General features: G+C 35.3%; 7 protein-coding genes and 2 long non-coding RNA genes across 14 annotated transcripts; 5 read left to right on the top strand and 4 right to left on the bottom strand.

The window, feature by feature from the left end:
• Positions 1–36708: 36708 nt before the first annotated feature.
• On the bottom strand, positions 36709–42004 carry LOC145966404 (uncharacterized). Of its 2 annotated transcripts, XM_083090457.1 has the most exons (9): positions 41728–42004; positions 39134–39379; positions 38600–39038; positions 38345–38478; positions 38119–38257; positions 37750–37929; positions 37439–37550; positions 37214–37357; positions 36709–37100 (listed from the first exon to the last, which is right to left on the bottom strand). In XM_083090457.1, exons 1-9 carry the CDS (start codon positions 41883–41885, stop codon positions 36943–36945), a joined length of 1710 nt encoding a protein of 569 aa, XP_082946583.1. In that variant the 5' UTR covers positions 41886–42004; the 3' UTR covers positions 36709–36942. The 2 variants fall into 2 exon arrangements, with proteins under 2 accessions (XP_082946583.1, XP_082946582.1); XM_083090456.1 differs by having other exon boundaries at positions 37214–37550.
• A 12996-nt stretch (positions 42005–55000) lies between these two features.
• Positions 55001–58260, top strand: LOC145966417 (uncharacterized). The gene is made up of 4 exons (XM_083090464.1): positions 55001–55322; positions 57686–57931; positions 58027–58215; positions 58257–58260. The coding sequence occupies exons 1-4, from the start codon at positions 55165–55167 to the stop codon at positions 58258–58260; spliced, it is 597 nt and encodes a 198-aa protein (XP_082946590.1). The 5' UTR covers positions 55001–55164.
• On the top strand, positions 58180–60110 carry LOC145966673 (uncharacterized). The gene is made up of 6 exons (XM_083090953.1): positions 58180–58465; positions 58587–58720; positions 58808–58934; positions 59124–59303; positions 59503–59839; positions 59953–60110. Exons 1-6 carry the CDS (start codon positions 58367–58369, stop codon positions 60108–60110), a joined length of 1035 nt encoding a protein of 344 aa, XP_082947079.1. The 5' UTR covers positions 58180–58366.
• A 22476-nt stretch (positions 60111–82586) lies between these two features.
• Atg16 (Autophagy-related 16) lies at positions 82587–484680 on the top strand. 3 transcript variants are annotated; one of them, XM_083092613.1, is made up of 14 exons: positions 82587–82698; positions 82768–83101; positions 83399–83657; positions 83724–83886; positions 84051–84139; positions 85382–85429; positions 86390–86525; positions 89048–89153; positions 91369–91511; positions 454648–454768; positions 463484–463663; positions 465292–465376; positions 465462–465608; positions 482498–484680. In XM_083092613.1, exons 2-14 carry the CDS (start codon positions 82972–82974, stop codon positions 482592–482594), a joined length of 1704 nt encoding a protein of 567 aa, XP_082948739.1. In that variant the 5' UTR covers positions 82587–82698; positions 82768–82971; the 3' UTR covers positions 482595–484680. The 3 variants fall into 3 exon arrangements, with proteins under 3 accessions (XP_082948739.1, XP_082948740.1, XP_082948741.1); XM_083092614.1 differs by having other exon boundaries at positions 82659–82698; positions 82818–83101; XM_083092615.1 differs by lacking the exon at positions 85382–85429 and having other exon boundaries at positions 82665–83101.
• On the bottom strand, positions 246674–377604 carry Neo (ZP and PAN domain-containing protein neyo). 2 transcript variants are annotated; one of them, XM_083092611.1, is made up of 6 exons: positions 377558–377604; positions 318112–318550; positions 300216–300417; positions 261055–261391; positions 258700–259365; positions 246674–252637 (listed from the first exon to the last, which is right to left on the bottom strand). In XM_083092611.1, the coding sequence occupies exons 2-6, from the start codon at positions 318494–318496 to the stop codon at positions 252077–252079; spliced, it is 2151 nt and encodes a 716-aa protein (XP_082948737.1). In that variant the 5' UTR covers positions 318497–318550; positions 377558–377604; the 3' UTR covers positions 246674–252076. The 2 variants fall into 2 exon arrangements, with proteins under 2 accessions (XP_082948737.1, XP_082948738.1); XM_083092612.1 differs by lacking the exon at positions 377558–377604 and adding an exon at positions 320118–320651.
• Positions 369542–370067, top strand: LOC145967449 (uncharacterized). Its single transcript, XR_014437427.1, has 3 exons — positions 369542–369677; positions 369757–369807; positions 369921–370067. It is a non-coding gene; the product is annotated as an uncharacterized LOC145967449 (long non-coding RNA).
• Positions 484681–490663: 5983 nt separating the features above from the next.
• On the top strand, positions 490664–549327 carry LOC145966532 (uncharacterized). Of its 2 annotated transcripts, none has more exons than XM_083090647.1 (6): positions 490664–491137; positions 532808–533010; positions 541860–541995; positions 545254–545387; positions 548279–548513; positions 548767–549327. In XM_083090647.1, exons 1-6 carry the CDS (start codon positions 491056–491058, stop codon positions 548841–548843), a joined length of 867 nt encoding a protein of 288 aa, XP_082946773.1. In that variant the 5' UTR covers positions 490664–491055; the 3' UTR covers positions 548844–549327. The 2 variants fall into 2 exon arrangements, with proteins under 2 accessions (XP_082946773.1, XP_082946774.1); XM_083090648.1 differs by lacking the exon at positions 490664–491137 and adding an exon at positions 495927–495946.
• Positions 549328–549690: 363 nt separating this feature from the next.
• Pfdn5 (prefoldin 5) lies at positions 549691–550881 on the bottom strand. The gene is made up of 2 exons (XM_083090649.1): positions 550542–550881; positions 549691–550155 (listed from the first exon to the last, which is right to left on the bottom strand). The coding sequence occupies exons 1-2, from the start codon at positions 550750–550752 to the stop codon at positions 549869–549871; spliced, it is 498 nt and encodes a 165-aa protein (XP_082946775.1). The 5' UTR covers positions 550753–550881; the 3' UTR covers positions 549691–549868.
• Positions 550882–559330: 8449 nt separating this feature from the next.
• Positions 559331–561391, bottom strand: LOC145966626 (uncharacterized). Its single transcript, XR_014437090.1, has 4 exons — positions 561201–561391; positions 560798–560867; positions 560463–560520; positions 559331–559443 (listed from the first exon to the last, which is right to left on the bottom strand). It is a non-coding gene; the product is annotated as an uncharacterized LOC145966626 (long non-coding RNA).
• Between the last annotated feature and the right edge of the window lie 8124 nt (positions 561392–569515).

Genomic DNA, 569515 nt, shown 5'->3' with positions numbered 1-569515 from the left:
ACTTATTGTTATATAAGTAAAAGAATGTTTCTAATTGAAAATTATTTGAATAAAATGTTGGGTTTAATGTGATTTTACAATTAGTCGTAAAAATCATATTAATTCTAAAATTATGTTCAGTAAGATAAATTAAGTAATATAAAAATTTTAGTTTCTAATACATTTTCAATGTTATCAATTGTGGTGTTCACATGACGTCTCCTGGTCTAAATATGTTCAATATAATTAATATTAAATGGTCTATATATTGTGCAGTGAAACAATTTATTTTAATTTATTATATATATATATGTATATACAGGGTGTCGCAGATCACCCGTTTCAGCCGAATATCTCAAAAACTGAGCGCGGCAGACAAAAATATTTCAAACAAAAGTTGTAAGGTTTCAAGTAACGCATTACATGGTGATATCAGTATGACCTTGAAGAGTGTTGTCAAGATCAGGGCAAAATCACTTTGGATTTTTTAAATGGAACTCGCTATTTTTATTACATATTCTTGTAGCTCATCTCAAGAGCTTTCCAAAATACTATAATTAAGTTAGTTTTAATTAAGTACTTTCCGAGTTATGAGGCTTGAAATCATTTCTTAATTTTACATAAACCGTAAAATATCTTGTAAAATATTCATTTTTCGATTATCTTACCTTAATACTTTTATGTACAAAATAATGAGAGGAATCAATTGGTGTAAAGAAAACATAGTTGTTTCGAAGAAAAAATATGTAATTGTTAATTGCAAATTAAAAGAACAGTTAGAAGGAGACAAAGAGTGAGTTAAGCTAAGATTAAAGTTAAACGACGTTGGTAGAAACAGGCATAAGTCAACGATTAAATTATAAGATAAATCGCGATTTAAAATTCCCGAGAAAATGCGACGAATAAATAAATCGATAATATTCGGAATATCCGATTGTGATATGTACCTTTTATAATATAATAATCGAAGCGTCTCAATAGACATTATAATCGCGCGCGATATAATTATCACATAAATGCGAAGATATTTGGACAGACAATTTGATGTCTGTAATATTTACGAATACAGTACTCATTGTCTGAGTCAATTGCGAATCTTTATAAGATAAATCGCGACTCGAATTCACGGGAAAACGCGACGAATAAATAAGTCCATAATATGCGGAATATTTGATCGCGATACGTAATTTTTATAATATAATAATCGAAGCTCTCAATAGACACGAGCGCGATATAATTGCTATCACGTAAGTATAGAAAATCAAAAATATTTCGACAATCATTTGAGGTCTGTAATGTTTGCGAATATACAATTCACCGACCGATTTACTTGCGAATTTTTATAAGATAAATCGCGATTTAAAATTCGCGATAAAACGCGACGAATAAATAAATCGATAATATTCAAAATATTCAATTGCAGATACGCGAATGATATATCAGTAATATCCGATAAAAAGAGGAGCGATCTTAAAAATGGAGAACGATTAACATCTTGTGTCTACATTAGATTTCGCAACATCAATCTGCGAAGAAAAGTTAAGTAATCCATTGAATGTCGGGAACTTCACTGTAGGAGGGAACGAATCCTGGATCTTCCGGACTATTCCCGATAGCAATGTGATTTCAGTAATAAATCAACCACAATTATCCCTCGTCATTATCTCCAATTCACGAAATTGATATGCACATTAGAAAACATGTTCTTCCATTATTAAGAAATATATTTCTTTATTGAAAATTAAATGGATATAACGACCTTTTTTATTGAAATGTGATTACGAACGATTATATTTATAAATAATAAAATACATGCATTATTGGAGTTTGTGTTAAATGTGCGAACACATAATTTGGGGTACGGTTCGCGCGCGCGAGACGAATCGAACCCGATATCAGCAAGATTTAAAAAATTTCAATTCGAACAGTGTGCAAAATAAAATAAATCAAATAATTTTAAACAATTAATTCTAGATTAATTCTCTAGATTCTTATTCTTATAACGTTTAAATTAATAATTTCTTTTCTTTTAATCAATATCTTACTGATATAGGTACCCATTCGATTTGTCTCGAAATTTTTAAGTATTCGCACATTTTATATAATATACATGTATAATTTCGCGTATATATAATATATAACATTATTAAAAATTATAAAAATATTTTGGATACGTAAATTTGTGCATATATTTTATTATACATATATATAAAATGGTATATATCTAAAAACTAATATTTCAAAATGCCGATGGATGTCCAATACCTGCAAATAGTTTCTTAAAAGAAACTAAAAATTAATGTTAATATCCCCAGCACCTAAAAATAATTTTTCAAAAGAGACAAATTATATTAATTAAAAATATATTCGTTCGTAATTATTTTTATCAAAAAATTTATACAAATTAATTACAATATGAAATTACTTGAAAACCTAAAATTTATACACAACGCTATATCCATATTTAATCTACTATTAAATCTTTCTAGCATTATATATATAGACAATAATAATACCAATCCTAATAATGATAGAACATTTTTAACGAAGAAAAGAAAAGATACATTTCTCTCATCTAAATATATATTATTTAAATTAATTCGACGTTAAAGAAGCGTATCATCGTTGAATTACTACCGAAATCATTGCTTTCGGAAATTGCCAGGAAAACCTGAGATTAGTTCCTTCAATCTTACAATAAAAATTCCCAATTTTTAACAGGGCACCGAACTAGACGTCGCGAATGGATCTCACAAGAACCGATGAAAAATAATTCTCCATGATGAAAATCGTTTTGACTCCTTGGCGGTACGAGCCACGCAACTTTCATTAAAGTTTATTTAACGGAAGGAACAATGGTAACTCTTTTATTAAAACGACAATCTCGTCTAAGAACGCGAAAAAGAATGCGAAAAAGGACGCGAAAAGAACACGGTGTTTTCGCAACGGTAATTTATTAATTTATTTATGAATATTTTCCGATATGAAAAAAAAAATTCGTAAATACAAATATAACCAAAAAAAATAAATTATTAAATTCATAATAATTAACTCGCGATTCTATAATATCGAAGGTGATCGTTAAATTTTGTGAAGTTAATATTTAATCGTTGACTTATCACAAATCTTATCGAATCTTCACTCTCTTATTCGACATTTCTTTATATTTAATTAGCAATATTTAGGAATATTATCTGACGAGAGGGACAGCGATAAAATTCTTCTGTTAAAATGATAATCTTGTATAAGAACGCGAAGAGAACGCGGAAAGAACACGGTATTTTCGCAATCATAATTTAATAATTTATTTTAAGAATATTCAGTTCCTCTTTGACATGAAAATACAAACAGTTACTCTTTTATGAATATTCCAAAAATATATACTACAGAAACAAATACTTTAATTTAATGAATTACTATTATGTTAATTACTATTATGTAATCATTATACGTATACTTTCGATAATTTTTCGTGTAATTTACATAAGAATTTACAATCATAAATACAATTTCATATAATATAATTATAGTCATAATTGTATTGTATTTTACAATTAAAATATCAATGTTAGATATTATAATTAAAATACAATTATAACTATTTATAATTTACAATTTACAATTTACAAATTTATGATGCTATCAATATCAAATAATAATTCCATTTATTCAAATATTTAATAACATTGATATAATAATTTGATATTGATAGCATTAACATTTGGATTTAATATTATATTCGATTTAATACACATACATTTTTAAGTTTTAAAATAAAATATAACATGTTAAGATTTCTTAAACGTTAATAATTATGCAATTTCTTTAATATTTCTGAAGATAATTTTGATAATTTAAATTTCCCTTTTAAAACATTTTTATTTTTAAAACATGTTATATTCATTTTTACGTTTTTAAAAATAAATTCAACTTAATTAAAATAATTTTAATTTACCCCTAGGATTATTGGAATATTAAAAGAAAGAATGAATCTTACTTAATAGCCCTAACAACCCTACTATTAAAGGATTCTAATAATTTTAATAGCTCCAACAATCCTACTATAACAGAATTCTAATGATCTTAAGAGCCCTAACAACCCTAATATTAATAGAAGAATTCTAATGATTTTACTTAATAGCCTTAACAACCCTACTTCCTGATTAACTAAAATTATTCGAGATTTGAGGAACCTATCTCTAATCATCACCTCACCTAATCATGTATATATTTTAGTCACGTGCCCTAACCGCGTACCCTAACCGTACTCTTCAGGCCAGTTGAACCTACCTTTCGTTGATCCTGGCCACTTTCTTTCTCGATCTCTAATCAGAGATCGAAGAAGGAGATAATTACTCCTTCTTTTGCCGGATAATTACCGGCAAAAGAGCGTGAAATATTTACGCTCATTTAGTAACGATCGTTCGATTTCACGATCGTTCGTTAAATATTGAATATAACTTTATTTTAACTGAAATAAAGCCAAATTACTACAAATTTCTATAAATTATATTTTATAGTAAAATATAAAATTAATATGTGTATTTATCATATTACAAATTATTTAATTAATTAATCATTTGGCTTTATATTAAGTTCAAGTAAAGTTTAAAAACAATATCTACAAACAAATTCTACGATGGATGAGCTATGAGCAATTAGAAGATAAGTGCGTATTATAAGAATAAATTAGCATCAAAAATTGATAAAATTGGTAATTGTTAATGCGTGTCCTTTATTTAATAAATTAGACAAAATCTTTACAAAAAAATCTTTTCTTAATCTCTTCTTTTTTTAATTAATATTTCAATATATTTTCGCAATAGATGCAAAGCATAAGTTCGAAAGAACTTATTAAAATTATTTAATTTAATTGAATTAATTTAATTTAATTATTTAATTTAATTTATTTAATTTAATCCATCCTAGCTCATCCATTTTAAGGCAACGGATTTATCTACAATCTACAATCTACATCTACATCTACATCTACATCTACATCTGCAATCTCTACGAATCTGTTACCTTAAAGTTAAATAAAAGTTTTTTTCACTCACCGGCACTGATGCGCAACAGCGGAGTTGTTGTTATCGAAGCTAGTTGTCTGTAACATACAAATATAAAATTCATTTATAATAATGCTCACAAAATGCAATTAATATTTAAAAAAATTTTTATCGCGCGGAATTTTATATCCCATGTGTAAAATAATAAGCAGATAAACACGTATGGAAAAATTTTATAAATTTTTGAAACCGTTTTTTAAATAGAAAATTTTATATGACTTTTATAAAAATCTTTCTCTTTAATTCATTTAAATAATAAGATCGAATTATTGTTCGTTTATAACAAGTTAACGATTTATAACAATTAACATATAAATAATAGATATTCACCATCAGGTTGCTCCGCCGATGTAAGATGCCTCTCCCAGGCCTCCTCCTCCTCTCATGTTGTTGGCGCGCGATAACGACACTCCCGCACTCGCGAGCGATATTTTTATATCGCTATTTCCGCTATTTTACGCGCGATACTTAACGGTGTCCGCACTATTTCGGTACAATAAAAAATTTTCTATTTGATCGCGCGATGTATATACTTAATATGTATATACTTTGAACGGCACTCCCGGTTTCGGTACGAGCGAAAATCCCATTTCACTTACGAGAATCAGCTTCGAGTCAACAGGTCGGGAATGCAACGATACAACGAGCAAGGACTAAGCCCAAACCGGAAAAAAGACGAAGCGATTAACGGAAATAGAGGAAAATGAAGTTCACCAACTCTTTTTCGCGCATAATTATCCTATCTCGTATCGAACCTGGACCCGCTAAGCACGATTTCAGGTGCTCCGCCCGGACATATTATGCCTCCCGCGGTTGCTATATGCTACACCAGGCTAGTAGACGGCAAAAGAAGAGGATACCCACATTTTTTAAATGCTAACATTCAGCAATTTAGAAAATGGGGAGGCAACCCCTTTTACCGAGCGAAAATCGTGCCTAGGGGAATCCACTCGACTCCTCGACAGGGTTAACACACGCAGTGCGTATGGCTGTAGACGAGCAAAGAGAAGGGACCCATTGACGACCATTCCGAGCAATCGATCAAGTTCTAACTAATTCGGGCCGAATCACTTGACGAAGCACGAAGCACGAAGCGCGAGTGTACGTTGTATAGTAACGTGTGCAAACTCGAAACATCCCAGTTAGTTGGCATCGGAAGTAGAGACTCGTGACAATAAATGAAATTGGGATTTTATATGAAAAAGTCCAAAAGTTCCGCGAAAACGCGACAACGCGAGAATACTGCAACGCGAAAACGCGGTAACGAAGCGCTTGCCGTCCGCGGCACGTTGACGGCACCGACGACGCGAAAGGGTACTTAGCTTCCCATTCAGGCACCTTAAAATTTATCATAAATAGAAAAATTTAAGATAAACCTCAAGGCACCATCCAAGTACTAAGCCCTCCCACCGCGACAAGGTGTACCCCATGGGAGGGTTATATTATATATAATTTTATATATAATATAATACATAATTTGAAATTTATTTTGTAATATAGTACATAAATTTAAATTCGCAAATATAAATAATAAATAAAAATATAAAAGATAAAAGAAAATCTATTATATAAAGCAATGTTCAAAATAATTGATTTTAAAACTAATTATTTTTAAAACTAATTATTATATTTTAATATTATAAATTTCGTAATTACAAAATAATTTATATTTCTTAGATATAAACTTTTAGAAATATGATAAATAAAAAAATTTCTATTTTTTTATACATGAAATATTTAAATAAATATATTAATATGAAATGTTTTATAAAATATAAGAAGTAACTGAAAATATTAATTAATAAAAAATTTTATAAATGTTTTATAAATATTTTAAAATAAAATGGAATATTTTTTTCGGCATACGCTGACGTTCGTGCACTCGTAAATAATAACGCGATTTAAGGTGCACAAGAATTTTAATAAACCGCGAGTAACATACAAGAATTCAGAATAATCGTAAAATGGATCACAAATAGACGCGCGTCCGCACAGCTTGACAGCTGGGCTCAGATTCTTTGACAGTCGTTGTTTATAACAATATCTTGACATCGCGCGCGGAAACGACCTTCTTCGAAAGAATTCAACGGGTGACGAATACAGCGGGACGGGACGCGGGGACGCAACAATATAACAAATAATGAATGTGATAAATAATTTATTTTTAATGACTTACATCATATTTCATTGGTCCATCCATTTCCAAAATCTCCTTTTTTTTTGCTTTCTTCGCTTTTTCCTCGTGGCACTTCAATCCTCGTTGCACTCATTTGAATTCCTCGTTGCACTTACATTCATTCACGAAAAGTTCCTCGTTGCACTTGCAATTGTGTTCAGAGAAAGAATTTGATAATATATGATACGTCTCACATCACTACTCAAGATATTCACTGCTCAAGAGCCACTGAGCGAATGATCGTAAGTCAGAAACATTACCGCGGTACTGTTTATATCGCCAAGGTTGACTATGTAAAGAAAGAATTTGATAATATGTGAAACGTCTCTCACGTCACTACTCAAGATCACTGTGCGAATGATAATAAAGCCGTGTAACATATTAACAATAGCGCGATACTGTTTATCAAGGTCGAACACGGTGTTATTGATAATTCTCTCGTTGCCGAAATATTTTCTGTAATATAAAATATTCGTGCGCGGAATATTAAATTATAGAAGCATTTTAATTTATTGATTAAGATTAATTGATTATTTATTAAACTATTCATCATGAAGTCTTTCGTTATACTAATTATTTGCATCTATAATTCGATTGTTTTACTTCGTGTTCTTTCACAATCCCCCCCCAAATTATATTTAGATTGTCAAGTAAAATGATAAAGTAACACGGATGGAATATATTTGTGACTCTAAGTATTAAAATAATAATTATTGTCCGTAAAGATTGCAAACATCGATGTGATTATTTAATATGTTGGATTCCTATCACATTAAATCGATTCTCGATTAAATTGTATATTAATATACAATTTAATCGAGAATCGATAAAATGATAGGAATACAAAATATTAAATAATCACTTCGATCATTGTGATCTTTACGGACAATAATTATTATTTTAATACTTAGAGTCACAAATATATTCCATCCGTGTTACTTTATCACTCTACTTGACAATCTAAATATAATTTGGGGGGGGAGGGATTCTGAGAAAACACGAAGTAAAACAATCGAATTACAGATGCAAATAATTAACGTAATGAAATGCTCCGTGATAAATTGTTTAATTAATAATCAATAAATTAAAGTATTTCTGTTATTTAATATATTTCGCGTTAGTGTATATTTTATAATATATAAAATATTTCAACGAATTGTCGATAACACGGTGTTCGACTTTGGCAATATAAAATATAAACAGTAGCACACTATACGTTACGGCTTTGTCATCATTCGCGCGGTGACTCTCGAGTAGTAAGGTAGTGGTGAGAAACGCTTCGTATATTGTAATTTTTCTACTAAATACGATTACGATTAGTATCGAAACATAATTTGCTATAAATATTAATAATTAAAAATTAATTAACTTTTGATAAACGACATGAAACTGTATCGCAACGATAAATATTTATCGAATCGTAATCAATCATTACTGCGAATAAAAATTGAAATAGGGGATACATGAAAGATGACAAGAGAATTAAATATATTATGATCTTTTGATCATCGATGCTTATTATAATATTTCTTTAACAATATTAGAATTAAATATATTTCTTGTAATTAACCAGGATTGAGAAAATTTAAAGCATTGGTCGAAATATATTTAATTCTAATATTGTTAAAGAAATATTATAATAAGCATTGATGATCAAAAGATCATAATATATTTAATTCTCTTGTCCCCTTTCATGTATTCCCTGTTTCAATTTTTATTCGCAGTAATGAATGATTACGATTCGATAAATATTTATCGTTGCGATACAGTTTCATGTTTATCAAAAGTTAATTAATTTTTAATTATTAATATTTATAGCAAATTATGTTTCGATACTAATCATAATCGTGTTTAGTACAAAAATTACAATATACGAAGCGTTTCTCATCACTACTTTATTACTCGAGAGTCACCGTGCGAATGATGACAAAGCCGTGATATGTATAGCGCGCTTGCTATACGTCGCCAAGGCCAAACATGATATTATTGATAATTCTCTGCCGAAATATTTTACGTACTACATAAACACGCGGAATTTTAAATTATAGAGGTATTTTATTTTAAATTAATTATTAAACGATTGATATATCACGGAACCTTTTGTTATGCTAATGATTTGAATTTATTCGATTGTTTTACCGCGTTTTTCCGAAGTCAAATTTTATAATATTTAGTTTTGCATTTTAAAAGACTGACTTAGAGCGAACTAAATAAATAAATAAATGATGTTGAGAAAAAGAAAAAGAAGACACATAAATAAATAAATAAATAATAGCGTGAAAAGAGAGAACATACTAATATTGTTATATAATAAATTATTATTAATTAAATTATTTATATTTTTATTTATATTATTTATATTATCAGAGGGACATATGTGTTACCCTCTGAGAACATTCGTGGACATTGGTTTTGTAGTTCATGTCCACGTTTTTAGTGTCCACAGAGGGAGTATCGCTTCCAGGGATCATCTAAAAACGGGTCATGACATCTCTCAGTCTTCTCTCTGGCAGAAAATCTATAGCTTACGTTACGTACATTCAGAGAGAAGACTGAGAGATGTCATGACCCGTTTTTAGATGATCCCTGGAAGCGATACTCCCTCTGTGGACACTAAAAACGTGGACATGAACTACAAAACCAATGTCCACGAATGTTCTCAGAGGGTAACACATATGTCCCTCTGATAATATAAATAATATAAATAAAAATATAAATAATTTAATTAATAATAATTTATTATATAACAATATTAGTATGTTCTCTCTTTTCACGCTATTATTTATTTATTTATTTATGTGTCTTCTTTTTCTTTTTCTCAACATCATTTATTTATTTATTTAGTTCGCTCTAAGTCAGTCTTTTAAAATGCAAAACTAAATATTATAAAATTTGACTTCGGAAAAACGCGGTAAAACAATCGAATAAATTCAAATCATTAGCATAACAAAAGGTTCCGTGATATATCAATCGTTTAATAATTAATTTAAAATAAAATACCTCTATAATTTAAAATTCCGCGTGTTTATGTAGTACGTAAAATATTTCGGCAGAGAATTATCAATAATATCATGTTTGGCCTTGGCGACGTATAGCAAGCGCGCTATACATATCACGGCTTTGTCATCATTCGCACGGTGACTCTCGAGTAATAAAGTAGTGATGAGAAACGCTTCGTATATTGTAATTTTTGTACTAAACACGATTATGATTAGTATCGAAACATAATTTGCTATAAATATTAATAATTAAAAATTAATTAACTTTTGATAAACATGAAACTGTATCGCAACGATAAATATTTATCGAATCGTAATCATTCATTACTGCGAATAAAAATTGAAACAGGGAATACATGAAAGGGGACAAGAGAATTAAATATATTATGATCTTTTGATCATCAATGCTTATTATAATATTTCTTTAACAATATTAGAATTAAATATATTTCGACCAATGCTTTAAATTTTCTCAATCCTGGTTAATTACAAGAAATATATTTAATTCTAATATTGTTAAAGAAATATTATAATAAGCATCGATGATCAAAAGATCATAATATATTTAATTCTCTTGTCATCTTTCATGTATCCCCTATTTCAATTTTTATTCGCAGTAATGATTGATTACGATTCGATAAATATTTATCGTTGCGATACAGTTTCATGTCGTTTATCAAAAGTTAATTAATTTTTAATTATTAATATTTATAGCAAATTATGTTTCGATACTAATCGTAATCGTATTTAGTAGAAAAATTACAATATACGAAGCGTTTCTCACCACTACCTTACTACTCGAGAGTCACCGCGCGAATGATGACAAAGCCGTAACGTATAGTGTGCTACTGTTTATATTTTATATTGCCAAAGTCGAACACCGTGTTATCGACAATTCGTTGAAATATTTTATATATTATAAAATATACACTAACGCGAAATATATTAAATAACAGAAATACTTTAATTTATTGATTATTAATTAAACAATTTATCACGGAGCATTTCATTACGTTAATTATTTGCATCTGTAATTCGATTGTTTTACTTCGTGTTTTCTCAGAATCCCTCCCCCCCCAAATTATATTTAGATTGTCAAGTAGAGTGATAAAGTAACACGGATGGAATATATTTGTGACTCTAAGTATTAAAATAATAATTATTGTCCGTAAAGATCACAATGATCGAAGTGATTATTTAATATTTTGTATTCCTATCATTTTATCGATTCTCGATTAAATTGTATATTAATATACAATTTAATCGAGAATCGATTTAATGTGATAGGAATCCAACATATTAAATAATCACATCGATGTTTGCAATCTTTACGGACAATAATTATTATTTTAATACTTAGAGTCACAAATATATTCCATCCGTGTTACTTTATCATTTTACTTGACAATCTAAATATAATTTGGGGGGGGATTGTGAAAGAACACGAAGTAAAACAATCGAATTATAGATGCAAATAATTAGTATAACGAAAGACTTCATGATGAATAGTTTAATAAATAATCAATTAATCTTAATCAATAAATTAAAATGCTTCTATAATTTAATATTCCGCGCACGAATATTTTATATTACAGAAAATATTTCGGCAACGAGAGAATTATCAATAACACCGTGTTCGACCTTGATAAACAGTATCGCGCTATTGTTAATATGTTACACGGCTTTATTATCATTCGCACAGTGATCTTGAGTAGTGACGTGAGAGACGTTTCACATATTATCAAATTCTTTCTTTACATAGTCAACCTTGGCGATATAAACAGTACCGCGGTAATGTTTCTGACTTACGATCATTCGCTCAGTGGCTCTTGAGCAGTGAATATCTTGAGTAGTGATGTGAGACGTATCATATATTATCAAATTCTTTCTCTGAACACAATTGCAAGTGCAACGAGGAACTTTTCGTGAATGAATGTAAGTGCAACGAGGAATTCAAATGAGTGCAACGAGGATTGAAGTGCCACGAGGAAAAAGCGAAGAAAGCAAAAAAAAAGGAGATTTTGGAAATGGATGGACCAATGAAATATGATGTAAGTCATTAAAAATAAATTATTTATCACATTCATTATTTGTTATATTGTTGCGTCCCCGCGTCCCGTCCCGCTGTATTCGTCACCCGTTGAATTCTTTCGAAGAAGGTCGTTTCCGCGCGCGATGTCAAGATATTGTTATAAACAACGACTGTCAAAGAATCTGAGCCCAGCTGTCAAGCTGTGCGGACGCGCGTCTATTTGTGATCCATTTTACGATTATTCTGAATTCTTGTATGTTACTCGCGGTTTATTAAAATTCTTGTGCACCTTAAATCGCGTTATTATTTACGAGTGCACGAACGTCAGCGTATGCCGAAAAAAATATTCCATTTTATTTTAAAATATTTATAAAACATTTATAAAATTTTTTATTAATTAATATTTTCAGTTACTTCTTATATTTTATAAAACATTTCATATTAATATATTTATTTAAATATTTCATGTATAAAAAAATAGAAATTTTTTTATTTATCATATTTCTAAAAGTTTATATCTAAGAAATATAAATTATTTTGTAATTACGAAATTTATAATATTAAAATATAATAATTAGTTTTAAAAATAATTAGTTTTAAAATCAATTATTTTGAACATTGCTTTATATAATAGATTTTCTTTTATCTTTTATATTTTTATTTATTATTTATATTTGCGAATTTAAATTTATGTACTATATTACAAAATAAATTTCAAATTATGTATTATATTATATATAAAATTATATATAATATAACCCTCCCATGGGGTACACCTTGTCGCGGTGGGAGGGCTTAGTACTTGGATGGTGCCTTGAGGTTTATCTTAAATTTTTCTATTTATGATAAATTTTAAGGTGCCTGAATGGGAAGCTAAGTACCCTTTCGCGTCGTCGGTGCCGTCAACGTGCCGCGGACGGCAAGCGCTTCGTTACCGCGTTTTCGCGTTGCAGTATTCTCGCGTTGTCGCGTTTTCGCGGAACTTTTGGACTTTTTCATATAAAATCCCAATTTCATTTATTGTCACGAGTCTCTACTTCCGATGCCAACTAACTGGGATGTTTCGAGTTTGCACACGTTACTATACAACGTACACTCGCGCTTCGTGCTTCGTGCTTCGTCAAGTGATTCGGCCCGAATTAGTTAGAACTTGATCGATTGCTCGGAATGGTCGTCAATGGGTCCCTTCTCTTTGCTCGTCTACAGCCATACGCACTGCGTGTGTTAACCCTGTCGAGGAGTCGAGTGGATTCCCCTAGGCACGATTTTCGCTCGGTAAAAGGGGTTGCCTCCCCATTTTCTAAATTGCTGAATGTTAGCATTTAAAAAATGTGGGTATCCTCTTCTTTTGCCGTCTACTAGCCTGGTGTAGCATATAGCAACCGCGGGAGGCATAATATGTCCGGGCGGAGCACCTGAAATCGTGCTTAGCGGGTCCAGGTTCGATACGAGATAGGATAATTATGCGCGAAAAAGAGTTGGTGAACTTCATTTTCCTCTATTTCCGTTAATCGCTTCGTCTTTTTTCCGGTTTGGGCTTAGTCCTTGCTCGTTGTATCGTTGCATTCCCGACCTGTTGACTCGAAGCTGATTCTCGTAAGTGAAATGGGATTTTCGCTCGTACCGAAACCGGGAGTGCCGTTCAAAGTATATACATATTAAGTATATACATCGCGCGATCAAATAGAAAATTTTTTATTGTACCGAAATAGTGCGGACACCGTTAAGTATCGCGCGTAAAATAGCGGAAATAGCGATATAAAAATATCGCTCGCGAGTGCGGGAGTGTCGTTATCGCGCGCCAACAACATGAGAGGAGGAGGAGGCCTGGGAGAGGCATCTTACATCGGCGGAGCAACCTGATGGTGAATATCTATTATTTATATGTTAATTGTTATAAATCGTTAACTTGTTATAAACGAACAATAATTCGATCTTATTATTTAAATGAATTAAAGAGAAAGATTTTTATAAAAGTCATATAAAATTTTCTATTTAAAAAACGGTTTCAAAAATTTATAAAATTTTTCCATACGTGTTTATCTGCTTATTATTTTACACATGGGATATAAAATTCCGCGCGATAAAAATTTTTTTAAATATTAATTGCATTTTGTGAGCATTATTATAAATGAATTTTATATTTGTATGTTACAGACAACTAGCTTCGATAACAACAACTCCGCTGTTGCGCATCAGTGCCGGTGAGTGAAAAAAACTTTTATTTAACTTTAAGGTAACAGATTCGTAGAGATTGCAGATGTAGATGTAGATGTAGATGTAGATGTAGATTGTAGATTGTAGATAAATCCGTTGCCTTAAAATGGATGAGCTAGGATGGATTAAATTAAATAAATTAAATTAAATAATTAAATTAAATTAATTCAATTAAATTAAATAATTTTAATAAGTTCTTTCGAACTTATGCTTTGCATCTATTGCGAAAATATATTGAAATATTAATTAAAAAAAGAAGAGATTAAGAAAAGATTTTTTTGTAAAGATTTTGTCTAATTTATTAAATAAAGGACACGCATTAACAATTACCAATTTTATCAATTTTTGATGCTAATTTATTCTTATAATACGCACTTATCTTCTAATTGCTCATAGCTCATCCATCGTAGAATTTGTTTGTAGATATTGTTTTTAAACTTTACTTGAACTTAATATAAAGCCAAATGATTAATTAATTAAATAATTTGTAATATGATAAATACACATATTAATTTTATATTTTACTATAAAATATAATTTATAGAAATTTGTAGTAATTTGGCTTTATTTCAGTTAAAATAAAGTTATATTCAATATTTAACGAACGATCGTGAAATCGAACGATCGTTACTAAATGAGCGTAAATATTTCACGCTCTTTTGCCGGTAATTATCCGGCAAAAGAAGGAGTAATTATCTCCTTCTTCGATCTCTGATTAGAGATCGAGAAAGAAAGTGGCCAGGATCAACGAAAGGTAGGTTCAACTGGCCTGAAGAGTACGGTTAGGGTACGCGGTTAGGGCACGTGACTAAAATATATACATGATTAGGTGAGGTGATGATTAGAGATAGGTTCCTCAAATCTCGAATAATTTTAGTTAATCAGGAAGTAGGGTTGTTAAGGCTATTAAGTAAAATCATTAGAATTCTTCTATTAATATTAGGGTTGTTAGGGCTCTTAAGATCATTAGAATTCTGTTATAGTAGGATTGTTGGAGCTATTAAAATTATTAGAATCCTTTAATAGTAGGGTTGTTAGGGCTATTAAGTAAGATTCATTCTTTCTTTTAATATTCCAATAATCCTAGGGGTAAATTAAAATTATTTTAATTAAGTTGAATTTATTTTTAAAAACGTAAAAATGAATATAACATGTTTTAAAAATAAAAATGTTTTAAAAGGGAAATTTAAATTATCAAAATTATCTTCAGAAATATTAAAGAAATTGCATAATTATTAACGTTTAAGAAATCTTAACATGTTATATTTTATTTTAAAACTTAAAAATGTATGTGTATTAAATCGAATATAATATTAAATCCAAATGTTAATGCTATCAATATCAAATTATTATATCAATGTTATTAAATATTTGAATAAATGGAATTATTATTTGATATTGATAGCATCATAAATTTGTAAATTGTAAATTGTAAATTATAAATAGTTATAATTGTATTTTAATTATAATATCTAACATTGATATTTTAATTGTAAAATACAATACAATTATGACTATAATTATATTATATGAAATTGTATTTATGATTGTAAATTCTTATGTAAATTACACGAAAAATTATCGAAAGTATACGTATAATGATTACATAATAGTAATTAACATAATAGTAATTCATTAAATTAAAGTATTTGTTTCTGTAGTATATATTTTTGGAATATTCATAAAAGAGTAACTGTTTGTATTTTCATGTCAAAGAGGAACTGAATATTCTTAAAATAAATTATTAAATTATGATTGCGAAAATACCGTGTTCTTTCCGCGTTCTCTTCGCGTTCTTATACAAGATTATCATTTTAACAGAAGAATTTTATCGCTGTCCCTCTCGTCAGATAATATTCCTAAATATTGCTAATTAAATATAAAGAAATGTCGAATAAGAGAGTGAAGATTCGATAAGATTTGTGATAAGTCAACGATTAAATATTAACTTCACAAAATTTAACGATCACCTTCGATATTATAGAATCGCGAGTTAATTATTATGAATTTAATAATTTATTTTTTTTGGTTATATTTGTATTTACGAATTTTTTTTTTCATATCGGAAAATATTCATAAATAAATTAATAAATTACCGTTGCGAAAACACCGTGTTCTTTTCGCGTCCTTTTTCGCATTCTTTTTCGCGTTCTTAGACGAGATTGTCGTTTTAATAAAAGAGTTACCATTGTTCCTTCCGTTAAATAAACTTTAATGAAAGTTGCGTGGCTCGTACCGCCAAGGAGTCAAAACGATTTTCATCATGGAGAATTATTTTTCATCGGTTCTTGTGAGATCCATTCGCGACGTCTAGTTCGGTGCCCTGTTAAAAATTGGGAATTTTTATTGTAAGATTGAAGGAACTAATCTCAGGTTTTCCTGGCAATTTCCGAAAGCAATGATTTCGGTAGTAATTCAACGATGATACGCTTCTTTAACGTCGAATTAATTTAAATAATATATATTTAGATGAGAGAAATGTATCTTTTCTTTTCTTCGTTAAAAATGTTCTATCATTATTAGGATTGGTATTATTATTGTCTATATATATAATGCTAGAAAGATTTAATAGTAGATTAAATATGGATATAGCGTTGTGTATAAATTTTAGGTTTTCAAGTAATTTCATATTGTAATTAATTTGTATAAATTTTTTGATAAAAATAATTACGAACGAATATATTTTTAATTAATATAATTTGTCTCTTTTGAAAAATTATTTTTAGGTGCTGGGGATATTAACATTAATTTTTAGTTTCTTTTAAGAAACTATTTGCAGGTATTGGACATCCATCGGCATTTTGAAATATTAGTTTTTAGATATATACCATTTTATATATATGTATAATAAAATATATGCACAAATTTACGTATCCAAAATATTTTTATAATTTTTAATAATGTTATATATTATATATACGCGAAATTATACATGTATATTATATAAAATGTGCGAATACTTAAAAATTTCGAGACAAATCGAATGGGTACCTATATCAGTAAGATATTGATTAAAAGAAAAGAAATTATTAATTTAAACGTTATAAGAATAAGAATCTAGAGAATTAATCTAGAATTAATTGTTTAAAATTATTTGATTTATTTTATTTTGCACACTGTTCGAATTGAAATTTTTTAAATCTTGCTGATATCGGGTTCGATTCGTCTCGCGCGCGCGAACCGTACCCCAAATTATGTGTTCGCACATTTAACACAAACTCCAATAATGCATGTATTTTATTATTTATAAATATAATCGTTCGTAATCACATTTCAATAAAAAAGGTCGTTATATCCATTTAATTTTCAATAAAGAAATATATTTCTTAATAATGGAAGAACATGTTTTCTAATGTGCATATCAATTTCGTGAATTGGAGATAATGACGAGGGATAATTGTGGTTGATTTATTACTGAAATCACATTGCTATCGGGAATAGTCCGGAAGATCCAGGATTCGTTCCCTCCTACAGTGAAGTTCCCGACATTCAATGGATTACTTAACTTTTCTTCGCAGATTGATGTTGCGAAATCTAATGTAGACACAAGATGTTAATCGTTCTCCATTTTTAAGATCGCTCCTCTTTTTATCGGATATTACTGATATATCATTCGCGTATCTGCAATTGAATATTTTGAATATTATCGATTTATTTATTCGTCGCGTTTTATCGCGAATTTTAAATCGCGATTTATCTTATAAAAATTCGCAAGTAAATCGGTCGGTGAATTGTATATTCGCAAACATTACAGACCTCAAATGATTGTCGAAATATTTTTGATTTTCTATACTTACGTGATAGCAATTATATCGCGCTCGTGTCTATTGAGAGCTTCGATTATTATATTATAAAAATTACGTATCGCGATCAAATATTCCGCATATTATGGACTTATTTATTCGTCGCGTTTTCCCGTGAATTCGAGTCGCGATTTATCTTATAAAGATTCGCAATTGACTCAGACAATGAGTACTGTATTCGTAAATATTACAGACATCAAATTGTCTGTCCAAATATCTTCGCATTTATGTGATAATTATATCGCGCGCGATTATAATGTCTATTGAGACGCTTCGATTATTATATTATAAAAGGTACATATCACAATCGGATATTCCGAATATTATCGATTTATTTATTCGTCGCATTTTCTCGGGAATTTTAAATCGCGATTTATCTTATAATTTAATCGTTGACTTATGCCTGTTTCTACCAACGTCGTTTAACTTTAATCTTAGCTTAACTCACTCTTTGTCTCCTTCTAACTGTTCTTTTAATTTGCAATTAACAATTACATATTTTTTCTTCGAAACAACTATGTTTTCTTTACACCAATTGATTCCTCTCATTATTTTGTACATAAAAGTATTAAGGTAAGATAATCGAAAAATGAATATTTTACAAGATATTTTACGGTTTATGTAAAATTAAGAAATGATTTCAAGCCTCATAACTCGGAAAGTACTTAATTAAAACTAACTTAATTATAGTATTTTGGAAAGCTCTTGAGATGAGCTACAAGAATATGTAATAAAAATAGCGAGTTCCATTTAAAAAATCCAAAGTGATTTTGCCCTGATCTTGACAACACTCTTCAAGGTCATACTGATATCACCATGTAATGCGTTACTTGAAACCTTACAACTTTTGTTTGAAATATTTTTGTCTGCCGCGCTCAGTTTTTGAGATATTCGGCTGAAACGGGTGATCTGCGACACCCTGTATATACATATATATATATAATAAATTAAAATAAATTGTTTCACTGCACAATATATAGACCATTTAATATTAATTATATTGAACATATTTAGACCAGGAGACGTCATGTGAACACCACAATTGATAACATTGAAAATGTATTAGAAACTAAAATTTTTATATTACTTAATTTATCTTACTGAACATAATTTTAGAATTAATATGATTTTTACGACTAATTGTAAAATCACATTAAACCCAACATTTTATTCAAATAATTTTCAATTAGAAACATTCTTTTACTTATATAACAATAAGTAAAAGTTATCCGAATTATATTGTGTTCGATGTCATTTTAAACGCAAGAATTTCATTAATCCCTTTTAATCAAAAAAGATCAAACAAAATATAAAAGCTTTAGTTTTTATTTTATGGCAATTTAAAGTCATATATTATTATAAATAACGAAAAAATTCCCGATGCCGCAGATTCCGAAATTTCTTACACGAGACTTCATTTATAATATTCACGAATATATGTCAAAAAATAAAATGCATTTTTTATTCATTTGAAAGTAATTTTAATAGAATAATGAGAATTTTGCGATTAAAATAATACCAAACACGATATAAATCGCATAAATTTAATTAAATATATAATTATAATGAAATATTTATTATCAGATTAATTAAAAATTACCCGATTTACGTCATGTTTGATATCATTTTAATCGCCAAAATCTCATTAATTCATTAAAATTACTTTCAAACCGATAAAATTAAAAATAAAAGTTTCAATTTTTATTTTATAAGATGTTTACATTTTCGTGAATTGCGAATGGATAGAGGAAGCGAAGAAACCGATTGTAAGAGACTTCGGAACTCTTTGATGATAGGTCATCTCGCTCGCTCTCTACTCATGGTCTTACTTTCTTTGTCACACTTGACAATCGTGATAGATAGCTCGGAAAGATAAGCGGACCCAAGAATCGAGAGCGAGCGAAACAGTAACAAGAACGAGCGAGACAATAATAGGAGCGAGCGAGACAGTAATAGGAGCGAGCGAGACAGTAATAGGTGCGAGCGAGAGGAAAATAATAGCGCGCAAGAAAAATCCGATTCTCGAGCTCGAGTCTCGTTGCTCGTGCTATTTCTATCTCGTTCGCTCTTATTGTTATTTTACTTGTCCTTCTCGCTTCCTCACGTAACTTTCGCATTGCTTTTATACATACATACGTACATACATACGTATATACCACACACACACACACACACGCGCGCGCGCGCGCGTGTGTATATATATACATATATATATATATATATATATATATATATATATATATATATATATATATCTTTATTATTTAGAACTTTTATTCTTAAGAAATGTGTAGGATCTATATTGAAAATAATATCAAACTTTCTCTCTCTTTAAATATATAAATTATTTATTAATAGTCTGGTAAAAAATATCTTATTTTCAAGTATAGTCATATTATGAATAAATTTCTATATATTGTATATAGCTATTTTTAGTATAAATCTCGATATATATATATATATATATATATATATATATATATATATATATATATATATATATATATATGGAGAAAGAGAGACCACAAATCTTATTTACATTAAAGATGTATACATAACTTGTCTTGCATTCATATTTTTGCAGTCATATTGCCGGCACTTTGTGCATATAGCACGGAACAGAACCACAAATCGTGGACATAGCATGTTACCCTTTGAAAAGTTTCATGGACATGGCTATGTAGTTCAATGTCCACGTTTTATGGACATAGAGGCGCTTCAAATACGGCTTCCACCTAAATCAGGGGCATGGCCGCTCTCAGGCTTCTCTCTGGTGCAACCAGCGTAACCGAAAACAGAGAGAAGACTGAGAGATGTCATGACCTGCTTTTATGTGATCTCTGAAAGCGATACTCCCTCTATGGACATTGAAAACGTGGACATGAACTACAAAGCCAATGTCCATGAATGTTCTCAGAGGGTAATATATAATGTGCACAATTTCTGGTTTTGTTCCGTGCTATGTGCACGAAATGCCGATAGCCAGTAGCGCACCAGTGCTGTATAACAAGATACTTATGTATGTAAATTGATAGTAAATAAATTATTCAATCGCGAAAGATACTGTAATATTCAAAGATGAAATAAATATTTTTCTATATTCATTGTCATATTTATATCTTTTTATTTACAAAACATAAAATGCCTGCTGTGGGATAAAAACATTTTTAACCGTATTTCTATAAATCTTCTTAATTAGCAGTAAACTGATCTTTGATATTTATCAATCATTTTTTTAATTACTTAAAAATTTAATTATTAATATATGTATAGAATTTGTCAAATTAATCATTGATTCTTCTGAAGTTTTTATAATTAAGACTCGAAAAATATAGATGTTGCAAAATATTTTAAGTTTCTTCCCAGTCGACACAATTACGTGTTCACTATATAACAGCTATACATTTCAATATCACATTTTATATAACGTAAAAGTTGCTGCAATGTTGTAGTTATATTATAATTTCGCCCCTTTTCAAAAGTAACAGTGATGATACATTTATGTTACAAATACATAACCGAAAAACATAGTTGCTATATATATGTTACATACTTACTTGAAAATACTGCAACCAAGGAATAACATTAATGAAACATATATAATACATAACATATATATAAATAAGATATATACCATTAATGAAACATATATATAACTTTTACGTAAATAAGATATAATTGTAATAAGACGATGTAACGTTTATAAGGCTGATGGCAGAGAACAAGACGTAAGCGCTTACATCTGTCGTAATCGTAGACATAAAGTAAAGCAGAACAAAACATATACGTACGTCGTGAGAGGCTCTTGTGTGGATGCGGTTACATATACGCTTTTCTCTGCCTTACTTTACGTTAACAACTACGACAGATGTACGCTTACGTCTTGTTCTCTGCCATCAGCCTATTAAAGGAAAAATAATTGTTACGATGTTATTGATAAAATACTTTATTTCTTAAAATTTATAGTATTTTTTAAAAATACTTAAAATTATAATGCACAATATCAATATTAACATTGAGACATAATATAATCAATATTAACATTAAGACATAATATAATTATCACAAACAAAAAAAATTATTATATCATGAGAATTTCTTGTACTTAAGGCACTTAAGTAACACAATACATCACAATACAATGTAATTAAAGAATAGTAACTCAACTTATCTATTGTTAATTTTTTAGAAAAGTGAACTCTCAAGAAATTATAAAAAAAACAGACAAATAATAATCATTACATTAATACATATACTATAAACCCCTATTATTTCTTTAACGCAAGAGTTGCAGAGAAACTTTAAAAAATATATAATTCTAATACCGGAAACCAGTACATTCTGAGTTAATGTAATTGAGCAAATATTTTTCTTGATATTATTGCACGCTCTTCTTATCCTTGCTATCTATATATTTCTAATGTTGGTCCTTTTTGATAATAAGTGTAATGCTTTAGGCATTATTCCTGTAATAAATCCCCTATGTAGATGACTAACGTTATCGTATCTGTAATATTTATTATGAATAGGAACGTGTTACAAAAGTCGTGTACATGTTATAAAAGAAATGTAGAAAACTTTCTAAATATGTTAAATACACGTTGAACAATAATACGACAAATGATACATTAAATTCGAATATATAAATTGAATTCAAACATGGATTTAACATATTTAGAATGCTTTTTAAATTTCTTTTATTACATGTATTTTTGTAACACGTTCAAACATGAATTCAATTCATATATTTCAAAAGTAACTTTCCTAATCCTGAACAATATAGGCTGCGTTCCGATATTCACTGCCAGTACTGAAATTTATAGTGTACGTGACGTAAACTATAGATTTTTAGTACTGGTAGTAAATATCGGAACGCAGCCATAATAAAATGCGGACTTACTAAAATTTATTAATACATTTTTATCTTATGTTACTGTTAATCATAATAATATATAGCTCAAATGTATATTTACCTTATCTCAATTTGAGCCGATGTGTTAATTAGCGCTATTCTGCTTCTTTTCTTTGAGATTGCTCCCGATATTACTTTTGAATGTCCATAAAACTATTAATTAAAGTTTAAAGTATGCCAGACAATATATGGCACGTGCTATATAAATCTTAGCGCGGCGAGAGAGAGATAAGACCACACTAATCCTCGATAATTTGAGGAATCGCAGATATGATGCTGCAAATAATAACAGCAATCTAATATTAAACACAAAAGGCTTTCCTTTTTACATTTAAAAATAAATGCACTGATAATAAAATAACTTACCTATTAAAAAGTTTTCTACATGGTATAGGAAGCAACGACAAGCCAAAACGGAAAGAACAAAAGATCCAACGCTACGGACGATTGCAATAAAGGCTGCGTTCCGAAATTCACTGTCAGTAATGAAAATCTACAATATACGTAACGTAAACTATAGATTTACAATACTGGCAGTGAATTTCGGAACGCAGCCATAATATAACATCTATGTAGTTTCAACGTTTAAATTCTATATAAAAATAATATTATCATATAACTGATTAATGATATTGATTTTACGTTGCTGCAATATCATACTGCAATATTGGTTATACAGGGTTTACCAAAAGTGTGGAAACCCTTTAATATTTCGAAAAATACGCATTTTTAAAAAAAATGTTTCATACAAAAGTTATAGGGTTTTATGTGGCGCATTACACAGCAACATTATTATGACCTCGAATAGCGTTGTCAAGGTTATGTGAAGGTCATCTCCAACTTTTTAAATGGAACCCCCTATTTTTTATTATGTATTCTTATAGCTTATCTCGAGAGCTTTCCAAAACACTACAATAAAGTATTTCTTCATTGAGTACTTTCCGAGTTATGAGGCTTGAAATCAATTCTTAATTTTACATGAAGCATAAAATATCTAGTAAAATATTCATTTTTCGATTATCTTACCTTAATACTTTTATGTACAAAATAATGAGAGGAATCAATTGGTGTAAAGAAAACACATAGTTGTTTTTAAGAAAAAATATGGAATTTGCAATTAACAATTCCATATTTTTTCTTAAAAACAACTATGTGTTTTCTTTACACCAATTGATTCCTCTCATTATTTTATACATAAAAGTATTAAGGTAAGATAATCGAAAAATGAATATTTTACAAGATATTTTACGGTTTATGTAAAATTAAGAAATTATTTCAAGCCTCATAACTCAAAAAGTACTTAACGAAAAGGTACTTGATTATAGTGTTTTGGAAAGCTCTCGAAATAAGCTATAAGAATACATAATAAAAAATAGGGGGTTCCATTTAAAAAATTAAAGGTAACCTTCATGTTTTTGCTTATTACTTAATAATTATTGCGAATTTTGCAAAATGGTAGAGGACTTTTCTTCTTAGTTTGACCCAATCTATCATCACTTTTCGTTTGGTCCTTCTTGAATCGGACACCCTGTATATATATACTTACATAATATTTAATTGAAGTTTGATTATCGATTTTGACTCATATAACAATAGCAATATTCAGGAAAATATTTAAAAGCAGATAATGAATATTCTATTCAATCTAGAAATAATAATATACACGGAGAAAATTTTATATTAATATGTAATACAATTTTATATCACATTTTACTATTTTTTGTATGATCGGTGGACCATCATGACTTTATAGAATAAATTACAGTACAACATAGTAAAATTTTAAACTAACACTTACATAACATGTTTTATTATTTGCCATAGTAAAAATTCGTAGGTGCTAAATTGTAATCTTTATTATGTATTATTGTAAAACATTATAATACTAAATCTCAACTTCGATAAATGTATTTTTTATTCTTTCTTTTATTACTTTTTTCCGGATTTTTCTTTTTTGCTTTTCTTATTAATTTTACTTATAATTAATAATATTTCATTCATTATTGAACGGACACAATAAATTATATACAATTTTATTTAATCTAATAAAAATTTATTAAAGACAGATACAAAATGTATCTGTAAGTATTTATAATTGAATCTTATATCTAAGATCTCTTAAATATGATCAAACTATTATATGTGCTGTAAAGCTATTTTTCCCATATACTTTATTAATTAATTTAACAGAACTCAGAGATATTAATTATAAATAGATGAGATACATTAACAGAAAAAGAATAGATAGAAAACGATAAAAAAATATGTAATATGATAATAAAGATTGCAAATCGACTTATCGAAGAGATACTTACGCTTTCTTTTTCGTTTATCTTCACAGCATTTTCATTCACAACACTTTCTTTTATTCTTCTATAACGAATAAGAAAGACAATAAAATAAGCGTTAAACAAAGCTCAACAAAACGCATACGTTATCGAGTTAACGATTGAATGCGACACGCGGTAGCTGCAGCCAGAAGTGTACACTGTATGATAAAACAAGCTTCTGCGTGTTTCGACTTATTCTTGCAGGCGACACCTATCGCTTTCCTCTTCTCTCCGATTTCTTAACAACTAGTACATGATTTTGACGTAACTTTTACTATGGCAACATTGTTTTTTTATCACATAAGTAAAGTAATTTTTGTTAAACCGACACTCAAGCCATATTCTAAGGTGGGAAGAGTTAATTTTTACTATAGTATACAGTAAAAATTGACTGTATATATTTTTTATTTTTCTTTTTAATACTAACTTTTATCCAGCAAGTTTTGCTTTAAAACATAATAATTTCTACTATGAGAAAGTGTTAAAATTACGTTGCTTTCTTGTTTTTAAAATAATGACTATAGCATTTAAGCTTATAAATTCTCGATGGTCCGCAGCTACTACCACATTATAGTAATCTTTGATATAAAATTTCCTCCGTGTATGTGACGTATGTTGGCTTTAATTGAAATTTTTAATATATCACACAATCAAATTAAATTCAATTGACACATAATTTAAACAAGAACACTATAATTACATTGCGATATATATGTATTATATTTGCACAATTTGATTACATTTAAAATAACATATTTTATCTATTCCATACTCAAATTGTTGAAATATATTTAATCGACTCTTAAAGGAATTTTAGGCACTTAAATTATTAAATTATTAATTATTATTAAAATTTTTTTACAAGGCAATTGAATGATGTCAGCGATACAACAAAATTGAATCATAGAATCAATTCGTATTAATCATAACTCTTACTTAAACAAGTACCGTATATGGAAAGTTTGTGAAAAATTTACGTTGACTATGTATGTTTTATTTCTTTATCCCGTCCATTATTATCTGACCCTCGGCTTATCCCTTCTTTTTTCTATAAACTCTACCAGCACGTTTAGAAAATAAGTTACGCGTGACAGCTTTAGAACAATATTTCCAGCCATAAGGCAATAAGCGATTTGCGCAATGTAAGATCCTGAGTGTTAATGTTCCAGGATGTGATGCGCGAATACAACGTACCGGGACGATGAGAGTTGTAAACCTGAACACCCCGTATTAGCGATCCCGCGGCATGGCGAACGAGGAAGAAATTGACGCCACAGGCGCAATATATTGCTTAGCAATATTTGCGGAAAATATGAAGGAGATGCATGTAACTGTAGCGCGTGTTTTGGAGGCCAAATTCTCACGCGTTTCGTCGGTTTGTGACGTTCTTGCGATTTATTTCGAATATGCCCGCGCACGTGCATGAATTTTTCAATCATTTTATCATTTTATTTAACAACATGCAGGAAATAAACGTTTCCGCGGTGAGATGTAAATTTGTCATCAAAGAAACTGTAATTTATATTTGACTCGGGGCACATACAAAGATATATTCGCGCGGAGCATTTTGTCGTGAAGAGTAAAAGCCGCGAGGAAGGGAATCTTTCGGAAACACTTATTACATAAATGTTCGTACCGAAAGAGTGAAGCGACTTTGTTGTATGCGTTTTACGTAGGAAGATATTTATCAAACAGAAATATACGAATACGTGTACACGCATTAAGAATGCACAAGATTCAAGACAAGATAAATCGTAAAATATTATGTGTATCAGTATTATAAATTTTCGAAAATTCAAATCTTGTTTTGGTCTTGAGCGAATCTTTAATAAAAATGTTAACTTCTATTATCTCGATTTTATTAATAATTTTTACTTCATCTCTACAGTAATTTAAGGTAGTTGTGTTTAGACGCAATATTTATCTACAAAAAATTTTCATTTAAGACTTTAACGAGGAAAGATATAGCACATTATACATCGCGATCGACAATAATTTGTTCAATTTAGAGATTGCAGATTCTCAATATAATATATGAGAAATTTCATTCATATTACATAATTTATGCGTTCTCTAATATGCTTCTCACATATATATTTGTTGCGTCAGATATTGAAGATAAATCGCCCATTATAGATGCGATCATTTAGTTTATAAGTCTAAAACATGTCAGATACAGGTAACAACTTTTCCTTAAAATTTCTAAAAATTCCTAAAATTTATAGTTATATCTACAAATAATTGATGTTAAAATTAAAATTTTCCGTGTAATAAACGAGAATCGGAAATCCTGAGGACATAACATGGAAATTTCGCATTGCTCATGCGAAAACCACAAATGCAAATGCGTTTCCTGCTCGATGCGTCCATCGGAAATCTCGTATATGCAGTATGACAGCTATAGATAGCTATCGGTCCCATTGCAAATATTGAAAAATGACAGTCATCTGCTCTTTTCGACATAATTGATATTCCTAAAATATATTACTCATCCTTTACATATCTTTTTCCATCCGCACAATCTCTCTACCACCGCTTGACGGTTTGCTAAAGACTCGTGCGCCACCGAAATATGCTAATTGAGTTTGCGAAATTTAATGTCTTAATTAAATCAATATAATTTTGTGATTAATCGCCACATGACTTTCGGCATTAATTCGCAGATTTCCGTGATGAGATCGTTCTTTATATAACACATTCGGAAGCCCATCACGAAAATGGACATTTTTTTGGGATGTTTGGCATCATAACGCAATATTGTAGAAAATGATAAAAGAGTTTATATTACATATCATCGTTAAACACGCATGACATGAAGAATTCTAATTTTAATTTATTATTTAAGTAAATTTGCACTTTTTAAGTATACAAAATAATTTTTAAAAATTAATTTTTTTTATTATTAATGAATAAAATCAGTCAACTATAAACCCATAAAAATTTTATGAACTTTGCAATAAATTACTTTCGTTATACAGTATTACATTTATTTATACGGATTTATTAATTTTGTGACAAGTTTAATATCCAATATCAACAAAGTAATAATGGTGTTCACGTCAAACTGGAATCTAATAAAATGTTCAATCGAATACTGCAAAGTAAGTTCTTTAGTCCATTGCGACGATGAACTTTTGCCAACAACTGGCGCCACAATATCTGCAACGACCTCGCTATTGTTCCTCTTTTTCGAGAAGTAACGAGAACGTTGTTGTAGAGCGGATTTAATTAAAGTACAGTAAGCATATAGCTTAATGCGGTTTGTCTGAAAAAAATGAAAGCGTAATAGACGAGTTGTAATTATTTGTCACTCCTTACTAACTCAACGAGCGTTAAAACCGCGGACGTTATATTCGTGGTTAAATAGTATTAAATAATATCTCAAACTTCCCATAATTTAATTAAATCCCTGTACATATATGTTTCGTTTTAAAATTTCGCAAGAAATCGGCCATTTTGATTTGCAAAAATAACAAAATTTTCACAAAAGTTGCAAGAATACGAAAAATACAGGTACAAAGGTATTAAATATCCTGCTGCAGACTTTTTTAATAATTTTCATTTCCTAACAGTGCATCTGCGACCCGGTGCAACGCATAATATTCGAATATGAATATTTATATTAAAGTAAGCCGTGATAAAAAAAAAGAGAAAAATTTCTTTTCACATGGAATACAAAATTCGCCACATTGCGACGCGTTTATTACACCATTACTGTGTATTACGAAAAAATCTTACATCAGAAAATTTAAGTAACTCCTTGATGCAATCAGTGTCTTAAGGTAATTAAAATAATGTACAAAGTAATTAAAATAATGTACAAAGCTATATAAATTACAGAGAATAAAACTTTTGAAAAACTTTTCTTAATTTACATAAAATAATCTCTTAGTTCTAATCTTATATAGCTCAAGTGTCCTTAACGATAAGTTAATCAACTTACTCCCACTTTCTACTGAATGGAGCTAAGTCTTAAGCCAAAGGGCTTAACCAATTAAAATCTTAAGAAACGCCTCTCCTCCCAAAAATCAGTCTCCTTGTCTTTAAGAAGGAAGTAATTGAAATTATTTCATTTGTTCGAGAAGTTTTCCACCATCCAATAAGGAGAAGGAGCAATAACTTTAAAAAATGCAAGCGCAAGGCGCGACAAACAGTGCAGTTGACAGTACAGTTCACAGTTCCTTACGCAAAATATTCAGCATTCATTCATTCTATCAGTCACAGTCAAAATTCAGTCATATTATCATTCTTGAGAATTCAATATTAATTTGATTCAAATTATATAGCCTCGGGGATACTTTCTTGCGTTATGCAATTGAGTTATTACTCTGTTTTATCTCAGTGAAAATAGTTATGTTAAGATTTAATTGTGCATCGTGTATAAGTGGATATTTATCGAAAATCTTCTGGTGGATATCTTCATTAGCCAGCTCTTCATGCTATAATTGCGAAGCTCCGACCTCAGCCATTACAATTTTATCAACGCACTCATTTTTGTGATGCCAACGAGTAGTGAGTAAAATTGAGTGATTTTTATTTTCTCCCTTTCCCATATCTTACTATCTCACCATTTAACATCTATCTCTGACAAATAATTCTAAACGGTTTAATAACCATTAAATTTTTACTAATTACTATCAGTCAATCAATCTTTGTCTCATTCTTCCTCCAGTCTCATTCCTTATTCTTCCTAATTCGCCTTGAATCTCCGAAAGGCGGTTCGCGAACGATTCCTAATTCGCCTCGAATCTCCGCAAGGCGGTTCGCGAATAATTCCTTGTTCGCCTTGAATCTCCGAAAGGTGGTTCGCGATTACTCCTTAATTCTTATTTCCCTTTAGTTACTCTTTCTGATTTATTCAACAAGAATTTGTATAGTTTTCCATCTTTATATCTCGTTTCGTCCTTTCCTTATATATATTTAACTCTCCATTTCTATTCTTTTTTTTTCTTTTCCTTTTCTCCCTTTCATTTTCCTTTAATTTCATCTTCTTTATATTATTATTATTATTATTATTATTGTTATTTTTTTCTCTTTATGTTATTTTCCTTTATATTATCATTATTTTTTAGAGAAACTGTTGGAATAGATGAATAATTTTCGAACTTAGACTTGACGAATCTCTTATCTTAATCATTGTATTTTAATTTAGACCTGTGTTTCAGCGAATTTAGAAAATTTTAATTATAATTATAACACATATGCGCAAGCGACGAATTCTACTTCCTGTAATGAGAGTAAGCGTTATTCATACTTTTATTATACATTCATTTTTTATTTTTGTCTTATTTCTTATATTATATTAATCATATATATTGTAATAACCAATCAGAACCTAATTCTTAACGTAAATTCTTTTCTGTATATTCTGACTTATGACCTCCGAACCACCCGCGGAAATACATAATATATACGCACAGACACCCACACACTCACACATAATTATAAACGCTATTATATATATTTTTTCATTCTTTCTTTATCTTTTTTTATAATATATTGTATTTTTAATTTAATGTATAATTTAATTATTTAACTCGTTCTTTTTCCTAAATCCTGAGATCGCACTAGGTTTCATTCCGCGTAACAAGGATTATGTTCCTTTACAGAAAAGGGACCACCCAGCGAATAGGCTTAAAAACGCAGCGTTAAAGAGACATTCGGTCGCTAACCTGTGTCTGGCCCTTCACATTCGCTCGACCCGATCCATACACACGCCCGAATAAAGTGTGTCACGGGGTAAGTAAATTACGTTCTTCCATACGGCCCATCCAATTCAGGGTCTGGACGTAACACATGTGACAGCAAAAATGGTGCTTCCGAATGGGTGAAGTGTATTAAAATTCTCTTATAACTTTCTTTCTATTGGACTGTGTGATACTTTCCGCATACGATAATTATAGCTTGATTTTAAGAATTAGATCCTAGGTCAAAAATCAACGCGCTGACCGTGACAATATGATGTAACTTTTATCATATTCTTTTCTTTCTTTTTTTTCTATGTTAAACACGTGTTATTTTTTATAATCTAGAAAAGACATAGAGGAAAATGTGGTTAACAAAATGTTTGAAAAATGGCATGAAAAGAGTTTTTTTGTAGCTAGTAATAAGCTAGTAAAAGCTTCACTTTGATATGTTATATCGATAATCTGTTCGATAATCTTTTTACTTTTACTTTCAAACAGCTGCATCCTAAAATTTTTCTTCATTTTTTCTTACTTCATCTTTTTTCTTTTTTTTCCTTAAAAATTCTTGGGAAGAGAAGAGAGAGAGAGAGATTCATTGCCAGCACTGAAAATCTATAATGATGTAAACTACTTTCATATATTCGGCGAACTTGAGAATCTTTACGGATTTTATTGAATGAAATTTTCATTATGCTTAAAATTAAGTATATACACAATAAGAGTATGGAATTGTGTCATTTTATGACACAATATGTAACATTATTATTTAGCAAATATTGTATTAATATATACTTATTATTTTTTAAATTATGTAAATTACACAAAATTTATATATAAATTTAAATTATTTAACATATATTTAGAATTTTAAAAAATATATATATGTGTGTATATATATATATATTTCTCTCTTTCAAGAAGTTTAGGTAAAATTAAAATCGGAAAATTAATTGTTTATAAATACACATGAGATATTTTATTTGAACGAAAACTTTTAATTTTTAATAATTTAGATTTAATACGGTCTCACACACACACACACACGCGCGCGCGCCGATATAGTTTGTTTGTATGTTTCTTAGTTATTGTTTCACAAAGATAATTTAATCTTTTTGTGTTGATTTTAAACATATTTGTTGTACTTGCCTGATATGGATATTATACCTGACCTGACCTATCGTTAGATTATGCTGTGAGTGTGTTAAAATCGACCAACAAGGGGAACATGTTTAAGGAGCGTGTTAAAGAGATTTTCAGGTAGCGGCGAAGTGTACTGCATGAGGCGTATAACTCACTGCAGTACGCTGCATGTCGCTGGTTCAAATCTTTTACTACCTGAAAATCTGTCTTTTCTGTTCGGTACATAACGAGTACGTAATTTTTAAACACGTTTTCCTCATGACTTGAGAGGATCGTATTACTTTACGACGAATTTATAGGGAGAATAGATATAATATATTTCAAGTTGATCGAAATCGATGATTCCACTGCCTGATGTTTCCCTTGTGAGTATTGCATATGGCGAAAGACATGTAGGTAAAAATATATTAATAGGTAATAATCAACATAATCAGTTGAATAATAAACTATAATACATTGTCATTGTATCTTGATTTAGCTCCTAGTTATAATATAAACGAAGTTCTTTTTTGTATAACAACAAATTAAATCTTATCTCATTAAATTAAGTATCATTCCCGAAGTATTTTTATTGATAACGAGCAATTAAGCAGTGATTTTGTTATAAACAATCGCTATAGGAGACTGATTACACCAAATTTTTACGAATTTATGTTTCACTAGAATTGATTAAGTATGGGTTTATTTGCAGCATATTTTCTGTCGGGGTTAAATGTTGATTGACCAAATTCTAGTCGATTGTTCCTTAATAAAAAATAATCTCCAGCGATTGTTAAAGAGAGCCATTGAGAGTCGAAAAAATATATTTTTCCAATTAATTTTTCCAAGATTCGAGCAGGGAATTTCTTATTTTTTATTTAGATCTAAATATAGAAAAATAGAGATTTATTTTATCAGGATTTAAATTTACATTTCAGATGTCGCGCCACTTATTTAATGCATTATTTAGTGCGATTATATGCATCTTACATTAAATATATTTCGAATCGAGGAGGCCGCGAATCAGCAGCAGATCGCCGCAATTTAGAAAGTGTATCGTGAGAGGACAATAATCATAATCATCGCACACGTTCGATACGTGTGTGCAGCCGAATGAGTAATCAACATTGAACTTGCAAGAGTGAGATAAATTATATTGTTCCCTCGCCGTGTCTTGCCTCTTTTTAATCGACTCGTTGTTATCGATCTGAGTCCTCAATAATGTGTACATTAGATTACGTTACTGTTAGCCTGCTCGACTCAATGAGATTTTTATATAATGCCTCTATAATTCTTGTAATGTCAAAAATTTCTTTCTTTTAATTTTATTACAATAAAAAATCTAATCTATCACAGTAGAAAGTAAAAATGATTGAAATGAAAATATTCTATAAAATTATTGTCTATTAGCATGTAATATTAGGAAAATTAGTTCATTTTTATGTGATTAATTGTTTATTAAATATTGAATATGCAGATGTAACACATTAGCAGTGCTTTTAGTTAGATGAAAAAAATGCTATGATTTTGTTTGCGTCAACATTCTTTACATTTCTATTACGCAGTGAGGAAAGAAATATCAATAGAATAATTTAGTAGATCGTCATATTGAAATGATAATTAGTTGAAGCGTTTCCTTGTTCAAATTTTAACAAAAACCATCAGAAGAATTAATTATATATATGCATGTGAATAAGCAAGCATTATACATAACGCATACATTTGTGAATATTTCAAATTTTAGATGTAGACCAATGTGTGTGTGTGTGTCTGTGTGTGTGTGTGTGATCATACCACGCGGATAGATAGCAACATACAACTGTAGTATGAATCATCCTTTTCCCTACGGTTGCATGCTGTTAGAATTATTCTTCTGGCATCATTTTTATTGGACTATTAACAATTCTTTTCATTTCTTTTGTGCGTATTGGTCATTATGCTTTTCACTATGGTTGACAATGTTTAGAATTCTTTTTATTCCTTTTGTACGTTTTTAGTAAAAAGAAAAACAATGCGAACGATAAGTTAAAATGTCCATTCAACTTTATTGATTTTTGCCCATAAAATATATTGTTTGAATTTTTTTTATCTTAAACATCATACATCATGCGTCAACAAAAAGTGATTACCTTGATTACTTTGACTTTCTAAAAATCAGAGAAAATTTCTAAAAAATAAAAAAACGTAGAACAAATCTTTCTCGACATACGCCTTGACTCTCTTCGAGAAAGTTTTTATTATCAAAAAATCAAATATATCTCCTTACAAAATTCCACAAGTGTGCCTGAGAGAAAAAATTCGGAAAAGAAGAAGCATATATTGTCGTGAGTCCATATCAAAATATGGCTAAGAAGGAGTTATCATGTGAGACAATATTATATATATTATATATTTATCATATGAGTATGATATTATATATCAACAACTTATAAAACAATATATTTTTTAAAGACTTTGCTTAAAATTGGAAATTTTTGTTTAATATCCAATTAAGGAATAAATTTTTTTGAATGTCATGAATCTATGAGTTCATTCTCATATGTTTATTGTTTTAGTGTCCTCATTTGCGGATAATATTTTGATATCCGATCATGAATGTGCTCGCGAACTTATTTTGAGAGAGAGAGAGAGAGAGAGAGAGAGTAAGTCCATACAATTTGTGTCTGTAAAGCTGGCAGGACAATCTGCGAATTTTAAAAAATATTAAGAATTCTGATAGCACTTTTCATAATCCTACTTTCCTCATAAAAATTAAAAAAAGTTTCACATTTCTTACATTAAAAAAATCGAAATAGAAAAAATGTGCCAATTTCGCAAATCAACATCCTTCCCTCTAAAGTACCAAAACGCGTTGAATATTATTATTTTTAACAAGAGTTTCCGATAGTTCTGTTCAAATTCGGCCTAGATATGCAATTTCAGATTGATATTTCAAAAATCAATAATTTTAAAAAATTTTTTTAAATTCTCGCGCAGCACGACACTTAGTGAAAATGTGTCGTGATGTTTCGTAGTTTTAACGGCGGTTCTCGACAATTCTATAAAAGTTCTATTTTTAAGAAATATAGACTCTCGTCGCCGCGCGCTTCTACTCATGCAGATTGGTCGATCTTCTTTGATTAATTTTTCGTTAATTATTACGAATATCGCAAAACAGTAGAGGACCTTCCTTTTTAATTTGAGCTACCTTCACACTTCGGAACAGCAAAAAGTTATCACCCACCCTGTATATATATGAAATATTAATTATTTCGCTCCCACTGTTACAATATCGACAAAATATATATAATTTAAAAATATATAATTTATTCTAATTATTACAATTATTATAACTTAAAAATATATAATTTATTCTTAAGAAATGAGTGAGCTGTAAACCTGTTTGCTTGAAACATATCTGCTTGTTGGAATCGATTTGAAATAATTTTACCCTCGGACTGTAGAAAAACATTAGCTAGCTATTGACTCTCTTGCGTCCTTGTCGCATATCATACCATGTTGTGCTTAGTTCAGAGTTTTGTACAGAGTTCAATAGGTCTCGCCATTTGATTCTACCACTGGGAATAAGAAGAATAATTTATTTTATTCAAAACACAAAATATGAAAATTTGATAATAAAAACTTCAAAACATATGTTTTGAAGTTTTTATGGTAAATGTTTACTTAATATTATAGACACAGCACGAAAAGTTTTTATTTTAACATATACGATATATGTGATTTTTATTTTAACATATATGATATATATGATTATAGAGAATACATTTCTAAGTAATACATCGTTTGAATTTTGCGGCGATCTCTCTTCGTTCATGAGATATACGATTTTGAAATTTCATACTTATTCATCCTTTCATTATATCCCATTTATGTGTTTATATTTCTTTAACATTATGATAGAATTATATCCCCTACACGATCTATAAGATATATATAATTTAATATAAAGTATAAAAATTGCATTTTTTACTTTACCTAAACCTTTAATAAGTATTTGTATAAAACTTCTTTCGTTTTGCAAAGTACATATGTGGACATCGTGGATTCCGCCTACTCTATGGAAGGGCTCCACTTCCGGAAGATATAAACTAACCCTAATCTATTTCTGATTTAAGCCATATTTTGTTGTAAATCAGGAATATGTTTGGATTAGGTTATATCTTTCGGAAGTGTACCTCATCCGTAAAAGGGCCGGAGCCCACTGTGTCATGCATATACTTTGCAAGACGAAGCAAAGTTCAATCTACATCTAATCCATGACCCTCGATGAAAATAAGTTCAATCTACATCTAATCCATGACTCTCGATAATAAAATAAATTGCAATTAAAATTTCGCTTAAATTAGAAGTAGGTTGGTTTATCAATAAAAAAGTTTGACTAGTTAAGATTAAGCTGCATTCACAAAAATTTATTGCACATATATAAAAAAAGAATTCTACATATATTCTTCTATATTCTAATATATTTCATTTTATGCATAATACAATATTAACATTGCACTTTTAATCCTATATCTACAATATGTACAATATCACAATATCCTCATAGAAAAAAAGTTAAAAAATTATTTATGTATGATTTTAAAATACGTATATTATAAATTCTAAATTTTATGTACACACTACCGATCAGAAAGTACTTCGCGCATAATAGCAATATCAGTTGGATAATTTTTTGACAAGTTTTCAGTTGGTACATAATGAGTGCCTTCGAAATGAGAAAAGTATCGTCCTATCTCTACATTATTTATCCATTTTGGTGGACAACTTGATACAGTATCTAAAATAAAAAAAATATATTTTATGCATTTATGCGCATGTATAAAGAGATGAAAAATCATATAAAATATATATAATTTATAAGAGAGAATGCTACTAATATCTTATACATACCTTGTGGTGCATAACATACTATATTATTTTCCGCAAGAATTATATAGTGCGGTTGATAGGTAAATTTGGAATTGCCTGATTCGTAAGTATAACATTTGCAGAAGCACATGTGCCGAGCTTCACAGCATTCGCTGAGATGTGGAACTACAGATTTTAATTTTTTTTGTACAAACGCAGCTTTACATTTGTAATTCCACCCAATTATCACACCAGTATAAGGATTACATTTCTCAGTCGAAGGCAAATATGGTTTCGGTGAGTGCGTTACGATCATACCAATAGTATATTTAATTTTCTTCTTTATTTCCGGTTTACTCCTCACGATATTAACTCTATCCTGTATATAACAGATATCGTAGTAATGAAATTTAAATAATACTTCTTGTCAAGTGTTTTCAAAAGTAATTATTGTAATGTAAATTATATAAATAATTATCACCATATATTGATATCTGAACTACTCATATACATATACGTGTATATATATATATATATATAGTACATTATATACAATGCTGATATATTATATACACTACCTTTATTGAATTTGTAATATTTCGATATTCATAATCGATATCTATATCTTCAATATCACTTTTTAAACATCGTGATAAGAAACTCATCAAGTTATTGACCTTCAAATTGTGAAGAATATTACAATGATTATTTATCAGTTCACAGAAATGCGGAAGCTTCAACATAATCTTTTGTATTTGCTGAAAAACGATAGACACATAAACAAGATTTGAATTATACAAAAGAAAATGAAAAGAACACTTTACTTATTGCTTATAAAATACTGACTTATTGACTAATGTATTATTTACAAGAGTTATAATTGATCGTTATCTTCATGAATTATTTCTTAAAATTAGTAAGAAAACTATATATAAAAAATTGTTTACCGAAATATCATGTAATGGATCCATTGGATTCATTGGATCATGCATAATGGAACAACTCCCACTGACAATGTTCACCGGATACATAAACGATTTCTCCATCATATAAAAAAATTCTGCCGATTGACAACCTTCCGTATAACTAAAAATAATAAAAAAATGATTATATATACATATATATTTATTTCAGATAGGTTGAAAAGCTCTCAAGCTAAAATTGTATACTAACTACTTTGATTCCCATACGATTGTCGTTACAAAACCTTCGTCATATCCACAATGCAGAAAGCAGCGTAAACCAAGTCTTCTTGCTATACTATGGTATCCAATAGTCAGAAGAAATTCTTGATAATATCTTAGAATCTATATCATTAAATTTTATTTGTTAGAAAAATTATCTTGAACATTTATAAGATATAAAGTTATGTTTGCGGAATGCATAACAAATTATTATTATAATTTAGTATAATATAAAATAACTTACATAATCTATATATTTAGTTTTAACATCCAATGTTTCAAATAAACGACATAAATGAATAGCACCTGTTTCGGAAAACATAATTTCTTGAATAATATACATAATTTGTCTCGATTCCGTTGGTTCCCAGAAGTTATCATTGATGTTGTTCTCTCTCCAAAAAGAAAATTGCTCGGAAGATAGAGAGAATGCAGAATGCTTAGGATATTCAGCTTTTAGGCAAGATAGTACTTTTTGCACAATATTCTCTAACCATGTATCAATGACTGAATAAGTTACATATGGTAGAAAATATTGTACGATGATAGTAAGTTGTCTTTCTAAAAGTAGCTTTTCCTTCGGCATGTACATAAATATGTTTTGTTTATATATTAGTCGATACTGTTTTATCCAATGATAAATTAAGCCAAAATTATACATAACTGTCAAATTAGAATCGTGCCTGAAAAAAATTTACATATTTTTTTTAATGGTACAATACATATATATTTACTTTAATTTATATCGTTAATGGCAATTTGGTTTATTAAATTTTACCGTAATAGTAATTGTGTTGAAACAATTCTATTTATATCGTCCAAGATAAAACGGTAAATTATAGAATCTTCAGCTATGGAACGCAAAAGACTATTTAGTTCCTTTTTTTTGGTACCGCATAAGTTACTGTGAGACATTAATGAGACGTAATGCCGCAATTTTTCCATACATTTTATACTTTCTTCTGAATGATTAAAAATTTCCGTCAATCTCTCTTCGCTATGCCTTCTTTCCGAAAAAGAAAATCTAAAATTAAAAATAGTTCTCCAGAAATATGTTAAACAACAAATATCAGCGATAAATTATAGACGATATACTTTTTCACATATATTTTTAATTACACGCACACGCACACACATACATATTCATATTCAGACTAAATTAAGGAAATTATAAATATATATTTTTCTATTTAGTAAAGAAATATATGTAAAGAAAATATACATAAAGGAGAAGGGTCATTCAGCGCGTTTTTTTATTCCTACAGGAATTTCAGAAAACATTTTTTTTTATTGTATGATCATAAAGAGTGTTAAAAATAACTATTAGAGGAAACTATTAGAGGAAACTATAAAAACCATTATAAATAACCATGAGAAAAAATTCCATCCATAAAACCAAAATTTATTATTATCTTAGATATATCGATGATATACCCAAGTTCTTTCTCATGATTAATAAGTGACTAAGTTAATAAGTGAAATATTATCACTTATATATTGTGCTCTGCCATCATAATTTTAGATTATAATATGCATTATCTTTAAGGTAAAGGTAAATACAGTTGGTATTGAAAAAATTAATTTCTTATTATTCTTGACATATGGGTGACCTTTATATAATAAATAGTGATTACATATGTATAGGACATTAATTACAGACTTAAGCTTCTACCGGCTATGATCATTGAAAAAGTTTTATTAATTTTTTTGTTTTATTAATTTTTTATTTTGTTTTTCAGATTTTTATTTCAAGTTTTTTGGACATATTAATATCACTGCGTTATCTTCTAAGCCTTTTCTAATAATATAATTCTAATAATTGCATGTTATTCGATAATTCTTCTTCCTCTGTCCAACAGGATTAATCATGGGTGGCATTTATACGATTTTTAAAATCTCGTTATGCTCTCTGCAGTGAACATTATAATTGTATTTAGAGTAAAACTTTTACAACTTTGACGTGGTATAGAGGATTAAATCTGGAAACAACTAATAGTATTATATATATATATATATATATATATATATATATATATAGTCACTTATTTATTATGGTCACTTACATATGTTGAGAATATTAAAAATTCTTTTTTTCATTATGACCTGTATTTATCTCTATCTTGATGATGATACCCAGGCAGCAAGATAACGTCTAAAGACATATTACATAATCTATCTATCTATCTATGACGACTATGACGTCATTAAGATGTCTTTAGACGTTATCTTGCTAGAAATTATCTTCAAGATAAAGATAAATACAGCTCGTAATGAAAAAAAATATTCTTTTCTTATCCTTAACATATGTAGGTGACCATAATAAATAGGTGACTATATATATAAAATATTATTAGTTGTTTCCGCCTCCGCTCTCCAGATTTAAGCTCCCTATACCGCGATGATAGCTAAGTTATCATAATGATATACAATAATTTATGGTCTTATGGTTCGAATCTTTTTTTCATTTGATGGTTATTCCTAATGATCATACAAAATAAAAAAATTGTTCTTTGAAAATCCTATCGAAGGTAAAAAATGTGCTTAGTAACCTGTTCCTCTTTTTTTTAATCAAATTGTAATTATTACAATAGTAATCAATAGTAATCTGCACACATAAATACAACGTGATATCGAGATGCATTTGCTGCGATAATCTCGCGCCATTTAAATTTGTTATTTCATATCATGTTTGAATGAGAAATCAAGTGGAAAGTAAATATGGTTATAACTGTATTGTAGAGATATTTAGATTCTACACATGCCATTAAGGTAAAAATAAAAAGTGATAGAAAATGTAAAATAAAATAATATTTAATCTTTACAATCTTCAAATAGATAAATTTGATTGCATGTGCTTTATATAAAGAATCATAAAATTTGAACAGAAAATTTCACGAACAAAATACGATCATACTCTGAATTCCAGAATACATAATTATTTATGAAAGTTAATTAGAATATTATATAAATAAATCTTGAAATATAAAAAAATTCTTGAAACGAATGAATGTAAAAGAAATATCCTTATGAATATTATTATAAATAAAAACATTTATTCGTAATCGCATTATTAAAAGTTTTAAAATTAAAATATGAAAAATCGTGACAGCACATTTATTTAGCTTTATCTTTTACATTATACAATAGATTTTTATTTCATTACGTAATTGATATAATTTTAAAATATTAAAAAAAATCTATTAGCTCTATATGCAATATAGGCGCAATAAATTAATTAATAAGACAATAATGTAGTAACTTCAATTTTTTTACTATTGTTTTACAGAGTTGAACTTCGTTGAGCGATTAAGATCGAACAAATATGAGATAAGCATAAAAAGTTTATTAAAATATTTATAAATAAAAACGTACCTCTGATAAAACTTCTTTTCCCAAAATTTGTGACTAAATGTTATCTGCTGTAGTCGATTGCATGTAGATTTAAGATTCACGATATCCTCCATGCTAATGTTTTCGTCTTCCAAAATTAAAGCAATTATTTCATCCGGCAAGTGTATTATCATAGCCATGGTGAAAAATATTATAAAATTCAACGAATTTACAAAAAAATAACCGATGTTATATCTTCTTTCGCACTAATTTCGTTTATATACTTATATATAACTAATATGTATCACGAATATGAGCGCACAAATTTTACTCCTGCTTGTAGCACAGTCGCAATGCATCTGCAACATGCACTTCGTTCGACGTGGACTAAACGTGGATTTTGTTTAGAAATGACTCACGGCGTTTGGCCAATAAGGGAGAGAAGGGATGACACCACGGTCCTGATTGGTCAAAGAAATCAGAGGAGTAGGTATGAAAAAGCTAGGAAAAGGTAGGAAAAAGCTTCTTTTCAACAATTTCTTTTCATTTCTTGAGATTTATGGTTTTATGGTCTTATTCCAATGTTTATTTAATGGAAATGTTTCTTCTTTTGATTTATTGATACATGTGCTGCGATCATATTTTTCTTATTAAGATTATGATTTTATCAAAAAATTTCTTGCATTTTAATTTTATTATTCTTATATTTTATTATATAATTAAATATTTAAGGGAAATTAAAGAAACTAATAAATGAATCATCGCGCAATATGCGAGGACTATAAGAGAGAGAGAGAGAGAGAGAGAGGAACCGTCGAAATAAACTTACTTATTAGTAAGTATATAAAGCAGCTTGGCTTTGCACAGTGAAATCTATGATAAAAGTTTTCAATGTTAGTTTACGAATATAGGAACGTTGAAATCTATATATTCAATCTTCTTTTATTTTTATCTTATTTTCCTCTTCAATACAGTTAGAAGAAGAAACAACTTTATTTCTTACATACAAATACAGCAAATACTTTTTACTTAAAAAATGCATTTATTTCAATTTGAAAATGAATTAATATATTAATCAAAATATAATCCTTTGTTTTCTATGACTTTTTCCCATCTTTTTTGCAAAAGTTGGGTTCCGCGACGATAGAATGACTTGTTTTTTTAAGCAATCCATTGATCGATGCATTTTTGGACTTCTTCGTAATTGGAGAAGTGTGTATCGGCGAGCACGTGTTGCATTGATAGGAAAAGGTGATAATTCGATGGGGCCAAGTCTGGAGAATAGGCGGGTGCGGGAGAACTTCGCATTAGAGCTCCAATAATGTTTCTTTTACGATTCTTGCAACATGAGGTCGCGCGTTGTCATGCAAAAGAATCACTTTACGTCAATTACTGGTCTTTTTCACATCAATTTATCATTCAATCAGTATAATTGTTGTTGGTAGCGGCCAGCCGTGACTGTTTCAGAAATCAATCGATGAGATCAGAAATCATTCAGCTGCAGTTTTATTTAAATCAAAGCAGTGAAGAAGTATATGTCGAAAAAACAACTTATCACGTTTCATTTTAAATCGATTAAAAAAATATCTCTTTCATAAAAAATGAATCTTTTCGCACTCAATTTTATTGACAAATGCCTAACTTCACTACATTTGCAGCTGGAGCCATTTAATTATGAGCGGCGGGAACTTAGTTATACACCAAATATATTATAAATTATAATAACCTAATTTATATTACATAAAGTTTTGATTAGAATCTTTTCCTTATTGTTCTGATTATTAACCATCGAATTTTTATAATATTCGTGATAAAAGTGGCATACACGCCACTGTAATATACGGCACTTCTTACCGTATAATTATTATTAATCATAAAATTATTACTGTATATACTATATATATATTATATATACTCGATAATTTAACAATAATATATCTGTATCTTTTACTTCGCTTTAACTTTTATATTAATAAGAAGAAAAGCCTTTCCATATACAATAATAGATCTAGATTTTAATAAAAATAAGTGTTATAAATACAACATACATTTTACACCACCCCTGAGTCAGTGCGACACGAAGTCTATAATTGTACAGTTCCACATAGGTTTGCAACTTTCCACGCGAAGCGAGATCCACCCCATACCACCTCTGAGTCAGTGCGAAATGAGGTCTATTATTGTACGGTTTCACGTAGGTTTGCAATTTTCTTCGTAAAACGAGATTCACTCAATCATGTTAGAACGCGTACGTTGGTTATCATGAGTGGAGGAGATAACAGATGTATGATACGGGGTGGACTTCGCTTTAGGAAAGTTGCAAACCTATGTGAAACCGTACAATTATAGATCTCGTTTTATATTGACTCAGGGGTGGTGTGGGGTGTACCTCGCTTTGCGTGGGAAATTGTAAACTTGTGTGGAATCGTATTCTTTAATAAACAACGACCGACGGCTAAAACCTTTGGAATGTTACTTAGGAGGATAACCTTGACAACATATGTCAAGATCAAAGGCATACGAGCAGGGTCCCCTTTTGTGCAGGTTTACCTGGATGTAACGGAACGTGTCATGTAAAAGCACGTTATGGATTACGTATAATGAATAAAACTGTTCGGGGCAATGTGCCGTCAGATTACTGTAGAATGCAGGGTTCCGTTACATCCATTGTTTTCGCGTCGAGGTAAAAAGAAGAAAGAAACACCATATGTATAGAATGTCATAAACTTAAAACTACAATACTTTCTCTTAATGACGGATTCTTTAGAACATTTCAAGACGAAAATCCTATATAAAAATGTCGAGGCCATAAATATTTTTATATACAAAGCAATTTTAGAGAAACTGGTTTTGAAAAAGTGAATTTTTGTTCTATTTCTATTTTACAGAATAGTTTTAATATACAATTTGTATATATAGAATTTTCTCGAGGGTATAATTATAATAATAATTTAGCCGTCGGTCGTTGTTTATTAAGAAGTTATAAAGTTATGAATTCTTTTCTAAATGCTTTTCATTTTTTATCATAATAACATTGTGCATTGTTTCTTTAAGTAATATTGAATATAAATAGCTTTCATTTATATAAAGCAAGAGATAAATGAACGTTTCTCACTTTACACATAATCTAAAAATGAACAACTTGAATCGGAAAATTAAATTTCTATTAAAATCATGTTTTAGAAAGGATAAGGTTTGCTTCCTGTTCGCTGGATATCACCGGAATCTTTGACAATCGGAATATTTGCTTCTTAAATCGATGTTTGGTCATTTGGTCATTTTTTTTAAACTGAGAAATTACATCTGTTGTGCCTGGTGCGGCACGGGATGTGGGATGTTGCCGGGATAACCAATCAAGGCCTCAGAACCATTTAACTCTCAGTTTATTAGTATTATAATTTCTGGCCTTTTACAAATATATTTACTTATTTTATTCTAATCGGTTTCTTTCAAGCCTTCTTTCCTTAATTTCGTCTTCCCGTGAATCGCCTCATTCTTAGATTTTAAGTGTTAACAAACTTATTATGTTTGAAGCACAGAATAGCGGTTAGCCCCTGTCTCGTACTCTTTATTAATTGATTTTTCATTAACGACTGTCCGTCGCGGACCCGCGGTGGACGGTTTTTAACACCTCCTTTTTAGGGGTATTTTGGAGGGGATCGCCTAGCGACATGACCATATATGGTCATGGAAGGTTTTCGTGGCGGTCAAGTCCAAGTGCAAACGAAGGAGGTTCAAAGTCGAATCCCTTCGTTGGCATTTTCGCGTTTCCGGCGAACTCGCGCGTTGGTTCGCTGAGGTAGCGGTTTTACGCGGTTCGCGAACATTCTATCGCAGTTTAATCGTATAAAATTTATTAATAGTAAAGTAACATAAAGTTATAGTCTTTCGGACTATAACACATCGTTGGGTGAACAACCTTATATTGCCAAGACTAATGAAGAAGTGATAAATTATGTACGTGCTGGAGGCAAGTTGCCGACGACTCTTAACTGTCCGCCAACATTGTACCAGTTAATGCTACGTTGCTGGAGTACAGCGGATGCTAGACCAAGTTTCAAACTTTGTCTGAAAAATATTATATCATTAAGAAAGGACATAGAAGATGCCTTATTGAATCCAGTCGATATTAATTAGTCGATATAATTAAATTAATGTTTATCTTATTTTCCAAACGATTCAATAAATCTTAATGTAGGAAAAATATTTCTAGAATATTTCTAAATGGATTCTGTTATTTTTAGATTTAATCTTAATATTAGATTTATCAATGAAGATAAAAGAAATTTTTTAATCTTACCTTCCATAAAATTTTGATTGTTAAAAAATATCACATCCGTTTTCATGATTGTAAACAACGTGATAGAGACGCTAATTTGTATTTTCCAGTAATTGAAGCGAAATTTAATGATCGATATTATATATATATATATATATATATATATATATATATATATATATATATATTAAAAAGATCCTCATTGTTTTAGTTTTATTGAACATTTAAATATAATTATTAATCTTTAATCAAACTAATAAACAAAAGTATCCTGCTTCTTTTCACTTTTTTTTTTTCTTTCTTTCATTCACCTTCAGTTCACTATTTCAAAAAATTCATAATTGATTTTATACATTTTGGTTACATACATATGGAATATATTAAAGTATATAGAAGTACTTTAGATTATATAGATTTTTTAATTATATGATTATTTATTAAAAGATTGTATGATGTATCATGGAGTCTTACATTATGTTAATTGTTTAGATCCACGATTCAATTATTTTACTGCGCGTCCTCATAATCCGAATTATATTTCAATAATTGAAAAATAAAACAATAAAACGTCGCAGACATATTACATTCGACTCTATAAATATCTATAAATATTGAAGAAATAATTTCTGCTCGTAAAAATCGATTTCATATCGAAATAATAATTTATTATTTTAGATTTCTGTTACTATATATATATATATATATGATTCTTATTATGATTGATTAAATGAATAAATTACGAAATATGCGATTCGAGAATTTTCGTCGCGATATGTATATAGATATTAATTATGTGTTATTTATAAAAGTTAATTAATCATATTGTTATAATAAATAATTTTCCGATGTTGATCGCGATCGTATTTAGAAAAGAAATTTAACGGCGTATCACTATATTACTCATTAGAAAATATTAGACAATAACATATGAAATTATATAAATTGTTTCACAATCGACATGCAGATATTACAATGCTATTTGTATCTCATTTATATAATTTTATATGTTATTGTCTAATATTTTCTCTAACGTGTAATATTAATGTCACGTTGAAGGTAGATTAAAAAGATGACCAAAACGTTCATGTTTATTGCATGTATTGTGACGAATAATTTGAAATATACTAATAATTAAATATGAAATATATTAATATTGAAATATATTAATAATTAAAAGAAAGAGGAAGGTTTTTTCTCGTGCTCCAATTACTGCGCCTTTTACTGACTCTTATAGTCAATTGTCTAATTTTTAATTATTATTATTTGAACCAATGTTTTATTTTAATTTTAATATTTATAGTATTTAATGTTTAGAAATAAATTAGAATATTTTTTGTGTTATAATTTATTTGCAATGATAAATCGTGAATTTGTAATAAAAATGCGATAAAAATTATACTAAATTACATAGTAATGGCGATGGTGATGACGGATGATGTGTAATTAATATATAATAAAATCGGGTAATATATTTTAATAACTAATTATACTTAATAGAGAGAGAGAGAGAGCGCGCGCGGGGGGTACAAGGAGGGTCCGTCGGCCCCCCCTCCCGCAACCACCCCGCCGGTAGGGGACGCATTGCGAAGAGTTCATCACAATGGATATATGCTGTAAGTTGTAAAGCGAGGTCCACCTTGACTACCGGCGGGGTGGTTGCGGGAGAGGGGGCCAAAAGCCCCTCCTTGCATCCCCCGCGCGCGCGCGCGCGTGTGTGTGTGTGTACACATACATTTGTGATATTTCTATACCTTAGCGACAAGGAAGTTACAACGAGCAAACGTTTAAACAAAAAAATATAAACACACAAGGAAAATATAATATGAAACCGTGTTGAGCAAATATAAACAAAAAATGTAAACACATAAATAGGATATAACGAAAAGATGACATGAAAGTATGAAACTTCAAAATTGCATATCTCAGGGACGAAGAGAGAGCGCTACAAAATTCAAACGGTGTATTACTTAGGAATGTATCCTCTACAACATATGTAAAAATAAAAATTTTTCGAGCTATGTGACGTAAAGTAAACATTTACTGAAAATAGGCTAATAGGGATTAATGTTTACAAGATGTATAAATTATTATAAATTATGTATGATTTTCATCAAAAGGACCACGAGTGATCAAACGAAGCAGAATGTATAATACAAAATCGCAAGTATTTGTTAAATCATTGGAAAAATCTCAAGCATTACATAATTCATTTAGTTAAATAAAATAACAATTTAAATTATTATAGTAAATTGCTTAATTTTATATAGATTTTTGTTCATTTATAGAGAGCTATTTTATGAAGACATCACACTCTGCCTCTTGCAATTTCAAATAGCATAAATTCTCGAGATATTAGAGTTTTACAAAGATTTTAGAAAGATTGAAATCTGAACGATGATCCTAAAAAACGCGGACAACATGTGTGCATGCAATATATTGTATACTAATATTGTGTCAAGTAACATCGCTCTGTTATATTGATTTGACTATAGAATATTCTACATAAATGAGCAGTAAAATATCAGAATCAAATAGATTACACAGAATAATGTATTAGATGCTGCGTGGATGGAAGAAAGTAACATAAAATAATAATGCATAAGTATGAAACTACGTAATGCATAAATAAATTATAAATAATGCGTAAATATATATATATGACTACTAAAAAAGTTAGTCATTGACAGTTATTTTTATTCAATCTCGTTTTATTTACCAAAGACCTTTATGCGCAGCTGATATATTGAAGTATAATTTTTCTTTTATTTCTAATGATTATTTCTAGTTTATTAAAAAACACATTATAATAACAAAAAGCGAACGTTTCGGATCATTTTTTGATCCTTCTTCAGCGCGATGTTAACAATATATATTACAGATAGTGACGCGTTACATTAAACGAATTTGTTTTCGACGCGTAGGTGACGCTAACTTGCATCCCGCGGAGGTCTAGTAAGCGCTCTGCTTCCAACAGTGAATTAAATATGCTATAGTTATGCTATGCGACATCACAGCAGATCTAACAAATCGAGTAAAAATAATAAAATAAATACCGAAAGATATTACACGTGAATAAGCTTTTTTGCTTAAATTAATAGTTAGAAGCATGGCTCACCAGATTCCGCGCTTTTTACAATTAATAATATAGTATGCCGCTGTGCGCCCCATGTCGATTCGAGATTCGATGACGAACTGTATAAATATGTCCTCGGTTGTCAGGACGTAAACATGGACTCAACCAAGGACATGCACAGTTGACTCAACGATACAAACATACCGACGCATGAACGAACGCCTCATATTTTCGATAAATTATCGATTATCGTCGCAAATGTATGATGCAAGCCTTCTGTATCACTCTGCAAGTTCAAGCTATTTTTTTGGCGCTTGATAAACAGCACTTCAGAGACAAGCCTTTTGCCCAACGAGGACTTCCTGTCCAAAATCTCAGATTCTTCCCAATTGAACTACGAAGCTAATATCTGCGAATGTTTTTAGTGGGTAACATACAATTTCGGGTTGTGTTCCATGCTACGTGCACGAAATGTCGACAGCACAAATGTTCTAATGCAAAACGTTTGTATATATTAAATAAGCTTCTAATGTAAATAAGTTTTGGGTGGTCTCTCTCTCTCTCTCTCTATTAAGTATAATTAGTTATTAAAATATATTACCCGATTTTATTATATATTAATTACACATCATCCGTCATCACCATCGCCATTACTATGTAATTTAGTATAATTTTTATCGCATTTTTATTACAAATTCACGATTTATCATTGCAAATAAATTATAACACAAAAAATATTCTAATTTATTTCTAAACATTAAATACTATAAATATTAAAATTAAAATAAAACATTGGTTCAAATAATAATAATTAAAAATTAGACAATTGACTATAAGAGTCAGTAAAAGGCGCAGTAATTGGAGCACGAGAAAAAACCTTCCTCTTTCTTTTAATTATTAATATATTTCAATATTAATATATTTCATATTTAATTATTAGTATATTTCAAATTATTCGTCACAATACATGCAATAAACATGAACGTTTTGGTCATCTTTTTAATCTACCTTCAACGTGACATTAATATTACACGTTAGAGAAAATATTAGACAATAACATATAAAATTATATAAATGAGATACAAATAGCATTGTAATATCTGCATGTCGATTGTGAAACAATTTATATAATTTCATATGTTATTGTCTAATATTTTCTAATGAGTAATATAGTGATACGCCGTTAAATTTCTTTTCTAAATACGATCGCGATCAACATCGGAAAATTATTTATTATAACAATATGATTAATTAACTTTTATAAATAACACATAATTAATATCTATATACATATCGCGACGAAAATTCTCGAATCGCATATTTCGTAATTTATTCATTTAATCAATCATAATAAGAATCATATATATATATATATAGTAACAGAAATCTAAAATAATAAATTATTATTTCGATATGAAATCGATTTTTACGAGCAGAAATTATTTCTTCAATATTTATAGATATTTATAGAGTCGAATATAATAAGTCTGCGACGTTTTATTGTTTTATTTTTCAATTATTGAAATATAATTCGGATTATGAGGACGCGCAGTAAAATAATTGAATCGTGGATCTAAACAATTAACATAATGTAAGGCTCCATGATACATCATACAATCTTTTAATAAATAATCATATAATTAAAAAATCTATATAATCTAAAGTACTTCTATATACTTTAATATATTCCATACGTATGTAACCAAAATGTATAAAATCAATTATGATTTTATTGAAATAGTGAACTGAAGGTGAATGAAAGAAAGAAAAAAAAAAGTGAAAAGAAGCAGGATACTTTTGTTTATTAGTATGATTAAAGATTAATAATTATATTTAAATGTTCAATACAACTAAAACAATGAGGATCTTTTTAATATATATATATATATATATATATATATATAATATCGATCATTAAATTTCGCTTCAATTACTGGAAAATACAAATTAGCGTCTCTATCACGTTGTTTACAATCATGAAAACGGATGTGATATTTTTTAACAATCGAAATTTTATGGAAGGTAAGATTAAAAAATTTTATGGAAGGTAAGATTAAAAAATTTCTTTTATCTTCATTGATAAATCTAATATTAAGATTAAATCTAAAAATAACAGAATCCATTTAGAAATATTCTAGAAATATTTTTCCTACATTAAGATTTATTGAATCGGTTGGAAAATAAGATAAACATTAATTTAATTATATCGACTAATTAATATCGACTGGATTCAATAAGGCATCTTCTATGTCCTTTCTTAATGATATAATATTTTTCAAAATTTGAAACTTGGTCTAGCATCCGCTGTACTCCAGCAACGTAGCATTAACTGGTACAATGTTGGCGGACAGTTAACAGTCGTCGGCAACTTGCCTCCAGCACGTACATAATTTATCACTTCTTCATTAGTCTTGGCAATATAAGGTTGTTCACCCAACGATGTGTTATAGTCCTAAAGACTATAACTTTATGTTACTTTACTATTAATAAATTTTATACGATTAAACTGCGATAGAATGTTCGCGAACCGCGTAAAACCGCTACCTCAGCGAACCAACGCGCGAGTTCGCCGGAAACGCGAAAATGTCAACGAAGGGATTCGACTTTGAACCTCCTTCGTTTGCACTTGGACTTGACCGCCATGAAAACCTTCCATGACCATATATGGTCATGTCACTAGGCGATCCCCTCCAAAATACCCCTAAAAAGGAGGTGTTAAAAACCGTCCACTGCGGGTCCGCGGCGGACAGTCGTTAATGAAAAATCAATTAATAAAGAGTGCGAGACAGGGGCTAACCTATTCTGTGCTTCAAACACTGAATAAGTTTGTTAACACTTAAAATCTAAGAACGAGGCGATTCACCGGAAGACGAAATTAAGGAAAGAAGGCTTGAAAGAAACCGATTAGAATAAAATAAGTAAATATATTTGTAAAAGGCCAGAAATTATAATACTAATAAACTGAGAGGTAAATGGTTCTGAGGCCTTGATTGGTTATCCCGGCAAAATCCCACATCCCGTGCCGCACCGGGCACAAAAGATGTAATTTCTCAGTTTAAAACCCCAATGACCAAACATCGATTTAAGAAGCAAATATTCCGATTGTCAAAGATTCCGGTGCCATCCAGCGAACAGGAAGCAAATCTTCTCCTTTCTAAAACATGATTTTAATAGAAATTTAATTTTCCGATTCAAGTTGTTCATTTTTAGATTATGTGTAAAGTGAGAAACATTCATTTATCTCTTGCTTTATATAAATGAAAGCTATTTATATTCAATATTACTTAAAGAAACTATGCACAATGTTATTATGATAAAAAATGAAAAGCATTTAGAAAAGAATTCATAATTCTATAACTTCTTAATAAACAACGACCGACGGCCAAATTATTATTATAATTATACCCTTGAGAAAATTCTATATATACAAACTGTATATTAAGACTATTCTGTAAAATAGAAATAGAACAAAAATTCACTTTTTCAAAATCAGTTTCTCTAAAATTGCTTTGTATATAAAAATATTTATGGCCTCGACATTTTTATATAGGATTTTCGTCTTGAAATGTTCTAAAGAATCCGTCATTAAGAGAAAGTATTGTAGTTTTAAGTTTATGACATTCTATACATATGGTGTTTCTTTCTTCTTTTTACCTCGACGCAGAAACAATGGATGTAATGGAACCCTGCATTCTACAGTAATCTGACGGCACATTGCCCCGAACAGTTTTATTCATTATACATAATCCATAACGTGCTTTTACACATGACACGTTTCGTTACATCCAGGTAAACCTGCACAAAAGGGGACCCTGCTCGTATGCCTTTGATCTTGACATATGTTGTCAAGGTTATCCTCCTAAGTAACATTCCAAAGGTTTTAGCCGTCGGTCGTTGTTTATTAAAGAATTCGATTCCACACAAGTTTACAATTTCCCACGCAAAGCGAGGTACACCCCACACCATCCCTGAGTCAATATAAAACGAGATCTATAATTGTACGGTTTCACATAGGTTTGCAACTTTCCTAAAGCGAAGTCCACCTCATATCATACATCTGTTATCTCCTCCACTCATGATAACCAGCGTACGCGTTCTAACATGATCCTCGTTTTACGAAGAAAATTGCAAACCTACGTGAAATCGTACAATAATAGACCCCATTTCGCACTGACTCAAAGGTGGTATGGGGTGGATCTCGCTTCGCGTGGAAAGTTGCAAACCTATGTGGAACTATACAATTATAGACTTCGTGTCGCACTGACTCAGGGGTGGTGTAAAATGTATGTTGTATTTATAACACTTATTTTTATTAAAATCTAGATCCATTATTGTATATGGAAAGGCTTTTCTTCTTATTAATATAAAAGTTAAAGCGAAGTAAAAGATACAGATATATTATTGTTAAATTATCGAGTATATATAATATATATATAGTATATACAGTAATAATTTTATGATTAATAATAATTATACGGTAAGAAGTGCCGTATATTACAGTGGCGTGTATGCCACTTTTATCACGAATATTATAAAAATTCGATGGTTAATAATCAGAACAATAAGGAAAAGATTCTAATCAAAACTTTATGTAATATAAATTAGGTTATTATAATTTATAATATATTTGGTGTATAACTAAGTTTCCGCCGCTCATAATTAAATGGCTCCAGCTGCAAATATAGTGAAGTTAGGCATTTGTCAATAAAATTGAGTGCGCAAAGATTCATTTTTTGTGAAAGAGATATTTTCTTAATCGATTTAAAATGAAACGTGATAAATTGTTTTTTCGACATATACTTCTTCACTGCTTTGATTTAAATAAAACTGCAGCTGAATGATTTCTGATCTCATCGATTGATTTCTGAAACAGTCACGGCTGACCGCTACCAACAACAATTATACTGATTGAATGATAAATTGATGTGAAAAAGGCCAGTTATTGACGTAAAGTGATTCTTTTGCATGACAACGCGCGACCTCATGTTGCAAGAATCGTAAAAGAAACATTATTGGAGCTCTAATGCGAAGTTCTCCCGCACCCGCCTATTCTCCAGACTTGGCCCCATCGAATTATCACCTTTTCCTATCAATGCAACACGTGCTCGCCGATACACACTTCTCCAATTACGAAGAAGTCCAAAAATGCATCGATCAATGGATTGCTTAAAAAAACAAGTCATTCTATCGTCGCGGAACCCAACTTTTGCAAAAAAGATGGGAAAAAGTCATAGAAAACAAAGTATTATATTTTGATTAATATATTAATTCATTTTCAAATTGAAATAAATGCATTTTTTAAGTAAAAAGTATTTGCTGTATTTGTATGTAAGAAATAAAGTTGTTTCTTCTTCTAACTGTATTGAAGAGGAAAATAAGATAAAAATAAAAGAAGATTGAATATATAGATTTCAACGTTCCTATATTCGTAAACTAACATTGAAAACTTTTATCATAGATTTCACTGTGCAAAGCCAAGCTGCTTTATATACTTACTAATAAGTAAGTTTATTTCGACGGTTCCTCTCTCTCTCTCTCTCTCTCTCTTATAGTCCTCGCATATTGCGCGATGATTCATTTATTAGTTTCTTTAATTTCCCTTAAATATTTAATTATATAATAAAATATAAGAATAATAAAATTAAAATGCAAGAAATTTTTTGATAAAATCATAATCTTAATAAGAAAAATATGATCGCAGCACATGTATCAATAAATCAAAAGAAGAAACATTTCCATTAAATAAACATTGGAATAAGACCATAAAACCATAAATCTCAAGAAATGAAAAGAAATTGTTGAAAAGAAGCTTTTTCCAAAGAATTTGTCATACATATCTACTCCTCTGATTTCTTTGACCAATCAGGACCGTGGTGTCATCCCTTCTCTCCCTTATTGGCCAAACGCCGTGAGTCATTTCTAAACAAAATCCACGTTTAGTCCACGTCGAACGAAGTGCATGTTGCAGATGCATTGCGACTGTGCTACAAGCAGGAGTAAAGTTTGTGCGCTCATATTCGTGATACATATTAGTTATATATAAGTATATAAACGAAATTAGTGCGAAAGAAGATATAACATCGGTTATTTTTTTGTAAATTCGTTGAATTTTATAATATTTTTCACCATGGCTATGATAATACACTTGCCGGATGAAATAATTGCTTTAATTTTGGAAGACGAAAACATTAGCATGGAGGATATCGTGAATCTTAAATCTACATGCAATCGACTACAGCAGATAACATTTAGTCACAAATTTTGGGAAAAGAAGTTTTATCAGAGGTACGTTTTTATTTATAAATATTTTAATAAATTTTTTATGTTTATCTCATATTTGTTCGATCTTAATCGCTCAACGAAGTTCAACTCTGTAAAACAATAGTAAAAAAATTGAGTTATTACATTATTGTCTTATTAATTAATTTATTGCGCCTTTATTGCATATAGAGCTAATAGATTTTTTTTAATATTTTAAAATTATATCAATTACGTAATGAAGAAAAAATCTATTGTATAATGTAAAAGATGAAGCTAAATAAATGTGCTGTCACGATTTTTCATATTTTAATTTTAAAACTTTTAATAATGCGATTACGCATAAATGTTTTTATTTATAATAATATTCATAAGGATATTTCTTTTACATTCATTCGTTTCAAGAATTTTTTTATATTTCAAGATTTATTTATATAATATTCTTTTTAACTTTCATAAATAATTATGTATTCTGGAATTCAGAGTATGATCGTATTTTGTTCGTGAAATTTTCTGTTCAAATTTTATGATTTTTTATATAAAGCACATGCAATCAAATTTATCTATTTGAAGATTGTAAAGATTAAATATTATTTTATTCTACATTTTCTATCACTTTTTATTTTTACCTTAATGGCATGTGTAGAATCTAAATATCTCTACAATACAGTTATAACCATATTTACTTTCCACTTGATTTCTCATTCAAACATGATATAAAATAACAAATTTAAATGGCGCGAGATTATCGCAGCAAATGCATCTCGATATCACGTTATATTTATGTGTGCAGATTACTATTGATTACTATTGTAATAATTACAATTTGATTAAAAAAAAAGAGGAACAGGTTACTTAGCACAATTTTTACCTTCGATAGGATTTTCAAAAAACAATCTATTTATTTTGTATGATCATTAGGAATAACCATCAAATGAAAAAAAGATTCGAACCATAAGACCATAAATTATTGTATATCATTATGATAACTTAGCTATCATCGCGGTTTAGGGAGCTTAAATCTGGAGAGCGGGGGCGGAAACAACTAATAATATTTTATATATATAGTCACCTATTTATTATGGTCACCTACATATGTTAAGGATAAGAAAAGAATATTTTTTTTCATTACGAGCTGTATTTATCTTTATCTTGAAGATAATTTCTAGCAAGATAACGTCTAAAGACATCTTAATGACGTCATAGTCGTCATAGATAGATAGATAGATTAATATGTCTTTAGACATTATCTTGCTGCCTGGGTATCATCATCAAGATAGAGATAAATACAGGTCATAATGAAAAAAAGAATTTTTAATATTCTCCACATATGTAAGTGACCATAATAAAAAAAAAAAAAAGTGTATATATATATATATATATATATATATAAAATACTATTAGTTGTTTCCAGATTTAAGCCTCTATACCGCGTCAAAGTTGTAAAAGTTTTACTTTAAATACAATTATAATGTTCACTGCAGAGAGCATAACGAGATTTTAAAAATCGTATAAATGCCATCCATGATTAATCCTGTTGGACAGAGGAAGAAGAATTATCGAATAATATGCAATTATTAGAATTTTATTATTAGAAAAGGCTTAGAAGATAACGCAGTGATATTAATATGTCCAAAAAACTTGAAATAAAAATCTGAAAAACAAAATAAAAAATTAATAAAATAAAAAAATTAATAAAACTTTTTCAATGATCATAGCCGGTAGAAGCTTAAGTCTGTAATTAATGTCCTATACATATGTAATCACTATTTATTATATAAAGGTCACCCATATGTCAAGAATAATAAAAAATTAATTTTTTCATTACCAACTGTATTTACCTTTACCTTAAAGATAATGCATACTATAATCTAAAATTATGATGGCAGAGAGAGAGAGAGAGCACAATATATAAGTGATAATATTTCACTTATTAACTTAGTCACTTATTAATCATGAGAAAGAACTTGGGTATATCATCGATATATCTAAGATAATAATAAATTTTGGTTTTATGGATGGAATTTTTTCTCATGGTTATTTATAATGGTTTTTATAGTTTCCTCTAATAGTTTCCTCTAATAGTTATTTTTAACACTCTTTATGATCATACAATAAAAAAAAATGTTTTCTGAAATTCCTGTAGGAATAAAAAAACGCGCTGAATGACTCTTCTCCTTTATGTATATTTTCTTTACATATATTTCTTTACTAAATAGAAAAATATATATTTATAATTTCCTTAATTTAGTCTGAATATGAATATGTATGTGTGTGTGCGTGTGCGTGTGCGTGTAATTAAAAATATATGTGAAAAAGTATATCGTCTATAATTTATCGCTGATATTTGTTGTTTAACATATTTCTGGAGAACTTTTTTTTAATTTTAGATTTTCTTTTTCGGAAAGAAGGCATAGCGAAGAGAGATTGACGGAAATTTTTAATCATTCAGAAGAAAGTATAAAATGTATGGAAAAATTGCGGCATTACGTCTCATTAATGTCTCACAGTAACTTATGCGGTACCAAAAAAAAGGAACTAAATAGTCTTTTGCGTTCCATAGCTGAAGATTCTATAATTTACCGTTTTATCTTGGACGATATAAATAGACTTGTTTCAACACAATTACTATTACGGTAAAATTTAATAAACCAAATTGCCATTAACGATATAAATTAAAGTAAATATATATGTATTGTACCATTAAAAAAAATATGTAAATTTTTTTCAGGCACGATTCTAATTTGACAGTTATGTATAATTTTGGCTTAATTTATCATTGGATAAAACAGTATCGACTAATATATAAACAAAACATATTTATGTACATGCCGAAGGAAAAGCTACTTTTAGAAAGACAACTTACTATCATCATACAATATTTTCTACCATATGTAACTTATTCAGTCATTGATACATGGTTAGAGAATATTGTGCAAAAAGTACTATCTTGCCTAAAAGCTGAATATCCTAAGCATTCTGCATTCTCTCTATCTTCCGAGCAATTTTCTTTTTGGAGAGAGAACAACATCAATGATAACTTCTGGGAACCAACGGAATCGAGACAAATTATGTATATTATTCAAGAAATTATGTTTTCCGAAACAGGTGCTATTCATTTATGTCGTTTATTTGAAACATTGGATGTTAAAACTAAATATATAGATTATGTAAGTTATTTTATATTATACTAAATTATAATAATATTTTGTTATGCATTCCGCAAACATAACTTTATATCTTATAAATGTTCAAGATAATTTTTCTAACAAATGAAATTTAATGATATAGATTCTAAGATATTATCAAGAATTTCTTCTGACTATTGGATACCATAGTATAGCTAGAAGACTTGGTTTACGCTGCTTTCTGCATTGTGGATATGACGAAGGTTTTGTAACGACAATCGTATGGGAATCAAAGTAGTTAGTATACAATTTTAGCTTGAGAGCTTTTCAACCTATCTGAGATAAATATATATGTATATATAATCATTTTTTTATTATTTTTAGTTATACGGAAGGTTGTCAATCGGCAGAATTTTTTTATATGATGGAGAAATCGTTTATGTATCCGGTGAACATTGTCAGTGGGAGTTGTTCCATTATGAATCCAATGGATCCATTATATGACATATCGGTAAACAATTTTTTATATATAGTTTTCTTACTAATTTTAAGAAATAATTCATGAAGATAACGATCAATTATAACTCTTGTAAATAATACATTAGTCAATAAGTCAGTATTTTATAAGCAATAAGTAAAGTGTTCTTTTCATTTTCTTTTGTATAATTCAAATCTTGTTTACGTGTCTATCGTTTTTCAGCAAATACAAAAGATTATGTTGAAGCTTCCGCATTTCTGTGAACTGATAAATAATCATTGTAATATTCTTCACAATTTGAAAGTCAATAACTTGATGAGTTTCTTATCACGATGTTTGAAAAGTGATATTGAAGATATAGATATCGATTATGAATATCGAAATATTACAAATTCAATAAAGGTAGTGTATATAATATATCATCATTGTATATAATGTACTATATATATATATATATATATACGTATATGTATATGAGTAGTTCAGATATCAATATATAGTGATAATTATTTATATAATTTACATTACAATAATTACTTTTGAAAACACTTGACAAGAAGTATTATTTAAATTTCATTACTACGATATCTGTTATATACAGGATAGAGTTAATATCGTGAGGAGTAAACCGGAAATAAAGAAGAAAATTAAATATACTATTGGTATGATGGTAACGCACTCACCGAAACCATATTTGCCTTCGACTGAGAAATGTAATCCTCATACTGGTGTGATAATTGGGTGGAATTACAAATGTAAAGCTGCGTTTGTACAAAAAAAATTAAAATCTGTAGTTCCACATCTCAGCGAATGCTGTGAAGCTCGGCACATGTGCTTCTGCAAATGTTATACTTACGAATCAGGCAATTCCAAATTTACCTATCAACCGCACTATATAATTCTTGCGGAAAATAATATAGTATGTTATGCACCACAAGGTATGTATAAGATATTAGTAGCATTCTCTCTTATAAATTATATATATTTTATATGATTTTTCATTTCTTTATACATGCGCATAAATGCATAAAATATATTTTTTTTATTTTAGATACTGTATCAAGTTGTCCACCAAAATGGATAAATAATGTAGAGATAGGACGATACTTTTCTCATTTCGAAGGCACTCATTACGTACCAACTGAAAACTTGTCAAAAAATTATCCAACTGATATTGCTATTATGCGCGAAGTACTTTCTGATCGGTAGTGTGTACATAAAATTTAGAACTTATAATATTCGTATTTTAAAATCATACATAAATAATTTTTTAACTTTTTTTCTATGAGGATATTGTGATATTGTACATATTGTAGATATTGTAGATATAGGATTAAAAGTGCAATGTTAATATTTTATTATGCATAAAATGAAATATATTAGAATATAGAAGAATATATGTAGAATTCTTTTTTTATATATGTGCAATAAATTTTTGTGAATGCAGCTTAATCTTAACTAGTCAAACTTTTTTATTGATAAACCAACCTACTTCTAATTTAAGCGAAATTTTAATCGCAATTTATTTTCATCGAGGGTCATGGATTAGATGTAGATTGAACTTTGCTTCGTCTTGCAAAGTATATGCATGACACAGTGGGCTCCGACCCTCCTATGGATGAGGTACACTTCCGAAAGATATAACCTAATCCAAACATATTCCTGATTTACAACAAAATGTGACTTAAATCAGAAATAGGTTAGGGTTAGTTTATATTTTCCGGAAGTGGAGCCCTTCCATAGAGTAGGCGGAACCCACGATGTCCACATATGTACTATGCAAAACGAAAGAAGTTTTATACAAATACTTATTAAAGGTTTAGGTAAAGTAAAAAATGCAATTTTTATACTTTATATTAAATTATATATATCTTATGGATTGTGTAGGGGATATAATTCTACCATAATGTTAAAGAAATATAAACACATAAATGGGATATAATAAAAGGATAAATAAGTATGAAATTTCAAAATCGCATATCTCATGAACGAAGAGAGATCGCCGCAAAATTCAAACGATGTATTATTTAGAAATGTATTCTCTATAATCATATATATCATATATGTTAAAATAAATATCACATATATCGTATATGTTAAAATAAAAACTTTTCGTGCTGTGTCTATAATATAAAGTAAACATTTACCATAAAAACTTCAAAACATATGTTTTAAAGTTTTTATTATCAAATTTTCATATTTTGTGTTTTGAATAAAATAAATTATTCTTCTTATTCCCAGTGGTAGAATCAAATGGCGAGACCTATTGAACTCTGTACAAAACTCTGATCTAAGCACAACATGGTATGGTATGCGACAAGGACGCAAGAGAGTCAATAGCTAGCTAATGTTTTTCTACAGTTCGAGGGTAAAGTTATTTCAAATCGATTCCAACAAGCAGATATGTATCAAGCAAACAGGTTTACAGCTCACTCATTTCTTAAGAATAAATTATATATTTTTAAATTATAATAATTGTAATAATTAGAATAAATTATATATTTTTAAATTATATGTATTTTGTCGATATTGTAACAGTGGGAGCGAAATAATTAATATTTCATATATATACAGGGTGGCTGATAACTTTTTGTGGTCCCGAAGTGTGAAGGTAGATTGGCTCAAATTAAGAAGGATGGTCCTCTACTGTTTTGCGATATTCGTAATATTAACGAAAAATTAATCAAAGAAAATCTAATCTGCATGAATAGAAGCGCGCGGCGACGAGAGTTTATATTTCTTAAAAATAGAACTTTTATAGAATTGTCGAGAACTGCCGTTAAAACTACGAAACATCACGACACATTTTTACTAAGTGTCGTGCTGCGCGAGAATTTAAAAAATTTCTTAAAAATTATTGATTTTTGAAATATCAATCTGAAATTGCATATATAAGCCGAATTTGAACAGAACTATCGGAAACTCTTGTTAAAAATAATAATATTCAACGCGTTTTGGTACTTTAGAGGAAAGGATGATGATTTGCGAAATTGGCACATTTTTCTATTTCGATTTTTTAATGTAAGGAATGTGACTTTTTTTAATTTTTATCAGGAAAGTAGGATTATGAAAAGTGCTATCAGAATTCTTAGTATTTTTTAAAATTCGCAGATTGTCCTGCCAGCTTTACAGACACAAAATGTATGGACACACTCTCCCTCTCTCTCTCTCTCTCTCTCTCTCTCTCAAAATAAGTTCGCGAGCACATTCATGATCGGATATCAAAAGATTATCCGCAAACGAGGACAATAAAATGATAAACATATGAGAATAAACTCATAGATTCATGACATTCAAAAAAATTTATTCCTTAATTGGATATTAAACAAAAATTTCCAATTTTAAGCAAAGTCTTTAAAAAATATATTGTTTTATAAGTTGTTGATATATAATATCATACTCATATGATAAATATATAATATATATAATATCGTCTCACATGATAACTCCTTCTTAGCCATATTTTGATATGGACTCACGACAATATATGCTTCTTCTTTTCCGAATTTTTTCTCTCAGGCACACTTGTGGAATTTTGTAAGGAGATATATTTGATTTTTTGATAATAAAAACTTTCTCGAAGAGAGTCAAGGCGTATGTCGAGAAAGATTTGTTCTACGTTTTTTATTTTTTAGAAAGTTTCTCTGATTTTTAGAAAGTCAAAGTAATCAAGGTAATCACTTTTTGTTGACGCATAATGTATGATGTTTAAGATAAAAAAAATTCAAACAATATATTTTGTGGGCAAAAATCAATAAAGTTGAATGGACATTTTAACTTATCGTTCGCATTGTTTTTCTTTTTACTAAAAACGTACAAAAGAAGTAAAAAGAATTCTAAGCATTGTCAACCATAGTGAAAAGCATAATGACCAATACGCACAAAAGAAATGAAAAGAATTGTTAAGAGTCCAATAAAAATGATGCCAGAAGAAAAATTCTAGCAGCATGCCGTAGGGAAAAGGATGATTCATACTACAGTTGTATGTTGCTTTCTATCCGTGTGGTATGATTACACACACACACACACACACACACACACACACACACTGTTCTACATCTAATATTTGAAATATTCACAAATGTATGCGTTATGTATAATGCTTGCTTATTCACATGCATATAATTAATTCCTCTGATGGTTTTTAATAAAATTTGAACAAGGAAACGTTCGAACTAATTTTCATTTCAATATGACGATCTACTAAATTATTCTATTGATATTTCTTTCCTCACTGCGTAAAACAAATGTAAAAAATGTTGACGCAAACAAAATCATAGCATTTTTTTCATTTAACTGAAAGCACTGCTAATGTGTTACATCTGCATATTCAATATTTAATAAACAATTAATCACATAAAAATGAACTAATTTTCCTAATAATACATGCTAATATATGACAATAATTTTATAGAATATTTTCATTTCAATCATTTTTACTTTCTAGTGTGATAGATTAGATTCTTTAGTGTAATAAAATTAAAAGAAAGAAATTTTTGACATTACAAGAATTATAGAGGCATTATATAAAAATCTCATTGAGTCGACCAGGCTAACAGTAACGTAATCTAATGTACACATTATTGAGGACTCAGATTGATAACAACGAGTCGATTAAAAAGAGGCAAGACACGGCGAGGGAACAATATAATTTATCTCACTCTTGCAAGTTCAATGTTGATTACTCATTCGGCTGCACACGCGTATCGAACGTGTGCGATGATTATGATTATTGTCCTCCCACGACACACTTTCTAAATTGCGGCGATCTGTTACTGATTCGCGGCCTCCTCGATTCGAAATATATAAGTATATAAATATAATGTAAGATGCATATAATCGCACTAAATAAAGCATTAAATAAGTGGCGCGACATCTGAAATGTAAATTTAAATCCTGATAAAATAAATCTCTATTTTTCTATATTTAGATCTAAATAAGAAATAAGAAATTCCCTGCTCGGATCTTGGAAAAATTAATTGGAAAAATATATTTTTTCGACTCTCAATGGCTCTCTTTAACAATCGCTGGAGATTATTTTTTATTAAGGAACAATCGACTAGAATTTGGTCAATCAACATTTAACCCCGACAGAAAATATGCTGCATATCAAATAAACCCATACTTAATCAATTCTAGTGAAACATAAATTCGTAAAAATTTGGTGTAATCAGTCTCCTATAGCGATTGTTTATAACAAAATCACTGCTTAATTGCTCGTTATCAATAAAAATACTTCGAGAATGATACTTAATTTAATGAGATAAGATTTAATTTGTTGTTATACAAAAATGAACTTCGTTTATATTATAACTAGGAGCTAAATCAAGATACAATGACAATATATTACTCATAGTTTATTATTCAACTGATTATGTTGATTATTACCTATTAATATATTTTTACCTACATGTCTTTCGCCATATACAATACTCACAAGGGAAACATCAGGCAGTGGAATCATCGATTTCGATCAACTTGAAATATATTATATCTATTCTCCCTATAAATTCGTCGTAAAGTAATACGACCCTCTCAAGTCATGAAGAAAACGTGTTTAAAAATTACGTACTCGTTATGTACCGAACAGAAAAGACAGATTTTCAGGTAGTAAAAGATTTGAACCAGCGATATGCAGCGTACAGCAGTGAATCATACGCCTCATGCACTACACTTCGCCGCTACCTGAAAATCTCTTTAACACGCTGCTTAAACATGTTCCCCTTGTTGGTCGATTTTAACACACTCACAGCATAATCTAACGATAGGTCAGGTCAGGTATAATATCCATATCAGGCAAGTACAACAAATATGTTTAAGATCAACACAAAAAGATTAAATTATCTTTGTGCCGCTAAGAAACATACAAACAAATTATATCGGCGTGTGTGTGTGTGTGTGTATGTGTGTGTGTGTGACCGTATTAAATCTAAATTATTAAAAATTAAAAGTTTTCGTTCAAATAAAATATCTCATGTGTATTTATAAACAATTAATTTTCCGATTTTAATTTTACCTAAACTTCTTGTAAGAGAGAAATATATATATATATACATATATATATATTTTTTTTTCAATTCTAAATATACGTTAAATAATTTAAATTTATATATAAGTTTTGTGTATTTTACATAATTTAAAAAATAATAAGTATATATTAATGCAATATTTGTTAAATAATAATGTTACATATTGTGTCATAAAATGACACAATTCCATACTCTTATTGTGTATATACTTAATTTTAAGCATAATGAAAATTTCATTCAATAAAATCCGTAATGATTCTCAAGTTCGCCGAATATATGAAAGTAGTTTACATCATTATAGATTTTCAGTGCTGGCTCTCTCTCTCTCTCTCTCTCTCTCTCTCTCTCTCTTCTCTTCCCAAGAATTTTTAAGGAAAAAAAAGAAAAAAGATGAAGTAAGAAAAAATGAAGAAAAATTTTAGGATGCAGCTGTTTGAAAGTAAAAGAAAAGAAAGTAAAAGTAAAGAGATTATCGAACGTATAAAATATCAAAGTGAAGTATTACTTGCTACAAAAAAACTCTTTTCATGCCGTTTTTCAAACATTTTGTTAACCACATTTTCCTCTATGTCTTTTCTAGATTATAAAAAATAACATGTGTTTAACATAGGAAAAAAAGAAAGAAAAGAATATGAATAAAAGTTACATCATATTGTCACGGTCAGTGCGTTGATTTTTGACCTAGGATCTAATTCTTAAAATCAATCTACACAAAATGCGCCAGTAATGCAAATTCTTTCTTTTACAATCGAACAAACGATCAATAATTTTATTAATGACTCTTTTGATCATGATTATTTACGTTATATAAAACTTATTAAATTCTATTATTGCATATCTATTATTAATAATAAATGTCGCGTAATTAATCTTCGCTGATCAGTCTCGTCTGGACTATGTAAAAATTTTTAGTAAATTTTATATTATAAAATATTATACATATATTTTGGACATTTTCGTGTAATAAATTATTCCACGTTATAAATTATTTTGTATTACATTTCAAATTATGTTATATTTTACATTAAGTTTTGTATTAAATTAATAAATTGTATTAAATTCTGTATTGAAAGAAAATAAAAAATTTTCCTCCTCGATGGTATCTCCACCTTAACGAAGGCATTTGCCGGGTGAGGAGGTTTGAGTACTCTAATGAACCTGAAAGCTATGCCGGCGGTAACATACGCCGATATTCATATAGACTTTTCTCATATTTAAGATAATTTTAAGTATGATCTTAAATATAAAAGTGAATTATGAATACCGACCGTAGTTACTGATAGGGTCACTCATGCCGGACAGGTCGAAAGGGAAGACTAAGAGAAATACCAAGATTATATAAATATTTGTTATATTAATTATATTAATATTTTTAAATAAAATGAAAGAAAAAAGACAATAATCGAGAAAATAGAAAAAGGCAACTACAGTGATTTGAATATCTATACCTGAGAACAAATGTCCATAGAAAATATTCCGATGACTCCATAGGACTCCATAGGAAGGAATAAGCATGACAAGTGATGGTAATTTTTATGATGTTAACACAAAGGAATACAATAAACCATAATAATCCAAGAACTCGAAGAAGAGAATATATTGGATAGAAATGCATAGTGATTGGAAATGATTAGAAACTAAAAGACAGTATGCATACAACCTATTTATTAATAGTAATACTATTTTGTAATTATATTAAATTTTATAATTTAGTACATTGTATTATATAAAGTATTAAGCATAAAAGTATTATGCTGGTATGAAAATTATAATAAAAATATATAAATAATGTTAGCTATATTAGAATGGAATATATGAATTCTTTATATTTTATATAAAGTAAGAGACTTAAAATATTTTGCAACATCTATATTTTTCGAGTCTTAATTATAAAAACTTCAGAAGAATCAGTGATTAAATCGACAAATTCTATACATATATTAATAATTAAATTTTTAAGTAATTAAAAAAATGATTGATAAATATCAAAGATCAGTTTACTGCTAATTAAGAAGATTTATAGAAATACGGTTAAAAATGTTTTTATCCCACAGCAGGCATTTTGTGTTTTGTAAATAAAGATATAAATATGACAATGAATATAGAAAAATATTTATTTCATCTTTGAATATTACAGTATCTTTCGCGATTGAATAATTTATTTACTATCAATTTACATACATAAGTATCTTGTTATACAGCACTGGTGCGCTACCGGCATTTCGTGCACATAGCACGGAACAAAACCAAAAATTGTGCACATTATATATTACTCTCTGAGAACATTCATGGATTTTGACTTTGTAGTTCATGCAGAGAGAAGACTGAGACATGTCATGGCCCGCTTTTAGGTGATCCCTGGATACTCCCTCTGTGGACATTAAAAACGTGAACATGAACTACAAAGTCAATGTCCACGAATGTTCTCAGGGGGTAACATATATGTCTCTCTGATAACATAAATAATATAAATAAAAATATAAATAATTGAATTAATAATAATTTATTATATTATAAAAATATTAGTATGTTATTTATTATATTATAAAAATATTAGTATGTTCTCTCTTTCCACGCTATTATTTACATATGTGTGTTCTTTTTCTTCTCAACATCATTTATTTATTTTTTATTTATTCATTTATTTATTTATTTAGCTCGCTCTAAGTCAGTCTTCTAAAATGCAAAACTAAATATTATAGAATTTGACTTTGAAAATAAAATAATCGAATAAATTCAAATAATTAGCATAACGAAAGGTTCCGTGATAAGTTATTTAATAAATAATCAATTTTAATTAATTAATGAAAATACTTCTATAATTTAATATTCCGCGTTAGCGTATATTTTATAATATATAAAATATTTCGGCAACGAATTATCGATAACACGGTGTTCGACTTTGGCAATACAAAAAATAAACAGTAGCGCGCTATTATTAAAGCTTTAATATTAGAATTAACTATATTTCGACCAATGTTTTAATTTTCTCAATCCTTGTTATTAAATAATATACAATTTAATCGAAAATCGATTAAATGATAGAAATCCAAAATATTAAATAATTACTTCGATCGTTGCGATTTTTACGGACAAAAAGAATAATTATTATTATAATATTTAGAGTCACAAATATATTTCATCCGTGTTACTTTATCGTTCTACTTGTCAATCTAAATGTAATTTGGATTGTGAAAGAACACGAAGTAAATAAATCGAATTATAGATGCAAATAATTAGCATAATGAAAGGATAAATTGTTTAATAAATAATCAATTTTAATCAATAAATTAAAATACTTCATTAATTTAATATTCCGCATTAATGTACATTTTATAATATATAAAATATTTTGGCAACGAATTATTGATAACACGGTGTTCGACTTTGGCAATATAAAATATAAACAGTAGCGCGCTATGTTTCGGCTTTGTCATCATTCGCACGGTGACTCTCGAGTAATAAGGTAGTGGTGAGAAACGTTTCGTACTGTATTGTAATTTTTTTACTAAACACACACGATTACGATTAGTATCAAAACATAATTTACTTTAAATATTAATATAAATTAATTAATTAAAAATTAATTCACGACATGAAACTGTATTGCAACTATAAATCTTTATCGAATCGCAATCATTCATTACCGTGATCAAAAATTGAAACAAAATAATTAATATAACACATTAGAGAAAATATTAGACAATAACATATGAAATTATATAAATGAGATACAGATAGCATTGTAATATCTGCATGTCGATTGTGAAACGATTTATATAATTTCATATGTTATTGTCTAATATTTTCTAACGAGTAATATAGTGATACGTCGTTAAATTTCTTTTCTAGATACGATCGCGATTAACATCGAAAAATTATTTATTATAACAATATAATTAATTAACTTTTATAAATAACACATAATTAATATCTATATACATACCGCGACGAAAATTCTCGAATCGCATATTTCGTAATTTATTCATTTAATTAATTATAATAAGAATCATAGTAACAGAAATCTAAAATAATAAAGTGTTGTTGCTTCTCTGCGCTCCAACTACCGCGCGTTGGCTCTTATGCTATTTTCTTTTTAATTTTTTGATTACTTGAGCCAAATCTCTAATTATTAAATAAAATAATAAATTATTATTTCGACATGAAATCGATTTTTACAAGCAGAAATTATTTCTTTAATATTTATAGATATTTATAGAGTCGAATATAATATGTCTGCGACGTTTTATTGTTTTATTTTTCAATCATTGAAATATAATTCGGATTAGAAGGACGCACAGTAAAATAATTGAATCGTGGATCTAAACAATTAATATAATGTAAGGCTCCATGATACATCATACAATCTTTTAATAAATAATCATATAATTAAAAAAATCTATATAATCTAAAGTACTTCTATATACTTTAATATATTCCATATGTATATGTATATGTATATGTATATGTATATGTATATGTATATGTATATATATATATATATATATATATATATATATATATATACATGTGTGTGTGTGTGTGTGTGTGTGTGTGTGTGTGTGTGTATGTTAAAGTACGTAAAATATTTCTATGACAAACAAAATAATAACACCGACCTTGGCGGCGTAAACAATAGCGCGCTAATGTTTATATGCCATAGTCTTGAAAAATGTTTCGATAAAAAATAATAATAACACGGTCTTTCAGACTAATTTTCTCGGCTCTATTATTATTCGCGCGACGACACTCAAAGAGTGAAGTAGTAGTACAAGGCGCTCTGTTAAATCCTTTTCTAAACGCGATCGCGATCAATATCGACAAATTATTTGCTGTATCAAAATACGTAAAATATAATATAATATAATATAATATAATATAATATAATATAATATAATATAACAAAAATATGTATTGTTTACGCCAAGGTCGGTATTATTGTCTGTTCGTCATCGAAATATTTTACGTACCTTAACATATTTATATTATATTATATTATAATATAAAATATAATATAATATAATACAATATATTTCGATATGACGAACGGACAATAACACGGTGTTCGGCCTTGACGATGTAAACAATAGCGCGCTAGTCATACGGTCTTGGTATCATTCACACGGCAACACTCGAGCAATAAAGATCGTAGTGCGAAATACGTCGTATATTCTTAAATTAATTATTAATTAAACAATTATTGTATCATGACTTTCAATTTTATTAAACTTTCGATCCTATAATTCGTATTAATATACATGTATTGCATATATATATCAATAATGAAAACAACATTTGTAATGAATTAGTATTTAATTTGATTTCATAAAAATGTCAAGCGAATCGTACTTCTCTATCCCTTATACACTATATTAAAGTGCGTCTCTCGTAATTATTCCGTGATCGGGAGTGCCGTGCAAAGTGTCTCGCAATCGTTTCTACATATGACTAAATATAATTAATTGTTTGTTCGCGAGTGAACATGAGTGCTGTGAAGGTGCAAGCAAAGGATGAAGAAAGGATATCTGGAAAAGTATCGGACAGCCAGAGAACAGTGAGAGAGCCTGAAGCAGCCAGAGAGATATGCGGTGAGTAATTTATAAAAATTATTTATTATTTATATTGTTGCGTCCCCGCGTCTCGTTCCTGCGGATGTATACGCCATCCGTTATTCTGTCGGGAAGTACGTCGATGAAAGAAGATCGTCTCTGCGCGCGTTGTTAAGAGGTTGTTTAACATCAACGACGGTTAGCTGAGTCTGAGCCCAGTTGTCAAGCTGAGCGGTCGCGCGTTAAAATCTGTGTTTCGTTTTACGAATTATCTGAGTTCTTGTATGTTTCTCGTGGTTCTATGTTTCGTGGTTCTTGTGTTTCAAAGAACCGTATTATTATTTTCGAGTGTGCGAGTGCGAGCGTGTGCCGATCAATTGTGTCGCGCGCGTTCGATACATATCGTTCCGCGGACGCAACAATATATATTAATTTGAAAATAGACATATTGCTTATTATTTTTTCATTTTCTCAATGGTATATATCATATAATTCGCTCTAAAAATCACGTAATATAATGCATGTATAAAATATTCCAGGTTTTATTTTAACACATTTAAAGTATCTATAATAAAGCATTTATAATATTTTTGTTATTAATTAATATTTTTATATATAAATATTTTAATATTTTATAAAATATTTTTAAAATAATATAATTATTTAAATATTTCATATATGAAAATTAACATACTCTCTTTATATAATTATATTTTTCAAAAATTTATAATAAAGAAACATTTTTTTGCTAGTTTTACATTTAAAGTATTAATATCAGAGATAAATCTCTCTTAAAAGATAAAAAATTGATTGCGCGTAATAATTAGTTTTACAAAATAAATTATTTTGAGTTTTATAAAGAATAGATCTATAAGAATATTAATTGATTATATTTGAATTTAATTTTTGACATATTGATTTAAAAATAGAAGTGTGTGACAAGAATTAAAATTAATAATAATTTGAATTGTATTTAGATTGTTAAAAAGTTGAATGATAAAACATCGAATAAAATACACTTAATCTTTAAGTATCGTTAAAGAAATAATTATTCTTATAAAAATCACAATAAAATAAATTATCGTTTTATTGCTAAGTGTTAACTGTTAAATGCAACAGAAAAATTAATTACTTGATACTTTTTTATTATCATATAAAACGATAATAATTATATTGCGTGTGCGCACGTTGTGTTGCGATTATTATAAAAATTACACGAATTGTAATTAAATATTACTATTACTGTCAATTTATTTATTTGTCATGTATATTCGTGAAATTTAAATCGCGATTTTTTTTCTCATTTAATCATTGGGTAACATCGAAACTTAGTTTATCTTTTCGCGATAATATTTCTTTTAGAAAACCTTACAAAATACATTAAAATTCCGGGTACTCTTTCTTAATTGAAAGACATAATCGATAAATTTATTAGTGATTCTTTTGATTGCGATAGATTATATCAGCTATATACGCCAATCTAAAAATTTCTAATAAATTTTACATTGTACGCATTTCTGATATTTTCGTGTAATATAATAAAATATTCTATGTATATATTCTATATAACAATTTATTATGTATATCAAGTTATTATGAAAATTATAACAAAACTATGTGTAAAAGTTATTTATAACACTCACAATAGAGAATAAATCTTGAATAAAAGTCTCGAAAAATGGAAAATATATCTTGCAATATCTTCATTTTTCGAAAAATTATCTTACTTTCCGAACTTTCCTTTTCTTTCTTTCCATATATGTATATAATATTATTGTAAGTCCAAGCGTGTGTGTTATAATGCTCTCATGCAACATCAAATTATCCGTATTATTGAAAATATTTGAATAAATTCGAATATATATTTATTTGATGTTGATAGCATCATCAATTTATAAATTATATTATAATTATACTACATATTTTGCTTCGCATATTGTCGAATATTTTTCTAAACACGATTACGATTAGTATCGAAACATGATTTGATATAATTATTAATAATTAAAAATTAATTAATTTATAATAAACGACATGAAACTGTATCGCAACGATAAATCTTTATCGCATCGCAATCATTAATTACTGCGAATAAAAATTGAAACAGGGGATACATAAAAGGGGATAAAAGAATTAATTTTGTTATGATCTTTCGATTATTAATGCTTATTATAATAATTTCCTTAACGATATCTATTAGAATTAAATAAATTTCAACCAATGCTTTAAATTTTCTTAATCGGCAATAACTTATAGAAGATTTCAACGACGAATTATAACAATAACGTAGTATAAGTCGACCTTGGCGATATAAACAGTACCGCGGTAATGTTTCTGACTTACGGTCATTCGCACAGTAACCTTGAGCAATAAAGTAGTGACGTTTCATATATTATCAAATTCTTTCTTTACATAGTCGACCCTGGCGATATAAACAGTACCGCGGTAATGTTCTTGACTTACGATCATTCGCTCAGTGGCTCTTGAGCAGTGAAGTAGTGATGTGAGACGTTTTATATATTACCAAATTCTTTCTCTAAACACAATTGCAAGTGCAACGAGGAACTTTTCGTGAATAAGTGTAAGTGCAACGAGGATTAAAGTGCCACGAGAAAAGAGCGAAGGAAGCAAAAGAAAAAAGGAGGTTTTGGAAGTGGATGGATCAATAAGATATGATGTAAGTCATTAATATACATTATTTATCACATTCATTATTTATTATATTGTTGCGTCCCCGCGTCCCGTCCCGCTGAATGTATTCCTCACCCGTTGAATTCTTTCGAAAAAGATCGTTTTCGCGCGCGTTGTCAAGATATTGTTATAAACAACGACTGTCAGAGAGTCTAAGCCCAGCTGTCAAGTTGTGCGGACGCGCGTCTATTTGTGATCCGTTTTACGATTATTCTGAATTCTTGTATGTTACTCGCAATTTATTAAAATTCTTGTGCACCTTAAATCGCGTTATTATTTACGAGTGCACGAGCGTCAGCGTATGCCGATTGTGTCGCGCGCGTTCGATATATATCGCGTTCGATACATACCGCGTTCCGCGGACGCAACAATATATAAATTATTTATCAATAATATATATATTCAAAATATACATATTTCTCGTTTCGTTTTATTTCTTTGATTGTGATTTAATAGTGATTTTAAATTGTAACATATATAATACATATACTTATAAAAAATATATCATTTTATTTTAAAATAATTAAAACATTTATAAAATTTTTTATTAATTAATATTTTCAGATACTTTTATGTTTTATAAAACATTTCAAATTAATATATTTATTTAAATATTTCATATATAAAAAAAATAGAAATTTTTTTATTTATCATATTTTTAAAAATTTATATCTAAGAAATATAAATTATTTTGTAATTACGCAGTTTATAATATTAAAATATATCTATTTAAAAGTAAAAATGTAAAAATTAATTGCCCGCAATAATTAGGTTTAAAATCAATTATTTTGAACATTGCTTTGTATAATAGATGTTCTCTTATCCTTTATATTTTTATTTATCATTTATATTTACAAATTTAAATTTATGTACTATATTACAAAATAAATTTCAAATTATGTATTATATTATATATAAAATTATATATAATATAACCCTCCCATGGGGTACACCTTGTCGCGGTGGGAGGGCTTAGTACTTGGATGGTGCCTTGAGGTTTATCCTAAATTTTTCTATTTATGATAAATCTTAAGGTGCCTGAATGAGAAGCTAAGTACCCTTTCGCGTCGTCGGTGCCGTCAACGTGCCGCGGACGGCAAGCGCTTCGTTACCGCGTTTTCGCGTTGTAGTATTCTCGCGTCGTCGCGTTTTCGCGGAACTTTTGGACTTTTCATATAAAATTCCAATTTCATTTATTGTCACGAGTCTCTACTTCCGATGCCGACTAACTGGGATGTTTCGAGTTTGCACACGTTGCTTTGCAACGTACACTCTTGCTTCGTACTTCGTCAAGTGATTCGGCCCGAATTAGTTAGAACTCGATCGATTGCTCGGAATGGTCGTCAATGGGTCCCTTCTCTTTGCTCGTCTACAGCCACACGCACTGCGTGTGTTAACCCTGTCGAGGAGTCGAGTGGATTCCCCTAGGCACGATTTTCGCTCGGTAAAAGGGGTTGCCTCCCCATTTTCTAAATTGCTGAATGTTAGCATTTAAAAAAATGTGGGTATCCTCTTCTTTTGCCGTCTACTAGCCTGGTGTAGCATATAGCAACCGCGAGAGGCATAATATGTCCGGGCGGAGCACCTGAAATCGTGCTTAGCGGGTCCAGATTCGATACGAGATAGGATAATTATGCGCGAAAAAAAGCTGGTGAACTTCATTTTCCTCTATTTCCGTCAATTGTTTCGTCTTCTTTCCGGTTTGGGCTTAGTCCTTGCTCGTTGTATCGTTGCAATCCCGACCGGTTGACTCGAAGTTGATTCTCGTAAGTGAAATGGGATTTTCGCTCGTACCGAAACCGGGAATGCCGTCTAATGTATAGGTATACATATTAAGTATATACATCGCGCGATCAAATATAAAATTTTTAATCGCATCGAAATAGTGCGGAAATCGTTAAGTATCGCACGTAAAATAGCGAAAATAGCGATATAAAAATATCGCTCGTGAGTGCGGGAGTGCCGTTGAAAGTATCGCGCGTCAACAACATGAAAGGAGGAGGAGGCCTGGGAGAGGCATCAGGCACCTGTGAAGCAACTCTATCGTAAATAAATTTTCGCTTATATATAATTATTTATTAATTGCGTACGCGCGATTTAAATTAAGTAATTAATCGCGTAATTTGATTTTTTATGTACATGCCTTAAACAAGAGAAAAAGAGAGAAATTTTTACATAAAAACTGTAATTTAAAAGTTTCTACGTTCGAATAGCTTTTAATAGAATTATTAAATTATTACTTATTAGTAGAATTTTTTTAAAATTTATAAAATTGTTTATCTGCTTATTATTTATGTGCGTCGGATATAAAATTAAATGCATATAATAATAATTTTTTGACCGTGACTACTGAATTTGAATCTTCTTTGTATGTTACAGACCAACAAATTATTGTGAGAGGAGGAGGAGGCCTGGGCCTGGGAGAGGCATCTTGCATCGACGAAGCAACCTGATGGTGAATATTTATTATTTGTATATCAATTGTTATAAATCGTACGCACAATAATTTGTTCTTATAATTTAAAGGAATTAAAGAGAAAATTAGAGAGAAAGATTTTTATAAAAATCATATATAAAAATTTCTATTTAAAAAGTAATTTTAAAATTTATAAAATCTTCCCACGTGTTTATATCTGCTTATTATTTTACACACCGGATATGAAATTCCGCACAATAATAATTTTTTGAAATATTGATTGTATTTTGAGCTTTGTTATAAATGAATTTTATATTTGTATGTTACAGACAACGTAGCTTCGATAATGACAACTCCGCTGTGGCACATCAATGCTCCGGTAAGTGATAAAAACTTTTATTTAATTTTAAAGTAACAGATTCATAGATATTGTAGATAAATCCGTTGCCTTAAAATGGATGAGCTAGAATAGATTAAATTAAATAACTTTTAATAAATTCGTTCAAAATATATTGCATCCATTGCGAAAATATATTGCAGTATTTTAATTATAAAGAAAAAAGATAGAGAAAAGATTATTTTTGTATAGATTTTACCTAATTTATTAAAAATAAAGAACACTAAAAATTGTATCAATTACATCTAATGCTAATTTATTCGCTTATAACGCGCATTTATCTTACTCTAATTTCTTATTAGCTCATCCATTACAACATTTGTTGTAGATATTGTTTTTAAACTTAATGTAAAGCCAAATGATTAATTAATGAAATAACTTGTAATGTGATAAATGTAATATGATAAATGTTATACACATATTAATTTTATATTTTATTATAAATTATGCATTACTATAAAAATTTGTTAATTACATATATTATTATAATATCAATCAATTTTAATTGGTAATCTGGACAGAGACTTTTATATTATAAGAATTTTATATATTATACCAGGCTGCTAACAGCTGAAGCCAGGATAACCATTTACATTTGGGCAGGATATACATATACAGATTAGATTAATATACATATTATGTCGGACTGTCAATTTTCGCCGGCATTTATTAAAATAAATATAAACTTCTACGAGATAGTGATTAAAATGAACATAAGTAGTTACAAAATATTAAAATATAGTATTTAAATAAATATAAGCAATAACCAGCAATTATTAAAATAAATATACACTCGATACTCATATAAATTACAATTGCATCTTTCGAGAGCGATAGTTATGTTATGTTAAATTTTGTGATACCCGGTATAAATTCTGTCCGGTTATAAATGGTTGCCTTTGTTTTACATTTTATCATATGAGATATGGCCGTGTTAGCAGTCTAATATAATATAGAGAAATTTGTAATTTGGCTTTATTTCAGTTTAAAAAATTAAATTGAATTTATTTTTAAAAATGCTAAAAAAATGAAAATATTTAATTTATTAATTTAAATTATTAAAATTATTTTCAGGAATACTAAAAGAAATTGCAAAATTATTAATGTTTGAGAAGATTGTAAATTGCGTAAATACATTCTTATGTAAATTACACGAAAAATTATCCAAAGTATACGTATAATGATTATATAATAGTAATTCATTAAATTAACATATTTATTTTTATAGTATATATTCTTTAAATATTCATAAAAGAGTAACTATTTATATTTTTATATCAAAGAGTCATTAATAAATTCGGAAAAGTTTTATATAAAATGTAAAAATTCGATGCTAAATTAATGATTAAATATAAGCGTTATAAAATTTGACAAACGCCTTTGTTATAGAATCGCGAGTCAATTATTATAAATTTTATGATATGCTTTCCGTTAGATTTATCTATTTATGAATTCCATATCGCGCGGAGCTGAATATTCTTAAAATAAATTATTAAATTATGATTGCGAAAATACCGTGTTCTTTCCGTGTTCTTTCCGTCTTCTTTCCGTGTTCTTTCCGCGTTCTTTCCGCATTCTTTTCGCGTTCTTTCCGCGTTCTTTTCGCGTTCTTTTCGCGTCCTTATAAAAGATTACCGTTTTAACAAAAGAATTTTATCGCTGTCCCTCTCGTCAGATAATATTCCTAAATATTGCTAATTAAATATAAAAAAATATCGAATAAAAGTGTGAAGATTCGACATAATAAGTCAACGATTAAATAATAACTTCACAAAATTTAACAATCACCTTCGATATTATAGAATCGCGAGTTAATTATTATGAATTTAATAATTTGTTTTTTCAGTTATATTTACGAATTTCGTATCGGAAAATATTCATAAATAAATTAATAAATTACGGTTGCGAAAACACCATGTTTTTCCCGCGTTCTTTTTGGCGTTCTTAGATGAGATTGTCGTTTTAATAAAAAAGTTACATTGCGTCATCGACTTTCCATCGTCGGTGCCGTCAACATGTCGCGGACGGCGGCATTTCTTTACCGCATTTCCGCGTTGTAGTATTCTCGCGTCGTCGCGTTTTCACGCTTCCGCGTTGGACTTTTCGTATAAAGATCCCAATTTCCTTATTGTCACGAGTCTCTACTTCCAATGCCAACTAACTGGGATGTTTCGAGTTTGCACACGTTGTTATGCAACGTACACTCTTGCTTCGTGCTTCGTCAAGTGATTCGGCCCGAATTAGTTAGAACTCGATCGATTGCTCGGAATGGTCGTCAATGGGTCCCTTCTCTTTGCTCGTCTACAGCCACACGCACTGCGTGTGTTAACCCTGTCGAGGAGTCGAGTGGATTCCCCTAGGCATGATTTTCGCTCGGTAAAAGGGGTTGCCTCCCCATTTTCTAAATTGCTGAATGTTAGCATTTAAAAAATGTGGGTATCCTCTTCTTTTGCCGTCTACTAGCCTGGTGTAGCATATAGCAAACCGCGAGAGGCATAACATGTCCGGGCGGAGCACCTGAAATCGTGCTTAGCGGGTCCAGGTTCGATACGAGATAGGATAATTATGCGCGAAAAAGAGTTAGTGAATTTCATTTTCCTCTATTTCCGTCAATCGTTTCGTCTTCTTTCCGGTTTGGGCTTAGTCCTTGCTCGTTGTATCGTTGCAATCCCGACCGGTTGACTCGAAGTTGATTCTCGTAAGTGAAATGGGATTTTCGCTCTTACCGAAACCGGGAGTGCCGTCTAATGTATAGGTATACATATTAAGTATATATCGCGCGATCAAATATAAAATTTTTAATACAAGTTCTTATACAAAATTATCGTTTTAACAAAAGATTTTTATCGCTGTCCCTCTCGTCAGATAATATTCCTAAATATTGCTAATTAAATATACAGAATTATCGAATAAGAGTGTGAAGATTCGATGTCAATAAGTCAACGATTAAATATTAGCTTCACAAAATTTAACGATCACCTTCGATATTATAGAATCACGAGTTAATTATTATGAATTTATTAATTTGTTTTTTCAGTTATATTTGTATTTACGAATTTCGCATCGGAAAATATTCATAAATAAATTAATAAATTACGGTTGCGAAATCACCGTGTTTTTCCCGCGTTCTTTTCGCATTCTTAGACGAAATTATCGTTTTAATAAGAGTTATCGTTGTTCCTTCCGTTAAATAAACGTTAATAAAAGTTGCGTGGCTCGTACCGCCGAGGAGTCGAAACGATTTTCATCATGGAGAATTATTTCTCTCCGATTCTTGTGAGATCCATTCGCGACGTCTAGTTCGGTGCCCTGTTAAAAATTGGGAATTTTTACTGTAAGATTGGAACTAATCCCAGGTTTTCCTGACAATTTCCGAAAACAATGATTTCGGTAGTAATTCAACGACGATACGCTTCTTTAACGTCGAATTAATTTAAATAATATATATTTAGATGAGAGAAATGTATCTTTTCTTTTCTTCGTTAAAAAATGTTCTTCATTATTAGGATTGGTATTATTATTGTCTATATAATGCCAGAAAGATTTAATAGTAGATTAAATATGGATATAGCGTTGTGTATAAACTTTAATTTTTCAAGAAATTTCATATTGTAATTAATTTTTATTAATTTTTTGATAAAAATGCTTACGAACGAATATATTTTATTAATTATTAATTAATTATCTCATTTGAAAAATTATTTCTAGATACTAGGAATATTAATAATAGTTTTTAGTTTCTTTTAAGAAACTATTTGCAAATATTGGACATCCATCGCCATTTTAGAATATTAGTTTTCAGATATATATATTATTTTATATATATGTATAATAAAATACATGAACAAATTAACGTATCCAAAATATTTTTATAATTTTTGTTAATATGATATATTATATATATGCGAAATTATACATGAATGTTACATAAAATGTGCGAATACTTAAAAATTTAGAGACGAATCGAATGGGTACCCTTATATCAGTAAGATATTGATAAAAAGAAAAAAAAATTATTAATTTAAACGTTACAAGAATAAGAATCTAGATAATTAATCTAGAATTAATTATATATTTAAAATTATTTCATTTATTTTATTTTGAAAATTATTCGAATTGAAATTTTATAAATCTTGCTGTTATCGGGTTCGATTCGTCTCGCGCACGCAGACGGTACCCCAAATTATGTGTTCGCACATTTAACACAAACTCCAATAATGCATGTATTTTATTATTTATAAATATAATCGTTCGTAATCACATTTCAATAACATAGGTTATATCCATTTAATTTTCAATAAAGAAATATATTTCTTAGTAATGGAAGAACATGTTTTCTGACGTGAATATCAATTTCGTGAATTAAAAATAATGACGAGGGATAATTGTCTTTGATTTAATATTGAAATCATTGCTATCGGGAATAGTCCGGAAGATCCAGGATTCGTTCCCTCCTACAGTGGAATTCCCGACGTTCAATGGATCACTTAACTTTTCTTCGCAGATTGATCTTGCGAAATCTGATGTAGAAACAAGATGTTAATCGTTCTCCATTTTTAAGATCGCTCCTCTTTTTATCGGATTACCGGTATGTCACTCGCGTATTTGCAATTGAATATTTTGAATATTATCGATTTATTTATCGTCGCGTTTTATCGCGAATTTTAAATCGCGATATATCTTATAAAAATTCGCAGTAATTTGGTCGCTGAATTGCATATTCACAAACATTACAGATCTCAAATGATTGTTGAAATATTTTCGATTTTCTATATTTACGTGATAATAATTATATCGCGCACGTGTCTATTGAGAGCTTCGATTATTATATTATAAAAATTATACGTATCGCGATCAAATATTCCGCATATTTTCGACTTATTTATTCGTCGCGTTTTCTCGTGAATTTTAAATCGCGATTTATCTTATAATTTAATCGTTGACTTATACATTGAAGCTTTGTTTATCTTTCCACGTCTTTGAATATTGTTTTTAATAGTTCGTGCAAAATGCTGGTAGTGCAAATATTTTCTTCTGTAATTTAAAAGACGACCGATAACTATATTAATGAAAATTATTCGTTCCGTTATTTTCTTATTAAACGTGGCCACAACGCGATTTTTAATTATATTTTAAAGCTTATAGAGCTAATTTCTTCTTATTGAGCTAATCATGTGCGAAATAGGTATATGGCGAATATGTATTTTATTCTCAATCGTGAAATTCGTATAAAGTCGCGTATATATTAATCGCAAATAAATCGGACAGTGAATTTTATGTTCATAAACAATACGGATCACAAATGTTTGCTAAAATATCTTCGTCTGTCAACATTTGTGTGATAATAATTATATCGCACGCGTGTCTATTGATTCGATTATTATATTATAAAAATTATACGTATCTCGCAATTGAATATTCGATTATTATCGATTTATTTATTCGTCGCGTTTTCTCGCGAATTTTAAATCGCAATTTATTTTGTAATTTAATATTTGATTTACATCAAAGCTTGTTCTATCTTTACACGTTTTAAATATTTATTTTCATGGTCTGCACGAAATGCGTCAATAATGCAAATACTTTGTTCTACAATCGAAGAAATGATCAATAATTTTATTAATGACTCTTTTGATCATGATTATTTACGTTTATACGTTATTTATATAAAACTAATTAAATTCTATTATTCTATGTCGATTATTAATAATAGATATCGCGTAATTAATCATCACTAATCAGTCTTGTCTAGTCTATGTAAAAATTTTTAGTAAATTTTATATTATACATATACTTTGGACACTTTCGTGTAATAAATTTTATTTTGTATTAAGTTTAAAATTATAGTTTATATTAAATTTGTATTATATTTTGTAATACATATTTCTAATGCATTGTATTTTACATATTCTGCATTAAATTTTGTAATATATATATTTGTAATGTAGTTATTTTTATATTACATAATTTAATATTTTGTAATGTGTTTTTTATGTAATTGCAAATTAATTATAATTTACGTTGTATATATTATAATTGTAATATATATTTTTTATATGTATTATATTCTCTGTTTAAATACTCTATTAAAAAAAATAAAAAAATTTTTCCTCCTCAATTTTCCTCCCCTGTATCTCCGCCTGAACAAAGGTATTTGCCAGGTGAGGAGGTTTCAGTACTCTCATGAACCTGAGAGCTATGCCGGCGGTAACATACGCCGATATTCATATAGTCTATTCTTATATTTAAAATCATTTGGACAACGTATGGGCACACATACATACACATATAGGTAAGTAATTTATAAAAATTATTTTTATAAAAATTATTATTTATCATATTTATATATTATTTTCAAAATAATGATTGTTATATTCTGGTGCTACCGGCATTTCGTGCACATAGCACGGAACAAAACCAGAAATTGCGCACATTATATATTACCCTCTGAGAACATTCATGGACATTGGCTTTGTAGTTCATGTCCACGTTTTCAATATCCATAGAGGGAGTATCGCTTTCAGGGATCACCTAAAAACAGGCCATGACATCTCTCAGTCTTCTCTCTGCGAGAACAGATGTTTCGACTAATCTGTCAGTGACATCGATATATCGCAATGTCGATTGTTACTGGTGGTATGCTATCGATAGCATAACAATTTCAAAGATTTCAAAGTAGCACAGCGTAGTGTTTGGTACATCTATACACGTCTAGGTTAGAATTGCTATTTTCATAATTAAAAATATTTGCGTTAATACGCTAATGTCATGTGATTTTTACAAGGTACTCGAATGTTATATATTGATTGACGGTCGAACGTAACTCTTTATCAGACGAAGTTGTTCGTTGCCGTGAAGAAGGGCTTTATCATGGAGTGACGATTGTTGAAGATCGTTGTTTATAGCCTCCCTGTCGAAACGGTTTCGATCAAGGTTAAATCGATAGTAATTGCTTATTTTTAAGCGCCGTGCGAATCAGTTGGAAAAAATGACCTCGAACGAAGCAGGCATATCGCTCGTCGCCCGGGAGGATATCAGCTGGCGAAAAGATTTAATTTCGCAGTTACGCGAAAGAAACAGATCGCAAACTAATTGCTTTGCAGATCTCATTAGTCTGCGTAAGTTTTAATAAGCACTTATAATTTCATATTGATTCAATGCAGATATCAATATCCCTTATTTTAGATACAGTAGCATTGCTGTAGTGTGTTTTGTTGTTTACCATATGTCTTGCTTCATTAGATTTTTATCTATAGGTTAATATTCATTTACAGGTTTCATTTATTTATTTTCCTTTTTCCTATTTAATTTCAAAAAAGGAAAGTATCTGCGTGTTAACTTACACAGGATCTTTCATATATATATATATATATTTCAATTTCAGTTCATAAATTAACTGTATTTCTGTTTTACAGATAATAGGTTATTTGAAAGTGCAAACACATTGCGAAATACAAATATGCAATTGACAATTGCAAATGAAACCCTTCGTCGTGAGGCAGCTAATGGCAATATCGGCACAGGTGGAAATTCTGATCTTGAAGCTAGACTTTTGAAACAAGCAGAAGAATTAGCAATGCTACATAAGAGAAAAGGAGAACACACGCAACAAATAGTAGATCTAAATAATAAATTGCAAGAAATAACAAAAGAACTTCAAGCAAAGGAAATCAGGTAAATTAATCGCCTATATATATACAAGTTTCATGTAAATATATCTTATGATTTGTGTTTCTTCAGTCTTGCAGAAAGTTTGGAAGCTAATGCCAATTTACGTTTAGAAATAACTAAATGCCTTGGTAGAGAAAAGGAAATTGAAAGTATTAATCAGATGCTCAAAGATGAACATCAAGCCTTGCAACTCGCTTTTGCATCCTTAGAAGAAAAGCTTAGAAAAACACAGGTACAATATATAATTGCCTTTTTTCTAATTATATTAAATATTTAATAAAATTGTATATTTTTTTTATATAACTGATTAAAACAAATCTGTGATAAGTTATTTATAGATATTTATATATTTATCCCTATTTTATTTATTAACATATTTAAACTACTAATTTGCAGGAAGAAAATCGACAACTAATTGAACGCTTAATAAAATATAAAGCCAGAGATGCAGAAAAAATGAATGAGGAAAATGACAACTTTTTAAGGTATGTATTGTGTATTATGTATTGTGTATTTGCATATGTATTGTGTATATGCATCTTAGATGTTAGAAGGTAAAAAATTGCAAAAATTGCTTTTTTTTACTGTTATTAATATAGATTGTAGAAAATATCATAATAAATTCTGACTTGTAATATTAAAATTTAGTATAATGTGTGATTTCTATAGTGTTTCTGTAGTTGTGATTGTGCTTATAAAACTAAGACCAAAGTAATAATCATCCTTATCATGAGAATATTTTGATTGAGCATGTGTTTTGGTTACTTTTATGTGTAATGTGATAAAATATATATATACAGGGTAGACCATTTTAATCAATACACGCGAATATCTCGAAAAGGAGAAGTTTTTTGAAAAAACTCCTTTTCGAGATATTCGCGTGTATTGATTAAAATGGTCTACCCTGTATATAGGCTTGCATGCTAATTATGATTTGAAACTAATTTATAATTCTATACTTTTTTAATACAATAAATTTATTTTTGCTTATGTTAGAGCTTTTAAGAATTAACTAATTTTTTTCTGCATTTTAATTGATTGAAATTTTATATGAATATCTGTGTTTCTAATCAATGTAGTTTTGTGAAGGTAGTTTATATAACTTTTATTGTCCCTTTGAAATCTATATCTTTCTTCAGCACTTTTCTGTAGAATGTCTACTCTTTTCTTGAAATAGGTATTATTACATATTATTTTATTAAAAACCACTTGAATATCTCATTCAATTTTAAGACACTGTTTATTTCAGTTTAATCTCTTGACAATATGTACAATAAATCTTTTCAAGTTTGTTCTTAAATCATTCAGATTGCAATGGTTTAAAATAATTAGAACGCATGCTACATATTTCCAAATTTAAATATGTAAACTATGTGTTCTCATTAACATCATGATATGCATTCACATTATACAATTAATTTTTAATTAAACAACAGTAATTAATATTTATAAATGTAGATCACATAATAAAATTTAATAATAAAATATTTTGAGTATAAACATGTATTAATATATATAAAATAATATATGTAACAAATAACAAATATATATGATTAGATATTTAAAATGTGTATAATTGTATATACATGTATAATTAATATTTATAAATAGATAACTGTATATATATTGTAGATTTACCAAATTTGAGTTTTTCACAGAATGTACAATATTCAGTCACTCTTTAGGGCTTTATACACTAGACACACTGCTTGACATTTTCGTTTCAGTTTTACGAGTCCAACAACCTTTTTGATGCATACCTTATCAAAATTCGGGTAAGTTTCATAAAATCAGAAACATTTCGTTTAATGTTAAATAGCTTTGGGCTGGTAATTTAACAAAACTACATATTGCAGTTGGTATCTCATGATTTATCTATTTTAGTTGTGGGTGACATACTATGTATTATATGTTTATATTGATTTATCTCATTCAATATAAAAATGATACACTTACTAAACAATATAAATTTTTAACTTTAAGCTTTTATATGTAAATAAAAGATAAAAAATGATATATATATATATATATATATATATATATATATATATATATATATATAATGTGAATACTATTATATTGTAATCTATAAAATAGAAAACAAACTTGAAAAGGTAAATAAATATTTTCGATTTTTTTATATATAATGATACACTTACTAAACAATATAAATTTTTAACTTGAAGCTTTTATATGTAAATAAAAGATAAAAAATGATATTTATATATATATATATATATATATATATATATATATATATATAATGTGAATACTATTATATTGTAATCTATAAAATAGAAAACAAACTTGAAAAGGTAAATAAATATTTTCGATTTTTTATATACTTTTTTTTTATAATGCATTATAAGAAATATTGATTTTGCTCATAGTGAAAAATAAAAGTGAAAATTACATATACAACAATTTTGAGAGAAAAATATGTATCTGTTACAAAGAAAAAAACAAAATCCATATTTTTAAACTATCTAATAAAAAATTAATAAAATGCATTATAAAAAATGGCAAATAATTCCGTTAAGTAATGTGATTTAGTTTCTATGCATAATAGAGCTTCTTATAAAAAGGCATATAATGTGAAAATTGTAAAATATATCAATATTGTGAATGCTTTAAGTTGCTTTGCAACTTTGTTGAACTTCAATTTATTTAATGTATTTACTAAATGCATATGCTTGTCATTACAAAGAATCATATAATCATCATTGTTATTATAGAAAAAGGCAAGCAAAGATGCAAAAAGAATTGGAAGATGCAGCACGAGATACACGACCTGTTAGTCCCGATCGTTTAAGCTTAAAAGAAGTCGCTGGTCTTCCCACAGCAGTGCCAACAAAAGTATCCGTAACATTTGTACGTTGAATCTAAAATATCATATGTCTCATATTGTGCTCTTTCTATTATCATGAAAGTATTAATATCAGTCGATACTTATTCTTAATAACATTGTCATGTGGGGCTGCATGCTTTATATGCATATAATTATAAATATACATAAATGTGTGTGTGTGTGTGTGTGTGTGTATGTGTGTGTGTATGTATGTATGTATGTATGTATGTATGTATGTATGTACATATATACATACATACATGTATATTGAGAGGTATTACATGTATTATATAAATTTATACATTTGCAAAGATAAGATTTAATTTTTATAACTAATATTTTGACTAATATTTTTTTAGACAAATATGTAGAAATTTCTTTGTTGATTTACATTAATATAATCTTATACTTCATAAATGTTGGATTTTTTTTTACAACCAATTACATCTCAAAAAATGGTATATGCTAAAATGGTTGTATGCTATGCTTATACAATATTTTTGTTATCCCAATAATTTTTTGCATTATATATGCTTGTGTATATTTGATCTCAATAATGTCATATTGGTTATTTATTTAGCATTATCTTTTATTAAATCAAACAAAAGGAAATTAATTTTTTTTTCAAAATCAGAAAAATAATGTTATGCACAAACATTGTTTCATTGTTGATTTATCTAAAAAGTGTATTTGCTAGAGATGCTTCAAATGATCAAAAAATGATTTGCTTTATATCAAATGAATAGCTAATCATTGGAAGCATAAGATAAAAAATAATTATTTAATATTTTTTTCCACCTTAAATATTATAGTATTTATTTTATAAAATCATTTATTTTTAATTTTAATATTGTTTGCAGTAGGAAGGCAAAAAAATAAAAAAATGTCTTGATTTATCTTCTTCTTTGCAGAATTCTCGTTTTATTTTATTGGAATAATATCAGTGTCTCTAATAATAGAGTTTGTCACATTCTTTTATTTTAATTATAAAAATAGACTTCATCTCTCTGTTCAATATTTAAATGTTATATATTATTATATAATATTAAATTTCCTTAGATATTTGCAAAAAAAGAGTTATATAAGTTTGGAAAGTTTATAGAATTGTAAGAATTTTTCCAACAAATTATAACATTAATTGTGGAATTTTAATCAATAAATATATTATTATATTTGCATTGGCATATTTTGAGAACAATAACATAAATAATACTTTTATCTTGAAAAATCAAGTTTTGAATAATAATTGCATAGGTTTTCTTTATTTAAGAATAAAATGAATTTATGTTTAACCAGATAGTAATGAGTTTTTTATAGATAATATATAGTTAGAGAAAGAGAGAAATATAAATATATATAACTCAAAATAAAATCAAAATAAAATCAATAAAATCAAAATTGATTTTATTTTGATAATTATATATATTTTACATATTATATTTATTAATTTTTTTATAATAATAAACTGTTAATTATATACGTATTATTGGAAATGCAATTGTTTAATTTTTTATTCGAAGTTACACTTCTTTGTACAATAATATGTATGCACACTTGGATACACACACACACACACAGTCATTATATATTATTATATATATAATCTGTAACATTAATATTATAATGATGAAGTGTTTATTAAATTTTGAATATATATTCAGGTAAAATATAATATTGTTTATAGAATTTAATATCTATATGTTAGAATGGGTTGCATATTATAATTTTTATCAAGATTAAACTAAGTACATATGGTTTTAAATATTATTTAAAAAATGCTTTTATTAACATAATCCCCAAAGCTCCTCAATTGCATCATTTTTTTCCTGATTTTATTTTCAATAATTATATAAATTCAATAATTATATAAATCTTCATAATTTTTCTTTTTATGATCTCACTTTCGATTAATGATGTTTTATATATATATGTAAGTAAAGAATGAAAGATATATATATATATATATATATATATGTAAGTAAAGAATGAAAGATATATATATATATATATATATATATATATATATATATATATATATATATATATATATATATATATATATATATATATATATCTTTCATTCTTTACTTACATTCTTATTCTAGATTAGTTATATAACAGAGTTTTCATCCTACATATTTAATTTGAATATGAATATGAAGATATGAATACAATTCTATATACATATTATACCAATGTGGTGTATCGTGTATACAAATTTTTGTTTTCAGAATATTAAGCTTTAATTAAATATTAAGTAATATTTGGATTTTACATTTATATAAGTATTCCTATCTATGTATAACAGTGAGTTAAATAACTATTCATTACTAAGACAGTATGATAATGTGGAATCATGCACATCAATAAAAAAATAATACAATATAAATATATAAAATAATATAATTATATGTATGCTTTTAAATATTAATTTCTCATTTTTGCAATATTATTGTCGTGTATAATTAATATATAATATTTATGTTATAGTTTGAATGCATGTAAAAATTTTAACATTCATACATCAAGTTTATATACTTTGCAGAATGCCCATGAGGGAGAAGTATATGCTGTTAAATGGTCGCCTACTGATAGAATTCTGGCTACTGGTGGTGCTGATAGGAAAGTGAAACTATGGAACATTACTAAAGGTAATTAATAGAAAGAGAAAAAAGAATGTATATAATTATTAATATTATAATATTATATTTTATTAATATTATAATATTATTAAATATATATTATATTTTATTAAATATATATTTAATATTAAAAATTTTATGCTGTAGAGATCTTTATTTGCATATGTCATAAAATATTCTTTCTTAATAATTTAGTAGAAGTAATGTAATAAAATAATAGCATAAATATAATTTTCATTTTATGAAATATGTATTTAAATGTATGTGTCAATCATCATTTATCGCAATTTTTTCATATAAATATTTCCGATATCAATATTCCGAAAATATATATAAATATTAAAGTTTAAATTAAAATCATATTTAAGATTAGAGAAGAAAATATTTTATTTATATATTTTAATATTTTTATAAAATTTATTCTATATGTAATGAAATAAGCACGCTTTTTCGAAAACTCAATTTAATTATAATCGTTGCGAACAATCCATAAGATAGCGTTTGATTAACCAATCAAGACAAAGAGATTCTTGCTCCTTTTACCCTGATTGGCCAATCAGAACGCTTCCAAGCACTTGTAGCGCCAAGTCGAACATGCATCGTTCCCACAAATTACGACGGACATGGTCGATTGCCGCGATAGAAGGATGTAAATTACATTCACGGCGTCGAAAGCGCGTGCGAGGGAAAGAATGCGATTAACCGGAGTATTCACGCAGGTAAACGACACCTGGGCTGCATAGTAGTCCCTGTATTGCATGCAAAACGGTAAGAGAAAATCTTTCGCCAGAAATTTATCTACCGGTCTTATTCTCTAAATTTTGCCCCCTTCCCTCTCTCCTCCCCGAATGAATTTAGGTCACGCATTTCAATTATGGCGATTTCGTCGGATTTTTTTGTTACCTTCGTAATTATTTTCTGGTAATTATCATTCTCTAATTAGTATTTTCTAAATTTAATCTGAGAAACGTTTCCTTAAATTTTACCGTTTTTCAAATATTACGTGACTATGAACGAAGAAAGAATCTTTCGAGTCACGAGAATGCGATCCGCCTCTGCATCATATATCAAATTAATGGCGTACTTATAGTTTTATGATCTAATTATAGTTTATGCGTGCGTAAAATTGATATCCTCTAGCGAGTCAGAATGATATAAGAACCTTAGGATGCGCTAGTGCTAATAAAGATGCCCATTAAGTCTGTGCAGAATAACTTAGGTGTATTTGTCAACATAAATACATTTGTTCTGCACTATGTTGCGTTCGTTTCACAGCAGATTTTTATCGGGAATTAATATCTAATTCAGGAAATACATTTGGAATTAATAAGAATTGTCTTAATTTTGACTTGTATACGTGACAACGAAATATTTTTTTTAGAAAATTAATATGCAATTTAATATTGAGATATAATTCTAATATTGAGTAGAAGAAACTTTTTTTTTAATTTGCAATAAAGAACAATTTCCATGCGAATTCAATAAATATCTCTAAATAGATACATAATATAAGTGAATTATATGAAATTTATAAAAGAAGAAATAATGTTCACTATAAAGCGCCTCTCATTTCGCTCTTTTATTCGCGACAAATAATTTTTTTTCCGCTCAAAATGTTCTTCATGATTTATTTAATAAAATATATTAACAAATCTATAGGTTACTTTGCGCGATCGACCTTGCCACGTTTAGCAAAAGCCGACCTGCCAGCGAATTTCTGCAGCGAAACGATCGCACGTATTATAACGCTCTCTCGAATCTAATCCCCCGCGCCTCTCGTTACAAATTGGATGAAACATCTATCTTTATTGAATAGATTATATCCGCTTAACTCGGGATCTGCTATTCTGGATTTCCACGCATATTATCCATTTCTCGGCTTTGTTCCGCGCGCTTTTTCATTGCTCTTCCTCATTTCTATGTCTATGTTTCTCTCTTTCCCTCTCCCTTCCCTATTACCTGTTTTGAGGCGCTTATAAGCTGCTTTGGATTGCAACGCAACTCGCTTGTTGCCAATTAGGCCGTCAGGGCATAAATTTAATTAGTCATATTCAGGAAATAACGCGCGGTATAGGCGCAAGGAAGAAAGAGAGACGGAGATAAAGTGGAATGACCCTGCAATGAGGAACAAAATAATTGTTAGAGGCACGTAAAACGCGAAGAATTAAACGCAAACATCGTTAGGTAATGGTATGATAATGCGTGCATGAACATTCTGTTGCAGATACATCGGAGAGCAAAGGTATCCTCGTCGGCAGCAACGCTGGTGTGATGTCGGTGGATTTTGATTCGACGGGCACCCTTATTCTTGGAGCGTCCAATGATTATGCGAGCCGCGTCTGGACTGTCAGTGATCTTCGCCTAAAGGTAAGTTTTTGCATCAATTATCTTAGTGCGTGATCTTATGCTTCTCCCACGCACTTTCGAAACAGCATGAGAGCTTAAAAGGGCCGCTAAAATATAGCCGAAAAATACCTTTTTGTAGAGTATTTCAAGGTTTGATATTATTTTTTTTACACGATATTACGATGTAACATTCATATAACATCATGATATAGAGTTATATCACATGAATTCCGTATTTAATTCATTTCTAAAATTTGTTGTACGCGGTAACTAATTGTAAGATGTTATATAATAACTACTAGTAAAGATAATAAAAAAATAAAGATAATAAGAGTAAAAAATATAAAATTAAATTAAAAGTTGCATGAAATTAATTCTTATTTCTATCAGAATTTTTGCAAGAAACTTGCAAATTTTTAATATTTCACATAAGGCGAGAAAATTTAAATACGAAATGAAACACAATACTCATATGCAGTCTTTGCAAGTTACAAGTATGGCTGTATATTCTTAATATTTACGTTAGAATACAAATAAGGATACCATCGCAAATGTAGAAATCAATTACTAGGACGAATTAAATGTTTTTGCAGCATTCACCCAACTTTTTCATACGAAGCATATCACTCGATCCGTTTTTTCGTCATATCTAGATTAATATTGATAACTGTTTTCAAGGATTTAAATTTCTGACTTTCGATTGCCATTCAAATATGCTACTGCTCGTTCGTAATTGTACCACGGCTCTATAGATATTCGCTGTAAAGCCAGATGTATTACGGAATTAGCGGCTCCATCCCTCTCACGAAGAGATGAAATGTTCCGCGCAACAATACTCGAACGAAATATCGAAAATTCATCCGACAGCGCTGAGTTTGCAAATTTTTTAAATCCGCAGATTACGAACGAAGCGTCGAAATTACGCGCGTCGAAAGCCGTAAATAAAATAATATGGACAAAAGCTGCTGCAAACGCTTTCCGATTTTTTCTTGCAATATTATTAATTTTTAAATTATTTTTTTGCAATTATTGACAAGCAAAAATGCTTGACGTCTTAAATTATTATGTTTTACAAATCATTATATTGTATTTGAATATGCGTATAATATTATAGATTTATTATAAAAATCACAATATTAAAAGTATTACATTAATGTTATAAATTAAGAAGTAATTTTAATTAATGGCAAATAAAATTTTAAGAAATTTTATTTGTTATTTGAGCGTACAGAAATATTTATCATAATTGTTTACATGTCTTCCTAAACTAATTTTGCTAATTTTCAAAAGTTAAGACTGGATTCGGAATGTCTCAGTATATTTTCGATTCTTTATTAGCAATAATTTGCTCTTTTAACTAGCTGAGAGTTATATACGATAATCATGTACCTATGACCGTACTCAATCAAGCTTTCATACCGTATTGCGTTAAGTACAAACAAAAAGAAGTTACATTAAGATAGAACAAATGGCCTAACAACTACGATAATGAGACGCGTTCGTCCGTCGTCTTCGTGAAAACATGATTGGCTGTACGGACATGTCCTAGGAAGTGCATAAAGAGACGTCTCGCAAAACATGCATTAAATTACAAGTCTGTTCCGTTGGCGAGACAGCCCGTGAATCTACCAGCAGTAGTATATGAAATTTATCGTCACCTTCTCCCTCGCGATCTATTACGGTACGGTTCATGTAAATCCGCGGCGTTGGCGCGATCATAAAGCTAATGACAATCTGCAAAAAGTCAGTCAGGACCGAATTATACTGTGAATCTTTGCCACAGATCGTTATTTCTGCTTATACCTATGCGCGTTTCGAAAGGCTCGATGTTTCCTGGCTTTTTGACCTCGCACTGTCTAAAGTTTGCCCGCTTGCTTATGCTTCCTTCGTCATTATTATTTATAATAGAGGAACAAATGTTCCGTTTTCATCTTTTTAATAAGCATATCGATTTTTTTGTAATCCTTTATTTCCTGTTTTGAAAATATATGTTGAAAAATTATGAATCGAATGAAAATTAATGAATATCGAAAAGGAGAAATATATTAATCATTCTTAATAACGGATATTAAATACTTCAGTAATGTTCTCGGTAATATGAAATATAATTATCTTTTATCTGACAGTAATGTACTATTAACTTGATTGTAATATTTGTAATTTTAAAGTGCTTTTTTGATACATTTATTTGTATGTGAACAATTTGAAATAATATTTTTCAAATTTTTTTATATTTTTTTACGCGATTCATTCAAATGAAAGATCGACTAGATTAAAATAATTCGTGATAAGATTAAAAACTACATGACTGTTAAAATTCATAAATCAATTTTCAATAATATCTATTAATTTTTTAACGATCAATTTATAGCAGCGAATTTGGAGGAAAAAATTAAATGTATTAAGTTCTCGATAAAACTATATGTGATCGATAAATTATTGAATTGATATTTCTGGATTGTAACAGGTATAAAAATGGTCAGTTTCAAGTTTTAGTATTACGATAAAAACTACGTTAACCCGATGGAATATAGATTAGTTTAATTGGACGATCGTGTCAAATACGACGGTTAAAGTTTAGTATATGACAGTAAATGCCGATTACTACTAATGTACATTATTTTCTTTGATCTACCCGATTCTCGTATATAAGAACTTAAGTACATGGTCTGTCGATAGTCGGAGGTACACAGGCGCGCGGTCATGTATGGAGAAGTAATCAGGAATGATCGATTGCGATGAAACTTTAAGTCCCACGTCGTACATATATCCCGACCTGCGCACCTCGTTACTTTGATAGGATCGTCAGAGTGTCATACTGATGTAACATGATTAAACGTTGGGAGCAATGATTGTCGGCAATGCCGACGGGAATCGACGGACAGGGGAAGCTTCTGCTTCTGCTAATTCCGCGACCAGTTCTCGCAGTTCTAGATGAGACTCAAATGGTACTCCGATTTATGCCGCATATGTACGTCCAAATCCAAGCTAGGTTTTATCGTATAAACATTCTTTCATCGCAATTCATCGACATTTAATCGATTCGCTTTGTTTGCCAGAACTTATAAATAATTTATCCTTAACGTTATAGTAATATCGTGCGAAAATATCGCGTGCCGCTCTCTCGTAAGAGCTGTCGCCGCCGTGGTTTCAGCATCCGAGGCAATTTCTCTCTCCTTAGAGCAATTACACACGTATTCATGTTAGATCACGTGACAAGATTCGGAGATGTTCGTTGGTTCGCAACGGAGCGAGATTGGACCGATAGCATGTTCTTACCAGCTGCGTAATTCCATTACATACTTGATACGTCGTCTCCCAACGTCATTGTATAAGTTGCTGTTTGCTCTACGCTTGTTTACTGTGCAGAGTAATACCGCGGTGGTTACCGGGAGAATACAATGTATTATATAATATATCCCTGCGCGAGTATACTTGCAAGACAGCATATATCGTTCGCGAATAACTGGATTTTTAAATGTGATTATTCGAGAGATCGCAGCTGCCGTTTCGCGCGAATCGTCGCCCATTCCGTCCAATCGGCCGGGATCTTTCGTTCTCTCTCGTCCTGCCGCTCTTACTTACTTTTTCACGCGCCGTTCGTAAAATGCCGAGAATCTACTGAACAGCGGTAGTTTCATTCCGAAGATTGGTGGCCAATGGCGCGTAAACTTACGGGAAACAACACGAGGACTCTGAGGGATTCTAGCCATAACCAGTCTGTAGGTTATTCAGGTTGAGAGCTGACCATCTGATGTTTCCAAAGTGCTTCGTCTTGAGAATGCAACATCTGTCGATCTCAACAAAATGTAATTTTTTCCCCCGTTCAATTTTTGCTGTTTGCGATATTCGTGCTTCTTTTTGAAAAAAAAATGTCCTATATATCTTTTTTATAATATCTGCAATATATTTATAGAGTAGAAAATATGCGGTCAATTTAAAATTGTCATCAAAATTAATTATCTCGACAGAATATGACTTTCTGTCATTTGCGTTATTTACATTTCTATCTTTTTGAAACCTTCAATCAATAAAAGCGAAATTGTTTTTATGCCACAATTTTTTAAAAAAATCAACAAATATATCACAGTCAACTCAATATTTATTTTAAAACCAGAAAAAAATATTTTTTTAAGCGCAAATATTTTTTTTATTTTACGGGTTACACGTGTGATATCCGCTAATATTATATATGACATAATACTGTTTCATAACGATTAATAGATCGTTATAGGCTATATTATTAACGAAAAAAAAGTATCCACAGTATAACGATTTAGGTACATAATCCACTTATATGGTTTAAGTAAAATGGTAGGAATTTCTATCCTTATTAATTCATAGAACGATCAAAAGTATAAAGTAAGTTTTAATACGAGATTATCATTATGCTTATGAAAAATATATCACCTCATTGAAAAAAAAAACCGAGACTTCGAGAGACGTATCTCTATGGAATGACTGTTCAAGACATTCTATTTTCTTTTTCCTCTCCCTTCTCGATGTCTTTTCCGGAAAACGATATACCTTGGACATTTTCTTCTCTCTTTCTCTGTCTCACATTTCCACTTCCTAAATTTTATATTTCTCACCAGACCCTTGTTTGTCACTTCCCCGGCAAGAAAACGACGCGTTAAACGAATATCGATGGTATTGGTGGGTACCTGGCCAGGGCGATAATGGACTCAATTTTGTAACGGTGGGGCGTCGTCAGTCGTGGGGTTTGCCTTGTATGCCGTCACTTCTATCGATTCGCCGACGGTGCCTGCCGGTGGTTTCCTGGTTGTCTGGCACTGGCGAACTGTCATATTTCCTTTAGCGCGACTTCAATTTTCTCATAAGAGAAACGTAATCGCTCGCGTACTTTCCGTTTTCCACGGCGTTCGTGCTCCTCGTTACACGGTACCTGTCTCGTCTTAATCTTGACTAATGAGTAACAAGCGCCGACGAGTTCTGTAAATCGAATAACCGGAGAGAAAAGGGGAGACGCTCTAATTGCTGTACTTCAGTTAATTCGATCGAGCGTCTTTCCGGGAGTTGCAATGTCCTTCGACACTGAGATGCTTGCAGACTTTATTTTCGATGATGTAGTTTTATTTAATATTACGTATAAAATCAGAGATATATAATTATAAAGTTGTTTGTTTAAATAATATTAATTTTTAAATACAAACAGTAACATTATCTTGCCTTATCTCTCTCTCAATATCTCGATAATTGGATATTTTAATTCTTGATTTAGAAATTGTTAATTTTTTAAGCATTATTTGACGATAATGTTCTATTTAACATATGGTGGTATTCAATAACATATAATAATATAATTCCAATATAATATATATGACTCTTTTCTGCTGATCATTTATAGATTTCTTGTGATTTGGGCAAGATTATTTTGAATCGTGATAATTAATTTATTATTGTAGCATATAATGTAACCATTTTTTTAAGTACAGATTTTCTCTTATTATCTTCGTCTACGTTCTTACTGTAAATATGCGCTCATCTCGTATACACATCTGGACTGTGCCATCATTATCTAATTTAATTGACGGTTGAGTTTCAATTACGTGCGTTGAGATTTCGCTGTTTATGAAACGTAAATGGTACGTTTTGAATGGCATTTACTGCAGGAATAATGCGTGATAAGTTTCAAAACTGCTTCCTGTACGGTTAAAAGAGACGATGCGTCAAGGATTTATCAATTTCAAAGTGCATGTCACTCATGAAACGTCGAGAGACGGGGTTGCTTAATTGCGGGCTTCTTGACGTCCCATCAAAAGAGAAGTAAGAGGAATATCTCTCGGCGCTCTCATGACGACTCTAATAATCAGGCTGTTCGGCCGGGGTCTGAAACGTTAATTCAGAAAACGCGCTTTCAGGCGTCTCGTCCAATAGGGTAATTTCAGGGTAACATAGTGGGCAGCAGGCACTCCACGCTGGTAGCCCTCTCCGTTCAAAGGCATTACTTTCATGCCGACCCCAGTAATTACCTTGCGAAATTACCGCATTTACATCCTTAATAGGAATAGGTGGATATAGGTAGGAATGTCAGGCATGCCGCAGGAATATCGCGCAGGGGAAAAAAGCGTGGGGAATTAACCTGAACAAGCCGCGTGCGTTGTCCTTGCACGAGGGCAACCCGTATGGAGCGTCTCGCGCTCTTTCCTTTTTTTTTTTATCCTTGTACTCCCGTTTTTCTCATCGTGCTTGCTTGCAATCAGGGTGGAGAGAGACGGCGGCCGGCTATCAATTTTATCGAATTAAGATCGGATCGCGCGTAACGTCTATTAGATCCCTTGGTGCGCAATATTCGCGCGGCGAGAGTAGTTGCTGTGCCTTTCGTTCTTCATTCGCTCCGCGCCAGTTATTCGCGTATATTGAAGTGAATTTATTTTTCCAATATTATATTTCCACGTTTAATAAACGTACCACCTATGCTTTTCCGTTTTTATTTATTTATTTATTTTTTTATTATTAATAACTAATCTTAAATTATAAAATAATGATCGTGTAAGAACAATATTTTTTGCCACTTGAATTATAACTTCTATAATGACTTTCTGTAAGCACGATTCACGTAAGATTTTATTCGATAAAGTATTTTTATTAATTTATATGTTTACCATATATTATCGTATCTTTAATTTATACGTAAATAGTTTAAAGCCTAAAGAGATATGATATATGTATGTATTTATATAATTTATATGGAGGACACGTCGCACCTGCATTAATTTACGTTAGATGGAAAAGACAGTAATTATTTGTCCTTGCAAAGTTTGATTAGCTTGACAATGTTAGCTTGGTACCAGTGATATATCGGCGCGCACGGTGTTGGGAAATTGCTTACCGTCGACATTTCCTGAGAGTGCTTGATCGGTTGACTCTCCCTGTCCCATTAGAGAGCGTGTAAACCACTCATCGTATATTATGTCGCGCACACATATCCATATCACATACATCTTGTGTCAGATAAATGATAAAAAAAACTGATATTCTTGATTTAGTTTCTTTATGTGTCATAAATTTTTCATTATTGAAAAATTAAATGTCACATTACTGAGAAAAATAAGGAATAATCTTAATTTTTGGAATATACGAGTTATTGCACAACTTGCGGACTTTTTCGTCGCGATTGGATACGGCTTGATAAATTTGAATTCAATTTATCTGAATGAGAAGTTTAACCTTAGTTTCTATAATTAATTAAATTAAAATCTTATTAAAGTAGAATTTGCTTTAAAATAACTCGAGAGAAAGATTTTATTATCTCTTCGTAGGTATGAAGTTTAATTCGTATAAAGAACAGAGAGAGAGAGAGAGAGAGAGCCATTTATTTTTAATCTGTAACTCATAAATAATCGACGTTAAAAATAGGATTATCATACTGGAATAAATTATGAGAGAGAAAATACGCAAATTTTAATTAAATACATATTACTTTTATAGAACTTTATTTGATATATTGGTTTCTATCTCAAATTTGTCTAGATGTTATGTTAATCGAACCAAATTACATTCCAAATTTGCATTCCAAAAGTGTTGCAACTTTCACGTTATTCGGTCGCGTAAACGTTTTGGCGGCGAGCCAAACCGCTGTTAACGAAATCGGTGTGTTTATCCCGAACAATGTACGTGCTGCAGCGAACAACCTGTAGATATTTGGCGAGTCGGCCGTAATGTCAGGAACGCATGCCGAGAATCATGCTAGAACGAGTGGCATTTTTAAAAATCCTGGAAGCAGAAATTTGTCGTAGCGACATCCAACGTTTTAAGTATACTTTTTTACTGACAGATGGGGATACCCCAACATACACGCATGCACACACATATTCACGCTCATATACTCTCGTTACATCGCGATATAAAGGGACGAGGGCGCATTTTACGTCTCGGATTTTTCTTGCGTTTCTTTTCTACTGCTTTCCCGTTCTCGACGCAAAAACGCTTGACTTTCCGCGAAAGCGTTGAGCCATGTTGTCGGGCTGAAACTAATTAGTATTTACGCCAGTTTTCAAAAGTACGCTCATATCTTTTCTTTATTGCGCTAAAGTGCGTCTTAATACGACGTAATGTAGACGACTGCGAGCTTGAAATCTTCCTAAAAGCGTCAAACGCGTTGTATGCGCGAATAATGCGTATTTATAGAGCTATAAGAAAACGCACTTAGCATCCAACGTGCATGTACTAGTATAATGCATTCGCGGCAACTATAGTTGCCTGGGACCACATGTTCGTATATGGAACATGGTATATATGTCTTCCATGCGCTATATCGATTAGGTACTAATTAGAAATTAATGCCCGCACTAAACTTGAATAGCTTTGATGGTGAAGTGTAGCCGCTTACAATTCTCGCTCCCCACAATTGTCGGTTGCACGATGTACGATCGAGAGAACGTGAAATGTTCTAATTACATTTTCACGTGACATATAATTACCGCACGTTTGTGATTGATTACTGAATTTTCTATCCTTTTAGTGCGCATATTTTCTTCTAGAATATTATATCATGTGTTATAATAATGAAACAATGCTATTTTTATTGTCTAAAGACCAGAAATTTGAAAAATTCCTCTTTAATATTCATTAAATATTAAATATTAAACTATTTTTAATATCTGACTTATATATTACTTGATGATAGATCCAAGTGCCTCAATTAAATTAACATGAATTTGTGCGATATTTGCAGAATTTACTATAATTTTAATTTAAGGTACTTGTATCTTTAAAAATGTGATCGTGTAAAAACGAACGATTCGAACATCTTCGACGGTCTACCTGTTAGTCATTTAATTCTGCCAATTTTTCTCCAAGGAAGTAACTAGCGAAGGAAGACAGGAGTTGGTTTCTTAGACACGCTCCAATTACGATGTCCAGAGCTTTTGAAGAGATTATAGGTATAGCACAATGACTGCTTCTGATCTAAATCGGATTTAGGTTCAATTCAAGACTTTATTCTCCGGAGCTTTGCCCGCTCGCGTGCCCTGGCCACGTAGATGCAACGCCGGTTGCAAGTTAAAACGCGTTGTGAACCGTGTACATAGCTCCTCGTTGCAGATAAAAGCGAAAGGGTGAAATCGGCTGGAAAGCGCAAGCTTTTACACTTTTGACTTTAGCCAGTGTACCGCGCTCTCGTGTAGCACTGTACATATTACATGTACCATTTCCCAATCTCGTGCCTGATATTATACATTTGACGAGACGTTTTAACGCTGCACAATATGTACTTTCTTGCAAACCATTGGAAATAGGAAATACTAAAATCTCTGACACTCTTAGCTTTAAAGCACATGCTGTGATATGCATTCATATATACCTGGCGTTTTTTTAATTAAACATTCGCGCACGATAAATATATATCGATAATAAATATACATGTATATAAAATCGATATAATTGATACTTTTCAAGCTCAATAAATATTTTAAACTCGCTACTTTTTAAATTATAACATCAAAAGACGTTATATCCTTTTCAACTTTTTATTTCATATAAAAGGGAGGAAAACGAAAAGGAGTAAATTGTACGCGAAACTATTTTCGATCTCGTGTCGATTCGGATCTAATGAACCATCGATGTTGGCTCGTGGTATCTATCGAGAGCGCGTTGTAAAACTTCTTGGGAGGAATTTAATTAATGGGACACGGTTTGTATGATGTTATTCGAGGTGCCGCCAACTACTGCCTTTCTCTCTTCTCTACTTCAGATATGAACCAGATTTAAATTAAAAGTGTCGAGAACTTTTGGGGAACGATTTCAACCTTCTAGACTGAGCTAATTAAATTCGGAGTTTGGTATATTCTCAGTTTGCGGTTATGTTGTATTTGTATTTGTATTTGTAGCATTTGGATAACTTTTATATATGTATATAAGAGTATAACATGTAATCCTTAAAAATTAAGACTTCTATTTTATTTTTTATAAAACCCTGAGAATGCATTCAGTTGAAATTCTCTAAGATAATTATTGTTAAGGTGGCTTATATTTATAACATATTGCAATCATAATTGTTGATCAAAAAGTTTATAGGCATGCACAAATGAATTATTTTGCTATAATTGAAAAATGACCTAGTAATAATATATCGTATGATAACAAGAAAAAACTTATTTATATTATGTTCAAATAATATTTATTATATTCTTATTAAATTTTTATGTTTTATATTCTTTTTCTTAGATTATATTATATATGAAAAATGTTATTCCCCCATAATATTATTTCAATATTTTACCAACTATTAATATCGAACACAATTGAGCTTTGTCTATCGTATTACTTATATTCTATAAATGTGAAATGGAAATCTATCAGATTTAGTACTAAATGAAAGACTGATAGATTGTTGTCTTTGTTTATTAATGGAGAGATTCTAATATATTAGTCAACGAATGTGAAATGTCGAAACGTTGTTGTAACAATACGCTCGATTTTGTCGCTAACTATAATAAATATCTCTCGACAGTATCTTAACACGTCGCGAAAAATTACGTCGATCTATTTCTGAATTAACGGAATGATAGATGAAGGATATAAATAGCCAATCCAAATCCCATCGTCGATATTGTTCGGCGTGTCCATCTAGTGAGTGGATAAAAGAGAAAAGGAGAAGACACTTAATTGAATTAAATAAAGGGATCGTTACATCGTCGAAAACAATCGTCGCGTGAATGAAGGTTATGATGAATCAAAGATTGTAATTAAAGCCGGGACAAACGAGTTAGAATATAGGAATGGACGAGATGGTCTCTTCGCGAACCATCTCGTTGCTATAGTTACGATGAAAGCGGACAGAAATATCGACCTGCGCTAGACGAACGCACTCAAGTCGAACCATTAAATTAAAAAGAGAAAAATAACGTTTAGGGAAAGAAATGATAGCCGAGACACAGCGGAAGAACAAGCGAAGAGGAAAAGATAATTAGTTAATTTGTTGAAGTATAATTAAGTAGAGATTCCGTTGAACCGCACCATCGATCTCGCTTCTCATCGATTGGCATCTTTGCGAAATAGGAGGGATTGTAAGAGAGTGATTATCGCGCAGTCTCGCAATTAATAATAATTTGGAAAGTGTCGTGTCTTGACATGCCGATTAAGAAAATTTAAATCTCTCGTTTCCAAACTTCGGTAAAGAAATCTGCCACGAGTACGAGAGTTCTTTCATAGCGAGAACAGTCCCGACAAGATGGCGGTTTGAATGATAAATTGCGAAGTACAAGAGAGATCTCGAGGACTTCATACATTTTCGCGGTGCGGGACTCCCGGGGATGCGATTCGCCCATGATGAACGGCGCTGTCCGACGATATCTTGCGTTGAAATCGCGTTAACTCTCGAATATGGCTTGTCCGTGATTTCAGTATTCGGCCACTCTCGGAGAAAACCAAATCTAATTTCGTTCTTTTGATGGTCCTCTTTCCTACATATTTGATCAATTTCACGATTTGCGATTCGAAAAGTACTATTGAAATTGTTTGGAATATCACAGAAATTTCCAGTTTAAATACTTTTGTATAACTAAATCCAATATATAAATTGAAGAATTAAATTTTAAATTTGGGAAGATTTATCTTGCAATGAAGAACGTAAAAAGATAGCTAATATGTCTAAAATTTATCTACTTCTCAGTGTGGATTTAATAATATAATATTTACACATAATTAACACAAGTAAAACTAAAACTGTAATTGAGACAGCTAACTTTGGCCGCAATACTGATTTTACGATTGCATTTGCAAGACTTAGTACTCTTAGCCTGACTTAAGACTACTTCGAAGAACGCGAAACTTTAACTAAAATTGAGACTCTAACTTCCATCGAACATTGAAACTAAAATTACACTGAATTACATTAAATTATACTAATATTAAACTATAAATTTAATCGGAGATATCTCCGCTATGTATAATATATATATGTATTTCGAAATAAACGAAATATTTTCTTTTTTTCTTTTCTTTCGATATAAATTGAAAGAATTTTTCATTATACATTTGATATGATGCTAAAAATGTATCAATATTAAATTTTTAATTGGAACGTTAATTTATACTAGCATTTACTTTTAAATCATTCTTAATAATTATAATATTTGAAGTATAAACAATTTAAAATTTACAGTTAAATTTATAAACAATTTATGATATAAACAAATATGTGTAAGCAATATTTTATTATTTGTTTGGACGCATGCGAACAAATATAAAGATACTTTTGATGATATATATATTATGATAATATAATTGCATATGTAATATTTAATAATTTTTTTAGTAAATAATTCTTGCAATGCTTTTTATATAATTTAAGATAAATACATTTTACTTAATTGCATTATAAAACGAATAGAGAATTTCGCCCAACACATACGATTAGTGTCGTAAAATTGAATCTCGCAAAGCGTTTTATTCTCGCATCCGAATACGTCAACGAATCAAACACGACGGATACTGTTTTTCCCCTCCTTTTATGAGATTTTTATGACCTTGGCTCATAAAAATCTGACGGCATTGCAATTTTCGCAGAATCTAGAACATTGCAACGCCGCCGTCGCATCGATTTGTATAAAATCAGACGAATTTCGTCGCATTTTTCAATAGTATTTTTCCCCCTAAAACCAGGCGGGCTCTTCGCGCGTGATATTTTATGTCTCGAGGGAGGTGCCGAACGATTTACGCCTCAGTAAAAGACGTGCGGAAGGAAGATCTCGACACCACGTATGTGCGTTATCTCTTCGTTGTAGAGCCACTGCAGGATTACTCTTCCAGTTGCAGCAGCAGCAGTAGCCATGGCTCTTTGATCGTACAATTAATGCCAACTCGCTTGCCTCGATTATGCCAACTTGGTCGATAATTAGTTAATTGGCACGAACGCATGTTCACGAGTTCGCATTTCAAGTGGATTTGGAAAGAGAGAGAATAGCTCTCTTCTATGCAGTCCGGATTATGTCGTTCATAATAAGGCTCGACCCATTTCTCGGCACGTACGCACAGTCGATTTACACGTCGCGTTGTGGTTTGCGCTCCTTTCACCTCTGTGTTTCTCTCCACTTCAGGATAATATCCTTTTTCGATGATTTTCAAGCCCTCTTGTGCGTACATCATCGATCGTTCCACGGATTTTCATTACTCTTCACAATCATAAGTTTGAATAATTATATAACAATGCGATAAACTAAAATGGATAGCTTAAAATTTTAATTATATTTTACATGAGCAGTTAATATTTAAGAATAGATTTTATCTTGTTGATTAAATGGAATTAAAGACATTTTTATTCATTATTCTTCACCATAATTGAGCGAGCTTTTTTAAGAAATCTTTGTGTATAGAAACTTGTAGAATCAAGTTTTTAATCTAACTTTTCTTTCGGATTACTTGAAATTTTATTCGTGAAAACATACACAAAATGTAAAATATATATATACGAATTTTCTTTATAAATAATTTTCTGATTCATTTCTCCGTTCATTTCTTACATTTATTTCTCTTATGTGAAATATATTTATTGCGCGCATAAAACTTTGAATTAAAAGTTACGATTAAGTCTTAAACACAATGTTTCGATTTAAGAAAATTTCTTTTTTTTACGAAGGTCCATTTATTCACGCGATATTGCTATTTTTTCTTCGAGTAGGACATTGTAATGAGAAAATTGCTAGGCGTACTACCGTTAGCCCTTTTATTTATGGGGCATGAAAAGCAGACTTCTCATTACTCGATGTAATACGGTATATTGCACGTTGATAGTAATTATATTTTATCTCTATTATAATGTGGACATTATTTTCTAAAAAGATTTTCCGGAAAAATGTTTTATTTACAGAAGCAAAATCTTAGCTACACCGGGATGAAAATCTTAATAAAGACTGTTTTCTTTTTCTCTTCTCTCTTTCGCGCGCGAAATCCCAGACGCGTACAAACCGGAGGAGCAATTCTAAAGTTACGTCGTTTTCACTTATTCCCACGTTCACGCGCGTGACTTTCCCCTTTAAGAATCACCGCAGCTTTCGCTCGAGCGCATCCTTCGCGCTATTATCCTCCCGAGCAAACTGTAAACTCGAGTATCTTTTAGGAAATGTCAGACTTTAACCGCGATATTGTACCTCCCACGTTTCTCCGTGCGCGTGTTATTTTACTTATTCGCATTGCTGTACGTTCCGTAATATCAGATATGTGTTAGTAATAAATTTACGGCTGTGTATGTACGAATTTACTACGTTTATATGGTGTGCCATACTTTATTATAGTCTCTTAAAGAAGTTCGGTTCGGGCTCCAATAAAATCGCCCCCGTATCAGTTTTATCGTACATGATTCACAAGTTTTAGTCGTCGGTATAACTCAGGGATGTATTCTCCCTTTATCAAGTCTTCGTCTCTCGTGAATGTGGAGCCTCGCATGCGATGCCATGTATCGCATACGTGTATATGTATATGCGTCATATTACCGTGTACATATTAATTATGTATACATCCATCCAGTCGCTGCTGACATATCGTAGACGGTCGTACATACACGCCTATGACGTGGTCAAAGTGTCAGCTGGCTGTCTAAGTAGGCGAGGTCCCTTTGATCAGGTGTATCGGGATGATCGATAATATACATAAGCATGTCTGAGACTCGAGTTTGTAAATGCGCTTCCTCTACTTTCCGGGAAGTGAGAAAGATAAGCTGTAGGGGTGAAAGGGTGAGATGTTTAACCGCGTTGATTCTTTCAGCGGTTTATTGGGAATAATCATGTGAATATTAAAATGCACGCGTATGTGTAGGCAATCATAAACAACGCATTCCTTCGATTACAATCCGCGCATTATCTCCTTATTGGTATCGCGCTACATTTGCATGGCAATGCATACATATATCATGAATAGCGCACCGCGAGGTGCGCGCCATAACTTTTACTCTCGAAGCAATGAGTCATCGTCAGTCATCCTATCACCTATATTATCGAGTCACGATCGGTGATGTTCGAGAAATGCAGCTCGTGCAGCGAAACGCGCGCGTATATGTTAACCCAAAGTCTCACCTCGCGCGATTGAGCGATGATCGAGCGAACCGTCCATCGCAAGGGCGAAAACGAAAGTTTGTCGATCGCCGCGATTGATAACGGGCATATGTCCGGTTATGGTATCAGTCTATTGTATCGCAGAATAAGAGGCAGATTGAGCTGCCAGTCGGCGTATCGTGCTCCCCTTATCAATCGTCGGAAGCGAGATCCGCTATCCTTTCTCACGTGACACGGTGTGTGCGGCAATCAGCCCTCGCCTGCATATGGAAACTTCGCCTCTGCCTTCGTGTTACTTTCGTCCTTCTCCACCTTCCTCCTTTCATTAATCCTCCCCTCCTTATTCTCTCTCTCTCTCTCTCTCTCTCTCTCTTTAATTTTTGTTCCCCTTTTCCTTGTTTCTTCCTCTTTTTTAATTAATCTTTTTGTACGTGAAAATGTTCAGCTTGCCAAGCGCGGATGCAGCATTGATCGAACTTTGCTCAACTGCCTCAAGCATTGACCATATATTCAAGCCACGCGATTTTGTTCAAATCAGAAACTTTCAATATCCGTGCATTGCTTCAATTCAGAGATAGACTTGAGCGAAATTGCGGTTAAATAACTCTGAGCGTACCTCAGAAAAGCTATTTCTATTAAATCCAGCCGGAAAATACTTTTATGTGAAATCACAGTTGATGATAATTTAATAAAACGGCAACTGTCTTTAAATGCCCGTAATAAAATATAATTTTGTTTTTTTTTTCACGAACGTAATATATATTTCCTTTTGCATTATATACTTAATCAATTATATATCATTTTTAACATTTGTAACAGTATATATTTATCAATTATAAATATGTTTAAATTTTTAATGGCAAATTATTGTAATTATTTGACATAAAAAGTTTGTCATTTTACCTTGCGACGAACAGATTTTTCAATATATGATAGTGAGAAAAGATACAAAAGCTAAGACAGATGCTGAGAATAGCTATAATATCAAGACACATGTTGAAGATTCGAGATAAATAAGTATAAAATAACCCGAGAGAGAGAGAACATTGGGACGCGAGACCCCTTATGGTGATCTTAATATAGTTTATGAACCCTCCACGCATTTCCAATGGGCTTTGCATTTGAATTTTATATTCAACCGATATGGTTGAACGAGATTGTACTTTTTTATTGAACACGGTTGATTTTACATACGCACAACGCGATTATTTATCGAATCGCTCGAAATTTTTCGCATAAACGCGATACGTAAATATTCCTTTAAAATTGATGAAAACTGAAAACGAATTAGAGCTATTCAAAAATATTCAACGTAGAAATCATCAAATACGGAAAATTCTCAAAATTGGCGATTTACGGCAACTTTGAATCGCTTTAACCTATTCCCACTATTTCGATGAAATTTTCCGAGTACGCGTACGGCATATCGTTCATTTCCAGAGTATGTAATTTCTGGACCGGTTTTGTTCCGCATACTAAACGCGCGTTAGCCGACGAATCGTCAGTCGTTTGTAATTCCTGCTTCTGTCTCGTTCGCGCCGCGCCATCGTGACGGTGTACGTGGACAGGTAAGTAATTCAGCGATCGACAGGATTCCCGCACTCCGTCTCGCACCACGAGCGCAGGATGAAATGCAAATCGCTACTCGACTACGGATCGGTGAATCCCCTCGAGATCCTCCGCGACACGGCCCGTCTTGGCGCGAAAATACTCTTGCGGTCTCGGGGGAGTTCGGGCCAGACGCTCTCAATCTTCATCGCGGCACTTAGGAGTCCGCGTAAATTAATTCTCGAGGTTACCGGACGAATACAAAAGGCAGGGAATGTGCTAAGTCACGCTTTCACCGCTGGGACGTTTTTTTCTTCGGCGGTGCACTGCCATTGGACCAGACGACACCAGGCGCGTGATAGCAATATTTTTTTTATGCGGAGCACGCGAAAAGTCAAGTACACGAACGGATAAGCCACGAGCGGCTTAAGATTATAATTTCGCGTTTTATGAGATAATGGATTGTTTGATCTTTATGTCTTCTTAGTAGGAAAATTATGTAAAGCTCTTAGAATATTAACGGAAAATTAGTTTCAGCAATTTTGTAGAAAGAATCCTATCGTGCTTTGCTTAATCATCATTATTAGGAATGAAAAGTCATATATTTATAAATGATATAAATGATATTTATATATTTATAAATCAACATATTTATAAATCAACATATTTATATATTTATATTTATTATATGTAACTGAAATATATCTTTGATATTACAATAATATCTTTTTCCCTCGATAAAAAATATTTATCCGCGTTTCCAATAAAGAGTGCAGAATGCACGAAGCCTGGATATCTTTCCAACTTTTCGTCTTTGTTCTAAGAATACGGATATATAGCATAACCGAACTGTAATGCATTAAAGTAAGAACCGAACTCACTCTTAGTTAACTTCATAACTTTCCGTGTTTCAGTAAAGCAACATCCAATCTAAATAAAACTCTTGCTAGCGTTTCCTCTTATACTATCGTCATCTCTTTATACTTGCGCACCTATCTTACGACCCAGCCGAGTACAATAATACCGAAATCTGCCGCTATCGCGTGATTCTAACGACACTATTTTCCCTCGTAATTCAGTCTTATCCCATTGTGGATCTCATCGAAACTTGGGAACATTTCTCCTCGCGATTCGTGTCTGCGAAAGTACGATATATCTAACGGAACAAAATCATCTTACATTACAGGTATTTATTTAAAATAATAGTTTATATAACTCTGAATTCTTTGCGCAAAGCATGAAAATATTTGCCTTATATAAATTTAATACATGTGATGTACGTGCTCATAAAAACAAGCTTTAAGGTGTATATAAGATTTATGATATTACCCCTCTTAATAAAATATAAAAATATTAAATGTATAAGATTCATCTCTTTTTATGCAAAAGCATTGCCAGTTATTAGGTATACGTCGATATTGCTATGCAATTTATTAAGTAAACTCACTTCTGTTAATTTAACAAATTGCACACTGTCAGGATGCGCTTGGCTGAATCCGCGAGATAGCTGCGCGGTATAACAATGTTTCGGAAATTCGATAAGATCTCGGCAAGCCGCGAAAACGAAAATTATAACTTGTTCGGAGAAGAAATATCCACCCCGTCGCGATCTGGCGAGAAACATTTGCGGGAGAACATTATGCGCCTCAGGCGGAAGTGCTTTTTTCGCATTGCACCAGATCTGATATTATATATTCGTACCTATCTCTTCTATGTAAACCAGAACACACTCACACACACACACACACACATACGTATGTATGTATGTATATATGTATGTATGTATGTATGTATGTGTGTATATATGTATGTATACGTATATATGTATCTGTAGTGTGCATGCATATATGTATGTCTACGTCGGACCACCGAGTGGGTGTTATTAATTCACCTCGTACATCACACAGTCTCCTGGCTGCGGGGGTGAATGCGGTTGCTGAGGCCGCGTTACCCGTAGCTCTGTGAACGCCGACCGGGTAGGGGGGGAACGGAAGGTCGGTGCGAGATCGTTGTAGGGAGTCTTCCATTCCGGAACGGCGGTGGCGGAATGTAAGCGGATGTAGACGTGTTGGTGCAGACGCCGCGTGATGCAGGATGAGCCGAGAACGAGCGCGGGGTGTAGCGCGGATTCTCGCGGAAATCGAGGAGGGTGTCGGATCTTTGCGGAATACGGAGAGAGAGAGAGAAACGATGGCGAAGGGCCTCGGCGATCTCTCGTCGATATTAAACCCGAGTCTGTTTATTAGTCCATTTACGGTAGACGCCAAGACGGCGTAAAGTCGTAAAGCACAAAGAAACATGTCGCGTTATTGCATTCGTGGCGGTGGTGGCGCGTCAGGGGGAAGGGGGCTTAAAACAAACGGCGAGAAATTTATGCATTCACTTAGTGGACCTCGGGCGCGAAGCCGCGAATTTCTATGGGCTGCGAGCGCAGGGTGAGTTTACGCGGGGGTGGGAGGGATGAGGCCGCTGGGGCGAGACCGCGCTGTCGCCAAGATTGCGACCGCGTGCGGAATACGCAACTTGGCGGTGGCGGCGTGCGAGGGCGATTGCGCGTGAGCGAAAAGTAATTTTCCAACGTCGCTCATGGAAAACAATCCCCGTCGTAGTAATGCTAAAGGTACCCGGGCTCGAGGGCGTGCTCGAGAATTTGCGTAATGGAATAATTTCGCTTTCCTGATAGTGAAACACAATTTCGCTCTGCCGAATAATGTTTCGTCAAAGAGTATTGTTGACTTTCTGACACATCGCAATATAATATTTTTATATATTTTTCTATATTTTTTTTTTAAGATGTCCACAATATTTTGTTGATTTTGTTAAAAAAAAAATGTCTGAAAAAGCATCGCAAAAAAATAATCATTATCGAATGTTATAGGTTCGACATGGTTATAAACATAGATTTCAAAAAATTTTCCGTGCAATAAGTTTTACGTAAGACAAAGAGAGAGTTTATATATCGCGAATATCGTAAAATATCTATTTGTGGATAATCGCAAAGTTTAATGCGACCGTTAACCCATTTTACTGTATTCGCAATCTCGCAATTGGACGTCGCAATCGTTTATGTCACGATTATGTCTGTTTTCGCGATGACACTGTATCATTGCCGTCAATTACATCGGTGTTTTCGCGCTATTTCCCGTTCGACCATTAACTCGGATACGGCGGCGACAGCGGAATCCTGTTAAAGGGAGAACGTCATTACGCCGTCAAAGATCCGCTCGGGCTCGCCCGGTCTTCCCGCTCGTGTTTACTGCTCGCGCTGCACAGGCGGTGTGTTATTTAACTAGCTGGAAATTAGGAGGGTGGAAAGAGAGGCCCCCGGTAGCTGCGGTGGAAGGTCGAAGCACCGTAAAAGGGGGAAGGCGAAAGATCCGCTACCGGCTGTTGAAGCAACCGCCATCGTTACGACTGTATACACATATGCACACGTACACACGACGGATGAGTGTGTACGTGTACACATACAGGAGAGATAGGAGCTCTGGTCTTGCACCTAACCTACCGCGCGTGTAACTAATTGCGTTTGGATTCCGGCCACGATCGCCCGCGGTTTCCGGGGTCCGACTGCGCGAATACTAGGCTCCGCTTCCGCGAATCGGAACATCGGTTAATTACCCGGCATCCCCTCTTGCCTCTCCGATATAACGGCAGAATCGACGAACGGAATTTACCTCCTTTCGCGAGCGTTTCCCAAGAAAAGCAGTTAGGCTATTCTGCAGAATTTGCGGATTGCTCTTTGACTTTGAGGAAAGTTAGATACACCATTTACGCCGAAAACGGATTTTGCTATATTTTAGTTATATATTTTAGTTGTATAGTTTAAGAGTAAGCTTGCAGAGAAAGCGCACACATAATTTTTTACATATTTACATAAAAATTCAAACAAGAGCTTTTTATATTTCAAATTATTTTCTTTGTCGATTGAGGAGCACTCGAAATATATGTGCTTTTAATGAAATGACAGATACAACATAGATTTAGGAAGTCTATCGAATAATGGATAATATCGAACATGTGTATTATATTATATATTACCAAAAGTTATCATCGTTCAATTGCAATTATTACATAATAGCAGGAAATAATGTAATAGTGTAATTACATTTGAACAATGTATCTATATATATCTGATTCCAACTTTGTAAGGCATCTATTGTTCGATAGTAATAACTGTTCACTTTTTTATGCACATGCATAATTTACATTTAATCTATCAAGAAATAATATTTACGATTTTATTGACCTTCAGTCGCACTGCAAATGCGAATGGTATTATGCCTTCGCTATTTAAAATACATCGCACCGCATAAAAGTGTCTCATGTATGTATATGTATATATCAGTTTATAGACAGTGATGTAGTATGTATGCCGGTCGAACGTTTCTCGTCGTTATGCGACGGACATGATGCATGTGTCGGGGAAAAGTGAGTCGGGAAAAAGATCTCAAGGATACGTTTAACCATTGCGTCGACTTTAAGATCCTCTACCGAGAGGGAAGTCGACGACAGCCATCCCCCTCACGAACGTAAACTTCGCTAGCGCGCCGCGACTTGCCGTCACCGCCCATCTAACGCGCAAGACGCGAGTTTGTGCTCGAAAGGCACCTTGGCAACCACCCTTACTGACATTTATGGTACAACCTGCTGACAAATGAAACGTCACTGATAAAGGACGCCCGGCAAATTAATGCGCCGCTTCTGGTGGAGTAATAACGGACGTGCTACTCTACTGATGACGAAGTGGATGCCCGATCTTTCTCTTCTGTACCTCCTGCATCGACTTACTTATTGACGGGTACTTTTGAATTATAGCGAGTGGTCGTGCCTGGCATTGTGAGTAGCCGATATGATATACTTTCGCGATTCTCTATTTCACAATTTTATTTTGACACCAAAGGAACTGCATCACACGCATACACGATGTATTTTTGTGTGCGTGAGTAGAAAAATCAAATTGGTACCAAATTTTGAAAGAAATATTTTTTTTTTCAGCGAATTTAATTATAGATATCTCTCTTTTTCACTTAACAATAAAATATATCTAGCACTAAATGCACATTATTTCGGTGGTGTAAAATATTATTTAATTTCTTATGTAACAAGAAAGTATTAATCGTATTAATCCATGCAAAAGATAGATTTCCGGATGCGAAAGAGAAAAATAAAGCAATCTTAATTTAATTGAAAAATTATCACAGCTTCTTGCAAATGTAATTTGTCCTGATTTTATTTTTATTTCGCTGTACCGCGATATTTTATCAATACAATATTAATTCCGGGATGCACATTGATTTGTTTCCAATGGAATATTTATGCGTTCGATAATATCTAGCCCTCGTAATCAAGGAAATGTCGATAATTGCAAGAACATTGCGTTTGCAAATCATGTATTGAAATGGAATTCGTTTGTAGCATGATTATTCGTATTGTACTCTGACTAAAGCAAATTGATCTGTCCGATTTGTATCTTTCTGGATCTACTTGCGAACATTTCATTTATTCTACCATGAGTTATGCACTATTACTTGTGAAATGGATATGTCAGAGTGCACCGATTACTAGAACTATGCTGTGCGCAGCTTCTCTCCGGCATTCAAAAATTGACCTTATCGCACTGCTATGGTTCATTCGCTTTTTATCCATCCGAATCTTTTGCGAGCGTGGAAAAAGCGCGCGGTCGAAAAAATCGAGCTGACGCTGGCGATTGAAAATGGTGATAAATAACGATCACGTTTCATTAGGATAAATTGATCAGGTAATGGAATCGGTTGATTATAACTGACAGTGCGGTGATTGGATAAGTTATCGCCCGGTAAAGCGCTGCATTATGCAACATGCGTGCGCGATCGGCGATGCAAGCGGTACAAATGATCGAACACGACAACGCGGTTTGAGGCTCGTCCTTATTTTAAAATAACCGCGTTTCATTATTGCTTCACCCGTTATTCTTTCTTTTCCTTTAATATTTCAGTTTAAAAATAATTACTACGCTTGTACACTTCACTCTGTACTTTACCTGCGACGCAGTATATATTACGTTGTAAATTTGATTTTTATGGATAATAAATCGGAAAATTTGTGCGATAATATATGTACAATGCAAATAAGATAAAATATAAAGTTAAAAATATGAATTTCTCTTTCTCTCTCTTTTCCATAAAAATTCATGAAGTAAATAAATTAATATGTATGATATCTGACAATGAGTATTAATTCAAATTGTTAAAATTTTATTATTGTTGACATTATATTTTATAGTTATTATATTTCATTAGAAAATATTTTTATTTTACATTATCAGATTATTTTATATAATTCATATGTATATATAATTATAGGTTAAATATATGGTAAATTATGGTTAGATATATATACTGGTAATTATGGATGCATGTCTGTACAAATAGATATTTCTAAAATGTTACGAAATATTATTTTATTTTATTGTTTTTATTTGATTTTTTTTTTTTGAAATTTATGGCACGATGCAAAATATCTGGTGATGGAAGAGTGGAAAATGGAATTTAAATGGAAAGAGAATGCAAATGTTAGCTACCTTCAGCCTTCTAATCCAAATAAAAAACTTTATCTGGAATTTTTTTTTGTTTTATTCATCTATAAGTTTTTAACGAATTTGACTTTATTGTTAAATTATGACATATGATGATTTTAAATCGACGATAAATTTTTACGATCCTACATTCACATACATGTTTGAAATGCTTATTGATTTATATATGCATAACGTTTTACTACATAAATTCAATGAACGTTGATAATGTTACTATTTTCAGGAATAAATTTTGCATATATATTCTCCTAAAAGTTGCATAAATGTTTTGTCAAAGACTAATAATTTTTAAAAACGCATAACAAAATTTGTGTATAAATAATTGAAATGAAAATTCTAGCAAAATTCTATTTCCCAGGAAAAATTAAACATACGAAGCATTTTGTATGAATATTTTTTATTAATATTTCAAAATTTAAGCATTAAACACGGTGCTGCCAACTGTGAGAGTTGCCGCAATGTAAATTTTAGCACTTTTGCCAGAATTTTATATTTTTATTTCAAGATATAATAAAACAATAAGTGTTAAATATTCTTATGTATACGCGTAAATATTTCTAGACCGTGAATACATATTTTATGAAAATATAAAAATTGTATTCAAACTGGAATACATACAGTACGCGTTATAACATCTAATCTAAAAAAGAGTATCAGCGATTGTCTGGTAAAAGGCTATAAAGCTCTGCATAATATATATACGCGGATTTAATAGCGGTGGGGCTTATTCCGCTGAAATGCTTGGAACGTAAAAATATTTGTCGTCGACAGGGTTATGACCGTGAGGTTATGCAGATTCTTTATAGCGGCGCAATCTGCACGGAATTTACTATTCCGTCGACGTCACATTGCGTTATAATGCAGAAATCACTTTAACCGACCTGAAACGCAACGAGTTGTCGTCGCGACGTGGGAATCTCGGTATCTCTTTCTCTCTTTCAACTTCCCTGCATTTCTCTCTGTCTCGAGTAAACCAGCCTTATTTGCAAACGCCTCTTTGAAGAGCATCCAGGCATCGTTCGAAAGGTACAGCCGTGCTGTCGGTAGAGGCTAAAATAAATAGCCCTGATTTAACGAGATGGTTCTGTCGCGTTCTACCCCGGCCCGCTCGGTCTTGAAATATGGGTCACCCCGTTTGGAATTTTTTCATATTATAAAATTATATTCTTCTAGATTTATACGAAAATCGTGGCAGGAATCCCGACGAGACGCTCCAGAGCGCTCTGACGCGACGGGCAACGCGCGGGAAAAATTATGAGAACGATATTAAATTTCAACTGTGACTTTAATTATGCAATGAGAATAAAAGAAACGTTTTGTCTCCCATAGGATATCGAACGTGTACATATACGTGTGTCGTTACGTAAAGCTGTTGTTTCATTATTTATATGACATTGCGAATAAAAATAATCAAATAATAGTTGTTTTTTTATCGCAATTATCTCGAGACTTGAAAAAGAGGCAGAAGGATGAGCAATGCGATATGTCGCTCAAAATCAAGTTAACATCTCTTTCCATCCGCTCGCGTACTTCATGTTCCATGTCGCTGGAGCGTTACTGCGTCTGGTAACATAATGAAATGCCTTTCGTCGGCGCCGCAATTCTAAATTCGGAACTGCTATTCAGAAAATAAATCTTGTCCCCGTTCGCGAAGCGTCGACATTATTCGGCTATCTTTATTCACGTAGTTCTGAATATTAATAAAACTTTAATTTTTGAACTGGTTTCGTTCGATTTGTACATGACACGCTAATACTCAATGTTGCATGTAATTGATGGTTATTAATTTTCTTAAAGCATATTACATGTATATCATATATGTATATTATTAAATAAACATTTCGATGCATACATTGACATAAAACTTTCAACTGGAATTATTTATATTATTTATTCATGTTTTTGTTCAAACATTTTACGCATGTTATGCAACTTCTACGATTTACAAGCAAAACTGCAGCAGAAAATATTATAATTCATCATAAAGCTCGATTCTCATTAGTACAACGGCAGTTTTACTAAGTTGTAATGAATGAATTTCAAATCAGCATTCAGATAAAGCTTTCGACTGAATAAATTTTTTTTTCAAAATTCTTCGTTGCCCGAGGCGAAAGTTCGCGTGATCAATAAAACTGTTGAACTTCCGCCGCGTACTAACTTTTTTGCGAAAAGTACCTCGACCCCCGGCTACCTTCCCTTGTCGTCCATACGAATGATTTGACAGCACCGCGGCTCGATGAAATAGCGAGGAGGTAGGAGAATGGACAAAGACGAAAGAGTGGAACGAGGCAACCGGAAAACTCGTTGAATTTTCCAACTTCGCCATTTTCTTTAGTTTCTTTTAACATTTTCCCGGTAATGTACCCCTCCGTCGTAGCCGTAGCCACGTTTCCTTGAACGAAGCACCTACTCATTTCAGCAATAATGTTGCGGACAGAAAGAAAAAGAGATACAGAGAAGAAAACGAAAGAATGAAAGAGCGTCTTGCCCTTTTTTAAGTTGCAACGGTGCAAATTGGCGGAAGTAGGAGAGGAGCCTTGTGCAAAGCGTAAAGGCCCCTTTTCTTTCTCTGCCGCTCTAGATATACAACTTGCGCTTTTACTTGCTTTTGCACGCTCATTGATTTTACTAGCCACGTTTCGCGCGTATGCTGACGCGTTTCCCAGGACCATTGGATTTTCAGCATGGTAAACTACTTTCTTTGTGGAATTTTATTTCGTTTGTTTTATGTTTAAATATGTAATAATATTTAAAATATTTTCTATGACATAAAAAAACAATATTTTCAAGCTTCAAATAGTGAATTCATTGATTCTTTTGCTAATTTATTATAAAAAATATATATTACACATGGATTTTAATTATTTATCAGATTTCTAATTTATACTTGCAAAATTGAACAACATAAATTGACTGTGAGTGTCCCCAGTAAGGACATTGCGAAGACCCGTTAAAATGTGCAGAAAAGTCATTGTCCGGTAAGAATGACAAATTGTATTTTAAAGCGTTCGCTGAAAGCTGTTCTAACGCACAACCGGAATATACCGAATCCGAAAACTCTACTATGGATGACAAATCGTCGTAGCAGGTGTTTGCAAGAGATATGAGATACGATCTTATTCGGGACTTATTCGCATGTCTTATGCATTTGAAGACGGCTTAAAGTTTACGACGTTTGATAAATTTTAGTATTTACTATGACAAAGTAATGACAGATTTAATCGCATCGTTTTTAATCTTTCGTATATTATATTATTGGGTAACAATCTCTAAAAGCGGACGTTTTATATGGTAATCATATTTAGTTTACCTAATGAAGCTATTTTTCCCGATGATAAAAGATGGAGCTTTAGTTGGGTTCTATTATTTTCATAAGTGATACCGGTATCAGGATATCGAAGCGAGATCGATTGGCAGCCGGATGGAAACTATTAGTTCATAACAACAATGAATACATGACACTTTGCTACATGTAGCGGATGCTGAATCGATAATTTAAACTTGTTTGTCCCGCAGCAGTTCGCCAGTGGTTGGAATGTTTGGAAATTTTGATTGTTCAAACCTCTCGCAGTTAATTCTGGTTTGCTTGCTGTGCAATATTCAGAGTTTCCTGATATCGGCTTTAAATCTCATTTCTCATATCGCTTCTGGCTACGTTCAATTGATTCTCTTACATGTTTATTTATCGTAAATTAATTCAAAATTAAGAACTTTATAAACGAAAATTAGATCAAATTTTCTCTCGCCTTTTTTTTCGAGGAAGATTTAAAGCGTGACCTGATCATAAAATTATCCAATAAAAATTAAAATTAAGTACTTGTGGTGAAGTATCATAATTAAAGATGTTATCGATCGAGGATGTTTTAATTTTAGCAAATGAGCTTTCCCGTTTCGAAAATATCGAGGCATGTTCTTAGCTTACAACGACGATACTTCTGAAGCGAATCGTAAACTCTTATCGGCAATTTTGCTAGGAGCAGCTTACTAACGGCGCGATGTCGCCCGCGGCTTAAATCGACGATCCGAAAGGATTGTCGACGTGGAACGAAACGTGAATCTTTCGTCCTACGAGTCCGATATTACCGAAACGAACGGACCGTCCCATTTTAATGCTGCCGTCGAAGGTAGAAACGAGGAAGCGATTTTCAAGAATATATGGTACGGACAGTAACGATAAGGGATTTAAGCATAATAGGGGGTTTGCTTCCCGCGGACATAGTTAGCTGGCTCCATGAAAAATACTAATGCGACGACCGCGCTTGCGGAGGTAAATTTAGCAAGTGGATGGTGAAAGAGGGCACACAAAAGAGAGATAAGACCGCGAACATCCAATCGGTTATCAAGTGCATAATATGTGAACCGCGAATTCAAGTCTTAATCATCTCGAACCGACGAGAAGAAGGGACGTTGCTCGTATGATTTTTTATTTGATTCGTATATCTAGTCATCTGTAGAATAGGGATGATTTTACGATCTGACTATTTTCGACCGTGAAGCGCTTTGCGATGCCATTTCTCATCCCGTCTCGTATACAACTGCGATTAATCGATTTTCGCCCTCCGCAGGCTTCGTGGACTCGTGAATTGAAAGAGAGCATTGTCCGTTTCTCACGATTAAGTCATGCATATGTCGGATGCACTTTCGTTATTTTCACAGCATGGTCACCGGGTATTACCCCGCAAAAACTTCCAAACAGGCAGTAAACATTTCAAGCGCGCACTCCTCAATTCGTTAGATATTTATGCGTGTTTTAATGCGAGTACAAACTCTCATCTGATTTACTGCAGTTCTGAAAAGCCTTAGTCGCCAAGCAAACTTGTTGAAATGATGCACTAGTAAATATGCATTTATGCGAAGAAATTTATGCGATCAGTGAACTCGAAAATTGATGCATAATAACTTCAGCTTCTAGTTTTCGCACTTATTCGAATCTTTTTCTGAATTATTGTTTTCTTGTGTGATAATTACTCGCGGTGAAGAATATTGATTAAAAATGTTCTGAAAATGATCTCGTAAATTAAATTATGATAATATAACTTATGAGAATAAATAATCAATTATATAATATTAATATAATTATTTCTTTAAATGAGTTAAATATTTTAATATATATTTTCACTAATGATTAGATAGCAAATAAATTAATAATTTGTAGAAAGAATTTGTATAAATTTGAAATTATTTCAAGGAAAAAGAAATAATATTTGAATCTGTTCGATAATTATAATTATCGCTAAATAACGTAATTTATAATAACCGCTAAATAACGTAATGATATTTTTTTTTAATACACAATTTTTAATATCGCCAATTTCACGTTTATAAAGACATTAAACGTCGCAGAGAGTCTTAGCAGCGAGGTGTATATGGAGCTTCTGTCAAGACGAGCGAATAAAATCTCCGGAATCGTGAGCGAATTAATGAAATGCAGATTGCATTTAAGAGTGCGCGAGCTGCCTGCCTTCCGCCTCTCCGCTCTCGTCGCGTCCGCTTTAGTGGATTGGCGCTGGGATTTAATTAGCGCCATCCACCGTGAGAGATTTGGGAAACACTCGCCTCGTCTTCCCTGCGTTCCAATCCTTCCGACGGGCTCTCATCGCTTTTCGGAAGTTGTTAATTAAGAAGCCGACTGACAAAACAATCGTCTCGAAAGCATTCTCGGTTGCCTATTACATTCGGATTGCAATATCATCTACAAGTTCGGCCGCGCAACGTAGATGCCAATTCATATTCATTCATGTCCGAATACGGCAAAATCCTTAACTTTTAGAAAATTACGTATATAAATTTTCAAATATGTGTGCTACATTGATATCTTCCATACGTTAAAACTGTTACGATTTTTATTTACCAGTTTAAATTGACGTTTTCTTTTTCTATTTTTCTTTTTATTAACTCTTTATTCTTAAAATAATTTAATTTCTTAAATTATTTCGATAACTGAATCCCAGAATTAAGATATTAAAGTAAAGATCATTTGACAGAATTATTGAAAAATATCTCTTATGACTTTGAATTAAAAACTAAAAGAGTAAAAAGACATTTTAAATCTTAGATCACAATCCTTTCGGTAAGTTAAATATTAATTAGCGTTTAAATCTTCCGACTAATAAGTAAAATAATGGATAATATACATATTCTTATGCATACAAGAATCTGCATTTCACTTTTTTGCATAACATAATATGCAAAATTAAATGCGAATATTAATTTATCCAACCGCGTATATAAATATATGTTTGTTTTTTATCATGCACAATCTGCCGAATATGAATGAATATGAATCTTCTACTGTTGCACCTATTATTTACGATATTCGTAATTTATATTCGATGAGATTTAATATTGTGCGCGCGTGCGTGTGGCTTGAACCGTTATAATTTTCTATCCACTGTGAAATTAAAACATGATTTTTGTTCAGAATACAAAAACGTGTATTGTGTTAATTCGTTTCCAAACATTTCAAAGATATTTTGGCAGCGCGGTCGTAGTGTATATTGATCGACAGATCCTTTTTTATAAAATTAAAATAGAGAATAATGAATTTCAAAATATTTCATATTTTTAGTTATTAATACGCGTCATGTTACATATAAAATTTCTTCAAAAAAATATCGAGACATTTTGACAGATATTTTATGCAACTTATTTGCTAAAATAAATATGCAATGTTTCAAAAAATACAAAATATCACGGCTTATTTTTTTGTAAGAAAATGTGTGTGTGTATTTATAATATATATAATATAAATATTAAAAGAAAATTATATATATAATTTTTCAAAATGGAAGTATTACTCTTCTCTCTTCAATGATACATTATAATTTTTATACAGTAAGCTTAATAAAGAATCATATATTTTCCTCACCTATGCATATTTATTGTATATATTGTATTATATATTGTATTATATAATATTGCTTCATATAATATAATACATAGATGTACAATCATACGAACCAATAAGTCCACCACTACCTAACTTAGAAGGCACGTTCTTACCAATACTGCAAAATCTGATCTAATTAGGTTAATGGATAATGGGAAAACTTAGCTGGCGTTGACGGTTTATTGTTGGATACCGCCTCAACGGAACTCAGGATAGCGCATACCTTATTCGAAGTTTCGCTGTCACAGATATCTCGGGCATCTATGTCGTCTACGTTGAATTTCTCGTTTCTCATTAAGCAAGCCAACCAATCCATTCGCGCGCGCAAACTCGCTCATGTATCGCATGGAATAATTATTTGCGATATTCTCGTAAATGAAGCCATCGGATATACTCCGATCCTGTAAACGAGCTCCAACAGTATCTATCGATAATAATTGCTTTCATGCTTCAATTCACAGTTGCAGAAAGCTTTATCTGCGCACCAACTATTATCTGTACTGCTTCTTTTGAATATATTTATACACAGCGAATAGTGCATTTCATAAATAACAACTTGGTCTTAATGATGAATTACAAATGTAAGAACAAATAATTATATATAATTTTCCATCTCGTTGGAGTTTAGAACATTTTTGTAGAAATGCTACATTATATACACATATGTCACTGTGTGTGTGTGTGTGTGTGTGTGTGTGTGTGTATGACCATTTAGAAATAAAAATAATATAAATAAACATAAATATAAAGAATAATGTAGTTTTCTATTTATTATTGCAAATTTAAATTTTTAACGATATGTCATCAATCGTTTAACTCTCTCCCGTTTTTCCTCTTTTCTCTCTTTCTCTCTCTCTATAATATTTCTTTTCTTAAATTCATTGCCTGCTAGGTTAATGTAAGAAATAATTTAGCACTCACCAGTACGATGCGCAAGAGTTGTAGTATACAATGTTGATCTATAAGATATATATATATATTAGAATAGTGTCCAAAAAATTAATATTTTTAAAAATATATAGTTATTGCAATTAAATTTTTTATTCTTTCTTTGAATAAGTATTGAATAGAAAAAATAATACATGAAATTTATTTATTATTATTAGATATAAAAAATGTTTTTAAAAAGATAATAGATAAAAATTTAATTTTTTATTAATTAATTTAAATTATTATAAATCTGTAAAAATTAATATTTCGTATGTATCTATAAAAATAATTAATTATTGCAAATATTTTATTAAATATTTTAAATATTTTTAAATAAAATGCAAAATATTTCATATATTATATAATAATATAAATTAAATTATTATTGCAAACCTAAACAAAAAATCACAGAGCAATTAAAAAAATTTTACGCAAGCAACAAATGTTAAATTAATTAGATTATAAATTGCTCACCTAATTGCTCACCGTTGCTTCGCCGTCGTTCGATGTTTCCCCGAGTTTCCTTCTTCTATTTTGTTCATAGCTGCTTCTTCATATCACCCATATGCGTCATAACATTCACTATTCATTGGCGAAAACACTATTAATTACGATCGCGCACGCATTAATTGACAGAATACGATGATCACGCATCTCCGATGTTAATAGCACGCGATACATACTTTATTATATTGCAATAGCAGAAAGAAAAGATACGTTAAGCTATATGATATGCTTAGCTTTCAAAAGTAGTAATTCGTTTAATTTTACACGTCATTGGAGTGCAACAATACTATATCATTGTTGTTAGCACATAATGTTCACGTTTTGATATTGATAGAGCCGTTTCTACTAGGTTGAATTTCGTGAATGATAACAAGGGCATCACATATCAATGATAAACACTATACACGACAAAACGAAAGCACATAACATAAACATTGTCACTTCATTATCGCTATATAGTAGTGACGTATTGTTAGCACGTGATCGGTCATCTTGTCATTTGCGTTGTGAAATTCGAATGAGAAGGTAGTGACAGAAACAGTTCTGCGTGTATCTTTCGCTAATAATTTTAATTTCTTATATTTCGTATGAAAAATCAAGTGAATAGATATACAAATTAGAAATAAAGTAAATATTTTCGAATTTCAATATTCAAAAATATAGTTTATCGATTAATTATACATGAAACATGTAATTAATAAACGATTGTGACGATTTTTAATTATTTAATTCCACAATTTTAGTGTATTATGCGTTCTATCTAATAATTTAGAGTAAATTACGTTTATATCAGTGAAAAATTTTTAAATTCGCCGCGAAAAATGTTTGAAACTAAATAAATTAAATAAATATCTTATAAATATCGAAAACAATCTTAAAATTAATATCAAAACAATCTCAAAATATCTTAAATATCTCGTATAAATATCGAATTAAAATAACTCATTTTTTACGTGATCTCTTACTTCAAATTATAATTAAGAATACGAAAATATGTATCCATAAATAACTAATAAATAAATAAATAATAAATATCATTTACAAATTGAATTATTAATCGTAATAATCTTACAATAACAATCACGTTTTTCGCGTTTATTCATAAAAGATAATGCGCGACGATATAAGTATTTACTAAGTTGAAATTTGTCGTGTGATAATAAGGTCACCATATATCAATAATAAACTCAATACGTCACTAATCAGAAGCCATAAAACATAAACATTGTAAATTCATTGTAAGAATACACGTAGAGCCTATTGTTGACATATGATCACCTTGTTGTCAGTCATGTTGCGAGACTTGGACGGGAAGGTCTAGTGATAGAAATGTCTTTGCGTATATTGTTGTACTATCTTTTGCGAATAAACGCGAATTATTATTGCACAATTATTACAATTAATGAATGATAAGTGCGAAATATTTATCAAAACATATAGTTTACGTATTTTTTTAATTTGTAGGAATCAAAATCGCAGAGATAATGGAAATATTACTTCATATATCGGTTTTTATAAACGAAATATTTATTTAAATTACTTTGTTTCAAAGATTCCTCGCTTCAATTTTAAACTTTTTGCCAATATAAATGTAATTCGTTTTAAATTATTTTCACCTGCGCGGAGACCGTAGGTAATACACAAATTGTTCGAACGGATGATTCAAGAAAACACCACAGTATATATTTGCTGTTTATTAAATATATACTTCGTAATTATATATTTCGTAAAATTTGTTGCATGTAAATAATCGGCAAAATGTATTTTTGAATTTTACAATTCGCGAATATTTACTTTCACATTTAATATTTATATTTATTTATTTATGTTATAATACGAGATAATAAAATTTCTCTAAAATAAAGTGAACATTATTTACTAGCAATAGAAATAACTTTGCCATGATGAGTACGCGAATTTGTCAGTTTCATTTTTGAGTGCTAAGCGGATCGTAGTTTAATATATTTTTTATGTTCTTACAATATAATGAAATGCGCATTGTGCAATATTATATCAAAAAGTGTCGTACGAAGAGTCATGCAATCGTTATATTCTATTGATTAGGGCACGATCGTAATTAATGTTTTCGCGAGTGAATGTTGTGAACCGTCATGTGAGTGTCATGAAGAAGCAATAAAGGAACAAGAGAGGAGGAGGTGGCCCGGGAAGGCATCGAGTGACAGAGGAGCATAGGGTGAGCAATTTATAACTTGATTAACTTGTTGTTTATTACTTGTTTGAAATTAATAATTGGTTGTTTGTCTTCACGATAGTAATTTATCTTACAGTATTGTGTGTGTAATATACATATAAAATATTGTAGATTTTATTTTAAAATATTTTTAAGATAGTTAATGAAATATGTATTTGCAATAATTAATATTCTTTATATACATATACCATACATGTATACAGTATATATAAATATGTAATATTTTAATAGTATTTAAGATATAATTATCTAAATTTTTTATATAAGAATTAGATTTTTATTATTTTTTAAAATTTTATTTAAAGAAAATTTTTTGGTGAAATAATGTATTGTTTTTTCTATTAAATGTTTATTAAATTTGTTTAAAATGACGAATTAAAAATTCAATTGCCTGCACAATAACTATGTATTTTTTCATTATTATTTTGGACATTACTTTAATTTGAATATATTTATATCTTACAGATCAACTACAAAAAAATACTGCTGTTGCGCATAGTACTGGTGAGTACTAAATTATTTTTTTATTTTAACTTGAAACAATGTATTGTTATTTTTTATTTATTATTTAATATTTTGTACTTATCATTACAAACTATCTGGTATTTAAATGTGTGCAAATTTATTTATTTCCTTGATTATTATTATTATTATATTTGAAAATTTCAATTGAGATTATATGTTATAAGAATATTAATTAATAAATAAAAAAAAACACTTGATAGATTCATCGCCTCAAAATGGATGGACTAACTTTTGACTTACATACCTAAATATTATACATATTATATAATGTTTGTATTGTGTATATATTATAATGTTTCTACAAATTGCTTAAAAATATTAGCAAAACATTAATATTAGCAATTTAATATTTTTCTCCAAGGAATCTTGATAAGAAACTCAATTTCGACTTTATTTTTTTTATAAACAATAAATTTATAATTATTATAAAAGTGAAATGATTTGCGAAATGATAACTTGATTATAACATTTTATCGAATATATACTCACCTAAAGAGTTACAAAATTTAGTTATAAGTTATATTTAATAATATTCCCTCATATAATTACTTATTCTACTCACATTTTTCTATAATATAATTCGATAAAGTCGATTTCAATATTTTTGACTTTACTTGATCAAAATCTTCGTTTTTTCGTCAGATTAAAATTTCTATAAATTACATTTTGTGTTTTAAATAATATCTTCATATACAGTTTTAAATTTTATTATCAATATATTTGCTAAGAATTAACAAAAAAGAAGTAGCGTTTAAACGCTTTTAAGAAAAAAATCATTTCGCGCTTTTTTTGTTTACGTGCTTCTGACATTTTATGCAAATCTAAATCGCATTATCTAAATCAGGTCGATTTGCGTTTATAACAGTATAACTTTAATTTTATAAGTCTGTGACTTCTATGTGGTTAATAAAATAAGTAAAGATATTAACGTTAAAAACATTCTGAATATACGCGTGTAGTTGAACGACTATCCAAGAATTTATATTATAGAAATTTATGAGTGCCCTTAAGCGGACTTTCCAGAGTGAAATTTTATTACGAGAATAGCATCCAATTATTGGGCGCGACGCGCCCTTTGGGCGTTTCCTAACCATGGATTTGTGACATTATGAAACTCAAATCGCGAGTTTTATGGCGACAAGATTCCGAGATGTTGGTCGGATAAACATTGTGATATCTTTTATACAGATCGCTCTATAATCACTGTATCATCACCGATATATATATATATATATATATATATATATATATATATATATATATATATATATATATATATATATACCGATATATATATATATATATATATATATATATATATATAAATATATATATATATATATATATGTAGAAATTCGAAATCCATATTGATCGAGCACAATGGTCTCTGTTCTCGCAGAAATGAGTTTTCAAGCTCGAGCATTCTGTAGTATTAGTGCTATTACGCTGATTTTACAAACTTTGTTCTCTCGTTTGCGATCGCACAGTATATATACCACAATTAATGCAAGTAATGGACGAGATTTGCTAGTTTCAGAATTTTCTCTTGAGACGAGAAACGTGTAATTTAAAGCACTACTTTCAAAGAGTCTAAAATAAGAGAACGGGAATTATTGATTATTTACCATAATTTATTTGTTTTATAATATCTTTAGAATAAAACAAGGTAAATCTTGTATTTATGATTAATAAATGCTATAACTCTTATTTTCTAAAATTCTAAAATATAATCAGAGACACATACTATTAGAGCATCATCGTTTAGTTTTGTCCTAATCTCAATAATTCTAAAGTAGTAGCTCTTACACCGCATAATAATAATTTTTATTAATTTATTAATAAGAACGAACATTACGTATCTGCGAGAGCAAGGTTAGCTCAAGAGCAATAAGAGAGTGAACTAGAACGATTGTGATTCCCTCGCCAGCTGCTCGCACCCCGATATGCATTATTTTAGCGGCGTAATATGCCGCATCACGCTCATATTATCCTCATCCAACATATTTGAGAGAGTCGGGCTCTTACCAAGTCACTAGCACCTCTCCTACATCTTTTTCCTCGTTCTTTCAGTGCCTATCCTCTCGTGCATCAACCGGTACTATGCCACCACCGAACACACCACTACCTTCCTGTAGTTTATATGAGATAAATTTACATCTTTCGTTCGTCATGAAATATTTAAAAGTTCATTCCGCGTTTTCATACCTACGTACGGTTCTCTTTCCGCATGTATTCGCGCCCGAGCTCGTCAGATTATACGTATGTGCTTATACAGGAGTATATTTATTCGCGGATAGCATTTTTTATTCTTCAATGGTGCAAATTTATATTATCGTATCGTGTTTGAATTTATTAAAAAACGTTTCTGTTTGAAGATCGTTTTTTATTATCACGTCGTCATATTAATGAATAAATTCTATTCATTTATATCGTGGAACATTCTTAATAATTATATATTTTGAGCACTATTAGTTACCAATAACATTCTCCGCCATCATTTTAATTGCATGCATTTTTAACGTATATCGATACGTATATCTGAAATATAAACTGTCGTAAAGTATGCAACGATTCCTGGGAAATTTTATATATAACTTTTAACACACATAGCTACGTGTAAGACGCTTACAGGCATATACTGACAGTTGCATATATGCACAAAGCGTATGCAACAAAAATCTCAGTTTTTTCGAATAAATTTTTCACAATATTTAAAACGTGAATTCTGCAAAAATACTAAATAGAAGTTACATATTTAAAGGTTGAGAAAAAATAAGACGTTATATGTAATATGTATTATATCGTTCATAAGTCACATGAAAAGCGTTGCAACAATACCTTCGATATAACTTCCATCCGAATAGGTAGTAACGCTATAAGCTGTAATATATAAAACGATAAGGAGAAGTTTGTACCAACATTCTTACGAAAAGCTTACGAACTTTCGCTACCTAGGCGTTAAGTCTCGAAGAAACGAGCGTTCGCGTTCGCCTTTCAGAGAGGGACTTTCCGCGCTCTTATTTCCTGCAAACGTTTTCTTCTCAGATTAACGTAAGTAGCTATGCGCGGACAAATCTTTTAGATACGCGATAAGGAAAAAGAAGGATAAGGGTAATATTCATGTCGCTTTATGCAGAGTTTGCGACGAGAGTGTAGTACATATTGCAAAATATCTCTAGGTGCAGGCATATACATTGACTTCACTGTGAGAGATGCCGCGTAAATATTCATGATACTGTTAGGAAGGCCAAGTGTCGAGCATCAATGCCTACCATCAGTAACATACGTACATCTATATCGAGTGCAAACAAGCAATGCAAACGACTGCCTCGCTGCTCTAGAGACGCCATTGCGCAATCCCGAGTGTCACGAATGCGCATCCGCTTATCATGAAATCTGCCCCGAGAATCGAGCTCCTCTAATCACTCCATTCTGCATCATACTACCCAACTGGCACGATTGTTCGTATATTGCCTCGAAATAACACCTACCTAGAAGAGAGAGTTATATCGAAACAAGTTGATACAATCGTTATTGTGTGACACAAAAACAAAAAAAATTAAATTCTACATTTTATTGTACATATGATACAATTCAAGCATTTAATTTTTAAATATTTCATTTAATAATAAAAAAAATATGAGAATAGTGATTTTTTTCTAAATTCTCAAACACATTCTCTTATTTTCTTTTGACATATCGAAAGCTTTGTTGAAAATCTCATTTCAGTTTACACAATGATTAGCAATAATTCAATGTACGATTCTTTCGTGTGATATTATTATTAGTGTTGGAGACGTTACTCTAGGACCCAGCGCGATAAACCCCTGTTGACGGCTTTCTCATTCTCTCCTTATATTTGCGACCGGCAGAATCGTTCAATTTCCTTCTCTACGATCTCGCAAATACTCGTCAGTATATCAGTAAAGTCCGCTTTATATGGTAAGAACTGTGTGTGTGTGTGTGTGTGTGTGTGTGTGTGTGTGTGTGTCACGTTCTGTATGCCATCGAAGGTGCGAGACGATCTCTCGCTCGCCCTTCTGATTTATCGCGATGCTGCAAATTTCTTACCGCGTGATACCGCCCTCTCTGCTTTTTGCCCCGCGGTATCCGGTTGATTGCCAACCGATCGTTTCGAGGGAGAATCGAGGATGAGCTGTCGGGCGGATGAAATGCGCATTCGCGAATGAAGCATATGCTAGAAAATCGTCGGTCGTTGCGTCAACACGCGAGTCGTCTGGTTCGTGAACAACGCATCTGCCGTTGTTATACTCGAGGCTTATTTATGCCAGCGACATCGAAATTGCGTGCAGTTAAGTAGACGATATCCCCTCGATATTCATTGATACTTCAGTAGGCTCGATCCGCAATAATGATCCGATAATCATATTTATTTGACAATCCGAAGAGTGGCGACTCCACTCAAGGCGAAATTATGGCAGGCTACATAGTTACGTGTCTTTCAAGCGTAATTTGCGCGGTAGAGATGATACTCTTTCATCGCGATATAAATTTATATTCATAAGTAACAGATAAATTTACATTTAATTTCTTAACGCTGTCAGATATGGTTAGTACATCAAATTTATTTTAGAGTTATAAAGGATCTACGTAAATTTAACAATTTCAAACATATATAAAAATGATATATTATATGATTTTTTTTATATGCATGGTATATAAATTCCTATAAATTTATAAAATTCAATTATTTATCAAATTATAATTAATAAAATACTGAATATATATCGATGATAACAAGTAGATATTTGCATATTAAATTTTTTGCAGTCGAATGATTATACTAAATGAATGAGAAACTGAGAGAAAATTTGAATGTTAAAAAAAAATGTTAATTATATGTTTGATAATACGTGTGAAGCTTACGGTTCAACGATTCTAACTGTACAGTAAATATAAAGTAGAAAATTAACGAAGAGAGCAAGTAGCAAAAGAAAGAGATGCAGATTCTACCTACTTGTGATGCCACAATGTGGTACTCGTCAAACCTGTTCGCATCGATTTTTCACTGTTGAGTAAAATATCTCCTACCGGATGTATATATGTGTATGTGTATGTGTGTGTATTGATGACAATGACATAGCGATTTAAAACTTGTAATTCGTAATTCATATCGGTCAATCTAGCAATCCATTTTTAATGGATCTGTATAGTAAATTTTCAGTTTCTTCCAGGAAGGAAAATAGAAAATGTTTAATTTAATAAAATTATAATTAATATATTAATATATATATTAATAAAATTTCTCAATAGGAAGCAGAACTTTAAAAATATATATTTATCTCTTTAATAAACAAAGACAAATATCATTCAGATATGACTAATTTAAGCAGTAATGAATAAATAATCGTTTAAAATAATAGATATCAAATCATTTTTTCTTTTTGTACGAAATTTATTGTAATGCGGAAAATCTTTAATTGAAAAAATATTCAAATGGTAATAGTAGTTATATTAAAGAGATATGCTATTATTTATTGGGATAGATGCATGACATATTGCATGGTAAAGACTAATGTTATCACATATAGTGTATACACTGTATATATACGTATATATACGTATATATACGTATGTATATACGTATTGTATATACTGTATATATACGTCGTCAACGATAGAATTAATTGGTATGATAATAGACCCGCAATTACATAATCATCAAGTAAATAGTGGATTCTGTAATTAAATTCCAAAACGATGGAAATATTATCTTTATCAGCTTTGATATCTTATCGTAAGTAAGAAAGTAGTAAAAAATGCTACTAACCCAATGTGTACGACCGTAAAAGGTCTTCCTCATCTTTGTGCAAATTGCTCGTATCTTTTTCGCGTTGTATGTAGAGCTACTCTTCGGAATCATCTCTCGAACTTAAATCGGAGAATCGAGTCGAAAGTAAACTCTGGCAAATAAAAATACTCGGGGAAAAAAGACTAAATCGTTTCTCTTGCGCGCGTTAAACGAGTCTCGGTCTTGTTAGTCTATAAATCAGAAGTATCCCATAACTCCATAATGTTTTCGTCGCGATATGGGACCAATATTAACGAAAATGTGCGCTTTTCTCGCGTATAATAGTAAATATAATATGAAATATTTTAGCACTTAAAACGATACGCTGTTTTATTGAGATCTTTATTGGTAGCTTCAATTTCATTTTATGAGCTCACCTATCGTGCATTTATGCCGGAATCGCATACGACAGATTCTGTTTGTGACCATCTCGAAATTGTTTTCCCTCGAGCGAACGATATTAAATACATGTATAAAAGAGACGTAACAAACGATGCCGGGTAGAAATTAAGTTTGACGATACGCAATTTGCTCTAATTTTATTATTTATTGAAACTCTTTTTATCAAAGCCGCGCTTTTGAATAAGTGACTCTCCTCTGCGTCGTTTTTCTGTTATTCCCAAGCAAGCGTCTCCACATTTTTAATCTGCTTAGAGGAAGGATTATTCCTTCTTTTTTCTCTCTTTTCTTCCTGGTGCGTCGCTCATAAAATTATGAAATATTTAATAAGTGATTTAGTTATACTTTCTGTAGGGTATTATGCTTTCTATCTTACTCATCTTTATTTTAACCGCTAATATAAACATAATTGTAGATAAAATATTCTTTTAATCGAATTAGCGATTATATAAATACCGATATATCAATATACAGGGTGTCAGGGCAATCTCTTTCCAAAAAAAAGCTCTTGTAGCTTACCTCGAGAGCTTTTCAAAACACTATAATAAAGTATTTTTTCATTGAGTACTTTTCGAATTACGAGGCTTGAAATAATCTCTCATAAACCATAAAATATCTAGTAAAATATTCATTTTTCAATTATCTTACCTTAATACTTTTATGTACAAAATAATCAATTGGTGTAAAGAAAACACACATAATTGTTTCAAAGAAAAAATATGTAATTTGCACTTAACAATTACATTTTTTTTTTTCGAAACATATATTGTCGTAATCTCGCTTTATTTTGCCAATTTTAAAGTAAAATTTAATCAATATTGATGATTATCGAAATATGTAACGTACTTGGAGAGCTTTGATAGTTAATATAAAAAATGCACGTATTTTCGAGAAATCATATTGTCGAAAATATTGCCCAAATTCCAAGGATTACCGTTATCAGCCAGTAGAAAGTGGTACTGGTACATGCTAGCTGAGGAAACGAGTCGTTAGTCATCCCATTTCCATAACCTGAACCAGCGTTGCCTAGAGCGCGTAAAAATGGAGTGGAGGTAGAGGCTGCACACAGGGGCGTACATGCCATGTGAAAAACGACCGGTTGCGTGGCAAAGCCGGACGGTCAGGCACTCGCGATAAACTCATTCAAGGTACAATGACATATCCCGACCGTCCGACGCTCCCATCCGAAGCTTGTGCGTGCGAGTTAATGTATGCGACAATCATTTTCTCCGAGGGTAGGTAATTCAGTTGCGTCGTTTATGACACCTTGGCTTTTTTAGAGGGATCTCCTTCTGGAACTTCTCGTGCTCGCACGAGAGTGCTATCGGCTCCCAATTACGAATCGTGCTCGAGACACTTTTGCAACTGTCAATCAATTTCGCACGCATCCTATTTCATTTCAAGTCGACTCATAAATAAATGTGATGAAGTAACGAGAGGATGATCTCCGTGCGGTATCACGTTAATTGGTAATTAGCATGAGTTATAGAAATTTCCTGTGTTCCTGGAATTAATGAACGACTAGCGATTTTTGCGATTATTCATGAATAACTCCATAGTTTACATAACGTCTTTGGCAGAAGCTCCAGAAAGCGGTTCCGCATTGTTACCGCAAATATCCTTGTTTGAGTACGCGCAAGTTAATATCCGTGCTATACTAGCTCCATCATTATGGATCTTGAACATGAACAAAGAAGTTATCGTCGCGTTCGGTTACGGTGTGATGATGAGGATACCACTTGAACGTAAATGTCACTTTGAGGATCGCATTATCATTCATTTATGATACTGCTGCTGCTCTAACTCGTAATTATCAAATTATGTTTTTTACGTGCAAATTTTGCACATATACTAAATGCTATTATAAATGTACGAAGTTATTAACACTAAACTTTATTTTAAAAAGTTATTTTCTTAAAATCGTATTTATAATTAAATATACCGTATATTATAAATATACTAATAATGCTAACATATATTATATATTTAATATAATTGACAAGGGAATATTGTGCAAATAATTTATCGAATATTATATGTTTATTTTAATATGTACAGAGAATATATTCAGTTATTGTTTGAAAGGAAGTTTATTCATTTTGTTATAAAATATAACGTTAACTTTTTTTAATATGCCATATGAGTTTCTAAATATGTATATTTATTTTTTCTCTCTCCCTCTCTCTCTCTCTCTCTCTTCTTCAAGATGCATTGAAATTAGTCCGAAAATGTATTCTTTCAAGATCATTAATCATGGTTATTCAAGCTCATTATAAGTCGCTCTATTCTTCTTGATGAGAAGCTACAACATCGAGTTAATGAATATCTATGATCCTATTTAAAACATAATTAATGATCTTGACATTGCAAAAAATCCATAAAGAAAATTATTTTCTTATCTTTTAGCTCTCTTGGTTTATTTCTTAAACATTATTCCTTAGATGATTGAAAGTAACTGTTACTAAAATTTAGCGCGATAAAAGTGAAACAACTATTATAAATATCCATGTGCGCATAATCATCGAAATTTAATGATCCTATAATTCGTAAAGAAAAAAGGTTAAGCTATCACTTACAATTAATCATAATCTTGTCGTTGACAAAAGACTCAATCCATATGGTATAATTATTTGTCTGATTATACAATTGAGACCACAGAAATAAAAAAAGAAAAGAAAACGATCGATGGATTCTCGTAAATTGATTACGTCCAACTACTTGAACTTCAATAAAGGCGGATAGTGAAAATTATATATCGATACCGGCTGTAAATACATAATTATTAATGACCATCAGGTACACACATAATTACAACGGGAGCTTTGATAACGCTTTAATTGGAATTCTAATTGCGAGAACGAGAATAAATGAAAGCAGATATATACGAGCTGAATACTGCTACACGCCGATGACGACGCGGGGTTTATTTCTCGCGACGCCGTGAGGCAAAACAGTCAACACGGACGGGGGCGGATAGTCAGCGTACATCTATCCTAGACGCGCGCGTTTATCTGCATAGTGGTTCGCGTGTTAATTTTAATCTGTGAAATATAACGCGCCGATCGCTCTCGGGTAAACGTAATCTGCGTAAGAGCCGGACGTAACGACCGCTACTATCTGCCTAAAATGTCGTTAGTCGTTATCTATCGAACGGGGACTGGTATGTCGACAGTCGTTCGCAGAATTACTAGCCGGATGCCATTGATAGTTACCGGCGAGACGGCGGGGTGAATAAGTCGGGGAGGAATTTTTCGCGCGGGATTCCTTGAAGAGAGGTGAAGCGATAGAACGTAACGTTTCCGAGAGTGCTCTTTCTCCGCTTCTCCCTTTTTCTTCTTTAGAGAGAGAGTCCGTCGATTAGTTCTTACGTTCATTCGTTCATTCGTTTGTTCATCTCGCGTTCCCCGAAGTGCAGATTCTCATGAATGCCACGAATAAAGGGGATCAATCCGGTGGGAGCCGCGAGATGGAAATATACCTCTCTCGAGAGCCGATCGAGTGTTTGCACAGTAATTTCCGAAAGGGCCTTTCTCCACGACGGCCGGGTAATATATCTTATGAAGATATTCGCGTAGTCTAACCAATGATGGGCACGCCGGGTTTCCGGTGCCAGTATTGCGCGAACGAGCGAGCGATTTTCGCCAGCTCGGCGCATCGCGGATGAGCGTTGCAAGTGGAGTGCACCGATATATATTCCGGACGAAGTTAACGCGAGTAGGCGTCCTCCGCTGATCATCCTCGCGGAAACGTGCACCTCGCTTGATTTATATGCTTGATTTAGAGTGCTAATTAACGTGCCGACGGCAACGACGTACAACATGCGCCGACGAGACCGAGCGGTTCATGTGCACGTCGGTGATCGGTTCGTTTGATGCTGTACAGCATTAGACAAAAGTTTCGACGGTTAATTTGCTTAACTCCAGAGAACGTAACACGATTCAGTCTAATTGGGTTAATAGCAAAAAAATCCTCCAGCTGTTTTTTTATCTTGCAACTTGGTTTTATCGATATTTTATGTAAACTTGAGTAAAAATTGCATGTGAAGGAATAAAATAAATTTCTTATAAGAAAAAATAGAAAAGATGACAATTTCTGAGAGAATGTCAAAATTTGTATTAAATATGTAAATCTATGACCAAAGCTTATATACAATTGTTTTGTTAGCAAAATTTAAACGAAAGCATCGTATATATGTTTATTTTATCATTATTTTTTTATTTTTAGATTTCTTAGATTTTAGTAGATTTTTTCTTATTAATTTATACAGGATTCCTTAGGAGGAGGATATCGTGTTATAAAGTTGTTTTCACTCTATATCTTGCGTTTGGTAATCTTAAGTATTTCAACTTGCTCGGTGAACGAGAAGGAAACAGCTTGTCTTATTTTTGCGTAGATTTACTTTTTCTGCTCGTATCGTAAGAAAATGATCGCGTTCTTCTTCTTTCTTTATCACCTTTTTCTTGCCGCCTCTTTGGTGTTCTAGTATCGTGGGAATAGAAAACCAGTTATCCTCACTTTCGCATACATTAATCTTCATGACTTTCACTTTGCATGAAGAAATTTTTAGTTAAAACAACTCGTAGCTAAGTATAAACTAAAGCAATGTAAGTTATCTGTTATTAGAGTACTTTGGCAATCAGTCTTTATAAATAATCTTTATATCTTTATAAATAGATATATAGATAAATAGATATATAGATATAAATAAATGCAGATATTTTGCACTTAACATTTTTATTTTGCTGATAATTTCATAAAAGTACTCTCTTTGATACATACATATATGTGTTATAGTCAAGAAGTGTTGAATTGTCCAAAGCTCATGTTTTTTTTTTTAAATAAGCAAATCCCTACATTGTGTGTGTTTGAACTATAAGTTATAACAAGAGTTATAATTTGAAACATATTTTTTTATTGATAAATCAAAACTAATTTGATTATAAGACATAGAAACAAGTGACTTCTTTTTATCACTTTAGTTTAATTATCTAACACAACTTGATAATGACGTAAAATAATTTAATTTAATCGTTAGTCTCTAAATTTTGTTTCTTAGCAGACTTAAAAATTATATAATATTTTAAATTGATATATTATTTATAATTATTTATATAGTTTGGTAGAAAGAGAGAAAGATATACATACACATGCATTTAATAAAGAAAAGAGAGAAAGAGAAGGGGAAGAGAGACTTGGACCATAAACAGCTTTACATTTTGTGTAAAAAGGCCTTTCTCATATATTTAATTATCTTTTTATCAATAAAAAAGGTCTTTCTCATATATTTAGTTATTTTTTTACTAATAAAAAGCGTACTCGGCAATTACGCGACGTGTTTGGCGTTTATATATGTCGTTGAACTGAAAACTACGTTACAAGTCATTGAAATCCACGCGGCATGACCATTTGCTCGCATAACACTCGGTAACGGGAAAGCCCTACGCGCTCGTAAATCGACCGGAAGCTTTTGTGAATCTAGTGACAAGGGATCGGCCTCAATTCGGCGGTAGCGGCGGCGGCCGGCGGAGGTGCAACCGACAAACTGCGACTCGTGCATACATCAACGAGCACGTTATCGCGCGCGCGGTAACGTCAAGCGAATGGTTGGTTGGATTGGTGGTAGTCTGTATAGAGCGATTCGCAGCTATGTACGAGAATAGGTACAAGCCATATCCAAGTGGCTCCGACACGGCCTATTGCGCGTCACATTATCAACGACAGAGATCACGCGGCGTGCGTATTACGCGTGTCATATTGCGGTCCGGAGCATAAACGACGGACAAAGACGGTATTTAACTACGTGAGACGAAGCGATCGGTCTGATGAAGCCGGTGATCTGGAAAGGGTTGACAAACGTGTATACCTGCGGACTAGTTCCACACTTGCCCATCCACGGTCGAATTGACACCGTTTAACTGGTGATGACTACCGTTCCCTATCGTCACCATTATAGTAACTTGGAGAAACTGCACAATGGAACTATGCATACAAGTTGTATACGTATCGATTTCGTAACAATGTATGCGAAATATATACTCTAGAATCAACATCTCCCGCGTTTCCGTTTAATCTGGTTGCCCGCAGAATGGAGGCAGGTGTGATGGAATTTACACTTGTAATGATGTCCATCACCGAATATATGCGCACGCTCGTACATCCCGTTTTCGCAGTACATAATATGCGAATGATAAAGGTTTCCCTCGGCAATTTGCGCGAATTTCTCTCTTTCTCCCTTTCGACTCTCTCGCTTTCTCGTTCCGAGGTCGATCTCGGTCGTTCATCGAGTATCTCATCGCACCTAATTCTCATTCCGTACCTCGTCCCTTGCCTCTCTTTCCCTTCCTCCCTTTCTCTCTCTCTCTCTCCCTCTTCTCGACCAGGGATCGCACCACTTTTCCATCCTTTGTGTTTACTCTCCGAATCAGCGAATTACCGAAGCCGCCTAGTTCCTCTACCACCACCAATCGCTCCTACCTGCGGAGTGAAATTGATAGATTCAAGCTTCGCATTTGCGCCGGGGCAACCCATTTCCATATCCAAGTACCTACTTCCGTCTCTAACCTCGCTTCCCGTCTTGAAACCGCTCGATTCGTAGTTCCTCCGCTCTTCTGGTTAACACGACAAGCCGAACATCATTCGAATCCTCGGTGGAATTCCCGGGAAAGTCTCTCTCTCTCTCTCTCTCTCTTTCTCTGTTCCATATCTCTCTCTTCCTTTTCATATCTCTCTCTGCCTTTCCTATCTCTCTCTTTCTCGACCGTTTATCGTCTTCGCAAACTCCGACGTCGTAAGGCTTCCGATATGAGCTGCATTGAGAGCAGATGCGGCTGATCCAGAGAGGCTATGCAGCCGAAACCAATGGGATAGAGCTCGTCGTCGGCCGGATCGATTCTAGCGGAGTCGCGATCTCGATGATTGAATTTTGTCGTTGGTCATGGCCGCTTGGAGTGTGATCTTGTTTGGGTTTGAGAGAGAGCTCAACTTCGAGCATCCGCTGTCTGTCAATTTTCAAAATTGACAAGCAAAGTTCTGGATTACGCAGTACGTTCTGATTGACGTAGGTTTCTGCATCACTTTTTCTAACAGGTTATTTCAAGCGTTTGTAATTTCCTCCACTTTATTTGTTTTATGATAGGTATAATTCAATTATATATATTATATATATATTTTTTTTTAATTACATTTTATTTGATTTTTGGTCTTGATTATTTTAATAAATTATAAGGAATAAATTTTATGTTATAATACAAAGAAGCTTAAATAATTTTAGAAAATGTGTAATATATTATTTATACAAGCGGGATTATATTTATCATAATTCTGTATTTAATATTGTATGTTATTGCCTAATTTAGGCAAACTCTGTGAGCATTAAATCATACTTGCATTTATATTTATATGATTTAAACATATGTACTATATTTCACTGTAACTTTCAGATAATATGTTGACTTTTCATATTAATATCATACGAATGAAACATTTATAATAAATTAATATAATAAATTATATTAACTCATTATATAATATTAGCATGAAACTTTGTGTATTTCTCCAATTAATCTAACGAAACGTTTATTTTAAGCTAATTAAAAGATCGATTCTAGAGAGAGGGGTTAATAATTAACTATTCTATCTTCAAACGAAATAATATATTTGAGATGTAATTAACAATAATATCAATTTTATGCACTTAATACATTCAGATATAAATAGCTTATATAAATTAATTATTACATACGTGTGTGATAATATCTATTATTGTGAACTCATAAATCTTCTCTCTTGTATAAAAGGCATTATGTTCTCTTTCCATTTCACTTTTACAAATAAATATAATAGTCGAACACACTCGCTGAAACGCTTTAAACGAAATCCTAAGATCTGAGAAAAAAAGAATAATTAATATTTTATTGAAAGAAGAGTGGATGGAATTATTAACTTTATCTATATATGATTAACTTTGACAAAATTATCTCGCTAATGTTAGAGTCTGCAGATTCATACTCCATTCTCACTATACACGGCTTCGTGTATGCTCGTCTTCACACGTAGCATCGGTTTGCTATTCGCACACAGTCAACAAAATCAACAACCTGTGGATATTTGGCAATCTGCTTTGCGTCGCGCGAACGAGGGTTATATCGAAACAGAGAGGGAAGGAGCGAGAATGAGGATGGGCGAGGGTGACGCGAGGGATGACGGTGAGAGGGACGGTGTAAGGGTGCGAGAGCGAGAGGATAACGGGAGATATTCTGAAGCTATCTCGAGAGCAGGTGTATTGTAGGTATGGGAGATACCGTTGAAAGCGATATGGTTGCGTGCATCTAGGCTTCCTCGGCTTCCCGGATACATCTTTGCACACCGTGCTGCGTGTATATTACGACATGCGGCACGCGACTCGCAGACGCCAAAATCCTTCTGTGCGCGAATTTCTGTAGCTCGTGCGGAGGCAGTTGCGACTAACATTTATGACATTTGAACAGATGTCATTTATGCGGATCTCCTGAAAGCCGCTCGACATTACGATGGACATATCAATGTCCGAATTGACATACATGACTTAGTAGTTTAGTTAAGATCAGATATGGCAGATGATAGCAATGCATGTGTGATGCTCTATGTTATCTGCATTAGATTAATACTATTATACACGCATATATAATATACACACTTGATAAATATATCTCGTTTCTCCAAGTTATTTAGAAGTATTGAGAAAATTATATAAAAATGACTTTTTTTTATTTATACTTCTTGTGGTTAATTTAATAATATGATACATTTAACCTTCCCGATATTATATCTGTAAGATTTTAATTTTCTTCTTGGGAACGTGGTATTTAAAAAACACTGATTTAAATCACATCACGAAACGCCTTGCGGTACTGTCATCGTTAAACGTAGAGAATGAATAATACCGGCTGCGTTTTAAATGTCCCTTGCGGCGGGTGCTTTTTTTTGCTGTTTAAAAGACGTAAAAGTCACCTCATTGTAATACAGATGCCGCAGCCCAGAGCACTTTGTTTACTCGGGGACTTAAGCGAGAGTAATTTAGAAACCACTTGGAAACGTCGCGGCACGCTTCGGCGAACAATCCGGAATTAGCAAGCCGAGATTTCAAGTGCTGAAATAGTCACTCGGGGAACCGCGGTACGTACCGACTTCGTCGTCCTCTCGCCACCTCCAACCCTGGCTCAGTGGCTTTCCATCTTTCGGAGCTCCCTTAACGGCTGTTGAGGCGAAATGAATAATCCTCACGCGAAGTCGCGGAATAAACGACATAAGTCGGCGCAAATGACAAGTGCACTTCCAACTCGCCGCAGCGTGGGCGTTCAACGCGCGATTAAGTTTTAGACGAGGAGCGTGCATTATAATCCGCTCACGATAACTTTTATTATTACGACGTCCGCCTTTGCATATCTACTGGAAACTCCATAACGCGATAACTGAATTACGTTCTGGCGCTATGTATCTGCGATACAAGTCGGATTAACATGCCGGAACATAATGTAATGCGACGAATTGGGCGACGAAGGAAATAATTATGCCACTTTGTTAAGTATTAATATGGAAATAACATGGCAGGAACGATGCATATTTAATCTCGATTGCGCGAATTTAAATACAAGCTGGTTTCGAATTGTCAGTGCTCCTGATTGATTTCAGATGCTAGCGAATATGCAGCAGAAGGAGTAGTTGTTGCCATAATGGAAGGTGTTAATGATTCTAAATTTATGAATAATTTAAAATTAAAGATTCTCTCTTTCAATAAATGAAATTTTAACAATATGATTATATAATCTTTTATTTGAATTTTACACTCATATATACTGTAATAAATCTTCAGTTTTCAATGTAATCACAAAGATATTTATGTGAATTAAAAAATTGTAAAAAATAAGCAATTATCAACTTTTTTAAGAAAAAAAAAATATTCAAATGCATACATGATAAAAGCTGATAATTTTGCAATGTTTTATGTCATATATTAAATCATACATATACGCGCGCGCACACGTACACGCACACATGCTAAGTTTGAAATATAATTCTTGAATATTTTTTATTTATTTTTTAATCACGATTTTATATTTATGACATTCTCATCATTGTGCACAGCAAATTATATTATTAATAATGAATACATAAAATTATTAGTTTTACATGCTTTATAAACAATTAAATAATGCATATTTAAAATGCATGTATAACGGGAAAGAAACCCTTTAACAAAAAATATATAAATTTAGAATGGCATTGTATGCTTCTTTATTTACTTATTTCTTAATTTAATAATATATAGGAACATATACATATTTCAAATTAATTGAAGTATGATAAGCAATTAATGTGACAATTTAAATATACATCCACTTATATCCTCTGCATTATGTTTGCAGAAACGTTTTTATTTGTCTGTAAATGTATTAATTTTCTCTTTTGAGACGCGTAGCGCAGAGATGCGTATAAAACTGTGTCCGATATTATATGTTAACGATTCCCTTATGGAAATGCCGATTGAAATATTAATTGAAATTGCGCTGTCACATTGCAATATCTTGCAGCTGTTTTCATATCATCATTTCTCCCGTGGTATCGCTTCCCGAATTGGTAGATGCTTTCGGTATAAATTAACTTTACCCCCGGGGACTTTAACGGAACCGCGGAGAGTTCCTTTTACCGCGCGCAGAACGATAACGATAAGCTGGTGATAATAGTACCAATTCCACGTGACATCCTCAGGGAGAACATCCTCCCGGTGAGATCGCGAACTGGCGCGTAACACTCTGAAACTCGATGTAATTTCTACTAGCGTGCTACCTTGCTTCGCGATAATTACGTTCGTATGTCCCTGCGCGTCCACGAAGAAAATAAAGTGTTCGAACACTTATCGTTATTCGCCATAGTAAACTAGCTCAATTACAGTGTGAACGACCGTATGTTTCTTTGATGCAGATTTAGAAGAAAGGGTACAGCGATAATTTCAAGTGATTTTATGTGTGTGTATATACAGGGTGTCCCAGACCACTTGTACACCCCTTTTAAAATGAAAATAAATGGTTTTTATCAAAAATCACGAACAATTTTTAAGTAAATTGGATACGCTTTATCAAATGGTAATATTTTCAACTTTTGATTTCGACCGGAGATACGCCATCCGGATCGGAAGTTGAATTTTTTTAGGGGAACATGGTACTTTTTATTACAGATTCGAATTGTACGTGAAAAAATAAGAAACTTTTGTATCAAACGTTTTTTTCTAAAAGTGCCTCTGTCAATCTTAAAATTGACCTTCATTATTTCATCACAGTTACTTTCAAGGTTAATTTTAGGATTGACAGAGGCACTTTTAGAAAAAACGTTTGATACAAAAGTTTCCTATTTTTTCACGTACAATTCGAATCTGTAATAAAAAGTACTATGTTCCCCTAAAAACATTCAACTTCCGATCCGGATGGCGTATTTCCGATCGGAATCAAAAGTTGAAAATATCACCATTTGATAGAGCGTACCCGATTTACTTAAAAATTGTTCGCGATTTTTGATAAAAGCCATTTATTTTCATTTTAAAAGGGGTGTACGGGTGGTCTGGGACACCCTATATATATATATATATATATATATATATATATATATATATATATATATTCTTTCTTTACATTATCTGGTCGCACTTACGGTCGGGGTCTTTTTACGTCGTTTAGAAACGTAAAAGGACTATTTCGCGGAGACATTAAAACTGGAATGTGCAGGATGAAAAAAAGTCCATCTCATTCTTGACCACTGTTTCGCACTTCCGCGCAATTAGAGCTGGAAAGGATCCTGGAATGTTTGGCATCTTCCCTTCGGTAAAAGAAAAAGTATCGACTCAGGATCTTTTGAACATAACTTGTATCTAACATACTCTCACTCGTAATAACTAATGAAATTAATTGCTCGAAATTAAATATATCTATTTAAAAAAAATAAATAAATTTATATATATATATATATATATATATATATATATGTAAAATATTGGCATATTTGTAGTATTTAACCGTGTATTAATTTTCATACATGATAATGTTAATATTGATAGATCTCTTTTTTTCGATGCTTCTATTAAAAAAAAATTTAATATATTTTGTAATTATAGTAATAATTATAAAATTTTGCTATGTATAGTGTATTTCAAGTATGAATTCAGTGTATAACATTATAAATATATATAAACATTATTAACTGATTAGACATGTTTAACTATAATGATAATAATATATGCATAACAATACAATATTATGCAGATAATGAATGTGTATTATAATAAACATAATGCATATAATAAACATAATACAAGTATAAACTGAGCGGAGGAACGTATGATATGCAATATGTACATGGCATTGTTGCATTATTATATTATTAATAATTTATTCATTCAGGCAGAAGAAAGGAGAAAATATTTGGTTTTATTTTCTTTCCAAGTACGCGCTTTTTTTATAAGGTACATATGAAATTTTTATGCTTTCTTGATCTGCGAAAGATTCATTGCTGTCAAGCATGTAAAAGCATAATAACAGCTGTACATTAAATAGCACGTTGTCAGGTGATAATTAGAGCTCACACGTCGGTCGAAACCTTCGTAAGGTCCTTGAAGGGGCGGCAATTATACGAACGCGCGTCGAATACGGCCAACATTTCGAACGAAAATGTGCACATATATTTCGCATGAGAAAATATTCTCAACCTACGTATTTAATAAAAATTTTATAAAATAAAAGTGTTAAATAAAATAGTTTTAATAGAAATAGTTTTAAATTTCTTCATTTTAATTTGTTGTATACAATAAGTTTAAATTGAAGTAATAACGTAAAATTACTATACTAAATCATGCTTCGATGAAATATTGTTTCCTCTGCGTCTGCAATTTTTAAGAATCGCGAACGTATGAAATTTACTAACCGAGAGACTCATCACTGCTGTTACACAGTGGTTGGTCTCTGTATTACGACAAGAGAACCGAGAGTAATATTGGATATAAAAGAGGCAAAAGGGGGATTGAATGAAAAGAAATAAAGCTAGAGAAATCGTGATATCACGCGAAAACTCGCGTCGTTGTGGTTTCATGTCTACAGTGTTGTATATCTACATACATGTACATATGCATCCTTATATGCACATCACAAATATACCAGGCCATGTGAATCATATGTGCATTTATATAAGGTATGTAAGGTATATCGCGTTTAGTGAATTCTTAAATATGAATACAATATAGTCTGTCTTTTTCCTAATATTATGATTTAAAAAATATCGCAATATTATTGTTTTATTACATTTTAATGGTTAACATTAAAATCATTAAAAATATCTTAAATCAAATGTCTGTTAAATTAAAGGTACTCGAGATTATGATTTTATTATCTATGTACACTTTATCAATTTATATAAATTTATTTATAAATTATTTACAAAATTTATCAAAATTGCTCAAATTTTAATCATTTGCAGTTTTAAAAAAGGAGCAAAATTTTGATTTCTAAACAATATTCAATTGTTATATACATTTTCTCAGCTAAATGATCTTAAATCCTATCATCTATCTATCAGATTCCATTGTGATATACATATGTATAGAGTGCACAAGACCCAATATATGTGCTTTTACTGCTTTGTTTTATTACTCTGGCGTTAGCTATTTAATAGACATAGCGCGGGATTTCTCATCTTTCCCGTTTCAGGTTACAGATACATCGCAAATGTGATGTCATAAAACATTGATATCACTTGAATCCTTTCATTTTTCTAGATACATGCGACCATCATGTATGGGGATGTTACAACTGTTGAAATCGATACCAGGAACGAACAAACAGCGTTCTCGATTTTGCTACAATAAAACTTAAATTTACCCACATTTAAATATTTATTTATAAAAAATAAACGCGCGGGAAAGAAATACAGTGACGTATAATTGCAGTACGTAGTATTCTATGAATAATATGGGGCAAATGCTTTGTGTTTATTTATTGTAGGATAAATATTTCGAAAAACATGAATAAAGATATAAAAATAGTTGAATATTTATAATCTATGCTTGTGAAAATTAAGAAATTACATTGATAAAATATTTTTATCTAATGCTGTGCATGTATAAAATAAATAATGAGTAAGTTCTTTATCTGAGTGCAAGAAAAGATATTATATGATTTAAATATGATTAAATATGATTTTTTGTTCAATATGTATTTTAATTCACATATAATTCAGAAGACTAAATATTTGTAATATTTATTTTTATTTTTTTATTTTGATGGAAGCTATTTAAATATTTTGATATTCTAATTACTGAATGATAATTTATTTAATTTATGATGATAATGATAACTTAATTAATTTTAATATTAGTTGAACATTTTTGCAAAACTGCTCCTACAGTTGTATTTCTTCCGAATGATTAATCTCGAGTATTTTAAGTAACTTTTGAAAAATATATTGTTGTTGTACAATATAATATTATATATATATATATATATATATATTTTTTTTTTTCCTTTTTTTTCGATCGGAAATGATTGTGCAACGCGAGAATCTTTTTGAAACATACTGTTTCTGGACGATATTCTATCGAGCACGGTTTTCGTAACACTATCACAAGTTTCACGCACATAAAAACGTGCGCATTCTCATAGAGGGGAAAAAATATAGTGAACTCGTCGGGGACGCACCGCGAGGTGAGGATTTGCATTCGAGCCACGTAAATGTGCGGGAAATCCTTTGTACCATAATCCCGTACGCGCGTTGGACGCAGGATACGAGTACCATAGCCGTCCATGGGGATAAACGAGAATACGAATCGATTCACTTCATACTATCGACAGCTTCCGGTATGTCGAAACGGTCTCCTCGTTCGAGCTTCATCGTGGTCGTGCGGGAATTGTCACTGTGATCCCATATTGCTTGCTATAGCTACAATTTAGCCACATCACATATTACATCGGATATCCTTTAGGATAAATCGCGTTATGCGACTTTCCAGTATATTGACTATTTTATTAATCCGTGTTGTCACGCTATTTCTGAATGGATACAAAACATCTGTCAAATTTTATTTTATCTATACTATTTTATCATCATTGTTTGTGTTTTAAAATTTATAACTTATTCATAGCTTGAGTTTAATTTTTATTTACGTATTAACTTCTTGTTTAAACATGAAGTTAATACGTAAATAAAAATTAAACTCAAGCTATGAATAAGTTATAAATTTTAAAACACAAACAATGATGATAAAATAGTATAGATAAAATAAAATTTGACAGATGTTTTGTATCCATTCAGAAATAGCGTGACAACACGGATTAATATATATATTAATATATATATATATATATATATATATAGAATAGAATAGAATAATTATGGAATGAATAATTTCTTTCGATATGTGCAAGCGTATCGTCATAAGCATATGCGATAATTGACAATTTAAACAATAAATCTGTTGCTTTAAGATAAATAATAAGTAAGAATTGAAAGCATTTCTCGAGATTGTATTAATGGCAAAATAGCATAGCGAGATAGAAAAGTAACAACCGTAGGTTGGCAGCAGTCGGGAGTAAAAAGGAAGAAAATTACTAATCAAAAGAAAGTAAATTACTACCGCAAGTTACCGGTAATAATCGATTACAATGTGGATTGAACGATTCCAACCATAATATTCGTGCTTTTATCACTTAAATATATTCTAAACAAACTTGCTTTAATTCCATATTTTTGTAAAAAATAAAAAAAAAGCTTTTTCAATAAAAGTAATAATTAAAGTAATAATTTTACATTTTTTACTTTATTTATTACACGCATTTTAAAATATGTAATTTCGAAATTTATCTGTTTATAATAATGACAGGTAAAGTTCGAGATTTTCTTTTAAATTAAAAATTTTTATGATAAAATACATATTTAATCTCTTATTATATATATAAAATCATAAAATAAGTTGTGAAAAGTTTATTTATCTTTTGTATACTAGATTAATGCACTTGGGAGAGAAAGAGAAAGAGACAGAAAGAAAAGAAAAAAATATTTCATTTTAACTTTAAAAATTGAATTTTTATTTTTACACATGCGTGCATCTATAAACGAAGTAAAAGCAAATATAAAAAAAATTTAAATACGGATAAATTTAAAAAATATATATATGGATTTGTATAAATATAAATCTATGTACACTTGTACATGCCCATATGCATATCTTTGTTTTCGTTTCTTTCAAGAAACATTGAAATTAAGAGTTGGCGACATCCATCCCTGCAAGCAATTTACGCGTTCGGGATTTAGGAGGGCCGGAAGCTCTTGCTTCCTGTTCGTCCTCGCCCACCTTCCGAGTTTCCGAGGGCGACAGCTGAAATTAATTTCGGTCGATTCAATTAAAGCTCGGACGGCGAACCGCTTTCTGTGAAATTCAAAGCTACCATCGGACGGCTATATGCTCATAAGTGAAGGACGTGCTATCGTGATCAAGTAGAACCTTTAGATGCGGCCAGGGGGTATTGCACCGTACTTTCCATAAATTGCACTATTCACCATTTACCCATATCTATTTAATATATTATATATACATATATACATATTTCAATATAAGATATATTATATCAATCATATTTTCACTTATCTACGGTAAATACACCAAAATAAATTTTACACTAAAAGTTATTGACTAAAACGCGATATTTTTTCACATTTTTTTAATATTATAAGTATTTATTTAGTATTATAAGTATTTTTACATTTTATTTTTATATTTGCATAAAATAAATATACTTTATTAATAATTTGTTAAAAAAAATTTAAATTTCTTTATAAATAAAATTAATTAACTAAATTTTTGTTATCTATTTGCATTTACAACATACAGTATTTACTTGATTAGCGAAATGTTATTAATTTTTAATCAGTTATTATTTAACAATTAATTTGCTTCGATATTCTTATTGTGAAAAGATGCAAATGATGAAAAAATCTACATATGAAGACGATTATAAAATTGATAAAATGTATCTTCTACATATGCATGATTATTTGATATTAATTTTGCAGATTTAATTTTCACTAGAGCAAATATATTTAATAATAAGTAAATCATGAAGTATTAAATTCAATTTAATTCGTGTATAAGTATTACATGTTTTCATTTATTTTATATTACGATTATAATAAATGATATCATATTGCATTGTGCATGATAATTAATTAATTATTTGCACGAGCTGTTTCCCACATTGCCTTATTTTGAGTTTATGAATAATATGGAATGTGATATGATTCAATCATAAATTAAAATTTAAAGTTAGCTTTGATACGTAAAATTCTTTAATATTTATACATACACTGAGGACGTATGGAAGCTCAATTACTTCACTTAATTTTATTTATATATAATATAATAAAATGTAATACATTATACATATAATATAATTTGAGTTTTCATCATCAAATTATAAAGATTATACGAAATTGTGAGAATATTAATTGAGATTTGATAAACTTGAAATAAAATTTATATTTTATTTATTAGATCGCGTTTGTATTATATTTATTGAAAATAAGAATTTGGGCAAATAATTGTGAGTGATTTTGATGTGCATGTTCCTGAAATAATCACATTAAATAATTTATTAAGTAATATGAATGGCATGCTCATTATAAACTGATCAACCCAAATTAAACAGTCAACTTTTTAATTCTGTTAAATTTTAGTGAACTCATTGTATCGCTTGATATTGAAAATTGATCACAAAAGGACACATTCATTAAATCGATAAACGGGCGTATAAATTGGTAAATTTAATTGAAATTTGGTAAAACCTTACATTGAATAGGGTAATGTTATCTTAAATAGGGTATTTATGAGGAGCTTTTCTAATTTAGGGAGATGATGTTTTTCGTTTAACAGGTGCTTTAATATTGCTTTAATTTTTTAAATACGTATTTCATAATAACATCAGTTTGTTGTTAACAATCAACTACGTAGTCGTTCGTGTATTGTGAATTGTTAAAATTTTATTGTGTTTGCATATTCCTGAAGTTTTGAGTATTGAATAAAAGATTTTCATCAAATATGATTAGTCTTATTTTGCATACTGTAAGCTTCTTATTTGTGATAATAATTTTTTATCAATCAATTTAAATTTATAGAAAAAAATAAAATTTCCAGACCTATTTATAATGCTTATTATGGGGAAGTGAACAGTTGTAAATGTTTACTTAATGATTAATATTTAGTTAATAGTCACTTTTTCTTTATTTTTATAGACTGTTTAAAGATTTAAAATTTATTTTCCTTTATAGTTTTGCTATGATTAAAATTTAGACTAACATTTTTCATTTAATTTTTGAATGGTATAATAATTTTTTGAGCATTTGCTGACACATTTCATAGTTTTTCGAATTTTATATTTTAGTATTTGTGTAAGGTTGATATAAGCTTATTTAAAATTTTCTAAAATTTATTTTCTAAAATTGTTTTTATGTTTTTGATATCTTTTATGAATTTTGAAAACTCCGTACATTAGGAACCGCTATGCTCCTAAATCAAGAATGTGCATGTTGTTACAAAAAGTTCCTACCACTTAAATTTAATAATACCCTTTCAGTTTTATTTATGTCAAAATGTTGTAAATATTTGATAAAACTTTGATTTTACCTAATTACACATTTATATTTGCTTGAGTTTCCTATTAATTTTCCAAGAAACATTTTCATAATTGATAACGTATAAGGCAATATATAAGGTAATATAATTTTTTATCCTATATTTTTTTATGTTGCATCGTTTGTTTAACACGTAACATATTAATGCCTAATAAATTATTTGACAAATTTTTTTATCTGATTTATGTACAACAATCTTATGAGTTTTAAAATATGTATATTTAAATAATTTTTAATATATTTAAATAATTTTTTATTTTTTTCTTTAATTATAGATTTAGTTGTATTTGCCTAGCTGTTGTGGATTAAACATACAAAAGCACTTCTGCATATCTCACTTTGCTCATTATTTTATTTTGATGTAAAATATAATTATATTTTTCATGTTTTTATTTACTCGTTCAAAGACAGTGTTTAACAAGCCGCTGAAACTTTCCGAAAGCAATAATGTTGATAACGGTTAAAATATGTTTCGTACGCCATTTCAGCGTGGAACCGGAGCGAGCGGTAATAATAATCCGGTAATTGGTACAATACTTTGAGAGCTCGGTGGGAAGTTTCCTATGGCTAAATCTCTTCTGTTGTTTTTATTACATTCCATCGCGTTCCCGTAGTTAAATACTTTTGTAAATGTCCCAGCATTCATTATGCGTACATGTACACGCACAGATGGAAACGCGCGTATCTCTGCTCGTTTTATTCCAATTAAACTCGAATCTCAATTAATTCATATCATTTTTTGCTTAAAGCTTGAGCAAATCGCTGTGCTCCTCGTCAAAGCTGCCGCCGGAGGCGTAACACGCTTATAAGCAGTGGACATGTATCTGGACAGAATAACTAGACCTCGGCTTGTAATCAAAGAGTTTCGCGAATTTCTCTTTCTCGTTTTTTTCAACCGCGATCTGACCGCCTCTATATGATTGAATATTTTTCCACGTTCTGTAGCATTTCACAAATCTGCATAAAATGCATATATCATTGCCCGCTGGTCTAATAAGAGATTTTAATCCAATGAAATTCAATTATGTTAATACAAATCCTTCCACAATTAATTTTAAGCATGGCTAATTCGTAACGTCTATCTACGTATTGCCGCCAGATATGCCTATACGAAACGAACGTGGAATTTTAATGCGATAATTAACCTATACTTATACATTATTAAAGTTTAATTCACGATCTCGTGAATTTCTTTTGAATAATAAATATATCGTAGTCCGACACAAAAATTTAATAGAATAAATATCGAATCTAATTTATTAATATTATAATCATCAAGCATAACGCCAAATATTTTTGTTTGTAACATATCTCTTTAATTGTATCTCTTACATCAATAAGCCACGTCCAATATTTCTATTCTGTTTTATTGTTAATTAAATTACAATTATATAAATATAAACAAAATATAATCAAAATTTATATAAATACACTATACTATGTTTTATATAATTTACAATTTTCTTCATATCGTCCAATCACATTATTAGCTTTCCAAAGGATGACTTGGCGAGTAGTTTTGCTGCGCAAAATCTTCGATGAAGAACAATGGGATCTTTGATGAAGCGTACGCGCGGATGTACAAATATTTGTTTGAAGCCGAGATTTTTCTTTCGATTCTGTCGCGCGCGCAGTACACTATTCGTTTTAGAACGGTGACGGTAGGCAAATGCTCTTTGAAACACTATACCGAGCAACGAATGAATGGTGACCGATAAACGCCATGGCGCGTGTGCGTCTGCTTTAAAAAAACGCACAAATATAAATTTTATGCGCGCTAGCTCGTAAAGTTCATTGCGTTGCAATGCGCATGCTATCCGCGCCCATATTGATTTGCCCTCTCTCCCCCGCACGAGCGCGGAGAGAAGTTTAAAGAGTATTCTAACGCACTATACGTACGTACACGCGCGTATATATGTGTGCTTAACCCCGCATATGTTTGCTTCCGCTTCTCTCTGGTCTCTCGTGTGCACGAAGCGCATGGATGTGCGTTGAGCAATTTACGCCTATTCTCGGAGCACCTGAGTTAATTCATTTTACCCTCGTAATTCCTTTTTTAATTTTTTGCAATACTTGCTAAAAGCCAAATACTAGCAAATAAGAAGTTTCGCTATGTATTCTATATGTAGTTAAAAAAAATATCTTTGCACAAATAAATAAAAAATGTGTGTGTGCGTGATACGCGCGCGCGCGTTCTTTAGACGCGGATAATCTATTAGAGAAATCCAGGAAACTTATTTTCCTTTCATTTCGCTTGCAAATTAAACTTACGTAATTCTTCGTTAGGATATATGCATGTTAAGATAATTACATTATCTGTCTTTTGCGATGAATAAGAACAAGCTCTCTGAAGCAAGATTAAAGGAAGATTAAATGTCTCAGATGTTAGGCGTTTTGATAATGCATCATAAATTATACGCGTGAGATAATTATAAGGATCTCGTGAAGATTTTATTCTCGTAGCGATAGTAGATCTCATGAAAGATATAATGGAAATAGATAATATTTTAAAGTTATCTAATTAGCATGTCGAAGAATATTTCTTGATATATTTTTATGTTATTACTTAAAAAGATTAATTTTAATGATAAACTCAACACGATTTAAATAAGATTTTATAAAAAAATAGAAAAGAAATTATGTTATAAAAGCATTATTATGTATTATTTATCTTGTTTGTTAAATTTAATATAATCTTTATTGTTTATGTGTACGAAGTAGAATATTGTCCAATAACCTTTTAGCGGAACTATTTCCTTGACAATTTCTTTGCAGAGCAAGTACTAATTTTCCCTCGTACTTATCCAAATAATCTCAAGTGCTTAATTTTCTCGCAATGCCTTATAAGCGAACGTAACTGAAACGCTAAGAGGATCTTGCGCATAATTTCTTTCTCTTCCAACGATGATCTACACTTCCGCAGAAACTATGCATTTAACGAGCGCGCATACTCATCAATCCATCAACGGCTTTTGTATTTGCGTTTTCTCAAACATTTCAAGCTGCCATGTCATCATGCTTGCTAACGTATAATCGCATCAATTGTCCATTACTTTTCCGCGTGAGCTTATCAATAAATGTTGGATATTCGAACGCTGTCAAACAATGCAAAAAATTGAAGCTAAGTGAAATACGTGTATTAATATTTGCTATTTTTATTGATTGTTAATGCTTTATTGATTGTTAATGCTTTATATATACATGTCACGTCATTAATGATTGGGCAATTAATATTTCAATTAAAACAGAGAGTTGATTATCAATTAACTGTCGAGACTCGGATATTTTTGTGTGAATTTTTTTGCTTCAGTTTTATGTATTTCCAACTTGATAAGATCAGAAAAGTAAATATAAAAATAAGTACAAAAATTTTTAATATAAAAGTAGTGTTAAAAATTTCTTTATTTTTTCTCTATCACAGATTAAGAATATCTAAAATATTTACTGCACAGTTTCAACTCATTTCGTTTTCAGAATAGAATTTTTTGTTATTTTGAAAACTTGTTACGAATAATCATCAGTTTTATTGATCATCAGTATTATAACTGCTGAAAAACATTGATAAATTAACATTGAGATGATTTACTCGCAAAATAAGAGAAACGCATTCGCGTGCTATGTATATCGAGGAAGCATTATTTTACCGCATTTTAAGAACAATAGAGGAGACAACGGAGGCTAACGCGAAACAAGTACCGAAGTTACGAAATGCTTTCCTTATTGGCGGACAAGGAAACTTTTCCGCGGCGAAGTCCTGCGGGCAAAGTTTATCATTTAGGACAAAGGTACGTCCGGGGTGGCGTACTCCCTGGAGATTCTTCAGTAGCAACGAGATTCGAGTAGAGAATCCGGGAGGTTGAATCAAAGAAGAATAAAAAGATAAAGAAAAAGAGAGAGAGAGAGAGAAAGGGAGAGATATAATACACAGACGAGACGGAATACCATATGTTTTTTGGAAATCCGTAATAGCGGGTAAAATTCAATAGATGGAAAAAACGATTCTTTCGTCTTTCCTTTTTAACATTAGACATCGTAATCTTTTTTACGATTCAACCGCGACACGAAGCAAGAAGAGGTCAGGTCGTTACCGAAGGATCGCCATTCCTGCCGACTGTATTTAAGGGAAGATTGTCCGCGCGGATATTCCCCGACTATCCTCGTCGCTCTTTCATGAGTAAACGTAGCGTGACGGCTCGAGGAAATCTTCCGACACAGACATGTTCGGAACGAGAAAGTGCTTCTCCCTTTCGCGGACATGAGTGCACGGTAATGCGACTTACGCGGAATGTATACGCAAGATGCTGTACCGTACAAGGCATGACACGTACTCACTATGCGTGCGAATACATAAACATGATGGACGAATTATTATGCTAAATTTTACTTTCACAACTTGTATGAACGATTTACTACATTCATAATCCGTGTTCTTTTATCGCGAGCGTATTTTTATAACGCATGTATTCTGCGAAAATACATAATCTCTTACTCGAATTTTTCTTTTCCGCATTCCTTGTGGCCGAGGGTCTTTATTTACAACTATGATTAAGCTTATCCGAATTAGACATAATTATAAATGTTACTTGTATGATGCAGTTTTTTTCTGAGAGAAAAAATTATTCTTAATTAAACAACTGACTTATTGTGATTTTATAATATTGAAATTTTTTTAAATATATATTGTACTTCTTTTGCTATCATTATTAAGTTGCCTCCTTCTTTCGACTTTTTACCGCTTTAATCAATCTTATTTATTATCAATTTGAAATAAATAGTGCTATGTACTAAATATAAAATAATACGATGATTCACAGATTACTATAATTTGATAATAACTATAATTTGATTTTATAAATCTATGTCGCCTATTGTATATGAAATTAATTAATAAATTAATATATTATGCCATTAGATTTGACATTATTTGCTGGCAATGTGACGGCAATTGATTTAATATAAATTTATATAATGCACACACCATGTATTTCCCTTTATAATTATAATATTACGAATAAAATGAAAAATCGATAACCATTACTCAACTTTAATAGAATTTCTATGATATTGTGTTCATTCGACATCGATGCATGACGAATAAAGACATTTATTATCGATAAAGTAACGTTGACAATGTCACATACATAGGTCGTCGCAACGTAGTATATCGTTTAAATGTGTTAAAGCAATCAAACTCACGCTTTAAAACAGTAAATGATGGGGAGTCCATTAAGCTTTTTTTCTATAATTCGTTGTTATGCTGATGAGCTTCTCATCATCGCTTTTAAATAGCGCGTTGTCCTCGTCACACAATAAACATGCTTATTTTATTTTCATATTAAAAGATACATACATACGCATACATATTGGACCGCGACAACGCGTTATTATACAGGGTGTCCCAAAAGTCCCGGAACGGTCGAATATTTCATAAACTATGCACTTTAGAAAGAAATGTTTCAGACAAAAGTTGTATGGCTTGAAGGGGGCCATAAGATGGAGTCATTGGTTTGACCTTGAAAAGTCGTTTGAAGGTCACGTGAAGGTCATCTTCAATTTCTTAAATGAAACTCTCTATTTTTTATTACTTATTCTTGTAGCTTATCTCGAGAGCTTTCCAAAACACTATAATAAAGAATTTCTTCATTGAGTACTTTTCGAGTTATGAGGCTTGAAATAATTTCTTAATTTTACATAAACCATAAAATATCTAGTAAAATATTCATTTTTCGATTATTTTACCTTAATACTTTTATGTACAAAATAATGAGAGGAATCAATTGGTGTAAAGAAAAAACATAGTTGTTTCGAAGAAAAAATATGTAATTTGCAATTAACAATTACATATTTTTTCTTAAAAATAACTATGTATTTTCTTTACACCAATTGATTCCTCTTATTATTTTGTACATAAAAGTATTAAGGTAAGATAATCGAAAAATGAATATTTTACTAGATATTTTATGGTTTATATAAAATTAAGAAATTATTTCAAGCCTCATAACTCGAAAAGTACTCAATGAAGAAATACTTTATTATAGTGTTTTGGAAAGCTCTCGAGATAAGCTACAAGAATAAGTAACAAAAAATAGGGGGTTCCATTTAAGAAATTGAAGGTGATCTTCACGTGACCTTCAAATGACTTTTCAAGATCAAACCAATGACACCATCTTATGGCCCCCTTCAAGCCATACAACTTTTGTCTGAAACATTTCTTTCTAAAGTGCATAGTTTATGAAATATTTGGGACACCCTGTATGTAGCCACCGTCGTGGTGTACTTTCGTCTTTTACGGATTGATGGCGAAATATCGGAGACTGGAAATGAGGTCGTGCGAGCAGGAAGGAAATCGATCCAAGATGAAATGTTGTTCTCGCGGGAGAGCAAAAGGGCGCGCGTTTCACGTGTATGATGCACTAAATTATCTACAGGGATCATCGAAAAAATCGCTCTATCCCCGCTTTTGCCAGACAAGGCGTGACTTGCGTATAAAGCGCGGGGATGCTTTTATACGCGAGAGTTCCCTTACTTCCTCTTTCCTGTCTTCGGAAGTAGATAAATGATTTCGCCGCGTACATGCATCTCGTGCGTATACGTACAAGAAGAAAGTGACAAACGCCGTGCCGCGCCTCTTTCCGTCGTTCTTACCGTTCTATAAAGCATATATTATATCTTCCCCCGGCCGGCAACTGGACACGAAATATAGAAGAAACACGGGGGCCCGAGACATTCGCGCACCACTACAAACGTGTCGCGTATGATATACGGCACATTAAATACGGCTTGAAATTGGATGCACTTCTTGTTAAGGGGCTTCTTGTATATCCCTCGCGCGGTCTCGCTTCCATGTGTAACGGATTTAACGAGTAAGCCTTATTGAGCACCTCTACGTGGCTGATTCTTTTCCTATTTCTCTAGCGCCCGCTCTGGGAAATTAATTTGCTCGTGGGCAGAATTCAATTTAATTCAATCTACGAGAGGAGTCTAATGGAATGAGATGCGCATGTCAAAGATTCTGACACGGGTGATTCCTCCGACGCTCTCTCTACACTGTGCGCGGACAATAAAGGATAATAATGCCGTGTACACGAGCACATACGAAGTAAAGTTTCATTTTAATTCCCTCGGGGGATGCGACCTATTAATCATAATTCTGAGATACCAGCCAATTTGTTAGCGATTCGATTCCCAGAGGATGCTACGTGTGTTAAAATCTGTCATTGTTTCGCGGCCGCGTTATTGTTCTACTCGTTACTTGAATCGTTATTGAAATTTATGATAACCGCAGTATTTTTATATACTTTCTGTTTTCAATTTTTCATGTTCTTTCTCTCTTTTTCACACACACGTTAATTTTAATAAGATCTTACGTCTTTTTCTATCAATGAATTATGTTTCCCACAGATTCCATATAAAACAATATATGTCGAGCATAAATCGTATTTTGAAATTTAAGTGTATAAGGGTGCCATAATTTGTTATCAAAAAGAATAATAATGGAAAGAGAAATGAAAATTATGCTTATACATAGCTATTATATGCGAACAAACGAAATATAATGACATGTTAATTTCAATTGCATTTTACTTCATAACATGGCATTATGTTTTCAATTCAAAATCAATACGCGAGAATGTTTTATTATCGAAAAAAGTTTTATTAAAAATAAACGATAAAAAAGCTCCATAATCCACATCTAACTAAATTAAAAAATAATAAATTCGAGAATTCTTAATAAGAAAATAATAAAGAAATAAATAAAAGACATTTCGGTTTTCGATTGGATCCTCTTCAATAAAAAATAGGTGCGTCAATTTTAGATGTTCAGAATGTAAAGTTGTAGTTTCGTATCAAAATCACTTTATTCTATTAATGGATATCTCCAATAAAACATTACGTGAGGTTGAAAATCATCACCCACCGCAAAGTTTTCCCAGGAACTTGCGAAGGAAATTTAATTACATTCAACCGAATATCTGAAATTAGGTCATAGTGGATGAGAAACAATAGAATTTCCTATAAATAAGTAAAAAGAATCAATGGAAAAATCACTTTACGTGCGAAGAAAAATTGTCAATCGATGGAAACACAGAAAAATAACATGTCGCACGTTAAATCATGTTGAAAAACAACAAATTCATATATATTTGCGTGGGGAATTCGCGTGTTATGATCCATCATATTCGTTATCCAAACACGACGATCACGCGCGCTTCAGCGCGAGAGGAGATTTAAGAACGAACGTCCCGTTTTATTTCAGGCACGTACCTAACCAGTCCTGGTTATTGTGCTGCCGCGGAAAGTGCCTTTTTCAAGTGAAACAGACGGATACCTCGGGTCCCTCCCTCTTTCTTCTCTTCACGATGCGCCCCCGTCTATTTCGCCGAGCGGGTGATGAAAGGGAGCAAAACCTGGAAAAATAGGCGGTGGTCGGGGTGGAAAAAGGTAAACTATTTTTCCCCGTTCGTGCTTTCTCTCTTTCTCTCTCTCTCTTTCTATTTCTGTCTTTTTCTTTCTCTCATTATCTCGCACTTATTGTTTCTACCTTCCCTCTGGCAAACTGACAGGAATCTGATCAAACCTCTTCTATCGTCATAGATTTGATAATAATTATATACGCTACTATTTTATTATCTTTGTATTTAAGACATATCTGTGGTACGTATGCTTGAACTTGCGCGCACATGATAAAAGCCAACAAGCAAGATTAAATTTGGATGATGATTTTAATATCATCAACAATAGTTGTATTCTTACGGTTATGTAGCAATTGTGCTATGATTGCACATACTGAGTGTGTTAAAGAGCCGAGAGAGAGAGAAAAAAAATGAGTGATTGAGTGAGTGTGTGTGTGTGTGTATGAAAGAGAGAGAGAGAGAGAGAGAGAGAGAGAGAGAGAGAGAGAGAGAGAGGGAGGGAGGGAGGGAGGGAAAGAGATGGAGAGGGAGAGAGAGAGAGAAGCGATTCGAATATTTCTGTGTATATCACCATTTCTTCGGTTAGGTTATTCAGTTCGTTTGGCACAGGTTGATTTAAAATTATCCTGCGTTACGAATGACACGCGCCTGCATTAGTTGCTGCAGTGTAGTACGAGCTTCCGTCGTGCGCGTTACAACGCGCCGACACGTGTTCACCAATAAAACACGTACCTTCACCGGGAAATTGGTGATTTGTCAGCGTGTTCGGCGTTTCCGGATTAGTGCGGAATACGAGCGAAATTGTATTACCGCAGGGGAAAAAATCGTTTCATTGAAATTTTCATAAAAATTTTTTATACGGAATAAAATGGACGCATATAATTCACTCATCCGCGTATAACTTTTTTAGATCATATTTTAGCTATTGTGTTTAAAAAATTGAGGTGCATAGATTAGCACACAAATGTCATTGTTTATTTAATACTAAATAATAATTTATTTTTAATTCGAGTTTCGATTAAAATCTATATTATACGTACTAGGATTGTTTTATATAATTACGTATTTCGGTGATATAAAATTTAAACTATTATTGGGATTTTTTCATTCATCAACATTTTTATAACTAATTTTGTTTTTTTTCCATTGCGAATATAGTAGTAACACAAATTAAACATTTTCACGTATGCTATAATAGAATATACTCTCTGTTTTGTTTATTTTATAAATTTTATATTTTTTTTTTTTTCCTTCAAATATGATGCTATAACTTTGTGTTCAAATTTTTCATCTTGCGTAATATATGTCTATTTGCATTCTTTCTGCTGAATGACTAAACAATTACCATCAATCAAATGCAATGGGGAGCGGAAAGTCATATTCCTATATTTGCCAATTAAAATATTATATATTTGTGTGTATTTTTCGCTTGACTTCATATTTCAGTTTTCATTCTGTTTTCCAAAATCGACGTTCAATTCTGACCATACGTAGGTACGTCGCATCGATTGAAATTGCGCGCATTATTCGAGATATTTCGTTCTAGAAAGACAAGCTTTTTACTAACGTAAATTGGAAGTGAGCAAGAGAACGATGGAAGTGAGCAAGAGAACGGTATACTGCACTCGCTCTCTAAGCCAGATTAGGGTACCATAAGAAAAGCGTTGCTCGGAAGCTTTGTTCAGGCTTGCTCTGGTATGTCGTGATGAGCAATGGAGTAGCCAATAGCGGTTCTCTCGCCATCCCGGGGGAATCTGAGAGCGGTTGGTACTTGCATCCAACCCCGTTCGTGAATCCTATCCTCCGTCTCTCTCTTTGCTGGTTTATGTTGTTCCATTCTATTCCGACCACGATCAACATCTCTGGTCTCTCTACTGATTCTGTCTATTCTCTTTTTTTCTTTAAAAAAATTCATTATTCCATCGCACTTCTCAGGTTGTTAATTTGCATAACAAAATAATCAAAATAAGTTTATTATGAATATTTAATCAGATGTGGTATAATCGTCACACATGTTGAATTTTTCACGCACTTATTAGCAAACATCATCAAAATAAACTGTATCATGGACTCAGGTCGTTACAGTTTATCGGACGAACATTACATGATACCGAATTATTACGAATGACAATGTTTTATCTACGTATGTGTGTTTATCCTATCTCGGCATAGCGTACCACATACTTGTTTAACGACTATTCATGACCTATATAGTCTCTCTTCCGTAAGCATGCAAGCCATTTTCACTGGTAGAATAATTGGGAATTAATTCTTAATTCCAATCGGGGGTATAATGTTGTCGAGCCCCAATTCTCGTCGACGTGGATTAGTTGAAATTAGACCTACGCTTAATTAGAAAAATATAGTGAGAATAAAACAACTAAAAATGATAAGAATTTGTCTAATTTTCATAAATATAAAATTTGCAAATTTATATCAAAATCTAACTATCATTGATTTTATATACATGTTTTTTATGTTTAAAAAGACTATGCTGACTCATGATGACTAAGAATATGTTCGCTTTTTGCTTTTTATTTTATTCGGCTTGTTTCATTTATTTTCTTTTTCTATCATTTCTTTTACTTTGCAATTAAATATGCGCAAATGCTTTTGATTAACATAGTATTTTGCTACCAAAATTTATATCTTGATCTCCAAAGATATCTGGCTTTTTTGCGAAGGAAAAATACTACATGTAGATTGAAAGCTTGTCGATAGCAATTGATTTCTTGGGCTCAAAATTTTAATTCCCGTATGTATATAATTCAATCTTTGAAAATTAGCATTATAATCTTAAATTCTAAATCTATCTAATATATAAAAACCGTGTCTTCGTAATTTATACGTAATATTTTATGAAGCACATTTAGGAATTATTACGAAATATTAAAAAAGTAACGTTTTTCATAGGAAAAGTTTATTTATTTTTTACAACAGTTGAATTTTAACATCTTGTACCTTATGCGACATAAAAATAACAACGAGGTTTAATGGCAATAGATTTTTTTTTTACATTATGAACACTAGAATATTCCTTTCATTTTTCAAAGCTTTTATGTTATCTTCGTTTTTTCGTGTGTTCTGAATTGATGTACCTGTACCCATCGTTGTTCCACTTCGTGTCAACATTGTAATGAAACTACCGGCGATCGATTAACGACCGCAGCGATTCGCAGTGGTCTTCTATCGCAATTTCGGCGAATATATACGTTCGTTGCGTTCAGAACGACGGCTGCGTATAAAGGCATTGTTTTTAGGCCGAAAGCAATAAACGATATTTGGGTCCAATAGGCGATGACGGACAAGAGGATTCTGGTCCCCGAGAGGGTTAAAGGCAAACGAAACCGTGGCTACCTATCGATCTGTGAGAATCGATAGTCACGGCCATTTATTCATCCAGTCGCTCGTCGAATATATTGTTTCCGCAATTTTGTTCGACATTCTATGCAGTTTTCCATCGACCTGAAATACGCAGCAATTTACATCAACGCCGCTATAAATTTTAGGGATGCGGGTTTTTCACAAACATGCAAAATCGATAGGATATATTAAAATTTGTTATTCGATTAAGGATGGTTGGTGAGATTTTATTATTAACCCTTTGTGTGCTAACAAACTTGCGAAAGTTTTTTTAATATAAATTTTGTTTAATAATATTTTTTATGAAAATAATTTAGCCGATTTTATAATTACATTCTTAAACCATAGTAATATTAAATTAATTGTCGAATTTTGCATTTCTATAAAATGTCTGGCGTACAAAGCGTTTCGTTTGTGTCGTGTCGTTGTGTCGTCAAGTACATTTAACATTACGAGAAAAAATTATTTATAAAATATTATAAATATTTTTTAAACTCTTCTTAGTTTCATTATATATGTACATATGAAGGCGCGATTAAAGTTTCATATAACAAATTAACTCGTACGGACTTTACACAGTTAAGACAAATTATGTAGTGTCGCGCGTTTAGGATAATGGACCTCGGAGATATGGCGCATTCAATAATATAGTTTACGTTCCATTAGATCGCGGAAAGTTCGAGGAATTTATAAAATATCCCGAGCAGGATGAAACTTTCGAATATTGTAAAACTCCTTTCATATTTGATAAGATAGTCTTTATTGCCTTGGCAGCGCGCAAATATTGCCGCTACAAGACTTGCGTTCATCGTACGCTTGTTGTAACCACACCTATATGCATAATATTTAATGCAGTTTGAGCATATTTTTAATGCAGTATGAAAGAAAGCAAACAACAAAAGCATTGACGATAATGTATGTTACTTTTTGATCGATAGTAATTTTCTGCGCTTGATGTAAATAGGTATTGTCCAAACTTCTTTTAAATATAGATACTTCATTTTTGATAACAAACTTATTATAGAAGCCGTTATATTTTCTTTTTAGAGAAAGTATAATAGATTAATTCAAAAATGCATGTGTATATTTGTGACATTTCGTTATTTTCCTATTCCTATACCTACAATGTTATAATATATCTGTTTATCATATTGCCGAATATGATTTTTCATTACATACATTATGTATGTAGATTGAACGATTAGTATACATTTATAATAAACTATATTGTTGTATAATTATACATACTCTATACATTATACTATAGCATATTATAATTACAACAGAAATATTAACAAAGTAATAACGTAATTTCTCATTAAAAAAATAATCCAATAATTTTTCAAAAATATCCTATTTTCTAATTTTATATAACACATACGATATTTGATAGTTTTAGATAAAAAAAAATATAGGGCATGAATTGTCACTTTTGATATACTTAAGGAGATTGTATTCGGCAATACGTGGTCTCTGCCAATAAAAGCGAGGCAAAAAAGAGTGTTTTTATTGCTCCAAGGGTTCAGGGGATACAGACTTATTTCTCCCCTCTTTCAATATACCGCTCATAAATTGTGTCAGAATCCTCAGTATTGCACAAAATCAATTTTGGATTATTGAATGTTTTGTCACTATCATGTATATTTTATTAATATAATTTATTTTTTGTAAAAATAGAAGAACAGCGTGAAAATCAAATAATATTAATAATTTCTCACTCGTACAAAATAATCTTGATATATGTATTTTAATTGCTTTAATTTTTATTTATATTTACATTTTTTACTTGTATGCTTATAATTTATATTTACATTTATTTATAACATGAATATGATATTTCTTTGGAAATTCTGATATTTTATTGAAAGTTTATATAGATAATATTTATTGAAGTCTTTAATTATATTATACATTTTATCGCAGCTTATGTCTTTGTCATACATGAGACTCTCGCATAAGAAAATATACAAATAACAAAGGAGATATAAAACTATTATGCTTGCTCTTAATTTATTTTGCAATAAACAAGTTAATTAAAGTTTAATTTGAAAAGCTAACATTATTTTACATGGTAAAATATGAAATGGAATTAATAAATATATAAATATGAAATGGATTTATGAAGATAAAAATATATGAAGAGAAAGGAGATAATTAATTTATGGATATATTATCTCCTATTAAAGGAGATAATATATTTATATATTAATTTTGAAAAAATATTTATAAACAATTTAATTATTAACGGTACATTTTTTTGTGTACGCGCATAACATTTTATGAGTGTAAGAGTACATATTTGTACTCGCTTTGTATCAAGTATTATTTAGTGTTTACTATTAAATTATATGTATTATTCGAAAGATTTGTTATAGTAGATAGCAATTGAATCATCTTCGATTGGAACATTCTATTCTGACTAACAGTAATTTGCAGATGTGCGATATTGTGTTCAACGAAATGCCAATATTGCTGAATATATGCGTATCTAGCATGTGCATTGCGGTTTCCTCGTACTATCCGTACATCTTCATTAAGTTGCATTGTGGCTTGATGCCTACCGCAATTGGGATTCATATCATCCAGCAAAATTTGATATTATTAATCAACTCAATATCAAATGATGTACTGAGTGTACATACTACTAAAAACAAACTTATAGCACATCGTAGGCTTTATTAAAATGTGTCTCTGTTAAAAAGAACAGTTTTCTTACAATTTTATAAACTGTGAGAGTACAATATTTCATCTACTTAAAGTTATATTTTATATTATATAATGTTATTGATCTTAGAAAACAGAGAGTACAATAAATTTTTAATATAAATTATATTGTATTTCATAGATTTATATCGACAGTCTTAATTCGTAGCTCCGATAATCTGAAGATAAAATATATCGTTTAATATATCAAGATATAAATCTAAAAATTGCCAAAGAGAAAGGGAAAGAATATTAAATCGCAGCAAAAATGATTTATAAGCTCTCCCTTGTCCATTTCTGGTCTGCAAAATATATTTCATGTGGCTTAATGTATTATTGTTCTAAGTCTATCATATGAAAATATATTTCATTATAACCAGTTAATGTTTTACATATATATATATATATATATATATATATATATATATATATATATGTATGTATATATGTATGTATATATGTATATATGTATGTATATATGTATGTATATATATATGTGTGTGTGTATCTAATACAAACTTATTTATTGCAACTGTGAAGAAATGTCATTATGTTTTCCCTGTATCAAAAATACTCTCTCTCTAGATTCACCATATGTTGATTTATGATTTCATCATTTTCGTAAATGCGTTATCGATCGTTTTCCGGAGAAAGGAGCGAATTTTGCGTATGAATTTCTGCTCGTATGGGTAAGGGTAACGGGAAACTGGGCGTCCTAACGACATAGGGTTCGAGACATGAGGCGATAGGAAGAAGGATCCGCTAGAGTGAATAACGAAGTGGAAACTCCTCGACATCCGTCATCTGGGGGAAAATTTGTATTCCGTCCGACCGTTCCCCCGGATCACCCTTCTCTGTAACCTTATCGTCGCTCGGTCCATCAACTTGACTCTCGGTTCGTCGGCGCGAGGATCGCCCATCAATTTCGAAGGCAAACTCTTTCCATCTCTTAGGAAGCTTTTCAAGGATCTGTACTGATAACGCTGACAACTTTGAACTCGAACAACCTTTCTGCATGGATAGATTATCAGTTTGTTCGTCATTTGACATCATTTACATCTCATTTTATTATGATTTAATTATAATCTTATCTATGTTGCTTTATATAAAAAATAATTTATTATCTTATCTATGTTGCTTTATATAAAAAATAATAATTATATATTCCGCGAAATATATTTATCGAAATTCATTATTTTTTGCTTTTTGGTATAAACGGAGAGAAAATCTCATTTATATCTCGTTTATTTTTTGAAAGAAATTAAATTAACTGGGAATTTTAATATTTTACAGTAATTTGTTCTTCATATTGAATATAAATATTATAATAAATAAACATGCAAAATATTTAACTTGATTCTTTTATGAATATTTTAATACAAATGATTGTTATTTTTCATTAAATTTATTCAATTTTTAGAATCCATTTTTGAAGAATTATATAATATAATTTAATATATAACATAATTTAATTTAATATATTATTGTAAAATCTTTCACGATTTTACAATTTAAATCGGATTTATTTGAATAAAGATTTTTTGAAAGTTTGAGATATCTTTACACACCCTTCTCTTATTTGTTCGATATTTGCATTTTTCAAAAAAACATATGAACAAGCAGCACACGATGGTAAATGACGTCAACAACAAATTTTAGAATAACGAGCGGATATCGATCGCCATCAACGACAGTCGCGCACAATCAATTTTTCCTACAGCTACCCTCTCCAAAAAATGGTTTTTTTAGTCTTAACACGCATTCCAAGTTTTACGATCGTTTGGGTAAACGTGTGTTAGAATCAGGATGGATGATCATCAACACAATATATTGATTATTTAACATAATAATACGTGACAGGAAATGAGTATGACGTAATTACGAAATGTGTATACACAATAAGCGAAAACAAAGAAGAAGAGACAAAAAAATAAAACATGAGAGAGAGAGAGAGTAGAGTAGAATCAACTGCAAAAAATACAAGAAGTCATAAAAAATGCAGGTCTGAGAAAATGCACATTACTGATCTTTTCAACTGGTACTGAAGAGGACGCTGCTAAAAGACACGATGAAAGGATAGAGAGCATGATGGAAGCGAGGAAAACGCAGAGTATTGTTGGAGCATCCAGGAAATATACGCGAGAGTCCCTTGCGACGTCAAGAGAACGCGCCGAGCGCACGAGTGCTTTACGTTGCATATACATTGCATCGCATCTACATACGTTTCGCGCCGGTTAGATCGTGCACAAACCACCGTGTACCGTATTATCATAAGTTTCAACCTGTGCTCGCTTCTCGCTGTCACTATAATTATACTTAATGTAGCGCATCCTGGCAAACGCGATGTTATTCGCACATTCTCCGCGCGCCTTATTTTCCCTCCATCTTTGTAACTTAAACATCTCCTCATTGCAGCTTTTATTTTATGTTCCTTCTTTTTTTTGCATCTAAAATATTTGCCCGGCCGCGTTTGAGTGCCGAAGTAATTTGCATCTGTGGCTTGTGACGTATTATCGTCGCTCATTAATTTAAAAAAAGTACATAATAATATATGCGGTATTACTACAATGTATTACTACAGTGCACTAATTTCATAACTTTTATCTCTGCTGCTATTCGTTTTTTTTCTTAATCATTTGCATTGCTTTCTTTCGACCACCTGTGTCCACTCGTATAACTTGTACAAACAATTTACCGGAACAATTTTCGCTGTTTTATTATGTATACACTAATTTTTTAACATGTATAAATTACACAGAATTAATATTGTTACTGAAAATGTATGTGATTTTGCGCAAAAGTATGCTATATACAATTACTATACATAGTTACACACACACATGTATATGTGTATGTAATTATGTGGTCAATTATTAATACTAAAATAATCAATATATGGATCGTAGTTAAGTACTTGTATATTAATTAATTGTTTTATATATATATATATATATATATATATATATATATATATATATATATATGTAACGGTTAATTAATATACAAGTACTTAACTACGATCCATATATTGATTATTTTATTATTATTAATTGACCACATAATTACATACACATATACATGTGTGTGTGTAACTATGTATAGTAATTGTATATAGCATACTTTTGCACAAAATCACATACATTTATGTATACATATATCGAAACTTATGTATATATATATATATATATATATATATATATATATATATATATATATATATACATAACGATTAATTAATATACTTGTAGATTATGATTTGTTTATTATTATATCACAATACGTGATGACATATTATTGCATATTAAATGATTGTTATTATTCTTTGCGCATAAAGATACGAAAGTTTAAATTATTGGTCCCAAGATCATCGTATTGCAAGAACCGTATTGTAGCTTTATTTTTCTTCCAATTTCATTCTCTCTTTTAAAGTCTTTTGTTTGTGCTGTCCATCGTGACGCGCAAACATCCATATTTGCCCGTGTGGACGTTTCACAGAATGTTGCAAGGTGTGATGCACCCTTGGGAAATCAAATAGTGTGGCTTCAGCCGGCTTTACCAACAAAGGAATTTATTCGATCCGATATAAAAGCTCCATGATAACCGTGCAAGTAACAAATATTAAGAAAGTCATTACTACAATTGCGGGGACAATAGTTCTTTTCTCTTATATAAATTTTTATATATTCTTAAATTATTCATACGTAAGATTTTAAATTTTAAATTTTAAATTTTTAAATTTTAGATAAAATAAATATTTTCTATTAATATTAAATATATATATTTGAATTTTATTTGACGATTTTAATCGATCATTAAATACAATAGATTGACAGATTAACTATCATTAAATACAATAAAAAATGTATAAATAAATTATAAAAATATACATTAAAGAGAAATTAATAAAATTATATCACTAAATAATATCACTAAATTTTTCAAAAAATCAATGATTTAAAAAAATTTTTTAACATCGAGTAAGAAAATGATAAAATAAATGTAAAATATTTGATATAGTTATTAATTTCCACGTCGTTCGCTTTTACGCTTGCAAAATGAATTTTCGTTGAAAGATACGATTCTATATATATATGTATAAATATATTTTTGTATGGCGACGTCATATGCCATCTGTGTTCCTTTCGACTTTCTATTTCGTTATTTCGCTGCATGGACAGTCCATAGTTGGGATATAGTAATATATATGGATGGACATAGTAAACACACATATGGGTGCGAGACATTTTGCGAAAAGGATTTCGCCTTCCGAACAGAGGCCGGCTATGGCGCTACATTCCTCGCCGTAAGTAATTCTCGGAGACGGGGAAAGAAGAACCTTGGATATAGTCACCGTGTGAAATCGAGTGGACGTCTGTTCGTACCGAGCGACACGCTTGGTGCTGTTCAGATATCGTTCTTACAGATATACAAGCAGAATCACACAAACGCCTCGAAAGAATTCTCCATCTCCGAGAGTCGCATTCCTAGACCGACTTATTTTGTGGAAAAAAATCTTGTAAAATCGCTGTAAGCTTCTTTATGTAGGAAATAATTTATTGTATTTTCGTAATTCTGAAATTATTTTAATCATTGCAACTTAGTCGAACATATCTCTTAAACAAAAAAAAGAAACACTTAAAAATACATTAAAGAAATATATGTCGCCATATATAATAAATATACTTTTGCGCAATTATAAGTGAACGTTAAGCAATTTGCTAGAGAAGATATATTTTTTCACATATGTTGGAATCTGAACACATGCACATTCGCATTTAAATGACGCGTTTAAAATATGATATTTTACTCACGATTTCATCGCCTACGTGAATAGAACGCGATAATGGAAATAAAGGTAGCAATCTCTGTCGCGAGCGATGGAACGATGATAGAATGAAGAGGATGAAAAGGACCAATTTTTTCTACGAGAAGTCGTGAAAACTAGCGATGCTATTGACATGAGTAATTATATTCGCCAGCCATCGAGCAATGGCCGTCTCTGGCGTAATCTATACGTGGCTCGCATTAATTTTGTCTTATGTGTTTTTATACATGCATGAATTACAAAGTATGGCGTTCTGGAGGCGTAAATTGCGTCGGTTTATGAGCAAACTAACATTCGCTGTTGGAAATACGCTGCAATTGTTTATTATTTGCTTGACAAAAAGAAAGGGCAGTTCGCATTTTTCGGCACTTGTCCTTCATGGTACGAAAGACAACTTGCTTACTGGCTGAGGAAAAGACACATTATTACACGAACGAAGAGGAACTCTTTAAAAACCGATAAGAAAGCCGTTTTACCGTGCTATTTATGGAGTTAAATGTCTCGGAAAACAATGTACCTTATACAGATGCATTTGCGTTTCGTGGATCGGTAACGCGGCCGCGTTATGATTGAGTTTTACTACTGATTTCCACCCGGCAATGCTTCGCCAGACGCTTGCTTATCACTAGGAAACTAATTTTTTTTTATTTTATAATATCCTTGGTAGAAATTCATGCAGTTTGACTGAACACTCGGCTCGTTACCATCTAGTATTGTTGACATTTTTTTTTATATACAGAAATATTGCAAACAACTGGGCAAAATTAGTTGAAGCAATTTTATTGTATAATTTGTGGGTAAAATCTTTATAAGATTTTTATTTATTATTCAATTACTGCAAAATAACTGAATTTAGATTTTGTACATTTTTTCTATACAGTAACTGCGCGAAAAGTGCAGTTACATCTTGATTGGGATGCTAAACAGTTGACTGTCCAATTACTAGAAAAAAGTCAGCATAACTGTTCAATAACCAATCAAAAATTGCATTTAATTTCTCCAGGGACATTCTTTTTTTCTAGCCTTCTCTACATGCATTTATTTCTCCGTTCTTTCTCGCATGCCGCCGCATTTTTTTTCTCCTTCTTTTTTGCATCTTTTTCTCTATTTTTCTCGCATTTTAGCGCTCTTTTCTGTTTTGATCCCTCTCTTTGTCTCTCTGTCTATCTGTCTTTTGCCGCGCTAGTTTCTGGTGACCGTGCATCTCTAGCGTCCGATTCAGATTCATATGCAAATCGCGAAAGGGAGAGCGGAGCGGAGGAGGCTTTGCGGTCGGTGCATGTGCGAACGCGTAGGTATGCGGTCATGGACACTTGAAGTAATTGAGTTTTTATTCGGCACGTGATGCGGCTGAACGATTTTGATTGGTTCGCGCTACGTGTTACGGTCCACGTGCAACGTTATGTTGTGAATCAACGGTCAAGTCACGATTGAATCGAGATTTCGAATTCGTTCTATCGTAACTATAATAATTCACGAGATTTTCGAAATTTACGTTATCGCAACGCGCTTTTTGAGCGCATTAACTAGATTATCCTCGCGCACGCGCGCACTTGTACGCGAAAAACCCTCTTCTCTTCCTTCTTTCTCTCTCCCTCTCTCTTTCTCGCTCTTTTTTTTATTTTTTAAAGACACCGCGCCACCGTAACGGGATTTGCATAATTGCGAGCGATTGTTTGTCCTCGTATCATGGCCGCCACATACACGTTTCGGGACCCTTGGTACGCTCCTCTGATCCTGATTCATATGCAAATGGCCGGGTACACTAGCGCACGACGCCGCAGAATTGAAGACTAACGCTTACTGGACCACGCATTCCTTCTCTTCCCCTCTCTCTCTCTATATGTTTCCCTCTTTCTCTTTCTCACACATAGATTACTTTTCTCGTCCTCTTTTTGTCTTTCTCTCTCTGCAGTCGACCACCTACATTCTCGCTCTTTCTTCCACCTTTTTTCTACATTTTTCTCCTTCCATCGCATACCACTCTTCTATCGTTTTTTCCTCCGAGTTTCCCTCGGGTCAATCTGAAAGTCGTGTTTCTCCGTGAACATAGCGGATCCATGCATTTTGTGGTTGCAATTTCCCATGCAATTCGGGCGATTCTACATGTACACTTAACCATCCATGTTCTCCGTAATGTATTTGTACTTGGAATTAGAGTTTGAAGCTCTGTTAATTAATGTCCATTTTGGAATTAGGAAGTTCTAGCCACGGTATTACAATTAATGCTTCCTATATAAATAACAAGATTATTTGGCGGACGTAGTTCTGAAAATATTCTTCATTTATTAAGATAGCTTCGTCTTTAAGGGTAATTATCGCTATAGATCCGGCTATTGTGTTTTTAATTAAATATTATTTAGTCATAATTGATGAAGGCTTTAGGAAGCAGAGAAGTGTAGAATAAAATGCTTTCAATTTGTAACACTGGTGATCAAATATTTAGATATTTCTTAATAAATGTCATGGAATCTCTGATGTACGTCCACTTTAATAGAAATGCAAGTAATTAAAAGTACGGTAATTGAATTTCTGACTTTGTTTGAAATACTAATAATAATAGGAGAGTTGAAAGCCAAGATGATCTCATTAACAGCCATTAAAATACGTAGATAATGACTGGCACTTTAGTCGTTGAAGAGATATGTAAATATAAATACTAATTTGAAATTTTATATTAATTATATAATAAATTTTTTAATAAGATGCACTTGGACGATTTATATTACAAAATTATTAATACAAAATCAATTAATAAACATTGTGTTTTGTTGTACCGTTTTATCTTTTTTTGTATTACTTGTTATGATTTAAAATATTTTTTTTGGGAAACTAATTACATTCCGTACTTTTAAACTATTATTTCAATTTTAGGATATCAAAATATATATATTTAATTCTGTTTATTTTTTACACAATATTTCGTATGATATAAATTTCATCTATTAAATTAAGAAATTTATAATTTGAACAAAAAATGTTTTCAAAAAGCATACATTATTTAACAATATAATCATAGCAAGAGTTGTCGTAAATGAAAATTTAATTTAACGCGATGTTATTTGAAGCCGCAAAACTGAAGCGTGCAATTGGATTAATGCGGTCCGAAAAACCGCTGTGTTTCATCGCTGCTTTTTAAGCGTGCGTATAAATAACGATTGAAGCGTTGAGCTCGTGCCGCACATTCTATCGATTCATGTATCTTTCGCATGTACATCGCACGTTTGTATTGGAACCCACATGGTTCGATTAATCAGAGGGACGCAAGTGCAGGTATCTAACGTACGATCTAGAGATTACCGCGCGGTGGGTCTTGTAGCACTTTGTGGCAATGGTAAGCGTGAATGTTCGCTTTGGTAAAAAGGATCTAGCTATTAAAAATGTCAAGATATCAATCAAAATCTCAAGGATGAAATATGTTTCGTGAATCGTAAAATATAGTTCCTTCTTTAAACATAGATTAATTAACTTTTTCTTCTTTGGAATTACGATGTAATGCTATTGACCTTACGCTTGCGTATTAAAATTATATTTATATGTTTAAAGAGCGTGAAACTCGTCAATATACGATATTATAGATTAAATCCTGCCATGGTATTTAAAACTATATAATTTAATATTATTATTACTCTACTTTAATATATTTAATTTATTTAATTAATTATATATTTGTTACTGCTAGCATTAATTTGTTAGAGATAATTTATATATATTATTTATATTGTTAAAAATATTTTGTATTTAAACCATATTATTCTGCTAATTATCTACAATTCGAAATTTACAATGTTTTTCTTTACGTATCAAATTGTGGAATTTTGATCAGCATTTAATATTTTCTAATGACATTTATACGGAAATAATCACTTTACTCGCACCGCGTATTATTCGCGAAAGCTCGTTGTAATATGTCATACCTGTAGCTTGGTAACTCATGTGACATGTTTCCACAGAGTTAGACTTAACTTTGTTTACTTTATCGTAATAATTAACAGCTGCGGTTTTAGGTAAAGCTGAAAATTCGTAGCCGTTATTGTTAACTTCTAAGTATACGCGAGACGAAGTTCACGTAATTGGGTACGAGCTACGTGTTACGCTGTTTTCTGAGATAAGCGTATAATTATACGATAAATATATTATCTTACGGCGACATTAAGAATCGATCGGCTTACTGCTGCGTATTATTATCCATATCAGCGTTTATCCTTGATTATATCGATTACTTAATTTCTTTTGCATCGAGATTCATATTAATCTTTATTTGCATCGCGTTTCGCTTATATTTTCGTGGTTTCTAAAAAATGTTGACAATGACATGTGTGTGTATGTATGTGTCTCTGCTTATAACATCGCATACAATATATATGCATAGATACATGCAGATTAGCACAAACACGAAATGTTATTACAGCCGGACATGATCGAATGCAAATCTGACACGTGGACGCATTGTCAAATGACAGCGACGGCGATCATTTTATGGTACTATGTCCATTGCATATAAATCTCTAGCGACGCGTAATGAGGGGTCGTTTAGCTTCGTCAGCTCTTTAAAATCCCTGCTAACGCAAGTCGACAGTGATTACCGACGACGGTCGCAAGGTCGATTCTATGTGGTAACCACACAAGCAATCAGAGTAAAACTCGTCACAATACATATACGTACATATTTTCGAATGATGGCACGCACATACGTGAAGATTTTTAATAATGAGTATGCATTATTAAAATAGTCATAAAAAAAATAGTGTTAAATCTATAAAAATTACCGAAAAAGATTTTCTTTAGTTGCAACTCAACTTCGATCATTGCGCAATGAAAATTTATACTCAATTCGAAGATCTTATCAAGAGAATAAAAAAATTTATTTTTTTTTTGCGATGGGGCTTTATAAGTAAATAAATTTTTGTTCAAGCTATATTCGAAATTCTTATGATTAACAATATACATAAGACAAACAGATATATAGAGAATACAGGAATTTTTAAACTTTCTACAACAAATTAATCTGTGTACCTGCAATTCTATTTTTGACATATTTTTCTTGGATATATTTTTCAAATTCAGAAAAATATTTATTCTGTCAATTGAATATTTCTGTAACTTATTCTTTCGAAGTGACTTTGATGCGATAATTTTAATTTAGGGAAACCTTGACGTTGGTTGAACTTAAGATTTAGAAGGATATATTCTTTTTCATCAATCTGATTATGTAAATTTACTAGACAAAATCAGCAAGATTAAATTCACAATAATCCTCGATTGCCCTTCACTCTTTTTATTTACAGAAGATTTTTCAAGATTTTCATCGAAACTGGTATAATTAATGAGATTTTTATACTCGTGAAAATAACCGCAAGAATAATTTATTTGTCACAACCATATTGTACATAAATAAAATGCATTTCAAGGTATTTTCTTATATATAATTGCATTAGTAATTATTGCATTATTAATACACACATTAATATACATTTGACTTGATAATTTTTTAATATTATTAATCACCTTTGCATAAGCTGCAAAGAATTCCAAATTTAAATTAATTATTAAAAATTACGTGTGCGTATGTGTGCGTTACAAATACTCATTGTGCAGTATTCATTCGCTAATATTATATTTTAATTCAGTCACACAGTTATATTGTATAATTCATTTGCCTATGATGCTGCAACATTCTCATATATTGCATATATCTCGTGTCGTCTTTTTATAAAATATCTTCTTTGCTGGATAAAAATTCATATCTATATATTTCATATCTATATATTTCAATGGCTGAAAGATATTAAAAGAGTGAGCGAAATATGCGCATATAAAATTGCAATCGATGTTCAATATAATTTCTCATACGTGTTGGAAATGTAGAAATTCTTCGCATGAATGTACGTAAAGTATCGTAATGAAAAGAATACTATATGCGTACATATACATATATATATATATATATATATATATATATATATATAATATATTCGAAAAATGTGCACCACCAATCGACAGCACCTGTCGCTGACAGTTCGCGTAACGGGAACAAATTGGTAGCACGACATAACTTTGCACCCTTCTGCTTTACGACATTGTGTAAACTGCTTCCGGATTATTTTAAATCTCTCGTTAAAGTATTTTTTTCGTAAAGTATCAAATTATCATAAAAGGATTATCATAAAATAATAGGAAAATATAAAACGCGCGGATACATATACAGAAATAGTGATTCATGCGTTGTCAACACATCATATGCACTTTTAAATACGTATCATGTTTTTTTTACCTCATTTATATTCTTAGAAATTAACATTCAAACTTGTATGTTTCTATTAAATACATTTTTTTGCAGTTTTTTTTATCACATTATTGTCTATTAATTTTCTCTCTCTCTTCCCCCTCTCTTTCTCTGTCTCTCTCTTTTTGTCTAGATATTGCTTGATATATCAATTTAAACACTTTTATATCTATAGCTTTTAAATTTTTAAACCCTTTAATTTACACACACAGACACTTTGGAACATACATTATATATTCTATAAATAAGATATGAAAAGTGTTTTGCAATGCTCCAAGCGCATTCATCACGCTTACGTTATCATCGTCTTTTGCAAGACCAACCGGTGCGAGAGTAAGCAGTCACGGATTTCTTCTATTTGTAAAGATGTATAGAAGAGAGTCAGAAGAGTAAAGTGGCCGTGATATCAAAGGCGATCTCGAATGTCTGTTTATACGCTAACCTCGATATCAGATGCAGACTGGATTACGAGGTCGATATCGTGCATTTAATCTTACATCAGTACCCGCAGGCCCATTTATATAGCGGGTTGCATATCTACGCCGAGCATTCGAAATTCTCAGACTCGGGGAGAGAAAGAGAGAGAGAGGAAGAGAGAATTGTGTGGCATCCCGACGCTCGGCACGGTCGTCTTTTCCGCAATAATTCCGTCCGTCCGTCGCCACTCTTCCGGAGAATCCCAAAAGCGAAGCGGGCTAAGTGTAATTTAACGCCTTCCTGGCTTTTCGTTTCTGTTTCCTATTCCTTTCTCCCTCGCACGATGTTGGCCGCCCCAACTTGGCTCCGACGCGATTCACTGTCGACGACAATCCAGCCGCGAACGAATGCCTTTTAACCATTATTAATTGCGCCCTATTAATACAAACGCGTCGAGCTTAAGGAGAATTAATATACTTAACCATCCGCGACTTAGCCGTCCCGCGGAAAATCTGATCCGATGATTTCATGCGGTTATTCGGATCTCGTTGGTCGAGTTGGTCGTCGTGAAAATTAGCACGCCGTATACACGGATGTTAATCTCTGACCCAATGGTCTTTAGTCTAATAACTGGTGTTCCGCAAATCTTCAGCGCGGATTCTCGCATAAAGCGGTATCGTTTTCGTAATACGGGTTTTATGCAACAACGAATGATGGTTGGTAGAATATGAATCCGCTTGTGTGCTGCGATTTCCTCGTGCAAACTATGTAGTTTGCACTGCTAACACGAGTTTTTATTTATCCCAATATAACGTCGAAAAGAAGCTCGTAAACTTTTTAAATTACGGTATTGTTTGCGATGTGTTAAAAGCATAATTTTATCCGATGAAAATAATTTTGAGATATGATTTTTTACATTGCACTTGCATTTTATTGATTTTTCTCGTATAATTCTCACATTAATTGTTTAATAATATTTTCATTCGTTTAAATTATTATTCAGAAATAACTGGCAAAATGACGAAAGATATCAAATATTTGTCGAAAGATAAATCGCATTAAAATATTCCGAATTTTGATACATTCGAGATATACACGCATATATCAAGGTAGACAAAATTTTCTCCTTGCAGGAGACTGTAACTTGATGTTACATTCTTAAGTTTTGTACGCCGCGCCTACGTGAAATTTTTGACATATTTCATATTTACTTATCAAGTAAGATTATATCGGTTGATAAATTGTGTATTTGAATACACATACGTGTGAAGACGAACAGCGCGTGTACATGTTGCATCAACGTGTATATCGAGTTATCCCAGTTTCGAGTCATGAAACCGACATAGTCCGCGTTCTATCGCATAGTTCGCGATGTTACTAATTCTATCAGATTCGCGATGCAGGCCATCTATCGATCTATCTCCTATGCTATCATTTAATTTACCTTCGTTGTCTCCTGTCTCATGTCTTTTCTCCGCGTTTGACATATATTCATGCGACGGATATATTAAAAAATATGGATGAGATGGTCACTGGTTTGCTCGTTCACATTCCGCACCGATGAGCAGAAGATTGCCGGGGAGCAAAGAGCGGTCCATTCGACGAGAAGGGTAACAAGATACACGGTTTTGCATGACAGTTAATTATTTTGTTACGCGGAACGTTCGCGTGGGTGAAGAGGAAGGGATGATGAAGCTTGTAGATGTCATCCGTTGATGTTCTTCTAGAAATGTAGCGATTATCTTGATCGCAATATAATTTTATGTATATATTTTTTATTAAAAATAATCAGGATTCTTTATATTCTACAAACAGGTATATAAATGCAGATGTGATAAAAAAGTAATAAAAATTTTAAATTTATTAGAATGTTTCAGAGAGAGAGAGAGAGAGAGAGAGAGAGAGAGAGAGAGTAAAACAAAAAAAAATCACAGAGTTTAAAATTGCGTGTTTACTTATTCATACACTGTGTATAAAATTTATAATTTTATTTATTCAGTATAAAAAAGAATTTAATTTCATTATCATCATGAGATACTAGAAAGGCATAAATAATCTGTAATAAAAATATCAGAAATATGTGTGTTATCCGTTATGCACATTTTACAACGAGTTAAGATTCTATGCATCAGAATTGATGACAGAGAACAAAGCAGCATTTCGCGTATCCGTAAACAACCGTTAGTCGACATACCGACATTAACCATTCTTCGTGTCTATACCGCACATTTCTTTCTAGTCGCTGTCTGCACGTCGGAAATCGAGAACGAATAATATATTACGCGATGAAGTTTGACCTTTAATTTGATGCACGCTGCGTGATTCCACATTGTCGTGTCCGAGATCAGGGGAGATCGGAGGAGCATAATATTGAGACACAGAAAGGAGAGACGAGAGACGAGCGGGATGCGGCGCAACTTCCTTCGGTGTTATAGTTAATTATGTCCGCCAGCGTGGCACGTCCTGACTATCGTTGAGCGGCGCGTAAGCAGTAAACGCTTCGCTAAGTAGAGAGGATATTAATACGTTGCCTTAACGGAGATGCTTCACGTCCCCTTTTCTCTTCCCCTTGGAGGCCCGACGAGGGCTATAAGCTTGCGCTGCGAAATCATTTCCTACGGCCGCGAGCGGCCAAGTTCTCCGACCGCCGGTGTAATCGATATTAACCGGGCATTATTCAGCTGCTTACCCATTTTCCTGTCCCCCCTACGATTTAGACATGTGCTGCTGCTCTTCTCGCGTGCAGCATGTATATTAGAACAAACACCTCTATTTACGCGCACACGTACGTAAGGAAGATCTGCCAACGTTAATAAGTAACGGCGAATATATTTTCGCGAGATATCTCTACCTTTCTATTTTATATTCGCCAGGTCATTCAAATATTTGATGTTTCTACTTAGAGCAAGGAATATAACAGAAGGATACGTAGCATCGATCTAGGATCGTTTCGAAAATGTAATCATACGTTTTGAGAAATACGTCCGTAAATTTACGCACATGTACGAGACGGAGAGTATCTTATTGGGGCAGTCTCCGTAACCCTATGATATCCTATGACCTGAGTGACCTCATGCCCTTCCTTCTCACCATCCCTCTCTCCTTAATTCTCGATTCTCGGTCACTCGGCGATTTTTCTTTTCTTTCTGTCTTCACCTTTCACTACCGCGCTAGATACCTTGTAGGTACCTTTAGCTCCATGCTCCGGTGCCTTGCTGCGCGCCAGTATCGAACGACCTTTTTTACACTTGCGGTTTACCGAGGTGTACGCATACTTTCGCACACGCAGCGGTCACGATCACGGAGCTCGACGAACGTACATATCTCGCGTCGGGGGGTTTATATAGATATATACTTAGACATAGGTGTATAAGAGTTCTGGGACTACGAGGACCCTTCTCTCTTTGCCTCCACGATCGTTTGGTCGAAATGTGTGTGCGCGCAGGAAAGCGCGCGGAACAGAACAGAGGCGGAAGTTCATGGTTACCGCAAGCCAAAGCGGCTTCGGCAGCTGGTACGCTCGCCGCAGAGAACATTTCAATCGGAACCGCGAGAGTCTTCGAGGTCCACCGATCCTGATCCGAATACCGATATTCAACTCCTTGGAGGTCGCTAAGATCTCAGCCGGAAGGAAATGTTTCACAAGACGCGGAACGATATCCAGGATATCGATTGGCGGAGATTGCCCCTGACTGTCTCTTTTTTTTCCCGAGAAAGCGCGTGACTATGTTTCTGAGAATCTTCTTGAAATTTTATAGAGAAAATATTTTAAAATGGAACATGGTAAAATGGGTATAAAATCATTGCTTGTCCAATAAATAAATTGATTAGATTTTGTATATCACGTTTTTAATTGATGTATCGAGTACATTTTTTCCGCTGAAATAATTAGATGACAGTAAAATGATAGGCAAAATTATACGAAAAAAATAACATTTAAATATCTGATTAATGATGCATTTTTTATTGCGCCTAATTTTATAAGAATTACATCTTCTATTTTTCGATGCACCGAGAAAAAGAGGGAGAGAAAGATTTTCTATCGAGAAAGAGAGAGCTATGCAGTTTTAACTTTCTAGTTATCTTAGTAAGATGGATTCAGCAATTATTTCGAAAAGAAAATAAACAAGTGCATTTCGATAGCATTGAGAATAATATAAATTAATCGTGATCATGAATAGATCAAGAAAAACAATCATATATGTGCTATGCGTATGTATTGTATAACGTTTTCTCGAATTTTATCGTAATTTTAATTGTCGCATTCAGTATGAGAATAAATATTTTCCAAAAGAAACGGAATAATGTTTACCGCTCGTCTTTGAGCTTGCATGTAATTGTAATTCCTTCGGAGAAATTGCTAGTCGGTGCATTTCCATCTGGTCAGGAGCGACATTACTAGAATTGTTTATCTTGTATAATTGAGTGAAGGATGTATTTATCTGAGAACGTTAACGTTAACGTCTCAGGTCTTCCAGTCTCTCTCTTCCTCTCCCTCTCTCTCTCTTTCTCTTTGTGGACGATGAACGATTCCACAAGGCAGTTTCTGTTATCGATCCTCGGGGTGCAGCCACCTCGAGTCAGAGGAATTTGGGCCGATACCGGGAAACAGGTGTCTCCCATAGGACGTGTACAAGGACCATCTCGAGAGTTAGAGACGGATAGCAGAAATTACGACGAGTATTTCCTAGGATATAGCTCTCTCGCCGCGCACCTTGCCCTTTCATTGCTCCTTTTACCGCTATCCGACCAATTCGAGATTCGTGATTCGTGTCGTCTACCAAAAGGGACAAAAGCTTTGGATACTCGCGCATATATATGTGCATGTACTATAACTATAGTATGTGTGGAAACATAAATAAAGGACAATCTATATATTTTATCTGTATATATCTACACAAATACATACATGTATATGTGCATCTACACATATACATATGTGAGCAGCAGGGAAAGGAAAGACCCAGAAGCCGTTAGCTAGGATATTCTCGCCGGGTGGGAAAAGAAATTGGGAATTTCACGCTTCCGTTGGCCATTTGAGGACTGGCTGGCAGTATAAATATGTGTAGTATGTGTGTGCGGTTTCTAATGGTCGCGGAAGAGGACCCCTCGTCTTTTCGATCCTACGTGAAATCACATACTCCGCTGATCTTTCGCTTTCTCCTATTTTTCAACTATTTCTTTCTTTTTCCCTCTCTCTCTTTCTCCCCATCTCCGTCTATCTTCCGTTTCGTATTTCATCGATAATACCGTAGCGATGGACGGCGGTCATCCTGTATTTTACATACTAAAAGCTTTTAACCACGTATGGCCGCGTATACGATAGGATCCAGAGATAACTTATATATTGAGTTTCCTTTACTTTATTTATTAATTGTGTCTATTTATGATAACTGTAATATATTGATCGGAAAATTAAAAAATCGCTATGTTGTTCATGTAAGTGGCTTCTCTCTTTTTATAATCGAAAACGTAATTTATACTATTTATCTTACAAAGTTTTGTTATAATAATGTTGATGTTAAATATGCGTACGTAATTTGAACAGTATTATAAATTTTGCTCTTAATTAAGGCGAAATGGCTTTCATAACCATTACATTAATAAATCAGTGATCAATTTGTCCACTTCGTATTAATTATAATATGAGTAACGTTTGCACGTAAACAGAAATAGTTTTGCATAAATTATCTGGATTATCATTACATGTGATTTAATTAAAAGTAATCATCATTTTTATAATTTGTCTTCTTCTACTTAAATGATAATTTAGACATTATATTCTATACACACACACGCGTACAGACCAGTGTTTGTTTTGTATGAACTTAAAATATTAAATTAGTATTAGTATCTCATGAGAAAGTTTATCAGTATAAATTAAATAAATTATAATTAACATGAAAGAACTGTGTTATATAATTATCAAGCAAATGTGTTATTTTACAATATATAAAATCATAAATTATGGAGCGAACATGAATTTCAAGCAGCATACACATGAAATTATGCAAGACCGCTCTTTGTTGCTAACGTATACCATTAGCTAACTACTTCATACAGTTAACATTGATGCATCATTAATTCAATCCATGTTCGACTTCGTACGTCGATACGTATATAATCCTTAGGCTACGGAACGTGCCCATACCTTAAGTTGGTGGGGATGGTACATTACCGAAGTCGGTGCAAGTTACTTCGTCCAACTAATAATTGATCTATAAAGTGCTCTCCGGGCTTTAAAGTTTCTTAAGTCAACTTTTCACTTGCAGCGGTATGAAAAGATGCACTCTAGTCTAATGAAATTTCGATGGATTTGTGAAGGACGCGCTCGAGTAGCCCCGCGGTATTCGTAATTTGATAATTCCTTAAATTCCTAGTGAATATCATAATCATGATGCGCGCGCTGTCCGCGCGTCTGATAAGCGGTATGAAACGCGCGTTAGGAATTTTCAGGCTTCTCGTCTATTATTATGCATACACCAGTTTAATCTTTATCGCGGCCCTCGCGCAAACACGATACATTTTCAAAGATTCGTTTCTATAATTCGTTTTTTTTAATTCCTCGAAGATTTAATAGGATTTCCGAAGGATTTCCTTCGTATAATTCGTGGCACCGATTACGTCTCACCGCCCGCGCACGAGCATAAAATTTGTGCATAACTATATTCTTGCCTTAATTTAATCTACGGTATGAATATGATACTCGGCGACTCGGTTTTGTTGCTGGACAGCGAAACTACATTAACTTGCGGGAAAATCCCTTGGAAAATACTGGCGTCTTTAATCTTATTGTTGAGTAATATAAAAACAGTGATATACTTAGAGCAAAGAAAAATAATAAGAAAATATCTTTTAATAATAATTTTTTTAAATTAAAAACGCGTGAATGTACAATTATATATTGTGTGTATGGCAAAGATAATAAAATTACACATAAAGATAAAATTTAATTTATTATGCATGATTTATATAAATATTAGGATGTATAGAGAGAAATTTCAAGATATATTCATTATATACGTGATAATTAAAAAATGCTAATTTAAAAAAATATCACGATAATTTACATACGATAATTTTTTTCGAAAAGGTTAAACAGGTTAACAAGAAAATGTATGGTTTTCTTCCTTTATTGCTTATTTACAGTATTCATTTTCTGATGCTATCAAGAATGAGGCTTTAATTAATTTGGCAAAGTAAAATTGCCGCTACTTAGAAAGAATATGGAGTTCTTTTACAATCCCGTTTTTAAACTTTTATACAGTGTTGTAAAAATAGACTTTCTATAGCTTCATCGTTGGTTAATAACTAAGAAGGAAAGAAGCTTTTTAAAAGCAGCTTATTAGCGAAGTATTATTTTTGTTTTTATTACAGAAAAGATTATGCGAGCAGATTTAATATTATATCATATATAAATTATACGTATATAATAGAAAAAAATGAAAGAAATATTGCTATTGTTTTCGTATGTATATGTATCGAAGTAATTGTAGAAGTTTGCTTTTGATTTGACTAATCCAATATATACACATCATAATTATGTTTTGTTATAATTATATAATATTATTTTGTTATAATTACATAATTATAATATTATAGTTATATAAATTTAAAAAATATATCTAAAATAAGATTATACATTTAATAAATATTCACATTTTATAATTTTGAAAACAATAAGCTCAGTATCCTTTAACATATGAAATATCTAATAATATTAGTACAATACGTGGAACCTTTATTTCAACCTAATAACTACTTTTCTCTTGTCGGTTGCACAGCCAACATTTCCCTATCGTGTCGTTTGAACTATCGCTTGTCACGTTAAAATGTCTCCAATCCAGGAGATGCGCAGCGAAGTGACGGGCGCTGTCGACTCCACAATAGATTCTGTCGAGAAGGCAGCGTGCCGTGGCGGACGGCGGTTTGGCGGATCTATTTTACGGAAAATGCGATTCATGAATACGCGGCACAACTCACTACTGGGATTTCCGCAAACTCGAACCTCACGAGCGTCAGCTCGTGAAGAAAGCACGGTGGGAGAAAAGGCGGTTGGTATTGAATTAGATATTGGTTTGTGGATGAATCCGCGTTAGCACAGCGGGATATAAAAGAGAAGCACTTACTTAGAACGCTGAGTGATAAAAGACGCTGGAAAATATGTTTGAACCATAGTTCAATGGAGATAAGGAAAGAGGGAAAGTGAGATAGCAAGTGAAAGAAGGAAAGAGAGAGAGAGAGAGGGAGGGAGAGAGAGAGTTAGACGCTAGGATAAGGGTGAAGTGATCGTTTGAGTTAAGCGTTCTTATGGAAATTCTAAAGTAATATTCTCTGCAAAGCGTTCCAGTCAAGGCAAGCGCGCGTGAAGTCCGCGTAATGAAAGCTCCTCGCAAGACGGCGAGATGATGAAGAAATTTCCATTACTTTGATCTGCACACTACGTATGTGAAGTACGTAAGAGTGTATGTTGCGAAATTCGCGAAAACCCTCACTCGATGGCAAAGAACGAAGGCGATCTCAACAGTTTTTCAAAGTCGATAGTAGAAACTTCGATGAAATCTCACTTTGCTGAAGCTCTCTTATCAAACTATCTTTTTTTTTTCTTTACAGAGCCAGATTTCCAACAAAGATTGCACGACATTTCAAGGATAAGAGAACCTCGAACAGATTTACGTATTAATGCCAATAGCTAGTCATTGAAATTAAATGCTCATCTTTGTTATGCATGGTCGATTCGGCATTGCATCTTGATGGAATGCAATCGATGATAAATCTCTCGGCAAAATTTCGAAATATCACGAAATATAATGATTCGTTCGGAAATGTGATTCAAATCGTTTCTCGTATGTAGCACAATATTTCATTTAACATATCATTAAAGCTGCATAATTAGGTTAATAAAGTATTGAAATATTGATTAAAAGTGATACGCGCGATAACATTTAACAGTATTACGTAGCAGTTAATGGCATTACTTTATCTCTCGCCCGTTCAATATCTCTTTTTACCAAGGGTATTGAAGCGCGTAATTAAAAACGACCAACCGTTATTTCACGGCCGTGGCATTTTGGATAAAAATCAGACTACTTCTTTTTTAATGCATCGGTAATTTCATGGATGTAAAATGCGCCCGAACTGCGAGCCGTCTTGAAAAATATTTATCAACCCGTTTCATCGGAGCCATGGATATTACGAGACAATTCAACCTTCAAAATTTAAAGTACCTTGTTGGCGCGAAAAGGAGAGAGGCTTGAGATCTCGTCCCGTTCTTTCTCTTTCTCTCTTTATCTCGTCGTCTCTTTCCTCATCTTGTTCAACTCTCGCTCGTCCTCCGCGCGAGGGAACTCTTTACGGAAGCATAATAAAATTTCCGTAGAGAAAACGGCGGGCGGTGCGCAGGATGCCGAGTGGAATTTCCTTGTCTTCTCGAGACAGAAGCTCTCGAGGTGTCACCCTATTATAAGGTTTCCTCTTTCTAACGCGTTATTCTCGCTGCGTAGCAAGGCGAGAAAAAGTTTCGTTGATTTCGTGCAAATTCATCTAGTTTAACGTAATTTTTATAAAGAGATTTTTATGCCTTGTGAAATTTGGTAAAATCTCGTTACGATTAATTAAATTTATGTATATACATTTATTGCGATCTTGCAAGAGAATTTTCATCATCGTTATCATTTACTCGTTCACCTTCATAACGCGTAAATACGCGCGGGTGCTATTCGATACTATCGTATTAAATTTAATGATCGGTTTATATCAATTTGGATTTTTGCTCGATGAAAATGTAAGGGCATCAAAATAAAATTATTTAAAAGAAATTTAAATGAAAAAATACTTGATAAATTTTTTGACTAGTAAATTTATAGCAAAATCACATCTGTTAATTTAAACAAAACAGTTATTTAATTTAAAGTTTAATTTAATTTAATTTAAAGTTAGGTAAATATTTCGATGAAGGGAACCCGCCTTGATTACCTTGACCTTGACATATGTCGTCAAGGGCTCTGCCCGGAGTAACATCCAAAAGGTTTTAGCCGTCGCTCGCTGTTCATTAAAAAGTTATTAGTAAAAGAATTTCACAACTTTAATACTTTTTATTTCCGAAAATATTGATTTGAGAAAAAAAATTTTAAGCAAAAGATAAAGCCGCTGAAAAACTCTACAAAAAAGGTTATATGCATTTTTTTCATAAACCTACTATTTTAGCTGTTATATGAAAAAATAATAATTTTAAATACATTTAATACAATTTAAATTTATATAGAATTTAATACAATTAAAAAATATCACAAATGTGTGTGTACACACACACACACACACACACACACACGGGGGGTTCAAGGGGGGCCTTCGGCCCCCCTCCCGCAACCACTCCGCCGGTAGGCAAGGTGGACCTCGCTTTACAACTTACAGCATATATCCATTGTGATTCAACTCTTTGCAATGCGTCCCTTACCGGCGGGGTAGTTGCGGGAGGGGGGGCCGAAGGCCCCCCCTTGCACCCCCCTCGTGTGTGTGTGTGTGTGTGTGTACACATACATTTGTGATATTTTTTAATTGTATTAAATTGTATTAAATTCTATATAAATTTAAATTGTATTAAATGTATTTAAAATAATAATTTTTGATATAACAACTAAAATAGTAGGTTTATGAAAAAAAATGCATATAACCTTTTTTGTAGAGTTTTTCAGCGGCTTTATTTTTTGCTTAAAAATTTTTTTTCTCAAATCAATATTTTCAGAGATAAAAAGCATTAAAATTGTGAAATTCTTTTGTTAATAACTTTTTAATAAACAACGAGCGACGGCTAGAACCTTTTGGATGTTACTCAGGGCAGTGACCTTGACAACATATGTCAAGGTCAAGGTAATCGATTCGGGCTCCCTTCATCGAAATATTTAATTAAAGTTAATTTAAAAAGAAAATTTTAATTGTTATTTTGAAAAAAAGATGTCTATGAAAATATATAGATAATATTGAAAATTGAAAAGCTACTAATAGCTCTCGCACATTTTTATCGATTTCCTCAACAAATAAAAAAACTGCAGCTACAGTCTATAATGAAATTTAAATACTCGGCATATTTCATTATTGAGTCAATATTATAACCACCAGAATTTAAACATCGACAAACATGCAATTTGCGGGTATACATATATTGGCCATGAATCTAAAAAAAAGTTGAATTAATATTTTATCAAACCCCAGTCTGCAGAATTTCGATCTGCATGCGCAAGAATGACTGTCAAAGAAAGTCTTTGTAAAATTTCGTATAGTCATAGACAATTTAAAATTATAGTACCTCATGCGGAGGGGAAGAGATATCAGCAGTTCTTTGATCGGTAATAACGTCGATGTATGTAGATAAAATCAGACATTGACTACGGACGTATGTTCTTAGTCAGCATAAAGATAGACAACGCTATGATACGTTAACATAAGGATGTGATTTAAAGTATAAATACATAATGACGTCCTCACGAAAAGAATGTATTATATTTCGTATAATTTACAAATTTGTATTTTATAAAGGAATTAAAAGACGAGAATCACTTATTTTCTTACATTAATAAATTCTCTACATTCGTTAGACCGAATTTTTTTACATAATAAAAGCTATAAAATACTAACGGATAAGTTGAGAATTAGCTACTTCTCTATTTCTAATCGTTTTCATTTAATTAACTGACTATCCAAGCGATATTACAAAATCACAGTTTCACTGATAGCCTCAGAAAATTATTGGTTGATTTCGATGGAGCGCGTCTTGTATGGCTAGTTAAGTTTTTACGAGCACTTGTCAAACGGGACGAGTCTTCAATCGACTCTTAGGTCCGTCATCGAGATATATGAACGTAGAAAACCAGTAGGAAATCACGGAATTTAATGGAATCTAACTTCGAATCCGAGAAGTTTCAAATCGATGTAATTACCTACGCTTTTTCCCACGACAACGAGAGCGAGGGTCGTCGAACGAGGTTTTTGGCTCGAACGGGCAAGAAGTCAGCTCTCCGTTGGGATAAAAACTAATTGATGGAGTTGTGTACCGAGAAGAGAGATAGCAAAATTCCAAAGTGAAGCATTTTGTCATACAATGGCTGGCATCTGGCCTGAAATCCGCGAATCGCTGGCCGCGGTAAAGTGGGAGAGGATCGCATACTCGTTTCAACGATACGTATCGTTTAAGCGATTATCGCTCAGCGTTCCTTTTTGCTAACGCGCAGAATGACGGACAGTATGCCTTCGTAAATCAGATTTCGCGGATAATGACGTAGCTCTGATAGCGCTCCGACCAAGAGCGGCGGAAAATTTACATATTATTTCACTTGGGAAGTCAGCAACGTCCAACGTCGAGTGGCGCGTATGCACCCGCACACGGGTATACTTTTCCTAAAGATAAGAAGACGCGCGAGCGTATACATTCTAACGACTATCGTTACAATTTTCCGCTTCGTTACATGTTAACGTAATATCGCCTGATGTAAATATACGCCGATGGTACATTTTATTTTGTGCGCGCTCTCTCGCGGAGAAAGATATATTACGCGATTAATTCGCTTTCTTCCTATTACGTTCTGTATGAGCAATTCCAGGGACTATATTGCGAATCATAACGTGCGTATTATAAAAAGGGCGTGAGCGTGATGTAGCCCCGTCGTAAATACGTTATCGAGCAACGTGTACGATTTAGTATCAGATCGTGCGTGCGAAGATTAATGAAACCGGTAACTTCAGAGAGAATCGTCTCGCAAATAAGAATTACGCGAGTCCGGCGGAGATTATCATAGAGAAGTGTAGCAAGATTCCCGCTACTTTGTTCAAATGTTGCTCCGAGTTACGGAAGGAGCGAAAATTGTATAGCGCGCCGTAAAATCGCGAGTGGCAGTACCAATCGGCGAGGATAACAAATGGATGACATCGCTGAGTAACAGTGGCGGAAAGATAAGATCGTCCGGGCGTTTTACACGCGGGACGTATATGGGCGATCTCTTATGATAATCGGCGACGTGCGTGATCTCGCGCATGGATTTGTATCCATGATAAGCCGCTCGCACGGATATGAATTAGAGGGCAAAATCGACGATTTGAAATTCAATAGTCGATAAATAACATGCTCCGTAAATTCTGTAATTGACGGTATGCACTGGATACGCCGGCTTTAAGTCGGGGAGGCCGTACGCGACGTGAGAGATAAATACAGTCGCGCTGCGATAGGTGTTCGTCATATCGTGGACCTTTACTTTGCGCTTCTAGCAATTTCGCTTCTCGCCGATTGAGAAACTACAAAATCTCTAGAGAGGCCAGAATACTTGGATCATCGCGTAAACATTTACAGAGAGTAACGCGCTTGCAAATCCCATAATACTTGCCAATTTCAGCACATGACATGATATAACGAATTGCCGAAGTGTTGAATAAAAGTAATGATTAAAAGAAGAGATATTCTATATGAAAAAATTAAGAATTTTTTTTATATCTTTTATATCTTATTTTTAGTTTTGAGAAATTTTATTAAGATGTAATCAGGGTTTTTAAAAATTCTCGACTTTCGAGATAGAACAATTTCCATCCGCTCATTTCACGAATATATTTTCCGATCTCCTCGAGAAATCCGGGATATCTATTTTCCAGATAAGATCTTGGAATACTCGAATCCCCGACGATGATATTCTATTAGTTTATATAACGCAGGTTGAAAATGTCAAAGTGAGGATGCGCACGTAGCATGTTGTGTCACGTCGTATTGACTATCGAATAGATACACCAAGCTGCGGAGGCTGCTAGCTCTCGATGCAGGCGCATCGGAACGCGCGCGCACAGGATGTGCAGTTCTTATGCAAACTGGCAGCGGCCCAAGTCCCCGGTATTACGAGGTGTCAGTTGTGTCACCTTCCTTATTCCCGAGACTCTCGACTCGATTTGAGTAGACTCAGCCCACGACGTGCTTCGTTTCGTATCTGGTCTGCCTCTCTCCCTCTCTCTCTCTTTCTCTCTCGTTCCTTTTACGCGTTCCTTTCCCTCTCTTTCCTCCTCTCTCGCAATTTTCCGCCTTTCGCATTTACCTTGTACTAGGACAAGGTCCTTCGCGCCTTCTCACGAGGCACGAGTATGCGCGGGTAACAACTGCAAAGTACATGTGAATAAACGAATGCACGCACTCATCCGGACTCGTTCTCAAGGGCGCAGATAGCACAACGCTTCGTATATATTCTGAAAAATTCTATTTTTGCACCTCTCGTAGCGTGACGAAACAGAATTTCCGTTCTCCAACTCGGATTTGAGAAGATTTAAAAGCTTTTAAATCTACTTAAGTATGTTTAAAGAGAGATTTTTTTATATACTTGTATCTTTCATTTTTTTTATCTCTTAATTATAATTTACTAGAGAAAATTTGCTTAATATTTTTTGCTCAACTTATTCTTTATTTTAATGTTCGTAATTCCTCTTTTTCTATAACGTAAAAGTTAAATTAAAATAATGAGTCAAGTAAAATAGTTCAACGGAATCTTAAAACTCGGCATTTTTATAATTATCATGGTGTATATCTGCTCAACAGCAAGATGAGTGTGCGCGAGATATAGTTTTACATTTGCGTTTGTTTAATCGTGATATTATTGGGAAGAAAGGCCGCTTTATCAAGTCTTGAGAGAGAGAGAAAGAGCCTTGTATCCCCCTTAGTCGGCTTCCACACGCGATGAATTAAGGACGACGCGGCCACGATATAATAGAGGCCTTCGCTGTCCTGTTAACCCATTAACCCTCGCAGGGCGGCCTCGTTAACCCGCCCCTTGGCGGTTGTTCGACAGCTACTTTCGAGTTATGATCGTCTAGTCACGTTTCCTCTTCGACCTCCGTGGGATCTTGCATGATTCGTACGGATGATCCCGCCGAATGCAAAATCCGCGAGTACGAAATCACGCGAGTGCGACGAAGATAACTTCGATTTGGCGAGCGTAACTCTACATACATGCGTTCAGGGGACAGGCACGAGCCACGAGCGCGATTTGAAATTCATAGAAATAACCGCGCACACGCTAAAAGAGACTTATACATAATGCGAGAGTTTATCGTTAAAAGCATTCCTGCACTGCCGTAATCTCACCTCGGTTTTTGCGCGCGAGCAAAAAGAGCATAAACGACCCCAACTTTGTACTACGAAAGTGTACTGCGTTCGTTAATACATTACCACGGGATTTCAGTGCCCGTGTCGCACGACCATAATCTGTTGGCAAAAATAAAAGGAAAAGGATATTATACGGGATATTCTACAATTTGTGTCGTCACTTTTTTTCAACTATTTTTTTTTACATAAGAGAGAGAAAAAATAATTATAAATTAGTTATGAACAAGGAAGAAGACTTTTTAGCGAAGACAACACAAAAAGACACGAGATCTTTTTAGATAATAAATTTAAAATTATTCCATACACATGGACGAGGAAAGATGAATCATTCTTACTTGAAATATTTTAGTTCGTGTGTGGCAATATTTAAACTACGACCATTTACTAAAGAATGAACTGTGCAAATATCCTCATGCGAGGAAATATAAAGTTTCATGGTCGTGTATTTAGAACTTACTCTACAAGTCCCTTCTTTCTCATATTTTCCTCCTCTTCTTCTCCAGATGATAATTATATGATTCGTATATTACTTCATTAACACATTTGAAAACAAGTTTAATCAACATCGACACGAAAAGTTACTTTGAGAGATCTTTTCTCTTTTTTTTCCCACCATGCGATATTGTAAGAATCAAACATAGAAAGAAACTTAATGAAATCTTAATGAAATCTAAGCTTGATAAAACATCATTCATTTCCTTTTACGAAAAAGACTACATCAGAATTTATAACATTTATTTATTAATAAAACATTTTGTGCATCATGTTTATTCGTACGGTTAGCGATGCGATCTCGTATAGTGCTGTTTTATAGACGCAGAAACGTTCTCTCTCTCTTTTGTGAAACTATGTACATTAAAGTACCAATGGTTGCCTTCCGTCATCAGCCGTGCATAGCAAGATGCGCCTCGGTACTATTGCCGCACCTCGCGTGACATGCAGTAGCACGTAATATATACAATATCTATTTTGATCTATGTATCTGTTCTATATCTACATAATGTCACATATCTATCACGTGATAATATGGTACGTGATATAGAATACTCGCTTTCACTAATAATGAGGAGATATGCGGAATAGGCTGAGAATGAACTCTGTATTAGATACCGGGGACAATTAGTGTTGCACTAATATTGCATTTGTGTTGTAGATATACCATGGTACGCATGATTGAATAACACATATAAATGAACATCTTCATGCTAGCTATATTATAATACCTCAGTTTTTTATGTGAGATTTCACTGTCATTAATTGTATAATTTGAAGTTTCTTATGATTTTTAATTAATTTAAAATTACAAATTATAATATTGATATTTAAATTTCTTTTTATTATCCTTTGGAACTGCTTAACATATACAATATTGAAGCCATTTTTCTGCTATCATAACGTGTATTGCAAAACTATCGTAATTACTTTTGTTCGATTGCTAATTATTTTAAACTAAAATTTGAGGAGAATTTCTCCTTTCTCTTTTCTTTGTAGAAAATTTAGTTTGTTATTTATACAATTATGTGTAACAAATTTGAGCCTATATTTATAATAACAAAATTACCATAAAAAACCATAAAATTATTAGCATATAAAGTGTAAATTTAAATTTATAAAAGATGTAAATATTAAATTTATTCGTCTTAAGTGGCACATGTCTACACATTTTTCGAATTGAGAATCCGTCGGGAAATCTTGTCACCAAGAAAATGAATCCATGCGCGTGTCTCCGATCTACATATCACTAGTGTACGCGACCCATCACGAGTACCCTAGGGAACAATGGGTTATAACGATCCGGAGCCTAAAGGAATTAATAGCCTTGGAGTTGCTCTCTTCCTCGCGAATATCTCCCGTGCGCGCTAGCCTCCGCTCTATTAGGTATCCGCGAGGGAGTCGAACCGATCGGAAATCCTCGCCTGCGGAGTCAATGTTGCGCGCGATGGGGGGGGCGAGAGCTACATTATGTAAATCGCGCTGGGATAACTAGGTAATTAAAGTACGGAAATAAACTACCGCCGCTCGAATTCTACTGCAACTTCATTCCATTTTGCACTTTCTGCTGCGCTCTAACCGTGCACCGACCCACCGGCCGCGCTTCTCTCTCTCCTCTTCGACGCGAAGATCCCTGTCTTTTCTCGTTAGATGCTATCGAAATCAGCTAATGAGAAAGCGTCCCATTATTTCTCAGATCCTAATTCCTTCCCTTGATCACCAAGTTCTTAATAGCGATCGAAGCGCTCAAAGGCGGGGAAGAATCGAAAATGTCCAGACTACTGGCGATCGTCGCAAGCGGAAAGAGGACGCGACGGGATGGGTAAAGCAGTTTAAAATCGTTAAGATGCCGCTGGCAACGGAAACTAGCTGGGACCAGAAACGGCAGTTTGAGAAATCCTAAATTCTGGCCGGAGTACCGATTAAAGAGATCGGTTTACGTTACATGAATAAGAATTAGGCTCCGCTGGTGCTCGCTGCGTCTCACACCGCGAGTAGGAGATACCGCCTTGGTCCATACCGAATAACTCGCCGTGTTATATAATTCAGGGTGAATATTGATGCCGACACGTACTCTCTGAAAGTGATGAAAATTGAATAATGTTATTCCTGTAATAAAAATAAATCAATTACATTCGTTTGTATTATTTCTATTTTGTTTTCTTTTATTATTATATATCGGAGATAAGGAAGGAAAAAAACAATTTTTTTTATTCTACTTTTTGTATGTGTATGTGTAGCATTAATACAAATTGAAAGAAATATTTATAGAAATCTTGAAATCTTTATTTCTGTTTTAGTGTGAAAAGCAGAACATTTATTTCATGTTAACATGATCAAATATATAATGTAATTGATGCTTACTCTCTAAATTTCTCAGAGTGAAAATGCACTCGAAAAATTGAGTGACTGGTCAAGTCACTCTAGTTAGAGTGATTTTTCACTCATAGGAGTGAATTCTTCTCACTTTTTGTTGTAGAGTAAAAAATTCACTCTGCAAAATAGAGTAAATATGTATACTCTATTTTGTAGAGTGAATATTTTCACTCTATGTAGCATTTTCACTCTATAGAGTGAAAATTTTTACTCATGAAGAGTGAGTAAAGCGCATGTGAAGCGTGCATGAGTCCGCCATTAGCAACACTGTCGTATCGTTGTCTCGCGAGTTACCAACTCGTTGCACGTGTACTTGGTATACAAGACATATTAAAGTAACTTTTTAGGGATATATCTTTTTATTTTAACATATTTCGAAAGAGTGTAAACATTTTTGTGTGTGTAACGTTAAATATATTTATATAGCTGTGAGGAAAAAGGAGGTTAATCGGCTTTTACACCGACAATGAGATAACATGCTGTGTGCGATGTTCAGCTTCGATTAATTCAAGTAAAAAACAATGATTGCTTCTCATTTCAACTAATCGAAGCTTCACGTCATATACGTAACGTGTTATCTTATTATTAGTGAAAGACGGCTTAGAATCTCACTTCCTAAGAGTGAATCTGTTCACTCTTAATTGAGTGAAAAATAACTTGACGAAAGTGATGACTCCACTCTGAGTGAATTATTCACTTCGAACCGAGTGACACATTCACTTTACGTTCAGAGTTAAGCAGTTCACTTTTGTGAAAAGTGAATGTTCACTAATTACGAGTGGCAGTATTTTCACTATCACTTGGAGTGAATATTCACTCGTTTGGAGTTAGATTTCACTCTAAGAAATTTAGAGAGTACAATACGGCGATTACATACATGAAATTAAATAATTACATGCGTATAAAAAGCACTTGAATATGCGATAAACATTTAATAACATAATATAACGAATTTTATATACATTGTTATATGATGCCATAATAATTAAATACCATTGAACAGCTGAGACCGCACGTAAACGTAGTTTATATGTGTGCAAATATATGTCATCAAAGAAACGATGATTATTATGAGGAGGCACGCGAATAAATTTATTTTTGTAAACAATTTTCCGATATTTAATTATGCCGAATTTGTGTGTTATACAATAATACGCTTTACAAGAAAAGTTCCACCAACAGCATGCATATATTTGTTGCAACGTTATTATGTGCTATATATTTTGTTTCGTTATACGTGTTTCCCGGCTTAATAACTTATCACGCTGTACTTTCCATGGTTAATAAATGTATCAGCGTAGCATTTGCATTTCTGCCGCAGCGAGCACATGTTTTTTTCATAAAACCTCGTCGTTTCATTAATTACGTATTTAATCGCGCTAAGCGCATTACGGGAGTTCAGGTAATCACATGCATGTTTGTTCGCGCGCGCATTCAGTTATCCGCGTGCCTTTTCATGCGTAATTCTCACCATGATTCGCTCGCGCGATGCGGGCCCGATAATCTGCACGTAAGTAAATCGTGATAAAGAACGATGTATGTCGGCGCAAAGTTCACGCCCTTTTATACCTCCCTCGAGTCGATTCTAACGAACGCTTCGTATCTGATACTGTGATGAGAAAATCGGTACACGTAATTATTCGCGAAACAGCTGTAATAAACGGCCGAGTTCAGACACAATAGTGATCGACGAATCAGGCCGCGTTAAGCATCGCCATGGATATTAACGTTGTGCAAAACGCCCGGAGCATAATCGATCGACTCTCGATGGAGGTTTCATCATTGTTTGCATTTTCGGCTGGTTAGGAAGGGGTCAATTCCACGGAACATCGGCTGCGTTGGCCTCGTGCTGATTATTCCCCTAGCTCTACTGACCATCGCTCCTATCTTTCCCACCCTCTCTTTCTCTCTCTCCTTGTCATTATCGCTTCTTCGTGATATCTCTCTCTCTCTCTTCGACATGTCTCTTCTCGCTCCGACCGATACTTGATAACGATGCAAACGGCAAGCAGCGCATATTCAATATGTTCCGTACTCGATCCGACATTGATGCGCGGTTATAATTCGATACGAATGCGCGGTAACGTTGAGTATCGGCCGGATTATCGATCTGGCGGTTTTTCATTTTTCCGATGCTTCCCTCGACATCGCGCGATATATGTATATAATAGAAGCGCGGCATGCATCTATGCAGACATGTTATTGAATTTTCTTTTGAACGAATGATTGCGTATCGTGGACTCGGTGACGCGAATTAGCACACGCAAACGCGGCGACGTCACGACTCGAGGTTGTGATTTATCGCGCGTGGCTAGTTGCATTTTAATTAATCGAATACGGCGAAACTTACGAGCGAACAAAGATAAATTCGTTACGGCCACGAACGACGGTAGTACATTTATTTATAGGAAAATGACAGGGCATTTTTTTTGCCGGTGCGAATGTCGTAAAGTTTTAATGAAAACTCGCTCAACGCCTGGCACATGTGTCCGTTATAGCGCAATGCACGTGCGTTGGAGTAGTCAGTTGGAGTGAAACTGGTTAAGTGTATATTTGTAGCAGACAGAAAACCAAATGTTTCTATTATTTTCTATTACATATTGGAAGAAAAAGATTACAGGTTAATATCGATAAATTTAAAGATAGAAGGTTAATTTAAATATAAACGATCGTAGGAACTACTACTATTATTTTGTAATACATACATTGCAAAATGCACATGTACATAAACGTTGTATGAAATTGGTGATAGGATTATAATTTCGCTTTTACACGACTTTTATTAATGCATTTATCGCAATTGTAGAGAAATGAAAAGAATCAAACTGGAAAAAGATTTTTCTCCAAGAAATATCGCGATTTAAATACGATTAAAGAGTTAATGTATCAGCGAAACGAAGAATTGTCAATGATAATAGCGACAATAAAACACTTTGCTCGATGTTGTCAGCAGTATAGATAAAAGACGAGTTAACGAGTACCTCTAATCGTTTTGTTTCCTTGAGATGCGCCAACGGAACCTTTCATTAATTATTTATAAAACTCATAAATATGCAATGCTGCAAAATAAAGCGTAAAAGAATTAGACTCGGTAAAGGAGGAAGAAAGCAAACGACAGTTTCCCTTACCTAACACAAACGCGAAAGCTCCGAGAATATATCTACCTGATTCGTAGTACCATTTCTTTAATTGCATGGGAACCATGGCAACTGGCCATGGTGCCGGCTGCCCGATGCGGAAAATACTACCCGCGTTTCTCACCTTTCACAACCGAGAACGTCCGTTCGATTAAATTGCCTTTGTACTAGGAAATGCAAGGTTTCGCAGGACTTGAAACGCATCGATTCGATGACCAATACGTTTCAAAAGCAATTTTTCTCGCGATTCTCGCTTCGTTTCGAATAACAAATTGTCGTATTCGTTTCGCGTTTGCGTTAGGCTTTATCTTTATCTCCTTGGAATAAGGATTTCTGTGAGTAGCCGATATACGATCTCTTGACGTTAATGGGATATCCAGAAGCCGTTCCACCGCCGTATAAAATATATCATGTGAATCCAGTTGCGCCATATCGTCATATACCTTGCTCTTTCGCATACGCAGGTCGGGTTATTAATTTCCAATGTCTCGCAAACTACTACGCACATAGTAGATAAAGATAAATCTGACATAAATAACTCAAAATCCTTCCTAAGGAAAAGCCTATTATCGTATTTATCAATTTAGTAAGTGCTTCGTCCACTTTTAGCCAGCTACAAGATATATCAGAATCTTTAGTAGATAATATATAAGGATCGTGAATATTTATGATATCATTGGTTTATCTCGGTTACATGTAACCACACCATTACTCAAGTAGAACTCGGTCGACGTAACATTTCTTTCGCACTGGAGTTCATTTTTGATTTTGTTTCCCAGATTTGTCGGAATCGCGCAACATTTTTATGACGAATGACACAATCGATCGACTGAAATATTATCGGCGCAAAGATTGCGCGTTTGGCAGAGGTAATACGGGCATAGGCAATGAATGTCCATCGGTAGGAGTTGTATTGAAAAAAAAAAAGATATACGTTGCACCACAGCTGCGCGAGAGTCACCATCGTCATCAGTATCGGTGCAACACATTTCTCCATGCACGGCGGTATTCGCGGAGATACTCCAATACATCAACGACGGCAATTTTTAGGTGGCTTTTGATGCATCGTCGTAATATTGGCGATACATTAATTCAAGGCGAATGGGAAATATATCAGCCTGACCACATAATTTTCGCGCAACCAAACCCCCGACACGGCGTCCCCTGTCCAATGTATTCCCATCCTCTGGTGGTTTTTTTTTCGAATGTGGTTCCAACATGTGTCCGCGCAGGGCTCTCTCCTGACATGATCTATGACGGTGCCGACCCTCGCGATGTACGTTCCCGCGAACCAGCACATTGAAAACGTTTCGTCATCCGAGCGTGGTTATTCGTCAGGCTAAATAGCGATTTTTGGCATTTCGATGCGGACAGTCCGGCCTAATAAAATCGCCATTCAGAGTCGAGGGTGTCGTATTTGACACTTTTTTTTTTTTTACGAGGAACAGTATACCTTTTCAAGCTTAGTACTCAATGAGACATACGGTCAAATTACACGGGGCTATCGACATTATCGATCAACTATTATTGCGCTGTGAAAAGTCTCGATTATAAAGCACGAAAAAAACGCGGGGCAAAAGCCCGCGACTCTTGATATGTAACATTTACATTCCACGCTGAATTGTTGATTGCGAGCGTTATTGTTTTCGAGTCGTATATTCCGCCAGCGATGCATCAGAATTTGCGTTTCACGCTGAATGTATTACCGACGCGCAATCGCGTCTATAAAAATGCTTGATTTTAAATCGCACGCGGGAATTTATATGCCGCCGCGTTACATTAAATCTTAACATTCCGGTACTATTTACGCAAATGGGCTTTATCATTTGTAAACATAAATTGCTTCTCTTGAGTCGGGGATACATATAAAACGATATACGGACGGTAATGCTTGACGGTTTTTACACCGGCGCGACGGGTCGTACACGATTATCCACGCCTCCAGCGACTGCCTAAAGAGCTAATCCACGAAGTGAGAAAGTTACTATCCTGCCGTAAGGTTGTGGCATTAGGAGCGCGGCCGCTTAGCAACCGCAGATGTAACTGAACTTTAATGTGTGAGGATTCGCGGATATCGTAAATTACGAAGCCAGCGAGGTTTTGCGAAGGTCCAAATACGGAACAAACTTTGTTGCGAGCATCTTCCGAGAAAATCATAAACATGGGTATGATGAAAGATGTAAGGAATTTGATTATGATGATTTGAGATTTATAGATACATCGTCATTCTGGAATATTTTTATAAATTATTGTATATATGTATATGAAGCACATATAATATATAGAAAGAAAAATTCGACATGTTAAAATATTAAGCACTTTTTGGCAAATATATTGGTCATAATTCTTTCATGTTTAATATTACATTTTTATTAAATGACATTTAATCTAAAATAAAAGTATGATTTTTTCATAAATCATGACACTTTTTTATTTAATTTTTCATTACTACTAATATTAAAATAACTTATGTTGCATAAAATGTTTTTTTTTCTTTTCTAAAATTTTCTTTTCGAAAATCAATAACTTGAAAAAATATTCTTTTATATTAATTAAAAACTGAAGTTTAATGAGAGATAATTTCGTTGAGTGCGCAAAATTACTTCTTTGATGCTTCGTAAATTCGGATTTACGTCGTGTTATAAATTACATAGCGCGACAATCTCTCGCCTTAATCCAAGAACTGTACACACGTTCTGGCAAAATCGTAAACTGTGCGCAACGGATTCTAACAAACTTTAATATTTCAATATATCATTTCTTTTTATAGCATAGACGTATAAAGAGATGCATGTATAATTATTTTATAAGACGCTTTTTATTGTTTGAATATTAGCAGCTATTGATTTTACTTTTCTCAGGTTCTTATAGTATAAAATTGATTAAAATATCCAATGTGCATAATTTTAAATAATATAATATTTATCTTTGCATGTAATCTTACGTTTCCATGTTTTCACTAACCACCGCATATCATGTAAAGTACAATCTTAAGTGTATCATGAAATCCGATTGTCTTAAATGAACTGTCGGCTACAGTTCCACGACGTCATATTCTTCCGTGAAAAGTCTTTAAGTGCAGCTCCAGTCCGTGGTTGAGTCCTGCAAATGCAATGAGCCGGTTAATACGGTGTTTGTTAAAGTGATTGTACGGTCGCCGGACACTCCGACATGTTTATCTGTATCCTGCCGTGTTTTACGATCTGCTTCCAAACAACCGGAAATAACTGTGGAGTAAAATCTTTGAACCTTGGAATAGTTGCAGAATAAGAGCTAGTTGTCCGCTTAATAGGTAGATGCTCTTCCTGCCGTTTGCTGACCTATAATTATATGATAATTATATCATCTTTTTTCGTTCGCGAAAATAAATATAACAAAACCATCTTTATTAGTAATAGACACTTGAGAAAATGCATCGAATACACGTGCAATCGTCGCATAAGTATACAAACTTGTAAAATGGTTTTTTTCACACACAGTTGTATATGTTGAAGAATAATCTGAAGCAGATACTCTCTGGAAACTCGGCCAAAGTACGAGAGAGACGTCCATTTGAGATATCTGTTCGAGATCTGGTTATCGATGTTACCACAAAGGTGTTGTCAGCGTCGTTCCGATGCAAGCGATGTTCGTGACACGGCCTCTCTCTCGCGAGAATGCGATCGGTAACGATTTTTACGTTCGGTTGAAAGTATGACAGATACTCTGCGCGGTGCGAAGAAGCATCTTATACGAGCGATAGAGTCGCGTGTAGATACGCTATCGTCGACGTGTCCTATCGGCGTGAATCGATAAACCTTGGTAGGAGATAATATCGGGTACCCTTTTCCTGGACTTTTTTCTCGCTCGCGTTTTCTTCCCGAGAAACCTCACCCATACCCTTGCTTCGCCGTCTTCTCGAGTGCCTATATATCAGAGGAGTCCTCGAGAACGCAAAGGATTTTCGAGCTAAAAGTGAATAAGGGTCACGAGAGCTCTACGCCGATACGATTCCGAGAACGATCCCGTTTCTAGCGATCAATGTTCATAAAATTTCCGCCATCGTCAACGACCTGCATTTGTATGCGCAAGAAGTCCTTGGACAGGCCGCAGGGTTGCGGGAGAGTAGAAATTGGATGCCGTCAGGACAGTAAAAATATTTGTACGCTCCCCGAAATTGATTTCTACGGTTCAAATGTTATGCCAATGTGGCATCGGAAATTTAAATCTGCCGTGCGAGATTTAAGATTGCGCCAGCTTTGGCGGCTATGTTGTTTTACGATCGATCACTGTGTGCAAATAGAGCTGAATTTATTGATCATGAAAATATTAAGGGGAAATCTGATTATTAATAATGTCGGACTGTGTGAAAACTTCTACTTTCTCATATTTTGCGCTTGCAAGTTTCTTATGCATAGAAACATTCTTCCTTTTTTTATTTTTTTTCGAGAGATTATCATGTTAAGAAGACTGAGAACGCTGCTTAAATGCTGAAATCTCTACCAGACGAATCTGGTGCTGCAGTACCGGTGGTTGAAGCGTTATTAACTTTCGCCGAATGCCGGAAATTCTCTCTCATCCTCCGAAAAGATTTAAGCGCGCGCCCTGGTTTACGCTCGTTAAACATAATATCCTATACTATACATTGCATTTTGCTCGATCTCTCCCCATATCTTTCTCTCTAGAAATTTCTTCATTTAAAAATGCCCGATATAATTTCTCTAACCATATCTTTCGGTATGTGCAGGGAATTTTTATCCACCAGTATATTTAGGTATTATTATTTTAACAACTCTGAAGCACATGCAAATATTTTTTAATTAAATAATTACGTAATTGCGTATTATTAAAAATTCGAATAAAGTGGCCATTTTTTATTTTGACACTTTCAAGTTATTACGCTTCTGAAATATCAATTGGAAAATATTTATAATGCACAATTCTTTAAATTATTGCGCCGTGTAACTTAAAATAGGTTATCCCAACCAAGTTTACATAATTTAAGCGGTGTCGCTACCAGTTTACATGTGCGATTTTCATCTTCATGGTATACGGAGTATCATGATGGCACGAACCCTGACATACCGCCACCATACATCGCCTCGAGATCGTTCTCTTGAATATTTAAGGACTTTTCTATCCGCTGAAGTCGCGCCGCGTTGCATTTTCTTCGCGCACCAGAGACGCAATAAATCGATATCGTCTCAACGCCTATCCCATTCTCGAATTTATTCCTCATACGTGTCGCACGCGACTGTTGAAATCTGCTCGCGGGAGAATCTCGAGGGCGAAAGCGCGTCCGGGATACGAATCAAGCTCCCAGCATGCGGGCGGCGGTTGCTTTTCCATCTCTGTCTCTTTCACATTGCGAGCGACGCTCGTCCTTTTATTTTTTTTCATGCATGTTACTCGCATTACACAAATTGACCTGTGCCTCGTACCGAAGCCAACCGCGGCACTCGAGCTGCGTGTGTAGTTACGAGCGCGCACACGCTACCCGTTACTTGCGACTCGCAACTGCGAATTAATTAGCGACATTAATACGCGAATATATGCCGTCGTCGAGTACCAATGGGAACGTATAATTAGAAGATCATCGAAGTGTTGTAATTAGGTCCAACTTGGATGCACATGAGCAAGATAATCGCTTCGAGAATGATCGTTCTTTTAAAAAGCCTGATGTAACGATTATATTAATTAAATTCATATAAAGGAACGATATGCTGTAATCTAGTTGATAGATTTTGTGTAATATAAGTATCAATTTTTTTCTGTATTATCCGTTAAGATTTTTCTGCAACCGCATATATATTATATCAAGATCCTTGCAACTGATAGACGATGCAATATACTAATAAGGTTGTAGTGTCAAGTTGATTAGGTACTTATTGAATAGGATCAAGCTTTTAGTTAATTTAGAATCCATCAGAAACAGACTAAGCATTGAATGAGATCCATTGCTATGCTGGTAAGCCCCACGCGGAAATTATTGCATTATATAGAGCAACATCTGTGTTTGATCAAAAGAACTTGTCGAATACAAATCTCATTTAATAATTGGATATTTTCAATCCGGCATGGATATTAGATATTTAAGCATGAACGTGACAATTTGTGCATACATTACATTACTAATAACAAACACTCCATACATTATACGTACCGCATGCATTGCATGCGGATATAAATGGAATCACATAACGCTGTATAGTAAAATCCACGTGCAATTAATCTCACGAATTGTAGGTGCATTCGTGTCCACCATAAAAATTAATAAATGCAAAACACATACAAATTACAAGCACGTTCTGCAGGTTATGCATGCTCATATATACTTGACTGTATATTCAAATCGTACGCTCCCAAATTTTCTTCGACACAAGCACAGTATGTTGTCTATGAAGTTTTGCCGTATTTTCATTGTGCCGTCATTGCTCTAGTTTCTCTCTTCTTGCATTCGTCCGGCGCAAATTGCAGCAAACTAAAATTTTAATATTCTTACGTGCTTTGCGTTCTCAGTGATGCGGAATGAAATATAGAGATGTTTCGAGATTAAAAGAATCTTTTGAAATTTTTACAAGTTACTTTCGCAAAAGCACATACTGCCTTTTTGTAATTATCTTAAATCACAGAAATATAAATTAATTTTAGCTAGAAAAGAATTTTTTTAAATATAAGCATATGATTTTTAATTGCTTAGAATTAACTTACACATATGTACATATATATACAATTAATATTACATTTTGTTGAGAGTAAATTTTTACATTATTTTACATAATTTTTACATTATAATCATATCATTAAAATTGATACAATTCTAAATACATTTTTGATGTAAAAATAATATTGATATAATATATATATTTTTTAATATGATATCAAAATAATCAAAAATATTTTCATTCTTGCATTTCATACATACATATGTGTAAATATGTATAAATTATATTTTTCGTTTGTGTGTGTTAATTACAATAACGCAGAATAATATTGATAAAATATTTATGAAATTAAAGTATACGTGTGATTAATGATTCATATAAATTAAATTACATTACATAGAAGATAAAATCTTGAAATGTTAATAAAAGATAAATTTTTACACAATAATAGAGAGAATTCAGATATTTTCATTCATTATCATAGCAATTATATATTGTAAAGAATACACTATCTATAGAAAGAATGTATATATTGTATAAAATGAGAAATTGTTTCCTTATTACTTATTACATTGTACTTTTCTTATGAATTGCGAAGCAAGATATTGAATTCTAACAATTTTAAGTGAAATTTTTTTACTTCTCACTTAAATATTAGCTTTCTCTTTAACAAAAAATGCTTTGAATTAGTAAAAGTGAAATAGTTTATATATATCATATTAAATACGAAATTTCTGCTACAAAATTGCGCAATACTTTGTAATTGCTGTCTACAATACTGTAACACAATTTCTGTAATACATTCATAAGATATATGTTTATTATTACATAACTCTTGACTTACAGATCACGTAATCCATTATTTCCAGAATCTCGTCTCGTAAATATTCACGTAGTCTGTTTTACTTCGAAAATCTTCTACGTTCTGCAAAATACGGCTGGCTCTAGCAGTTACGAACATGCATTACATGAGGCTTGCAAATGGATGCGTGCGATTCGCGCATTAATGCACAGATGAGCGAATGCTGCATTGGCCTGAGTGGGTGAATGCATACATCCTTGATCTAGTCGCGTGTCACGTGTCTCTCGTTACAGCCTGCTATCTTCTCCATCGTCTTACGTTTATGACACGTTCTCGTTATCCGTTCAGATTTATTCAGATTACGATATAGCGTGACTTTGTGTTACACGACTACAAAAATATTATGTAGCAAAAGTTTGTATATCAGGAAGCCTTTAATACACATGATATACATACACGCCACTAGCTTGTCGTGTAAACATAAATATTTAAACAAGATGTAGAATGCAGCAAAAAGTTATTACGTATATTTTTAATCTTTATATAATTCGAACATTTTATTCTCAATATTTGTATTGTCCAAAATTCAGCTCTATGTGTGTGTTCAAAATTAAATGAATAAAAAAATAAAGGAATAAAAAAAGAATAAAAGAAAAATTAATTAATTTATGTAATTTATTTAACGACTTTTTATGTTACTGTGCACCTAGATTACATAATTATTTGTGCTTTTAAAATATGACTATTATATTTATATGCACATCTAAATACAATAACGCATTTGTTGAAAAGGCAAATACAAAATTTATTTAATTAAAAATGGTCATCAGAGACTCGGGATAAGCAACACATTTTCGTCCTTCCAAGTGTACATAGAAAGTACTGAGATTGAAAACATTCCTCTAAATCGAAGGGGGTGAAGTGCTTGCACCCAACATTTACTTTCCATTGGGAAGTTCGACAATTGGCGACAAAGAGGTCGCTCCGCGTTATTTATTTCACTAAGTGCTCTCGATCGTTCGTTACTTGGCTCTGGCTCTCGTTCACTCACGAAAATTTATAGTCGCAAGCTATGTGTAACTCACGGATCCCACGCACTGGCTAGAGAAGCAATGGGCCTTGCGACCTCGATGGGAAATGCGAAAATTCTCTGCGCGTTCGAAAAAGCACGTAGAAAATATAATGGAGTCGGTAAATTGTCGTAAAAATGTAGCGATACTTTTCACTGCGGTTTTATTAAATTTTATTATCATCTACATATTTTCTTATACATATGCAACATTTTATTTTCAATTTAAACTCATTTGCTATTCCTCCGCTTACGAGGGAAAGCTTGTGCATTTTTATATATGAAACAATTTATGAACTTACTTACCTCTTTTATATTAAACGCATGCTAATTATAGTCATAAATAGTAGTATTTTAGCAACATAAATCTTTGTATGAACATATGAGCGGCATGCATCTTTTTATTCATAAACTTTTCTTATATTTCATTTATACTGTGTATAAGAAAATTCTATTCATAGACCTCCCTCGCTTAACAACATGCCGCAATTCTCCACGATGTCGTGAACCCCCGAGGTATCCACGTCGACTGTCTTACCTATATAATACGAATCGACCTTTATGGCCGTCTCTAATGATCGGCAATGTGAACGGTCTCCGATGGACGATCGTTTTTGTCACGCTCAGACGGGATTTTCACTTACGTGTACGCAAACGAGACTGCTACAGCCTCGGGAGTTGAAGAAACCGTGGTAGAAGATACGAGCAACGATGTGCAAAGTTTTTCCGAGTACCCCTTGACAGATTATTCAAGCAACTTTTTCTTGAAAATGTTGGCTTCTAATGCACTGCAATTGTATTTAAAAATTTAATACATTTGCGCTATTTATATTATATGTAAAATCTATTATATCAGCTTTTATGGAATCAATTATGTGGTGTATTAGATTTTCTGAATGAATTTACGATCAATGTTTTACAAAGAAAATTTGAGACGAGGTATTTCATTGCGAAAATATTTAACATAAATTTCCAACTTAAGATTTCATTCATTGTTTCATTTGCTAAAGAATCTACATCGTCGCACTGGCGCGCAACGCATGCTACTAGATAGATGGTATAGGGAGAGTAAGTTCCTGCTGAATGTATAGCACCGATTCTGCCGGACATTTCCAGAATGTAGAATAGCAGAGACATTGTGACATTACGCCGTGCGCACTGGTTACAAGAGCGCGGAATTCTGTAATGACTTTACTCATCTGGCTTCCATTCTTGCATTTCCCACAGCGACCAAGTACTTGCATTATACTTCACAGGAGCATAAATATGACCAGAATATGTGCGCTATTCGCCGTCTGCAACTAATTGTATAATATTTTTCGCTTGAAGTATATTTTCGCACCTTTTTTTCGTAGCGAGAAGAAACACTGTGGAAAGTAGAAATTCTTTTGAAATTCGCGACACAAAAATGTAATTTCTTGTTGTTTTTTGACTATTTATCTTTGTGCAAATTAATCTTTTTTAATCCTGATTAATGATATGACAAATAATACAAGTCTCTCCCTTTATGCGATGTACTTCAAATGCAATAACGACAGAATACATTATTTGAATTATTATATGTTGCTAATGATTTCTTCTTTTTTTACACCTATAATTATTATTTAAGAAAATAAATTATTAATACTAGTAATATAATTAATAATTTATTTCGTTTCTCAATTTGTCAAAACCATGCAAGTTTTAGCAACAAAATTTTTGTGTTACAAAAATTAGATACAAAAACTGCGATTCTTTTAACAACAGACTGAGCAATTAATTATTTTTATAATTAATCTCATTGCCACATTAGTTTACTAAATTAATTTAGCTAAATTCTTCTTTCTTATTTATGTTTCAGGTATGATTATAATCCGCAAAGGACAAGGAATCGTTAATTTCGAATCGCTCAGTTTGCTGGTACGATCGAGTGACAAAAGTAAGCGTTATCGTTAAATTTCTATTCGCTTTTAAATCGTGAGAACTCGGAGAACCTCTCGGTAGGCAGGCTGAAAAGTTTTCGGAAAAAATGGCGAAAGTCCCGTAACGACTCGACGCGCGACTTAACAGCGCTTGATACAGCACTGTACCCGTAATGACCGTACTCATCTCATTCCCATTCTCGAACACCCCATAGCGCTTGGATGCATGCGTGTCGGACATGTACCACCTTCGCGCGCGGATTGAAGCGCCTCGAGATCGACTCACAGCTACAGTTAAATTGTTTCCGAATGCTTACGACTGCATGCGGCCATCGCCGGCAGTCCGACCGTCATTCAGTCGCCTCACGCATCGCGAATAGATAAATACAGCAAATACGCGCGCATGTGTCGCATTTGACATTCCCGCGGTGAAGCGGGATAAGCCCGATGAAGTTTTCCGACGGTAATAACCCCGGAGCGTTGCGGTAATGAGCGCAGTTGAGCGATTAGACCTACGGCACCGCGTGTCATTTCACGTGGAGAAATCAAATGTAAACCGGTTTTATTTATTAGACAATTTATTATCTTTTGCGCGAAATCCGGCTTACATTGAGAAAGACGTCTGTTTAACATGAAACATAATCATTTGGGAATTCTCGGGGTCAATTGCATCTCATTTCTGCGCAATCAACTTTTTTTTATCCCGGAGAATTAGTATAATTTTGTCCCTAGAGGGTTAATAACATCTGGGAGGGAATTTATCCTTGAACTGTCAGTCTCACGATAGTTTATTTCTTCATTTACGAGGATCTTCGTTTTCCTTGCGTTGTGCGCTGCGGCGATAGTGATTATCTATAATTTTATTGTCCAGTGGGGAGTCTCGCGAGCACCCTATGAATACTTCGTGAGGATAATCGAACGATGAAAAATCGTAGAAGCGTACAAATCAGCGGCACGACGTAATCGCGAGATAATATCGCGCTTGCTCTATGTCCGATTTTGTCTCGGTCCCGCGTCATTTCGCTAAAATCACCGATTCAACTGATATTATTTATCATGGATAAAACGATAGATCCCGACACATACCGCAAATATGGATACAATGAAACTAGTTGTTCGTTCAGGAAACAATCACTTCATTCATTCATGTTTTCTGTTGAAGATCAGTGGTATTCATAAACCTTGACGGAAAAAGACGGATTCCACGCGTGTCTTACTTCGTCCCCTTGGGGAAAATCCCCAAAGACCCGATATCGAACGAAGAGAAGAAAAGAAGAGAAGGCTCGAACGCTGAGCGAACCGCGCTAGGCCCGGACGCGGATTTACTCCCGATCCCTTATCCGTCAATCGTCGAATTACGTTGAGATGAGTTTAGCGAGTCTCCTAGCCAGCGGCCACGCGAGCGTGAAGCTCCGATTTGCTCGGAAGATCCGCGCGCGCGCGCGCGCGCACATCCATCCATCCATCCATCCGCACATGATCGGGGCGAGTCTCGTTTCTCAGAGCCTTGTTTCGAGATTCGATCGGGCCGAAAGATCGATATCGTCGGCCGCACGTATTTTACGTAACGCACCCCTGGTTATGGCCAACTCTCGTCGTCGTACATTATACGCGCGCCTCGGCCTGGAAGTGGATCGTCGTCCATCGGGGGGATCATTACCTCGTGCGATTTGGTACTTAGCGTTCGCAACCAGCGGATTAAGTCATAACTTGTATGCATGATAGGAACGCTGCGATGATTGGATAATAGTCGATCTTGGCCCGAGGAGAAAACGTTATCCGCATGGGCGGCTTATTAAATTTTCTGCTATTCACTCGTCTTATACCTGCCTGCGCAGATACAATGTTCCATTGTTCGACGCGGAGCGAATCTGTAGCATATATGCCTATGTTGTATTGCTCCTTATATTTTAAATCTCTCTCTCTCGAATATTTCGAGTAATGTTGTGGAGAATACGTTGCTCTTGTACTGATATAACGAGGCTGTTTGTTTGAAGATAATTAGCATTGTAGTATCAAACGATGAAGGCAATTATCATATGTGCGAATAGTAATTTAAGCGTAACATACATGAAATGAAATGAATGAAATCGCATAATAATTATTATCACGCAATATAATTATACTTAATTAACAATGAAGCCATGATAAACAACATAAATATACGTATATAATAATCAATTTCACTCATTAATTAAATTAGCACTGGGATAATAATCGCGATAATCGCTAATTGTAACTATCCTTTCATCATGTGTCATAGTAGTGCGCAATGTAACGTGGCATAGTAGTGTATAATGTATTGCTTCATTTTTTTAAGATTAATTAAATTATAAATTGATTAATTATACCTTACACGAGGTGGCTGAAACATCCGAGGTTTTTTCCGTATCGCGCGCAAGCGAGTGCAGATATGCGATTTCTCTAAAGCGAGAAATTAAATTTAATGCTATCCGCTTTTTTCCCCACAATAATAACTTTTCTTACAAGCAGCCCCGCGATATTATTTTCTCGAGAGAGTAGCGATGTTCTTCTTTCGATCGTGACTGATCTACCATGCTTCCTCTTCCACATCTCGCCGTCGACACGTGCTCTTCAGACGAGCGCTTCGTTCCTCGTCGGTCTTGGGTCATTGCATCTTTCACGTTGGAGCGGTGCCGTAAAACGTTGGAAGAAACGCGAAAAAACGCAAGGCGAATGCGGCGCACGTGCGGATAAGCACGCTCGGAAAATATTTTCGATCGTCCCTCGAGTTTCGGTCTTGATACGACCTGTCTGCCCGTTTCCCAACTTACACCGCAGTTTAATAATCGGCGAAACGTGCCAGAGCGGGCCTTCATCACGACAACGCCGGAGATTAACGCCGCGCCACGACACGTTATCGGTCGCGAATGCATTACTGTTATTGATCGATTAAAGCTCGTTAATATTCATTATGTCGGCGCGTATCGTCAAATAGATCGTTCATCTCGGTAGTCGTTGTGCGTAATTGTAAATAACGTTACGTCGACGCGCGTTTTCAATTTGCGTCTGATTAGACAACAGAAAAACACTCGCAATCGCGTTTCTCGGTCATTGTGATTTGGTGCATGGAAGTGAAATTTTTATTATGAGCGACACTGATAGACAGACCGAAGTGATTAAAGTGTCATTTACATTCCGGTCGCGAGTGGCCACAGAGTGTTTAAAATGGAACGATAAAGGCTAACGTTTATTACCTGTTACTGAAAAATATAGCAACCGGAAATAAAACCATTTGTATGTTCAACGGTCTGTGTAGTATCACGCGATATGGTAATAGGTGTGTTGTAGACTTGAACGTTAAGGAAGAGCCATCGTTAATTCGAGCCTTGATAGCCGGCGAAATGTAAAGACGCAGGGAAATGGCTCGTGAAAAATTCAGGTCGCTGGAAGCTCCTATTTTTGCCGATCCATCCTATCTTCCATTTCCAACGCTATATAAACTAGTAAAGATAGTTCACACATTTTATGTTGTATTATATCCGTAAAAAGAATATTCTGCACATAATTTTAAAATTCTAATTTTTTTTTTTGACAAATTTTACAAATCTCTCTTAATAAAATTATAAAATAATAAAAATTAATTAATAAAATAATAAAAAAATGTAAAATATAATAATAATATAATAAAATATATATAAAACATAATAATAATTCTATATTAAATCATGATTTTTATAATATTTTTATATAATATTTTTAAAACAGATGAATATTAGATTAAAACCTTGTGCTGTAGCATTGCTACAACACACATTGCATCTATTTATTAATAGAATGTGTACAATATTGACAATTATTTTTCGTAACTATGATTTTCAGATAATTAAGGTTTTTCGGTTCGTTATATTTTTTTTATTAATGCATCGGCGATATAATTAGCAATAAAATTAAAATTATTTATTTGAAACGTAATCTGGCCACTTTAATTTTAATACTAATTTTATCCGTGTTCAAACTAATGAATTTAAATACCTCATTTGCTTTGTGCGAGCCAAAGCTTTTCGACACCGATCTATTCATATATCGACGAGACTATCTCGGCGTCACGATACGATGTTGTACATATCAAATTTAGTTTGACGATCGAACAGGGAATTTCAGTCGACAGGTTGTACAGTTACGCAAACCACGTTTCTACTCCCCAAATGGCTTCGGTACTACACGTATTAACGATTTAACATCGCGCGTGGAATATTTACTTTCGACCGCAACGTGGGCTGGATCAAAATGTCGTAATGTGTTTGACTATAAAGTTATTGTTCGTCCGCAATATTACGTTTAATTTCCTTTAGCTCGGTCGCGTCGCAATAAATTGACTATGCTCTCAGTTGTTTCGCCCCACTTCGATTCTGGACGATTAATAGACGATATTAATAGACGATATTTGTATCATTTATTAAAAATAGCAAAAAACATCCATTAAGAGGATGATTGAAATAAAAATGGAATAGAAATCTATTCATTTCGATTTGATCAATCGCTTCATTTATATATGTAGATAATGACAGAAAAAGTATATGATATATCAGATTTTTCTCACTTGATAAAGTATATAAAAATAAATATTCTACTCTATAAAAGGTTTAATGAGAAATATCTGAATCGATTTCTCTCGCATGCGAAATTTTGAAGTGTATCAAAATAATAGATTGCGTTTAAATCCAATATTCGTTGTTCTCTCTCATTTTCAATTAATAGGACAGAAAGCAATATTAAAAGGAAATATGCGCGTAATATTATCTTTGATTTTTAAATAATTCAATATTTGCAGCAATGCCAACTATAAAATTGATAATATTAATTGCAAATTTTACATATAAAAAGTAATATAACAGTAATACACAATTTAATTATTAATAAATTATAATAAATTAATAATTTAAATAAAAATTAATGAAAGGCAGTAATTTGTATTTTTTCCTAAAAGTCAACTATAACTTTATATAAGCTTGCTTGTGACAAAGTTGTCAAAGCCTCAAATACTCAAAAAATTATGATTTAAATTTATCTCTTGATCGAGATGAATTTTTTTCTAAATTAAATATTATTGGGAAAAAGAGAAATATTTAAATATATGTGAAAACGGCAACATGTGCGTAATGTGTTTACGCAAATGTACATATGAAATATATATTTAAAAATGTACGTATCGAACATATTTTTTTCTTTTCTCTCTTTATGTATATGTATATGTGTATTTTTATATTTTTTATAAATTATTGTAAAATATTTTATAATTTTTTCTGCATTACGACTTTTTTACGTTCTTCTCTTTTCAATACAATTGTTAGCTTCTATTATCATATTTTACTTTCATTGCTATATATGTTAGTAATCGAAGGGAACAAGAGAAAAATTTTCCTTGATCCTCCGAGCGGACTCTACTATTAGAATCCACATTTATGCGTTATTTATATATTTGACTGACTGCCGCACTTGTACCTGTTACGTTACTATGGAGGACAGTATTTTTTCCATAGGAATAGAATTAATCCCACGACAGGGAGAATCGAACAATCGATTTCCTGTCTTTTGTAGGGAGCCTCGTTCGACTTTGTGACTAAACTCATATACGATGATATGGTACGTGTCAGTTTGAAGATTATCGACGCCACTCTATCACGAGTATCATTTTCCACGAGTGATATGTATTGAGCAGCGGCACATCGAGATGGTTAGAAATTATAAAAGTTCGGCGCGCGGCATCAACGGGCACTTCATCTATTACACCTGCCATCGGCTCGAGAAAACGTTCGTGCCAGAAGACGGTGCCCGAAAGGCAAGAACTGTGAAATCCTATATCGTTTGCAAAAAAAAGGAAGGGAGGGAGAGAGAAAAAAGACTAAAAGAAACCCGCATCGAACTCGCCTTATGGTGGCGATCATATCGGCACGTAATGATGTCGGTTATCTAGCCGGCAGACTTCGATTTCAAATTGGAATTCGAATTGCAAATGCACCCATTGGAAAAGTGCTTTGAATCTATTGTGTGTCAAAGGGCGAGAGAGAGAGATAGAGAGGGAGGGAGAGAAAGAGGGGATGATGAAAAGGGATGCACGCGGCGTGGCACGGAAGCGTTCGACTGTACACTTGGATTGATCAAAGTGTTCGTTCGGAAGCGACGCGTTCAACAGCACCTCTCGCTTTATTTACTTAATATTGACCGGCGGAAACTTTCGCGATCCAGCGAGTCGAATTGACGACATCGCTCACTTGTTACCGCATATCGTCGATCGCCACTGGGATAATCCGTACTGCGAATCCCGCTAGCAGCATTTTGCGTGTAATATATTATTACATTACCTTGTTACAACTGTGTTCCCTCTCGAGACTGTTAAATTTACCGTTAATACATAGGTACCTTAAAATCGCACAAGTTATTTGTGTCAGGTGTTTATTCAATCGAAACATAAAAAGAACATTATAATACATTTATATATTTTTATATTTAATGTTACGTTTGCTTGTTTTGCTATTTACATAGTGTCGACAGCGGAGAAATGTTTTTTTTTTCAGCAACTATTATATACTATAGGATATTATTTTAAATTACCGTTAATATATAGGTACCTTAAAATCGCAGAAGTTATTTATTCAATCGAAGAAGGTGTTTATTCAATCGAAACATAAAAAGAACATTATAATACATTTATACATTTTTATATTTAATGTTACGTTTGCTTGTTTTGCTATTTACGTAGTATCGACAACGTTTCTTTTTTTTTCAGCAACTATTATATACTATAGGATATCATTTTAAATTACCGTTAATACATAGGTACCTTAAAATCGCACAAGTTATTTGTGTCAGGTGTTTATTCAATCGAAACATAAAAAGAACATTATAATACATTTATACATTTTTATATTTAATGTTACGTTTGCTTGTTTTGCTGTTTACATAGTGTCGACAGCGGAGAAATGTTTTTTTTTTTCAGCTACTATTATATACTATAGGATATTATTTTAAATTACCGTTAATATATAGGTACCTTAAAATCGCAGAAGTTGTTTATTCAATCGAAGAAGGTGTTTATTCAATCGAAACATAAAAAGAACATTATAATACATTTATACATTTTTATATTTAATGTTACGTCTGCTTGTTTGGCTATTTACGTAGTGTCGACAACGTTTCTTTTTTTTTCAGCAACTATTATATACTATAGGATATCATTTTAAATTACCGTTAATATATAGGTACCTTAAAATCGCACAAGTTATTTATGTCAGGTGTTTATTCAATCGAAACATAAAAAGAACATTATAATACATTTATACATTTTTATATTTAATGTTACGTTTGCTTGTTTTGCTATTTACGTAGTGTCGACAACGTTTCTTTTTTTTCAGCAATTATTATATACTATAGGATATCATTTTAAATTACCGTTAATACATAGGTACCTTAAAATCGCACAAGTTATTTGTGTCAGGTGTTTATTCAATCGAAACATAAAAAGAACATTATAATACATTTATACATTTTTATATTTAATATTATATTTGCTTGTTTTGCTATTTACGTAGTGTCGACAACGTTTCTTTTTTTTCAGCAACTATTATATACTATAGGATATCATTTTAAATTACAAAATGTTATACTCGTTTAGAACTGTGATGAAAAGTTTTAATTAGAGTTCCTGTCTGGTATAATTATGACTCGAAATTACAGCACGTAATATACGAGTGTGGAACACCTTCCCTGTTGAAGGGGCCGTCCAAGATATTGCACTCTATCGCACCGTTGAGTACTAGGAGCTAGTAATTATCTCTTTTGAATGACGCGCTCGCCGCGGCGCGCTGCGCGGCGTTTTGCGCGGGGATTCATCATCGGGACCTTTTTATATCGCGCGTACCTTTTTGCGCGCGGAACAAGCGCAACGATGAGTCGTCTGTCCGAGGCTTGATGCCCTTTTTCCCCCCTTCCCCTCTTCCTCCCTTCGCTCCTTCTTTCCCTATCCATCTTGCGCGCATATTTCGTGCGTAATTCCAAACGAGCTCGACGGAAATCATACGAGAGCACGGGACTCCCGCGGGTGTAGACGCGCCGTGAACCAAGTCCGTTAGTTTCACGTGTCGTTACGGTTTATAAGCATAGGATGTGCGTTCGGCGAGAGAAGAGAAGCGGGTTCAATGCACCCGCGTTGCCAGCGGTAGGAGCGAACCCGGGCGCCTCGACATCCATCCTCCGCGTCCAAGGATATCGCTGCAACGGACGGCGCGTGATGGAAGGTGCGGCGTGAACCGCGGCAGGATATCGACTTGCGATTTGACACGGGCTAGGTACCTGCCACCGTTAAGTCTCCGCGGAAGGAGAGAGAGATTTCGATCGTTCACCGCAGAGAAGAGATCGTTCTCCCTCTTATTCCATCTTCTCCTCCGCTTCTTTCCGTTCCTTTCTTTCCGCAGGAATTTGACGGCGGTCTTAAACATTCGTCTCGATTATCTCCGCTCGTCGCCCACCCGGTCCGCCCAAAAAGAATGCGCTTATACAAAGGCTCGCAAATTGTTCGCGGGCGAACTGAAATTTCATCGACTGACAGATAATTCGGATGAAAGCGATAAGCGCGAGAAACGCGCGATGCTGATGATTTCAATTAACGCTTCGGCGCCACCAGTGATATTTGATTTAGCGGTTTCTCACAGGAGCACGGTTACGACGCTTAAAAGCTATCGAGCATTATAATTACGTAACATAGGAATTAATCTCGCGATGAAACTCGGTACATGCGCTTTGCCGCGTGTAGTAGTTACTTGTTGGAGCTTTATTCATCCAGTGTGCGCGAATAGCAACGCGAATTCTCGCAGCATCTGAAGCAGAAAATCGTTGGCGCGGTGTAATACGTTCCATTGAGTTTTTTCTGTCCTTTCTTTTTTTGAGGCGAGCCTGAAATCAACGGCGTTTAAAGACAACGCGCCGCTCTCGTCTGACCGACGTAATTTATGAAACGGGTGTTGCGGCTTCGCAACGTTTTGGAGAATCGCTCATATCCTATTATCATTCAGCAAAAAGCAGCCCACAATCAAGTCGATCTCTTTATTTCATCGAAACACCGCGTACAATGCACCGCTCTATATTGAAATCTTATCGCGAAGCCGAGCACGGACTGTTTTATAAGAAAATACATCGCGGCGAAAGCAATTTCAGTTGGACAAACATTGCCGCCGTCTCCACCCTTTCTCCCTCCCCCGTAATGGTAACGCCGTTGCGAGTGAAAACGATAACGAGAGGAGAAGCACGCTAATAAGATATTCCCTCTCTCTTTCACTAAACGTAGACGCGACCATCATGATCGCCTGCGCTTGTCCGACGATGTCCTCCTGCCACTTTTCGATCGAGGCCAATTAATAAGGAAGCCGCATCATCGGCGCAGGGCGCCGATCTTTAATTAATCGCGCGGAAAGAAATGCAAAATTGATAAAAATGGTTTGTTTTGATGGGAGATGATTCAATATTTTGCCATGTTTACAACGATACGAAACAGTTGAAATATTTTAATTGGAGGCTGAAAAATTTGGCATTTTCTCGCGCTGCGAAATTAATCTGGACCACCGTGTACCGCAGTTTGCTGGTCCAGATACAAAATTCGCGGACCGCTTTACGATTCGATAGGGATAATTTGCGAAATTTATAGTCCCGCGGGCCGTAATGTCACGAAGCATCGCGTTAACGAAGCCCCAATGGTTTGCCGGACAACGTATTTATGCATAGCTTGCGTTATATGCATGCCGTACGCGTCGTCGCACGCACGATCGATACACCATTGTTAATTAATTATAATTAATTATAATTCGAGAGAAATTGCAACCGAGCGTATCTGCGCAGGATTGGCGACGGCATCGTCGTCTCTATTGTTATCGTTATCCTATCATTACCATCTGCTCCCGTTCGCAATCGCTTTCTTCTCTTCGTCGCCACTTCTGGCCGTGCCATCGCTGCCTGGATTCGAGGGGGGGCCAGGCACGATAAATGAGATCGTGTGATGACGATGCGCCTTATCCGTTGGCTACCGCGCCGCGTCGGCGTCTTCGCAAAGATGGAGAGAGAAAGAGAAAACCATCGCGCGATGGATAAGCCGGCAGGAATGAGATGGACCAGGGAAAATAGGCGAAAAGGAAGGCAGATTGAAAGGGAAGTGCTGAGAGATACGTAGAAAAGGGGAGAAAAGAAAGGAGGGGAGAGAGGAGAGGAAGGGAACGATGCAGCAGAAACACCGAGAGAGAGAGAAGGAGGCGGAAAGGGGACTAGGAGAGAAACGACGACACAGGCCGAGGCGGATAGCCGTGTATAATGCATAAGAGAAGCGGGGAAAGAGTAACGAACTGGCAAGGTCGAGCGTGGTAGGCCAATGTCTCGTCCTCGTACTACGAGGTGAACCAGCGTCGCTGCAACTACCTTGTAGTTACCTCGCTGCCTGTCGCTGCGATGGTGTGCGCGTCGGCCGTTGCCGTCGCCGTCGCCGCTGCAGCTGCAACGGTGCAACAGCGGCAGCGTTGGCGGGGCAAGGGGTTCTACGGCCGTGCCTGCAGCATTGCAAGGCCGCACCGCAGCCGCGAGAAACCGGCCAGAAGAAGAGGAAGTACCGCCAGAGTGAGAGTGACGGAGCGCGAGGTGGAATCCCGGGAAAGGGTACGAGGGGGAGAGAGAGAGAGAGAGAGGGAGAGAGGAACGAGCGAGAAACCTGGTGCAGAGTCAGGACGAGAAAGGACGCGCGACCGCACAGAGCGCGAAAGACAGAAAGCGAGGTGGAAAGAGGAAGTATGTATTCGGACACGTCACCCTGCCATTGTTGCGCCCGGCAAAAGCGGAATGCGTAAATCAGCGGCGGCCCCCGTGCGGAGGGGCCGTCTTTTTCCCTCTCGCGTTACATAACTAATTCGAGGCTGTACCGTTCGCGCCAACTCTCGTTCGTTTACAGCCAGTTATCAACCTTCCTCTCGCGCGAGGAAGAAGAGGACGCGTCACCTGAATTTATTCCAAAGTTGGTTTAGAATACACATTCATTCTGGGATTATCTCCCTCGACTCTTTTACCTACAAATGAATCTCTACGATTTATTATATTATGAAGAAAAAAAACTGCAATGAGAAATATCCCCGAGATTAATCCTATAAATACGAATACGTGTTATTGTGACCGTCGGTCGCATTATGTCACTTTGAAGTCTGGGCGAACTCTATAGAAGATTAACGATAACGGCGCATGGAGTTCTTCTAACCATTCCCTTCCCGCCAATATCTTTTTCGAATCGTCGAAGCGGAAGCTCTACGAGCTCATTGTTCTCGGTCGAGAGGCGAAATAAAACTTATGTGGCGCAGAGTGGGCGAGAGTGTCTCTAATCAAGTCGGCGGATACGTGTGCGGAATTCTATCGTTCGCTATAGCACGCTGACGTTTTTTTTTTCCTTTTTTTAATTTCGTTTCAATCGTGATAAGCGGAAATGGGCGGCTCTTTTCTCGAGGGAGAGATATAAAATGATGGTTGAAATAGGATAGTCGCCGCTTCAATCATTATGTAACACTGCGAAGCTCCGATTATACATCATCGATTATATAAATTGTAATATCTGACGTAGAACCGATGGATGAGAGAGCGCGAATTCGCATTAAAATCGCACGAATCTCGATGCGTATCGCGGTCTGTAATAAATTCACTGGCGAGGTACGACTGAAAAGCCATTCACGTACGTTGCGCGCCGCTTAAACTTCATCTCGGAGCAACACGAGTGCGTGCATGCGTGCGTGCGTGCGCGCACGCCTTAATATCACGTTAATAAGAAGCGAATAAGTGGAAAACAGGTTACGAGGAGCGTTGTGCGCTCTAATCTCGTTCCTTTGCCCAGCTCGATCATGCAACCGGCGCGTTGCAATGATAAAATGACTTTTCAACGAGTCGCTCGCTGCAACTTTGCGCGATGCACAACATTGGCAATCGACGTGTAATGTTATGCAATTCGTTTGGAGAAGCTCGCTTTTACAAGCTCGCGAGTGGCTCCCGCGTGGACACGAGCGGAGGACGAGTGGACCGAGGAGAAAAGGTACGACAGGAGAGAATGAAAGAGAGGCTCTCGATCTATCGATTCTTATTCGGAGAATATACCTACCTCTATTCCTATCTACTCCCGCTGTGCGGATCGTTCATAGTTAAAGTCTTCTCTTCGTTGCTCCTCTTCTTTTCTTTCGCCCGCGTGCACGCTCCGTTCCATTCGTCCTTCTCGATCCTGCCTCGCGGTCCTGCGCGTCCTGTACGTCCCCTCGTCGTTCCCCGCTAACTCGCGGTTACCTAACACTGATACAACCGTGGAACGTTCGCACGGCTCGTCACGTAATATACCCGCCTATCGTTAATTTTCCGAACATCATAACGAGTCTCGGGATAATTCGAATACCCTCGGGACTCGTTATCGTCGAAAGGCGCCTCGGTCGTGGATCATTGCTCGCCTCTCGATGCTTTCGTTTTTCGGCGTCTATGATGCAGACGGTGGGCAAGATACGTACCGGTGCTCGTATCGTATCGTATCGTATCGTACGTTATCGACCTCAGCCACCGAGTCGATATTCCCGATGATATTTGTCGCGGCGCGGTGCGACGTGCGGAGTGAGGAAGCATTCGCTCGTATAATTCATTATTTGGGATCAGAGGGGCGGAGGGAATAGTAGTCGGGTTCATTAAAGCTGGAACGCGCTCCGCACTCGGCTTAATCGGATGAGTACGGATTGCGATTGATACGAGGGGCCGAGAGGGGGGAGCATTGCACGGAGCAGGTTCGACGTGACGTCGAATAAATACGCGATCGGCATAAAGCGGAGTATAGTACATAATGGTCCCTGCCGCGTCTATCTTAACGAACCGCCTCGTCGATTGTCCCGTTGCCTCTTACGCTCGCAAGAGCGCGATCAGAATGCGCTAAATATAGACGCGTTTGAGTTATTTATGCCTATGTAAATCGCGAAGCTAGTCGAGAGTCTAGCGTCTCTAAATGCGCTACGAGAATAATTACCGTAGTTGGTATTTTCAAAGAGAAAGAGAGAGAGAGAGAGAGAGAGAGAGGTAGATTCCATCGCAGGAATACATTTCAATGAACGAGATTGTTATCGCCCCGGAGAAGCCACGGAAAATTAACGTGCCTCAAACTGTTACGTTGCACCTGGGGCCGTGATCGTCGGTTTCGCCTTTTTGCGCCCAACGAGGCTGCGCGAGAGTTTTCTTCTTTATCCTTCCTGATATGCGTCTTGGAGGGGGGGAAAGTGATCGATTTCTTTAATACATTCGCTGTGTCGACGCTGAAACCTATTAGCATGCTCCATTATATGCTGTCAGTTGCATAATCTCCAATGATCGATACTTTACGATACACACAAAATATATCGCAAATTAGTATACAAATTAGTATACATATATAATATACTATTTCCAAAGATACGGTATAATTTCGTTATGTAATTTCTCCTTACGCAAGTTGAATTAATTCGCAGAAAAAAAATGAGATGTATAAATAAGCATCCCTCACGCATGTACGACTAACGTTATGTTATACGAGTTTGCGCTTTGCTAAGTTCACGTGCACGTATGTATAGTTGGCATTTTTCAAAGAAAACTACACGGTATTATAAGAGGGGTCGACTTTCGTAACATGATATTGCGTGAGATACCATTCTTGAAACAATAAATCTCTCGAATCTCTCTCTCTCCACCGTTCCACGGCATTTCCCCGAAACGAAAAACTCGGAGTTAACCACCCACACACGTGCAATTCTCTGTCCATGCGCGATGCCGCTTTGATTCCGAGATAAACGATAAGCAAGCCCCGTGCAAACTTTAGCCGCGGTATATAACGTCGGTATGTCGCATAGCTCGCATTGCGACGACATTCGAATTCGCTGACAAAGGTTCATATATATATATATATATATATAAAAACCTATATCTCTCTCCCTCTCGCGCTTTCCTTACGCTATCTCCGTCTATTCGCGACTCTCTTTCATCCCCCGTCGCTCCCTTTTCTTTTCGTTTCAGGAATATTTACCACGCCGTCCCCGTTTGTTACGCGCGCCGCAGCCACGATAATTACATTGCGGTCGTTTGTTTTAGCGCTAATAGACGCAAACGCCATCCCTTGCTTTCATAGGTTCTGCTCTTTTTTTCTCTCCCTTGCGGTATATCCTCTGCATGTATTCGTTCTGAGTTTTAATCACGGTTTCGATAAGGTGGTTTAGATAAAGCGATTTCTGATAATAATTAATTTACGGATAGCTGTACAGCCAACCGCTCGACCGGCACGCCTATATCTATGAGCACCAGCCGTCTTACATTGTTTGTAATTGACCGGAACGATTTGCGCGGCGCACGCTGTGTGTGCACCCATCATCGATCGTCGCTTCCGCCGTTACAAACGGGAAGTAAAGCTCGCAAAAAAAAGGTCGTCAGAGCGGTTTACGATGTCTTATTCTGGCTGCCGGCTTGAGAATTACATATCGTGCGGATAACGTGTAAACGTTGTTGCACTCCTCTATAAACATTCGGATCGAACGGTGCAATTATAGTTGTTCGTTTCTATTACGTTGATTATATTCATCTATCAAATAATATAATGAAGTAGAATGGAGTTAATCTTCAAAGTTTGAAATATAAAGAAAGAGAAAGGGAGAGAGAAAAAGATTTGCGATTTAATAATGCATATATTTGAAAATATTCCTTAAATTAATGTTTAAATATTATATTTATCTCTGTGTGTATTGAAAAAATAGACTTTCAATAGATTTCCAAAACAATCTTCAATTATAAATGATATCATTGTGATAATTTATCGATTAGGATATTTTATAATATTAAATATTAGATTTTAATAAGATATTTAATAAATATTGAAATTGAGAAAAGCTATTATATAAATATACAACTTTTCATTTTTTTTAAATTGATCACGAGATCATCAAATGAGAGATTCACTAATCGAGAAAACGTGTATTATTTTTAGAACATATTGCCTATTACACCTGCTCGTTGCATGATCTTGCTTTTATAAGATAAATTGTTTTTGTTTTCTTTTTCGTTACAGTTCGTGAAACATTAGCCAACTCATTACGCGTATGTTGCACGAATAGCCCTTAAAAAGAAATAATTACATAGAATTAGCATTATTTCTTGCAGCAGTGAGTTTTACTTATAACAGGAAAAGCATTAGTTTCAGTCATTAATGTATAAATATGGATTTAAAAAAGTTTCTACTTCATTCATTGTTAAGAAGACTACATTTTCTTGATGATCTCGACATGCAATGCGTGCACAAGATGAGCATCACGCACGCAGTTTCGCTTCTTAAAAAAACAGTATAAAATATTCCAAAGTATTTAGTTTATATACTTTACTTTTATAATCATTTTATACTTTTCTTGTACAGATTCACGTGTTTAATATACATAGCAATATTTAAATAAAATATATGTCAATCTAAGATAATTAAATATTTTATTTTGTAGATAAAAGTGTGTAAAATAAAAGTAACAATACTAAAAGATGATTTGTAAAAGCCTCTTATCAATATCAAATAATTTTTGTAAGAGAAAAGATATATTAAAATATACGCTTTTAAAGTGATTTAAATTAAAAAATTTATTATTATTTAAACTGAAATTTGTATATTAAATATGCAAATTAAGGAATTTAGAAAAATTTTTATTCAATTACATTTCGTGAAAAATATTAAATTCTCGTGTTATTCTGAGCTGAAATGTCAGATAAATCTGCAGGGAGAAATAACGCAAGAGCGATTCCCCTACATTTTCCATCCAGTTCGTGTGATCCTTGATGCATGAAGACATCAAGAGACGCTCATAGCAACGAACATTCGACATACCTGACTTTATTCGTTACCGTGATTCCACAATCGCCGAGACGAGAGCAGTTCCTCTTTAAGCAAGAGGAGTCGCGCTTACGCTTCGTTTGTAACGTGATTAAAATGTCTGTATTAGTACATCATAGGATCATGCACTGAACCTAGCTTAAAGAGAATAATACAGTTTTCCATGAAACACACATTTTGATACTTGCTGCTCAGCATAATGGGACACAGACAAAACTTATATAAAAACATATTATAATTATGCAAATTTAATTTACTTTAGCAATTCTAAATACATGCAGATTTTATTACATCTCTAAGATTTACACAAATCTTATGCTTAAATTCAATTTAATTATAAAAAATGATTTGAGGTTGATTTAATAATAATATAATGTAAAATTTTATTGAATCTGCTAAAATAAATAATCTAATCAAAACAGTATAACGCATTTGATAAAGTAAAATGCTTGATGTAATTTATTGAATCGTATACATGTATATTTTGTTTCTGTAAATTCCACTAATTTCACCCTCACACATCGTAATGATTTTAAATTGGCTAAGCGACCAGTCTTTAATTACGTTCCATTGTTACTTTAATGCGCATAATTGACCGAAATCAAGCATTTGCCTAGTGGCAAACTGCATTTTGCAATTGGTGAAGTGCAGTCACGCGTGCGCAAAGCACGGTACTCTCATCGGACCTAATTTGTGCCCTGGCGTGAACCAGAGCGCGCGTTGAACCGTCAGTAGCTCTCGGCTTTAGGACATCGTATTCAAATGTAACTACGTGCTGCCAGTGACGGCCTAATATATAAACCTGTTATATGGAAATAGATGCATGTTTTTACTGGCTTTCATTACGGCCGGCAGTGGCGTACTCCCCGTTATGCAGGTCAATTTAAATGATCTGGGATGCCGTCCACGAGGCGGGCTCGTTACCAGTTTGACGATCAGGACTGGCCATTCGACCTGATAACCAGACCGCTAATTAAAGATGTTATCCCATTTGGCCTCGTTGACGCGATCAGGCACGCAGACACAACTATTAAAACTATCGTCGTCGTTAATATTTATCGTAATTTAAGATCACCCTTCGTTTTTTTCCCGAACTTATGCTAACGATTTTTTATACGAGAGAAAAACAGGGCTTTGACGATCTCCCTCAGCAGTGAAGATGCATTTAATAACGTCACGATAAAAAGGCACGATAATTAATCTGGCCTCTCATTAAGGGCACGCAGAATCTGGTTCCATCGCGATGTCTCGCTCAGTGGCTGGCGATATAATCCGCGATACTTTAGCTTTATCAGCGGATTATAATTATATTAACCGATCATCGGTTCTATTTATAAGAAAATGACGAGCCGCGTTATCTCGCCTCCGTTTTCCCCCAATTATTTATGTATCGCGTTACTTTATCGATTCTTGCACGTCCTTGAATTTTGACGCAAATCACCCGTACATTATTAATATCGATTGACAAGACAGCCGATTTAACGTTCTCTCGTATCTAAAAAATCGGGAGCATCGCGAAGAAAGAAAGTTAATCGGGCGGAAAACCCACGTTGAGCGACGATTATCCCGAGAAATGAAATTTGACAAACTTGAAAAACGTTGCTAATATAGAATACTCTTTGAGCAGCTTCTCATTAAGACTTGGTCCAGTAAGCAATTTACCATCTATTATATCCTTTTCGGCACGAGACGGTGTCAAAATTGCAGTTAGACGTTGCGCTTTAAATTACCTTCTGCAGAAACGACAAGGAGGACTATCAAGAACGAAAGGACGGTCTCGAGTGTCATATCGAGTCGAGAGAATCGAGGATTCTCGGAAGCAAAGTACCACTTTATATCTCCTCCTTCGCGCTTACTGCAGTCTACTTTACCGAACGCAATTCCGCAAGGTGCAATTTCTATGGAAAAACGTACCAGTTGAGATATTCCAGATACAACGACATCGTTATAAATGAGTTTTTCGCCTACCGTGATATTAATCTTCCCATTATACTTTTCAACACTTTTAAAATTTATACGCTCTAAATTATTATTTTAATATTTACAATTATTATGTTAAACTTAAATATTAATATAAGCGAAGCTCGATTTTTGAATTTCAAAATAAACAACACACATTTGATCGGCAAAAACCAACGGACCGACTCGTGCAACTTGCCTCGAAATTGTAGCGTGAAAAATTGATCAAAGCTGTAAATATGTGAAGCACGTCTTGCTCGTATTTTCTACTATTCGCTAAATTGAGTGGTATACTCTTCACCTAACATTTATTCTTGTATTTTCTTGACACTCAAATAGCATAAGTCTTTCAAACTCGTATTATGAATTCGAATGAACGCGATACGAAAAATATATTGTTAAACCTATTTCCTCCTTGCGCGGAATGTATCCTTATTAAGCGCATACTTAGCATACAATAACTCTTACAAAAGGATATAGCTTGTAAGCTTGCTTATCCTTCAAATTATCTTTCCATTTGTCCTTTATCTGCTGGCCGCCGCAGTGAATAAATGCACAGCGGGTGAAATCACATGGTAGATTTCTGCGCCAGATATGACGAACATCTTCTCTCCGTACGTACGTACGACCTATAAGTACTTAGGCAGGTTGACGTCTATCCCGAAGACACGCGTTTTACTTTTCGTGCACGTACACGCTTATGGACAATAATAAATAGCGTCGGGAAGTTAGCCAGGTAGAAGGAAGGGGAGAAAGGAAAAGGGGAAAAAGTGGACGGAAAGAGAAAACAGCCCCGCTTGACTCAAGAAACCTTGTATTTCCGACACTCATTACCCGCGTGACTGATGACACGTGAATGGAAACGACAAGAAAAGCACGGTCGTAGCTCCTTTTTCTTGCTCCTCGAGCCTCCCCTCGAATCCCCTTTTCTCTTGCCTTTTTCGTTCTTTTTACATTGGCGCCGCGCGTATATTCCATCGTGGCACGTCACGCGCGAATTCGCACTTTTCCCTCTTTCGCCTGGCATCCTTTGCACGATGGCAATTGCTCTACAGACCGGACGTTTCGCACGCAATTTACCATATCATAGAAAACAGTCGAGAAAGAGAGAGAGAGAGAGAGACTGCTATGTCCGGCCATTAGTAACCGCAACAAGAGATAAACCTAATTTCTCGATTAAGGGGTCCAGATTCAGATCCTTTGGCCTAATATATATGTATGTATTTATATACTCGTTACTATCTAATTACAATCGTGCGGCAACTGTACATATGCTTACTGCTGCAGTTGTTTACCCGCATCATTAGCAGCGTATGCGCATCCGCTTAATGTTTTTAATGAAACCCCTTTTTGCCAATTTATTTCGCACCAGTGATCTACCAATTTCAACGATCGCACGAAGAAACTTGGGTCTCGCGATAGTCTCGAAGACTCGTTTCGCACGTGGTAGCACCGGCGGCGGTAGCAGTGCCACTTGACGATGAAGAAGACCGGTATTATAATGCAATCAAGTATAGATGCGCTCACGCGGGACCTCGTAATGAGTTCCTATGTTAGAACGCAGCGACAGTTATCGGCCGCGAAAGACCGATCGTCATTGTTTACCATACTCTCCACCACTTCCTGTTCTATTCGCGATTCTTTTACTTCCTGTCTCTCCTCTCGCGTCACTCTTTTACTCGCGTTTAATCTATTACTCTTGGTCCAGCTTCATAAACTGTTTATCGCTCCGAATCAAACCGAGTAGGTGGATCAGACAAGACGGCGCGCGTTAATCAGCTCCGTCGCCTCTTTTCTCCCTTTTCCTTTATCTTTTAGAGTGCTTGCTATCTCGCTCGCCACTCGTGTATCCATACCTACTTTCTCTCTTGTTTCTCCTCCCCCTTAGTCGTTGCTGAAGTCGCGGTAGACGCGACAAGCGATACGCGCACGCCAAGTCTGTTTCTCCTTCGCGTTGTCTTATTACATCGCGACTGATAAGCGTGCGGTATCCGTACCTCTACCGGAAATCTCGCGAGCAACCATCGTCCCATGTCTGAAATTCTTCGTTTTACTTAGACGATCGCATTAATTAACGATAATAATCGCCGGGAGTTGTCAGCGGGAGTTGTAGCGCGATTCGTCAGGATTATTCTTTCGACTGTCTCAGCTTTGCTGGGCAATTACCCGGCAGCGATGAGTTGACGGACGCGCGGTGTGCGTTGTCACGCGCGTTGGCTCCTTCATTTCGACGACTCGATAAAAATCGTGATAACGCGTCGAACCATGTATTACGCAGTACGATGACTTATCGCTCGGAGCTCTTCGCTTCCGACGAGTCTTGTTTCAAGTATAACATACGTGATGCGATGCCGTCGATATGTTATGACGATGACTCGCGAGAACGCGAGAAGACCGTAGGGGGAATCGCCGTAACTGTATCGATGCCGCACCGTTTTCCTTATGGCTCGATACTTTTTTCCGTCACGCACGCACCGTCATCGTCGATCTTATCGATCGATCGTTATTGTTGCACCGAGTTCTACGAAGCCCACTGTGTACTCATCGCGCGAGGCCTCGTCGGCGGTAGCCGTGATATTAAAAGCAACGACAGTCCGCGATCGAAACGTGGACCACGCTTGTTTGCCTGCTATCCTTCGACGTCTCGTAGCTCTATTCGAACTCGTATCGTGCCATATTTCCCTCGCGATGCGGGACACAAAGATGCATTTTTCTCGTGCGTTTATACGACGGATTAAGGAAACGGCAATGACAGTGGCTTAAGGTAGAATAAGGAGAGCCGCTATCGAGTGACTCGACACTTTGCATTGTATCCCGTTTTTTCTACGGAAGTTACTGACGTTTATCCCCGCCCTGAATATAAATCGATTCACCTCGCGGGCTGAAAGCTGGATTTCAATTAGTGGTCGATCGATTTAATTCATCACGGCAATTATTCATCGGGTAGCGGTGCGCGTTGTAAAGGATATTAAGAATTAATACGTGATTCTTAATTAAATGACACGCTAAAATAATATTTAGCCTTCAGTAATTTGTCTAAACTGTATTCCGACGAACACGTTCAGAAATTAACCAAGTTTGGCGAAGGAGTTAAAATACATCTCGCTTGAACTTAAGACAGTGAAAGCGGAGAACGTAAAGTTGATGTTAGTTTTCGGTGTTTATTTCCGATTAGATTTAGTTTCTCCGGTCTGACCCTTTTCGCGCTGGTCTACTAGCTACCTGCTGCTGCCGGCGCCTCGCCTCCCAATTCTTTCTCCCAACACATCGACGTAGTGCTTGAAACTTTTTACGGCGCTCTCGTTGCAAGCGAGGCCGCAGAATAGAGTCTTGCAACAGTTCATTGAAAGAGAAGCTCGAGGCGTCGAGGCGCATCCTTGACTACGCTTCTTAGAATCTCATTTTACCTCTGCGATTAGTGCGAAAGACTCTGAATGGACAAACAAAGAATAGGTGGAAATAAACCGGTGGTTAGATAGCAGAAGAGGGCAGAAGAAAAGGAGAATCGCGAGGAAGGAAATCCTCGGTGCTCACAGGCGGTTCACAATACGGAGAGAAACCAAACGTCTTGAATCGGTAGACGAGAAAGCGAAGGAAAAAAGGAGCGCGGAGGAGTTGCTGCGGGAGGAGAACCAAGTGGAGAGAAAGAAGATGGAGAGGAAGACGAGGAAGAAAAGCCGGTCTCTCGAGAGTCGTGAGTCTCACCTCCGCGCGCTCGCCTCATAATCATAATAAACTCAACCTCGGCATCTCACCACCGGAGGGTACATCGCGCCTGCACTGGGAAGGGCGTGCCCACGGTGGAGCGGCGAGCCGTAGTTAAAGCAGGATGTAGCTAAAGCAGGATGGACTTGAACGCAGGTTGCGGCGGCGGTGGCGGCGGTGGCGGCGGCGGCTTCTCGCCGTGTCGTTGTTATTGCTGGAATATCAGTTTACCGATTTTCTCGTTTGCGCCCCCTCGCCATTGTGCGATATATAGCGGCCGACGCCGCGTTAACCGCGCCTTTTATCTGTCGGATGCAAATTGAATGCAACCGCTGCTGTGGCGCGCGTCACTGTCCCGCGCGGCGGGGGCGAGTCGAGTCGGCTGCAGGCGAAACAACGCGAGACGACCGTCATACAGGCCCAATTACACGTGTGCATTCGGTCGATTACGGTTTTGTTGCCCACTGGGGAAAAAAAACCTAGAGGCCTCTCGCATGCGACATTTCACACAGGCGCGTAAATTTTTCACCTGTCGCGAACCCTGAAAATATCGCGATGCACTTGGTGTTGCACCCTGGTGTTGCAGCACGATTATTCTGTCCATGCTCTTTAACATTAATAAGAAATTATAAATTGAAGCAATATATTAATTAATAAGTTTTGGACCTCCATTTATTAAATATTACAGTTATCTTAGCAATTTTATCGCTTAATTACGTGATTTTATTTATATCACGTACAGAGATTTTTCTGATTTCTTTCGCTTGATTATAATTAGCTATTTTTTTAATCTTCTCTTTATATCGATTATATTTTTGATAACAAGTGATTTTATTCTGTTGTTGAGACATTTTCAACGTGAATAACATATTAAATAAATTGATTTGTTTCATAATTTTAATGAATTAATGTGATATAGATGATCGATAAATTATATCAAGCGCTTTTTGGTAGTACATAAAATTAAAAATTTGTATGAAGGAAACATATAGATTTAAAATTTATTAAAGAAAATATAGATAATATAGAAATAGTAGTAATTTTGCAACATCCTGTATATGTGTACATTAATACGTAATATATTTGTTAATAATAATTGGATCTACATAATTAATCTAATTAACATTATATAGTTAGAAAAGTAGTAAGGTGTGGATTCCAAAATTGAATTTTATTCGCGTGTTTATATAGGTATAGCGGTTTCAGTGTTGAAACTTTACCGGGAAATCGAATCAACCGCAAAACGATTGCAAATGTGACCTATCTTGTTTACACGGAACTGATTTGTTCCGTTACAGATGCGGAATCAGTATTGAATAATTTATGCGATCGGGAGCTGTTAGTGGGTGGCACCATAATTCAAGAGGCAGCTATCGATAAAACCGGGTGGATGCATTTAAGCGTGCCGAACGGGTGCGCATAGAGAGGTGGGCGTATATAAATAAGACAACGTGTCGATCTAATCGATCCATTGAAAAACGCCCATGCATGAACCTGTCACGGGCCGATGATTCCTCTGTGCCCCCGTGCCTCTATACTCCCGCATTCGTTGAAATGTACGCGATAGAAACTAACTTGTCTCTACTAACAATAAGCGAAACGTTGGTATTAGTGCACTGTCACTTGTCGTCACTTTTCATAACAATTCGCGCGTCAGAAAATGTTTAATTATTCTTGATTCTACCTGTTTTTGAGAATGTCAGCACGATTGGGAAGTTAATATTTAGTGAGTCTTTCTTTGTCGAGTGAGCTTAATAATGTATTTAGCGTACTTGATTACTGAACGAGAAAACTTGTAACAAAGAGAAATGTTTGAATGTCTCCTCTGCGAGGAAATTATAAACCAGTCGTATTTTGCGGACGGAAATGTAATTGCGGTTACAAATCTCCGGATAGCGAACTGCAGCACGAGAGATCAAATGATATGACAAAATGGATAATGTGAATAATTGACTTATGTAACTTTGATGAATTTTAGTCACTATAAAGTATTTATTTTGTGCTTTCTTGCACTTGTGTGTGTGTATACATTTATACATTTATAAAAAAAATACTTATGATATATTAAATAATTAAAATCAAAAGCTTATATGTCTCTGTCGTGAATAAACATTATTTTAATGCAGTTGTAAACATACTTTATATGTAATTATTAATCAAAAAATTTAAATATAAAATTTTAGTATATTTTTATTTAAAAAGTATATATTTAAACATAAAGATAAAGTTTAATAAATTTAAATATTATCTGATCTAGATATGATCTGATCTAGACATCGCGTGAAAATTTTGATACTTTTTGAAACATTATTCATGCAAAATTAATAGCATATATAATCTTTATCCGAATGTGAACAATAATACTTAGAGAACATTGTATTGGGAACGAAATGTCAATTTCAGCCTTTCGGGAACTGTGGTCGGGATTTAATTACTGGAGGATTCTGGCAATGTCTCTATTCCGAGTAAATTTTAGGTCGAAACTATTAATTCCATTAACAGTTTGTCTACGTGACCACCGCGGGGTTTTGAGATGAAATAACAAAAGAGAGAGAGAGAAGCTAACAAACAAAAAAAAAATTTTATCACATGTTGACTATGTATTACATACACAGAGAAAAATGCATACTGTATTCAAGTAAATATTATTTATTTTAAGTATATCATAAGTTTGTATATCCGCAAATATATTATAAGTTCACCACAAGCATTAAATTTAATTGAATATATTCTAAATTTTAGTAAGTGCAGTATTTTAGTCAAGAATATTAAATTAAAACAAAAATTTGATTTGCTTACTACATGAGTTGGCGTAAAGTAAGTTTGATTTTTCTTTGATACAACTTTACAATATTCTTGAAGAGAAAATAATTTCTTCTTTTGAGTACATGATAATGAGATTTTCTAACATTTGTGATGAGTATATTTTAAGACTATTATCAAGAATATATTCTTTATTGAAGAAAACTATTACTTAAAAAAAGAAAAATAAACTGAGTAATCGCTTTTCTTGGCAGTAGAATGATATTTTTCTCTGTGTATGTATGACATGACTTAGAAATAATCATTACTTTGATGTGAAATTACTAGATTACTAATGATTTCTTTAAATAATCATTACTTTGTATAATCACTACTTTGACAATGTCAAAGCTAAAGATCTATGTAACAAATTATTGCACGTCGGAAATCGAATTCGCTCTTTGGATGTTTGTGTGGTAAACCCGTAGACCGCGTTGTGTTAACGCAGCTCGGGTCGATACCCGTTGTTTTGGAAACGTGATAGTGCAGATTCCGGGATACACACGTACCACTACATTGTGGTGAAACCGTGGTTATACCAGGGTCAAACACACAGAAGACGTCGTCCTGAAACTTCACTACTTCCTAGGAAACTTGGTCTTTGTATGGGGGTCAATTAGACAGAATTGACGAAGTTTGTTCGTTTGGTAGACATCTTGGGCAATCGCGCAGTCACCTTGAATCTTCGCCTCGAGAACCATAGGAAATATTTTCCCTCGCTTGAGTTTGTTCCCCTCTTTCCTTCTTCTCTTTTTCACTTCGCGGGATCAACTTAAATACAAATCTTCATGTCTATACGGTTAATATCCACAATACAATAATATCTGATGTTTGTTAACAAGTTTAATTAGTATCAAGAGAGTAATACGAGTGCATATGCATGCATGTATATGTTAGATGTGAACACACTCACGATGTCTATGTCATCCTTCAGAGTCGGGACAGGGAAAGATTGATTACCAAGATTACTAAAATTATATTCCAATACTGATTAGGTCTTGCCGGGAGCGACACCTGAGCTTATATTGAATCTTGTAGTATAGTTTCGGAGACAAATGATCCGTTGAACCATCATTTATTTTTGTTAGAATCATTTTTTCAGAACACGTACATTATAAAATATTCAAACTGTCAAACTGGAAGATGAAACAAATTTTGCGAGGACGTCATGTGTAAATTAGCATTTTCATTCATATACAATGTATCTACGTGCTGAAGACATAAATAGATGCACGCTATGCACGTAGTTTTAGCAGCACAAAAGATGTATTGCATTATCATCGCGTGCATTGTACGCGCGAGACAATACAAGCCGTTATTTCGATTAAAATTTTATTTCGCTCTTTAATCGTCGATACACCATCGATACGAATTGCAACGTGAAATAACGGTTGATGTTGTCAGTTTAATGCGTCCTAGTTCGCTAGCTATTTTAATTGAGCAAATGTACTCTACCCAGCCGAAGTCGAGGAGCGTAAACATACGTATTTTATTTTTTCGGAATGCATTTAAAGAGGTAAATAAAATCGATGGTTAAGTGGGCCATACATATACGTGTGTCCGTGAAGAATTTTATCGTCGTATTCTCAATCGTTACTCGATATGCCCGTATATTCGCGTATGCATACGTATATTCCTCGAATCTCCATCCGCAAAGTGGTTCGTTCGACCGTAATACGATCGACGTGAGAGCGGGTGAATCTTTAACGCGGCTTCTTGTCGAAATTTCCTAGGTTCGAGTTCTCACGTGGAGGCGAAAAACTGGCTGGAATACGGCTTTCCATATTTCGGAAAAGTCACTTTAGCCGATTCTCATGGAATGGAATTTATTTCGATTGAACAAGCTCAATTCGTTTTACGCGAAATCCTTCAAGTATGGGACTCAACGTACCGATTTCGGCATATTCGGCATCGTTGAGCTCATTGCTTTTAGGAATTGAGGCTGCATCGAGAACAAGAGAGAAAAATGATATTGTCGATAACAAAAAATATTCAACATAACAATGTATGTAATATGGGGAAAATTGCGATACCGATGTGAAGCAATAAACATTGAAAGCGTTGCGATGTAAAGGAGAAATAGAGGACCGCGCATGGATTATACGGATTCGATTGGCATAAATTGCTGCTCTGCATCTATCTCGCATTACATTGCAGATACGCTTATGCTTCTCATATAATTATCTTATAATTGAATCGATTATTTTCATAATTAGGAAATCGGTTGTAATTACGAAAGTTGATTATATCGCGGTAATAACTCTCTTGTAGAGATTCTCTGAAATCTGCTTTCGCATCGACTGTGTCGCGTTCTGAACTTCACCATTCTATCAGGTAAATCTCGTTACGACTATCTGCAGTTTCTCTCTCCGACTACTCGGATGCTTCCACGGTAATGGGATGTAACGTTGGAAAAATGCGAGCGCGGCTCCCTTCAATCGATTCGATCTCTGCGAGTGGATAATCAGGATGGGCAGCGATTGTGATATAGCTCCCGGTGAGCACCTTAAGATCGAATAAGGATCGTATATCCCGTCAAAAGAGAAGGACGAAGTTCGGCGCAGGAAGTTAGCGATAATAAAAAGCGACGACGACGCGAAGGCAGAGGCTCCTTTAGCGGAGCCATCGATGTTTCACTTATCGTGGGAATTAAATTTGGATCAAGCTGTTCTCAAGAGTTGACGTTTCGTCGTTTATCGGTTACTTTATCACCCGTTAAACTTTCTTCTTTAGTCGCAAACTTTTTATAAATAGAGGAGATTAATATTGAAAGATAATGAGATACAATGCTAATTTGGAATTGGCAAACTAATATTATTAGCATCTATTATGTACAGTTTGTTGTTTAATAACAGCTTTCCCGCTTTTTCTCTGTCAATTTTTTTATAAATATTTTGCTATATTATAAAAACACATGTAAAAAAAACTTTGCCATGATGTTTTGTTTAACTAGTAAAATTTATTTTTTGAATGCACATACCAGACTACACGATATTAAAAAAATTTTAAGCGTATAATTTATATACGATAAATGTATGATAAATTATGTTATTCTTGTGTTACATATGCGTAGATATTTAAATTGAAATTTTCAAACTGGTTCTTTATTTTTTATTCAATTAAAACAAGAAAATTAATACAGCACACGACATACCTTTCATACACACAAACATTTTTGTAAACCTGTTAACAGACATGTTCACGTGTAATTTAATTTTCCGGATTTATGTATATGCATGAAATTAAAATTTTAATGCTATTCAAGATATTAAAGATCTGTAGGTAGCTCCTGGCTTCAGGATTCTATCAGCCGCGAGTGTGAGTGCGAGGGACCCTTTCTTTCATAATCTCCAAATGATGTTACAACTTACCTTGAGCATATATCTGTGTACCACGCCTTCATGCATGTAGACTACTTGCCGTGCGATCGGGAACTATTCCTGCTGGTATCGCTTGGCGTATAAAGACTGCGGCCGTATACCAACACTGCGGCTTGATCACTCTCCGTTTCCGTAGTAACATGTAGAAAGAATACGCACACGTCTGCAAATGGTGATTTGCGTATGGGTGGGCGTTCCAAAGTCGTCTTACGGGCACCGCTCGTACAGCGGGATTCAACCGAGGCCGCGTGATCGAGGAACGAGCCATGGTAATGTGAAACATGATTACTCGCGCAGAGATAATATATGTAATAACAATCGCATTAGCCGACCAAGAGCCGGCCATAGAGCTGCGGGGGATCCGGTCTCTTGGTGATGGAGTTTATGTCGATGTTCCTGTCTGGCTCGACAACGCGTCGAAGTGTTTCACCATAAACCACAGACATCTGATTGAGTAATAGTAATTGTCTGCGGTAATGTAGGCATCGTCTTTTAATTGCTCTATCTCATGTAAATTTATTAAATTAACGTCGTACATATATATCTTATATATTTGACGAAATATATATTTAAAATGTTTACATTTGATAAATATATTCAGTGGAAATGTATTTATTATTTATGATACTATTTTATAAAGATTGTAAAAGATTTTGCGAGAACGATAATCTGTGATTCCACTACCTAATCTTTCTACAAAGTTCTTTAATTTTTTAAAAAAATAACAAATTTTTATTTTTTTCCAGAATTATATAAAAGTATTATTGATCTTATTTTCTCTTTCATTCACCCCTTACCTTCTCTCTTTCTCTCTCTCTCCCTCACAAATACACAATAAAATTACGAGAGATTATAAATACTTTGTTTATCAATATGATGAGTAATATAGCTCTAGTACAAATTGCAATAATTGTATAAAATATTAACACAATACTATTGTAATCTACAATTTCTACAAAGTTCTTTAATTTTTTAAAAACAAATTTTTATTTTTTTCCAGAATTATATAAAAGTATTATTGATCTTATTTTCTCTCTCATCCATCTCTTATCTTCTCTCTTTCTCTCTCAAAAATACACAATAAAATTGCGAGGGATTATGAATGCTTTATTTATCAATATGGTGAGTAATATAGCTCTAGTACAAATTGCAATAATTGTATAAAATATTAACACAATACTATTGTAATCTACAATTTCTACAAAGTTCTTTAATTTTTTAAAAACAAATTTTTATTTTTTTCCAGAATTATATAAAAGTATTATTGATCTTATTTTCTCTCTCATCCACCCCTTACCTTCTCTCTTTCTCTCTCACAAATACACAATAAAATTACGAGGGATCATGAATGCTTTATTTATCAATATGATGAGTAATATAGCTCTAGTACAAATTACAATAATTGTATAAAATATTAACACAATACTATTGTAATATAATAAACTATTATCATAAAATGAAAGTAAATTGATCAATGACATTAATTGCAATCCATTTTTTCTGTGAACTCGTTGTTTTAAGCGCCCTCCATGCGTCATGTACAAAAACCCGTGAAAATTGACAAACAGTTCTCGTTTGCAGTACGTGATAATGACAACAAATAATCGTCACTATCTGTTCTCGAAATGGAGAGCCGTTGTTCGGCGGGCTCGTCCCAGCCATACCAACAACTTTAATTGATGGGCCTCTCTGAAATGAATTCGATGAACATTAGCGAGAATCTGTATGCAGGTTATAAATAGCTATTTTCTGTTGAGATTCAGTACGTGTCGTTGCGCCCTGCCAAATAACTTTGGTATCACACTGCAGAAAATGGTTACGCACCGAATAATCCGATTTCTGTACGGTTCATGGTTTAGCTGCAACCATTTGCCGAACGTAGGCTCGAAAAGCGTCCGCGAAATTGATATAAAGAATCGTTCACGCATCGTTGCGTTAATGGACTGAACTGACGTGCCAGAATTTAATCCTATTTTGTTAGTCTCGCCAGAAAACGCTTTTATTTATTTTTCTCCTCCAGTGTCTATATTTGCTCAATTCATGCCTCTTCGATCGTGAGAATTAACAGTTTTAAAACGAATAGCGAACGTTTTAAATTCGGAAACAACATTTTATTGTTCTCTTTCCGTTCGATCGTTTTGTTAATTTTAACTTTTTCCGAACGACAAAAGATAATGCGCTCAAACGGAACAAATTGCAAGGACATTTCTTGGTATAAAACAAAATGAATTATCATCGTTTACAAGAAACAGTTTATTGAACGAGACTGCCGGTAATTTATTTGATATAATTATATGACCGATAATTAAGGCGACAGAAGACAAAGGGAGAACGCGGACGATAGCGCGTCCCGCGTTTATTCTTTTTCGCTCATCGACGGCATTATTCGAGAATAGAATTTATTGAAAGTTATTCTATAAAATTGGGCTTTTGTTCCACGAAGATCCATTCTCGTTAAAGTCAACGTTTTCTTTTTTTTTTTTTACTTCTTTTTCTCTCTCCACCGGGCTTTTTTTGCTCTCTGCTCTGCCATATACCCCCCCTAGTGTACCCCGCTCTCTTTATTCTCTCTCCTTCCTCGAACGCCAGTCGGCCACCACCGATTCAATATCGATGCCAGATATTTCGCGCGACCGCTCGACACAATAATTCAGTTGAGCAGGTAATATTGGCGCGGTAATGGTCGAACCATTTGGCTGTGTCGTTATGCTGCATTGGCGCTTGCACGTTTACGGGGCCTCCGTTCCGCTTTCAGCCACCCCTACCGGCCCCTCGTCGCTCTTTTACTCTCCCCTGAGCCATGCTCTATGTTCATCCCTTCGCCCGCTCTCATCCTCCTCTTCCCTCTTCTACTCCCATGCATTCACATTGACCGGTATATACCACCCAGCCATCCACGAACGGTCGACAGTCCGTTGAAACGGAATGTTATCATTGGCCCATGTGTCATTATCGTACTCCCCGCTGTTTGGCAATTACATAATTCTTACCAACGTGGCCAGCGTTACAACTACGCATACATGTTTCTTTATATTCCACCCGGATATTGTTCGCCGATATGATCGCCGTTTATTAAAGCGACTACGTCAGGCCCGAGTGTGCCGCAATCGAAAGAGTATCATTGGTCGATCCAATGGTCTCATCGCGATCAAAAGTAACGATTGGAATTGGCTTTTCGATGGTTTGGCCGTTATCGAGAATGTGCGATTTTTTTATAGTCTTTTACTCGAGTGTAAAATATGCATTTATATTACACTTTATACATTTATATTAAACATCGTACTATATTATATTAGCATACTTATATATTGAGCATCTCCCTCTGATAAATTATATAATAATTATAAAATCTCGTTATGTCTTTCACTGTAAAATTATATTTAATGTTTTTACATAACAATAATAGCTTATAAAATTAAGATCCTTGTACATGACGAGGGAAACAATAAATTTTAATCTTCGTAATTATAACGAAAATGTTAATTATATTTTAGAAAACAAAGTTACACAAATTTCATCGCTTTCTTAAAAGAAGCTCATTGTTTCTCTTGTAAATATCTCGTTGACGAATAAAGATGTTTGCATCTTTAACAATGCTAGTTTAAGAAAGAAGCGGAGTCGACAGCCGCACGGCGGATAGCAACAGCTTTGAGATTTGCATAATTCGTTGAAGGAGGGAACGAAGTTTCGCGTGGAGCGTGCCTATGCGGGAACTTTAGGCGATCATAACTGGCAACTCATTTAATGCGACAGCATGAGTTTGCGTCTGCGAAAATCATATTTGTTTTCCGAAATTATGTTTTACAAGGATTGTAACGCTTTGTTTCGTGGAACAGATATAATAAACTAAAATGTGTAAGACATAATATCTTAATATATATATATATATGTCTACGTTTGTTTTATTAACGAAAAGATTTTATTCTGTTAGATTAAAGAAAGTTAAATATCTTCTCAACAAAATTACAAACAATGACAATTTTTACATCTACAATTAATATTTAATTCGCAGTTTTTATTAAAGAATGCTATGTAATAATTATATAAGTTATGTAATAATTCATAGAACTTTCAATTAAATATTAATAATAATATTTATGTATAATTAATTTACACAGTATAAGTGTAACATACAAAAGTTTTATTTGTAATCTACTATAAGCTGGTCGACGCTCTTTAGTTGGTAACAAAAAGTTTCTATTCTAGAATAGGATTAATATCCCACGGGAAATCAGTTGCTGTAGAAATAGTCTCTCGAAGATGTTCCAATCTCTAATAAAAGCTTAATATTAATTGTCACGAATTCAGAGACGTTGCTGAAATATTAATTGTATTATTCCAGCGCGACATCAACTGACATAATCATTTATTCTTATTCAAGGAAAATAGTTTGCCTTTATTAAAGCAAATTTATGCATTTCTTTCACAGTGGAATGCATTACAATGAAATTGCATTTAAAAGAAAAAAAATATGATGCAGGAATCTTCATAAAATGCAATTTCTAAAAAATTATTTAAATATGTTAACATCGTGTGTACTGCCACATTAAAAAATAGAAAATAGATGTGCAAAAGGCATAAATTGCAATTAATAGATTATCAGCGATAATGCACGGCGTATATATAGCGATTTAATGGTAATTAATAAACAGTGGCAGGTACATCGGGAGATTTCGAAATTTATAGCTGTTAAAGCGATCTCATAATTAGTCTGTTAACTACTATATGCTATGGTAGATCGCGAATGGTAGATGGCAGTTTACATTAAACCACGCGGGATATTCTCGAAAGTCAGCAAGTTGAAATTGGCTGTCTGCGAAACCAATTTAATTTCGTAAGAGTTTGAACCAACCATTAGCATAATTGGCTGCGAGTGCGGATATACATCCAAATAAAGTTTGAATGGAGTTCTTACTTCCACCTCATAGACAATGTGAATGCTGATGAAAACCTACTTACTTTCGGTCGCAATGAACAAACACGCTCCTACAACAGAGACGGTAGTTGCGATTGGCGAGCAATGATCTTTTATCTAACAATAAGTATTTTGTTAGTGTCTTGTTGACGCACTGGATCATCGTTTGAATGGCTGAGGATAGTGAGAAAATAATGCGTCTGAATCTCTCTTTTGCAATCACTGTTTAGTTATCCAAGTACTTCCTGATACGATTTTATCGCATTAAGTTAGAAGAGTACGCTGAATTCGACGAGACTATTTCCAGTCAACGAACAAACGAAGAGGCCTTTCTAAGTAAGACTTGCGTGGCTGCAATCGGTAGAATACTTGAGACTCACGAGTACGGTGAGAAGTCAGACGGATTGGCTCTTGGAGGGATGACTGGAAGACGAAGGTATACGTTCGAGCGAAAAGCGGATGAGAAAGACGCGATGAAAGATATGCATAAGTGGTGAAGAGAAAAAATAATCTAAGAGTTTATGAAGCTTGAGGCGCGAGAAGAGAAAGGGAGGTGTAAGATCCTCTTCATGTTTATATTGGCTGTGAATTTAATTAAACAAGAACAAGTAATGAAATGAGTGTAATTACTATTTTATTTGTGTGCTATAAATATATTAATTTTTTTCTTTGATGTCTCCTACATATGTATTATGCGTGTCTTTTTTTTTGATATCGGAGAATGATATCGCGTTACTCGTCTAGAGCAACACGAAAAATGCAGAAGATAGTTCGATGCATCGAAGGTAATTGGCGAAATGTTGAACTAGCAAAGAATATCGAAAACAGAAAAGTGTTTTCATTGAATTTACCCGATAGCGCAGGTCATTTGTTATGTTTTGACATTATCCAACGTATCACAGAAGGAAACTACGTATTATTCTGTTAGTTTATGCCACGCGAATGAAAGCTCTAACAACGAACTAGCTTTTGTTTTTGTTTTCAACGCCATTTAGCCGTTCTTTTCCTTTTTTGTTATATGCATCGTATTCGAATCAGATGGATAACAATATCTATGTTATTTTAGCAGCATCAATTCTTTTAGTTTTTGATATTGTGAATATTCATCCTCTCACGTTATTATCTTTCCCATATTTTATTAAAATATTTTAAATATGTTAAATTATGTACATTAATATATATATTGAACCTTTTTATATATAAATATTATATTATAATATAGAGAGAGTTAAATATATCATTAAAATTGAAATTTAATAATATATAAATGCAACTGATAATTATATATTTTTTTATTTTTTACATTTAATTTATGTAAACGTCATATTTATAATTTATAATAAAATAATACATTTTTATATATTATTTTTATTTTATTTCTCGGGAACAAAGTAATTTAAGTAATTACAGAATAGTTTAAACATTCCACCGTATATTATGCATAGCTTATGAAAAACTAAACTATGCAGTTTTCAAATAATTCAAAGCAAAGTATATGATCGTCTATATATGTCGTTGGTCGTTTTGATTCGCCGTACAATTTTTTTTATCTGTTTTTATCTTCGTTGCCTTTCATGTGCCAGATTTCGTTCCCATTTCTTGTCACATCTCTCATCTCCATTCGTTTTGCTTGTCGTCTTTTCTTGCCTGAATGCCGCGCAACAATCCTCACCTAACCCAAGCACAACCTTAGCTGAGACGAGCAAGGCAACCCTGTCATTCGTAGTAGTCGCACTACTCCGATCTCCTTGTCCCGATTCCGGCATCGACATTCCGATGGCAAAACCACCCTGCTATTTACTCCGCCGCCACTTTCCTTGATCGCCTGATGCACATTCCGATTTGGTTTACAACTTTCGATGTGACCGAACGAGAGACGAACTTTAAGTGGATTGCGCGCGGTATATCAGCGTATGACGGTATATACGAGGAGGAGAAGACACAAAATCGTAAGGAATTACGATGTATTTATTGGGCTATATCTTTGAAACGCATACTAAGATGTATATACGACCAGAGCAAACGTTTAAAAGGAGACATCGGAACATTTATAGACTATGAATTTAAAATCAAATGACTTTCGCCGCATAATCTCTCATCGATGGATACTTCTTTTTCACACGCAATGATACATAAGATTGCAGGTTACGACTTTGGACCATGTTATATTTTCTTATAATCGCGCTCTCGATTATTGTTAGGATAATCTAATCGTTATATTTTCGTAGTGAAGAATCTCAGGATGCTTATACTAGTCCATATTCGATCTTACCTGAAACAGGGCTCGTAAATCGGCGAAAAGAAACCTTGGCTGTAAAAGCATCTACTTTGAGAAAGAACAGAAAGAGATATTTTGTCGAAATCGCATGAGGATTGGGAATGGGCTGCCGCGAAGTAGCGAACAGTGGAATTGGCAGATCGATAACCCGAGGGTTAATGTTGGATAATTCGACCGGGACAGATTGTCCGGAATCCCATGGGTCCGGCGCCGCCGGAAGATAATTTCGGAGAGACACTTCGATAGGATTGTCTCGACTTTTGACAAATGGCTCCAGGTGAACGTCTTATAGTCGGCGTTTCTCATTCACGATGACGCAGTGACTGATGATCTCGTGTGCGCGTCACTTTTTTGCTGGTATATTATCCGATTAGAATAAAGCGCCATTTCCAATTACTGAGACGTCTTTCTGAGTTTTTAGCGTTCATTGAATTACTGCGAATTCCTGAATCATTCTTGAGTGATTTAATATTGTTATTACAATTTTTGTCGCCTAGTAAAATACTCTTATAAAGTCATAAGCTTATATCATATGTCATTATTGATAAGCTATTGACAAACAATAATTATTATTGACAAACAATAATTATTATTAATTGATTATTATAATATTTATTATAATATTTACAGTTTGCGAAAAATATGTTCCTATAAAATACAAAGTATATATTCTTATACGCTTATACGATATCGATGCTAAACTGAATGGTACAGAACAATTTTCCATTTTATTGACTCATCGTGAAAACGACGCATAAAATTTTTAATCAGAATGCAATGTCAGCTTTACGACCGATCGGCTGAATATAATCAGGCGTATAAATTTATAATTGACCGATAAACGGACATGTCAGCGTAATCGCGACATATACCGGTATGCGACTCTGTGACAAGTTTCCACGGCAGAATAAACACAACATAATGTTCCGCAGCGACACAATGTCGCCATAGTGAAAAACGAATCTTCGGCGTTCCAGCCAGAGATTCGAACCACCGTACGTACGTAGTACATCCGTGTTCTCGTGCAATCTTATTCTCCATTTTTCTTCCTCACTCTCGTGTATATATATGTGGACTCCACGACTGCCTCCTTCTCCGCTGGCGAATGTTGCCGGAAGTTCTGCCACCGTTTCGCCTCTCCCTCCGCACGTCACATACCAAAGAAAACCGTACGACCGAGGCGTTTGATATCTGCGACACAACTCCGTTATCGCACGATGACGACGAAGACGGCAACGCCTTGTCGAGAAACGAAATATCCGGAAAATACCGGGAATCTATCGGAACTTCTACGCCACCAAACTAACGCTCGCTCGCTGCTTCTTCCGTTTCTACTTGCGAACGAGCGACGAGCCTCGGGTCGATAACACCGGACTATGCTTGTCACTCGATAGCTATATACCGTACTTCCGGCCGCGTCGGCAGAATCGTAAACTAGAGGAGCATCGCGTGGCATTATCTCGATTCGGTTCATTAACATAGTCAACCGAATGGACTCGCCAAATCGTACCTGGACTTACGCTCTCGTTTTATGCGCGATAAATTACATCCTGGCGAGGCGCTTCGATTGGAAGGAACCAGACGCTGGTAATCTCGGGGCTTGCCTTAAAATTCTAGCGGCACGATTTCCAGATGATGAGAAAGTGTATTCTTCTTTTTCGTTACCGTCGCGCATCGCTGCGAAAAAGAAGTGATGTTACGCTAGATGGCCGAGACTATGTAAAATAGGAATAAAGTTCTTGCGATTGCTTTAACATATATGCTTACTATGTGCAGCAAAATACGATTAAATAGATATTAAATAGATTACTCCAACTGTATACCTTCGATTCTTTTTTCCCTTGCATACAACTAATATACTCTTTCAAATTCTCGATTGCACTTTTTAGTGTGCTGTGGAAATGATTCATAATGACATATCTCTCTAATAATTTTCCCTATGTTTATCTGTAAACTGGATTTTTTAAATGAAATAAAATGATATAAAAAGATACAGTGATATAAAAAGATATAAAAAGATACAAAAATTAATAATAAAAAATATTTGAAAATTAGTAAAATATAAATTGTTAAAAATTATTTATTAATAAAATTACCTATTAATAAAATAAAAATTAGTATTTCCTAGTAAAATTATTTATTAGTAAAATAAATTATCTTTGATAGGAAGAAGAAAAATCGAAGTTTGTGTGGTTTTCGAGATAATTGCATTTTTTAATAATATTAATATTCCGTATATGTATTTATATTTACTCTTGCGTTTTTTTCGACTTTTACACAAAAAAATTATATTCTATTAATAATTTAACTGAATATGTTGGCTATTAATATTCTCCATTTAAATATTCTTCTGATATTTCTCGCTGCCACTTGACAAGATTCTCACGCTTATTGAATCGCGCAGAAGTGAACTAACGGAGACTGGAAACCAGTGATCTTGTACATTTACATGGTCTACTTTTCGCTCGTGCAGCACGACTCACCTTATATTCTCGCGTCGCGTTCCTCTCTACCCGCGAGTTCTCTTTTCTGATACAAACCATTTTGCGCTTGAAACTCTAACCGTCACGAAGAGATTTAATTTTCATTGGTCAGCAGAGTTTGGTGAATGCCCGCGGCCATTATGTGTTCAAACTCTGATCGTTGTTAACAGAATGTATAATCTATGGGCAGCTTAGTCATGTACATGTATGAAATATCGATTGTTAGTTATTGTTGCATAGCTATCATAAGCTAACCACGTACACGAATTTCAAGTTCGAGGCACCTCATTTTGAAATTATATGTTATTTTGCATGAAATACGATATGCTGTAATGCTACGTGTTAGTATATAGTTAGTTATATAGGAAGAAAATGAATTTCTTGAGTATGTATGTCTATTTGTGTTCAAGCAATTAATAAATATAAAATACTCTAACACAAACAATGCTTATTTCTATTTTAATATTTATGTTAAGTATTGAAAATTGAATTGTTTATTATAATTTGATTTAAATAATTGTTCTTATAATAAAAAGTTGTATTAATATCTCCTTTTTTGTTTTTATATTATAAAATATAAATGTATATTTTTAAGAGGTAAAATATTTATTATAAAACGTTAGACGAATTATTTGCCATAATTAAAGACATTTAATTTTCTATTCATTTGCACAGTAGAATGTATGTTGATCAATGTATGTATTTATCAAATATTTACCAATGTATTTCCATTATACTTGTTGAAGAAATAATTATTCTTGTTTCCTACGATGAAAGATTGAGTGGATAATTTGTTGGATTTGTGTCGGATTGATTAGCCAGTGATTAACAATATACTCAGTTTTAAAAATTTACTATATACATGTGAAAATAATTCGCCAAACGATAGATGGTTTATTATCATTAACGGCGATTGTTTGGGCGCCCTGTCACAGGCAGTAACTACTTTCTCATCGCAAATCTTTTCTCTGTCTGCGCGAGTCATCCCAAGGATCTTTCTTGCGTAGAAATCTAGTGTCGGTGGAATCCAACGTTGTACCTTATATCCTGGCGGAAAGTTACACACACCATGAAGGGCGAGAATCCATACGTGAAAGAAAACAACGATTTTCGTTATAAAATGAGTTTATTTTCTCTGTACCATATATGTTATGTACAACGTGTGTGTTACGGTACTGACATATACGACGTTCGGAGAAAGATACGTCTTGATAATGTAGAAAAAAATGGAAATTAATTAGAAACACGCACGCATTACGTTTAACGTCAGCAAAGTGATTCGTTAAATTACATAGCAGTTTGAGTGCGTGGCTGGTGTGACGGGTGTATTATTAAAACGGTAGTTAGTATGCCGGTCGTGTATGGGCAGGGAAAAAAAATAGGCGTGATAGGGTACGAGTATTCTTGAAGGGCAATATACGTTAACGTAAAAAATAAATAAGCGATTAATGCTGGTGCGCGGATATAACATATAAGGACGCTCGCGATCGTCGGGTAAGTTCTGTACGTGACGTATGTGTTCACCAATGAAAATGGTTTAATTTAGCGAGAGGCGACGCGCACTCTCGGCAGTAAGGGGCGGATGGTGAGAGGAGACGGGAAGATAAGGGGAAGGCGAATGAATGGCAGGGAGGAAGGGAAAACGAAAGAATGGAATATAAGGGGGCTGAATGGGGGATGGAAAGGAAGATGTATAGGACGTAGAAAAAGCAGAAATACACGCTTGTCATGGTACAGAACAGACTCGAGCTTCCCGAGCTTACGACAGAGCAGGCGCGCACCTCAGGCTCGAGGACAAGCACCGACATCTCTACAAACTCGTGGATACTCTTGGTAAAAAAAAGGACGAGGCATAAACATAATCCTCATTAAGATGGACGATAGGGACGGAGGGGATGGGGAATGGACGGAAGAAGGAGATGAAGAAGAAGCAAGTGGTACTTGTACGCAGAAACGCAGACGACGACGCCGACCGCGTTGAATTGCTCGCGGCTACCCGAGTCGGCCATTCGGAATTGCAGGCGCGTTGATATCATCGAGAGAAGTGATCGTCCTCGAGCCCAATATTATCTTTCCTTCGCGCAATTGCCTTCCGCGGTCTCGATCTCATAGCGCCAAGACCGCGGGCGCGTTAACTTAATCTTAATTATGTTATTATATTGATGAAACATGATTGCTCCTTTTACGTTTATCGTATACGCATTAAATGTAAGACAATTAATTAATTAATGATAGTCCTTATAACTCTTCACGTACTCGGCAGTTTCCATTGAGTTGGATCAAACGTCAAGAGCGACATAGGCATGACGCGCATGTCGCGCATATAAAGTTCGATCAAGTCGATGAAAAGTGCTCACACATTCGTTATCGTGTTATACTCGAAACGCTTGTTGTCTACGAGGTGGCGCGAGAAAATCTTGCACATCTTCGCCCATGTGAAGAGTAATGACTTAGGATCTATTCCAGCGAGTTCCCGTATTTTATACCAGAGACAACTTGATCTCTTTCCGCACTCGGCGTCTCTGGTCGGAGACCGCTTCTCGCAGGCGAGGCGAAGAATTGTCAGATTTTTCTTGCGCCACTCCATACGCTCATATATACGTTGTTGAAATTACATCGCTAAAGCGTTGCGCGGAGCGACCGCACGCGCACGTTTGCGCCTCGAGCGCATTCGCGCACGCATGAGCGCAGTGCGCGCGTTCGCGCGCGCAACACCACGTTTTAAATTGTGCGTCCGTACAAATATCGTCGAACATGTATAAAATTGGCTCTACCCTCTCACCACAAGCAGGTTGGATATACTACTGCAGCGTTAGCGCAAAAATTCTTAAATGTAAATCCATATAATTCAAGGGTTATCTTTCAAAAAAAAATAAAAATTAAAATGACAAAAGATAGATAAAATCGCGTTATATGCGTGTCGCATCACTTACTGTACGCGTAGGCACCTTCGTTGGCATGTTTATCATCGTGTATATGTATACGTGTATATATTTATATTTATATTTTTATATATTTATATTTACTTGTATTTATATACTTATATCAAGCGGGTCACGCGTAGAAGCAGCAGTGAAGCGGAAAGGAAGTTATCGATCAAGTCGCGCCCGCGTAAGAGCGATACGAACATCGGCGTACTCCTTACGTTCGTAATGCGAAAGTAATTAAACCGCGCTTCGCGAAAATACACCTGGAAAACATTGGTCGCGCTTATGTTTTCTGCATTTCAATTATTGCCTCGCGTGCTTCGCGGAATCAATGGTGCTTGATTTAAGGGTCGAAATTCCATTTGGTTCGGTGTCGACGCTCCAGCGGTCTCGCTCAACTACTGGCAAAGCCTAGCAATATCCACGGCAATTAGATCCAATAATTAAAGCGTGCACTGAAATTCCAGATGGACAAAACGTACGCGCAATTTCTGTCACTGCGCATCCTTTTTCGTTCAATTTTGGCTATTGTCGTTGCGTTAGTGACCGCTAAACGTTAATAGTGAGTTACACGTGCGGCAAACGTTACACGTGGTTATTAGATGCGAAACAAGTGTCGGTGGAAATTGTCTCGCTTGCGTCGAAAAATTGTTGAAATTCTAAATTGGTTCCACGTACGATTATTGAAGATAATCTAACGGATCGAGTTCTTATTGGATAGCATTAGATAAAATTTTGTTGCGAGCAAACACGATCGTTGTTTACATACATAACGGCTTCGATGCGTATGAATAAAAGCAGGATTCGAGGTACGCGAATCTTCACTATGCCATAAGTAAACGTCAAACATCAGAACAATTCAAAGTTCGGTTAACTGTAATGCAAACACTTCAGAACGATTGGAAGCTTTCATTTCGTCTCTCTCACGGCCCGTGTTTGTCTTAACGAGTGTATTTTAATCCTCAAGTTTCTCAATTAATCCGATCTCTCTGAGCCCTTGTATGCTTTGGTGAAATCGATAAGGCACTGCTGGCACAGTTATTCGATTTGTATTTCTTTGTTCTATAGTGTATTATATGCACTGTCGATGCTAATTTTCATCTTCTTTTCGTTCCATTTTACATATTTTAAAGCAAGATAAAATCTAAATCTAAACGTCAAAACTAATCAATTATTTCAATCAAGTTGTTATAAAATATTATACACAGATTAAAATATAAATTGACAATCTGTATCTCACATATTTGATTACAAATTTTGAAATATTTTATACCATCTAAAAACTGATATTTTTTTCTCTTTCTTTCTTTATAACTTGCCGTGAAAATAACGCAAATTTGGAAAATACATTTTATTTACAGGTTATATAAAAAATGTAGAATAACTGTCACGAACTGGATTTTTCTGTGTTTGACATTATCGATGCGGCATTGTCCTTTAGAATTTTCTCAAGATATCCGTCGATGGAATTGCGAACCAATAGAGCGCATTATTCTATTGCTTATCAATACGTAACCAGTACGAAGAATGTTTTTTCAATCGTACCAAGGAAACAATTTTTGATACCTTCTTTCAATTCGAATAGGCCAATCTAGATTGATAAGCTCACGTGTTACGATGTAAATTAACCTGGCCGCCACAGGATGACTAAGGATAAGGGATATGGCTAAGGTTAAGTCAGAAACCGAGGTTACGTGGCTCCGGTATAGAGAGATGGCTATCCTTGATGTGATTCTGTGCTCTCTCTCTCCCTCTCCTGTCCTCCCTTCTTCCCTTCCTCTCTTCCTCTCTCTCTTTCTCTCGCTCTCCTTTACTCCGGAAGCTAGACTCAACCCCATCAAGTGTTACCCCCACAAGCTTAGCTTAACCCCGAGACACCACAAGAGGCAATTAACCTTCCGCCAACCCCTTTGCGCACGTATCTTCTACCCCTCTTCACCGAGCTCACCACGTTTTGATCCTACCGTTTCTCGTTCCGTCTCAATCCCTTCTTCCTCTTTCATCCCCGTGCTTAATTCGTCGCCCGATCTCCTCGTCACGTCGTACCGCTGATGTCCTACTCTATACATCTGCATAATTATGCCTAATTCCCTAATGCTAATTAGAGGCCAGAACCGGTAGCCTACCCGACGCAGCGAGTACATGTCGGCTTCCATCATCTATAGAGCCATAGTGTGCTGAGAGATGTCTCGCATCACGTCACGTCACGTCACCTCGCGAAAAGAAGGGACGGTAAAAGCGCTTTGTGAGGGCAAGCCGTAGCGAAGAAGAAAGAGATGGTCTACACGCGGGCGCAAGAAACCGACCAAATTCGCGCGCGAAATCGATTACTCTCTTCGCGGCTGAATTTTTGCGCCGTTACATTATCAACTACTTATCGACGGAAGAGGTGTGGCGAGATCGCCACTTTCATCACGGAACAAAGTAAGAAATCGATTTAGCCACGGCACGAGGCGTGTGATTCTCGGTATGCCGGTCCGCGATCAGATACGGATTAAGTATCAGCGCGATATTACGAGACGTTTCCTCTTCTCCTTTTTTCTTCTTTCTCTCCTATCGCGGCCATTCAATCTGCTTCTAAGAAACGTCCCCTTCGACTTTCGACGACTTGAACCGGGGTACGCATACGCACGAAGGTCGCTTAGACATTGAACGTCACGTTAATTAAAGGTTGCCGGTACGGATCGTAATTGCAGTCTTGCTCCTTCCACGAAATAACCGGCCGCTTCAAAGACAGAACGACGAGATTGATGATACATTCGGTACGATTCGTTACGCCGCGACCTTGGCTAGGAATACCGATCGAGAAACACTGATATTTGTGCCTCAATAAGCGACAGCTAGCAAGTAATCAAGCGCAATTGTGCTAATTATTCCGTTCGGTAATTCCACCGGTATTATTAGCACGTATACATACGCGAATGTATAATTGTGTTGCTCCGTTCGGGAAGATGAGCGTAGAAACAACTTCGATTAAGTGATATCACGAAATTGATCGGTTTTCTTATGCTGCTAACTGCGAGGAAATGAAGTTAGAATAGAAAAAAGAATATGCGTATGTAATAGAGTATCTAATGCAGTGATATGTGGATGCAAAATTATTCATATGAATGGGTAGCGATTGTTTTCTTGCTTCTAATCAAAACGATCGGTCTTCCGACTCGATGCGTTCAACAGACTCCGTGATCCGCCCATCTAATTGGAATTAGTAGAACGCTTCTGCAAAGCTTCCACCCGACTACAAGATAAGCGTGGGTGGTAAAGGCCATACTCCACTAAAAGCTACGTATATTGGCTGCAATCTCGCAACACGGTACACTCAGAGAAGTTTGATATATATATATTTTATATATATAGCAAAGTAGCATTCATCCGAATTCCGGAGAGAGATTTAAAGTGAGAGGTGTGAAAGTGGTTGTCTGCTGATCGCTTTCGAGAACCGTGACACGCGCGCGAGTCTCTCCGGGACATGAGTTTAAAAAGCTCACGTTCACGTGCGAAGAGTCAGCCCAAGATTCGTAATAGCGATTTTTACGCAGGAAGACGAGATTGACGATTGATATCGGATGAGAGGGGAAACCATTCAGAAGCGACGTCCGGAGTATCCGGCATCGTACAACTTACAAAGACTGTCGGTGCGCCCCGGCATGGAATGCATTCCGGGCACGGACACAGAGACCGAGAGCGCTTCCTGATGCTTTAGCATCTGTCGGCGTCGCTGCCAGGTAAAGGTCCACGCCGCTATGATGGCAATCTGGGCGACGAGGAAGATCGTGCCGGCAATAATAGCCTCGCCCAGGTTGATGCACATGCCCATCGTCGATGATATGTCCTCGCTTTCGATGAAAACGGTATCCCTCGTCGCGGACGCATTCGATAACTTACCGTCACGCTCGAAGCCGAACTTGTCCGTGATCTGAATAGACTGCACCAAAAGGAGATCCTCGCGGCTCTGGGAAGCGGCGTCAGTGGAACGACGACGGCGGCGTCTGCCGAAGGAGATCACCGAGCGTAACTCACCAGTCGTCTCCTGCTGATCGCACTGCACGGGCTCGCAGGTCGGCATACATGGAGTGACCAGAGCGCGGAATTGTACCACTTCCGAACTCGGGAACTTGAAGGCATCGAAATGCGACAGCAGTATCTGTAATGGAAGCACAGAAAGAAAAAAGACGATAAGTGGTTTAAGAATTTAATGAGTAATTTAGATGAACGAAAAAAGATTACCGAGACAAAAGTATCGTATCGTAGGCTTCATTAGCGAAGCAAACGACGAAGATGTTTTATAATTTTATAAATATGAGAGATCAATTTTTCAATGCAATGGTACGAGATATAAATGTTTCAGACCAATTAGATTAATTGAATTCTGTTGTCTGAATAGCGGAAAATTATTATTAGCTCTTCTTAAAGTGTACAAATTAAAAAGACAGTATTTATATCTGTCTTATATGTTTCATCCATTTAATTAAACCACAGTTTCAATAAATGAATTTATTTATGAAATTTTTTATGAGAGATCTTATATCTCGAGTTTTTATAAACGAATGAAATTCAGCTGTGTCAGTAATAATAATCGGTAAATGAACATTGTAATTTTCGCTTCTAATTTTTGGCACATAGCGCAGTAAATATATTTCACAGAAGCAAGAGAATTCGATACGTGGAATGTAATAAAACGAACTTGCTCGTACTCCATCGGGGTCTCTTTCGACGGACTGCAAGTCACGTAACCAATTGTTTCACGCCGTTACCTGTCGTTCGGATAATACATAAACACCTGTGCCGAATGGCTGCTCGAAACGCAACGATTTCGCCTTTCGAGGGGGAAGAGAGAAGGGTAGGGGAAGGCGCTTTTACCGAGCTCGCATACCGTTAGCAAACTACAGCGCCGATATTATGAGATTTGCGGCGCGTCTCCTCGTCACTTCTTCTCTTTCGTCGCTCTTTATTATCCTGGTAGCTGCGTATACAATTTCTGCGCTTTTTTCATTGTTGGCAAGAAACAAATTAAAATGCCATCAAGCGCCTATGTTAACTGAGAGAGGTGTTTGCGTCGGATTCCGAAATGTCAGATTTTTTTCCTAACTTTTTTTTTACGAAGTTAGGAACTGCCCAACAATAACAAATGTAATCAACGTAGCCGCGAAGCGCGAGTGTCTTCCTTTTTTTGTCCTCCTTTTTATTTCGCACACTCGTAATTCATACGCAACGTCGGTGCCGTCGACTCGACTAAGCTATGTCGCATTAATTCTGGAATTCCGACATGGGCGGTCGTTCGTTCGCAGGATTCAGCCTGGAATAATCTTATCCATATGTCGCTCCCATATAAATTTTCAACTATATCCCAAAGTCGCGAACGACGTGATTTCACTCACGATGAGGTGTCGTAAGCGTGCAGGCAGTCCAGAAAGAAAGAACAACAAGCTTTTACAAAAAAAAAGATAATATATATGTATACAGAATGCGGATGCATCAGGGGATATCGCGTAAGTCGGCGGGCGTCGGCCGTCACACGCAATATGCGTAAGAGATGATTGCTTCAAACTGGTTTTTCGCAGCAGCTGCGTCCAATTTTTTTGCTCTTTATTAGGTAAGGCCATATAACGGCAATTACAGGGGATTATGACATGAAAAACAGCCCAAGTACCCGCTTTTACGCGCGCCATTAGAGCGCGCATATATCCGTCCTGGCAAATGATGCGACTAAGCGCATCACTGCAATTCCTATTTTCTCGCGACAAGCGAACCTATCTGTTAAAATCTTTTTTATTCGTTTATATTCCATTACAGTTATATTTGCGCGGAAAAAAAAATTTTTCTCCTTCTTTCGCCGCTTCTTGATGCTGCGAAATTAATTTACGGATATTGAAGAAGTATATATTATTATAATAGACTCTTCTCCATATTATAAAATGAACGTATGATAACCACTCGTGTTCGCTCGTTATTGTCCGTAAAATAGACTCGTGATGATCGCTTCACCAAGAAACATCGGATGTAATGTATTCATAGCGGCCGCCGTTGCATGTGTATAACGCGCATCATTGATTTCTCTTCATTCAGATCATTTGCAAGGTCGCGGTGTCAAGCCCCCCCGATGCGTTCCTTCCGATCCATTCTCCTCTCGAAACCGTGAAAGACTTGGGGTACGCAGGGTTAGCGCCACGTTCCTCGTGTACACGTCGAAAACTGGTTTCTACGGCGCATTACCAAGTTCATCGTATTTACACACCAAGCACGTATATTATCGGCGGGAAGTAAGACATTAAAATATGCTTCGTTCCACGTACAGCTTCATTTAGCCGTTTCTTTGCCCGCGCTGCGCGTCTAGTGGAACGAGCGGAACTTTATTAACCCAACGTCATCCCGCGCAGAAAGAGTAGCGGAAGGTCCATTCTCCGCGGGGGAAAAATCCGCCGAGCGAATGGTTGCATCCGAGAAGCGGGGAGAAGAAGAGCGTAAAAGCAGATCGAAGGGAAGAGAAGAGAGAAGGGTAGAGAAAAGCCCGGGGACGCGAGTCCGAGAGAGAAAAAGAGAGAAATATGTATAGCTAGACGCCGGGAAAAGAAACACGGGCTGTATCCGCGGCATCTGGTGCGCGCCAACGATAAGTCTCCTTCAGCGGGAACGACGTCGGCGATGGGAAAGGACGAGAAAGAAAGGACGGGTGGAGAACGAGGGGGAGGAAGGGGAGGACGTCATAAATGTACCGCGGCAGATCAGTCAGATCGTAAGTATCGCGCCCGCGCTTTTACGGCGCGGCTCAACTTGATCCTCCTGTCTGCCTTATAAGTCGGCCGCGGGCTCTTCTTCCCCCTCCTCTTCATCCTCCTCTTCCTTTCTTCATCCTCCTCATCCTTCCGGTTAGTCTTAACATACATAGATACGCGCTTCCGTACGAGTTTACGTACACAGATGTGTGGTGTGCGGCGGTTGAGAAATGTTTCCAATTTCATTCAAACCGGTTGTGAAATGGAAGAGAGCCTCGTAGCGCAGCCCGGTTACGTGACGGACATACCGGAAAGCCGAACTTTTGGCAAATTCTGGTTAGAGACGGGACGCAATGCTGCATCCCATGGAGCTTCCCCTGACAACGATTATTTCTCTTTCTGTTTTCGATCTAGGATTAATAAAATTCAACGGCGTTGGATTGTTCTTTTTCGCGACGCGTTTATTGCAGGATTTCTCATATTTTATGCAGACAAATATTTTCCATTTATATAGAAAATGATATTTTAATGGCATAAACAATTAGAATTTTGTGTAAGAAATTATGTATGTGTGAAATGTTTTGTATTAATAGAATAGAAATAGAAATATTTTCTGACAGATAAGTTGGATAAAACTTGGTAATTTTTCTCTTACACTTACTAAAATAGTTTTATCTAATAAAAGACAGAGACACATTAAATCTTGGACAACGAATTTAACATCCATTCCATATTTAATTTTCTAATGTGTGATAGCTTTCAATGCTTTAATTAATTTATGTGTACTTGGAATAATTGCATTAATCACGATATTAATTCTTAGGTAATTTATCATTGTAATAGTAATCGATACATCATAAATATTTTTATCAACTTTGAAATAACGTAAATACTACCTAGTGTTCTTGGTAATAATTAATTATTAGTCATTTATTATTATAGCTCGTTCCGCGATTACGAGAGAGGAAGGCCTTTCAGCTTCCCAGATATTAAGAAAGACAAAGAATCAACAAGTAACTTCCTGCTATCGATATATCTCGGGTCAAACGATGCCCCTCGTTTACCAAGAATCAATGTTGCGAGCATTTATTACCAAATCTATAATGACGACATACTATTGCAAAAGGCGGAGATTATTGATAGCTGATAGCACGACGTATATCAAAGTTGTCTCAGGCGTTTTATCACTCATGCTGGTCGACGGGTAAATAGAGGTGCATACGGATAATATACGGCACGAGCGATTATACATGTTGATGCAATTTCTTCGAGTTACATTACGTTTCTGCAGATTAAAATTTACAAACACGCCCATTCCTTTTCCTATTTGATTAAACGAGAGAGAAAGAAAGAGAGAGAGAGAGAAATAGAAATTGAATATAGCGAAAGACTTTCCTCATATTTTTGTCCGCTCGACCAAATTCAGCAAGAGATCTCCAGTTTCGTATCTGACGCTCGACAGGAAATGGGGTTAACTCTCGTGATCAACCGCGGTCAGGAAACGAGATCAAGCAACACGGTGTGCACGTTCGAAACCGGAAAAGGGTTCCGTACGACGCTTGATACAGGAATGGCTGGATGATATATCTTGATACTTGGCGTCTTACGTACATATATATCCCGGTATATAAATTTACTCTTTGTTTCTACCACGACTGTTATTACTTTCTAATAAAGCGATATTGCTCCGCGGCCGTGTTCGCGCGAGCAAATGATGTGGAACGACGAGTTAACGAGGCCGTGTGCCTCTTATTGCTCCACCTTCGCTCCGACGCTCGTTCCTACCTGCCACTATCGTAACGATCCGTTTGTTTTACTCATCGACGCACCAAGCATCATCCGCGCGGTCCACGGAGGCTACAGCTGGTCAAATGTTGCGCGCGTCTCGAGCAACGTGGCCAAAGAAAACTCGCTTCGCATTTCCGCGTTACTTGTCTCGATGCAAAAGAAAATGTAATTGGAAAAGCCGGACTCTCCGGACGGAATGTAAGAACGAATACTCGAATTATCGGGAAACATTTTTACAGGTTTATTAATGTGCTCTGGTGCACCGCGGAATCGTATTTCTTGCTCTGCCTCGCGCGCGCTCCTGACGTTACATCGTGCAAGTCACGGTGCAAAATGTACGAGCGGTATATGTGTAATTGGTCTATCGAGGTCATATACGTGGCAATCGCCTACCTATTAACCGCGTAAGAATTATTGTACTTCCGCTCTAATGCGTTTTCGCTCTAGCTCACCCACGATACTTCACGCGTTGCGAAGAAAAGAGAGAGGATTAAACTATTTTTTCGCACGATCTAATGGGATCGCAAAGTCAATTCGCGTGTTACCTTATGCGGAAAACGCGGAAGTAATAATCAGCTCTACGAGCTCGGTCGTTTTGAACCGGTACGTTCCATTATTTAATGATCTATCTTCGTATATTTGAATGGAAGAACGTCTGTTCTCAATCATGTATATACGCGTCATCTGCGAATATTTTTCTTTCTCCTTTCCTTCTTTTTCTTTTTTTTAACTTCACATAAGACGGATCTCGCCGAGAACTCGCACGACAAGAATGTATTCAATTATTTAAACGTACTCGTATAAAAGTTACTTTTGCAATGCCCGTCAGGTAATTGATGAAAATCGAAATATCGAAGGATACGAATGATGATCGAACGAATCCCGCTCTTAAGCTCGAACTCAGCACCGAGGGTAATCTTACGCTCCCTATTATGGAACACGCGAAAGTAATGATCGTTGCCAGACCAATGTGCCCGCGTGCCAGGCATGTCACGGCACGTCATCGCCAAGACGGCGGCGCATCATCGACGCGACCTATTACAGGCCGGGCAAATTGCTTTCCATCATAAAATCCGTCCGAATGATTGATTAGCATGAAGTCAAATCGACCGGTTGACTCGTGCCCGCTTCCATCTCTCGCCTTTTTTCCACTCAGCTCCGCGTATTTCGAGGAGTAAACGCACGTGGCGCGTTTCTCAAGACGTCGACAAGCATCGACATTATCGGCGTCAATCATCTCGATCATCTCGAGGCCTTGTCGTTTTCAGCTGTCGTACCAGCGTCAAATTAATATATAATATATCAGTATTTATTGGTATATATATAAAAGATGCGAGGCAGCCACACGTATATATGATATCATATCCGCCCGCGGTTCTATAAAATGATAGTTTTTGCTCCCGCAGTTCTTCCTTTATTGCACTTCGCATCCGCTTACAGCTGCGACGCGCGAGATGATCGAGTACCAAGACGTTCTTGTTAGAACGGTGCCAAGAGGGACATTTAGCGCAAGTGTGCCGACTACATTTACTTGCTTGGAAATAGTTTTTCATTGCTGGCAGCGCTATGTTCATTTAAGAAAAGTAAAATCGTATCTATTTGCATCGCTCGACGATTATTTATTTCTCGATTGCATATTTATCGATTAGAGTACTTGTCACTTTTAATGATATTTATCACAGAATTAGAATATGTTGAGACTTACCTTGCCAGTGGTGGCCGATTTGTAAAGTGGTCCCATGATGACGTGATCGGTAGGGCAGCCATCGGAATCAATTAGAACGATTTCGCTGGAGTCGACACCGTCCATGGCGACTAGCTCACGAACGAAGATCTCGTACGGGCTGTTGGGATCGAGGATCTCGAATTTGAGCGCCAGAGGGTCGCCGACTTCGGCCGATGGGATAGCCTCGTTTCCGCTGCGATCGGTAATCTTCATGGCGACGTTCGGTGAGTCGACGATCACCTCCTCTGACAATGCGGGCGTGATGTCGCCGTGTACGCCGAGATCGACTTCATTAGACACGGTCTTGTTAGTGAGGTCGTACTGACAGGTCACAGCCAGTCCGAGATCAGAACTGGTGACGATAGTGTCGTGATGTTGGATAACCACGTCGTTCAAATACCGGCCGAGTCCTTGCTGCCTTATGTTACACTCGAGGTCGTCGTATGCCATGCGCAGTTCAAACTCAAGTGCACCCTTGATGTCCTGCACGCACGAGTTGGGCGAACCCTTTGCGTACACCTTGCCGTAGAAGAGCTTGCTCGTTTGAATTCTGGTCACCATATCGCCGGCGCGGCAATCGATGGTCACATTGTAGCAGGAGCTCAATTCGTACGTGGACGCTTCTGGTACATCGAGATACGGTTCCTGAAATTATCGTTTATTTTCGGATCGTTACTCATTGCTCACGCCCCGAATATCGTTTTTTGACGTAAATCGCGCATTAATGCGATTTGTCGTATTAATTTAAAAGAATTATAGCGGGCGCGATAGTGATAAATTTCAAAGTACGCGAAGCACGCGGATGTTTCGCAATTAAACTTCACGAAGCTACTCCACAATTTATTGATCACTCTTCTATTTTGTTCGTTTCACGTGGTTGGGAGATTTTGATAGCTTGCATAGGGCTTACACAAAAATTCCCAGAGAATTTATGACAAAAATCGAACAGCGCGAGCTGGGAAAAGGGTGCATCGGAATTCCACGCACTGTATTGATCTTTAGTGATATAGACCGCGCATAGCAATTAATATGTTACAATATTCAACAACAAACGTGAGTAAAATAGGAATGGTATAGTATCTGTGGAATTTATATAGAAAATACTGCCGATGGTCTTTTTAATTCTTTTAATTTTTTGCGTCTCCATCTAACAAATTTTGCATCTTATCGAGTTTGTTCTCACATTTCTGATGCAATATATTATATAAAATGACAATTTATTTGTTCAAATAATTAACCATACTCTTTATTTTCAACATCTAAAGCATCGCATTTCCATTTATCTGATATATCGAAAACCAATAATTATCAATCGCAAAATGATATACATACATGTGCATTTTCATTTATATCGTGCAAAATGATAATCCGCTCTGATTCACGTGCATGTCACTTTACAAAGAATTATTCGAAATCGCTTTATATGACGCTATTTATCGCTTTTCGTTCGAAGCTCGATGGCCCTCTTCGATGAAACAAATTAATCGAATATTGCACTGATAAATACTCTTGACAGTTTGTCCTATCTCTACAGTTACTAATTTGTATATTTGTGGAGATGCGTCTCTGTGATGCTTGCATAACCGCTCATGGAACCAGTCACGGATCCTATATGCATCCCCATCAGCCTTCCATTATACATATTATTTGCTTCTCTCCGAATGAATAATCATCCATGAAACTCGTATAGCCAATAAACTATTCATGCCGCGATGTGGATACGATATTTCAATTCACTTGATATTATTTAAATACATCATTACAACAATTATTCGTTTGCAGAATTGATTAATGATTGCATTACCACTTGTTCCTGTATAAAGCGCGGATAATCAAATTCCCGATGAATTGGTGGTCGCTAAATCTTTCTTTTGATTTTCTCTCGGAATACTGAACGCGATTCGGACTAACTCGAGTGTTATCCGAGAGTTCGATAGGGAAAGCGTCTGCGATGGAAACTCGATTTTCCGCGAATGCGCCCTCGGCGGATTGTTCAACCTGGTTTGCGTGTGTGCGACGTAATCGCATTTATAGAAAATCTCCACTGGCCCTTTCAAGAATCCGCAGTACGATACGATGAGCGAAACGACGGTCGCAAACGAAGTGGTCGCGAGATTCTATTTTAAACATTCCCCATAAATTAAATCACATAAAGCGCTCACGGCTCAAGCAACTAAATCGGAACGTGATAAGTGTATCTATTTCTCGCGGAGCAAGAACTTCATTGTTAATACGTCAAAATCCTTTTTTCGTGTTACTATTGTTCGCTTATCACAGAATATTGGCGTAACATTTTTATAATCATTTTATAAAACTCTATAGAATTTTTCCTACCTGAATATCGGAGAGAGTGGCACGGGTATGATGACTGAGACGGCAGACCATGTCACCAGTATCACCGTAATCATAAGAATGGCAACGGAATGGCGAATTCAGGCACAATTCTCGACATTCATCGGACGTGCCGACATCCTGATAAACGGAGTCCACAGTTTTCAATATTCGGCCGGTCAGTTTCTTGAATTCGCAAAGTTTCACTGGCTCTTCCACGCAATGATTTTCCAAATAATCCACTCCTTTCGCTGTCTGGAAGGCATTTGAACCGGCAACCGTCAATCTATCCATATCCGAAAGTTCACATTGCTTGGTGGCGTTGGCATAATTTGCAGATCTGAAATCCAGAGAAAAATTCTTATAAATAATTTGCTGTAAAGCTAACTACGAGCTACTTATCTACAATTTGCAGAGAAAATAAGTTCGTTGATACAAGAATTATCATGAGAATTATCACGAGAAACTGTTGTATATAATTTCTTCGTTTTTATTAAACGAATTTATTATTATATGTATTTATTTTATTTAGACCTTAGTAATTAGCTCGTATTATTGGCCCTAGAATTTTTAATTTTTATTATTGCTTTGCAACACACGAGCAGTATTAATATTATTATTGTTTAATTTTCGTTTTATAATTCTTCCGTTCTATGATTCATACCTTTTATCATTTCTGAAACTTTTCTCGATTTCCGAAACTGATAAATAATCTATATTGACCATCGGAAAAATTATTCACGATTACAGAAATATTTCTTTCAGATGTATAATGCAAATAGCAATAATATTTTATCTCCCTAACGATTTTCTAATTTTTTATTATATTTTATTAATAAATTATTAATAAAAAATATTATCTTTTAAAAATAGTTGAGCACATTTCCAAATATAAACTATTCCAACGAATATGATATCAGCCTTTTATATATGTATATATAAGACTGATATATGTCGCGTCTAGACGGAAAATTGAAATCAGGGTATTTAGAAGTCAAAAATAAAAGAAAGAAATGTAATCCGTTTTATTCATCATGTACAGCGTCACTCGTCTCACAGTATGTAAAAACATACGAGAGGACGCACGTGCTCTCCGTATAATCATTATACCCATGTTAATCTCGGAAGGCACAAGTTGTAAAGAAAACACCCACGCACGAACAAATCCGAGCGCGCATCCGGGTTTCGTTTCCAGAGTGGCAGCGGAGACACGACGGCACGAAGTCTGTCCTCTAGAATAATTGCTTTCCGCCACGCTTTACTGCGCCGTAATAATGCGTGGTTAATGATACTATACGAAACTAAGCAAGAAACAATTAAGAAGATGCTAATTTACTAATGCTCCTTTTGGGACGAGAAGAGGAGAGGGAGAAGAGAATGTTATATGCTCGATTTATTTTCATTTCTCTCTTCCGCGCCTACCACGTGTATCTCATGGATAATGTGCATTCGGCATAAATTGAGAGAAAAATCCGTTACGATGTATGCCAATATTTGTAAAATTTTAACGGTGAGAATAATCTACAAATTTGAGTAGCAATTTCCGATAAATTAAACATCCATTCATCTTGTAATTATGAATCAATTTAAATTTGATGAAGCGATGCTTGCATTAACATTTCAGGCACTATGTGAAAACGATACAATGACTTCTATGAGCGATCGATACTAGAATTTCCTATTTAATTGGAGTTCTTTTGATTTAATTTAATTATGTGATTAATAAATGTTTCGATAGTATATTTTAATTAAGTTATAGCGACAGTTAATTGATTTTCGTTTCACATAATAATTTACAAATAAAAATCCAAATCTGAGAAAAATGTTTTTGTAACCGTGAATAACTTTGCCGCCGGTCAATATAGATTTTTTTATCAATTTCGGAAATCGATACAAGTACCGGAAATGATGAAACATTTGAAATATAAAACGGCAAAATTATTCGTGGTTACAAAAATATTTATCTCGAGCCTGCATTGCGTATGTACACTGGTCACTATAGAATTGTTCTGTAAACATTTATATTGCTTTATACATATCGATGGGAAATGATAGTATTTTATTGCATATGCCGCATGGAGCAGTATATTTTGTCATATTTTTATTGGATCTTTCTTTATATTCATCACATGATCTTCCTGTACATGGTTACAGCCAGTATAACAATATTTTGGATTGTTTGATATCGATAGTAGCTTCAAGGCTTAATTAAAACGGAATATTGCGCGTTGACAATTTACTAATAGAAACACAGCATTTTACAAATACATATATGTTTACAAAAATTAAATTTTATAAAATTGTACAATGACTGTGATGCATCTAATCTCTCGTAATCTTACTAATTTTCTCGAAGCAAATGAGTACTCGTTCGAACAATCAAGATTATCATGATTATAATCTGTTTTCTCGGGTCTGCAATTTTGTAAATCGATAGGGAAACGAGAAGATATTAAGAGTAGAGGCATAGAACGCGCTGCCCATTAGAACATGTGCGGTCGCATTCTTGTCGCAACCGCAACTTCCTCTATTCGCGTCCGCTTAATGTAGCGCGCGTAAACGCGTGTTCAACATACGCAACATACTTTCGAGACAAGAATGCCTAGGAAAATTGCGGCTCCGGTTCTTTTGTACCTCGAGATCACGTCTTCACCTCTGGCCGCTCTATAATCCAGGATTACGTATTTCCCGCGTCGAACATTTACCGGATAATCCGGAATATTTTTCGACTTGGCCGAGACATTGAAATCATTACCATCTTTTTCCCTTCTCGAGGGAAAGGATCCGAAGGACTAAACAACGGAAAAAATCGCAGACGAGACTTTTCGCCGTAGCATTCTCAGATGCTCAATCGGCATCATCATCAACTCAAAGTTTATCCTCGGACTGGTATCCGGACTGGCGATAGGGGTGGGAGTCGCTCCCGCGAGGCCCGAGCGGCGAAGGGTGAAGCCGCCAAATTTATTCCACGTCGCTCCATCGATTTTAGATTATATTGCCTTAAGTCCCGAATAATATTCATGGGTGCCACGTTATGATTTCAATATTCCCGGTGGTGGCAAAGTCGAAAAATCACCGCAATCTTATGCGGTCGGGCGCGATAAACCCCGGGGCTCGATCGAGAAATATAATCGAATTGGTAGCGGTCGTCTGTAGTTCCCACGATTATCAATGTGCCTTTCGTCCTTATATATATTCCGTTCCTCTGCGTTGCCATTTCGCGAATCGATAGCCATGGTTGGAGGGAGAAGGGGGCTGCCGACGTGAACAGAGCGCGGTACCGCGACAATGGTCCGCAGTAAAACCGACGACGCAAAATGAATGGGTCACGAAAAACGCGTTCCCAGCTTTGTTTCACAGCGCTGGTGCATCAAATATATGTATATGTGAATGAATATTTGCTCGTTAAATCAACAAGTTTCGGTCCAATTGTTCGTGATTCAAATACAATAATTGTCCGATCCTGTATGCCGCCTCACCCCCCCATCCCTCAGCCTTTCGTCGGCGCAATACGTCGTTTATTATTCATTTTATACGCAAATGCGGACAATCGCTTTTATTCGAAAAATTATTTTTAGCCTATTCACTGATTGCGCCGCGTATTGATTATGGGTACTCTCCGGAAGATTTGTCATTCACGCTTCGTTAATGAAGATATCAAATCGCGTTGCATTGGATACAGCATCTCATTATCGCTAATAGACATGCAAAAACTATTAAAAAAGCCTCGTTTGAAATCGCGTTACCGCAATGGTATAAGAGCCGTAGTGACGCTACTGAGTTGAAAATATACGGGATACTATAAAAACATATTGAAATTGCAGCTAACGAGTTGCCGTAAGTTGCAACAAACCCGCGATGTCGCTAATGATGATGGAGTACGTCAATCACTCTTGCAAAACTAAAAGCCGCGATGTACCTCACAGTTTTTCAAGCATAATTCATGCAGTTTATTACGAATTATTAATTATACGAGGAAAATAACTATATGACTGACGAAAAGAATGATTATCCATTGAATTGTTTTGGTGCAAAAATAATTGTGATAAAGTGCTTTAAATTTTTATGAAATTTTTATATCACTTTATACAATGGATATGTTATGCTGTAAAATGTTTTTTGTCTTCCATGTCGACAGCTTGACATTGTAACGATCATGGTACGTTAATTTATAGTGTAACGAGATTTATTACATTGCTTGCGCGGTGAATAACGTGCCATGCACACAGAAGGAATAAAAAATATTATAATTATAAATTCCATTTTTTGTAAATTAGAAACAGAGTAAAAGCAGATTAGAATATTTATAATGTTCGCGTAGTATCTTGTTGCTAGTTCATCGCATATCCATTCTGTAACTTTATATTATTTTTTATTTTTTTCTGTAACTTTACTTAACACGAGTACTTTTGGAATAATTCTACTTTTAAGACAACTTATATATATATATATATATATATATTATATATATATATATATATATATATATATGTATATAACAGATCGCTTTTCTCTTGTTTTATGTAAAACATCTTGTTCGTTGTATATTGTCAGCTAGCTTTTTGGGTGGCATTATCATCGAGAGTTCTCTACTTAGGGAGAAACTTATGCGACGAGATACGGCCACTAAAGGCCCGGCCTCTCAAAGTTTATTTCGGACAGGCGATTCGGGTATCTCCCATGGTAAATAATTAATAGATGAAAGGGTAAAGTTTACACAACGTGTTTCGCACTCGTGTCTCCTTCCACATCTATCCTTTCCCTAATTAAATTGATTAAACTCTTTCTTACGATTTTTAAATTATTTAATATTAAATTATTAATAATAAATTATTAGCATATTTTTCTGTAATTAAAATCCAACATTAAATATTTTGTTGAAATTAAATGAAGAATGTTATCTATTTTCAATTTAATTCACGAAAAATCTTTGTTTTTTTCCATGCATTGTATATCTAAAACAATCTGCTATGCGATATTTTTCTTACAAAGAGAAAGCTTTCTAAAGGCATATAAAAATTCAGAAAGATATTATTTTTCTATAATTATATACATAAATTAAAATTAAAAATTATTTAATTAAATAAAGAATATTCTACTTTCACTTTAATTCGCGAAAAATCTTTATTTTTTTCCATTGCATTGTAGATAAAAAACAATCTCTTATGCGATATTTTTCTTTAAAAAAAAGGAAGCTTTCTTCAAAGACATAAAAATCCAGGAGGATATTACAGTGAACCTGAAATACGATGTATAGTTGACATGCCTTTTTCTGTCTCACGACTAGAATTCCTGTTACCTGCGATAGAGCAACATGAGCCGATTGCAAGTCTGGCGATGTGGCACGAGACACAGGAAGAGATACGAGAGTAAGTTGAAAGTCTATTGCGCAACGATAAAGCCCCTTCTGATTTTCTTTCCTTGATTCGGGACAAAAGTTACCCGGCGCTCGTCTCGTACGACTTAGAATAAACATCGAGGGAAACTTTAACCTTCCAGGCAGATGTTAAATGCGAAGTTAACTGCGACGGGACGATATTCCGTCCGTCTTCTCTCTTTTCAACTTGTTTCCCTTTTTCCATTCTCTCCTATCTCATCGTGTTACCGCTCTATCGTAATTCTCTTTCCACACTTCTACGCCATACTATTCCGTACAAATGGCGAGACAAAAAAGACAGGCCGGATCAAACCAGCGTGAGGAGGGTGAAGATGAAGTGAGCGAGAGCGCGGCGCCGTCGGTGACGGTGGAAAAGAATTACAAGTGAGTCGCCCCGCTGCATCTCGATGAATCTCGAATTATTCTTTCCGCTTGCTACGGGACTTTCATCACAAAGCCACCTCAAAAAGGCAGTATATATATATCTATATACCTATATTGAAAGATGTCAATCGTAAAAATAATTTCACTCCTCTAAGTTTGTCGTTTGCTGATAGGAATACTGATTTTTTGAGAGTTCATCGAATAAACATTGACAGACGAAGAACTACGCAAAAGGTACTTTTACTACATTGTTAATGTCGATTCGTTATCGAAAAAGCATCATTTAGATTTTCCGTACCGTTCTTTATTCAATTTTGGAATTATTAATAAATTCTTGTTTAACGAAAATCGATAGAATGGGATAAGCCGTTTTTGCCGAATAAAATTTTCAGCAAGATACACATAATGAAATGGAACTTTTTCTGAATATTATCGAAAATTCAAGACAATTTTAATTTCACGATCAGTTATCAATATGTGTTCAATGCTAACAATTAATATGGAGATCGTCGATAGAAGAAGAGATTGAAAGAATCGCGCAAAAAGAGGTGATACATCTTATATAGCGATAAACGTTCACAGTTTTAGTACAACCTAAATCGTTCCATCGATCGCAAAATCGACGATAACAACTAAATAAGGAAGCTATACAAAAACCATCGGGGGAATTTGCAATATTCGATAACAAAATGTGTAATGTGTGTATTGGGCGTGTCGCATCATGTACGAACGTATCTCAAGTATGTCCATATACGGAGTATAAACGGCCAGTAAAAAAAAAAGCAAAGTTAATTTGCATTACTTTTTTGCGATTGCTCACTTTGCCCTAGCCCGTTGACCCGCAACGTTGGTTGGGTAATCCCACTAGACCCGGATAAGCGACGATATTAATGATCGTTGCGTAAAAACCAGCGCGGCAAATTTCATGCACGCCACCGCGCCCGCATATCTGGTAACATTATTTAGCCTCGTGCTCTCTGGAATGAACTAATCAGCTTTATATTGTGTATATACGGAACATTGGAGGCAAATCCTGCGTATTATTCATAAACATATATCAACAAGATACTCACGTATGCGGCAGCGTTTTACAACGCAAATTGTGTGCGCGATTGAGGGAAGAATCTCGCGGAAAGTATTTTTAGGATGACAGCTTTCGCAGGTTATTTAATGAAATAATAACATGATATGGTATGAAAGTTATTCTTGGCAAAATATAATTTATGCAGAAATTACTTTGTACATATTTCTTAAAAACATGTATGAAGAGAAATTGAAGAATGATATTTTTACATGAAAGTTTTTCTACTTAATTATTTTGCTACTTAACGATTTTACGTTTATTCTATGATTGAAGTTATTGAACGATTAATTAGTTATATTATCCCATTAATAATAACAATTATCCGCGTAGAGAGGTTCGTAATATCTTGATTGCAATGTAAATTACAAGTGAATGCGATTTTCATAATGCCAAATGCTAATGACCACACATAATTCTATAGGATTTTAACGCAGAGAAATCCATATTTCATACGATTTTAACGTGTTTATCATATTTCATTTTATTCATTGCGTGGCGAGGAAATGGTTAAACAAATTTATTCATTTCTCATGATTAAAATTACAGTGACGCATGTGCTAATGTCTGCCCAATGAAAGATAAGAGCTTAATGCGGTGTCACAGAATGATGGGGAAGGATATGGATAGAGAGCCACTCTGAGAGGGTGAGGGATTTCGGCGAGCGTTTAGCTAGCTGCCGGCAAGCTTTGGTCCACCATCCTGCACCACCTCCGCGCTATTACTTGGAGATATACGTCGTCTACGCAATCCCGTGATGCATCGCGCGTTCAGCCGCGGCTGCGAGGCGAGACGCCCTCTCCACGAAATTCTCTCTCCTCCTCTCTCCATTTCTCTTTCTCTCTCTCTGTCGTCTCACCCTCATCCCTCACCATCTCTCTCCATCTGCCACCCCGGCCTTCCTCTTGCTTTCTCGACAAATGGCCACAATTACGTACATGTGCCAATACATAACCCACACCGCTAGCCGCGCCTCTCTCGCCAGCCCTTCTTCGACAAAGTGCACCACCACGAGTAGTCGTTCGTTTACTCTCCAATGTTCTCGTCCGATACCGCACCTTCTCTCTCTCACGATTCACTCTGTCGTCGTTTGCCTTCCTCTTTCTCGCTTTTCCCGATCCTTTTCGTTTCTTTCGCTACCTGGTTTTCTATTTCTCTCTTCTCTTTTTCGCTTCTTTCCTGCGCTCCTCTTTTCTCCGATACTATCACGATAGACGCGTAAGGTTGGAAGAAGAGAAAAGGTACCGGAACTCGCTCGTCGACGAGTTATCCACCGAAGCAAAACGAGACATCGTTTACGAGTACGTCGCCGCGCGCTTTCTCAAGCTGTCGTCGCGATCGCGCGGCTTTTACGGGGATACACAGCCCCGGTTAGGGCATTGTTGGCGAAGGAGCAAATACATGAAATTAAACAGGCCGCTGGTTGTCGACGCGACAAACACAATACCAATGCACGCTTAATTTTTGTTTTCCTACTTTCTTCGTAAAACGAGTATATTCCAAAGAGATACATCTTTCCTTCTGTGAAACAGTATTTTAATTCTGTCTGAAAATATATAATTATGTATAATATTACAATATTATAAAAAGTTACTCCACATTATGAGAAATTTTATTTCTCTCAACTTGATGCAAAGGGACGCGATATCTATTGATACCAGAAGGTTATTATTGCGGTGAATGATGAAAGTTACAACGATATTTAAAAATGTTATTCGTGGCATGATTAAGTAATTTGATTGTTGTAAAATCAACCGTCTCCCCTATGGTTTTTGCGACATGCAACGCGAAGAGAATAATATTTAATCGTGATGTATATTGGATTCGTATTGCATTATGTTAGATTTATACTTTATATTTCGCATTTATCGCTCTTTTATAATACACTGATTACTTTCAACAACGCTAAGTGTTTCGAATTAAAGCCGCGTCGTGAAAATTGTAATAAAATAAAGCTCGGTATCAAATAATCCTCTGTTTTCTATTGACTAAGATTCTGACGCTCCATCGCTGCTTTCTTGAAGTAAACTTGTTTGCTAGGAAACGCAAACACGATCGAATCGCGTATTGTCTCAGGTTGACACAGTTAGTCTCTGACGAGCGGAAACGAAATTTCAGACCGGCGTAATCCCGATAATGGCTGAGCGTCGTTGTATCTTCGGTAGGAGTTTCGGAGAAATCTCGATACTCCCAAGAATAGAACGACCGGTTTACCGGGTGGAGGATGGAGAAACTTGTTCTATCACAAATTGGGAAACGGAAGGTGGGCGTCAGAAGATGCGTTTACCGGATAGATGTTTCCACAAAGATATATACTCATACATGCGCGTTGACGAACTTATACACGACAGTGTGTCGAGATTGTATGCGCGCGGATGTGTGTGTGTGTGTGTGTGTATATGATGCTCGATATAATTACGATAAAGTTAATGTAAGGGTGTCAGGTGGCCCAGCTGGTACCGCGGTCGATCGACAAAGACAGGGGATGTAACAGGTGCTATCTCGCGAGTTTCGTAGTGTTGGCGTTTGCTTTTCTGCTGTGTGTCGATTAAACCGGATATATTTTGTCGAAAGTTTGAAAGTTTGCTCGTACGCGTTCCACGAGCTTTTTCTCGCCAAAGATGTCATGGAATCCGAATCCCGGATTCGTATCCAAGTCGTACCTCGATCCACCATGTTAAAAGCAAAAAGCATGACAGTTTGCTAATTTATCGCGTACACTCGGCGAGCTGTAGCAGCCACTGAATCTCCATGTTTTGCATCGAGAGACAAGGATATAGCAATTGGCCGCAATGGCCGGTCGAGCTTCAAAGTGTCAAAGGAAAGCGCATTGCGGTAATCGATAACGAGAATTGAATCCTTAATCGTAAATCTTCACCTATATGTCAGCGGTTCCAATTAATAAATATACGCTACGACTAATGAATCGCGGTCTATTTGCACGATATATAACGAAACGGTAATTCCGTTCTGATTGCGAATTAATTACTTATATCACTCCATTTGCATATGCAAATTGCACAACCGACCTGTAGACAAGGAGGCATTGAATGAGAGGAGGGTCGGAGGAAAGAAGGTTAATGCCACCATCGTCGTCGGCACGACTATGCGCGAAAGAGAGATAAAGTGGAACAGAAGGAGAAGTGCTGAGCAATGCCGAGGATATCTCATATGTATCGCGGAATTCCTTTCTATCGTGAGCTCTTGTAACAATCCTTGTTAACGACATTTGATAGTAATACCGCTATTAACATACACGTCGATCGGAGAGAACAACTCGTTTCACTAAATATATATATATATATCAATATGAAAATGAAGAAATTTTGTATAACATTATATATTTTTTTTAAATGCATCAAATTTTCTATATCTTAAAGTTTTTATTTTTATTTTTCTCAAAATTACTTTATTAAAGAAAAACGCGAGAAAGAGATGAGATAAGCGAAAGAGATTGAACAAGATTTTTCACTGTTATGATATTATGCTACAGAGAGGCGATAGGTTCAAAGATGCACGTACGAGGCAATATAAAATCGTATCCCTCTCATTGCTATCTCGGTCGTAATCCTCTCTAAGCTGCAATGCACAATCGGTAGAAGCACAATCGCCGATGCTGCTAAACATGTACACGCATACACACTCACACATTGTTAAGATATAATTTAATAGTCAGTCTTCGTGTTGCATGCGCTATCTCTCGATGGTAACGACATCCCTTTACAGACGGCGTGAACTGCGACAGAAAATGACAGAGTGAGGTCGCGCTGAATGATGAAGAGTTAGGAGGAAGATTCGCGTCACCGACCAAAAGTAAAGTGTCTTCTTTAAATGTGCGCCGACTTGTTAAATCTCGGTCTTCAACATCACAAGCGCTCGTATTTTTGACGTATTTCTTTTTTCGCGCATTATCTTCCTTTTCGCGATAATTCGTGATAATTCTAATCAGATAACTTTTATCCAGGCAATGTTGTTGCCTTTCGATTTAGGAAATAAATCGTCGTGAGAATTGTATGAACGCGTATAGCAATACTAGAAGGCGAAGATAGATGAAGGGAGCGACCAATGGTTGGCTCGAATGATTTACTCAGATTCCCAATCGTCGAGTTTAAATGATAGTCGTCCAGGAGCTACCAGTTGTTGGCGAGAGGTATTATCGTGCGCGGTGGTCTCCACCTCGTGATCGCAACGGCTGCCGTCTAGAAAGCTGTCACTGCCATCAAGTTGCTGTAGGAGAACTGCGGGATCTTTGACGGGGGTGGCGCGATATCTCCCCAGCGGGGGTTTCAACCCGTTGAGATGAGTATGGACGATTGTGCGAATGCCGCCGGTTGTACGTTGAGTACACCTATCTACCTCTACTCTACGTTCAAAGCGCATCTCGTCGGAGATAACGCTGACGCAGAGTGACTATTTCATGGGCATTGATACCTCACGCTCGTAAATCACGCTTCGAAGAAAATCTCCTTTATGAAATTCTCCTCTCACTGCCATGCGCTCGAATATCATTGCTATTAAAGATTATTATTGCACGTGTCCATTAATTGTAAATTTATGAAAGATATTATATAAAAGGCTGGATACAAATCCATAAGAGGAGTCTATTAACCGTAATAATTTTAATAAAATGTTGTGTTTAATTCACGAATTGTATTAAAATTCTACACACATTTCTCTCTTTCTATTCTATAGGAGGAATTTATTAATAATAATTATGTTTAATAATTATACATATCCTTTTATAACATACACGCATACATGTACAAAGTTTATTTTTATTGATTATTGATACGTCTAATTATTTTCATATTAAAACAATTTTTGTAGAATTATCCAATACATTTTTTGCGAATCTGTTGCATATAATTTACGTCGGACGCGTTTAATAGCTATTTTTTGCAGACACACATCATTACATTGCGAATATTCATTGTCGTTTACTTATCTCGGTAAAGCTCCTCTGATGTATTCTTAAAGAGACAGCACGGAAGGACAGGTTAATGCGCGCTTAAACATCACAGGAAATCTTTTCTTTTTTTGCTATTTGCTGGGATACGCCAACGCTGCGCCGTATCTTTGCGAGAATATTACGAGAGAGATTTTTAGCAAGAAATATCTATAAGATTTAAATGATATTTTTATACGCACATAGTGCGCGTAAAATTGCGTGTACATATTAATTTTTATCTTCTGCTGTGCGTGTGTATGCATGGATATAATAAAAATGCTTCTATTTACGCGTACATTTCGCTCCACTATCTCATGGAGATTAAGACGAGAAAAAAGGATCCGGATTAACGGCACGAGTGCACAGACGCGGGTAATCGCTTCGCCTTGCATAAGATATTACGCATCAAGTACAAATCCCTTCGTTCGTGATTACCGCAAAACACGATATGCAAGATACGGTGGTAATTGAAAGACTAACGTAAGAAAGCGATAGCAGGGTGTTCCAGCTAATTAACGGGCGTTCGTGTCCGCTGGAATATCGACATAACTGATGGGAGAGTAGGAACTTGAAAATCTTCTGAATCAGTAATCACGGCTACCACCATCGTAACTGAGCGCCGCGCGGTCGCGCGCGGCCATTCCGCATAATTTTACCCTTCTGAGGAATTTCAAGAGCCAGACATACCATGCTTTCAACTAAAGCTCCTCGACGCCTTGGCCGGCTTCGTCGGGGCAACCATGGCAAATCTCTCGATCGCGGGCATTCACGCGGAATGCAATTAACGTTCGTGGAGAGCGTTTATCAGCAAAAACGAACCTATTCCCCTTAACTCTTTTCCTCCTTGTTTTCCAGATCTCCCTCTCTCCCTCGCTATCTCTGTCTCTGTCTCTTTCTCCTTCTCTCTCTCTCTCTCTCTCTCTCTCTCGATTTAACTCGTTTCTAGTCATCGTTACGGCTAAACTTTCCTTATTACCAGGATCGAGCAACCATCGGTTTACGTTAGCAGATCTGGCGTAATTTCTTCCCGCGGTATCCGCGGAAATTTATTCTTTCAAACGGCATTTAACCCTTTCCGCGAGACCGTAACAGTGATTTCTGTGGCGAATGCATCAACATACACTCGTACATGAGGAAATTGCAATTTCGCAAATTGTGCGTATAATCGCAGTAACATATATAACAGAAACTACTGACATAAAATCCCGCATCTTTAAACGATCTTAATAATCCTATTGCTGGTAAAAAGAATTAGGATTTCTGCGCAAATATTTTATTTGGAATTAAATTTTAAATTAGAGTTCACGTGATCCTTGAACGTGCAAGGATTCGAACTGTTTATCCGAATCTCGTGCGTCGCAACGCCCACGCCTAAGCAAAGCCGAAGCTCTCCAACTAACGATTTTCTAGCGTGCCCGCTTATCGCGTGATTAATGATACACGAATGCAACGACGACTTAATCCTTCCGATGTTCGCCTTTCGCGCACTATCGCCAACGTAACCGTCCGCAGATGTCTTTAAACAGATAACGCCGTAGAGGAAAGAGGAGGAAAAAGAGGAGGTAGGCAACAAGGCGACTTTAACGTATGAGCTGACAATAGACGCGGAAGTGCGGTGCGTTGAACGCCAAAGATGAATGTTGCATGAATTCCTACTACGTATCCACGATTGTCCGAGTCGCATGCGTGCTCTCGGAACGTGACGGAAAAACATTACTCTTTGCTGAATTGCCGTAATTCGTAGGACATCGCGCCCGTACATCTGCTGAAGGTACAAGGATCGTAGGCCGCGAATATATTGCGGGCGAAATATACTACATTGCCGCTTCTATGAGCCGGAAGTAACTGTTATTACGCAACGAAAGCTGAATATTATTCAGACGATGCTCCTGCTATTCATCGTATACATATATATTGCAGCGAGCATTGAATATCGAAAGAATTTCGTGGAATAATAAGAGACGTTACTAGCTATCGAGAGGATGTTACGGTTTCTTCATAAATAATTGTGGGATCTACGTCTCGGATTCTGCGAAATTTCAGAGCGCAAAGTGGAATGTACAGAGAGTAATCGCTACCGCGCGAAACTAACCCGTGCGAGGGAGTCTCTGATGACTGTTTAGTCAAACGAACGTCGGTCAATTTACATTTTAATAGCTCGTGCGGTCGAGATGGTGTCGTGGAATGGCCGTTATTTGGCGTACGCGCGGTAACAACGTGTTATCCCCTCCGTGGCATTCTACGACCGTGTGTTAAAGTGATAAGAACCATGCCGAAATGACGACGATTCTCCCCCGAGGACTGTAACGCGAGGTGAAGAGAAGCGAACCCGATTACGGCGCAATCATCCACGACATCGGCGGCATTCCCTTTGCTTTTTTTCCTCCTCTTTTCGGCTCCTTCATCTTTTTCTGCCTGTCTCATTTCTCTTTTTTTTTTCTCTCTTTTACCGGATTTCTGTCGCTACTTCTGCGCCATTCGGAAGCGCCGCCTAACGATCAGCCATCCTCTTTACAACTACCGTTCCATAGGTCTCCTTTGTGACGCTCACACATGAGAAGGAGAGAGATTCCGCATGAGCGCTTGAAAAGTCGATGTCTGTTGCGGAATTTGGCTCTGGGGGACGGCGGTTCCGTCTCTTTGCTAGATTTGATGGTCGGTTGACCGATTTGAGACTAACGAGGTGCTCTTTCTCATTGCTACGGACCGCAGATCCGGCCGCAGTAGTAAAAACAACTTACGGGTAGGACCGAAGTCGTCACGCGCAATTCTCTTCCCGGCTCTTTTCCTACTTAACTACCAATAGTCATTAAAAAACCTACAGCTTTTCCAATTCTCATCATATTATAATGCTTTATTTTATATAATATGATACTACATTATATATAATATCATAATGATATATATTTCAAAAAAAAATATTTCATAGTAAAATTAATATAATTCGCTGGAAATATGCACTTCCGAAAACTTAAAAAAAAAAACTACTCGTTCTTAAATTACCTTTCTTAACTTTGCCTGCACATGTCATGCATTAATCTTATTATCCCGTTTTCATTGGTTGAAAGTAAGTATATGAGTCTGAGACTGCACGTGAATGATTTATGGCCACTCGGAGAGTATATTCTCGCAATATATCTTAGATTTTCTATATTTGCTCGCGGCCTGAAAAATAACTTTTCTCCTTGATATTAGGTTGAGTTGAAACGATCCGTGGAAAGGTAAAATAAAATAATAATTATTTCACTGATGCGCTAACAAGCATTGAGTGTACACGATAATTGGCCTGGGTAATTTTTATCGCATTTCTGAAAAATATTACCTGAAAAGTAGATGTGAGATTATTCTTTATGCGCAGTGATTTAACAAAGTAGAAATGCACGGTGCGAGAATCATTGTCTTTTTCCTCATCGGCACAATTATTCGTTTGATAAAAATTGACTTTGAAGATTTTTTCACTATGATACACCTTGGTGAAAAGAGCAAAGGCTGAACGAACAGTTTCGTAAATCATCGTAAAATTGGATTACTTCCAATAGTCCGGGAAAGACGACAGAATTATTTGTCCTTTCGTAATTTGGCGTCTCGGCCCTGCTTCCCTTTTGTGCGCCCTCGTAATTTTTCGTTTTTTTCCCCTTTTATCTCTTTCTTTTCAATTATCTGTACATCGTGCTGCGTGAATCAGGTGCTTGCGAAGCTTTTCACTAGTACAGACGATTGTCAGAAATAATCGAATTGTTTCTAAAATCGCATTAATGACGAGAAGGAAATAAAGAATATTATGTCTGGCGTTTCCCTATCGTCTTTGCTAACATGCATGTAATATGCACTCATTTTTATCTTCATTTTTATCATCATCGACCGAGAATGAAATCTTTTTCGCGGCGAGCTTAGAAACGTGAATACGAAGAACGAAGAAAATCCGGGTATTTATATTCTTGGTTAGTAATGAAACATAGGTATCGTATGATGAGGAGACGGGAGAAGGTAAAGAAGCCAGCCGGAACCGATCGACATTTACTTCGTTGGGAAAGGAAATGTCCTGCATCGCAAGGAGTGTTCCTTTCAGAACGTATCTTGCCTGAATACTTTAGCCTGAATACATTTTCTGTTTTGTGAATACCTTTAGAGCTTACTCGTGAAGTTCTATAAAGTCCATTTTATAAATCACCTTGCTGTGTTGTAAATGTTGCAATATTAGCATACTTTGGCTGCGTAATGACAATGTGCTCTTTGTTGTTTGAGAGCCAATTAAAACGGCAGAGAAACGTTGGAAAGAACAGCAAGCTGCTGTAACAAAGCCTGATATTCCCCAATAAGTAAATATTTTTGCTCTTTAAATTGTCTTGTATATTATATATATTATATATTGTACATCTTAAATATTCTTCGCGTTAAATAAAGTTTTATTTTTCCGCTAAAGTTTAAAAAATCCGTGCATACTTATACATCACATGCATATATATGTGAAAATAATTGGATACAGAAATAAACTTTTCTTTAGCAAAATTAAAATAAATTTGATATTACGATATAGCTGACGCCAGATTTATCTTTTCAATCGGAAAAATGCAATTTTTGGAGCACGAGATATAGCACAGTGTAAAATCGATAATAGATGCAGGAGGGCTCAAAAGCGGTGGAATTATTCGGAGTATCGATTTTAGATTTGGGTAAATTAGATTTGAAATAAATACTCGATTCGGACGTGTGATTACGGTGTAGAAACGTGAGTACGCGAGAAGAATGGACGAATAAAATATTCTCGTGGGAAAGGTGGAAAAAGAAACGAAACCTATGTATATATTGCCCGGACTTCGGTCAGTCGCGACTCGCAAGGGCGACACAGACGTGTTGCGCCCTTCGCATGTATGCGGCGGGTATGTACCTAATGTGGCAATTGTGTATGGCTAATGCTCGTTATCTCGGCGTGTCGACTATTTAATGGTCCTACGTAATGGTCGGCCCAACGATATATTGTCCGTTTCTCGCAGTGTGCGCGCTAAACTCATCCTGCACCAATCTGTGGCATTATTCCCGACGGTTATTTTAGCGGGTTACGTCACCTTGGCGAGATTTGCATAGAGAAATCTGCGGCGACCCTTTGACGCGGCGCACATCGCATCGCATTCACCGCATGCATGCATAGGTATCTCCTCATTTCTGTTATGATTATGCGCCTCCGTATGATTTCTATTCGCGAAGGAAACGCTCTCGAGGAGGCGAAATCAATATTAGGCTTGCAGATTGATTGCTGTCGGAAGAATTACAGGAGACGTGAGGTGACGTGACAGTTTTTCCCGCCACGATAGATCGTGTTACTCGTGGTTGATTCAGTCACTTCGACTTCATCTATCTTTACTCGACTAAATGAAGCGAGCACAAAGAACGTTCGGAAAAACCAAGATGCGGAAGATAGATGCATCCTGGAATTCCACTTATATCGATTCGAACCTTTCATCTTGTTACGTGTCACAGGAAACTCGCAGTTCTTTCGATTTTCGATTCCGCTAGGCCATTCAGGAATTCTTTTACGATTAAATGTACATATTACAAATCATTCCTCTTACACACCTGTTTAAAAATCGCGCAATGTCTGCACGTACATACATAATAAACGTATTTCCAATTTGCGGCTTCCGATGCGATTGTAAATAGAATTATCTCATTTCAACATTATTGCAAAATTATGCTACATATTTAAATTATACCAGGCGGACTGATGATATATGGCGAATGCATATTAATGTAATCGATCCAAGTTTCCGCGGAGCGTACAATTCCCAGGTTGACTTGCATAGAAATCATTTACATAATTCTGAACTTTTATTCTTTATCTTATGGAATCTGCGCAAAGTTTTTCACTTTATAGAATCTTCTCAATCATAATGTTACGTGAGCATGATCTTCCTACATCTTTTTCTATTTGGATAATCAGGAAATGTAAACCTTGGAAGACATTATCGAGCATCTCTCAATTTAATTTATAACCGAGAAGCACAGCAAAAATTTCCCCTGAATACTCAGTTAGTGAAATTCCACTGATCGATATTGTAATGTAAATTAGCGTTTAAATGTGCAAAACTACCCTATGCATAGCTTCTTTCGGCATGTACAACTGTACAAATGTAAGCGGCGTACGAAGTGGACAAGCGGTGTTACGGATGAAGTTGATTTTACGATGCTACTTTGTTGTATTGTACGCTCATACAGAAGTACAGGAGGAGCATAGCATAACTATGCTAATATACCTACAAGACTATACCCACATATTTCTAGTTATTCTCTGCAACGAAAGGCCCCCTGTTGCGGTGACTATTGCTATCTACGATATGCATAAGGTGCATAAGGCGCATAAGGTGCCTCGCCTGAAGGCCGTGAGAATTTTCGTGATGCTTAAGAACGCGGATACGACGGTGGGTGAGTAACGAGACATTCTTCAGAGAGAGTGTGTGAAACATTAAATAGAAGATAATTATTTCGATTTATTAACTATTCTCGCGCGGATCGCGCGCTATGAGACAATTTATGACACTCCATGCGGTCGAGAGGCATTTTATATACAACGGACCTTTGCCGCGAAATTATAGTCGCACGGTCGTCCATGATTAAGGCTTAGTCTTATGTGAAGCTTATATATAGCGTATATCTCTTGGATAGATTAATTAATATTCTCAATAGCCATATCATTTTAATCTTCCCTGAATGAATTGTGGGTAAAAAATAAGCGCAATCAACACGCGCGAAATTAATGCATTAAATCGGATTACGCTTAGAATTTTCAAGTAGGCTACAAATACGATATATCCACATGCTAATAATCCGCATTAAATTGACATTAGTAAAATGATATATGCTCAACGAAACTCGCTTCAAATTGGATATACATATTCATTAGACATATAATATTTTTTAGCAGCTGATAAAAGATAGAAAAATTAAAATACTTATTCTCTGTGAGATTAACAGATATTATAAATATCAATTTTTTAACGCTACTAAATTCAGTACGAAAAATACCGCTCTTTTGTTCCTTTTTTCTTCTGCATTATGCGCCACAAGAATTCAACTGGTTACAAAAGCTCGAGAGGGATAGAAAGAGATAGAAGAAGTCCTACACGATAGAAAAGCAAAAATCTTTGAGAACATTGCGCGAAGCGAGCTTTTGCCACGAGGGCTATTGAATTGAAATCAGATTCTCCTTCATTTTTTGTGAAAAAAAACGTCGATATCCGGTGCAGATATCCAAATCTATAAGCTTTTCACGCTTCAGCTGCTGATGACGTCTTTAATGTTATAACATTGACTTACGATAACAATCATAAAACGTTCCAACTTTTTTATTTAATCTCTTGCCATACGTAATGTCACATTATTTATGTAATTGAAGAAACAGACAACATTCACAGGCTTATTTTTTGTTACATTAAGCAGTCAATATAAAAGTCAAGTAAAAACGGCACACAGTCATATAAGCGGCTCCTTTAAGTTCGTTAAGATAACATTTCTGTCGCAATTAACGACAACGGACACGACTTACTGCCAATGTTTATGTACATTATGCTACGTGAAGGCAGAGAAGGTGAAAGCTGAAATAAATTGCCGTCTTTCAAGCAATCGTGAAAACGACGTCGCCACTGCACAGCTCCTTTTTACTTCCCCCTTTCCGTCTCTTTATTGCCCGTGCTTATGAAATGGCACAAGCGATCATTAAAGCAAAACGAGGTACATAATAACGCTAATTGTCGCCTTTCCGCCTAGCTGGTGTTTGGCACCTGGTAAAGCCACTTTCAACGATGAACAGATGGACTATAATAACGACGTTGTCGCGTGTTGTAATCGGCATATATCATTATTGACAGGACAATGTAGTATTTTCTACCTTGGGAACCGTGTATTAACGTTAATACCTGGTTCCAAGGTATATCAGCCTGCAGCGAGTCAGGCATTTTCGGCAATTAACCCCAACCACACCCTTCAACATGAGCTATAAGGCTTCTTAATTGGTTTTCTGCGATAATATCGAGTTTAGGCCGCAAAATTCCGCCGACTCGATTAAAAACAAGACCAATAGGTTGATACCAGATATGTCGATAAATTCTGCGGGAGTATAATCAATGAAATGAAAATTTTATAGCGCGGAATATTCGCGATTCTCTCGCAATTATTTTCATTATTAATTTCTAATGTTCTTTCGTGTTTATTTTTGTTACAGGTAAGTTTACAAGTATAAAAAAAGGATTATGTGCAAAGCCACTAGAAAGCCAAGAGGGAACGCAAACGCGGTATGTGTACTCACGTATGTGTAACTAGACGTATATCCGGGCGTATTCGTTTCCATCGTGCGATACAAGCTTGAAACGTCGACCCATCTGTCGGCTTTGCAAGATAAAGTTCTAGTATAACACTTGTTACGCAAATATGACACTATTACTTTTCCTGCTCGCGGAGAGACGTCTGTTAAAAACGACTCTCGACTCTATTCCGGTCTCGACAGATGGCCAAGGTAGACAGTAACATGATGAAAATTTTCTACGTTTATGCCCTTCTTTGTGTTCAAAAATATACGTATATAGTATACGTATAATATACGTATATAGTATATTATTAATAAAAATGAAATACGCTTTTTTAAATTCATATTGAAAGACAATAGAATGGCATGAATTTAAGAAAAATATTTATTCGTGCTGCTCTTTATAAATGTAATTTTCTGAAAATATATATTAACGTCATATCAAGGAAATACAGTATCAAGTATTCTACTGGAATATTTTTATATAGAGATAACGAATATTTTCCATGTACCGTGCAAGAAGAAAGTTCTTGATAACCAACTAATTAATTAGCTAGATAATTTGCTTTTGTGAAAAAAACAGTTTATTGACATGACACAAATAGAGGGGAAATATAACAATATTATTTATCAATCTTTAATATTATTTATCAATCTCTTATTTTATTACATAACTGTGCAAACGAATTATGATAAAATAAAATTCCAGAAACAAATATTTTTTTTTACGTTCAACGAAATAACTTGAAATAACTTGATCAAAGGAACGAGTTGGAAGCTGTTAATGAGCATAGTTAAAGTCTTTCTGAATTTTCGCGTTCTCTTTTTCTCTTGTCGCTGAAAACTAGGGCAGAATAAGCGAATCTTTTATGCGAATGGTAAAAAGTTCGACTCAATTAAAGCCTTGTATAGTGGAGGTGGAAGCGACAACGCGAATCACGCTTTCCGTACTTAAATCCCCAATTTCACGGCTACCTTCGTATCGAACAGAGCGTGACGCGCCTCGATCGTTTCCGTGACATTTTTCTTGCTCGGCACGCGAAGCCAAGCGGAGTCGTAAAGTCCACAGGAAATGGAGACAGAGTTAGGATAACCTAAACCCTGTAGCTTTTGCTGTGTGTGTGTATATATCCGAGACGATTCCAAGAGTTTCCGAGATTGCAATTGCGAGTTTCCATTAAACGATTTGTTTGTCAAGTTGAGAACTGATTTAATTTTACCTCGGGATCTTATTGCAAATGATAGTCACGCTAATCTGTATATTAAATCATATTAAGTTATTAAAGTTGATTTCTTTTCGTACACGATATAAAGTTATGACGGAAACTTTCTCTATATTTGATTATGCTGATTATTAATACCTTCTTTCTTTATATCATCGAGCACATTGTGTAATAGAAATTAGCAATTACGAATCAGTTTGCGTAATAAAAAAAGACAGTCTAATTGCATGCATGTAACACAATAGAACGAATAGCACAAGGCAAGAGAGAAAGAGAACGCGAGTCAGTCGGAAGGAAAGAGAGAGTAAGAAAGTGCAAAAAAGCAGGAAAAAGGCAAAAAGGAGAGGTCGGACCGACGCGAGCGGAACCAGTGAAAATCGTTGCTTTACGCGGATCATAAAAGTTACAAGAGGGCAGGAAATGCAATGCTTCAGTTGCGTGTCTCTCTCTCTCTCTTCCTAGTCGCTGTATCTCGCTTCCTCTCTTTTCGGATAGTTATATGTCGGGGATTCAGAGCTATACACGGCAACGCGCAACGAGAGCAGCGTTACGAATAGTTTGCCAACTCGTTGAGCGAGACTCAAACTCGATAGGCCGTCTGGGCAGGCAAGCTGGCGAGCTGGTCCGTTTCTATTCTTTGCTTCTTCGTTGCGTCGTTCGCGTTCCATCGCACTTCCTCGCTCAGGAAAACATGCTGGTTGCTTTTTTCTATTTTTTTTTTACATCAAACATCTACCTCACCGCGCGATATACACCTCCTCGGATCTTTTCTATCCACTTCCGGATCCTCCGCTAACCACCTGCGTCTTTCCTCTTTATATCCTCGCGCTCTCTTTCTCTCTCGCATTCTACAACAGATCGACACGAAATTGCGAGATGTAAGCAATTGCGAGTATGAAACTAGACAAAGGAGAAGCGAGAAAGAGGAGGAAATCCTGAAGGAGAGCCGTGAGCGTCGAACCCGGCAGCGGTACGGCAATCACGAGATTGTTACACATACCGCCATCGTTTCGCCGGCATCGGCATTAGCTCCTCTTTCTCGCGCCTTCTCTCTTTCACTTCTCATTCTTCCTCTATCCTTTTCTTTCTCTACAAATGTCCTCTGTACTCTTCTTCTCATCTTCCAATTCGGTCGGTGCTATCTAGCCCGCTGGCAGGATACATCCGTCCGTATAGTTCCGGACCTCCATCGACACCACCACTAACTTGGTCGCTAGTACACGTATCTCGTACCACAGTGTAGAAACTGCTGCTACGAATACTGGGCACGAACTTTTCAGTGGACATGCCGGCGTACGCTGGTTCGTCCGAATGTACATCTGAGAAAAAAGCTACTCCATTACGTACTTCTCTGATCTGACCTTAAGAAAAGTACGTTTGAGAGAGAAGCTTACACCTCGCCGCTCTTTCTGAGACAATATACGATTAGGACGCGTCGCGCGGGAACGATCGCGTTTTCTGCTGACCGTAGAAATAGTCCTTGGGAAAGGAAACGCCCTCGGAGAGACAAGTTCAAAGGGAGCTTGAAAGCTGCTCTTTCAAATCACGTCTTTGTATCCTTTCTTCTTCAAATTGCACTCAACATCAGATAGCATGATGGAATAATTTTTAATACGGCGATGTGTGCGCACGCATACACTGCGTACTTTGATGTATTATACTTGTGCAACTATCCTCAATTAATTTTCTAATTTTTTTGTCCATATCAATTTGTATTTTCCATACATGTTGAATTAATATTGAAGTAATAGTGAATTTAACATAAATGCGAAAAAAGATTAATTCTTATGTCATTTAACTTAATCGCCGTGCGTAACAGTGCACAGAGAAAAATATCATTCTACTGCCAAGAAAAGCGATTACTCAGTTTATTTTTCTTTTTTTAAGTAATAATTTTCTTCAACAAAGAATATATTCTTGATAATAGTCTTAAAATATACTCATCACAAGTGTTAGAAAATCTCATTATCAGGTACTCAAAGGAAGAATTTATTTTCTCTTCAAGAATATTGTAAAGTTGTATCAAAGAAAAATCAAAATCAAACTTACTTTATGTAGTAAGCAAGCCAAATTTTTGTTTTAATTTAATATTCTTGACTAAAATACTGCACTTACTAAAATTCAGAATATATTCAATTAAATTTAATGCTTGTGGTGAACTTATGATATATTTGCGGAAATACAAACTTATGATATACTTAAAATAAATAATATTTACTTGAATACAATATACATTTTTCTCTGTGTGTGTTTTTATTCACCTTTATAAGGAATAATGAAAAGCCAGTTATTCCACACGGAAGCCACGATAATTGTCGGCACTCATTTGAATCTGAAGACTGCGAACGCGTTTCATTTTTCCACGGATAAATCGCGTATATCTGAATCCACATCCTTTTCGAATCTGAGATCGGCGAAATCACATGTCGTGTAGTCATCTACGTCGCGCGACCTTGCGCGCTTTTTTTTCGCCGTCATTGAAGCATGTCGTCGCCGTCTTTGTTGTCGTTGTCGTCGTGCGCTTCTTATGCGATTGTACGGAAAAGGCGATGCCAGTACAGCATCAGGCCGATGCGGCCAGCCGCTTTATTAGGTATGCATCGGAGTAGACACGACGGAGAAAGGAGGAGGAGGTGGTGGCGGCGGATAGAGCTCTCGTGATTCGCAGCCGGCGTTATTAACGTCCGAGCGCTAGAAGCGAGCCCCGATCACATCGCGTTCGTGATAAATCGCTTCGGTGGCTTTCCCCGGCCTCCTGCGCTATTCGCTATTATATATATGTATATATATGTCTTATACGTTTCATTACAAATTTCCTTTAGTGTCGTTACCCCTATGTGTATACGTGCGCGCGAGCACACCCGCGAGAATCGGAGAGAGCGCCCTACGCTCGCTCGAAGATAGGAAAGGAAGTAGAATAAGAAGAGGGAAGATGTATTTATTGTGGGACGACGTCAGCGGACAAGGCAAAAGTGAACGCTCTCTCCCCTACGGGGACCGCGGGATATTAATTCTTGTTACTCATACGTATCGCCGCGCGATATCCTGTAGAAGTACCCAGTAGAAACAAAGAGAGGAAAATGCCATAACACAAAACTGGCCGCGGTGAATGATCGTATCGAATGAATAGGATTGCGACGCGGGGCGCAACAACGAGGGGCAAACTCGATCATGCTTGATTTCTAATGGGATATCTTGTCGTTAATGCTATTTGCATTTCTAATTTTTAATGCGTGTATATATATAATGTATGTATGTATATATATATATGCACTGAGAGAAAAATCGTTTGATTTTTTAACCAATAGAACTTATATATGATAGAAATTATTTCGGTTAAACCAAACAAAATTTCTAATTATCACGATAAGACTTGATTTTTTATAACTAGAACGTTTACTATAAAGATTTAATTAGTATTTTCTAGTTGGATCTATAAAACTTCTTGTTATATTAACTAAACATGAACACAGTGATGCATTTTTTTAAATTTAATATTATTATGAAGAAAATTTGGTAAATTTAACAGGAAGAGAAATTAATCATACTCGTCTGGTAATTCCTAAAGGAATTCTGATTCGTCCATTTTCCAACAGACATACTGGTTGAATCTACCAGATTTTTAATTAATGCAAACAGATTTTTTTCTCAGTGTGTGTATGTAAGTGTGTATTTATGATTTGCATCTAATTCACGGAAAATCATTGCGGGGCAATTCCGTTCCACGAATAACGTGCTACGTTTATTCTCAACGTGTGATCGTGCACGTGTGAATCTATGCGAGCATGCATATTGGCTACTTAATTCGCCCGCCACGCATAGCGAAGATGATGGTGTATTATTCATCATAATCCGATGGCGAGACGACAGGACGGGAGTGAGAGAGAGTTTGCCACTAAGTTCGCAGGATATTAATGTGCATTATTCGTAACGTACTAACACATGCGAACATGTGCGGATATGAAAATATTTCAGTATCAATCAAGTTTTTTCCCGATATTTCTTTCTGACAAGAGTAATTTAATTCCTTCGATACTCATTCAAGCCAATTACTAAGCACATTTAGTATGCCGACTCGAAATTATGTTGCTCAAAAAAATGAATGAAAAATAATAAATTAATATTTTCTTGTTTGTTAATTACAATTTATTCACGGATTAATAAACAGAATATTTCTACGCATGTGTCGCAGTAAGTGCGTCTGCTCGTAATTGCTCTCTCAGCGTCTGTATTTTTTACGATCGTCGAGCGCGATGCATATTTTTGAATACTAATTGAACGAATTGGCGAAGAAGCGATGTCGATACCAGACAAGGATGAAAAAGCCAAGTATTTGCATCGAAGGGAATATCAGACAAACACAGTAGCGCAACGATACGACGAAGTATATTTACGTAGCGTCGTCGTTACGATAGTACCGGTCTTCCCTTCTTCGTTTGCGATGCAGCGAATCGCTAATCAAGCGGCCGGTCAAACGATATCGTCTCGTACGGTCTAAACTGTCCCCGACCGTTCCTGTCTACCTCATTCTCGTCCTCGTTCTCGCCCGCGTGGTCTCCCGTCGAAGGAGGCCGAGAGAAGAGATCCACGCCACTTTGCATGTCTGCCGTCTCGCAGGAATGTATCTGCGCAACAAGCCGATCGAGTCGGCCGAGTTGAGCTACCGACGCCTACGCCGTCGATCTACGATTATTCGTACTGTGTACTCTACCATCAAATTGATAGTCGGTATCGAGGCAAGCATGGAATGCGGGCTATCGACCGAATCCAGTTAAGAGCGTAACGTAGAGCAAAGAGAGAGCGGAGAGAAAGAGAGAGAGAGAAAGGAGATAGAGAGAGAGAATGAGAGATGTACGAGGAGAAGAGAAACATTCATGCTGTGTACATATTCGAAACGAGAGAGAGAGAGAGAGACAGTAGAATGAGGGAATGCGGCCAGACACAACAGACAAGAGGCTCCTTGCATCGGGGTAGAGTGGTCGGTAGGTAGATTCAGCCGTTTACGTACACCCCTTGGGCTTGTCATGCGGCGGCTATCGGCCGACCGCGATCGAGGGACCGGCTGTATCCCCAATGCCACCTTGTACTCAGCGGCTATGTCGGATCAGACAGGCATGTGCTCGCCGCTTACCACGATGGGCCTTCTCTTCTCTTCTCTCCCTCCGGTGTCTCCCTCCTCCCCCCGCATCTCTCCATGCTTATTCCCCTGCTTTGCATCAGCGGCCCCAGCATCCAGCGTACTACTAGAACGGGTTATTTCGGACCACGTGGGTGGCTGTCTAACGAGATATACGGCGAGCGCACGTTCCGAAAGTGGGACAGAGCCGGGTACTTGTTCGGTCGGCGAACCGCACGCCGCTCGTGATGCATCGCGAATATATGGCGATGATCGCGATGACACTCGGCGATAGCCATCGCGATACCGGCCGCTATCGCTATCGGCGACGATCGCGGATAGCGTGAATGCCGTGCAGGCGACACGGTCGAGGGCAACGGGATTAACGAGTGTGAACAGATGCGAGTGGACTTCTGGTATGCGACAGTATGACGTGGCTCGCGAGGGGGCGAAAGGGGAAGAGTAAAAGGAAAGAGAATCCTTTTTTCTCTTTCGTGTCGCGACTCGTAAAGTCAAAGATTAATGTTACTGCCGATCGCCGACCTTGCGTCCACCACTCTACATCCCATATGTGTGTACATGTGTATGCATAAAATCCAGTATGTATCTGTAAGTTTCGTTACGACATTTTGTACGAAAGGTACGGTAGGTCACGTACAATGGCGTGTGTCGTCGGACTGTAACGGTGTCGTTGTATCGAGAGTGTGCAGGTCTATTTCCTTCTCCCGTTTCTCGCATTACGCTTCCACCTTACGGTCCGCACATTCTTGGCATGGCGTATACAACGCACGAATATTCCTTCGTTCGACTGTGTTTTCCGCGGGCTAATTGCCACGCTAGCGCCGTTATTCGTCCGTTGGATTATGCGAGCGGCCGGTGCCGTTAATTTCACGCGCAGCGCGGCGGTTCCCTGGCCTCTTAAGTACCCTATCCGCAATCGCGGTAAGGACGAGATCATCGCTGCGAGGTGCCGCGCTTAAATACAGCGAATCCCCGGTGCTATTACGCCGCCATGAAATAAATTTCCTCGGCAAATGGTGCGAAACATTCCGTTAGACTAAAGCAAAATTGCGATGGACGGTCGCCAATCTGTGAATCGATGCTAATGTTAGCGCGATAATCCCTCGAATGTATCGCGCCCAGTAAAGGATATTGACTGCGTTTCGTTGAAAAAATAATCTGTTTGCTAAACCTCGACCGCGACGGCCCGGCTCTATATCAGGCGTGATTTATAGCTGCTAACAACGATGATGGATCGCGTACATAATCTTCGAGTACGTTCATAAACACCAGCTTATGGAATGTGTAGTGGACAGACTGACAGTTACGCTTTCGCTTTCTAATGACAGTAAAACTCGACAAGAACTATACCACGATTCACCTAGTTCCTGTTTTGCGTACACAAGAACTTGATTGATCTTTCGCTAAGAGTTTTTGTCAACATTTAATATAATTGTATATATTATTACTATACATATATTATTAGTGAGAAGTATGATGTAATAATACTGTATAAAAATACTTGGCAAAATTATGATATTGTCGCGTTTTACTGTACATATTTCTTTTCTTATAAAAATGACGTATATTCAAATATTTAATATATAATTACTTTAAAAAATTAATAATAAGTGAGTTTTATTTTTTTAAATTGATAATAAATGATTATTTTATAATTGCTAAATATTAAATAAAGATTTATTATTTGTGCAACTCAATGTTATATTATACAAAATTATTTTAGGGATTAAATTATTTATTCTAAACATCTTAAATGTCAACTCTAGATAAAAAAGTAAAATAAAGATTAAAATATAAAATAATATAACACCGTGCATTATCATAGAATACATATTAGATTAAACGAATAAAGAGTAATTCTGCATCTCACACATTTCCCAAGCACACGGGGAAATCTGAAAAATCCTTGGTTAAATTATGTCGGCGGGAGCAGCAATTGAGGCGAATACTCCTTGTCGCCAATATCGTCCGTTCCTCCGGTAAAGTCTCTTTTCCCAGTCGGACAGTAAAGTTAATCCCTGCTTCAATTTCGTAGCGCGGACAGTACGGCGTGGCGAGCCATTTGAGAGTTTCCACACCGGTACGAGACTGGACGACCCGAATCCGACCTCAAAGTCCACCGGCGTCGCTCCACGTGCGGCGGGACGCACGTGAAGCGGACGGAATCCGCTGGATGGAATCGATAATACGTGCGAGACGAACTGCGAACGCGAATAAATCGTAGAAATCAGTCACGTACTTCTACCGGCCTTGGGAATCACCGTTAAGCCCTTGATCGCAATTTAACCTCGAAGGCCGAGAGCAATACCGGACCGCAGCGGCCGGACGATTATCTAGCCGCGTGTACGCGTGTCAGATCTTTCTCTGCCTCTCCCCATCTCTCCTAATCATTAGCTCTTGCGCTGGTGTCTTGCTCGCTCCGACTAAACGAACTGACACGTTCCGGTCCATTTCAGCGTTCGCTGTAGGTTCCACGGTGATACGAGCAAGCTTGCGTACGGTCGCGGTCGACACACGAGAATCTCGAGGACGCTGTTCTTGAGAATGGTTCGACGTAATTACGCATGTGTCCGTGCGGAACCGCGCAACGCAGCTGCGTGCTTGGCGCGGCTGAGAAAAATACCCTTGCGGTTTCGCGATAATATCCGACGCGGATAGAATGAAGCGGACCCGCAGGCGGACCGAGCGTGCGTGTCCAACGGTAAACGAAAGCGAGGAATCCGAGTGCGAAAGGGAAGGAGAAACGTCGACGACGAAACCATCTCCCGGAGACGGCAGAGCCGGAAAAGGATGGTTCAAGGGCGGATGGTTCATCGTACGCTCTACCAAGAGATCGCAACCAAGGCCGGAATGATTGCGCCACGCTTCGTGATCGCGCGGATGGATTTAATTAGGCATATTGGGCAGATCCTCTTCCTTTCATCCTTCGGGAACTGCCGTTAGTGCCGTTGCGATGTATATACGTGCGCGCGCGAGCGACCAAGCGTCCAAGCACCACCGACACGTGGTATTCGAACGATTTCATAGACGTTCCGCTGGCGTAACTCGCCGAGGTAATGGAGAACGGCTATTTACGGGAAAACGTAACCCTACGTACGTAACGACGATTGAACGATCCGCCAATGTAGGCACTTAGGTATTATCAACGTCTGCATTATACAGTCTCCGTGCGCGTAAAAAGGACGTTACTAGAGGAAAATTGCAGCGAAGAGAACGTAGTATACGTTGTATATATAGAATCGTAAAATATCTCGCGACTTTTACCGCAAGAAAATTTTTATCCCGATAGTCTGCACGCATTTATCCGTTATCGACGTGTTAAAGTAAAGAATTATGGTTCGCGACTTTGCGACTTGGATACGAATAAGCTAATCGTACTCGCGTGCGATCGAAATGAATTTTCCACATGTGTCGTTTTGAAACTTATAATTTTCTTGCGTGAGGTCTTTTCTGTCGATAACAAGTCCCTGTTTACGCCGGTCTCGTAGCACGATATGTTGGCGTGGCGCAAGTTATTGCTGGGATTAAACAACTTTGCCGGATGATTGATTACTTTGTGCTCGCCGGCGTTAAAACCTTTTCACAGAGAGATACGCTATCCACGCGGGAGATGGCTGCTTTATTTGTTCCTCCTCTTCTTCTCTAGCCTTTTATGCTTTTTCTAGCATCCTGCAACCTACCGATGCGCGGATAATTCGCGTCTTCGTGTTGCACACTTTTAATGATGCTTCTACCAAAATCCATCTTGTTTAAAGCTCAGTCGTTTATCTTTATTAATTTTATTTAAATATTTACATGTGTACGTTACGACTATGCGCATGTCGCTTCAACCGACGTCCGTTTTCTTAACACATTCCATCCTATCTATATATTACCTATTTCGTCGCGAAAAATCTCGACACGTTGAAAACCGCATCGCATGGCTCGTTACGCGTCTTCAGTTTCTTAACTATGCGGCAATAATTTGCCTTTTTCCACCGACTCGGCGCGGTCCCTCTTCTCGTCGCAATTACCGTGTCAGCGTGTTGTGACTTTTTCAGTTGTCGATGCGAGTAACTATGAATTTCATGCGGTAACAAGTCTCTCTCTGTCTCCGTCTCTCACTCTCGACCATCTTTTTATATAATTTTCCCACATCCAGATGCATATCCGCACCACTGCGGTGAGCGACCGCGGAAAGTGGTATGCCACATGCGTGAGCGTCTCTAACTCGGCTGCATGATGATAATTGCTCGTTGCATGCCAAGTAGAAGTGCTGTTGCACATTATAAGCCCGGATCAAGCTTACTCTTCATCGGCAACGCCGTTCTCATCTCTCTTTTATCGTCCTTCCCGCTCGCCGCATTTAACCCATCTTGAACTTTCTTCATATTCGATTCGTGTCCTTTAAACTTCGTTACCGGACTTTTACCGCTCGCGCCACCGATGCCATTGAACGTAAGAAGCACTTCGTTCTTCGAATTCGCAATCGAGTTTGCGACCGTGCTCCCCGTCAGCGATCGTATCTAGTCACGCAGCTATTTGTGTAACGACTCACGATAACCGGAGCAAAAATTACACAGTGGAATATTGCGAAGAAGTTCGGAATAGTGCGAATTGCCGAGGTTACCGTGCGAAAATTAAGGACACGCCGAATTTGAGCGCACAATTGCCAGGATTATCCGCAATTGGAGCAGATTGCGGTGCGTACCGAAATATGGAGCACTATAGGGGCTCATTTACTGTGACAAGCCAAATACAATAGGAAGACCAAGTTGTGACTGTTAATCCGTGATGCGATATTAAATGGCGTGTTTCGCAAATTTATGGCTGGCGTAAACTCTTCTAATAAGCAACACGGTACGCTATAACTGTACAGAGAAAAATATCATTCTACTGCCAAGAAAAGCGATTACTCAGTTTATTTTTCTTTTTTTAAGTAATAATTTTCTTCAACAAAGAATATATTCTTGATAATAGTCTTAAAATATACTCATCACAAATGTTAGAAAATCTCATTATCATGTACTCAAAAGAAGAATTTATTTTCTCTTCAAGAATATTGTAAAGTTGTATCAAAGAAAAACCAAACTTACTTTATGTAGTAAGCAAACTAAATTTTTGTTTTAATTTAATATTCTTGATTAAAATACTGCACTTACTAAAATTCAAAATATATTCAATTAAATTTAATGCTTGTGGTGAACTTATGATATATTTGCGGATATACAAACTTTTGATATACTTAAAATAAATAATATTTACTTGAATACAATATACATTTTTCTCTGTGTGTTCCTTTGAACGTTACCGACAAAACACATATCCTTTTATTCTTTTATAAACAACGATAATTGCAATTATCACTTTATTCCCTTAGGATCTCTAGCGTGTCAATAGGCGTGGAAATATTTTTCTCTTCATATCTCTCCTTCTTTTTCTCATCTTTCTTTACTCATATCGAGTTATATATAAATATTGTTCCTCTTCTACTATCGAGATTTCTACCAAATTACTTTCTCTCTCTCTCGCTCTAGTTATCTTCGATATGTCGATGTTGCCTTCGCTCTTTTGCGGTTACTTTCTTCCAACGCTCTTTTCGCTGCACGATCCACGGAGATTTCTCGTGGGAGTATCTCGACTTCGAGATTGTTGCTGTTCTAAGTAGTTCGCCGGTACATCCCACCGAAGCGTATCTTGCCTGTTGGCAGTCTTTCAAACGCCGGGGAGTAAGTCGAATTCTCTTGGACCCTCCAACAATGAATTTCGCACTTATAATTGGACGTGTTACGTCGGGCAGCGTTCCTAACGTTAAGTGCATAGCTAAGCGCACAGCAAGAGAGACTAGTTTTCTTGTGTAAGCGTTAATGTCTGTTATCGAGAAAATGATAATAATATCCAATGTGCCAAAAAGTCCGTATAGGATTAAGAGAAATGATATTCAATTAGCTTAATTTTGCTAATTGCATTGCGATGAGCAATTTAGTTATGCAAAATTAAGCTAATTTAATATATTTTATTATTATTATAATTTAACATATTATCGAAATTATACGGCTTCGATATATTATCATTTCAAATTTAGAAGCATTATAAAAGTATAATAGAATTATAAATGAAAATTATATTAAAGTAATGGCATATGACTTTTTTAATTTAGTATGTGCGGAAGCATGTATGAAAATCTTTTCAACACTTTTTACAAATCTGACATCTGAAATAATCACTATATCTTTATAAACATATGCATATTTTAAAAGTTATTTTAGAGGGAGAATCAGCAATATATAAAATATAAGGTATAAAAGATTTAAATAGAAACAGCAGGTTATTCATAAAAGTCAATACTTTGTTTTTCATATCAGCAAATTTCGTAACAGCATCAATAAAATCATTCAATATGCACTACCGTAATTGTAATGAAAATTTTTTCAAATATCATATATTTAAATATTGCACGAGTATATATTATAAATTTACACTTGCTCCAAAATTATTTAATACAGGTAAAGACGACAAAGTAGTAAATAAGAATTAATGCTTTTAATCTATTGAACAATTGTTTGAGGCTCTCTTACTGCATTTTACTATATAAATTCATCTTCTTTCACAATCTTCGAACGCTAATTAAGCTTACTCAAGATTTATGTGTGTGATTTAATGTGAGCTTTCAAGTGTTATTTAAACAGAAACACTAGAGAAGCTTGCATAATTCACGACCGCCGTTCTTCCTGATTATGTCACAATTAGTACAGTAGACACGGTGGCGTTTTCATCGTCCCCTCGTACCAAAAATACTTGGGTTGCCACGGCCATTTCGCAGCTTGCATTCCATGCGTTCTCTTCTTGCCCAGACCGCTCCTCCCCAGCGAATCCCGTCCGCGATACTCGACTTTGTGGGATAAAAGCCGGAGCCGAACTCTCATTCATGCTGTAGTGCCCTTGACGTCGTACCGTTTCAAAACGTTAATTTTTTTTCAGGAAGTTTGCCGCGCTCGGCACTTCGGCGCAGTCACGATGCGTAAGTGCTCTTTATCTCGCCAGCTTCGGCTTTCGCAACCGTTCATTTGTAGAATTCGATTTGAACGACACAAGGGAGGTGTCAAAGAGCGAACAAAGTGGCGAGATTTCACAGGGACGCTGACGCGTCCCCGTAATAATGTCAGTGCGAATATCCGCTTTTAGGAACGCGTCCGAGCGGGATCGTACGAATTCACGTCGAGGCGTTACTATAGGAAGTAAGAAAGCTCCTTACAATTATCAGCAATGCAAATTGTCTGAATTCTCGGATCGCTGAGTTAACACCGAGATAAAAGGAATTTCGTGTCTGTCGTTTCCGGGATTCTCCGTTCAGGCCGTGTCCGATGTGACACGTCAGATTAATGATTTCCGAGAACCTTGGCTGCCGTCGCCGGGAGACGTAAGATTCGAATTTTTCGTCTCGCGAACTTTCCTCGCAAGTTTTTATCTACGCGTAACGCGCGCGCCCTAGGTGCTCGGCTAAACTTTTTTCCGAGATTTACAACTCGCGCCCGCATACGCCAAAGTTGGCGCGAATGTTTCCGCTATCTCGCTCTCTGCTCTTTCATTTCGCCTCGCCTTATGCACGCACGCGTGCAGAAGGTATGTGGATACATCTACGACGCTATATCGTACGTGCATCTTACCGTACTTATACGCGCGTTACTCGAATATATATGCCGGCACGTGTGTACGTGCTTAGAATAAGTACGGGGCCACATCTTGCGAACCAATACTCTCATTAGGGAGAAGAGACCTCATTATACATAGCGCGCCACGGAACCCCGCTACGATTATATTACATTATTGTAATTGATTGCGGAGAGAGAGAGAGCACGTGTACCTAACTCCGGCGTGATTCTTAAACAATAAACTCATTACCTGGTAACAAGGAGAACGCCGATACCAGCGTACCGGCAGTAATAATCTATCTCTCGTGAACAGCCATCGCCCAGGTTCGAGCCCCCTGTAGCAGCAGAACGATTCTCGAACGACCGATTCGCGTTTGATCGATCGCCCGACCAGTCCCGCTGGTCGTAAGCGTGCACAACGATCTCTCAGCCTCCTCTTCTTCCTCCTCCCCCGTCTTTTCTCTTTCTCGTTCTTCCTATTCTCCGCCGCGGTTCTCTCAAACGCTCATCTAGAGCACATCACTCGAGGTACGCTCTCAGTCTTTTACTATTTGTTCGCAACAAATCACCAATGCATCGAACGAAAGAAATATATCTGCTTCCGCGATAAACCTTTTATTGCATCATTTTCATGCTCCGGTCGGCTTGGAAAATTTCTTCAGTCGTTTCCGACAATTTCACGTAAGAGATCAATTTTCGTACACGGCAAACGTTTAACATGTTACAATTTCTGTGAATAAGAGAAGTCATAGAAAAGTCAGCTTCGAAACAACTTGTCGACAAATGAAGAACATTGAAAAAAAGAACAATAGAATTCGTAACGCGTAAAGCGAGGAAAATCTAGAAGCAGAAACCGCTAACGATTTTTGCTAATGTGCGAAACCTGATTAGAAAATGAACCGTATTATCTTTTATTAACGTCGGGCGTGATCTTAAGTCGCAACGTAATAAATCTCAATAATCTCGTAGTTCGAGCGTTAACGGGGGAGATCTTCCCGCGTTGCCAAGCGCCCTCGTTGGAAATCAGGGTGTTCCCGTGAAAGAATTCCGCGCCGACAATATCTAATCAGGCGATTGTGCACGGAGGGAATACCCGTTCCCATGGAATGTTAATGTAATCTTCATCGGCGTTCTTCTTTGGAGAGTACGCGATGTACGGGTCTACTCGTCGGTGCGAGACAACCGGAGCGTCACGATGTCTGCCGACCTTCGAGATCACACGCGCGCATTGTTGCGCAATAACATAATGCCGCGGGTTTCTCTTGATTATCCGCGAGCAGCGAGCGGTACAGCGAACAATTGCAGCGGGGCGCGCGCCGACCGGAGGATGCGCAGCTGCGCAGATTTATCTACATTTAATGAAACAGCCAACTTCCTTCCCGCGATTTCTTCCGCGTTGATGTCGAAGGGCCGGGGTCACCCTTCTCGCGGGGCACTCGCTTCCCTACCGTTCCATTCCGCTCCTGACTTTTCCTCAACGACAGAGTATGCATTTATGTAATTTCCTAAATGTTTTCTACCGCTATACACCATTGACCTCGCAAGGTTAGCCGGGTTAGAGTAGAGAGAGATTACGCGAGCTCTAAGGATGTGTACGCCCGTGCTCTCTTCGTGCGCAATGATCTCTGAATCCGTGCATTATCTCTTCGTGCATTATCTCGTGGATAAATGTTTCATTGTTGTTCCTCTTTGCCGCGGCGGGACTGCACGGCACGTTTCTGTCGATCGCCTCGGCTCGATACCGGCTCGATTTATATGATTCGAGTCGATATCGCTGCGAGTTCTCGTACCGAATTATTTCGCGGCGTTTATGAATACGGATGCTCCCGATTAAACAGCCTCCGCTGAAACGAGCGTATATCAAATAATTATTATTCCCCTATTCAATTTGCAATGCCAATTAATATTAATGTTACACCCAACTCTCACAATAAATCGCCCCGAAATAAATTAACGCTAATTATTTGACCGAATTCCGCGTGGCGTGCGCGATGGCCGAGGATCCTTCTTGCATAACGAATCGGATTAAAAGGGCGTAACCGCAATTTGGTATTTTTCATCCAGTTTTATTACGAAAATCGAGTACGAGATAAACGGAGAAAATTTGTAGTTTTTTCTTGTTTTGTTCTTTCCTTTTTTGCTGTTTCTCCTTTTCTTTTGACGCCATTTTCCATTTCTTCGGAGAAGATTAAAGCGGATTATGCCTGCAGCCCGAGTTGCGCGCTTGTTCAGGAAATTTGCTTCAGCAGTTGGGTCGCTCATGCATATATTCACGCCGGTGCTCTCTTTTCCACGGTTTCCTCAAACACCGAGGGCCTCAAAAAGCGCAGCTATGCTACTTTTGATACGGTTCCGCCTGGCCAAGGACCTCTCGACCTTGTCTCGGGTCGGAGTCGACCGGGGCCAGCTCTGGGGTCGGTTGCGAGAGACCAGCTGGCAGAGACCTTTCGCTTTGGAGGCTTTCAAGGTGTGCACGTGCACATTCACCTGGCACGCTCGGCCTCACGGACGCGAACCTTGACGCGTCGGCGTGATACCGCATAAACGCGCGCTGCAACACCGAGCTTTATCGAAATCGGAAGACGCGCCGACCCGTCGTCTTCCGCATACTTGGCCAATGAAAAGTGTCTGATGCCTTGACACTTGGTTTCCCACAACTAACTCATCTAATTTTATCTATGTCGTGGCAGCACCGCCGTGGAAAATTTATCTAACTAGCGCCCTTTTAATAATAGATGTGAACGAAGCATCGCAAAACGTGTGCATAAAATTTATAAAAATATAGAAAATAACATGTCGATGTATTTTGGATATGTAAAAATATGTTTATTTAAAATAAAAAAATATTTTGCGACACGACTTGCTATTGCATCGAGCAAACACGTGTTACACTCGAAATGCTTGGCGCATTCAAAGAGCATTTCAAAGCGAGTAAAAATACACTTACTACGACGTGTGGTAAAAAGCGCATTCCAAAGGCGAATGTAATTATAGATCAGCGCTGTAATTGATAGATGGGCTGTGCGGATTAGCATATAAATCAACATATGGTGAATCGTAGAAAGTCTTCGGATCGATATAATCATTACTTCCGCGAGAAAAATTCTTAAGTGTCTAACGGTCAATCGTGGCACGAGAAATCATTCTTGTCTAGACGCTCACTTGTAACCGATGATAACGATCGGAGAAGGAGAATTGGCAATAACGATGCGCACACAAAAACGCCCTCCTCTCGCAAGTGAGAAAGAACAGGAATGCGGCACTGCAAATATTCGTATACCGAATACTCAACTTGCGTATCAAAGGGAATATGAGACGCGTGTGCGAGCATTTCGCGCGGGACAAAATTCGCGAATTTTAACGTGATAATGAAAATAAATCTGATTACCGGAAGAACGTAACACCGCGTAATTGGTACCGCATGAATATCTCATCCGTTCGCTCCCATCCGTCCCGTTGAAACGGGATATCCGTTTTTCACGCGATTTTCATATACGTAATGTATTATACGAAGAATAGTTCGCATTACGCGATCGAAACAGTTTGCCATATAGCGGTGCGTGTGAAAGGGAGCAATTAAAATGCAATATAATCGTGCCATAAAGTAACACGATACTCGTACCACTCTATACCTCTTCCCCCCTAAGCTATTCTTCTATCTCGCTCCCTCGTTCGTTGTGGAAGTAATGAAAGTGCATCGGTCATTACGCTCCGGATACTATACCGAGCGCATACGAAGAACGCGCTATCCGGGGTCCAGGCGGAACTGCATTATTTATAAGCGCGCGCAATAAGGACGCCGCGATACGCATTACTGCATCCGGTTACGCGCCGTTACGCATTACGATAAATAAGATCAACGCGACGATGCAAGTGATCTGCAACAAGGACACGTTTGTCAACGCCGGATTACTGGCGCCTACGCTCGTAAAACAGCATAGGTTTGCTTCAATGTCTAGTTCGTTAGCTAGTAAAGTCTCGTACCGTATCAATTTCTTCGGGCATTATATAGCCAGAAGTAGTCTATAAATTTTAAAGTACGATTGCAAGACGCGATCAAAATTAATTGATATCATTGCGTGTGATGCTCGATTCGAGTACGTTGGAAATAAATATTTTATTTTCGTACGAATAAAAAGAAATTAAGAAAGTATTAATTTTATATGCATTATATTCGATAAGAGATTCAAATTCAACAGTAAAAACTTCATTCGTATGTGGGTACCGTTACTATTACGATGACTTATTAATGTCAGTGGTGTGGCGAAATATAATATATCACACCGTGCATTTATGAGGATAAAAATATATTAACACGAGCATCGTTATTTTTTTATTATATTTTTCATTACACTTATCGTCATTTCATGGTATTTACATATATTTCTTGTATAAAATTAATAATATTTCGAAACATTATTTATCGAATTATATATATTAAATATGCTCACCTCATAATAATATGACAAAGTATTTAGATGATTCTCTGCATTTTAATTAATTTTGCAATTTTCTCGTATGCGCATCTACTAGTTTATTTTCAAAAATATCACAAGCAAACATAAGAAGATCCGTATAGTTTCTTTTAATAAGATTTTTTCGCGCTATGATTCCATATAATAAAATTTAGTATTATCCTGCATCTTATTCTTACTTATACCATCGTGGAAACTTCTCTCGAAAACAGAGCAATTTTAGTGCGGACTAGATTGACCCTTTCTAGCTTTCCCTACCGTATTCTTAGCCATTTTCTTTCGCATGAAATGTTCGAGCGTACGGTTCATGTCTGAGAAACACTCGAGAGTGTATAGGAGCGTAGTGTAACGTCGTCTAGCTAGTCCAAGAATCCAATAAGTGGAAAATGCATTGGAGCGTACGCTTCTCGAAGGCTACTCGAACCGGCGTTCCCTCTGCGTACCGATTCACGACGAATATTACGAAGAGTCGATTCCTTCTTTTGCTCTACGTAGACACGGTATCCGCGACGAAGCGGATAGGGAAGTAGATCGGTGGAAAACGAGCAATCGGACAATTCTACGCTTACGTATATAAGTTGGAAAATGTTCCGCGTTGCACGGGTTACTCACCGACACAGAAAGTCTCGCTCGCCAAGGCAGAGCTCGAGGCAGTGTTGCCTCGAGGAGGCGGTCATGGTTCTGCGTGCGTGACCCTGAAGACGGTGTCCCTGGACTCTATCGATGCACCAAGCGCGCTCGCAAGGCTTCACTGCCAGGCAACTCTTTTGGGCGTAAATCGTGAACACGGGAAACTGGGATTGCGATAGTGCACCTGAAACATAGAAGAATGATTCCAAATTAATTCGGCATATGTATATAATGTTATATTAAAAATATTTCAAAGACGACATTGCAAGCGATTTTAGGAAAATATTTTATTCATCTTTTATACAACCCGTTTAATTAAAATATTCATAATCAAAATTGTCGTGAAAATTGGAATTTACATGTACATTTGTAGAGTGTAACAGTTTTGTTTCAAAACTGACGCGTGATCTTTTATCTTTTATCTTTGATAACCGAGCTTTACAATATTGTGTATAGGCTATTAAAAGTGGCATACAGTGTTATATCGTTCAGGGTCGATGCGTGTGATATTTCGGTATTCTATAGACGTTGTCGGGTTGGACTACAATTTTGATAGATCAGCGCGTTTATCATTCGCCGGCGCGCGAATACTATGTTCTTCCTCGGTTATTGGCTCGCGTTGCGATAAGCGACGAAGTAGACACTCCACCCACGTCTCGTCATACGTCATCCGCTCTTTGCTAAATCGTAATTAATCTCCGCTATGTGACGGGAGCTTCGATCATGACTCGTGGAAAACTTGCAGTTGAAGTTGGGGTTGTTAGAAAGAGAAAAGGAAAAGAGGAAGAGAAAAATTAAAGAGATAAGAGACGACAGAGAAAATAATAGTAAAAATTTAATAAAATTTTTTAGAATCAAGATATATGTTCTTTTTAAGTATATATTTTTCGGTAATTGTGAAATTTAATCTAAAGCTATGTGTTAATTGAAAAAGGAATATTGACGTTTCATTTTAGATGAAGAGATTTTGTTTCACATGTATAAATAATAAAGGGACGCATTTATGCGAGAAACAAGATGAAAAATTACATAAAACTCGAAGGGGACGTAATAAGCTATTAAGATAATGAAGAATACTTGAGAGATTGCGAGAGAGGGAGGGGATGTATGAAGGGAGATTTTCTGAAGCGAGACGAATCGAAACGCGGCACGTCGATCTTCAAAGAGGCGCTAAAGATATTCAATTACCTGCCATCAGCAGGTCACGCCTTGCGAGGCCGTGCAAGCTAATGCCGTTGCCTGTTTTTAATGGCGACTATGCGAGACTGTGGTCGAGGTTGCGGCCACGGCATAGATGGATTCTTTACAGCGATCAACCGCGGTCGACTTACCCGTGAAACTTCAAATTGTAGGAAGATGTTACCTTATTGTAGACTGAGAAACATACGCGCCACATTATGATCATGAATGCCCACTTCCGGAGCTCGCAAGTTCACACGCAGAAGAAACATCACTTATTCTTTATAATACTGTCGTATTACATGCGATAATAGAACATTATCGAATCTTAAATATATACTGGATGTTAAAAAAGTCTGGGTACGGTCGAATATCTCGATAAGGAAGAGTTTTACTAGAAAGTGTTTCAGACAAAAGTTGTATGGCTTCGAGGGGGATATAACATGGTACCATTGGTTTGACCTTGAAAAGTTATTTGAAGATCACGTGAAGGTCACCTTTAACTTTTTAAGTGGGACACCCTATATGCTTTTGCACATTCTTGTAGCTCATCTCGAGAGCTTTCCAAAACACTATAATTAAGTTAGTTTTCGTTAAGTACTTTCCGAGTTATGAGGCTTGAAATCATTTCTTAATTTTACATAAACCGTAAAATATTTTGTAAAATATTCATTTTTCGATTATCTTAACTTAATACTTTTATGTACAAAATAATGAGAGGAATCAATTGGTGTAAAGAAAATACATAGTTATTTTTAAGAAAAAATATGTAATTGTTAATTGCAAATTACATATTTTTTCTTCGAAACAACTATGTTTTTTCTTTACACTTTTTTAACACCCAGTATATTTTACGTAGGTACGAATGCAATTTTTCAAAATGTTTTACCTTTTGCTCTATCTACATCTCATTTCTTATATTTTCTCTTTTTTTTATTTTCCGATAGCTTTTTTACACCTTCACAGGTTTGGAATCTATTAAAGTAGAGAAAGACACACATAGATAGATATAAAATGTGCAGATAATAACAGAGCGATGATTATTAAAAGAGCAAAAGAATTTTTTCGCAATATATGGTATATACCATATAACCGCGAGCTTTCACATTTTGAGATAGGATTTGTGACCTCTTTCCAATTAGAGAAGCGAAATCGTTATTTCGATGAGTACAAAGCGCAATTCACCGCGGAATCAGCATACGCATAGTAAAACATTGCCGGAACAAGCACTCCCCCGCACTCCCGATCGATTCCGTTGTTTTACGTGGGATGTGTATTTGTTATATTCGATTCGCGGAGAATGGTACATACAACAGCACACGTGTGCTATCCATTGGCAGTATCATCACGTGTTTTCACCGTTCATTTAATTACTTAGTTTTGTACCGTGTGGGCTTACACCTTGAAAGAAATGAATATAACTACCAATTCATATATAAATTTATTACCGAACGTTAATTAAAATTCAAAATGCAGGAGTGTGTTAATACGAAATGGGTATTTATAGATCATATTTGCATAACTAATAATAAGAAACATAAAGGGATACACCGTTGTGTCAATTTTCTAGCGTTTTTCCATTTGCATTTTCATTAGTGCAATCTTAATGAGGCCTATAGAATATATTTATACGCTGAAATGTAATCGCGATCAACACACTCTCCTAAACTAAAGCCGTGAAAATGAATACTGATTAAAACGATGACAAGATTGCACGGTCTGCAATACCACATTTATAATTGAAACTATTTTTCATCAATGATAATAGACCGGTTCCATTTAATAGAGCAAACACGTAAACCTAGATTAGCAGATGTTGACATTCCGTGCTAACATTGCACTTAAGGAAACTCTCCCGACTTGGAAAATGCATCATACTTATGCGGGAGGAAATGATTCGTTGTACGAGCACCTAGTGATTTTTATCGCAATGATGATCCTAAATTATGGACTTGGTAGATGCACCGTTATCGATAGGAACACCTTGATAACGTGTCGGGACACGAAATAACGTTTCATCTACCGCTGCATCCAATATTCCTATCATAAATACTCGAAACGTTCCGTGAGTCAATCGTAAGCAACGACGGCGGTGGAAAGAAGAGGTAGAGAAAATTTTCGCTCGCGGCTTGTCGCGAAACACGAAAGATGGTCGGAGCGCATCTACGACAGAGTAGCGCGGCCATCTCGCGAAATGACACACGTAAACCATCCCCGTACAAGAGCGCCAAGGAATAGTTCGATTTCTGATATACGAGGTACATTTAGATACGACTTGAGCTCAAGCAGCATCGGCAACGACGTCGTCGCTCTGAATCTGATGTATAATCTGGGCTTTCTCGGCTTCTCTTCTTTTTCCCTCCTTTCTCTTTTTCTCTTTCTTTCTCCCCACGACTTCTCGTTCCGGCGCGCCAACAAAGGCAATGAGATTCCTTTTCTATATTCTACGCGGTTAGACTTTCAGCGATCTGCAGCAATGAATGTCACTGCGAATGCGGTACGAGAACCTGTTCGGAAGGCGTAATCTTTGCCTCAGGTAGCTCGATAAAATCGTAAATAAGGTGAAGTAAGCTGACCTAACCGCTGGTTCCGCGTAAGGTTGTTAATGCTTTTTACATGTGTTAATCAATTCTGTTTTTATCGTAAAATACTGGACAACGACATATGTAAAAGCGGCAATATAAGAGCTTACCTTGCCGAGATAGGATAACATTTTTACGATTTTGCGAATCAAATCAATGCAAATCAAGTAAATGAAGATGATGATGATCATGATGATGATGATGATGATGTTGATAGCGATGTCTGCGTATATATTAAGACTCTAAATTTAAATTTTATTCGTGTTTCGACGTTTATTGTATGCTGCTCGAAAATTTACGTTAATTATATGTATTATAACGGCGAATGAATGAAACAGGTTAGATACCGAATGGGATCTTAAATTATATTCTCTCTGACAGGCATTCATTTATTTTTAATCGTTAGCAAGCAGTTACTCAAATGCTTGATCGTTATACTTTTTTTCGAGTATGAGTTTTTTAACCTTAACCTTAACTCTGATTTCTCATCTTTTCGTTCATTCACCCGTAAAACTTGAGTCTTTTTAATATCTAAGCTATTAATCTAAGCTATTAATTCAAATACCGTTTTTTACATTTTTATCTTTCTTTATTAAATTTATTATTAATTGTTGGAATATTTTAATCTTGTTTTATTTATTTATTTATTTATTTATCTTTTGGAATTATATCTATAAAGTATTTATATATATTATATATGATTTTTATTCATGTTTTTTATTAACATATAACAAGGATCTTTTTTTTTAAGTGCATATTTTGATGCTCTTCTCGTTTGACATAAGCATATATGTGAGCTGGAGTGTAAATGAGAAAAGGAAAGAGGAAAGGATTTATACAGGAAGGTGTAGGATACATGCCGTTAAATAGAACAGAGCCTATGTAGCTTGTATCATTATCTGTATCTAGCTATTTTATTATTCAAGTAACTGTATGTAGATATTTTAATATCGCAGGCTTAGTAACAGGACTGACTTTACAGTACGTCATGCGCTTTGTTTCGCGTAGGCGCACAATAGTTGAAACACTCGTGAAGTCATCCCGCACTCCGAAACGTGCGCGTATAAAGGTTGCACATTTATTTGCACGTTTGTCTCCTGACGCATAATTGCGGATGGTTGTTATACGTACTTAACGCGCCGTGTAAAGTCGCAGTTTTTCAACTAGCTGCCGCGCCGGACGGCATAATTGTCCCCGGTTTCTGCGACTCGCTTCGGTTTTCTGAAACGACGGGCGTGTACATATGCGACGTGTCTGTCTGACAAGCGTTACAAATTTACTTGACACTCTTTATACACGCGAGAACTTCGCGAGATATGATCTAACATATTTCTTTGTATAATTACGAGAAGTAAATTAGAATTGTACAGCCGCTTTACCTTTGTTCTCGACGCGTTGTCTATGTCACTGTCAACTCCCGTTTCTCTTATTCAAATTTGAAGTTACCATACACTGAGAAAAAAATCTGGTTGCATTAATTAGAATTCTGGTAGATTCAACCAATATATCTGTTGGAAAATGGACGAACCAGAATTCTTGTAGGAATTACCAGATGAATCTGATTAATTTCTTCCTGTTAAATTTACCAAATTTTCTGGTTAATAATACTAAACTCACCAGCACCAAGTCGTCTAAAATTTTTTCCATATAATTTCAAAAGTCTGTTTAATAATCTGAATTCCAACAAGATTATTGGATAAATTCAATCCAGATTATTGAATTAAATTATTTTAAGTTCAGTTTGTTAGAAATTAAACTGATAAACAATGATGCAAGAAGAGGATGCAGCTCAAACACACACAATCAGAGAGCTAGCGTCCTCTTTCTGGCACTACTGCTCGTAAGAGAAAAAAAATATACCTTGGATTTAATGTTAATACTAGTTCTTTATATACATTTCATGGCAAATATTGAATACGAGTTAAGTTAAGAGTGGCTCACCGCCTAACGGCAAGCAAAGAAATTAATGTAACAAGAAATTTTATAGATCCAACCAGAAAATACTAACCAAATCCTTATAGTAAAATCTATTAAACGTTCTAGTTATAAAAAATCGAGTCTTATCATGATAACTAGAAATTCTTGTTTGATTTAATCAAAATGCCTTCAATCGAAATATACGTCTTGTTGGTACAATCAAACGATTTTTCTCAGTGTACGAAGTTCTAAAAATCTAGGCGCTAATAGATGCGAGGATAATGGACAATATTCTCTCTCACCTCTTGGTACATAAATCTATCTAGTTATACATCTATCTCCATCTGACCATAGTACGTACATTTAATGGAAGAATTAAAATAAATTGTATACCACTATTGCCTATGATTGATATTATATTCAAATCTAAGAGCTTTCAGAACGCATTCCATAAGTAATATAATTTCCATTATACGATAAATTGTAGTGAAAGATTATATTCCAAGTTTTGCGAGTGACAGCTTGTGTTTCTACTCCAATTTATATTATTCGTACGTCTTTTCGCGCATTTCGAATATTGATTTCCTCTCGAATTTATTTATAAAACTAATATTACAGATAAGAGGGGACGCTTTTAACATGTATGCGAAGCCCGAATAAGACATGCCTCTACATTGGATCGCAGCCAACATTTTCAATTGCCCTTTACACTCGACAGAATTTCTATTCCCTTTCGTTCTGTGCGGACGCTTTTCCAAGAATTGAATGCGCTCGTACTTCTAACATATATCTCGCGACGGTCAGCTTTCTCATCCACGTCGCGCCCACTTGTCTTGCTACTTCTGCCGACACTTTTGTTTTTCAATGCCACTCAGTGTCCGTGCCCGCGCTTGCGGCGCATGTCGCAAGAATTTTACTTTCAGAAATGTATTGACGTTCATCCCTCGCGGCAATACGGTATTCTGTCAACCATACGACCGTGCTTGTCTAGCGCAAGAATAAAATACAAACCGTAAACTTGTGCATATTTTGTTACTTCAATATCGTATTTCGCAATAAGTGCCCGTCATGTTGTACAAAATATCGCAATATTCGAGAAACGCGCGTGTTTTCTTTTACCATTTCGACATTTGCGATTTTCCGAAAAGTCTGATTTCTAAATTTCTAAATCTAAATTCTGCGGCAATTATGTAAAACGTGCTGTCATTTTACGTTACGCTCAAGCCCAAGTTTAACAACACATTCCGCGTTGGCGAAAGATTTCATTACCGCAAAGTATAATGCACGCCGACACATCCGTTGCTTTCTCTCATTCATCCCCGACGTGAAAAAAGCACGTTTCAGTCGCCTTCATTGCTATCGTCATAAATATGCAAGAACGGTAGAGACAGCGCGGTAAAGGCAGTCAAGGTCCAGTCTGTCCCTCGTCACTTTTTAACGTCGTGTAATGTCGTCAGGGCGAATTACGTTTCGCGTAGCTGCACATCCCTGATGGTATGTTTCTAATTTGCGTGAATGCATCGTGCGGCCTGTCGCAAGAATTTAATACACGAAACCGCATCTAGGCGGGACCCGGACTATGGGGAAAAAGAGGGCTAGAGAAACGTATGCAAAGTGCGCTCTGCATCTTGTCGTACACGCGATTCGGTCCTACACGACCGGGGAGCCAGGAAGCGAGGAGGAACGAGCCAATAACATAATTACTTTCGATGGTTCTACGGAAACTATTCGCACCTCGCAGATTGCGCGTTCTCGCGCGGCTGCAATTGAATATTCGGCGGCGCCGGAATTACAGGACGACTCGCTCAAGATCCGTTCAAGGAGATCACGCGGCTACGCCATTTCGTTCCCGGCTCGCCGGGAATGCAAAGTGTCGAGTAATTGTCTTAAGTTCTTGTCATTAACGTTACCGCCGTACACGCGACGACGGCTGCGTTCCGATAATTTCAATACACTCTAAGCGCGCACTGTTTTACGAAACTTAATTAAGCACGATGGTGATTATCGTTCTCGCGGGAGGTGCTATTTAGTTATATTCAAATGGTTAGAACATGAACGTAATCGCACTTGCATCGTGAGAAAATTGAATCCTTTTGCTCGAAAATTCGTTTGTACGTGTGTGTGTGTGTGTGTGATTCATACAGGACAGAAATTTCAAGATATATATTTCTTATAATATTAGATTTGTATATTTTCTAGTTTCTATGGCACTCTAGATATTGTTGAAAAGAAATATCTACTCTCTAAAAGTGAATCAGTGTATTATCACTGAAAAACAGTAAATAGTCACTGATTACAGCAGTTATAAGTACAGCACTGTAAATCAGTGATATTTTATTGAAAGAATCAGTTAATAATTTTGACTGTTTCAATCAGTAATATTTCTCAATATCAGTAATATTTCTTTCGTTACTGTCAGTAATATTAAACTACAATTCATCTCTCTATCTATTTCATATAAAATTAAAAATTTTATTTATATTTACTAAATATTTATTATATTAAAAATTTTATTTAATTTATATATATATATATATATATATATATTACATGCATATTGAACTTATTATTTTAAACAGATAATGAACGAATAATTTTCATTAAGTCGCCAGACATTTATTTGTCCGATTTATAAAGATCGATTTAATATCTGAAGCCTCTCTATTAAGATTGTATCAGAAATTAAATCGAAATAATACTTCTAATTTTAAATGTCGCTCTTTGCAAACTTTATATAATTCTTATGACTAAAATTAAATACGAGAGAGATAGCGATCGTAGCGGTAAACGAACGAACTAGCGATTACTGATTTTACAGTGAAATTTACTGATTTTACAGTGAATTTTATTTTAACTGACCATAATCAGTGAAATATAAGATAAAATAAGATAAAATAACAAAAAAATAAGCGTTTCCACTGAAGATCAGTAAAATACTCACTGATTTTCAGTGAAATCTTATTTTACTATTTAAATTAGTGATATTTTCACTGATTCACTTTTAGAGAGTAATTTCTTCTAATAATTTGAATCTCTAATTACGATTGTTTGCGATATATATATGTATATATGTGCTCCAACACATAAATATTACTGTCGGTCTGCCCGATTGAGCTAGGGAATTAGCTAGTTAAGCTATGACGAAGGCAATGACTACTGTTTATTCCTTTACGGCCGGTAACCTGCTAAGATGACTTTGCATGTTGGATTCGGAAGCGATCGAAGATTTCTTCCGAGAATGACTACACGACTTTGTGATTATCTTTAGAACATTCTGGCTACTGAATAGGCTATTAACAATCGTAATTTCAGATTTTTAAACTATCTCTGTCTCTCTATTGCAATTATTATAAAATGAAATTTTGATACATCCAAAGACTATCTATTTGTGTAAAATAAGCATTTAGAAATTTACAAGAACACAGAAGACATTTTTAAAATAAAATATTAATTATACATTAAATTAATATATATCAACGTCTTGGTATAAATTTTTCAGAAGACTTATTATAAATTATAAAAAATTAAAAATATTATTGTTATCAAGTTATAATAATAAATATTTTCCACATTATATCATACATCTATATATGTAAAATATACAGCAATTATTTCGCAATAAGTTTATCAAAAGCAACTCACGCGAATATAATAAATTAGATATAAATTTTCTGTCAGAGGAATCTAAATATATACCTAGTTCACGTTTATCAAAGGAGTAGTCGCGAAATATGTATTTGCAACTTGTGTAGGAAACATGAAAAATATAAAATTACGTAGCTCAGTGATGATTAAAAATGTTACTTTTTTTTGTCAATTAATAAATTTTATTATCAATTAATTAATAAATTTTATTATTAATTAATTTTATAATTTTTTCTGTCAATGAGTTAATAAATTCCAGACAACTCGTCGTTTCTTCTACCTGATCGTTTGACAATAGGCTACGGTAAACGTACGCGGAAAGCATTTACATACACGTCCGTGCCTTACTTTTCTGAATATGCGAAAATACACACGTATCTGAGAAACAAAGTTCTTCGCAATGCACTTCGATTCCGAATAATCGAATGCGTTTTACATGCTGAATGGCACCTCGCGTACGTATTATGCGGCACGAAGTATTTAGTATTCCCGGCGATATCGGAGACAGTACTTCCCACGGCTATTTGAAATCCAGTCTGCAGTATATAAGGCACTTTGGCATTCAGTATCTGTGCTTTGCCCCAACACGCAATGTTCATCGTCCATCGCGCTAGATATGCGAAAAGAGGCACGACTCGCTGACATAAGTCACCATCGATTGTTCGCATAGCGGTGACAGACGTACGGCAAATGCATTCTTCTTCTTTGACCATGTCGCTTGAGAATAGCCGCGTAACATAATTGCCTAGGGGAACGTCCGATAGGATCGCGAAAGGAGAACTGAACGTCTACCACATCGATTCTTTCCGCTGCTTTCTACATAAATTTTACATCATCTATCAATATTATTATTATATCGTTGACTTTATGACTGATATGATTGCATTGCAATATTGAATGACAAGGAAAATGTTCGAAACGATTCCAAGAGTAGCACTTAATTTTGATGCAAATTTACGTTACATACGTTACATTAGACAGAAGAATAGAATTGCATAAACGTTTTGAAAGAAGGAAGTTAAATCAGTAGTCTGTTTGAATATTTATAACTCTTCTACACAGTGAGGAGAGCTTGTATTTGTCTTCATCTATAGAAGGAGCCTATTCGTTTCTCGAGTTGGCCCATCGTGACCGCGTTCAACAGCTCTATCTCCCGTAGCGAGACAACCATGTATGAAATTGACTTGTGAATTATGTGTAATTTGTCAAACTGTCCAACTAGCGGCATCAGACCGCGACTTCGTGATTATAACCGCGAAAGTGCATATAGCGATGTGCATTGCTTGTGCCAAATTTTTAAATGCCAAATTTCTTAAGTAAACACCTTTTGCCTTACGCTAATGTATTTTATTTATGTATATTATTTATGTATATTATTATTAATTATATATATAATTAATATTAATTATATATTAATTAATATATAATTAATTATTTTTAATTAATTATATCATATTATTATTAACCTATATCATATTATTATTAATTATTTTAACCACATTATATTATTCAATATATTATCGCAAGTTAAACAGCACAACAAAAATTCAAAATATAAAATAAAATTATTATATCAGATTTGTCTCCGACAAATCGCGCATGTCTTTGAATCTATATTTTCTATAAATGTTACACAAATATCGTATTGACTTGAAAGCTCGAATTGTATCTTCAATCAAAGATGAACTATACGACGAAGGCTAATCGGTTAATCGTTTTTTTTTCCACAGTTCCATTCTATCGTAAAATTACTTTTACACGATAGATAGATGCATAGATACGACCGAATGCCGATAGCTTGCGGTTCAATATTGCCTGCTCCGAGTTAACTCACGTTTCAATGCGCGATGATGCGGCGATACCGCATTATTGTCACTCCAAAAAGAAGTCAGTTTATTGCGGTACGGGTCGTTCTCCCCAGATGCAGGACGAAAGTACCAATCGACCGATCGCGTGCGGCCCGTTCGATGACACACATGGAAATGTTAATATCGCTCATTAAGAGACAGCGCCCTGGTAGCGCGAGTGCCTTTCGCATTTTATATGGAAATTGTCATTATGCATCGTCCCGAACGCTATGCACGTGCGGCATTGTAGACTCGCGACGTTGCAGCTGATGGTATGCGACAGGTAAGATCCGTTAGTCGACGTTAGTCGATTCGATAGCGAAGAACCCGCGGTGATGTGTCGGGTGACCACAATAAATATGAGAACAATCGCACCTCGGCGACTCGCTCGGCGTTCTTTCGCCAGGCGTTCTATCCTCGCCTTGGAACGAGGATAGGGAGAGAAAGAGAGAGGACGTCAGCCGTATCCGAATGTATTATCCGGCGCGTTGATCTATAGTTCTAATTACAGCGGATCGTAATAAGCGCGTAGTGCAATTTCAGCGCGAATCGGTCCGCGCGCATAAATCCTCCGGAAATCGGCAGTTTAAGAGCTAACAGCACTAGGGTACATTTTAAAGTCGGAAATGCTAAAAGCTGGAGCCGCGCCAGAGCGAATCACTGGATACTTTATGAGCGCGGATTCCCGCGAAGATTTACATCCGACGCTTTGGCACGAGAAATAACAATCGTAAGTTGGCCTAAAGTCGACGCCCGCCATGACTTAACGAAATCCGATAAATCCGAAAATGTCTCGCGTGCCCGCGCGAATAAACTGCGAGATATATATTTCCTCTTTTCTTTTTTATCATAAAGAATAGCAGCCGAGATCCGCGTCGGTTATTTAATAAACAAAACCTAATCTTCCAAGCTCATTTCTAGACCAGATCTTTGACTCTAGCATGCAGACTTTATCGAAAATCACCGTATAAAAATTCGCGTAATAATACCAGCCAAGTTGAATCCCTTGGCGCGAGGTGAACGCGAGGCGCGAACTCGCTATCGGTCTCTTGGTCCCTCTATCAAAACGGAAAACTTTTGCCGTGGGACCGGGCTGTTCCTCTTAGGATCACTTATCCGTCTATATCGTTGTAAACTTCTCGCGATACCGTTTCGCGATTTTCTCTTACGTCGTCGAAGATGCGCGGCACCGTTATACACACTCGCCTACACATAGCGGCGCTCGAATTCCCGTTTAAATAAAGGCGGAAGGATAAAAATAAAAAATGACTCACGCGGAAGTCGAGGTATTTCGCCTCGGTGTGTGTACCTGAGCAACTGTTCTTAAGAAAAATACGTATGTGGATCCCGCTTTTGTTTCTTCCTATCGGGACTGTATGCCTGTACGTACGCGGGAAAATACCGGGAACGAGGAAAATAGAATCACGAACGACGATTGAAGGAAAGTGCAGTCGTAAAGGATAGGAAATGGCTACGTACACATGGCGCTGTTGTACATACGCATATATAAATTTTTGATGGACGTACGTACTCTTATGTAGACACATTTATACGGAATTCCTTCAAATTTGCGCAGCATAGAATTCCCGTTAAATCCACGCCGCATATTATGGCGAAAGAATCTTATAAATGTAAAGTGAATCGTACACAATTTTTTTTTACCTTACGTAAAAAGAGGAAGAAGAAACTCATTTATATAAAAAAGATAAGGGTTTCCGGTTGTGTTGTATGCCGTACTTTTTCAACTGGAAACTAATAAACTAATATAAATTCGCGCATAATTTCCGCCTGAATGTTTAACGTGTTGAAACAAATTTATGCAATCGGTGAACGGAAAAACTGTTTTACATTCCCCTCGAAGAGCTTTAGTCGCGAAGCTGAGGAAAGTTTTGCACGTTCTTACGTTTGCTGGCTATTAGATGAATATAGATGACCTGTAACTTTATACAATATTATTTCCATCATTTTCTGCAATCGCGAGGATAAGAAGCTCGCAAAAAATATATATCTACAGCGATATGTCAACGAATTGTCAACATCGATTATTTTGACAGGAAACCTTTAACTTTAAAAGCAGCTTTATTTGTGATGCTTGACATGTTTGACGAAAAATCATCGTTACGAATCAACGGAAGTAAATTTTCCTTGCGAATCTTGATTACGACGTCGAGATGTCGAAGAACGAAAGAACGCATTAGGACGAATCATAATATTAGCAGACAATTCAAGTCCCAGATCGGACGGCATAAGCCGAATATATCGTCTAGAACTAATTATCTTGACTGTCGACTTGCTACCGAGTACCTCCTGTAGCAAATGATTCTTCGCGAAGCATCGAAAGCGGAAATAGGGACACGCGTGGAGACGAGACGATGAGAAAGGTCGGTGACTCGCTCACGCTCGCCTGTCTAACGACGATCCTATCATCGACTAACGGGGCCCGCGGCTTCACAAGTTTCGTGATCGTGACGTCGGTGTGTCGTCGTCAGTTGTCGTCGTCGTCGTCGTCGTCCTCTTGTTGTCGACATCGATGCCGTCGATCACGATCACGTGCTATGTATAGCACGGCCGAGCAACATTTTATTCGGCTATTTGTCTCGGTTTCGGCGGATAAAAGTCGAATCCGTGCAGGCTTTTTGTTTTTTTCTTTTAACGGGCAAGTGGCGAAGATGCCAGCGAAAAGATCCTTCGACGGCCGTGCCGAAAGGAAACTCGTGTCAAGAGACCATCAAAGCGTGACCGAGATCCTCTTCGCTCTCGGACATCCACGTCTGACCGATTTGCAGTCGATCGAATTAACCCCTCTTCCCTTCTCTCCGCCGTTTGTATCTTGCCTTCGGTCTGTAGAAGATTCTATCAAACTGACACTGCGCACGGCGTCCAATCTGATTTCGCGTCGCCGAAATCTCGCGATTAAATCTTTCGCGATTTAAGTTCATAGAGAGAAAAATGCGAACACGACGGATGACAACGAGCGCGCGGAAGTGAGGGAGGTTAAAGGCAGTAAAAAGAATACTTTGTAGATGTCAAGCTGTCACATACAGGCATACTTGCGCCGAGAGGGCCCGATTTTCTTGAGAAATTCGCCGTAAATGGTCGTCCCGGTGCGTAAAATGCTCAGAGATCCTTTGCATATCCGCGTCCTGTGAATACCTTTACTTTCCCCGCTTCTCAGACGTACGTTAACGTTCCTTTACGTATCTTGCCGCACCGTTAGATTATCACGTGTGCTTTCGAGCTCGCGTTGATGGTTACGACGGCATAAAAGACACGAACATAAAATGAAGACTAACAACGATCGCGTTCCCTTTGATTTTGGTGCGTCGTGTCCTTTGGCAATTATTCGGCACACGATGATTACGTAAAAAAAAAATACCGCGCTTAGAGATCTCAAGTCGCTTACTTTTTATTTCTGTTCGCCAGATGTTCGCGGCACGAATTACAGTGGCTCACGCAATTGGAACGCGATGCCATCTTTCAACCGAATCTGTTCCGGTCATATAGTTAGTCCTCGAAAAACTGACACGGAATGAATTGCGCACGATTCAGCCATTAGATCATTTTTACGTCATGCAAGGACTTCCAAACACAGATAAAAAATATTAGAAACGGTATATCTCGCACGATAGTGAAAGAATTTAGAAACATTTATCAAAGTTAATATTAGAAGAAATTATTTAGTTTTATATTCTTTTATGGAAACAAGCATATATGATATAGTTTAATGAAAAAAAAAATGATTCGACAGATCCTACAGAATGGAATTACTGTTTTGATCGTGATCATTGTCAGTCAGTGAATTATTATTGTCCACTTTGAAGCATGTACAATGATGATAGTTGAGTTTTACAAGACGTTATTTCAAGCATTGGGCAATTTGCTACTTGCGATTATAATTTATACACGCATCTATTTTAGTTTCCTCATGTCGAGAGCAAATTACTGGTACGTGTTATTCTTGACAGATGCGCTCGAAAAATATTATAGAACAATACCACTCCTCCATAGGTATAAGATCTCATTCCGCCATTTAATTAATGCCCACAAGTCCGACGTCTACGGACGTATAGTTTATATTAATTATACCCCGGAAGATTCAATTAGTGCGTTTCTCATTACACTTACTTATACCTGTATCCATTATTCATGAGGAACCACCGCGGTAGCACCCTCTGACAATGCACGTGATCCTTATAATTCATCGTTGGAACCAAATATATAGATGTACCCACCGTGTATATATCAATCTTCTTTTCTATATATAAAGCGCGAAATATATTTCTCGAAACGAGAAATTTATTTCGATATGATATATTAAAAAATGTTTATTAAATGTTAAATCGCATTTTTTATATCTATGTGAGAAAAAACAATCTATTTTTGATCTTATATTATAATTATGGTAACGTACAATTTTTATTCTCCTTGTAAATTATTTTACGCTCAATCGTAACTTTATAACACTTGTGAAGATAAACTATTATTTATATCAAATAGATGCCGTAGATAATTTAAATCTCTGAAAAATCCTTGGCTAAATCTTTGAGAAATGTTTAGACATTCTCTTTTATTATTTAATTCTTTAATTAAATAACATATTGAAGCATTATTTCATACTACAAAAATTAAAAGAAACAAGAATAACAAATAACAAAATATAATAAAAATATTATAAAATACAGATAAATAACAACAAGATTGATAAATTTACTACGATGCAGTTTATTCGAGATTTTATCAACATTCCAACATTCCACGAGTTAAATATATTCGCGTATGTGCCGTAAAGGCATTCAACAGCGTCGGGAAAATAATAGGTCAAGAAATACTCGAGAAAAAGTGTACCTCAGACGACAATATATGTGGCTCCATCGGGTGCAGTCTCTCCTAGAAAAATCAACCGCACTGAAAGTGCGAAAGCTGTTTCGTACTCTGCAAAAATTTAAATAAGATTCGAACACGCGAACGAAAACGGATGCAATTCTGGAGGTATTTGCCAGAGAGCACGAACTACTATTCGTGTTATTCGCTAAAGAAATCAATATCACTTGATGAAATGCATTTCAGAATTTATTAACTTTACAAATTTTACGCGTTTTAATCCGAGTTACTTGATTCAATTTTATTGTACATATTTATTTTCAATTTTATTATATATATATTTATTATTTATATTTCAATTTTATTATACATATTTATACATTTTATTAAGCTGCATATTTCGATATATCTTTTAAAATATTTAGTGCAATAAATGATACACAATACACATGTAATTGAATATACATATAAAATGTAAGAAATGGTGATTCGGAAAAAAATATCCAATATGTTGAAAACATTTGGAAAAAATAAAAATTAATGCGTATTATGCAAGATAATAATTCATGACAAATCGTTGCGTGTGATGGAAACAGTTATGCACGATTCGGTATAGAATTTTCAATATTTTTACACGATATGCACATTGGAAATTTTGGGACATTAAAAATTTTGTTTAAAATATACATTAGAATTAAATTCTCTTGTATTTGGTGTAGAATGTATACAATGATTTATACGAAAATATTCAAAAAACATCAACAAGAAAATTCAATCATCTCATAGTGAAAAAATAATTTGCATTAAATTAGCAAACAAATTATTCTCTCATCATATTTTTAATTTATATAATAAAAATAAAATTTATTTTTATCTTATAATAAATTTATATTAATATCCTTTTTTAAACATGTTTAATAGAGATTTCTTTAAATCTTTGATATAAATACAAGAAAATGCATTCTATTAATATTTACTATCCACAGAAATTAGTAGCGTACAATCTTTTGTACGCATTATAGGATCCTTAATCAATTCGCGAAAAATTTATCTCTTTCTTAATATCTTTCCATTATTAATGTATTAATTAACAGCGAAAAATTACGCGTACAGTTTGTGAAGAACGTGTGATAAGCACATCGACCCGATTCTCACCGACGTGAGTACCGGACGACACCGTCTATTATCCTTCACGTTTTGTTTCGCTTATTTTCATCCGGTAGATCAAGGCAATTGGTACCGCAGGCATTGTACAGAAAATTATCGCGCTTCGCCCAAAGCGATCCTTACATTACACAAAATGTTCGTACTAGAGACTGATGTGAAACGATCTTAACATACTTCGGTTATCCTATGAAGCGCCGTAATTGCGCAAAACAACAAGAAGATGCGCTGGACCTCGAGGCTTGCTCATCCCACATGTACATATGGAAATCTAATTTTAATGATAACGGATCGAGAAATATTATTGCATCTTGATTCTCTCGCCTTTCTAAATATTGTACTGCCGTTAGCCATTTATTTTCATTATAAAAAATAATGATATTGTTCCGTAACTTTATCTATTAAAGGAATATTATTAATATTGCATACTATATACGGTGTACAATCAAATCCCATGTGAAACATTTTTAAAAAATTTCTACAATAGAAACTATTTCATTTTATTGTCATGAAATTGTGAAATATCTCCGTTAACGCTAACGTGTAATGAGGCAATTTAGAAGCTTATATCCCGCTAATATTTCCTTTATAAAAAAATCATATACATACACCTTAGAGCAGTTATCAAATGGGGCAGCTTTCAGGAGTCTGCTAGCATCGATGCTTACATAGTCGATAGTTCTCACTAATCTTTATAAAGATACGATAACGATTCAATCCTACCTGGATTGCTGTCGGCGTTAGAGCTGAATAGGACGCATAAGCCCGTCTCGTAGTTGACCGCCTGACAGGAGTCGTTTGCCTGACAGGTCTCGAGGCAATCGGTGAGCATCAATGTGCCCGGTATGGACTCGAGCATGTTTGTGGGCGCGGTGTACACGTAGCCGGTTACCAGCTCGAAGCCAACCATCTCGGGATCGCATTCGTCCGAACCCGCGGACGGCCCGGTGTAATCCGGGCCGGAGAGACCGGACGGCACGGATGCGGACGGCGGCGACAGCTCGGCCGCGTGCGTCGATTCCGCGGAAACCGCGTGACCGTACCTCCAGACGGCTTGCAGCAGCAAAAGTAACGCGACAAGTTGTCGACGATTGTACGGTCTCGTCATTGTCGCACCTCGTTTGGACGCTCAAAATGCAATAACGTCGCGAACGTGTGTAATCTGCAACAAAAAAATTTTACACGAGATTATTTATTGTTTTCGAGAAACAAGAGAGGTATCGCGTGGATATTTTTAACTACATCTCTTATTGGATAGAGTAAACTCTGGTCTTGAGATATGAGATGATTCAAAAATAAATATTAAATCATTAAAGACTCGTTATATTTAGAAATATAAAGATATGAAATGATTTATTTTCCGCGGAAGCTTGATCATGTTCTCATGTAATCTCATAAATATAAGAATCCAACAGGTTTTCACACTTTCGAGAATTATATAACACTATGATGTGTGTGTGAAAACTGTACACATTTTACCACGAGGAAAAATTTTTTTAATATTTATTTTTCGCATTATCATATTAATTATATGATTTAAAAAAGCTAAGAATATGAAAAAAGGAAAAAATTTGAATACACACAGATATCATCAAGTTTGCTGAATCTTGTAGCGTATTAATGAAATTTATCACTTTACTACTGAAATAATAATAGTTCTTTCTGGAGTTAAGTGAAGAATGAAACGACTATATATAAAATTAAACATCTTAAAGCGTTTTCCTTCATCGTTTCTTTTCATGATGGGGCTATATTTTCTATTGCTTGACGAATTCAATGCTCTGTCGGATTGAATAAAGGGGAATTAACGGAAGTAGGAATTAACGGGATGGAATGTATCGCCGTTGGTCAAGTGTCGTGCTGTTCTTGTTAGAGAACGGGAACGGGAATAGTAGATTGGAAAATAAGGTTTGTGTCCGCATTAATATATATAATGCGAACTGGAACGGATGTTTTCAATAATGACAAGTTCTCAGGAATTCTGTACAAAGTTGCGGAGATAACGCAGAGATTTCGGAACAACGTTCGGTTAATGACATTGAGTATGACTGTCAGCGGCAACTTCAAAAAATAAAATTTTTAGATATATGTAAATTTTTGTAGAAATGACATCTTAAAATGATTCTATTAACTGATAATTATTCTATAAACTGATATATTTTCACATTAGTATGGATTAATGTGGTTTTATACATTATTAATGCGTAAACATGAAATACGATTATTGAATTTAAAATATTTTCGAGAGTTAAAAGACATAAATATAGAGACCATTTATAAGTCTGTTAAAAGTCAGTGTATCTACATTCATTAATATAAACAACATCACATATTGAAACGACAAAATCAATACAAAGAAATTAAAACGACAATGAAAATATGAAAAACATATAATCAGCGTAATACGGCAACGGCAATAAATAGAGAATCGCTCATGTTTCCGTTTCACACCGTTGCATATAAATAACAGCGCGTCGTGCATATGCGGGAATTTAAATCGCCGAATACTTTCGTACACCACTATGACCCCATGGAATCGCGGGGCGGTCCGCGCAAACTCTGGCAGTTTTGTTCCGCTGAAAATAGCAAATAACGAAATACAACATCGTGTTTCACAATCGCAACGAGTACGTTCCTACGCACGTGTTACACGTTAAAAAATAATTACACTGACGCGCGTATTGTCAATGTGCCATCGGGTACACGGTCAAATTCCGGAGAACACGTACCTGGCCGGGAGAGCACGTTCGATGTATCAATGTCGAATTTTGCGAGAGGCGAGTCCGGCGATTTGCCGCTGGTGCGATGTTGCACGCTTGCAATTCGGCGGCGCTTTATCCTGACACTCCTGCGCCGCGCGAAGGCGAATTCCACGGGCACCTTTCTCACGGAATCGCGTCGGTAAGCGCGCGCGAGCGAACTTGAAAGTGGCCGTTAGCGCACAATATGCTGAAACGGTACACACAAACGTGGGCTAAGCTGTCGGCGCGACCGAGAGAGAAAGAAAGAGATAGCGAGAGAGAGAGAGACAGAGAAAGAAAGAGAGCCGGCGAAGAGAAGACCGATTACTTTTGTTTATCGCGCATGGTGTAAGCACCACGAAATCACAGACGCACGCCGATTCGCGATGGTAATGCGGGAGACTCTCGTAGACCGTCTCGATCCCGCTCACTGGAGATATAACTATGTCGGCCGACTGCCTCTTAGGCACTGTGTACACCTGGCCTGTGCGGCTCTCTTCCACGAGCGACCGAAGACGTCTGCCGGAGGGGACCGAGGCCGCTGCGGCTCTAAGGAGGACAGAACGGTACGCACAATTCGATCGCCGATACAACACCATTGAAAACATCACCGCCGGTTTCTTCTCCTCCTCTTTCTCTTTCTCTTGATCGGCTACCTCCTCGCCGCTATCCCCGCCCAGATTCCCGGTGCGTTCGCACTTCCCTCTTTCCGTGCTTTTTACATTCTCGGTCGGATCGGTCACGTCATGCCGCGGCTTCGAGACGTCGTGAGCGGTTTGACTCGCGGTTGACAGCGCGATTTCAACGGACCCTAAACCTCCGCTGCCGCCCACCTACTTTAGAATCTTCCACGGGCGCACATTCAACGGGGTTTCTATTTCGCACGATGACGCTTACATTATATACGTGCTCACGCCTGGTAAGCCGTGACACTTTATGCGTTAAGTCATACGCTGACAGGGATTTACTAGCCCCTCGACATCCTCTTATTCTCTTTTAGAATACGTAGTCTTCGCCATCGTTTATATTTGATACGTTCTTTTTCGCACGTTGACAGTTAAGATACCACGAGTGAAGGGATCTGACAGCGAATAACTAAACGCATTATCGCCCGACTGTGCTTTACTACGGTTCTACATAACCGTGGGAGATAATGGAGTGTATTTCTTTCCCTTATATTGCCTCTCGGGTCCTAGCCCAATTCTTTCGCGACATAACGGACCGGTCGCCTCGAGGTATCATCGTCGAATACATCAGAAAGTTAATTTATTTTGCAATTGCGTTTCCGCGTTTCCGTTAGTGTGAAAGCGGCATCGTTTATAAATTCGCGAGTATGCCACGTCGACAGATTCGCAAATTTATCCGGCCGCAAATCGTTGCACAACCGCACGCGCACACATCGATAACGCATGCGTATCAATTTTAAAGATACGGATATTGGATGCTTGCGCTTAATAGATAATCTAAGTGCTCGATACATCAGAGAGAGTCATGTTGCAAGCTCGCTACACGTATAGGAACCAGCAAAAATGTATGATACATCGACTAGCGAGGGTAATTTGCAAAGAAACGAGACAAAATCTACGGACGCGAGGCGCTCTATGTCATTAGTCGGTACCTGTTGCGATCGTGCAAGACTCGCGGAATGAGCCGATGATGCGTGTCGGGTAATATAGTAATTATGTGACGAGAGAACGCACGCATATCTGGAATCTCTGAGACGCGCGGTGAAGTGATGAGCGGAGACGAGCGAGGGAAAAGCAGGGATCGGTCATTCAAAGAGAGCAAAATTGAATGTTCACGTGTGAACAGCGCGACCCACAGCCAGGCGTCAATGTCTCCGCGGAAACGCTGGAAACGATCGACGCTCGGTTGAGCTTCCACCGCGAAATGCACGAGAGAAAAAGAGAAGAGAGGAGAAGGAGAGAAGGAACGAAAGAAAGAAGACGGGACTGGAGAGAGGGAAGGACGGTTACGGGAAGGGGGACCAGCGCTTCGTACCAGGTGCCTATACCATCGCGTCACCATGGCGGAATAACGGTTCCTGGATGTCCCATCGGGTTCAATCGCAATCGGCTATCTCGCGCCGCGGAATTTCGCAGGGAAACGACCGCTTCGCCGCAGCCATCGATTTACGAGCGGCCGCTATCCGTTCGCCCTTGAGTGCCCATCGATCCGATGGATCCCCTCGCCTCGTCGATCGCCTTCCCTCCTCTCCTTTCCCCTTCGCGCCATAATTTCGCGGTCGTGCGCATCTTGCGAATGTCCTCCGATAAAGGGGACAGCGACAGTCTTACGTCGTCGACTACCAGGTTTTGCGAGCACCATTGGAATTACGCTCGAGGAATTACGTTAGAGATGGTGCGACCGAACGAGATGCTCGCTTCCCGCAGAATCTAAGGAAACGATCGATCATCACGATATAGTCACCGATTAGTCAACCTCGCGGTTAATAAACGTTGCAGAATAGTCTGGATGTTATTAACGTACGCGCGTTAGTTATTATTAATAAAGTAATATTATAGTGCGCATCGGGGCGGTACACGTTAGAAGAACGATCACGCAGCGCGATAAGATAATTACTATTAGCAATCGGTGGCAATAGCATCAACGGGGCACTCTAGATACGCGCGTACCAAGCGTTACGGGGCGATGCATTAACTTGTATCAACCGCTCCGGATGAACCGAAGGGATCCTTATGGAAATTGAACGGATAATCAGTACTTACTTCTATTGGATTTGTTGCACCGGGCGCTAAAGCACCAATCGATTACGCTTCGCGATTTTCGATCGCCTCGTTTTCCCTTCCCGTCTGTTTCCCAAATGTAATCGGGACGTCCCGAGAATTTGGCCGGTCGATTGATTAAAATGCGTCTCCTCGGCCGACCGCCAAATATGTTACGAGGTTGCGACGAGGTGACTCACATGACTTACGCGGGTGCCCTGCACCGTGCGAGTGACTCGCACCGACATTAACGGACACGCGACTTATCGCATAACGGCGTAAGACCGTTCTCGATACCTGTTCTCGGTCAAGCGGATTCTCAAAGTTATGCAGAAGGTTATAAGAGTGCCGCGCACATTCGTGAGCGTGCGCGCCACGTCTGTGGATTCCTACGTTCGGCCACGTACGGTACGTATCTCCTTAGATTTATGGACGCTATCAGCATCGTGTTAAGAAAGAGAGTCGCAAAGTGATTTAATTCGTACCACTTTATCACGCGAGATTCTCGCTTTGAGCTGGCGCTAAATTTCCAATCCTCGTAACGCAAGTTAAATGTACAGCTAGAGAAAAGTGACGGATACATGTATGTGAATTTTATATGAAATAACGTTTCAGTAGAAATATATGTACCTTGAAACTTCTATACGTTTATCCATCGAGTTTCCCCCTTTTTTTGCTCGTCCCACCCGTTCCGTTTCTATATCTGCTCTCGGGCACTTGATTAAATTAAATTATTGGAGTGCACATTCGCCCGTAAATGCTCGTTTATATCGTTTATTTGTAACATCTCTTCGACCGATCTCAGTCAGAAGCTCAATCTACTCTCGCGTAACACGAAGGGCAACAAGATAGCGCGGGCATTGTTGACTAACAATTTCGCTCGAAAATTCACTGGTAATCTCTAAATCCCCTTTCAGTTCGCCACGTCGTGTCTCGCATACCAGACGAACGGATAACGTCTCTCTTCGGAGGTCGTCGCGACGTATGTGTGCGCGTTAGAGACAAGAGCTCGTTACGTAATTATTCGACGAGTCGGGACGTGTGTGCACTCGGTTTCCCTGAAAGCCGCATACCTGTGCACCGGCTGCGTCGTTTTAAAGCAGTACCGATGAGAGGCCTTTAAGCGCGCTCTGGTCGGCATCAACCGCCGGTTTGCAACCGGGCCCTGGTTGATCGTCGATCGCAACGGCAGCGCCGCGAGTCCCGCGGAATCGAGCCGGGGAAGCCTCCGTTAATGGTACGTTCCATGTTCAGGTTCGACGCGCTATGCGTCGACCAGGAAAATGCGAGGAGTCGGATAACCAGGAAACTGGTTTATGCGTGGCTGCGCTCTGTGTGGCTCTCTAAGTAGGTATCTACTACCATCTTCATAACGCCGCGCACACCGACACGTCGGCGGGAGCGAGACGGAGACGCGCGAGTAGAATGGAACAGAGTTGGAAGGAGAATTAGATGGAACACACGAGAAAGCGGATGGATAGAGCGGGAGAGGCGGAGGAGGCGAGGGAACGAAGAGAAGAAGCGGTGAAACGGCGCGGATAAGCTGCCACGGTGCGAGCTACGAGCACGAACGAACACTCGGAAGGCAGTGAAGGAAAGATGAAACGAGAGAAAAGCAAATCGCAGGAAGACCCTATGGCTATGGAACTTGGCGGACGAGCGACTTAAGGATGACATGTCTCTATCTCTCGTCTTCTCTCTCTTTCTCTCTTCTCTTTCCTGTAGCTTTATCTCGTCGTGTCTGCTGAGATACTGTCGTGGCCGCTGATGAATCCGTCGACGAAGGAAGGGTAGAGACGGGCGATTTCGGAGAAGCGGGCGAGCCCTTTGCCGCTCGCGAGGCAACGTAGTAATTAAACTTTGGTCGCATTACGCTAGTATCTCGCTCCATTCTCTGCACCTCAAACTTGTTCTCGCGCGAGAACGTTTCAACGAAGTGTCGCCGAGAGATTGATGGTGGCCCAACGCGGTAACCCCTCTCATTCCTCCCTTCTTTCCGTCTCCCTCTCTCTCTCTCCCTTTCTCTCTCTTCGATCCACGTTGCCTCTAGGCCTTTAACGTCGTGCTGCGCTTGATTTCCACGACGTGTCGTGCCTTTCCTGGTTCTGTCCTCTCTCTGGTGGTTCTCTTATCGCGACGGCGCAGGGAAGGTGGCGTGTTGCGACTCGTGCGTTCAATCGCGATAGAAGATCTTGTCACGAGGCTGGGAGCGGCATTACGATCCGCAAGCTCAACTCTCTGTATCGCATTCGCTCGCTCGCTCATTGCGTGAAGCAATTTATTTGCATAAAGACTAATGCGCCAGGGTGGTAGCTTCTCGCAACTTTTTTTTTCCATTTCCCTCTTCTATCTCTCTTGTGGAATGTCGGCTGGCATAGTAATGCCAGCCTCGATCCAGTTCGAAGCGTACGCGCACGTATCTGCGACGAAGACCTCCTCGCGTTTTACGCAGAAAATGTACATTTGCGTGTCAATGCACTTGTCTTCCTTCTGAATAGCGCGTTATCGAATCCTTCATTCAAATGACGAGCGTCCATTATGGAAGCGTAGTTCCGTAAATTCGAAAGAAGCGAGTGTATCCCGCGAAAATGTATCCCATTGAATTTTCTACCGCATGAATTTCCCGCGTCCCATGAGGTCGAGATGAAATGGATCCACGATTCGTACTTTCCACGATGTACGTACTCAAAATGGGCGCCTCAAAGTGTTTAACAGAAACGAATTTTCCATCGTTATTAAATAATACAATAGATGTGTGTGTGTGACGTGTCTTTCGCGAAACAGGCAGCAAGTAGAAATATGCCGGCGCTAGACAGACGCACTCACGCAAGGTCGTGAGACACCTGCGAGCTTACCTGCGAGTGAATCGACGGTTACGCGCGCATAATAGAACTACCGCTCTCTGATTGTCATTACCGTTGCTTTCCGCGCTCATCACCTTCGCACAGTTGCTCACGCGGGTTTACTGCACTCGGTGATTCGCGCTCGGCATGGGGAAAACGTTGATTGAAGATAAATCGCCGAGAAATGTAGTTTGACGCGATCCCCCGCGTGCGATGATCCGCCTTCTTCAGTTTTAACAGCGTGACATTACGTAATATTTCTTACACGTTGCGGCAATGTATCAAGCAACTATTGTGTCTCTCGAAGAGTCACGTTACTCGCCGTAGTAATAGAAGGCTAATTAACGATGCTTGTGGATTGGACAGAATGGATTCGCATCGCTACGAGAAGCGAGGAGAAGCGATGGAGACTGAGGAGTGAAGGCGGGAGCGACAGCCGGTAGCAATTAACTCACCCCTCGTGTACGATCGATAACCGCGACGAAAGCTGTTGGATCGTCGGGCGTAAATCTTGACGACGACAGGCGCAACGACAACTACTTTCTCGGTCGTGCAGAACTTAAGTTCAGGACTACGCTCGATTTACCGAATCGTTCGGTCGTTCCGCCCGTATCTTAGTTAAGCGGCGCTTGACTGACTCTTCAGAGGGAATCGATCCGCCAGCCTATGATGCTTCGAGACTCTCCTCGAGGACTCCCTTTGAAAGCTTCTCTACGACCCACGTTCTCGGAATGAGCGGTAACAGCGGTTGCAGAGAAACGCTATCTTGCTTCTCCGATCGTTATTGGTGAATGCCGCGTAACGTTTAAAGATGGAAAAGTTTATCGGCAGAAATCATCGCCGACACTTTGCCGATAATTAACTAACTCTAACTGCGCACTATCTAGGTTCAAACTCTCGTAGCTGAGGGCTGTTTTGCAATTTCGCATTTAAAAGATTAAGCCGATTACAATAGCGATCATTATATTCACGTAATAATGTGAAATATCATTTCGAGGATGTTACATGTACGCGTCATTATCGGGCTTTATATCATTCACGAAGCGAACTATTATTCACTTTCGATCTTTTGTAAACTATAAGACTATTAATTATTTCCCGTTTTCCCGAAATTAATTAATTGGTAATTAATTATATATTTTTTAAAATTAATTATAATATAGTTTATTCTAAATTTGAATTGTTAAACTCTGTTTTAACGTGCAATATTCTCGAAACATGTAATATGCTGCTACTTTACCTCACATAGAGAAATTAAAGTAAATGAGACAATAATTTGCATTGGATAACTGTATAATATATTACAGCTTTATATACATATGTAATGTATTAGCTGGGATGTTCGATCTGTTTATATAATGGACGTTATACATGGCAAAGTATATGTGCTAGTTGCCTCGCGAATCTGCTAACAATCATTAAATAATACACATCATTTACATAATATCTATTCGCATTGTTAATGCTTGTTACACAATGTTCAATGTGATACATTGAGCAATTTTAAAGATTCTAATTTGTCATCTTTCATCTGAAATTATAATGATTCGATATAATAGCGCGATTCCTATATTTCGATTGCACAAACGGAATAGGTATTGAGCGTATTTTAATATTTATGTACTATCTGTGTATATTTATGCACACGCAGATTCATCGACACACCTTTCCAGAAATTACACGTTACAATTTGCTTGAAAATACATGCGAAATTTTGCAGTTTGCCACGGTATTCTTGTTTCGAACACATCGTTTATTAATACCATCTTTTCTTTTTGTATTCTTCGGTTATATCGACAAGTTCAATTTTACTTGATAAACACGAGCAGAATTTTGCCCCTCGGTAACGGTGGTGCACACGCACCTCTTCGTTCCGCTCTCTCTCTTCTGCCAAGTTCCTCTGCCAAACCCCGTACTCTTTCGTCGATACGTTGCAGAGAGCAAATCGTCGAGAGCAGACGCGTTCACGATTTAAGCGGCTCCGTAAAATTTCACGTTTACCAAGCGCTCTCGAGCGACATCATGCAAAAATAAACGCGGCGCTCTTATTTGTTTGCGCTTCGAAATCGTGCATGCGAATTTTTCTTTACCTCGCGAAAGCTTTCACGAGCTTAACCCAGTTAGAGAAAACTTGATCAATTTTTTCGAAATGTATTTTGCCTTCTTTTCTGACGGTGAGATTATAAGTAATGCGTTTGCTTCTGCAGTGTCTTCTTCATCTGTCTCTTATTTGACATCTCGTGAAGCATACAATAATAATTTTAAAATTTAATTTAATTAAATATAGAAAGGTGTATATCGCAATATTTGTCTCTGAAAAGAGAGTAAGCTTCTGTCTAAGAGAAATGCTCAAACTTTTGTCTTAAGTTATCACGTGCCCTGCTTGGAAAAAATATTTAAATTGAGAATATAAAGTATAGTGTCAAGATACATCTCCCGTGACACTAGTTAAACAGCGCATAAAATATTGTGCGAGCCTCGTATACCGTTACTCTTAACCAATGATTTTAATAATCATATTTTATTCCACCAATAATCGAACGCATGCAAGGTACAACTGGTTATACAGAGCATAACATCTAAATCCTTATGTATTTCCACGTAGCTTTGAGGCAATCAAATTATATCTCGATTATGCATTCTAAAGTGAGCTAATATTTACCACTTAAACGCACGCAAATTATTGCGCCGCCGTAAAACGCTTCACCGTTAGCCGCACTTTTACGAATGTATCCATCACCCTTCGCGGTAAAGTCGTTGGACCCGTAGAAATAATCCGTCGTGAAATTGTATTTCTGCAAATATGTTACGGTTCTCGCGGGTGGCAGCGGCAGGACGTTGCAAAAGCTGTCCTTCCCTCCCGCGCGCGCATCATCGCTCATAATAATAAATTATTTTCCCATATGCGAGCGTACGCGGGTCGGTAACGAACGGGCTTACGCGGTAGCTAGCGGCCACTGTCCGCAATGATTTATAACAATTTCAGCTACGGGTCTCATTCAGCTAGCACGCTGCTGCCTTTCTGCCGTCTTGGTCAAGGTGATCCTCGAGAGTTATCCACCTAGCACCGCTACTTCCAGGGCAACGAGCGGTCGATCGCCGGATATTATACGGTATTACTTTCATCTCTCCCTCCTCCGCTATCGCTGGAGAGAGCCACGCTGACGCTCTCTTCTACTTTAATGAAATCCTTAAACTTGCCGAAGACATTTCTCACTCTCTGGTATCAGCGGCTCGATTATTTTCTCGATAAGCGCATTATCGCGATATAATATGCGATAGTTGCGCCTCTCTTTATCGATAACGATAATTATATCTATCGTGAGAAATTCGCGCATAAATCTTCCTCTTCGAAAGAGAGATATTCAAATGCGCCGAGTGTTGTGATAAAACGCGACGTTTCCACTTTTATTATGTCTATCAAGTGATAAAGGGCACTTAGCGATTCGTACAGAAGCGTATGTGTAATATCGTCAATAATGGCTGTTAAATGCTTATGATGGCATTACGAAATACGAACCGAGGCTATAGCTTTTATCGCCACGATATCGAAGGACGCGCATACATAATCCATTGTCGTAATCGAGGTTTTACGAGGGACCGGTAGAAGTTGTAGCGAGTACGATATTACGCGTCCTCGTAGATAAGCGGTAAAATGATTATCAATGTCTCCGCGCGGCAGATTTATCTCGCTCATTGACCCTCCCGCGAACTTTCCGCGAGGAAGGGCGCGAATCGGGGAAGGGAGAAGCGATGGTCTCTAGACTATCTAGGATTTCGCAGCGACCGGCGTCACTCGTGATTCACCGACGGTGATTAAGGGCTGACGATCGATCGTCGATCATCATCGTTGCTTCATCGATTCTACCGGCATGCGGACGCGATTAGTTCTATCATACGATCGCGCGGGGTTAAGCGTTTCCCAGGGGTGCGCGAGAGAGAATGCGTCTTCGTTCGGCATCCTTTCCCCCTCGCCCTCCTCCCGCCCCATCCTGTCCCCTCCTTTCTCGTGCTCGCCGTTTTCCTCTTCGTTAAGGGTACAAGAAGAGGCACGCCGTGTGTGTCGTTACCCGGGCCATAACGATCGGTCAACTAAGCATAAGCGGAGATTAGTCATCCGTGGATACTTAGTAGCGGGGGCTTTATATGTACACATCGTCCGCGCATATATATACATATGTCTGTATATCCTTCATTAGCGCCGGTCGCGCGGCAAGACCGGCTAATTACGCGTACACATAAGGCCATGGCGTTACGCACAATATATTCCCGGTAGTTAATCGACCGTGTCGGTGCTTCGAGAGATTTTCACCGAGCAAAAACGACGAGGCGCCATTATATAACGCCGCGCGCGAACTCCGACCGCGAGATCGATGGTCCATCGTTCCACGAGCTCATGGCGAATACCACGGAAGAGTTCGCGATGCGAGATTGATTCGAAGACATTACGATCTTGAGCGCGGGATATAATAATCGTAAAATTTCGTGCTCCTCTTTCGCTTCGACGATCGCCGCTGCTTTTTGCCAACGTTCAATTTAATTTTGCAAAATCGCGCACATATATCTTATCACCGGAAGTTTTTGCTCGTATGTAGTCGTTCTACTAAATAAGTATATATGCGAGTCGTAGTTAAATATGCGGAATACGCCAGGCTGTCTAGATACTGATGCTTGACAGCATCTTTTTAGTTTTCTCAGGCTCGAGTAAACGGTATAATTGGCTCGAGGAAAAAATCGAGAGAGCAGTGTTAACACTAGCAACGTGTTTTGAATACACACCTAGAATCAAGACGAACAAAACCGTAACGTTGGTTCGACTACCTATATTCATCTCAAACTGTTGTATTTTTATCTCTCTTTTGTCACTCATGCTTTCCTTAGAATCATAATGATGTAACAACTTTTCTGCCATATAACGTAACAAAATTACATATTAAAGTACGTTTAATAATTAATATTAAATTGTTATTATAATACATTTAATTAATAATATATTAAAATACATTTAATTAAAAATGTATCACGAAATTATAAAGTGATAATTCCTGTTATAAATAATATTCCTGAATATTCTTGTTATAAACAAAATATAAATTTTAATTTATATATAATTTAAATAAAAAAATATTAATTTATATATAATTTAAATAAAAAAATATCTTGTAGAAGTTTAAAAAATATATATTATTCTAAAAAAATACATAACAGATTGAGGACGATAAATGAGAGATTGAATAAAATAAAAATTTCATACATCGATCGAGCGCGGGAGGTGCTTCTTGGTCAAAGCCCACGAAAGTAATAGTGCTCCGCGTGAAAGTAAACGCGCCGGTACAATCGGTAATCTGTCATCGCGATAGGTACCATGAAACTTTTGCGAGAATGATATATTACTGAGTTAACAGCAATGGAAATTACTCACGCCGCCAATCGTACTCGCAGAAACCGACACGCGTGAGCGTGTGAACGCCCGACGTTGCGACGGGCTAAATTACGAGGCGTTGTTAGCCGATGCTCCGCGGCGCGTCCAGCGAGAAAATATAATGTCCGCTATGAGAAACTCGCGGGGATCTGTCTCTATTACTCGTGTGGCCGGGTATTACTCGAAAGAATACTTCGACTCCTTCGTCTTGCTTCTAGATACACACACACACGCACGCACGCACAAAACCACACTTGCGCGTCTATTTAGGTAAATTACCATTTCATTGCCGCGTCGACCTTTATCGCAACGCGGAAATTATTAAATTAACGATCGAGATCTCGTTCTCTCGCTTCTTGAAAGCAATTCCGGCGGTTTCTTCGTGGCGTCAGCCACAGAAACCCAGCATGCCCGCTTCTCATGGCATTTTCGAAATCTCGTTAAGCGGTAACGGAGATTTAATTATAAGCAGAACGATGCCAATTACGCGACGCTTTCAACTGCGCTTTATATATAGATCAATCTTTGAGATGCGTAAATTATATCGAATTACAACGGATTCATTTTTTTTTATTAATTATTTCCACTTCCGCGTAAATTAACGATTCGCGGAGATGCACGAGAATCGAGATTCGTGAACTTTGTACGCTCGATAAGGTTGATTTTCTTGGCGAACATCGACTTTTTTGTGTTATATTTCGGGCAGGGTCGACGAACTTGAAAAATGCACCGGGTGGTACTTGAATTTTTTGCGAAATTCGCGTTTTTAGTTCCTTTATAACACTGTATGGCTACTCGTCCGGCAGAAATAATGAATTTAATTCTGATCAATCTCGTCGGCTTCCTTATTACAAGTGACCAAGGTGATTTCGAAGCTCGCGGACGGTCCCGTTTTATTAATATCCAGATCAACGTGATAGCGCGTTCGAATTCTTTTCGAAACCGCTGCAGTTATTCGCGTCGGTTTACGCTGTGTAACGCGTGTCGGTTTCTGTACAAACCGACACGCGTCTTATCGTCCTATCGTAAACAACATTTTTTAACAGTACATCTGCTTACCCGTTCTCACGTTACGTCTTGTTTATACACGTTATGCGGTAATTCAAGGTAGTCAAGTAAGTGCTGCTTGTATCTATCTAAAACATCGCCCGGATGTTTTCTATGCTTACTTCTCGACTTGGATTAATTAGGCCACATGTTTCATTATTTGAACAAGATTATCCGTAATGTCGAATGTTTTACTGTACACCGATGTCACCGTACCACAATTTCTTACCGATGCATCAAGGCTACTGGATTTTCTTGCCACGAGCGATCGAAATGAGAGCTTTATCGGACTGGCGTCAACAATCAATGTTTATCACGTGCCTAATGGCGTCACGGATTTTCACCAGCAGATCACTGCTTCGATTTACCTCGGCAACAATTTTCCGTGAATTTTCATCCACGACCAAATATACGCAATCGACCTCTCTCCGGTTCATTGCTCGCGTTAGCTAGCGAATCTCGATACCAGTGCGACTAGCGCGATAATAGAAAAAGGCAATTAGACATGTTTCGCGCGAATGCAGTCTGTACAAAGTCGCGAGAGGATTCGTATTAAAATTTCATAAGCGTTTCATGGTAATAATCACGAAAATATGTATAAGTGTTGCGAAATGTTGTTACAAATAAAAGGAAAAAGTAAATAAAATTATATGTTGGTATTTTGTAGAACCTTGTTGCATAAGATATTTGTCGATGGCAAACTAGTGATGGCGCAATAGCAATCCAATGTATGGAGTTTACCATAGCAATGCTGAAGTCTCAACGATGAAAAGAACGCTCGGTCGTATAGCGTGACATAATCACATGGCGATAGATTGAACGCAAAAATAAGGAGGATGGAGAAAGAGCGAAGGACCAATTTACGTAAACGCGCGATTACTATCTTCTAATAGCCCATTCTTACTTACATATATGGTATGTTTCTTCTGCCTACTGTGAGCTCAGTTTATTCCATTCTATTCTATTCCGCTTTATCTTGTTATTCTCTTTATATACCGCCATGGACAAGCACGTTCCCAAACTTGGAATTTACGTAATTCATCGAAGATTATCGGTACGTCATCTCGCTTATACGGAATTCGCTTGATTGCTGATACACATTGTCAAAGAATACTATCAAAGAAGCGGAATATAATGCTAGTTGTTGGATAATGCGTATCCTCTAAAGAACGATCTCATCCTCTTAGACCGAATGCACTTCCGTCTCCTGAAAACGCGCCTTCCATCTCCCTTTACGATATTCAAACCGCGACCTGAGAGTTTTTCCACAATCCTCACGGACGTCCAATTCATCCTCAATTCTATGAGATGTAGTAACCATTCTTCGCGAGGAAGAATCTCTCACTTTCTCGCGAACTTCTCTCGGGACTAAGACTGATAATGAGGACCGAAGAAATCAACGTCTTAGCATGACAATACGACAAGCTCGCCCTTAATGGGTTACATGGCGGTGACGAGGAAGGGGAGAGCGAAAGATAAAAAGCGCTCTGACGGCCGGAAATTTCCATAAAACAATACCTCGGGTATTAATCAACCTTTCTTGCCCGTCTGTCCAGGTCGTCGGCTGCCTTCATCGAAACTTTCCTCTCTCCTCCTCTCGACCTCTGCCATGATTCTCGCGTCCCGGGTGCAACAAAGATGGACGCTAATAGTCCAACTTATTTCGGCAGATGAATTTATTTGCGAAAAAAAAAGTTAATATTTTAAAATCTCTTTTCCGAGAAAAAATTGTTCCATTAAATTGAAACGCGGACGATTCTAAAGGCTCGTGTTCAATTAGCGATTTAAATCGAAACCTCTGTTACACACGCATCGAAATTCTCGCATCCGAATGTTATGGATCAATTTTGGTAAAACGATTCAGGTTTATCATCGTTTTTACCATTAATCGCCAATTTGATTTTGAATACGCACAGGTTTGATGGTGAATTTGTTTTTTTCTTTTTTCTCTTCTGTTTTTACTATTCCTTATCGTTGATGTTATAAATTTAACAAAAGAAAATTGTACATATCGTATATATATTTTGCATTTAAAATAGTACAAGTAATTTCTTTAGTTTTTAAAAATGTATGCACGCGACACTAAATAATTCTATACGTGTGTATATAACATATATACAATCTCCATGTGTGTATACAACATCTCTCTTATTTCAATATTCTCCATATATTATATCAAAGATTTTACATCCGCTTATTTGTGCTTGATGTTATTTTAAATTACATCGCTCTCGATTATATAGAACTCAGTATCATATATAAATAATTAATTATAGCAATTTATGTTATTATATATGTTTCGTTTACATTTGAATCATTATAAACATAATTTAATGTTAGAAACATAAATTACGCCATTAAATCCGATGGACACAAATACCTCTTATAATAATTTCATGCACACTTTATTGAAAGCACAATCCGAAAGAAATTACCTCAAAATAAATTCGATAAAATAGATTGGTCTTTTAACATTTATCAAACTTGGACGAGAGTCCATAATTTATTCAAAATAAAATAAAACTCTCCCGGCGACTATCCGGGAAAATCGATCAAGCATAGAAACGTGTGGCAGAAATTCGCGTCGGTGTTCCGCGTATGTGTCAAGTCGTATATCACGGCGGAGAAAATGGTGTTCGCTGACTTACCCCGTCCGATCGAAAGTTATGTCGCGTTTCCGTAACGCGCAAAATCTTCTTTATCGCGATGGTGGGGATTAATCGAAGGGCATGGCCGCGCGAATTCTAGAGAGAGAGAGCCGAATACCTTACGTTACGTGTCTGACGTTACGTTCGGGATTATTTGCCACGATGGCAACAACGCGTAGGGCATAGAGAGCCGGCGCAAATTAGTATTCCCGTAGATGCCTCCTCTAAATAGCCTCGCCGTGTGGCGTCCTCGCACCGAGGCGCGCTGTCGTGTCGACCTTCGCGGGCTTCGCCGCGAGCAGTACCGCGCGGCCATGCATTTTGCTCTATTACGCATAAATACGGTTACGCAAGATTAGAGAGTGAATTAGCGCATTCAATTAACGGTTACGGCCGCGCCGGAACGCGTTGCATCGCGTGCGCCGCCGGCGCACAGCTATTTCACGGGATTTCTCCTAGCGATCTGGCGTATCGCACGTACTGCAATTCGGCACGATTAATGCGCGCGCGGGGATGCTGGAAAAGCGTGGAACAGCGAGAGCCTAAGGGTAGACGGAAAGAGAAAGAGAGAGAGAGAGAGAGAGTCTTTTACGGATTTAAGACTCGTGCATGCAACTTTATCACGATTCGATATCGCGCCATGTTTGCCGGTTCACGCGGAAATCGCTCCGGACCACCCGAAATTGCCGGTGAAATGGCCGCGACAGCTTTTTTAAGACTTATTTCATGAGGTTTCTTCTATCGAAAATGCAGCACGGTACTGCATTTTGGCACGATACTGCCGCAGAGATTGGTGAATCTAAGAACCATCGATGTATTTTATCTCGATGACAGATGGAACGTGCGATTCCCGATATGGTCTGGTTCTTGTACTAGAGATCAAATTGCGCAAAGATTGTATTTACCGAACGATATCTCTCAAATCACCGAATTATAGTAGCTGAAGCGAGTAACGTATCGCATAGTTGTACAGAAAATAATATTGACGATATATTTCTCATTACTTGGATAAAAATTTTATACATATTTATATAGTAGCATAAAAATAAATACCGTTCTTTCAATATCAAAGGCACAATTCTGCGCTGTCACAATCTCTTACATTTATTATGTGTGGACGTCCCTCTAAATTTTACATCGTTAGTGTATATTTTAATGCATAATGACGGCTACATAAAATCACGTTGCTCCTTTATAAATGTCGAAAGCGGTCAGGACATGCACGCTGAGAATGCAACGTCCGAGATTATCTCGCACGGGTTCTCGGACGACGGTGGTTTAATCGAGTCGGTGGTAATCTAATTCGACCTTTAGAGTCACCACCACCGTCACGATGGTTGCGAGGAACGAAACCGCCGAGAGCGAAGCGAAGAACGCTCTCGATTCCGTCGTTTTTTTTTCTCTCTCTCTCTCTTTTTTCCCGCCGTCCTCCGTTCTTTCGGTCTCGAGCTGACATTCCTTGCTTGTTGAAACGAAATTAAAAACCGCCGGAAAGAGTTGCGGCCGTGAGAGAGTACGTCTCGAGAATCGGAGATGGCCGCGCGCACACATGCTACAGACGCTTCTTGTTTTCAGACGCGTAATTGCGAAATGCGCGACACAACTCTCGGCGAACGTTCGATGCAACTTTTAATTGTATCCATCGCGAGGCGCAATAACTGGCGGACTGAGCACGTTTCGAATGTTGAATCGTGCGTTCTATGAAGTTTTAGTAGCCATTATTTTATCGTGGCAAAAGTTTGACAGGAATATACACATATTGCGCATCCAACGTTGGTACGAATCGAAATTACTTTATTATAATTATTTCATAGAACCGAGAGGTGGATTATTCGATACATTTCGCGACGTAATGAATTATGTTGATAATTAAAGGTTGAAAATCATTTCTCAACTATCGATTTATAAATTTACATGACAAAAAGCAAAGGCATTTCTAGTTTTTATAAAATATGCATATAAAAATCTATATTCATACATATATATAATGTTATATTAGAAATAAAATAATGATAGAAAGAGAAGATTTCGATTTATTTTTATTATCATTTATTAATATATTTTTAATTTTTACTGTTATTATTTATTATATATTACACATATATATACATATATAAAATGTACAATGCATATGCATATATAAAACAAACAATGCAAGTTGATCTATCGCAATTGTTGAAATATATAGACACCGCAACTTTTCGATTTCTGTTTTTCATGGCAGCGTGCAAACATTCATATTTTTTGCACATAGTCTGCATATTTCAAATTCACCATTTTATATTCTGGATTTTCTTTGCGATGATTGCGAGACTTTCATATGCTTTATTCATGATATAACGTGAGTTCATAATACAATACATATCCTTACTGCACTGAATCGAATATCGGAGGAATGGATTTTGCGACAACAAAAATAACTATCAACGTAGGCCATGATCCCAGTCAAAGGCGCTAAACTGCAAGAAACGATCGTTCCTTTCGACTACAATGTCATGGCGTGAATACAAATTGAAGGTTTTTCACTAACGGCCGGTGTGTCCGCGTGATGGTGGTCCACCTACCCTTCCCGTGATCGTGAACGAGCGCGCCACGAAGCCGTCCATTTTTCTGGCAGATTAAATTTCTACGACTCGAGGGCGCGACGTTGACGGATGCACCGGCCGAAGAAATCGTGCCTCGCGATGCGTCCAGACGTGCTCGCGCTATCGTTTGCATGAAAAATCGGTGCGATGTACCCTAAATCTCGTCGTGATCAGAGACGCGCTCGTTTCGTCAGTCCACGACCTTTCGGAACAAGTCCTTCGGATAACAGAACGGGTTTTCTGCGAGCATTCTTTCATAGAATAGCCTTCTAATCTTTTAATCTTATTTCAATGTGAATTTAATCTTCCAACTGTTAGACGTAAAATGAAATATGTCTACATGCCTTATTCATTTGCATATGTCAGTTAATTAATTAGTTACTTGAGAATCTTTTTCTCTCAAAACAACTTACAAGTATAAATGACGTATCATTATACATATATTCTTGAATATTAAACATAGACTTAAATGAACCAAGTGTGTTTAATTGGGCGCAAAATTGTAAGATTTAGATGTTGCATGTATAATCGACAAGGGGATAGCCAAAGATCGGCTATTGCAACTGCTCGTTTACATACGGATGTGATTCATTATTACACGCGGAGTCAGGAACGTTTTCTATCTGGTGTCATAACGCCAGAATAATTTATATCGCGATAAAACACGCGTAATCTATTTGATTGCAGAGCGTTCTTCTTGCATCAATGATTGTGTCCGAGTAGATAACATCGTTATAACGTCACACAGATACAAAACGAGTTGTATGACCAGCCAGATTTTTGCAAAAGGAGGACTCGTTACAGACTTATGCGTAGAGCGTAAAATGATTAAATCTCATATAAGCGCACACAAGTACAGGGGGAAAGATTATGAAACAAAACAATCTTGTTGCACTGTTAAATTTTCCGTTTAGCGCATTCCTAAATCAATGAGATACGATATAAAGAATGCAATAAGACAAGGAGTCGACGGGCGATCATTAATGTCGCATCGCTGATGATGAAAAAAGTAACGATGTGTTCGATCGACCGGTTTTCCAGGAGCCCAGAGCCGAGAGCGACTCGAACCGGTACTTCGCGTGTATGTAGATTGCCGAGCTGAAAGACTGGACTGATATTCCCTGATTGTGTGTCCAAAGGCACGATATTAATTTAATAGGAAAAAAGGATGATATTACACCAATATACCTAGATATGGTACACTGATCTCCGCGCAGACATTCAATTATAATTTTAGCTCCAATTTCTTTTCTTTTCAGACATTACTTTTTTCCTTAATTAATTCCAGGACTAATGGCATATTATATAATGGTAGGCTTAGTTGTATGTGTGTGTGTGTGTGTGTGTGTGTGTAAAACTATTTAAGACTTTGCATCTTGCGTATACATATATGTCGCATTCGCAAATGTAGTATGCTAATCTCTGCGCTCAGATTATAATTTTAGCTTCGATTATAATTTTAATTCTCTTTTTTCATTTAATTTAGTAGACTTCATTTTAACGGGTTTTCTAAAATTAAAAGCTTAATGATATATCAATTTATTTAATATTGAAGATTAGAGGACAGCGTGGGAAAAGATATCTAATCAAATTTTTTAAAAGCTTTTTCCAAGTTAATTTGCGAAGATTTGAATAGAAATTACTTTTCCTATATATAGATCATTTTTTTTTATATATATTATACCTTCTTCAAAACGCAAAATATTTCTCTGCAAAACAGGTTTTCGAAAACAGAATCCGATTTGCATAAACAGAAGTGTATTCTCACCTAAGAAGCTTAATTAAGACTTCGGAAATTCATAATTTTCGCATTAACTGGAATCGTACTCGGAATCGTATCCCGCTACTACTTCTTCTACCACTACTTATAAAACCAGTCCTGGCCGCAGCGCTTGGTCCGCATTACTTCGTGATACTTCCGTGATCTCGGCTGAACTCGCGAATGTCGATTGCAATCGAAGCGTTATGAATAGGTCGCTTTCGTATATTTCTCACCGGCGCGGCCTGACTCTTTGTCGCCGATAGGGAGATCCGAAACGCGGATTACGTTTGCTTACTCTCAGTCGAGGCCGAGGACTGTAAACTCGCGCGAGAGATCGTGTCGTACACATAACACGTATCCGAATGCATCTACGTGTGTACAATGGAGCCTCATAGAGAGTTCTCTTTCCGCACTCGTGATATTCGCGCGCATCCTGTACACGTGTTCCGCTTGGTTTCCGGCCGCGTTTACCGCGGTTACGGTATCCTAAGAAAACGTATAACATCGTTGCGTGTAACAGCAATCGAAATAAAAATATTAACATTATTATTACGGCCAGTGGTTGGACCATCTAGAAGATCTGATCTTTATGGGTATCTCTAGAAGATCCGATCTTTACTTTACTTTTTATACAATGATAAAAGGTTGATGACGTTTCTTTTGATTTACGACGTGAATTGATCGATGAAACGTATCTGAAAAATGTAGAATTCTATAGACAAAGTATTTTAAAAGACTTCAGAATGTATATCTCTAGTATTTTTCACATATAAAAATATTAAATATATTTCAAAAATTGGAAGAAAAGCTGTTATATAACTCGATGTATTGATACAAGAATCTATTTAATATGTATATTATTACGTGTGTATAAATTAATTAAAATATTTTAGCGCGCGTAAAATGCAAAGATAATACATAATATCACGATGCATTAATGAATTATGCAAGCCACTTGCCTGGATAATATTCTAAAAGAATTTTATTGGCGTATCTAATTGTATGCATGTTATCTTCTGAACACGCTCCGAGACTCGCCCAAGAACCCATATCTAAATTTATAGATGCAGTTTATGTTGTACGCTAATATCGACGTGAAGCTCTTATAGATTATTAACTGAAATATATTCTTTTTAATATCCCAATAAAAATTGCAGGCATTACTGGAACCGCTATTAAATATTCATAATTCAAAACCGTGTGCGTGGAATTGAAGATTACGATTATGGGATAAGCGATTTTTAAATGTCATAAACATGAGTTTGCACTTTATCGAAGCCATCCTGAGAGCGAGAAAAATTAATACCGCACTAATGACAATGAAATATTTGTTGATGCGACAATCTACCTATAATATATATAAGACCAGCGTTCCTCTAATGAGCGCCTGCTTGTGTGACAATTACATGTGGTAAATCAAAATAATAGAAAGCTTTCTTTATCAATCGATTTATACAGTTATAATGATGAGTAAGAGGGTGAATACAGGGGATGATAAGGAGCAGTAAGTGAGTTAGTAATAATAGTACAAGTCTTAAATTATTTTAACCTACATGTGACGTCGCAGCTGGAGCACCAGTGCTTTATTATAGATTATACGGATAGGGACACCGCTATTGCTGGTTTAATCGACCAACTTTTCTACCGTTCACGACTATATAGCTGTTTCTGACGCGGCGAGGAAGCAGCTTGGACGAAAATTAATGGATCGGGCGTATACGCGCATACAGATACGTACTTATGCATTGTTGCACGTAGCCATTCGTGAATTCACATAAATTGTGTCGCACGTTCTCACACAGTCGCGATGACGCGGGCTGCAGGTTATCGTTTTGCGTATCCCGTTACACGGGGGCAAAGTTTGTAGTCGAAAACCAAGGGCTCATTCGTTATACATTTTCGGCGATTGTTTGTTTTCGAAATATGCCACAAATATATGAATATGACGGCACGGAACCCAGCGTGCGGAGAATGAAGCCTGCGATGAAGAGATAAACTTTAGTAGTTTACAAGTTATTTTTAACATGCTCGGTTATAATTTGTACTTCGTAATCTCTTATCCAAAGAGATCTGTTACATTTTATCTTCATAATTTTAATAAGAGATTATTGCGCGAAACATTTAATAATATTTGAGATTGAAATTTAGGAAAGAGAAAGATGGATCTGCTATTGTTGGAAATGTCTGACTAATAACACGCTTTTCTTGCTCCATTTCAAGCTTCATATTGCCAGTATAAAGTGTCTTATATTCTGTCCTGTTATATTCTCATATTTATGATTTGAGCAAGAGGGTTAATTTCGCTCGTTTGTGACGGGTCGAGTTATTTCTCGCCCCCGCTGTCGTTAGTAAGAGTTAACATGTTGTAGGCATCCATTTTAATCTTGATATGGAGAAGTATGAAATTATTATCCTTAATAAATTGCCATCGTACGTACATGTGTGACCAAAGCTAGCTTTATTTGAAAAGTAGTGATTGACATGTTTATCTGGCCTTTCCTTGCATGCTTTTACAAATATAATTAAAAGACAGAAAATTGAGAAATTATATCTGCAAAAATTCTCAGAAAAAAATCCGCAGTCGCTCAAAACATACTTTAATGCTGCGAATACAGAAATGCAAATTCCGAGATACTTCGCATAGTTGTTCGAAAGTCTTCTTATGCGTATCACGCGAAATGAGAGAAAAATATTCTACGGTCTTGAAGAGCTACCAGTGAACTCGACGGAATCTCATGATAGCATAGCAATTTTTCTGCTAATACTGGACTTATTTATTTTACTTAACTATTAGAAAATTCTAATTTTGTTTAAATAATATCTCTTTTTATTTTTCCTCCAAAGCGTAATGTAGGATGACTTTTCTTTTCTGCGGTCTTTAAGAAACGCTTCAAAAATATCTTTTACAACTTTTAATAACTTCGAAGATTATTTTGAGCTCCGCTTTAACTTTCTCCAAACATATACAAGTCGATTAATAATTAAAAATTTTATTTCTACACAGAGTGAATTTGTCATTTTTAAAACTAATAATTTTGTTCTAATATAGTTAGAAGTACTGACTGAAAATAAGCTTATTAAATAATAGACTTTTTTTATTAGGAATATATCTAATTAATTAATAAATAAATAATTATATATATTTAATAATTATATATCTAATTCTATAATTAATTATAATATTAAAAATAGATAATTCGCGAATCAATAAGTTTCTTTTCTTTTTTTTTAGATCTCTCCCTTTCTCTCTTTCTATCTTTCTCTATAGGTATTAAAACTTTTATATATATTAGCTATTTATTTTAGAAATATTTTATACAAATCGTTATATATGAGTGTGCTTGGATATTATCAACTTTTCTGGCACATCTACATTTCACAAAACTGCGTAACCTTCCTCTATCATTCTCCGGAATAAGTACCGCTTCATATAGCCTCTAAGAAACGTAATATCCGGTTGTACATTGGCCTCGATTCCACTGACACCTTGAGAAACTTTTATCAGGGAAATAATATCGTTGGAACTTTGGTATGAAGTTACGTTCCAAGCTCCCAAGTTACGTTCCGAGCTCCCCCCGAATAACCGTCCGCGCCATTCCAGGAAAAGTTCGTTTCTCTTGCGTCATTGCCGGGCAAAAGTTGCACCGTCCGCATGGAAACACGCGTCGAAACTCACGAATTCGGTGGATGTTGTTATCGCATGCGGCTCCATGCGCAAAATATATCGTACATCCCGTTGTCGTGATATCGACAAGAATTATCGTCGCGTCAGAATGCGGCGAATCATTTCACTTTCGCGCTGTTCCTATCCTAGGAGGACTTGTTTTCATCGCGTAAAAATTTTAACGGACAGTAACGAGCGAGCTCACGAGCGAAGAATAATGGCCGGTGGGTACTTTCGGCGCGGTCACACGGTCGAGATATCGATCATCCCTTCCTCCTCCTGGGAACCACGATTTTCCGAGGCCCGCATACACGTTGAGAGGACGCGACGGCAGAACCGTGGCAAACGCGACTATTCGTTAATAGATCCGCAATGGAGAGAGAGGGAAAGAGGGAACGGGGATAAACAGGGGATATAGAAGCGAGCGAGCGAGCGAGCGAGCGAACGACGAGAGGGAAGGTAACGATCGTGAGCAACGGGATGAGATAGATACGAGAGCCTTCGCGGTGAGAGGAAAGTTGTGAAAAATGGACGACACTAGACCTGACCCCTCTTATCCGCGTACAAACAACTTCTACGTCGGTACCGCATAATCTACCGCTGTGTCGCTACATTCCCTCCGGGCTGATGCGGCGCCGTCTCGTCGCTTTACCTGCCTGTACAGGTGATACCGGCGCCGACAAAGTTAGGCAGAAGTTTGTGTGCGTTTATCGGTGTACGCGTTAAAACGCTTAGGAACGCGAATGTGCATTATGCACTCCCGGTCAAAGAACGGTGGGCCACAGAAGAAAGCGAAGCCGCGGAGACGGCGAAAGTCGGCGGAGCGAGGGTTGAAAGAGACTAACAGGCATAAGAGGCCGCATTCTACGTGTAGTACGTTTGTTGGCACGAGGCCCTTCTAGTGACAGATTTGTCGTCGTTGTCATCGTCGTCCTCGCGATTACACATTACATTATCACCAGCTATCTATCTACTTTCCGGCATAGTTTCTCTTCTGGGTCTGTTCTATTCGACGTTTCCTCCGATCTTGCTTGCTCCTACTCTCCCCTTTTTCCATTTCTGACGCTCTTTAATTCTAATGTTATATTTTCTGCAAATTACTGATTGTAGTTACATGTCAATTATATAATTATTTTTATTTCCAATATTACGAGATGTAAATAAGCGAATATTTCTGGCATTGCGAGCTTTCCATACATTCCCTATTCATTAACAGGCGTAAGAGGCCGCATTCCACGTATAGTCGTAAGTTTGTTGGCACGAGGCCCTTCTAGTGACAGATTTGTCGTCGTTGTCATCGTCGTCCTCGCGATTACACATTACATTATCACCAAGTACTATTCACCTACTTTCCGGCATAGTTTCTCTTCTGGGTCTGTTCTATTCGACGTTTCCTCCGATCTTGCTTGCTCCTACTCTCCCCTTTTTCCATTTCTGACGCTCTTTAATTCTAATGTTGTATTTTCTGCAAATTACTGATTGTAGTTACATGTTAATTATATAATTATTTTTATTCCCAATCGGTATTACGAGATGTAAATAGCGAATATTTCTGGCATTGCGAGCTTTCCATACATTCCCTATTCATTAACAACCCACACTCTTCATTTGCGATAAAATTGGATAATATCCCATCACCGATAACATTGCAGCGCAATATCCGCAAGGCGAACAACAGCGCGATTTTTCGCGACAGTAACGCTCGTACATTGACACAAAACGCGGTCGGTCATTTTGCACGTTCGGCAGGCATGCGTGTGCTCGAGGGATAGAACCGTGTGCGTTTATGTGAATGCGGCAAACCGGTACATAGCACTTGTACAACCTATAGCACGTCTACACGGCTCGTTTACATGTGTTACCGCGGGGTCCTCTTCTGTCGCTTGCACAACAATGCCCGATAGCTTCATCAGCGGCGCGCCGGCGCTACCAACCAGACCAGAGGGTGAGTCGACGAGCGATGTCAGCATAGTCGTAGCTGTCAGCGACGACGAGCTGTTTTCAAACTAATCAGGCATCGCCAAGAGGAGGAGGCGCGGTGTTATCTTTCGGCGACGATGCGACAGCGCGTTGCTCGACATGGCCAACTCGTGGGCTTTTCGGAGACGATAAGAACAATCTACACAGAGAGAGTTCTCTGACTTTGCGCGCGCGATACACGACGACTTTCCGTTTCACGAGCGAGCGCTTTTTTCGCGCTCGTTGCGAACGCGGTGAAAATGAAAAACGAGGCTGGTCTCGTTTAATGAGAGCATGGTGCACGTAGAATCGAGCGCGTTCGTATCCGCGCGTTTCACTACGCCAGTATCACATATACCAGAGATAAGCCTTTGTGCGCAAGAGATAGGGTGTTCATTTTTGTTGCGTGCGCAAAAACGACGAAAAGGGATTTTAACGGACGTTGCACGTAGAGGCTCTTACGCGCCGGCTCTCGACGAAGGAGATCGTTTGTGACGCTCCGCGTTTTTGCATCCCGCGCGATTGAGGCGAGGCAGTTTTCTGGGCAGATAGCGCGCGTCGTTTTTACATAGGGGAAAAATGTTTGGGGCAACTTTATTATCGCCGCAGAGATTACGGCGCTTTTAGTCGGCGCGATGGTATTTACCGTGGCTGTCCCGTGACGTTAATCCGACGATGACCGCGTATGATTGCTCGGTGACCTCTTGGAAACGTGCGCGCGCGTGAAACGCCGCGGTGATTTGTCATTCTCGTTCACGAATCATCCTCTTTGTCAGTAAGAGTAAAATTGTTAATCAAGAGAAACGACCGTTCGACTCATCTCGCGTGCGAAAGTGAAGCGTGTTGCGTCGTCGCCTGCGTCCTTTCTATTCAGCGCGTCCACCGGGGTGTTAAATGATATACCATAGTGTCTATCAAAATGACGCATTGCATTTACCTTTGCAAGTACGTGACCAATGACGCGTGACGTAACCCAATCAATTGCTTATCCCCATTCGTATATTTGCCGATGTATATTAATGCGTTAGTGTATTCCAGTGAGTCGTGATTCTCTCCCAGGGATGATGGATAGCTATGAGCGAGGTCATACAGTGATATGATCTTGATTAAGCATCGATGTTTACAAGACAAACGTTAGAAAATACGATGTCAGATGTTTCACCTCAATTATTATAACTGCTTGTAAAAAAATGTTAAACGTACAGAATAATAGAAGAGAATAATTGGTTTTAAAAATTTATACATATTATTACATCCGGTGATTAATTTGACAAGTTTTTAATATCACAGAAGACACATTTGTCTCTAAATTACTGTGTATTTTCGAAAAATAAAGAAGGTATCAATTTGAAAAAATTGAGATAGTTTCGAAAATAAGATATTTACTATTAATTAAAAAATTTAAACTGTCCATTGGTATTCGGATCGTGGTGGAATAGTGTGTTTGAAGGTTTGTCGTAGCTCCGTTTTTTTATCTATATTGTCAACGCAAGTTGAACGAAACAACAAGCCAACGATGGCAACGATGGTTGCAACGCTTGGAATTCCCATGGTAACGCATGTAGAGAAAGGGACAGGCAGATATCGGTTTTTGATGAAATCGGTATTTGTTCCACATTCCGCGCGCTGAACGCGGACGTCTACTCTACTCACGTCGCCGTCCATCAAAAATCTAATATGCGCCGTACGCTCGTCGAAAGGATATTTTACTGGTATAGTACGCAAAACCCATGTGTTATCTATTAATCATCGCGTCCATATGTTTTTTCAGTTATGCTCGAGTTTTTTGTATTGTCATCTTATTTAAGAGATGTAGCCAATTATTTCTTCAAAATTTCTTCTTTTATAAAAGCGCGTTGCATGGGAAATTTAAGGTATATTTAGATAATATCGCATGTCGTGATCTTTTTCTATTTATCTGTACCTTTATTTCGAAGCTACAAAATTTTTTTTTAAACAATGTATTCAAATTTTTGTAATAATATAGTTATTTAGCCACTAGGAGTACACTATAAAGTTGCTATTATTTTCTTGTTAGTTTTTATAAAACTTTAATATCTAAATGAACACACACGAATTTTTCGAGTCATGTGTTATATCATTATGATATGTGTTTATCACATTGCGATTCTGAGACTCGATGAAAAATAATCCGTAGATGAATGCAACGTAACTGTAGAGATTTAATGCTTGAAGCAAAACAGTGGGATTTCAACTCTTGTGATAAATAGCGGTCTCTTGTCTCCCGTTCCCCTAAACAACCATGACACATTGCGAGGTGCAAATTTATGCGCTCATGAAATTTTGCGGCTGAATCGTATAAATTTATCAAATAATGCAATTATGTGCATATTATTTGCATTCGCGTTTGTATTAGGGACGTTAGCCAATTCAACGAGATTTCTCGTAAATCTCTTTTTGAAACTTTCACAATGGTTAATATATAGACCCTGTTAATATTCTGAGGAATAAAGGCGAATGAACAATTGTCCGTGCTTAACTAGGGTGAATCAATATCGACACATCAGCTGACCTACTGTCACGCATCATCTCGTATCGATTTACGTCACATTGTCATGACTGTCAATGACTGGCGTGATTCAGATTTATCTCGCTAGCACCGTATTGTTTTTAGCACGTTGTGTGCCCGAAACTATAATATCGCTTACGCGCCATCACGATTCCACTATTCGATATCCGTGATATCGAGCTGCTGTCTGCTCTTTCGCGGACCCCGAAATTATTCGTAATGGGATTTAATAGGATTAGTACGCGAGAGAGCATGCGTCATATGTTGCTCGGCGATGGTCAACGACCGATACATACCAATTTATTCGATAACAGCCTTCGCCTGTGGAATTTCTGCTCAACGAAAGCGACGTACGTCTCGTTATACGCGTTTCAACATATACGGTTTATTGACGATTACGACTACCTGTCTCGCGTACGCGTCTATATATATCCATATATTGTACATACATACTTGTACTTGCCACGTTGAGCTATTAATCGTCCGATTGCCTTATACAGGGTTTCAGTTGAGTCAGTGCCCAATCTGTGTGCGCGTCAGCCGGTTGCGTAGCGCCTTTTTATCGCCAACTGATGATGCCTTAAAAGCGCGTGGATAATAATACGCGTACGCCTCTCTTTTCGACGTGCCGCTCTTTACCTGTAGAATAGCTTTTTTTACCGCGTCAAGTCTATCTCGCTCTTGGTCTTCGTTATGGCGTGGCCAGTCGCGTAGTAACGAGAGTAGCTTTCGTAATCATTCCCGGACGGGCAAACTTGTTTGGGAGACGAAGACGGAACATTTGATTCGAATATCCGTTACCTCATTCGAGTCGATTATCAGTGCTGTCAGGTTCCAATCTACCGTCAGTCGGCCCAATTAGCTCGTGTCGTTAATGAATGATATCCCGTACTCTTGCGACACATTATTCCGCCGACACATTCGGATTTTACAGCTAGATCCTCGTGCGTAATAAATTGGGAATTTGTTACGAAATCGATATAAAAAGAAGGGCGTACATTGACGTGAGGATTTTATAGAGGATAGAACTAAGCGTTCTTGTAAATCAAGACACAAGTAGCTGGAAGATGATGCGTTGAACTATTAAAAACCGGATTTATTACAACTGAAAGAGTACTCATTACGGAAAAAATATGACAACAATTACGGCTGTCAGTAACTTAATAAGGGCCATGAGTATCGTCGTTAAACGTGATAAAAACATCAGATTCATGTAATGTAGACTTGCGGTAAACTTACGTTCCACTGAACGACGGATTATCATAATGACCAAAATTTTGATATAGTACAGATTAATTATTCCGCTCTCGAGGTTCTATAATAAATTTCAGCATTTATTAGCACGTACTAATTATAATAAATATTTAAAAACTTTAGATTATAAATCATTCTCGTTACGAGCGGATATTAACAAATTGCGCTGAATATTAAATTATGTAATATGATATATATATATATATATATATATATATATATATATTGTAATATGATATATATGATATATGATATATGATATATATGATATATATATTGTAATATGATATATATATATATATATATATGCATTGATTTTTTATAAAAATATATATAAAAATTCCCATTTATATAAATAATTTAACAGAATCCAGAAAGAGAGAGAGAGAGAAAACCATATCTCGAGTATATTTTATAATAATATGTGCTGCATGAATCCTTTAATTATTCACGTTGCGGACGAAAATCCATTAAATCGCGGTTCTCCACATGTACTATACCGTATGATGTATTCGGGGGCCATATACCCTCGTATCTTCTTCGAAATAATTCGTCGTCGTCGCTCGACGGTAAGTTATGCGGCCGCTCGTGCGCATCGCGCGAGAATTATGTTAACAATGCCATTAAGGCTCACGTTACTCCATGGTAGAAGTGTCATATTTTTTATTTCCTCTCCCGCGTCGCGCTCGAGGTAGGCCGATGATAGCCGAAAGGGGAAGCGGAAGAGACAGGAAAAGGAGAGGAAGGAGTGGGAAGGGGTGGGTGGTGGAGGAGAGGCGGCGACTACTCGAAAATTGCGGTCACAATTCTTCGCGAGACAGATATTATTACCGCACTCGCTGAAACGTTTCCGCGGCGCCGCGCCTTCAATTATGCAGAATGCATTTAAACCCGATACACCTGCGATGTGTAACGGTATCGAAACAACGCTGCAGCCATGGCATTGCAGGATTCGCGAAGACGCGCGTTTACGGTGACAGACTAGCTATTCCGCACTCGATGCAATCACGTCGCAACCATTCTCGTGCTCCCTTTACGCGATTTCTGCTCATGAACATCATCGATATCGGCAAAAGATGATCTCCTTTTTCGCATCGCGAAAATTTCTCGCGTATACGAAGCCGTGATTCTTACCGCCATTGTTTTTCTTTCCTGCCAATGCTTCATCTCTTCATTATCCAACAGTCGGAGAACATCGTATATTCATTCAAGACCTCACGTACGCTCCGAATAGATTGATAGGATACCACAATGCACAGTAATATATATCGCCTAAAAAAGTTTCTATATTTTACGAGATGTATAAATTCGCATTGTCGATTATCATTTTTATGAGTTTCGAACGAATTCATAGTAGTATATATTTATGGAATATGCACGAGTAAAATTAACCGCGGATTCAAACTATCGTGAAAGTTGAAATTATATCTGTGTATTATCCGTATTATATGCTTACGTATATATTGAGAACTTGAGAGAATGAAAGGAAGAGCAAGGGAAAGAACAGATACGCAATTATATAAAATTTAATATAGGAGATCATCAAAAATATGACAACTGTTTATCAAAATTAATGTGTCAAATAATAAAAACAGATATATCAATAAATAAAATGTCTTATATCGGAGGAAATGAAAATATAAGAGATACAATCTTGTAATCTTGTACAAATTTTCTTTGATATATATGTATCGTATGCATTTTTTTTACGGTGAGATGAAAACCTTCTGCCGGCGCTAGACGTTTAAAACTTGAGAAACGAGATATACGAAGCACGAAATATCGATTCCACAATCTGTGTCGAAATTGCGATCGCCTATCTCGCGTGCGACAGGACTGAAACTATACGCGAATGTAAAAGATACGCGTATTACTAAAGGTGCCGGGTATAAATTTTATGCTGTCGTAGCAGAATCCATCGGGGCCCATACAACTTTGTACATGCATAAACCGAGTACTTCCGCGATCTTAAAACGTGCCTCATAACCCATAGGACCTTTTTATGAAATACCGCTGCGAAAAAGCTCTTACTTCGCGGAGCTTGTACGTGATCAAAACGAAAGATACGAAATATAGCTCGCGTCATCGCAAAAATACTTTGTATTTTATGTATATTTTACCAAATTAATAATACGTGATCTGGAAAGAAAAACTTTGCCTGTGCATTCGTACAAATTACAATCGTTGTATATCGATGTGAAAAAATTTACCGCAAAAAGGAATAACGTTAATTGAACGGTTGTAGTAGTCTTTGGTAATATACAAAAGGGATGCAAACTCTACAATTTATTTATTTATTTACGTTAGATTTAATTAAACCGAGTGCGAAAATTCTCTTTTACAACTAGGCTATTAATTAATACGAGACTGACAACACAGATTATAACATATCGAGTCTAACCGATCCTTGAGTCTTTATCCCAGAGAAGTAAATCATCCGGACCTTTCGGCCTTGTGCGAGCGGGCGTTCTAAGCTCTCTGAGAAATGGTCCTGGTGGCTTCACTTTTATTTTTTTGCAGAAATGGCACAGCTGCGGAACGTGCGTGGACGACATAAGAATCCGATTAACTTTATCCAAGAAAATCGTGGATTTCTGTATTTGTGTGTGTGTGTATGTGATGACACTCTCGTTTTATGTCCAGCCGTCCCGCCGATTTTTTTTCGATTTTCACGATGGAGAAATGTGAAACGTATTTACGATCTGAATTTGATCCTTCTTCAAATATGATGGGAAATTCGAACATTCTTATTTTTTCCGCTCTACATCTCAATATTTCCGGATATTTGTCTTACCATGTAAAAGAGTCGTTAATGTTTGCGCGTCACTTTCCAAGACGTTAAGGTATTAACGAGAGTCGGTTGCAGAATGCGAACGAGGGGCTGAGGACGTAGAAAGGAAGGAACCACAGGAGTTTCGAGAAATGATTCGTGCAGATATCTCTAAGAAACGTAAAATAATGACGGTATCAAAGCGCGGCGGCCTCTCTTCGCCTGCCATGAATCAAGCGCCGCAACCAACGCCGCGCACTCGTCGCGCTGATCTCTGAGGCCATGGGGCTTTTACTTATATGGTGATGTATTCCGTGCGCGCGCAGTCATCTAGATATATCGGGTTATCTCAGTCCTCCGACACTATGCCTCACCATACCACGAAATGCTCGTTCTCTCCTTCACCGTCGTCTTACCTTGCTCCCATCTATTCCTCTTACCGCTCCTCTTACCTCATCCTCTCTCTCTTTCACCGTGATATAGTTATACATTATTCGATATTGCGGCATCACGAGTTCCCTCGAGACGATATTCTCATTGTACCGTGCCGCCACGGCAACACACGGCAATACACGGTAGGTCTTCAGCGGGAGAGACACGGGGTAGACGACGCTTGCAGGCGGGGGTGCAGGGAATCATCCGAGGCGACAGCGGGAACGAGATGGGGCGCGGCAGACGAAAGGACGCAGGTACAATTCAATGTACAACGTTTGAACATTACTTGAATGCTTAATGAAGTCGTGTCTTATATCGAACAATGCCTCGAAACGTTCATTTTAAATCCTCCTTATAAACCTGCCTCCGTCTCCCTTCGTTCTGGCCGGCCACCCCCTCGATTTTACCAGCTCGTTTCTTCTCCCTTTCTCTCTTTTTTTCCCCGCATTCCACCTCGTCTCGCATCGTCTCCCTCGCGGTCTCTCTGTTCTTTTACGTAGCTCCTTTCCTATCGTCGAGCTACCTCGCCATTATATCGCAACCTTCCCCTCGCCATCTTCTCCTCCCCTTGGCACCTCTCTCTCTCGTCGCCTGTGTCGCGACTGCGCAGCTACTGTGCACCATCGAAAGAGCAACATCGCGCTTCGACTACGATCTTCTTCGGGCACCATAATACATTGTTACGTAAGCTAATAATTCTCATCGTCGGCATTCTCCGTGTGATCTTCGGTTCAACGACACACTTCATACATTAATAACATTTACCACTGTTATTTCTCGCGCTTGCGCGGCACCGCGAATGGATTGTACAGAGAGTGTTTATCCAGCAATTTGCTCCAAGTTGTGCCGCGATGATTATTTCTCTCTTCCGTACAGTAATTATTACCCCCGCTGATGCCGTCAGTCTAGCTCTTCCTAGTGTACTGTGCTATGCGGCGATAGCTGTAAAACGTGATTAATACGCTGAAAGCTGGTTTAAAGCATCCAATGATGATATTGTCAAGTTTTTTCTCCCAGGCATGCATCGTCGTCATTCGTGCGAGGGTGACCCTCGCGGTTTACCGCGAATAATCTCCCCGATGCGACGTACCGAACCGTTAAAGCTCCACGCGCGAGTTAATACCTGGCGATTCTTAACTGACGCTGGCATCTTCACGGCAGAGTGGCCGATACATTAGGCTGTATGGGCGCGGAGCCGCGTTTACACGACCGACGGCCGTATCGCCGTTCTTGTAAATGTTACCCTCATTCGTGCCATTAACTCTGCGGGCTTTCCTCGGCTAGACTCGAGGCACCTGAAAATCGTTCTCGATGCACGCGGGACAATCGCCCTCGTTAGATCGGTACGTGGCTACGGGCTTGGACAGGTATATCTCGCTCAGTCGGCGATACGTGCGTGTACACCGTCTTCGTCGTCTTCGTCGTCTTCGTCGTCGTCGTCGTGGCCGCCACCACTGTGGCCAACGACGGCGGCATACCTAAATATCTACCACAGGCACATCCGAGAGATCTTACAGCGCGCTGCATTTCCAATGATTCATCTTGTGTGGTAGCCGGCCAACGATGCGGTGTGCCGCGAGAATAGGAGGAGATGGGAAGGGCGCTCGCGGAGGTAGGTGGTGCGAAGGGAAACATACGGATGGTACACACCTATACGCGGATCCCTTCTCGGTAACGACTGAATTCACCATTCGCGTTTATCACGAAGCGTACGATACCAACGCGATAATGCGCGGTACAACGTCCGGGCGAAATTATTGGCCTCTGACCCCCCTCTCTCCCCTCTCGCCACATGAAATAGCTCGATGATCTTTCGCGTGGTACTTGTGCACCGCGGCAAAACGCCTAGTATAATTCTATCATGATCTTTGTGGATGATTACTCATCTTCCGTGTTAGAAGATACTTTATTCGTTGAAAGACGAACTTCTCAATTAATCATTCGGGATTGTGTTAATTAATGGCTTAATAATTATTAACATGAAACTTATTTTTTACGAATATTATGCGTTCTTCTAAGATTGAAATCTGATGTGACATTCTCTTGGTACAATCAAGATTTTATTTTGATAATCAAGATTTGATTTTATACGAGGAGTAAACCGCTGAGGGCATTGCGGTGTACAGATTTGAGGCATTACTGGGCATTGCTTGGACATTACTTGGGCATTATTAGGTTTTATTGAAGTATTAATGCGTATTATGGACGTTATTAAAGTATTATTAAGTCTTTTTTTCCAAATAATAATTTTAAATTTATTAAAATTTAAATTATTAAATTTTAAAAATTTAGCAGTAATGCCCAGGAATTAGGCATTAGTAGGTATTAGTGTACATAATTTTGATCAGCGGTTTACCCCTCGATTTTATATATATTGTAAATATTTAATAAAAAACATTCAACAAGTAATTATCTTTATGCCAAGAGATTTTTATTTTTTATGTGAGACTTCTTTTTAGAAATATTACATATACATCTTTTTTAAATAAAATTCTTTAATATAAGAAAAGTAACCCTCGTATGACGGAGTTAAGATATACGATTCTCCACAAGTACCGTTCTACTTGTTGCAATCTAAGAATGCTTGTCCGACATTGACGAAAACGATGATGGAAATTTCTACATTTTCTTCTCCATTTATACGATTCTAGACTCCTTCACCATACCGCACTCGATATATTCACAAGTAAATCCGATGGATAACAAGCCCATCGATGGTCACTACGCATCGTATATCACCGATACAGCAGGGAGGTATTTGAACAAAGATCATAACGATTCCCGTTACGGACGATGCCGATCGTGAAACGCAACCAGCGTCGTATTACTTGGAGGGGTATGCTATATACAGCGAGAACGACAAGAATAAGACTGCATCTTCTTTCTCATCATTCTTCTCCAACGATGGGGATGGCACGTATTTTATTTATCAATCCGACAATACCGAAGTAGGGGGGAAGAGGAAACGAAGGAATGCCAATTTCACCTTTAAGATTAGTATTCGTCGCATCTACCATCGAGCCGGAAACGTCGGCAGAGACGAGCGCGCAAACGGACGCGCGGATAATGCGGTTATCTTGTAGCCGAGTATTATTTCCTCTTTCAATATTGATACTGCGACACCCTCGCCCGCCACCTGAGCCGGTCTCGATCTCCTTTAAACCGATATTTCGTTCTCTTCGTTTCGACCTGTCCGCCTACGAACGAGTTACAGCGAATGAGACACGGCACTAACCGAGCACCGGGTACCGCTATTCTGGACACCGTCGATATCTATCCGATATTCAGGCTGCGTTCTGGATGACTCGTTGCCAGTAGAGAGGAGGAGGGTTCCATGGCCGGTCGTGAAACCGCTACAGATATCTAAAGGTGGCATTAAATCGATCGGACGAGCGCGAGACGCGAGCGAGGTACACGAGATAGAAAGAAACAAGGCGGCCGTTGTCGTTGGGTTATGAACAGTTAACGAGACCGAAGATCGCATCGTCGCGAAGCCGAAAGGGCTCGGCATTTTCATTTTTTTTTCGTCTCCTCTTTTTCGATCGCGACGCGCGCGGAAAGAGGTTACCTTCCGGCTCTGCGAGACCCCGAAGATGTATGTACCGTATATTCACCAAGAATATAAGCAGGTGATAATAATCGGCCGGGGTTAGTACTTACGGCGGTGCGTTCACCGAGATGGCGAACAGACGTTCTGCCTCGCCTCTCCGCGCCTCGCGAGCCGCGAGCTAGTCTTTTGCCAGGATCATTTGCGGAGTAATGTAACGAGATCAGGCCAGGACTAACTCGGATTGCATCAGAATTCTATCTGGTCCGTCCTATCACGCTACGCTACGTGTTGTTATGTAAAGAAAAAAAGTTCCAAGTCCTCTTCTCCTCATCTATCGTGGAATGCTATGTTACTGTGGACGCATAATAAATCTTTGGCAGTTTCTTCGATTTAATCTGGCATTATGGGGACTTTTACGACTTTCACGTGATCCGCCAAAGACGGAGCCATAACGGCCATGGGTTTGTGTAACGAGTTTTTCTATCGACATAGATAGCTCATCGTAATGGCTAACGACTTTTAAATAAAAATATACGTTGGCTTTAAGAGCAAAATAAAGATTTAATATTCGCTTATAGATATATACATATATATTCATATTTTATATATATTTAATGTGAATTTATCTTTATATTCTTCTTTACATACATCTCAATTTTCATTTGCTTTAACTTTATATTAAAATTCATCATTTAGAAATCTTTCTACAAAAGAATCTCGATGTTCGATACATCATCAACTGTGAATGTTAATGCGAAAGATATATCTTAAAAATCTAATTGGTTCATAGAGACCAGTATGACAGGTTAAATGATGGAGAAGTGTATAAACGATACGAATATCTGTTTCATCAGAATCATTAAAATACCTGTTGCCATATGTAGCATATGTGCTTATCAGAAGCTCAATATGTAGTAATAATTAGCAATGAATATATAGAATATTTCTCTCTCTCTCTCTCTCTCTCTCTCTCTCTATATATATATATATATATATATATATATATATATATATACATAAAACTTTATAATCTATAAATCTATTAAACAAAATATCGCGCTAAGATGATGATAATTATGTAATAACAGGATGTATAAACGGGATTTGCAAGGTGTGAATGACACTAAAATAAATTAAAAATCACTCACTTCTCATTACAATCTAAAAATCGATCACCCAACCAATTATCTATCGATAGTCTTACGATATTTGTGTAAGGAAGTGACACATACAGAAATATAAGCAATATACAAATAGTACATATTTTAGACAAGCTTATGAAAAGAATCTCATGTTTCAGAAACTCAATTCATGTCGATTCTTTTCAATATATCCGTTCGAGTGATTTTCTCTTAATTCCGAGGAACGTCACAAAAGTGTCATTCAACCTGGGTCATTCTATCGCAATATCCCAGTTTTCCGCACAGCCATTTACGCGCCACGCACGCTAATTACATTAAACGTAAAACGTTCATTTACTACGCAGCGTGCGCCGTAAATTCGCCGGAAGGGAATAAAGGGACGCGCTCACGCCGCGGAGCGTAAATTAAAATACACCTCGGAATTGCGACCGTGCGTTGCAGAAGTGGGTCTTCTTCTCTCTCTCTCTCTCTCTCACTCTCTCTTTCTCTCTCTTGCCAAGCATAATCATAGCGCGAGGGACGCTGAGCGCGAGTAATGTCGTAATAAGCAAGGTAGACGTATCTCCCGCGCGTACTCTGCGCGCTGGTTCTGGTAGGAAGCGCTCTACCGGGCTCTCTTTCTGCATGCACCTGCATGCAGCTGCACGAGCGATGTCGGTATTACGATACACGCTTGGTCGCGCACACGTGTAGACCGCGAAAAACCATGGTGGTCGAGACAACGCACGCCCATGGTCATAGATCAATGGGACACGCTTCCAGCGTATTCCTACAACTTTACCGCGACTGTTGTTCATCGTCGAGATAGAGATGAAAGAGAAGACGTGTGTTGGAAAGAAGAAGAAAGGACCCATAACGGTCCGTACGATGAACACGACGACGGCGACGATGCGACTCGCGTCGTCACCGAGGATAAAGGACTCATAGAACGCAAGTAGTAAGAAACACGCGGAAACGCGGTGACAGTTCGTACCGCAGTTATAAGCGACGTTATTTTGCTGCCGATTCTTTTTTTCTTTTTTTTTCTTTCTTTTCTCTCTTTCTTTCGTCTCTTCTAAATCCGCTATCTTGCTTTGAGCGCGTCTCGTGCCACTAACCATCGCGAAACGGCCTCACCAATCATGGTTTAAGAGATAGATCACCGCTGCGCGAATAAAAAGTTGGAACAAGGAAAATAAGAAGTGTTGAAAAACCATAAATAGCGAAATCCCGCCATGTGTTAGATAGATGGTTCGATCGGATCGCGGTTGTCTCCAAGTTGCATTTTGTCAAGGGGACAATAACGCGACCGTTGTTTCAATTTTCGGTTAAAGATCAGATAGCGCCTGTCCTTGGGGCAATTACGAGAACGCGTATTGTACAATCAATGAAGGCACTTTGTGGAACTATTAAACCACTAGAGATTGGTCCGCACAGCAATTTACGTAGTTGAGATATAATTTGGATTGCGCGCGTTCTTGAAATGTACATATTTGATTTATATTGAACTTTCTAAAAACGTCAACTATATTTCAGTAACAAGAGTAAGTATTTTATGGGAAATTATCAAGTTTTCATTGAGTAATTTAATTATTGCCTTTACTAAAAAAGTGATTTTTCGAATAAAAATGCATGAAATAATATGGATCATATAATCATATTATTTTAAAGAATATATATATATCTCCGATATCTAATCAGGCGATTCATTATGTAATTTCAATAGACTCTGGTGATCAATAATTATACTCGCTGCGAAACGTTCTGCAACTTTTAGCAATTTGATTAATTTTCACAATCTACGAGTATTCTTGTGGATCTTTCGTTAAACACGCATAATTCATAGCATTCGTTATGGGAGTAATTAAGAAAGAAATTAAAACTTATCGCTACGTTGTTATGCGCCGCAAATAACAGCTTGAAAAAGCTTTAATTGACTCATAATTGAACATAATCCATATGTATGCTCGTCGAAAAATCAACCTCCGTTGCCAAATGTACAAAGAATTGCGTACGCGTGCGACATCAAATTTTTCTTAATCAAATAGGAATCACCTCTGTTTCTAACATTCTCCATAATAAATTCGGATATATGCCATAATTAAACGATAATTTATTGCTTTAACTTCCGAGCTTGTTCCTATCAATTAGCAAGAAATTGATATTAATTAGAAGAGTGTTAATTTAATAGCTTTTTAAGTTGAACGATGAACAATAAATTCGTTATTGATATATTGTATTTTGAGAAAAAAATTCAGGAAACATTTTAATTAAAATTGGAGGAGCAATTAATTTGCACTAATATAATTTACTTTTATAGCGATATGGATTGGAATGTGTTATATTTGTTAAATTATCTATCAACTTATTTTGCGAGCAATAAATTCGAAATTAAGATATTTCAATAGCAATTAATTCGGGAAATAATTTGATATCAAGCTGATATTTGCCAACTTTTTATTTTAAATTACTTTATTGTTATATAGTTGTAGTATTTTGTATTGTGTCCATAAAAATTTCATATATTTGTAATCTATTTTCAATAACATTGAAAAATTAATTAACAATTAATTTTGGTAAATTTGTTTTTTACGATTCGATTTATGTAAATGTTTTGAAAAAATCACAATGCTAGAGTATAATTTAAAATAATCAGCATCTTTATTTTGCTCTAGTTTAATATTAATTTCCTGCCACTTGATATAGAAACAATTAATTTAGGATTAACGCGACTAATTAGTACCGGATCAATACTTAATTACGCCATGCATCCGAATTTGATTTATCATAATAGGGATGCCAGGTTAACGAAGGTGAAGCGAAGGTCAACGCGTAAAGCGGAAATGCATTCCGAACCATAACGTTTCGCGTCATCACCGATTACACCTAAGCTTTACTTAATCCCGTCAGCCACGCATTACACGTATGCACGCGAGCATTAAGATGGATATACGCAAACTGTCGAAGAACATAAGCGGACAACGATTGCGATCATTCGATACTTCGTATTCGCGTATATTCTTAATCGTATACTTTGTATTCGATTATCCTTCTTACGCATGAATATACCTTTATCATTTATTCGAAAAGAATGAACGAAGAGTGAGGATATTCACTCGGTGGATGCCTATCTTTATACGTGCGGAATCGCGAGTGCGCTCGGCTATTAGGTTTGCAACAGCCACGAAGGAGCCTATTTGAACGGCAAAATTGCTTAGATTAGGAAACATACGCTTCTGAATTTCCATTAACTGTAACAGGAAATGGAAAGGATAGGTAGCGGGAGTAGTAAGGCAGATACCGAGAAGACTAGGCAGCCTATCTAATGCCGATCTCTATCTACGTGCAGGCCGTTGCGAGTCGCGCAACTACCGCGCAACTAATATCTTGTCCGGCGCAAAACCGGAATACCGCCGTGGGATTGCAACTTGTATTAATTACGGGCGACATTACACCAGTCGGATTAGAAATCGAAGCAGAAGTCTAATCGGATCCTAAAGTCGTACCGAAGCCGCGAAAACTCCTCCCGTCGACATATCTCGCAGCTTTGGCCGAGGCCAATTTGCCAATTTACTTTTTCTAATTAGTCCTGACGGCGCTCATGTACCATAAAGATCGTCATGATCTTCTGATGAAAATACGGGAGAGCAATTATCGTTCTCTTTGCAAATTACTTTTCTGTGGATAAGTCAATGTTTGCCGCATTTATGCACCAGGTTGATAAATTCATCGGGCAAAAAGAACGTGTAAGTTCTTTCCCCTTCTGGAATTTGATGAAAATAATTGTGATCGTTGCGCGCTGATATGCATTCGTATTTTAATTCGTAATTTAATCCGTTTCTTACGCAACATGAGCTTTATCGGAAAATTATTCGATACACTTCACGCACTCTAGGGAGTTTAGTAAGAAATTAATAGCTCCTGTGTAATCACATACCGTGAGATTGCACGCGATAAGGAATGGATGTACATGTATTGGAACTGCATTTTGCTAATTGATTGGCTATACGAATAATATCATTTAAATTCTTGCGCCGTACGTTCCGATAAAATATCGACAGTAATGCGTGATATGTTATTTAATTCCATCATATTCCGTTCATTTGATTATCATATCATATCATTTTATGAGACTTCGAGGACATATGCGATCTACGAAATGGAGAAGGACATTGAAAAAGTTATACAAACTTTAACGACTATGAATATATACTAAGGTGTATGTTTATTTAAATGGAGGAGAGATATTCTGATCGTAGAAAACGATATTCTATAACGTACATACATGTTACACCGTAATGCATCTCGTATGAAAAGGTACTTATTGGAAATTATTGGTCGGCTGGAATATTAGACAAATACTGGAGGCCATACATTATCTTTGAATTATTGACGCAAAATTTCTCCTCCGCATTAAGCGATTAATTCCGTACGCAGTTTTCAGTCGAGAACTACACGAAGTAGCGTAATGGTAATTTATTTAAATTCTCGGAGCTTGCCTACACATAACGGAAGAAACACAAATGAACCATTAGAAACGAACATCTCTGTTGGAAAAAGCGATTTGATTTACAATCCAATGTTTTTTTTTTTACATTCCGAATCCTCTTCCACCTGTTCCGCACATTCCGCTTACACCGTAACCTTGACTGGAGATTGAAAATCTCCAGTCAACTCTCTAATTGACTCTGCTCACTGGAGAGGAAATCGGGAGCTCGAGGTCGACAAGGGACTCGGGGTTTCGGGAATTGCTGTGGGATGACGAAGCAAGAGCTTCTCCCTTTCCCTAAACCAATAACCCTCTTCTATCCCCAAGATAGCATTTTAGCCGTATTATGATCGACATACCACCATTGTGTTATAATACATCAAAATAATTACTCTATATTTGCCACATACGCTGCATATTATTGATACTTTTCTTATATAATTAACGATTAATTTTTAAAAAGCTACACACTTATTGTCAGTGATGTAATCAACTAAATTGTTGAATTTTTTCTCTGCATTTTTTTCAAATTGAAAAGATGGAATTACATATTTATTGAAATCTTGTATATTTTTATAAAGCGATGATTACACATATTTAGCGGTGGATTTTGTCAAGCGCGAATTTATGTAAATTTAGTCCAATTTCAAAAATACAGCAGCAGCAGCAGCAAATCCGTAATTCTCGCAAATATCAAAAAGTAAAAGTTCGATTTTCTACAGTCAACACGGAGGTAGGACCATCGCTGATTTCAATTTGTGTTGATTTTTGACATCGACAAACAGACTCTTCTCCGTGTCTCTCTGGCTTGTTTATCTTTCTTCCTGTCACTTCGGTTCATTTAATTCTACCAGCTAAGGCTATTTGCAGCATTACTTGCAAAATATTTCGTGTACATTTTCAACTGCATCTTTTGAAAGACGTTGCTTCGTCAAATAAATCATCCACATTAGATAGAACGAAATATGCGTTTGTTTTATATTTAATATTTAGAAAAGTTTAGAGAGATTTTACAAGTTAAAAATTCATTCAAAATTCTTGAATATGTGTGCATGTATAAATTTCCAAATTTTTTAAATTAATCTGACTCTCTCAACAGAGAAATATAAATTAAAGAAAAATGCAGATTATAAAAAGCGCCTTTTTATTTTTCATAATATCTTTATATATTAAATTTTTAATACAAAATATTTTATAAGTTAATAAAATGTTTTAATATTTTATGTACATAAAATAAAATATTAAAATATTAAAATATCTTATATACATAAAATTCTAGAAATAATTAAAAGAAATAATTAAAGAAATAATGAAATATATGAAGAAATATAATATTGTTTCATATGATTTTTATTCTAAATTTTCGATTATTTATTTATTACAGGTAAGCACTTTCCAACTTTTATCGACTATGAGGACTACACTACTAAACAATACATGTAAGTTTTTATTATAACATATGCTGAAGTATTTAATCAAGATGCTTCAAGAAGGTTAAACAATGTATCTAAACTAATAATTAAATTAACTTTAACTTTATTATATTACTATACATCTCGAGCATTTTTTTATTTTATTGATGCTCAAGAATTTATGGTAAATTGATTCAATTTGTCTTAAAAATGTTAAGTGGTTAGACAACGCATAGATTAATAATGCAACTTATTATTGCATTTATTATTACTAAATATCTTAATCATTTTACAATAAATTGTATATAATATCTATTTGTAAAAACGAGAAACATAATTTTACTAGAATTTATTTCCATTGTATTTATCAAAGAAATTTAAGAAAAGAGAGATAGACGAGAAGAAATAAAATCTGAAATCTTTTTCTCTGTAACGGGAGGAAAGAGAGAAAAGAGGAATCTCTCTTCTGGTCGGATTACCTAGTGAAAAGAATTCTTCGATAGCAAGGATAGTGGTAGATCACCGAAAGATTCGCAAGAAATGTTCTTGTGCCATCGGTCTTTTCCTGTTCACACTTCCCATTTTGAGAGAAAAATTACATTTTGTATAATAATATTATAGAATAAGGCGTAAAAACGCTAAATTATTCGTCGCGATCTTTTGCCTTACTCGTTTGTTAATCAATCTGGCATTATATTTAACTACAAATCAAGCAAAATCTAAAAGAAACCTGAAAAATGAAAACATAAAATGCACAAATCGATCAAGTTAAGTATCTAAATAATAACGTTTAATCAACCATACATAATTTCGGCTCCGTGGGAAGTAATTACTCGTTATCCCTCTTGTATCATATGATTCCATGTTCCACGTGCGTCGGAAAAAACAAGCGAAACCACGGTGGTATATTCTGTGATTTACTCTATGGTATATTCTATGATATACGTGCGTCGGAAAGAACAAGCGAAACCAGAGGGTGGTATATTAACGGATCTTCTATACATATTATCACACCATCAGTGAGAGAAAGATTGAGTGCCGGCATAGACCACCCGTAGATCTAATACGGTTGATAATGTTAAGGAAGGAATCCGCTCGGATACATATCTCGCAACTATATTACCTCGCGCGTTATCTACCTCGCGATGCCGCCGCTTCTCCCGCTCCCGATAGCGCCCGAACAGCCGGATTTCGCGTAAGGATATACGGTCGTTGGTATCGGAAACGAAACAAGACAAGAATACGGACTCGCGCGTTTATTCTGGTCCAACAGAAATCGGACTCACCCAAATGCGAGCGCAAGCGAGAAAAGCGAGTAGGCGAGCGATAAAACCCATTGAAGAGACTTCGGGATGTAAGTGGGAGCGGGGGAATTGGCAGGTCACGACCTGGACCGTCCGGTCATGGAACGAATGCAAGCCAGCGACCGACCGACTCTCCCACATACATTAGGAAGTTTCTCCCAACTTTTAGCCCACACTTGGGCCGTGGTAGTTGGCTCGGTAGCACGAAATCGGATAGCCACAGCTGACCTTCTCGCTCAGTCTCTTTCCCTCTTCCACATTAACTTCACTTTGCCTCCCGTCTCTCTATACTTTTCAACTCTCCACCGTTTCCTGCGGAACCGCGCATTTTTGCTCGTTTCTCTCAGTCAGTCATCGCGCTTCTACTTCCGAGGTCCTTCTCTATCGCCCCCTCTTCCGCTCCGCAACCTCTCCTGCGAGTAACGAAAGTGCCAAGGTTTCCGCAGCTTAGCCCATCCTCAGAGATGGAAAGAATAAAAAAAAAATAGAGAAGAGAGGGGGCAGATGAAGGGATAAGTAAAGAGAGAAGAGAGAGAAGCGGAAGGAAAGTCCGGTAATCTTCCGAGATACCACTGCGACGGACTACCAAGAGTCTAGAGAGTCAAGAACCTCGGCAAAAGTGCCCGCGGCCATTGCCACAATATTTTGCTCGATTACCATCACAGGAAAAGCTGCTCGATCGACCCAGCTGGTGAGGCCAAGCTGGTGGGGGTGGATGCCCTCTGTGTCTCTCGTTAGTATGCTAATTTATCGGGGCATTAAATTTTCGCGCCCCGGCCTTTGATACTGCCTGGAACTTATGTTTTATATTTTAGACTCTCTTAAAGTAGATTACCAGCTGCTGCGGATATACCGCACTTCCTCCCACTCGCTTCTCGCGCCAATATTTAAACTTCATTTTAATCCTTTTTCATTTACAATCTCCTTCGATTGCACGATATTGTTGCTCGGACCACATCGATCAACGGATGGAAGTTGACCCGATGCACCATCTGTTGTGTGTTTCATAACGAAATAATATGATTTATGCAGCTGATACTATTGTTTCGAACTTGTCTTTAATAGAGACTCATACTTGTTGTTTGTTGCGCTAACACGGCGAAAATAAATGTTTATCGAGGGCAAGTCTTGACTCATAAAAAGTTCATTCATCACAATTTATCACATCACAGATTACGTTAAAAACAGATATTTCGCGGTAAAGTGAAATTTATACTTGGCTCGATATAGAGGATAAAGGAGATGAACTTTAACGTCCTTAGACGCGAGTTTGTTCCCTAGAAATCCGAGAAGAACGTGATGAACAATGTAAAACTTGACTTTTATCGTCGTATTATTCAACAATGGAGCAATATATGAATTCAACAACATTAAAAAAATATGTATAATTAAATCATGACATAATTTGACAGATAAAAAGTAAAAAAAAGGAAAATTATCTATATCATAAATTTTGCCATGGTTTATTTTGCTATTACGTATTTTAAAAAAATTATTTAAATTATGTTTTGAAAAAATCGAACACCGATAAAATAACAATTTCACTTACGCGTAATTCCATCTCGATGCAATCTACAAAAGCTGCACTATTTTAATCTACAGTAATCTATAACATATTTGTGTTGTATCGAATTGTCGCGTGTGTCATGCCATTCCCGTTACGATTGTTGGCATACTAAACGATCTAGCGGATACAAAGAGAGACCGAATCCTCATCTGAATATTCGGCATTTGGCCGCGCATGATATCTAGACTGAGAGTAACGGATGGAGGAGAGGTAGAGGATCATATACATTCGACTAGTAACTAGTGCGCAGCTGGCGAGCTTTGCAAATTCAGGATATTCGCGGATCGGCGGAAGTTGCCGTATAGGTTTCTCGAGCCACGGAACGGTGGTTTACGGGCATTTCAAATCAACGCGAAGCCAAGGTTCTTGCCAAGTCAAGCCGACTTCACCGGCTCTCCTATCCAGGTCACTGAGGTTATTTCGAAATGGCAAAATTACTTTGCTATTCTGACGAGAGACGGACGCTGCACAGCTGATTCCGACGTTACGCGTATCGCGCGCGTTTTGAGTATACCTAGTCTAACCTCCTGCCTAATCTACCCTACAGGGCATAGTTCTCTGGTGCACGTTAATTCTCTTAGCATAATTGCCTTATGCGTTGCATGCATCCTCGCACGTACATACGACTACGTGAATACGTAAACCCACTTTACTCCCCGAACTGATTATTCGATGCACAACAACATGAAACCTCTCAACATCAGCCACGAATCTACCGCCAATATCTATGTATGTCTTCCCCTAGATTCTTAAAATTCAATCATCCCCTATTATTAATCTTGACACGATACATACTTCGACATACATTTTAAACTTTAGGTTGACGATCAATTTTCTTCGTGCATGCTCATGACAGGGACTTTTCATGTACATGAATATAGCTGCCGTTAATCGCGCAATGCAAATATAATTTTATATTCCGGAAAATAGATGAGAAAAGTTTCAAATAAAAGAGTGAAAAAAATATGATTTATAAATAGAATGTTCTATTGTATAAATAGAATGGATAAAATCATATTGCTATATATATCAGTAGATATATCAACGTAGCTACCGTGGGAAAAAAATAGAAATTGCAATAAAAATGTGCATATAAAAATTTTTCACGCAAAAATATTTTTACCGAAATAACCGATTCTCTCAGAAATCACAATGTTATCGATATAAATCAATTTTTTCCGAAGCTTTTTGTCAATTTTTCGCTCAGACTATCAAACATATCTATTGGAAAAGCTGTACGTCGCACATACTTATACGAAGCCGAAAACTATTCGCAGTAGTGTCCCCGAATGACGCGCACGACGACTTGCCGTAGAGCTCGATCACTCGATCACGAAGTGAATAGGTCGGTATCAAGCTCCGCGCCCGAAAATATACGGCATCTGTGGTGGAGATTGAACGAGCGAAGAGGGATGCAAGGTAAATAAGAACCTCTACGAAATAACGGGACTCGTAGGAGAGTCCCTCGGTCCCATCTCCCTTCATCTTCGCCATCTTCGCTCCCGTTACCTTCCCGTTCCTCCCTCCCTTCATCGTCCCACGTTCCGCCGGGTATTATATTCCACCCACCGCGAGGATTCCCATTATCGAGAGCAGTCACGACGTATCGTCCGCGGAAGAGCCGGCGCAAGACAGATCGTAACGTATTTCACTTTCTTCCCGAAGGGCTTGGCGGATCTTCCCCCTCCGTCGGCTCCTTCGGACAGATGATACATGCAGAGGAGAGATGGTGCACGAGAAGAAACGCTTCGTAGCTCGGGACACGAGAGAACCGTCTAATCGAAGGCGGAAAATCGCGATCGCATTACCCACGCCGCACCGCGACCGGACAGGTTACCCTTTGCGGCTTTGGCGTAGCATCTCTGCCACGAAGCAGAAAATTATGGGTACGGGCAAAAGGACGACGCGAAAAAATCAACAGACCGCGAAGATTTAAAAAAATGCGATAATATAATTTTTCACGGTTTTGTCTAGGAAACAAACAATGAAGTTACAAAAAAATAATCTAAAGTGGAAGAGAACTTCCAGCGAGATATGCTGTATAAAATTACACAGGAATCTCTGGCCTGTCGTCTGTTCTCTGAGGAAAATGCAACGTTACCACAGTTCGTTCCTAGATCTGTTGGCTGCGGATTTGCGCCTCAATGGCAGATTGGCTCTTGCCCAAAGTTGCTCTCATCGTTGGTGCCAGGGTAACCGCGGAAATTTTTGTCTGATTAACGATATAGGTTTCGATATTTTTCCCTCCTCTCCTTTCCGCCGTTTGCGGTCGTGTCCTTACCTCTGGCACTGAAATTCCTTTTGCATGTCGACATGCTTTACGGTCATCGTAGCGGAAAACTATGCCGGCGAAAGCTCACGATCAAGGTGCAAGGATAGGACGATCGTAACGACGGTGCGTTGTGTGGACGTGGTGCTCCTCTCCTCCTCCTCCGTCGATGTCTAATGTATCTCCGTTATAGGAGAAAATATTTCTCTCGTTATGTAACACGCGGGATATTCCTCGTGAAAAACCACGAGGTCCCTCGCCTTGTATAGGCCCAAGTATACTTATAATTATATGGTAATAACGCGCGCTTTATTACAACCGTGGCTACACGATAACAAGACCGATGAAGGGCCGTGGAAAGGACAATGCCGTGCCCGCTCACGCTTACGTGTTCAACATTCGTACAGTCATCGTCGACGTTCATCGCATAAGAACGGGACATCGCATACACGCTCGTAACCGCGCTTCTGAAAATAGCTTCCTCGTTCCCCTCTTCGTCCCTTCTTGGAAATGTATAAATACAGGCGTAATGTACTCGAACGAATCATAAAACACAAATTGTAAGAGCACAATTAGCGAGGGTATATCACGGTAAATTTATATCGCATACGTTTCCATAGTGGTCACCGTTGCGAAGATGAAAATGTAGACGTACACATGTACGTTTTTATACCGTTAACCAGACGTTATATCCTATCGCTAAGTATTCTGCTCGCGGTTTCTGCCAACAAGCGGAAACGTGCGATATTATATTCCTGGATTCTGAACGAGACGTGACTTTACGGAGGTGTTAAAGTTTCTCTACAGTTTCTTACGACGTTTGCTTGCATTGCCTTCATGATTAGGATGGTAATGAGGTATCATCTAGACACAATTATAAGACGTTTCTACATGGAAAACAGAAAATCTTATATTAACTTTACGAATGTTGTAGATAATAGAGTAAAAATTGCAGAGAGAAGAGAAAGAAGTATGATGTACATACTTATTAAGGAAACTGTTCATGATTACACATTCATATCATATTTTTATAAAATAAACCTTCTCTCCATGTTGCCTCCTTATAAATGACAATTTTTTTCTGAAAGCAAGATATATAGTGGCCACGATTCATTTTCTATTTTAATAAATAAATATTTGGGAAAATTATTTGCCATAAATAAAAAATCTATAAATAATAATTATAACGTAGAGATAAAATTAATAAAATCGACTTGGCGGTAATTTCCCTAAGCGATTTCGTTATGAAAAAAAAATGCGTTCCACGCGTGCGAAAAGATTGCGGAAGAGTTAAAAACAAACATATTACCTCAAAACGCCGACATATAATTCAGTGGGATCATTACTAGATTGATTTATACTTCGAGGACATTAATGACATTTGCGAGGATAAAAAGGCGGCGACACAAAGCGTCAGGAAATCTCCAACGAATCCGGCTAATGCGTGACGCGCGTTTTATCGTCGTTACAAATCAGACAAACGGTAGCCACTCGCTCAAAAACGGCATGAGACTTGCGAGACATCACGAAATTCACGCGAGCGGTGCTTAGCGTAAAGCGTGCAATCGCGCGCAGCACGCGCGAATTAAGAGCGGCGGTACGATGACCGTAAGACTGGGAACTTAAAAGCCGACTAGAAGACGCGGACAAAAACGTCTCCGAGGCGGAAACGGGAAAGGGAGAAAGGCCGGGAGCGATGCCCTTGACGCATTCCATCATTTCGAATGGGTGCGACACGCAGGAATGCGTACGCGCCGCGGGGCAAACCGGATGCGTCCGGCACGCGTGATTCGCGCGCGCTAACGACAGCGCGCATCACTTAGACCGCGCTATTCTCATTCGCGATTATTATCGTTTTGTCGTCGTTAGAGATAACATCATAATTGTGCCGTGCGCGGCTACTCGTTTCTTGCGCACCCAGGCAGAACGTCGATGACGCAAGAGTCGAGCGAGCATATGTCGGATGTATATTTCTCCCCCGATAATATTCCGTCGAGTGACCGCGCGCATGCGATACAATGGGCGACTTTTACTACAGTTGTCATTCACCATCGACCTCTTTCTCGCGGCGTTACTCGCGAAGTTGAATGGTGATCGATATCAAGAGCGAATGTCTCCAACGTGCCGGAGGATATATACGGGAGCACACTTAAGTGTGCATATTATGGGTATGTGGGGAGAGGAAGAAGAGGTCTGTATGCTTCGGATTGCTATTGTATATATCGGCCTGTGCTTTCGCTGCTGATTTTTACCTCTTGTCACTTTCTTAGGTACAAAGTGCTTCTCATACTTACTTCGTGATAGACGAAGCCGAGTCAATGGTAAAGAAAATACATATTCCCATCGCGTACATGCAGCTGGAATTCTGCAGATTGCAGCTTTTATTGCGTTTCAAAGTTTGTTAGTATTGATCGAAAACCCTTTTGCTTCCCAGATCTTTGTATCCATTTTGTCATCTTCATTTCTTGCCGTTCTGATGACATGGTATTCGCCTTGATTTCTGGACGTCCCATTTAAATTGTCAGATGATATAAAATTAAGTGATCAACGAGAAGCGTTCGTATCTGACGTTGCGCGGCTTCTGAACAGTGGATCATCGAACTTATCGGGACGTGTACCGTGAATGTAATGTTGTAAACAATTCGTGTGTCTGGGTACATCGATACGCGCGCGCATATACGTGTGTGTGTGTGTATAGATGCGGTTTCTCGCCCCTATATTGCACAAATCGTATTGAACGATCCGCCTGAACGTAGCAAAGAGGGATAGAGCGGTACAATCGTGGATACGGAGAACGGGTGGTAAGGAGGACGAAGGACGGAACACGCCGTTTCATTTGTTTGGTGTTCCTCCGGGGTATTAGAGAACGTGCCGACGATACGTGGTATCCGTATAGACACCACCACCTAATAGAAGCAAAGCAATCTGATGAAACCAATAAGCGTGAAGGAATGCGGGCGCCTTCTCCCCTTCCCTCATCGTTGTCTCTCCTTCAATACTTCGTACAACGCTTCTTCTCGCCTCTATCGAGCCACTTCGTATCTTTGCGCTTGTTCCTACAAACCCCGCGTCCCTTCCCCTTAGCTACCTTCGCCCTCGATCCTCTTATTCCGATCTCGGAAGATCGAATACCTGTGCAAACTTAACGGAGGCGGGATAGATGGACGACGAGGCAGATCGAAGGGGATGGAGCGAGGGAGGGAGGGAGGGATAATCACATGGTTCGTGTCAACTTGGGTAACAATCAGGAGGGAAGGTCCAATTTGGCGAAGAATTTCGTATATAGGCAGCAGAAGAAGGATCGCGTTGGTTAATTAAACTGGCCGGAGAATTTAGCGAGAGATTTTACATCGCGTCTTGCAAGTTGTTCTTGTTTTGCATCGATTTATAAATTATCAGATAAAACAGCGACTGTACAAGAAATAATGCGTGGAAAAAGAAACTCGGGAAAAGAGAAATTTTCTTATTTGATGAATCTTTTTAATAAAAAAAAAAGATAGCAAAATCGCTTATCCTGTATTAGTTGAAAATTACGCTAAGCGTCTACGAGTTGATTTAGTAGTGCGTAATAATACAAAGAAGAACATAACCGACAACGCACGATTATTGTGTCTGTCGTTTCCTTTTATCCGTTCGAATCCAGGATTAATCTCCCGTCTCTTTGTTGAAAAGGTTCTTTTACTACTCGATGTGGCCGTTCCTTGAGTGGAGTAAAGGGCAAAAGGAATAAGATAAGGAACAGAAGATAGAGAGACGGGTGCCTTCCTGTCTCCAGAATCTACAGGAACTATCTTCTCTTTATACTTGTTCATTCTTCAAGAATAGCATTTTTTATGTACTTCAGCTGCACTGAGATTCATTTCGTGTATTATCTTCTTCGTCGCGATATAAGAGACTTACATATATGTGAATATGTCTTTTATAAATACTTTTCGATATTATTTAATGATATCTCGAGAAAATCTATTATCATCAATAACGTTTGCCAGTAACTGTTGCAATTATATAATATGTCTTTTCAATGATTTTCTATTTTTATGAATATTAAAATAAAAATCTGAAAATTACTATCTGAAAATTAATATACTTTGCTTTTATCTCTCTTTAATAAAATACACGATTTTTCTTTTAAAACCTACAGTTGTTAATGTGTAGTTGTTAGTAAATTTAATATATTTTTAGTAAAATTACAAAGAAAAATCGAGAGCAATAACGACTCCAGCTAATGAGCTCCAGTCTCTGTAGATTTAGCGCACATTAAATTAATGTAGCAGATAGAGAAAATAGCTATCTCAACATATATTTCTCATATAATATTATAATATAGACTGTCGATAACAACTAAAAATTGTTTTTTATCTGCTCGCAGTACAGATATTTGATATGGATATATGATTGTATAAAGCAGCTGTCTTGTATATTAAAACACGTTTGCAATCTAACTTCGGTGAATAGATGATAGCGTAGTCTAATTGGTTGACGTGCGCCGAAGGCAAATCAGCTATATTTCTTCGCTGTTATTCGCATTGAATGATAACACGCATATACACCAAGACTCTCTAAATACAAAAGCAAAAATCTAGCATCATGCAAGTTTAATAAAAGAAATTTTAAAAGAATGTTTAATAAAAGATGAAATTTTAAGAGAAAAATTTCTACTTCTTCTTTTGCATATTTTACTCTACTATATAATATTCTTTCTATTCAATTATCCAACATATTTACGTCTATTATTATTTGAAAAATTTAATTCTATTGTTCGTAAATAATACTCTGTAATTGCAATTTTTTCGTAGTGTTGAAACTTATATTACGTTATTTCCTTGGTTTTATTTTCCATTAAGATTACTATTCAACTATTATATGGTATATTTTATAAGGTATCCATTATATTTTTATCGACGCTGACAAGCAGTTTGATCAAACGCGTCTAATAGCCACGTAGTTGCCCTGATTATTCTCCCGAATGGCGAGCATAAATCGAACTTTGAGACTTCAGCATAGTTACGCACCGATCATATTAACGATCATTTTGCCGTATTTCCTGCGTGCTTAAAGTGCCGGCAGCAGCGCGAGACGCGCAGCTCGAGAGCCCGCTCGGTACCGCCGATACACGATGTAATTTCACGGTGCCGTCGATGCAATTCGCGCTTTCGATATGCCACAATTTCTGCGCGAACCGTTATGAGTTACGGCGTGGGTAGGGAACCTGCTTTGAATGGGGAGCACGGGGTTCCCTCGGATGCGAGCGCGTGCAACACAACAAGCGCGGACAAACGTATAATATGTATGGAGGGCATGATTATCGTGAACTATGTACGTCGAAACTAATCACATGTTAAGAGAAAGAGACAAGGGGACGAAAAATTTGCGTGACTTATCTTAGATAACGAGAGACACGTTTCTTCCAAATTACCTTTAAAAGGGAAGACGCTGAATGAAATAAAGAGCACTCTTTGGGTCGCAAGGAATCACGATGAATAATCGTGTTTTCGAGAATGATTCCCTCAAAAGCAAGTTTTTTTCTTCGTTCATAATCAGTCGTCATTCATCGAGAATGGTCATAATTCGCAAGAGGGTTAACTCTTGATTGTATCACAATCAGAAGGATCGACTTCTCGAACCGCTTCTCGTGGTTTCATCTGGGTAATCACGTCGCTACGTTTACCAGGTTGGAAGATCGGAATACAGATGAAAGGGAGATTCATCCGTTCGGTCCGGCACGTAAACTTGGTAAATAAACTTCGCCCTTGAACATCCTCGCTTTGCACGGCGCTGCTCTTTCTTTTCCCCAAAGGGAAATTCGTAATACCGAACTCCTGTGGGAATATGCTGATTTTATGATCTCTCTGTTATACCTCAGCGTTGGGTAATATTTCTCGAAAATTGTCGGAACCGTAAGATACATAATCGCGACTCAATTTTCACTTTGAAAGGAACGTTCATGCTTCGCTCTTCCTTTCCTCTTTCTTTCCTCGATTTTCCTCGATATATACCACCTCTACGTTTAATCGCGTATATCCTGCCACCTCGTCATTATTTCGTACTTTGCACGTTACTTTCTCCCTTCCTTCCTTTTTACGCGCTTTATTAAATGATGTCTAACCATACCGAGACGGCAATCTTCCACACTTGTGCGATAGATTATGACCTCCTTAACCGAAAGAAAGATCGTCGCAAAATCAACAGTATAGTAAGAAGCTTGTTCGCAAAATATTATGAAATTGTAACCATCTCTCGTCGGGACATTTTATTAGCGTAATTGGAACTGTACTTTAATATAATAGTTATCCGTTAATAAAATTGTCAAACATTAATATTATAAGATATGAGACAAAACATGTATTTTTCTTCTATAATAGACGTGCCTTTTTTCAATTTTTTTCATGATGAATCCTATTAACAAGTCTGTTTAATCAAAGTTCAACTCTAATAATAATCAGACGAGCGAAATAAATGCTCAAACATGAGATCTGACAATTTTTTCCGAAACATTTTCGACATAATTATTATCGTGCAAAAAGATACTCATTTTTATTATATTTATCTTGTATATGAGAGAGGTAGGGAGAATCAAAACTCGAAGCGCATGAAAGAGTAGCGGCCAAGCTTTCGCTGCTTGACAGGATCTGAGAAGGGCGAACGTAAAGACGCGCGTCACACATCATCGTGCAAACAAGCGTGGAAAAACGCCCTCGAAGTCAATTCGGTGCAGGGAAGGCGGAGAAGAACGAAACGCTGAAAGGACGTCAGCTGTGGATGCATTACCTTTCCGCCGGGCGTCTTTTATGACTTTTTAGAAAGTCACAACAAAGTTCGACAGCGAGTTTCGCACAATGGCTCTTTGCAATCGTACCCGCCTCCTTTCGTCGATTCTCTCGTTCCTTTCGTCCCGGGTATTGTCTTTGCGCATCGTCGGGTGTCCACAGCATTCAAGTAAATACGACCGGTCGACACCAAATCCTTTATACCGATTATCCTCAATAAAGTTCCCGCTCGTTAAACTGTTTTATCACTGCGGCGCGAACGTAATTGAGTTTCGATGTTTAATTTCATTAAGAAGAGCGAATATACGCTCTGACTCTCGAATTAGCCCAACGTGATAAAACGTCAAAGTTGCTAAAACAAACTTTCGATGCTATATATTGAATCTTTTATTTTTTCTGTCTTTTAAAAAAAATCCAATGATAAAAATAAATTTCAAAAATACATTCAAAGATGTAACTCGAAATTTATGTAAAAATATCGAAAAACTCGAAACAACAATAATGCAGTTTACATTTTGATCGTTGGAAAATATTACGCCCTATTAATTTTCAACCTTATATCAAACTTTAATTATACATTTTTATTAATGATTTTTATAGTTACATTTATATAAATTTTATAGAGAAATAATTTTTTTCTATCATATTTTTCATAATCAAATTTTGATGTTCATAAGTCGATATTTGTGTAAATGATTAATTATATATTTGATAAATCTGATGACACAATATATCTTTCTATTTAATTGCTTCTATCAATTTCACAGAAAATAAATGAAATTCAGGCATCTTTGATAGCTCTATAACTCTTACTTGATTAATATACATCCCAAAGTATTGTACTCCACCATATTTTAAATAGTCGGTAAACCCAGACAGCCATATCGTTGACTCGTTACAAAACGCGCCCGCAAACACTTCTCACGCTCTAAAACGCACATTATCCGCGTTAAAAGCGCATATAAACCTCGCACACGAGGTTCTTCTTTTATTCCACACGGTAATTTCACATGTTTCGCTCGCGACTCGCGGTTACCGCGAGCCGTAAAGGCACCGAGATAAACCGGTACATCTTTCGCGCGCAACTTAGCGAGAAATATCTCTCGTAGCGACTTGCGGACGCATAACTCGCCGATTGCGAAACGGCGCCGGACAGTTATACGCGGGAAAACGAGCGTCGTCATGGACCATCGGCGCGTCGACCCACAAGCAGCATCGAGTAACCCTAACCACGACGAGCCTCTCGATGCCGGCCGATAATAATATTCCATTACAGCAGCAAGACCGTACATCAGCGATCGTCACGCGGACTCCCCTCGCGTATCGTCCACGACACAGCGATAGCATCTACACGAGGCGTTAATTACGTACCGTCCTACCGCGTTACACTAGCACTCGAGATACCTCGCGGTAGCCGAACAAAGACGGGGAGAATCGTCAACTCTCGATCTCTCTCCTCTTCCTTTCTTCCACTTACCGATCCTTTCCTCTGCACCGTTCGCGCTCCCACCGGCCGTTTTCCTCTCTCAAGATCGCAACCCTCTATCGCGAGACGCAAATATAAGATCGAATTCCAACGTTTGTTCAGACTCGCCGCCGGCGCGCGATCTACCGATCCTCGCACCGTTGCTGGAAGATAGGAGGAAGACAGATGCGCCGCGGTTCTATGAGAAATCGTCTGTAACATCGAACATATAACCGTTCGAACGACACCTTCAAACCGGTATTCGAGGTTCCGCAACGATGGCTCGAGCTCGGGATAGTTATAGACGCGAATAAATAACACGTCTCAAGTTTGCCCATCAGTCGTCGTGGCGATAACTCTTCAATTTTTATCTATTCTTATTTATCTTTACATCGAGCAAATTGTTAAGTATATATACATCATCCGGGGTTCTCTCGCGAGAAAAGAATTGCATCTTCAAATTCGATAAGAAGATATTACTCTAATATTTTTGCTTTACATTTCTCTCCTCGAGTCTCTTCATCTCCCTTGCTCTCGCTCGAGTATCTTACGTGAATTTTTGTCAGTACCGCACATTTCATTTCATATTCCTTCTAAAGATATATTATATCTTTCTCATGCGCGGAGCCAAGGAAAAATGCACGCGTACGTTCCATGCAATATCCAAGAATTGTGAATGGATACGCATCTCGCGCGTTTCAGTCCCAAGACGCATAGAGTTACCTATTTCCGCGCTTCAATGCCGAACTAACTTACGTCTCGTGTAAGGCTGCAGCACTGTTATAAACACATTCTGTGCGTCAATTGGCTTGATTCTAGTGCCTGCGCGGAATAGGTAATCTGTGTGTTTCAATTATAAACCTAGAGCTGTACACGAGATGTAGCATGCGAGCGTATTCCGCACACCTAAGCACGGCCACGGAGATACGCGAGGAATTGATAATTTGCAGGCTCTAACGAGACGCCTGCCGGATTATACGTATAGCGCGATTCCATAAATGGATATTCTGTATTCCGCGTAATCGAATATTTTCAGCTACATTATTTTAACCAATGGTTGCACCACAGTAATTTTACACGGCCGTTAAGCACGCGAGCGAGTTTCAGGCATTATTATTCGAATTATCCTTGAAATCACGATTTAAAAAAAAGGAAAGCGTATGACGTGGAATTAATTTAACGTGGACTACGCGGCATCCTAGCGACAGCCAATACACGGGAGAAATAGCAAACCATCGAACGAGAAAATAACTAGTGACAGATTCACTCGATGGAAAAGAATTGTGCAGCGGGTGTCGAGGCATTTTACCGCTAAGAAGAATATGGAACTTCTACTATCTCTTTTCCCTCCTTTCACGGCGATTCCAGCGAGCATTGTCGCTTTGAACCGACTAAAATTCTTTTCGATCAGTCGATAATTTGAAACGTCTATACATTTTCACAATCACGAGGGTGCGTGCGTTTTTCTCTTGATTTTATTAATAATATATTGTATAAAAATGTCGATATTCACAAAAAAAGTCAAGTGGTATCTCGAATAATGTGAATGAAATAATTGAATTGAAAATCTCGATCTTTATTGCATCGAGAGGTAATCGTTAGGCGTAGTAGTAATAAATTCCCAAAATATCTAGGATCGAGTAAAATCCCGGATTACAAAGAGCAGTCGTAAACTTGCTCGGCTGAACTCGAATAATGTTACCTTATCTACACCTAAAACGATTCTCATTAACCCGCTGTCGCGCCATTACGCGCTACACACGGAAAGTGTTCCGTATCTCCCTTGGGGGAAAAGTTAGCCGACATATTTGGTATTAAAAATACTTATGCATCACTTACCGCTGTTGCTGTTGTAACCGTTCGACCCTCGCTGAGGCTCCTACGTCCTGCAACAAGAAAACAAGTTTTTCGTTACAAGATATATATCGGCGAAGAAGTTTAACTTCGCATTTTATATACACCAACTTAGCAAGTTTCTAAACATTTATCTTGTGTTTACAACAAGTATCGGACGATCGTTTATAGTGACCGCATATCAGGTGACTAATGCCGTAAGATTTAAACTCAATTGGAATAAAAATGTTCATTTCTCCTCGCGCGTATATCCGAGCGTTTGCATTTGGAAATATTCAACCGGCGAACGCGTAAAAATTCAAATTTTGCCTTATCAAAGTAAGGAATAAGTGACGTGGGTGCGCCACCGCCGGTGAACTTTGTAATATGACATATAGTCTCCTCACACTCTACCTAGTCATACGAACGCGCGGGATACCGAATTTAAATTCTTTTCGCAGTTTCCCCGGGAATCCGCCTTAGAAAACGAGCGGCGGAGAGTAAGACCGGGAGTAAGGTGTGCGACTGCAGAGAAAAATATTAATTCCAGTTCCTTCTCTCTTTCTCTGTCGCCCGCTAAGAAGTAACGCGAGTAGTGTGTGCTACTCATATTCCGAGTACGTAGTGGTAACGGACCCACGAGAGAGGTAGGAAGGTACGGCGACGAATAAATTTCCGTCCCGTGAGTCGGTAATGGAAGAAATGGCGGGGCACGCGTGGTCGGGTTAACAACGCGCACGAGGGTGGATTGTTAAATCGGGGTAGGCCGCGGACAATGTGAGCGCGGTCGCTCGTACGGAAAACACGCGCGATTTTATTTCCGAGAGAACAGTCGAACAGTAGACGATGAAATAATCGAGAAAAAAGTGTTCGCGCAAAAATGAATCAGTTCAGGAGGAAGGGAGGGTCGATATACAACCGATGATTTAGCGAGAGAATGAAGAGTTGTGCAAACTTTAGAGATTCAAATTGCGATAAAAGACGTAAAATATGTCGGATATGCTGGAAAAGTCATATTATGAAAGTCTCTTGGAATCTTTCATTTGTATATTATGAATATTTCTTTTTTCTTTTTTTAAATTCCGAACGTTTCTTGTTAAAGTTGCGCACGTTGATTGTAGCTATCTTGTTCGGATTGATCTTCGGCAACTACCTACTATATGACTCTTTGAATTTCATGGAGCAAATCGAAGCGACGAGCAGATATCTTGAAATGTCAATGAAATCGCATCGAGGCCAACGAACGACTCTCTCTCTCATTCTCATTTCAACTTTACTACGCTAGCAATGCACGTACACGCTTGTGTCATAGTGAAGGACGCAGAAATGCAGCGGCGCGATGCGGTCGGATTCGCAAGTAGTTTCAGAGCCGATTGCTGACCGCGTACATTTTGCGGACAATGCTTTCCGAGGGAAAACGTATCCTGGATTCAGTTTCCCCCGCGGGAATCGAACGCGGGGATGGAGATGGTCCAAGAGATAGCGCTGGCTCTCTCTCTGCACATCGGCTACACATCGTCATTCGATGCGTAACTACATCCAATTGCTATCCGACAAACCTTTCTAGGAACTCGGCGAGTCGCCTCTGGAGCAGCCACGATGGTTACATCGTTGGCGGACCGAGATAAAAGGAGAGCGAAGGAAACGACCAAAGGAGAAGGTGCCGGACGTAGAATAAGAGAGGCATTACAGACAGGTCATACTTTATAGCACGAAATGCGAATAGCGAGCACGCTTGACGTTGCCATTTGCCGAGTGACGTATGCTCGGAAGGAGAGGTCGCTTAAACGTCCAAACGACAGCGGAGGATATAAAATCTATCACGATCGCATCAACGGGTGATTGGTCGATACGACGTCATCGTTGTCGGCGTCTTCGCCATCATTGTTGTCGCTCAAGCGTTCTTTCAACGACATTCCTCCGGTGTCTTTATTCTTCTCCGACGTCAATGTTGTCGAGGCTACCGCGCCTCTTCAGTGGCTTCTCAATATCGTCTAAACTTTTTACTTCCTTGCGTACCGTTCGATATCTTCAACGGCATGCTACATAACTTGTCGATGCTTCGACGTAGCAGTTCGGCTTGTTGCTCGTTAACAATTTTATTCTTTAATATCCGTAAAAAAAACATCCGATCTCTGATTATTCCAAGCTGCTGTAGATGGCAACATCTTACGACACGTTACGTCTCACCGGTAGTTATTAATTAGCTAAATTGAAGTTATTATTTCACGCTCGTAAAACAAATGTACCTCCGCTTGGCCTTCTCCCCAGCTGGTCAGCAAGTGACGCTAGATTGGCACGTTTCTCGCAGCGGGAACAGGGAAGAAAAGCAACAAAGAAAAGGTGAGGTGAGGAGAAGTAGAGACGGAACTTGACCGTCAGACATCGCGCCTCGTTCCTTTCGATCTATTATACGGCCGTTGTACACGAGCCTCTCTCGTCGTGTCGTAGGTACAACGTGGCGCGGCGTGGTTCACGGCGTGGTCGTGCGCGACGAACGGTATGGCACGCTTCCGCGGTAACTCCGTCGAGAGAAGCGCGCGGTTATTATAAATTCTGTGGGAGTAAGCGCGGAGAGTAGGTAGGTAGCCACGTAGAGAGCTCTCTCTACGTACTTGGATATAATAGTCTGAAACAAGTACCGCCACGAAAAGGGCGAGGTCAGCTTGTCTGTCGCATATTAAAGAACACCGGAGCCTGTATCTCTTCCCCTTTGCGCGCGAAGGGCAGGAATGCACACACGGGAGGTTGCGCCGCGTAAGTGGCTCGTATATTCGACGGACGGCCGTGCGGCGGTGGCCCCCCCGGTATCGACGAGCAGGCAGGAAGAAGTTTCAGCCCCGCTCTCCTCGCCGACACGGTCTATTGCTGCCAAGGCTCACGGGCGGCGCGAGTAAATTAAAGGAGCGCGCGTGCGACAAGCGCATTCTTAGATGCTCCAAGATTTTATACATACATACATATATATATTGTATCACATGTTCTGCTCCCTCTCTCCCTCTCTCTCTCTCTCTATGTATATATAGGATGTTTCTTAATAATTGCGAAAAATTTTAGATGATTCTTTGTCGAAACTTAAGGGAGGTTTTTCCTATAAACATACTCCTACATCCCTCCCTGTGGAGTTACACTCCTTCAAAAATGGGGATAAAAATTAGGTTTTTATTATAATTTTGTTTTTGTACCAATTTTCCCAATATTTACTCTAATTTTATTTTTATTTTAAAATTTAATTTCTCGTAATTCGAAACCTATGCTATTTAGCATTGTGCTGTGCATGATAACGTATTTTATTTTTTTCTTGAAAACTACTAATTTTATGAAAAAAAATAAAAGAAATAAAAGTTTCTGATTAATCAAACTTTTTAATGCATATTTTTAGATGATCATATTCCGGCTCATTAAAAAGTTCTAATAAAAAATTGAATAGGGGTTGCTAGTTTCATCCCCTTATAACAAGGGGCTGAAAAAAATATTAATAAATAACCTTTTTACTAATAGAAAATATCCACCTAATTTCATTTCTTTAACTTGTTCCAAATTTGAGAAAAAAATAAAAACTTAATTTTTATCCCCATTTTTGGAGGAGTGTGACTTCACAAGGAGAGATGTAGGAGTATATGTTTATATGAGAAACCCCCCTTAATTTTCGACAAAGAATCATCTCCTAAAATTTTTCGCACTTATTAAGAAACACTGTATATATATTGATTTGCTATGGAAGAGGGTGACGGGAAGAGAAACTGCGAAATGTAACATCATAAAACCCGTAAATGCGATTTCGCACGTGATAATGATGGGGCGCGCGATTATCCGTGGGCTCTTTTCCCGCGCGATTCTCTTTTAATTAGATTTTCCAGCTAATAGAGATAATACTACTTTGTTATTTTGCTCGCGTTAAAAATCGCACGTAACGTCCGGCGATCGCTTATTAGCACGTTGATTAGAGTCCTCCGGTTATGCGCACTCGTAATTACATGGCTGTTTACCGGTGCTTTACCGTTTTAATTCGCTCACCCGGATTACGAACGATCTTTTCATGCAAACTGCAACGCGCGCAGAATTTTGGCGTAAATTGATCGTGCGAACGTAGCGCAGAAATGCCGCGTTGTACCGTCGCAGTTTGCAAGTAGTTTGTAGATAATTAATGTCATGTGATTCCTGGGAAGCGCCTTACCTAGCCGCGTTATCGGTCGAAGTGCATTGAGTAGATGCTTTGTTCCTACCAAGAGCTCAATACTGTCAAAGGAAGTATACATCGGCGGTTGACCCTAAAATTAGTACATCTTGGTAACTTGGCTCCGAGTAAAACTGAATCTGCCTCGCGTACAAGCGCAAAATTACGTCGGGATTTTCGATTAAATTCTCAAGCGGGAGAACAGAGATAGACAAGCGCGCGTTTAACACCAGCAGGCAGGTTACTTTGCTCGGATTACTCTAGTCTGCGAGGAATCGAGAAACGTCTCATTTTTCTCTCCTGATCAGCCATTAACGAGTACAAACGCTTTAATGATTACACATTGATCGTCGAAAAATCTCCAGCGCTGTCGTCCGTTTAACACGATTAAAGAGTAAGCCGGATCCGATGGACTAACAAGAGAATGTTAAAACGACAGAGGAAGATTTTCAGGTAGACACGGCAATCTTACATTTTAAATGCTTCCATGAGAGATCTTGAACCGAAGCATCCGCTGTGGCCATAATTTTATGCTCTTTCTCTTCTCTCTCCCATCTGATCATTTTCGAATCAATCACAAGGCGAACACTGGCGCAAAAATTTCCATAAAAGACCGTGGACCATGTAAAATATCCATACAAAAGACCGCTTTATGAATTCGCGCGAGATCTACTCGGTTGAAACGTGAATAATATGCACCTGCTGCGTCGATAAAATGAGTTACGTGCAATCGTTCGCCCTAGCTCCATCCGGGAATCACGTTCTTGTCGAATATTCACCTGAATTCCCTCACGTTTTATCGTCCGAGTCTTGATTTTTCCGTCGAACCGGTGGCCTCGTGGACCGGACATAACCGTGGCCATTTCCGCGATGTATGATTCCACCAAATTCCACGACATTTACAAAAATGGGGCGACGCGTCTAGAATTCGAACGGATCGTAAGCATTTCTTTGGGCTATTTCCAATGTCCCTTTGGTTAGTGTTCCATACATTACGAGATGTATAACATAACTGAACTCAAAGTGAGATATTTTACCACATGATTTTGATATGACTGCGTTAATGTTATATAAAATTATAAAATTTTGCCTTCAAAAGAAGAATGAAAGATATTATACGTAATACCACAAATAAAATATATAACATTAGAGAGTATACACGTAGAGAGTAATAACGTGTCTCTCTAATTTGCATGTAATCTCGAAAATATAAACTTGAGTTAAAATTGCAAAATATATCGTAATACTCACTAACATGAAATATAATCGGATATACATCACGTACTTTGCGAACAGAAAATTTACGTCTCTCTGAATGCAATAATAATAAAAGCTGTATAATAACCAAGTGGAATCATGCACGCATAGAAGGTAAGCCAGCATTCCGGTTCATATATCACAGCTATTAGGCCGAAGCATTTGTGATCTACAGACCTAAATGATATTAATGTAACGGCCGGCCGTATAGTGACCACGCAGCAAAAATATTAATTAACCACAAACCGCACGTCGTAAAGAACGCGGTCAGAGTTAGTATGCAGAGTGCGGTGTGTAAGCAATAGCCCTGTTCATTGACCTACCCAGAAACCAGCCTGAGCTCGTTACATAAGTAGCCTACATAAATTGCCGGCTGATGGCACGTACTGGGATGAAACAGAAAAGGAATGCACATACATAGAAAGAGAGAGAAAGAGACACTTGTCGAAGAAAAACTCAATATTGACGTTTGCACGTGCATAGAAATTCTAAATAATCGCAGCGAGAGTCATCCGAAATCGAAATCACTCTGTTACACTTACACAAAACAGAAATATGACTATGCGTCTCGCATGTGCGTACCAAGGTAAATAAATGTATGCGCACAGGCGATGATGTAGCGACGTTTGCGCGAAAAGAATTTCGCATAATACAATCCCGCTCGTGCATTTCGCACTGCAATCTCGTCGGCTATTTTGATTTAATTAGTAAATCTTATGATTTAATTAGTAAATCTTAATATCACTCGTATAAACTCATGATTAAGATTATACTTGTTTCATGTAAAGTACACAGAAAAAAAGGACATTCTTGTTTTGAAAATATATTTAGTTTTAACATGGAAATCTTGAAATGAGATTATATTGCGTTAATTAAAGAAAAATATAATTGCTTACTTGAATGAAGCCATTTTATACAGTTCAATCAAGAAAAATATATTCTTATGATTTAAGATTTAATTTTCTTGAATGGAAAAGAAACAATGTTGGATAGAAAATAACATTTTTAAATCAAAGATTATAATTTTCTTAAAGTAGAATTAAATAATTATATATTCTTAAGGTGACAATTACAATATAAATTAAAAATTTTAAATTATCAAATTCTTCTAAGAAGACTATAAATTGTTGCGTATATACGAAACAATATATAAGTTTTGATTTGACACTTCTTTTTTTTCTGTGTAGTGTGAATCGTTTCGATCTTATTCACAAGGTATTAGTCCGACATATCCATGAATGAATAATCTGTTTTTGCGTGAAATTTTATCCTTCTTGCACACGCGTTAAGAATGTATGTCTCATGACACGCATGCGAGAAGGTGAATAACGGTCGTAAAAAGCCATCCTGCGTATATCGCGACGACAAACCGACCCATTTATAAACGATTCTGTTTATATCGGTCGCGCGGCTTATGCACACGTTGCATTTACGGCAAATGCATCCCCGCCTGCAGGAGCGAGGCGTTACGTGTTATTTTGGCGCCTGCCGTAACCAGACGCATATTTCATGCGTCCCACTTTCTTGTCACAGATACAAGACTACCGGGGCAGGCAGCAAAAGGAGCTCACTCGTTGTTTTGTTTATGGCGCGGTATATGCATACTTCGCCACCGGTAAACGCCGTATAACGTTTAACGGTACCCTCCAGATTGGAACTATCTCTATGGTATATATATATATACAGGCTTAGTCGTTACTTTTAGCATAACGTGGAGAACCACGAGAATATTCTCGTGACAAGCCACGTCTCACCGAAAGAAGTTATCCCAGCGGTAAACCTCTGCGTTCACACGAGATTAATTCACAAGTATCGAGAGCATCGAAAGGATGCAGGAGTCGTTCATGAAGCTGTATATGAATTCCTAGATGAAACTATCCTTTCGAGAGGAAAGGGGCGGATGCATAATCTGGTTTAAGAGCGACAAACGGCAACGAAAATAAACGTGTAACACGATCGATGGAGGGGCATTCATGAGAAACTAGGCGAACAGGAAAACTCACGGCGTTCGAGCGTCGATATCTCGAGAACTTTAATTTCCTTAATACGTCAGCCGTAACGTCAGAACCAATTAGTATCGAGCGATATACTTGGCGAGGCGATTCTCTCTTAGAGGGGAGTGAGAAGCGCGGTGCCGACCGGTGTGTCCAGCCTCCAATTTCCTCTCCCGTTAACCTCGTATCTATACCGTTGCTCCGTATCTGTACGTTGTCGCCTGCCACCTCTTAGTCCACATCCGCGCGTTGTCGTCGTCTGTGACCCGACCTGAATGTACACAACAGAGGTGAATTGCAACTGCAATTATGCGGGTCCGCTCGCAAACGATGTGGATATCCTCGCGCGAGCCCTGTCGTTATCGAGACAAAGGGTTCTAAGTTCCTTTCATTCAAAGCCATGTGCACAACAGACGCGCGCAAAACGCGCCCGTTTATTTCCTTCTGACGATGTTCCTAACTCATAACGATATTCACAGCTGCAACAACGACTCGGCGATCGGTGAACCAAGATGTTAAAAGCGATAACATTGAATACGTTTAATAATTCATCTCTAACGTCATATTTATTATCGATTTGTATAAAAAAGGCCATAGAGATAGAAAGCCATGCGTAGGACCTACATCTACTTTTCCTCCTCAATTATTTTAATCGCTTCTCAGGTGTTATATCTCACGCACATTATAATTTCGGCGCGATTACTATACGGCGACCAATTAAATCTATTCACGCAGTATCGCATTATATGTACTTGATTTGCGTCCGAGATTAGAATCAACGGTCTTTTAGCACGTGCTACGTATACAACCGCCGTCGAGAGTATTGCCAGCGAGACCTTTGCCACGTGATAATATACAACGGGTGTACAGGTAGAAAATTGAATTAAAGTCACTTAAGTGTTTACTCACGTTCTCAATTATACACGATGAACCCCTGGCATCGAAATAATTATCAGTCCATTGCAGTCCGTTACTCCGGTGCGCATAGCGCGCAAATCGACCGTACGGTATGGCTTAGCCGTCATCGTTGTCGAGGTTGCCATCGTCTTCTTCGTCACCGCGCGCGGATATTACATAGTATGTAATATATATATATATAAAATATTATATCGCGATACATCACACATCTGGCCATCCCATCTCGCGTATGTAGTATGCACCTATCGCGCGTTCATCGAATGTTACAGTGACCGTGGTATCGCGATCGACCCGCGCGGGGACCCAGCGTGTAAGGCCCAGCCTTCCATCGATAGGAAGAGCGCAGTTAACTCTAACGTAATAATTATCATGATTTTCTGTGGATCGCGGGCGGCCCACGGTAGGTCGCGGACCTTCTACGGGACTACGGGCTACGGGATCGGGTATTAGGAGCAAGAATGGCGACCGGACGAATCCGCGGACGAGATTTAATGCGGGTCTTATCCAGGAATGCCAGGCTCAAGATGCAAGAGATATAGCTCTCTTCTATAGCTCTCTGGCATACGAGATCGTGTCGGGGTGGTCTTCAAATAACAGTAAATCGATTTTATTCTCCTTTCGTACAATAACGCGATCGATAAGACGTATTCGCCTGTGTTCTTTCCTATCTTTATGTCGTGCTGATCGACAAATCAGTTCCGCTCGTAGTTTAATGGGAGTCACGAATGAGATGAGCTGTCCCGTTTTCTAAATGCATTTCTTATCATGCATTCTTGTAGGTGCCTCTATTCGTTACGTATTGATTAACGATATGCATGTTGTGCGAAAAAAGAGTGGCAATTTCTTGAAAATATTAGGTTAAAAGTGGAAAAATTAAAAGGAATAAGCTATTGATAAATTAGAATTTTTTTCTTGAGCGAATAATATCGATACATTTCTGATATTTAAAGATACAAAAATATTAAACGAATTTCTATTTTTGAATTTAACCATATTTCTGATGCGGCAAAATGGCATGGATGGAATTCGACACAAAGGCTGTGCATTTACCGCGCGAAGGCCAATCTGGCAAGTTTTCGTGAGCAAAATCGGACGGTATCTCGACCAACGTGTGTGAACAAATATTGACTTTTATACGGAATCAACTGCGAAACGGGCGAGGTAAAACGGGAGATAACACGGAAAAGAGGTATAATGGACGTAGAATTATAGCGGGAAATACCGAGGGAAAAAGGAGCAGGTCGGTGTATGGACAAACGCGTGCTCCAGAGCAGCCATGCATCGAAAACGTGGGAAATACGTGGAGAAAGAGAAGCACTTTTCCGCAGCCGGGTCCCTCGAGCGTGGCTCGCTTAGCCGTTTACCTTGCTGTCATTCGTCACGAATGAGAATGTCAGCCGCGGCGATGATACGGCCACTACACTTGTTCTACAGGATGAGAACGTCCTACCGTTCGCGACACCCTCCACGTTTCCCGCTCTCCCCCTTCAGTCTCATTACGCCATTCTGATTTGTCTCTCGAGACAAAGCCGGAACGTGTCCCCGACCTCTTTGTTGTAAGCTTTCAAGAGGAAGAAGTGCAGCGCGCGAACACGAGTCCCTTGTTCAACGGCGCGACAGGCAGCAGTCACGAGCTCTTTATCGCCGCGCGCTAATCAAATTCAACGTGGTGGAACGGAATTAAAGTCTCTCGGTCGTTTATGCGCCCATGATTAATCCCTCCTCGACTCACCGCTCGGCGCGTCTTACACGATTTATTATACCCTGGCCTTGAGCGAGTCGACAGATTGAACATCTCTGAAACATCCTGACTGATCAATAGGTGGGAATGAAGTATAGCAGGCTAGATTTCTCGATCGTCATTTATCATAAAATTATTATCTGCGAATTACAATAGTCTAGAAAATAAATATCTAGTATACCGAGAAATTTACTTTTGTCTGCGCCGATGAGAAGGAATATCTTTTGTGTAGATATTCTTGTAGCAACTGCGAATGTATTTGATTAGAGTAAAAATATTTTTATTATCATCAATTATAATTATTGTTTTATTTGTTTCTCTTTGCATTTGAATGTTGCATTAAATTTACTTAGAAAAAAAATCTATTATTATTATATAAAAACAAATTCATGTTCCTGGAAAAGTTTCTGGAGATATGTACATACTCCATATTTTCGAGCGAGTGAAAGCATTCCCGGCGTTCTTTTCGACACGTGACTGAAATCCAACACATTTTTGACATATCAATGTCACTTATAGTGCTTCCCTCGCTTTCCCCATCCCCACCTGCCCCCGATCTCTTCCCATTACTGTTTGCAAATGGGATTCCCGCGATCATACGCAAACAAGATCCCACGAAGTTTGCAGTGTCAGGGAAGGAAGCACTCTGAGGAAATCGTCCTGGGACACAAACAGACGATGCTTCATCTCTCTGAAACGATTTACACGCTGCGTCCGCGCAGTTTCTTCCGCGGCGCACGGGACGGTTAAGGTACGCTGAATTATCCATCGTGTAGACCGAAGATGGACACGAGAGTTAACCTCTAGTCTCGGCTCGAGACCGCATCAGCACGTTAATGCGAATAGGAGAGAAAATGAAAAAGGGGAGGAGAGGGAGAAAAAGAGAGAGAGAGAGACGATGTAAAAGGAGGAAAGAGGAAAGAAAGACAGAGAGAGAGAAAGAGAGAATCCGACTCGCGTTCGCGTTATCTCCGCGAGTGCGCATACATTTGCTCCGCGAAGCAGTTCCGTTTTCTTTACTTCTCTTTCTTTCTCTCTCTCTCTCTCTCCCTCTCTCTCTCTCTTCTTTGCAGCGTGTGCCATTCCCGACCGGTAGACGAACCTAACTGTTCCGAATCGTCGCGATAATTTCGTATCTCGCATGCAAGGCGACAAGGTGCTCCGCTCTCGTGCATCGTACTTCGAAACTACGTCGACCGCCCGCTCTACGTGCTCGACTCTCCTTCTCTGCTCCAAATAAATCGATAGATAATCCGGCATTACAGACCGCGATGCAGCTTCCATAGTCCGAGAAGAGGAGCTATGCACGTTGTGAACTGTGTAGGATGGGATATCTAGAAATTACTAACTAGCGCAGAGTTCACGAGCAAATGTTATCAGCAAAGGAAGCGGATGGAATCATGTTAAAGGGCCAAGGTACCAAGAGCATGCGAACTACGATATTAATAAAACTCCATTGCGAGACAGAGAGAAAAAGAAATGAATAAAAAAAGGATAATTTCTCTGGAAAGTTGTAAAAGATAAACATCTCATCTCTCCTCAATTTTTCCAGAGAAAGAACCGATTTTAAATCCGTGTTTAAATAATCGTAAATACTAGAGATACAACGGCAATTATTTCTACATTTTTCGCATACACGTGTTATTCGAAATTTAATTCAGATTTTTGCGCAACTTTTTTATAACGAGGAGAAGGTTTGACGTCTATATTTAACGAAACTTGAGCGTCGACGGGAGAAACGTGGTTTATGCATTAAATAAAAATATTAATCCTGCGCGTATGTTTTCCCGTCTTTCCGCGAATATAACGGCGCGATACCGTGGCAACCGAGCAGAGCGCGCTCGTATAAATCAATAAATAATGCCGGCATTATTGCAACGTAACATTACGATGTAACAACTCGCGTTTAGCCTTCCGCAAAGGAGCATCGCGTACACCTTACGATCTATCCTCACGATGTATCCCACCGTTTTCCATCTTCCCGCCGTGTGCCTCAACGCGCAGAGTTAATGACGCCATCGCCGAGAATTATACCCGGCCGAGGTCGTACTCTCTTACACGCTTTGAATCTCTTTCCGGTATTATTCATTACTCCTTAATAATGATCTTCGCGGCTTTCTTTGTTTCCTTTCCTCGTCTCTTCCGCTTTGCTGGGACCGCGACCGTGACAAAGTGTACACTTGCACGCGCGTGCGAGAACGCGGGGGGGTGAGGAAAACGAGAAGGGAAGGGAAGGGAGAAGGGGAACTTTCGCGGAGAGCAACTTGAACGTATCGCTCTCGTTTCGCCCCTTTTTCTCCGTTCGCCGAGTCCCCGAGCTATCCACTCGCTCTTGTCGTTCGATCTTTTTCCTCCCCCTCTCTCCCGCTGTACCCTTAACCATAAATATAAATCTCAAGAGCATCGAGAAAGTATTGTGATCACCAATCGTACTCGCCTCTTCTGTTTTCGAAACGGGGGTACGCCGGGGTACGCGTACATCCGTACCTACTTCCGCGTACGTGCGAGGAGAATGCGAGTGTATTGGTGGTATAAGAGGAAAACCTTTGCCGCATATACTACCGATGTTCCTTCGGTGAAATCGATCTTCCCTTTCTCTCCTTCTCCTCCTTTTCCTCCCCTCCTCCTCCTGCCCCGGCGCTTTATTCGCTCGCTCTCGACGACAAAAGAATTTTCGATCCGGAACTTTACAGACAGACAGACTGAAAGCTCGTATATTCCATATTCTGTAGCAATAACGTGGCTCTTTATGATCTCGTCTGCGATCGACAACCGTATATTTCCGTTTTGATTAACTCTTCTATAATGTACGGAAAATATCGCTTCAGGTTTACGAAAAATGTGGCTAAATAATAAACATATCCTGAGCACGCGAAATGATCTATAGTATACATCAATACGTAACAAGTATATATACAGGTATACGTTGCTCCTGTAGCTCTGTAGAGAAGGAAGGAGGACCGGCGAAAACTTACGATGCAATCTATAAACTATTTACGATAACTGTGTTATCAAAATAATACTGAATTCCTTTCATACTTTCTTATAAAAAATTCCAAGTATGGAAATCAATATCGAAACTGCATCATTATTGAAATTTTATATTTCGCGTGACATGTGTAACATTAATGAGAACATCGAGAGTGTTGCACAAGCTGTCATAAATGGCACATGAACATGTTAATAATATATGGATATGCATGTACATGTACATGCGATGTAACCAAGCGCTTATGTGAAACGCTCCTCAGTCAGCATTAATTATCTCTACGCTTTCGGAAGTTGTCTCTAATACTCCCTGACACTCCATTGAGTGCATTGATTATCAATGTTTCGTGGCCGCATGACATAAGTGGGTCAAGCCTTCCCTGCAAGCTCAAGTATGACGGATAGTCTCTCCACTTGCAGACTCCTCAGAAAGATTTGCGGATATCGAAACGCACGGTCTGACACGTAATTAGAAACTACAACAAAAACTCGTTTAAAAATTATCTACCGTGTCGATGACATCTGCGCAAAAATAATAACTTTTCCATAACGCATGTAGCGGTACACGAACATGTGCGTATCAAATCAATCACGATTTGAAAACGATAGTCATGCATATATACAGTAAAAAATAAAATATTAATTATAACATTTTTTTACATATCCCAGAAAGTCCATTCTAAATTTTAAGTTAAAATAACTCATTCGTCGTATGTTACTTATTGACAAACTTAAAATGTTAAATAATTGACACAATACTTTACATTTATTTTTGTTATTGTGAATTTAAGTGTAATATAAAAATAGCATACAAATTAATTAAAAATTACAAAAAAAATAGTTACAATAACTCGTAGGAAATGTTGAGGACATTAACATAAAATAGTAATTATTTTAACTTAAATTATTTGTAATAGAAACATTTGATTTTAGTAAATTTGATTATTTTTGTATGTCAAAGTTCAAGATTATTTGAAAATTCACTTTAACTTTTTTTAGAACGTTAAACTGACTTTGAGACATGTTGATTGTTTAAAATGATTATGTTAAAAATACTTAAAATAATATTTTATTTCTAAGAGACATATACAAAGTGTTAAGTTATGAAGTTGACTCATTGAAAACGTTATAAAAATAATAACATATAGGTTCTATGTTAATTTTACATTGAAGCACTGATCAAAACGTGGTAACACAAGAAAATTTTAACATATGGACGCACAATTTTTTACTGTGTAATAATCTTTTTAGAAACTTGATCTAATATGCAGCTTTCCTCATCATAATCGGCCAAAAAATGACAATAATCAAGCTTTGACGTAACTCGAGGTTGTTTCCCTCCCATCTCATTTTTAAGACGTATGTTACAACGTAACATATCGACAAGCAACGTGCCCCGGTACGTATCGCTCCGTCTAACAAATCTACTCGTTTTGCATCTGGTGAAAAATGTTATGTACTCTATCCATCTCGTCATCCGTAGGCGGATAATATTAATGCGGCGTGAGAGACATCCGGGATTCTCCCGAAGATCCCCCCCGTCTGCCCTTCCCCTCTGGAATGTCGCGGGGTAACGCATCGTCCTCCGTGTCGACGGAGACCGCGACGACGAAGATTACGATGAATATCCCAACAGCCAATTTTCTTAATAAATGATCCTATTACACGGCACGACGGCGACGTCGCTAAAAACGCGACGTTAAAATGTCTTATATATCATTCTAACTTGAAATTGGATATTTATTGGTGACAGACGGGACACACTTATTCAGTGGATCGCGCGCGATGCGCGATCAATCATAACGTAATACAATACACACTTTAGTCGGCCGATGTGCCGGCGGTAATGAATCGCATCCGCGGTAATAGCGGGTCAGTCGGCTTGAAAAATAACCGTAATATCGCGTTCGCGCGCGGGCCGTTCATGCGGAATTAGAGGATCGCCGAGCTTCCTCCGACGCGGGACAAAGTCGGAGCACCCTCCCTGCCTTTCGCCACCCTTTTCGGCTCGCTCCCAAATCCCGGCGCGAACGGGCGGTGCCCGAGGGACGTCGACGCGAATGCGAGGCGTCGCGACGCGATGCAACGCGAGGCGACGAGCCGCTCGGGAATGAAACACACACCACCGCGATTTAATATGTCAGCTGACACGCGAGATCACTATTTCCAAATCTCTGCGGCATATCCGCGATTGGTTGACGCACGCGAATGCGCCACGTCGTGATTTCGATATTGCCATAGTTGCATAGATATATCCTATTGGCTCAGAGAAAGAGAGAGAGAGAGAGAAATCGAATATTTGTGTCTGTGTGTATAGAACGATCCGTGTCGATCCGTGCGGGAGTTATCGGTTAAGCTTGTTAAATTTAACTTCGGCTTTTCGACCTCAGGTCCCGAGGGGCCCGTGGGACGTAACGGTGCCGGCAATGACAAATGGCGTCGGGCTCGAACACAAATCACGCGCACCCGAGGGCCCCTACCAGGAATCAAATCATTTTTCTAAACGTTCTATCGGCACGAGAACTTGTAACCTAGTAGATTGTCTCTCTAGCGAATCCGCTCGTCGTTCCATACCACGCTTGCTTCCCACGCAACCGCATCTTGAAAATGCATATCGATCTCTTCCGCACAGTTATATGATCGTGTTCGCGCGTATTTATTATATATTAATTATGACTAACTGTCCGGCAACGATGTTTAATTAACTTATCCGAGGAGAGAATCGATTAATACTTGTCGATAAAAAACAGGCAAAGTGTATAATTAATACATATGGAAATGGCAACCAATAATATTATCATTTTTATTACGAATATAAACTGCAACTCGCGTATTTATGTTAATTTTTGTTTTAAATTTTCAATCAGCTAAACCTGAATGTATTGCATATTATGTCGTGGCACGAATATGCATTTATCCGTGAAAAATAATGACGCAATAATAGAGCAAAAGTATCTAAATTAATATCGAGCTTCTAATTATCACCTCGCGATTCATCTTCGGGAAGCATGATCGCAAGACAAGGAGGTATGGAGTACACATGAACCGGGGAGCTCGAAAGGATGTCACGACCTACCCTCGGAATGCCGGAACGTCATTAATACAATTAGCAATTTATTATGGCGCTGTCTGACTGCTTGTCTGCCACGATGGTATCTTCGGGGCGTTAGTCGTCAGCTTCCCGGCTTGAATCCGGTGAATCTGACGCATGAACACGCACATATGTGTCCCAGAATTTGCGCGTGCCTCTATTCCGAGTCAAATCATCAAATTAAAGAAAATAACTGTTATTGAGAGACACGATTATGGAACTAATGAATTATTCAAAATGAAATCAAAAGCTTCAAAGATATGAATAAATACAAGTTTCCCGCGGAGAAATTTATTTCATTTTTTTTTCTCTCTCTTGCCTAGAACTTGAAATTAAAATGCATGATCTCCTATCTAAATTTTAAGAGTTCATAATTGAGGAAAATTATACGTGACTCGTGAAATGCCAATAAAGATAACGAAGGGTAACGGTTCGCATTAGAATAAGATTGAAAAAGCGAGACGTAGAGATGGCAAAAGAGACAAACGAGGAGATTACGAAATATCCGCTTTTACCGCAAATGCGCGCGTGTAGCATTAATAGAGGGAACATGCATCAGACGAGAATCCGCAGCGCGCGATCGCGTCAAGATCGGTCGAAAATTAAGCGACTTTGTGCGCTGATACCTGGGCACCGTACGAAAACCTCTGGTAAAAGGAACCGACGGTATCGGACGAGAGCGGGACGGTAATCCACGGGATTATGTCGTCCACTTAGCGGAACGTAAATGCGGAGGTGCAAGCTCTACGTTTTGTACGTGTTACAATCGCGCGCACAGCGTGTGTTTTGCCCCACGTCCATCCGTGTGGATCGAAAGTGTATCTCGGAGCGCTTTTAGGAAGAAGCAGTACCTCGGATTCGCGCGATCGATCGAACATTCGACCAAGAGCCACTTGGGCCGATTCTGCGTGAGAGCCGCTATAATCATCCCGTGAATGCCCTCGAGTTTGGAAATAATTGATGACGGACAGGGAACTTTCGACGTGCTCGCTCCATAACCGAGTATTGAAGCACGGCTAAAAATGACGGAGTTCGGTCCGCGGGCGAAACTACGCTCTCTATTAGAGCCAATTAGACGCTATTCAACGACGAAACCTCCGAATTTCGCGTGCTCGGGAGAGGAAACTTGGCTTTTCCTATCTTCGCAAAACTTCAGTTTTAGTCAGCGTCGCTGATTATCGGCGAATAAGTTTACTTATACGCTGTGATGACGTGTATTTCCCTTTCAAGTAAATAAACCTGAATCTCGTAAATATAACTAATTTTCGTTAAACAAAAATTAATTTCATGTTGATCAGGCAAGTTACGGTTAAAAGGGAACTGGGACACTCTATGTCTATGCAATGCTCCACTTACGAGAAGTTGTCCGAAACAGCGACGTGTCGTACGGTAAATCAACGCGAAACTGACACACATAGCCGCTGACTGATGCGATGATAGGCGAAATCAGATTCTTGTGTACATCGTCAATTTGCTGACTAAAAAGCAATGATATCTCAAGCATTTCCAGACCATTTGAAATAATAATTAGAAACAAATGTACATCATTTATCAAAAGTGTGTGATTGAGATGCTTAATTTATTGATAGGAAATAAGTGTCTATATCGTTAGAAAATAATAAATGCTCGAGAAAAAAATTATAAAATGTTATATAAAATTTATGAGGAATACATACACGTAATTTTGATAAAGTGTAACTTGTAAAGTATAATTTTCCATATGTATGATTCCATAAATGTAGTCGTTTCATATCAATAGCTATCAGTAGTGCTGAAATTGATTTTTCATATTCATAGAAAGTGGAAATATAAGAAGATTAAAATAATTGATGATACTAGCAGATGGGCCTTGTCTTGCACGGAGATCTAATAAATGTTTATGACATATTTGCGGCGTCTGTCATTCGACGATAATTATCGTTCGTACAAGTTATTCGCGATATGTAGCGCGGATCTCGTTTAAAATTTCAGATATCAAAACATACTACCTGTCCTGCCGGATTCAAGAAGGTGTACGCGACGTGTGCTCGCCATGTAGGTTTATCGATGTTATCAAACAACCGTACAATCTTAGTATACGATCTTGTTTTCCATCTTTAAGATCTGCTATATATGATTGACCGATTGCTAAATAGAGCGAGATATCAGACAGTAAACAGATCAGTCGTCAGTTGCTCCGGATACGAAACCGGACGAAACATGGCGAAAGGTACACATGTGGATCGCGCAACTGTAATGGCAATTAAAACTTATAAAAGTGTGGACGTAAAGATACGCGTAAAAAGAATGATACAATTTATCCGCCTGTTTCGTCGCGTCTGGAATTGCAGTTGCAATTGCGAGCGTTTCTCTTCTCCGGCGATACAGATAATTTACTCCGCGATCAAATCCGTCTCGTGTTATACCATCGCGTAATTTGCACCCAACGAAAATCAAATTATCGAGAAATTAACGTAGGAATTGCTTGAGACGTCCAACGTATTGACAACCGTTTATTACAGGTTGCAGCTGCTCGATGAAACAAGATGCCTATTACCTGTTTGGTTAAACCTGCGTATATAGCACGTTATAATTATTGTAGAGAATAATAAAATTATATTATGTCAATATTTTTTACAATATCAATATTGAGCACACAAAAAAACACCTCGCGCAATTAATTAAGCAATAATTTCGCGATGAAAATGATTGCTTATGTCGTTACACATCCTCTATCCTGTATCTGACGGATATTAATTTCTCATTCTATAGAGTATAAGGCTTTAATGGCTTAACTTCACAATACAGCGCACAAAACATTTGCATTTTTTTTTTCGTCCATCAACAAAATCGCGGAAATTTAAATATCTTCCACGCACCATTCTGTTCAGTTTTAATTGCCATAATCTCTTTCTTTATATATGATATAAGTGAGAAAAATAAATATTTGCGACACATGCAATGACAAAAACTATAATTACATTATTCGCAGAAAACCCGAGATTATTTCGTAACTTGATATAATTTATACATATTAATTTATATATATTTATATATATTAAAATTATAATTTATGCATATATAAAATTAATAATATAATAATTAATATATGCATATATAAAGTTTATAATCCGCCTCATTTCTCGCGCAAAAATATACGAAGAAATCGGATATGCGCGTCAGCGTGCAAATTTGCGAATATATTTTCTCTTTTTTGAAAATCTCGTTTAATACATAAGGGCGGGATTAACGCGAATGCAAGGAACACGAGGGTGGTGATAATGCGCGTTGATCGCGCGCTCGCAGAGGAATTATAACGCGAGTAAATCTTAGCTACGAATGTGCATCAAGGCCGGAATAGCACGAAGGTCGACGTCGTCAGGTGTTTGCTGGTGCTCGGCCGCACTCCTGGCGCGCGGGTGCGCGTCTCAAGCGTAGGGGGTACGCGCCTTTGGCGAGAGATACTCGCCTCGAGGAGGGACGAGGGATGAAACTCGATACCGAATCCCTCCGTGATTAACGACGTTTCACGCCGACCGGACGTCGCTTCTCGGCCGCTCGGAAGGATTTGCGACCCGCGAGATTTTCCCGGGGCGATGACCTCCTTCGCTCTCTTTCCCCCTCGTTCGGTTGGCGCGGGTATATCGCAGCCCGCGGCCTAAGGAAGGTGCCAGCACGAGTTTCTCGTTCGGCACGAGCGTTGGAATTCTTGCTATCAGCGAGCGTTTCCGTCCCGAGACGATCTGCGAATCTATACCAAAGTCGGTAGACGAGTTTGCGCTTTATTTCGCGATAGCGCGTCTCGCGTTTCGCGTTGCTTCGCTCTTCTATACGGAAGAATGCGACGCCCCGGGCTCATCTTCGAGCCGCGTTGCACATATACGAACGTATTATGTTGCTTGTCGATCGTGTTATATAAAAACGAGTGACATATAACTGCAAAGAATACGCGAAAGTACTTGTAACTCGTTTAACGTCTGGAAGACGCGTCCCTTCGAAACGAAATTATTTTATTAAAGTGAAGAATGTGTCATAAGATGTGGAAGTGGCGGAGTCACATTGCAGAAAATCGTGCGAAAACGATTCGATGCTTATCGCGGGAAAATATGAAGGGGACCGCGCGCCAACTTGAGATAGAATAAATCCCCGATGCTTAATTGAGCCGCGGCGGCGGCGCGAGGAGATAATTGTACACGTTCGCGTTCGCGTTCGCGAATGTGTTCGCGATACGGTACAGGAGTGATTGTTGGGGGAATTCGAACGTGCGGTACCGAGATACCATATTCCCCGAGATAAACTCTTTCGCGACCTCGCAACACCGCGCCTCCACCCTCCCTCCTCCCTCCTCCTGCCACCCCGACTCCCCCTTTTTCTCGTGCGAGTCCGGCCGGACTCTCTCGGAGCTTCGTGTGGGAGAGGAATTCTCCAAGACGAATGTCCGACTATTGGACTATGCGGTTTCTCGCGGCGCAGCTAAGGCTCGACCACGGTAATTAATGGCCGTCCATTAAGATCTTTAATATCATGCGCACGTGAAATTCACGCGCGCCGGCAAAGAGCCCGCATGTATGTCTGATTTCTATTACGATGCGATGCGCGTCTCGCGGCCGAACTTTGGTCGTCTCGCTGTTTCGCGACGCGCCGACACGAGTCAGCTGACGCCGCACGTGATGCAGATAAGTCAGACTGTCAGGTGTCACAATATCGCGCAAGGAGGTCCCCTTGGATGGAATGGGACCGCGTTCTCTCTCTCATGGTGCATGCTGCGATCAAAAATTAAGGAATCTCCGAGAGAACTGTATGTGCGTCGCTTTGCTCGTTGCCCAAAAATACGTTTCAGCTGCGCTGAATCGACGAAGCACGATCCACTTCTCTTGATTATCGAGCTCAATGACTTAATTATTTATCGATCGTTGCTGAGATAGAGTACGTTGCGTTAAAAATTAATCGAAACTCTCGGACGAAGCGTATATTCGCCTTCTTCCGTTTATCTTCGATTCTATAACAAATTGAGAATCGATTTTTCATTGATAAAATTTTCATGCAGTATTTGATCTTGAAGTTACTTATAACATTATGAATAAAAACGCTTAACTTTAGTGCTTAAACTTTGACATTGTACATCAATATAAATTTTGCAATATGTACTTTAGTTAATTTAGAAATTTTAAAATTAATTTAAACTTCTCTCTCTCTCTCTCTTTCCATTATCAAATTATTTAATAAAAAAATTTGCAAATTGTTAAGTTTATCTCCTATCAAAACCTTTACTGAAAAACTGAATTTAAGTTCGTGAGGAAAATCCTGATTGAAAAAACAAAAATGATGAGATGGTATTCCGCGATTTGGGCTCTACGTTAAATTATTTATCAGCTTACTGTAATCATAATGCGATAAGAAATATTTGCACAAGAGAAAAATGCGCGAGTTTAATGAATGTAATAATAAGCAGAGTCATATGTTTATTTGACATACAAAAGATTTTAATTCAAGTGTATTGCGCTGCTGCACGCAATAATACTATAACCGTTAATTTAGTTGCGAAACAGTTGCTGTTATACATGATACACTTCGTGCGCTGTTGCTTTCTTGTAGGTGTAAATTAACTCTCGTGTAAATCTAGCGTGTAAATCAAACACAAGTGATCTTTGCAACATCAGGAGAAGATGAGCGATGCACGATGCAACAATGTACAGTTGTATATGAACTAGTCTATTGAAACTTAATTGCTCGATTGTTTTTCAATCCTTTATTACAAGTCTTTACATTTTTTAATTTCGTATAATAAATTTAAAAAAAACACGTAATTCGAGAGTCATTAATTCAAATCTTCGCTGCAAATGTATTGTAGCTTTCACATTGTTCGCAAATCTTGCAAATGCAAGCGTACTCTATCATATGCTAATGTTATATATATCAATCCATAAACGGATTTCGTTCGCTTGTATTTATTATCGCAAGATATTTTTTTGCTTGTCATCATATTCGGAAGAATATGTGATTTATTAAGATTGTCATTACGCTATCCCATTTACAGCTACCTGAGAAATACGTTTTATTGGAAAGGCGAAATAATCATTTAATCCGTCTCGTATCTATTGCGAGTCGAATATATCACTTGTTTGACGACTCGCGCTTCGAATCAGCAACGGTATAGCAATACATAACGATATGTGGGACGAGGTGGTGACGCATTCCTGAAGCGTGGGCATCGCAAACGGGACACATGCCGAAGCGCCGCGCCGCAGCCTTATTCGCCACCGGCAGGTAGCTCGAATGATTCACGATTCCACCGATAAATCTCGCCGTTTGCGAGATTGTTAACCTGCTTGCAAATGACCTTTCATATCGCGATTCTGGATTTATCCGTATCTCCGTACATGTGTGTGTGTGTGTGAATATATGTGCAAACTTTTCGTAATAAAATAAATACGACCTAGCATTTATTTTATTACGAAAATATTTGCTTTGATATCATCTTCTAACATCATGTACAATAAAATTTATAAAACATTTATGCTACTTATTATCGTGAAAAAAGAATTATAAATGTAAAAACTGATGAAAAATGTTCTACAATATGAAGCCTCTAATAAAGTAGTTTCCCCTTTTTTCAATCCACAATCGAAATACATGGACATCAAGTAGTCGCGACTATTCCTCATCTTACAATTAGTTTACCAAAGTGCTGATGCAACAGTTTAATAATATTTTCCGCTATTGCAGGCCATTTGTAGTCGATGCACGTCAACGATTGTTTTACCATCAATGCACGTTTCTCTTTTGATGGAAGATAGGAGCGAGACGCTTCGCGGACACGAGCAGCAGCTATCGTTGCGTGTCTGTTAGCTGCTTCGTCCATCCGTACGTTCGTTTAACGGGTTATCATTGGAAGCTCTCGTAATTCCGCATGCCGTGTGACAGCTCAATGTACCACAAATAGCTACCGCGCGCGCAATGCAGGAGAGAATAGTCATCCATATTCAGCGCGTTGAGGATTCCGCAACGCGGAGCGCCGCTATCGCGTCAGCACGTTGTCACACCGTTTCAGATTTCACCGTAATAGCGTCAGCGCGAGGGCGTGAAAATTGATACGCGCACACGTGTGTACATGAGTGTGTGTGCGTGTGTGTGTAACGCGCGCAGTCATTCATTGTGGCGGAAAATTTCGTATCTATCCCCGTCGTCACGTTGGACGATTGATTTCTTGCCTCGTTTCTCGCGATAGACTAGTCAGCGGCGACTTTTGATGCGCGCAAGATGGGATAGATAAGCAGGTTACGCGTAGAACTCCGGTACGGGCCGAGCTCCGATATCGGAGTAGTACCGTTCTATCGCGTTTCTTTGGCCACCGCGAATATAAATCTCATGATTAGTTAGCGCGGAGGAATGTTACGCGACCAGTCATGGTCGAGCGGCATTCTCGTACCTTGACCGACAGAACTGCACGGGACTCGACTGGACTGCAGGGAAACACGGGCGACCCGGATTTACGTTAGTTTGCCGCTCGTGTACTCACGGTAGTTGCGCGAAAACGTAATTCTCGGCAACATACCCTGACGAATCCGGTTCTGTCAACGGCATATATCGCATTAGGGATTCCAGATACAAAGTGGACTGGTTCTTTTTTTTGCACGTCACCTCTCGCTCGACCTCCTCCTCCGCCAGCTTCTCGCCAAGACTGCGCTAGGCTGCAATACGTCACGATATCTATGAGATTGCGAAAGGTTGTAATCTTCTCCGTGCGACGACTTGACGCGATAAACGGCCAGTTTGCATATTAAAAGTCCCTCGTACTTGACTACGCGCGCAGCGTGTGAACTTTGAGAATGAAGTTCTACGCGCTTCCCGACGCATATCTCGCGCTGGTTATTCATATATCTTGGCGGTGTACAATCAGGTGGTCCAATCGCGGATCATGTGGCGCGTGTTCTACAACACTCGTAAATTATTCTCCGCACTCGAGAGGCCGTGCGAGGAACGTCTTTGAAGATTCTTCTCGCGTTTCTCTCTTATCGTTCTACTCGGTAACATACTTATGTGTCACTCGTAACATAGTCACGGCAAGACGTCGCATCGCGGAAATATAGTCGAAATAAGTTGACTGTATTATCCACTTGGTGGCTGGTATGTACTTGGCACTACCGCGGGTCAAAACGTGGGAATGTTACCAACTACTTCGGTTAATGGCGACAACTTTAAACCTGTTACATCGGCGTGAATATCCTTCCCGCGTAGCTATCTTGCAACGTTTCACGCTACTCGGATCATTTGCGAAATACTGTTATACCAGTTTCGTGCGAAGTAATGAAGTGTCCCTTGCCTATTTTGTCGACGTTTTTTCATACTAACAAATTTTCCTCAAACAGTTCTCGACTTATTTATTTTATTACATCGCATAGAATATGATTATTGGACGCTTTTCAGGTAAATGTAATTCCACTTACATTGACTTTATTTTTATAGATTCCTATTAACTTGGTTTTGACGATGCCACATAAAGTATTCCACTTCAATCGTATTTTTTATAATAGTCATAATAATTAGTAATCATATATGACAATTAACGGGGCACACCCCCGATTTTTTCCCACATTCTTACCAATGAATCAGTTCCGTAGAAAGAATTTTGTGCGTTTCCAGCTACCTTTATTTCGCGATTGACCACATCTCGCGTGCACTTTCTCTCTCTCTTCTTCTCCGACCATTTCTCGACTCTTTACTCACTCAAGCCCCACGCAAGCTCCCTTTTCACATCGCGCACAATTTCCAAGCACACTTGTCTACGCGCTGTCAGCGACGGCGCGACGTCGCGACACCGCAAGCACAGTGCTCTCGCGCTGATGGAAGCGAGCAAATGGAGGGTAGAGAGGGTATTCGCCGTTCGCGCACAAAGAGACATCTGAAATTTCTGTTTCCACCCAGCCACCCTCCATTCACCCTCGGGAAACGCATTTCGGCGAAAAGCAACGTGTGTGAGTGCCAGGGAATTAATGGCGTGCGCCCGAGAATAAAGTGCCCCTGCGTAAGGGATGCCGTTGAGAGGGAACGCGTTCGGGGATGCGCCGCGTATAATTATATTTAGTAAATACAACAATAAGTTACGTCGTGCGACAAATGATTCCCGCCTCGTGACAAAACAAAGTTTGACACGCGCGCGCGCGCGCAATCCCTTAAACTATCGCTTTGCCTTTTCATTCGACACTTTCGTCCCCCTCTCTCCCTGTCCTGTTCGTCGCGAATCTCTGCTCTTGCATCGCGTGTACGTGCGGAACAAGCGGAGTTGCTCCGCTCGCCGCGAAACTTCAACAGCGGGCCTGTTTATCCGGGAAAGCAATTACGGGTCGTCATCACCCGGTTTCATCGCGGCCGAGCCGCCCGCGGCCGCGACAACGGCACTTCGTTTTAACGCGACCCTCCACCTCTGCTTTAACGTTCTTCGCTTTTTTCTCGAGTTCGTTAATGCCGACACTTCATAATTAGAACACGAGATCGCGAACGAATCCCAGCGGTCGCTCGTACTAACGCCAATTAGCATTAATCCCGACGCGAATAAAATATATATTCTTTCCGTCTGCATTATCGGGGTTAATTAATTCGAATTGTCGGTGTGCAATTTAGCCTAAGCTTCAACGTAGTAATTTCCCATAAGATAAAATTGAATAAGACTCCATCGCGTTCGACGATCTTGATTAACTAACTTGACTTACATAGTATATAATCCCTTTTCTTTTTAGATAATCGTTATATCCGAACAAGCGAGTAGATACGGTAGGAGATTTTAATTGATCGCTTTAATTAGCACTCACAATTACGAGCGCGCCGACAAAGACGGCCTGTTACGCCGATGTAGAACATAAACGTGATATTTCCCTTCGCGGACGAGGATATAATCCAACATGCGAGACACATGAAATATGCGAGCGAATCGCATGAAACATGAACTAGTTCGTATGTAAAGAACAGTGCTGCGTTATCTTTGAGACTGAAAGAGATGCGTGCGTATATACGAACCCCTTAGATCCGATAACGTAGCGATTTGTCTATCGTGTTGCGAACACGCGCGTAATACTATTCGATTTCTGCTGTTCCCAAAGGTGACCGATGCGTCGACGTTCGTACCCGACAGAGTCAATAACTGCTTCTATTATGGCGGATCTATATAGCTGGTGCAATCAGACGTAATCCATTCTGACATCGGCACTAATAGCTTAATACCTCGTCTCTCTAGTTTCCTCATCGCGCTTAATCTGACGGAGATGTCGAGTCGGTACGCGACGTAGCGCATAGATGTATTCCATAAAATCGCGTGTATTCGATAAAAACGCACCGTAGAAGGTACTCGTTACGAATAATCAAGCGGTGATTCCCCGATGCGCGTAATCGTCCCTCGATAAGGCGCTCCGGAATTAACCCCGAATTGCGCCGCGAGCTGTCTGTCATTTTGTCAACGCGCGTATAATCTCCGATGTGGAGAGATTCCCCTCGCCGTTAAATCATGTAGGCTACGCATTCCTGGCAAGCGCGTAACAGCTGTGCGTCGGCCAATGTAATCCGTCCGCCTAATTCCGCGGTAATTTAGTCCGAGCCGTTAGTCGAGTGATTTCATCCGGTTACATACCGGTAGCGGTCGACGAAAGTGGGCCCTCCTACGCGCTGCAAAACTGGCTCGTGACGTTCCGGCTTTGTTCACGTACGCCAATCAATTATGTACATAGCCTGGCATTTGAAGTACAATCTACCCGGCGCGCTCTTGCGTTTGAAATGCACGATTTAACTATTCGAGTCGCACAAGCGATCCGCGCAACACAGCGACGGCCATCGTAAATACAAACCAATTTGCAGGTAACGAATCGTGAACTCCGTGATCGAAGCGTAAACGCTATTTTGTTATCAGCGGCGCGTTTACGAGTTCGCAGCCGCGTTTTGCGACGGCGTGCGCCGGAACAATTTTTCTCGCCGTCATCGTTATGTAAACGACGGAGAAGGACGGCTCGAAATTCCGCGACTTCTCGCTTATTGGAATGTCACGAACAATATAAAAAGTTAGATGCAATTTTTGTCGGCGTACCAAGTCGCTACGAACGCTGTTAACAATTTTATAGAGTGAAAAGTTATTTAGCTTATGCATGAGAATTAACGTACAATCTCGACAATTTTTCAAATTCTCTTCTTATCCGTAATAAATTATTGAGTAGGCATCGCTATTTTTCACCCTTTCTAAATTACGAAGAGATCGCATTTTGACAACTTGATGACTAGTTCTCCCGTGCTCGCTAAATAACTACGCGCTAATGAATTACAGAATTAATATCCGGTCAAGATGAGAGAGGACCAGCCCACTTTCAATATACTCGTCGCGATACGTGTGTAATACGTATCATGCAATCCCAATTTTTTCTCCACGTGAGACTCGTGCCGCAACATGGCGTAAGAGAGACGTAAAAGACAAGATAAGGGTAGCCTGCCAAAGAGAGAACAACAAGAGAAATGCAGAGAAAGAGAAAAAGATGGAAGAAGAAAGAGAAGATACAGTCAGATAGCGAGTGCTATTGCGGAAGCGTGCGTGAGCGGAGCACATTTATTGCCGGCGTAAAGTAAAATTACCGCTGTAAGTGCTGTTACCGCAGAAGCAACAACACGGTCCGTTCTTTCCGTTTCTTTCCTGCCGCGCCTTTCTTGCGTAGAATGCGCTCATAATGCGAAATTCTCATCGTTTTAGTGGTAACCGAAGCGAAACCATTTTCGGAGCACGAATGCGGTATATAACGTTATCGGGCGAAATCACTTTCGCGTGGCTAATTCTTTTCTGTCCACTGATTTCGCACGAGACCAAAAAGAATGACAGATCGCAGAAACTGACGCGATTGTACCGTTAATAAATGCCATATTCTACCGCGATTCGCAAACAAAATTCGCAATCTCAACTCGCAGTAATTCATCGAAAGAAATACTATTAATTGAACGAAATTTAGCATTCCATTTATTAAGAAATTTCGACATCTTTCAAATTGACATTAGAAATGTTATTATAAAAATTTGCAATAAAATAAAAATATATCAAGAGTAATTCAGAAGTAGTGCAAAATTCAACAGGCTTCTTTTATAGAAATAACACGATTATATTGCATAATTCTGAATACATGAATCGAAACAAAGAAAATCATTCATGAAATGACACAATTTTTACGGTATGTATTATGCAAATTACGATAATGATTTCGCGAGAAAAATTGCAAACATTTGGCGTCAATGAAATTATTACGGACTTTGCTACAAAATAATGCGGCAGCAAAGTGACGAGAGTTACATGTTTCATGCATAAGAAGATCCTTGCAAGTTCCTAATCAGATTTGCAAGTCACCTATTGCATTTCCGTAGACGATATCCCGTTTTACATTAGTTCAACACGCTTTGAATGTTATTCTTATCGCGTGAAAAGACCGACAAATTTGTGCGTTTGTGTGTGTGCGTGTTTAATGCTAGTGGCGATGAAACTCCTACGGAGAGTTCGACGACTTCGTTAAATGCCTTAGGGCAAGTTTGTTACTCAGCAGCTGTAGGTCCGCGTGCACTTTCGCAAAATTTCGCTTTCTGGGTGTCGGTGGAAACGAGTAAACTCGCAATATATGTATTAAAAGTTTGCGATGAAACAAAAACTTGGACTGTCTCACGAGTACCAGATAAAAGTTCGCAAACGTATTAATTAGTTTTTCCTTGTAGCATTTTGCTGTTTTCAACTGCAATTGCCGTCACCAATTTTTAAGAGTTTCTCAAAAAATTACAGGGTACCATAAAAGCAATGTCTACTATGCATAAAGAGAGCATTGCATTTTCAAGAACTGGTTATTTCAATTCTTAGGAAAATAATCATTATATCTTAATTTTTATATTTCAATAAAAGAACTTGAGTAATCATTTCATAATCCTACAAATCAAGTAAGCGATTTTTGTTTTGCGTAAATGCATTTTGTAGAATATTCAATTGTGCAATTTATGCAAGAACAATTCAAAAGTGCGTATTGTGAATAATGTAATTTATCAACAAAAATATAATTTAAGAGAGATTTTAGCGAATAAAGCGTGCTGGCACGAGACGCGAAATGCTCGGTGCTGCGGAGAAGTCAACGACCAGAACCGAAAGAGTAAGAAGAACAAGGAAACCGAACGGGAAACGGAGAGAGAAAGACAGAGAGGGAGAGAGGGAGAGAGAGAGAGAAGTGTGATTTTCGGTTAGTCTGTAATTTTCGGGGTCCCACCGTTACATCGAGTGGGTCAGGAGAAGATGGATGTCCCTTTTGCTACGCTCACTCCCGTTGTAGCACTTTGATGCAAGACCGGTCGAGGTATGGCAGTGGAAGGAGGGCTCCATTAGCGGAGCCATTTGAATATTTGCAAAGCGCGCAAGGCGGGTCTGGAGGTTAAAAAGATCTGTAATATACTGGCTGGCGTCACTTCCACTCTGCCTGTGAAATTGTCGCGACTCGACGAGGTCGGGAGAGGTCGCTATACGTAGGAGTAACGGGACTACTCGGGCAAAAGAGCCAGTTAAAATTTCATCTCCTCCCTTTGAGCGACTCGTGGAATCTGTTCACGCACGATAATATTCGGGTGTCACGTTCACCATCGCCTTTTTCTCCTTAACAACAACACGCCTCCCACTTGACACGCGAGATTCGAGAACGAGCCTGGAATAAACCATTACGTAATATCGCTTCTCTGTGTCTGCGTGTGTGTATAATATTCGGAAACTTACAAGAAAAAAATTACATCTCGCGCGTTAAAATTACACCACGACGCCGCGTAATTTAAGACGACCACGGGCAGGAGAGGCGCTTTCGCGTGTTACAGCCCGAGTTCTAATTAAGCCGCAAACTTACGTATCCCGCGCGGTTTAACCGCGTTAAACAATCGCGAGCATCGCGGCATCGTCGCACGCGGCTGCCTGGCAAGTAATTGCTGCAAGCGCAAGTTACGTCCGATGATACGTAGCGTGCCGCTCCACCCACCGGCGCTTTTTCCCTATCTTCATTCCACGTAACACGACAATCTCATAACCGTATATTTAACGTAACGAGGCTGCGCAGAGTGGATATGACATAAAGAGAGTAATCCGAAATGCAGGCAACGCATTTTGCGCACGCTATCGCGTATGCATGCGGGGACCGCTGATGACGGCGGCAACGACCATCTGAAAGCGAAGGTCGGCGAATCTATGAAGTTGTTGGTCACGCTTCTTGAATTCATTCGCCTCGTTGGATCGGAGCAGTCCGTTTTCCACCTTGTTATCGTCGGCTAGTAATCCGAGCGTCTTTAATTACACACCGGAAGCGAGGCTTGATTGGGACTAATTTTTTTGCTCCGGGACAAGGTCGCAGGAACACGACTGTATCTTTCTTCTCTTCTTTTTCTTCCCTCTCTCTTTCATCTCGATTTATCCATAAAACTATCGAGTAACTGTAGAACGACGTCGATTTCGATTATACGACGTTGAGTGAGCCGTCATTTACGGAACGTTCCGTACATTAAACCCGACATTTAATTCGATATTCCGACACTATCCGCGTTCTCGGGCACACGGTATCTTCGTGGATTACCCAAGATACAGTTCGCTACCGAACTCTAGCTTCGCTTGTAATCCTCCTCGATCAGCTCGTGTCTCCAGGAAGTGGCGCGTTGTACCTAGAGGCATTTGGATCTTGTTCGGCCTTCCTCGGCAGTGATTTGCAATTCGCGACACTGACGCCGGTTTAGCGCGGCAGCTGTTGCTACAGAAAGAGGTCCGGCGAGCGAATCGGTGTTATCGGGCGTCTCAGAAAGTCTTGAAATGCACTGAGAAAAAGAGAGAGAATGGAAAGAGGAAAAAAAATGTTTTCTATGAAGAAATACTCATCTCCGACGAATAACGAAGTAGTTATAACGTCTAACGGTCCACCGAGCACTGATGTAATAATGAGGGAGAATTTAAGCGTGAGAATAACGTATTAAGGTCGTTGAAAATTTTATAATGCGTCTCTTTGTTTCGAAGAGGAACTTCATTGCACAGGCTCTGGCCTGCTAAACGTTTGAATTACGCTTCTTGCAGCCGGTTCGCGGAAGAATGTTTTCTGACGTTTACGACACCGGCCAGGAACTTAGTTTCGAAGTCGCGTCACGCGCCTGTAACGTCACATTAAATCTCCTACTTACTGTAAAAAGCCCGTGGACAACTTTAGTGTTTGCGCTTCACCGCGAGATATTCGCATACGATAACACGGTCTATAGAAATCAATATCGCCAAAACTTTTGTGCAACGTGTATAACTTGGAGGAATATTTCGTATAATGATCGCATCAGTAAATTGATACATCTTGAAAGGAAAGCGCGCCATGAATTTAACCAACTTTCAACTCATCAGTAAGCTTTCGTGTATAAGATAAATTATATCTATTCTCTAATTCATGGGACATAATGTCTCGTTCGATTAATTCCGGTAATTCCAATAAATGTATCAAAATTGTCGGTATTATACAATCTATACCATTGTCAGCAAATAATATACAGAATGTTATAAATCTGTACGAATAAATTGCCACGTTAAACATGTTCATTATCGATTAATTTTAAGATACATTTTTTTGCCTCGCGCAAAACGATCATGCATGCAAATATGAGGTGTGATTACTTTATTATAATATTAATAAATTACATGAAAAATCGTATGCTTAAGGAAAGAGAGAGAGCCAACAATTCGGCATTATTGCGTCTAGTGCTTATTAGCATTAATGCAGCGGATAGGAGCGTTGCTTCATAAGTCCAAAGTGAAGCACTTGCCTCCATTATGGGGTCTCGAGCCGATCTATACGTAGCAATACGACGCATCGTGCACCTGCGCGTATGTACTCGCCCGCTAACGAGCCTGTAATATTTACGTCATCTCCAATACGCGAAGGTTGTTCACATCTCTACCGCGCCGGACGTGTAATCGAGAGGCGGGAGTCCCGTAACGAGCACCCGGACTTTGGTTAAACCTCCGGGCGACGGAAACGCTACCTCATCAGCGTGCGCGAGTCTCCTCTCTTCCTCGGATCTTCTTCCTGCTCGCGAGTCTCGTTTCTTTTCCTTCTAATCTTCCCGCTGCTCTCCGTCTCCTTTTTACCGCGCGTATTTGTACGACAAATTATAATTGAATTTAATGACCTTCCCTCCACCCTCACTCGATTATCGTCTCATCTTGCCGCGATTATTTGCTCGTAGAGCCCTCCGGAATGCTCGAGTAACGCATGATATGGTCGAATCCTTCTTTTTTTTGGGACAATTAGTCCCGTAATGGGATCTATAAAAAGTTAGATTTAAGAGATTCATTATCACGGTACTTTGCGTTTGTACGAAATCTCCGTCATTACCTCGTAATCGCGCCGCCCTGCTGCTGATTATTCCAGTTTCAACTCATCTCCTTTCTTTGGGAAATAATTCTGCAACGTGTAGAGCGCAATTAATTTTGTTGGCAGATTTTATGATGGATTTGGATAGAAAAAGTGTGAGAGAGAGAGAATGCGAAACACGCCGTTTTTTGTACTATTGTCTTCCATTCAATCGGTGTAGCAATAATTATCATCATCATCATCATCATTACATCTCATTAATAAATATTCGCCGTATTATTAACATATATTTACATTTATATAGCATCGATGTTCTTAATCTTAATTTTTAATTTAAGTAAGATTTTTGCTTCACACACCTTCGACGTGCATTTATTAATATATAAGGAAACAACTTCAAAATAGGTATGTTTTTAAATTAGCTCCTATAATTTTCTCACGATGTTTCGTATTCTAAATTCTTATCGCCGAAACTTCCGGACATTGTTCATGTCGTTATCGCGATTAAAACGCCCACGCGATTAAAATGTAGTATGCAGCCCGCCCACGTTGAACTAGAATTTCGGTGGAACTACAAAACGCTAATCAATTCAGGAAGCCAGATGAGACGCCCGATTAATTATTTTATTAAACAAACCGCCCATGGTGAGATAAAATTTAGTGAAATGTTTCAGGATCCACCCATTTCTCTGCCTGTGATTTCGCCTTCTCTGTCCTCTTCTCGCTGCTCTGTATTATTATTACTTCTTGCCCCTTCTGTTAGGTCAGCCCAATTTGTTAGAGAAGATTTTCCCTCGAGCCATTCATCTCTACTAAACGTTTTCGTGCCCGTAATAATGGACTTTCTACCCCGCGTCATATAACCAGCATCTGCTGGTGGTCCCGTCTCATCTCTCGTTTCTGAGATCGTCGATTTGGCCAAATACCGGTCAACCCGAGTACCGCTTCGCGTCGGTCAGGGCGGTCTTCCTCTCCGCGATACATCTGGTATCTCCGGAAGGGCCTCGGGTGGCCAATTATTTTTAACTCGGGAACGTGTGTTTAGTGTATTTCGCCGCGTTCCAAACGGGCCGCGCTCTCCTTAATCGCGAGCACAATCCTCGAGTGTGTCTCCTCCCTCTCAGTTCGTACGAGTCATCATCCCTCTTCCTCGTTGCCGTGCATCGCCGCCGAGGTAACCGTTAATTCTTCCGAGGGCACTCGAGCCTCGAGTCCCACGCATATGTTGGAGGGAATTGAGCGATCCGACCGAGCACGGACCATCTTGCCTTGCACCGTTAACCTCGCGAAGGTGGCATGAGAGTATGGATGTGTGTTATCTTTTTTTTTCGACCGAGGTGATGAACGCTGGTCTGCCCTCTCCCCCCGGGCTATTAACATCTTTCCTTCTACTTAAAAATTGTGTAACCTCATGGTTATATATAATGCGAATGAATCATGTCTGCCCTGTATAAGGGCATGGCGTAAAATCGACATCGCCTCTTCTTTGAGATTGCGTTCTTATAAAGGATAAATAGCACCTAATGCATATATACGTGTATGGGTGTGTAAAAAGATAATTTTAACTGACAATTAATGATGACTGACTGTTTACGAAATATATCGATCCAGAATGTAAAATAATTTATTAGAATTTATTCTATTTTTATATAGAATATAAAAATTTATTTTTGTAGATATTTATTATTTATTTTTTATATTTTTAAATACAAAAATTTATATATTTCATCAAATTGAAGAATTGAATTAAAAATCTTTATAGAAGAAATTGAATTATTTAAATTACTTATTAATTATTTAAATAAACATAAAAAATAAATAATGATATATAATACTACGCGAAGAAAGAAAGAAATGTGCTATTAGAAAATGATAATCACAAATGTGCATTCTTGCGTTCTCTCTCAAATTCACAGGCTCATCCTAAATGGCAAGCCCTGTTTTCCGGGTTTAAACGGACGAGGCCCTTTGACCTTAGGCTGGTAGTCAATGACCGATTATATGTAGATTCCCTCCTCCCGCTCGCATTAGCTCGGGTCACGAACGTTGTTTCTGCGTGTCTCTTTGCCGTAGAACTTTTTCGGATAATCTCACTTCGCAAGCGAGACGCGCAGGTCTCTCTCTCTCTCTCTCTCTCTCTCTCTCTCTCTCTCTCTCTCTCGTCGGCGAAGACGACCGTATACGTACCTCCGCGAGCCGCCTACGATCTATGAGGCTAACGGTGCCGGCAGCAATTAATTTCACTCGTCCACGTGGCACTCCCATTCACGCCCGAAGTCTTCAATTACCGTTCGTGGTGAGCAGCTTGCTCACACGTGAATAAAAATAATATATATACATATACGACAAGCATAGGAGCGAGAAACCGGAAAAAAAGAGGGAGAGCACATACTCACACACTCAGCGTACGTATGCGTTCGCGTTCTGCTCTATTCGTGTAAAACGGATGTTCACCTCTGAGAGCGCATAATTTTCCGACGGAGGGAACTGACGGAGAACGGTAAGAAGGAAACGAGAAAGGAAGTCAGCCAGAAAGAATCAGCGACTGGGAGTACGGAAGAGACGGAAGGTGAAGAGGAAGGTAAGCGCAATGTATGTGTGAGTGTGTGTGTGTGTGCGAAGAAGCAAGAAACGAGAGAGAAGAAGCACGCGCGGCCCGCAAAATAGAGACCAAAACAGGGAAAAGGAAGGGATAAGAAGAGAGAGAGAGAGAGTGAGAAGGGGGCAAAGGCAGAAGAGATAGAAGATGGTTTGCGCTTCCATGAGAGCGACCAGACTTCAGACAGTCGGGTAGGTGTACCCAGGGGGCTATTAACCGTTCGCAAACAATGATCTAGAAGCGGAAGTGGCTGCGCTCTCCCCGTCGCAACGTCTTATCAGAATTCTAGTCGAGACAGAAACGAAGATGGAGACACACAAAGTGAGAAGGGTATAGATATATAGGGAAAAGGGAGAGAAAGAGCTATCCAGAAACGAATGATGGAAGGGAGAGGAGGAGAAGGGAGAGCTCTTGTTCTCTTTTGAGAATCCTCCTAATTGAGAGGTTTGTGCAACGAGATGCCGTATTCGCGGTTAGTATCGGAATAATTCTCAAATGGATGGCACGGATGTTACGATTATCGTATAATACCAACTGGAAATATCGCCAGTGGCAACTAGTTAGTCGTTTCGATGCCAGAAAGGGTTCTTGGATTAAGATCTATGACGATACATTGGCTATTCGCAGTATTCATTAGCTTGCACACTCCCTTTGGTCTCCTCATTATTTTATCTTACGCATGAAGAATCGCGAGTTAGTATCTCAACAAAATATTTTTAGCAACAATATTAATGCTCATCATTTTTATTCTAAATGTATAGGTATTATATATATCATTGCACGCGTGTGCTCATGCATATACACATCGATGTGTATCTTCTTTGATCATTTTTACGTTTCACATTATTTATACGTATATATTTTTCAATATCGATAAATATAAACCGTGTTATAGTCGCGAAAGAAAAATGCGGGCGTTATCCATGACGCAAGAACAGAAAGGATATTATCACGCTACCTCTTTGATACATTCTACTTCCTACGTTATACTTTTTTTCACTTACAAACCTACCAAATAGATAAATCGCGAAATATCTTTTCTGAATTTACACATTGCATGAAATTTTCATACAACATATCTTTTAATTGAATTGCTACGTATTATTTAAACAAATACCATATTGTAATTTTGGTCATACACTGTTTGTTTCCTTTTTTTTTCTTTAAAGAAATATTTTTCGAACGAGTATATATTACGTTTCAAGCAGAGAAAAATAAATAGCTCTCTTTGCCATGTTGGATTGACATATTTAATCAATTATCGAATTGAGACCTCGAACAATTTCGCTTATTTAAATATCTGAAAACCAACTGTTTGGGCGCTTATGTTGCGTCCAAACTGAATAATACACAATATCGAATTTCTCTAAGATATAATGATGAACTGGTTAGATGACGATATCCTTTCGTGACCGTTTCTTCACGCTAACGGGAAATGGAAGCATTCTATTGCGAACGCGGTCGAATCTCGAAATTCGCCTCAAGCCAATCGTGCATGTGTAAAATGTACGAATTATAAGCCGTTACCAAAAAAGCCTACGTGACCGGACGTAGATAGTTATCGAGATGAAGGACGCGCGTCCAAGATCAGCACGATGTTCTGATGAGCGCGATACTTATATACGTGTTGAGTGCGCGATTACCAGCATTCGTGCTTCATTTGGAGGGAAATTTAAGGACGATCGTGCTAGATGCAACGGTTGATCTGTTACTTTCTTACGCGGTAATGATGAGTCTTCCTCGGTAATGTCGGATCGGGCTATGCCTCTCAGAGTTTTACGACTTCTCGGAAACGCACACTTGAATGAGCACCGTCACTTCCTCCCGCATCGATAACTTTTAGACGTGGGGGATTTCCGCGCAAGATGACGCGATGAGTTAGGGGGAAAAGGGAAACGAACATAGTATTCTGATTTCGCTTCGCGCATAGCAGTCGCCTTGTAAGTACATACGCGTGCGGGTGTGTACCGTTATAACAGCAAGGCGGTTGTTAATCCTCGCAGCTGGTACTCGTTGCGAGTACCATGGAAGGGGAGGAATATATACTATCGTCACATTTCATCGATCATCTTTTCAGGGAAATTGTATTTCCAGGAGATTGCATTTCTGAGAGAACAAGTTATATTACCCTTGCAGTTTTCTCACCATTTTCCCGGAGGGGAGCTAACACGCGAGTGCTCGTTAAGTCCCCCTTTAGCAGGACTCGGTCAAAGTATTAAACAAGAAACATATATGCGCTATCGAGCAGTGCATTCGCAATAACTTTTTTATCTTTGTTCTTATTTATCCAATAATGGCTACTCAAATCATAAAATATATGTGATAAAAAAAATAAACATGGGTTCTTGGTAGAAGAAATTTATTTTTAAATAACATTTCAAACGGCTAAATAGTTTATTATTTTAGAGAAAATATTTTATTTTTTTTATATGTGTATATTCTATAATATATAGTAGCAAAATATTGATATTATAAAAAGCTGCACAGCATGGTTTTCACATTACGCTTTAGAAGAGAAAGTTGAGTTTTCATGTTCATAATTTAATTTGCGAACAGTTATCTGACATTGCAATTTGTAATTCTCAAACGCTAGCGGTCAAAGTTCCCGGGCGCTTGATCATGCGACTTTTAAAGCCAGTCTGCTTTAGCGAAAGTAGCTGCGTTCCCCTTTGTGTGTAAATTCACCGCAATATATTGAAAAACTTATATAGAAATCAAAATTTACATTCGCGTGTTAAATTCTTTTCCGATCGTACATGCTATTGAAAATCTGAGAAGGTGCCCTATAATTCGATACAAATCAATACTGAATAATCACAAAGGAGTAAAAGTATTATACATGTCAGAGTTTGATGCAAGTTGTGCTTATAAAACGTTTACGTACAATATTTACTTTTGCAATGTTGTATAATTGAGAGATATATTTATATACGATAATTTTTCAACTGGAGAAGATCGAAAAATTAAGTTTACACAATATCAGAATAAACTTAGAATAGAATTTATCGATAAATATTTATGTTATTATTTATAATTTAATTTCAGTTGCCATCAGGAGCTGTTATTTGAAATTAAAATAGAACTGATGCGCATGAGGAAAAAATTTTAATTATAATTCTAACAGCGAGCGAAAATAATATATTTAATAAATTCAATTATATAAGTTTTAAAAGTCTTTTTTTGATGAATGTCCAGGATGAGTGCCATTCAATCAATTAATGGATTGCAGCAGGACGGGCATATACGCGTAACAGTCGCCATCATGTCGATAACGTACCGTTGATAACATATAACACAATAATTTACTATCCTCTACAGTTCAGCGATAGTAGAAGATAGTCACGGTAGCTTCAGATTGACAAGCATATACGGGCTCTAATTGAAACATTAATCTCCTATCTGTAAGAATCTTAATGGCAGCATTAAAATGTAGCACGTAACAAAATAGAAAAAAAAGTAGCAGTTCTTATAATTAAACCTGCCTGTTTCTTCTCTTCAAGAGAATGTTTCTAAGAGATGATAAAGACTGAACCTGATATATGCATAAGAACGTCGCTTTTTCGCGAAACTACTTTAATTATTCACGAGTAAGCAAATAGAAATCTCGTTTACTAGGTACAGCTCGTCTTCTTGATAACTTCTCCGCCACCCGCTGTCGCTCATTTACGAAAACTCATTACCATCCCGATCGCGGTAAAACTTCATTGATTATCTGCTATCTTCAGCCGGCGGCCCGGAAGTATGTAGTCAATCATGCTGATAGATATTCGACGGATATAGGAAATTAATATATATATATATATAAATATGTTTGTGTACGTGTATGCATGCGCGCGCGACCTGGTATACGTTCTGACGGATTTATTGATACACATGAAGAGAGCCCACGTGAAAAGCTGTCGTTTGAGCTTGACGCTCGTTAGGTTGAGTTTCCACAAATAGGCGAACGTAGCCGGAGATGCGTTTAGCATCCATTAATCGCGTTCACGTCATCTCGTAAAACATATACTTAGTAAATAATCCGTTATGCAGGAGCGATATATCAGGAATAGCCGATCGTTATTCCTTTTATACGATTTTCACTAACGTTGAAAGACATGCGCATCATAGCTTTCGCGTCTCGCATCTATGTCAACTTCGCATCCGCTCAAGGACAAGATCGCGCGCACGCATGCTTGACATCAATGTCGCTCATCCTTTCTCTATGCATATCTGTGCGTACTATACAATTCGATCGGAAGAAAGTAGTGTCATTAGCGACTCGCGATGGTTTGTTACGCGCTGCGTTAATATCCTCCCGTGTGTGACGTAGGCGCTTATCGATGGCTGCGCTGTCGCGGTAAATGTCGCGTCGAAATTATCCACTCGTTAATATTTCATCGACATTCGATTAACGTCAAGCCCAGAGCATACGCGATATGTTCAGTTTTACTGGCGATGATGATTTATCGCTCGGTCACGGGTGAGAAAATTCGTGCGTTCGTTCCATCGCGCGAGTCGACAATCGAGGGCGTCCAAAGAAACGAAACCTCTCTCGCCCGAAGATGGAAAATTGTTTGTGTAACTTGTACGGGCTATTAAACATTACGGGGAATTTCTTCATAGCGATGTATCGTATCGATAACTCGGTGCCGCACTGATGGCATGAGAAAAGGTAAACCAAGATTCACTACAGGTATTTATCGCGATCATCTTGCCATCCATGCTCGATTGGCTATGGAATTGGGGCAGAGATATTAGTCCAAGCATGCTGTGATTTTTTTCTCCATCAAGGCCGTTGCGTTTACCTTGGATCTTGAAAAATTATTGCGTAATTTAGCTATTATTATTAAAAATTTAAATGCTCAAAAATTAACCAACTGTTCATTGTCTTTGGAAAATTGTTGTTTTATGCATATTAATATTACTGCGCACACTTTATCCATAATTCTTTTTATTAAAATTAAAAATATTACTCGCAGATAATTCTTAATATGCATACATGTCATCTGCTGTATACATACAATGTATAAAAATAAAATGAAATTGATAAAAAGAAACATAAAATATTTCGTTGCTCGCTACGATACATCGAAAGCGATCCCGTTTTCTCGCGACATATCAAGTTATCAATAACATCCCAAGCTGTCGCAATTCAACAACTGCTCATCGGAATCCGATTTATTTCTGGTAAAACCGTTGAAGCGTTTTAAGTAATCAATATCGCGCCGAAACGTCAGTACGCGCTGATAGGACGAATCTCATTACCCTTCGCTGCTAAAGCCATTGTGCAGCCGAACTTCATTATCCGAACTAATTATTTCAAAGTTAGTCGAACAGTTCGCCACAATGTAATGGCGAAGGAAACGGTCTTAGTACCGAGAGGTCTCGAGATAGAGCGGCGGGAGGAAGATAGTGCAAGAGAGGGGGACAAGAGGGTGAGATAAGGGGGAGTGAATCGCGCGAAGGAGAACATCGCGCAGAGAACATAATATCGCTTGGTACAAGGCTCTCCTGCCTTTGTTGCCATTCATTAAGGTAATTACAGGAACCGATTTTCCCGCGAATGCCTGGGCGCGAGTAAGAATTGAATACTGGTGCACTTGGCATAGAGTATATGTAATGTATATGTATATAAAGTTTCCCGACGCGAAATACTGCTCCAAAACTGCGTGACGAATAACGGTCCGATGAACTCTTAAATTATCTACGATCTTATACTAAATCAATTGCTTCATCTCTGTCAATATTCGAAGCTATAAACATTGGGATTAAATTCCGAATCTAATCAAGGAGCTTATATGTTAACGTCAGCTGCTAATCCAGCGGGATACGCATCAACGTTGTTACGCGTCTAGAGGGGTATGCTCCCATCTACACATGCAAATTGCATTATAAGCTTTTTTATCCAATGTAAAGATGCAGAATTATATTAACAGTCGTAGTTTGTCGGATTTATATTTTGACTCGGTCTTTAATTTAACATCTTTGTTAATGAAACGGGTGAAATCAATCGAATACATATTGTGATAAGAATATTTCACTTTTATGTAAAAATTAGAAAAACTTTCATAGAGAAACAAGCACCTGTCGTTTCTTTGACACAGAGAGAAAAACATATTTTCTCCTCAAAACTTATGAATCAGAATAAAAAGCGATTTGTCAGAATCTTGTAAAGGCGAGCCGACATATTATAACAGTCAGAATCTGACGTATGAAAAATGATATTGAATGATATTCGCGTTAACATGTACGAGATGTTTCCACATGTTATCAATCTCTTACTATATACGATTTTTAGTTCACTTTTTGCATCACACAACACTTACGGTATACATCTATATAGATGTTTCCAATAATAAAATAAATATCGCGCCATAAGAGGAAAGTCGTGCGATTTATCAGTAGGGAATGGCATATTGCGCGCACTCTCCATTTTGTTTCCGAGATATATAAAAAGTATTATATTCGATTCTTAATCAAGCGTACGATCGATAGCACACACGAATATAGACGTACACTTATCACGTACAAACTACTGATTCGAGGGATCGTTCTATTATATACGACCCTCATTAAGTGTGTGTCGGAACTCTTCTATCGGTGCAGGTAAGATTACGCTACCAGTGAAAACCGTTACCTTCTTTATGCAATACCGTTTCTCCTCACGCAGAATTCTACTCCGCGTTCACGATGAAAAAGCCACAATATATATACGTATACATGTACATAAAAAAAATTATATATATATATAACTTGATGATTCTCTCATACTGTTATACGTCACGCACAGTTCAATTGGCACTACTATATGGATATTCTTGGCATTCGTACAAAAGGATAAGATGCGATAGGATGTTACAAGCGTCTTTTCGCCTCCTTACGTTATACGAGAACTCTAAAATAGTTTTCGTTTCAATTATATCGAAAGTCAACTTCTCATTGAATACCGCCAAAGTAATCGTACCATTACTCAAAAAGAAAGGTCTTTCCAACGTCGGACATGTCATAATTCCGTTTCATTCTATCCAAGTATCGCGCGAGATACGAGGTCAAGGAAATTGCAGGACGTCCTCGCGACAGGACGCGATCCGACGTAGCGCGATTATGCAATGACATTTGCGCGTGCATTGATTCGAGGGACTAATCATTTATTCCGGATCGCCATCGAGGGCGGAAGATCGAAATTTCTCTCGAGTGTGCGAAATCGCCGAGACGGAAAATTGTTTTTCCGCGATTCGCCGTACATAGTTGTACGTTACGTCGCTATAACTGCCGTCGCGGATGGAACTTTATCGATTTCATCGGGAATACAACGCGCATCGTCAGTGGATTGGGGCATACACGTCGTCCAGCAGCCGACGAGACGTGAAAACGCGAAATGGAAAAACTCGAGCCTGTACTCGGTGCGCGCGACAGGGCGCGGGGACGAACGAAATTTTTGCATTTAATTGAAACAAGAGACACGCGAGACAAGAGGATGCGATTTTGAATTTTTTTTCCTCCCTTCTGCGTCACCGGTCTATCCGGTCGGCGATCCTGATCGTCCCTATTCCCGAATTTTCGGGGTCGCACAGGAGGAAGGAGACCTTTAACACCGACGAGAAGTTCACACTATCCGGTGAAATATCCGTTCCTGCTCGCGCGCACCGGGATGACGCGCAAGATAGATCGTTGCCCGTTTTTATTCGCGCTACGTCGGCGTGGTCCGTGCGACAGCATCCCACCGAACGGATATCTCGGCGACGTCTACTCCGTAACCCGTTCCGAGGCGACAGGAAAATGATCGAAATCGCCGTCCGGTGGAATCTCGTCGATCTCCCAGACCTGCAGTCGTGGAGGGTCGCGTCGAACTTTGCGATTTCACTGATATACGAGCCGCTCGATACACTGTTCATCATCCTCGCGCATCTCAGGGAGGAGAGAGGATCCAGCGCGAGGGTACTGCCGGCCATAGAGACGTGTCTTTTCGTCGGATCACGTACCTGGACGATTGCGGTGGCCCGCGCCGGTAGAAACCAGAGTAATTCTGCGGCGTAACGTGGCGGATCGCGTACGCAGGGAAGTCTCTCCTAGGCACTCGAAGAGGCGCTCTCTCTCGCTCCCGCGTGTCCTTGGACTTGAGCCCCGTTCACGGCCACAACCAACACAGAAATGCTGGGATTGCAAGGCGTGCGGCCACTTTTCCTGCCGGTACCACCAGGTGGGGGGATTTGCCCGGTTGCTGTTGGCAGGTGGAATGCTCAACATCACCGCAACGTACTCACGAATTATTAGTGCGACGGGACGCCTCCGGAGGGAAAGGGAGAGAGGGGCGAGAAGAAGAGACGATGGTGGTGGAGGTGGCGATGGTGAAAGAGTGGGGAAAGGGATACACAGAAGGAGGAAGGTATGGGGCCCTGCGATTCGGACGATCCACCGTGTGATTTCAAGTACGTTCACCGGCTCCACGCTTCCGCGGTTCCGCGGGACGTACCTTTCCGATTTCTGACCCCGCGCGCGAGCTTAAAGCTCTTCCGCGGACCCGAATACTCGCGGGCGTCGCGATTTTTTTAATTCGAATTAATTCCTGCATTGCAATAATAAAAAAATTAAAATTAAAAATTCTAGGGCCAATAATACGAGCTAATTACTAAGGTCTAAATAACATAAATACACATAGTAATAAATTCGTTTAATTGAATAATAACAAAAACGTTTCGACTTTACTTAGTCTTCTTCAGTAAGATATATAATAAAATCAGCGAAGTGGAATGATCCGTATTCATTGACAAATGTTTTTCGTATGTCGCAAAGAAAGAAAAAAATCATAAGTATAAATTTAATCAAAATGTAAACTGAGAAAAAACAATCGTTAGAGCGCTATAAATAAATAAAAAGAAGCCAACGGATAATTGTTACTTTGTTTTTATCGTGTCACCTACATATTATTGATATTTAACTGTTATCATGACATTTACTAACAGTCATGTTCTTGACTCCGAAATGATAGGAAGCCTTTAGGAATATCATGAACCTTATAGAGACATGTTTATGACAAATTATGTAAGCAGTTTTAACCTTTTTTTGACCGTTTTCATCAGTTTTTCATTTATCATGAATAATATTTATTATTTTAGTGCTTATTAATTAATTAATATTTATTAATTTAATTCATTTTCTGTTTTTCTTCTTCAATCTCAATTAATATTCAATAACAATTTTTGAATTTTAATAATACAATTACAGCATGAAAGTGATAGACTCGGACACAGCTGTTATGGCCGGTTTCAAATCAGGAACTTCTCGCTTCCCAACGAAGAAGTTGTGTTTGAATAGGAGGCCAAATGTCACTCCGGGTTACTCATTTTTTGTGCTGTCGAAACATGTTCTATTACATGTGTCTTTATGGACTTCTTTTTATTTATTTATAGCGCTCTAACGATTGTTTTTTCTCAGTTTACATTTTGATTAAATTTATACTTATGATTTTTTTCTTTCTTTGCGGCATACGAAAAACATTTGTCAATGAATACGGATCATTCCACTTCGCTGATTTTATTATATATCTTACTGAAGAAGACTAAGTAAAGTCGAAATGTTTTTGTTATTATTCAACTAAACGAATTTATTACTATGTGTATTTATGTTATTTAGACCTTAGTAATTAGCTCGTATTATTGGCCCTAGAATTTTTAATTTTTATTTTTTTATTATTGCTTTGCAACACACGAGCAGTATTAGTATTATTATTGTTTAATTTTCGTTTTAATTCCTGCATTACTTTGTATTTAATGTACACGAATTTCTTGTCAATATAAAATGATATTGAATAATCATAAGATAATAATAGATGTAACAGACACGTTTTTAATTGGAACGTCTTTCCAAACAATTTCCAATCATGAGATTTTTATGATAATATTTGACGTAAATTTCAGCAATATATCAAAGTAATCAACTGCTAACGTAGGTGTTAAATTCATCAAGTTGGTGTGAAATGATAGTACAGATGACGCTTACATCAAAACTATAAATCAATGAAAGCATTCCATAAAACTAATTACTTCCGTCTCCATTATTTTCATATTCTTCAACAGTATGCGTATGTTTAACGAACGAAACTGTAAAATTAGGCTCGCGTCTCGACTTAATAGCAGCTACATAGGCGCAAAAGGCACTTTACTAGCTTTATTACTATTAAACGACGTGATTTGAAGTAGCGGATTTAAATTTTATGACATAGTAAGATTACATGCGACATATCACATGCGTGCGATGAGTGTATAATGTCGACACTCAAACGAAGTTGCGATACTCTTTTATTCATCAACGACGTGATCTGAAATTTCAATTATGTTATTGCTCATTTATTTTCATCGATGGTTAGCAGCATCGAGCGCGTGCTAAAAACGAGATGTAATACTATTCATTCACAGTTGTAAATATGAATACACCATGCTCAATCGCGCGCGGCATACGCATTCCTATCTCTAAAGCTTCGTTGTACTGCATTATCCCGCGATCATTGCCAATTTGTTACCAATCATTAATAAGAAAGTTAAGTTATTGTGATTATTTCTCCATAATGCATGGTTTTACTTATCAGCATTTTTCCGCAAAATTAAAACATTATTTTTATCAGGGATTTTATATATTTAATTTATGTTATATAACTTACACAAATCTAATATTTATGGTAAAATTTACTAGTCTCTAATTTACTATACATTTATTTTAATATTATATTTTTGGTATTTGCACAGAAAAAAGGACATCCTTGTTTTGAAAATATCTTTAGTTTTAACATGGAAATCTTGAAATGAGATTATATATTTAATTAAAGAATATTATATAGTTAATTAAAGAAAAATATAATTGCTTGAATAATTGCTTGCTTAAATGAAGCCATTTTATATAGTTCAATCAAGAAAAATATATTCTTGATTTAAGATTTAATTTTCTTAAAGTAGAATTAAATAATTATATATTTTTGAGATGACAATTACTATATTGAAATAAGATTATAATTATTAAATTCTTCTAAGAAAATTATAGATTATTGCGTATATATGAAACAATGAACGCGTTAATTTAAGTACATAAGTTTTGATTTGACACTTATTTTTTTCTGTGTGATTTTGTATACAACCAACGCGTTTTTTTCTTTTTGTCATTGGAAACTGCTATCTCGATATGTCTTACACACGTGCACGTGGAGAACTATGCTTGAAAAGAGATTATTTTAGGAGGGAAATGTGCGAAAAAAATAATATTTATTAAATTTATTAACTTATCAAAGAGAAAGAAAGAGAAAATGAAACTATTAAATTAAATATATCAATGTTTTATTTAATTAAATATGTTTTTATAATTTTAACAGACGTAATTAATGGCTTAAATTCTACAATAAACATCCGTAAAAAATAGTTTATTTGATTTTCAGATAATTTATTACATCAAAATACGTGAGAGTGCTGTAAAACAGGAAATGTAATTCGCATGCCGAATATAAAATTTCCACTTGGAAAACACTTCAATTAAACGCATGTTCTTGGAAAAGAGCTATCTATACGAGACGTTTATTTAACCGGAATACACTGCTTATCTCATTTCAATAGTGTAATTGAACAGCACCTATCTGAACGTCGATTATCATACTCGAAGATTCATATTGCGAGTTCGGTTGAAGAATGCGGCATTGCAAGATGGACGAATTATTACGACGACGAACTGCTAATGAATATCCATTTAGATTCAACCTACAATTAGCGTTTTTCTCTTTTTGGCGCATAATCGAGAACCGCTATCTCAATGTACTTTACACGCGTGCACGCAAACAGCTAGGTTTGAAAAGCTCGGAGTTTTCGACAAGAGCATTATGTATAAAGCTGAATCATCCAGACCAGAGTTTTTTGGATGATGAGAGATGTTTGAAATCACGATAGAGTGAAAATAAGATTTCCGCGAGAGATAACAATTTCTTTTATTTGCTCTTATTCTGCTCTTATTTTTCAAATTTCCAGGCGGGGAAACTATTATAAGAATACATGATTAAAAGCTTCATTAGTTTCTGAATAGATTTGTGCATATAAAAAAAATCAAATTAAAAAATATTAACTTATATTAATACTTGCAGTCGAATAACTCGTTTGCTAGTCACCTTTCTCGCTCCTGAATCGGGATTATAATTATGCAGCAGACTGCGCGAAATTGTTGCGTTTCTCATGAAACGCACCGTGCGGTATCGTGATACGAGCAAGGTTCCGGAATTTCTCGACGTTATCTCGGCGACGAGGAATGACGATTTTATAAATCGCCGTCAGTAGATACGATCCCGTTCTTTAAATCGTGTGAATGCGCCACATTAAAGCGTATTAAAACGGATGTCGTAAATTCCGGAGCTACTTTGCGCTACATTGAGCCGCGTAGGGCTAACATCGCATTGAAATCCAAGCCGTGGTCGTTGTCTGCGCGATTCTCATTCTCGACAAGCTGCTCGAAAGCTTTTCGCGACACGCAGCCGTCACTGCTGCAGCCGTTGATTCGTGATTCCCGCCCGTACATGTGACTCGTGGTCGTCACCGTGTGCTGCCGTCGTTAACCCCGTAACTTATTGTAATCCAGTTGCGCTAACTCGCTTAGTGGCTTAATAGCCTGAGAACTGTCCGGGACTGGATGAACGAGTAAGTAGGACAAACGGCCTGTCGTCGACGCGATTTGACGGAATATTTATAATTTTAAGACAAAAATTTCTTGATATCACTTTTCAAAGCCTACCCGGACAGTAATATTTATAATAGTGATAAACATTTATAAAGCTTGTTTTTAAGGTTGAAAGTATTTTTGTAAATAAAAATTCGAACATTCTGAGACATGATTTTTTTTGAATAGATAGATACATAGAGAATTAATATGAGGAGAAAGAGAATCACACACAAATTTGCTGAAAATGTTTTGCATGTATTTATATCATCATTTTGAATCAGTATGAATTTTTATTATATATGTCAAAAATTAAATTATTTTTAATCGTAAAATTCTTTTTTCCAGAGATTGAAATCTAATAAGTTGATGATATCAAGTATTAAAATAAAATACATATTGCATAAAATATTGCGGTTATTTTTTTTATTAAAACTTACATTTACGAATCACTTCGTATAAAATTTATGCGGTTGTAAATGGATGTGAATTAATATCGCGCGGTTTATGTGTTTACCGCGTTGTTTAAACTTCTCTATATTAATTCTCATCGTCATTTTACAATTTACGCTGAACGAGTGCGTGCGGAAAATGATGTTATATATACGCAAACGCTTAAGGCGATGATTTCACGCGACACAGCACTGTTTCACGGCTACCTTTTACGCGGCGCATCTCGTTTGATAGATCACGAAGCTCTCGTGCGACCGCACGCACGACAAATTCTCTTGTTAGTGGACTCTGGACGAACTCGTCTGGTTATTTTGCGCTGGAATTAATATATTTACGGCACGGACCCCTTGGGATATGAACTGCAATTTTGGGAAGCGGATAAGCAGCGCAACGTGCGCGCGCAGTTTATGAATGTATTATCTATATATATTATAATAATAATAGTAATAATAATAATAATAACAATAATAATAATCTGTATAGTACAAATGATATTTTGTTCAAAATAATAATAGTAGAACAGTATGCGTTGTAACAAAAGCGACAACGAGACAACAGATTAATATGAATGCCCCCAACCCATATATTAATATATGAACAGAGATAATACATAAAAATATTATAAGATATAAATTTGATATACGATAAATTTGAAATAGCAAAAGAAAATGCTAAAAATAGCAGTAAATAGAATTGATAAAAATAGAAAATAGAATAAAATAAAATAATAAAAAGCGAGATTTTATACCTCGTTGCGAGCAACATAGATGATTGCTACAATTCGCAAAGAAAACAGAGACGTGTATAAATTTCTTCTACGTAGACGTATGCAGAATATAATTAGAAATTATAGCTGTGTATATTTCAAAATTTGGCGAATTCTCAAAACTTATCGTTATAATAAATTAAAGCTGCTTGCGACAAGAAATAACATTACGAATGAATAAAGCGCGAATACATTTTTATATAATCTTCTGCAATCAGCGACTTTAATTTTTCTAAAATATTGAAAACGTTATTCACACACAACGGATATATATATATATCGATTGCGGTAAACCGATATCTAGGATAAAAAATGAATAATCCAGTAAAAAAAATACGTGTAAATGAAAAATCCGTAAAGCTGGATTTTTTAAATTCTAAAAAATTTATGGATGGTTTTTTTACGATTGCATGCACTGATTTTTTTCCCCATATTTATCCTGTTTATTTGCAAAATGCATATACGTATATATATATAATCGTATACATCACAATATTTTAATTTTTTATAATGTATTCAAATCGATATTAAGAGATAATACTATGAGATTTAGCATTATAATCAACCATGTGAAATAGGTTGTATCTCATGTTTCTAGTCAGCATAAAATATTTAGCAAAGTTAAATTATAGCAACACGCTTATGATTGCTTCTTGTGGAAAGACCTTAACATGGATAAATAAACCGATAACGATTTGCTTTACATTTTGTTGTTCTTCGTCTCTCTCTCTCTCTCTCTCTCTCTCTCTCTCTCTCTCTCTCTCTCTCTCTCTCCTCTCCTCTCCCCCCTCTCTCTTCCCCTCTCCCTCCCCCCTCTCTCTCTCTCTCTAATCGTTTAAATATTCTGAGAACGTTCCGACTCATATAACAAGAGTTTTGTCACTGCAAACATTGGAAGCTTACTTTTACAATATGTGAGATTTTATATATATATATTTGTGTATGTGTGTGTGTGAGGCTTTAAATCGATTATTAATATAATTAAAATGATTTATATATTTTAAATTAAATCTGCAATTTTGGATATGTTTTTTAATTTGCGTTTCCACATATAAATTATTTTTTGACAAAAATTCTTAGTAACTAATTTTTCTCCTGGAATAGAGCCAATTTATGACAAAAATATTTGTTCATAAATTTTGTGGACTCTTTGCAGAGCTTAACTCAAATTTACATTAACAACTTTTGTTTTATGACTTAAGACAAAATTGGTATATATTGTTATTTGCGTACTTTTGTTCTTGCATTTAATAGTTATACTTTAAAACAGCCATTAACAATTAATTTTTTTATATTTACGACGCAATTATGTACTCATTCTAAGTATTATGAACACGATTGACTAAATTCATACTTTATATTACAATTATCGACTATAATGCAATTAAAAAGCTAGTGCTAGAAAATTATATATATATATATATATATATATATATATATATGTATATGTAATAAAATTTTCTGTTATAAAAATTTTATTTAATCAATTTATTTATGTTATACTTTTTCATATTGTAGTTTATATTTGTCGAATATTCACACACACACACACACAATCTACCATATAAAAATGTTATCAATTTACATCTCTTTGTTTTTGGTTACGCCAATTTTGTTATGTAAATTATACGCAATTGAATAACGAATGCTACTGTTAAACGATATTGTTTTATAAAAATTCTACAATCGATGGTATAAAATTAACGAGTGTTTTTCCAATCGATATGCAAAGGATTATTAAAAAAAACAGATTTTAATCATAATTAATCGAATTGTCGATAAAAACACTTGTATTATCAATGAATTAATAGTAGATTTGAATCGAAGGAATTAGATTATATTAAACGATATTCAATTTTCGCATATTTTGCATTTTATACAAAAATCGTGTGATTATCTTTATATATATCGTTATATATCGAATATATATAACTGTGTATATATAATTAATAATATAGAATGAAATAAATTTATAAAAGTATATGTAAACGCGCATTGTGCATTATCCTATTTCGAATAATCGTAGTAGGGTATTAAACTGCTGATGGACACGACATTTATCCTCTTTCTGGACCGTCAATATCCTATGGTAGATATAATGATTAACCAGGAGAAGCGATAGTATATGACGAGATGTTAGAAAGTGCATGTAGTAGCGTGTCATTAAAGCGCCATAATCGCTTATCAATTATCAATATCATATAAACTGTCTATATTTAATTTTTCTTTCAGTTTATGAAATATTTATATACTCTACTTCCGAGAATTTAAGATGCAGAAAAATCTTGAATTTTTTTCTTAATTTTACTGGATACATATCTTATATTCTTTTTTAATTTTTGAATAAATAAGTAAATAAAACTTTAAAACATTTCAAAATAATTGTGCTTTACATTATCTTATCAATAACATTTTATGATTCATCTGTTAATTTTGCAAATTAACTCGATCTTCATATTTATTTTACAAAGGATAAAAGTTATATATAAAAAGATTTATTCTCAATTCTCTTTTTTCTATTGCGTCCCATGTTTTAATTTTAAATTTTATATACCTCTTCATTGCTTGTTTTGTTCGAAACGCATGTAGGATCCCAACTGTTAATCATTCGTTTCGGGAAAAAACAACGTTTGTTAACGAGGTCTCTCTCAAAAGATTTATAAAATCATTAAATTTCATCTAACTGTCAATCTCCCTGTTTCATCAGTCTACTGATACATAGCGAATCGTCAGACTGTGTGTACTTGTCGATTCCATTGTGACGCTCGGAGACAATATTGATTCGTTGCAATGTCCCAGCGGTCCCTGTTTTTGTACGAGCGTTTTTGACGTATGCTGGATGGTTGTGTTTACGCAGGAAAGGGGCATAACGTGTTTTACGTATGTAATTGATCAAAGCCACGGAATCAGAAAGTTTGCGGTATTAGAGAGTTTTTGGATATTTGCAAGCAGTGTTGGTTTTGTTCTTTTTTTTTGTAGTTTGCTGGAACTAGAAAGATCACAAATGCCCAAAGTTCACAAAAAGAATACATAAAATGTGACATTTTTTATACTTTTACGTTTTTTGTAGAAAATAAAATAGAAATTTTAATCAATAAATAAAAAAGACGCTATGAGTGATTTAAAGCTTTTGTCTTTTATAGGTTTAATTAAAGAGATATTTTTAAAATAATCTTAAAATTATGAAAAATCTTGGGGTATAAAAAAGTAGTACAAAAAGAGAGAGAGAAAATTATCTAAAATATATTCTTTTCATTAAGATGTATAATTGGAAAATTTTTTAACAAGCCTACTATTCAGAGGTTGTTTACTATTCATGTCATATTTATTAAACGGATTTCACGCATCATGAATGAACTGAATCATATATATTCCTTTAAATACACTCTTTCCAGGTTCTTAATAAATATACATATAAAAAAGTTAATAATTATATAAATTAATATTAATAAATATTACAATATCAAATTAATGTTAATAAATATTAATGTCAAATTGATATCAATGAGACAAGAGATATTGATGTACTTAGATTCTGATGGCATTAATGCAAATTATACCATGTCATGTTTTCATCGAAAGAGAGTGTTTACTTGTTTATACATATAAACGCACGAGATGAACCATATGACCGCTGTCTCTGGAAATTTTAGTATAAAGTAATTCTCATTCGCACTCATATATTTTCATCGCGACGTAAGGTTCCGGTCGCGTGGACCACGTAATACACTCGCTGTTGCATTTGCAAAGTAATTCCTGTCTGTTATCGATTAATTGGCTTGCTCAAACGATCGTTTGGTTCGCACACGTCCGGATAGGTTTTTGATGCCTGTCAAACGTACGTGCCTCACGCCGCGAGCGCCTCGCCTTCGTAGCTCGTCACAAAGCTGCTGTTTATGAGTAATTACACGTTTACTGGCGTTCTCGATAAATTACCTCGTCTCGGTAGCCAGTAACTTTACGACAGGTGAAAAGCGATTAATAGCCGTATTACGTTGCAACTTATAAATGCAAGTTGTGATCGTCCATTTTCAGCCAACTTTCCGTCGAGAAACCCCTCTCTATCCTCTTTCACCCCTCTCTTAATCTTTGCTGCAACGAGACATCAGGAATACAAAAAGCTTTTCCCGCTCCACTTCCTTTCGTTTTCTTTCGCTCTCGTTCTCATATTTCTCTCTCTCTCTCTCTCTCTCTTCCTCCTCCCCCTCTTTTTCTCCTTCTCGTTCTCGCTCTGTCTTCCTTTCTTTTTTTTCTCTCTCTGGCTTCCGTCACTTCCGAACAAAAAGCGATATTCCGGCGCGTCGGCAGTAAAGAAAGTAATCGTTTATGGGCTTTCTCGCGGCCTCACTCGTGAGGTGTTGCGGCCTAATTGAGTCTGTTTGTAATCCTGCTTATGGATCTTTATGAAAGGGAAGGTTTACAGGCGCAGGATAAACCCCTCCATCCATCAACGGAGAGCGGCAGCTAAAGACCTCATCAGTTCCGGTGCCAGCAAACACCATGTCCTCGGTGATAAGCTTTACCGAGATGGAAGAAAAGGAGGCGGACGTCCAAGACGCGTCAAGCAAAAATTCGCATAGCTCCCCCCAGCATCTCTCCCCGCCACCGCAACGGAGAGATCTTATCCTGCAATGTGTCGTCAGATTTATCTAAGCGTCAAGAACGCGCGCCGCGAGAACATTATATTTATAGAATGTAACGCGTTTAGGATAAATACACGTATTTTAAGCATACGCGATTGCGCGAATATATTTTTTCGACGTGACTGCTTCATTATCGAGTTATGCGCGATATTTTTGCATCGCTTATCGTCATCTATACCGTGACGGGACTTTGAAGAGGCCTATCCCTTATTTCCTGCGACTTACCAAGCTCGTTAGGAATCAAGGAGGATTAATGTTCGCGTGTCGCTGGTGAGGCTCGGTTAGTTGTGGGGAGACTGATGCGTTTGAAAGTTCCGGTTTGGAAGCTAGTGTCGCGGGTATTCGCGTGTACAAACTCGAATAATGAGCTCGAGTCTTTCGCGAAAGAAACGCGGCAAGTTGCGAAAGCGGCTTAATAAAATTTCCCACCGAGAGCGCGACTAAAGCGTGTCACCCTTACGCAAGAACAAGGCCGCGCGACAAAACCTCGTTCCCAGAGAAAGACTTAATTTCTAGCGTTGTCTATCAATTCTATCTGTGGCGTGTTTTTAGTCTAATATCTACTTCCTATACACGCGCGACGTCGCGCCTCACTCTCGCGCATTGTCATCGCGAAACTTTATGCCGGCGCACACTAAATAAATTCCCCTTCATCTTTCCGGTGACACGCACGCGATGAATGCGAGATGGTACCGGGGATTTACGTAAGGCTCGCGGCCCGAGTATACGTGCGGGCGGAGTAGCGAGCGTGTTGGAGTATAATGAACCCTCCGCGCGCGCGATAATCCCGGTGAAACCCTACTTCTCTCTTGAAGTGCGTTTCCCTAGGAGCGAGGAGAGGGAGAGAAAGAGAGGGAGAGGGAGAGAGAGAGTTCTACCTTCTCATGAAAGGAATCTCCGAGGATAATCTGAGCCCTGTGGTACATTCTTATTCCGTTCCTGCATCAAGCTTCAATGGCATCGATTTATCACGTGCTTCGTAGACGCACTACTTACCCGACGCGTTGGTAAGTGGAGAGAAAGCACGACTGTGCACGCGAACATACGTATATATACGTATCCTCTCCTCTCTTTTCTCTCTCTCTTTCTCTTTTTCTGCATACGGCGCATAACGCATGTACGCCTGAGGACACGACTCTCAAAAATCTCTCAGAGGTGCGCTTGTAACACGTATAAATACGGGCGCAACATCCACGACGCGTAACCGCTTTGCTTTATAGGCGGGGTAATGACAAATCAATTTCTCGACGAACATTTCCTGGCCGATCGACGGGCAGGTTCTTCACCGGGAGAGAACTCGCGCTGAGAGAGAGCCGCAATAGCAGCGGTGCCGCGGTGCGGCAGCTCATCGACGGCAGCCAATATCGCCTGTATCGCGGCGCGTCGCTTCGAGGTCCATTTCGAGATCGCCCACGTCCTCGCCGCGCTCTCGACTCGCCTAGGTATCGAAACAAATTATGCCCGCGTATATACCGCTCGTACGTTCCCAGAAAAGACAGCCTGATGCATGGTGCTGGCGTACATGCCGGCTCTACGGCTAACCCCTTTATTCTTTTCGTACCTTTGCGGAAGAGAGCAACCGCTCTCTCTAGCGCGCGCCGTAAGCTGAGAATAGATATTAGAAATTCAAACTCGTATCTGTTGCGCCGCGTACTGTGAGTGAACTTAGAGTCCGTTCTGTCAGATCTTTATTACAATCGATGCTTCGTAAGCTTCCGTCTTTTTTTTTCTTCAACCAAAAATGCCGAGATATCGTTTCCGACAACTAAGATAAAAAACTTGGAATAGAAACAGATTATTAAAAAAAATAAATATATATATTAATGACAAAGTTTAAAAATCGACACTATTTTTTTCACTATTTTCTTTGCCATATAGAAGTCAGTCCATCGCTAAATAAAATAATAACAGTAAATTTACACTTGATTTGATATTTGAGACTTTCGCGGTTTACATGAATATTAGAATTGGCTTCCGGGTTTGAGCCGCATAAATTCTTTATTTGATTCCAACGTTCATTACATCAGGAGGGAACAATCTGATATGGTATCAAGTTGTTTCTTCCTGATGAAGTGAATTAAAATGTTCACAAACCATTGGAATCAGATAAAGAATTTACGCGGTTCAAATCCAGAAACCAATCTTAATAATTTATGTACTTGTTTACTCAAAAATTCTCTCTCTCTCTCTCTCTCTTTTGGAAATTTATAATATTCTTTGCAAAAGTCTATAAGAGATTATCTGAATACCAGAGAGTTAATCGTTCAATTATGAGATAATGTTGAAGATGTCACGATCATTAAGGAACGCATTCGCACCTGAGACTCTAATAAAGCTGCGAACGTGTTTCCGAGTTATGTAAGTGCCTCGCGGATACATCGCGCGATCAGGGCGGTACAAGTTGCTAATTTGTAACGGACTTTATGCCATTGGTAACAGCGTTGAAATAATTTTTGTCGACGCCGCGACTATTCACGTAGATACGAACAGCTTATGCCTATATTCAATGTAAATTTCATATTTTCGCCTTCTTCCCGTCTCACGCGCTACGACTTCTTCTCTTTTTCGCGGATTATGCGATTTACCCGATATGGGAATAAGTGCCATCGACGCTGAAGAACCTGATGTGTTAAGCACTATGTCAAAATTCCAGCATTATTATGATAACTATCTAATTACGAACAAGAGTCTTAGCGAAGGAGATGAGTACAAGTTTATTAAAGTTGTGCGATTATTATGATATTAACGCACTGCTCATTACCGCACTGCGCGGTTTTAGTGCAAGTCAATGTGCTTTGAAGTACGTAGATGTAAATCTATATCTTTATGCTTCCACATTCTTCTCAAGGATGTTCTACGCTTACAATTACTTAATATCATGATTTTCATTAACACTATAATGAATCTGTTGATAAAGTGCCTTTGAAGAATTCAATGAAATAAATTCCCAGTTTTGTTTAAAAGCGAATTTTACTTTCTATTTGGCACATAAATATTACCAAAGTATCCCATACAATTTATCGGAGGTCCTTTGCATTGTATATAGGGAGCATTTATATATGAGAAATATCTAGAACGAGAGATTTATTAGTTCCAAGGGAATATCCAATAAACTATTAAAAAATCTTTTCGATATACTTCCCGCGGCGAGTCATAACACTTGTGTTACATTGAGCTATATCAATTGTGATATATTATTGAATTCTGATATATGAATATATGTGTGTGTAACGTAAATTTCATTGGCAAATTTTGCAATAAAACCGAGTCGAGTTATTGTCGACAGAACCACTTTTTGCGGTATATTCACCATGCATAAAACAAAGTCAATTGGAAAAAGCTGATAGTCCAGATGGTAGCCCGAAGGTTCGTGCCCTTTCGGCCATTGATCATGAGCATCGAATATGACCAGCTTAAGTAGGAATTGGGGACGGGTCAACTACGTCAAAAGCTAATAAATCTAATACATTTCGAGATTCATGAATTTGACATTACGCAAAAAAGTACTTTCAATCTTTTAAAATATAAAATTAATAATTAATTTATATGTGAATTAAAGTAAAGATTTGCTTTAAAATATAATTTAATTTTACATCGAATTAGCTGTTTTATAATAATTATACCATGATTTTAATTATACGACACAAAAATTCATGAAAATAAAAATTTTAATTCTAAGGGCAAATCTTTGCTTTAATTCACAAATTAATTATTAATTTTATATTTTAAAAGTAAGCTGAAAGTGCTTTGCGCAAATTCATTAATTTCGAAATATATTAGATTTATTAACATTGACGTAGCCGATCTGTTCTTCCTTAAAGGCAGCGACTGGTTTTCGTGGAGACGAAAGCGGTAGCGAGGTTGACGTAAGAATCCAGGAAAAGGCATAACGGCACGCGTCGAGTCACGGTTACACTATTGACCCCCATTCGGGTTACCAAATTGTTACACGGACAATTTATTATCCGATCGCGAGGTGCCTCGCACCGGTAGGCGACGCATACCAACCACAAGGAGGGAAGGGGAAATGCGTCCGTAAAGGCCGTCGCGTCCATTCTGAAATGATGCGGAACAGTTATCCGCACATTTAGGCGAATGGACATTTGGCTACATGTCTATACCTGCGATAGAAGGCTTAACTCTACGTTTATAAGCGCGAATAAACATGAACACGCGGTGTACTCTATAACTCTGTATCTCTAAACGAGTAAAAACTTTCGCAAAAAACGTGCGACCGCATTCGTACTGTCTGCGAAATAGTATCAGGAAACGATGAAGAATGCAGGAAAAAATACATGTGCGAATTTATACATAATGTAAATTCACATGTGTGCTAAATTTAATTTTCTTTCAGTAGGTATTTTTCATTTCCACACACAGAAAAAAAATAAGTGTCAAATCAAAACTTATATACTTAAATTAACGCGTTTATTGTTTCGTATATACGCAACAATTTATAATCTTCTTAGAAGAATTTAATAATTTTAAATTTCAATAATATTACAGTCTTATTTTAATATTATAATTGTCATCTCAAGAATATATGATTATTTAATTCTACTTTAAGAAAATTATAATCTTTGATTTAAAAATGTTATTTCCTATCTAACATTGTTTCTTTTCCATTTAAGAAAATTAAATCTTAAATCATAAGAATATACATATTTTTCTTGATTAAACTATATAAAATGGCTTCATTCTCAAGTAAGCAATTATATTTTTCTTTAATTAACGCAATATAATCTCATTTCAAGATTTCCATGTTAAAACTAAATATATTTTCAAAACAAGAATGTCCTTTTTTTCTGTGCATATCACACAAATATGTTTGCGATTATGCATATATAATATTATACAATATTTATATAAAAATATATATTTTTATCTCACTATATAATATATAAAAATACAGTACATATATTTATTCTATGCAATTATCATTCGTTTCTTGTATATTTGAATGATACATGTCGAAGACCGAATATAAATGTCGCCTCAGCTTTTCCCTCCTTAAGATATATCTCCTTCTAATGTTTTTTTTTTTTGATCGGAAACAGCTTGCGTTTCTCGTTGCGGTCCGTATTGCAAAATAGACGTTCTCTCGATCAAAAGAATCCATGTATCGTGCTTTCTACCTCGTAGCGCAAACCAAGTGGAACTGTAAACGAGAACTATTCCTTTTAGTAGGATACAGAGGTACAGAGTTCCAATTGTTTGTCTTCGAATTTAAACCTTTCTTCGGTTCGCTTTTTGTGCGACTGTCCTGAATAAAACATTTCGCAGATAAATCGCGCCTAAGTGTCATCGAATCAATTCAAATGGAAAATAATAATGTGAGATTCGGTCGAAAACACTTCTTGTTCGCACACACGTCACGGCATTTTATTCACGAAATCATGGAATCTATGTGTGCTCCATGCAGTCGATATTTTCGCACGGTATAGTTTTAACGGAATCGCTTAAAAGTTATAATCCATCCAAAGTATGTCGAATTAAATGGGGGATTGAAAACTTTCCATATGTATTTAAACTTAGTTGGATAAGATACGAGATACACAAGCATTGCTTCGGAGGAAAAGATAACAGTGCCCGATAACTAAATGCGAACATCTGTATAGAGTGTGAATACAGACGGGACTTAAACGGTACTGGTGGCAGGAAAATGCTTCTTATTTAAATGATATGATATTCAATATCAAAGTTACCGTTTTATAACGCGAAATTATCTTTCTGATTACAATACAGTTGCAGAATTTAACATTCATTAATTTTTTCATTTCATTAATTCATTTCATTAATTTTTTCATTTAATTAATTCATTTCATTAATTTTTTTCATTTAATTAATTCATTTAATTATTTTTTTCATTTAATTAGCTAAATAATTAGTTAATTAAATATATATAGTTAATTAAATATATATTAGTTAATTAAATAAATTATTTAAATAATTAAATAATTAAAAATAGATTCGAGTGAGAAAAAAATATTGCTTTCACGTATGAAAAATAAGAGAATGCATGAAACATGAACAAAGTATTTATTAGTAAAGAATTTCGCAACTTTCTGTTATGCTTAATGCTACCTTTTGCACCTAATTACTTAATTAAAAGTTCATTTGCGTATTTTCCAATTACTTAAAAGTCGTCAAAATTTTGAAGTGTATAAAGTATTACTTGTTTTCATAACTACACGGTACAATACATCATTATATGGCACTCGAATGCAAAGGTCTAATTAGGGCGTAAGATATAGTCGCTTTACGCGATCCAATTAGTAGCCGATGATAAGATTTCCCAGTTTATATCTGAGCGCATTACTAACTTGGGAATACTTGCAGAGCAGCCAGCTCACACTTCACTCGTAAAGAATCCCACCATTAAGGGAGGCAATATATGCGGGCACAAAAATATGCGTAACTGCTGATATCGCCGAGCATTGACCCAAAGTTATTTTTCGGTCGCGAAATACGAAACTTATGAGGACATAGATAGTCCCCACGCTCCCATTTCATGAATGTAAAGTTACCGAGAGAACAGTCTGCGACTCGACCATTAAAAAAACTAGTTCGTGTCCACTTTCATCTAGCGTGATACGATATGTAATTTGTTTCGCCGTTTGATTTGTTGTATAATTCGCATACATACACATCGGAGAATCAAAAACGAAAAACAAGCTCGCGCGCGGAGATAATTGCATCTATTAACATCCGATACTTCCCATTTGCAGTCTATAACTTATTTAATCGACAACGTGCATATATAACACCTAACACAGACGAATGAAACTTATACAAGTATGGAAAGCGTCTCCTTGCTATAACCATGTATATCGATATGGTTGATACATGCGATAGCGTGATTGGTACTTTGAAAAACGAAAGAGAAACAAAATGTACATGCAAAAGTTACGAACACGTTTACTATCATGTTCATTAATTTCAGATATGTTATCTCCAACATATTATCATTTTAATCAAATAGATAAATTTATGATATTCATGTTATTGGGATTATACATATTATTGGTGTTATGTTTGTCGCTATTAATTTCTATGCTTAATTTTAAGCGATAGTTTGCTGCGAGGGTACCGTAAAAATGCGAAAGTAGAATTTCTATTTAACTCCGACGACATCGCGATATCATTGCACATTCTATTAACATCCACATCGTCCAAAGTATGAACGAACATATCTGGGAATAGGCAGCATATGTGCTCGTACGCATATAAATAGGATTCTCGGAAACACGAGAATCGGCAGCAGAAAGGAAAAGCAAAAGAAGACCCATACGATTCCGGTCTCGTTCAATTGCGTTCTCATCCTCCTGCTTAAGAAGAAGCGCGTTCCGGTTCTCCCAGCGCGCGATCAGTTTCGTCGTGTGACTTCTGGTCGTACGATCGGTACGAGAGGAGGACAGGGATACGGGAAGAAGGCCCGCCACACGAGTGAATTTGCATTAAGGTCGGCGCACACAGGACTTCCTCGTCGTGCTGACGGTGCGGTGCTTTTCCGCGTTGCCACGTTTTTCCCCGCGGGCGATCACGCCTCTGATTCGCGATTTCCGTGCGAGAACTGCTTCGCAACAACGATGCTCCGATCACCGATTATGCTCCGAGAAGGTGAAAGGGACCGAAAGCATCTGCGATGGCATTCTAATTGGTTCTGTTGAAGTATAGACTTTTCAACGTGACGAACTAAGTTTCTCTCAAGGTCGATCTCTGTGTTGAGCAGAATCACACATTTCTCTCTTCAGCCTCACAAAGATGCGGCTGAAGAGGAAATTTTATTTTTAAATATTCCACGATTCCCGTTAGAAGCAATGTCGATGTTTTCGATTACGCAATGCTGTATGGATAACTGACATCTGTTATTCCGTTATTGTGTGTGTGTGTGTGTGTGTGTGTGTGTGCGCGCGCGTGCACTTGTATATATAATATTGATCGATTTGTCGTAATAGGAAAACAATTTTGCTAGAATCTATTAAAGATATATATATAATATAAAAATTGCATGCTCGACTTTAATATACTCCAATTATTTGTTTCTTTATCTTTTAATATTGCTTAATATTATTTATTTATATTTTAATGTAAATCAGTCAACATAAAATGCTTCATAAAATACTTGAGGCGTGCTTGATTAATTTTATGTATCGCGATGCGCGTAGATTCCAGTACCATTTTTATTTGTTCGTAAATAAGAATGATATAAAAAGTTAATGCACTTACGCAAGAGAAAACATCAGTGCGGAAAAATAATACTTAACGCATGAGGAATTACTTACTGCTAAAATTATATGTTCTCAGAAAATATTTTAGTTTTTGCTACATACACATATATATGGTTATATAAAAAAATGACAAGTTTTGCGCACAAAGTTTAAAAGATGTATATGGATGCGTGCCTGACATAATTTATACTTCCCTAAGTACAGGTAGTTATTTAGCTATGTCGATATATACTGACCATTTCAGGGAAAACTCGATACCGCATACATTATACATAAACCTCCTGTTTTTATGGAGCTCTTGAAGAAAAATTAATAAATTATATTAATTAATAAATTAGTCTTCTATATAAATATTTAGATTTAATTATCGCAGCCTATAAAATATTAAAATCCAAAAATGTCTATCTTGATAAAAATCCCTATCTCAATATCATTGTACAGATTTAATTGGATGCGACATTCAATTAATTATTTAACACATATCTGAAATATTTATACGTTACTATGTTCTAGCTGATTAATACTTTTAATAAGCTATTTTATCCAGTGCACAAAATTCACGGATTCGATTCGATTCGATTCCATGAATTCAGTGAATGCCCTGACTAATTTACAACCCGATTGAAAGCATAACACCCGCTTGAAATCCCTCGGAGAACAGCACGATTCACGCGCGTTTTCCGCGCATCTCGTTTTTTTTCGATCGGAAAGTAAAGCCATCCCGAACATCATCCCGACGATATATCGTTCATCGCGTTCGCCAATTTCATCGCGCTGCAGCCACCGTTGCGAGAGAGGCAGCTTTGAAACGCAACGACCTCGAACTCGCGGACGGACTTACGAATCCTCAAGGGCGTTCGCCGCATCCTCTCGCGCGAGTACGCATGTACGTGTACGCGCCCGATAAGAGGATCATTCTGAGTAACGTCGTGTGTATAACCGACAGGGTAATGTGGCATACGGACATGGTTGCGCTTTGTGCGAGAGACCGCTGACGGAGCGAGACGGAGCGAAATGCTAGAGAGGCGAGTGGAGCGCGGGGGCCTTCGCTACTACCAACGACTAGTTACACGTATGAAATAATCTATTATCTGGATGGGGAGTTATCTGGTGCGGGCATTGAATCGCCAAGGCCGTGGAGAAACGGCGGAAGGAACGAGACGAGGAGCGGCGGGAGCGTAAGAGACGGAACGAGATACACGTAGCGTTATAAGGTGGAAGCGGTGAGAAAGAGGAGGGAGGCAGAGATAGAAAGAGCGAGATAGAAATGGCGAGAGAGAGAGAGAGAGAGACGAGGAGAGGTAGACGAGAGTCACACAGCGGTCAACGAACCTCCCCCGACATCGAGCGCCGGACTGCACGTACGTATCTACGTACTGGCTATGTTACCTGCGTACGTACGTACGTACGTAGATACGTAAGTACGTAGAGAACCCCTCTCTGCCTACCGTTCATCCGTTGAGTCGGTGTTGCTTTCGCGGTGTGTTCCATCGCATCTACAGCGGCGGCGGCGGCGGCGGCGACGGCGGCCTGTGGGCGCCCACGTTGTATATACGCGCCTCGAGTGAAGCGCCTGGCAGCCGAGAGTCTTACCTCCCCTTCTGCTTCTCCTTTCTCCTGATCCACCTTCTCGGTCATCCGCTTCTTCCTGCCCTTCTCCTCCCGCTCCTCCGTGTCTTCCTAGTTCAGTTCCTCTTCCTCCTCGCCGCCCTTACGGAGTAAGCATGCCGCGCCGACGAGCGCGTTCGCACAGATAGACTCCACTATCTTCTACTAAATAACCGCTGCCTACATTTTTACCTAGCATTTCTCCGCTAGGCTCCGGCCTGTCGTCCTATTTGCGCCAGCATCCTTCCGGCGTATCCGAGAGCGCGTATCGTTCGCGAGCGCCGGGGACCCTCTTGTCTGTCATATCACCCTCTCTGATAGTCACCGATCTAATAATTAGGAAGAATATCGGCGATAGAAGCACGTAATTTCGTATCAGATGCCTTTGATAGAGAAGCCCCGTGGCACTCGTCCCATCTCCTCCCGATACGCGAGGAGGTGTCGAGGATGTGCTATTTGGAATCTCTCCTCCCGGGTACTGACGCTCGGCGTTTCCGCTGATTCAGTGTATTTGATTCGCGCTACGAGGCGGGTCGTGGGTGCTTAATGCCTCGCGAAGTGGCGCCGGCGTCTCTAATGCACTGCCGTATTACTTGCTCTTAATTGGTTCCGCGTTCGTCGGATTACTTCGTTGCGCTGTTAGATTCCTCGTCTGTACAATTGATTATTATCATTACAGCGGATCATGCTTTGTTAACCGACGTATCAGACAAATAAAGAGAAGAATGTGTTGCCTTTATTGCGCGGATTGTACAACTTTTATTGCGCCCGTAAAATATAACCGACGAGAGAATAGGGCTCAGGCTCTCCTAATGCATCCTCTTTTACATTGCTCGCACTCAATTAGCCGCCGAGCTCTCTTAAATTATGCCATTTCCCGGTATTAATAGAACGATTCGAGATAGAAGCCCTCGACCAAGCTCATGACGACTTGTTTGAGGAAAATGCGCTTAAACTTAATCAGTCTCGATTAATCTTGTAACATCTTCGCAAGATGCAATTAATGATGTAATAACCGAAGCGATGTTGTATTTATCTTGCGTAACTGAAAATGTGCATCTTTTTTAACTTCGTACTTATGTCTATTTAATCTGTTTCTCTGCTTAACATGTGTTCTTACGCTATGTTCCTTGATTCAGTCCGTAGCAGACTAGCTTCTTCGACCAAGACTGATTTACAAAGGAAGTAATATGGTCCTGAATTATTACTGTCCTGAGAAACATGAATTTTCAACAATACGCAGAGGTATCCAATTTTATATGCAACAATGACAGACTCGAGCTATTTCTGCACCGAGCTCTTCAAGTTATAGCCCTTCTCCGTCAATTTATCATTAGTCGACTTGAATTGATAGCAGAAAAGGTAATTTCCTTCAAGATGTATGTGCGTTCTAACATACTACTGGTTTAATAAAAATTTATCATTATCAGAACCACAAATGTGTCACTGAAATGATAAATGCGCCGTTATAATTACTTGTCTATAATTACATGTCTAATTAGTTTTAGGATTATATTGTTATTTACAACGATCGTAACTATTAGTATTGATTTTCTGCTATTATATATTATATATTAAAAATATTTTATTATTATATATGCATCATGTGCTAAATATATTAGGATTACATGTATTTTTTTCAAAGTAGAGTCTCATTATACGCACACACACAGTATTTCGCGCAATCTCATTATAGTTTCAATTGAGAATAGCAGTCACAAAGAACGTCTATAAGAAAATTTCAAATACCCGTTTCCGACTGTTGACTAGTTTTTATTAGGATATTAACTTATGTTCTTTTTTTTTCAAGAAACAAGAATTTCTTCATCGAGAATTTGAGATGACCAGTCAGCTTTGATGCCATGTGGTTTCTTTTTATCTCCGAAACTAGTAATTCAACTCAACGGTATTTATTTCGGTACTATCGAGGAGTCCCGCGAGAAAAGTAGGATAGTATAGATAGTATATTTCATAAAGAAAAGAAGTGACGCGAACTTTTATAAAGAGAACGAATGAGATCGGAAAGAAGATCAGAAAAATACATCTCATCATTTTTAATATAGAAGACGTAAAAAGCGTTTTTTTTTTGTTTTTTTCCGTAACTGTATTGTTAGTGCCTTTGTACATGAACCCTGCGGGGTTCGGTGACGTAAACGCGCGCAAGACTGGTCTCGAGCTCTACTTGCTCGCGGATCGTGCAGGCGTGATCATATTCGAGAAGAGCGTTCTCGGCTCAACTGCCCCCAGGCCGCGAAACGAGCCCCCGTATCTACAATTATAAATGTTTATGTCATTACAGAGATTAGAGAGCCAATTCATTGTGACACATTGAATATACGCGTAGTATTATACGCGCATAATTGCGGTAGCGGAGTAATATAGAACTTAATCTTGCGTAAATTCAGGACATTATGCCCCCTCCGTGCGTGCAGCGGTATAAATCGCGGTGGACTCTTCCGTCGCGGAGAATAATGCATTGTTGATTTAGGTTCAAACCCAAAACCTCCCCCCAATCCCTCCGAGGTTAGCTCGGAGCGTTACATGTGGATGTTACTAGCGGACAAATAGGTTACATGGAAAACAGGCTCGGAACATTTAATCTTCCGATGGTCGCTTCCTTTCTGTATCCCGCGATCACTCACGTTGTATGCCGTTATTTATTATCGAGCAATACAATGTGTAATGACGAAATATAGAAGCACTTGGAATATGTAAAATATATATTTTGAAATTTATATGTATAGAAGCACATCTGCGAGAGAAGATCTCATTTAAATTGAATCCAAAATTAATATCTAGTTTAATGAGAAACATTTTCGTTCGAATCGACATATGTGCATTTCGTGCGCGGATGCGAAGATTAAATAATCTCGCTGGTAATTTGTACTCATATGTATTCATTTAAAATCCCCTTCCTTTGCATTGTGAAGCCCAATTATACCTTTAAGATATTGTGTGAAGTTTTATCGTCAAAATACACAGTCTTTACATTCACACACATATCAAAATATATAAAATATTTCTTATAATAAAATAAATCTCCTATAAAAAATATAAATATGTCCCATAAAAAAATATTTTTATTTTATTTCGAAATATCATTTTATTTTTAGATATATATTTTATTTTTGTCAAAGACAAACATATATCTTAACTTTGAAATTTCCTATTCACGTTGAAAATCATCATCCGGGCGTTCTTTCGCCCGGACTCGGTATATTGCGAAGCTGGTCAAGTGTTGAAGTACTGGTGAATGTTTCACGAGTATCATCGCGGGGATGCAGCAGGGAAAACTCGTTTCGCGAAAGTGATCGTACGGTAGCGCGCTCGAATTGAATTACGATCTGTCAATTATCGTATAACATCATGGTCCGCCAACTCCTGTAAATAGCGCTTATGTGAATCCGCGATTAATCGAATCGCGCACGCAAACGCGGTACATATTTCATTTTCGTCGTTACTCGCGTAATGTTGTTCTTGCTCTTAGAGAAATTCCGCATTTTATGTTTATTGCGATAAATCTTTGCAAGCGCATAGAATCTTTGCAACCGCAAGAATCACGAATTCGGCAAAGTTTGTGGATGGTTCACGTGTTTCCGCACACGTGTATGCGTGCATACATGAATGCGAGAGTCGATGCAAAAGAAGAAACGCAGCGGTAGGAAATGGCCTTTTTCGTCTTTTCAACGATGCAGCTTCGAAAATATAAGTTGACTATAGGCTGCCCTGGGTAAAGACAAAGCCGAGAGTGGTTGAACACTTGGATCGCGTTCAAATATTCTTCGATAAAAGTCTTCAAGTGACTTTGTGTTATGTCGCCTAACGCGAGCTCCACATTTTTCGTACATGCATATATTAGTTTGCCTCGGCACACAAAAGATTTGCATAAACATTGATAAACGCTTTGCACGCAACATGTGATTTCAAGGTCGATGTATAAAATTTTCTCAACGTCATAAAATCTCATCGCATTTCGCAAGATTTTGAAATACATATCAAAATTAATAATTTTTTTTTTTGATAGAAATAATACTAATTTAATGGTCATAAGAAGCAAATTAAAAATGAAAAATACCGCACAGAAAATAATATCTCTCATTAAGATACTTGAGAATTTTCACACCCTTGAGCTCACTAATTAGGCTTTACTGCAACTGGTTTTACGGTAACTGCTACTTCTTTTTTTTATGCACACATTTTAATGTTAAATAGGGTCGTTAGATTTTCATCTCATATTAATAATATTAACGTGAACTTCATAAAAGTCGGAGTAACGTGAGCACCTTCGAAGCTAATTGCAGCAACGGACGTAGATGTTTTTCGAGTAGCTGAGCATCTAAGGTGACTAATTTGATTAATGACACTGATCACGCAATTTTCTGGTTAGAACGTTAGGAAGAAGCATAATCGATTTACATCTATTACGATAAAATGGTTATTATGTACCGTGAGCTAGTCATTCGGGACGAGTTTTGCCGGCAATCGCTGTAAAGCTGCGGTGTAACCTGCGCGCTTTTATCAATTCATCATTCCCGCTGTCATTACTGTATGACAGCACTAAAGTGGTTTACATTAACGTGTAATGTATACAGCGCGACGTAAGAAAATACAATGATATAAAACATCGCAATGCGCGTCTGAGTATTATGAATTATTAACATATCATGCGTAATGGTATGTGCATTCTCTTAAACATCCGGCTATTAGAATCCGATAGGTCCATTAATATTCAATATGCATAACAAGTTGCGTTCATACATACAAGATTATGGTCAATCTCGACGGCACGTCTCCGAATTCTTTTGCCCGGGTCAGGAATGCGCGCTGATACGGTTTCCAGCGCGTTTGCCTAGCGGTCCCAAGGTCAAAGTACTGTTCAAGCATCGACGGACTTCCGCGATAAAAGTCAATCCGGAAGTCTAAAATTCCAGTCTACGTAGTTATGATCCCGAGTAACGTACCTTCCGTTTCCTCGCGCTCGCGCATACATATAGCCGGGGGATATAAATACATATTCAGAACCCGCGTTTAACGGACTAACGGCATTTACCTGTAGAAATCGAATAGCGCTAACACGAGCGGCGCGGCCAGGGTTAATTGGACTTCGGCTTTGACCCTTCGACGTTTCGTGCTGATATTTCGCGTCGAAAATTATTCTACCCCACCGTAATTACATCGCGAAAAGAATCGCCATTGCATCGTATCGCCGTGCCGTACCGTTGTTAAACGTAAAAAGGTCTAATTTCAACTTCAGGAGCTGCCGAGTAACGGCAGTGAAACTTTGTGCGGTAATGTTTCTATATTCGCGAGCGTCCATATAAAATATATTATATAGCCCTTAAGTAAAAATAACGTATATATGACGTAACGAATTCGAAGTAATACTGTATACCAATTTTCTCTCTCATCTGAAAAAAAGTCCGACGAATAATATCGCCCAAAAGCAGATGTGAAATTTATTCAGATACATGGCCAAGCGCTGCTACTAGTTTAGCCGCAATTGCAGTTGCAGAATTCGCGCGCGCGCACGACTAGCAACACCAAGTTGCAGTGCAAAAACTTGGCATGCCCGGTTCGCATTAAATCATGATGAGCATCGCATCGTATTTTCTCGCACCACCTAAATGTGCAAATACATGTCGGGTAACACATGTGTGCAGATATCAAGTTTATCGCATTTGTTACGTAACAAATATAACAAGCATATTTTATTTTTACTTTTGCAAAATGTCTCCTGCGAGATGTATTACAAGACACTGCTATTCTAAATCATTTTTAATTAGCGTACAAATCATAATTAATCACATACGTACAATTTATGTTATTCTTGGGAAAATAATTTCCAAAAAAAAAATTCCTATAAATTGACAGCTCGTTCGATTGCCTTAGCTGCACTGTTATAATAATAATCCTAGTCATCTGTTTATTCTCGAAATCAGTTATTCCATCATAATTCATATCGAAACTCAAAGAATGCATTCAATGGGAACATTTTGATGACTTCGAAATTTCTTATATTTTAATCTATCAACAAGATTTCGTGTACTTTCTACTAGTTCAGGTAGAATATCGCTGATTATCATGCGCACGTTTGCAATCGGTAGACGGTATGATTTTCCAGTTTTTCAGCGAACTGGCAAGGCCGTCCACCGCAAATCAAAATCGTCGTCACGGATGAATGTAATTATGGTACGACGATAAGATGAGGGCATACTTTGCTTCGCGGAAACACACGCGCCAGCGCGAGCCCTGTACTAACGAAGTGGCAGTGAAGAACGATGAGAACGCTATATAGCTGACGTGCTCGACTCGCGTGCAAGCATTCTACTATGTGTAAACAGTGCTTAGAGCAAGGCATATAAGTTTCTCATGTCCCGCCATGCGAGACGCTTTCCGCGAAGGTATCGGTAAATGTTTGCTAGGAAGGGGACGACTCCTGATTTGCTTAACTCCGCTGCGATGTGTTGTGTGTTTTCATATGTGAGTTTAACATGTTTCTTCGGGGACACATAGTAGCCGCCAAGTGCATGCGCCTTAACTATTACGATACTGCGAAACCGCGCTTGTATAATGCTTGTTTACACTAGTATAAATAGGATGCAATATTGTTATATAAATCGCAAGATCGCTAGGAAACTAGACAGCACTGCACTGGAAGAGAGTATGACATTGGTAAACGATTGGCATCTGCATAAAATGCAAGCAGGGAATGTGACCTGAACATTAATATTTACATTAGCAACATGATAAGTGACTTTATGCAAAAAAATCGTTTATCTTTAAAATTAAATAAATTAATTGCAATGTCGAAAATGACGAATATTCGGTCAATTTATTATATAGAAAATGTGAAGCATGATATAGAATTTTTTCAAGTATATGTATGAGTATATGTATGACTACAAAAATTTTTAAATTACATTGGAAAGTGCATTCGCAATAATACATATATTACTTCATTGTAAGATTTCACTATGCGATAAAAATTTGAATAGTCAATGGAATCGTAAGGATTCTTATTGACCTGTGAATCATCACAGTTACAAAAGCAATGGTACCATTAAGAAATCAAATATGGATTGTATTTGTTAGATAATAATTTAAATATAAATGTACTAGAGAGAGTAGTTAATTTTACAATAACATTCACTTGATTTAATTGAATATCAGATATCATAATGTGAGTGTGAATTAGCTTGTATAATCGCTAATACATAGTATATTGTCGATTTAGATTACGTTAAATAAACAGTGATGATTGTCATATTGTAATTCTATCTTTTTATTATAAAACAGATATTACGCGCGCGTTGTGTATTTCATAAAATACTTTTTACAATACTATGAAGTAAAAATGATTTGCCGATAATAAATTTATAATTATTCTTTTTTTTCTTAGTTTTTTGTTTTATATTTTCTATGACCGTTAAATTAATCTTTTCGTACTCATGGACGAATTATCTCGTATCTCGGTGTCGCTCAACTGACGCTTTTCCTTTTTGAACCACTGCAAAGTGCACTGAAGCGCATGCATGAATTCAAGTGCGAACGCTTGAATGAAACAACTGCATCGCACGGAGGCAGACAGCTTTTTCCTCTCTCTGTACTTTGATTCTCTTCATTCTTTGAAAATTCAAAATATTAAGCATCAATAAGAAATATTTTGAATATCTATTAATTTTTCTTATTAAATTAGAAAGAATAAGCTTTTTAGAAAATCAAAAAATAAAGCGCCATAAAATAAAAGATAAAACTGATACATATATCTGAAGTAACTAAAATAATGTAGAAGAGACTCTCCTAAGTTTTCCTTTTTACTTAGATATGTTTATCTAGTCAATCGTCTCTCTACTGCAGAAAAGCTTGTGCTACGAGATACTAAGAGATAAAGTGTCTGACCGGATCATGAGTTGCCACGGGCGACAGCGAGTGAGCTGGTGTTGATTTATGAGAAATACATGTACTAGCACTTTTTTTTATTTTGTCAATTATTTTCCTAGGGGATATTAATAAGAAATGTATAACTTTTGATCACGAGAATGTTTATTATATTAAACATCGTCGCGTGAGAAGTTGCTTACATGACTTTATTACATATTTGTGTATGATATGTGATTTTAAAATATATTTATTATATTATTTATTTATGTTAATATGTTTTTATTTAAGTGCTTACTGCAAAAATTTGATATATTATACAATAATTTATCTAACACATATATTTTTTGCATGAATTTGAAAGAGATATTCATCATAATTACACAAGAATACGTACGCTCTTCGTCTTCATTTAGAAGTTTTTACATACGAGCGAGGATAGCGCCTCTCGGTAATAACTATGTTACTAGAATTAACGAGCAGCAATAGAGATCAAGAGTGAGATTCACAAGTATATCATATTCAAGAAGGAGGAAGCAAAAGCACCATCACTAGCTAATAAAGATGACGTATATTCCATCACTCGACTACCCTTCAAAGCGTTTTCGGTGGCGGTTCACGCATATGCTTAAAAACGATGCGAGAGTATAGCGGCCATAAAACATAGGTCGCTAGTTGCCTTCAAAAAAGATTGCCAACTTTCCTTCCTTTCCTCTCTTTCTCCTCTCTTGCTCTTTTTACCGACTTTAATTGAAGCCCCGTATACTTGAGGGATCCTCCTATCTTGCTGCTCTTTTTCTCCGCTGGTCGCATTACTGTTCGCCCTCGATGGAGCACTAGGACTCTATGAAGAAGTTTATGCTTTTATTGCGTAGAGAGATGCAGACCGAGTGTATACACACCACCGACTGTATGTACCTCACCGGTACTGGAACTCGGACGCATCGTAAAAAGACGATATCTGTGGATTCCACAAACCCCGCGGTGTGTACCTTCTCAGGATGATTCTTGCAGAATGTAAAATAAAGATCTCCGCGACAATAATGGACATAATTTGTGCGTTTTTCTACCGCTTAAACTTATATATCGATAAAATTCATCATCATCTATATAAAATAATTTTTTGAAAAACGATGACTATGTAAACGATGTCTTAGATTTTCTTAATCACAGATTCTTTGGCGAATTTAAAGACGATTCTTTCTAAATACAAATTTTATTAGATCTCTCTCTCTCTCTTTCTCTCCTATACATATAAACTTTTTTTTTCATTTTCCAATTTTTTGCGAAAAATCATTCATTTCTGTCACTTCAAAATATTAATATCAGTATATATATATTTTAAGAATTTTAACGATTTTTTCTATGTTTTTTCTTTAACGAAACATTTTTCTTCAACGAACGCTGGGTTTTGCAGTCAGCTTTAGAGACGTTCAACATTTAATATCTGAGAGGATTGACGTCGTTTGACATCTTTCGAATTTATATACAACAGCAAAGTACTCTTGGAGACACTATCGTAAGCCGTATTGCACGCAGATTGTTAGAGCTTCCTTGCTCGCGTTTGTTGTTCCTGAAGCACTCTATTGCTTCTTCTTTGATATTGGGTATCTTGGATGATATATTATTATAATAATGATAATATTATTGTACAATATATTTGTGTGCTATGCGTTGAAAATTTATATATATCTCGCATGCATTATTGTAAATATATTATTAGACAATTTTTCGTAAGATTTGTTACGATTGTTCGAATTTGTTACCAAAAAAATATAATTCATACGCGAGATTACTGAATTATGGTGAATATTCACATTAATAAACTTCCAACTACGCCTCCAGCTGTATCCTTCGTGTTTGTTCTGCTGTGTACGACTCGAATTATCTCTGTTCGTATATAAAGCTAAATTACTGAGTTGTTAATCAAAATTATTGAACGTCCGAATAAGTTTTGTTCCTTTCTCAAATATAATTGCAGAAAAAGTTTCTACTCATGCATTTATTACAGATTTAATAATAGGTTTCTGTATTATTACGAATCTTGAAATATATTTACGTTTTATTTTTTTACGATTCATACATGATATTTTTCGTGGATTATAATCTCAATTTTAAACATTATTACATAAATCAAAATTATTTTTATTAAAATTTAATATAAACTATTATATATTAAACTATATATTTAAATTATATATTTTTGTTATGTATATATTTATTATATGGAATTTTTAATTTTTAAATATTATATTTTTGAACTAATTATAATTTTATTTTTAAACTAATTATAATTCTTTTTAATGTATATTTAACAATTTTTCTGATTTATCTTCTATGAAATTTTGATTAAAAAAATCAATTTTATATTATTAATATACGTTAGTATTTAACTGTTGTAAGATTATATTAAATTCGAGAGAACTATTATTTTTTAACAGCTGTAACAGCTGTAAAATATGGGAGAATAAAAACAATGGCGATTCCTGTTTTATATTAAACAAAAATTTACATTTTTGGCGACTAAGTTACACATAATATAAGAGTTTAAAAATTACAAAATGTAGAAGAAGTTTGTATTTAATGTATGAAGAGGGCAAGAAAGAGCACAGTTGTAAAAGATTACGAGTGTGCTAGAAGTATACAATAAATTGTACCTCTTTTTTAGAAGTTCACTCATAAAAAGTTGCGTGTAGCATAAAAATCTTGAAAGTAAATTTGTATATTAACATAACGGAACTTTATAATGTAGAATAAGATTATGAACTCTTCCCAAAAATAGCAATTATTTGTATTTATTAATAAAGTGTTTTATATAGAAATGAAGAAGAATTCCAGAAAAGAGGAGAATCTTATGGTGACATTGAAATTAAAAATTTCCTTTATATATATTATTTTTATAACATAACATTCTTAAATACTTGATATATTAGTAATATATTTAGTTTCCGTATAATGGAATATCCCCATAATTTTAGATAGATTTTATTTTATCATTTTAAAAACATATCTTTCTTTATTCTTATGGTATTAATGCCATACATTCTTGTCAAGACAAGGCGATTGAAAGCAAAGTCCATTCAACTGTTTAACATTTCGCGTGAAAAAATGTAGACTCGTTGCACTTTCGGCAAAGTCTTTACATTATAGTGCACTTTCGTTAGTGGTCTCTTCCACTTCTGACGTCTTTGTGCAAAAGAGTAAAGTTCTTTCGCTTGTGTATAAGGATAGGGACAGGAGGGTTCCACCCCTACCTGTTTCTTTCACGTTATAGCCTTTCCAGCTAAACTTCCGGGCCATTAATTTACATTAGGACATTTTTCAAGAGCGTGCTAGCTCCTGGCGTTGCGCACCTTAAAATTGGCGAACTCCTCTTTTTAACGGTTCTCCTCTCTTACACAGGAGCCCTCGAGTCGTTTCCCCACACCCCTTGTCGACATCACGCTTGAATTCTTCACCATTAAACGACGACGCGACGGAAGAACGAAGGGACGAACGGAGCGTATATATGAGATAACTTCAGAATTTCATTTAACGACGACGCGCGCGAGCTAAAGGCGCTGGCAGTCATTAAATCACGTTCGTGACGGGTCCGTTGTGCACGGCTTGATTGATATGTAAAGCGGCCCGTCGATATCGGCGTTTTTAACACAACGTGTTTACATAACCGTGTAAGTGCTGCATATATCACTTGATAATTTCATTACACGCCTAGGTAATTTCGCTCGCGCGACTCCATTGCGTCGACATCGAAACAACGAATGCACATCGAACGTCCTTAAATGATTTATTGACTCGTGAAACAAACTGTTAGCGTGAACGTTTGCCGCACATTTTAGATTTTTTCGATCATTAAAATCTTGATCACAAAGTCATTAAATCTTCGGACATAAGAACTATGTATATATTTGAAATTTCATTAACGATCTTTTAATGCGAACACGGTACATAATAATGCAGGATATTTATTGTCATTGAAAAATCTATCCATTCAAAAAGTGACAAGCACTTGATATCTACTTGCAAATTCCTTATCTATAAATAATCGTCGAAAAATATAAATAATGTAATTAATTATAAAATAACAGGAGTTAATTTTTATGATATTACGAATATTCTGACATTTTTGTTATGACTACAATAATGTGTAACTAGTTTCTACAGTTAGTATGCTACTAAAGAGAAAAGAGAAATATATTTATTTTGCATGAACGAATTTTGTACGAACAGAGAGAGAGAACATAAAAAATAGTTTTCGAAATGGAAGTTTTTAAATGATTTTAAAATTGTATACCATAAAAAATAGAACCATTGAACGTGTATCGTTTTCAAAAAGTTCGGTAAGAGAACCCTAGAATATCGGCGGCACAGCTCGCGATCGAAAAAAAATTGCTCATAAAATGCGCCGCCATGGACGTCAACGTACGGGTTTAATGTTTGTTCGTATAGACATCGAAATAGGAATGGAATAACTGTCGCTGACATCATGTCAACGACAACACAAATATCTACCGGCTATCTGGCAATATTTTCAGCCGTAATATTTGTATTATACATGAAATACGACAGTTATGTACAGATGCGCGTAAGCCTCTGCTGATGTAATTTTTGATAAATTTGTAGTTTTCGCGCGTACACATCGAATGTTCATCAGCGCATATTGAAAATAAAAAAGGAACTTTACGGCACCAATCGAGTTTTCTTGCTCAACTCAATATGATGGTAATAATGAAATCGAACTCTTTTCTTGTGTTACCCCGTTAAAGAATGACGTACTATTCCACTGGAAATGCGCGCTTTATACGTCTGTTTCTGCCCCTTGCAGCTACATTCATTTCTCATTTCGAACACGTAGAATGCTCGGAGTAGAGTTGAACTCGAAAGTAGAAAAGAGAAAATCAACTTATGAAAGCCAGTGCTCGATCTAATAAGTCCCTGTTTAAAGTTCAGAACTTAACTTGCGAAGTGCCAATGACTCCGGCGCTCCTAAATTGTATTTAAACAAAATAGTTTATAACTAAGCAAATTCATTGACGAGAAGTTTATATATATATATATAAAAACTTCTCGTCAATGAATTTGCTTAGTTATAAACTATTTTGTTTAAATACAATTGTACAACAAATATATATATATATATATATATATATATATATATATATATATATATATACACACATAATATAATTTAATTATTAACTTGTTTTGTGTGTACTTGCATGTGTGTGTTAGAATAAATATTGCAAAGCAAATAATTAATTTTAATACATATTTCATGCAAACATATTCAAATAAAAATTAAAATATTTATAAATTATAAAATAAATAAAAAATAGAAATAATTTCGCAAAATATATTTGAATACTTTTTTAAAATTTAAATCTGATATTTAAAATATGTAATCATATATACCAGAAATAAATAAAACAATATTTATATGTATATATTATTCTATTGTTAAATATTTTTTTAAATATTAACAAGAAAGAGAGAGAGAGAGAAAAGTATAAATGATAAAATAAATTTATATATATATATATATATATATATATATATATATATAAATTCTTTAAAAAAGAATCTTTGAATGTTTTGTTTTCCTAATCGAAAATATATATAAAATTACACAACTAATAAGGGAAAAATATTTTTGATTTTATGAATATGTTATTATATTTATACCCGTATTTCACTTATGCCACTCAAGATAAATTCACATGAACGAATCTTTGTATTTCTGTTTCAGCACACGCTCACGGGCCACTGCGCAAAGGTGATGGCGGCGAAGTTTCTTGGCGAGCCGTCAAAAGTAGTTACGGGAAGTTATGATCGCACGTTAAAAATCTGGGATTTGCGCAGCAAAGCATGTAAGTAAACGTTATTCTATTGATTAATATTGTAAAACGAAAAGCGGGTATTTTTCGTGAAACATCCACTAATAACGATTGAAAAATAATATATATCGTATATATATGTATGTGTATGTGTGCATTTGTGTGTTTGCGTATGAATAAATCTGTTAAATATTAAATAATTAATTACTATTATTTTGTGCAAAATAATATTTCAGAAATTGTTTTCTTTAATTGAAAGAAAGAATCAAACGTGTAATGATTCGATCCAAATTTCCACGGAACGATTTTAAGATACTTTAATTAAACTAACTTATGCAAACCAATTCTGAATCTCATCTGCGTATATTTACTGACAATCGAGATCTCGCTCGGTAATCCCAAAATCCATAGTCTCCCGCAGTGCAACAAACATAAACCTTTTTAAGACGAATAAAACAAAATAAGCAGCTATTTTTTACGCAACTGACATATCAGGTTGCATAATATTAACGCGGTACATTCGTTCTTGTAAGTCGTAATAGAAGCGTAGAAGATATGAGCTGAAAGTAATGTACAGTACTAGAGAAAGAGAGAGGGAAAAAGAGAGGGAGAGAGCGAGGGAAAGGGAGAGAAAGCGGTAATCACGTTGCCCATTATCCCTATTAGTCGTTGCATAATGCAAATATACTTACGAGCGTTCCAAGATAATAAAACAAACGGCGAATCTGCATGATCATTCATATGTATATTCTGTTGCGCATCGTATGCGGCTGCACAATGGACCGCCACGCAAAATATGACGCCTGTAATACCGTGGCTTGGTTCGTACCGGGCATCAACGATGCCATAATGGCCAAGATTGAATAAAAACTACCCTCCGTCTAACAGACGGTTCGTTGCATCGTCGTATAACTGCGTAAGGTTAATTAAATCGATAAGATCCTTCCACGGAAGAACAGATTCTCCCCTCGCTTGCTTCGTCCTAAACGATCTTCACCGGCATAGAAAACTCTTTATCTCTGAATATTGACGTTTTTAATAGACGATCCCTCCGAATAATGAGGCGAGTTTTGGAAAAGGTTGCAGCTTAATGCTTGAATAAATACGTTTAGAGATAAAAAAAGTTTTCAGAAGATTGGCCGACTAACCCGGTAACTTTAATGATTCTTTGTGACTTACGTGGCTCTAAGGTAAAAGTAGTGCGCAAATTGATGATAACAAAGATGAATTTATGTAATCTAATGGATGATCTGTCACAGAAAAGAAAGGTGAGATTAATCATAAATCCATTACCCACAGGAAAGAGTACTACCTTAATTAGCTCTTAAACCAAGACGCGGGTTTATCCAGGATAAGATGGTATAAGACGGTTATATTACTCAGACTTCTTCATCGTATCATTAATCAGTTGTTAATGAACGTTATTTTACACCCGTTAGAATTGATTTTTTTATACTTTGGAACAAAAATTAAGACAGAAAAAATGATTAAAATATTAAGGATATTTTGATTCTAATTTTAATTAGTTCTCTTATTTTTGTTGCCAGTTTATTCGCGAGTAATAAAGAAACATATAATACAATATATGCATGCAAATGTTGAAAAATATTGATGTGAAAATGAAATATAATATTAAAAATTAATTAATATAAAAATATCATCGGAATTATTAATTGTAACTATTAATTTTTCTAAATATTTTTCTAAATATATTATATATATTATATATATTCTAAATATATTATAATATATTATTTATTTATTATCTAAAGAACTTTTTTCTTTAGCCTGTGGAATCTGTTTGAATACAAATGATATGGAAGTTAATATCCTTCACATGAATTCACGTTTACTAGGTCGGTCCGAATACATACAGTCACCAGAAGGCCCTTTTGTACTAGAAAGTTCGCGCGTCGTGATCTAATTTCGCGCAAACAATCCCCTGGCAGTCAACTGCAAACACCAAATGCGATATTCGAGCCTTCTCTCGCGAACATTATTGTGATCTTCGACTGGCAGATGTTGGACGAGGGCTGTACCCATGCCATATATGGATCTAATGATGTGGCTCTCGAGTCATTGAAAATCGCCACCGTAATACGATAATTTCATGCATTCAAGGGCAAAAGTAATGTCCTCCTTCCCAGAAAATTATTTTCGAGTTGGAATGTGCAGCATCGTGACCAGCACTCGTGCGAAACGTGAGGATGCTCGATGCTCCTACCCATGGGAGATTTATCACGCTAATTGTCGAGCACTTGAAAGAAGAGCAGCGGCGTCCGATCGCCCGCTCTTCATCGTCCACGCGAGCTATCTCTCGTATCGAATCCTAGTTCGTTCAACCGTAAAATAGAGAAATCTTTCACCACTTTCGTTGGCGGGTGCGAGGCTCTACGCGATAAGCGCGCCGCTTCGAAGACAGGGGCGAAAGTGATAATTTACAGCCGGATGAAGGTGGCCATTCTCTGGAGGTAAAGCACAGATCGCGTCCTTGGTGCGAAATGTGGGGGCTTTAAGTGGCACGAAAAATAAATTGGACAAGCCGCACGCAAGCGGCCGGACGCTGGCAGATAGCGGCCACGGAGGATCTCATTTCCCGCAAATGTATTCGGGATTTACATTCGGCGCCGGACTAATCTCGTGAAACGGTGCGCTCTATCTGAAGAACGGCTCGAGATATCGATTTACACTTCGGTCAACAGCGTTACAGGATTCTGCGGTATGTGCGAGCGGTAGCCAAGGAGGAATCGTATTGACAAAGGATACAAAGCTGTGGACTGCTTAACACGCGACGCGGCACACAGACAGTATTAATTTGCAAGGTCTAGGATCGCCTTAAACCTGGCCTTTAGTTATACGATTCTCTCAAAGGCTCCGCGTAATAATAATTTACGCCATTAATTAACGTATACGAATGTTCGAATTTCGATAAATCGCATTGCATCGGGAAAGCATTGCTATCTTTCAGTTGAAGTATAATTAACGACGAAAATAGAATTGTGCCATATTGTGCCTTGGCTATTTGTAAGATACGTGATAAATGCAATATAATTTGTTTTCAATTGGTCTCGATGAACCGATATTGAAATATGATAACGTAAAAACACGATATTACTTATATTAAAATATGAAATAAAAATTATCTAGTTTCAAGTGGTACGTCATCTTTATTAATCAATGCTTAGCGATCGTATATTTTATGCATGGCAATTTATTTCCCTTATTGGAAATTCATGCACAGCTATGAGATACAAATTTTAATATCTACTATTAATTTATTATTATTTTATACTCTTGAGATAAAATATGCATTTAATAATGCAAATTTGTAAGGATGCGGTTATTGCAATAAACTATCGAATTATTAGCTTTAAAATAAAATGTCAGTTCAAAGTAACTCGTTTTGCATGCCTTTGTTTCATTTGCATGCTTTTGTTTGCCTTTTATAAATTTTTACATTTTATATATTTTAATTACGTATGCTATATTTTTTATATATTTTATATATATTTTATTATTTTTATACATTTTTACGAAATAAAACATGCAGTATCAAGTATCATTGTAATAATTATAATGTAATTGCACGTAAAGCGAGTTGATGGTATTTGAGAATTATCCTTGGCACAAATTTGAGAATTATATGTCCTTTATATTAAGTTAAGACCAAAACCACGAGTAGAGTGCAAAGTTTCCTACGACGGAAACAGCGAGGGAACTGTATTACTTTGCGATATGCAGGCCCTTATGAAACATGAAGAGCGCAATTTCGAAAAGTGTATCTCCTTAAATCAAGTCGCGTAAAGTGATGCAGCACCGGAGTTGTAGCGGACGATAATTAATGTAAGAAGTCGAGCGGCATCACAAATCGTTGTCCCGACTGAGTTTGCGGCCGGCCCATCAAACTTGCTACATAAATACAAAACTTTTTCGCCGCGGACGTACCGCGTGCACTACGGAGGGACGAGCGAGAGGATTTGTCTTATTTTTTATGCAATGCAGATAACAACGCGGAGCGCGCGTGGAACGTAATTAACCTGTGGCTTAACTTCGTCACGTAATTTATAGCTGTCGTCTCGCCGGGTCATCCAGTAGCCGAGTCTAAGTTAATTGTGCGCACGCGGATACCTGCGTGGATACACAGGTACTCCGAGGACATCCGTTTTAGCCTCGCGGCGGCGGCTTTTGTTTCTCGTTGTAAGCCGTGATCCTACAGCAAAATAGCGAAAACCGCGCTATCAAGGAAGACCGGCGGAGCGGGAGGGGGAGGGGGAGGGGGGGGGACGGTTGTACAAAAGTTTCGCACAAATAAATCTCTGAACGCGCGAGATGCGCACAATGGGGAAGCGGCGCTGAAAGGGCGTTTAAGCGTGAATTATTGTTTACCCGTGGACGCTTTAAGACAAAAAGGACGCTTAAAGTGGATCAGCTGTTTTCTATCGCGCTATTATCTACCTCGCCACGTCGCGCAATTTCGTGAACGCCCCGAGCGACTCTTCTGGACACAATCGTGCCACGGACAGACGGATTCTGTACCGCACCGCACTGTGCCATACCGATGAAATAACATCCCGTGTTTGTTCCGATGACTGAAAAGATTGCGTTAACTTTTCGAGAAATTAATCACTTATTCTTGCCATAAGAGATACGTACTTGGAAAAAATAATTTTTTTTCCTCTTTAACATATACAGGATGTTCTAAAAAAGTATGTCAAAAATTTAAGGAGATATTCCTCACACCTGAAGGATGAAAAAATGTTATATGGACAGATGCGGAAATGCTTATTTCAGGAGTTATGTTGAAAATACTGTTAGCTGTATTACTTACACAAGGCAAAATTTAGGATTAATTATTGTAGACGACAGTCGTTTAATTAGGCTTATTTACATTTGGTTTTAATGTAACCTTGAGTATGTTACAATAAATGTTGGAAATGTTCACCATTTTCCTGAATACAAGCAGTGACACGTCGACGCATCGATTCACGGACACGTTCAAAAATGCCACCAGTGCGTGATATTCAAGATCTTCGTGACCGTATTACTGCAGGTTGCGAGACAATCCGCTGTACGCCAGGCATTTTTGAACGTATCCGTGAATCGATGCGTCGACGTGTCACTGCTTGTATTCAGGAAAATGGTGAATATCTTCAACATTTATTGTAACATACTCAAGGTCACATTAAAACCAAATGTAAATAAGCCTAATTAAACGATTGTCGTCTACAATAATTAATCCTAAATTTTTCTTTGTCTAAGTAATACAGCTAACAGTATTTTCAATGTAACTCCTGAAATAAGCATTTCCGCACCTATGTCCATATAACATTTGTTCATCCTTCAGGTGTGAGGAATATCTCCTTAAATTTTTGACATACCTTTTTAGAACACCCTGTATATAATAAGTATATGCAAGATTGTTTTAAAATCTTAGATGTCTTTATTCTATCTTTCTATGCTAACTATTGAGGACGCAGAAACAAGTAATATTTTTTATATTTTTATTGTAAATATAATGTAATTGCGAAACAATTAAAGTTTAATTTCAAGAGAATCGAAAAGATATTTCTAAATTTTCTAAAAGTAAAGGTTGATCCAAAATATAGCTGAAGGGATCTGTAAATGAAAGCTTGCTCGGTATGCCTTAAAATTATATTTAATTAACATACGTTTCTATATAAAGCAAATGTGCATAATATGAAATACATATTAATGCGAAAAGCATGAGAGAGAACAAATTAACATGAAGCTCTTATCCGAAAGCTCTTATCATGGCTGACTGTTGAATAAGACTTACATGCAAAGCCGGTAATCCTTTATGCCTCGTTTGAGGGATAGATGTACGTTAATAGCATATACAATATAATAGCGTATACTATATATATCATGCACTTATCTGAATAATACATTTGAGCTTAAGGACCAGTACATAAAGAATTATATTATAGACGAGGATATACTTTGTGCGACATGTTGCAAAAATTGACGTCCTAAAATTACCATTAGAGGCTAAATTAAAAATAAAATTGTTTGTTTCTATAACAAACTCACGAGACATTCTGTGATTTATAATACACAATAAAGTTGTATATAATAAGTCAGTTATATTTTTTAACTAAAAATTTTATTCTATATATCATTTGTCTTTTTTGTTTATATTATCATTAAGCGAAATTATCATCATAAAGATAAATGTTAAAATATTATGTTAAAATAAAAAATGCAAAAATATTAAAGAGAGAACAGAGTTACAGGAGAGATTACTTTTGTTAAAATGTCCTACTTTTTACATGAGAATTTAAAAAAAGTTTGAAAAAAAGGAAAGACTTTAAATAGATATAAAAAATTAGCAAAATCTTGTAATTGCAGGAATATTTTTAAAATAATGTTTAAGTTAGATTAACCATTTTGCCAACTTGCCATAAATCATTATAATTCAAATCTAGTCAGATGGAAATATTCACATATTATTCCGAGCCCAGTAAAATAGAAGTCTATGCGTTTTGTCATGCGATACCTCATTCACGCAAGAGGGATATAATTTTGTATGCTAATAATTTTACGCCGATGTTTATTAATCGTATGCATCTCTCGGGTATTTTACTGAATCATTATAGACGGTATGTTGCGGATACAGTGCGGTGCGGTTACTTGTTGCAAGAGAAGACTGTTGTGAACCGTACGATGTTGAGGTGAAGTAGGAATTGTCGACAAATTTCTCTTTATGCACGAATGCACTTTGGAAGAAATTTTATTGCTTCCAGAGAAGTGCCCTACTCACCGCGTTTGAAGCTTGTGAAGTACTTTCTTGCAGAACTTGTCGAACTACGAGGATTGAGTGTACGCCGCGTGCAAATATCATCGCCATATATATATATATGTACGTATGTATGTATGTATGTATGTATGTATATATCTTTATCTGCGTATACAATAAAAAGTGTCATAATAAGAAAATATTTACGAAATACCAAAAAAGCAATGTATAATACATTTCGGACAATTGTATTTGGAAATTTGGATATACCCGATGTGTTATAGTTACATCACATATGTTCAATTTAATATTTTTTTGCGATAAATGATCGTTGTTCTATAAAAGAACACTACTTGAGTTATAGTTATAGTTATAGTTACTTGAGTTATCATATAAAACAGATAAAAAATATTATGCATAATAAAATAAAACGAATTAAAAAAATTAATTATCATCAGTTTTCAGTAGAATTACTAAAAGGCAATATTTGAAATTTCTCCATGAAAATTAAAATATAATTGCTTATAATTGATAAAAAATATTATACATAATAAAATGAAACGAATTAAAAAAATTAATTATCATCAGTTTTCGGTAGAATTACTAAAAGGCAACATTTGAGATGTCTCCATGAAAATTAAAATATAATTATTTATAATTGATAAAAAATATTATACATAATAAAATGAAACGAATTAAAAAAATTAATTATCATCAAAGTTTTCGGTAGAATTACTAAAAGGCAACATTTGAAATTTCTCAATGAAAATTAAAATATAATTGCTTTTTCATTGATTCAGAAATTATGCGACGCGATTGAAAGACAATTTAACGCGCGCTTGTAACATATAAAGTGATTGAAGATTTCCTCTTCTCTAGCATGTTACACTGTCATGAAGTAATTGGAATCCGTAATACCGTCTTCGAAATAGAAACGGTGGACACCATTCGCTCTTCGACGTCTCGCCCGTAGAAACTTCGACGGACTAATCGATCGAGCGGTAAATCACATTTGATTTAACGCGGAGCCAGAATGAAGTAAAATTGAAACTAGCGCAGGGATTCGTAATCGCACAAAGGCGAGGTTAAGGAAAGGTAGACTAGAGGGGCGGTAAGAGACGATCGTAAGCGGAAAACTCGTAATTTATCCTGTTTCCAGTCTTGATGCCGGGTGTTTCCGCGTCGCGCGCTAGTGATTTCCAAGAGATTCGCGGAAACATGGCGATGCGAACGTCATTTCCCGACGTAAATTAAGTTTGAAATCCTGCTTATTTCAGCGTGGAGATCGATGAGAGCTGCTGCTAGGTACAACTACAGTTTGAAAGGGGAAACCAGCCGTGATTCACATTCGATACAATTGTTAACTCGCTCCGCTTAAAGTCGGCGCGCGTATATGCAATTCGGGAGGACGTAATTCTATTACTCCCGTGGAATGCTCAAATTAAATGCAGAAAGCTTTCTGCATGCATTTAATTCGATCATACTGTTATCCTTGAAAAGCGAATTTTACATTTGAAAGCTTGCGCATTAAAAGATTGTATTTAGTATGAACAAAAATGCATCAGGATTTTTTTATGGTAACGCACGAACAATTTGAATATAATTAAATAAGATGATATATAAGTATATGATAGATTATTACACTTTATAGTAATTTAAGTTTTAATCGCATGAAGGCAATAAATTTTATCTCATTGACATTCATTACAACATTTATTGATTACTGTTATATGTATTGAAGCATCTATCTCTACGAAATATCTACACAATTTATGCATATATAAAATTATTGACTCTTTTTACTTAAATAAAAAGAAAATTTATTATTATTATTATTTCTTTTTAAGCATATCTTTTTCTCTTATTATTCTCTTTAATAAAATATCGTATAAAAAGTAATCAAAGGCAAAAATGCAATTTAATTGCTATATAATCTTATATAAATTTATATAAATGCATCTTTTAAAGATAAGAAATTTTATGTTGTGCAGGTATAGAGACAAAATTTGCTGGGTCTAGTTGCAATGATCTCGTAACTTCAGACGGTGCTGGCTCTACAATAATCAGTGGTCATTTTGATCAAAGAATCAGGTTTTGGGATACGAGAGCTGAATCCAGTTCAAATGACATTCTACTAGAAGGAAAAGTTACATCCTTAGATTTATCCCGTGGTGAGTAAGGTTAAATCAAATTACAGAGTTCGTACTTTAATAAAAAGTAAAGCAAAATAATTGCAAAACTGCAACAAAAAAAAGCAAAATATCAACCAGTTTATTTATATTGAATCAATAGAATTAATTGAAGACTTTATTTAATATTAGACATATTTATCCCCTATAAAGAAAATTTTTTGTTTTATTACAAAATTTAAATATCACCAAAGTTGAAATAAATGTAGCACATTATATATTCTGTAAAGATATTTAATACAAACTGTAATAGGAAATTACGTTCGCTACATATAATATATTAAAGTAAAATATTGATTCTACGTATGTTATGTAATTATGTGCAATTTGCTTGCGCATTTTACAATATCGATTAAGGTATGTTAGATATATGGAGGAACACCTGATTATATTTTCTTTTATTATTGGTATTTAACTCGAGTAAGTATATAATAAAAATATCGCGCCGATATTGCCATGAAAGCGTTAATATCGAACATCGTATTTTATTTATATTGCTTATTTTATTTATTTTGCAAAGAATGTGAATCACATTTTTACTTAAATTAAGTTAATAATGATTTATATTATTACATCTCTCATATTATTACGTTTCTATTTATATTTTACTTGAAAAGAAAAACAATACATTAATTACGAGTATAAAATTATAGATTTTTGTAATTTGATATTAAAGTATATAGATATCTTGATTATTATAGAATTCGCGCGAATTTAATCATCTCATGTTATTTATCAAGTTTACAATTATTTCACCATAGTTCTATAAATGAAACAAACAACATGAATTCAAACATTGAGAAATAAAATTTTATTTTTTCTAATTGATGAAAAATTTTATATTGTTATTATAGGATATTTATCTGTAACTTGTATCTGTCTGTTTAACAATTAATGAGGCAAAGAAAAATACTAATTGGCATTTTACAGCAACTATATTACATGAAGCATTTTATTCCAGAGAATTTCGTTACGCAAACAATGTTATTTTGTTTTTACTTTTTATCGCAACATCCTAATGATGCGAATAAATTGGCTCGTGCGCAACAATTCTTCAACATTTTCAAAACACTTATATCAAGCGCAAGTGCACTTTGTTCATTCAAGAGCATTTCATACGAACGTATTGTTCTATTGCGTTTCATTAATTCTCAGTATTGTCAGAATGCAAATTCAATGAATTCAAATGAAACGGTATTACTCCGCGCGATTTTTCATTTTTACAGTTAAGCAAATATATCGCGCGCGGTTCTCTGGTATATTTTTCGTCGTTTATTAATTATACATTCGTTTGAAAAAAATCTTGAACTCAAATATTTTTTCTTCAGATCGATATGCTATAAAAGAAGATTATTACAAGTGGATTATTTCGATGCATGATCAATATAAGTTTATTGTATTGTATTAAATTTTCCGGTGCCTAAAAATAGGATTGTTGCATTATTTGTATATTCGATAGATACACTTTTATCAAACAATTACAATATGTCCAATATGTACGAAATATTTATATGGCTAAAGTTGTAACTCCGCAAACATTTACGCAAACAATTTAAATATTATTCAATCATAGACGATCGCGAATCATAAAGGCATCTATTTGATTTCAGACGCAAATTACCTTTTGAGTTGCGTGAGGGATGACACGGTGAAATTGATTGATCTACGAATGAAGAAGATTGTTGGGTCGTTCAGGTGGGTTGTGTGTGTACTTATCGCAGATATACGCGACCAGAATATTAAAAGTAGTAAATCATTATATTTTTATTTTATTTTACAGCGCTGACGGTTTCAAAGTGGGATTCGATTGGACAAGAGCTGCTTTCAGTCCTGACGGGCAATACATAGCGGTTGGTTCCGCAGACGGTTCCGTCTTTATCTGGTCTATAGCGACGAATATGATCGAAACAATATTAAAGGGACACACGTAAGTAGAAATTTCCTATTAATTGGTTATTATCCGTAACTAGTTCGAAAAATTAAATTAAATTTCTCTACTAAAAGTGCAATACCCCTTAACAAACTTAATAATTAAATATTATTTTATTATTTAAAAATGAATTATAAAACTTCAAGATAGCTATATGATTTTATTCACATGTCTACGATTAATTACACGTGTATGATTTAATATCATAATATTTAACCTACGAAATGTATTCGCTAATATAATTTTATTATCTTTATAGTCTGCATATTTTATATATTCTTGACTAAATATTTAATTTTCCGCCCTAGGGATAAAAAATCGCAATCTTCTTCTTTTATATAGATTGGAATGTGCAATATCAATACAAGGCTTGGACCATTATAAAATGGATTTTAAAAAACCTATTAAATTTTATATGACTTAATGGTCTACGCTTGCTAATGATGAAAAAATATGTATATTAAAATATTGTTCCCGATATTATAGTACATCTCGAATATTGATTTACAAAAGACTAATCCGATATATTAAAGACAGAGCTGCTGCATTGAACCTTCATAAAGCAGAGCTTATCTTTTTGTGGCCTTTTTGTTATAGTTTCTTTTTATTTCGTAATCTATATATATATATATATATATATATATATATATATATATATATATTTTTTTTTTCTCATTTTTATATTATATTATTATATCAAAATTTATGCAGTTCTTGCATGTATAAATGCACAATTAAATTTATGATCCTAATCGCTTTAATAATTTTCTATTGTCATGGCCAGGGATGATCTAGAGATTATTTTTTTGTAATCCTGGTGCCGCATTTGCGACGACATTTCTCGACCGCACCAGCGCGCGACTTTATTTGCGGTCACAAAATCGATAGTGTTAGCCCGCTGTTGCCCTTCGCACGTTCTATTTTGGTGTATCGTCGTTATAATTTATTTCTCTCTGCTCCCTTTTTTTCTCACGAAATACGTTTTGACCCGTTTGATGGATGCGAATTTCTCGTTTAAATTCGCTCGCTGGAGCACTAAAGCGCCCGTAATTTTAGGAGGCACCTTCGAGTGCTCTGCATACCCTCCTGACACGAAAAGTTCCTGAAGTACTTCGGTCCTCTGGTCCACCACACGTAGCACATGTATACACATACATACATACATACATAGGTGTATGTGTGTATATGCATGCACACGAAGAAAAAAATTTGCAGTGAGGAGAGACTAGAGGGGATCTAAGAAAATATTTCGACGTGACCCGATTTCCGCTCCAACTTTTGCGCTGTATATTTACGTACACATATTCGCTCGTATCTATACATCCGCCAGAAGACTTTATGATATTGCGAATTTATACGGCTCTCTGAATACTTCCAACTCTTGCCGGCATCTACGTCGGCTCTCGCCATTGAATATGTCACTCCGAATGACCGAATGACTCGTTTACCGCCTCTCGGAGGGACACGAAAATCCCGTGGAAAGAGGAAGAATGCTGCGGATGCAGCGAGAAATGAAAGTGGCATAGGTAGGCAGAGCAACGTATCTCGTCCGCGTGCTTTCAGCGCCCTTTCACCTACACGAGCCACGTAGTTGATGGACGCGTTAATCGGTGGTATCTCATGGGGAATGCGGTGTAAGGATCGCTCTTGCTGTCGAGGTGCAGAAAATCGATATGTTTTGAAGTCTAAAAACGTCAATTATGCTATTACGAGCAGGAATGGTTAAATATGATATTTCGTAAATCAATAGCGAGCGCGGTTAACAATTTCTGGGTATTTCTTCACGATAGCTAACAATTGAAATGCCATATATCGGCGAACAATTGAAACGTTAGCTTTTTGTATTCAAGAGATTTCATCAACAAAATTTTTAACATCAACATTAGATATTTTAATGTGTGTGTAAATTTATATATATTAAACTTATTTTGTTTACATTTGTTATTGTTTGGAGAAATAATAATTTTTCACTGATACTTTATTAATAACCACAAATTAAAAAATATTGTCGGTCAGATTAAAAGGATGAAAGTCGTAATATTGGTGAGAAATAATTCCTACGTGGTCGTTAAATGGCGATAACGTTTAATTATTCTCAATTGAAACATGTCGTGCTTCGTACCAATCATACTATCACGTTCCCAGTAGCAGCAATTAGTTATTACGCTCATGTTGGAACGTTTACAAACGTAAACGATTTAATAGTTCATAATTATGATATCGTATACGCCAACACTAATATGTTTTCAAATTTAGATGATTGAGAATGGTTTCTCATATTTTGCATCAGAAAAACCCCTAAATTAATTTCTAACATTTTTCTTTAACCCAAATATATACATATCAATTTTCATTTATTAAATTGTACAAATGAATCTATTCCGTAATTTTATTGTAAAGTAAAAATACTTTGAAGATTGTCGCTGTTCTCCACGGCAATAAAAGTAAGCGCCGAAAGGAAAGCGGTGTTGTGTTTTTAATTGTACTGTTGTATCCGCAAGAAGTCCAACGACGATTGCCTTCGAGAATCTTATGGGAGATCGTAAACGTTCGTTCTACAATTATCATTCCATAATTATCTTTCTTCCCGCGCGCTTCTCTCTGTCATCGCGACGATCGACCGTCCCTCTTCTTCGACGTCCTCGAGTTTCTTCAAGGACGCGGTATCTTTGGTGGTGGCTTCACCGGGAGAGCCCAGCGGGCGACTCAAGTCCGGCGTGCATCTAAGTACCGGTCGTATCGAAAAATGGCTTAAGCACCAGTCACGTACACGTCGCTCGGCACCGGCTCTGTGCGCGATTTCAACGCGTGCGCGTGTGTTTCACTGTTATTACTTTCACCCTGACCGGACCGCTCATCCGTGGTCATCGTCATCTTTTGTCGTAATCTCTGCCTCCTCCTACCCCTTCGTCTTCGTTCCCGTACCCGGTCGCCATCGTCGTCTCGTCTTCGGCAACTTCATCTTCGTTTTCGCCTTCGTCTCTTCACGGCGGCCACTTGGTTCGTTGCGCGGAGCATCGCACACACGATATGGTAGATCGTATAATTTGTACGTACGCGCTCGCTCAGGAATTCCCGAGACTAACTTAATAACCGCCTCGCCCTTTCACCCTCTTTTCTCCGCCCGTGTCCTCTTACGACGCTTCGCAAGAAGCTGTACGATTCCGTAGGTATTTAATGCGCGGGTTCTTGTAATGCTCTAAGCTTTACCTGTCGCGGCGCGAGCTATTAAATTTACATATTATTTTAGAAAAGCGCGCGAGTGTGCGAATTAAGGTAATAATCGCGGAAGGCGATTTTCATTTTTGTTCCTGCTGTACGATCGCGCGCAAAGCCGCGATAAATATCACAAATTTATAAGGAATAATGAAATATATCAAACAGATATTGCGTGTAAAATAATAAAATAAATGCAAGGAAGATACTTATATAAAAATTTGCATTTATTAATATAAAACAGATCATATTCGCATACATTTCTCCCTCATTATGTTTCAACTTTGCTTTAAACTTTTCTTACTCTATTACTATATGTAATTTGATATTAGTAGTATTATCCTTTCCAAGATAAAGATAGTAAAATTTCTTAATAAGTAAGATAATTATATTTACTGATAATCCACTGATAATCTCATTATTTTTTATGTAACATAAAATGATAAAAATTAAATATTTTTTTATACTCAATATCACGAAGTTATTATATACTTTACCAAATAGATGTAATGGTTAATATGTAATCGAGATTTTTATTTCATAAAAAATATTAATCGGAAAAAAATGATAAGTCAAAAAGATGAACGTAAATTTCACATTTAATTTTATACAAGCATACTCATTACTGATTCATATTATTTTTATAAAAATTAATTATTTCATATTTACCTCCATTTTCCCGCATAATTTCCGTTATGATATAGTTAAGTTATATAAAAATATAGTTTTCTTCGCATCAATAAACCCACTGCGTAGTTTGTTCCATATTGCTCCATATCGAAGGGCATAACTTCCTTCTGGCGAGCACTTAGACTCGGATGCGCATTCGTATCGCTCGATAAGCTTACGCGCCCGTTCGTGTTCTAATTTGCAATCAACCGGCAGAATCCGCTGGTACACACGTCGGAAGGCGGGAATTTACTGCGCGATCCCCAACGAGGATCTTGCCCGACGAATAAATAGTGCCTCGCGATTATAGCAGAACAGGTAATTAGGAAGGCAGAGAGAGAGGAATTGGGATACCGAGGCAAAGCTCCGGACTTTGAAATTAAAGTGCAGTTTAGTTAAAGAATTTTCGATTCGGCGCATTACAGAATCAGTGACCTCATTATATTCGTATTCGAAACTTTTCCGTAAAGGAGCGGATAAATGTATAGCCGCGAGATATTTTTCGCTCATTTCGAACCATTCTATCGCGATTACTACTTATATACTGCATTTTAGATTGTGCCAAAAGGAGATATTAATTACGCGCGAACAATAAATCGTTAATTTGATAAATTTAATAATATATATTCTTAATAACTTAATAAAAAAATTTTATTTTTTCTCCACAGATTTTAAAAAAAGTGATATCCGTTTCAGATTGTACTTTTAGAGTTACAAAAAGAAAATCTCTCTCCATAGTGTCGGCACTGTTAATAAACGCCACCGTGCTACAATTGAGTAGCGATCGCATGATTTGTGTAGCTTGTTATTAATAAATAAATGTATAGCGGGGTGTGGTGTAATAGTGTGGGTCATCATTCTTCTCAGTGGTAACTGACAAGTAACAACGTCTCATAAAGATTACTGCGCCATATTTCAGTCACGCGTGCATTTATGGCGATTTTGCCTCGCATTTTACGAGAGGTTGCCACGATGGTTATAGAGCATAATTAAAACCCCTAGAAAAGTAGCTCGATTAGTATATTTCATGCGTTTTTACAACCGCAGTTCTGCAAGGTAATCCCTTTAACGCCTAAAGCGCATTCTCGTAACTTCGAGTGTCGCGCGCTTGTCGCGTTTTCGCGTGTAGATCCGCGACTTCCTCCTGTATCTTCTCTTCCCGTGCTGCGGGTCGAGATTCTATTTTCGCATGATTTTACATCCACCGTAACAACGGCGCACTTTTCGTACATTCATGTCTCGAGTTCTCGCAACCCATCCCGAAGTTCAACATGTAAATGTTAGTTTGCTCGCGTAAGTTCTACCGCGAATAGAACAGACGCGTAATGAAAATTCAGCCAGACGGAAATAAGTGGTGCGGAAGAACGGAAGTAAACATGTCGAGTAAAAAAAAATTAGATTATCCACCACTTCTTCGTCTCCCCGACGTATAGATAATGCACATACGTGTACCGTACCGCGAGGTAGGGTTCACGGAAGCAATATCCTTGACATCCCCACCCCCCTTGATGAAGATCCGGTTCGATTTTCATTGTCGCTGTAATTCGACGTAACGAAGCATCGCGAGAGATCAATCGTCCCGCGATGCTCTCCTCTCGCTTAACTCGATTTCGTTTCCACGGCAATGATCGGCCTGGTCCGGCACGATATTATGTCATTTATCTTCGTCGTGTCTTCGGGAGCCGACCGGTGCCGAGGTCTTTATCTGTTTTTCCCATTCCAACGGCCGCCCTCTCCGCGCACCGGTGCCAGCCGGTCGGTGGTTGGTACGGATATACACGTCGAGTCTCTCATCCCCACGACCACCACCACCATCACCACCACCTTCATTCCCATCTCTTCGAGAACGTCGTTCCTTTTTCTTTTCTCGCGACGTAGCATCTCACCGCCAGCGGGCAGTCGTTGATAAAAGCTTTCCGTCAAATCAGACATATGGATTTTTATGCTATCGCAGGTTGCAATCGAGAGGATGCGATTTAAATATTTCAATTTAAAGGGGAGACGTTTGTCGCACAAGACGAACTGCAATGACAGTTGATATCAATTATCATCAATTTTGTGTAACAAGGAATCAATTCTTTCAAGAATTGTTGGTATCACTATTTTGACAATTTTTCGGATATTATGAAACTTTATATTGAGGGATTTTTCAGATATTATAAATTTTGTGCTTGAAAAACGGATGTTATATAAATTTTATGCTTGAAAAATTTTAATTAACGTTGCATCGATAATCATAGATAGCATAAATAATGATAAAAAACTATGATAAAAATAAAAAGAAAATAATCATCACAAATTCACCACAAATTAACTTATGTAAGACTCGTGAAATGTATCTCGGTATAATTTACATCTATCGGAAGCTTTGCGTAATAAGCCAGTTGAGATTGCTTGCATTATTGACAGCTCAGATAACTCTACACTATTACCTCGGTTATCTCATTGCATATGTAGTCGCAAATGTGATTATACAATTCCTAAAATAGCATATATAAGCTTGTATTAAAATGTTAATACATATGAGATAATAATCAGATAAATCCAATGTAACGCTAAATATAAAGAGAAAGACAGAGAGGATGTTACACAAGTTAAATATCTTTTTGCTAATATGCTCTTGATGATACATATGTACATTGAGAATCATTATATATTTAAAGGAAGTAAATAAATTATGATGAAAATTTTTTATGGTGACAAATATTAATTAATAACTTATCAATAGATTATCTTTTCAATTAATAGCTAGACATATTTTCTATCTAAGATGATTGGTTTAATAGGAAGTTGAATGATAAAAAAATCTTTTTTAAAACATCCTCTGTTACATAGAAATGGACTTTATTTTTTTTTGGATTAGCACGCAGTGGATAATCGAAATACTTGTTAATAGCGATTCTCACGATGAGGTTGTAACCAAACATGGCAAATGCGGTGATATATAATTCCCTCGCAATTTATCATTTAGCATTTGTATGTAACGATGTAACTCTCGTTACGTTTATGCGAAACTTATCGATAAATGACAGCGAATAAGCGATTTTAAAAGCATATTATTCGCGACGTATCCGGTACGTGTACAATTGTTAATTCAATGGAATTAAAAGAAAAATGCTATCCATTATCTCAATTTGTATGACTAATGTCCGACAGTAAATAGGTACTTTTTGTAAACTATGAACATTTCCGAGCTTTTATGTTTGTGGATTATTCATCGCTTGCCCGTAGTCGGCGATGTCGTGGCGTTCTATCCCTTCGAGGAAAAAAGTTTGCCTATATTAATACTTAATAAATTCCGCGTATCCATCGACGTGTCCATTATGAGCGTATTATTCCGGTAAATTGGCCGGTGAAATCACTATACGAAATAATATAATTGCATGAAATAAATAAGTTTTAGCTTACAGTAGGTGAACGTGTTAGGAAAAACAAGTTATATTATGTATTAGCATGTACCATGTTAATTGTTTAAAAAAATATATTATTGCACAGAATGCCTTCCGACGCCATAATTTTGTAATTGACATGTATCACACGTATCTGTTTATTACGTCTCTTGAAATCTTTTTCTGCCAGATCGTCCCTTGTCAATTCATTTTGATGTCTCGCATAATTATTTCTTATATATTTATTTACTTTTTATATTTATTTACTATTTTTATTTTCACATCTTTCAACATTGATTTTTCAATATGAGTATATATATTATTATACATTTATATATATACACATATGCAAAGAGATATGATTTAACCATTATCTAGAAATAATATGCTTTATTATAGAGGGATATATTTTTACGTATTATTTCAAAATTTAAAACTATACTATCTTATTTTCTTGTAACGAAACAGTTGCATACATCTAAATATGAAATATTGGATGAAAATTGGCAAAATTTCAACATGGCACAATTTTATGATTTTATGAGCTCGATGGTTTGTCCAATTCAACTTGTTAACGTGATATTATTTGCCTGTAAAAAAATAATTTGCCTCGAATGAATATTTTAAAATTTTTAGTTTAATATAATCAAGAGATATAACCATTACAAACATTAATTCACGAATATATCATGTAATACGGAAGCTATTATGCATATACATCGTGTGTATGATTACGTATATGTTGTTCGGATAAATAATTCGTCAAATAAAAAATAATACTCGATTATACATGAGTTTTACGTTATCTCGTTGAAAAATGTTACGCAATACAGTGATATTAGCCCTCTGAAATTTTACGATATTGTTATTTTTATTTATGCATGGCGCGTTAGAAACAATATTATCTATAAGCGAACATCCAAAAAAAATTTTATACGTATTTTAATGATACAAATATTTTAACTCGCGCTTAGGTTTTAATTTTTTTAAATCCGCTTTATTAGCCATGTAATTTTAAATGTTTAACGGCAAAATTACACTGGTTTAATCCGCGATTTAAGACGTGATATTATATATACACTTATTAGATTCAGCTTACGCGATAGATATCAGAAGCTATTTTTTTCAGTAATGTTATTATATTGCCTAATTATTTAAAATTGGATACTTACAATCTTTCAAATTTTCGAATAATAAGATTAATGCAGATAAATGATCTACGTGCTTTAATGCTCTTGTCAGTTTAAATTTTTTTCTCCAACTTTTTGTATTGTATAAACACTTAAATTTGTATAATTGTTATTGGATATTTATTAATTTTACAGACATTTTTTTATATCACTTGTATATGAAATATTAAAAAAATATTCAATATAAATATCATATTGAGAGATATTGTGTAAAATAAATATTGTATATATTATTAAAAAAATATTAGAGAAACAATTTGCTCTCACTAGAAATAATGAAGTGCCTTATTATTCTGTAGTATTATTCTGTAGCACTCTGAATTAAATGAAGCACTTTATGCACATACGTAAAATGTAACATTTAAACATTAATGTAATAAATATAGCTGTTCATTATGCAAGTATGGATACAAGTGGACTTTTTGTTCAAGAGGATTGATATTCAAATGAAAATAGTAATTATCTTAATAATCTCATCTCCTTATACATTTGATAATGATTTAAATGCATAATACTATTCACTCTTTATTGGATAATTTTGCTACAATATTACATTTCAATGAGGGAAATTATACATTTTAATAATATATATTTTTTTAAGTTTTTAAATACTATGTTAATTTTTTTCTACTATTTTATAAAAAAATATATTATTTATAGAAATTCAATTTCTTTTTAAGTTCTCGTGAAAATGATCAAAAACAAAAATCGTCATTATGAGGTATTAGCTTAATACAGAGTGCTGTTAGATAATATTCGCATTTTTTCTTCAGCATATAACAATATATATATATCTATATGTGTGTAAGTTTCAGAACTAACAATAAGTGATACATTATATTACTTTTACTTCATTAGAGTAAAACTTATCAACAGCGACATGCGAAGTTGATGCAAATTGCTAATGTGTATAGAAATGAGAATACGAACTTAAAGCGTACAGCAATAGTTAGTTATTCACAGAGTCCAGAGCGCTGTTTAAACTATTGCGCATTCATGTACCTCACTTTGTGGGCGAAAGTGAAGTTAGGACCAAGACATGGCGGATACAAACTTAGAATGACGCACTACCGGGAATTTCGCTAGTGTCACTACAGTCGCTGCTTTTGAATGCCTTTCCAAAGATGTCGAACGTCAAACATGTATTGGAAATGTTCGGCGAACACGTATTAAACGGAGAAACTTCCGTCAGATAATTCCGCGACGTAACTACTTTGTATTTTCCCCGAAACTATAGTTTCGTATTAATCACGCTTTTGCAATTTCTCTAACGGCGTACAGCTCAATAATGAAATTTTATAGATAGATATTTCTACTTATTGTGTGTCGTAAAGGGAATATTAGATTTTTATTTATGAAAAATAATGCAATTATTGTCAATTTGTGTATATGTGTATATTAACATAATTTATGCTTATAATTTATGCTTAATTTATATTTATGATTTATTAATAAAAATAAAATATTAACGAATCTCTTATTCAAATGTGACAAATAAAACGTTTTCATCCATAAATTAATACGTCTGATATTTTAATTAAATAATATTAACACACATATATACACAGCTGGCGGGTAACATTGCATTTTTGACAATATCATTTAATAGAAGAGATTTCAGCAGGATTAATAATGGATTAATAGTGAATTTACAATAGCCGTCCTTAACGGATTAAATTTGATTTTGGAAACTACGGACACGTATCCAAATATGTCAGCAAAATTTATGGGGACTAATTTTTTTTCCGTAACTTCCACACGTTTCAACCAATCATAAATCCATTTGTCGCTGGATTCGATTACGTTACGGCTTCTTCTGAAATCCGGCGTTGTTTTCATGCTTTGCCCGTACTAGGCAATGCACCCAAAATTTATGACTCAATATAGCGTTCATCAATAGCCAATTATACAACTAGTCGATCCGACATTGTTACGGAATTTTGAAATATGTACGAATTACGTGTGTCGGCGCATGAGACGAATTGAAACAATCTGTTATAATTTTAACATTAAAAGAATAAAACAAGAAATTTTATTCGATAATTGCGACCATAAACAAATTTAAACTTCTTAATTAACTTTCTTAATTGGAGCAAGAGTGATAAGCTAAATTAAATTAAGGGAAATATTTCAGGAAATATTTCTAATGATTTCAAAATATACGTAAAGCACCTAACGGCACCTGAGAACCTAAAACAACAATCTAAATCCAACAAAAGAGAGTGGTCTCGACACGCGATTATTATATCGCAGAGTAAACGGACGCGTGGGAAACGTCGGAGTCTGGCAAATATCTTTGTTTATATCCATTTCTATCCTACGTTTGAAAACACAACGGCCGCAACGTTCTCGCGATATCAATGAGGCAACGTCGAGTGCTAATGACATTTAATGCAATGCTTGCTGCCTTTCCGGGATTCTTCACGCGAGGCTGCGTTCTTGGCAATCATCGAAAGCCAAGAGCTCGAGGAGCTCCCACAAGGCCGCGACGGTGACCGAACGTAAAGTCTCCGTCTTTAACGGCAGTTATATTCACCACCGCCATCGCCGCCATCGTCGTCGTCGTCGTTTCGCGTCATTTGCCATGAGAATAACGTCGATCTAATCGTCGCCTATATTGTTGCTCGTTCGTCGTCGTTCCTCTTTTCGTTCTTGTGTTACGAGTCACTGTGCCTTACCAATGAGCGCGCCATTAGGCGCCATGTTCGCGGTCGAGCGACTATTCGCGATCATGTAGATTAATGACAGATTCACGATCATTTGAATAATTAGGCGAGATTGTCGCATTTTATATGTATAATCAATGAATAATCAAACGCTTCGAAATTACATGACTTTGTTTTCATTGCATGTAGCTCATGGTTGAATATTTATGATTGAAAAACAAGGATCAAAAAGAGGAAATATTTTATTATGCGCTTAAAATTTTACATAATCTCGCCTACAGCATTGTAACCGGGCAATAATGTGTATACAATTAAAATGGTTCAATAAACCGTTAATTTTTTTAAATTTATCAAATGAACAAATACTGGCAATTGTGGCGTAAAAAAGAAGGGCGTCTTTGTCTAATAAAACAATATGTTGCCTCTTTTTATTTATTTATAAGACTGTAGCATTTAGCATTCTGCCCCTTTTTATTGTACTAGGTCTTTATTTATTGCGTGTTGCATTTGTAAACTTACATTTCAATTGCTTTCTATAGTACGCAATTTTAAATACAATTTTATTATTAATCCTTGTTTTGATTACGACTGTAATTAAGCGCGCGTGATTCTACAAAAATTGTCCGTTTTCGCTTTACCATAACGCCGTTGCGCAGAGCTCTTACGTTTTTCATGTGCAAAAGCAAAATTATCTCATCTCGCATTTCGCGTTTTTGCCAGCGCGAGTTCGTAAGTGATGGATTAACGTGCGGAATTCCCCGTTGCATTGTGTTTTATCCCTCCAAACAACAGCCTCTTCCTCCCTCCTGCCTCCTGCCACGCAGGGGCATGAAAATCTCGAGCTCTTCCAAAGCCTACCTGCTACATTCTCATGCGGCTGATTATTATACCCCCGCGTCATACGTGCGTTAAGATCCTCTACTTCGTTGTTCTCACGTGAAATTTATCACTTGGAGTAATCGTCGTCATGTCAACAGGTGGCACTCATCATTTTACACAGACATATTACCAAGTATATACGAAGTGTAGTATATACGAGCGTGATAAAGAATACATTATCCAAATATATTGAGCCTATCAAACTGCGACATTTATGATCACGTTCGCAACCCCAGTTTCGACCCTAGAGATGTTTACGATATTTTTACACTTAATATTGACTAAATAACTACTTTGCTTAAACGTAAAATAAAATAATTTTTTATAATATTTATGCAGGGTGTATATATAATATTTCATAGTCCACTTTTATCGATTTAATTAATAATGTAGCTTAGATTAAACTGATTAAACTTTTCGGTTAAACTTTTAATAACGCAATATAATCTAATACAATGCATATGCGTCACAATTATATATAATATAATAATTCTATTATTTTAATATAGTATTGTGATGTTATTTTTCATATATTACATTTTGTATATATTATTGACATTAATAATGTAAGTTAAAATTATATTTAAATTATCGATGCTTATAATCAGACATCAATATTTTTACGTTCCATTGATAATTATTGCTTCTCGTATGTCTGCCTTTTTGCATATCACAACGGATTGTGTTTTTGAACGCGAAATTCTATGGGAAATCTCATCCCGATTTCATTATCGGTAAGTCGCCGCGATCTAATTATTGCCGACCGGCGTTATGCATCCACAATGAAGGATAATTATTTTAATTATCCCTTGCGCTCTTGACGACAAACGAGCTGCATCCTTACGGTGGTGCGGACAACGTTTCTTCCTTCCTCTCCGCCGCTTTTCTTTCGTTAAGTGGTATTTCCGCCTCTCCCTCTCACTAGCCCCCCCTCTTATCCTTACGCTTCACATAATTCATCGCTCCGGGTTAAAATCTAAAATCCACAAGCGCTCTATCTCTTCCTCTTCCTCTTTATCTCTTTACTTTTCTCTTGTCTCCGTAGCTCTATCCTTCTTCACTCGGATATGTTTCGCTCTTCATATCCCTTCTAGTTTCTCTTTTCTCATTTTTTCCCTTCGTGTATCCTCGCGTCGACAAAGTACGAGGTTTTACCGGCGTTTATACGTTAACTCTGTCATTTGCAAGAACGACAGACAAAAATGTTTTCGCGGCGTACATTTCAAAGACCCGTAGCGTCCGTCAATCTCTTGCCATCATGGATGCACGCAACCTATTCACTTTCTCATGCTCTTACACGTTCTTCCCCTCCCCCCTCTCTCTCTCTTCTTGCCTTCTCTTCTCTTGTAAAAATATTCTTCTCTCTCGCGCGCTCTGTTCCTCTCCGTTTCTCTCGTTCTCGTTTTAGCTTTGCGGCTAGATGAAAAAAAATGAGTGGGCGGAATGAAATGGCAGGGGGAGATGCGAAGGGGTAGCGAAGAGAGCGGAAGCGCATCGTTCGCGAAAGCTTATTTCTCCACGCTCCTTCGGCAAGAACGGATAGGTCTCCTTTATCACGCTCGCAATATACACCACGAAGGTAGCTGCTACTCGCAAAGGTATCCCGGATACGAAGCACGCTGCTTTTAGAAATATCGTCCCCGCTAAGCGACGACGCCGACGACGACGATGCCGACGGCGTTGACGGCGGGCGGCGGCGACGGCGGTCGACGCGCTCGACGGGCGGTCGTCGCGACGCACTCGTGGGGCAACGCTTTTTCTTGCCTCATATTGTTGTTTCACCGCGATATAAACTCGCTTGTCTGACGGCAACAAGCCCCGCCCGAGGGTAAACGCGCTAGTCAAACCGTGACGGAGCGATATGCCCTTTTTTACATCTTAGCCGTGTTCCTACATTCCCCCGATTTAGCACGTTGCATCAAATGACACGATTCTATTTCACGAATGCAATTTGCGACTTACTTTTACTAGACCGAATAAAATCCTACGCTCGATTACGTAGGATTTATGCTCCTATTAGTTGCAAGCTCGCAACGTAAAATGTAGAAGTCTTATCTAGGTACATGTTTGTGCGAATGTCCTAAAAAAATATTCGAAAAAAGGTGTTAAAAATAATAAAAATTTATTGAACATTTCATTCACATATTTGGAAAGTTGGATAAATGATATATTCAATTTTATCCGAGCTTGTTAAATAATGACAAATTATCGTGTATTTTCTCTCGTTACAGTGATGTTAATTAAATAATGATGACAGAATATCAGATTGTCTTTCAATACATTGTATCGATTATATGATGAGGGACTAACAACTGCCGGGTCAGTTTCTCAATAAAGAATTCATATATGAATAGGTTCAAAACACAACAGACACATAATCTCATATGAATCATTATATGCATGAATGTGCAAATGTCATTCATTCAATTCGATTATTATTCATGCTGCGATTTTACTGAACGTGCTATATTATTCATAGAATTATAAGCAAACCGAGAAACAGTTCTCTAGGGTCCTGATTTATTGTATTATTTAATGCAGTTAAAACGAATTTTTATGAAGTACCGCAAGTTATTACAAGTGCAAAGTTTTGTTTTATTATGCTACAACTGTGAGATTGTCTAGAATCTAACTTGCTAAGGAAAAATATTTAATTGATAAAAAAAATATCTCAATCGTAATATACTTTAACGGTCAAAGAATTAAATAAAATAACATTGCTACAAAAGTATATTATATTGCTTGTATTATTTACATTCTAAATCGTATAGTTTGAACAAGCTCGTCACGCGTCCACTCTTTTTCTCTTATGAATGCTCGTAAAAATCGTAATCATAGTTTTATAGTTGATGTCTCCTCCGAGACGTCAGTCCAACCCTTCGTAGATGACCTTTGACCTCGCGCAAAATATTCACTGGTCCTTGTGAGGGATTCCTTAACGGTATTGTCAATGACGGGGGAGTGGAAAGGAGAGAGAGAGGGACACCATTTTCAGCACGTTTGTCCTCGCATAGAAACACCCTTTTACGATTCTGCCGCCAAGCTCTGCGAATCACTCTTGGGAATTCAGGTTTTATAGACCTTTTGCTGCACGAGCGAAGCCGCTCGGACCAGAAAATTACGCGGCACTGTGTTCCGCCATGTTCAAATGGAATCTTTAACGAAACGATTTAAGCAGTCGTGGGTTTTCCTACGTGGTATATATTCAGCCGTTACGAGAATCATATTTATATTTGACCTATTCGCCATTCGCTATGATTTCCATTTTCCATTTTATTTTTTTCATGGTCTCTAAAAAAGGAAACGAGAAATGAAATTGCACGAGATTCAGAATTTGTTATATATGTGCGACACATTCTCGAGTGTTTTCCTGCTTCCTTTACCCGGTACAAGACATTTCCGTAAAGATAGCGAAATAATTGAAAAACCCTTACGCGCAGCTGCAGCGGCAGCGCGCGAAATAATGCTGGGTCGCCGTAAGAAAATTAGATTCGCACTAAACAGAAGTTAAGAGACGAAAATGGAAAAAGCTGGTTCTGAAAGCTTTTGGATGTAGCTGTTTAAAGCGCGTCCTCGCTCTATACACCGATTCACGAGACGCAAATCCGCTTGCACAAATCGGGCCATTGGCTTACAGTTTCTGCTCTTTTCCTTTTCTCATTTCCATCTGTCTCTACGCGCAAGACATCACAAGTCAGTAATACAATCAGCCATGCTAATTAAATCCATAGCTTCGCATGCATTATATTTCATTTGCAATACATATTTACAATTAAATTGTCATAATCATAACATATCGTTATCAATGACCTCGGAATGATATAAATATTCTTCATAAATATTTTTTTTTATTCTGTTATTATATTTATTTATAATGACTACAGGATCAAATTAAAAAAGTATTATTCCATAGTTGGAAAATAATTTATATAATAGATTATTCAGAGATATATTATATATATTTTTTAATTTAAAATATTTAATATATAAATGTATAAATATTCTCTGATAAAGAGAACGAAATTAAGAGAAATAATTATAATTATAAAATATCATGTGTGTATGGAAATTCTAAACGAATATCGATTATTTGAATTTTTCAATTTAAAAATACGGGTTAATATTGTTTTGCGTTTATGCGAATACACATTCGTACATTGGTATAATTTTATGATATTGGTTTTTGTAAATTTAACGCTTCCATTGCGGTTCAAAATTATAATCTTTACATGATCCACTTAAGATTATTTCTGTTTAATTGGGAACCAAGTCGGTTAATGTCGCTTTCGGCGTAATACATTTTTGCTATTGATTTTTATCCAGTTTATATCATTTCAGTACCTCTGTAAATAACACAATTACTATTTATTATATTTGAAATTATTTTAACTTTCGAACGATATCAAAACGAATTTATTTTATACGAATAACTCTTTGTTCGGATACAAGATATTATATCCAATATTGATAGGTAAATTCCTTTCAGTTTATCTCATCTATTCGATATCGTCAGTATTAAGCACCACTTTTAATTTCCTCTCTCTTCAAAGTTTCCGAGAAACATGATCGGTTTTTTATACACATAACATTGAGAAACTTACTCTTTAACGTATCGATATTTTGCTGATAAATGTGAATGTCAAAACAACATATTTGCGAAAAATCTTGGCAGACTTTAATTCTGATTATCTATGCACATAATAATTCTGTGCTGTATGCATATTTGATAAAATTTTCAATATAATTTATGGCTTTCTTTACATTTTGAAAAATTTTTGCTAAATGAAGAAATTATTATCCACTAAAATATTAAAAAAGGAATAAGGTAAGACTTAGCAGTGTTTACTAATTTATTATTGGCATTTAAATGTATACAGGGCAGCAGTAACTGCAGTATCTTGGCATCCGCACGGCATGTACCTGGCATCTGTCGATCGCGCCAAGACAGCGACAGTTTGGGGCGACCATGTTTGACAGGAGGAGTGATCCCGGGACAGACGATTATTGTTTCACGCATGAAGGCCTCATGCCGTTCTCGAGCATCTCGCAACCGTGAAAACATAGCGAACGTGCGCGCATTCACGTCAGCAATGCAGCGAGAAAATCACCCAGTGTACGCCCAGCAAGAGGATAATCAAAATCGTTGGTCGATTTGGCCGCGCGGGTTGTAAAGCCTTGTAAGGATGCTGTTTCGAGGCTGTAAAGCGCAGACACCACACTGAACAAATCCAGAAGCGGTAGAGACTATTGTATATAAAATTGCACTTATTGTTACTCCCAGGTTGTAAAGATTCCCTTTTTAGAATAGTAAAACGCCGCGCCGCGCCGTCTACCCACAAGGAATTTAAGAGATTATCGTAGTTACTGGTGTTTCGAAATTCGCTAGGTATACGCTTTTCTTTGCTAACTCTGAGAGTACAGTCGCGTATCAATCGTCTGTACCGCCAATTCGGTCGCCTTCATGATCGAAAGTCTATATATGGCATTCATTCGTGTAAAAAAATGTAGAACATTTTTCTGTACGAATGGATATTAATCCGTTATAAAATATATACCCCCTAAAATTATTTTTTTTTCAACAGAAAGTCAATTATTGAAATATTTTCTAGCAAAACTGGATGTCAACATACAAGCACGATAAATGATATTTTTTGAGATGTAATGAGATAAACAAATACATAAACACTAATATAAACGTACTAGATTTGAGTGAGAGAGATTATTTTCTCAGAATTAATTAGCATAATGTTAAAAATAATTTAAGAGTTATTTCATATCTACAGGAACAAAATTAGGTTTATAATTTAGTTATAGTATATATTATATATTTTCCTTGCGTTTTGAAAATTATTTTATAGATATCAGATAAAACTAAGAACTTTATTCTTATAATTTGTAAGATTAATTCCACTGAAATAATCTCACTCTAATTTATGACATTATTTGTAATTCGATTCATTAGATTCTTTAACATCTATGAAATTCGTATGTCTTAATATAATGATAGAATGAAAATCAGAGATATACGAAAAACAAGCACAATAATTGTATGATATTGATATTAATTAATTACGTTATTACATGATTTACGTATAATTAATTAATTTACATAACTTAATCATTTTTACTGATAAATGCGATGATTAATTAAAATTAAAATTATTTACATGTTTTTTTAAAATAATCTAACATTAAGTCTTAGAGAGGATTATAACCATCTGATCGAACGGCTCTATCAATATAAGCTAAAACATCAAATTTTTGTAACTATAATAATTTGCTAAGTTTTTAGCATTTTTGACAATTACATAAATTTTTTACCATCATATCGCGTATAATATTTTATTATGTCCATCATTCTCAAGAATAATGTGCACCTATCCGATTTTATATTTATTATCACACATATATTTCTATTTCGTAATGTTTTTTTGCTGTTTTATTTTTTTACAGAGCTCTTCGGTCAGTGTGTTTGATTTTATTATGAATGTATTTGCATAAAAATTGTAGTATTTGAAAAAAAATTAATTTTTTTTGTCCTCAAATTTATATATTGTTTTGTAAATCTTACAAAAGAATTATTTAATTGCGCATTTATATATATATTATATATATGTATAATTAATCATTCTATATGCAATACTTATTTGCCAGTTGTTAAAAGTGGTCGATTTCCAATTATTAAAATAAAAAATTAGTTATTGGTTCGCATATAGTATATATTTATATTAAAATTTCACTTTTTAGTATCTGGGAATTTTGGTTATATATTTTTGAAAGAAAGATAGATATTATCTCCTAATGAAAATCAATGACTACATCTTTTCGTTATTAATACGATAATAATAAGCTCATGTTTCGAGCAGACAACTGATTGCGTCCAAAGTATTGTGTAATAATTTTAATATATATTGTAATTTACACATCTCATTTCGATTTGACTATTAAGCCATACATATTGTACTCTCTTTTCCTCTCTATACATACAACAACAATCTTAACAGAAATGTTATATACATTGTTCACATATGTAAATATATATTAAACGTTTCCCTCTTGTATTTTGTAAAAATGCGACTTATTCTTTGAATTCCTAATTACCCCAGTAAATTTTTTTATTTATAATAAGTTCTTTTAATTTATACTCTTGTATGTATATATTTCAGAGCAATCTATATAAAACTTATCATTTCTCAATAGCAACAAAATGCATCAGAGAGCAACGGTAAGTACGGAATAAAAATAATAATCATGTATCATTATTTTTAAGATACAATTGATGAACGCCATATAAATATAATTAAAACTAAAAATTATAACATCATTATACAAAAACTCGTATTACATTATTTGATTTAAGACTACGCATTTGGAATTTTCAATACAGCTGCGAAATTGCCAATAACTCTATACAAATTATTTCATTTCGATACACTTTTTACACTCTCTATTATTTTTTTACTCGAGACAAGTGGGCTTGTTCACCACACCCTAATCCCGATTTTCGCTTCTACCATCCCTTCAACAAACGATGTGATATATATAACACACACCGCCGTACATACCGCATAACACTTGCATATGTACATATGTATATACGTGTATGTGTATCACGAGATCCCCTCACAGGAGCTCGCCGCGGCATTGCACAGCAACCGTGTACCTGACAGTACCTAATGTGCTTTCGAAAGCGCTCATTAGTCACTGAAATGCGGTCACGAAGTGACAACTCGCACGTGGAATATTATACGCTCCAAGAACTTGCATCGGCACTCATATCGAGGCTCGCGTCCGCGTGCTCGCGCCAACACGTCTATCTTCTCCTCTCTCTTTCTATTTCTCTCTCTCCCCCATCCCTCTGTTTGTAACTTTCGTATTATACACCCTTTGTCCGCGATTCGACAGTTTCGACAGTTTTGCAATGGAACGTGAGAACGCGGCAACCCGCTCGGCCGTTCGAGAGAAGCCGCTTACAAACGACGTTAAAGTTCGATCGGCCGGCCGCATCTGCGACCGCCAAAAATTTTTCCCCGTCATGATGTACGCGCATATACCGGACGTTTTACGAAAACGTGTACACGGTCTCAGTACGTTTTTACTACGAGCGACCAATCTCCCCCCAACGAAAATCGCTGCGAATCCGTTACGCGACAGTAATAAAATAATCTCGTTCAGTCTCGCAAATTAAAGAGTTTGACAGTCTTTATACGCGCAAATAGCGCCGTCCGTGACAATTATTTTCGAATAATTAATGTATCGAGAGTTATCTACAAAAGTTAATACAAGTAAATCGAGTTTCTACGATCGATGCGCTATTTCAAGTATTTTAACGACGGTCAAATAACGAATTTCCGCGCGTTTAAGTCAATTTGAGGGAAGTTGGGAAGGATTATTTTCGTAGTTCCCGGAAGTAATCATCCGCACAATGTTACTTTCTAAAATCAACACCTTTGTAACGCATTTATTTAGGTATCGCGTTTCGCTTCCTCGTTTCGCGCTGGTACCTGCGAGAGAAGTACCGTTTCTACGATTACAATCCGCACGTTCGCTTCACTCTTGGGCCTAACCAACGTCAAACGTCCCTATTAACGGTTATTTCGGTCGTTTATTTCAAAGATAATGAGGAAGATGTTGGCAGAGCTCGAGAAGAGGAAATTGTGTACGAGAGTGGAGAGAGTGACAAATTAACTCGCGCCTTGACTTCCGTGAGATTCAAATTCTTCCTTCGCTTCACAGATAGATCTCCGCATATCACCAGAGATGGAAAATCTTACAGGAAAACCGATCGAGCAAGTACCGGTAATATAAAGTTTAAGCGGAATAGTTTTCCTCCGATATGAGAAACGTTTTTTATAAAAAATACATTTACAGATATGTATTTTATGAAATTGTATACGCTAGATGCTTTGACTCGTTGCAATCGATCAAATGCGAAATGCGATTCTTATATGTTTTTATATAAGATAAATGAAATATTTTTAATATTATGAATAGTTTTGATAAAATAATGAAAGATTTATATTCTAACGAAATTATATGCGAAACATAATTTCCTTCCATCTCATGAGAAGACATCAATATGATATAGCGCGCAAATTAAAAAGTCGCGGAGGTGTGTCCAATTAAAACCTTAATGTGTTGGGAAACGGCGGAAATGAAGCGGAACGAGGCTTTATCGATAATTTTCGAGGCATGCGTCAATCACAGTACCGTACTTCGAATGAAGATTGGATATTTATCTGGAGTCGACTCATCCTCAATTAACGTAACTGTGCGTGATATCCAGATGTTTCTGAGCGATCATGATTGGCAGATTTCTTAGACTATCCCGGATAATTTGTATTGATTCGTCTAATTGTAAGTTTAAAATAAAGGAGAAAAACAAGATGTCATTAATATTAAAAAATCTCTCAATAAAATTACAATATTTTATTTTTTACTCCTCATGTTGTAATAATTACTTGTTCAATATCTAAATCTGAAAAATTTGGAAGCGAAAAATGAAAAATAAGTACAATTTGAATAATGAATGTTTTTTAAGAAATACTCAATCTTGAAATTTATTTATCGAAACGTAGAATATGAAAGTGAAAATGTTATTCTACGCAAATGTTGAAATAACAGTCGCAAATTAAAAGAATATTTTTATTCAATCTCCATAAAAGATCTTAAGAAAACAGTACAATAATATATTATAGCTATTTTTAATTAAATTCCAAATATTTTGATTATTTTATTATATTAAATGTCATTCTTTAGTGATGCAAAAATTCAATAATACGGTGGGTGCGCAAAGCATATCCGTATTATTACATAAAATGATAAAAATAACATATATGTGTATATGTATCGATTGACATACTTTCTTCGATTGACATACTTTATCAATATCAGATGTTTCAATAAGAATAGTTGTAGAATATAACGTGCAATATCATAATCATATGAAAATCACCTGATATTAATAAATACGCTCGTGAACTTTTTAATATAAAAAAGATAATGTATTCTAGAATCTATTGTAAACTCGATAAAAGGATACGCGCACGAAACTATAAAGAGTTTCGTCGGCCTAGTCTATCACACGTATGTCAGTCAGTTTATATAAAATTGAAAACGTAACGATATGACTGACAGGCGATCGCGTCGTCAACAGTGTGTTAATGATCGTAACAGTATCCGATATCCGGTAGATATTGATGACCGGTGATCGACTCTGCACTCGCGCCATTTAGGCGGAGATATGCTTGTCGAGTGAAACCAGAACAACGATCGGCCATTTTTCTTGTCAGACACATTTTTAATTACGAAGCGGACTGTCGCTTTTTGCAAACCTCCGCGCTGGGCGGCCGAACGCACCACGAATCTTGTTTCTGCCCGGATTTCCTTTTAGCACTTTCTTGCACATGCTACCTGCGATTATCCACGGCTCGTCATTCATACCTGATCAATAAGCTACAGTTAATTGCACATGCCACGGTAGAACGAATCATACGTCAGAGTTCAGCGTCCCAACTGGGAAACGTTCGTCTGGTTTTAATTAGCGCAACGCTATATATCCAACGAATCTGATCTATTCCAAACTAGATTAAATGGTCGTCGAGCTTTCTTGCGAATCGAGTGCTCATTTGAAATGGAAACGAAGCTCCCGAGGCAATTCCGCATACGCTTTTTTTTCCACCCTTAAATGTGGTATAAGTAAACGCATTATGTGGTATTCGGGATCCAAAGATGAGTTTGCGAAACTTGAATGATAAAGTACGTAAGTAAGACCAATTTTTGCATTCCAATTCAATCTTATTTATCAGCGATATTTGCAAATTATTTTCTGCTTCACTTATTCGCACTTAGAAATCGGTTAGGTTTGATAACGAAAGTTATACTCAACCTCGTTATACTTTGCTTAATGTGCATAATGATTTCCAACACGATGCATGGACTGTAGATATGAACTCGAATAATCGATCAAAATCATCGAGAGGAATATTGGGCTACGCGGATATCGGCTAACAGTTGCGGTAATTACCGCATCGCTCACGGTTCAATTAAGCACGCTAGTTTTTTAAACGATTTTTATATACGTGACCACCTCTACATGTTCGCGTGAACCTGCGGAATGTCATCAGTATCCATCAAGCTGAATCGTGAATATCCACCACGATGAGCGTAGTTCTCTAAATCGCTCGCATTCAACTTCTTAACGTCAGAATCATTATACAAACTTTCTCGCATTCTATAATTCCGATCTATAATTTTATCTTCTCATACACTGAGAAAAAAATTTTGTAAAAACATTGAAAATTTTGTTGAATAAACTAAATCCGGCGGTCACGGGCTGCCAACAGCATATACAGGCCGAATAATAAGATTACATAATTGTTTGAAATAATGAAAAGTAGTTAATTGAACTAAATATTATTTTAAATCAACTGAAATAGATATAGTGAGAACTAGAAATCTGTTTGGGCGAAGTAAATGAGTTGTTCTTCTGTGTATATGTTTCAATGTTTTGAGCGAATATATAATCCTTATGACAATATATCCATTAAAAACAGAATAATTTTTCGTCAAGTTAGCTAACTACTAAATTTTTATTTTAATGTCATTTCTCAAAAACTTGATCGATTTAATGTTCTCTGTATATAGATACATATATGATGGAATTAAAAAAAATTAACCGTTTGCTGTTAATTACATGGAGCTCTGGAGCTCCCTGCAAAAGCTATAAGAGATGCGGCTGTAATATCGCTCTTTAATCGATAAGCCGTGATTCGTGGGACTTGTGTCGCGGCCTTATATTACTGTCTTAGATGAATGTCACTTTCGGGTTAGGCGTTTTCCTTTTCGCCACCTAGAGGCGAGGCGTGAAGCTCGTGGAAGTATATGAATATTATCGTATTTAATTCAATTAATTTTGGTCTTGAAATGATACAATGTCGAGAAAATTCAATACAATAATTGATTCAATTAACTAAATGTATAAATTGTATTTAATTGTTTTATGATTTCTCTCAAATCATTATTTCGTTACATCAAGTTCAGACTATTAGTTGTAATATATCTTGTATCTAACTGAAGATTTAGTTCATCGTAACATGCGAACAAGATTAATAAAATGGAATATTTGATTGTTTCAAACCATCAAAATTGTTTTTCCAAATTTTTTAGTTTAACAATATGTGCAGTTACTCAGATTTTGATTCAGTTCATTCAACATATCTTTTTAGTTCCAGTAACACATAATGGTGTTCATGCAATTATATCCATTCAACTAATTGATTCAAGTGTCTCAATCACTTATTTTGTTAATTAAAACACATTTTTTGTTATTTAGACAATTTTAGCATTGAATTAACAAAATAGAAGTCAACTAAAGTTATTTATTTAATTCAACAATTCCTTTTTCTCAGTGTAGGCGAGGAATTATGCGCGAAAATGAAGGACCAGCTTCCTCAATGCCGAGAATATGTTGTCATTGGTCGTTGATCGCGAATGAAAAATGGAAAATGAAGTAAATTTATGCATGGCGATCCCCTTAGCTCGCGCGAGAACGCGAAAGCTCGCGTTACATAGCATACGTGTGTACGTAAGACATATACTCTCTCGGAGCCTCCTTTCCTCGTTCCTGGCGCGCCGGCCCCGGGATATCGATATTGAAACGTAAAAAAGATTCAATCAGTCGCGAAGTTTCAGCGCCAATCAATCACTCCTTCCCTTCCCGTAGCCCTTCGTCCGTTCAGCTTTAGGACGCGAAAGCTCCCTCGCGCGCGCAGCCCGCACTGGCGCGCCTGATCGCGACGACGACGCTAAAATGGCCGTGAGGGAGGCAAGGAGAGGATCCGGGCAGGAGGGACAGAGATAGATGAGAGAGAATGACCAGAGTGCGACAGAGAGGCATCGATGAACCATGTGAATTGGACGAGGAGAGAGTAGCATGGCTGAGAGAGCAAGAATGCCGCGGGACCGAACGCGAGAGTGAGTTGGAGAACGAGCTTTCGGGTGCACGACGGAGTCGACGCACTGGAAGCTTGCCGTGCTTGCGGCGGGAGCTTCAGTAGCCGCTTGTACGTCGACCGGAAAACTTTTCACGTTACGTCGTCCTTAGACGCGCAGCGCGCCATCGTCGGCGAGGGATCGCAGGGGGACTCGCAACCCCTCGATCGTTCGGTGTCGATTCTTTTTTTTTTTTTTCATCTTCGAAAGTTATCGCCGTCAGTTTATGACTCAAAAATTGAGCGCGAACAATCGCAAAAAGAATTAAAGGAACAGAATCTATCGAGGAATATATAGTGCAGTGTCTGAATCAATGAATTGTCTCCCGTCGACGGATCTCGGAGCCTGAAAGTGTCGATATGAAGGCAGATCTGTGACGGATGAATGAGCGCGCGCGCGTATATATGAGTGTGTAATCGAGACGAGAGCATATTCAAGCATCATGCCAAGTGCCGCGAGATATCGAGATGCGCGTTCTACCCTTTCCGTGTCGCTTCTTTGCGTTCTTCTTGTCGTCGTTACCGGTAAGAAGTAGAGTCGCGTAAAGTGAGATTTGGTGGAGATTTAATGGTTGTTTTATTTTCAAACTGAAAATCTTTTAATTCCTTGTTGTATAGTTTTAAACTAGTGCAATTGTGTTGCGCGCCAAATGTGTCCCAAAAATAATAGAAAATAATATATAGAAAATAATAATAAAAAATAATAAAAAAATGAATATTTTGTCTCGTTCGACAAACCGAAAGAATTTCGCGTGTTCTAGTAAAACAAATCGGCGAAATTGCACGTTTGGTCGATATAAATGTGTATGTACATGTCGCTGTCCTGAAAATAATATGCACAAGATGAAAATTAATTTATCGATAATACTTGAATAAATGGTATCCAATGTAGGGAATAATAAAAAGGAGCAATAAAAAGATCAGTGACTTCGAGGGGATCTATTTTCAAGTTTCTGGGAAAATAAAAAAAAGATAATTTTGCGTATGAAAGTAGGAAGATGAGACAATGTCAGATTTTATACGGGGACTAGTTGCCAATGGTCCCTCAGTGGTTTTAAGTTCGAACAAAAAGTTCGATTTACCGTGAAATACGTGCGTTTTCTCAACAATTGCGCTGTATCTTTTCTTCGCAAATGGAAAAAGCGGATACATATAGTCATAAAAATCGAATGTTTAGGAGTATCTCGTAAGTCCGGTTCTAGAGAGGCACCTTCGAGAGAAAGTCGCTATTTCGCGTCTCGACCGAAATTGGAGGGCGGGTCAAAGAAGTTGATTCGAAACAAGTTTTCCGGTGTTTTAAACAAAGAAAACGGCAGTTTCGATCCGTTCTCCAAACACGCCCAGATTATAGTTCTAAGGGTCGGAGTTTGGGAAAACGGTTATAGAGTCTGAGCCAAGGAGTCGCGCTTCACTTAAGAAGACTCCATAAAACTACCACCCGGGATTGGGATAGAAAGGGATACAAAGAAGGGGGAAACTTCTCTTTCTCGTCCGATCGCATTCGATTTCGTCAGCGTAACCGAGGGTGATCATCGTTCGATGACCGCGCCTGCCGTTCGATCCTTTCAAGGTAGTGGCGCGGCATCGCGATACGCGAGATGAGAAAAACTACCGAAGCAAAACTCTCCTTCCACGACGAAAGATCGGTATGTCGGATCTAGTGAGTCACCGCGATTTCTGTCCTTTTGTCCGAGGCGAACCGATCGACGGATAAAATTAGAACGTCTTTTGTATCGTCTTAACGAGATGAAATGGCAAATATCCGATAAAACGGAAAGGAAAGCGAAACATATTACGTACGCGCGTCGTGCCTATGTTTATAGCAATGAAACCTGTGCATTCACTATAAAGAGTAAGCAAGAACCAAGACTAACGAAGCAATATGTGGTCAATAAAAAATCTAAGTTTTTTTGTATCTCGATGCGACTTATTAAGCCACTTATCAGACATTTTTGTAAAAATTGGAAAGAAAACAAAATACAATTTAATGGAATGATGCGTTAAATGCGCGCTGAAATGAGCAATTTAATTGCTTTTTAAAGTGTTGATGGAAAGATGTTGAAAAAGCGTCTTGAATAAAACTTGGCAAAACGCTTATGGAAAAAAATTCATAACAATCATTTTGATATCACGATTCATTCTTTAGAGATTCTCTCTTACTTTTTATATTTATTAGATTATTGTTAATCTACTGTCGTTTTTTTTATGATGATTATTAATCCATAATAGTTCTCTTTCTCTTTTTTTTAATAATTTATTATACATATATATATTCGTTCATTTATACATGGTTATAATATATCATTTAATATTTATATATTGCTATTATATGGCTATCATTTCATTTAACATTTATCCCCGGTTAATATATTAATAATTGATAAATGATTTTAATATTTTGACTACGATTAAAAATAAGACATTTGTTGAAATTGAATTAAAAGGAGAAAAAAGATGATTGAAAATGACAGACAATTGCTCGTACGTGAGGTAACGAGAGCTACAAACTTAAATTGCAGTCAAAGGAAACACGTAAAACTTACTTCTATTCTAACTTTGTAATGTAGTAAACGTTAATCAAACTACACCCGGCGCGCAGGAACCATTCCGCTGAAGTGTGACAGTCGTCGGAACTATTAAGCTACGCGGAAGAAATGATTCTCTGCAAACTTACTGCATTTCTTGCACGCGATCTTCACGAATTGCTCCGAGTTATTTCGTATTATAAAAAAAATCGTCTACCTTTAATTTATTTGTTAGGACGTTTGTTCGCGTTTCGACTTTGTAGCTTTATGTAAATCGGAGGAAATCACGTGAAAAGAACGACTTTCCCTACCGAACCGTAAGAATATAAGAAAACTTAGCTGTTTGCCAGAGAGGTTGAATTCTTTTAGTCGGTCGTTCGAGAGAGATTAACGAAGGCCCACGCACGCGCGCTACTTGATTTAAATCATTACCAAGCCGTTTATTCATCCACGCCATTTGCCTCGAAAACGCGCTGGAAAATTAACTCTCCATTCGCGGATCCGTGAAAAGAATCCGATATTGATTTCGAACTATGCCGGCAGTTTTGATAAGGATATCGTCTCGGAGAAAAAAAACTAATAGTATAAATGCGCGGAATGTGAAGTACTATGCAAATGCGTAGCGAGATTGCCTATCGATGATCGAATAAAAAAAATGTTAATCTTATTACCGTTATCTTGCATTCATTAATCTATGCGCGATACTCCGATCTAATATTCCTATTATGTTCGACGACGAAATTCCAGCAAGATATTTCCATAATCCGATTCGATGCAATACTTATCGTCAGCCATACGAACGTTGTTACGTGTATCTTAATCGACGGAAAGGAAAGAAGCACGCTTACAATTAGTATATAATGAATCTAAATGATTTTGTGGTTCACAATTATAAGGAGCGAGAAAAATCAATAGTGCTGAGAAAAGTGATAATTATGATAATTGCAATGTATTGCAAATCGATTAATATACCGTAACCTTCAATATTTAATCGAAATTTAACTCTTTACTTTTTTATTTCCTTGCTATAAAATGCTACATTTGCTATAAAATGCTACATTTTAGTATATTATTTGATTATACAACTGTCGATTGAAAAATCTATGCAGAGAATAAAAACGGACTTACAATCCCGCTTAATATTAACTCGAAATTATCGATGAAAAGAAACAATTGAAGAAAAATATTTTTACCGTAAATATTTTATGTCAATTTTATCACGCGTAACGTCTATGCATTCTAATCGCATTAAAGCCTACACAATCTACGGAATGCAGTTTGAGTGCTGTTTATATGCATGAATTATTAATTTAATTTAGCACGGGAATTCTTGTCACGATTACCTAGGAATCGGGATTAAAGTTTATAGCGATCTTCCTGCGGTGAAGATACTATATGTATAAAATTTATATGGAATTCTCTTATTATAGTATCACATGAGCTACTAAACATACAACAATATAGCATCGCTTCCATAATAATCATCAAGTCATCATAAAATTATCTTATTTAATCGCTTAATACCGCTCTTCCGTTGATCAGATTGGCAAAATAGTGCAACGACTATGTGTTGCAATGACTGTTTATAAATGTTGTAAATTTGATAGCGTTTACGATTTAACAGAGAAAATGGTGCACACTGAATATATTGCACCATTAAAAAGTCGCGATATATTGAAACTTTATGCATAAAGAAGCGTTTAAATTATACGGTTTTATTAGAGATATATTACTTTGTGTCGCAATCGGCGAAAATGTAATTTTGTTTTTTAATATCAGTTTAATATCAATTTACAATCGATTAAATATATTTTTTTAATAACAATCGATTAAATATATTTTTTTAATAACAATCAATTAAATATATTTTTTTAATAACAATCGATTAAATATATTTATGATATTAATTATTTTGGCCTTTTTACGCGCGGATAAACAGTGTCACTAATATGTATCATTCTTTGATATTAAAAAATGTATAAGTAAATAATCAATATCGTGAATTTGTTGTTAAGTTGTTGTTTCATAAGTTATTTACATTATCGTGGTGATCTAAATAATATCCGAACGAATATAGTTCTAACAAGCTTTAGAATCAACTATTTATTGATTTATTTGGGATATTTTGGCATAAGTTGCATTTTTCTTTCGTAAAAAATGCGATTATATATTGCAACATTTTTTTTTGATCTCGTGCGCGCATACATAAGAGAAAGATAAATATATACACTCTATCTATAAATACCTAAATAAAAAATTATATAAAGAAAATATAACTATATGTATACATATAAAAAAAACGCGCAAATACATGAAATTTAACTAAGATATGACGTTTTTACGTTTTTGATTTCGCGAAATTTTATATTGGAAAATTTTTTGTGCAGCGCTGAGGATAATAACCCATTTTACTTGCTTTCCATCGTATTCGCAATTTGTCGAGTCATTTGTGTCATGCATGGTGTGGTGATAATTTTGCGGTTTAATAATTAAAATTGAATCACAGAACGAAAAAAGCTCTCTTTTGCCATGGCGCGTCTCTTATGCCTTTTGCCCGATTTTCGTGGTGTAATTAAAGTGTCACACGAAAAGTAATGTTGATAGGGTGTAAAAGTAAGAAGACCGAAGTAACGGACGCATGCCTTTGTTCTTCAACATTGGGAGGGAAGGGGAAGGGACAGCAGCGAGGCGAGGGGGAAAGCGGGCTTAGCTGTGAGAAATTAAGCAATTAAGCCGCGTATTTTACTACTCGCAGATCCGAGGTTCAGCCAACTCTAGTCTTCCGATCTAGACTCGCTTCGCTGAAACCGTGAGTAGAGGATGTACACCCACGTTATTAAGATATCGCGTAACTGCAAACGCAGTTACGCGATATCTTAATAACGTGGGTGTACTATCCCCCTAAAAAAAACAATGAAAAACGAGTATAAAAAGTCGATAAAAAGATACAGAAAATAGCACTCGCATCGCAATAAGTTTGGGAGATTTATAGCTAATATGTATGATTAAATGTTTCTTTCTGCGTTTATTAAAAATTTGAAATGATTATTAATCTATGCCGTGATTTATTGACCTTAAAATAGTAAGTATACTTGTTTTTCTACATTATAATATCAAGAATTATTGCGGGAAAGTGGAGAAAAATGAGATAAAATTGAATTAATTTTTATTATTACTACTTTTTTATTCACATTAAATCGTACCGTTTTTTCTCGAACAGAGAAGTATTTCACTCATTAGGAGCTTAATAAACTTTCCACTCAATTATATCTGCTTTAATTATTGTATAGAAGCATTTGAATGTGAATAAAGCATAACATTCATGAAATGTGGACATACGATATAATTCATACCACTTTACAAATGCTATATTATGCGCTACATGTATAGAGTGTTCTCGTTTTATTAAAATATTATAAAATATATAAAATATATAAAATTGATCGACAATAAATAAATGGTATAGTTAATCTTGTTAATGATCGGAAAAAAAATTGAAACAAAAAATTATTAAATAAGATATTCACATCATGATATTATCTTAATAAGATAATATCGCAAAGATCAGAGGCATATGTCAGATGCTAGCGAAAATAATAAGAAGAAGTGGCAATTTAGACATTTCAGAAAAATGTCTCATTAAGAATACAATCATAACTAGAAATCTAATGAGACTATTAATAAATTTATCAAACAATAATTAACGTCTTCTTTAATTACCATTAAGGCACTTTAGATGCCAATTACGAGCTTAAACACATCTACGCACGTTTTTGTATAATGTATGGAAACACATTGATACTATTATGCTCGATTGATTGATGTGATAAGTTTATTCCGAATATTTAATCACATTTCGTTTTTGTTTCAACGATAAAAAATGTATAATGAGATTATCACGATATTACATAGATGAACGAGGAACGAAACAAGGGAACGCGGAATAGGAAGCTGATGAGAAAATGAAGAGGCAAGGTGTTAGCGAAGTACAGCAGTAGTTCAAGACAAGATCGGATGAATGATTGTAATTAAACGTTATTCCTGGGAAAATATCGAAGCTCCGATTATTGATAATTCCGTCGAACAATGTTCAATATCTCTTTTTTAATTATATCATAAAAGCGCTTTGAACACTGTACTAATGAGCTCAATGTAGAGGATAAAATCACTATGAAGTAAATGCGAAACAAAAATTCGCTATTCTTAATTATTGTAATAGCCATTTATCACAAATAATTAACAAGATACATACTTTTAATTTTAGTTTGTTGAAAAAGCAAGTATATCGAATTATTAACTCATTTATTTCGTGAGAGTTAATTAAACATCTAATTAAAATGTATCGAATATATTTTATACTGTGTGAATTTCTCTCTCTTTTCTTTTTCAAAAACATCAACTATATACATAATTTTAGATTATTTATTACATTATTGCATATATAACGCATATAAGCAGAGTTTGCTCAAAACAAGTGAATCAAAGAAGAAGGAGTGCAAAGTGCAAAGCAAGTTTACGAAAAAATTAAGAAAGAGAAGAAAACGGAAAGAGCAAAGTGAAAGTTTCGAGCAAAGGTTCGTTGAATAGATGGTCGTAATTAAATTCTTGTGATTATCGAAACTTTAAAACGATTATTAATAAGTTTCTCGAGTAACGCTTAACGTCTTCTTAATCACCGCATGAAAGCACTTTAAATGTCAATTATGAGTTTAATTGTAAAAGATAAATTTGCGCCACATGTACATCTCATAAGAATATAAATTAATAAATTTATAAACTTATACATATATCGGTAAATGCATAATTTAAACAATTCATTGATAATGAGTAATTCGAATAACATTCTTCTTTTATAATTTTGATCAAGACATTATTAAATGTCACAATATATAGTAATTAAATAAATTAAAAAAAATTGTAATACTTTTCTCTAATTATAACACAAAAGCGCTTCAAACTAATTATGAATTTATGTGACGTAAGAAGTATCTTTTATCTTCGCTAACGTGCCAGTACGCAAATAGAATATGAGAGATTAACGATCTACTTTCCCATTCTCCGGTCATATAATTTTAGAAGCATGTTAACTTTGCACAAAAGTCATTCTTTTTTTTCCGATAATCCTTTGACATTTTTCTGGAGAGTTTAAGTTATCCCACGCACATTTCCATTTCTCGCACTTATCTCTATTTTTAGAGTAATGCATTTCGCGCATATCGTTTAATTTCCCCTCTCCCGGTACAGAATTCTTATTTATGAATTATTTTTATCCTCGCTGTCGGTTTTGCGCTTGTACGTATACATATGGTGTGGTCGATGAGGAAGTGGTTAAACTCGTCTCGAACGAAATATAGGCGCGGCGGAACGCGCAATGTGCTCGGGCCGATTTATCGCGAGCGCAGCGACGGCGATAAGAGCGCGTCTCTCGTAAAATAATACTCCCCCGACCCTCATTATGCGAGAATAACGTTGACGGAAGGAAGGAAGAGAATAACGAAGAAAGTTAGCGTTTGTATTAAACTTTTGATAAAATGCCTCGCAGTACTCTCGACGGGACCGACGCGAGCAATTCGCTCCGTCGAAAAGGATCTCGCTGCCTATCCAAACAAATCGTCCAACGTGCCGCGACAGAGAGCGTTTCTGCTATTCTTATAAGAAAACGTTCCTGCACGATTTCGTGACGAGCGTCCTGAATACATATATAATACTTTAAAATAAGAGGTGCACAGACAGACACACACACACACACACACTCATACACATTTCAATATATCCTGCGGGTCTGAAGATTGAATCAATCTTCGAAGCTAATTTGACATACTTCATTCGGATCAAATATCGTCAAAATGATGTCATGAGATAATAATAATAAATTTTCAGCAAAAGTCTGTCTATGACAAAAGCAATTTATAACCGCATTTACAAAAAAGTAAAATTCTTCTCGAGAAAAAAAGTTTATCGTTGTGTGAAATGATCTTTATATACGTCTTGCTCTATTTCATTAATATTTGGTCAAGAGATAATCGACAAATTTACATATAAAAAAACTTCTTTTATATTTAAAAAAGCTATTTTACATTATTTAAATTATTATTTGGATTATAAAAATTCAAAAAAAAATCGAATAAGAGCAATCTGGAGCATGAATTTGATCGTCATTCATAGTCGAAAATTTCATCTCTCGTAGGAATATCGATATTTTAGTGAGATTTGAATGGCTCCGTGATTGTTATGATATTATTATCACTATTGTGGGGCGTGCGAAACCGAAATTCATAAATAAATATAAACCGCGACCGTTCCAAACTGATAAGTGGCTTGTGGGATGGATCACCAACAACATCCCACTGGTATAAGAGACGTCATAAGTAAGAGAAGGGCGAGGGAGCGAAGGAGAAGCTGAATTGTAACAGGGACTTCGAGTGTCATAACCCCGATAAGCCCTTGCTGATTCCTACGGAACTTTAGCCACATTTGAAAGGGAATCGCCAGGATTACCATTACTTCCGGCTGAAATCCTTTTCCCAAACAGCGATATCACTCCTTCGTCCAGGTGAGAGAGAAAGAGAAAAAGAGAGAGAGAGAGGGAGAGAGAGAGAGAGAGAGAAAGAGAAAGAGAGAGAGAAAGAAGGGTGGAAGGAGAAAAACTGAAATGAAAATCGAGTCTACAAATAATCTACTTCAATTTGCAGTAAACTATTTTACGAAGATGGGGCAAATTCAGAAATCAATAGAATGGCTAGATAGAGATATTCGAAAGATTATTAATCACATATGAGTTTTTGTTTTTTCAAAAAAATACACTTATTTTCGATTATTTATTCGCTTACAAGATTATTACATTGTAATAATCATGTAATAATTCATATTTGAAGTAAATATTCCTCAATGTATGAAAAAATACTGTTATTATTATAAAAATTATTATTCTTTATTATTATTATTATTATTATATTATTATTCTTCATTATATAAATATAAATGATGTAATATTGAAAGTACATTTATGCAAAGCGGATGTAATGAGTAGATTTATATGTATAAACTGTGCGCAAAAAGCATTTAAAATACGGAAAACTTTATTGATTACAGAGAAACATAACTAATTTTCTGCAAATCTTTGATTATAGATTAAACATTTTTTACTTTTGTTTAATGACAGTTTGAATAATTGAACAGTAGAAGGTATGTAATTGTGAAATGTTTGCTCTTGTTCTATGTACATACATATCAGATATGGTGAATAGTTGATTTACATACAAATCGACATAGCGATTAAAAGATTTTCCAATTTTCTTTAGAAAAAATTTCTACATATATGATATTCAATAAATATAAAAATTATAAAGTTAAAAACTTGTAGTAAAAATACTTAATTTTTCTATCATTATCTCTCATCAATTATTTTTTTTACAAATATTTCGAAAATACGTAGCTAATATGTTATAATATCCTTTAATTTAAATTAATGATATTGCATATAATTATTATTAAAGAAACAAATTACTCGATACGTATATCAAAATTATAATATAAATTGCAACAGAATATGCAATCAAAATTAGATCAAAATTAAATTGAAATTCGATCGAAAAATAATATCAAACGCGATGCGCGATTGATTCAATTAAACAAAAATCATTGGACATTATTTTCATGTATAATGATATGCTCATAGAAATCGCAGAAATAATGAACATGCGGAAATGCCGGTCGGAAAGGGAGCATTAAGAAAATAAGAGCGCAGTAGCAGAGTTGGGAACGTTACTTCAAAAAAGTAACGCGTTTCGTGAAAAGTAACTCGTTACCGTTACTCGTTACTAATTTTGAAAAGTAACTCGTTACCGTTACCGTTACTAAGAAAGTAACGATTCGTTACTTTTTCGTTACTTTTTATAATACAAAAATTAAATTAATTTATTTTAAAATATAATTATTATTTTATAGTATTTATTATAATTGATTTTAAAATATAATTATTACTTTTATATATTCGACAATTATAAATTATTCCATCATTGATGTTCTTTATATTCAATTTTTCATTTATTGTAATTTAGAAATTTTAGATTTATGAATACAGAGAAAAACATCATGCATGTATATAATTTTCCAAAATATTTGTAAACTGTTTTGTAATAGGAATAGATTTTTCAATTACTAAGGGGATACTATCCAGGATTACAGAATTAAAGTAACGATAAAAGTAACGGTTAAATTCGTTACCGTTACTGTAAAAATGTAACGACGTTACCGTTACCGTTACAGACAGAAAAAAGTAACGATCGTTACCAAAAAAAAGTAACGCTAACGGCGACGTTACAAGTAACGCGTTACTTCCCAACTCTGCGCAGTAGCTACTGAACGGCATCTGACATAGAAAAGGTTTGTCTGAGAAAGGTAGAGAGAAACTCGAAACGTGCGCGCTACTATCGTTTTTCATAAGTTGCTCGTTATGTTATCAATTCAATCTCGCTTAACCTTGCGTCCTTCTTGCCACCCTGTTGCCCTTTTTTACGTTCAGTCATTATGTTAATTCGAGTAAAAAAAGAGAATGTTGATTTTTTGTGAAACTCATTTTACATACAAGTTTGTGAAACATGTTTTACTTGCGTATCTTTTCTAATTAGTCGTTTTAGAAAAGAAGTAGTAACAACTTTTCATATAATAATATGATAATATAAATAAAATATGGAATATATAAAAGTATATGTATTCTGCAAACATCAGATTGTTTGATCATAATAGATAAATAATTAAAGATGTAAAAGAAATATTAAATTTATCAAAGAATGCATAAACTGCATAATATTACATATAAAAAGAAAGGATTTGAACCACATGTTAAATTATAAAGGAAAATCATGTGTATAAACTTAACCATGTGTATCAAATATTTTATATTGCACTTTATTTTTATGATAAATATTATATGACTATCAAAATGCATTTTCACGTATGAGCAATCGATGCAGTTGAAATAAATTCCGCGCCCTCTCCCTTCTTCCTTCTTCGGTTTTAAATTCAGAGTCGCAAAGATGAGAAGCGCGAGGACGATTCTCCCGCCGGCGCCTAGTTCCGCGATAAAACTCGAAATCTCCATTCATCGCGTAATAGGGGAAATGCGTCCCGATTCTATTGTCCCCGCTGCCTCCTTCTCCGATCAGCCATTGTATCGAATCGTCGGAGAATCCGTCTATCGCGATTGTCAAATTTACCTGATTGCAAATCGATACCGGATTACGGACGACATGCAGCGAACCGTACGAATTGCCAGCAGTTGCTATCCAACCACGGCATTGATCAACATAGCGACATTTTCATCTCACGATCGTGTTAGTTTTATTAGTAAAAATTAAGCATACATTATACGTACTATAATCGCGACCTCTCTATATTGCGCATTATGATGATAAAAAAATATAGACGTCATAGGGAAAATGATTTTGAAATTTTTTTTACACATTTAGAAGACAAAAGGAAATAAAAAAAAATTCTTTACAAATAATTCTCTAAACTAATTCTTAATTTTGTATTTCTATTTTTATATTTAATGTTTATTAATAAAAATCGATTTGTCTTTCACGTTAAAATAATGTCTTATGTTCTAAATTTGTCAATCTATATGATTGCCTTAAATATAAAAAAAAATCAAAGACAACGTATTTTCTTACTTTTCACAATGTATATATCCAGAAGAAAGAAAGAGAGGTTTACGTAATTTTTTAATTTAAATATTTTTAATAAGGGGAAGCTCTATGAAAGAAAAAAAGGGAAAGAAAAAAGGAAAAGAAAGAAAAAAAGAGAAATAAGAATCAAATAAAAGGATTATAAGAAAGAAATGTATAATGGCATACAAAATCTTACGGATATGTATTACTTCGTAAAAAGATTTTAATAGGATTCATATGAATATATAAAATATTAAAATAATCGAATAATGTTGAATAAATAATAGAATACATACGCAATATATATGCATATGTGCAAAAAAGTATTCATATTTATTCATATAAGAAAATACATATTTTATGGCAACCATTACCTCAATATTATATAACCATTGAAATTTTGTAGTATCACACGTTTTCTTTATGTAAAATAAATTTTCTTTTTTCATCATTTTAATCATAATTAAAATAAATATTACTCATATCTGGGATATAAATAAATATTATAATTTAAAATAAATATTACTCATATCCGGGATTCATATATTTTAATAATCAAAACATATCTTGTTCTCTTTCGTAAATAATATATAAATTTAATAAACCTGTTGAAATTGATTAAATAAATATAAAATATGATTTCGATACGCGTAAGTTAAATATATATCGTTTTTGTCAAACTACTATCGCAAGAAACAAAAGAAGTTTAACAATTTTCTTATAGAATATACATACATATGTACATACAATACAGTTAAACATATTGTAAAAATGTTTCACACATTTATTTCAGTATAAAAAAGCAAAAATTGAATTTTTTTATATATTTTTTACACTATCAAATTACTATCGCTTGATATTAGAATTCTATTTCTTGTTATATCCCGATTTTTATGACAACGTCACGTAACGATTCTTTGGGGATTCCAGTGTGATCGTGAGATCGTGAACATGAGATTTCAAATTTATGAGTCTAACCGCAACGCTAGTTTTTCTTCGACGTCTAATAAACATGATATTAAATTCGAGATTTTTAAATATATCACTGATATCGGCACTTTTTTTATGATACGTAATAATTCTTCTGAACTAATTAAATGTCAGTTTGCAGGTGTTACTAATATAATAAATTATACGAATTGATATTTATATCTTTGCGTTTATTATCAATAGAATTTATAGAAATTAAAAATAAAGTTGATTTTTTTGCGCGTTACGCATGACAAATAACTAAGAGATTACAAACCGAGAAAGTTGTGCCAAAAATATTTATAAAATTTACATTTAAGAATTCAAAACATATATTATTTGAACAGGAACAGTTCGCAAATTATATATTGTAAATTCTATGCGATAATCATTTTGTACCTTGTAACATAATCAATAAATGAATTTCTCCCTAGCGGTATATGGGCTTACGCCGTAATCATCGTTAAATATATAACAATCCCTAAAGACGTGGTAAACCAATATTTGATGAACATTGTCACAAGGGATTGACGTAAATTTAATCAAAACTAAATTATTTATTAAATATTGGTCAAGTGAAATATTAAATGTTGGTACATTATTGAAAAGATTATCTTTTTTTAATATATGAAAAATATTTATTTTAGACTAAAAACTTTTATATAATGTAATTTATATGTTTGTAACTATACTAACATAACGAAATAATATTTAGATTTTTTTCTTATAATTATATTACTTACACAATTAATACACAGTTAAATTATAAAAAGAGTAATATCAATGTTAATTATTTGAAATTATATTAAAACTGAAACATTAAATCTTGTGTAAAAAATAGTTATTTAGAATTATTAAAAAGTATAAATGTAATTATTTAAAAAATTTCATAACTTTCAAGTTTTAAATATCTTGAAATATAAATAATTTGCGAAAATGGTTCATAATTTTCATGTTTTAATTTGATAAATTATAAATTTAATATTTTAATTTTTCAATGAAATTTCAATAATGACATCTATTAATTACATTAAATATTAAATATTACTCGGAATTTCAATGTTTAACGTACGATATAAGAGTTATATAAAAGAATTAGATACAAAAGAATTTAATAATATAAAAGCGAAATTTATACATTGAAATTTCTACAAGTTTCCAGTTTCATATGCATAAATCATTTTAAAATTTGATAAGACAATCAAAAAACTAATTTCTAATTCTTAATTCATATCCTAAGTATATTTAATTACTTTTTCATCATTACAAAATTTATAAATTTCAAATTATTATTATACGACGATTACTTTTTTCAAATATGAATAACAATCATATAGTTATAAACTATCATTTTTTTTCAAATACATGTAATCAGACATTATTACATATTGACTTATTTATGGATGGCATAATATTATAGTATCTTGCTATATATCCGATGTCTGACGGGCATACATACGTTTCCAGGAAATATTCAGGAGGAAAGCTCGTGTGTTTGTGTGAATGCAAGCTCTTCCGTATCTATCAAATGTCCATCAACTGAACGTAATGCCTCCCATTGCATACGAACGTAAGCTCAATCTACGATCAACGCTGAGCCCCTCGCAGCGCAGGTTCGCATAGTTACATGAATTTCTCACGACACAAATCCTTGTTTCAAATTTCGATTCCTAGACGATGATATAGGAAATATACTTGCAAGCTTCGGTAACTTTTGATGTGTGCATAAAATACAAGCGGTTTAGAATTTCGAGTCGATCCTATATGTGCGTGTACACCTACCCGATAAGCTAAATTACGGCGGGAGGTGAGACGTATAAGTTTACTGGCAACAGTATATGTGTACCGAGGATTGGACCGGCAGATAAAGTTACATAGGATGTTCCATTCCCGCTACACACCTGCTTTAACGTGCACACGGAAACACCTGAAAATTTCCACTGTTAATCATCCGCTCGTGTTTACACGTTATTACTATGTTTACCGCCAGCGGTGTATATCGATATTTCAACTGTCGGATTAGATTATGCAATTTTTGTCATACGCATGTGGCGAGTTACTAACGAGTAAAAAATAGTAAAATAGTCATTAATCAATGCAGATTTCTATTAAGCTTGTTAAATTTATATTTTGCAAAATTAGAAGCTAATTCTAAGCTGCGATTGCAAGGAGCTCTAATCTTGAGATCAACTTAATCACAATAATTGTAAAATTATAATAACTTTATGTATATGTCTGAGTATCACAAATGAATTAATCAAGTACGTACAAAGTAAGTAAAAAATTTTTTATAAATATAATTATATCAAGAAAAAAATTTTTTCAAATTTTCACATTTAAGGAAAAATAAATAATATTAGATATCAAATATTGTTAATAACTAAATAGTTAAAAAATCAGTAAAAAGCAAGAAATCAAAGATATGTCGATTGATTAATATTAAGAACAAAAACTAAAATCTCTGGTAAGGAATGATCTCGTATATTCTAATATTTTACGATTGATATAAAATCACGTACACGGAAGATAATGACATCCATATTGTCAGTTAAATGTCGAGATATTGCCAGAAGCGAGTTGTGGCCGGCATCTAAATATCATGTTCGTAGTAACGTGAGAACGGTTACTCAATTACTGGATCAAAGCCGCCGTCGTTCTAAATCACAATCAGGTCTATCGTAGCTGTATAGCGCCCGGCGGCGGAAGAGGCGTTATGGAGCCGGCTACTTCAAGTTAAGCCATTTTTCGCTAAACCAGTTTACGGTGTCAAACTTTGCGCCGAGAGTTGCGCCGAATCGAGACGTGCTCGGGATCGATATCGAGAATGGTTCTCGACAAAAGTTGAGAGGTACGGTGATCGTTGTCGATATCTTCTATATCTCGCCCTATTTTCTCTTCTGCTTTAAAATATCATCATATCGTATGTCATAAGCACAGATATTCGTAAAGCATATTTGGAAGCGTTTATAGCAATTGGATGTCACAGATTTGTATTGAATTTTTGTGTTTTTTTTGTTTTTAGAGGTTCTAAATGCACGTTATTAGATAGTCACAATGTTAGAAAGTTGTAATATTTTTTTATTAGCTTGCAGAAGCTTTATAATGGTTTCGTGACAGTAAAATAAGAAAAGAGATTTATTTAAAGTACATGTTGTGTAATATCTGTGATATGGATTCTATCACAGGCTCTGGAATATATTGACACTTTGAAACCGAGGAATACAATTTCTGCAGTATGCGAGATATATATAAAACATTGTGAAAAAGGTACATAATCCTCTTAGGAACTAGTCAGGAAAAGAAAAGGGGAAAATCTACTTTTCGGGTCTTCCTAACCACTGATATTCGTCGAATAAATCAGCTTTTCTTCTTTTTTTCATTAATAAGGGGAAAAAAGGAAACTATAGAGATATATCTACGATAAGCATATTCATTGAAAACTGGGCAGTTGCCAATTACACAAGATCAAGAATCTTGACATTACTCGTAGTACTTGGTGGTAATTTTCGGGAAGCGGAGACGTTATCGCGCATGAAAGATTAGATAATGTTTCCTGAGAAGAAGGCCGGGGTGCGAATTCTCTCGCTCAGGTACAACGTCGGCCCGTGTAAATTCACATTTCCGTGACGAAGCAGTCGGCGCTGAGCGAAGAATGATGAGCCGCAGATCGGTAATTCTGGCGGACTAATCCTCGGAAACGAGTTTCTGGACTCGTAAGCACCTCCGCTTCTCGTATGCTCCGTAATATACGATGCATGATCGCGAAAGGTGACGTATTAAAGTGATCGAACGCCAATTCTCTCGTTGCTGATGAAAATTCATGAATAGCGTGCTACGTTTGGGACATGTTTTCGCGATGTCACTTGTGCGCGAAATGATTAATAAAGGAAAACGTGTGTGAGGAATAATTAAGGAAGAGGAATAATTAAATATTTGTATAATTGAAAAAAAAATTGATGCTATAGAGAGATGGTGATAAAAATTCATGACAAGGTCCGTCACATTTATTCCTATGAATGATACACCGTAAATAAATCGAATTAATGGGGATAATCTGCGGTATTATTGATTAAAATTATCGCCATTTAAAATATTTTTCTATATAAATATTTAGAATATTTTTCTATATGAATATTTAGAATATAGAATATTTATATTCTATATATATAAATATTCTATATAAATATTTTTCTACATAAAGGCAAAATTGTCAAGTGTTGCCAATTATATTCGTAAACATATCAATAGCAGCTATGATTTGTTATATATTCCATTAAAATTCTTTGACATTTTTTAAACGTCTTATGGCATAATAAAATGTTTGTGACAAAAGCCAGCAGAAAAAGTTAAATGTTCTCTTTTAGATGTTCTTAATTAGATGCATAAATATATTCGGTGTTGTGCTTTAACAAATTATAGCACTGTAATTATTTCCCTTTTTCTCTCTTTTCCTTTTTTTTTAATTTTTAAAGACATAATATGCGGTCTCATTGAACGTATTAGCGTCGTTTCATCCTGCAGTTGACTCATAATAGCGCTGCCGTGACTTTGTCGTTCGAATCTCCCGTTTTCAAACCATGGAAATTAGCTGCAGGCGCTTCGTAAAAGTCATCACAAGCCAGTGTCCCCATTTCCGCCTTGAATAATCGCAGCCTCTTGCGCATCTCTAGATACTCAGCAAACCGAGCTTGTCGTTTGAAATTGAAAAGCTCACTTTTCTTTTTATAAACAAGACCCGAAAAAGTTGTACAATAGCAGTATTAGTTTTTTTCTATGTTTTATAATACATATGGTATGTGTAATAGGAAATTCTCTCTCTCTCTCTCTCTCTCTCTCTCTCTCTCTCTCTCTCTCTCTCTCTCTCCCTCCCCCTCCCTCCCTCCCACCCCCTCCCTCCCTCCCCCCTCTCTCTCTCTGTCTTCAAAATTTATTGCAATAATTTTCAAATATATTACATTGTTGCTCTTTCTGTATTTTATTTCTTCATGTATTTCTGTCATTTCTTTTTAAATAATTGTATCTTCCAAAAGCAATTAACCATATATTGATAATTTAACACAAAATAAATTATTCAAATCTACCCCTTTTTTAGTTTATCTAGCAAGAAAAATTATAAAAACTAAAAATACTGTGCATCGTAAAAAAATCATTGTATAATAAAAATCCAAAAAATATTTATTAAAACTGATTTAAAAGTTTCCACTATGGCTTCTGCGTGGTGTTTCACTAGATTTTTTTCAGTTTACTAAAGAATAAATCGAAAGAAAGGGTAGATCAAAAATATCAATACAGGTTTAGTTGTCTGTGTCATGTGATATTCCGCTTAGGACAATGGCTGCACCACTACACCCAGTGCAAACCGTTATTTGATTTGCTGAAACCAATTCGTTTGCCATTGTGCAGCGGAAATATTGCCTTCTGTATAGAACTGATAAAAAGAGCGTTATCAAGGTGCTACGGTACGTTTTTATCGATAGGAAGTGTTCTAAAGCATTCTGATGATAAATGTCAAAACGTTTCTGACGTGGATCCATAATTTGTCTCTACGTTTTTTACATACTATTTGTTCTATCTCTCCGTCGATAATTGTAATATAATTCTTTTATAATAATTTAAAAAATAAAACGATATAATATCAATTAGAGTAAAATATATTTGATTTTTTATTCTCTTTTTTGTTTTTTTTTTAAATCCATGCCGATATAAAAAAATGCAGATTTTTTCTCAGCGCAAATCTGTTGCATAACATTATTTGTTAAAATAAATTTAGATGGCTTTACATCGCGTGTGAATTTATTTCTCGCTCGCGTTTTAGTAAAATTTTATATACATTTAATACGACTGAGAGAAACTTTAATATTTCTAAAAGGGATAACGGGACACAATGGATCGTAATAAAATATTATTATTGTTACTTATAGTATGTATAAAAATTCATTCCGACACGATCTGGCGCGACTAGAAATTTCGTTTTCGATCCACTCCGTCCAATCCAAGAGACTACAGCGAAAGCACCTTTGTCTCGACATTGTCTACGGAAACAAAATAGAATTTCGCTACGTCGACGATGCATTCCCGAGTTTATTCGAGAAATCGCCCTCACCGAGATATTCGACGTGCCCGTTTTCAAGCCACGGATAGCGAGCGAGGACAAGGATGAGGGCTGCCGTAAAAGTCATCATCCACCCTTGCTGCTATCGGCCAACCCAGCCTCTTATCCTGCGACCGTTCTTTTCTCATTCTCGACGCTCTCGACGGATAAGACGGTGCGCAGTTTAAAGATGAAACTTGAGTAAAGTGAATCGACTGTACTTCAAGTTGAAAAGCTGCAATGCCAACAAGAACACTAACAGCAGCAGGAGCAACATCGTCGTCGCTACGCCGAGGCGCGGTTACACGTTAGCCGTAATTTTCTGCTGTTTACTGGATGTACACACAGGCGGTGAATATAGACGGCGGTACCTCGTTCGACCTGGCGAGTAATAAAGCACTTGACCGCGGAAAAAGAGGCCATTTTTCTTTACTTGTTTACACTTCATTAATTCGCGAACGTTTTCGCGCACGCCAGTGACAACGATTAATCAGATGCGACTACGAAATGTCTGTATCTACGCAATCTTGCAATATGAATTGCAAGATCTTGTGTTTGTACAATGAGTAGAGTAAAATTTAAACAATTAAAATGTAGCTGTCTTTCATTTTTTTTCTCTCTCTTTCCCTCTTTCTTTTTTTTCTTGTATTCTGTAATATTCGGCTATCATGTATTTTGGAGATAAAAGATAAATACTAACTGTTGCTACAATAATGCCACATGATATAACGCCATATTGCAATTGCATTGATTCGAATAAAGAGGAGGATAAGAAAAGAATATATTAATTTTATTAATGTTATAAGAATATATTAATTTTAATGTAAGAGTATATTAATTTTAATTAGTATTTTCCGAATTTGTTTGATCAATTGTTGACCAAAGAAAAATAACTAGTATTTTAATAGACTTTATCATATACTTGAGCATACATATGCACATATAACGTAATTATTATATTTGAATTCAATCAATTTTAAAATGAAAACTACAATGATTTCCGCAACTCACGCAATAAAATATCATTTAGAGTTAAATAGACCATAATATTCGCGAAAAGGAAACGTCTCGAAGGAGAGTTAGTAACCGCATATATCGTCGAGGAAGGTTACGATATAATTATGTACGCTCAGGCCGCCAACGAAACTCGTTCTGACAATTTTCAATTTCCTCATGCCACGTGAGTACCTCGCCCTCGCACTTATAGTTACCTACGCTCGCATAAAGTGCGTGGCGAAGGAACATAGTTAGCTTGCGACCTTCATACCGCAACTTCCGCAATACGCGGCCATGCACTCGTCTACTTCGTTATGTAATCGCGACCGACGAATGCAATCATGCGCTCGGACGCCACGGCTCCATTTCAAAGAAGCAGTAGAGAAGATATGCGTTCCTTGTTACAAAGCTGCAACGGAAATTCTGCACACATGCATGCCAGCTACGTAGGCGACTAGAGAGTAACTATCAGCGTTTTTAATTGCTTGAATGAACACAGCGAATTATTGTATAATTAGCTGTATTTCTGAAGAAAGGAGAAACTAAATTTGATATGAATTGAAGTTGACCGGATTGCTATAATATTTTTGAAAAACTAAAATATATATAAAGGGGTAAACGGAATCGCAAAATAGCTTGAGATATGAAAATTAAAAATTACATCTTAATCTTCAGTTAATTCTCAACTTAATAATTGATTTTAGATTATCAAACAGTTAAAAATTAATGATAATTTTGCAAGTCAGCTACACTATAAATGCTCGTTATATTTTATAATTCATTTTCTCCACTATTATATTTATTTATAATACAACAATATCTTTGCTTTACTTTATTAAATAATAAAGAATATTTCAACCGTTATTTATTATATATATATATATATATATATATATATATATATATATATATGTATACAAATTTCATATTCAGAATTGTAAAAGACTACAGCGTTTTTACGTTAAATTTTAATTAAGAAAGAAAATTGCTTATAAAATCTTAGTAAAGCTCTCAATTAATTAATAAAACTCTAAATTAACTGTTGTATTCACGTATTTTGTATAATCTGAATAATAATTTGTACACGAAGCCCTATTATGTTTGATATTTTCTTCCTTGTTATTCGCATATCTCAAAATGAAAACATTTATCTTATTTTTCTACTCTTAATAGCTTACGGAAATCTTTAGAATAATCTTTCGTATAATAATTTAGATTGCAGTTTTATAATAAGTCTTATTAAATTACGTAGACTAGATTCCAAAGAGATTATGAAATAATCTTTTTAGACATTTTAAAGTAGAGTTTCCAGAAGTTCTAGAGTAAATTTTTCAGAGATTCTGAAATAATCTGGCTTCTAAAATCATATCCAGAGCTGTTGGATTAATATTATTTACAGTATTGCATTACGCAATTTTGCTACACTGCACAGTGTTTCGTGTATTTTTCGCGCTGGATTACTCGTCGGCGTTAAGAGAGAGATACATTTAATTAAAAAACACAGTTTGGAATGTGTGTATGACCGACGCGGAAAAAGGCGCTCGCAATAGCCGAAACGAAAGCAATCGCGTTTAGGTGCAGCACGTGGCGAACTGTCGCGTCGTCCTAAATTCAAGCGTGGCAATTAAACGTTATTCGTCGGTCATGTTACCAGCAAGGAAATTGCTCAGTCAGAGAGCACCATGTATCGTTGTCCATCTTTTTCACGCTTTTCCGTCCACGGATTTCGACCCCAGGCTAGCCTCAAGCAAAAGAAAAAAAGAATCGACCGTACTGCGTTTCAATTAAAGTTCTCGCACGATACGCTTGATAATGATTAATCACTTTACTACATTGATACGTTCGATTTTAGCACGAGTTTTTCGAAAGTTTCGTCCAAATAGACAAATTTTATTATCCGATAGAAACTAATGGAGCATATAGGAAAAGTATAGAGCGTATTTTTAGCACAAACATTTCAAAAAATTTTTATAATTCAAAGAATTTATATTTATAGATTAAGTATTTATTTTTTTATAAATTATATATTTTTATAAAGAATTCCGAGATAAGAAATTATGAATAAATATGAATAATAAAAAATATGACTTATATGATTCGCGTCACAAGTGCAATTAAATATGCAAAAATTGTAAAAACAAATTTTAATTTAGACAAGAACGAAAAAGATATTAAATACATATATAAAATCTCAGCATAAGATTAATCATTTTTTAGAAAGATTTTATAAGTGCTTTTATATATCAAAAATGTTTAACTATATCGATAAAAATTTACTATAAATTTGTTAATGGACAACATGATTACGAATGAATATTATTTTAACTTTAACTAAATCCGCCCCTAACTTGTGCTATATTTAGTTTTATAGCTGTATTAATTAATAAAGTTAGCAGCTCTGTAATAATTTGTTGCAATTATATAATTTTTAATTAACAACATTATTCGCTGTAGACATGATTCATTTTTCACACAGTTTCTCTGTAAATCGTTATAATTAATATGAAAATGATGGAAATTTCTTTTTTTATAGAGAATTCACATTTTATACATATCACCGTACTCATTAATTTTCTAACTAGTTCTGAACAGCTTTGAAATAATCCGACAGTAGAAATAACCAACCAATATCAGTATGTCAAATATTTTAAACAAATTTAAATAATTTTTCTTACTAAATATTGAAAAAAAGTTTTTTCTAAAAATGATTAAACCTATACGTATGTATGTTCACAATAAATATGTATAAGGCATACAAAATAATATTATGTATTGTTTAATTAAAATAAGCTGCGCAATTTGTATTTTGCGATAAGATTAAAAGGAAATTTTGCTCTTTTTTCATATAATCAGATTGTGTAAAAGCTACAAAGCATATTAACTGTGCATTTTAAGCGTATTCTTCATTGTGTTAGCGCTCAAATTCCGTGACGAATATCGTGCGCGCTTCAAATGAATTCTGTTGCACGAATCGGATGTGAATTGCTCAAAGACAATTTTGATGTTGCCTTGTAATTCAGACTGTTCGAAAGCAATTTAAATTCTCGCCTGGCAAATTCAAAATGCTTTTACAGAATTTGCATCGTATCATGTATTTGCATTTTATTGCAAAGTTCGTGCTGCGTGGTATTTTCTATTGTATAATCCAATAATTTATTATAAATTATTCTGCTTAATGTTAATAAAAATTGCAGTAATATATTATTACTTTTATATTTATATAAAATAAATGCTAAAGTTTAAACTATATTATTTTTATTTTAACATATAATTAATGCATTCTAATAAATAATTTTAATATGCTATTAATAATATTAAAATTTAATTCTGTTTAAAAAAATCCTCATTATATGTTTAATCCAATATAAGTATCAATTTTTTATATTGGAGAAATTTTCCGCAAGATACTTTACTTTGTTAAAAATTCTCGCAAGTACAAATTTGCATATTTTAAGAAAAATATTTAAATTCATCCTATACTATTTAAATAAAATGGTTTTCACACGGAAATGAAAGAATAAGCGCACGATTCTTTCGAAAATTATAGAACTAATATAATTTTCTCAAAATTAAAGTCACACACAAAAGTGCTTCAAAGTGGACTTTAGAATAGTAAATACAGAGTACGGCGCATACATGCAACGGCGAAAATGTGGTCGCGGTGAAGTTCAAGCGGCGCATCGTCTAATACCCGGCATGTGTAAAGTAATGCGCGCACTTTCGTTGCGGATGCGAGCGGAACGCGTCGCGTCACGAAGCGTGGGTACCGGGATCCCGAAGAATGCACGAGCGCAGATGATTGCGGGGGCTCATTAAGACGGGCCCCGGAAAAGTCTCGAGCCACCTAACCGCGGGGACTGCGTGAAACGATAAATAAAGAGAGATAGTAGGAGAGATCTAAGACCAGGAAACACGTGTTACTGCTACTCGAATGCGGAACTTAGCTGCGCTTATTGGCGCGCAGCGCATCGTGGAATATCGGGACCGCGATAGAAAAACGTGGACGCGACTCGCGATGGAACGTGGAACAAAATCATTAGGCCAAGACGGCGATCGCGAAAGAAGTTACATCCATCGTCCGCCATCGCCGTGGCGGCTCTTAATTTTGCTTCCGTCTGCCACTTTGGAGAGTAGCGGATATTCTCGCGAGATGTATGTTCTGTCTAATATTGTATGAACTGCGTGGAGAAGAAAGTTGCTGTGTGCAGTTATTATTTGCAAGCACCGATAATTGCATGCTTGTCTCTAAAATAATGTTATTTGAGGATTGAAGAGAATGACATTGCAATAAGTAATAATGTTTACAATTTTAGAAAGTTCTTTTTAAAGAAAAAAAATTAAAAGAAATAAAAAACGTACGCCAAATAGTACATAAAAAAATGTTTAAACTTGTATGCAAACTAAATAAAAATTTAAAAATTAATTAAATGAAAATTTAAAGATTAAAATTTCATGTATACTTAACGGTTTTTTATCATAAAAATAAAAGTTTATTACTCACAGATACGATGCGTAACAACGGAGTTGATTACATTGATCTGTAACATACAAATATAACCCAAATTATAGCAGCGCTTAAAATAATTAAAAAATTATTTTTATAATTGAACTTTATATTTAATAACGAATTTTATACACAAATATATATATATATATATATATATATATATTTTATATATATTATATATATTATATATATTATAATATATTATAATAATTATATCAATATCTGTTTATTACTTATTACATCAATTTATTATATGTCAAATTTTATATATATATATATATATATATATATATATATATATATATATAAAATTTGACATATAATAAATTGACGTAATAAGTAATAAACAGATATTGATATAATTATTGAATAATTATATATTTTACGAAGCAACATTTTTATATTACAAGTTACACATTTTTATTTACAAGTTTTTATAAGATACCATATATAAATCTTTTTCTCTTATTCTTATTTGTTATTTTAATAAACAGATCAAAGAAATAAAAATAAATGTGTGTACGCGAAAAAATGAGGAAAAAAATATAAAACGAAAATATTATAAATTATATAATATTATAAATAATAAAAATAAAAATAATAATAATATAAAATATAATACTATAAAATATAAATAATAAATTACTCACCTCAAAGTTGCTCCATCAACGCCTGATGCCTCCTAGGCTTGCTCCTCCTAGGCCTGCTCCTCTTAGATTTGCTCCTCTTGTTTAGGTCGTTAGAGTCATTAGGGTCGCCTTAATTCACACGCGCGACACTTTGGACGGCACTCCCGCACTTGAACGCGCGACACTTTGCACGATAGTCCCGAATTTCATGATTGAGAATATCCAAATATCTCATTTCATATCGTATTTCGAGTTAACGAATTAAAATAATAATGAATACGCAATTTTTTGCACAGCGCATTTATGAATTAATATGCAACGAATCGCGACAAATGTTTACTACTGATATTTAGGTTTCCCCTTCAGGATAAATCTTCCACGAGTATCAAGCGCTAATTCGAGACTCACCGCTATAAAATACTTTACTTAATTATATAATAAATTATAATAATATTAAATATATATTATATTGTAAAATTATAATAAATATATAATATAAATGCAAATGTTTCGTTCAATGCATCAGAAATTTATTAATCATTCGTTCGATTTTTAATTGCGATGCGAGATATATTCGAAATACGTATCGTTAAGGAAATTATTGTTTCTAAATTTGTCGCAATAAAATAATAATTTATAGTTTCCTTTATTGTCTATACTTAGAATCAGTAAATTACGTGAAATATTTATCTCCGTAAATGACTTGCAATAATAAACTGTCGCGTTGATATATCTACGAATCTTTAATCATGGAATTAATTGATCGTATAGTTGATAATCGTTAATTGTTTGTAGAGAGTAATTGCGTTTCGAGGAACAACATACGGAGCGGATCATGCTACGACTTACCGACCCGAGCTTCACAACGTAAATGCTACAGCACACGTACTCGTAACATAAACAAACTTCAAGGCCGCGTGCCAACGAACGTGTTATTGCCCGTGTTATTGTAAATATTATATCGAATATTTAACGCCTTATTATTTCATGCTGAATATTCTGTTTTTTATACATTTTATTTTATTATTAAGATATAAAGATACATCTCTCGATACATAGTTCATAGCTTTTCATTATTTAAATCATTCGATCTAGCGATACATGTGTTACTTCTCAAAATTCGGAAATGATAAGAATAATAAATTATATACCGGGAAAATATTTAAAATGATGTGAGAGACATTCAAATCAAAAGAGAGATATTGTTAAAAAAAATAACTGCTGTCCGTAAATATCATATAATAAATTAAAATTTTCATTACCTATCAGTTCGATTTATATTTCAAATAAATTACGCAATATATATATTGCGCAATAATTATCCAACAAATGTGTGTGTGTGTGTGTATATACAGGGTGTCCGATTCCTGAGTGACCAAACAAAAAGTAGTAGTAGATTGGGTCAAACTGAGAAGAAAAGTCCTCTACCATTTTGCAAAATTCGCAATAATTATTAAAAAATAAGCAAAAATGTCTCGGTACATGGTAAACCGCTTGTAGTGTGTGATTATTAAGTGATCAAACGAAAAGTGGTGATAGATTGGGTCAAACTGAAAAGAAAAGTTCTCTACCATATTGCAAAATTCGCAATAATTATTAAGTTATAGGCAAAAATGTCTCAGAGTATAAGAAGCGGTAGACAGATCGCTTCTCATGCGCTGAGATATTTTTGCCTATAACTTAATAATTATTGCGAATTTTGCAAAATGGTAGAAGACTTGTCTTCCAGTTTGACCCAATCTACCACCACTTTTCGTTTGATCACTCATTAATCGGACACTGCGAGCGATCTACCGCTTTTCATGCGCCGAAACATTTTTGCTTATTTCTTAATAATTATTGCGAATTTTGCAAAATAGTAGAGAACTTTTCTTCTCAATTTGATCCAATCTACTACTACTTTTCGTTTGGTCACTCAGGAATCGGACACCCTGTATATACAGGGTGTTGAAAAAAAAGGGTCACATATTTTGATAGCAGGTAGTATTGATCAAAACAAGAAGAAAAGGTCTAATTAACATGGGTCCTAAGACTAATATCTTCAAAGATACAAGCTATTTTGTTATTTGAGCTCTTTGTCATTTTCTTATTAGTCGTGTCATCTTTAGAATGTAATGAACAAGTGCGTGATTCTCTAAGACGTAGGGCTGAAAGATGCGTGAGAGTGAATGGCAATCACATAGAGCACCTCCTCTAATGCTGAGTCAGCATTAAAATTTTTTGTTTTTTGTAAAAAAAGAGTTTTTATTTTGTTATCATACATTCAGTTTCTTTACTTCAGTTTTTTTATGGAAGATAAATGATTACATTTCATATTAAAATAAAAATTGTTTCTTTATCTCTCTTTGTTTATTTTTTATTTTTTAAGGCACCTAGAAAAAAGATATCCCCATTGTACCCCACTCTCCCCTACTCCTTTGTTCATTACATTCTAAAGATGACACGACTAATAAGAAAATGACAAAGAGCTCAAATAACAAAATAGCTTGTATTTTTGAAGATATTAGTTTTAGGACCCATGTTAATTAGACTTTTTCTTCTTGTTTTGATCAATACTACCTGCTATCAAAATATGTGACCCTTTTTTTTCAACACCCTGTATATAATGCTATTGCTTTAATATATATTTATAAATAATAAAAACTTAAGTAATATTTACAATAACTAATCTCGTAGACTATTATAGGCAAAATTATAGGCAAATTGTTTGCAGAAATTTTGTACGAGCCAAACATTAAAAATACGTTATATGTGTATTTATATGCGTCTTATAAATATGCATGAAGCTATTTGAATTTCATCGATACGATTATAACTTTCGTTCATTGCGCTATTTATTATAAGATTAATTGGCTTTACGATAATTATCATTTTTTTCTGAATTAAGCGCAGTAAAATTAAATATTCAGACAAAGTCAAGTATTAAAAATGAAATTTAAAACAAGAAAAATTGTTAATTTATTTCGTGGACTAGACTTCTGAATCCCGAGAATAATTGCGTCAATTTTATTCGAGCTAATAATAATCGAGAGATTATATCAAGATTGCATAAGAAAAATACTATTAGATTTTTTATTACAACTCTAGAAATATTTTAATTGAAAGCATGTTTGGTATAAAAATTCAAGATAAGCTACTCGATAATGTCTCGACGATATGCCGTGAACATAATCGCACAGCCAATCGCTTTTTATGTATGCACTCACAATTAGCATAGCAACGTTACCACATCGCTTGATCTCAATTTCCTCTCCATTCGGTGGGAAAATTATTGCAGAATAATCAATGCAAAAAATGCAAAATATTTTACTAACTTTAATAAATTATTTCCAAAATTATTGATATTCGTAAACTAAAAAATAATTATTTGTTTAGATAAAATTATATAGAATTAATATATGATTTGCATATAATAATAATAGTAAATTTCCGAATTTATAGGTTACTCTAAACTTTAGGTTACTCTAAACTCTACTAAATCTCTCTCTCGACAGCAAAATTTTCATGAAATAATTTCATGTACAATAATTTTTTACTTTTTTCGAATACATAAAAAAAATTTGCAGGCATTTGATGAAGGCTATGATTGTGTACAGATGAGAATTATAATATATTACATATGTTATGTAATAATATACATATCTTTTTATGGAAAAATAACAAATCTATATAAATAAATACCATTTTATTTTGTTTTTGGATAATCTCAAATTATTTTATAAATAAAAATATTAATTACTATCTCTATTAGAAAATTATGCTAATATTATAACATAATAATAAATAACACATATGTATATATATATATATATATATATATATATATATATGTATGTGTATATATATATATATATATATATATAATACATTATATATTATATATTATATATATAATGATAGAATGGATTTCAATTTTAAACTATATACATCTTCAAATCATTTTCAGTCTGATAAGCTGTTTTGAAATTCATTTTCCGTATTTCCCTGTAACAATCTTCTGATTAAATTATTTAAACATAATACCGCGTATATGCCGCCAATTGGCGGGCATACAAGCATCTAGAAGCTAAAATAATTTCGCATAATGGTAAAAATGCAATACTGACACGTTCGTTAGCAGAATAAGTGACCCGTAGAACATGCAGCGTATCCTGCCGAACGAAAGACGAAACGCCTCTGTTTCGTGTATCCAATATGCAATTAGGTTGATAGAGGTGTAATTGAAGCAAGGGCCATATCAAACTTTGCCTACATTTATCCATGAACTATCTCGCATGTACATTGTTCTGCTCATTAGGCAACTAGATGATTTTTCAAAAATAGCTTTATTTCAGAGTTTTTAATTTTATTTACACTTTTCAGTAGGAAATATATGTGATTTAATTTTTAAATATATCTATTTAAAGAAATAAATAAAAATTATTATACCCAAGCCTTGGTAGTTAAATCTTAGATTAATACCTGGATCTACCATATATGTATCTCTTTATAATATAAATTTATTACACAAATATATTTCTTTAATATATATAAATTTGGATTTAAAATTCTTTCTTAACTAAAATATTAAATTAATCATTGCCAGAATATTTAATGCATCCATCATAGTAATTATAACTATTTCATTAGCAATATTAATTTATAAAAGGAAAAAATTTTTGTGCCAATTTGCATGCTATTTTGAAATACTATCGATAATCTAAAAGAAAAAATTCAACGTGTTTTAATAAGTAAAAATATAAATTTAAAACGCCGTTAAAATTTTTTTTCATCAAATTAGATGACACTAAATTATACTTTATGCATCATGTTAATCTCTAAATTCTATTTTTTTTCTTTAGATAAAATAGATATTATATATATATATATATATATATATATATATATATATATATAATAGATATATATAATTTAATAATAATATAATTGTTTATATGATATTAATAGAGCATATTGATCGCGAGTGTTGGTAAGAATCTGTATACGCAATTCTCATGTGAATACCTGCAGAAATTGCTTCACGGATTGCCAGACCTCCCATGCACGAGCAAATTAAGCGCGCACTGTGAACATGTCCTCTCTGCAGTGACGATTGGCGCGTAGTACAGCGTTAGGGTTTCAAACAAGTTTACGGTTTAAGGTCACAATGGAAGTGTGGTTCAACAATCATGAAGGTGGGAAGAGTCGGGGGATACATGAGAATATGAGTTCATTGTTGACTACGTAGGCTATATATGTGTATGTATAGAGACATATAAAGGGATTACACCTTATCCCTTCCAACACCATTGTTAGTATAATGTACGCCTATTATTGCATTCGCTTCCTCATAACATCGTGTGCACAAGAACGAAGAATACGTATCATTCTTTTTATTGCATTCCTTTTGCCTAGTCTACGCCTGGTGCGATACGAGCCCACGCGAGGCTGTCCGATATGATGCCAAGTACATCCTCTCGATGTCGTCCTCATCTCGATTTCAACGCACCCTATTCGCTCGTTGGTTCGAATACACATCCCGCGAATAGAAAGAGGTCGCATTTTTCATCTCATCATTATTATTCAAGTTACTTGGCGTACAACATAATCAAACTTTGCTTGCAGTCCGGATTCGATATCGCGCAATGCTCGTAACTCTAACAGACATTCAATCGAAAATATACCGAGTAACAGTGAAATAAGAGCAGATGGTTACAGAAGTCGCGGAGGTTTTGAGAAATTGTGATCTTGTAACGCGCGTCGCGACCCGACTATTATTCATCTTGACGAGTAATTCTTATCTCAATAGCATGAAGAAGCGCGACACGCTCTTTACCGAGAAACATGCCGGGCGTTGTCATTCTCTCTATAATATTCTCGTTATCCTTACAAAACTTTATAATTGGCTGCATAAAGTATGTTATGAGAAAATGTATTGTGTTGAATAACATTTGACGTTTTATTAAATGACTATCTTCCTAAACGTCATTACATTACGATGAAAGATGTAATATATACATCAGAGATTTTACAAAGAAAATTCAATTTTTTTTACAAAAAGTCTAGTTTTTTCTAAAATAACGGCCTATAAAAATTTAGGACTTTATAAAAAAGTTAATTATATAAAAAGTCTATAACATATATTAGACATCAATTTAATTATCATAATCAATTTGAGCCAGATGATTATACTAAATATAATAAGCATGACAAATATTCTCTGTAAATGTATAATTAGAGCCAGATGACTATCATATTTAACATAATCATTTAGTTCTAATTATACGTCTATTTTTATTTTTGTATAATATATTTCTATTTTGGATTTTTATTATTTTCTTAATTAAATTAAACTTACTGTAATGCAAAAAAACTTAAGAGTTTAATGTTTAATATATATGTAAAGGTTATAAAAAATTGTTTCGATGATAAGATCTTCTCCCTTCCACAGAGATTCGTATATCAAAACCTGTCAAAAATATAATATAAATCTAATAATAATAATTATATATTATAGCATATATAATATAAATTTTATATATAAATATTATATATATACACACACATTTCTTGAAGGAAGTAAAATACACATTATATGTTTTGTGTACGCAGTCCGCTTAATTATTTTTGCAACTTAGATTATACACGTGGCTTATCTAGCGGACGACTTAGCCTCTTCTATTAAATAGCGGAACGATATGTCTAGATAGTAGTCTCGCCACCAGTTTCAAGATCGTGCAGCTTCGAGAATCCGCGATATCAGTTCTATGTGACTAGAATGAAGTTTGTTCAGGGTTTGTGTGCAGCAACGCCCGCGGCCAGTCGTGTTACGAGAAGCTTCCAAGACGGTTCGCGATACATCAGATGCCATAGCGGTATATATCGACGAATTCACCACGCTCGGAGGGTTCGAAATCGACAAATTTCGCCCGCGCCTGCCACCCCGTTTTACCATCACCGTCGCTCTGAGATTCACTTCCACGTGAGAGAGAAGCTCGAGCGGTACCTCTCGAAGAGCGAGTAAATCACAGCCGTACACAAACATGCCGCACATACTTCCAAAGTTAAGCTTACCGAACGGGGTTTCGACCGAGCCAGGGCGAAGGATGATGCCGACGGGTGGAAGCGTCGATGCGCGAACGAGAAGACAACGTGAAATTGGAAAATCCATTATGTGTGTGTGTGTGTATGTATATGTAACACGCTTCTCCAGTTCATTCGCACATATAAATACCCACACATATATATATCCGCACATATCACATCTCTACATTCCAAGTTATATATTATACGCATGGATTCGTCATATAAATAAATATAAACGTGAAGACATAAATATATACATAATTTGTAATATGTACATTATTCATACACATACACATATATACAATTCTGTTACTTATCTACATAAGTATATATTTCCAATTTTCGTTTCAGAAACGAACATTTTAATGACAAGATAGAATCGGGGTAAATGTAAAAATAAGCTATGATCCCTGAATTGTATATCATTACCCTAAAAACGTTTATAAAATTTTGCAATTTAACAATCAGAAATAAATATCCTTCGTATTCTTATTTTTAAGTTTAATTTAGTTATTAATATGTCCGAAGATAGTTTAGTGGAAGGTCATTCGTCTTCATCGCGAGTATTATTTCAAGACACTATTTCGACGGCCAAGTATATCAAGATGATAGAAAGTTTCAAACCGAAAGCCATTAAGAAGTTAGCGAATCTTGATAAGGAATGTTTATATCCATAGTCGGTTCACTGCTTTTCCTCCCGTTATGTAAATTACTTTTAACTGATTTTTCGATAAACTCAAAAAGATGGTTGCTATACATTAATTTTGAATTTTTAGCGTCAAAAAATTGATTTGCTTCAACCACAGTTCTCGATAGAAAGTTATTTTTCTCATAACGCTGTATTAAAATCTGCGCTATTTTTCTAGGATATATATATAAGGGAAAAGATAAATACAATATATAACGTGGCTATATCGGTGGCTTCTCATGTGCAAACGTAAATAAACGACGCTTCGGCGACTTTACACCTTTTCTCCCGTCGGAAAGTTTTGGCGAAGAAGAAAAGGGCCGAGACGATGGCTTTGGAAGGATATCGCTCCGGTTTTCCCGTTTATTTCCTTGGGACAAATTCAACGGCGCGCGGGCGAGATATGCGGGTGGCCGTACGCAAAGCAACGCATATCCGCTTTTCCGCACCGCCGATTTATTCGTGTGGCTCAACGGCAAAGCCACTTCGATCCACCCGACGGTAAAGACCTTGCTCGCCCATTCTCGTATTTGTAGGCATCCTCACGTCGTTCTGTACTCTGCGGACTTCCTATTCCCGTGCGACAACGCGTTACACAACCGAAAGCAGACGAATACGGAAAATTCATATTTGCATGTACGTGCCACAGCGAAAAAGAGGAGCTATTTATTTGCAACTTACATATGCAGGGATATCCTCGAAATCTTAACAATACTTCTTTAAAGTTTACACGAATTGTTATTTTTAGAAGGATGGCCGTACGAAGAGAGCAAAAAAGATAAATTGTTTCGCATAAATTGGTTGTTAAAGTATTTTCAAATTGAGGAAAATTATAAATTATTATCGTATATCATAATCAATGATTATTATGAAATAAACATTGAATTTAATAATTCTCTGCTTTATATATGTGATGATTGCAACTATCAATTTTTCAAATAGTTTGTATAATATTAAATATTAAACTAAAAAATTAATAATATTCTATAATAAGAAAAATGCAAAATAATAAACTTATAATATCGAAATATGTTTTATTTACGAATTTATTTATTTTGTAATAGGCACGCAAGCAATATATAAATATCGATATAATAAATTGATTCGTAATTAAGAGAATAGCATATTACGTAGTACCGTGAGAAATCGCACTTTATGCGAAAATAAGAGCAGATTCACTCGTACAATGAAAGATGGAGATAGATAGTTCGCTCATTATTGCCTAGAATTACTGAAACTCATTTTCCTCCAACAAGACAATGGTGTGATACGAAAACGCAAGAGGTTCCGATCTACAATGTAACAGTATGTGTAAGCGATTAAATTACAAATTCCAAGTAATCACTTTTATCATTAGAAGCATCCACACACATAGCAGGAAGTTGATTGCTACCGGCAATGTACAAGGCAAATTTCAATTGTACATTGAATAACGGGATTGTAGCGTCGTGGAAGTAAAAAATATAATACGAAAAAACTATCGTTAAATTATGCGTTCTCATAATCAACCAAATCAACCAAAAAGAATATTTTCTTTACAATGCGTTTTAATGGAAGATGTATATTCATATTCGGTTTTTAAATTTTTATATTTAAATCTCAGCACACTTGAAGGCTCAAAGCGCTAATCGAACTGACTCGAACTTTGTAGAATATTTAATTACTACAGAATACCCCTTCAAATTATGTGATCAATCAAAGATGTTTCAAAAGATTTTTATTCCTGGTTTCTATTTAAATATTTCGCTGGTAACCCGAAAATGTGATCGTATAGTCTATTATATTAGCTTTAACTTATAAATCATGCTATATATTAATGGTAGCAAAATTTTACAAACACAGTACTGTATTATTGATCGCAAAGTACAAATATTTTTGCATTACTTTCATATTGCAAATCAATTATTCATGTATAATCAAGTATATTAATTTAAACATTTTAACGCGCTGAATAAAACGTTCTTGACTCAGTATTACATTTTTAATTCCTCTACAGCAATTAAATTAATGCAACAATTACACCCAACATTTGCATACTATTAATCAGAAGAAATCGTCTTATCAGGCATTAAAACATTACTTAATTTTGTTTCAATAATATTAATCTTTTCCCTAACTTTCATACTATAATTAATTATTAATATTTTATTTATTTTAATAGGGATTGGTTCCAAAGTAACAAATCGCTTCGTTTATGTTTTCAGTTATTGTTAACTATAAATTAATTGTATCATAATTCAAAATCTCATAAATTTAACAGAATAGAGAGAATAAAAATTTGTCTAAAAAAATATAAATTCTGTGACATTTTTAATCTCTCTTCTATATATTAATCTTATTCTTAAAATAACTATATCGTTTAAATAAACTTAATTTCTTTTGAAAGAGGCGTTGTAAAGAGGAATTGAAGTAAACAAATTGGAAAAAACAAGAGCGCGGAAAATTCTTGCATGCCTTTAAGCGGCAGCATATTATAAACCCATTCTTGTTCAAACAAAAAAAATTGTATGTAATTTTACTTGCAGTATATAGCAAAATAAATTAGATTTTTCCTCATATTATAATTCATGTCCAATAGATTACATTCTTGTAATTATTTCGTTTTTATTTTATAAATTAAAAATACATACACATAAACTAATTTAAAAATGCTCTATTATAAATAAACTCTCTCTCTCTCTTTCTCTTTCTCTATGACAGTTAATTAAATTTTGAAAAGAATAATTAATAAAATTTTGGAAAAAAATAATTTTTTGAAAAAATGTATTCTCAAAAAACTATAAAGAGTTATAATATCAAGATGACGAAGGTGTTAAATTATACTTCTTTTTTTATGAAAGAATTTAAAATCAATATTTTTGCTAATAAAAACATAGCAAGTTAATTGAGCTTTTTATGTAGTCTAAAGGCAACTGATTAAAAATATATTAAAAATAAACACTTTTTAAAAATTTATTTTTTCAGAAATACCGTTATTTTTTCGAGTAAACAACGAAATTATTTAATTGCTTAACATACAAACACATAGATACATAAATCTGAAAAATAAAATAGCTTTACTTTAAAGAATTGTTAAAAATAATTTCAAAACTATAATAAGAAATTATTTTTGAAATTTATAAAAATAAGATACGTGATACATATGATTTTATCCTAAGCATTATAATTTAATTATTTGACTATTTTCGAAGATAACAATCAAAGTAAAAATTCAATATAACAATTTTTGCAAACATAAATAAGAACCTACTTAATGTATTAGATATATTACACAATTCCTATTAATATTTGAATTACATAATTTTATTACACAATTTTATTTATTTTACAATTTTTTTTCTCCATAGATTTTTTTTATTAATTTGAAAAAGAAGAAATATTTGAATAGAATTCCATGTGACTTTATATGTTTATATTAAATTAAATTTAAATAAAAATTTTAAGTTTAAGATATTTAAATTTACATATAAGTCTTGTTCTCTTTCTTAGAAATAAAATTTATTTAATATATAATTAGAAAAGAATATAAGCTCAAATTTCCAAAACCATGATAAGGTATATTTATAAAAATGAAAATAAACATTAGAAAACGAAATACTCATCACAAGTGATGTAACTATCTTCAATATAAGCATATCAATCTAAGAAATCAAAACGAGCAAAGGTCCTTTAAATCAACAAGACAATGTTCGTACATCATATACAGAGAAATGTCTAGAGATGATGCATTATTAATTATAAAGTTTCTACGAGTGTCGTAAAATAATACAAAAGAGTATTTCAATAGTTCTCTTTTTGCTACTTTATTTGCTTCTTTATGATCATGATCGATCGTTGTGTTAGTTTAAAAAGTTCGAAGACATCTCCAGTTCTTGCGATATTAAATAAATCGAATTAGTGATTTCCATCAAAAATTAAAGTCGTATTAGCGCGATGTTCTATACAACTGATACTTATGTCGAAACGTTTCTATTTTTTTGAAAAAGATTGCCTTATATATCGTCCGCCGATTGATAACGGATTGTATATAACAGAATTGTGATGAGCCAGCAATTCATGTGGCTTTGAAGATGAATATGTAACGTTTTACATAATGAAATTTTATATTGTCTTAAAAGAGCAAAGTTTATCTGAGAAAAGAGTGTTTAGATGTGTAATATCTTGAGATATAATCATAATTTTTTACATATTCTTATTATATAATCTAGTATAATTGACTAACCTGTTATTAGTCTCGTAGATTGATATCTTGATACAAGATAAAATATCTGCATTAAATATTAACAGATTCATTAGTACGATTCTAGATTCATTGTGTATTCTACGGTTTCGTGAGTAATGAAAGAAATTTTTCGCCGTGAGATTGAGCTCATATAAATTCTGGAATATGGCGCCAGCTTGTTAAGTAAGTTCTAAAAAAAAGATGGAAAAAGAGGTGTCTGTGCAGTTTTCATTCATCTAATACGCGAATCGATCGGCGAGAACTCGTAGAGAGTAAAAGGTTTTTGCAACGTGTATTTTCAATATCTCTTTTTCCTTCCCCTGCTTTCATGAAACAATAAAAGCTTCTATAGCTGACGTTCTTTTGCGAGGATGGGTTTTTCATTTAGTTGAGTTTCGAAGGAAGAAAGGGATCTCATTTCAGAGCACGGACTCTTTACGCCTTTGGCTGTTCCGGCCTTATGTCTGTAAGATATCTGGCTGTGGATATGCATAATGCGCAAAAGGCTTCTCGAATCTCACACTTCAACGTATAATTAATTACGCCACAATTAAAAGTTTATAATTATGTCATGAATTCAAATCCTGTATATTATATATGTATATATATTTTGAAATAAACGCGATCGCGCAAATCATAATATAATTACGTTTTTATTTTTAACGATAATTCGCGCGAGTGATAATATTTAACTACTTATAATGTATAAGCTGTACACATTCTTGTGTTAATATTATCATATACCTACATATTTTAACTATCAGAATATATATAAAAAAATAATATCCTATTAAATTTAAAAATGGTTTTGATATTTTATATATATGATACTTTTTTTATTATAATAAGTACTAATAATTATGAATTATTTTAAATTCCTTTACTAAATGGAATAAACATGTTGGTTTCGAAATCGATTGTTTTAATATAATTTTGAAATACGCGAACATATATATGAGTACTAATTGCTGTATTATGATTTTTCCAACGTCGCAAAAACCGACTAACGTCATCGATTTTGAAATCAATTGCTTGAAACAATTTTAGTAAATTTTTGAACCAAATGCCGTTTCGCATAAATGCTATTACTACGCTTAATACTACGATATGTGATAAACGTATATTCCGCTCTGTCTATTAATTATAACAGCTCTTATTAGCTGATTAATTCAATGTTCAATCTGTTACTTACTTCACGTTCGATTATAGAATATTCGATACATGTGATTCGCTATGCTTCGCTGTTTGTATTTCTGCCTGTTGTCACGACAATTGATAAATTTATAAAGGAAGATTAAAAAAACAAATTGCAAAGGATGCTTTCGAATCTGCTTGAATATGCACTCGTGGGCTTTATTATTCTCGCGATAATTTAAGACTAGCCTGATATATTCGTAGAGCGAGTTTATGCGATGCCATTGTCTCGGCGCTGCCGTTATTTATGGGAAGGTTTCGTCTTCCAAAAACGGAAGGCCCGCAGCACGGTAAGCCGCGATGCGAATAACAATCGCGCTCTCCTAGCGAGGAGCGGTAATTAAGGATTAGCGAGGTGATTAGTGAATGCCTGGTATTTAAATCTCGATGCAGCGATCTGTGAGCGCGCCGTTGCATCCGCGCGCATTGAGACCAAACAACTGATTATACATAGCCCAACGGTGAAACTTGGAGGAGCAGACGTTCCAATTACCGCTTCTAATTACGCATCGCTCTTCTAATACGTCGGCCAAGTTCAAAACTGTGAGGTGATTAGTGATAAAGAGGCGCGCGTCTCTGTAAGTGAAAAACTTTCGCTTTGCTGAGGCGGAGATGTTCTGTCAGAGGGAATGGGAACATGCCTACTAATGATGCCAATTATATTACGGTTATTAAAAGCAATTGCACGCGAGAAGGAGCGACACAGAAAATTGCTTTCGCTATTTTTCGCCATCGTAATGACGATATTAATTTTTTTTCCATATGTCACATCAATCTCATGCTTATTAGAGCAATCAATACACGTGCATTTACGTGCCGTTACATTTGACATCAAGGAAGTTATTCAGATACTGTTATTAAAATGTATTTTACGATCGAAGCGCGTCACATCTCTTCCCTCCCTTCTGCCTCCCCCTCACCACCCAATTTCCTGATTAATTACTTTTCGTATTAATTATCGTTTAATTACTTTATCAGCACAATGAGTACCGGCAGATCAAGTCATAAATAATTAATTAGAAGAGGATCCACCAAAAAACTGTTAATTAATGACTAAACTTTCGCGTTAGTCCGCTATTGCGAGTCCACGGCACGCTCGCTGGTAGCTGATCTCGCAAACTTGTGCGCTGTGTGAAATATATAATCTTCTCGGGTTAGATTTTTCTTCGTTTAAGCCGGAACAATAACGAAGATCTTTCGCAATGTCGCCGATAAGAGTTGAAAATTTGCTGTAATGACGTAACATACTTTTGCAAGCATTTCTGTATAACGTTTTTTCAGTCATAACATTGACATCTCCCTAACATATTTGATATTTTATACCACTAAATATCAAATATGTTAGGGAGATGTCAATGTATATGACTGAAAAAATATTCATACTTATGTATATTCTCGACTGAAATAATTTTTTTAAGTTATATAAATAAATTATTTGTTAATCTTGCAAATCTTTATTTTAAAGTAAGTATTTTAAATAAGCACTTTTTACTTTTGAAGCAAGTATTTTAATCTTTCAATTAAAGATTTTGATCTTTCAATTAAAGATTTTGATCTTTCAATTAAAAATTTTGAGTCTTTGATAAAAAAATTTTGTTATAATAACGACTTATTTGAGACTCAATGATCTTTCAAACTTTCGATGAATAATGCATGACAGGAGAATGCATAAAGTACACTGAAATAGTAATAAGTTTCAAACTCGATCTAAGCAAGTACGCAATGAATGCTCAAAAAGTCGACAGCCGTGATGTTATTTTTCGCGATCTTTACCAGCGTTTTCTGGCAAAATGCCTTTTCGCCAGTTTGCCAGTTGTAATCCTCAGAGTGAACAACGTTGACAGTGGCAGGATTACACGGAAAGTTTAAGCACTTGTTCGTTTAAGTTATTATAAGATAAGCATCGCGTAACTTACTTTTTTTAGAAATAAAATAGAAGTAGCCTTTAGTGCGCCTAACTTTACTTTTGGAGTATGTAGTTGATTTCGTATAATTGTTTGAAACTATTATTATCTTATTTAATTCGCAATTTTTAAAACAAAATACAACTTTTCAACATAACTATAAATTTATGTAATGAATATAATCTGTTAATATATTTCGAGCATATAATTCAGAAAATAATCAATAGACGAGCTATAAATAACGATAACTATTGTCTCATTATGTCATCATGCAAAATAAGTAAATTGTTAATTAACTAGCAATATATTTCTCTTCTTATTACTAATTAATAATTGTGATAAAAAAAAGACATTCCGTCTCAGACCATATATTTTTTAGTAACAGATTTTTATATTATCATTAAATAATTGAAGCTACATAAAAATCAAAGATATGAAGAGGATTAAAATTCCTCTACAGTATTTATTCTGAACACACAACACATATTTATAATTAATTTTTTGATTAATTAGTGAAAAAAATAACCATACCACCGAGATATGATAGAATATTGTTGTCTGAGTTGGATTGACTTTTCTTCTCTGGATTACCGGCATTTTTCGAGCGATTCACGACAAAGAACGTGCATTTGATGATAAATGTCACTGACTTTAATTGAAATTCTAAAGAAGAGTTAAGCATTCAATGTAGTATAAAGTATATATAATCGTTACATGAAAAATTATGACCTACAAAAGTGTGACAGGTATTCCATTTGCATTTAAACAAGATCTAAGTGATAAGTGTATGTGCGTGTGTGTGTGTGTGTAATTAATTTTAATGACAGATATTTTGACTAATTTACATTTGAGATTTTTCTTCATAAATACATTAAAATATTAACAGTGTTCAAATCTTATACAATTAAATTAAATTCGTTTCTCTTCTCAAATCTTATACAATTAAATTAAATTCATTTTTTGCGAATATAAAGATTTAAGAAAGAAAGAGAAAGAAAAAAAGAGAGAAAGAAAGAAAGGGGTGTTTAAATAAGTAACAAAAATTATTGTCCTTTATTTATTTTAATTTTAATTTTATAGATTTTTCTGTTTAAAAAATATTCCAAATATTTATTTTTCTATTTATACAATATTTAAGATATTTCTTGATTAATTAGTGAAAAAAATAATTATACCACCGAATATAAAGATATTTAATACTAAAAATTAAGCAATTGAGAAATGCAAGTTCGTCGAAATACCTGTTAATAAAAAATTTGTTCACGTTCATGCATATACCCCATACATATATGCCTGGAAATATGTTATATGTTTTCATAAAATTACTGAAACTTTTACGCATAGGTTAAAATGTATACGATAATATCAAACAAATTTATATTTGATGATTTTTTTACTTTTTTATATAGTTTTTATACAACATACTCTGCGTACAACTATATTAACAGTCATCTTATTAAACATCAATAAAATAAAATAGTTGCAGAATGTATTATAATATATACGTAAGAGAATTTTTAGATAATAGGAAAATAACAGATATAAGGAAAATTACAGAGAGAGAGAGAGAGAGAGAGAGAGAGAGAGAGAGAGAGAGAGAGAGAGAGAGAGAGAGAGAGAGAGAGAGAAATAGTTATTTTAAAATAGTTACTCAATATATATCCGTACAATTTTTAATAAGTATTCAAATAATTAATTGAAACAATCGCAATCTCTGTTTCCTATTATTTCTAGGCGTTCGTGGACTACGCAATATATCGATCGACATTCCATTGGCAGTGGCAGCTGGTACAACAGTCAACATGTCCTGCAGATACGATCTACAATCGGACACTCTTTACACTGTCAAATGGTATAAAGGCTCAGAATTTTTTCGTTATGTTCCCAAGGAGATGCCACCGATTGCAGTATTTGGAGAACTCGGAGCAAAAGTTATAGTAAGTAATTATTGTTAAATAATTACGTAAGTAATTAATATTAAATAAAAGATTTCAATAGACAGATTATATAGATATAGATTTATAAAATTTTATATTATATCATTTTATCTAGGAAATAGGTAAATCTTTTTCAAATAAATACTTATTGATATTTAATCAATAATATGTCGATCAATCCAAATTTCACACTTTTCAAAAATTTCGTAATTATAAAGTTTTTATAAATCATTTTACAGAACTATAACAATTATATATGCTATAAATATATTTTTTAATCAATTTAAAAATTAATAGTTTTTGTCTGCATGCAATATATATTCAATTTTTTTCTTTCTATGTTCATTCATAATAAAATTGATAAAATAGGATCATTTCTGTAAATCGCTTGTTTGACTATTTTCTAATTAGAATCATGTTCTTAAATTTACTAGTTTGGCACATGCAATCGGATTATTTTAACTGCAAACTTCATTATAATACGTCGTATCTATTAAAAGTTGGCTCTTATTTGTTAGCGAATTAAGTTTCTGACATGTCAATTTTAAAATCGTGCAAAAGATAATCTAAAACTCATATTTAAATTCAAACTAGTTTCAAAATTTGCTAACAATTTATTTTCCCTTACATATATCTTTGTGCAAGCTGTCTTATTAATTTATTTTTATTTATTTTATATTTTTATTATGTTTTATCATGTTAGAATTAATATTTATTATAATATTTTCTTAAATGGAACAGAATAAAAAGTATTTTATTTGTGGAAAAAAAATTTATTTCTAATTATTTATAATTTAAAAAAAATATTGATATCTTTACATTTTTATTCTAGAAAAATAAATCCCAAATTAATAAAAAAAATGCACTTTTAAATTTCACGTTCTAATATCAGAGACATTTTATGTAACATATAATTATAACATTTATAACTTTATTCTTATCATTGCGTCACGTTTTTAACTTAAAAATATTGTTTCAACATATTTTAAACGGTAAAACAACAATTCCCCTTTGCCCTCAATATCGGTGAAACGAAATGGCATTCACGTCATAACATGCGCAAAACGTATGGCAGATTGCGTTCTATATATATGCAGACGAATATTTGCAGCGCATATCTGGCATGCATGAAAAAGAAATAGTCATTGCTTGGCGGAAATTTGAAAGTCTATATAAAAATATATAAATCCACAATTAAAAAAGGAATGTATATTGTATATATATGTTCAATTATCGAAATTTTATATCTCGTTAGATGTTCTCTGCCCAATCGCGTAGAAAAACACAAGCCGATATTTTTATTTAATAGAGCATTATAAATTTATCTATAATTAATTGTTTAAACATTATATTGTGCTTAAAAATCTTTTAAGATACAGCAAATAATATTTTTATATAATAAAATAAATATGAATGAGTATTTAGTGCATAGTGATATTGGCAAATCGCAGAGCCATTCGTTTTTCCTTCCTAACATGTTTTAATGTTTCACTGTTCAATATTTGAAATCCGTTAGCGCGATGATTTATTCCGGAAGAAAACGCACTACATCCTTTTTCCATATAGCTTTGCTATCGCAACAAGCAAATATGAAATATATTTATTTCTTGTAGATACTATGAGCAAATATACTTCCGAAATTCACATTTTACGTTCGGAATAGAAAAATTATATTTTTAAAATAAAAACATTTATGTGTGATATTTCGTTCCGGCTTGGATCGTTGTAATTTGTGATAGAAATTAAAATAGGCATAGCAAATATGTTACAGTGTTATTACATCAAAGAAGCATGCCGTGTAATACCAATTAAATTAAATTATTATACCTATACTTGAAATAACAATTTGTGTGTAATGTCATTGCTCATTCGACGACAGAAATTATGATCGATGTCCGTTTTGCGCTTTAATAATTTACACGAGGCATATTAGCATACATTTGCGCAAAATATATTTTTGCGATGTAGCTACGTACGATACAAATATAGAAACACCATAATGTATATGCATATATGCATATATGTAAGTATATGCATATTATACTGATGTAGATAATAATCTATTCTAATATTCTAATATTTAACAAAAAGCGAGTATAAATTAAGAGAACAAAATTTTGTCAATGACGTTTTTAATCTTAAGTTTTATCGCGCGTGATTTTCTATTATCAAAATTTCTTTCGTTAGCTAATTAATAATTTAGTAATTTAATCGTTTAAATCAAAGTAATCGCTTTCTCACGTTTTAACTTGTTATTAGAAATGAGAATTATATAGTATATACGAATGGAACAATACATTCACATTTTGCCTTGCAATCTAGCAGGTATAAAATGTCAATCAACCATTATCATTGCGTTTTGGATGTAACAATATCGTATACATAGATGCATACAAAGCTCGCGTGATAAATCAAACATGATAAATTTCAATATTATTTTGAAAACGGGTCGGTTACGTGCTCTGGTTTCTGAATGATCCCTTTACCTCGCTTTTATTAATGCAAAAGATATTACTTCCGCTAACCAACACTGTTTGCTACAGCAAAGCTTAGTAATCTGCATTTCATTACCGCGCATTTGTATAAAAAAGTTATATGAAAGTTCACCCTTATAATGCTAAATAGAAAATTCAATAATTTATATAGTAATAATAACACATTACAATTTATATACATACATACATAATACACACACACATTATATATATATATATATATATATATATATATATATATATATATATATATATGCATGAAATTCATAGCAAGTTGAAATTTTTTTTTAATGAAATTATTTTACGAAAGAAATTTTCCCAAAAGAAATGTCTTCATTTTAATATGGCATTTCAAAGCAACATTAAATTTATTACAACATGACGAATTTATTACAATTTTGGCACCTCGTCACAATTGATTACAAGCCATTATTTCTTCAGAGAAAAAAACGAGAACAGAAGAATTCAATTCGCGCACTATGCAATATTTCGAACTATGTACATACTATGTATGTATTCGTCGTGAGCGAAAAAAAAAAACAGTAGTGCTGGCAGAATTAATGTTTTCGGAACGAATTAAAAAAGCTGTTAAAAGAGAGCTTTAGCCAAGCTAAACTAAAGCACAGTTAACAGCTTTATTCAATCCAAATTAAAGCAAAAGTAAAGCATTTACACAGTCTCTCAAAATATTCTAGCTTTAATTCCAGCTTACTACCCAACTTTGATGTAATTTTTTTTTGTTTTAACATCAAGAAAAATGATTATGCAGCTTTTATTAATTTTTTAATTTGTAAAAATATAATAAACCTCTCTCTCTCTCTCTCTCTCTCTCTCTCTCTCTCTCTCTTAATAACTTATTAAAAAATATATATATTTTTTTAATTAGTTTGATTATAGCATTTTCATTACAAGGAATTTGTTTCCATTTTTAAAACATTTTTAATGCACAATTAAATAATGCGATCGATTGTGGAGATTTTTCTGTATTCTTTAATGCGACATTTAAAGCAATTTAAACAATAAATTTATCGCGTACGCGGAAAATTGTGCAAATATATGTAGAAATCCAATTTATTACACAATAATCGAGCTACACAAGACATACATGCATGTAGCCATCGCAGATAAAAATAACGGTTGAAAAATCAATGTTTTTGAGACCCAATTGAAAGAGAGAAAGGAAAAAAAACAATCTTTTGTGCGGCCACACGGTAGCCGGCGCAAGCTCGGTCAACGAAGCGTTTTCGTGCACGCAATGGTTTCCCAATTAGATTTTACCGGCGGAAAGTACAGACAACACTTTGGCCAATAAATTGCAACGCACTCCCCGCGGGGGACAGAAATATAGCGCGAGAATTGTGGCTGCGCGACCGCGGATGCGAGGGGATTACGAATATAAAACAGAAGGGAAGCGCGGCAGGAGAACAGTACATAGAAATAGGCACAGAGAATACCGTTTCGTATTTCGCGAGAGAGTAACAATATTAATTTCGCCGAGCGAGTTCGATAAATTCATGCGTGAGCGTATCAGACCGAGCATTGTTGAATCGCTATATTATGTAATCCGGGCGTAGAGTAAAACGATACCGCCGTTGTTGCCTTTATACGCATGAGCGTGCCAGTTGATCTCCGATCGGGATATGTCCGGCCGTTATTCTGATTTTCGAGATAAACACTTGGCGAATGTGCAAAAATTTCGATTATTTCACTAGGTGATAACTATTGTGTATAAATGACTCTTGAATGAATGTAACGAAATAAAAATATTATAATTAACTACTACAACTAGTCTTTTTCCTCTTAAATATCATTTAAATAAATCAATATAATATAAAGATCCATATACCGTACAAAACATAAAAAGTAACTCATTAAATAATTCACTCACTGATATGATGCGCAGCAGCGTAGTTGTAACAACACGTAAACCTGCAAAATATAAATATATAATTCACAAATTAGAGAATAAATATACACATAATTTTAATTAGTATAAATTAATATAAATATATAACTCAAATTATAAATATTAAATACATAAATATATAATTCAATTAATATAAATACATATATATAATTCAAATTAAAATAGCATCAAAAAAATAATTTATAATAATATTAATAATAATATTAATATGCAATTTCCGTAAAAGTTTTTTTTACTTTAAAAGCATAAATACATTTACAAAAAATTGACAAATTGAATCATTTTGAGATATATAATCAAATGTGTCTGTCGAAGGAATATGCGGTGATATTGATTTCGCGCACACGTAATAAATAATAAATAATAAATAAACAATAAATTACCTCGTGATTGCCGTCGCCCGATCTCTCCCTGGCGTCCTTCCTCTCCTTCCTTGTTTCTCTATTGCTGCTCTTTTGTGGCACTGCCGTAACAGTCTCCCGCGAAAATAAGGTTAATCACGGTCGCGCGCGCACTAATTACCAAAACACAACGCTAGCGCGGCACTTTGCACGGCACTCCCGACGTCAACTCGCATACACATACATATACATGTATGTACGCGTATGTATACATAGATGCACACGCAACGCGCGTACTTTATTACGTATGAAGGAATAATGTGAAAAAAATGCGATCGTATGAAACTCCACCCGCGACTTTTATATTTAGCGTGATAGACGAATCTGAGAGAATCTAGAGAGAATGGAGGAAAATCACACGGGAAAACTTTACGCGCCATTTGTCGCGGCGACGTGTTGCTCCTACCTGCACTTTCGTGTACTTTTCCGCACTTTGAGTAATCTTATCCCATTGTGTATTTTTCGCGCTTTAAATAACAAATAGTATCACCCGCTCGTGTTTTCAGGCAATTCCTATCTCGTGTAATCTGAAAAATAAATACACACACGAGTTAAAAATCAATATAACCGCGGATCGCGGGATTGCGTCGCTTTGCTGACTGCTAGCGATGTATTTCGATGGAATTAATCTCACGAAATACGTTTTAATAAATCATCAATGTATACGACAATCGAAGTTATAATACAGGATTATAACAGATATCGAAACAAAAAGACTGCTAATGTTGTACTTACTAATTAAATACTTTGCGACGCGCGTCACTTAACTCGAAGTCGAACCGTCCTGTATATCCGGCATTCCGTTAATGATCGAAAACTTCGAGAACATGCCGCCAACTTCACTTTGATACCGCGCGATACTACGCGAGTCAAGTTAGTATAATTGTTATTAAAACGCGGTAAAATCGAAAATACATTGACGTCAAATTTATATTACATGTGTGTTTTGAATATATAAATATATGAACATATATATGATTAAAATTATAAATGGACATTCATATTATTAATAAATGTTTTTTTATAAATCGCTTAATCTAGTTTAAATTGAACTAATAATTAAATTGAACTAATAATCTAGTTTAAATTGAATTGATATATTACTTTTCCCCAATTTAGAAATAACGAACAAGTTAGAAGAGAGAGGATGAAAAGTTTAAAGTGCGATACGATATATTATTAAGAAATATTATTAAAGATATAATTATCATATAAATATAATCAAGAAAGTAATTTGTTATTCTCTATCATTTCTATTCCTGCCTCGTAAATAGCCATCGTTTACGAATCATTAATCGCGATGGATTAATTGCGCGGACTAATAATCGTTAATTGTTAAAGAATAATTGTGTTCGATGTCTCTTCATACTTATCGCGATTGTATCTCGAACAGCAATGACACATTGCCTGTTTCATCGAGCCTCATCGTGTAATCGGCAACAAGGTTACAGTATATAAACAACAGATCGTTATTTATGAAAACTGAGCGCTGAATGCTATAAATACATAAATCTAAAATTTACGTAAAAGTACTCTATGTAATACGCGTTTTGAATATATAAATTCTGCAAGCACACATTATTAATAAATAGTTTTTCATAAATTACTTAATCCGATGTAATATATATGTATATTATTTCTTTCAATCTAGAAATAATAATTTTACCAGATAATATACATAATACGTTTTGAATATATAAATTCAGTCAACTCTTATACATGATTAATAAATACTTCCTTATAAATTGCTTAATCCAGCTTAATACATATGTATATCACTGTTTTCTCAATCTAGAAATAATTATTTTATCAAGTTAAAAAATTTAAAATACATGAAACAACATACATATTTTTAAGAATATTATTAAAATATAATTATCATATAAATACGACTAATGAAATAATCATTTATAATTTATTTTTCCTACCATTTCAATTCCTGTTTCGTAAGTAGTCGTGGATACGTTTACAAGTCATTAATCGTGATTGATTAATCGGGCTAATAATTGTTGATTGAAGAATAATTGCGTTTGACATCTCTCCGCATTTAACGCAATCACATCTCAAACAGTTATAAATCATTACTAGTCATTACACGAAATGCCTGACGCCACTGGCTATCATTTCCTTGTCGCGCAATTGATAAGGTTATGATATTGATAAACAACAGTAGACTATTATTTATGAAAAATGTTGAGCGCCATATATGTCACATATATATAAAAGGTTTACAAAAATAATACGGAGGTATATAAAAGTATTATAAGTAGTATTTAACATTCTCTATGAAAAATAAACACGTCTTCTAAATATAATATTTTACTATTATAAGAGAAAAATATTTAAAATTGGCAAAATTTTCTTGGTATTTTATATCATTTTAATATCAAAATGCTTGAACACTGTTAGATACGGTTAATAATGTAAAACTCGAGAAAAACTCGCTCATTTGAGAAATGGTAAAAATTATTTTTTTTTAAAAAAGCAGAAAGATGTTTTTATGATAATGAAAAAATATTTTATATTTTTCGTGTACGCGCACATTTCGATAATAGTTATTAATAAACATAGTTATTAATAAATCATGATATATCATGATATATCACGGTTTCTTATTATCTATTAAATTATTTAAATTAATTTATGTATATAAAAGATAAAATTTATCTAAATTATCATCATATCCGTCTTCCAACTAATAACTACTAGGAATATAATCAAATTATGACAACAATATTGACAGATTTTCTGCTCTTTCTTTTAAAAACACTATCCTTCTGTAGAAGAATTTAAAGATAACTTTAGAGATTATTGTTTTCGCAATGATACCGTCGTTTATCCATAATATGGCATATGAGCGTGTCGGTGTCACAAGCACGAAGCAAACCACAGCAAAATTAATTGTGTGATTTATACGCTGCCACCAGCAATATACAATTAATCCCTGTTGCGAGATATTGTTTGTCGCGGACGAGCGAACGCGTGAGGACGAGTAAGTGCGATCGATTTGCAATAAATGGCACTCGCCGGTTCTATGCACTCGGTCAATTCTGTGGTCGATGCTAAATTAACTCAAAATTCAGTAGGCGTCCATCGGTAGTATCATTGACGGTCATTTATAGCGGAATAAAATATGTAATTTATCCATTCGCGCACATACACATACAGTTTGATCTTTTTTTCATGCTGGCTTGCATGAAAGTACTCTGAAAAGAGAGTTATTAATCTTGATCTTTTTAACGACATATATATATATATATATATAAAATAATTTTACTACGACGAAATATCATCACAAAAAACATCATCTTTATAGTTGCGATATCGGTATAACGATGAAATATTGCGAACTATATTATGAGAATGACTAGTGTAATTATGTAATTTATCTTCCTAGAGCTAGATATTGTAGGGTAAGTAAAAAACATTATTATTAGTGCGGTTTTTAAAAGTCTTTTAAGATTTTTTAAAAGCTTTAAAAAAGGTTACCGAGATTTATCTTTAAACAATAATTATAAAAAAATCTGTACGTGTGTGTATGTGCAATTATTTATGTAAATTCATATAAAAATATGTATATAAGTTTTTTACATAATTATTATAAAATCGTCATAAATGTATTTTATCGACCATATTTGATGAAGTAAAACAATGAATGCGTAAGATCATAATAAATGATAATATCAAATGCTACGAGGTAATAATAATAAATTTATACATGACAATAAATAAAACATTCTCTCGAATGAGAGAATTAAAGTAAATTGAATAAAGCGTATATATATCATTTGTTGAAATGTTTTGATTTAATATAATTTTAAAATATATATCATATGCAACATACATGCATATTTACGACAATATTTTGCATAATATAACTTTAATAACATAAATTTTATAATTGCAGGATTTTGTCGATTATTGCATATTTAGCGATAGTATTTTATCATGAATATACATATTTTATCATTTATGGATACGATATTTTTGTCATCATAAGTATAATACATATGAATTATATTTCAGATAAATCAAAGCGATGCACATCAAGTAGTATTGAAGGATGTACAACCCAATCATACTGGCAAATATCGTTGCGAAGTCTCCGGAGATTCTCCTTCATTTACTACCCTAATGGTTTATAGTTACATGCACGTAGCAAGTGAGTATATTGAGAAAAACGTATTTTGTACATCTAAATAAAAATTGCATAATATGATAAAAGACGCACATATCTAATATATATAATTAAAGGAACAAAAATTTAAAGTAATCCTTATATATTTATGAATAATAAAATGTAACAATATAATAATATATTGCAGAATAATGATTTTTTTTAAATACATTATAAAATAATCAACTTAATTGATTAATAAAGCTTTTAATCAAATAATATTGCAGCAATGATAAAAAGTACATGAGGTAAATTTAAAGAAATATGCAATTTTAGAATACTTATATGTATATATATATATATACAAGGGCGTCCGCAGGATTTTTTCCAGGAGGGGGCATGAAGTATCATTTATTGTTATCTGGCGACTCGTTGCTAATATGCAAGCAATGAGTTGGGGGCAATAAGCGTGAATCGGATCGAAATGTGATCGAGATGTAAATCCCAGCACGTTTATTCAAAGAAAGAGTATGTAAATGCCAAATTTTTTGCTGATTCCAAATTCCAGGGGAGGGCAAATGCCCCATCTTGCCCCCCTCTCCGGACGCCCATGTATATATATATATATATATATACACACACACACACACACACACACACACACACATACATACGATTTATGTATCTAAAAAAAACAGTGGATAGAAACTTTAAACAATATTTTATTAAAAAATCGTGAGTAAAAATATAATTTAAAATGGATTTTTTATTTTTTTATTTTATGTTTTCACATATATATATATATGATCTGCGGCAAGTGAATGAATGCATTTCGCAATATCGAATTTTCGTGTCGCACAACATAAACAAATTAAACTCGGATATACTCTTCAGTCGTCTGTATATACTTTCTGCAATATTTTTGCAACGAGCATTTTGAAATTTTGTGCGTTTATATACACAAATGTAATCGTTACTTCAAAAAAATGCAATAGCAACATAACACAATAATATTTTATTCAGTCATTTGCAGCAATGTTTACTTATTGAATTAACATTTATTGGCTGCATAAATTAGTCTTATGCTTTAAGAAATTTATAATAGTAATAAATTAATTTTATTAATAATAGTAATAGTAATTTATAATATAACATGTGTGGATCTAATAGTTTTTATTAATTCTATAAATCTCTCATTAATTATGAATATTATAAGTTTATAATGCTAATAATAAGATTGGTAAATTTCGAATTCTATTACATAATTTATCAGCCTTAAAAGAAAAATATTCAAGAAATAGTTTTTTAATTTATAAAATTATAGACAAGATATAGTTTATGTCTATTTTCAATTATATACTGGTATTCTGTCACAGAGAAAACTATAATGTTAGATAGACAGCTTTTTAGCAGCTGCTTATAAGACGACAAAAAGCTGACGTTATTAGCCTTGATAACAGCGCGCAATAAACCTGTCTGCAAGACAGAATTTTTCGATTGGCGATGCTTATTGAATTCTGCGCCCATCCTATCTTCTATACGTTTGAGCTGAAAAAGCGTGACAGCCGCCATTAATTGCGCCATTTAACGCCATCAAAGCGTTAAATGGATATATCGTTAATTTATAACTACTATTCTATCGGCTAAATGTTATTTCGGTGAGCGCGCACGATCATTTTGTATAATTCGTGTTCGTAACGTGAATAATTGCTGAGACTAATCTGCTGCGAGACAGAGCTTTTTGCGACGTCCTTCATGTATAAGTGACACCTATTTCACGAGCTGTATAGGGATGCATTGTTAAAATTCAATTCAAAAAACATTTATCATCTCATTCGAGGGCAGCTAACGGCGGCTAACAGAAGAGGGGGGACAAGGAATGAACCGGGGTATGCGAGGGTCCGTGATGAATCGCGGATTTGGTCGTGACCCGTTAAACTTTTTTCGGATGCTTTTACCCACGACTATTCTCCTCGTGCGCTGCCGGATACGCTCTTTCTGTCTCTCCTGCGGCGCGTCTTTCGCGCGAGCGTCTTTCATTATCGTCGTTGATTATCCTACATGGTGACTAGTATTGTCACCGTAATCGCGCCCAATTAAAACGCAGTTAGGCGAGGAGAGAGAAGAAGATCGTAGAAAAGACAGAGGCGACGACAGCCTGGAAAGAAAGAAGATCGAAGAAGAGAAGGTCTTGTTCCCACCGTTCCCCTTACCACCTCTGCTGCACCATCGTCGTGCGTCGACCTAACGACGTCACAAACACGGTAGCGATCCTCCTTTGAAGAGACGAGGTGATTGTCTCTTCTTTCTGATCACGGATCGCTCGTAAAAGTTCGATACTATGTGTGGATCGAGAACTCGAATCTCGCATTGTATCCCCCTCCGTTCCCTATCGCTAAGGAACAATCAACGAGCACACCGCGTTCCTTGTTCCTTTTTCCCGTTTCTCAAGAGGCCAGTCGCGATTATCCCGTTCCATACATTGAAAATGGTAATATTCCTCGGCCGTGTCCTTGAAACTACTCGCGGAGAAGCTAAGATCGCGAGAAAGGAGCGGCCCGAGGCGGAAATTGTTGGCGGAGAAGTGAGACAATTCCTTGACAGTTTACCGGATCGCCACCATGGTTGCCTATCGGCGAGGAGGGATCGATCACCTTTTATGGATGTTATAATGATCTCCGACAAGATACATTATACATACATACATACATATATATATATATATATATATATATATATATATATATATATAGTGTAATGTATGTATAATATATATATTTTATACATATAAAGAGAGTGATCGAAAGATATTTTATCAATATAAAAATAAATAACTATTATTCTAATAGAAAATAATAATATTTATATGACGTACGGGGGTACTTTTTTTTTTATAATTATCATTAATAATTGAAATTGATATTAAAATTCAGCAAATAAAAAAATTCAGCAAAAACATTATACTATTTAATAAGCATATCATATCTATAACTATACAATCTCAAACTGATACACGATATATCTCTTGCAAAGATTTCCGCTATACTGTTCGATTGTCGAGATCATAAAGCAGTGCAAGAAATGTTGCGATTCCTGCGTGGCATGCTTTTTGATAGCGCGAACAATGAACCTGGTCAAACTATCAAGGCGCTTGTGCGGTACCAAGATTGTTTTTATAATTGGCAAGAAGCGAAGGAATCAGACGTAACAATAGCCGAGATCGTGTCCGTTACTCTTATAATAAAAACCATATTCGATCACCAATCGCATTCAATTGTTGCTGTAAGATACTTTGGATTTCAGGTCTGCCAGACGGCGATCCTCAGCTGCTAGTCGAGAAAACGCGATATGCAGTCGGTGACACTGTACGTGGAAACTGCACAGTACCATCGGGAAACCCTCCGGCTAATGTGACATGGACTGTCAATGGGATACCGGTAGGTTGATAAATGTGAAGAAGAGATCTTCCTGTATCGTTCTTGTTCTATTTCATGACAAATTATAATACATAAATATTAATTTAGCCTGTGTCTTGTTCTTGAATTCATTCGCCAAGTAATTAAATTTCTCTCGTATAATTTGCTAAATTTATAAATTTATAAAAATATTCTCAACAAGAATAATCAAATTTTCAAGTGATAATCATTATAGTAATCACTATTTCTAAGGGTGAATAATGAAAATAAATTATATTTAGTTATATTGTATATGTGACATATGTAATATATAAACATATACAGCTAAATCTGAAATAAAAAAGAACTCTCCGATCTCACTTTGATCATTTGATACTCTTCAAGAAGCGTCGAATTAAAAAATACTCATGTTTATTAACTCCATCCAATAGACCATTCAGTTGACTGTAGCAGTTGATAATAACGATTTAAAGTATGCTATTATTTTGTCCACTTGATATTTCTTTTGTTTCTTTCTATGCTTGTCATCGCCTCTGATGTAGTAGATGACAACGTCGTTGCCGCGTCGGTTTGAAAAGTTCTTCCAACGTCTGATTCCAACTTGCTTATTTCACTGACTCCAGCATCGCATTTACAAATGCCATTCTAATGCGAAACATTCTTAATAGTTGTCACATATTTTTATACATTTCTGATGTATAAATATATTTTGCATTAAGATCATTTTGTTACTTGAAACTCTGCATATGCCTGTTTAGATTATAATTTTTTTCGTTTAGTTATTTTTTATAGAATATATAATTATGAGAAAAAAAAAACTAAATTTCTACAAATATACAATGAAAGATTATCACAAGCGGTAACATTAAAGAATAAAATATTCTTTTAATTCAAACATTTCACCATTATTTTCTATATATTTTTAATTATTGTAGAATGATCATGATTGCCGAACAAATTTGTATTTTTACTATACATTTTTTATTAAATTCTATGTCTTATCGACTTTCTTTTTGTTTTGCCTATCAAAGAGGATATCCACATTTATAATCTTGATACATTAGCTTTAATAATTAGGATAGAATATATAAATTGATGCCGAGATATAATCTTTTTTTCTACCGATGATATTCTACGCAAATCAATATATTAATAACTATATTCTAACGAAGAGATAATAGATTTCTTCATTAATGCTAATTTAATTTCTTACTTTGTGGCGATTATCTAGAAGCATATTTGAAAGCTATATGTTGATTTACTAAAAAAAAATATATAAGATAGCTTTTCTTTCCAAATATATAAATAATTTTCTAATTTTCTAATGAAAGAGAATTTCTTAATCACTTTCTCCGTTTGTACACATTATCGGCATCTATATTTGTAAAAGAGGATCTGCAGTATTTTTTCAGAAAATGATGCATATAAATTATAATGCCATAAAAGCATACTTATCTATCATTAAAATACCAACAGTTCAGAAATTGAACAATTTCTTTTCTCCCTTTTTTTTTGCTTCGCGTGCATGTAGAAATTTAATCGCTCTCGGAAAGCAATGGGAAGATTCTGCCTTCCCATTAAAGGAAATTGCTTATACGTGATCGACTGCATTAAGCGTTAAGTGTAACGTCGCGGACGATCTTCGCGACGAGTTCAGCTTGTCAGCCTTAGAAGCCCCAGAGGCAGAACAACACGTGTTCTCGTGCGTGAATGTAGTCTGAGAGGCGAACGAGAGAGATGCGTGGAAATCGCGTTTCATGGAAACAACAGGAAACGCGACATCAATTTACGACGACGTCATATAGACAACATCGGGGGTTGAGAAAATTGGTAAAATCATATTCGTCTACGAGACGCTTCCGTTATGCGTGCGAATATATACGAGACAATACAGAAAATAGTCTTTTTGTTCTCGCGGATCATCTTCTGTTGTCAATGTCGACACACACTGGATAAATTTCGTTTAATCCAGAATTCTCATTTTGGATAAGCTGAGACGCTTTACGAGTATCTCAAGAATCCGATAAACATTATCGTTACAGCCGTATGCACCGCAAATCAAATTATTTACGGCTGCTAACAGACGCGTTATCGCGTAAATGAGTGACAGGAAGCAGTTAAGAATGAGCTGGTACCTCGTCGTCGCTCCATTCTGTTCTTCCGTGAGCTTCAATCATCGTTGAAATAAAGATGCCTATCTACTTACCCTAATTTACTATGTGTGTTTTCTCGATTAATTAATTTATTAGGAGACCGCTCATCTTAATGACTAATCAGTAAAACTGTAAGCATTTAGAAATGAATGCATCATATTAGATCTCTATTAAATGATTTAATTCTGTGACATAATAATAAAATTGAACCATTTATGAGAAACGGAGTATCTTTAGATATATATATTCTTAATTTAGTTGCAATAAGCAGCTTAATTGCACAGTAACTGCCATAAATGTCTATCGCATAAAGCTATAATTAATTTCTTGTACACCATCATGACCTTTTAACGTATCTATTATGCTTAAAAAAATTTACAAGTAGTGCGTATCATCGTTGAGCTGATAATTGACGAGTGAATGGAAATTAACAATTATATAACTTGTGTATTTACAATATCTTACGTGTGTTCTATTTAGTAAAAAACATTTTGTCTAGATTTTATACGTATATAAGGAAGCTAGATTGATACGTATATAAAAGCTAGATTTTATAGGTATATAAGGAATGTAAAAACTATATTATATGCGTTCACATCTACTTAAATTGAAATTAAAAAAAATAAGAAGAATAAAGAGAAATAAAATAAATCTTTAAAACTATGTGTATCTATGTCTAATAATATGTATAATGATTATATATATATATATATATATATATATATATATATATATATATATATACACTTTTTATTGCAGGTAAATTCGAGTTTTATCATGAATATCACGAGCAAAGTTGGTGACACTCAACAACAAATGACGATTGCTGGATTGGATTTCGAAACAATGCAAGATAATTTTAGCAATAGCAGATTACACATTGTTTGTCACGCTAATGTCTTTCATCTATATCAAAAAGAGGCTGATGTATTTCTGAAAGAAGAACGTCCCAGATTGGCTTCTGTATTAGGAACACGAGAATCTTCCTACACTGGTAGGTATATGTGTATGTGTGCGTATAGTTTATCTTTCTATTATCTTACATATAAATATAAATTTAAAAAAAATATGAAAAAATGTATATATTCCATAAAATTTTAATATATATTTTTCTACATAACAAAATGTAAATATTTGTGTAAAATATTTGATGTAAATATTCTTTAGCTTTTACTTCTCTTTTTTGAAAAGAAAACATTAATTTTGATCATTTAATTTATTCATACATTATATCTTTTTCATTGCAGGTAATGCAGCCAAAAAATCTGTAGAATACTTTTACATCACTGCCATAATTACACTATTGCTATGCAGTTTGAGATAACATCAATAAAGTCCACAATACGTTTTACGCGCATGATTGTATCGAGAAGAAAGGAGTAAATCGTTTGTAAAATTTTGAAATTATTAACTGGAATAAAATCTGAGAAGAGAAATCTTTTGTTGAAATAAATACCGAGAGTATGTTATTCGTGTAAATAGGATAAATAAGAATTTAGTGAATTATCTATGTGTATGCGATCTGAATCTGCCTTTCGGGCGAATTTGTAATCCAATAAATATAACATGTCATGTTATTATATAATAGATCGACGAAGTTTTGCGCCAAACTGCCAACGACTTATTTAAAAAGACATTGTACTGCCTCTTTTCTATTCTCTGACAATGATTTTGATACCTCCTCTATAACATTGTAGTCAACACAATGTGTCTTGTTTATAGCTAAACATTGTTATTGTTTATAAATAACATTTTATTTCAATGAAGTATGAATAAATAATTCACCTTCGTTATTTTGATTCTCAATATCAACCTGAATCTCCTTTAATATATCTCCTTTAATTTCAACACAAAAAGCTAATTATTTAGTAATTAATAGTTTTTAAATGACTAATATCTTGATCTTATAAAAACAATTATTAGTTAGTAAAAATAGTTAAGAAAATATATTAGTTAAGAAAAATCTTCTTAATAAAGAATATATTCTAATTTACTCTAACAAATAAATAAGTAACTGAATAAATACATATTACATATTTCTATAAATACATAGCTACAATACATATGTAAACATATTTTTGCATAAAAATTCATTGTATTGATTTATTAAATAGATAAGATCGAATAAATGAAATATGACAAGGTGATATCACAAAATAAATACACCTTGATTGCGCTAAATGAAGTCATCTTATTACTATTGTACATGAAATCAGTTATTACTATTGTGCATTCATATGTAATATCTCAAAGCCATTCGGATTCAACAAAGATTTCCAAATAGATTCAAACAATAATGAATTATTTATGATAAAATGTATATAAAATAAAATCGTCCATTTAAACTTATCACTTTCGTAATCCTAACCCACGATCTTTTTCCCAATGAGGTTGAATCTTTGCATCTATTATATCTATTGTTGCTTCTCTCAATTTGGTTCTTTCAATTCCAACCTGTTGAATCTTTTCCATTTGCTCTGTTACATAATCCACTTTTCTTTTAAAGTAATCCTTTGCATCGTCAATATTCTTTTTTGCATAATAGCCTGTACCAACATCTACAATCACATTATTCGCTTCTGCCAGTTTTCCAGTCACGTACATAGAACCTGTCAAAGGTACTAATATTTCGTTGCCTGTAAATATACATAAAAGTATATATAGCAAATAATATAAGATCATTACTTTTCTAATTATTTTTGCTCAAAAAACTATAATGCTTATATCTTCAATACAAATTCATATAAACTTATGTATGCATTAAAAATAGAACATATTTGGTGGCGACAAAAATCAAATAGATAAAAAAAATATGAGATTTTTTATATAGAAATTAAATTATGTCAGCAAAGAAATTTTCAGAAATTATTGCATCATTTTCAAAACATTATTTTGTTTGTACAATATATATCCACACATTTATTAATCACATTTCCTAACCTCACTAAAAAATCTTACGAGAAATCTTACGAGAAATCGTAAAGCCACATGCACTTTAAAAAGTGGGATTTATAAGACTCACCTTCAGCAGCCGACGTAATTTTTTCGAGACAAGCACCTGATTCTTGAAATCTGCTTTGCGCAATCTTTAAAGTATGCAAAGAATCTTGAAATACCTCGAGTTCCTTGTCCAATTGTTGTTTAAACATTGTCAGTTGTTGGATGTTCAAATTCGGCAGAGTCGATAGATTAATCACCTCATAGGGAGGCTTTACCGAAATTTCTTCTGACATCTTGACGGAATTATTGTCTATTCTGGAGTTCTATTCATATGACGATTCTCTATTCTCTTAATTAATCCCCAAGTTCGTCGATACCACCAAACACGGGCAACAATACACTTATTCGACACTTCTTACCACTTAGCTTGTTAAAATACCGCTGGATGGCGTTACGATATGCATGCAACACTCGTGTCATCTCGCGAGAAAAGAGATAATCATTTAACATTTAACCATAGGCCGGTATTCATAGTCCGTTCTTATATTTAAGATCGTCTTAAGTTCATCTTTAGATATTGTATGTATCATTTTATTGGCTATGGATTATCTGAAGATGAACTAAAGACGATCTTAAATATAAGACCGGACTATGAATACCGGCCATAAACTTCTATAATACACTAGACTACTAAGGCCGGTATTCATAGTCCGGTCTTATATTTAAGATCGTCTTTAGTTCATCTTCAGATAATCCATAGCCAATGAAATGATACATACAATATCTAAAGATGAACTTAAGACGATCTTAAATATAAGAACGGACTATGAATACCGGCCTAACATCTGTATAAAATGACTCGAAAAAGTGATGCAAGGTCACAGTATATACAGTAGCGCAACTCTGGCAATTTCAGCGTGGGTAAAAATGAACTGCACATGCGCGGACTTGGTAGGTAACCAATCACGGCAGTGACCTTCTGTCTCGCTTGCTCTCTCTTTGTCTCTCTTTCTAACCTATTATACACACACTATACAGGGCGAGACATCTGACATCGGAACATACACTATACTGGATGACTTATTTGAAATATACAATTTCAGATCATGTATTATTGACGAATTTCGTGCAGACCATCAAAAAAAATATTTAAAACGTGTAAAGATAGAACAAGCTTTGATGTAAATCAAAGATTAAATTACAAAATAAATTGCGATTTAAAATTCGCGAGAAAACGCGACGAATAAATAAATCGACAATAATCGAATATTCAATTGCGAGATACGCATAATTTTTAAAATATAATAATCGAATCAATAGACACGCATGAGATATAATTATTATCACACAAATGTTGACAGACGAAGATATTTTAGCAAACATTTGTGATCCGTATTGTTTATGAACATAAAATTCACTGTCCGATTTATTTGCGATTAATATATACGCGACTTTATACGAATTTCACGATTGAGAATAAAATACATATCCTATTTCGCGCATGATTAGCTGAATAAGAAGAAATGAGCTCTATAAGCTTTAAAATATAATTAAAAATCGCGTTGTGGCCACATTTAATATAAAATAACGGAACGAATGATTTTCATTAATATAGTTATCGATCGTCTTTTAAATTATAGAAGAAAATATTTGCACTACCAGCATTTTGCACGAACTATTAAAAACAATATTCAAAGACGTGGAAAGATAAACAAAGCTTCAATGTATAAGTCAACGATTAAATTATAAGATAAATCGCGATTTAAAATTCACGAGAAAACGCGACGAATAAATAAGTCGATAATATGCGGAATATTTGATCGCGATACGTATAATTTTTATAATATAATTTATAATATAATAATCGAAGCTCTCAATAGATACGTGCGCGATATAATTATTATCACATAAATATAGAAAATCAAAAATATTTCAACAAACATTTGAGGTCTGTAATGTTTGCGAATATACAATTCACCGACCGATTTACTTGCGAATTTTTATAAGATAAATCGCGATTTAAAATTCGAGATAAAACGCGACGAATAAATAAATCGATAATATTCAATTGCAGATAAGCGAGTGACATACCGGTATTATCCGATAAAAAGAGGAGTGATGTTAAAAATGGAGAACGATTAACATCTTGTTTCTACATCAGATTTCACAAGATCAATCTGCGAAGAAAAGTTAAGTGATCCATTGAAAGTCGGGAACTTCACTGTAGGAGGGAACGAATCTCGGATCTTCCGGACTATTCCCAATAGCAATGATTTCAGTAATAAATCAACGACAATTCCCTCGTCATTATCTTCAATTCACGAAATTGATATGCACGTCAGAAAACATGTTCTTCCATTACTAAGAAATATATTTTTTTATTGAAAAATAAATGGATATAACGATCTCTTTTATTGAAATGTGATTACGAACGATTATATTTATAAATAATAAAATACATGCATTATTGGAGTTTGTGTTAAATGTGCGAATACACATAATTTGGGGTACCGTTTGCGCGCGCGAGACGAATCGAACCCGATAACAGCAAGATTTAAAAAATTTCAATTCGAATAGTGTGCAAAATAAAATAAATCAAATAATTTTAAATATATAATTAATTCTAGATTAATTCTTTAGATTCTTATTCTTATAATGTTTAAATTAATAATTTTTTTTCTTTTAAACAATATCTTGCTGATATAGGGGTACCCATTCGATTCGTCTCAAAATTTTTAAGTATTCGCACATATTATGTAACATTCATGTATAATTTCGCGTATATATAATATATCATATTAATAAAAATTATAAAAATATTTTGGATACGTTAATTTGTGCATGTATTTTATTATACATATATATAAAATGGTATATATCTAAAAATTCTAACTAATATTCTACAATGGCGATGGATGTCCAATACCTGCAAATAATTTCTTAAAAGAAACTAAAAACTAATATTAATATCCCCAGTACCTAGAAATAATTAATAATTAATAATAAAATATATTCGTTCGTAATCATTTTTATCAAACAGTTAATAAAAACTATTACAATATGAAATTACTTGAAAAATAAAAATTTATACACAACGCTATATCCATATTTAATCTACTATTAAATCTTTCTGGCATTAGACAATAATAATACCAATTTTAATAATGACAGAACATTTTTAACGAGAAGAAAAAAATAGATGCATTTTCTCTTACATCTAAATATATATTATTTAAATTAATTCGAATTTTAAAGAAGCGTATGGCGTTCGTCGTTGAATGACTACCGAAATCATTGCTTTCGGGAATTGCCAGGAAAAACCGGGATTAATTCCATTCTTACAATAAAAATTCCCAATTTTCAACAGGGCACCGAACTAGACGTCGCGAATGGATCTTACAAGAACCGATGAGAAATAATTCTCCATAATGAAAATCGTTTCGACTCCTCGGCGGTACGAACCACGCAACTTTCATTAACGTTTATCTAACGAAAGGAACAACGATAACTCTTTTATTAAAACGACAATCTCGTCTAAGAGGGCGAAAAGAACGCGGGAAAAACACCGTAATTTTGTCGCAACCGTAATTTATTAATTTATTTATGAATATTTTCCGATACGAAATACACAATCGTAAATACACAAATATAACTGAAGAAACAAATTATTACTAATAATTAATTCGCGATTCTATAATAGCAAAGGTGACCGCGATAAATTTTGTAAAGCTAATATTTAATCGTCGACTTATCACATCGAATCTTCACATTTTTATTCCATATTTCTTTATATTTAATTAGCGCAATGTTCAGGAATATTATCTGACGAGAGGGACAGATAAAATTCTTTTGTTAAAACGATAATCTTGTATAAGAACACGAAAAGAACGCGGAAAAAGCACGGTATTTTCGCAATCATAATTTATTAATTTATTTTACGAATACGAGTATTCAGTTCCGCGCGATATGGAATTCATAAATAGATAAATTTAACGGAAAGCATATCATTAATTAAATTATAGTTATAATTGTATTTTATACACATTTATGTCAATAATTAAAAATATCAATATTAGATTATAATTAATATACAATTATAACTATTTACAATTTACAAAATACAATTTATAATGTTATCAATATCAAATAAATGGATTCGATTTATTCAAATGTTTGATAACATAAATAATTTGATATTGACAGCACTAACATTTGGACTTAATGTTATATATCATATATATGTGTAAATTATATATTTATATATTTTTAATTTCTAAATAAAATATAACATGTTAAAAAGTATCTTGAACATCTATAATTATGCAATTTGTTTGATCTTCTTGAAAATAATTTTGATAATTTAAATTTCACTTTTAAAACATTTTTAAAAATAAATTCAATTTAATTTCTTAAAAATAATTTTAATTTATTACAAAGAATTACACGAAAGTATCCAAAATATACGTATAATATAAAATTTATTAAAAATTTCTACATAGTCAAAACAAGACTGATTAGCGTTGGTGAATTATGCGATATTCATTATTAATAATTGATATGCAATAATAGAATTTAATAAGAATTTTATGTAACGTAAATATATATAATCGTGATCAAAAGAGTCATTAATAAAATTATCGATCGTTTTTTCGATTGTAGAAGAAAGTATTTGCATTATTGGCGCATAATACAAGATAAATAACGATTTAAAATTCGCGAGAAAACGGTAACGAATAAATAAATCGATAATATTAATAATATTCGATTACCATATGCGTAATTTTTGTAATACGATAATCGAAACCGCCAATAGACAGCGCGACATAATTATTATCAAACAAATACGAAGATATTTCGAGACATTTGAGATCTATAATATTTGCGAATATAGAATTTATTGTCTGATTTATTTGCGAATTTTTAGAAGATAAATCACGATTTATAATTCGCGAGAAGACGCAACAAATAAATAAATCGACAATATTCGAAATATTTGATTGCGATATGTATAATTTTTATAATATAATCGGAGCCCCTAATAGACACGCGCGATATAATTACTATCACACACAAGTGCGAAGATATTTCGATAGACATTTAAGGTCTGTAATATTTGCGAATTTATTTGCGATTTATTTGCGATTAATACGCTATTTTATATAAATGTCGCGATTGAGAAAACGCATATTGAAAATACATATTACATCTTGCGCATGATTAATTCAATGAAGTAAAATAAATCTTAAAACTTTACAATTTTAATATATAATTAATATATAATTAAAAAATTGCGTTATCACCACGTTTAATAGAGAATAACGGAACAAATGATTTTATCAACGTCCCTCTAATACTCTAACTACATATTTAACTATATCTGTAACTATCAATGTAATAGTAGAGTTTAATAAGATTTAAATAATGTAAACAATCGCGATTAAAACAGTCATTAATAAAATTATCAATCGTCTTTTAAATAGTAGAAAAAAATATTTGCCCTACTAGCACAGACTATTAACGACAATATTTAAAGACGTGGAAAGATAAACAAAGCTTCGATGTAAGTCAGCGATTAAGTTAGGTAAATCGCGATTTAAAATTCGCGGGAAAACGCGACGAATAAATAAATTGATAATATACAGAATATTCGATATGTATAATTTTTATTATAATATAATAATCGCGAAGTCCTCAATAGATACGCGCGCAATGTAATTATGCTGTCACATAAATGCGAAGATATATTTCGATAGACATTCGAGGTCTGTAATATTTGCGAATATAAAATTCACTATCCGATTTATTTGCGATTAATATGCAATTTTATATGAACGTCGCGATTTAAAATAAGATACATATCTCGCGCATGACTAACTAAATAAGATAAAATGGAAAATTTTTATAATATGATAATCGAAATCATCAATAGACGCGTGCGCGACATAATTATTATCACTCAAATTATCACGCAATTTGTAAATAATCGCGATTAAAACAGTCATTAAAAAAATTATCGATCATTTTTTAAATAGTAGAAAAAAATATTTGCACTACTAGCGCATTTTGCGCGGACTATTAGAAACAATATTCAAAGACGTGAAAAGATAGACAAAGCTTCGATGTATAAGTCAACGATTAAATTATAAGATAATATTAAAATATAAGACACATCGCGATTTAAAATTCCCGAGGAAACGCGACAAATAAATAAATTGATAATATTCGGAATAACCGATTCCGCGATATCTATAATTTTTATAATATAATAATCGAAGCTCCCTCAATAGGAAAGCTCCCTCAATAGACACGCGCGCGATATAATTATTATCACACAAAGGCGAAGATATTTCGATAGACAATTTGAGGTCTGTAATGTTTGCGAATATATAATTCATCGACTGATTTACGTGCGAATTTTTATAAGATAAATCGCGATTTAAAATTCGCGATAAAACGCAACGAATAAATAAATCTATAATATTCAAAATAATCGATTGAGCATAAATTTTATAATATAATTCGACGCCATTTGATACGCGGATGACATACCGGTAATATCCGATAAAAAGAGGAGCGACCTTAAAAATGGAGAACGATATTAACATCTTGTTTCTACATCAGATTTTGCAAGATCAATTTGCGAAGAAAAGTTAAGTGATCCATTGAACGTCGGGAACTTCACTGTAGGAGGGAACGAATCCCGGATCTTCCGGACTATTCCCAATAGCAATGATTTCAGTAATAAATCAACGACAATTATCCCTCGTCATTATCTTCAATTCATGAAATTGATATGCACGTCAGAAAACATGTTCTTCCATTACTAAGAAATATATTTCTTCATTGAAAATTAAATGGATATAACGTTTTTTTTTTATAGAAATGTGATTACGAACGATTATATTTATAAATAATAAAATACATGCATCATTGGAGTTTGTGTTAAATGTGCGAACACATAATTTGGGGTACCATTTGCGCGCGCGAGACGAATCGAACCCGATAACAGTAAGATTTAAAAAATTTCAATTCGAATAGTGTGCAAAATAAAATAAATCAAATAATTTTAAATATATAATTAATTCTAGATTAATTCTCTAGATTCTTATTCTTATAACGTTTAAATTAATAATTTTTTTTCTTTTAATCAATATCTTACTGATATAGGGGTACCCATTCGATTCGTCTCTTTTTAAATATTCGCACATTTTATGTAACATTCATATATAATTTCGCGTATATATCATATTAATAAAAATTATAAAAATATTTTGGATACGTTAATTTGTGCATGTATTTTATTATACATATATATATAAAATGGTATATATCTAAAAACTGATATTCTAAAATGGCGATGGATGTCCAATACCTGCAAATAGTTTCTTAAAAGAAACTAAAAACTAATATTAATATCCCCAGTACCTAGAAATAATTTTTCAAATGAGAATTAATTAATAATTAATGAAATATATTCGTTCGTAATCATTTTTATCAAAAAGTTAATAAAAACTAATTATAATATGAAATTACTTAAAAAATAGAAATTTATACACAATGCTATATCCATATTTAATCTACTATTAAATCTTTCTTTAGACAATAATAATTCCAATCTTAATAATGACAGAACATATTTAACGAAGAAAAGAATAGATGCATTTCTCTCACATCTAAATATATATTACTTAAATTAATTCGACTTTAAAGAAGCGCATGGCGTTCGTCGTTGAATGACTACCGAAATCATTGCTGTCGGAAATTGCCAGGAAAACCTGGGATTAGTTCCATTCTTACAATAAAAATTCCCAATTTTTAACAGGGCACCGAACTAGACGTCGCGAATGGATCTTACAAGAACCGATGAGAAATAATTCTCCATGATGAAAATCGTTTCGACTCCTCGGCGGTACGAGCCACGCAACTTTCATTAACGTTTATCTAACGAAAGGAACAACGATAACTCTTTTATTAAAATGATAATCTCGTAAAAGAACGCGAAAAGAACGCGGGAAAAACACGGTGTTTTCGCAACCGTAATTTATTAATTTATTTATGAATATTTTTCGATACGAAATTCGTAAATACACAAATATAACCGAAGAAACAAATTATTAAATTGATAATAATTAACTCGCGATTCTATAATATCGAAGGTGATCGTTTAATTTTATAAAGCTAATATTTAATCGTTGACTTAACACATCGAATTTTCACACTCTTATTCCATATTTTTTTATATTTAATTAGCGCACAATATTCAGGAATATTATTTCACGAGAGGGACAGCGGTAAGATCCTTTATTAAAATGGCAATTTCGTTTAAGAATAGGGAAAGAATGCGGAAATAAATATGATATGTTTCCGTAATTTATTAATTTTACAAATATTTATTTCGGATACGAAATTTGTAAATACATAAATCGAATTGAAAGTAAATCATTAAATCCGTATAATAATCGACTCGCAATTTCATAACATCGAAGGCGATCGTTAAATTTTGTGAAGCTAATACTTAATCGCTAACTTAACATCGACTCTTTATACTCTTATTCGATATTTTTTTATTTTTAATTAGCAATATTTGAGAATATTATTTGAGAGGGACGGCAATAAGATCTTTTATTAAAATCTCGTCTAAAAACGCAAAAGAACGCGGAAAAAGCACGGTATTTTCGTAATCATAATTTATTTCATGAATATTCAGTTCCGCGCGATATGGAATTTATAAATAGATTTCGAATTTATTAATGACTCTTTGATATGAAAATACAAACAGTTACTCTTTTAACGAATATTTCAAAAATATATACTATAAAATCAAATATGTTAATTTAATGAATTAATATTATATAATCATTATACGTATACTTTGGATAATTTTTCGTGTATTATTATTATGTAATTTTTGGTGTAATTTGCATAAGAATGTATTCATGATATTTCTTAAACACTAATAATTATGTACAATTTTCTTAATATTCCTGAAAAAAATAATTTTAATAATTTAGATTTTATTTTTAAAGCATTTTTAAAAATAAATTCAATTTCATTTTTTAAACTGAAATAAAGCCAAATTACAAATTTCCATATATTGTATTAGAGTGCTAACACGGCTATATTTCATATGGTAAAATATAAAACAAAAGCAACCATTTATAATTAGGCAGAATTTATGCCGGGTATCACAGAATTTAACGTAACACTGTCACTCTCGAAAGATGCAATTGTAATTTATATAATTATTGCTTGTATATTTATTTTAATACTATATTTTAATATTTTATAACTGCTTATATTATTTATTTTTATCTCGTTGCAGTTTATATTTATTTTAATAAATGCCGGCAAAATGAAATGACACAACATGTATACATTAATCTAATCTGTATATGTATCCTGCCCAATTGTAAATGATTATCCTGACTTTAGTTGTTAGCAGCCTAGTATAATATATAAAATTTTTATAATATAAAAATTTTCTGTACAAATTATAAAAATTGATTGATATTATAATAATATATATAATTAATAAATTTTTATAGTAATGCATAATTTATAATAAAATATAAAATTAATATGTGTATAACACATCATATTACAAGTTATTTCATTAATTAATCATTTGGCTTTACATTAAGTTCAAAAACAATATCTACAACAAATTCTATAATGGATGAGCTATAAGAATAAGATATTAGAATAAGATAAGTGAATAAGATAAATACGCGTTATAAGAATAAATTAGCATCAGATGTAATTGATAAAATTTTTAATGTTCTTTTCAATAAATTAGATAAAATTTATATAAAAATGATCTTTTCTCGATCTTCTTTCTTTATAATTAAAATACTGCAATATATTTTCGCGATGGATGCAATACATTTCGAACGAATTTATTAAAAGTTATTTAATCTATCCTAGCTCATCCATTTTAAGGCAACGGATTTATCTACAATCTCTACCGTTACCTTAAAATTAAATAAAAGTTTTTGGCACTCACCGTGGCATTGATGTGCAGCAGCGGAGTTGTCGTTATCGAAACTACGTTGTCGTTAAAACTACGTGTAACATACAAATATAAAATTCATTTATAACAAAGTTCAAAATACAATCAATATTTCAAAAAATTATTATTGTGCGGAATTTCATATCCGTTGTGTAAAATAATAAGCAGATATAAACACGTATGGGAAGATTTTATATATTTTGAAATTATTTTTTACATAGAAATTTTTATATTTATAAAATTCTTTCTCTCTAATTCCTTTAAATTAAAAGAACAAATTATTATGCGTACGATTTATAATAATTAATATACAAATAATAAATATTCACCATCAGGTTGCTTCGCCGATGCAAGATGCCTCCCCCAGGCCTCTTCCTCCTCTGACAATAGTTTGTTGGTCTGTAACATACAAAGAAGATTCAAATTGTAGTCACGGTCAAAAAATTATTATTATATGCATTTAATTTTATATCCGACGCACCTAAATAATAAGCAGATAAACAATTTTATAAATTTTGAAAAAAATTCTACTAATAAGTAATAATTTAATAATTCTATTAAAAGCTATTCGAACGTAGAAACTTTTAAATTACAGTTTTTATGTAAAAATTTCTCTCTTTTTCTCTTGTTTAAGTCATGTAAATAAAAAATCAAATTACGCGATTAATTACTTAATTTAAATCGCGCGTACGCAATTAATAAATAATCATATATAAGCGATAATTTATTTACCATAGAGTTGCTTTACAGGTGCCTGATGCCTCTCCCAGGCCTCCTCCTCCTCTCATGTTGTTGACGCGCGATACTTTCAACGGTACTCCCGCACTCACGAGCGATATTTTTATATCGCTATTTTCGCTATTTTACGCGCGATACTTAACGATTTCCGCAGTATTTCGATGCGATTAAAAATTTTATATTTGATCGCGCGATGTATATACTTAATATGTATATACTTTAGACGGCACTCCCGGTTTCGGTACGAGCGAAAATCCCATTTCACTTACGAGAATCAACTTCGAGTCAACCGGTCGGGAATGCAACGATACAACGAGCAAGGACTAGGTCCAAACCGGAAAGAAGACGAAACGATTGACGGAAATAGAGGAAAATGAAGTTCACCAACTCTTTTTCGCGCATAATTATCCTATCTCGTATCGAACCTGGACCCGCTAAGCACGATTTCAGGTGACCCGCACGGATGCTATATCTCTAGCGCAGTACACAAGGCTGGTAGACGGTAGAAGAAGATGATACCCACATTTTTTAAATGCTAACATTCAGCAATTTAGAAAATGGGGAGGCAACTCCTTTTACCGAGCGAAAATCGTGCCTAGGGGAATCCACTCGACGGAGTCTCGACAGGGTTAACACACGCTGGGCGTATGGCTGTAGACGAGCAAAGAGAAGGGACCCATTAACGACCATTCCGAACAATCGATCAAGTCCTAGACAATTCGGGCCGAATCACTTGACGAAGTAGAGCGTGACCATCACTAAGCCGATCGAGCGCGAAGCTCGAACCCGCGCGCCCATGTACATTTTGTACTGGACAAACGTTCTGCGCGGCCGGCATCACCAAGTGCCGCGATGCACAAGGCGCGAGTGTACGTTGCATAGCAACGTGTGCAAACTCGGTGAAACATCCCAGTTAATTAGCATCGGAAGTAGAGACTCGTGACAATAAATGAAATTGGGATTTTTATATGAAAAAGTCCAAACGTTCCGCGAAAACGCGACGACGCGAGAATACTACAACGCGAAAACGCGGTAACGAAGCGCTTGCCGTCCGCGGCACGTTGACGGTACCGACGACGCGAAAGGGTACTTAGCTTCCCATTCAGGCACCTTAAGATTGATCATAAATAGAAAAATTTAAGATAAACCTCAAGGCACCATCCAAGTACTAAGCCCTCCCACCGCGACAAGGTGTACCCCATGGGAGGGTTATATTATATATAATTTTATATATAATATAATACATAATTTGAAATTTATTTTGTAATATAGTACATAAATTTAAATTCGCAAATATAAACGATAAATAAAAATATAAAGGATAAGAGAACATCTATTATACAAAGCAATGTTCAAAATAATTGATTTTAAATTTAATTATTGCGCGCAATTAATTGTTACATTTTTACTTTTAAATAGATATATTTTAATATTATAAACTGCGTAATTACAAAATAATTTATATTTCTTAGATATAAACTTTTAAAAATATGATAAATTTCTATTTTTTTATATGTGAAATATTTAAATAAATATATTAATTTGAAATGTTTTATAAAACATAAAAGTATCCGAAAATATTAATTAATAAAAAATTTTATAAATGTTTTAATTATTTTAAAATAAAATGGAATATTTTTTGTAAGTATATGTATTATATATGTTACAATTTAAAATCACTATTAAATCACAATCAAAGAAATAAAACGAAACGAGAAATATGTATATTTTGAATATATATCTTATTGATAAATAGTTTATATATTGTTGCGTCCGCGGAACGCGGTATATATCGAATGCGATATATATCGAACGCGCGCGACACAATCGGCATACGCTGACGCTCGTGCACTCGTAAATAATAACGCGATTTAAGGTGCACAAGAATTTTAATAAATCGCGAGTAACATACAAGAATTCAGAATAATCGTAAAACGGATCACAAATAGACGCGCGTCCGCACAACTTGACAGTTGGGCTTAGACTCTCCGACAGTCGTTGTTTATAACAATATCTTGACAACGCGCGCGAAAACGATCTTCTTCGAAAGAATTCAACGGGTGACGAATACATTCAGCGGGACGGGATGCGGAGACGCAACAATATAATAAATAATGAATGTGATAATTAATTTATATTAATGACTTACATCATATCTTATTAATCCATCCACTTCCAAAACCTTCTTTTTTCTTTTGCTTCCTTCGTTCTTTTCTCGTGGCACTTTAATCCTCGTTGCACTTACACTTATTCACGAAAAGTTTCTCGTTGCACTTGCAATTGTGTTTAGAGAAAGAATTTGATAATATATGAAACGTCTCACATCACTACTTCACTGCTCAAGAGCCACTGAGCGAATGATCGTAAGTCAGAAACATTACCGCGGTACTGTTTATATCGCCAGGGTCGACTATGTAAAGAAAGAATTTGATAATATATGAAACGTCACTACTTTATTGCTCAAGGTTATTGTGCGAATGACCGTAAATCAAAAATATTACCGCGGTACTGTTTATATCGCCAAGGACGACTTATACTACGTTATTGTTATAATTCGTCATTGAAATCTTCTATGAGTTATTGCTGATTAAGAAAATTTAAAGCATTGGTTGAAATTTATTTAATTCTAATAGATATCGTTAAGGAAATTATTATAATAAGCATTAATAATTGAAAGATCATAACAAAATTAATTCTTTTATCCCCTTTTATGTATCCCCTGTTTCAATTTTTATTCGCAGTAATTAATGATTGCGATGCGATAAAGATTTATCGTTGCGATACAGTTTCATGTCGTTTATTATAAGTTAATTAATTTTTAATTATTAATAATTATATCAAATCATGTTTCGATACTAATCGTAATCGTGTTTAGAAAAATATTCGACAATATGCGAAGCAAAATATGTAGTATAATTATAGTATAATTTATAAATTAATGATGCTATCAACATCAAATAAATATATATTCGAATTTATTCAAATATTTTCAATAATACGAATAATTTGATGTTGCATGAGAGCATTATAACACACACGCTTGAACTTACAATAATATTATATATATGGAAAGAAAGAGAAAGGAAAGTTCGGAGAGTAAGATAATTTTTCGAAAAATGAAGATATTGCAAGATATATTTTCCATTTTTCGAGACTACTTTTATTCAAGATTTATTCTCTATTGTGAGTGTTATAAATAATTTTTACACATAGTTTTGTTATAATTTTCATAATAACTTGATATACATAATAAATTGTTATATAGAATATATGCATAGAATATTTTATTATATTACACGAAAATATCAGAAATGCGTACAATGTAAAATTTATTAGAAATTTTTAGATTGGCGTATATAGCTGATATAATCTATCGCAATCAAAAGAATCACTAATAAATTTATCGATTATGTCTTTCAATTAAGAAAGAGTACCCGGAATTTTAATTTATTTTGTAAGGTTTTCTAAAAGAAATATTATCGCGAAAAGATAAACTAAGTTTCGATGTTACCCAATGATTAAATGAGAAAAAAAATCGCGATTTAAATTTCACGAATATACATGACAAATAAATAAATTGACAGTAATAGTAATATTTAATTACAATCCGTGTAATTTTTATAATAATCGCAACACAACGTGCGCACACGCAATATAATTATTATCGTTTTATATGATAATAAAAAAGTATCAAGTAATTAATTTTTCTGTTGCATTTAACAGTTAACACTTAGCAATAAAACGATAATTTATTTTATTGTGATTTTTATAAGAATAATTATTTCTTTAACGATACTTAAAGATTAAGTGTATTTTATTCGATGTTTTATCATTCAACTTTTTAACAATCTAAATACAATTCGAATTATTATTAATTTTAATTCTTGTCACACACTTCTATTTTTAAATCAATATGTCAAAAATTAAATTCAAATATAATCAATTAATATTCTTATAGATCTATTCTTTATAAAACTCAAAATAATTTATTTTGTAAAACTAATTATTACGCGCAATCAATTTTTTTATCTTTTAAGAGAGATTTATCTCTGATATTAATACTTTAAATGTAAAACTAGCAAAAAAAGTTTCTTTATTATAAATTTTTGAAAAATATAATTATATAAAAAGAGTATGTTAATTTTCATATATGAAATATTTAAATAATTATATTATTTTAAAAATATTTTATAAAATATTAAAATATTTATATATAAAAATATTAATTAATAACAAAAATATTATAAATGCTTTATTATAGATACTTTAAATGTGTTAAGATAAAACCTGGAATATTTTATACATGCATTATATTACGTGATTTTTAGAGCGAATTATATATACCATTGAGAAAATGAAAAAATAATAAGCAATATGTCTATTTTCAAATTAATATATATTGTTGCGTCCGCGGAACGATATGTATCGAACGCGCGCGACACAATTGATCGGCACACGCTCGCACTCGCGCACTCGAAAATAATAATACGGTTCTTTGAAACACAAGAACCACGAAACATAGAACCACGAAAAACATACAAGAACTCAGATAATTCGTAAAACGAAACACAGATTTTAACGCGCGACCGCTCAGCTTGACAGCTGGGCTCAGACTCAGCTGACCGTCGTTGATGTTAAACAACCTCTTAACAACGCGTACGGAGACGATCTTCTTCCATCGACGTACTTCCCGACAGAATAACGGATGGCGTATACATCCGCAGGAACGAGACGCGGGGACGCAACAATATAAATAATAAATAATTTTTATAAATTACTCACCGCATATCTTTCTGGCTGCTTCAGGCTCTCTCACTGTTCTCTGGCTGTCCGATACTTTTCCAGATATCCTTCTCCTTTCTTCATCCTTTGCTTGCACCTTCACAGCACTCATGTTCACTCGCGAACAAACAATTAATTATATTTAGTCATATGTAGAAACGATTGCGAGACACTTTGCACGGCACTCCCGATCACGGAATAATTACGAGAGACGTACTTTAATATATTGTATAAGGGATAGAGAAGTACGATTCGCTCGACGTTTTTATGAAATCAAATTAAATACTAATTCATTACAAATGTTGTTTTCATTATTTATATATATATATATATATATATATATATATATATATATATATATATATATATATGCAATACATGTATATTAATACGAATTATAGGATCGAAAGTTTAATAAAATTGAAAGTCATGATACAATAGTTTAATTAATAATTAATTTAAGAATATACGACGTATTTCGCACTACGATCTTTACTGATCGAGTGTTGCCGTGTGAATGATACCAAGACCGTATGACTAGCGCGCTATTGTTTACATCGTCAAGGCCGAACACCGTATTATTGTCCGTTCGTCATATCGAAATATATTGTATTATATTATATTATATTTTATATTATAATATAATATAATATAAATATCTTAAAGTAAGTACGTAAAATATTTTGATGACGAACAGACAATAATACCGACCTTGGCGTAAACAATACATATATTTTATATTATATTATATTATATTGTATTATATTATATTATATTATATTATATTATATTATATTATATTATATTTTACGTATTTTGATACAGCAAATAATTTGTCGATATTGATCGCGATCGCGTCTAGAAAAGGATTTAACAGAGCGCCTTGTACTACTACTTTACTCTTTGAGTGTCGTCGCGCGAATAATAGAGCTGAGAAAATTAGTCTGAAAGACCGTGTTATTATTATTTTTTTATCGAAACATTTTTCAAGACTATGGCATATAAACATTAGCGCGCTATTGATTACGCCGCCAAGGTCGGTGTTACTGTCTTGTTCGTCATCGAAATATTTTACGTACTTTAACATACACACACACACACATGTATATATATATATATATATATATATATATATATATACATATACATATGGAATATATTAAAGTATATAGAAGTACTTTAGATTATATAGATTTTGATTATATGATTATTTATTAAAAGATTGTATGATGTATCATGGAGCCTTACATTATATTAATTGTTTAGATCTACGATTCAATTATTTTACTGTGCGTCCTTATAATCCGAATTATATTTCAATGATTGAAAAATAAAACAATAAAACGTCGCAGACATATTATATTCGACTCTATAAATATCTATAAATATTAAAGAAATAATTTCTGCTCGTAAAAATCGATTTCATATCAAAATAATAATTTATTATTTTAGATTTCTGTTACTATGATTCTTATTATAATTAATTAAATGAATAAATTACGAAATATGCGATTCGAGAATTTTCGTCGCGGTATGTATATAGATATTAATTATGTGTTATTTATAAAAGTTAATTAATTATATTGTTATAATAAATAATTTTCCGATGTTAATCGCGATCGTATCTAGAAAAGAAATTTAACGGCGTATCACTATATTACTCGTTAGAAAATATTAGACAATAACATATGAAATTATGAATATATGAATAACATATAACATATAAATCGTTTCACAATCGACATGCAGATATTACAATGCTATCTGTATCTCATTTATATAATTTCATATGTTATTGTCTAATATTTTCTCTAATGTGTTATATTAATTATTTTGTTTCAATTTTTAATCACGGTAATAAATGATTGCGATTCGATAAAGATTTATAGTTGCGATACAGTTTCATGTCGTGAATTAATTTTTAATTAATTAATTTATATTAATATTTAAAGCAAATTATGTTTCGATACTAATCGTAATCGTGTTTAGTAAAAAAATTACAATACAATACGAAACGTTTCTCACCACTACCTTATTACTCGAGAGTCACCGTGCGAATGATGATAAAGCCGAAACATAGCGCGCTACTGTTTATATTTTATATTGCCAAAGTCGAACACCGTGTTATCAATAATTCGTTGCCAAAATATTTTATATATTATAAAATCTACATTAACGCGGAATATTAAATTAATGAAGTATTTTAATTTATTGATTAAAATTGATTATTTATTAAACAATTTATCCTTTCATTATGCTAATTATTTGCATCTATATTTCGATTGATTTACTTCGTGTTCTCTCACAATTCAAATTACATTTAGATTGTCAAGTAGAACGATAAAGTAACACGGATGAAATATATTTGTGACTCTAAATATTATAATAATTATTATTGTCCGTAAATATCGCAACGATCGAAGTAATTATTTAATATTTTGGATTTTTATCATTTAATCGATTTTCGATTAAATTGTATATTGTTTAATAACAAAGATTGAGAAAATTTAAAGCATTGGCCGAAATATAGTTAATTTTAATATTAAAGCTTTAACATAGCGCGATACTGTTTATTTTTTGTATTGCCAAAGTCGAATACCGTGTTATCGATAATTCGTTGCCGAAATATTTTATATATTATAAAATATACGCTAACGCGGAATATTAAATTATATAAGTATTTTAATTAATTAATTAAAATTGATTATTTATTAAATAACTTATCACGGAACCTTTCGTTATGCTAATTATTTGAATTTATTTGATTATTTTATTTTCAAAGTCAAATTCTATAATATTTAGTTTTGCATTTTACAAGACTGACTTAGAGCGAGCTAAATAAATAAATAAATAAATAAAAAATAAATAAATGATGTTGAGAAGAAAAAAAACATACATAAATAAATAAATAAATAATAGCGTGGAAAGAGAGAACATACTAATATTTTTATATAATAAATTATTATTAATTAAATTATTTATATTTTTATTTATATTATTTATATTATCAGAGAGACATATATGTTACCCTCTGAGAACATTCGTGGACATTGGCTTTGTTCATGTTCACGTTTTTATGTCCACAGAGGGAGTATCGCTTCCAGGGATCACTTAAAAGCGGGCCATGACATCTCTCAGTCTTCTCTCTGCTTCTATAATACACCAGACTGCTAACATCTATATAAAATGACTCGAAAAAATGATGCAAGGTGCAAATGGTGGTGGGGATGGCAGCCATATTTCGTGTGGGCAAATTATACTGGGTGTTCAGTTCGTATTGTCGATGTTATCAGATAAGTCTGTGGTACAATCCTCTTACAATCATAAAATAACATTTTGGACACCCTATATAATATGCCCACACGAAATATGGCGTCACGTGCCCACCTGTGCATCATGTCCGCCTGTATCTGTTAGCAGTCTAGTGTATTATAGAAGTCTGTGGTGTAAACAGAGAGAAGACTGAGAGATGTCATGGCCTGCTTTTAGGTGATCTCTGAAAGCGATACTCCCTCTATGGACATTGA

This window comes from Camponotus vicinus, unplaced genomic scaffold (genome assembly GCF_025532165.1).
Source record: "Camponotus vicinus isolate PSW18456_S1 unplaced genomic scaffold, iyCamVici1.0 SCAF_2, whole genome shotgun sequence".
In the NCBI taxonomy this organism is placed as follows: Eukaryota; Metazoa; Arthropoda; class Insecta; order Hymenoptera; family Formicidae; genus Camponotus; species Camponotus vicinus.
This window is presented reverse-complemented; position numbering and strand designations above follow the sequence as displayed.

Excerpts from the sequence above, each read along its gene's own strand:
- LOC145966404 (XM_083090456.1), bottom strand. The coding sequence starts at position 41,885 with ATGGCTATGATAATACACTTGCCGGATGAAATAATTGCTTTAATTTTG. Across the intron at positions 38,479-38,599 it reads AAACTAAATATATAGATTAT|ATTCTAAGATATTATCAAGA; the intron begins GTAAGTTATTTT and ends TTAATGATATAG. Across the intron at positions 37,551-37,749 it reads ATATTACAAATTCAATAAAG|GATAGAGTTAATATCGTGAG; the intron begins GTAGTGTATATA and ends TGTTATATACAG.
- LOC145966417 (XM_083090464.1), top strand. The coding sequence starts at position 55,165 with ATGGCTATGATAATACACTTGCCGGATGAAATAATTGCTTTAATTTTG. Across the intron at positions 55,323-57,685 it reads GAAAAGAAGTTTTATCAGAG|ATTTTCTTTTTCGGAAAGAA; the intron begins GTACGTTTTTAT and ends TTTTAATTTTAG. Across the intron at positions 57,932-58,026 it reads TCAACACAATTACTATTACG|GCACGATTCTAATTTGACAG; the intron begins GTAAAATTTAAT and ends AATTTTTTTCAG.
- LOC145966673 (XM_083090953.1), top strand. The coding sequence starts at position 58,367 with ATGTATATTATTCAAGAAATTATGTTTTCCGAAACAGGTGCTATTCAT. Across the intron at positions 58,466-58,586 it reads AAACTAAATATATAGATTAT|ATTCTAAGATATTATCAAGA; the intron begins GTAAGTTATTTT and ends TTAATGATATAG. Across the intron at positions 58,721-58,807 it reads ATCGTATGGGAATCAAAGTA|TTATACGGAAGGTTGTCAAT; the intron begins GTTAGTATACAA and ends TATTATTTTTAG.
- Atg16 (XM_083092613.1), top strand. The coding sequence starts at position 82,972 with ATGACCTCGAACGAAGCAGGCATATCGCTCGTCGCCCGGGAGGATATC. Across the intron at positions 83,102-83,398 it reads TGCAGATCTCATTAGTCTGC|ATAATAGGTTATTTGAAAGT; the intron begins GTAAGTTTTAAT and ends TCTGTTTTACAG. Across the intron at positions 83,658-83,723 it reads CTTCAAGCAAAGGAAATCAG|TCTTGCAGAAAGTTTGGAAG; the intron begins GTAAATTAATCG and ends GTGTTTCTTCAG.
- Neo (XM_083092611.1), bottom strand. The coding sequence starts at position 318,496 with ATGACGAGACCGTACAATCGTCGACAACTTGTCGCGTTACTTTTGCTG. Across the intron at positions 261,392-300,215 it reads GAGCGAGACTTTCTGTGTCG|ATCTGCAAATTATGCCAACG; the intron begins GTGAGTAACCCG and ends TCTGGATTTCAG. Across the intron at positions 252,638-258,699 it reads AATCGGCCACCACTGGCAAG|ATACTGCTGTCGCATTTCGA; the intron begins GTAAGTCTCAAC and ends CTTCCATTACAG.
- LOC145966532 (XM_083090647.1), top strand. The coding sequence starts at position 491,056 with ATGCCAAGTGCCGCGAGATATCGAGATGCGCGTTCTACCCTTTCCGTG. Across the intron at positions 545,388-548,278 it reads GGACTGTCAATGGGATACCG|GTAAATTCGAGTTTTATCAT; the intron begins GTAGGTTGATAA and ends TTTTTATTGCAG. Across the intron at positions 548,514-548,766 it reads ACGAGAATCTTCCTACACTG|GTAATGCAGCCAAAAAATCT; the intron begins GTAGGTATATGT and ends TTTTCATTGCAG.
- Pfdn5 (XM_083090649.1), bottom strand. The coding sequence starts at position 550,752 with ATGTCAGAAGAAATTTCGGTAAAGCCTCCCTATGAGGTGATTAATCTA. Across the intron at positions 550,156-550,541 it reads AATTACGTCGGCTGCTGAAG|GCAACGAAATATTAGTACCT; the intron begins GTGAGTCTTATA and ends GTATATTTACAG.